This window comes from Schistocerca gregaria, chromosome 6, assembly GCF_023897955.1.
Source record: "Schistocerca gregaria isolate iqSchGreg1 chromosome 6, iqSchGreg1.2, whole genome shotgun sequence".
In the NCBI taxonomy this organism is placed as follows: domain Eukaryota; kingdom Metazoa; phylum Arthropoda; class Insecta; order Orthoptera; family Acrididae; genus Schistocerca; species Schistocerca gregaria.
The window spans coordinates 33909358-34486073 of record NC_064925.1 but is presented as its reverse complement, the minus strand read 5'-3'; the positions used below and the strand labels follow the sequence as shown (position 1 = coordinate 34486073).

Genomic DNA, 576716 nt, shown 5'->3' with positions numbered 1-576716 from the left:
ATACCGGGAGCCGCGGCCACACCTTCCGCCAGGAACAGGCCCGCCGCACCTGCTGCTTCCCCGCTGCTGGACGCGCTGCTGTTGACTCTTCTGTTTACCATTTTGTCGAAGATATCGGCGGAGCACAGAAAAAAATAGCGCTTCTGCACAGAACACTGTTGTTTACACAATGTCCACTGGTACTAGACAACACCGCCTGCGAGAACACTTTCGAATTCAACTAAATTTCGCGAGCCGAACTTAACATGTGTTACACTGCAGCCGCCATATGAATCTCTTTAGATAATAATAATGTCGTGTGACGAGGACCTCCCGTCGGGTAGACCGCTCGCCTGGTGCAAGTCTTTCGATTTGACGCCACTTCGGCGACTTGCGCGTCGATGGGGACGAAATGATGATGATTAGGACAACACAACACCCAGTCCCTGAGCGGAGAAAATCTACGACCCAGCCGGGTATCGAACCCGTGCCCTTGGATTGACAGTCGGTCGCGCTGACCACATTTTTTTTTTTTAATTTTCGTTTTGCTCGCTTTAATTCGTTTAATCTGCTTGGGGCGGACGTCGTAAGACATCCATTTAAGTTCGTTGCTGAGAGGACAACTCAGTTTTTTTATTACAGAGGGGACATTACCCTCTGACTGAACACGCTGAGCTACCGTGTTGGCACCACTCAGCTACCAGGGGTGGACATCTCTTTAGATAATTTTGGAACATAAATACTGGTTGTGAATTGTTTATTTCAGGATGGGCGACAGAGGTGCCTGTAGTTGGCAACCTAAGGAAGGCGGGATGGTAATATGAACTTAGAATTAGGGTGCGCAAGCCCCTTGGGAGTGTAGATGGCCAAGTGCAGATTCTGAAGGAAGTATTAGACCACCCTGTTGTCATACCACCAATGCACCCAAATAGGTAAGTGAGGCCATTGCCAATATCCAATCATCTCTAGTTGAAATAGCATTTGCTGTGTACTTTTTAGAAATAGAGCCCTCCCAAACACAATTAAGGTGTTTGAAGGCCTGAATAATGCGTTATTTGAAAATATCATGTGGTGTGCATTCCATCAAAGGGTGCAAACAATTAGGTAAACAGACAGACTGGTTACAGGAACAAGCTTTGTCTTCTTGGAACATATGGAGGAAATCTTCTCAGAATCTAGGAGAGAAATTAGATGCGAAGTACATGGAACCACTGGAGAGGAAGGTGAGTAAGGTAGCCACATCTGTAGGAGCGGTGTTGACAGACAGCAAGAGCGCACCACAGACTGAGAGTGCAGTGATTTGTTTGCCAAGTTATACAATCTTTCGTCTGGCTTGTTTCAAGAGAGTAGAAAGTTGTTAATCAAAGCCTTAGCCCAGATTCAGAAACTATTTTAGTTCCTAGTTGAATTACAGGAACAAGGTGAAAGTTGCAGATTGAGAGGACAACATTTTTATAAGTTGCCGTTTCGACAGTGTACAGGGCAGCTAATGGATTATGTTAATACAAGCCAGGGTGGTACATTACAGCCTTAATGAATTTAATTAATATTTAGGTTACAAACAAGATGGGGAACAGTTAGTAAAGTATGTGTGGGATATCACATGCACTGTAAATGCAATAATGTTTACCACATAGTGAAGTAGAGCTTATCAGCAATATTCTCAAAGGGATATGACCACAGTCATACGCGGATTTACATTGTGCATTACAGCAGGGTAGATGCTGTCCCTTATGTTGATTTGAAGCGAAAGGCAGAAACTAGGATACAGGATTGAAATGCATCTAAGAGAGGCAGAAAGGCCTACTGGTACCTTACAGATATAACAGAGTGCTGTGTATTTGTTTTAGATGTGAAAGTCTTGATCTTGATCATTTTAAGAGAGACTGTCCAGGCATTCAGCCAAAGAACAGGGAAATTCTAAATACAAGCCAGGAGCAGGGGCAAGGTTGGTGTAAGTAGACCCATAGTGTGTAACAGAATTGTGATTTTGCCTATTACTCCTGTTCCATTTTTTTATCACTGATTAGTGTAGAGTGGTGCCATGGAGTGTCAATTGCTGTGTCGATTTACTCCACTGAAGAGTGAATTTGGTACAGTCAGAGATACAGAGTGTCAATTGCTGTGTCGATTTACTCCACTGAAGAGTGAATTTGGTACAGTCAGAGATATAGAGGAACAAGAGATGGATAACAAGGTTACACAATTAAGGCACATGTTGTTGTTGTGCTCTTCAGTCCAGAGACTGTTTTGATGCAGCTCTCGTGCTACTCTACCCTGAGCAAGCTTCTTCATCTCCAAGTACCTACTGCAACCTTTATCCTTCTGAATCTGCTTAATGTATTCATCTCTTGGTCTCCCTCTACGATTTTTACCCTCCACACTGTCCTCCAATATTAAATTGGTAATCCCTCGGTTGCTCAGAACATGTCCTACCAACCGATCCCTTCTTCTAGTCAAGTTGCGCCACAAATTCCTCTTCTCCCCAATTCTGTTCAGTACCTCCTCATTAGTTACGTGATCTACCCATTTAATCTTCAGCATTCTTGAGTAGCACCACATTTCAAAAGCTTGTCATCTCTTCTCATCTACACTATTTATCTTCGATGTTTCATTTCCATACATGGCTACACTCCATACAATTACTTCCAGGAAAGACTTCCTGATACTTAAATCTATCATCATTGTTAACAAAATTTCGCTTCCTCAGAAACGTTTTCCTTGCCATTGCCAGTCTACATTTTATATCCTCTCTACTTCAACCATCATCAGTTACGAGGGCTATCCACAAAGTACATTACATTTTGGAATTAAAAATAAATAAAGTATTGGAAATTTATTTTATTATATACAGATGAAAGCCACACTAAAATACTACTTTTCTACATAGTTGCCATTTAAATTAAGGCACTTATCGTAGCGATGGACGAGCTTGGAAATTCCTTCGTCGTAAAATTCGGCTGCCTGCGCCTTCAACCACGTGGTTACCTCTTCTTGAAGCTGTGCGTCGACATCAAAATGCTGCATAGCCAACCACTTCTTCATTGCTGGGAATAAGTGGAAGTCGCTCGGTGCCACGTAGGGACTGTACAGCGGATGAGGAAACAACTCCCACTTCACGAGTGGCATTTGCCGTGTGGGCCTGGGCGCTGTCATAAATCAGCAAGATCTTTGAGCCCAACTTTCCCCATGAGCTTGTTTTGTATTGCTCTTCTGAGGATGTGCAGAGTTTGGCAATACCTTTGAGAGTTTATTGTTGTGCCTCTTTCCAGGAAATCCACAAAAAACACACCTTTTCTCTCCCCATCACCTTCCTTGCCGACATTGTCTGCATGCATTTCTTGGGTTTTTGGAGGGAATTTGTGTGCCCCCACTGCGTTGACTGCAATTTTGTCTCGCAGTTCACATTTTTAACCCATGTTTCGCCACCAGTAGCGATGCGATCAAGTATGAGTCGCCATCTTTCTCGTAAGCGTTCAAAAACGTTAACGCTGCAGCCATTCGCTGATTTTTGTGAATCTCTGTCAAGATTTTTGGTATCCATCTTGCACGAAACTTGTGGTAACCAAGCTTTTCGGTAAAGATTTCGTGCAACAAACTTCGTGAAATTTCTGGAAAACTCATAGAGGGTTCCGTTATTGTGAAATTACAGTTTTCATGGACTGTGGCATCGACTTTTTCGACAAGTTCAGCAGTCACTATGCTGGGTCTTCCGCTTCGCTCCTCGTCGTGAACATTAGTTCGGCCATTTTTAAATTTTATGACCCATTGACGCACTCCACCTTCAATGATTAAGTTGTCCCCATCCACTTCACAAAGCTGCCAATAGATTTCTATCGGTGTACAGTTTTTTGCAGTCAGAAACCTTATTACAGCACGCACTTCACACTTCGCAGCATTTTCAATTAACGCTGACATTTGAAACTGTCACAGTAACTCAACGGAGTACCGCACGAACCTCTCACTAGCACAGCAGGATGCCATAACACAAAGATGGCTGCGCTAGCCCCATCCCTAACGGACACAAACGAAAACCTAATGTACTTTGTGGATAGCCCTCGTATTTAGCTCCGCAAACAGCAAAATTCATCTATTACTTTAAGTGCCTCATTCCCTAATCTAATTCCCTTAGCATCAGCTGGCCGCGGTGGTCTCGCGGGTCTAGGTGCGCAGTCCGGAACCGTGCGACTGCTACAGTTTCAGGTTCGAATCCTGCCTCAGGCATGGATGTGTGTGATGTCCTTAGGTTAGTTAGGTTTAAGTAGTTCTAAGTTCTAGGGGACTAATGACCACAGCAGTTGAGTCCTATAGTGCTCAGAGCCATTTGAACCATTTTTGAACCTTAGCATCACCAGATTTAATTCGAATACATTCCTTTATCGTCATTTCGCTTTTGTTGATTTTCATCTTATGTCATCATTTCCGTTCAATTGCTCATCCAGGTCCTTTGCTGCCTCTGACAGAATTACAATGTCATTGGCAAACTTTACATTTTTATTTCTACTCCGAGGATTTTAATTCTGACTCCAAATTTTTCTTTTGTTTCCTTTACTGCTTGCTCAATACACAGATTGAATAACATCAGCTTAGGCTACAGCCCTGTCTCACTCCCTTCACAACCACTGCTTCCCTTTCATGCCTCTCGACTCTTGTAACTACCATCTGGTAGTTCTTTGCTTAGAACTGGTTTTCCATCTGAGCTCTCGATATTCATAAAAGTGGTTCTCTTTTCTCCAAAGGTCTCTTTAATTTCCCTTTAGGCAGTATGTAGCTTACCCCTAGTGATATATGACCCTACATCCTTTCACTTGTCCTCTAGCCATTACTGCTTAGCCATTTTGACCTTCCTGCTGATTTCATTTTTTGAGACATTTACATTTCTTTTGCCTGTTTCATTTTTATATTTTCTCCATTCATCAATTAAATTCAATATATCTTCTGTTACCCATGGATTTCTACTAGCTCTCGTGTTTTCACCTACTTCATCCTCTGCTGCCTTCACTATCTCATCTCTCAAAGCTACCCATTCATCTTCTATTTATTTATTTCTCCCATTCTTGTCAATTGTCCCCTAATGCTCTCTCTGAAACTCTCTACAACCTCTGGTTCTTTCAGTTTAATCAGGTCCCATCTCCGTAAATTCCCACCTTTTTGCAGTTTCTTCAGTTTTAATCTACAGTTCATAACCAATAGATTGTGATCAGAGTCCACATCTGCCCCTAGAAATGTCTTACAATTTAAAACCGGGTTCCTAAATCTCTCTCTTACAATTATATTATGTATCTGAAACCATCCAGTGTCTACAGACCTCTTCCACATATACAACCTTCTTTCATGATTCTTAAACAAACTGTTAGCTATGATTAATTTATGCTCTGTGCAAAATTCTATTAGGCAGTTTCATCTTTGATTGCTTACCCCCATTCCATATTCACTTACTACTTTTCCTGCTCTTCCTTTTCCTACTATCAAATTCCAGTCCGCAATTACTATTAAATTTTCGTCTTCCTTCTCTATCTGAATAATTTGTTTTATCTCATCCTACATTTCTCCGATCGCAAGTCATGTCTATCTTGGCTGCAATAGTGTGTTCAAAATGCTTGTTTGTAGTAGCTTACCCACACTCCTATTTTTTATTTATTATGAAACTTTACCATCTGGTGATAAAGATACCCTCAGACTTCAAGAAGAATATAATAATTCCAATCCCAAAGAAGCAGGTGTTGACAGATGTGAAAATTATCAAACTATCAGTTTAATAAGTCAGCGCTGCAGAACACTAACGCAAATTCTTTACAGACGAATGGAAAAACTGGTAGAAGCCGACCTCGGGGTAGATCAGTTTGGCAGGGGTAAAATACAGGGAGCGAAAGGCTATTTACAATTTGTACAGAAACCAGATGGCAGTTATAAGAGTCAAGGGGCGTGAAAGGGAAGCAGTGGTTGGGAAGTGAGTGAGACAGTGTTGTAGCCTCTCCCCGATGTTATTCAATCTGTATATTGAGCAAGCAGTAAAGGAAACAAAAGATAAGTTCAGAGTAGGTATTAAAATCCATGGAGAAGGAATAAAAACTTTGAGGTTCGCCGATGACATTGTAATTCTGTCAGAGACAGCAAAGGACTTGGAAGAGTAGTTGAACAGAATGGACAGTGTCTTAAAAGGAGGGTATAAGACGAACATCAACAAAAGCAAAACGAGGTTAATGGAATGTAGTCGAATTAAGTTGGGTGATGCTGAGGGAATTAGATTAAGAAATGAGACACTTAAAGTAGTAAAGGAGTTTTGCTATTTGGGGAGCAAAATAACTGATGGTGGTTGAAGTAGAGAGGATATGAAATGTAGACTGGCAATGGCAAGGAAAGCGTTTCTGAAGAAGAGAAATTTGTTAGCATCGAATATAGATTTAAATGTCAGGAAGTCGTTTCTGAAAGTATTTTTATGGAGTGTACCCATGTATGGAATGAAACATGGACGATAACTAGTTTAGACAAGAAGAGAATAGAAGCTTTCGAAATGTGGTGCTGCAAAAGAATGCTGAAGAGTAGATGGGTAGATCACATAACTAATCAAGAGGTATTGAAAAGATTTGGGGAGAAGGTGAGTTTGTAGCACAACTTGACTAGAAGAAGGGATCGGTTGGTAGGGCATGTTCTGAGGCATCAAGGGATCACCAGTTTAGTTTTGGAGGGCAGCGTGGAGGGTAAAAATCGTAGAGGGAGACCAACAGATGAATACACTAAGCAGATTCAGAAGGACGTAGGTTGCAGTAGGTACTGGGAGATGAAGAAGCTTGCACATGATAAGAGTAGCATGGAAAGCTGCACCAAACCAGTCTCAGGACTGAAGACCACAACAACAACAACATGAAACATACTCCTGCATTACCCTTATTTGATTTTGTATTTATAGCCCAGTATTCAACTGACATGAAGTCTTGTGCATCCTGCCACTGAACTTCACTAACTCCCATTATATCTAACTCTGACCTATCCATTTCCCATTTTAAATTTTCTAGCCTACCTGCGCAATTAAGGGATCTGACATTCCATGCCTCGATCCATAGAATGCCAGTTTTCTTTCTCCTGATAATGATGTCTTCTTGAGTATTCCCTACCCAGAGATCCGATTGCAGGACTATTTTACCTCCGGGATATTTTACCCAAGAGGATGCCATCATCATTTAACAACACATTAAAGTTGGTTGCCCCGGAGAAAAATTATGGCTGTAGTTTCCCCTTACTTTCAGCCGTTTGCAGTACCAGCACAGCAAGGGCATTTTGGTTAATTTTACAAGGCCAGGTCAGTCAACATCCAGGCTGTTGCTCCTGTAACTAATGAAAAGGCAGCTGCCCCTCTTCAGGAATCACATGTTTGTCTGGACTCTCAACAGATAGCCCTCCACTGTGGTTGCACCTAAAGTATGGTTATCTCTATAGCTGATGAACATAAGCCTCCCCACCAACAGCAAGATCCATGGTATGGTAAGGCACATATGTCTGGCATTTTCAGATGTACTTAGTGATGTCTTCGTGCTTGCTAAATTCAGTGAGTAAAAGATTGAACTTCTGACAATATTTTGATCCAGCATCCATCATACAGGCCTTTCTTCCAAGTATGAAACAGCTTGAATTGGTTACTGAGTAAGTGCTTAAGGTTGGAATCATTAGGTCCTCCTTTTCCGCATACTCTCCACCCATACTTTTGGTTCCCAAGGGTGATGGGGGGATTCTGCCTGTTGTAAATTAACCTTCTTTGAACACAAAGATATATTTCACAGTTCACTCCATTGCCATATCTACATTGCTGTTCCTCCTGCTTTTGTAAGGCTAAAGTTTCCACTACTGTGGGTCTCAACCAGACCTACTACCAGACTCCATTGTCCGAAAATTCCGAGCCTGCCATAGCTCTGGCAACTGATTGGAATCACCATGATCTTAACTGTGTTTCATTTGGGCTCTTGAATGAAGTGCCTGTATTGTCCAATCTGATGGATAATATTTTTGTCAGACATCAAATTTAAATCTGTCACTACCTGGATGACTTGGTTATCTTCAGCAAAGATTTCTCCAAGCATATTAGGCAAGCTGAAAAGGCTTGTGCTGGTTAAGGGGGCCAAGGTTCAAAGTTAATGTTAAAGTTTGCTCAAATCACAGTTGTCGTTTCTGGGACACACTCTTTATTGCAAGGGTATTATTGTTGATCAGAGCAGCACGGAGGCTATTCACAATTGTATGCCACCTAAGAGTCCCATGCCGTGGCAAGGTTAATAAGCATGATTAATTTTTTTCAGAAGTTCATATCTAACTTCGCTCACATGGCAGGTTCATTGAATGAATTAAGAAAGAGAGGGCGGAAATTTGAATGAGCTCCTTCCCAACAAGACGCCTCCCTGGCCTTAAGACGGCATTAGCAGCAACCTCCATGTTGACGACTCCTTACTTTTCCCAGGAATTTGTAGTTTGAACAGATGCTTCTATGTCAGGTGTCATAGGGTTCTTTTATGAGAACACAAGATAAGGAGAAGACTGATAGTGTGTGCCTCTCACAGTTGATCAGGAGCAAAAACAAAATATTCAGTTTTTGACCTGGAAGCCTTGGCCATGTTGTTTGCTCTGGAGAAATTCCTTATATGTTTGGGGCTACATCCATTCATCTTAGAAACTCATAACCAGGCCATTAGTCGGGTGGTGTGGAGATGAAGGGGACGGGGCATATTTCTAGAGTTACAATTCGGATTTCTACATTCCAGTTTACTAGAGTGTGTCATATACATGAAAGGGATAACTTTAGTCATGTGTTTGGGGAAGAGTACAGTGAACCATTTAGTGAGCAGACACTCCAAAGAAGCAGTCAGCACTAAGCAAAGTTCATCAAGACTACACTCATCCATCTCCCAGGGTTGTTTAAGGACATTGCAGAACATAAGGATCTCAGTGTTAGGTTAGAAGAAATTAAGAAGATAAAGGGGCATGAAAAGGAGAATCTCTACTGTTTAAACAGAAATGTTATGTGCTGTCCAGTCACAGGAAGTAAATGGGACAAAACAGTTTTACCCCCCGAACTAGTGACCTTAATATGTAAATATTATTGCAAGTTGCCAGTCAATAGCCACTTACAAGTATTTAAATCCTCACTGAATATATGTGAAAGTTGGATTTGGCAGAGCATGGTCAAAAAAATTTAGGAGTGTGCAAGAGTAAGTCAATGATGAGTACATGGCAAGGATTGTTGGCTTCTGGAATGGCGAGTTATACCTAAATTATGTAGGCTCTTTTCTGTGGTCCTGAGTCAGGAATAGGTTGATACCAGTTTGTGTAAATACCTTTATCTGCTTTTGCTGGTTATTTCTGGCTTGTGACACAACCACACAAGACAATATAAATTGTTCACTGTCCTCACTTGGTACGTCCAGGAAATGTAACATTTAATCTCTGTTAATGCATTCACATTGAGACCGTTCCTGAGTTTTTGTTTTGGAAGGGGGAGAGCACATAGCACTACAGTGCCAACTTGTGTTTATATGCCAAGCAGCTTGGCAGATGATGAAGAAAGTGATGAAATGTATGAAGAGATAAAAGAAATTATTCAGGTAGTGAAAGGGGATGAAAATATAAGGTCACGGGTGACTGGAATTCAACAGCAGGGAAAGGAAGACAAGGAAACATAGTAGGTGAATATGGATTGGGGCTAAGAAATGAAGAGGAAGCCACCTGGTAGAATTTTGCACAGAGCATAGCTTAATCATAGATAACAACTGGTTCAAGAATCATGAAAGAAGGTTGTATACATTGAAGAACCCTGGAGATACTAGAAGGTTTCAGATAGATTATATAATGGTAAGACAGAGATTTAGGAACCAGGTTTTAAATTGTAAGACATTTCCAGGGGCAGATGTGGACTCTAACCACAATCTATTGGTTATGAACTGTAGATTAAAACTGAAGAAACTGCAAAAAGGTGGGAATTTAAGGAGATGGGACCTGGATAAACTGAAAGAACCAGAGGTTGTACAGAGTTTCAGGGAGAGCATAAGGCAACAACTGACAGGAATGAGGGAAAGGAAAACAACAGAAGAAGAATGGGTAGCTCTGAGGGATGAAGTAGTGAAGGCAGCAGAGGATCAAGTAGGTAAAAAGACGAGGCCTAGTAGAAAACCTTGGGTAACAGAAGAAATATTGTATTTAATTGATGACGGGAGAAAATATAAAAATGCAGTAATTGAAGCAGGCAAAAAGGAATACAAACATCTCAAAAATGAGATCCACAGGAAGTGCAAAATGGCTAAGCAGGGATGGCTAGAGGCTAGAGGACAAATGTAGGGATGTAGAGGCTTGTCTCACCAGAGGTAGTATAGATACTGCTTACAGGAAAATTAAAGAGACCTTTGGAGAAAAGAGAACCACTTGTATGAATATCAAGAGCTCAGACGGAAACCCAGTTCTAAGCAAAGAAGGGAAAGCAGAAAGGTGGAAGGAGTATATAGAGGGTCTATACAAGGGCGGTGTGCTTGAGGACAATATTATGGAAATGGAAGAGAATGTAGATGAAGATGAAATGGGAGATATGATACTGCGTGAAGAGTTTGACAGAGCATTGAAAGACCTGAGCCAAATCAAGGCCCCGAGAGTAGACAACATTCCATTAGAACTACTGACGGCCTTGGGAGAGCCTGTCCTGACAAAACTCTAGCATCTGGTGAGCAAGATGTATGAGTCAGGCGAAATACCCTCAGACTTCAAGAAGAATATAGTAATTCCAATCACGAAGAAAGCAGGTGTTGACAGATTTGAAAATTACCGAACTATCAGTTTAATAAGTCACAGCTGCAAAATACTAACACAAAGTCTTTACAATTGAATGGAAAAACTGGTAGAAGCTGACCTTGGGGAAGATCAGTTTGGATTCCGTAGAAATATTGAACAATGTGAGGCAATACTGACCTTATGACGTATTTTAGAAGAAAGATTAAGGAAAGGCAAACCTATGTTTCTAGCATTTGTAGACTTGGAGACAGCTTTTGACAATGTTGACTGAAATACTCTCTTTCAAATTCTGAAGGTGGCAGGGGTAAAAAAATTCTGGGAGCGAAAGGCTATTTACAATTTGTACAGAAACCAGACGGCATCAATTAAGTTCAATATTTCTTCTGTCACCAAAGCATTTCTAGCAACCCTCGTCTTTTTACCTACTGTATCCTCTGCTGCCTTCACTACTTCATCCCTCAAAGCTACCCATTCTTCTTCTACTGTATTTCTTTCCCCCATTCTTGTCAATTGTTCCCATATGCTTTCCTTGAAACTCTGTACAACCTCTCATTTAGTCAGTTTATCCAGGTTCCATCTCCTTAAATTCCCACCTTTTTGCAGTTTTAATCTACAGGCCATAACCAATAGATTGTGGTCAGAGTCCACATCTACCCCTGGAAATGTCTTACAATTTAAAACCTGGTTCCTAAATCTCTGTCTTACCATTATATAATCTAACTGAAACCTTTTAGTATCTCCAGGCTTCTTCCATGTATACAACCTTCTTTTATGATTCTTGAACCAAGTGTTACCTATGATTAAATTATGCTCTAAGCAAAATTCTACCAGGTGGCTTCCTCTTTCATTTCTTAGCCGCAATCCATATTCATTTACTATGTTTCCTTCTCTTCCTTTTCCTGCAGTTGAATTCCAGTCACCCATGAGTATTAAATTCCCCCCCCCCCCCCTTCACTACCTGAATAATTTCTTTTATCTCATCATACATTTCATCAATTTCTTCATCATCTGCAGTGCTAGTTGGCATACAAACTTGTATTACTGTGGTAGGCGTGGGCTTCGTGTCTATCTTTGCCACAATAATGTGTTCACTATGCTGTTTGTAGTAGCTCACTTGCACTCCTACTGCTGCATTACCCCTATTTGATTTTGTGTTTATAACCCTGTATTCGCCTGACCAAAAGTCTTGTTCCTCCTGCCATCGAACTTCACTAATTCCCACTATATCTAACTTTAACCTATTCATTTCGCTTTTTAAATTTTCTAACCTGACATTCCACGCTCCGATCTGTAGAACGCGTTTTTTTTTTTTTTTTGTCCTGATAACGCCGTCCTCCGGAGAAGTAGACACCCGAAGATCTGAATGGGGGACTATTTTACCTCCAGATTATTTTACCCAAGAGGAGGCCCTCATCATTTAACCATACAGTATAGTTGCATGCCCTCGGGAAATATTACGGCCGTAGTTTCCCCTTGCTTTCAGCCGTTCGCAGTACCAGCACAACAAGGCTGTTTTGGTTAGTGTTACAAGGCCAGATCAGTCAATCATCCAGACTGTTGCCCCTACAACTATTGAAAAGGATGCTGCCCCTCTTCAGGAACCACACGTTTGTCTGGTCTCTCAACAGATACCCCTCTGTTGTGGTTGCACCTACGGTACGGCTATCTGTATTCCTGAGGCGCGCAAGCCTCCCCACCAACGGCAAGGTCCACGGCTCATTAATTGTATTGCCATCTTTATCCTACATCACCCTTGTAATTAATTTTTTTTTAAATTTTGGTGACCATCCCATACATTTTTCAAATGTTATTGGTTTTATGATCTTCACTAACGGATTCAAGCTGTCGTTTCAAGTATTGTTTCTATTTCTTACAATTTACTTTATTAGCCTGCTATTGTTGGTTTGAATACACCTTCACTGAGGGAAAGGGAGTGCATACTAATTGAATTAGGGCAGAAAGAAAGAATAAATGAGAAGACGTGAAGTGGCTAGAAAACAGTCTAAGAGTAAAATGAGGACATCATGGCAACTACAGTACGAGCCTAAATCTAAGACAAGAATTTGGATGGCGAGACTGAGATGGATTCAAGATCAAATGTGTGTGTGTGTGTGTGTGTGTGTGTGTGTGTGTGTGTGAGAGAGAGAGAGAGAGAGAGAGAGAGAGAGAGAGAGAGAGAGAGAGAGAGAGAGAGAGAGAGAGAGAGAGAGAGAGAGAGCTGTAGTTTAGAATGAAGGTAGTCATAATATGTGGAGACTACAACAAAGATATGAGAAAAGAATGGAAACTAAAACAAGAATTGAAAGAAATGCTGCTACAGTGTAATATGATAATAATAAGTGTACCTAGAAAAGTAACTGATCAGAGCCAGACCATCATTGATAACATTATCACTAATATTGAAAATAGTCAATGTGAAGCAAACATTTTGCTAACAGTAATCTCTTATCACCACAGGTTAATGTTTTGTATCTACAAAAATAGTAGCTCAAAAGCAGATACAGAGCAAGACAAGAGAAACGGAGCATGGGAAAGAAAACTGGACTGAAACAAAGCACGCACTAAACACAAATGAGTAGTATGCTGCATCTCTTTAGCACTCCAATGCATCATTTTCATGCAGTCTTCCCTGAAAAGACCGATTACGAAAAGCAAGGTCGAAGCAGCCATTGTGTTTGTGAGCTGCATTTGTGTGAATGTGTGTGTGAGCTCAACAACAATTTTACAGATGCTGTGCAAAATTTAAAGGGAGAAAGAAACAGGGGTCAAAAGTCCTTACAAAACTTGAGCAACTATCCCATCCCATGTTCCTGGAACCAGTAAAAAAAATGGAACACACAAAAATAATTCAGAAATTAAATTCCAACAGGTCTTGAGGAGTTGATGAAATACCACATTATTTAACAAAGCATGTGAATGAAGAAATAACTGAACTTTTGGAAATAGCCAACAGCTCATCCCAAGAATGAGATTTCCAATGACCCAAACAACCACAGACCAGCATCTTTAATCTCTAGTTTCTCAAAAATCCTAGAGATACACATGTATAATAGGATAATCAGATTCGTAGAAAAACATAGGGCCATGATTATGCCACAACTTGGTTTCCAAAAAGAAAATTCTACAGAAACTATTATCTCAAGCCCAATATAATCTGTTATTGATACATTACATGAAATAAACTCTGTACCTGGATTGTCTAAAACTTTTTACACAATCATTCATACAGCACTTATAGAAAAAATTGAAAGCTATGGTTTACATGAACATGCAATGCAACACATAAAATCATATATCTGTAACAAAAGCAGTATTTAACAACAGAATCTGGAGGCAGATGTGAATTCAGGGACACTCAGTACAGGCTACCTCAAAGATCAGTACAGAATTAAATCTGCAAACAATGGTGAGAACTGTGTTTATGTCTACACTACAGTGACTCAACCAAAATACAGACAATGCCTATTGCAAATTAAGCAACATAATACTTATGATGAAACAGCTTGCACATTATGCTAACAAACAACTCCTATGTGCAGAGTACCATGCTCTATTTGAAATATACTAACAGTATGGATTTACTGTTTGGGGAAACTCCAACAGCAATAACACAAAAGATTTTTTTATTTGTTTCGCCATAAGCCATTTCACAGGAAAGAAGTACACATAGATGGACCTGATGCTTTTGCGTATATGTCAAGAGCTGGAAGATAGATTTTGGTTGCACGAGTGCGCCACATGCTGAAGTGATGACTGGTGAAGCATTACACTTTCAAGTTAGTGACAATGGTGTAACCAAAGCATTGTGGGAGGGAGGAGAGTTGATGAAGAAGACAGGAGAGTTAGAGAAATTTGTTGCAGAGGTTAGGCATTGGGTCATAAAATGAGTAGTTCCCCATCATTATGGGAAAAAAGGAAGCTCAGAAGTGTGTACATATTAAACATGCCTCATAGTGTCAGGAACTAATTATTTATTGAAAATAAATTCAAATCTCTATTTATTTTGGTTTCATTATTATAATTTTTCAGTTTTCCCTTTTGTTAAATTTTCACAAATACTCTCATTTACAGAGGTCTGCAGTATTTTAAGATCACATCAGAAAATCAAAACAGTGTAGTTTTGGAGAGGTATGTGGAATTTCAGCATATATTTTTTTCAGCATACTTTGAAACAGTGATGTCACAAGTCACTCTTGCCCTATATGATTTAAGATGAAATTACCCAGAATGTGTCCTACAGCCGACGCCTTCTTGTAGTCAGGTAGTGCCACAAATTTCTTTTCTCCCTAGTTCTATTTAAAACCTCATTAGATTTGTGATCCATCCACCTAATCATCAGCATTCTTCTGGAGCACCCCCATCTGGTTTCTGTACAAATTACAAGTAGACTTTTACTCCTGTACTTTGCACGATACCTTCACAATTTCAAAGACAGTATTCCAGTCAACACTGTCAAAAACATTCTCTAAGTCCACAAATGCTATAAATGTAGGTATGTCTTTTGTTAACCTATCTTCTAAGATTAGTCATAAGGCCATTATTGCCTCGTCTGCGCCAACATTTCTTCGCACTCTAAACTGACCTTCCCTGTGGTCGGCTTCTACCAGTTTTTCCATTGTACTGTAAAGAATTCATATTAGTATTCTCGCCTGTCAGCACCTGCCTTTCTGGAATTGCTCCATTCTTCCTGAAGTCTGAGGGTATTCTGCCTGTATCATACACCTTGCACACCAGATTGAAGAGAGATTTTAGGCCAAAATAATTTTTTTTCTTAAAAATAGTGCAAGCTTCTCTCCAGTGATACTCTAAAGAGGCATAGTAACTATACTGTACAGCATAACCGCAAAAGAAATATTAAGGCTGAGAAATTACTCCTCCTGCAGAAAACTACTGTTCAGAAATTGAGTCTGTTTATTTGTAACCAATAACTTTGAGCTATTGAAAGTATATTAAGGAATACATTCAGCTCAGTGATGGTTTTAATTTGTAGGCCAGAGTGTGCTGAATGTAATGCTTTTCATTTGAAAGGCCTAGGGCAACCCACTACTGAATAATTAAAAACCACAAATGCTTTCAAAAAATAAATAAATAAATAAATAAATAAATAAACAAATAATATTTAAAAAACTTTTGAGGTCACGAAACATTATGGCATTCACCCAGGAAATATCAAATTTGTTGAGATGGTCAAGCTACCAATTATTTCTTTTCTGGACCACTTGGTATGGAATGACCCAAAGGCCAACTGAGAAGTATGCCCCACAGAGCTTCTGTAGAAGGTCCTCATTATTACCAGGTCTTCGTCATTCACCAGCCATGCCTGGACAGATTGTGCTACTCAGATGTACAATAGGTAAAGCATCTTCCTACGAGTCTAAAACATAGCAGGAGTGCAAGCTCAACCAAGAAACTTCTTACTGGACAAATAATTTTATTTTGTAGAGGCAAATACATGTAAGCAATAACAGATGCTGTTATTACTTGTATGTACATACTGTAAGCAATTAAATTATTGTAGTATGATGTATGTAAATAATTCATGTTGTTTTATGTTGTAAAATGAAAGCTAAATATTTTAAGATCTTAGGTTAAGTTCACCTGTGCTACATTACCAGTACACAAACTGTGTGTTATGTGATCAAATGGGACCAAAGAAAAAACAATCAAAGGAGTTTATTTGTAAATGCTAATCTTTCATTTCCAAGAAGGTATCTCAGGTAATGCCCCTCAAGGAACATGAACTAATTATTGTTGCACAAAGAGTCCATACACAACATTCTTTAATTGCTTCCACAGTGGCATTGTACACTTTATTGTTTTATTGCCATAATTAGCAATTAACAGACACAAAACACTAGAGATAAAAGGTCCTGATATATACAGACTGGAAATATTAAAAAGTCCAGAACAAAAGAAGAAGTTTACAATGAACAGTAGCAGCTATTAGTCATCATTACATCTTACGAGTAATATTGCTAACGTTTACTAGCACTGCAGCAAAGAAAACCAATTAAAATCAAATGATAGTAAACTTAATAACGAAAGCTGATCTACTTAAAACATGTTATTCTGAGCCATTTCTTTTACATTGTACACACAATTACATTACTGTCATCTATTTTCTTCAAATTATATCTTCAGTAAACCATTTAAAAAATTGTTAAGGTACAGCCGGATGAAACGTTTATAAATATGTAACGCTCTTTGTTGTTACAAAGATCGTCTTTGAATTTCTATAACATGAAAATTGAAACACAATCATTCCGATTAAGTGCACTTACTAAAACAGCAAAGGATTACATGCATGCTTACCTTACTTTTGCAGAATGTATTGGGTGAAAGAGAGACCAAACTGTATGCTGTTTAATACACTAATGTGTAGATCAAGATGTACATAAATCGATTACACAAATTTCATGTTCGTCGGAACTTACAACCTTTTACGAGTAATGCAGTGAGCCGAACTCTGAACTTTACAATAAGAAGTGAAAACGCTATTTCATACTAAACACCAATCAAGACAATTCTTTAACGCACAATACGGTGAGACAATAAATAGCAAAGCACAGAGATGTAACACTTTCACTCTTTCCTTACTTCAGAAAATCATTCCAAAACAGACAATTCAATTATCTTCTTACGCAAGTCTGTTTCAGTTTCCTGTACATAATTTATAACCAACTGTGAAGACTTTTCGACACAAATCGCAGTTTGTAAGGCAATGGAGAATTTTTCCATCGCTACAATCGCATCTCTTCCCATCCTATTATAATCTGGACGACCTCGGACAAACTGTGTATCCTCTTCGTTGAAAATGGCATATACTTCCTCACTGGTTACAACATTCTTCAAGCGTTGCCGTTCTCTTGCCAGTGTTCTAGCTTTCTTTCTTTCCTCATACATAGTTTTCCAGTCCGACACTTCTTTTTTCAGACAAGCAAGGTACGTCTCTACATTAAAATCTGATTCACTTTTAGATCTATCAATTATTTCGCTTGATGAACCATCACATTGCATGTTTTCATCACCCATTAGCGTGCTCCTCCGATTAAAAATTGATGACTTCCTTCTTGGAAGATTTTTATCAGGCGAGATTACGTTACAGTTCGAAACTTTAGAAACATCTAAGTTTGATGACACGGCTTCTTCCATAATAACTGTAACAAATAAAGAAAAACAAGGCTAGTTGATACACTATTTTGCCTATATGTAACTGTGGAAAAGCAAATAAACTTTGAGTACTTAGTAACTATAGTTCAATCAAATTACGATGAAGCTTTCTTATATCCTCAATGATTTGTTGCTTACGATTTCAGTACAGCTGTAAAGCCCGCCCAATTTCAAAACATATCAGAAATGACATATACTACAGAGATATTAATGCAAGCAATTTCCAAAGTCTATTACTCAAGGAAACACGAATGAAAGATCGATTCATAAACGACGAGACGGGACAGACAGAACGTAAACACTACAGTCTAATGCCCGTTCCATACGAACGATCTGTCTGCGCAGACATCGGCGCAGATGTCTGTACATGCAAAAGATCGCTGCAAATGTGGTGTGTTCACACGACACAAACCCCAATCTATTACTCGCCCGCTATCTGTCGATGTAGAAAAGAAATCAGTAGCAAGCGACTACGCTCCCCGTAAACGTCAAAAATTTAATTCAGTTATTTTCAAATATACAAATGGAGGAAGTTCGGTTGTGGTCTGTGTTCGCAACTTGTGTTGCAAAAAACATTCAGACCAACCGCAGGTAACAGAGAAAGCGGTCAAAATGATGTTGACAGTGGCTGCTAAAGCAAAAGCAGTTTTCTCGCGTAAATTTACTGCGAGAATTGTAGGACGAACCTAACGACTGGCGAAATTATTTGCGGATGGATGTCGAAACTTATAATTATCTCTTAGAGCTTGTCACTCCTCATATTATGAGAAAAAATACTTGTATAGAGAAGGGCAATTTCTCCTCATGAACGGCTGGCGGTAACATTAAGATTCCTAGCAACAGGAAGGTGCTACATGGATTTGGAATTTTCAACTGCAGTATCGAAACAAGAGTTGAGTGAAATAATACCCGCAACTTTTTAATTAGAGCATTGAATGCTGCTGTCTTTTTGTCTCAGTCACTATATTCTTTACTTTAATCTTCCACAAACATGGTGGTTTCTCTATATTTCAATGAATTCACTTACAAACTCTCGAGAACACTGACGAGTATCAGCCATTTTAATGCCTTGTGCGCACAAATACAAACACTAGACTGAACAAACAGCTGTTTCGCGCCAGATTTGCCGCGATCTCCTGTCCACACGCTCCAACTTGTCTGCGCAGATGTGGTTTGAACCCAAAGATTTGAGAGGTTTCGCTCAAATCTCCAACTCCAACTTCCAGGTTTGCACACACCTCAGGTTGGTGCAAATCTTATGTCCACACGCAACGATCAGTCTGCGCAGATGTGATGTGCGCAGACATTTGCGCAGACAGATCGTTGCGTGTGGACGGGCCTTAACATAGACTGCGGTAAACACTATTGAGGTAAAGAAAAGGAGGGAGATGACGCTATAGACTTAAGAGGCCCTCACACGTTCAATAATATTGTCAAACTATCACTGTACTAACCGCCTGAAGGCGTGTATTGATGTATTGCCAATACTAGAAATGCTGATGAGCAGTATTGGTTGACCTCAAAGTGCTGTCAGTGTTGTCAATGCAAACTGAACGTGTGATGTCAAATATTGATGGTTTGACAATATTCTCCATTCACATGTTGAGACAGCTTCAGAAGCCAGCCACACGGCGTTAGCATGCACTGTTTATCCTTTCAATTCGCTGTCGTACACATCATACCACAGATTCGGTTTTTCAGGAGTATTTTAACCAAAATAATTTAAACTGGCCTAGGAAAGCGTCATCATTGTATGTGCCACTTTAGGATGGTTAACGGAGGATTTTCTACGACATTGCTTACTTCATTAATTTGAAAATATAGTATAGATTGGTTGTTGCATAGCTGTTTTGAAACATGCTCTCATTTCGAAAAATACGACATATAGCTGCAGCGACAAGAGAGAAGTCTGCGAAACGCATTTCCGTTCCACCAAATTATTACACAGCATAATTTTTTTTTTTACATTAATTGCCTAAAGGTTCTTGCATGCAGATATAATCCCTTCACAGGTTTCCATAGATTTTTAGCAGTAGTGCTTGCTGGTATTGCACGACTAAACTTCGAGCATTAGAATGACATGTTTGTCGCCAGACATCTCGAAGATACTCCTAATACCTTTCCGAATGCAGGTGCCACTCTCACCAACGCATTTTGCTTCTCTATTTTATTTCGTATCGACACTAGTAACTTGTTGTACAAATGGCATAGTGAACCCATTATTGTGGTCAAGATAGACAGGAAGCCCACACCTACTACAGTTGTACAAGTTTATATGCTAACTAGCTCTGCAGTTGATGAAGAAGTTGATGAAATGTATGATGAGATAAAAGAAGTTATTCATGTAGTGAAGGCAGATGAAAATTTAATAGTCATGGGTGACTGTAATTCGACAGTAGGAAAAGGAAGAGAAGGAAACGTAGTAGGTGAATATGGATTGGGGCTAAGAAATGAAAGAGGAAGCCACCTGGTAGAATTTTGCACAGAGCATAACTTAATCATAGCTAATACTTGATTCAAGAATCACGAAAGAAAGTTGTATACATGGAAGAACCCTGGAGATACTAAAAGGTTTCAGTTAGATTATATAATGGTAAGACAGAGATATGGGAACCAGGTTTTAAATTGTAAGACATTTCCAGGGGTAGATGTGGACTCTGACCACAATCTATTGGTTAGGAACTGTATATTACAACTGAAGAAACTGAAAAAAAGTGGGAATTTAAGGAGATGGGACCTGGATAAACTGAAAGAACCAGAGATTGTACAGAGTTTCAGGGAGAGCAGAAGGGAATAATTGACAGGAATGGGGGAAAGAAATAGAGTAGAAGAAAAATGGGTGTCTTTGAGGAATCAAATAGTGAAGGCAGCAGAGGATCAAGTAGGTAAAAAGACGAGGACTAGTAGAAATCCTTGGGTAACACAAGAGATACTGAATCGTATTGACGAAAGGAGAAAATACAAAAATGCAGAAAGTGAAGCAGGCAAAAAGGAATACAAGCGTCTCAAAAATGAGATCGACAGGAAGGGAATAATGCCTAAGCAGGGATGGCTAGAGGACAAATCTAAGGATGTAGAGGCTTATCTCATAAGGGGTAAGATAGATACTGCCTACAGGAAAATTAAAGACACCTGTGGAGAAAAGAGAACCACTTGCATGAATATTAAGATCTCAGATGGAAACCCAGTTCTAAGCAAAGAAGGGAAAGCAGAAAGGTGGAAGGAGTATATAGAAGGTCTATACAAGGGCGATGTTCTTGAGAACAATATCATGGAACTGGAAGAGAAGGTAGATGAAGATGAAATGGGAGATATGATACAGCGTGAAGAGTTTGACAGAGCACTGAAAGACCTAATTCGAAACAAGGCCCCGGCAGTGGACAACATTCCATTAGAACTACTGATAACCTTGGGAGAGCCAGTCCTGACAAAATTCTACCATCTGGTGAGCAAAATGTATGATGGCGAAATACCCTCAGACTTCAAAAAGAATATAATAATTCCAATCCCAAATAAAGCAGGTGTTGACAGATGTGAAAATTACCGAACTATCAGTTTAATAAGTCACAGCTGCAAAATACTAATGCGAATTCTTTACAGATGAATGGAAAAACTGGTAGAAGCCAGCCTCGGGGAAGATCAGTTTGGATTCCGTAGAAATGTTGGAACACGTGAGGCAATACTGACCTTACGACTTATCTTAGAACAAAGGTTAAGGAAAGGCAAACCTACGTTTCTAGCATTTGTAGACTCAGAGAACTCTTTTTACAATGTTGACTGGAATACTTTCTTTCAAATTCTGAAGGTGGCAGGGGTAAAGTACAGGTAGTGAAAGGCTATTTACAATTTGTGCAGAAAGCAGATGGCAGTTATAAGAGTAGAGGGGCATGAAAGGGAAGCAGTGGTTGGGAAGGGAGTGAGAAAGGGTTGTAGCCTCTCCCTGATGTTATTCAATCTGTATATTGAGCAAGCAGTAAAGGAAACCAAAGAAGTTTGGAGTAGGTATTAAAATCCATGGAGAAGAAATAAAAACTTTGAGGTTCGCCGATGACATTGTAATTCTGTCAGAGACAGCAAAGGACTTGGAAGAGTAGTTGAACGGAATGGACAGTGTTTTGAAACGAGTGTACAAGATGAACTTCAACAAAAGCAAAACAAGGATAATGGAGTGCAGTCGAATAAAGTCAGGTGCTGAGGGAATTAGATTAGCAAATGAGACACTTTAAGTAGACAATGAGTTTTGCTATTTTGGAGCAAAATAACTGATGATGGTCGAGTAGAGAGGATATAAAATGTAGACTGGCAATGGCAAGGAAAGCGTTTCTGAAAAAGAGAAATTTGTTAACATCGGGTATTGATTTAAGTGTCAGGAAATCGTATCTGAAAGTATTTGTATGGAGTGTAGCCATGTATGGAAGTGAAACATGAACGATAAATAGTTTGGACAAGAAGAAAACGAAGCTTTCGAAATGTGGTGCTATAGAAGAAAGCTGAAGATTAGATGGGTAGATCACATGACTAATGAGGAGGTATTGAATAGGATTGGGGAGAAGAGGAGTTTGTGGCATAACTTGACTAGAAGAAGGGATCGATTGGTAGGACATGTTTTGAGGCACCAAGGGATCACCAATTTAGTACTGGAGGGCAGCGTGGAGGGTAAAAATCATAGAGGTAAACCACGAGATGAATACACTAAGCAGATTCAGAAGGATCTAGGCTGCAGTATGTACTGGTAGATGAAGAAGCTTGCACAGGATAGAGTAGCATGGAGAGCTGCATCAAACCAGTCTCAGTACTGAAGACTACAACAATAACAATAACTATGTAGAACTCGTCAGAACAGTCTGATTTAAGCGAATAAATAGACATGTGACTGATCATTCCTTTTTTCAACCAATCTCAGACCCATTTCCTCTTTTTCCTTGTTTTCTGTTGCTTGCAAGCTGCAGCTTATATAATTGCAGCACACACTTTCTTTTGGGTGTTCAACGTCTTAACCTTGTAAAACTGCGTTGTCGACTGACAATTTTTTTTAGGTGAGAGGTCGCTTCAACATATTGAAGGCCTGAAAAACTAGTATTGTCAAATAAATATTGAACCTGTGCATGCTCCTTTACAATGTATGTTATTTTGAACCCAGAGTGGGCAGAGCCTGCTGTCATAGCCCAAAACATTAGCAGACTACTGTTTAAGATTTCTTCTTCTTCATTATTTCTGTTGTATGCACGCAACAGCTGTTTTAAATACTAATAATGACAGTGCTTATACAAATGAAATAGTGACATAGTGTGGAAGGCAATTTCGAACGTTTTTCTGTTCTTGAACGTGTTGTGTGTTGCTATATGTCGAATAACCAGGAAGAGAAGGATGTGATGTGAAAAGGATGCTTTGTAATTCATTTATTACACCTGTGTCGATAACAAATGAAATTATAACTCCGAATCCAATGCTTGTTGGCTTACTGTTACTGTTTCTTGTTCATTAAATTTTCAGCTTTCAACTCTCACAACTTTTTAATGTTCACATTTGCAAAAACTTACCTCGGTGCTCTTTGATGGCCTATAAACTTGTGCAATGAGGAAGAAAGCAAAGCATATTAGCATGTCTTGCAACTGTCAACAAAGTGAACTTAACTGAAAATTTGAAGACACAGAACTGCTTGGAGGTATCAGAATAGAGTGTTTGTTTTATGAAATTCTCAGTGCAAAATTTCATTGAAGTTTACATGTCTTCTCACTTTGAAATCTTACCTGTGATGTGTCATTCAGTGCGTGACCAATAATAGCAATTTACAGAGTAAAAAGAATGATAAAAATTTTAAACATTTTCAAGCATTGTTCAATACTATAAATGTGATTAAAGAGGTGGTATCAAACCCTTAGACCCAGTGAAATGAATATTTTGCTTTACCATGTACATAAGTAATTTTTTTCACATCGACAGTCTAAACTATGTACGCATGGGTCTGCCCTTCCAACAGTAGCTTATTTACTTCTTTTACCGTAATATTTCTCGCTAGTAACTGTGTAAGTTTTTCAGGTATAACCAGACATACCACAATTGGAATTTATAACTTCTTTGACCATCTGGTTACTTTTACTTTTGAATTTATTTTTGAGCTGTCAACATATGGAAGCCTGTACCATGCTTTATGATACGCCAATAGTTAGTGAGTTAGTTAGTTAGATTGATGTTCCATGTATCATTTGCACAATAAATCGTAATGATGTGGAACAAGCCATTTTATATTAATATCCATCTTTTTGTAAATATACCTCCACGCTGAGCATTTGTTTCTTTGTTTGTTAATTAAAGACATACAGATGTTAGTCAGTAATTCCTACACATCACCATTTACACGTTACATAATAGACAGGCTTCTTCAGAATAGGAGGACTTGTCAAAAAGAAACATTTTCAGTTTAATCTCAGATTTTACTTTTTACCTGCCAGGCATTTTATTCACCGGGTAAGTGATCAAAACTTTCGGTTGCACCTTTGCAAACCTCTATTTGTGCCACAGACAAGCTTAATGTACCGTAATGAATGTCACTTTTTTCTGGTATTGTAATTATATGCTTTATTGTTCCTGTTGAAGCGCAGTGGATTATTTACAACAATCTTCATGAAGAAATAACTATACTGTGTAGTGGATAGATGCCGCTCACATGTCGATGAGAAGGGAGGCATGACGAAAAAAGTGCCCACATAAGTTTTTGGCCAAAGCATTCTTCAGAAAGGATCCACACACATACACACATACACACATACACACACACACACACACACACACACACACACACACACACACACACACACACACACACACACACATAATCATCCATGCTAAACTCACACACACAAGACCTTCCTTAAAGAGAAAGGAATGTGAACAACGAATAATTATTGGTGGAGAAATTTAGAGCATGAGATGCTGTACAAACAATTAGCATGGTCAGGAAGCTGCATGTTGTGTGGGGACGAGATCACTGATACAGAGTGGCTTGGATGTCCTAGCGTTTACGGTATGGAAGGCAATGAAAAACACAGGAAAGAATAAAAATAAACAGTGCAACCATAATTCACGTACACAAAAGAAAACATTGCTTGAATGGCTCCACTTACGAATGAAATATCTTTCAACTTTAGAGTACGATTGGATTGATTAGCACAGCTATAAACGACACAAACTGGCATTTTTTATGAAACAACTACATCTCCACACAATCAAAACACTACATGCTATCTGGTACGACCACAAAAGTCGGTTGACATCCCCAACGGTCGAAACTGGGCAATTGCACTTCAGATTGACATCACAGAGAAATATCACCGGGCTGAACCATTGAGGTATAAATGGGTGACCTAGTCTTTTGGGCTATATAAGATGGCGGGCTCAGGCTTCACGTTTGTGATGTAAAGACAACTCTTTTCTTTTGTTACTCCCATGAATAAAAACATTCCAAACAGCGGAATTCACACAGACCGCCAACAAAACGGAACGGAACGTGACGTCAACTTCTTAAGGAAGAACCTTTTGAGTTGGTGAGGAAGAAGGTATTTCGTGTCCTAACATCGAAAGTTAACCTATTTTCGGAAGATGATTCATGTTCTAGTAGCCTATTTCGTGCTTTTGCAACTTCTAAAGCTTTGATGGACTGTCAGATTATAAGAAAATAATGTCACCGAACAGTTTAGTGCAGAATGGTCTTGTTGAGGGGTGGAGGGAGAAGAGGGAAAAAGGACTACTTTCTGCGAAAGCGCGCATCTCGTGCCATCTACAATCGTTGCAAGAACACCAAAAGATCACAGTTTAACATACCATCGATATCGTGGTCATTAGAAACGGAGACCAACTTTGTCCAATTTTGGGCGGAACTGAATGCACTGCTGCGGTCTTGTGTCCAACTGGGTACAGAGCTGACCTACATAAAGTAATGGATTTGGGCGTTAGTAATATTATTCTAGCCTGAAAGACAGGTACGAGACGTCAAATATCACACATAACGTGAGCAGTCTGATGATGCATTCCTAGCAGTAGGTTAGTCCTATTAGATAAAGCTGCACGAATGTATTATTAACGGGCGTTCGAGGGTTGGAACCCATCTTCCTCTTGAGAATAAAGAGGTTCCGAGGCCGCTCTGAGGATTTAAATTTCGATAGGGAAAATATCCGTCTACGTCATCGTCGTCGCCTTCACTGCCAGTCTTTGCTGTCAGTGCTCCTGCTGTCGTATTCGCTGCTAGTCATCATTTTCGCCTTTGCCCTCGCCCACGCCCTCACCACTGGTCATTGCCAGCCTACGTCTTTACAACTAGCTGTCGCCTCCATCATATGGTCACGGCCGTTTCATCGCCTTTTTGTCATCACTAATGCCTCCACTTGTTTGTCGTCATCACTGCATCACACCTGACATAGCTGCTTCCCTCCCTGTCACATCGGAGACATTATTAGTAGGGGGATAAGCTATGTTCTGTCGAATTTTGTTAGTGTGGATTGCTTACATCAGGGGCAAGTATGCTCTCAGGGGCAGACCTGCTGTTCTCCTTTGATTGACAAGTACTTAACCTATTGTTCTGCTAAGTGGTTTCCCATGTCGCTGCACTTAACCTACTATCCTTCCCACCACCTCCCCCTCCCCAAACCCCTGCCACTGGCTGCTACAGGTACACTTTCAGGTCTAAGTTAACCTATTGTTCTGTTAAGTGCTTTCCCATGTCACCCCCATTTCCTTTTGATTGACAGGCACTGAACCTATTGTCGCCCCGACACCCTCCCCCCTCCCTTACCACCCTCACTGCTACAGGTACACTTTCAGGTCTGAGTTATTGGAGAGGCCCCCTCCCACTCTTATAAATTTGATAGACTACTTCATTAAATTGATCAATTAATTAGCCTTTTTGGTGAGAAATAGTGGACTGAAATATTTAAAGTCTCCACCACGATCCTCAACCGACCGCCATGCCCCCTTACCAACCCATGTTGGCGGGCTAATGTGTACTAATGTGCACTATTGTGTACAGTGCATGACCTCATCCAAGATGGCGGCCATGACGTCAGTTGATGATGCAAGTACCACCCCCCCTCCCCCCCGGTTGGAAGTTCAAATCCCATCAGGAGAATGCAACATCTACTAACCTAAGAAGCGACAGGAAGAAAGGGCACCTCCATTAAGTCATCCAGCTGCCACCTCTACCTAGGAATTAGCAGGGAAGACACTCAGTTGATCGATCGTCTGGAGGGTATTCGATTGCTCTGTGTGGAATATTAGACAATGTATCGAATATATGGAAATGCTATATTGTTTATTTATAAAAAAATCAGTTTGTGGGGGTTACATTTATCTTGTTCATCATTATCTACTGTTTGGAAACATGTAGGTCTCATAAGAAGAAGTTACGTGGGGCAAACATTGTGCATAGCCTAATGTTTAGCACTGCACTCTGGATGTCTTAACCTAATGTTGGGCCCCTTATTGACACTTAACCTATTGTTATGTCAAGTGGTTTTCCATGTCACCCCCACCCCCTTAAACTATTCTACTGCATTTCACAAAAGAAATTATTCAAATTAGTGTTTTGCACTTAACCTACTATTCTGCTACAAGTCACCCACTCATACACAGCCCTCCCTTAAATATTGTACTGCTAATAGTAAGTTGATATAAAAAGTTTATCCAAATTAATTAAATCAATATTCTTCACATGTATGGTGTAGATTTTTTTTTTAATTCGCAGCATTGTATTGGTTTTAGTGTACTGTTTGTTTGGGTCTGATTCAAGAGATTGAGAAGGTCCAAAGGAGAACAGCAAAATTCGTGACTGGTACTTTTAGCCATGGTGAGAGTGTTACAAATCTCATTCAAAGTTTGAAGTGCGATACACTTGCAAATAGACGACACGCTAAACGGAGGGCCTGTCACTAAATTCCAAACCCAATCTTCGCTGAGGATGTAGAGCATATATTATTACCACCAATTTTGATATCGCGTAATGATCACCATTCAAAGATAAGGGAAATTGGAGCTCGTAATGAGGCGTTCAGACAGTCGTTTTTCCCTCGCGCAAACCATGAGTGGAACAGAAGGAGGGAAATATAACTTTGAAGTGCCCTCCACCACACACTGCTTGGTGGCTAGCAGAGTATATATTTGTAGATGGAATATACTTTAAACAAAAGATAGCTAATAATAAAAAAACACATCCCACCACCTGACACCTGATGACGACGCCAGAGTCAGGGTGCACTGGCACTCCCGCCATTACGTTTTTGTAAATGAATTAAGGGTGTAATTACAATTAGAAAAAGCCCTAGAGTATTTTCGGTTCATCGATTTCACCACTTCCAAGAAACCCAGCCATCTCGAAATTTGTGTCAGCTCGTTCCATACATAGCTTCCACCACACACACAAGTTTGCCCCTGAATAAGAAATCATTGTCATGGCGAAATATACTAGAGTACGTTCATTCGGAGTTAATTTTCACGGATATATATGCTCTAAATCCTGCTTGGAATTTAGTGAGCAGCGCCTACCGTTTAGCGCATCGTCTATCTGTAAGTGTGTCCCACTTCAAACATTCAATGACATCTGTAATGTTCTTTCGATAATTGAATGTACCAATCACAAATCTTGCCCTTCTTCTGTGAACCTTCTCAATTCCTTGAACACTAAGTTAATTTAAGTAATTTTTTATGTGAAATACAGTAGCATAGTTTAAGGGGGTGGGGGTGCATGGCAAACCACTTAACAGAACAATAGGTTAAGTGCCAATAAAGGGCCAAACATTAGGTTAAGACACCCAGAGTACAGTGCCGAACATTAGGTTATGCAACATGTTTCTCCCTGTACCTGCTTCTTACAAGACCTAGATGTTTCCAAACATTCGATAATGATAAACAAGAGAAATGTAACCACCACAAACTTAATTTTTTATAAATAAACAATATACCATTTCCATATATTTGATACATTGTCTAAATTGTTTAAACAATATTCCACACAGAGCAATTGAATACCCTCCAGACGATCGATCAACTGAGTCTCTTCCCAACCAATTCCTAGGTAGAGGTGGCGGTTTGATGACTTAATGGAGGTGCCCTTTCTTCCCATCATTTTCTTAGCTTAGTAGAGGTTGCATTGTCCTGATGGGATTTGAACTTCCAGCCAGGGGGGTGTGTGGCACGTGCATCATCAACTGACGTCATGACCGCCATTTTGGGTGAGGTCTTGCGCTGTACACAATAGTGCACATTAGTACACGTTAGCCCGCCAGCATGGATTGGTAAGGGGGCATGGCAGTCAGTTGAGGATCATGGTGGAGACTTTAACTATTTCAGTCCAAGTCGAGGTGGGCATGGCACTTTCCCACCAGAGAGGTTAATTAACTGATCAATTTAATTAAGTAGTCAATCAAATTGATAAGAATGGGAGGGGGCTCTATTACAATAACTCAGACTTGAAAGTGTACCTTAGCAGCGAGGGTGGAGGGGGGGGGGGAGAGGGTGGGGGAGGGGGTTTGGGGACAATAGGTGAAGTGTCTGTCAATCAATAGGAAATGGGGGTGACATGGAAAAGCACTTAACAGAATAATAGGAAGTGCAGCGACATGGGAAACCACTTAGCAGAACAACAGGTTGAGTACCTGTCAGTCAAAGGAGAACAATAGGTCTGCCCCTGAGAGCATAGCTGCCCCTAATGTAGGCAATCTGCACTAACAAAATTCGCCAGAATATAGCTTGTCCCTCTACTATTATCTTTAAAAATTAAAAAATGCCTACCAACCCTCCACATCCAACAAATCATCCCAAAAAAGAATCTGACTTACTGAAGTCCCTGAACCCCGACTTCCACACTAACCTCCTTTCCAAAATTCCTTGCGTTATCTTTGGTCTAAAAGCCTCCTTAGCGCCTCTCATCACCACAGCCTTGGCCAATCAACTCCATCCTCCTCAGCATCCTCCCACCCTCACCATGTAGTCACAAATGTCGACCTTGAGATCATAGATGAGGAGGTGGCGTCTGAACTGAATAACAATCCGGATTTATATGACCAAAAAGTCCTTTGGATCAATAATTATCTCAGCCCTGCTCACCTCATCCATGTTTATTTTCTGAATCTGCCTCTGCCATAGACCTTCTCCTTAATGTGGGGGTCCTGATAACACTGAACAGCCTCCAATTTTCCTGAAGAGTGCATAAACTAGCATCTCCTTCTACCTGCAACATCTGCAATCACTGCCACTCCATCCACTCTGTGAAATGCAAAGCTAAACCACAACCTACCAAACCTCAGCCCACTGTCACAATACATCCCATTAATACCTCCACTCACCCCAACTCTTACTGCTGAAGACATTATCAAATTCATTACAGTCATCCTCCAAAACATTCATCCACTCCAATGTCCTCATGCCCTCCAACAAATCTTCTTTGCTGCACATTCCATCTCAGGTACCTTCTCCCACAATCAGGTCTACTTCGTCATCACCCACCTCAGCGCCCTTGTCTGAACCTACTATGGCCTTATCCCTATTAACCAATCTTATCCCTTATAATGGCATGCCAAAGCTACAAAATCCTGTACCACAACATCCATTCCCCCCCCCCCCACCCCCCCACCAACAAACATCTTTTAGTTCATAGCTTATCCCAAAACAACTTCTATACCTTTATTCTTAAATAATGTTCCTCTAAGCCTATAAAATCATCTGAACCTCTTCCTATACCTTCCACTGTATGGATAACCACCTTTTGCTGTCCAGAAGTGCAGGTGCAGTTGGCCACACAAGAACATCCCTGTTTGGCTATAACAAGTCTCCCACTGAACACCTTATCCTTACTATCTTTTTACAAACCTTATCCATTACCTCTGCCACTATCTACATCTCACCTAATCATTCCATCGCCTATAATTTCTCTACCTATATGGATTGTATGTTTTAAACCTATATCATTGCTGCTGATCTCAACATACATAGTAGAGCTCTGCAGAAGTCTAGCGTCAGTTCACCACCATTGTTACCATCCCACACCACACCCATCCTGAAAGCAACATCACCCTCGATGTCGCCCTAGCATTTCCAAACCTCCTTGGACGTCTCAATGCGGAAGTCCTCGATCCAATTGGAAATACTTGTACTCCTCACTGTCTCGTACACACAACCTCATCCCCATGCAACCCATCCCAGTCTCCATCAAGAGTTATCCAAGACTACTTCTGTGCCAACTGTAATGCTTATTGGGAATCCATAGAAACCTTAACTGGAAGCCACCTGCTTAACCTTCCAGCAACATAACGATATCCCTCATGCCACTCCCTTCCTTCAGCAGACGTCGTCAGATGGTATATCCAACCACATTCCTACCAAGACCATATATTCTCGTTGCCCCACCCACATCCCACAAGTCCTTCTACTCGTCCGAGAATCCTGTCACATATACTGATTTTTCTTGTGGACTCATGACTGGAATACACTCACACACCACCAGCAAATACAGAGATATATCAGGAATTTATTACATGCAAAACAGAACAGTGGAATGCCACCAATATTCTATGCCTCGTTGTGTTGACTTTCATTCCAAGCTCACATTTCAGTGGGATAATGCCCATCTGGACATGACGAGAGTTTCTATTGCTTGTCTTTATACTTGTCTAACTCTGTCTTGGTCATCGGTGTCACTGGTGTCTCCAACTAGGAAAGTTTTGAGCATTGTGGGCCACGTCATTCAACTTATCCGGGATTTTGACGATCTAACTCGCCAATTGGACTCAGTTTGGCATGGTATCCTTCAGGAGGACTCCCAACAAGTGTATCAATCAGTGCTAAGCCGAATAACTACTCGCATAAGAGCCAGTTGTACCAACGTGTGGTTTAACAGACCGAGTGGTGGTGGGTGCATAATAGCAGTGCGAAGAGAACTGGAACAACTATTTTGGATTCATATCTCCGGGTCAGCCAACTTGGATTCTAACGTCATCAAAGGTGTCGTGTATTCTGATGATTTTGCTGACATACTTCAGGTTGACGAAATAAATCTCAGGTGAACAGCCTGGTATGAATGTGCAGGCTGTTCACCCGAGATTTATTTTTTCATAAAATACGGCTGGAGAAATTGAAGAATCACATACTTCAGACTTCTGAAAATGAGTGCCCTGAATGGTATTCTCGTTGTTGATGTATATTTTCGCTGTTCTTTCGCGGGTTTCACCTTCATCGATATTAATTTTCATGACACCAAGGCACACCTACAATGAAAATCGCTGTTAGTTAAAAAATAAGTGTGTGTGGGTTGTTGCAGTACATCTGGCTGTTTATTGATACTACTACTACTATTACTACTACTATTGCAATTGCTAGTACTGTGACCCACTCATCTATATGAACTTTTATAGCACATTTTCCTGTACAAGCACCCTTAAAAATTCATCATAAATGAGAGGTGCAATGTATTGTGTGTAATACGTAGTGTGTGGTGAGTGTTTCGTATGCTGTGTGAGTTGTCAGGTATGTTGTGGGACATTGTGTGGTGTGTTGTCTGCAGTGTGTTGTGTTGTGTAAGCTGGTGTGGTATTTTCTGTGTCATGTATGGTGTTGTGTAGTGTATATGTGTGACATGTGCGATTGTGGGGTTTGTGGTGGCGTCTGAGGTATGGTGTGTGTTGTGTATGTTGAGTGGTGTTGAGGTGTGTGATGCGTAGTGTGTGTGGTGTGTGTTGTGTGTACTGTGTAAGATGTGTTTGACACATTTAACGTGGTTTCTGGTGTGTCGCGTGAGTGGTTTGTCATCTTTGGTGTGTTGTGTAGTGAGTGGTGTGGTCTGTAGTGTTTGGTGAGGGTGTGTCGCATATGTATTGCGTGTGGTGTGCTATTATGTGTGATGTGGTTTGTGGTGTGGTGTGTCGTGTTTGGATTTGGTGTGTGTTGTGATGTGTGTTTTGTGGTGTGTGGTGAGAAGTGATTTGCATGGTGTTTCACATGTGTGGTGTTAAATTTTCGACGTTGCTTCTGGTAAGCTTCATGCCTTAGAAAAGCAACTGTCTGTACTCTTCAAATCTTCATACAACGAAGTGTGAAGTATATCTTATACCACTGCTGGTCATTCCCTTTCCTGTTCTGCTGGCAAATGGAGCAATGGGAGAACGATTATGTGTGTCTGTACGTTCGGTGTTTCCTATCAAGCAACTTTCAAGTGTTCAAGTGTGGTGACAGTGTATGACTTGTACTCGACAATTGGGATTGCTATGGAGACAGTTAATCTATACTCGTCATATCTTAAAGTGTTGTTCAGTTATGTTGTCTGTATGCTTTCGAACGTAAAATTAACGTTTATGCCTTCTGGTTGGTGTTAATTACAGTCACTGCAAGAGCAAAATGCGGGATATCAGGTACGATTTATGACCGGATTGAAGAATGTGTATGAACTCCCACATTTCTAGTAGTTGTGGTTTTGGGTCTCTACCAGAAATGAGAACAACTTAATATGATGATTCAGAGGATAGTACTGCCACATGTTCTTTGAATGTACATTCAACGATTTTCTTTATGCATCTCAGCTTGCTCTATTTACAAATCCTATAGAGACATCTGATGTCATATGTGCAGTTTGGAGATGTAGACCATGTAACAGAGTTCTGCAAAGTATCCACTGGGTTACAAGAAGACCACATTGTGCACTTATAAGCTAGGAAGCAACTGATGAATTTTTAAGACTGGTGGAATAAATGCATTTAACAACAGTTCATTTTCTATAATGGTTAAGTTACATGTAGACTAAGTTGAACAAGATTACACAGACTCCAACGGTATTTATGACTTTACAGTCCACTTATCTAATTTATAAAGTGCCTGACTAAAGGATAAGTTGTCATTGGGATGTGATTTATGGCTATAGTGTTCGCCTCTATACAGAGAATCAGTAACAGAGTCATAAGAAAAGGTTAGTGACAGATACAAATCCTATGACTGACCAAGGAGGGGACAGTTACCGAGACTTTCCGAGCCACAGAGTCGTTAGATTTGAGTCATTCTTTGGCTGTGTAAAGTACAGGAGAAGCGGATTGAAGAGTTAGATTTCTTGGAAACATTAACAAGCCATTATATCACAAGCACCACTGCTCAAAAATGTATACAGGGTGTTACAAAAAGGTTCGGCCAAATGTTGATGAAAAATCTGACACACACAAATAAAGCAAAGATGTTATGTGGACATGTGTCCGGAAACGCTTAATTTCCATGTTAGAGCTCATTTTAGTTTCGTCCACCTACGCTCAATGGAGCACGTTATCATGATTTCATACGGGATACTCTACCTGTGATGCTAGAACATGTGCCTTTACAAGTACGACACAACATGTGGTTCATGCACGATGGAGCTCCTGCACATTTCAGTCGAAGTGTTCGTACGCTTCTCAACAACAGATTCTGTGACCGATGGATTGGTAGAGGCGGACCAATTCCATGGCCTCCACGCTCTCCTGACCTCAACCCTCTTGACTTTCATTTATGGGGGCATTTGAAACCTCTTGTCTACGCAACCCCGGTACCGAATGTAGAGACTCTTCGAGCTCGTGTTGTGGACGCCTGTGATACAATACGCCATTCTCCAGGGCTGCATCAGCAAATCAGAGATTCCATGCGACGGAGGGTGGATGCATGTATCCTCGCTAACGGAGGACATTTTGAACATTTCCTGTAACAAAGTGTTTGAAGCCACGCTGGTATGTTCTGTTGCTGTGTGTTTCCATTCCATGATTAATGTGATTTGAAGAGAAGTAATAAAATGTGCTCTAACATGGAAAGTAAGCGTTCCTGGACACATGTCCACATAACATATTTTCTTTCTTTGTGTGTGAGGAATGTTTCCTGAAAGTTTGGCCGTACCTTTTTGTAACACCCTGTATAGATGATATGCCCTCTAGTATTACAGGTGATTGAAAAATATTTCTATTTGCTGATGACACCAGCTTGGTAGTGAAGGATCTTGTGTGTAATATTGAAACAGTATCAAATAATGTAGTTCATGAAATAAGTTTGTGGCTTGTGGAAATAATTTGATGCTAAATCACAGTAAGACTCAGTTTTTACAGTTTCTAACCCACAATTCAAGAAGAACCGATACTTTGATCAGACAGAATGGGCATATTATAAGCGAGACGGAAAAGTTCAAGTTCCTAGGCGTTCGGATAGATAGTAAGCAGTTGTGGACAGCTCATCTTCAGGATCTTGTTCAGAAACTAAATGCTTCTTTATTTACCATTAGAACAGTATCTGAAATAAGTGACAGTTCGGCACGAAAAGTAGTCTACTTCGCATATTTTCATACGCTTATGTCGTATAGGATTATTTTTTGGGGTAATTCTTCTGATTCAAAAAGGGTATTTTTGTCTCAAAAATGGGCTGTTCGAGCTATATGTGGTGTAAGTTTGAGAACCTCTTGTGGACTCCTTTTCAATAGTCTGTGAATTCTGACATTGCCCTCACAGTATATATTTTCTTTAATGTCGTTTGTTATTAGCAATATTTGCTTATTCCCAAGAGTTAGCAGCTTTCACTCAGTTAATACTAGGCAGAAATAAAATCTGCATGTGGAATGCACTTTCTCGACTCATGTGCAGAAAGTAGTGCAGTATTCTGCTGCATCCATTTTCAATAAGCTAACACAAGAACTCAAAAATCTTAGCAGTAGCCCAAACTCTTTTAAGTCTAAACTGAAGAGTTTCCTCATGGCTCACTCCCTCTATTCTGTCGAGGAGCTCCTGGAAGAGCTGAAAAATTCCAGTGTTACATTGTTGATTTAGTTTATTTAAACTTACGACTTGTCACCTGAATATGTTTCTTATATTTCATTTTATCTGTTTCTACTATCGGGTTATAATTTCATGTATTGACTTTTTCCATGACCATGGAGACTTCTCCTTAATTTGGTCCCATGGAACATAAATAAATAAATGAACAAGTCTGTGCTATGTTGAGATAGCTAATGATACAGGCTATGATGTGTTGGTTAACGAAGTGCCTAACGTTGGAGCTGATATCAAAGTGGTCTGCCACCAGTCAGGCGTGGCGCTCATGTCCTCTTCACCGAGGAGCCGCTTCTGTTGCATTGTCGTCCTGGAGGGAGGTCAGTCAGCATGCAAGAAGCTGACCTGTTCTTACAGCCGTCTCTTCTCTGTCATTCCCAACTGGCGTCCGGCGCTGACTTCACGCCGTACCATTTTTCGTCTTGAAATGTGCTGTGCAAGCAGGATATTGACCACTAGGGTTGCGCAAAATGTCACGCTTTTCCATCACATATATTTGCCGTGTTTTTGATGGGTACGATTAAACTTCTATATAAGTGTTTACATGTTTTATTCTCAAATGTTGCAGCTACATGACTAGTACATATAAGTTACTGTTTTTGAAGGGTCTGTCTGAAACAATAATAAAGAAAAAATCATCTGTTATTGTCACCTTTTATATATTTTAACCATCTTTAAATACAGTGTTGTTACCTTTGGCTGAGAAGCAGTTTATGTGCTGCCAGCCCGCCTGTATTGTGGGGAACTGAAATAACCATAAAATAAAAAACGGTTTTGTCTCTGCCAATGGGACAGACACCATCCATTCTATGCACAAATCTTTGTGGTGAACTTTACAAGCATAGTACCTGAACCGATCTTTTTCCAAAACCCACTACAGAAGTATCAACCCCCAGGAGGACGAAAGTACATCTCTTAAGTTTTTAGTTTTAAACCAAAGTGTATGTGAAACTTCCTGGCAGATTAAAACCGTGTGCCCAACCGAGACTCGAACTCTGGACCTTTGCCTTTCGCGGGCAAGTGGGCTGATATGAAACTTCCTGGCAGATCAAAACTGCGCACACTCCGCTGCAGAGTGAAAATCTCATTCTGGAAACGCCACCCAGGCTGTGGCTAAGCCATGTCTCCGCAATATCCTTTCCTTCAGGAGTGCTAGTTCTGCATGGTTCGTGGGAGAGCTTCTGTAAAGTATGGGAGGTAGGAGACGAGATACTGGCAGAAGTAAAGCTGTGAGTACCGGGCGTGAGTCGTGCTTCAGTAGCTCAGATGGTAGAGCACTTGCCCGCGAAAGGCAAAGGTCCCGAGTTCGAGGGTCGGGCACACAGTTTTAATCTGCCAGGAAATTTCATATCAGCGCACACTCCGCTGCAGAGTGAAAATCTCATTCTGGAAACGTCCCCCAGGCTGTGGCTAAGCCATGTCTCAGCAATATCCTTTCCTTCAGGAGTGCTAGTTCTGCATGGTTCGTGGGAGAGCTTCTGTAAAGTATGGGAGGTAGGAGACGAGATACTGGCAGAAGTAAAGCTGTGAGTACTGGCCGTGAGTCGTGCTTCAGTAGCTCAGATGGTAGAGCACTTGCCCCCGAAAGGCAAAGGTCCCGAGTTCGAGGGTCGGGCACACAGTTTTAATCTGCCAGGAAATTTCATATCAGCGCACACTCCGCTGCAGAGTGAAAATCTCATTCTGGAAACGCCACCCAGGCTGTGGCTAAGCCATGTCTCCGCAATATCCTTTCCTTCAGGAGTGCTAGTTCTGCATGCATCGCGGGAGAGCTTCTGTAAAGTATGGGAGGTAGGAGACGAGGTACTGGCAGAAGTAAAGCTGTGAGTACTGGTCGTGAGTCGTGCTTCAGTAGCTCAGATGGTAGAGCACTTGCCTGCGAAAGGCAAAGGTCCCGAGTTCGAGGGTCGGGCACACAGTTTTAATCTGCCAGGAAATTTCATATCAGTGCACACTCCGCTGCAGAGTGATAATCTCATTCTGGAAATGTCCCCCAGGCTGTGGCTAAGCCATGTCTCCGCAATATCCTTTCCTTCAGGAGTGCTAGTTCTGCATGGTTCGTGAGAGAGCTTCTGTAAAGTATGGGAGGTAGGAGACGAGATACTGGCAGAAGTAAAGCTGTGAGTACCGGACGTGGGTCGTGCTTCAGTGGCTCAGATGGTAGAGCACTTGCCCGCGAAAGGCAACGGTCCCGAGTTCGAGGGTCTGGCACACAGTTTTAATCTGCCAGGAAATTTCATATCAGCGCACACTCCGCTGCAGAGTGAAAATCTCATTCTGGAAACGTCCCCCAGGCTGTGGCTAAGCCATGTCTCCGCAATATCCTTTCCTTCAGGAGTGCTAGTTCTGCATGGTTCGTGGGAGAGCTTCTGTAAAGTATGGGAGGTAGGAGACGAGATACTGGCAGAAGTAAAGCTGTGAATACTGGGCGTGAGTCGTGCTTCAGTAGCTCAGATGGTAGAGCACTTGCCCGCGAAAGGCAAAGGTCCCGAGTTAGAGGGTCGGGCACACCGTTTTAATCTGCCAGGAAATTTCATATCAGCGCAAACTCGCTGCAGAGTGATAATCTCATTCTGGAAACGTCCCCCAGGCTGTGGCTAAGCCATGTCTCCGCAATATCCTTTCCTTCAGGAGTGCTAGTTCTGCATGGTTCGTGGGAGAGCTTCTGTAAAGTATGGGAGGTAGGAGACGAGATACTGGCAGAAGTAAAGCTGTGAGTACTGGGCATGAGTCGTGCTTCAGTAGCTCAGATGGTAGAGCACCTGCCCGCGAATGGCAAAGGTCCCGAGTTCGAGGGTCTGGCACACAGTTTTAATCTGCCAGGAAATTTCATATCAGCGCACACTCCGCTGCAGAGTGAAAATCTCATTCTGGAAACGTCCCCCAGGCTGTGGCTAAGCCATGTCTCAGCAATATCCTTTCCTTCAGGAGTGCTAGTTCTGCATGGTTCGTGGGAGAGCTTCTGTAGAGTATGGGAGGTAGGAGACGAGATACTGGCAGAAGTAAAGCTGTGAGTACTGGGCGTGAGTCGTGCTTCAGTAGCTCAGATGGTAGAGCACTTGCCCGCGAAAGGCAAAGGTCCCGAGTTAGAGGGTCGGGCACACAGTTTTAATCTGCCAGGAAATTTCATATCAGCGCACACTCCGCTGCAGAGTGAAAATCTCATTCTGGAAACGCCACCCAGGCTGTGGCTAAGCCATGTCTCCGCAATATCCTTTCCTTCAGGAGTGCTAGTTCTGCATGGTTCGCGGGAGAGCTTCTGTAAAGTATGGGAGGTAGGAGACGAGGTACTGGCAGAAGTAAAGCTGTGAGTACTGGGCATGAGTCGTGCTTCAGTAGCTCAGATGGTAGAGCACTTGCCTGCGAAAGGCATACGTCCCGAGTTCGAGGGTCGGGCACACAGTTTTAATCTGCCAGGAAATTTCATATCAGCGCACACTCCGCTGCAGAGTGATAATCTCATTCTGGAAACGTCCCCCAGGCTGTGGCTAAGCCATGTCTCCGCAATATCCTTTCCTTCAGGAGTGCTAGTTCTGCATGGTTTGTGGGAGAGCTTCTGTAAAGTATGGGAGGTAGGAGACGAGATACTGGCAGAAGTAAAGCCGTGAGTACCGGGCGTGAGTCGTGCTTCAGTAGCTCAGATGGTAGAGCACTTGCCCGCGAAAGGCAAAGGTCCCGAGTTCGAGGGTCCGGCACACAGTTTTAATCTGCCAGGAAATTTCATATCAGCGCACACTCCGCTGCAGAGTGAAAATCTCATTCTGGAAACGTCCCCCAGGCTGTGGCTAAGCCATGTCTCCGCAATATCCTTTCCTTCAGGAGTGCTAGTTCTACATGGTTCGTGGGAGAGCTTCTGTAAAGTATGGGAGGTAGGAGACGAGATACTGGCAGAAGTAAAGCCGTGAGTACCGGACGTGGGTCGTGCTTCAGTGGCTCAGATTGTAGAGCACTTGCCCGCGAAAGGCAAAGGTCCCGAGTTCGAGGGTCTGGCACACAGTTTTAATCTGCCAGGAAATTTCATATCAGCGCACACTCCGCTGCAGAGTGAAAATCTCATTCTGGAAACGTCCCCCAGGCTGTGGCTAAGCCATGTCTCCGCAATATCCTTTCCTTCAGGAGTGCTAGTTCTGCATGGTTCGTGGGAGAGCTTCTGTAAAGTATGGGAGGTAGGAGACGAGATACTGGCAGAAGTAAAGCTGTGAATACTGGGCGTGAGTCGTGCTTCAGTAGCTCAGATGGTAGAGCACTTGCCCCCGAAAGGCAAAGGTCCCGAGTTAGAGGGTCGGGCACACAGTTTTCATCTGCCAGGAAATTTCATATCAGCGCACACTCCGCTGCAGAGTGAAAATCTCGTTCTGGAAACGTCCCCCAGGCTGTGGCTAAGCCATGTCTCCGCAATATCCTTTCCTTCAGGAGTGCTAGTTCTGCATGGTTCGTGGGAGAGCTTCTGTAAAGTATGGGAGGTAGGAGACGAGGTACTGGCAGAAGTAAAGCTGTGAGTACTGGCCGTGAGTCGTGCTTCAGTAGCTCAGATGGTAGAGCACTTGCCCGCGAAAGGCAAAGGTCCCGAGTTCGAGTCTCGGTCGGGCACACAGTTTTAATCTGCCAGGAAATTTCATATCAGCGCACACTCCGCTGCAGAGTGAAAATCTCATTCTGGAAACGTCCCCCAGGCTGTGGCTAAGCCATGTCTCCGCAATATCCTTTCCTTCAGGAGTGCTAGTTCTGCATGGTTCGTGGGAGAGCTTCTGTAAAGTATGGGAGGTAGGAGACGAGATACTGGCAGAAGTAAAGCCGTGAGTACCGGACGTGGGTCGTGCTTCAGTGGCTCAGATGGTAGAGCACTTGCCCGCGAAAGGCAAAGGTCCCGAGTTCGAGGGTCTGGCACACAGTTTTAATCTGCCAGTAAATTTCATATCAGCGCACACTCCGCTGCAGAGTGAAAATCTCATTCTGGAAACGTCCCCCAGGCTGTGGCTAAGCCATGTCTCAGCAATATCCTTTCCTTCAGGAGTGCTAGTTCTGCATGGTTCGTGGGAGAGCTTCAGTAAAGTATGGGAGGTAGGAGACGAGATACTGGCAGAAGTAAAGCTGTGAATACTGGGCGTGAGTCGTGCTTCAGTAGCTCAGATGGTAGAGCACTTGCCCCCGAAAGGCAAAGGTCCCGAGTTAGAGGGTCGGGCACACAGTTTTAATCTGCCAGGATATTTCATATCAGCGCACACTCCGCTGCAGAGTGAAAATCTCGTTCTGGAAACGTCCCCCAGGCTGTGGCTAAGCCATGTCTCCGCAATATCCTTTCCTTCAGGAGTGCTAGTTCTGCATGGTTCGTGGGAGAGCTTCTGTAAAGTGTGGGAGGTAGGAGACGAGATACTGGCAGAAGTAAAGCTGTGAGTACTGGCCGTGAGTCGTGCTTCAGTAGCTCAGATGGTAGAGCACTTGCCCGCGAAAGGGAAAGGTCCCGAGTTCGAGTCTCGGTCGGGCACACAGTTTTAATCTGCCAGGAAATTTCATATCAGCGCACACTCCGCTGCAGAGTGAAAATCTCATTCTGGAAACGTCCCCCAGGCTGTGGCTAAGCCATGTCTCCGCAATATCCTTTCCTTCAGGAGTGCTAGTTCTGCATGGTTCGTTGGAGAGCTTCTGTAAAGTATGGGAGGTAGGAGACGCGATACTGGCAGAAGTAAAGCCGTGAGTACCGGACGTGAGTCGTGCTTCAGTAGCTCAGATGGTAGAGCACTTGCCCGCGAAAGGCAAAGGTCCCGAGTTCGAGGGTCGGGCACAAAGTTTTAATCTGTCAGGAAATTTCATATCAGCGCACACTCCGCTGCAGAGTGAAAATCTCATTCTGGAAACGTCCCCCAGGCTGTGGCTAAGCCATGTCTCCGCAATATCCTTTCCTTCAGGAGTGCTAGTTCTGCATGATTCGTGGGAGAGCTTCTGTAAAGTATGGGAGGTAGGAGACGAGATACTGGCAGAAGTAAAGCTGTGAGTACTGGGCGTGAGTCGTGCTTCAGTAGCTCAGATGCTAGAGCACTTGCCCGCGAAAGGCAAAGGTCCCTAGTTCGAGGGTCGGGCACACTGTTTTAATCTGCCAGGAAATTTCATATCAGCGCACACTCCGCTGCAGAGTGAAAATCTCATTCTGGAAACGTCCCCCAGGCTGTGGCTAAGCCATGTCTCCGCAATATCCTTTCCTTCAGGAGTGCTAGCTCTGCATGGTTCGTGGGAGAGCTTCTGTAAAGTATGGGAGGTAGGAGACGAGATACTGGCAGAAGTAAAGCTGTGAGTACTGGGCGTGAGTCGTGCTTCAGTAGCTCAGATGGTAGAGCACTTGCCCGCGAAAGGCAAAGGTCCCGAGTTCGAGGGTCGGGCACACAGTTTTAATCTGCCAGGAAATTTCATATCAGCGCACACTCCGCTGCAGAGTGAAAATCTCATTCTGGAAACGTCCCCCAGGCTGTGGCTAAGCCATGTCTCCTCAATATCCTTTCCTTCAGGAGTGCTAGTTCTGCATGGTTCGTGGGAGAGCTTCTGTAAATTATGGGAGGTAGGAGACGAGATACTGGCAGAAGTAAAGCTGTGAGTACTGGGCGTGAGTCGTGCTTCAGTAGCTCAGATGGTAGAGCACTTGCCCCCGAAAGGCAAAGGTCCCGAGTTCGAGGGTCCGGCACACAGTTTTAATCTGCCAGGAAATTTCATATCAGCGCACACTCCGTTGCAGAGTGAAAATCTCATTCTGGAAACGTCCCCCAGGCTGTGGCTAAGCCATGTCTCCGCAATATCCTTTCCTTCAGGAGTGCGAGTTCTGCATGGTTCGTGGGAGAGCTTCTGTAAATTATGGGAGGTAGGAGACGAGATACTGGCAGAAGTAAAGCTGTGAGTACCAGCCGTGAGTCGTGCTTCAGTAGCTCAGATGGTAGAGCAGTTGCCCGCGAAAGGCAAAGGTCCCGAGTTCGAGTCTCGGTCGGGCACACAGTTTTAATCTGCCAGGAAATTTCATATCAGTGCACACTCCGCTGCAGAGTGAAAATCTCATTCTTGAAACGTCCCCCAGGCTGTGGCTAAGCCATGTCTCCGCAATATCCTTTCCTTCAGGGGTGCTAGTTCTGCATGGTTCGTGGGAGAGCTTCTGTAAAGTATGGGAGGTAGGAGACGAGATACTGGCAGAAGTAAAGCTGTGAGTACTGGGCGTGAGTGGTGCTTCAGTAGCTCAGATGGTAGAGCACTTGCCCGCGAAAGGCAAAGGTCCCGAGTTCGAGGGTCGGGCACACAGTTTTAATCTGCAAGGAAATTTCATATCAGCGCACACTCCGCTGCAGAGTGAAAATCTCATTCTGGAAACGTCCCCCAGGCTGTGGCTAAGCCATGTCTCCGCAATATCCTTTCCTACAGGAGTGCTAGTTCTGCATGGTTCGTGGGAGAGCCTCTGTAAAGTGTGGGAGGTAGGAGACGAGATACTGGCAGAAGTAAAGCTGTGAGTACTGGCCGTGAGTCGTGCTTCAGTAGCTCAGATGGTAGAGCACTTGCCCGCGAAAGGCAAAGGTCCCGAGTTCGAGGGTCGGGCACACAGTTTTAATCTGCCAGGAAATTTCATATCAGCGCACACTCCGCTGCAGAGTGAAAATCTCATTCTGGAAACGTCCCCCAGGCTGTGGCTAAGCCATGTCTCCGCAATATCCTTTCCTTCAGGAGTGCTAGTTCTGCATGGTTCATGGGAGAGCTTCTGTAAAGTATGGGAGGTAGGAGACGAGATACTGGCAGAAGTAAAGCTGTGAGTACTGGGCGTGAGTCGTGCTTCAGTAGCTCAGATGGTAGAGCACTTGCCCGCGAAAGGCAAAGGTCCCGAGTTTGAGTCTCGGTCGGGCACACAGTTTTAATCTGCCAGGAAATTTCATATCAGCGCACACTCCGCTGCAGAGTGAAAATCTCATTCTGGAAACGTCCCCCAGGCTGTGGCTAAGCCATGTCTCCGCAATATCCTTTCCTTCAGGGGTGCTAGTTCTGCATGGTTCGTGGGAGAGCTTCTGTAAAGTATGGGAGGTAGGAGACGAGATACTGGCAGAAGTAAAGCTGTGAGTACTGGGCGTGAGTCGTGCTTCAGTAGCTCAGATGGTAGAGCACTTGCCCGCGAAAGGCAAAGGTCCCTAGTTCGAGGGTCGGGCACACAGTTTTAATCTGCAAGGAAATTTCATATCAGCGCACACTCCGCTGCAGAGTGAAAATCTCATTCTGCAAAGTGTATGTGTTGGTTGTAATTTAAGTAAGCTAACGCAGACTTCTCAGACGGTGTGGCGATCAAGGCTTTACCACTATGGAAACGGGGCCGTCCCAGTGCAGGTGCAGTTCGCCTTGCGACCAGCAGATGTTAACGCAGACACGGTCAGCTACTGTGGCCGACATGGAGGCGGCGGCAGCGGCAGCGGCGGCGGCGTGTCCAGGAGGTCCTTTCCTTCCCCGGTGTGGAGTTAGGTGAAGATACAGTTGATCCTACTACACAGTATACAGTTTAGACTTAACTTATGATGTTGTATGACTTTATGTGTTGACCAAACATAAACAACTGTTTAAGCAAGTGGAATTGCCTGACCTGGACGAACACGTTTTCTCTCAGTATTCCGTGTCAAGCATGTTGGCTCACTATTTTGTGTTCTGACGTCACAGAGCCTGTTGCAGTATTCCAAGACTTGAATTCTGATATTATACAGCCTTTCCCAGCATTCCAAGTGAGCCGCATGACAGCGAACAATCTTGGATTTTTCAATTTCTCTCCAACTTACAATTAGGAAAACAGTTCTAAGTCATAGGTGTGGGGGAAAACATAGTAGCGGAATTGGGCTATTTTTGAACTTCCTCGCCATTTCTTAGTTTCCCGCCACTTTTGAATTTTCCACCATTTTATACATAGGAGAATTTACCTTTGTCGAATGGGGTGAAGGGGGGTGGCAGGGAAGGAAGGGCTCTGGAAATCCTTTGACTCACAATGATTTCATTAGTGACACACATGCTGTCTGAGAAATGGCACTGTGTGTCTACTAGCACACACTTCAACAGTGTGTCTGGGATCATCCACCACAGATTTTGTCGATTTTACTTCGATCCACCGTGTTTCCCGTAGTGTCTATTTGAAATATGTTTTTTTTTTTTTTTTTTTTTTTTTTTTTTTTTTTTTTTCTCAGAGTGCACATATGCAGTGCTACATCATCATCTACACTGCGCAACAGAATTCAAGGATCACGTTTTAGAAATCCCGTAAGTCCTACCCATTACAATGCTTAAGTCTGAAATTAAGCTAAAGGCACTTACCATCTTCCTCTGTTATGGTGCGAAAGCATGACGCCCTTCGAAATCAACCTCTGACTCTATGAGGCCTTGAAGCGCAACGTGTCGACATATCCGAAAAAAAGGCTACAGCTCATAAAATCTCATGTGACGTGTGACACTGGTGCCAATTGGAACCACAAGTCACCCCAACGTCACCACGGACGTATCTCACACCCATCAACTATATTTCACCCCTTCTCTTGACACGTCCCCGGTGGAGCGGTCAGAACCACGATGTCCAACTTGGAAATCAGGCCGTTTTCTTATAAGTGGCCGAGGAAAACATTGAAGACACACCGCCGTTCAGAACCGGCACTAAAAGGCCGCAGGGGATGGCATAAATGGCGACAATGAAACCACCCATTTCCCTGGGGCGTCGATTCTTACACATTTCTGGGTCGAAAACGTCATTTCGCAGTGCGATGAGGGACACGAAGACGTTCTTCACAACCTTTGACACTGCTGCCGTCCTCGGGCTCCATCCCCATCAAGCGTGGTCGGACCTGCTTGGAGCGCAGCGTGACCACACTTTCTGCTCTTGTGACGGGAGTCCCACGCGCCTGCAAGCAACTACGCTGCTGCACTTTCGCCGCTACACTGCTGCTGTTGTGCTTGGTAATAGGCCTTCCAGGACTGGAGAGCGTCGGAGGAGTCGCTGGTGTGCAAGCGCCTAAGACTTCGTCACGGGTTCTGTCTGTGCTATTATATTTTTAAAATTTTCAATAAAGGTGGGCGGGTGCCATCGTGAGTTTTTGCCGAACTGCGAGGAGAAGGAGGAGGGTGTGGGGGATGCGGTGGGCTTAGAGGGACCGTTTCCCCTTTTATTCACGTATGTGTCAATGTTGTAACACCCGTTATCATGCAGTAGGGGAGGGGGACAAAATAGGAGCGCTGGAAAAGCATAAGCATCCTTAGCTGCTTTCCATCACTTTCAAATTTCGTCGAATGGTTCTGAACGGTTCCTGGTGGGTCCACCCTGCGTTAAAGGTTGTGAAGAACGTCTCCCTCTTGCCCATCGCACTACAAAGTGTCGTTTTGGACCACAAAAAGTGTGGGAGTCAGCGCGCCACGTGGAAGGCTGGTTCCACTGACGCCCTACACGCTACCCCCTGCGGCCTCTGCCTGCCGATGTTCTCCTCGGCCACTCACTAGAAAACCGCGTACTCTGGCTGTCGCAGAGGTGTCAGCAGGGGCCGAGATGTCGACCTTCTCATCGTGGGACACGTCCACGGTGGCACTGGGCAGAACTGTGGTGAAATCTGGCGCCGCTGTGACACCATTAACCCACCTCACAAGTAACGTGAACTTAGGAGCGGTGGCCTCCACTCGCACGTGGCCACACCCTGCTGCCTGAAGCGCCGTCGAGTGCCAGGTTGACGTCGCAGGATGCCACGTTTTTGCGCCGGCACAGATTATCTCCTCGAGTCAAATTTCAAACTCAAAAATCGCAGTGGATGAGAAATACGGGGTTCCAAAATAGTGATCCCTTAATTCTGCTGCTGCAGACGTGACGATGGACCAAAGTATTTCACCCACCCCCCTAAATGGCGAGTGTTGACATCTCTTTCACTGGCTGTTGATTGTAGAAATTCTGCTGCATTGGATATGATTACATGAAGCAGATCAGTTACTTCTCCCCAGAAATGGTCATGGAATCAGTGTTCTTTTGTAATCTCAGAAATGTTGCACAAATTTTCATGTCACCCAGTGCAAATGTGTAACAGAATGAAACAGCAAAATAAACTAATAATTATGCTTTGCATGAGCTAATCAGATACCTTTACATTTATTTCTCGGTTTACTTGGCTATCTTTAGCAACTAACCAAATACACAAAAAATATGCACTGGGAATCTCAATAGTTGTTTCAGAAATCATCAGTATCGGCTTCTGAGTTCTGTAGTAATCCTCCCAGTTCTGTCATTTTGTGGCATATCGACTAGTTGGCTGATGTAGGGGAGCGGACCAAACAGCGAGTCATCGGTCGCATCGGATTAGAATAGAGTGAGGAAGGAAGGGGGGGCCTTACCCTTCCAGAGGAACCATCCTGAGATTTGCCTCAAGCGATTTAGGAAAATCACTAAAAACCCTAATCGGTATGGCTAGACATGGGTTTGAACCACTGTCTCCCTATTGCGAGTCCAGTGTGCTAACCACGGCGCCACCTCACTCGGCGTATGATCTGTGGACAAGGGAACGTCCAAGTAAACACTCTGCCCTTCAATTAAACACAAAGAATCACTCTGCTCTCTATCGACACTAAAGAAAGGCGCTTTGCTCCTGAGCTAATTCAAAGTGGAAGCTATTCGTGATTTGGAAAATAAAAGAGCGACAGCCCTTTGGACCAGAAAAGCCTCCACATCATTGTGCCTTTGGATCAGGAAAGCCTCTACATCACTGTGCAGAGCAAGGTTTCTAGAACAGGCTGCTGCATCCAGCATGCTGAATTAGTCACTGTGATATAGACCATGCTCCAACAAAATACAATGTTAATATATGTGTTTATATGCCCCACTGTTGTGAAAAGCTTTTCTCAGACATGAAGAGAATAGAAAGCAAAGAGCAGTGCATTAACAAAGAAAGCACTTTCTTGCCTTTTATTTCCGCTTTTGATTTGAAAAGACATCTTGGCAGGAACTGCCGCATCAGCCTATTCGACACTGCACCACGAGAAATGATACTCTGGGAAGTGCGAGGAATTGGCTCCCCTATCAGTCCTAACGAAGCACAGAGCGGTTGAAGGTGACTCACGAATCACATCACTCTCGGTTGACTTACTGATTTGGATCGCAGCTAACCACGAGTTACTGTGCTCTAGGCTCATTCACTGGTTCAGCATCTGGCAGCTGCTCACTGCTCCCGAGTCCATGCAGAGATGATTGGTACGTGACTCAGGAGTCACCCTGCTCTATGCGTTCTTGGCTCACCCAGTAATATGGATCACAGTGCTCTTGCCTCATTCACTCATTCAACTCTCACTTCAACTGGAATCTTTTCCTCACTGCTCTCTACATGAATTCAACTCACTGTAGATATTGTTCATTGTAACAATGGTATGTAAAGTTTTACATGTGCTTTAGCGAATTTTTATATTATAAGATACTCTAAATGTACATTTGTTCTCATTTTAAGTTCTTCCTATTTAAAATGTGCTTCTTTATATTAATTATTTTAACTTTTCAAAGCTGCAGGACATAAGTCGATCTTGTCACCTACACATAGAAGAATTTCAACTTATATGTGGTATCCAAACTGGATAAAAAAGGTAAATACCTTTGTTGCCAGCAATATCTTTCCTTTATTCTGGCTCTTCATCATACCTGAAGACATGTATAAAGTAGTAGCATCCAACAGTACCTCTGGAACGCTGTGGACGTCTCCTACATTCCAAACTTCACAAAAACTCTCTTGAGAAACTTGCACGACTAGCACTCCTGGGAGAAAGGATACTACGGAGACACGGAACAGGCACAGCCTGGGGGATGCTTCCAGAAATGAAATATTCACTCTGCAGTGGAGTGTGCGCTGACACGAGAGCTTCTGTGAAGTTAGTAAGGTAGGTGACGTGGTGCTGGAGGAAGTGACGCTGTGAGGACTGGTCGTGAGCCGTGCCTGGGCTGCGCAGTCGGTAGAGCACTTGTCCACAAAAGGCAAATGTTCCGAGTTCGAGTCTCGAACCACCACATTTTTTTATCTGTCAGAGAGTTTCATCTTCACTGATGTCTACCTGCACTTCACATGAAACTCTCAGTCCAAGAAATCAAAGCTAGTCTCAATCTATTTCCATTGCCAAGTTTGAAACCAGATCACGATTTATTCTCTTTTGTGACACCCTCACTTTCAACCGATTTTCGTGTGCAACAGCACGTAAGTAACTCTGGCAATGCAATACAGCCGATCACATTAAATAGATTTATTAATTTCTTGTACTATGAGCTAATAACTTCTACAAACTTTTTAATGGTGTCATATTCAGTTTTAGCTGTTATTGTTGTTATTTCACTACTGAAGTTTTTGGACTTCTGCCATTTTCAAAGCTCTACGAAACACAGTACATTGTAATCAGAGAAATGTAATATTAGTTCAATAATCTGTACAGTAATTTTTTTCAGTTTGTTAACAATCACACACTTACGAGGTATGACGTTACATCATAGAAATAGATTAAAAATAACTTTATCACAGAGCTGTGTTAGTTTTGATGGCAATGTGGTCACTAGTTGGAACTTCCTGGCAGGTTAAAACTGTGTGCCCGACCGAGACTCGAAGTCGGGACCTTTACCTTTCGCGGGCAAGTGCTCTACCATCTGAGCTACCGAAGCACGACTCACGCCCGGTACTCACAGCTTTACTTCTGACAGTATCTCGTCTCCTACCTTCCAAACTTTACAGAAGCTCTTCTGTGAACCTTGCGGAAGTCGATCGGCACACAGTTTTAATCTTCCAGGAAGTTTCATATCAGAGCACACTCCGCTGCAGAGCGAAAATCTCATTCTGGAAACATCCCCCAGGCTGTGGCTAAGCCATGTCTCCACTATATCCTTTCTTTCAGGTGTGCTAGTTCTGCAGGGTTCGCAGAAGAGCTTCTGTAAAGTTTGGAAGGTAGGAGACGAGGTATTTGCAGAAGTAAAGCTGTGAGTACCGGGCGTGAGTCGTGGCTTCGGTAGCTCAGATAGGCAGTCTGCCGCCGGCAGTGCTGCGAGGCGGTTACGCGCCAGAGCGCTGCGGGCGAGGCTCACACGGTGTGTTTGTGTTTACTTCGGCCGCTGTAAGTGCCGTTTTCCCTTCTAGACCACAACTATCGGAAGAAATTACGTTTCAACTTTTGTTCCGACTTCGCCCGACCCAAGGCCCTGGAGGTAGAACGATTTATTCGCGATGATGTTAAAATACCACCAACGGATCTAATTGGTATCCACTTGTCGATAGTTAGCAGTACCGTCTACGTCAAAATGATCAACGATGCGGCGTGCGACAAGGTGCTTCAAGAGGCAAAACGTGGACTGCGCTTCTGTCATTCCAACGGCAACGTCGGACCCGTTACCGTCGATCACGCAGGTCTCGGCACACGGACGATAAGGATCTTCGAACTGCCGTTCGAACTACCTGCAGACGTCGTCATCGAGGCGCTCCGTCCCTATGGCAACGTTCTGGAACATGTTGCCGAACGATGGGTACAATTTTAGACCTATCCCGTTTTAAACGGTGTTAGACAGGTCCGCATCGAGTTGCAGAAACACGTGCCTTCCTATCTACGTATCAGAGGCTGCCGTGCCATTATAATGTACGACGGCCAACCTCGAACCTGTTCCGCTTGCGGGAAAGAAGTCACCTACGGTCTGAATGCATTCAACGACGTGTCGCGCAGCTCCCGTTGTCGGAAGCGTCCGTCACACGCACGATGACCGCCCTACCGGTCACTTACGCAGCGGCTCTTGCCACGTCTACAGTTTCGTCCAGTCCGTCGCCCGGTCCTTCCGATCGGCACGCCCCACCGTCCCAGTCACCTATGGACGGTGCGGACGTCCCACCTGACGACCTTGCTGCCGAACAGGCTCCCGCACCGGACGCTGAGGAGAACAGTACTTCTTCACAACACCTGTTTGACAATTTCATTGTACCCACCGACGCCTTCGAACCAGGTCGACGCTCTTCCTTGCCGTCGTCCGACACTGAGGAACACGTGCGCAAACAACGCTCGCCACGTAGGAGCAAACGCCGTCGCCGTTCACCCACGGGCTCTCAAAGCGTCGCCCCCCTCGACGACGAAGACGACACCCAACCAGCCGACATATCCACGCAGAGGTCGGCGTACAACTTTCACGATGAACAAGACGTTTCGCAGGACGGGACCACTATGGAGGACGCCACGCACAATGTAACGATCGGTGCGCCGGTTGAGACGCCTGTCTCCCCGCCGACAACTCCAGATCTCTCTCACCACGACGCAACTCCCATGGACATTGGACGGACCCATGGCACAGGAGCATGGGCCGACGAGACTGAGGAAGATACGCCCCCTCCTCCGGATGAGTTGCCTCCGCCGGACAAGGCTGCCTGTTAACATCAAAAGCAAGGCACTGCAGCTGATGGAACGGGACTTCCTGTCGGTGCCCTCCTCTTCCTTCCCTTGGTGATGGTAGATGCGCATCCACCAGCGCTGAAACAAACGTACCGGTTTGCCACACTGAACATCAACATGATCGGCACTGCATCCAAGCTGCAACTCCTATGTGACATGCTTCGGGCCTCTGACGTCGACGTCGCCCTTCTTCAGGAAGTAATCGTTGCCACACTACCAACAGTCTACGGCTACGACTCATACAGGTTCACATGTGATCAATCAGGGCGTGGAGTGGCTTTCTACATACGCGAAGGAATCCCACTCAAGGACACGACAATCCTTCCCTGTGGAAGAGGCATGGCTGTTACCATCTTCGACAGGCGCGTCATCAATATCTACGCTCCGTCTGGCTCCTCGAACCGTCGGCAGCGGTCCACTTTCTTCGGACATGACGTGGCGCCCCTGTTTTCTGGACGCTATGATCGCCTTATCATGGGAGGCGATTTCAACTGTGTCCTCCATCCGCAGGACCAAGTGCCTGGTTATTCGCCATGCCTGGCGCTTCTCTCCTTATTCGAAGATTTTCATCTAGTGGACGTTAGGGGGAAAATTCATGGCAACACCCCCGGTTTTACCCATTATTCAGCACATTCTGCGAGCAGACTGGACAGGTTTTATGTCTCTGCCCACCTTGGCAATGACGTCGCCCAAGCTGAACGGTGGCCCCTTGCATTTTCGGACCACTGCGCCGTCATTTGCTCCCTGGCCCTGCCACCTCAGTCAATGTGGCGCAGCAGAGGTTACTGGAAGCTTAATGCCTCCCTCCTTAATGATCCACACTGCGGACAATGTATTGCCACTACATGGGCGTCTTGCAAAAGACGCCTTCCGCAGTACACATCCACGTTCCATTGGTGGCTCAAATGTGCCAAACCTGCGATCAGAAAGGCCTTCATACAATGTAGCAAGGAAACAGCAGCATGGCATCGAGACACCACAAATTTTCACTACGCCGACCTCAGTGAGCTCGATGCGCTCCCTCCGTCACCTGACACCCATAGGGAACGACAACGTACTAAAGCTCGTCTCCTCTCTCTTCAACGTGCATGACTGCATGGTGTCGTGGTACGTTCCCGACGGCAAAACTTCCTCCACAACGAAACCCCATCCACAATCAATGCCGCATCCGACCATAGTCGTCGACGTCGACTTTTCGTCCCCAACATCACGACCTCCGATGGTGTTCACCACACAACACAGGCGGCGGTGGCGTCTGCCTTTGCTGAACATTATCGCGAAATTTATGATGATGAACCGATGGCGACACCCATTCCTGATGATCTCCTTATTTCCCCCGATCGGACCCTCACCGTAGCGGAGTCAACGTCCATGATGTCTGCAATCACCGCAGAAGAGGTGGTAGATGCGACCAACAAAGGGGCCAAGAACAAATCACCCGCACCAGATGGCCTCTCAGTGGAGTTTTACCGGGCGTTCACCACGTTAATGCTTCCTCGCTGGACGGAAATGATTCAGGAACTCTTTACTCCGTCCTTCCCAATTCCACCTGAATTCGTCTCTGGCATTCTTGTACTTGTGCCTAAACCGAAGGGAGGGTCTCATGTCTCTGCATATCGCCCACTTACACTACTGAATGCAGACTATAAAATCTATGCACGCCTCTTAGCAGCGCGCATGCGCACCGTCTTGCTTACGGTCCTTTCACTTGAGCAGACTGCACGTGGTTGTGGGGCCACCTTACAAACAGCCCTAGGAGAATGCCGTGACCTCATTGCACTGGCGTCGGTTTGTCGCCTTCGTGCAGCACTGGTATCCGTCGATTTCACGAGTGCCTTTGATCGCGTTCGACACCCATTCCTCCTCATGGTGGCGACACGTATGGGGTTCCCATTGGTTTTTGTCGATGCCATTCGCCGGTTACTACTTCCCGCGGTCTCGATGGTCAAGTCAATGGGAGGCTTGTAGGACCGATTCCTATACGCAGCTCTGTGCGTCAAGGATGCTCTATGTCTACTTTACTATATGCCATTGCACTTGAGCCCCTCATCACTGGACTTACCTCTAGACTGCAGGGCCTCACTTTGCGTGACTACACCTTTCACTGTAGGGCTTATGCGGACGATCTCCTCTTTCTCACCTGCTCTTCCACGGAACTCAATGACGCCATCCAATGGATCCACCAGTATGGACGTCTTTCTGGTAGCATTCTTAATGTCCGTAAATCGACTACGATGCACATTGGGCGCGGCCTCCCGGCTATGGTGCCGACCCCACTCCCAGTCAATACCACCCTTCGTTACTTGGGTATCGAATTTGCGAGCTCCACACACCGCACAGTGGCCCTGGCATACCGGCGGCTCTTGCAGTCGATTCGGCACCATGTCCGCGGTCAAGTGCACTGTAACTTCAACCAACTCCAACGTGTGTCCTATGCCAACATGTATGTAGCCCCTAAACTGGTACACGTCTCCCAGATCCTCCCAATGCCGTTACTCCTTGGCCGCCGCATCCAATCAGCCTTTGGATATTTCGTGTCAGCAGGGGCACTTTTCAAAGTCCGCTACAGCACTCTAACATTGCCTCCTGCAAAAGGTTGCCTCGGACTCGTCAACGTGCGGGCACGATCTTCTGCACTCTTTGTCCACACTCTGTTGCGGCACTGGCAGGGGACGGTTCCGTCCTTAACACGTAGTCTCTTAGATATCCTCCGACCAGCTTCTCTCGATCCACCGATCAATGTGGCACCTATTTCTTCATTATTGTACCACGTCGCCAATTGTTTCATAGAACTCAGCTACGTTCGTTCCGATCTTCCTGTCACCCGTCCTCCCCATACAAAAGATTATTATCGTTTGTTTATGCTGTCCAACCCTTGCGACCCCATGGTGCTACAGCATCCTGACATTAACTGGCGCACGGTTTGGGGGTGTGTGCATGCACCCTTTTTACCGTCGTCTGTGTCTGCACTCTGGTATGTTTTAGTCTATGGAAAATTCCCGACTAATAGTCGACTTTATCGCATAAGACTGGCCACCTCCCCACTCTGCCCTGACTGTCAGCTCGAAGACACCGACGAGCACCGTCTTACGTGCCCCCTGAAACAAAACGTTTGGCTCCTCACCAAACGAATCGTGGGCTTTTACCTCCGTGCCCCACCAACGACGGCAACCCCGGATTTTCTTTTGTTGCCCCAGACATTTCACTACCCTCTTGCTAAGCACCATACCCTCATCTGGTTTCGAGGACAGGCTTTAGAATACCTCTTTCAAACTGGTCCGCATACAATCCTTGACTTCTGGTACAAAGTTGTGACTGCGCATAGCACCCTCACCCGAAAACCATCTTACCGACAAACTTTTGCCGGTTATCTCCGCAGCGTCTACCTTGACCTCCCTCCAAGTTGGGGTGTACCATGCCTACCTGTCACTTGATGCAAAACCCTTATACACGTTCCCATGCATCGAAAAAAAAGTTTTTCTTTTTAATTAATTAATTTATTTTTTTGCTTAACTAACAGTCATTTGTATATGTTTTAAATGGTATGGTACCTTGAAGAACTCTCGCATAGTGAATATATATGTACTTTTAGTTGGTTCAATAAAAATTATTTAAAAAAAAAGAAACAAAAAGAGAAGAAAAAGAAAACAGGATATGTTATATTTTGTTGCATTTAATGTTATTCTAATAATTTGTTTACCTAACACTCATTTGTATATGTTTAACTGGTACCTTGAACAACTGTTGCTTGTGTTTATATACATATGTACGCTCCGTTGGTTCAATTTAAAAAAAAATAAAAAAGTAAAAACAAAAAAAGAAAGGGGAAAAATAGATGGTAGAGCACTTGCCCGCGAAAGGCAAAGGTCCCGATTTCGAGTCTCGGTCGGGCACACAGTTTTAATCTGCCAGGAAGTTTCATATCAGCGCACACTCCGCTGCAGAGTGAAAATCTCATTCTGGTCACTAGTTATTGGACTTCAAACATGAAGTCTGATGCCATGCTTTTGAATCTTCCATATGGCGCATGTTTTGCACATTCTGTATATTGTACTGTGCAATATGCAATACAAAAGTCAATGGAGAAAACTGTTAATGAGGTCAAAAGGGCAGTTACACTCTACAGTTAGAGTCCTTTTGCCTTACGAAAACATGCTGAAATACAAGGAAATTAAAAGGAAGACCAAGAAAGACAACCAACGTCTTCACAAAGCTGCGCCAGCTCTTCTCGCGTCACGTGAGTCACAGTTGTGGACCAATGGACGAAAACTCGTCAGTACGTGAGGCAAGGTTCCTTTCACGTAGATGAATGATTGAAATCGGTTTTAAACTTTATTAGTCCTCCTCATACATCGTAGTTTTTCCGCTCAGTAAAACAAAATACTTTCACAGACAGTAATATTATAAGATGTGCTTAATTTAAATAGACATATTTTTTAATTCTGGCGTAAGCTAAGTAAATTTGGCGTCTTACCTAATGGGCAGAGAGAATGTAGCGTGGCTGCTGTGTTGGTAGAGGATGTGAAAGCGAAAGTGTTTTGTTGTTTGTCTTCCAGTGCTGACAACTCACGGGCGTGCGCGACTTGTACCGATATTATTCAGTAATTAGAAATGTGATAAATGTTCAATGTGGCCACCTTTGGCTGCACGGCAAACATCGACGCGATAGCCAAACTCATACCACACACACACGAATATTCTAATACATCACATTTCCAGAGAATCAGTCCTGAGACGAACCACAATCTCCATTGACCAAGTTTCTGCTGCACAGGTCGTGACAGGCAAGATTACAGTTCAGACGGGGGTGAGCTTTGTTTTGTCAGTGACGAAGGTGTCCTTCCAGATGCGAAAAAGTTTTTCTGTAGGTTTCTCGCAATTGATGTGCGTCTACGGATGTCAGTCTTGCGACCTCCAGAATCCATGACAATAGATCCTACGAACTCGAAATGACTGACGACCTCGTTGCCAGCAATTCTTGTGGTGTAAGATCTGTGGTCACTAGGGCGATGGACAATCATCACTTTGGTCTTTTTATTGTTTATTTCAAGACCAACTTTCGCATGATGGTTTCCAGTCGCCACGAGAAAGGAACTTTGTCTCACGGCAGCATTAACAGAAAAGATGTCTGAGAAGGTGTTCTTAATTCTTACTGTGACTGTGTCCCAAAAGTATAGCTGTCAGATCAGACCACATTTCACCTTGATGAGAACTTTCTTGTCATCCACGAAACACATGAACACCTTGATATTATATATTAGCTTGCTTCCTGGTGGGCTGCCAGATGTTTAGAATTTGCTCACAAGTTCCCTTCCCTGGAATAAGCCCAGTCTGCTCATCTGATATTTGCGGAAGTAAGACGGTCTCGTTCAGTATAGAGAGTATGTCTTCACTGATATGAGAGATAATCGCAATTGTTCGGTTTTTCGCACTGTCAAGTGGAAAATATTCCTTTAACAATGTTATGAAAATGGAGTGGAACCATTGGTCTGGCCAATTGCTGGACATCCAGACCTTCTGACATAGCCTACGCAAGATGTCCACACCAGGTTGCTCATGGCTTTAAGAATTACAACAGTAATTCTGGCTTGGTGCCCTCTGATTCAGCAATTTTTTCATTGCGTATTTCACTTCTTCTCTAAGGATCACTGGTTATGTGTGTTTTGTATTCTGGTACCTTGACACTGGATGTGGGTCCTCTGCAAATAGCGTTTTGCGTCTGTGAGAATATTCCATTTGTCTTCTTTAATAGTCTGAGTCCTGGGTGAAATCCCCCATGCAAAGTATTTCAACTTGTATAGTTCTGATCTGTGGTCGTCTGCCGCATATACCTCTAGCTCTGTGCAAATTTTCTTAATGTGGTCATTCTTGTCTTTTTTGCAAGGGTTTTTATATTCATTATTCACTTTTTTAAGTTGTTCTCGCTGTTGCGGATCTGTGACTATGAGCTGGATGTTAAGTCGTCTTGCAGTCAAAACCAAAGTTTCGTTAGACATCCAGTGTTGTGGCTTCACTGTGCTGTTCATCTTTGAGAGCTCACTTACTGCCTCTATGATCCATTTTCCTGTCTATGGCGCAATTTCCATTTAAGCCAAGTGGTCTAGTGCTTCGAAGTACTTTTTGGAAGATCACTGGTTCAGGGGTGCCAGTCTTTTCGACTTTATTTTAGCCACTGGTTTACTCAGCTTAATTTTAAGGTAGGCCCACGGTAGATGGTGATCCGATTCACGTTTTGCATTAGGTTTTGGTTTGACATTGCGGAAAGAGGTTCTCAATCTCTTATCAAGGATTTAGTCAGTTTGATTCTTGTAATATCCATTTGCGGAGGTCCACATAAAGAGTCAACGTTTGTGGCCTTTAATCATAGCATTCATTTTGGAAAAGCCGTTGTCCGTTACAAACTGTGGCAATCGTTAGACTCGCCCACTGCGCACTCCAAGCACACGTTGGCCCACAGTCTCTCGCGTGTGGTTGTCCAACGAAGTGCTTCCGTCTTCCATAATCAAATCTCCCTCTTGGTCCTAGGGCTGTAATAGTATCTTCTACGTTTGCATAGGTGTCTGCTATTTCTTGGTCATCTGAAACAACGTTGGGTAGATATATCTGGATAATATGGGAGTAACTTGGTTTGGTGTTGCTGTTGAAGATCAATATTCTCTCTTAAGTTACAGTATTGTATGGCAATGATTTTCCTAGAATAAGAGGGAACACTTATTAGCATTTTCCAATCTTAAATTTTGTTTGAGTTGTCAGTTTAGTGCTTTAATAATTGGACTCTGTTGATAAACTGAAATGTGTTGTGGTTTTGGGGCAACTGTGTGAGAAAGGAAGTTATAACCTTACAGCATTGCCTTACAATAAGCAGCATATAGTGGATGGTATCCTTCTAGGCTACACCTTATTAGAATAACTTTACGATCATTCCTCTTAATGCGATTTATTAAGTGCTCCTAACTATAACTAGAGCTTCTTAGTGAGTACATTGATTCGACTTCTCTTGAATCTCCTCCCTCCACTTCGGCACACATAATGTATGACTGCCTTCGTGCGCAGAGAACGAAAATTATCCTGGGTTAATACTTTCACGAGTAACAAACTTTGTTTCATGGAGTCTGAGGGTCTGAATCGGAGGCTGAGACGGTTCTGCGGCCGTGTGGGCTGCAGATTCCTCGACTTACGCCATAGGGTGGTGGGGTTTCGGGTTCTGCTGGATAGGTCAGGAGTCCACTACACACAGCAGGTGGCTACACGGGTAGCAGGGGTTGTGTGGCGTGGACTGGACGGTTTTTTAGGTTAGATGGCCTCGGACAAGTACAGAAAGGGCAACAGCCTCAAAGGGTGCGGGGCAAAGTCAGGACATGCGGGGACCAAGCAGCAATCGGTATTGTAATTGTAAACTGTCGAAGCTGCGTTGGTTAAGTACTGGAACTTCAAGCGCTGATAGGAAGCACCGAAGCTGAAATCGTTATAGGTATGGAAAGCTGGCTCAAGCGAGAGATAAATTCTGCCGAAATTTTTACAAAGCACAGACGATGTTTAGAAAGGATAGATTGCATGCAACCGGTGGTGGCGTGTTTGTCGCTGTTAGTAGTAGCTTATCCTCTAGTGAAATAGAAGTGGATGGTTCCTGTGAATTATTATGGGTGGAGGTTACACTCAACAACCGAGCTAGGTTAATAATTGGCTCCTTCTACCGACCTCCCAACTCAGCAGCATTAGTGGCAGAACAACTGAGAGAAAATCTGGAATACATTTCAAATAAATTTCCACAGTATGTTATAGTCTTAGGTGGAGATTTCAATTTACCAGATATAGATTGGGACACTCAAATGTTTAGGACGGGTGGTAGGGACAGAGCATCGAGTTACATTATACTAAGTGCATTATCCGAAAATTACCTTGAGCAATTAAACAGAGAACCGACTCGTGGAGATAACATCTTGGGCCTACTGATAACAAACAGACCCGAACTTTTCGACTCGGTAAACGCACAACAGGGAATCAGTGATCATAAGGTCGTTGCAGCATCCCTAAATGGAAGTAAATAGGAATATAAAAAAGGGAGGAAGGTTTATCTGTTTAGAAAGAGTAATAGGAGGCAGATTTCAGACTACCTAACAGATCAAAACGAAAATTTCTGTTCAGACACTGACAATGTTGAGCGTTTATGGAAAAAGTTCAAGGCAATCGTAAAATGCGTTTTGAACAGGTACGTGCCGAGTAAAACTGTGAGGGGCGGGAAAGACCCACCGTGGTTCAGCAACAAAGTTAGGAAACTACTGCGAAAGCAAAGAGAGCTTTACTCCAAGTGTAAACGCAGCCAAAACCTCTCAGAAAAACAGAACCTAAACGATGTCAAAGTTAGCATAAGGAGGGCTATGCGTGAAGCGTTCAGTGAATTCGAAAGTAAAATTCTATGTACCGACTAGACAGAAAATCCTAGGAAGTTCTGGTCTTACGTTAAATCAATAAGTGGATCGAAACAGCATATCCAGACACTCCAGGATGATAATGGCATTGAAGCAGAGGATGACACGCGTAAAGATGAAATACTAAACACCCTTTTCCAAAGATGTTTCACAGAGGAAGACCGCACTGCAGTTCCTTCTCTAAATCCTCATACGAACGATAAAATGGCTGACATGGAAATAAGTGTCCAAGGAATAGAAAAGCAACTGAAATCACTCAACAGAGGAAAGTCCACTGGACTTGACGGGATACCATTTCGATTCTACACAGAGTACGCGAAAGAACTTGCCCCTCTTCCAACAGTCGTGTACCGCAAGTCTCAAGAGGAACGGAAGGTTCCAAATGATTGGAAAAGAAGGGTTGTCGAGCAGATGCGCAAAACTATAGGTCTATACCTCTGACATCGATCTGTTGTAGAATTTTACAACATGTTTTTTGCTCGCGTATCATGTCATTTCTGGAAACCCAGAATCTATTCTGTAGGAATCAACATGGATTCCGGAAACAAAGGTCGCGTGAGACCCAACTCGCTTTATTTGTTCATGAGACCCAGATAATATTAGATACAGGCTCCCAGGTAGATGCTATTTTCCTTGACTTCCGGATGGCGTTCGATACAGTTCCATGCTGCTCCCTGATAAAGTAAGAGCCTACGGAATGTCAGACCAGCTGCGTGGCTGGATTGAAGAGTTCTTAGCAAACAGAACACAGCATGTTGTTGTCAGTGGAGAGACGTCTACAGACGTTAAAGTAACCTCTGGGGTGCCTCAGAGGAATGTCAAGGGACCACTGCTTTTCACAATATATATAAATGACCTAGTAGGTCGGAAGTTCCATGCGGCTTTTCGCGGATGATGCTGTAGTATACAGAGAAGTTGCAACATTAGAAAATTGCACCGAAATGCAGGAAGATCTGCAGCGGATAGGCACTTGGTGCAGGGAGTGGCAACTGACCCTTTACTTAGACAAATGTAATCTATTGCGAATACATAGAAAGAAGGATCCTTTATTGTATGATTACATGATAGCGGAACAAACACTGGTAGCAGTTACTTCTGTAAAATATCCGGGAGTATGCATACGGAACTATTTTTAAGTAGAATGATCACATAAAATTAATTGTTGGTAAGACGGGCGCCAGGTTGAGATTCATTGGGAGAGTCCTTAGAAAATGTAGTCAATCAACAAAGGAGGTGGCTTACAAAACACTCGTTCGGCCTATGCTTGAGTATTGCTCATCAGTGTGGGATCTGTACCAGGTCGGGTTGACAGAGGAGATAGGGAAGTTCCAAAGAATAGCGGCGCGTTTCATCACAGGGTTATTTGGTAAGCGTGATAGCGTTACGGAGATGTTTAGCAAATTCAAGTGGCAGTGGCGCTCTGCATCACGATGTAGCTTGCTGTCCAGGTTTCGAGAGGGTGCGTTTCTGGATGAGGTATCACATATATTGCTTCACCCTACTTATACCTCCCGAGGAGATCACGAATTTAAAATTAGAGAGATTCGAACGCGCACGGAGGCTTTCCGGCAGTCGTCCTTCCCACGAACCATACGCGACTTGAACAGGAAATATAGGTAATGACAGTGACACATAAAGTGCCCTCCGCCACACACCGTTGGGTGGCTTGCAGAGTATAAATGTAGATGTAGATGTAGAGTGTAAAACACTGTGAACCACCAACTGTACTGAAGTTCCTACCTGATTCACACGTGGATTCGAGTAAAACTCTAATGTGGTTTGTAAACGCTATTGTACCTGGAACTCCTAAGTTTCTCCTCTGTGAACCACTACCTGTAAATATGTAAGTGTCATATGTGCTCTACTGGTTATGTGTGGGATTATGTATTTTGGCCTAACACCTGCACAGAAGCACGTATGTCATTAACTTGCTGTCCATTGTACACACACATCTCTCCACCCTTTGAATATCCTTATTTATAAACATTGTTACACGTTTGGTCACTGTGTAAGCAAGCGACTCCGAGCGCTCATGACAGATAGAGGACAACACAGGGAGGACTGGAGGGGGGAGTGGCACTTCCCGTCCCCTCGCTTCCTCTTGTCTGCAGGGCCCACACGATTAACTGGCTTCAAGCTGAAGATTATGCAACAGCTTGTAGCTTAAAACGTTCAGAGATATATCAAAGTATGATAATAATCGATGTTTTTCGTGCTGTTAGAGGCGCGCAGTGTCAATGCTTTTAATTTGAACAGTGATGTTATTACATACTAAAATTATTATACTTAAGTTTCTGTTGCCCTTCTTTAATTTTTTTAAGTTTTGTGTGAAAATGCATATTTGGCCGAAAATCAAGAAAAGATGTGGATTATGTACCCATTAGACAGGAGTTATAAAATAAAACTTTCAATCCCATTTTCTTGTTAAAAATTAATGAAGATGTACCAATATTAGCGTAAAAAGGAGAGTATTCCTTGGTGCAGAGGTGAGGAAGAGGAAAGTTATGAGGAAAAATACTACACAATAGGCCCATTAAATTTAATTTGAATAGAGACTCCAAAATTAAACACTGTATTCTATAATGTTGTAAGGTGGCGTGGTCTCCTGACCTTCATTTCCTACATTTTCCGACCTCACCATTGTATTCTGTATATCAAGACGTTTCATTCGAGCCCAAACTCGATAGGGTAGTGTCAATTTTACATATTTCCATTTAATCGATATGCAAATCCAATAAATAAATCGCAAGTGCGCACAGAGATTAAAAAGTCGAGGCTGGCGTACGCAAACATTCAAGACACGACGGCCACAGGAGTTTTTGTTCGGCGGAGGCAACCAGCCCGCTGGAAAGTCCATAGGAGGGTGAGTTAGCACGCAGCTGCGCCGGCCGGCCATCTGCCCACGAACCAACAGAGTTTTTTGCCAGAGAAAAGGTATAATGGCCTGCGTGTTCACCTTAAAAGCAAAACCTATTGTATTGTTTGGGAGAGCCCCATCATACGATTTATTTGACGGACCTAGTGCGCAGTTTCAGAGTTCTCACAGGTGGACAATAAATGCCTAATGCAGATGCTATATATTTCCGGATTGGCCGGCTTAAACAGAGCACCATTCTCCCGTTTCTAAGAGTAATGCTTATCGGCGGAGTGTTTCTGATGCGATGAGCTGGAGGAGCGAGGGAAAGATAGCGGATGATATATCATTTCACTTTTTGCGTGGAGAGGGGAAGTTCCGGTGACGATCAGGAAGCGGGAAACCATAGCGGAAGCGAGTGCGCTCGTGCGTGTATGCAGAGAGCGAGGAACAAAGTCTCTACTCAGTACTGCACTGAGAGAGCACCTCTGTCGCTAGCGAATCAGAGTGATATTCTATAGTGAGTCACTCACGATTAAGCGTTTGTTCACTGTGTTGGCCGTGACACTTAATGTGCGGTGTGAACACAGACAGAGAATTAATTAGCGCCCGAAAGCGAACATTGAGTGGCATCGCGGTGGACTGGTTATCTGACAGGTGTACCACGCCAATAGTTAGACTGGGGACAGTTAGGAGTCCTTGACTTCATCAAGGCGTAATGAGAGTTCGATTGGCGAAGGTCAATCCAGCTAGAAACAGATAGTTATGTTATTTTTCAGCACCGAACGATGCAGGCAGCAGTCATCGCAGCTCACAGTATTGTGCGCTACAATGTAGGCGATCCCCATCTTTCCTCCATTAGAAATAACATTCTTCATTCACGTCACTCCATTACATTTCTCACGCGACAGCCAAAACCGTACTTAGTAAAATTCGGCGGGATATTCTAGTTGAGTAGGCCATTCTGCCGAGTAAAAAACATTCTTAAAGAAAAGGGATAAAAGAGCTTTCCCACACTTTGTATATAAATTTCATTAACACGGTTCCTATCCATAAGAGGTAACCTTTTATTCCGAAAATAACCTGGAAATTTCTGTATCAGTTTATAAATAAAAGTTTCACTTGATTTTCTCAGATTTTGCAATAAATAATATTTTCCATTCGTTTAATGTTTTTCTTACAATAACTAGCAATATTCCAGTACCCAAGTATCCCACTAGTTATGTAAGAAAATAGAATATTTTTGTGTATTTTCCTTACAGCGGACGACTCTAGAAGATATTTACTGTTGAAAGTTTTTTAGGCATTTCCTTTTGGTACATTAGGAGCCTCTGTCTGACTTCTGCGGTACTGTGGGGTGGAAATTGCTTCTTGCAGGAGACAAAGGGTACTTGTCAGATCAATCCAATGCGCAACTTGTCAACATAACAGCCACATACCAACAATATGATCTAGGAAAAATTAAATTTTGAATAGAATTCCAACTGGGAAAAGTATTTGAGATTAGGTGTTGCGCAGTGATGCTTTCAGACCACAGAAATGGGTGTACTAGCAGAAAGAACGCAAGTGTTCCCTCTGCCGTCTGCCAAATAGGCAGAGAGATCGGACTGTCAGATGTGGTGGTAGTAGTAAGTGTTTAACGTCCCGTCGACAACGAGGTCATTAGAGACGGAGCGCAAGCTCGGGTTAGGGAAGGATTGGAAAGGAAATCGGCCGTGCCCTTTCAAAGGAACCATCCCGGCATTTGCCTGAAACGATTTAGGGAAATCACGGAAAACCTAAATCAGGATGGCCGGAGACGGGATTGAACCGTCGTCCTCCCGAATGCGAGTCCAGGGCGGACTGTCAGAGTCGCCCGCTGTGTTTACTTTGTGGCATTAGAGACGGGTGCACGTCTTTTATTACAGCTGTCAGCACAAACCACGTATGACTGTATACGGACTTGTGTATTCACGAGTGAGTGTATGTTGGTATTACATTTTTATTTCTTGGATTTCAACTTTCAAATGAGCGTAACAAAAATCTAGAAACATTGAAAGGAGATCTCGCCTCATTCGTTTCGGTATTCCCGAATTTTCATGCGCCACTTGTGTCCAAAATCCAGATGGCAGTGGAGTATTAGACTTCTCGCTTTATAGTCGAGCAAAGCTATCGTTGACTAATCTGGCCAATGCTTAATGCAAACAATAATTCCTATTTATGGAATTTTGGTAGAATATGAATAGAAGTGCTGAGGAAGTGTTTCCTGTGTTAAAAACATGATTCAGACTGTTGGTATTCTGACTGATTACAACATTCAAGTAGCATTCAGCGTCAACATTCACACAATGTCTGTGATTTTTGTGTAATCAAAGCTTAAAAATCTTTAAAATCAAGATTTCGACACGTGATAGAAACGCTCTGTTGTTGTCCGAACCTGCGGTGACATCACTGTCTACGAGTAAGACGTTATAAATAAATGTGTTATACGTGTGTTATAGGAGTGTTAGGCGAAGTTACGAAGCTTTTATGTACCTTTTCTGGAAACGTTTTAGCTATTTAGTGATGGGAAACAGAGTTACAGCTTTTAAGTAACAATAGAAAGGAATTTTGTGAATGCTAATAGTGGAAATCTTGCGCAACGTGATGTTCCATCCATTTAGAGCGGAAGTATCTGCAGCGACGGACTTCCTTTTCCCTGTTCCCTGCACCATTACTGAACTCGCTCAAAACTATGGAACTGTAGACCTTTCGCAAATGGGTCAGTATATTATAACAGGATTGTCGACTATCGGTCATGAGCTACGACTCCAAGCACAATAAATCGTAGTGCTGATCTCCTCCATCGAAGAGGAGACACCTCCGGGCAGACCATCTGTGCGGCAACGAATAGCGTCTCTGACTGCAGAAAAAGAGGTCACATCTTTAACGAGGAAGCCTCAAATATTTTAAACGTTTTACATGAAATACGAAAATATAGTTAGCAAAAACTGACTTTAGCAGTTGTTTCGATGGTGGGATGTATTATATGTAGCTTCACATTAATCTCAGACTGAGAAATGGACAACAGAGGATAAATGCATTTACTTTGAGACCAAGCAATTCACTTTTCTGGATATCATTGCTAGTAGTGAAGATATCACCGTACATGTATGGCTGTAGCGTTTGTGAATATAAGCCAACATCAGTGTCTGAAGCACACTTAATTCTTCGTTATGGAAGATGATGAAACTTAGAAAGTTTAAACAATAGGGATCCTAACTGGACAGTATTAAGATAAAGAACATTGTTTCTAATAAAGTGAAACGTTTGTGGCCACATTAACTAGAAAATATCTTTTTGACCGTGACATATGTGAACAGCGAAGGCAAATGTAAGTTCATGTAAACAGCAAGGAAAACACAATAACATTCTGTTTCTGATCGGTGTAGTGAAGTTCTGTAATTGTCATTTGGTTTTCATTGAGAGGAGGGCAAGAGTCGTTTACAAATAAGTTAAAATATTCGTTCTGGTTGGATTCGAACCAGCAGTTTTAAAGACAACGTCTTAAAATATTCGGGAGTCCAACGTTCTAACAACGGCTTTTTTCCTTTGATTTTTTTTGTGTGTGTTTGGTCGTAGTAGACGTCACATGACATCCGTTGACGATCGTTGTTGATCCTTACTCTCAGTTTTTCTATTATAGAAAGTTGCCAGCTGTGTGTGTGTGTTTTGTTTTCATTTTTTTCGATATTGTTCGTTGCGTTTGGTCTGGGCGGACGTCATAAGACGTTGATTCCTTTACTCAGTTTTATTATTACAGAGGGCTAGCAGCCCTCTGACCGAACACGCTAAACTACCGTGGCGGCTGTCAACTGAGCTACCGAATAATGTATGTAAAGTTGGGTAAAGCGACACTTTCCGCTAAGAATTTAATTTTGTTGAATGGCGCTGACCTTCCTTGTAACAGCAGGAAAACATATCTCGGAGGTAAACTAATGTTAACTTCACAGAGCAACAAATTTTTAATTAAGTTAGTAAACTTGTGCCTCAAACGTGGTGCAAATTTTCTGGTACGGTGTAACCATATTCTGGAACACTCAAAAACAACTTTTCAGGAGTTTTTATGGATGATTTTGTACAGTATGGTAATACACACCATTTGTAACTCATTTCTCAAAACGAAAATTCCAAATTAGGATGCATTAGTTACTCGAATATGTTGAAGCTTTTACAGGATAGACTATAGAGTAACATGGAGAGCTGCATCAAACCTGTCTCTGGACAGAAGACCACAACAACAACACAATAGATTCCAAAACAAGACATCATCACAGTCGACACCACTATGAGTTAGCATTACGACAGTAGAAGCAGCGACGCCACACGCATCACATGACTCGAATGGAGGGCTATCAAATTATTTCAACTTCAGTTCCGTTTTTGTAAAAGAATACTGAAATTCAAGAGGAGAAAAAGCTTCTTAGGAGCATAAAATGACATAATTAATCAATTAAGACAATTTCCAGAAAATCTGTTATTTCGCCTCTCTACAACTGACCCTATTTCACTGAACCTTTTCATTTTATTACTTTCTAGTTAAGCGAACCACTTCACTCTTGTTTATTTCTTACTATGCCCAACATTTATTAAATATTATTCGAACTTACAGTGAAGAGCCAAAGAAACTGGTACACCTGCCTAATACTGTGTAGGGCCCCCGAGAGCACGCAGAAGTGCCGCAACACGACTTGGCATGGACTCGACTAATGTCTGAAGTTGGGCTGGAAGGAACTGCCCCCGTGAATCCTTCAGGGTTGTCCATAAATCCGTAAAAGTACGAGAGGAGGAGGTTGCTTCTGAACAGCACGTTGCAAGGCAATCTAGATATGATCAGTAACCTCCATCTCTGGAGAGTTTGGTGGTCAGTGGAAGTGTTTAAACTCAGAAGAGTGTTCCCAGAGCCACTATGTAGCAATTCTGGACGCGTGGGGTGTCGCATTGTTCTACTGGAATTGCCCAAGTCTGCTGGAATGCACAATGGACATGAATGGATGAAGGTCATCAGAGAGGATGCTTATGTACGTGTCATAGTCGTATCTAAACGCATCAGGGGTACCATATCACTCCAACTGCACACGCCCCACAACATTACAGAGCGTCCAACAGCTTGATCAGACCCCTGCTGACATGCAGGGTCCATGGATTCGTGAGGTTGTCATCACAGCCGTACACGGCCATCAGCACGATACAATTTGAACCGAGACTCGTCCGACCGGGCAACATGTTTCCAATTATCAACAGGCCAATGTCGGCGTTGACGGGCCCAAGCGAGGCGTAAAGCTTTGTGTCGTGCAGTCGTCAGGGGCACACGAGTGACATTCGGCTCCGAAAGCCCACTCAGGGATGATGTGCCGTTAACTGGTGTTTACACTGACACTTGTCAGCATTGAAATCTGCAGCAGTTTGCGGAAGGGTTGCACTTCTGTGACGTTGAACGATTCGCTTCTGTAGTCATTACTCCCGTTCTTGCGGGATCTTTTCTCGGCCACAGCGATGTCGGACATTTGATGTTTTACCGGATGCAGTCGTGCTCGCAGAGGTGCCGGCGGTCAGGCGGCCGCGCCCTCGTGCAGGTGGCCGTCCCCCGCCGGCGCGCTGCGCTCTCGGAACTGCAGCAGCAGCGTCACGAGGGTGACGGCCGGAGCGGGCAGGACGGCCAGCAGGCGCAGCTCCAGCTCCAGCACCCGGCACGGCCGCACCTGCCACACCACCGATCGCACTCGTCTCTTTCCGTCTTGCTCGAGGAGCATCGCACCTGCTAGCTTTTCTGCTTTTTCTTTCTAATCACAGAATAAAACTGGGTCAAGATCCCAGTTCGATGAACAGTATTCAGTAACTGATGAGACTAGGGTTTACAAAGTAACATGAGTGAATTACACTTCTTTAATTATTTATAATAAATCTACCTCTGTCATCCTGTGGCTTAATTTATGCGGTCGTCCCATTGAGGCGTTACTTTCGTTTTGCCTCGGGTTACAGTAGGAAGTAATTATGTTTTCTATATCGAGATACGAGTTTTTCTTTGATTGCTAGCAGCTTCAATACTTCGCTGGGTGAAAGGAATATTAGACGCATTTGTTTATTTCTTTTCATTTCACAAAGAGATCACACGCCGTTTATATGTATACTCCTTGTTTCATCCTGTATGTCCATTCCATAGTGCTTTCAATTGAAACAGACGGCGGCGTATAAATTATTGTAAAATCTACAAATTTTTTATTAACATTTTACCCAGAGTCTTTTCTTTGGTTGAGGTTTTCTACCTTCAGCAATGGCTGACCTTAAATTTCTATTCATGCATGATGAAACGTGAGTGTTAAGGAATGAATGACGATTTTTCTGCTAAACACGGTGTGGCCCACTTATGTATTTTTGTGTAATGAGACCATGATGAAATTATTCTTGTAGTGTTTTCGTTTTATAGTTGTCCTACCCACGAGTGGTTTAACGCTCATTCAGACACAAGTTTTGTTACTAAAAAAATTTCTAATGAGTCGTCTTCTAAATATTTTCATCAGAGTAGAAAATAAATGTATTAAATGAGAGTCACCATTTCAATTAAGATATATTCCTCCAGTCACCTGATACATGAAATGGATAATATGTATCTTATTCAGTTCAATTAAACCTGGCAAGCCTTTTCAATTCGATCTTCTAAAGTTATTGAATTTAGGTAGGTTACCAGCTGCTATAGTGACGGCTTTGAGTTCGACCACCCCATAACGTGTTGTCTTAGGGAAACTCGCACCAGTTTCCGTTGCGCACATTTATAAAATAATTAATTTGTTTATCAAGTTAATCAAATAAGTGTCACAATATAGACACAATTTCTTATGGGCCTGGTATATTAGCAGCCAGGACTCAAAGTCGAGTATAATTCTCTAAGGTAACGCGAGGAGATGGTCACACAGGTTCAATATAAATTAAAAATATATAAAGAACCAGCATACAGCCAAAAGCAGTCTTTTAGCACCGTGTTAAATCACCGCAACATGATGTTCCCAGATACTTTACAGCGCGTTACGTGGTAAATTTTTTCAAAAACTGTCACGTAACCTGTTTGGTATTCGAAACTCCATATCTGATGAGTAAATCAAGTCAAACCATTATCACAGCATGAAAGCTGCTAGCAATAATCACAGTTGACAAAGAATGCGATTCTGATTAATTGCCGCGCGGGCTAGCCGCGCGCTCTTGGGCGCCTTGCCGCGGTCCGCTCAGCTACCCCCGTCCAAGGTTCGAGTCCTGCCTCTGGCATGGGTGCGTGTGTGTGTGCGTGTCGCCCTTAGCGTAAGACAGTTGAAGTTAGACTGAGTAGTGTGGAAGCCTAGGGACCGATGACGTCAGCAGTTCGGTCCCATAGGAACTCACCACAAATTTCCAATTTCCTGATTAATCGTATGAATTTTTTCCTCTCGGTACCCTGAAGCAGCCTTGTAATTACAACAGCCTCGGGTCTTTTAGCTGGCTGATAAAAGGAAGTATTCACTTAGGAGAACGACAGGCTAGTCGTAAAGATGTTTTTTGGTGACTGCCAGTCCCCAGGCAGGTAAAGCACAGAGGCGAACGGTCCACCAGCCCGATGCAGCACGGCTGAGGAGTGAGGACAGCTGGCATGCTGTCAAACTTCACTGTGCAACAAGTAAAAGGATTCCTTATTAGCAGAGATAAAAATCTGAAACACGAGAGAGAACACAAGGCTATGTAGCGTGCGTGCAGCTGTTAGGCCCATGCATTTCCCACGCATTTATACGTGAATGTCTTCTCCTTGGGTGCAAATTGAAATCTGTTGCACAGTGGCAGAGATTTTCCGCCTTCTTCCTCTTGCCAAGGGCGAAATTTACCACACTGGTTAAAATTTGTGACAACAGGGAATTTGTTTGCATGTTTATTAAATTATTATTGGTTGCAACTCACAAAGTGTGTTGCAACTGATTTGCAAGATTCAGGCACTGGGAAAAACAGCTAGGTTTTGTAGAGGAAAGTAAGTGGACACTTCTCATCAGGAAATAGAAGACACTTCCTACGGGTCACGGTAGAGAGCACTTCTTCCCGGGAAGTCACAGAGCTGCAGACAGACATTTCTCATACTTGGAGCAGAACTTAGAAGCTCGCTGAACATACAATTCTCAGCCTCCACTGCACTCATCCTCTGCTGCCGTTCATATTTAGTGGTAAGCATGGGCCGTCCTTTTAGCCATCGAGGGGAAGCGCGTGGAAGGACAGTTAATTTGCAGGAGGGTTCAAATGGTTCAAATGGCTCTGAGCACTATGGGACTCAACTGCTGTGGTCATTAGTCCCCTAGAACTTAGAACTACTTAAACCTAACTAACCTAAGAACATCACACACATCCATGCCCGAGGCAGGATTCGAACCTGCGACCGTAGCAGTCGCACGGTTGCGGACTGCGCGCCTAGAACCGCGAGACCACCGCGGCTGGCTTGCAGGAGGGTTTCGTTTTGCTGGTCTAATTATCAGTGCCAGTCAGTCGCACCCACCATTTGCTTAGGCGAGAGTATTGGTGTTTGTTTATACTTTTCCAGGACCTTTCGTTAACTCGTTAACTTTTTCTGCATTGATCAGCTGTATTCGTTACTCAGTTTCATGTCTTTTCTTTTATGTATCCACGCACCACCTACGTCACATTGCTTTCGGGGTTTAGTATCCCGACCCCTACCGAGTACTGTCAGCAGCAATGACTCAGCTTAGCAGCGGCCACAAGAGGGGGGACCAGCATGCCGTGGGGGCGCTGCTGCTGTCCCGGATACATGTGTCAGCCTCTGCGCCAGTTGCGTGCTGTATGAAGGGTGTGGCCCATCGTCACATCGTCACATCTCCTGCTAACCTGATTTGTTAATGCACTGTCTGGTTTTCGCCATCGGTAGTCATTCAGTGTGTAGCTGATGAAGACTTTCGTTCCACGTATGGTTGTGAACGGACAGAGAAGCTGAGACCAGGGCTTACCCTACTGTGTGTTCAGTGATGCAATCAAACTCATTGCTGGTACCACATACCCAAAATTTCTTGAACTTTGGGAAGAGCCACTGTTACTGCAGCAGCACCAACAGCACCAGGAATAACTAAAACTTCAAATGGTTCAAATGGCTCTGAGCACTATGGGACTTAACATCTGTGGTCATCAGGCCCCTAGAACTCAGAACTACTTAATCCTAACTAACCTAAGGACATCACAAACATCCATGCCCGAGGCAGGAGTCGAACCTGCGACCGTAGCAGTCGCGCGGTTCCGGACTGAGCGCCTAGAACCGCGAGACCACCGCTGCCGGCAACTAAAACTGCAACAGGAAAAAGAGGAAGAACACCATGCTGCTATCCCGTAACTCTTGTGTCAGGAGCAACAACATCTGTCGACTGTCAGGGCTATATCCTAACAGCTGTTCCGCTGGTTCTGCAAGGTTTTGGGACCTGGGAAGGTATACTTCCTACGTTTTGAACTGTATTGCCTTCGATATGACATTCTCGATGTACTGAAAAGTCCTTCTAGCAGTAGTTTGTACGAAGTTGTGTAGAAATTGTATACGCTCGTGATTTACTCGGATCTTTCAGTGAGCTACGTACTCTGTTAACCGAATACTAAGGTCATCAGATGTACTTTGTAGGATCTATACCACAGTTTGATCAGTGCCGTAAACAACATGGTCTGTGTCACGCAGTGTCAGCTGCAGACTTTCAGATTCTTTCATGATAGTGCAAGTTTGCCTGGCAGAACTGTAATGTTCCCTATATAGAATCACTGAATCGTGATATGGCTCCGTCAGTGCCGAAAGGCGGTCGGTCGTTAGGTGGCTGTGGTGGAGCTCGGACAACTTCGAGAATAGGAGGACGTCGTCGGGGTATGCGATAGCCTGCCAAGCCTCGCACCATGCTGTCCAGGACACGCTACCAAGCCTGGATGGCATTGAAGGCTGAACGTCATGTAAAAGCTCTCAAAGACCCCAAAGGGGATGACGATCACCGGTTTTTGTGTCTTCCGGTGCTGGAGACCTTCCTGAATGTAGTCGAGCCTGCCGAGGAGCAGCTAAAATCTAGCAGGTGCGGCACCAGGTGCCGACCTGGGACCGTCCTGGAATTCAGTGCGTAATAGTCTCCACAGGGCGCCACAAATTTTCCTTTTCTGGTATTAAATGTAAGGCAGGACACCACGGACCACTTGACAGTCACACAATGCCTGGTCACAGCACAGCCTCCGAGTCAGCCTTTGCTACTGCAAGCCTATCGAGAGCGTAGTGACGTGGGTGGCATGAGGTTGGAGGGGCGGGAGTGGTAATAATGTGGTGGAGTGTGGTATGTTTGACTTCCCTCAATGAGGCTGATGGGCGAGTAAGCTCAGGAATTTCTTCAGGATATCTGTGTATGGTCTGGTACACACCACAGTTTTTATGCTGAAAAACGCTGACTGCTGTCACTGTCCTGCTGTCTTCAAACTCGTTGTGGAGTCGATCCGTTGGGCGTTTGTGATTTCAGCAAGCAGCTTGTAGTGGCCGAGGAAATCCGTAACAGAGTCATTGGCGTCGGCTGCAGTAAACCTCCACGCGAATGTGTGGCGCGGTCTGAGGTCCACGTTCAGGTGATCAGTACCACTATGTTTTTATGGCGGAATTGATTGCCACTGTGTGGTATGAAGCTTCAGCCTTCCTATGATCTCTTAACATCGTCCGAGGAAAAATAGACAAATCCAAAGCAGTGTCAACTAGGTATCTCGCATCCCCATCCCATTCTGCTACGAACAGATGTTTTGATACTGCACTGCAGGTAGGTACATCTAGGCCCGGCCGCGGCTGGCATTTTGTTGAGAACATGGTGAGCAACACGTGGTTGCTTCATTGCTGAAACTGGTGGGGTACCAACAGCAACGACTCGAAGGCACTTCCACTATCAGCGAGGTACCATTGGGATGGCTGTTGCTGCATTGCTGACTGCACGAACTGGGTCAGATGTAGCTAGATTTGCTGTTGCTGCCATGTATGCTTCCCTCTGGCTGCGAGTGCACCCACGAATCGACCTGCATGGTAAGCACTGTTACTTGTGTGGCCAAGTTCAGCACTAAGTGGTGTAGGTTTGAGTCCAAGGTAGTGGCTGCAGGAACGTGTGCCTCCTCGGAGGTGGGGGTACAATGTCGTAGGCTGCTGCAGCCATGGTATTAGGCAGCATTTCGCGTGCATTGTGTGCCTGACTAAGCTTGCAATGGCATCCACCTGCGCATTTGACTGTACAGCTATTATCGCTTTCATCTGTGTGGGGAGGCTGCACAACCAGATATTGTGCAACAGCAAGTCCAGAAATGCTTATCTGGGAGTCCATTCATGATTCCACCACATTTCTGCCAATCAAGTCCATCACTATGTGTCTGCCTACATATCTCGTTGGAATCACCAGTGAAGTGGGAAATGGGTTCTTTCACCACTTTCAAGTTCAACAGTTTCAATCATTAGTACATCCATTGGCTGGTACCAATAGTGGGGAACCAAATTGATGGTAATCAGAAATAGTAACAATATACATTGGATGCCATAAAGAGGGATTAATTTTACCTAGACTGTCAGGCAAAGGTTAGTCATTGTAAAGGTATGTCTAGTAGAAAACAGGGTTTTTGCCAGTGAAACAAGGAAACACTTTCCAATACTTAGTGAAGTTTATGAGTATGTAGTGTGGGGATTGGTGTATGCTTGGTACCAGTGCCATTGTTTATTCATATTCAAGACGAGGGTTGAATGAAAAGTAATGCCTCCACCTTCGTTAATTGCGTTTGGATGGTAATATTTTAATAAATCAAATGGAGAAATAATCCTTAGAACGTGATCTTTAATCACCAATATTCACTTTTCCACATTATCACCAACCAATTGGATACCTTTCTGCCAACGATGAACAAGTTTTCGAAAGCCGTCACCGAAGAAGTCGACACTCTGTTTATGCAACCACAGTCTCACAGTTCTCTCATCGTCTTCATCAGAAGCATAATAATGTCCCCGCAGATCGTCTTTCATTTTCGGGAACAGATGGAAGTCAGACAGTGCTCAATCTGGACTGTATGCAGGATGCTGTACAGTGGTAGGATTCAGTCACTGAAGTTCTGCTGTGGTGGCACCTGAAGGGTGCAGGAAAACATTTCCCTTTTTCTTCTGACCCTTGTTGCCCATCGTTTCAGAGTTCGCAACGCTGTGATGTAACGCTCTGAATTTATTGTTGTTCCACGATCAAGGAAATCAACATGGAAACACCACCTGCGTCCCAGAAAACTGTGGCCATGATTTTTCCAGCTGAGGGCTGCGTTTTGAATTTCTTTTTCTGGGGCGAGTCTTTGTGTTGATTTTCCATAGATTGACGTTTCGTCTCCGGGTCGTAATGGTGTGTTCCCTGCCGCCGTTGGATAAGCAGCTGCCAGCAGCAAGTCGTATACCCCTAACTTATTTATTTGTTACATAGTTTAATTCTTAATTTCTTTGCGTGCTTTTGAGTACTTGCATTGTTTAGTTCATAAACTTCGGGCGTATTATAGTATTTACGATTTGAAGCATCGCGCTTTAGTGTTTACGTCGTAGATTCTTACTTAAATTCCGTGTGAGTTTCATATAGGAGGTGTAATTTTGAGTTTTAGTTACTGTAATCGTAAATTCAGGCAGATTGTAGCGCAGTCGTTAGGCATTTGCACAGGTTAGTTAATACATTCTTTGCGTGTTTCGCTTGCGTTATCTAGACACGGACTTGTGTTTCAGTAACTGTTGTTCAACATCGATTAGAATGGACAGGGACTGTGATTGCTGTGTTCAGATGAGGGCAGAGTTGGCATCCCTTCACTCACAGCTGCAGGCGGCGCTGACTTCAGTCGCGCAGCTTGAGCCTGTTGCCAATGGGCACCACTATGGGGAGCCGGACTTGGGTATCACGGGGATGTCAACCTCGTCCCGTCTGTCACCAGACCGGTCTGCCGCTGTGGTAGCCCCAGTGGCTGCCCGCAGGGGGGGTGAGCCCTCGCCTGTGGTTGATTGGAAGGTCGTTCCAAGGCGTGGCAGGCAGCGAAAGATGACCCCGGCGGCTGATCAGAAAGCCTCCCTGGTGCGTCTGACAAACAGGTTTCAGGCATTGTCTCTGGCTGAGCCTGATGGAGCTGCCTGCCCTGTTTCAGAGGATCATTCTCAGCCTTCAAGGTCCGGGCAATCGCAGAGGGTGGGCTTATTGGTAGTTGGGAGCTCCAATGTTAAGCACGTAATGGGGCCCCTTAGGGATATGGTGGCTAAGGAGGGGAAGAAATCCAGTGTGCACTCTGTGTGCATTCTGGGAGGAGTCATTCCTGATCTGGAAAGAGTGCTTTCGGATGCCATGAAGAGCACAGGGTGCAGCCAGCTGCAGGTGGTGACACATGTCGGCACTAATGACGTGTGTCGCTTTGGATCTGAGGAAATTCTCTCTGGATTCCAGCGGCTATCTGATTTGGTGAAGGCTGCCGGTCTTGCTTACGAGATGAAGGCAGAGCTCACCATCTGCAGCATCGTCGACAGAACGGACTGCAGACCTTTGGTGCAGAGCCGGGTGGAGGGTCTGAATCAGAAGCTCGGACGGTTTTGCGACCGTATTGGCTGTAGATTCCTTGACTTGCTCCATAGGGTGGTGGGGTTTCGGGTTCCGCTGAACAGGTCAGGAGTTCACTGCACTCAGCTGGCGGCTACACGGGTAGCGGAGGCTGTGTGGAATGGACTGGGCGGTTTTTTAGGTTAGAAGGCCTCGGGAAAGTGCGGGGTGGGCTGCAATCTCAAAGGGTGCACGGCAAATACAGGACGTGCTTGGATCAAGGAACAGTCGGAATTTTAGTTGTAAATTGTTGTAATTGTGCTGGGAAAGTCCCTGAGCTTCAAACGCTAATAGAAAGCACAGAAGGTGAAATCGTTATAGGTACAGAAAGCTGGCTAAAGCCAGAAATAAGTTCCGCAGAAATTTTTACGAAGTCTCAGATGGTGTTCAGGAAAGATAGATTAGGCAGAATTGGTGGTGGAGTGTTTGTGTCTGTCAGTAGTGGTTTATCTTGTAGTGAAGTCGAAGTAGATACTCCGTGCGAGTTGGTGTGGGTGGAGGTTATACTTAACAGCCGAATTAAGTTAATAATTGGCTCCTTCTACCGACCCCCAGACTCCGATGATACAGTTGCGGAACAGTTCAGAGAAAGTTTGAGTCTCGTAACAAATAAATACCCCACTCATAGGGTTATAGTTGGTGGGGACTTCAACCTACCCTCGGTATGTTGGCAAAAATACTTGTTCAAAACCGGTGGTAGGCAGAAAAAAACTTCCGAGATTGTCCTAAATGCTTTCTCCGAAATTTATTTCGAGCAGTTAGTCCACGAACCAACGCGAAGTGTAAATGGTTGCGAAAACACACTTGACCTCTTAGCCACAAACAATCCAGAGCTGATAGAGAGCATCATGACTGATACAGGGATTAGTGATCACAAGATCGTTATAGCTAGGCTCAATACAGTTTCTTCCAAATCCACCAGAAACAAACGCAAAAAAGTGTCACTATAAGCCTTCGTAAGAGTTCCTTCCGAACTGGCTATGCAAATGTAGACGAGATATGCTCAAATTCAAAGATATAGTAGCAACAGCAATTGAGAGATTCATACCACATAAATTGGTAAGAGATGGAACGGATCCCCCGTGGTACACAAAGCAGGCCCGAACGCTGTTGCAGAGGCAACGGAAAAAGCATGCGAAGTTCAGAAGAACGCGAAATCCCAAAGATTGTCTAAAATTTACAGACGCGCGAAATCTGGCACAGACTTCAATGCGAGATGCCTTTAATAGGTTCCACCACGAAACATTGTCTCGAAATTTGGTAGAAAATCCGAAGAAATTCTGTTCGTATGTAAAGTACACAAGCGGCAAGACGCAGTCAATACCTTCGCTGCGCAGTGCCGATGGTACTGTTACCGACGACTGTGCCGCTAAAGCGGAGTTATTGAACTCAGTTTTCCGAAATTCCTTCACCAGGAAAGACGAATGGAATATTCCAGAATTTGAAACACGAACAGCTGCTAGCATGAGTTTCTTAGAAGTAGATACCTTAGGGGTTGCGAAGCAACTCAAATCGCTTGATACGGGCAAGTCTTCAGGTCCAGATTGTATACCGATTAGGTTCCTTTCAGATTACGCTGTTACAATAGCTCCCTACTTAGCACTCATATACAACCGCTCGCTCACCGATAGATCTGTACCTACAGATTGGAAAATTGCGCAGGTCGCACCAGTGTAAGAAGGATAGTAGGAGTAATCCATCTAACTACAGACCTATATGATTCACCTCGGTTTGCAGTAGGGTTTTGGAGCATATGCTGTATTCAGACATTATGAATCACCTCGAAGGGAACGATCTATTGGTACGTAATCAGCATGGTTTCAGAACACATCGCTCTTGTGCAACGCAGCTAGCTCTTTATTCGCACGAAGTAATGGCCGCTATCGACAGGAGATCTCAAGTTGATTCCGTATTTCTAGATTTCCGGAAAGCTTTTGACACCGTTCCTCACAAGCGACTTCTAATCAAGCTGCGGGCCTATGGGGTATCGTCTCAGTTGTGCGACTGGATTCGTGATTTCCTATCAGGAAGGTCGCAGTTCGTAGTAATAGACGGCAAATCATCGAGTAAAACTGAAGTGATATCAGGTGTTCCCCAGGGAAGCGTCCTGGGACCTCTGCTGTTCCTGATCTATATAAATGACCTGGGTGACAATCTGAGCAGTTCTCTTAGGTTGTTCGCAGATGATGCTGTAATTTACCGTCTAGTAAGGTCATCCGAAGACCAGTATCAGTTGCAAAGTGATTTAGAAAAGATTTCTGTATGTTGTAGCAGGTGGCAGTTGACGCTAAATAACGAAAAGTGTGAGGTGATCCACATGAGTTCCAAAAGAAATCCGTTGGAATTCGATTACTCGATAAATAGTACAGTTCTCAAGACTGTCAATTCAACTAAGCACCTGGGTGACGAAATTACGAACAACTTCACTTGGAAAGACCATATAGATAATATTGTAGGGAAGGCGAGCCAAAGGTTGCGTTTCATTGGCAGGACACTTAGAAGGTGCAACAAGTCCACTAAAGAGACAGCTTACACTACACCGGTTCGTCCTCTGTTAGAATATTGCTGCGCGGTGTGGGAGCCTTACCAGGTGAGATTGACGGAGGACATCGAAAGGGTGCAAAAAAGGGAAACTCGTTTTGTATTATCACGTAATAGGGGAGAGAGTGTGGCAGATATGATACACGAGTTGCGATGGAAGTCATTACAGCAAAGACGTTTTTCGTCGCGGCGAGATCATTTTACGAAATTTCAGTCACCAACTTTCTCTTCCGAATGCGAAAATATTTTGTTGAGCCCAACCTACATAGGTAGGAATGATCATCAAAATAAAATAAGAGAAATCAGAGCTCGAACAGAATGATTTAGGTGTTCATTTTTCCCGCGCTCTGTTAGGGAGTGGAATGGTAGAGAGATAGTATGATTGTGGTTAGATGAACCCTCTGCCAAGCACTTAAATGTGAATTGCAGAATAGGCATGTAGATGTAGATGAACCCTTGTTTCGTCTCCTGTCACAATTAAATAGAGAAATGGGTCACCTTCATTCTCGTAACGTGAGACGGGTTCCTGGCAAATTTCAAGTCCGTGCACTTTAATTTCAGGAGCCAGCATCGGAGGTGCCCATCGTGCACAGATCTTCCGATAGCCAAGCAAAGCAACAATGTGATCCACACGTTCTTGTGAAATGCCGATTGTGCTTGTAATTTCTCTCTGAGTGATACGACGATCGTCCTGAATCAATCTGTCAACATTTTGCTTGTGAAACTCGATGGCTGCTGTCACAGGACGTCCAACTCTTTGTTTGTCACGCAGGTCAGATGTTCCCACCTCAACATCTTTCAACTTACTCGCCCAACGACGCACAGTACTCACATCAACACAATCACCATAAACTGCTTTCATTCTCTGATGAATCTTCTTTTGGGTGACACCTTCTGCTGTCAAATATTCAATGACTTCACGTCGTTCAAATCGCGGTGACCGACCGTCTGGGCAGGGTTGCATACTTTACACTGTAACAACACAAACGTTCAGTGCTAAGCCTTTCCGCCAACTGGAGCTGTAGAGAAGAGGCTACAGAAGAAGCCAATACCTGCCGCATACCAATGCTGCCAACTGTTGAAGAGTTACGAAGGTGGATGCATTACTTTTCAGTCAACCCTCGTAAGTTTCTGGGGTGCCTCTTTATTTGTCACTGGCAAATGAGCATGTCTTCGTCACGTGTCTCCAGGAAGGAGCGACATAAGCAATGAAACTAACAGAGAAGCGCTTGCAGGGAGCATGTGGTGGTGACAATTGTTGGGGTTTGGCGAATATGTGAATGGATATGGCACTAGGCAAGGTATGGTGAAGGTCGGAAATGATGTGAGGAATATTGTCATGCAAGGCTAAGATATAGCTTTTGATGGTTGTATTCATAGATTCCCAAGAGGTATTCCAGTTGTTGTGGCAACAAAATTCGGTAAGTGTTGGACAGGCATTAGAGTTGTGCGTGAAGTCTTATGTACAGGATGGTTAGTACTAAGGGAGAATAAATATTTCCAGTGAGTGATGATTGCTTTCAACATCGGTATGACGTGGGACAGGGACTACACTGTCACATTGTGTGATGCAGTCTGGTAGATGTGTCAGTTATCGCAGACATCGACGAAGTCGTGGTTCCATTAAGACTACACAAAAGGCATCGTCTTCATGGGCAGGGACCTGAGCACAAAGAGTACTGTACTTTCCTCCTACGGTCTACATTTTCAAGATTCCAATGGAAACGAAAGCATTAATGAATCGGGTGCATGTCAGTCATGACCTGTGTTTTCTGGCGATGCTGTCCAGCGTCCAATGAAAGGGCTAAAAGGATCAGACCGTGTAGCAAAATGTAACGATAATACTCGTAGTGCATTCTGTTTTTACTTGGATAGTACAGCCCAGAAGCTGTTTGAAAACGATGAAGAAAATCTCAAGACCAGTGACAAATTTCAGGCGCAAATTAATAAATCAATTTGTGAAAACTAGCAGCAAGCCTGCATAGCTGAAGAACAACTGAAGAACACAGCCAACGAGAGGTTCAAAATGGTTCAAATAGCTCTGAGCACTATGGGACTTAACTTCTGAGGCCATCAGTCCCCTAGAACTTAGAACTACTTAAACCTAACTAACCTAAGGACATCACACACATCCATGCCCGAGCCAACGAGAGGCGCAGATGATGTAACCACTTAGACAGAGTGCTTAGGTGCTGTCACACGCAGTGAAATGATGAAAAAAGACTGTTCCACACCTAACGATAGTTGCTGCGGATGACGTCTACCAACCAAACCTTTTAAAGGGTGTCATCAAAACAGAGGACTTCGTTTAGTGGTGCTTGCAAATCGAGGCAAAACAGCAGGAAAGACTGTGCTGGAAGATGCTGAAACTTCTGAATGTTGTAGCTATGGCACTCGTGGAAAGCTTTCAGGACCTCGCATTCCTAACAAGTAAAATGTTAAGAGAAGAGATGCGGGGATCTAGCGTCTGTTAATGAAGAGCCCTGATGGATGGAAGTAGCAGCGTTGAATGTCGAAACCTGCCATGAGAAAGTAGCATTGCTAATTCGAGAAGAAGTATGGCTATCATTGGCACATATCTCTCCAAGTCAGACCGACATTGAGGTATGGAGTCACAAATCCTGGATTCATGCTGCAACGAAAAGGGCACATCCAAGATTTTGACAACAAAGATACAACAGGCTCTGTAGCACAAAAGAACGAATACTTGGAGAAAGGAGGAAAACACAGTGGTACGTTGTGGACGCCATGGCCATCCCTACGCTGCTGCAACAAAATAAAAAGAATACCAAAACACAGCAAGATTTCAAATAACTGGTCGCCTATACGAATGACAGGCAACTGCAGATGTCTGCAGCTGACGTAAGCGGACGAATCACATGGGATTTTCCCGGTTGAGATAACAGTCACTTCGTGTCGGCACAGAGAGGTCCCAGCCTCTCGCCCAACCGCCGAAATTAAGAAAACAAACGGAGGCGACATCTATGTAGGTGAAGCCACCACAGATGAAAATCCTGTAAGGACAACAGTTGCCGAAATATTAGGAAATCACATCGACATTACCATAGATAGCCAACCTGTCCAGGGATCAGTCGAATCTGGGGCGTCATCTTCTCTAACACAGAACGCTTGTCATCGCCAAGTGAAGAAAACTGTGTTCCAAGATTCAAAAGCCATTGTGATGACGTTGAAGATGGAAATTACGTCCAGTCAACAGCCTCATATGCTCTGCAAATAACTGATAATAACATAATATTGCTCTTTGAATTTATTGTTTTACGTGAATGCAGCCATAATGTTATAACTGGATAGGGCTTCTTTCTGGCACTGTGGAATACTTGCGCTTAAGATCGGCAAAGCTATCCCAATAAGTTCTCACAGCAATGTCTGCTCTCGTTAGTTGTGTAACATTGATGACGCACTTATTCCTCCGTCATCAGTATTCTAGACAACACTCTGGCTGCTCAGATAAGCTGTGAAGCCCCAGTGGACTGCATAAATGTACCCAGACTCGCAAAAGAAATCCATATGCCAGCGACGATATTAACCAACACAAGAAGACAAGATGAGTTCTGAGTAACAAATTGCCATGAGCAGCTGCAGGCCATCCCTAAGAATATGTCTGTAGGAACAGATGGACTGTGCCATGCAGGTCAGGTCAGTGCCATTGATGGAGGATCAAGCTGCATCACCATCCCGACTGCCTACTCGAGGTAACTACTATGCAGTCACCAGCACATAAGTCCTGGCATGAAGGAAGAACAACGTCGCAGAGTGTCCACCTTTCTGCGTCAATTTTCGAGTGCATTAAATTCTGGAGTGGAGACAAGACAGACCAGATATCCAGTTTGAAACTCTGGTGGCTATTCCTCGGCGCTCAGCTCTCCAGCTGAACGATGTATAGTTAAGAAGGAAGTGGAAAAGACCATATGAGAGGATCTCATTCAGACGTCAGAGAGTCCTCGGTTCCCCTTGTGGTTTCAAAATTACCGAAAACAGTTTATACTCTTTGGTAAACAGAGATGACACCTTGTATTGTGTCAGGGTAATGAAGCATTTTTTTCACTATGGATAAGCAGATTGGCAACTGAAAGATCGAAGTTGACGTGGCTGACCGACGAAAGACTGTTTTCATAACAGATGATGACCTCCATCAGTTCAAAGGTATGCCATTTGATCGGTGCAACCCACCGTCCACCTTTGGCCACTTAAAGAACAACCTGCTTCTATGTCTCAAGGGCATGACGCGCTTTTGTTAACCTGGAAGACATTTGAAGAGTATCTACACCACTTGAAAACTGTCATGAAACGTGTCTCTGATGCAGGTCCTCACTTGAATCCAATGTAGTGCCTCTGTATCACCCAAGAAGTAGAAATCTTGAGCCAGGTAGTTGACGATAATGAGCTCCGTCCTGGTCAACAAAAAATTGGTATATTCTTAAAGTGAGAAGATACCTTGTAATGTTGTCCTACTATGGGCACTTCGTAAAGGATATTAGCTGGACATCGTTGTCACTACAAAAACTGCTACAGGATCCTTGAAGCGGGGAGCAAGAATGATCCCTATGTATCCTTAAGAAGGCGCCAGCATATTCACCAGCCCTGTCAATTTTTGGTGAGAACGTCGAGACGAAAGACTCGCTCGTGCCAGTGGTTAAGGGATACTTGTAGTTCCAGAAGGGCACTGAAACAGTGATTGTATATGTCGCCAGAGTACTCTCCAAGTCCGAGAATAATTACTCTTTGATGTCACTATCTTCATTCCATGGTCTAGAGTGTTACTGCATACTAAGAATCACTGGTTGGACCGGAGAATCAATATTGTACAGTGGGACTTTTTTCCCACAAAAAAGAAAACTACTAAGTATTCTTGTGTTTATTAATTCACAGTAATGGTTACGTGCAACGTACCTAATAAAATGTTATATACCTCCTGCACACGATACATACAGTATTAATGACCTGACAGATAACAACTCAGGCTCTTGCAGGCGACACTAGTGTCAATAGCGAGATCGTTTCGTAAAAAAGAGAGCGTTGCAGACGGGCATTACCTGGTGTAAAAGCTGCCAGCCGACATTTCAGCGTTAATGAAAGTAAAGTGAGTTGCGAGTAAATAAATGACATTCAGCCTCGATATTGTTTAAGTACGTCATCAGGTGTATAACGTTATCAGCTCTAGAACAGATTTTAAATTGTAAGACATTTCTATGGGCAGATGTGGGCTTTTGACCACAATTTATAAGTTATGAAACATAGATCAAAACTAAAAAGCTTGCAAAAAGGTAGAGAATTAAGCAGATGGGGGCCTGGATAAGTTGAAAGAACCAAAGGTTGTTGAGAGTTTCAGCTGGAGCATTGGGCAACAGTTGACTAGAACAGGGGGTAGGAATACAGTAGAAGCTGAATGGATAGCTTTGAGAGGTGAAACAATAAAAGCAGCAGAGGATCAAATACGTAAACAGGCAAAGCCTAGAACACATCCTTAGATAACGGAAAAGATATTGAATTTAATAGATTAAAGGAGAAAATATGAAACACATCAAATGATACAGGCGAAAGAGAAAAAATGAGATTGACAGGAAGTGCAAAATGCCTGAGCAGGAATGGCTAGATACCGCCAACAGGATAATGAAGGAGATCTTTTGAGAAAAGAGAAGCAGCTACATGAATATTAGGAGCTCCGATTGAAAAGCAATCGTAAGCAAAGCAGGGAAGCTGAAAGGTGGAAGGAGTGTATAGAGAGTCTGTACAAGGGAGATGAATTTGAAGGCAATGTTATGGAAATGGAAGAAGATGTACATGAAGATGAAATGAGAGATATGATACTGAGAGAACAATTTGACAGAGCACTGAAAGATCTAAGGCGATACCAGACACCGGAAGTAGACTGCACTATGTCAGAACTACTGATGGTTTTGGGAGAGCCAGCCATGACAATTTACTTTTCACTCAACCGTCGTATTAAGTATGAATAAGCGATGGCTCTGATACCAAGCGTACACCAAACCTCACACTACAGACTCGCCACCTTCGCTAAGTATTGGAAAATTTTTCCTTGTTTCACAGGAAAAAACCATGTTGCCTACTAGACATTCCTTTATAATAACAAACCTTTACCTGGCAGTCTAAGTAAAATTAATCCCTCTTTGCGGCATCCAATGGATATTGTTAGAATTTATGATTACCATCGTTTTGGTTCCCCGCTCTTGGTAACAGTCAATGAATATACTACTACCTAAGAACCATCTCTTCCTTCTAGTATTCAATGCCTGGACAACATGTCAAAGACAGAACTTAGCACACTGATTACAGCATTAGAAGATATTAAACAGATATCTCATGAAATTACACCACTATTCAGTGTCATCACTGGATTATCTGTAGACATCGTAAATAATATTCTTTCCATCCTGTGAGAGCTTTGTCTATATCAATGATGTTATTCTTCGTACACATTACTAGTCCGAGCCCACAGCTGCCAGTACCACTTCTTCTAAGTCTGTACCGGCTGATTGTAATTAAACTTTTCCTATTTAACATTTTAGAACATGGAAATTAATTTCTGTAGGAATGTCAAACTTGATAGCATTAATGTCTAGAGTATGGGTGCATGATTTTCACCAAGCATGATTTCAGTGTCCAGTTCCAACTATGTTCATCAGGTGCTGTGATCAGTCATCTTGATTCATAGCCTCACACACCTGACCCATCTCAGTGCACTTGTTGATGTGTCAACACGAGCTTGAACAAAAGGAGCAGGGCATTATTGGTGAAGCTATGTTTTTTTTTTAAAAAAAAAAGACGGTAATTCTGCAGCTGCGCTATGAGAATATAGCTGGGTGAGAGGATTATGCAAGGATCTTCTTCCTCCATCTGCTGTGCGGAGCATGATGAAGAAGTCTGAAAAATCTGAATCAGCTGGAGAACTGGACATTGTTTAGGGAAGAGGCCGACTCCTAGTTGCACTACAGTTGGTTGATGAAATCACTGTAGCTATGGCACACAACGCTGCAAGCAATTCCCGATCGTCGGGCAGTGTGCATGCTGTGTGATGACAGTTGAACATCCTGTGGTCCACTGTATGGAAGGTGCTTCAAACCATTCTCAAATTGTATCCGTGCAAGATCCATTTGTACAGCAGCTTGCACCACATGGTTGCGCAACAACATGTTGACCTCGCTCTCCACTTTCTCCCTAGGACTGAAGTTGACAAGGGCTGGCCCTTGGACAGGCAAAGGCCATTTTTCTCTGACAGTTGAGATGAACACACAGAACTGACGAACATGGGGATCTTCATCTCCAGTCACTGGGCAAGAAGTTCCTCTTTATGGTGAACTTGTGACTGTGTGGTGTGGCTTCAGAGCTATGTTCATCGTTGGCTCATTCTTTTTTGAACAGGTTGGCACTCAAGGACCAAAGACGTGAAGTGTGACTGGCCAGGGTTAGTGCGACATGCTTCGCCAGCGCGTCGTCCCTGCCGCACAGGAGAGAGGCGCCTTGAACCCGACAGTTTTCTTGTTTCATTCTGCTGTGCACAATACAATCCTGCGCTATCAGACTCTTCTGGACACTGATGGACGTCATATTGAGCTCCTTTTGTAACAGTAATGGTAACTATATGTCATGGTATGACGTACCGTAGCAGCACATTAAAAGAGTTTCAACTTAATTGATTCTGCATTTTTCTCTTGCCCATGCCCTTGACATAAATGCTACCAAGTTTGTTTCTTGATAGGTAATTAGTTTCCGTGTTGCAATGTGTTAAATAGTGAGAGTTTATTCATAACCAACTGGTAATTCAGCGTCATGTCAATGTTATGCAAGGTGTTTGAATACATTTTCTTCCAATGTAGCCACCACTTATCCTTTCATGCTACACCACGACGTCCATTTCAGCTGCTCTTCTGATGACCAACTCTTGTATGTCATCTGTCTTCTATTCTATCAGCTTAAAAATCGAATCGGTCTACTGGACTCTATCAACTTCAAAAACTCATACAACTATGTATGCCACAATGGATTTTTTCAAACCACAGACATCTGCACTTCTTTGTAACTACTCTTTCCTTATCATATCTTTGTTTTGGCATCAATTCCAGTATCTTCCATCCAGCTGTAAGTGTGTTCGAGCTTCTGTCCTCTGTTCGCTACTTTGTATACTCTTTGGCAATATTCCTTAATCACTTTACCATGTCTACTTCCTTCAGTCTTTAACATGGCTTTTATAGCCCTCCACTGTGCCCTGCAGAAAATCCAGTACTCCGTCACCAAGTATCACATCTCGTTTATCTCCTGACGAAACCAGAGGCTGTATCTGTTCCTATACGAATTTAACAACTCCCCCGGACAGAAAGTCCTGACACTTGCCATTCCTCTTGAATCTAACTGACCCTTTTTGTCCTTCCCCATACAGAGTACCCACTCCTTTCCCCATCGTACTCTTTTATTATTGTGGCCTGATCTACATACTGTATAACTGTACCCCAAGTCTAGTTCATGTAAAAGATATGATTGTTCCAGGTGATTCATTATAAATTCTAGGTGTCACTCCTAAGAGTTGCCTGGTGCATTATCTCTGACATTTTGGTAGTTACCTGCAATTTGGTTTTTACAGTTGGATTCAGCCCAAGACGAATACTGCTTGCTACATGTTCTATGTGCTGTTCAACAGTGCCAATAATAACTGTCAGTTTGTTTCCTATTACAAAAAATTTAAAGCAGAATATTATGTGCCCATGCAATAGAATGGTCCTATATTAGTCTTCTGTGCTATTCGTTTTATCTACACATATTAACAGGGGCGGTAAAACACGAAGAATAACCAGTATTTCAGTAGCGACTGAGCAGTGCTGCTGCACAATAGTAGCTGTCTGCACAGGCCAGGGTGGTGCTGTCACTGCTAGGTTACTGGTCATTTGTCAAGTTTTACTCTTCCTTTTAATAGATGTCATTAAAACGAATATTAGTCTACACTGATACAGGACTTCTCTATCAAATGGGGATGTGAAATTCGGCTTTAGCAACGATTTTCTTTTGTAACGTGAAACGAGGCGACACTTTCCATCGATGCTGGGCATTGCACAAGAGAGGTGGTGATCAGTATGCGGTCTTGCCGACTCGAGCTGAGCACTGCAGAAGCTAAATTGTAAACATAAACCCAAACACAAGACGAAATGCACCTGACGATTCTTAGGGGAGACACCATGTATATATTACAGGGAGACGGTGGCAGAAATAATGAAAAATTTAGAAATTACTTTTATTTGCTTATTTGATAGTAAATATAATAGAGATTATTATTCCAAATTTTTTCCTTGAAATTCGAACTACAAATGCCATAAAAAAATTAAAACCCTAATGCGCCAAGCCCGCTTTCCAATGTACCAAATGGAGGAAAAATTTTATAACAGGATTTGGCCTGTGAACCTAGAAAATATAGCTTTGCAATGCTGTGATTTTTTGTATACATAACAGCAGAGTTGTAAAGAAGGCTATGGAGTCATTTTCTGGTTCAATCAGTATGGTATATAAGGCTTGTAAACAAGTTTTGTGCTGTTCAGTGGAATTCGAGTGATGCTTGATTTATTGCGCGATTCTTTGTGCAAGGTTGAATCTGTTGATCCCTTTTTACAATGCCTAGGCCTGGTAAAGTATTTAAAAATATAGTAAGTCCCATATTTCCGATATAAAGCGAAAAACTGCACATGCAAACATTAGCTTTCTCTCCAAGTGCATCTAAAATATAACTTGGGACAGGGATTGTGTCAGAAGAAACAAGTCATGAGAGAAATACAGGTTTCAGAATTGTGGATCTGGAAATGGTGGCAGAAGCACTTAGAAAAGCCAGCAAGTGCTCTGTTTGTGGAGGAAATGTGGATTTGGTTGATGATGGAAAGAGAGAAGGTTTGGTTTGCACATTGCACATTTTGCATCAAAACTGTGATGCTGACAGACCATTCAAGACATCAAAGGTCAGTAATAGAATCTATGCAGCTAATATGAGATTTGCTTGTGGACTAAGATGTATGGGGATTGGAAGAGATGGTGGAAACCTTTTATGTTGTATTATGAACATGCCTGGTCCCCCCTAAAATTTTCTGCAAGGAATGCTGCTCTCCTCAATGCAGTTGCAGAAGTAAGTGAAGAGAGCATGAAAATGGCAGTCCTGGGGGCAATTCAAGAAAATTGTGAAGCAACTAATAGTAACGATATAGCAGTTTCCTGTGACAGTTCCTGGATGAAGAGGTGGCATACTTCACTGCATGGAGTTTCAACAATCATTAGTGTCGACACTGGAAAAGTATTAGACTTAGAAGTGATGTCTAAATATTGTTCTGCATGTTCCTTACACAAGAAATATGTTGATGCAGGCAAAGAAACAGAATGGCTAGAAGCCCATAAAGCTGTTTGTAGCAGAAATTAAGCAGGCTCCAGTGGTGGGATGGAAGCTGCAGGTATGAAATTCATTTTCCATAGATCTTTGCAAAAGTATGGAGTAAGATACGTACAATATTTAGGAGATGGAGACTCTAGTGCTTTCAAGAATGTAGTTGAAAGTCAGCCCTATGGAAAAGATTGCACTATTGAGAAACTGGAGTGATTAGGCCATATTCTGAAGTGGATGGGTGGATGAATCCGAAGACTTGTTGCAGACAATAAAGGCAAGCTATTAGAGCATGCGAAGCCACTGGGAGGTAAAAACAGACTAACAAAGAAGAGAATTGACAGCCTACAAGTCTATTATGGTGCTGCAATTAGAAGTAACCTCACAAACTTGGACAGTATGGGGAAAGTAGTATGCCATTTGGTTTCATTACTTGTCGACAGACACTACACCTCAACATGGCCTCTGTTCTAAAGGATGGAGCAAATTTTTGAACAGTAAAGAAAGTGGGGAAGCTTATACCCATAAAAGTAACATTTCTTACGAGGTTTAAATGGCCATTAAACCAACTTTTAGAGCATTGGCTTCACCAGAAGTGCTAGAAAAATGTCTGCATGGGAAAACACAGAACCCAAATGCTCTTATTTGGAAAAGATGTCCAAAGACTGTGCTTGTTTCCAGTTTGCTGGTGAAGATTTCTACTTTGATAGCTGCAGCAGTGTTTAATAATGGGAATGTGGCAAGACTTCACATACTCAGCAAGTTGCGCTTTACATCTGGAATCTTCACTGAGCAGATACAGCAGATCATCGATAAGCAAAGAATCGAGAAGGTGGAGACTTCAGTCCAGAACATACAAAAAATTTCTAGGCAAAGGAGCAGAGAAGCTAAAAGAGCTGTAGAGGATGATGAGGAAGAAATGGAATATGGATATGGGGAGTTTTAGCTAAGGTATTACAGATTATTTTTTAAATTTTTTTTTACATTTCATCCAAACTATAAAATGACTTTTCTGCAATTTAAGGTTTTCTGCTTTCAGGAACACATACATCAGAAACTACTGAAAGGATTGCAATGAAATATGGCACACCTATTCTTTTACTTTGAATAAGGAAAAAATTTTAATCGAGATATTATACACAGTTTTGTGGTTGATGATATATTGAAAAGTTTGCTTGTAAAAAAAGTTCGAATACAAATTATCACAGAAAATAATAGCATTAATTTACCAAAGAGTTACTGCACTTAATTGTACACCTACTAGTGTAGATTATTGAACCATTAGAAAAATTTGCCAAATTTGCCTCAAAATTATGAAAAAGTGTACCTTAAAATAATAATGCAATAAAAAATTCAAAATTATCTCACTGCATTAGATTGTTATTGAAAAATCTGAATTTTTAAAAAAATTATATTAAATCTCTATACATAAGTGTGCAAAATTTCAATGAGATTGAACAAAAAATGGCAAAGATACGGATTTACAAAAATATCAGTGCAAGACTGCCACCGTCTCTCTTTAATGCTCTTCTCTCCCTTTTGCAAAACACTGTCACGCAGTGGCAGCTCGAGTGGAGATTCGTGTGGGGAGGATGCAGAGCCGGCAGACCTGCAGCCCGTGGTGCAGCAGGTGCTCGCAGAGGCGGCGCAGGTTGTGCAGCGCCGGCGCGGGCGGCCGCGCCAGCAGGTGGACGGGCAGCAGCCGCACGACGCGCCGGCCCGCGGCGCAGGCGAGCGCGGCGGGCGTTACGGCGAGCAGCAGGCCGGCGGCGTGCGTGGCGACGCGCAGCGCGGGCAGCGCCGACGCCAGCGCCGCACCGCGGCCGCCGCGGCCCCAGGCGGCCGCCAGCTCCTGCAGGCACCACGCCAGCCCGGCGGCCACCGTCGCCAGCTGGCACGCCAGCGCGCTGCCGAGCGCCGCCTCCGCCGCAGCCGTGCACTGCCGCAGCAGCGCGTGCGCGTGAGCGCGGCGCAGTGCCGGCTCTGCGGCGTCGCCGAGCTCTGAAAGACAGCCTCAGCGGCCACAGACGGTACTTTCTACAGTCCTGCTACCTTCCCTACCCAGCTCATTACCGTTTTTTTCCCCCTACGACCGACACGGGTGGATGGAGCGGGGAGGCTAACAGCGATATAAACATTGTGCTCTTTAGTCAGAAGCTCCAAAAATGTAAATAAAGATTCAAATGCAATTAAAAAGCTAACATTTTACAAATGTTTGTAAAATCTGAAAAAGATAAATTTGCAGAAACATTTAACTGTTCGGTTTCTTTCTTTTATCAAAATCGAAGGACTAAAACGTAAAGAAGATACAAAAGTTCAAAGTTCAATATGAAAGACACTTTAGTCCTCAGAGTCTTTAGTGGTGCCACATGTGAATAAAATCTTCTCGGTATACGAGCTGCGTCGTTTCAAATAAAACACTCGAGATTTTGATGGCTATTTCCACCATCATCAATGGGAGAAAAAACCACTGACTGCCAGTGCCGTCCAGTATTCGGCATACTAAGATGCGATAGCAGCATCTAGAATCTTCCTGAGAAGGCCGAAGTGACGTACGGGCGGGAAGGCTAGCTGAGCGAGTCTGGCACGGTGGTGGGCAACTGAGGCCAAGTGGTGCGAGGGACTGGCCCCACGTCTGATCTGTCACTCCAGCCTCTCCAGAAGCATGGAACATCTGGCTTTGCTTCCGCCGATATCCAAAGTTGGCCCCCGCTCACTGCTAAGAGTGCATCCCTGGTCTGTGCCGAAACTGTTGCGGTTCATCCTAATTTCGGTTGCCTCTTTTGTAAGGGGATCTCATTATGAAGACGCATCGGGCAAAGACACTTTGTCTTTTTATTTTGTTTCCATTTCTCAGACAGTGATCACAATGTTATGGTTGACATCTGAAGTTTGATAGTGCTCAAAACAACGCTCAAGAACAATGCAAATAGTTCGATCTATAGAGGTGCCGCCGCATTTGCAGGGAACACACGAGCGAGTCATCTTTAATAGTTTGTAACACGTCTCATAACTTGGAGGCTCACCAGAACATTTGTCTCAAAAGGGAAGCATCGAATCCGACATGTCGAAACCCGTTCCGAAATTATTGTACAGTAAAAATGTACTGAAAGAAACACAATGTTCTAATTTTAGCTGGTAAGACACGTTTCGAGTACTCAGAAAAAAGTGGAAATTTTCGAAATTATTATCTCGCCAGGCGGCTGGAGAAGTGTAGACCCCCATGTAGCTGTAGCAAAAAGAGCATGCCCAACCCAGTAGGCACATGTCCACACTTGATGGCACATCGGTAAACAGATAACACAGCACAACGTGATCGTAATTTGCACAGCAAATTTCATTTTCCATTCATTATAACATAATTGTTGACAGTTGTTACTGACTCGAATCTGCAACTTATTTAACATCCATAAAATATAGCTGTTGCCTCTTCAGTACTGCTAAATGTTAACAGTGGATATAAAACTGAATTAATTTTGTTTGTAATTTCTTTGTGTATGATTGTTAGTAGCTTCTGTGTTTGTGCAGGTCCCAGAAGTCCACAGTAATGTGACATCCAATTAATGTTTTCGAAAATTGCAAAGATGGAATATGAAGAACGTGGTATGCAGTCGTTTTACCTACTTCTCTTGAAGACCCTCATAGTGATTATTTATTAAATTTCTTGGGCATTCATTCGAATGTTGTCGACATTTTGTTAGAAATTGTGGAAACATTATAGGAAATAATTCCATCGATTCCATGGATTGGGTTCAAAGGATGATTGTAGTGCTAGTTGAAGTCTAGAACAAAAACAGAGTACCATCCAAACCCCAAGAAAAAATGAACAGAAATAGATTTCACCGAGGGAGTAATTTTTTTTGGTTCAATGAAGGAGGGAAAAAAGGCTTATACCTAAACGGTGCGCATAGCCAGTTTTGTTTCGTAAAATCTCAACACAAATAGCATAAATAGAAGAAATATTTACACAAGTACGAAATATGCACTAAAATCAAACTAGCAAATTTATGGAAGAAAAACTATTCCACATTCATAGGTAATATTCTCGAGAAATCCGTAGCCGATGTGAAGACAATCAATCCCCATTACTGTGAAAGATGAGTTGAAATGTAGAGCTCATCAATCAACTTTTGAAACTGTTTGGAAACGCTCCACAAGTCCGGAAAAACTCTTCGAGTTTCCTTACGTTGTGACTATTTTATTTCAGTCCACCAGTGTATGTTTTGTGGGAGCAGCAACGCGATTTTCACCACGTGGTGTCCATTTTTCTGTGACAGCCAATGGACTGAACCATGTTAACATCAGCTTAGAACCTATCACAGACTTTGAGGTTATAGTGGAAAAATAATGTATGGCTGTGTACAAACCTGTAGTAATACAGTGCTTGAACATGTTACATCAGAAAAAAAATGTATTAAACAACAAAACAGGAGCGCTCTCTTGCGACTGGTTGTCTGCGGGATATGGTCCTCCTACAGCACAGGCAATGAAACCTTACACTGGTCTGTGCAAGCGACTTCGATCAGTGTACGGATCACTACCTGCATATTAACTCGGGATCAGGGCATATGCTCGATGCCAGCCAGCTCACAGATGGTATTTGTTTTTGATGTATCTATTGGAAGAAACATCTTATTGAGATCTCTGTCGGATGATGTCAGGGAAGCTTTTATAGTTCATAGTTTTACTCTGTTGGATGGTACGAAATAATGATGATTGAGGGAGTACAGTTACAGCACATGCATTTATCAGCATGAGTTGGTAAGTGTACCTGAGCCCCATCTTCTTTATTTAATGTAGCTCATTCATCTTAGATATCATTGCTATTAACACAGTCCCCACATTCAAGATTACAGCTAATATCCTCCTCCTTCTGCAGCACAGACATCTCGTCCATTGAACAACGTAGACACTTATGTCCGTCCTCCCAGTCCAGCAGTTAGACACAGACTGAATCCTTTACTGGCCATTTTTTCCGCAGACCATCATCTTGGGTTACATCATTGGAGGGGAGAGGGGAAGGGACGATAGCACCCTATGGTGGTGGTGGTGTAAACTAGGTCGTTTGGACCCCAGACCTTATGGTAAACTCGTTGGTTGGAGCTACTACTTATGACAACTTAAATTGTTTAAATAAACAATGCATAAAAAAGTACATATGTCCATTCTCTCTGGCAGCCGAGCACAGACTGAGTCCTTTCCCACCAATTTACAGATAGTGGAGGGGAGAGGAAGGAGAAGAGAAGGGAGGGGGAGGGGATAGTACAGGAGGGGAGGGAGGAAGGATAGTTATATTAGCGGAGGTAGCCCAATTGACCTATTTTCCCACCAAAATTTGAAGTTCCCTCCATGACATCATCACGATGCTGCCACATCTATGGCCACCATCTTGGATCCGCCATCTTGAATAAATCTGGCAATCATGGAACGTGGGGTAGCGCCCACTTTGCCCTATTACTGCCAGGCTCTGAGAGGCGCCTGTGCACCTGACATGATAACACTGTGATTGGACTTGTAAAAATTAATGGTATGAGGTAATTCAGTACTATCGGAACAAAAATGGTTTTCTTGCTTTTTGAAGAACTTATTGAGTGATTTTTGTGTGTAACACTGTTATGAGACTGTTGTGTGATACAGGTAACAGACTCTCAGAAATTGTGAATTTCGATTGTTTTGTTGTGTGCTGCATGGTTCAAATGGTTCAAATGGCTCTGAGCACTATGGGACTCAACTGCTGTGGTCATTAGTCCCCTAGAACTTAGAACTACTTAAACCTAACTAACCTAAGGACATCACACACATCCATGCCCGAGGCAGGAATCGAACCTGCGACCGTAGCAGTCGCACGGTTCCCGACTGCGCGCCTAGAACCGCGAGACCACCGCGGCCGGCTGTGCTGCATGATTGACATACCATGTAGAAAGCAAATGTTTTTACAGGGTAATATCCACTTAATGATGAGCACCCATTTATTTTATTACGATGGTGATTTCCCACTATGTAGATGGGAATCAACAAAATATTGTTGGATTTGGATAATTTCGTGAAAAGAACTCGCCACAGTGAAAAACGCCTTTGAGATTGCCAACCTGGGTCGCTTATCGCATTCATGACACTCTCTCGTTTATTTAGGGGCAATACAAAACGAGTTACCCTTCGTTCAACTGTTTCGATGTCCTCCATCAATCCCATCTAGTAGGGTCTCGTCTGACAGTAACAATGGTTCTCATTTGGCTGGACATTGAATGGAACTGGGCTTGGACAGCAGATATTGGCACAGCAGTCCATGCTGTTTCAATCTTGTGTTAGTGTTCATCAGTCATAGTAACTAGAGAGTGGCGTCGTGCCGGTCTTTCGGTAACCCACGACCCAACTTTTCAGTGGATGAGAGATTGCACTTACACCCTCTGCATTAAGGCTGGGCAGTAAGGGCAGAGTGCGGTCTTGTGTTACCTTGTTGAAAGATAATGTCACAAAGACCTTGGAGCTAGGACAGTCACCGTCCTTGACATCTCAGAAGTAGAACGGCTGTTGTCCAAATCACAGACTTTGCGAAACAGAGGTGATAGTGTTATGTAACCAGAAGCGCTCCATACAGTCATGCCAAGTGATGAGTTTGTAAGACGAAGATGAATGCACTTTAACAACATTCGATTTCTTCTTAGCCTCCACACCCACACAGATACGTCTACTGCAGTACTGTACTCCTGACTGGGACTCATCTGAAATGATGATGTGGGGCTACTTGTGGACCCAATTTTGTCTTTAGGCGCACCACTGTCAGCATGCCTTGCCCTTCTGCCGCATCAAGAAGAGGAGCAACAAAGGTCGCCATGCTCAAAGTCCACTGTGCTCTGAACGTCTTTCTGCCCTTGTGGATACTTGTCTCGCTGCAAGCAAGCCCACTCACATGTCATGGCTATGCTATCCTACATGATCCCTCAGGCGCAAATTTCGCGACACTGCTGGGATCGTGCACAGTCCATCGATTCCATATTTGCATGACACTTGCAGGATCCCACCTGACAAGAGCAGAAATATTGCATAACAGTAAACCACAGGCGACGATCCCAACATTGTCGATTTTCATCAGGTGCTTGTCCTTCTTACAAGAGGCACAGGTCGATCTTCTCACAAACTGGTATCATTTTCCAAAATTTTTGAGTAGGTTGTGTATTCTAGACTAGTATCTCACCTTAGTAACAGTAATATCCTCAATTAATCACCGTTTGGATTTCACGAGAGTTTCTTCATTGAGAATGCCATTTAAATGATCACTCAACCAATCTTACAAGCGTTAAATTAGAAAATAGCGCTGGTTGGTATTTTCTGTGGCCTATCTAAGGCATTTGAATGTGTGAATCAGAATACTCTCCTACACAGACAGAAGTTTTATGGAATTGATCGTATAGTCAACCAAAGGATGTCATATGAAACCAAAAGTGTGCAGGAAGTTTTACTTAGTAATTCAACCAGTAAAGTCTGTGCCATTATTCTGACTGGGGAGCAATCGGATACAGGATTCCCCAAGGTTCTATGTTAAGTCCTCCATTGTTCCTCACTTATGTCAACGATCTCCTATTAAATGTATAACAAGCACAATTAGTTGTTTTTTCAGTTGACTCTAGTATTGTTATCAATCCAAGCATGCATACAGTAACAGAACAAATGGTAAACAAGGACTCCAAAATATCATTGACTGATTTTCTGCGAATGCTCTCTTCCTAAATTCTAAAAGACGTGACATATTCATTTCTGCGCATCTAGGGGTACTGCGCCAATGATAAATGTAACACTTGGTGAGGAAATGACAAACGGAAGGGAAACTTCAAAATTTTTAGATGTCCATGTTGACAACAATTTAGCTGGAAAAAGCACATTTTGTAACTACTGAAAAAACTTAGTTCTTCTGTATTTGCACTTAGAATCACTGCAAATCTTGGGAAGAGACAATTTGGTAGGCTAACTTATTTAGTATATTTTAATTCAAAAACGTTAAGTGAAATAATATTCTGAGGTAATTCATCTTTAAGAAAGAGTCTTCATTGCTAAAAAATGCGCCTACCATAATCATCTTGAAGACAAATGTTTATGGAGTTGATCATTCTGACTACCACTTCACAATATATGTATTTATTCCCTCAGGAAATCTGTTGTAAATAATCCATGCGGTTCAAATGGAACTATAATGTCCATAATGACAATGCCAGAAGAAAGAATGACGTTATTTTTGATAACTTAGCTAGTGATCTACATTTAGATCTCCAGAATGACGTACAAAATTAATTGTGGGTTCTTCCTACTGTATATCTTTCACGTCATTGTCGCAGTTTCCATGGTCAACAGTTTACTTTCCAAAGAACAGAATGTTTTGGCCACATTAATGCCATATCTCTATTAAACCTCGTGAACTATCTTGTTGCTGCTAACCGATAAGCAAATGTAAATGAATCTGGCATCTGGTACACACCTGTACTTCCTAATGAAATGCTAATGGGCAGCACTTTCGGCAGTTTGCTGCAAAACTGAGCTGGTAGCGGTGCGCCTCGGCAGCTACGGTATGCTGCGGCAAGGGGCTCTTGACGTTCAGCGACTGCCAGCCCGCTGCTGCTCCTTCCACACCATTTCCTGCTGAGCACTCCTCCAAGACTGGCTGCTCGAAACGGGGTAGTCCAGTGCCCTGACGGTTCTGCAGCGACCTGTCCCAAATCGTGCACCAATTTTCTGTTGATTTCCTCGAAACCGCGACGCACCTGGATAACAAAGAGTACACAAGGAAGACATGAAATTCGTGGGAACACAAACTTTTGTGTACGTTGCTACACCTAGACACAATTGCTCACTCGAGTGCGAACTCGTAGACCTGTGTTCAACATTAACAGTACGCGTTCTAAAATCTTAAATATACGAATTTTTTAATATACGTTGTTATTAAAACAGTACGTGAGCATACAGCACCTGAATGAGCATGGTCACGCCAACCGTCAACGACTAGACGAAACTCTTAATTGATTTGACTTTAAGAGTTGTGAGCTCACCGTTGAAAGGAGTACAACACGACCTGTGTGAGCTGCGACAAAGCACATCTCTAGGCTCCACAATCAGTTTTATGGTTGCTTGTCTTTGCGCTTGCATCAGCGGGGCAATCGCTAATGTTGGCCTCCTGGGGTAGACTAGCGGTTCTAGGCGCTACAGTCTGGAACCGCGCAACCGCTACGGTGGCAGGTTCGAATCCTGCCTCGGGCATGGGTGTGTGTGATGTCCTTAGGTTAGTTAGGTTTAAGTAGTTCTAAATTCTAGGGGACTGATGGCCTCAGAAGTTAAGTCCCATAGTGCTCAGAGCCATTTTTAGCCGTTAATGTTGTCCCCAGATGTAGTCGATAGTAAATACTCGGTCGGAGGAGGCATTCGAAAGAAAGTAAAGCAGTGTACTGAATTTTACTGTTGTATGTCAGAAGGAATACTGAACAGTAATTCGCAACGTCGTCCAAGGTTGAGGCAATCATGAAAACTAAAGTTTTATTCGAATCGTGTAGCATGCTTTGGTTCGTGTAATTCAATAATACCTTTCGACGCAGGAGATAATAAACTAAATCTGACATCTTAAACCATTATGCTTAACGAACTTTACTACCGGTACCTGTTCATCAAATAATACTAAATGGAAAAAAAACGATTCGTTGAAAAGAAGATTAGCAGTTATATACTAGATGAGCAACGAAAAAGGAAGCTCACAAACGGCGACACATTTGTTGAACGAACATCAGAGGCGGCTGATGCAGCAGAGCTACAGTAATTCGTGAGTACGTAGCATTCCAGCATAGAGACACCTTGTTTTGGTAAAGGCAACGTTGGAAGGGAATAATAATTTGTCAATTACAAACAGTCAGTAACTGTCACTAAGACAAAACAGGCCACGTGCTACTCTTCACAGTGAATGCTAACAGTGAAGACACTACAATGGTGCAGGAGATATCATCATGCAGGATGATTCAGCTGTTTAATGGTTCAGAAATTTTGTTAAACAGCAACAGTTTACATTGTGATAATAACGACGTTGGGTAGATAGTATTCAGTTCAACACAGAAAGTTACAATACCAACGGTTCTCATGAATCATTAACAGACTAAGTCAGTTGTCTGAATACATCAGGGCAACCAATAGTAATCTTCAACAACAAACTCCCGACATTAAACAGTAGACTAATTATATAATTCAGCAAACTGCTGACATCAAATAGTAAACTAATGACCTTAAAAAGCAAACTAAAATACAAACTGATGATCTCAAACACGAATTAAATCGGGTGGAGGATCAAGTCAAAATGAGTGCATAAAAATTTCGAGAAGCAGTAGAAATGTCGCGAAAGGAACTCATTGGCGTGTTCACAGTAAAACAGAATGAATTATGTACTGAAGTTGATGGAACGATCCAAGTTCAAATCAGAAACTGAAGCATTAAAATCTTAGGAAGACGGAGAACATGTGCAACGTAACTCCGAATGGGCTAAGGCAGGAGATAAAATCGATGAAAACAGAGCAGAGATCGCGATAGTAAGGAATGATTGTTCACAGCATAAACAGGCACTCATTAAAATGATAGCTGGCGGACAAAAAAAAACCGCATGGACCTTGCCTATAAACTTGAACAAACGCAGAAACATGTTTTAGACGAAAGCATGCTAGATTAAAAATTCATTAATGCGGCACACGAGAAATGTGTTTGTGCCAAAGATGTTTTAATTGGATCTGCATCATGGGAGGAACATCTCACTATATTATAAGGTATCCAAAGTGCATTTAAGAGAGCTTGTGTCACTGTAAACTTAGCGAAATTAAAGCTTGAAAAATATCAAGTAAGATTTCTCAGGCCTGTGATGATGCAAAATGTTCGAATCCATCCCACAAAGGATGATGACAACTGAGAATTTTTCTACACCAATGTGTGGATAAAACTTTACAATCATATTTAGGATTCTCTGGATGTTACTGTGAGCAGACACAATCTTTCATCACTCCACCTGCTGAAATTGTTTAAGTAAGATGCAGACCTGAGGAGAGCATAAAATTTTTCAAAGCAGTTCATTTTGAGTTATCAGCATTTATTCTACTTTATACGGATTTGACAAAACAATTTTACTTTGGCTCGGATGGCAGAAAGTACAGGATCATTTTCCATCTGTTTCAAGTATATGAGATTGATGGTAGAAGTGAGCAATGCACAACCACATTTGCCAGCAAAGCATTAATTGTGTGGGAGAGAAAATACATTGTTATTTAGAGAGAAACTTTGAACATCATTTGGAACGACATATCTCTATGTACAGATGTCAAAGAATAATCATTTTAATGAAATGTAAACTGAAACACAACTACCTAAGAAAACAGGTACTCGCATTTCAACATTATAGCTATCAAACTGAATATATCCTAGGAGAAGAGAATGTTTAACTAACATGCTGTCAATATTACCTGGAAATCTAGGAGAAGTAAATTCACCACAAGGAATAGTGAATGAAATTTGGCACTAACTACATAAAGGGTGTAGCAGGTGAAAAATACAACAAAAAGTTATTGAGAAACATTAAGATAGAGCAGGATTCATCTGAGATTTTTCAGTATGGCCCAACAAAAATTTCACGAACCTTTAGAAGTAGAGATCCATACCTGTTATTGTAAACATCTGGTAAACGAGGGGCCACATGTGACTTCCAATCACTGCAGGTTGTGTATATCCAGTAATGCAAGGGATGACTTCATAAATTATGTACACATCAGCTACATGTATTTCACACCCAAAAATGTACATTGAAGTAGCAGGAATGTGTTATTTTTACTAACATGGTATGTGGGACATGTGCAGTGTTGAAAGTCCGCTATGCCTTGTCAGAAAAAAAAATCCCAGTCACACAACATAAGGGATTCATGTGTCACAGCACATCTAAAAAACCAGGAGAGCTGTTGTTATTGGACATTTGTGGCCCACTACTCTCAAAATATTTTCTGAATATACATGTTGCAAAAAGCCAGCAGTTAGATAATGATCAACTAATTAATGCAGGGTTATTTGAGGTATACTATTAAGTCAGAAAAGGTTTTGACAGGAAAAGCCTCGCAGTTTCAGTTGAATGGATGGAAAATGTTTTTAGAAGAAAAACTGAAATTATACTATAGGACTGTTGGCTGGGAGATCCCATCTGGCGTTGTTCGGCCACCTGGCTCAAGTATTTATATTTGACACCACTTTGGTGACATGCGTTTTGATGGAAATTAAATAAAATGAAAGCAACATAAACACTCAATAACTGTGTGAAGAAAACCTCCCCCCCCTCGCCTACCACCCCCTGGGAATCAAACCACGACGCCTGCGATCTAGAAGCAGTGACACTAACCACTGATCCACGAGCTGCGGAAATTTTTAGAAGCAAATAATGTTAAATAAATTTTAATGTCTGCTTATCATCCTGTATTCAACCCAAAGAACTTGTAGAACGTGGAGGGCACATTTTGGAAAGAAACCTTAGAAATTGTGCTGAAAAATTACTTTATTTCGAAAACATAATTAGTATTTCATACTAATTTAATGCTGGTTCACTGACATGTACTGTGAAATTGGGAAGAAATACAAGCAGTATTTTTACACAGCAACTTCAGTTCCCACCTGCAATGGACTACACAAGAATAGCTTCAGAAAATAGGACTTGATACTTTGAAACATAAACCAGGTAAATGCAAATATGTTCACGATATATTAGTGTGGCCTGTTATGCATGCAGTTAGCGATTTTATCCTGCTTAAATCATTTACCATGTCAGCGAACGACAAGAACGAAATCTGAAAATTTCGTCATTATTATGTCAGTCTGTTTCAGATTAGATAAATAGTGCATCTGAATTCCACAAATGTAGTGTCTTGACATCCCCTGGACGCTCAAGGCCTAACAGAGAGCTCATTAAGTAGTATATTCAAACTGTCAATGAGTATAGACTGCACATAGTGGACTACATTAAATTCTATCATCATCATAGTGAGCAGAACAATGAGCAAAAGAAGTATATGTTCAAGAACGTCCTAAATGACTTTAACGTCTGTTAGGTTCTATGTGAATAGACTGGTTCTGGGAGCTCCAGTGAGTTTAATTGCAGAAAATGTATATAAACTTTTATTACATGTAGGTTGCGTGCCAAATGTTAAGATCAGTGTCCGCCTTGTGATGGGAGTGCAGTGACCTCTGCCTATATACAGCATATAATTGTTTTTTATATGTGTCTAATATTGCCAGAACTTGTCTGTTTTGTTTGGCTTCAACAGGGTGCCAGTGTGATGTAGTTATTGACTCACTTCTGCCGCCTGCACTGAACTAGCCCCACTTATGTGTTGCCAGCACATAAGCACAGGAGCTGCTGTGTGACTACATTCTGCCTGTATGGAGGCCCCCGTCACCTCTTTCTCAGCAAGAGTACATCTACATTCATGCCTCACCCAAAGCGAGTTGTGCTTATTGCGTCATGCTGTTACTGCAGTGCAGTTCAACGACACTGCCACGTACATCTTTACATGCCAGTTATAGACATGCATCACAGCAATACACTAATCCCCTACAGTGTCAGTACCTCTCACCATGAATGATGGTTGAGTTTTGCCTGTGATATGAGTGTAACATCTCAGTGCCAAACATCTAAATTAGTTGTTGCTTACTAAAAGTCGAGCTTAATGTGATTAATATTTTTTGTGGCACTTTGAATGAGTACTTAGAATAAAGATGTACATATTTTGTACACTTTTCTTACTTTTGTGTTTTTCTTTACCTATTTCAAGTGACACATTCATCAAATATGTGATAGTTTTAGGATGTTTATGATACTACTTATAATTCTTTTAAGATGCTTAGCAAAGTTTGCAAACCATACATGAATATTTTTCAGTTCTCATACATTTAAGCTGCTTAGGGAAACTTGTGCCTGTTTCTATGATTAAAACTATTTACAATTACTTTTAAATGTATCATTAAGGTTTGTGGTGGTCTGTTAGGCGATTTTACTGTCCTTTGTCTTAGTATGATTATGGCGTATCTATTTTAAACAGCTTCAAACAGCTAATTGCTCATAGAAAGTAGTTAATTTCAGTGTTTAAATTTTCTTTCCCATTGGTAACAGGCCCACTACTTTCTATGCATTACTGAAAAATTATGTGCTAGGTTGAGGCAATTCTTTTCATACACGTTTTAATGTACATAGCTTCTTGAGTTTACCATTCAATTATCATTAGAATTGATGTTATTATTAGCATTTCTTTCTACATTATTGCAGAAAATTTTGATTGTGAGTAGAGCTTAGCTAACATCATGTGATGCATAACTGTTAATATTGGGCACATTCACTATTACAGAAAGGTAGACTATGCTAAGGCAGATTATGAACATCATGTGGTGCTTGCTGCCATTAATGGACACATTCAGCCATACACTAAAACTGACAGAGGCTGATGAAAAGGAAGGGTGCAGATGGCCTGGAGTTCTCCACAGTTCAGTAAAATGGAGATATCTATGTACTGTTAGAACCACAGCCTATACTATCACTTACACTTTTAAAGTGATTAGACATACGCTATGTACACATTACAGTAGTTATACACATGCCACAGTGTTAATGTTAATTGAAATTTATTACAATTTTATGGTATTTCTTCTACTATTTGGATGTTTTGGTTGCGGATTTATTTTGTCTTTCTTCCATTCAATTTTTCAATCATACAAGGATATATTTATTTGTATAAAATTTTTACCTTGTAAATTTATTATAAGGAACTAGGCAAAATTGATTTTCGCCTGTTTATCAAAAACATGTCCTCTTGAAATTATTTTGAGGTCTGGCCTGCTCACTGAGCGGATTTTTAAACAGGTGTGGTATTTTGACAGTGCAGAGGTAGCATAGTCTCTTAATTAGTGGCCGGAATGAATGGCTTGACGAGAAATCAACTGTCTCATAATAAATTTTTGAATGTAACTTTTGAGTCAAAAGGCTTAAATTCTTCTTTAGGACGAGAAGACCCTATAGAGCTTAACATTTTATTTTTATATAGTTTTTTTGTTTGTCTTTCTATATTTAATGATGATGTTTTGTTGAGGTGACAAGAAGAATAGTCCGGAAGTGCTGAGGATGGGCAAGCATACAAAAATGCAAAGAAGGAGGCAAAATGAGCTATGGCTAAAGCTAAAGCTGAATCAGTAAGGGAGGCATATGAACAACTACAGAAAAATCAGGATATGAGACAACTGATACGGATAGGCAAATCAAGAGATAAAGCTTCTAAGGATCTAACAGCAATAAGACAGATGAAAGATGAAACAGGAATAATTCTGCATGACCATGGAATAATAATCCAAAGGTGGTTGAATTATTTTGAGAAAGTGCTGAATGAAGAAAGTGTAAGAGTGAAAACTGAGAAGGAGGGGCAAACGAAGGATTAACGATGGATATAGTAGAGATGAAGTCGAATGGACAGTTGAAAAGATGAAAAATGGGAAGGCAGTTGGCCCAGACCAGATTCCCGTTGAGGTGTGGAAGTGTCTCGGTAAAATGGGAATTGAGCTCCTTTGGGATTTAATAAAGAAGATTTGGCAACAGGAGGAGATGCCATATGAGTGGAGAACTAGTGTACTGATCCTAATATTTAAGGGGAAAGGTGATGTCCAGGACTGAAGTAACTATAGAGGCATTAAACTGATGGCATACACAGTGAAAATTTGGCAAAGAGTTATAGAAGCAAGGGGACTGTGGTGTGTAAAGAACAGTTTGTGTTCATGCCTGGAAGAGGAACGACTGATGCAATACATGCTTTGAGGCGGATAGTGGAGGGACACGAGGAGCTACAAGCTGATCTACATATGGCTTTCACTGGTTTGGAGAAAGCATATGACAGAGTCCCAAAGGACGAAATATGGAGAAGCATGAGAGAGTAGTGCGTGCCAGAGAAGTATGAGAGGATAGTGAAGGAAATGTACGCAGGAGCAATGACACAGGTAAGAAGTATAGGCATAAAAGTAGGGGTACATCAAAGGTCTGCGCTTAGTCCCTACCTGTTTGACCTGATTATGGATGTGCTTGTGAAAGATGTGAAGAAGGAAGCGCCGTGGAATATAATGTTTGCGGATGATGTGGTTCTTTGTGAGCAGAGCATCGATAGACTTGAGGAAAAGCTGGAGGATAGGAGGAAGGCACTACAAGAAAGAGAGATGAAAATTAGGAGGACAAAGTCAGAATATTTAGCACTGAAGGATGTGCAGATGAGTCTTGCAAGATCCAGGATGATGAACTGAAATCGGTCTGCAAATTTAAATACCTGGGGGCGTTTATACAGAGGGATGGAGGACTGGAAAGCGAGATACAACACTGAATAAATTGTGGTTGGAATAACTGGAGGAAAATGAATGGAGTGTTGTGTGACAAGAAGGTGAGCACTGGGTTGAAAGGGAAAGTGTACAAGTCGGTGGTAAGGCCTGCTATGATATATAGGGCAGAGACATGGCCGCCCAGGAAAGGAAAATGGAAGTGGCGGAAATGAGGATGCTGAGGTGGATGAGTGGGGTAACGAGGAAGGACAGGATTAGAAATGAATTTGTTAGAGGAGCTGTGAAACTGGGACCCATGGGGAACAAGATACAAGAGAGCAGACTAAGGTGGTACGGACACTTACAGAGAAAAGGGAAAGAGTATATCGGTATCAGAGTTGAAGATATAAGGATTGAAGGAGAGAGAAGAAGAGAAAGACCGAAGATGAGGGTGAAGGATAAGATATCCGGGGACCTAAGGGAGAAAGGATGGAAGAAGGAAGAGGCAATGGATAGAGTACTATGGAGGAGAATGATCCAGAAGACCCTACGTGACGAGGGACAAGGCGACGGTAAAGAAGAAGAAGACAAGGATATATGAAGTCACAGTTACTGCATCTTGATCAATAGTAGAACAAATACAAAGTGTGCAATGTATGTCAATGTGTGGTTAACCTTAAAAACAGTGAGGTTTATGGTTGTTCAATTTTTAATGAACACTTGCCTGCCAGACATTAATGTGGAGTCTTCAGATGTTGTCAGTAGTGAAGACTTGGTGTGAAGAAGCAGTCAGAAGAAATATTAGTAGCGAACTCAATTCTATGGTCATGCATCAGAAGAATATTGAGCAGTAAATCCCAAGTTGGGAACCTCATCCAAGACTGAAGCATATGTAAAATTTGAAGTTTCTTTCAAATCCTGTGGTAAGACTTCTTTACTATAATTCAATGTAACTTTTGACAAAGTATATGATAAATTAGTATTAGCATCATAATGTATTGTGCTTAATGAACTTCACCAAACCAGTCATAAAATAATACTAATTATGAAACGACCCATCATCAGCAAGAAGAACAGCAATAAAGAATGAAGTGAGGTACAAGAAAGGAACCTCGCAGAATGAATCATTAGTGTGTAACACAAATAAGTCTCATATAATGTCTACATTTAATGTTTGTGAACGAAAAATTCACAAATTGGGAATTTGGATTCTATTGCAAAGTGTTATCAGTAAGACACTTCTGATGTATATCAATGTTTATTGCTTTTTTAAAATGTGAAACATCATTTATAACAACAAAAATAGTTGTTCTTAACACTACAGACTAATGTTTCATGATCAGCCACCTCAAATGGATGACTACTCTGACTGTGATAAACTGACATTGCATGGTTCATTTTTGCCCACTAGTGTAGGTGTCACATATTCTGATAAGTATAAAAGACATGTGAATTTCTCGTGTTTATTTACATACATAGGACAACTTGGATAAATCTGACATAATGAACCTCCCCTTAGCATTTAATCTGAAACGTTTGGTAGGAACAGTAACAAAGACTTGAGCAACAACAATAGACCAAATATTTACTAGTGTGTCTACAAAATATAACATAAAAGGTTCCACTATCAGTTATGGAAATCACATTGCATAAATAATATCAGTAAAATTGTATCACACCCTACATTCTGATAAGAAATTAGTAACTGCTGCTACAAACTTCAGGGTAGAGAAATAAATTCATTTATTTACCACTTAATGAAAGAGACAGGGGAGGAAATACATAGCTTTAGGAACATGAATAAAATATTTGATAAATTCTTAAGCATCTTGCATCATTTATTTGAGCTGAGCTTCCTACTCAGAAAAAAGAAAATAATGAAAGATAATACAAAAAGTAGTATGATCATTCCAGGTATACAAGTTTCACTCAATGAGAAAAGATTTTACTAGAAGCGAAACAAACCAAAACAACTTCAAAATCTGAGGCATATTTTAAAAGATGCAAACAGATCTTAAACAAAATTCTCAGTTCAAAAAAGTACCATATAATAAGTATATTAAAAAATCACAAATAAAATGAAAGTGGCATAGAACATTGTAACGAGAGAAATTGGGAAAAAAATGCCCTGTAACATTAATCTGCTTGAAAATGAAGATAAAAAAATCTGATGAAAAAACAGCTTATGAAAACAGAGACCAGCAAAAAACTATTTAAACGATAATCAGTCATTTTGTATCCAACAGATTAAATGGAAGTAAAATCAAACTTACCTTCAATCGACAATACAAAAAGGAGTTGGATCACTCCAGGTATACAAGTTTCACTCAATGAAAAATAGATTTATCATACACCCAAAAAAACCAAAACAAGTCCTTAATTTGAGGCTTATTCTAAAAGATGCAAAGGGATCTCAAATAAAGTTATGAGAAGGTCAGAAAATTAGCATATAAGAACTACATGAAATAAATGCTGTATGAACTTCATGTTCCTCAAAACATATTTAAAAATGTGTGACAATACTATCTAAATTCCTAAATCATCTTTGTAGCTTCTCAGTGTGTAGTTGTCATTTTCCAGAAACACTAAGAATGGCAGAGTGGGGATACAAGACAAAGGAAAAGAGCTACAGTCCTATATCTTTGCTATCTGGTTTTACTAAGGTATTGAAAAAACTGTTTTAGAGAATACTTATTACATTTGTAGTACCAAATACGCATTCAGAAAACACAAGTGGACAGAAACTATCATTTTTGATTTTGTGAATGACGCCTTGACATTAACAGACCAGAAGGAACATGTATTTACAGTATTTCTGGATCTCACAAAAACCTTTGACATGATAGACCACTACCTGCAGCTTCAAAAATTTGAATATGTAGGACTCAGAGTGGTGGCACATGAATGGCTTGACATTATATATAAAAAGCAGAGATCAGATGGTAGAAATCACATAGTAGGAATGGAATACTTTGTGTACCTACCATTCTAAATGAAGAGAAATTATGTGCAGTGTGCCCCAAGGTTCTATTGTGAACCCAAAGCTATTTTCTTGATATTTATCAGTGACAGAGAGTCATCTAGCAATTCTCAGGAATATCTAAATTTGCAGATGACACAATGTAGTGCTAAAATGCAGAACTGTAATCTCAAATGAAAAACTGCACCTCATACACTGCAGAACTGTTCACCTCTAACAATCTTGTTGTTAACAAAGAGAAAACTGTCACAATGAACCTTTACACCATGCAAAGCAAACTTACACAATCACTCACTATGAATCCCTTTAGCAAAAAACTATAAACTGTACACAGCACAAAATTTCTGAGAATATAGATTTAGAGGAATATGAAATAATATGCACACATCAATTACTTCAGTAAGAAGTTAAACATGATATGCTATGTTATATCAAAATTGCTTACAGCTAAAGAAACACAAAAAATGTATACTGTACCCAGTCTGAATTACTGCTGTGATATCAGGAATTTTTTTGCCAACTTGTCAACAAACAAATACTGTTTCATATCATGAAAGAAGATCACAAGGGTGAGTGAAAAAGAAGCAACCAGAAAACTCTCGAAAACCACTATCACTCCAGATATTACCATTAGTATGCCTATACATTCTTGAGGTGATTACTTATACCAAGAAAATTTCAGAGTTTAAGAACAACTTAGTATTTACGAATCATGCCGTGTACAAATCATGCACTCTATACACATGATACCAGCAAAAATTGGATCTTCCCTGTGAGTGTGCAAAATAACACCCTTGGACAAAATGGACCATTGCAAACTTGGAAGAAAACTACAAAACTTGCTCACTACATCAAGACATGAAAGGAAATAGAAAAGTTCAAAATAGCTCCAATAACACATTTGCAAGTAGATTTCTTTATGCTGCAAGTGAATATCTGTTGGTATAAATTTAAATTATTTCAATTTTACTTTCATCTATCCAAAATAGTTTCTGGTATATATTGTACTATAACTTACATTACATTGTACTATTACTCGAATGTATTCTATTGCACTTTTTATTATACTATATTATATGCTTATCTTAATATCTTAATATCTTAATATCTATTTTTTCGAATTACATTTACTTTGTAACATGTAATTAAAATGGCTATAAATGTACAAAAAACTGATATCCTATAACAATGATGTGCCAAAATGGATGCTTAATAAATAGATAAATTTCCTGATTCTATTTTGTGTGATATGCATGCCAGATAGGTTTGATTCAAAATTCTATATTATAATGTTCTACTCTTTGCATTTTTCACATAATTATTCACTGGTTATATGAAGGCTTATGTGTTACATTATATACCAAATATTTTCGAATATTTCCGATATGCTGCACCAAATCCACACTATACCATAAAATGTAAACTCAGTTTCTATTTTTTGGAAACTTCTGGTAACAACATCCTCAGTCAAAAACAGCCATTTCTTAATTTCATTCCACACTTATGCGAAAAAATGTTGTATTTTTTTTTTTGGATGCTTCTAGTTATTAGACATAATGTATTCCACAATAAACTGAAAATTACAGTTGTGTAGTCTGTCTTCTGAGAATATTGTTTCTCCTTATTCCAGTGAAACTACTTACATGATTGGTGCAATACTTAGACCTTTTTTGTTGACCCTTTTCTTCTATGTCACTCACTGAAGTTTTAGTAACACAACTTGAATTAGTTCTTACGAATATCACTCTCTGAACTGTAATATTTTGTTTTATATCTGTGGTATCATGTAGCATTTACATTTTTACTTCAATAACAGTTAATACTGTCGTTATGTATCTTGTGTTAACATATTTTTGACATTGTCATATGAATTTCTTTAGCGAAGATAACCTTGGAAAAACTGTCTGAGGAAAAAATTTATCTTCCATAAATCTGTAAGTTTTATTCCTGGTTTTTGTTATTTAATGGAACGTGGGGCAAATTGGTTACACTAAAGTTTAATTCATATAAATTATGTTCAGTGATCTACAAGTTTTTGATTTAAGATTATTCATAATATAGTTTCCAAGATGATCGCCGACTGAGATCACAGGTATTTTCTTCGTCCGCTAAAAGATTTTATTTAAGAGAAAGTAGTGTGAAATTCAAACTTAGTTTTGTATACTTGCTGTAGTGTCCCTTCTTGTTACAAAAGTGAATATTAACGTCGAAGCAGCGCTTGCTCTTGAACAAACTTGTTCTTTAGCTGAACTCCCTATAATCGCGACATAACCCGAAAGTTTGCGTGACATAAACACGAAAAAGTCTATTCAAGTTTTCTTGATAGTGCAAAATTCGTTTAAAAACGACTGCTACTAGTTTAATCAATGTCTATTGTCGCAATAGATGTGTAATCAAACGTTTATAGATCGTATTTAACTAACACATTTCGTATTGTTTATTAGATAGATAGACGCAATCTAGGTCTAAATTTTCCGAGTAATAAGCGTTTAAAAACCTGACCAAATACGCTTGATAACGTAAATTCTCTAAAAGCAAATTAATTATAAATTCATTCTTCTGTCATTATATCTCTAAATCAGTGCAAAAAAACAACCACCGCCCATAGGACCTTTGTGTCATTTTTTGTTTACACACAGCCAATATTGCGTCCTTGACAAATCAAAATATTCTTTAAACTTAATTATTCTTTCGAAACTGACCATGAGTGAGACATGTGGGAACTGTTGTAGGGTAGTGAGTCGAGGGGTTTGTTGCTAATTGTGTAGGAAATATTTTTACTGGGGGGATGGAGTGGGGAGAATGTTGGGAGAACAGAAGAGGCTCTCTCCTGGAACTGCAGAGTATGTAGTTGGAACATTCTGACTGGGGAACAGGGAAGGAAAATCTGTGCCCCTCAGGCACAGATGGAGGAAGCAAGGAAGGAACTCATAAGGATCAAAGGAAACAGAGGGCAGGAGAGTGGTTGGGAACTGGCAGCTGGTAGGAGGATAGGAAGAGGAGAACGCGATCTGACAGTTTTGTCATCAACACCAAACACAGGTATCTACTACTGCCAGACTTAAGTGGAGAAGAGCCTCAGGTAGAATGAGGAGCAGGAAATGTGCAACCAGCACACTTCAACTGAGGCCAAGAAGCCTAGGAATGTACAAAGTGTTAGGAAGTGCTACTGGTAAGTGGTAGCCATGGGCGAGGTGTAAGGCCTCAGTTACATTAAAGTTTAGGGGCAGCGTATCAGGCCACCAGTATTTTAAAGCCAAATGCAGGGCTAAGTCATGTGATAGAGGACCTAGGGTGTTTATGCAAAGACTTTAAAAAAGAGGACCATGTAGTGACAGTGGGTGGGGTGGGAAACAGTTCGGACAGGGATGGGGCATATGACATAGGCATTGACCCAGACATGATAGCTTCCCTGACTAACTCATGGCACCAATGTACACTGTTCCGGCTTTATGATTGACCACACCTTGATGGAGCTGTGAGGTGAATCAATGTGGGGTTAGGGATGGCTCCGAGGACAGCCAACTTTGCTCATGTTTCTCTGGTGCCCCTTGGGACTATTAACAGATAGGGTTTCACTAGGCATGGCCTACACCTAAACAGGACTGGGAAGGGAAGATTGGTACAGCTGATTCATGAAAGTGTAGGGGTGGATCCCGGGCCACACACGGTCAAATGCCTGTTGTCATAGGTAGGAAAAGTAGGTCTTTTCAGGGTAAATTCAGAGAACTAGTTTTCCTGCCTAAAGAGTATCGCCAAAATTTAAAAAAATACTGAAACAATCACTCACAACACCTCAAATATCACAAATACCAGATGTCACAAAGAAAAACAAACCACTGGAAAGAGTAACATAGGGCATTTCACAGACTTAACAGTCCTCCACCAAAATATGCAATCAATAAAAAATTAAATAGAACTATTAGAAGTCGAGCTCCAATCTTGGAACTGCACAGTAGTTTGTATTACTGAGCACTGGAGTAGAGACACAGAAATCCAACATGTAGAATTATAATTTTATGAAAAGGCAAACTCTTAATCCAGAATTACTTCAAGGGGTGGAGGATCATGCATTTATATCAGAAAAGAAGTACAATTCAAATCAAGACATGACCTCAATACACTAAATTAAGAGAAACACATTGAAATATCAGCTATTGAGTTAACAGGGCTTGATATCACCAAGAAATTAATTATTTTGTGTTTGTATATACACTTCTGGAAATGTAAAAAAGAACACATTGACACCTGTGTGTCAGACCCACCATATTTGCTCTGGACACTGCGAGAGGGCTGTACAAGCAATGATCACACGCACGGCACAGCGGACACACCAGGAACCGCGGTGTTGACCGTCGAATGGCGCTAGCTGCACAGCATTTGTGCACCGCCGCCGTCAGTGTCAGCCAGTTTGCCGTGGCATACGGAGCTCCATCGCAGTATTTAACACTGGTAGCATGCCGCGCCAGCGTGGACGTGAACCGTATGTGCAGTTGACGGACTTTGAGCGAGGGCGTATAGTGGGCATGCGGGAGGCCGGGTGGACGTACCGCCGAATTGCTCAACACGTGGGGCGTGAGGTCTCCACAGTACATCGATGTTGTCGCCAGTGGTCGGCGGAAGGTGCACGTGCCCGTCGACCTGGGACCGGACCGCAGCGACGCACGGATGCACGCCAAGACAGTAGGATCCTACGCAGTGCCGTAGGGGACCGCACCGCCACTTCCCAGCAAATTAGGGACACTGTTGCTCCTGGGGTATCGGCGAGGACCATTCGCAACCGTCTCCATGAAGCTGGGCTACGGTCCCGCACACCGTTAGGCCGTCTTCAGCTTACGCCCCAACATCGTGCAGCCTGCCTCCAGTGGTGTCGCGACAGGCGTCTTCAGCAATGAGAGTCGCTTCTGCCTTGGTGCCAATGATGGTCGTATGCGTGTTTGGCGCCGTGCAGGTGAGCGCCACAATCAGGACTGCATACGACCGAGGCACACAGGTCCGACAGCCGGCATCATGGTGTGGGGAGCGATCTCCTACACTGGCCACACACCTCTGGTGATCGTCGAGGGGACACTGAATAGTGCACGGTACATCCAAACCGTCATCGAACCCATCGTTCTACCATTCCTAGACCGGCAAGGGAACTTGCTGTTCCAACAGGACAATGCACGTCCACATGTATCCCGTGCCACCCAACGTGCTCTAGAAGGTGTAAGTCAACTACCCTGGCCAGCAAGATCTCCGGATCTGTCCCCCATTGAGCATGTTTGGGACTGGATGAAGCGTCGTCTCACGCGGTCTGCACGTCCAGCACGAACGCTGGTCCAACTGAGGCGCCAGGTGGAAATGACATGGCAAGCCGTTCCACAGGACTACATCCAGCATCTCTACGATCGTCTCCATGTGATGTATCTGACCCCAGGAATGTGTCAACAAAGTTTCCCCTTCCTGGGACAATGAATTCACTGTGTTCTTATTTCAATTTCCAGCATTGTATTTCCCAGTCGTAGTATGGACACTTTTTTCAATAAGTTAACAGAAGTTCTAGATAAAGTCTCAAGTACAAAGGTCAACATAATTTTGTGTGGGGACATTAAGATCAACACTAACATCATAAATAAAACCAGCAGCAACTTCATAAACATCCTTCAAAGTTTTGGTGTGTCCTTATTGATCAATAGAGCAGCAAGGGTTACTACAACGACTTCATCAGCAATTGACCATATGGCCACAAATATGGACAGGGAAAACTGTGATGTAGCTGTAAAAGGTCTCAGACTATCAGACCATCTCTGCCAAATAACAACAGTAAAGTCAGGCATCAAATTATTCCCCTAAACTATGAGCTTACAAACGACATCTACCAGAAATCAAAATAAAAGGTTTTTCAAAAGAACTACAAAACAAAGCTGGGATGAAGTGTATAAGGAAACCAATGTGAATATGAAAATCTCTAAATTCTCCACATTGTTTAAATTGAACTTTGAAAATGCATTTCCAAAAGTATGCATGACTGTATCAACATCTCACAAATGCATATGGATAACAGCAGGTATTAAGAAGTCCTCCCAAACACTTAAACACCTGAGTTCCGTGAAAAAGATTCGCAATGATCCTGAATTCTTAAATTTCTGTCATCTATCATAGAGACAAAAATAAAAGGAAATCAGTCTGGGATGTTATAAAAAAGGAAACAGGGAAATGCAAACAAACTCATTATAACATACTGCTAACTGAGGGGAATAAAGTAATAAATGATCCACAGCACTTAGCAAACGCAGGCCGCGGTGGCCGAGCACTTCTAGGCGCTTCAGTCTGGAACTACGCGGCTGCTACGGTCGCAGGTTCGAATCCTGCCTCGAGCATAGGTGTGTGTGATGTCCTTAGGTTAGTTACGTTTAAGTAGTACTAAGTTTAGGGGACTGATGACCTCAGATGTTCAGTCCCATAGTACTTAGAGCCATTTGATCCATTTTTTGAACTTAGAAAACTATGTAAACGAGTTTTTTCAAGTATTGCAGAGAAGCTACAGCAAAAATTCCCCCAAACAAATATAACACCCGTAAATAATGTTGCACTAAATACAATGATGCTACTTCCAACCACAGACAGTTAAGTTAGGTACACAATTCAAAAAGTAAATTATAAAAAGTCAATAGGCTTAGATGAAGTTCCAATGTGTATACTGAAACAATGTATAGAGATTATACAAGGCCCCTTAACAAATATAGTAAATGAATCCTTCACATCAGGGACATTTCCAGAGCAGTTAGTACAGGCAAGATTTGAACCTTTTCTTAAGAAAGGTAATGAAGAAGACATAGAAAATTACCAGCTCACTTCCCTGCTGTCAGAATTCTCAAAACTAATAAAAGCAATTATGAAAGACAGATAAATGAATTACCTGCATAAATTCAATCTTTTAAGCGAATCACAGTTTTGTTTCCAAAGTGGCAAAAACATGGAGTCAGCCATAGTAGACATCACAAAACTTGTACTAGATGCTCTTGAGAAAGATGAGTGTGTCACTGGCATATTTTTGGATCTTTCTCTGGCGTTTTATACAGTTGACCACAAGATTCTATTAAATAAAGTAGAAGCATTAGGAATAAGAATGGTAGCTAATGACTGGTTTCGATCATACCTAGCTGATAGGGTACAAAGAATAGAGATAACACATACTTCAAATAGATCTAAACATTTAGTAAAACACTTGTCAGTACAAAAACACATTAATATTGGGGTTCCGCAAGTTAGCATATTAGGACCAATGGTGTTCCTGATATACATCAATGACTTTCCCAGTAGTGTTACTCATGGTGAAAAAAATCCTCCTCGCTGATGACAGCAATATTAGAGTCACCGAGAAAACAAGAGAACTCCTTGCTGAGAGATCAAATGAAACTCTCAAGGAAGTTCATGATTGGTCAATAAGTAATAAAGTGACATTGAACATAAAGAAAACTAATGCCATGAATTTCTGTTTGAAGAGGAAAAACGACAATGTTAAATTAAATGTAGATGGCACCTCTATAGACTGTAACAAATGTAAAATTTGTAGGAATGAATATTGATTCTCAGTTGAAGTGGTGTGAACACACAAAGGTACTTGCAAACAATATGATAACATGCAGTGTCTTTTAGTTACATATTATTCATATGTACACTCAATTCTTAGCTATGGTATTCTTTGTTGGGGAACAAATGCACAAAATATAAACACAATTTTCAAACTCCAGAAAAGAGTCATAAGAATAATAATGAAAAATACTAGTCGAGCTCATTGTTAAGTTCTGTTCAGAACACTGGGGATTTTAACTGCTCCATGTGAATACATTTACCAGTCAGTTGTACACATCAAAAATGACATTGGTAATTACTGCACAAACAGCTCTGTCCATGACCATGGAACAAGAGATAGACTCAACTTACATTTACCAAGAAAAAATAAACATAAAACTCAAAACAGCATTTTCTACCATGCAATAAAATTGTACAATAAATTATCAAAAGAGATTAAAGAAATTGCTAAAATACACTTATTTAAAAAGGCAGCTAAAACGTACCTGTTATGCAATACATTTTATACATTGAAGGATTACTTAGCTAAAACAGAGAAGGGATTCGATAAAAAAATGTATACAAATAAATAATAATAATAATGATTATAAAATATCCAACGTACTACATAACACCTTCACTTTATGTTTCTTTCCTTCTTTTTTTTCCTTTCTAGAAATACATACCACCGAGATATGTATGGCACAATAGTAACACCTCTTCCTCTTTCTGAGCTCAACATCTCACTCGTTATGGAAGGATGCTGACTTAGTTTTCAGGGTAGCAAATGGAAAGCAGCGGTACAGAAAATGTATGTGTGTGTGTGTGTGTGTGTGTTCTTGTGTAGTGAGTGTACTGTTATGATACAAAGTTTGTACAGTGTGTGCAGTGACTGATAGTGAGATATGAGTGAACAATGTTGCATTAAAGTAGTTAATAAGTTGTTGTTGTTGTGGTCTTCAGTCCTGAGACTGGTTTGATGCAACTCTTCATGCTGCTCTATCCTTTGCAGCTTCTTCATCCCCCAGTATCTACTGCAGCCAACATCCTTCTGAATCTGCTTAGTATATTCATCCCTTGGTCTCCCTCTATGATTTTTACGCTCCATGCTGCACTCCAGTACTAAATTTGTGATCCCTTGATGCCTCAGAACATGTCCTAGCAACTGATCCCTTCTTCTAGTCAAGTTGTGCCACAAACTCCTCTTCTCCCCAGTTCTGTTCAATTTCTCCTCATTAGTTATGTGATCTACCCATCTGATTCTCAGCATTCTTCTGTAGCACCACATTAAAAAAGCTTCTAATTTCTTCTTGTCCAAACTATTTATCATCCATGTTTCACTTCCATACATGGCTACACTACATAAAAATAATTTCAGAAACGACTTCCTGACACTTAAATCTATACACGATATTAACAAATTCCTCTTCTTCAGAAACGCTTTCCTTGCCATTGCCAGTCTACATATTATATCCTCTCTACATCGACCATGATCAGTTATATTGCTCCCCAAATAGCAAAACTCCTTTACTCCTTTAGGTGTCTCACTTCCTAGTCTAATTCCCTCAGCATCACCCTAGTTAACTCGACTATATTCCATTATCCTCGTTTTGCTTTTGTTTATGTTCATCTTATATCCTCCTTTCAACACACTGCCCATTCCTTTCAATTGCTCTTCCAAATCCTTTGCTGTCACTGATAGAATTACAATGTCATCGGCGAACCTTAAAGTTTTTATTTCTTCTCCATGGATTTCGATACCTATTCCGAATTTTTCTTTTGTTTCCTTTACTGCTTGCTCAATATCCAGATTGAATAACATGAGGGAGAAACTACACCCCTGTCTCACTCCCTTCCCAACCACTGCTTCGCTTTCATGTCCCTTGACTCTTATAACTGCCGTCTGGTTTCTACTGTACAAATTGTAAATAGCCTTTCGCTCCCTGTATTTTACACCTGCCACCTTCAGAATTTGAAAGAGAGTATTCCAGTCGACATTGTCAAATGCTCTCTCTAAGCCTACGTAGGTTTTACCTTTTCTTAATCTACCTTCTAAGACAAGTAGGGTCAGTATTGCCTCACGTGTTCCAACATTTCTATGGAATCCAATCCGATCTTCCCCGAGGTCGGTTTCTACCAATTTTTTCATTGGACTGTAAAGAATTCGCGTTAGTATTTTGCAGCTGTGACTTATTAAACTGATAGTTCGGTAGTTTTCACATCTGTCAACACCTGCTTTCTTTCTCATTGGAATTATTATATTCTTCTTCAAATCTGAGGGAATTTCGCCTGTCTCATACATTTTGCTCACCAGATGGTAGAGATTTGTCAGAACTGGCTATCCCAAGGCCGTCAGTAGATCTAATGGAATGTTGTCTACTACCGGGGCCTTGTTTCGACTTAGGTCTTGCAGTGCGCTGTCAAACTCTTCACGCAGTATCATATCTTCCATTTCATCTTCACCTACATGCTCTTCCATTTCCATAATATTGCCCTCAAGTACATCGCCCTTGTATAGACCCTGTATATATCCCTTCCAACTTTCTATTTTCCCTTCTTTGCTTAGAATTTGGTATTACTTTTTGCCTGCTTCATTTACTGCATTTTAATATTTCCTCCTTTCATCAATTAAATTCAATATTTCTTCTGTTACCCAAGGATTTCCATTAGCCCTCGTCTTTTTACCTACTTGATCCTCTGCTGCCTTCACTACCTCATCCCTCAAAACTACCCATTCTTCTTCTACAGTATTTCTTTCCCACACTCTTGTCAATTGTTCCCTTATGCTCTCCCTGAAACTCTGTACACCATCTGGTTTAGTCAGTTTATCCAGGTCTATTTCCTTAAATTGCCACCTTTTTGCAACTTCTTCAGTTTTAATCTACAGTTCATAACCAATAGATTGTGGTCAGAGTCCACATCCGCCCCTGGAAATGTCTTACAATTTAAAACCTGGTTTCTAAATCTCTTTCTTACCATTATATAATCTACCTGAAACCTGTCAATATCTAAAGGGTTCCTTCCATGTATACAACCTTCTTTTATAATTCTTGAACCAAGTGTTAGCTATGATTAAGTTTTGCTCTGTGCAAAATTCTACTAGGTACCTTCCTCTTTCATTTCATACCCCTAGTCCATATTAACCTACTACGTTTTCTTCTCTCCCTTTTCCTTCTACCGAATTCCAATCACCAATGACTATTAAATTTTCGTCTCCCTTCAGTACCTGAATAATTTCTTTTATCTCATCATACATTTGATCAATTTCTTCGTCATCTGCAGAGCTAGTTTGCACATAAACTTGTACTACTGTAGTAGGCGTGGGCTTCGTGTCTATCTTGGCCACAATAAGGCGTTCACTATGCTGTTTGTAGTAGCTTACCTGCACTCCTATTTTTTAATTCATTATTAAACCTACTCCTGCATTACCCTTATTTGATTTTGTATTTATAACCCTGTATTCACCTGACCAGAAGTCTTCTTCCTCCTGCCAGCGAACTTCGCTAATTCCCACTGTATCTAACTTTAACCTATTCATTTCCCTTTTTAAATTTTCTAACCTACCTGCCCGATTAAGGAATCTAACATTCCACGCTCTGATCTGTAGAACGGCAGTTTTCTTTTTCCTGATAACGACGTCCTCTTGAGTAGTCCCCGCTCAGAGATCTAAATGGGGGCTATTTTACCTCCAGAATATTTTACCCAAGAGGACGTCATCATCACTTAACCATATAGTAAAGCTGCATGCCCTTGGGAAAAATTACGGCCGTAGTTTCCCCTTGCTTTCAGCCATTCACAGTACCAGCACAGGAAGGCCGTTTTGGTTAGTGTTACAAGGCCACATCAGTCAATCACCCATATTGTTGCCCCTGCAACTACTGAAAAGGCTGCTGACCGTCTTCGGGAGCCACACGTTTCTCTGGCCTCTCAACAGGTAACCCTACATTGTGGTTGCACCTACGGTATGGCCATCTGTATCACTGAGGTACGCAAGCCTCCCCACGAATGGAGAGGTCTATGGTTCATGGGGGGGATTAATAAGTTAGTTGTAAAGAAAGTATTGTATACCAGGAGTAAATGTAATGATTTTCTCTAAGTAGAAGTCTGTAAAAATATGTGTATACGAATTACCTTATTTTAAATTGACCTAAATTTGTAAATACTTTGATGATGTCCTATATCCTTGTAAAAAGAGATCTACGGATGAATAAAGCTACTACTACTACTGCTGCATCTTATATATTCAACAACACGATACTACTACAGTTTCAGCTTAAAATATTACATCGCAGTCTACAAAATAATAACCTTACTAGGTTATTTTGCCCCACCAGCAGCGTAAAATGAAGTTCACGTTTAAATAAATGAATAAGACTTAAAAACAAGAAAAAGTTTTATTATACTGCAAAAAATACATGAAAACATTGAGGCATCATAAGAAATATATCAAAGGGCGCCATGAATCTACTTTAAATACCAAAACAAATTTTTAGTAAAGAACCTCATATTTTTAAATATTACACTAACACATGCAAAGTTCTCAGTTGTTGTTGTTGTGGTCTTCAGTCCTGAGACTGGTTTGATGCAGCTCTCCATGCTACTATATCCTGTGAAAGCTGCTTCATCTCCCAGTACCTACTGCAACCTACATCCTTCTGAATCTGCTTAGTGTATTCATCTCTTGGTCTCCTTCTACGATTTTTACCCTCCACACTGCCCTCCAATACTAAATGGGTGATCCCTTGATGCCTCAGAACATGTCCTACCAACCGATCCCTTCTTCTAGTCTAATTGTACCACAAACTTCTCTTCTCCCTAATCCTATTCAGTACCTCCTCATTAGTTATGTGATGTACCCATTTTACCTTCAGCATTCTTCTGTAGCACCACATTTCGAAAGCTTCTATTCTCTTCTTGCCCAAACTATTTATCGTCGTGTTTCAGATCCATACATGGCTACACTCCATACAAGTACTCAGTATTCGATCCTTATAAAAACACATGTACACACTTGATTAAGAACAGAATACCCAGAGGAATAATTGTCTTGTTTTGCTGTATTGGAACATTGTTCATGAGCCCAGCCATAACAAGATAGACACGGGATGAATCCTTTGTTCGACAATCAGCCTGAATATAGCCTATTACAAAGTATGCATACTTGATCTGGATCATATTCTCCTGTGAAGTCAAAGAGCCCATTTCTTACATTTTTTTAGCCTGTTTAGTCTGTCATTGTTTTTGCTTCCTCGCCTTCTTTACAGCCTGGCCCTCATGGTTCTTCCCAACAAAAAGTTTTCGTTTAGAGTTTTTGTTTCCTTCTTTCTCTTCACAGGATTTTTCCTTGGCTTCCAAATAATTTTTGTAGGGAGAGGAAATCCATGTCACTGTTTTGACCTTCTCCCTAATGGTGATTGTCTTTTCACTTTCTACCAATTAAATCTTTGGAGGAAGCATTAGAAGCTTTGGGGGCACAGAGAATGATGGTGGCATACCAAAAGTTCTAGCAACCAAACCACCTGATATCATTTCGAGAAGTCCCAGGAACAGATACACATTCATCCTGTAGTTGTCAAGACTTTCGGTTATAGAAGATTGAGAAACTTTACTTATTGCTTGAGGGGCATCAAATGAAGTCTCAGCCTCTGATGATTTTCCTTGTGGTGCTTTGTCTTGTGATGTCTATTTTCCTTTGAAGTCTGTTGAGATAGTTTTTCTCTACTTGCTACCCAGTTTTGCAACAGAGTGCAAAACTGGAACAATATGGCGTCAGAAGGTTAACATTCACATTATATCAGCATTTAAACATTGAAATACACTAAAAAGCTTGCTTAATTGAAATAATTACTTTCCCTTTTCTTATCAGATAATATTTCTCTTCTCTGCAAAACAGTGATCCAATAAGCACAAACACTGGAGAAAATTTCAGAAAAATCATTAAAAAAGGTCTAGAAAAAGAAAACAGTATCACTAATGACGATTATTTACAACTACCTAAGAAGGCAGCCACTAGTACTCTGAGCATAGCCAGACCGGTGGAAGCACTAGCTACAGAGAGCCAGAGGTATCCAGGTTGACAGGCATACCTAATTTTATCCTGCTCTCACCTACAGAAACCGCATTCTTCGATGCCATCATATCTTAAAGGGAAATTAGCGTATCAGATCTTGAAATTACAAACGTGTCAGTAATGTTAAAGTGCCTTATTTAGTGTTCAGGTAAACACTACATTGGCGGGTCGGTGTGGTCAAGCGGTTCTAGGCGCTACAGTCTGAAACCGCGCGACCGCTACGATCGCAGGTTCTAATCCTGCCTCGGGCATGGATGTGTTGGATGTCCTTAAGTTAGTTAGGTTTAAGTAGTTTTAGGGGACTGAAGACCTGAGAAGTTAAGTCTCATAGTACTCAGAGCAATTTGAATAGCCAAACACTGCACCAATAAGGATGAAATCCAATTATGAATGCTGTTCTTAGGAACAGACTGAGTTAGCTGCTACTTGTAAGCATCTAGAAATCACTCTGACTACTGTTCAAGAGATTGGAGGCTGTTTTAAATAGGTGTGTTGGACAAAATGCTGAAACCTGTGTCAGAGATAAGAAAAGTACCTCAAGTACAATCTTCTTCAATGGATACTGTCTCCTCTGCAGGAAGTATTGGATCTGCCATCGTTGTCTACATGGCTGTGAATGGTTAGTCAGTGATAGGTCTGGAGGAAACAAGAGAAACTCATGTTATAACACCCATCTACCCAACCAAAAAGTTAGGTATGCTGTCTTCCAATGAAACTGAACATCAGTCAGTGAGACATGATTCCACAGCAGATAAACCTGCTGTGTCTTGTGTCAAGGACAGGCAAGGACAAAATCGTCGTAGTTCAGATGTGCTGCGAATAATGACACCGTTTAGGGAAGTGGTAGAAGTGGATGGAATGGAGGAGTACAGCATCTTTGTGTACGTCTGAAGGTCATTCAGCATGCTGAAGAACACCCATTGGGGGAACAAGGTGCAAACAGTTGCACATTGTGAAGCATGTTGGAATGAACAATTCCTGCCATTTGTGGACTGAGGTCATACTTGGATCATTCCAATGATTGAGAGAGAATGTTGAGAACACCAGCCTTTTCAAGGAGTTTCAACAAAGCTCATAATCTGCAGCACTATCCCCAGAACTAACTAGATCGTTCTATTTCTGAGCTGCATACATGACTTGGACCAAAAACTTTAAATGTTCGACAACTTCCTGAACTTGCACCATAAATAAGAATTTTATGGTCCACTTGAATGTCTCAGGAGTGTACTAGACATCAGAGGATGTTACCCACATAGAATCGAACAAACAGGGTTATTAGCTTACCCAACTCTCCATCCATTCCAGGTAGTGACAGCTGTAGGAGATACCAAAGTATTACGGTTTTAGAAATGGCTCAATTAAAATTTTGGTCATATCAACTGCCAAAGCTTTGCAATAAAGTTCCAGAGTTGAAGCAGTCTTAAAATACAGTGGAGGTAGAAAAATCTGGCTAAAATCTAGAACTGACAACAGTGACATTTTGAGCGTAAACCTAAATGTATATCAGAAGGATAGGCTTATGGTATGGGAAAGGCAGCTCACAGTAGACGAGAAGGTCAACCCAACCAGGATAGAAACTGAAAGTAGATGCAAAATTTTGTGGCCAAGACTAAGTATCAGGTTTGGGCATAAACTAATAATTGGTTCATTCTCCTGTTATAGATTCCTTGAGCGTATTGTGAGCTCAAATATAATGAGGTATCTCGCACATAGAAACCTCCTCCATGCTAACCAGCATGGATTCTAAAACATAGATCATGCGAAACTCGGCTTAAGGTATTTTCATATGGCATTCTGAAAGCTTTGGGTCAAGGGAAGAAGGTAGCTTTAGTATTTTTTGTTTCCTAAAAAGCATTTTACTCGGTTTCCATACCAACGTTTACTAACGAAAGTTGACTGACTGCGGTATAAAACAAAATTCGTTATTAGACTGAGGCGTTCTTTGTAACCAGTACGCCACATGTTATCTTGAATGGAAAGTCATCGACAGAATTAGAAGTGAATTCAGGCATGTATGTCGGAAATGTTTTGGGACTCTAGTTGTTTCTGTTGTATAGTCATTACCAGGCACATAACAGTAATACAACCTCAAACTTTTTGCAGAAGGTGCAGTTATTTATATCGAACTACTCCATGAAAAAATCTGTAGAAATATTCAGCCAAATCTGAAAAAAGAATATGCTGAAATATTCAGTCGGTTCACTGGCATGATGCACAAGTATGTGGGGCCCCATACCAAACAGGACTAATGGGGGATATTGAATATATACAACGAAGGTTGGTACGAAGTGTTGAGGAAAGTGGTTGCCTATTTTTAAAGTCTATTACTAAGACTGATGTAAGGATTTAAATAGAAGAATATTCAAAGATTAGATTTCAAGTAAACAGTTTTTAACAGATGGAAATTACATCTTGTTTAAAACTGAGTTCATTCACACTTCCACATTTTGCTGATTAGGAATGGTAGTAGTTAGCTTGAATAGAGAGAACAGTTGTCGCAGTGTTAAATTCTATAGTCGATATTAGACAATCTTTAAATTATTTACTGACAAACTTACAACACGATTGTAGCTAAGTTTCTGGTGATAGGACAATAGAAATATTTATTCAAATCGACAAAAGTATTAAACATAAACTGCAACAGTATTACAACTGGATCAATAATGAATGGTTGGAGTTGTGGAGAGATGGTTTTGATGCATGCCAGTTCTGGTTGGCTAGCGAGGTGCGTGAGTGTTAAATCAGGCTCAGTTATTGTTAGGGGTAATCAAATGGCACATATTCCTCAAGACACAATGTCAACATGTGGCAGAGTTGGAAAGACCAAGACTGGTATAATAGTTATGCAGAGATGAAGAGCCTTGTACAGAAGAGACTTGCATCGAAAGTGGAATGAAGTCACTCCTCAGACTGGCGACTATCGTGTTTTATAGCATAATTAAACCTTTTTCTCGAAAATTTTTCTTGAAAACACTAGGGAGGGGATTATGTGAGTAGTAGAGTGGTGTTTCTAGGAATTCAGAAAGGAAGAAAAATGATCTATTAGATACGTAAAAGTTATATTTACAGTAATTTGTGGAAAAAGTGGACGTACCTTCATTTATTTTCAATTAACACAAAACAACTGGATTCATACCAGTTTCATTATGCGTAGAGTGAAGAGCAGCAATGAATTGTTCCATTGTTTCTTTCCTCTCACTATTTTGCAGCGTCGCTTTCGTCACCTTCACTATTCTCGGGATCAGATGACCCACCATCTTCTTCATTTTCACTGTCACAACCTGTCGTCCTCGGAACCATCAATGCCACAAGGAATTCCATTTTTTTAAACTCTCTTTTAGAACATCAATACTAATTTTCTCCGACGCACGGATTACTCACTCACGTCGGAACTGATGGCTTCCTTGTTTTGCCTCTTGGAGTCAGCTGATATGATCCCGCCGCCATCCATTCTGAATACAGAAGTTCAAGATGTTCTTTGAAACGTTTGTTGACGCTGACATCTAAAGATGAAAAATGGATGACAGGATGGGACTTGATCCGTTTCTTTTTATCCTCTACAGCTTGCACAAGATGACCCCGGAAACCGACGAGGACAAGAAGGGACTTCTTTTGTAATAACTCCCTGGTCGTCTTCCCCAGACTTTCTCCAAGGAATCCACCATCAAGTCTGCTGTCATCCCACCCTTTCCCTGAACTTGTAAATTAATTCCTGTGGGGTAGTCTCCTTTGGTAATGTCTTCCTTTTAAAGATGGCGTACATAGGCAGTTTATTGTCGTGTGCTGTAATGCACATCACTGTGCACTCTCCGCTCCAGTCATCTACACAAGGACACTTCTTTAGCCAGGCATATCAAAAAACAATGGCGTCTGGTCAGCTTTACTAACATGGGACAGCCAATTGTCATATTGCTGTCGCACTCGCACTCGTATTACGTAAAGCACTCTATTATTTTGGCTGTGCAGTCTCGGGTAAATGCTGGCGCAATGATGTCCTTCTTCTTAGACTAAGATTTTGGCGTCTCATAAAACGAATCGCCCAACGAATGATCTTTAAAATTCCTTCTCACAGTGTTGCGTGTGGCAGCTATCTCGTGAGCTTTATTCTGAATCATTTTGTAACAGACAGTGCAACTATCATTCCGAAGTTCATTGACATAACCAATTACACCATTATCAATTTGAAGCTTGACTTTGTAGTCACGAGTTTATCTTTTGTCTCTGCCAAAACCGTATAGAATTAGGATTTCTGCAGCTTTTACTCCGTTTGAATCGGCGTAAGATAGCACTATTTAGTTTTTGCCATGTTGAATATTTCGGCATTACGACTACTTGTAACAAACCAACGCAGAAATACGTCTGCAACTCCACTTTTCAAATCACGGTATGTTGTGACAATGGAAATATTTTTATGCCAAATACCACTGTGTCCATTGTTGCCCGTTGTCAAGTCATTTGAAGGCCGCTCCGGTAAAAACGAATCAGGAAATGGAATTATGTGGGATAGTAATAAAATAATTTTTTAATTATGGAAAATCGTAGGCGAGGGGAATACGCTAGAGGGGAGCTTATGCGATAAAATATGGTATAACTGTGTAGTGACCAAGAATATTGTAAGGATGTTGTATAAATATCTGAGAAGGGCTGCCTTTTTGATGAATGGCCTATTCTTCAGTATTCGTATATCGTAAAATCTATCGTTCTTTCCATTTCTCTTTATGCAATGTACCAAAAATATTCTAGCATGTTGGACTCATTAGACCTATCTTTCTCTATTGACGAATGAGCAACTTTTACTAGTGTGAAAAGGCAGAGACAATTCACACAGATGTTGGCCTGAAGAACACCACAGCGTCAGCACAAACGAAGCATGTGTATAGTACCATCCAACACCAACAGAAGTCTTCTTTCTCTGCCGCCTTTGTGCCACAGTTTTCGCACGGTCGGCATGTTTACAACGGATTTGGCATGGTTAATGTAAAGGGGTGACCGGATGCCCTTCCTGCCACCACCCCATAACTCCCAGGACCGAATCAGTGTACCCCAGCTATCTGTGACTTGTGTAAACCATGAAATAGTGCGAACGTGTTACAGATGTCTGCAAGTCGTGTAAGTGAGGCGGGATGTGGGGACCAGCCCGGTATTCACCTAGTGGGATGTGGAAAACCGCCTAAAAACCACATCCAGGCTGGCCAGCAAAGAGTTTCACGTCGTTAATCCACTGGGCGGATTCGATACGGGGCCAGCGCGCCTATCGGAGTCCAGGAAGCAGCTTATTAGCGCTCTCGGCTAACCTGGTGGGTACTGACAGAAGTACTGACAGAAGTAACCCCCAGATAGTTGACTAAGTACTACATTAAAAAAGATATCTTGAAGACATACTAATCTTATTTAATGGTACAACTGAAGGAACTGCAAACTTCACAAAAGAAATTAATGTCGTCTTCACTGTTGAATATCTGACAGTCAAAGATCTAAATTTCGTGGATCACTTCATAAGTAGCTCCAACAACAGACATAAATTTCAAGAACACAAGAAACCAACATACACAGATGACGCATAAAAAAGCTTGTGCCACTGAGATAAGTACAAAATAGCTTCATACAGAGCAGTGCCCAGTAGATGCAAAAAATCCCATTAGAAACAGCTCACCAAAATGACTAACTAAATATCATTATAGGAATACACACATATTTCAGAGCGCGAGGATGCTCTTCAAAACTTTAGCAAATCCACATTTGGCTTACACATAAATGAATGTGTATATCAAGTGACAAACATAGCTTACAATCTACAAATACTTCACCTGGCTAATAAAGGAGACAGAATAAACTTACTTGAAGAAACCGAAGTTTCAAAATGGTTCAAATGGCTCTAAGCACTATGGGACTTAACATCGGAGGTCATCAGTTCCCTAGACTTAGAACTACTTAAACTTAACTAAACTAAGGACATCACACACGCGCAAGACCGAGGCAGTATTTGAACCTGCGACTGTAGCAGCAGCGCGGTTCCGGACTAGAAATGCTCTGCCACAGCGGCCGGCAGACTGAAATTTATTCTCACAAATTTGCATCGGCATATGAATCCTAAAGAACAAATAAGAGTCACCCAACAAAATTTCTCTAAGTACCACACTCTAAGTGGTCGTGAAAAACCAAAATCCAGTGTGATCCTAGCTCTCGTCTGTTGTTGGGTCTTTACTGTTTGTAAATTCCAACTGTTAGTAAAGTATTAAATATCTATTCTTTTACATTATTTTTCTATATTATTTTATAATATTCAGCATAGTCTAATTAAACAATCACTACAGCACATACTTAGTGACGGTATTGAGTACTAAGCACACTCATGCTACACAATTCCAGTTTTTCTTTTGAGTCATACAGAAACTTAAATTAGAAATAGTACTTTCAGAGCCTGAAAGTAAAATGTGACTTTCACCATAGATATAATTCTCCGATGTTAACAAAGACGTCAGCCGGTAACGCTGTTTTTGAGCGAGATGTGAGCGAAAATGTGTGTTTGTACCACACCTATAAACGTGAAAATCGGAATAACAACAAGCAGAGTGGAAAGTAAGTCTATCAAACTGGCAATATATCGTAAATATACAACTCATAAAGGGTAGTAGTAGTCAAAATTGTTAATCGTGCACAGACCGGCCACAGCGTAGAAACTGCTGTCGATGTTTTAACGGTGTACTTGCTGAAGTTCCAATTGGAGAAAGTTGAAAGCCCGAAACGCTTATTGGCGTAAATAAAAAATAAAAATACAAAAAAGTGAAGGGTTGCTATATCTCTTTAAAAGGAAGAGTTCATGTCCAGTGAACATACCTCAGACATGAGGGTGCCGTAGTGAGCCAGCATGAGGAAGTTGACGAGGCTGCACGTGTAGGGCATGAGCAGAGCCGCCCACATGGCGGGCCAGCTGTCCACGTGCCACATGTGCAGCGCCAGCAGCAGCGACACGCCCCCGGCGCTGGCGGCCAGCTGCACGGCCCACCGCCGCCTGGCCAACAGTGGACCGTGAGGGCGCCGCCACATAACGAGTATCCACGTGCCACGTGTACAGCGCTGGCGCTGACACTGCATGCGAGCCCCACCGTCACCTGGCCAGCAGGAGTCCGCCGTTTTGCCAACAGTGCATGTGCGGCACTTGTGCGTGTGCCACATGTGTACTGCAAGCAACGGTACTGCAGAGTGCTCACCTCGACTATGTTGCACAACTCCAGTGTGTGAATTCCTAGCCGGCCGTGGTGGCCGAGAGGTTCTAGGCGCTACAGTCTGGAACCGAGCAGGTTCAAATCCTGCCTCGGCCATGGATGTGTGTGATGTCCTTAGGTTAGTTAGGTTTAAGTAGTTCTGAGTTCTATGGGACTGATGACCACAGAAGTTAAGTTCCATAGTGCTCAGATTCATTTGAACCGTTTTTTTGAATTCCTAAGGGACCAAACTGCTGAGGTAATCGGTCCCTAGGCTCACACACTACTTAAACTAAATCAAACTAATTTATGCTAAGAACAACACACACCCATGTCCGAGGGAGGACTCGAACCTCCGGTGGGAGGGGCGCGCAGTCAGTGACGTGGCGCCTCTAACTGCGCACCCACTCTGCGCGGCCACCACCGAGTCTTCGACTGTTATCCGTTCTCAGAGAGTAGGAAGAAAAGGAAGACTCACACAGTACTTAAAAAATAGTTGCTGTCAACTGATCTATGCTCAGACCTGCTGTTCATCATTCACTACGTAAAGCCAATGAAATTGTTATATGTAAATATTTTAATGGCTAGCTTTGCTGGATTCTAGTTCGGGTGGAAATTATATAGTGTAAGTAATTTTTCAGGCCCAACACCGAACGCCACTTAAGTACTTCCACGATGGCCAATGATCAGATGTATAGAGTTAGGCACAGGTTAAATGGCGTGTTCAAAAAGCGAGGACCAATTTTGGAGCTTCCAACAAAGCTACTTCACTTTTCCACATAATCGCGATTTCCGTGATGTATTAGCTTTTACAACCGCTGGTACGTTGAAAACGTACATAGGAATTGAACAAGCTGAAAATGGCACTTTTGATTGTCATCTGCAGATCATTGATCTCCAAATCATTGTTTTAAGTGCAAGATGAGGTAACAGTCGCCCGGTGGGACGCCAAGACTCACAGACAGATGATCGAAATGTTCCCTACAGAAATTCTGGATCTTATCTGTAATTTGGGCAGCAATTTGTGGACGCTCATTTGTCACATAGCAGGATTCACGGCGACTACTATTTTCATGTTGTCAATTTTCGATGGCATATGCCGTGTAATAAGCATTTCACTGCATACATGTGCTATAATTGTTGAAACAACTCCCAAGAAATCAGGTGTACGGTGCCTGCCATTTCATTGATCTGTACACGGGGTGTACCAGTTCTCTCTGCATCATTTAAATAGACACGTTAAAAGCATCAGCACCAGTGTCTAAACTTTCCTTCACTCATTACTGTAGGGTCATACACTACTCACAACTTTGGATGAATTTGAGTATATGTAGAGGAAGACAGAGTTTGGAATACATCCAGCAAATAATTGAGGATGTAGGTTGCAAATGCTACTCTGAGATGAAGAGGTGGACTGCATCAGACCAGTCGAAAGACTGATGACAAAAAAAAAAAAAAAATACATCTATTGCACACAAAAATGCCATTACAGCACCCAGTTAGCAAATAGCAGGAGCAACATGTTTTGAAGCTTTAGTTGTTTTCTTTCGCCCACAGTCAAACGACAGTGGTAGGATAAAGGGGGCATCATCCCACTCCACACTTTGTTAAAGATGGCGGATCTATGATGGTGGCCATATATGTGGAAATATCACACTGACATAATGGCAGGATATTCAAATTTTGATGGGAAAATAGGTCAATTTGGCTACCTCAACTAATGTAACTCCATTCTTCAACCTGGAAAAGGTGAATTAAAAAATAGCATGAAATTCGACTTTATTGGCGGGATATCAAATTCTGTGTGCTCACCCTAAGGTCTGGAGACCAACTGAGCTACATCATAACACCACCACCAGAGGGCGCTGTTGGTCCTTCCGCACGCCCCCCCCCCCCCCCCCCCCCCATATGGAAATTGGCGGGGGATTCGCTCGGACTCAGTTGAGCTGCTGGTCTGGGAGGACTTCATGGGAGCCGGATAATATAGCGTGCATAAGGGATTGTTTAAACAAATTGTTTAAGAATATTGTTTAGTTATATCTGAAATCCCGACATACCTCTAAATTGACCCCAGTGTGTTAAAGAATTGCGCAACTTTTTAAATTCCTGTAGCGAAAGGAATCACTTAATTACAATGTCACAGATCACGCTAAACTCTGCAAATGTTGCTTCAGAAGATGTTCCACAGCAAATATTAATCGCTTCAGAATTTGTATAAATATCACAAAACTACTCGAAATACTCCTGCAAACAAAACTGAGAGTCGTAATTGTAATATTTAAACAGTTTGTAATGATACTGATTTAAGCATCTGGGCACTGTGTGGAATATTTCGCAAATTTTGTAAATTTAAGATGTCACACTAATTGTAACACTGCACAAAGAGAGAGAGAGAGAGAGAGAGAGAGAGAGAGAGAGAGAGAGAGAGAGCTTTGCAGATGATGCTTTTTACTCAGAGGCATACCGTCACACTTGAACACGGACTCTAAATACACTCCTGAAAATTGAAATAAGAACACCGTGAATTCATTGTCCCAGGAAGGTTGGGTCCGCAGCTCGTGATTTAGTGCCTAGCGTCGCAATCTATGGATCACAGAGTCCCGGGTTCGATTCGCAAACAGGTTGGGAGTTTTCTCTGCCCAGGGACTGGGTGCTTGCGTTGTCCTCATCATTTTATCATCATCGTGGTCATCATCATTCGTAACAGTGGCTAGACTGGACTGTGTAAAAATTGGGACTTTGTACAGGAGCTGATGACTGTGCAGTTGAGTGCCCTACAAACCGAATATCATCATCATCATCATCAACAGGAGGTGGGAGGAATGCTGCACTCCTATTGGCTCCTGAAAATACTGTTCAGGACTTTCCATCAACCGAACTTCCGATTGGCTCGCGCCATATGAGTTTGCCTTCGTAAACCCTACTCCCCCCACTGTTGGCCTCACTCTGACATCGTCAGTTCGCCTGTGTGCTTGCTCCTTAGTTGTGTGCGTCTGTTTGCCGAAAATAAAGCATTCAGCAGCATCGGCTAGCATCAGCGTCAGCGGCGAACGACTTAGAGTTGTAGAAGAAGAATACGAAATACCACGTAAGTAAATAATGTGTTTTTCTAAATATGTGATTATGGCGGAGAAGTCGGAAAAAATTTAGTGTGTTAAAAAATTCTCGTCGGGACTTCAGTTTGTTTTCGTTGTTTTACAGCGTAACTCCAGCACTTTATCCTGGGCCGCGGGGGCAGGCGGGAGGAGGCGGAAGACGCCAGACCACAGTGAACGCCCCCTGTCAAGGTGCAGGTTCCTGTGGAAAGCCCACAACTACAACTGCTATGTGAATATTAAAGAATTTCGTGGTAGTTGTAGGTTAATTTGTTTTTTATCGTCGATTTATTTCTTATTTCGTGCTTGTTCTTGTTACAGCTCACATGGTGAAAATGCATCTTGAGCTGGAAGCAATGCTGGAGGCAGGAGACATAGACCAGCCGTACACTCTGGAACTGCCTCCAGCAGCGAATACACAGGGCCAGCAGTTGCATGAGTATAGAAAAAAAGAACTATCTAGGTAGCTGTAGTATGTAATTGCAAACAAAAAAATATGTTTCGCCGTGTTGCAGCAACAATTCTAGGCCTCATGGACAGTCGGCTGGAGACTATCCACCAACTGCAGCAGTCTCCAGCACCCACTGAGACAGCAGAGCAGCCCTGTAAGTGGATAAGGAATTCTAATTTTTAGTTTGTTTATTTGCGTCTGTGATATAGGAGGCTTTCTTTCTTCTCTTACAAAACTGTGTATATATCTTTTTGTGGTTCTACGTGAGATGGATCAGAAGCACCGTATCGATACTTGACCAGGATGAGATACTCGAATGGGTCAGGTAAATGGCACTAGACAAAGAGCTACAAAGGAAGTGTGACATGGCCCTGTTAGAGGACGATGACTTTCCTGAAATGTTTGACATTGTTGACGAAATGCTCACGCCACGGTCCACGTGAGAGGTAATTACTCACTTTGATTATATAACAATATGATCGTTTGTATTCTTTCTTTGCTGGCGGCAGCATCAAGCAATACCTGGAACATTGTACTTATTTTTTTTCGCTATCCTCTCCGTCTTCTACAGTGGCCACAACACCACAGCCACAGCACACTGTGGGGTGGGTACCGGCCGTAGCTAAACCTTTCTCGCCAGAGTGGGATCTGGTGAGCCGTACTGCACTGGCAGAAGCTGGTGGTGCGAGAGGCTACAGCCGCCGCCGCCGCCGCCGCCTCAGCACTGCCCCGGCGTCTGTGGACAGAGCAGCTAGCTGCCTGTCGCCTGTCAGGCTAGTGGGTCGGTAGCAGCAGCGGCATCAGGAGATGTCACCACAGCCAGGCTCTTCCCACCGGCCTGACCTCGTAGTGCCACTGCGTCCTCCTCCTCTGCCTCGTCAGAAACATAGCTGGCAACAAGAAGTCTGTGTGCCTCAACGTATACCCCTGTGCACCTCGCCGACTCCATCAACAGGAAGGGCCTCGTCACCCCCTGTAGTAGCATTACTAGTAACAGAGGTGATCCTGTGGTTACCAGCAGTTCCCTCTACCGGCCTTTTAGTGAAGGAGATCAGGTCAGTGACACCATTCTGCAGTTATAATACTCATTGACTGCTGTAGGACCAAAAATCGGGCAGGAGGATACCACGACCCTGTCAGGTTTCTGAGGGCATGTCTTCCTGTCATGGACACGAAGCTCCTCAAAGCAGTCAATGATCCACAGCATCCCACCATGAAACACAGAGTGCTGCTGTGCACTGAAATGTCGTAACCCCCAAAGTTGCCTCTGGTGTTGAAGAGACAAGTCTTCATTACCGTTGGGGGGAAATTTTGCGTGTAACACAGAGTACATCAATTGCCGAGTGGTTACATGAATCCACTTCGAGAGCTATATTGGCCCGGTTTTCTGACATAAAAGTTAAGGGGTCAGGTAAAGCACTCAGCCAAATACTGTACGTGGACGTATGTCTATGATCAAGTAAACAGAGAGTCAACATATATCAAGCTCCGCAAGGATTTAGCTAATAAAAGGGCATGGATGAATGTCGAATATAAAACCGATCAGTCTTGTTTTGCATGGTCGATCCTGGCTGGTGAGAGAAATTACAATTACAGAGATCATCTTGAGCGTACTGGTAGATACCATGTAGATGATAATATTCATGTGTGTTATAACTTAGATGGTATCGATTTCTCTGTCAAGATCCGGAGAAATACCTAAATTTGAGGTGCAGAATACTGGAATATCAGTCCATGTTTATGGCCTGGAGAAACGCAAGTCAGGTGGGCATGACAAGCATACAGTCGTTGGCCCCTCCATTCCTCAAAATTTGGAGGCGAGCGTAAGACGCACGTAAACATGCTGCTCTCCTCTGAAGGTGATAATCAGCATTACTTATGGATCAAGGACACTTTCACTCAACTGAATAACCACAAGCATAAAAGTATGCTTGATTAAGGTGCCTCAGTGCCCTTTCCTCAGACAATTTATTAGCAGCAAATCTAGTAGATTGCACTTCCAAGAACATGGTGTGTGATATTATGCCTACCGAGGAAAATAAGTTCATAAAGTTTAAAAATGCTCATTAGCAGGAGTAATGCTCGTTTGTAGTGTACATTGGCTTTGAATGCCTCCTTGCTCCTGTGATCCGCTGTGAAGCTGATCCTACGACCTCACATACCATCTTTACAGAGAAACAGATTATATCTGGCAGCATACCAAATTGTACCGTCCTGTGATTTCCGTGTTAACCGCTACAAATCTTATGTTGGGGATAACACTGTGGTTTGGCTGCTCCCTGATCTCGAAAAAGATTCATGGGAGGTTGGTAAGCTTTGCAGCGACAACGTTCCCATGACCAAATTGAAGGAGAATGACAATTTGTACAATAACACGGTTGACTGTCATATTTATGGGCTACTGTTAGATACAAAAATGAAACTCCTCGTAGGGGCCAAAGTCATCCTACGGGGAAGTACAATTTGAAGTACCAGCTATCAAGTCACATACCCGTTTCTTCCATAATGTAACATGGTATACACACTAACTTTCTTGTTGAACATTGTGCCTAATTTCAACTGGGAAAAAATCAGATCAGTATCCTGCTTGAGAGTATTGAGAAATATATTTTACTCAGCAGACATGTGACGCCGAGAATAATGCTCCGCTTTCAGAATGAAATTTTCACTCTGCAGCGGAGTGTACGCTGGTTCTGAAACTTCCTGGCGGATTGAAACTGAGTGGCGGAGCGAGACTCGAACTCGGGACCTTTGCCTTTCTTGTGCAAGTGCTCTACAAACTGAGCTACCCAAGCACGACTCACGACCCGTCCTCACAGGTTTACTTCTGCCGGTACCTCGTCTCCTACCTTCCAAACCTCACAGAAATTCTCCTGTGAAACTTGCAGCACTAGCACTACTGGGAGAAAGCATACCGCGAAAGGCAGAGGTCCCGGAGCATGTGGATAGTATAGCAAAACTCAACGAAACCAGGATACCCGACATAAATGCATTCTCCAGCAACTTTAAACGCGATGCCATAACGGATTCAGTGTATGAGAATGCCATGAATGTCGCGTGGGAATTCAACATCTCTACTTTAGGAGAATACCCACGGACAAGGATGTGCACTTGCTTCTGGACGTTTTCGAGAAATTCCGGAGATTATGCATGACGACATGTTGTTTGGACACCGTCTTTTATTACATGGCACCTGGGTTGTCTTGGGATGCTCAAGAAAACGAAATGCAGCATTGAATTATTGACCGATGATGACATGATTCTTTTCTCTGAGCGAGAGGTCTGTTGGGGATTTTCCAGTGCGTCTATACGCACGCGAAGGGAGATAACCCACGGACGGCTGAAAGGTCCAAGACATCCCTTGATTCGAGTTACATAAATGTAAATAATACAGGCACACCATCCAACAATCACTACCAATTGCTGAGTTTCGATGGGTAACCAAAGATTTGCCCCTGTGTCCAGAGCAATTAGTTCCATGAGGAGGTCCCATCCCAAAACTGATGACAACACTGAGGAAAAAGTGGAGATACATTACTCATTATCTCAATCTCCAGCAGTGTCTCAATTTGAGGATGGAACTGGTTAGAATCACCCAGGCTATCTGCATGAACCAGTCCCCCTGGTTGAAGGAGTATATTGACAATGGAGAATTTGAGGGACCGGCATGAAATTTTGATCTCATAACATGAAATTCAAATCAATATCAATTGGCATGATAACGTTTTGTTCTAGTCAATTTGCATATTCTTTATTTAATCAGTTTGCAGGAGACTACCGCCCCCTCTCCGCTCCCCCATTTCCATGGTGTAATAACTGAAAGTACACAGGAATGGAATGAAGTGCGACATATTAAGCGGCGGTTTTGGTTGCTGGCATGTGTGTCTGTTGTCCAGGTGTCGCAAGCACCAGGCAGAGTGCTGAGCATGTGCATCTGCTTGCCACAGAGCTCTGCCCACTGCTGAGACTCTAGTTCTACATGTCTCCACCAGGAGGCAGTAGCATTCCACTTGGTTCCTATCCCTAAATCATGGTCTGTGTTGAGCTGTCAGACAGAAAGAATCTCACTATGAGGTGCTCATGTGATAATGGAAAAAAGAGGGATGTTATGGCATAGTACGCATTTTGAAGGATATCTTAGCTGTTTGGAACTATGTTATTGCAGTGTTTCCGTATGTAGAGTATTCCTGGGAAAGTACTGTCACAATGTGTTCAATTGAGAAGATGTTGAGAAAGGATGTTAAGTGTATTACCTGTAAGGGATCAGCTGAGGATTGCATCCATAGCCTCTTGTATGAGGAATGGCAGGAGGTGATAATAGATGAGCATGGTGTGAATACTTTTCAGTGAACAATGGCAATGCAGCGGGATGGGCTGAAGATGCATTTTGTGTCCTCATAGAGACTACTGCCTGTGCTGGGGCTGTTCATGTTTTTTTTCTTTTTTTTTATTGCTACTGAATGTGCAGTGCAGGAGACAACTTCATCCTGCTCTACTACTACTCCAGACAGAATGAACCAGGGATGTTCACCTTGGTGTATGGGCCTCGGCTGAAATAGTTTACAAACCTGCCACAGAGCGCATTTGAAATGGGTTTTCCCCCCACACTTCCCTTGGAAAAGAAGAGGAAAACAGATTTACCCCCTCCCCACCTGAAAATTGGCGGGAACCAATAGGAGTGCAGGACCACCACAGCCAGTCAGATGATCATGACGTTAGGCAGATATAAGATAGATATGCTCTCAGTTGCAGTCAGTTTGTAGAAGAACCACAAAACATCAACAGCAGCTGAGATCCTCATCTGCCTCTTCTCACAGAAGAAGCATAAAAGTAAGTACACAGTGTTTAGTTTCATATCCTTGTTCAACTCCATGTCTTCGCTTGAGGATTCTTACTGTTTATTCTTCTTCGCCTTCTCCTTCGTTCAGTGGCCTCCAGCAAATCCAGACCAACAGTGACCTCCAGCCTGTCTGAGCCAGCAGCAAGGACTGTCTCCTTTGGACCTGCAGCAACCTCTGGCATGTTGGATCCAGCAATGACACCAGCACCTCACCAGCATGCCACAGCAGGATTTCGAGCTGCTATTATCCATCTTTCTCATTAACGAAGACACCCAGCCAGTCCCTGACTCCCGGAGCATTTGTGCTGAGGGCCCTATACTACACAGTGTTGGTCAGTACGTCTCTAACATGTGCACCATCACTGAACATTCCAGTTTTACTGCAAGGACAAAGTGTTGATGTGGTGGATGAAAATCTGCCATTTCCTCCCAGTGTTCTATTGCTTTTCAGTTCAACTCATAATTTAAAAGCTAGCAGTTCAGAGTGGTATAGAAGCATCAGCGAACAGTGAATGGCGTGTTATGTTTGAGATTGAAAATGCATCGAGAAGTGTTAAAGTGTGGTTTACCGGGTTAGAATGGGATGAACTGTGTCGTGCAGAACCCTACAGCATTTGACATTTGACCTTCGAATATTATCCATCTCATCCACCCCTGGACATTTACTGTGCTAAAAAAAATGGCTCTGAGCACTATGGGACTTAACATCTTAGGTCATCAGTCCCCTAGAACTTAGAACTACTTAAACCTAACTAAACTAAGGACATCACACACAGCCATGCCCTAGGCAGGATACGAACCTGCGACCGTAGCAGTCGCGCGGTTCCGGACTGAGTGCCTAGAACTGCGAATTTACTGTGCTAACCTGACACTATCCATAACATCATTGCACAATGGTGTGGTACTCTTGATGAGATCTGGAGGCCATTCCATTTATTTGCAACATTCCACCATTACAAAATTGTTCAGCCAAGGAATGGCTGTGCTGGAAAACAGATGGCTGCCTTGTGTTCAAACTGTGTATAATGACATTGTGAACTATTTCTGTATGTATAGAGTGCATGCAGATTATTTAGAACATTACATCAATATGATGTCAGAAGAAGAAGTTTGAGAGAAATACATGCTGAATTCTGAGCATAAAAAAAGCTTTATTTGCTAAATTCTGTACAGATGTGAAGACAAAGACAGAATGCATTGATTTTTTTATGTAGTGCATCCAATGTATGGTTTCTGAATAAAAGTATGTATATCACTACAAACTATGTTTTATTTTGTTCATACCTCTCATAATAATGTTACTGCTACCAGCATTTTCACTGCAATCTCTACAACTGCACACCAGCACCAACCTATCTGAATCACCTTGTCACCGAAGTCAATGTCTTCAGTCATTGTTAAACTGAATGATAGACCAAATTTCATGTGAGTGTATATACTCATCTGGTGTATGTGTATTCTATAAAAACCTATTGCACACTAAAACCTGATGCAGATGGTATTATGGCAGGTGGGTGAAGTATCCTCAACATAAAAACTTTGTTGTAAGTGACTGGTCCTGAGCTGGTGCGGAAGAAGAGCAGAAGAAGAAAAAAATAATATATTCCCACCAGAACCCTACATCAGTTGACAGATGACCTTCGAATATTATCCATCTCATCCACCCCTGGACATTTACTGTGCTAAAAAAAATGGCTCTGAGCACTATGGGACTTAACATCTTAGGTCATCAGTCCCCTAGAACTTAGAACTACTTAAACCTAACTAACCTAAGGACATCACACACAGCCATGCCCTAGGCAGGATATATGAGCGATAATTGTAGGTTCATCCAGCGGCGGTAGCAAGACATATGCTCTCAAGTATGGTAACGCACTCAGATGGAGTGCGATTTGAGCATGGATGTTTACTTTCAAATCCGCTGCTTCAGCCCGATTACCAGTTATTGCAAAAGCTACTGCATGGTGTCAATGATGTAACATACATGACATTCAGCCAAACCTCTCGAATGGAAAGTTAAGAACCTAGAGACGTATGCCAGACCCTTCTGAGACTGATTAGTGACGTATAATCTAGGAATAAGGAAATAGGGACATACATTCACATCATTCTGATAATAAAAGCAGGCCATTTAGCGTAAAGATTGATGGAATTGAAACGAATGTACACGAGGTAACTGTAAAGGTTGATAGCCCTGGACGGAATGTGTATAAGGTGCACCCAGCGAAGGGGTCCTCTTAGTATATAACAAGATATCGACTAAGCATAACGTCGCTAGGCAATGAAAACCTCGTAACTCCATCTAACAATGAGAGCCACGCAACTCCATTCCCAAATGTAGACAATTATGCCACATAGCCTGTTGAAACCTTCCTTCTTCGAGTTGAATGGTGTTGCCATCTAGCGGCAATAATGAAAAACTCACATCTCCAGAGATATGTAGTTTGTGCTGTGAACCTCGCATCTCCGGTGATCGCCATTGTTAGTGTGCTGGGCGAACACATGCTCCGAGATTAAAACGTTTTTTGATGTGATAGTAACCTTTTTGACTGACAGACCCAACACTGCTTTATTGCTACAGGTGAGTGTTAGTATTTCTAGGTATTTATGTATTGTATTTTAATATACAGAATTAATAACGACCTCGTTAAATACAATGTTGACTTACGAGTTTTTCATCGCGCGTAAAGCAGACTGCACTCAGTACATACGAGGTTCTAATTTTAGAACTTAACATAATCCTATACATTCTACAGTAACTGCTTTGTTTTCAGCTATGAGTAAAAAGAGTAAATTCACACTTCACTTTGTGAAACAAGCCGACGACGGATCATATCGTATAAAATCACCTGAAGAAGATTCTAGCCAGGTTCCTCCTTGTCCTGCAACAAAAGAAAGAGTAGACCTACAAAATGAAGATAAACCGCAGTTCATATTGTTGTAACTGCAAGTAAGATCCTTATTTGAAAGTTGAGGTGATTAAATTATTGAAATATTATTTCCACATCTGAATTTGAAAGTCTTTTCGTCATGTGGCAGTACTGATGTGTGTGATCCAGATAAAAACAAAAATGACGATAGCAGTAACAACAGTGCGGAAGACGATGATGACGAAGTTGATGTGGGAGTAAAAAGTACTAAGCAGCGCCGTAAAAGAAAAAGTAATCAATCACTTCAAAGTTTGCAGAACGAAAAACGTATGAGGGGACATGATTATTTAGGAATGCAAAAAGATGAGGTTGGCAAAACGAGACCAACAATGGGCAGTAGTAGGACGGAAATGAAACCACGATGTACTTGTAAATTTTCTGCTTTAAATCGGATCAGGAATTGCAAGGATATTACAGAAGAGAAGAGACAGCTAATATTTAATCATTTCTGGCAGGATATGTCTTGGGGTGAAAAGTAAAATTTTTGTTAGAAGCCATGTCTACTACGTTCCAGTTAAAAGTCGCAGAAATAATTCAGAATCTATTAAATCTCACCGTTCTAACACACTATATTACAATTTTGTATTAGCAGGACAGAGACAAAGTGTCTGCAAGACAATGTTTCTGAATACTTTGTGTTTAGGCGAATAGAGTGTCATAACATGGTCATCTAGTGCATCAGGAAGAACGCTTGCAGAAGGGCCTCAAATGCAGGAAAGGCCAACGAGAGTTTCAGGTAGACGACAATGAGCATCAGTTTTTTTTGCAGACTTGCCGAAACTGAAATCACATTATATCCGTCGTTCTTCCACAAAACTCTACTTGGAACCTAACTGGCAGATAAAATCAGAACTACATAGAGAATATATAGAATTTTGCAAGAAAAGAGGACAAATTCCAGCTGCTTACAAACAGTTCTGCGAGGTATTCGATGAAAATAATCTTAACTTACTTTCGCCTAAGAAGGACCAGCGCGATCTTTGTTGTTCTCACCAGACAGGCAATCTCTCAGACAATGAATGCTCTTTGCATATGGCCCGAAAAACTGAGGCAAGGGAAGCGAAAAATAGTGATAAATTAGGACCAGTTAGAATGTTTACTATGGACCTTCAAGCACTTCTGCTTTCTCCCAGACTAAAAGCATCTGCACTGTACTATAAAAGCAAATTGAAGGTCCACAACTTTACCATCTATGATTTAAAAAGTAACGATGGTTATTTTTACCTTTGGCACGAGAGTGAAGGTGGACTACTATCTTCGGAATTTGCCGGTATACTCGTGCATTTTATAGAAACGTACGTCCAAAATTATTCAGAAGCTATTTTCTATTGCGACGGATGCACGTACCAGAATCGAAACTCAGTGATGAGTAATGCACTGGCTCATCTCGCCAATCAGAAAGGCGTTACAATAGTGCAAAAATTTCTGGAGAAAGGTCACACTCAAATGGAGTGTGATTCTATGCACACCCCCCCCCCCCCCAAAAAAAAAATAAAGTTAAAAAACAGATACATTTATACTACTGCTGGTTATGTAGAAGTTTGTGCTAGCGCAAGACAAAGTCCTAGACCTTATGTTGTCAGTTATTTGGACCACACGTTTCTCAAGTCCTATGATAAACTCTAGTCGTATTCGTCTATTGGACCAAGATCCAAAATTGGGGATCCAACTGTGATTGATATCCGGTGTCCCAAGTATGATCCCTTCGGAAAAATGGAATATAAATTGAAATTCATCGATACCTGGGAACCACTTCCAAGAAGGATGTCAAACATACCCAGCTCATTTACAGTGCCCCCTCTCTATAGTTCACCACTAAAGATCGGTGCAGAAAAGTTTACGCATTTGCAACAACTAAAGCTGGTCATTCTTAAGGAAGTGCATTCATTTTATGACACACTGCTTCACATTTGTAATGAGAGAACATGTCCGTGCCTAAAAAAAATGCAGCTGAAAATAAACTAGTTTACAGCCACCTATGACTGTGATAGTAGCAGTAATAGTAACAATAATAAATGTTAATAATCTGCAAAAATGTTTACAGTAATGAAAGTTTAATTAAAGCTAACGACGTTGTTTCTATGTTTTTTAAACACTGTAATTTATTAACATCCAGATTCCAATATTTTGATCAATGTGAAATTATTCATTTCACCTTATATCTGTAACAATGTATCCTTGCACATGTTTCATAGTACACAAATAATGCAAAGTTTCAGTGCGTATTTTTAAAACAAATTAAACATTCATTCATTTCAATTCTTAACTGTGCACTCGTTACATGCCTCTTATCTCCAGCACTACCAAAAAAAATAACTGTGAAAACCTCGCAACTCCAAAACCGGGCAGACAATTTGAAGTGCATAATAAAGTCTAATGTACCAGTGACCGGATCCATATTGTGTAGTAGAAACCACTACATTTGACTAATCAGGTTCCCATGTGACTTCTATAATTAGTTTTTTGTTTCTCCTGTAAAATTTGACCAATTTGAGTTACGAGGTTTTCGTTGCCTAGCGACGATAAGGTCATCGCAGCATAGTAGGAGAAGTTACTACTGTTATGATTATGACATCTGGATTGAGAGCAGACTCTGGGAGAAGTCTTCAAACCAGTTATTGAATCTCTCAATGAGGTCTCGGCGAAATTACGCAAAAATTATAATGTTGGTGATTTCATTAAGCATAACAGCACTGCTTTGACAGACAAAACATTTGATGTCAGTGGTGGAAAACCATACATGTTGGGCACACAGTCTGTATGTTTAAAAGAAAAAAAACAATTTCTTTTTAAGTCGTCGGTCTTCTGAATGGTTTGATGCGGCCCGCCACGAATTCCTTTCCTGTTCCCCTCTCTTTATCTCAGAGTAGCACTTGAAATCTACGTCCTTAGTTATTTGCTGGATGTATTATAACCTCTGTCTTCTCTACGTTTTTCCCTTCTGCAGCTCCCTGTAGTACCACGGAAGTCATCCCTGATGTCTTAACAGCTGTCGTATCACCCTGCCCCTTCTACTTGTCAATGTTTTCCACATATTCCTTTCCTCTCCAATTCTGTGCAGAACCTTTTCATTCCTTGCCTTATCAGTCCACTTAATATTCAACATTCGTCTGTAGCACTACATCTCAAAAGCTTCGATTCTCTTCTGTTCTGGTTTTCCCGCCGCCCATGTTTCGCTATCATACAATGCTGTGCTCAAACGTACTTTCTCAGAAATTTCTTCCTCAAATTAAGGCCTATCTTTGATACTAGCAGACTTCTCTTGGCCAGGAATCACCTTTTTGCCATTGCTAATCTGCTTTTGATGACCTCCTTGCTCTATCCGCCATTGGTTATTTTACTGCCAAGGTAGAAGAATTCCTTAACTTCATTTACTTCGCAACCATCAATCCTGATGTTAGGATTTCTCGCTGTTTTCATTTCTGCTACTTTCATCACTTTCGTTTTTCTTCGATTTACTCTCAATCCATACTCTGTACTCATTTGACTGTTCATTCCATTCAGCAAACCCTGTAATTCTTCGTCACTTTCACTCAAGATAGCAATATCATCAGCAAATCGTATAGTTGATATACTTTCACCATGAATTTTAATTCCACTCTTGAACCTTTCTTTGATTGCCATCATTGCTTCCTTGATGTATAGACTGAAGAGCAGGGGCAAAAGACTGTTTCCCTTTCTTACATCCTTTTTAATCCTAGTATCTCGTTCTTGGTCTTACTACTCCCTCTTGGCTTTTGTACATATTGTACATTACCTATCTCTCACTGTAGCTTCCAGGATTTCTAACATCTTGCACCATTTTACATAGTCTAACGTTTTTCTTTAATCTTGTTGCAACGTCAGAATTGTCTCTCTGGTTCTTTTACCTTTCCTAACGCCAAAGTGATCGTCATGTAACACATCCTCAATTTTCTTCTCCATTCTTCTCCATGAACCATGGACCTCTCCGTTGGTGGGGAGGCCTGCGTGCCTCAACGATACAGATAGCTGTACCGTAGGTGCAACCACAACGGAGGGGTATCTGTTGAGAGGCCAGAGAAACGTGTGGTTCCTGAAGAGGGGCAGCAGCCTTTTCAATAGTTGCAGGGGCAACAGTCTCAATGATTGACTGATCTGGCCCTGTAACATAACCAAAACGACCTTGCTGTGCTGGTACTGCCAACGGCTGAAAGCAAGGGGAAACTACGGCCATAATTTTTCCCAGGGGCATGCAGCTTTACTGTATGGTTAAATGATGATGGCGTCCTCTTGGGTAAAATATTCCAGAGGTAAAATAGTCCCCCATTCGGATCTCTGGGCGGGGACAACTCAAGAGGGCATCGTTATCAGGAGAAAGAAAACTGGCGTTCTACAGATGGGAGCGTGGAATGTCAGACCCCTTAATCGGGAAGGTAGGTTAGAAAATTTAAAAAGGGAAATGGATAGGTTAAAGTTGGATATAGTGGGAATTAGCGAAGTTGGGTGGCAGGAGGAACAAGACTTTTGGTCAGGTGAATACAGGGTTATAAATACAAAATCAAATAGGGGTAATGCAGGAGTAGGTTTAATAATGAATAAAAAAATAGGAATGCGGGTAAGCTACTACCAACAGCATAGTGAACTCATTATTGTGGCCAAGATAGACACGAAGCCATGCCTACTACAGTAGTACAAGTTTATATGCCAACTAGCTCTGCAGATGATGAAGAAATTGATCAAATGTATGATGAGATAAAAGAAATTATTCAGATAATGATGGGTGACGAAAATTTAATAGTTATAGGTGACTGGAATTCGACGGTAGGAAAAGGAAGATAAGGAAACGTAGTAGGCGAATATGGATTGTGGCTAAGAAATGAAAGAGGAAGCCACCTGGTAGACTTTTGCACAGAGCATAACTAAATCATAAATAATACTTGGTTTAAGAATCATGAAAGAAGGTTGTATACATGTAAGAACCCTGGAAATACTAGAAGGTTTCAGATAGATTATATAATGGTAAGAAAGAGATTTAGGAACCAGGTTTTAAATTGTAAGACATTTCCAGGGGCGGATGTGGACTCTGACCACAATCTATTGGTTATGAACTGTAGATTAAAACTGAAGAAACTGCAAAAAAGTGGGAATTTAAGGAGATGGGACCCGGATAAACTGAAAGAACCAGAGGTTGTACGGAGTTTCAGGGAGAGCATAAGGGAACAATTGACAGGAATGGGGGAAAGAAATACAGTAGAAGAGGAATCTGTAGTTTTGAGGGACGAAGTAGTGAAGGCAGCAGAGGATCAAGTAGGTAAAAAGACGAGGCCTAGTAGAAATCCTTGGGAAATAGAAGAGATACTGAATTTAACTGATGAAAGGAGAAAATACAAAAATGCAGTAAATGAAGCAGGCAAAAAGGAATACAAAAATGAGATCGACAGGAAGTGCAAAATGGCTAAGCAGGGATGGCTAAAGAACAAATGTTAGGATGTAGAGGCTTATCTCACTAGGGGTGAGATAGATGCTGCCTACAGGAAAATTAAAGAGACCTTTGGAGAAAAGAGAACCACTTGTATGAATATCAAGAGCTCAGATGGAAACCCAGTTCTAAGCAAAGAAGGAAAAGCAGAAGGGTGGAAGGGGCATATGGAGGGTCTATTCAGGGGCGATGTTCTTGAGGACAATATTATGGAAATGGAAGAGGATGTAGATGAAGATGAAATGCGAGATATGATACTGCGTGAAGAGTTTGACAGAGCACTGAAAGACCTAAGTCGAAACAAAGCCGCAGAAGTAGACAACATTCCATTAGAACTATTGACAGCCTTGGGAGAGCCAGTCCTGACAAAACTCTACTATCTGGTGAGCAAGATGTATGAGACAGGCAAAATTCCCTCAGACTTCAAGACGAATACAATAATACGAATCCCAAAGAAACCAGGTGTTGACAGATGTGAAAACTACCGAACTATCAGTTTAATAAGTTACAGCTGCAAAATACTAACGCGAATTCCTTACAGACGAATGGAAAAACTAGTAAAAGCCGACCTCAGGGAAGATCAGGTTGGATTCCGTAGCAATGTAGATCACATGAGGCAATACTGAAATTACGACTTATCTTAGAAGAAAGATTAAGGAAAGGCAAACCTACGTTTCTAGCATTTGTAGACTTAGAGAAAGCTTTTGACAATGTTGACTGGAATACTCTCTTTTCAATTCTGAAGGTGGTAGGGGTAAAATACAGGGAGCGAAAAGCTATTTGCAACTTGTACAGAAACCAGATGGCAGTTATAAGAGTCGAGGGACATGAAAGGGAAGCAGTGGTTGGGAAGGAAGTGAGGCAGGGTTGTAGCCTCTTCCCGATGTTATTCAATCTGTATATTGAGCAAGAAGTAAAGGAAACAAAAGATAAATTTGGAGTAGGTATTAAAATCCATGGAAGAGAAATAACAACTTTGAGGTTCGCCGATGACATTGTAATTCTGTCAGAAACAGCAAAGGACTTGGAAGAGCAGTTGGATAGACTGGACAGTGTCTTGAAAGGAGGATATAAGATGAACATCAACAAAAGCAAAACGAGGATAATTGAATGTAGTCGAATTAAGTCGGGTGATACTGAGGGAATTAGATTAGGAAATGAGACACTTAAAGTAGTAAAGGAGTTTTGCTATTTGGGGAGCAAAATAACTGATGATGGTCAAAGTAGAGAGGATATAAAATGTAGTCTTGCAATGGCAAGGAAAGCGTTTCTGAAGAAGAGAAATTTGTTAACATCGAGTATAGATTTAAGTGTCAGGAAGTCGTTTCTGAAAGTATTTGTATGGAGTGTAGTCATGAATGGAAGTGAAACGTGGACGATAAATAGTTTGGACAAGAAGAGAATAGAAGCTTTCGAAATGTGGTGCTACAGAAGAATGCTGAAGATTAGATGGGTAGATCACATAACTAATGAGGAAGGATTGAATAGAATTGGGGGGAAGAGGAGTTTGTGGCACAACTTGACTAGAAGAAGGGATCAGTTGGTAGGATATGTTCTGAGGCATCAAGGGATCACCAATTTTGTATTGGAGGACAGCTTGGAGGTTAAAAATCGTAGAGGGAGATCAAGGGATGAATATACTAAGAAGATTCAGAAGGATGTAGGTTGCAGAAGGTACTGGGAGATGAAGCAGCTTGCACAAGATAGAGTAGCATGAAGCAAGTAACATGATCAACCCTCCCTGCAACACTGTCACAAATTTAATTTGGACCTGAGTAGGAGTAGGATACCACTATACCCGCTACATTCCACATCTTGTGAAAGAACAGAGCACGCCAAGCCCGTAACTGTTGTTCAGCAGAAGACAATGCTGCACCAATCTTACTCACAGCACCCCTCCAAGTGCACAAGATCTCTCCAGATGCACGCATGTCGTGTAGGTTAGCACCCCTTATCGATATATAGTACATATGAGAGTGTTGTGATTTTATAACGGACAGTTAAGAAGAGACATGTGGTTTACGCATTGTAAAGCTGCAGACAGAAGGTGGTTGAGGGATTTTACATGAATCAAGTGCGATATCATTGCTAAAGTATTGTTCCAGAGTCTGGGGTCAGTACTAAGAAGGAAGCCAGGTGAAAATACACGAAATTGGACGATTTCGCTATAAATGTGACAGTAATACTAAATCAGTATGTATTGAATATCAGTGCAATAACTTCAACCATTTCCGAAATTTGGACGTTTTCCTGTAAAAATCATTGGCGCAACAGAAAAGAACTAGAAACTTAAAAATTTATATTTAGATTCCTTTTGCATAATAATTTAGTAGAAACAGTATTCTGGATCTCATAAATTAAAATTTTAGTTGAAATTCATGATTTTATGGGTTTCGTCTTAAAAATAAAGGAAGCAAGATAGATTAAGTAGGCGAATAAATAAGGCTAGGATGTTTAAATTTAAGCAGAAGGTAGATACGCTACAATCATAAAGATGTGAGAAGTTTCAACTGAATAACTATAAAACTATAGCGATAGCGTATCTCCAAAGGGCAAGTTCAGAGCTCGTCTACTGCGTGGAGGGTAATTAAATTAATTCTCTCGCCTAAAATATTGGACTGAGCCACATCAGATTTTTATTATGATTACTTACCTGTGTGCTGATTGCACATTTAAATTGAGAGCTTCGTCGGCCATAATCAAAGGCAACGATGATGTATTCAATAACTTAAAGTGGTGCATTACTAGCCCAGCGGCTAGTCGGGAGAGCCGAAATGATCAGGCGTCCTGTTAGCCATCCTCACCGCGGTTTTATATATAAGAACGCTGCGCGAGAAGGAAGGCCCCAGTTCTCTCCAGACGCTGATCAGCGCACCATCTGTGCCGGGAGTCGCGTCGCGTCGGTTGTTGTTGTTGTGGTCTTCAGTCCTGAGACTGGTTTGATGCAGCTCTCCATGCTACTCTATCTTGTGCAAGCTTCTTCATCTCCCAGTACCCACTGCAACCTACATCCTTCTGAATCTGCTTAGTATAGTCATATCTTGGTCTCTCTCTACGATTTTTACCCTCCACACTGCCCTCCAATACGAAATTGGTGATCCCTTGATGCCTCAGAACATGTCCTACCAACCGATCCCTTCTTCTGGTCAAGTTGTGCCACAAACTTCTCCCCAATCCGATTCAATACTTCCTCATTAGTTATGTGATCTACCCATCTAATCTTCAGCATTCTTCTGTAGCACCACATTTCGAAAGCTTCTGTTCTCTTCTTGTCCAAACTATTTATCGTCCGTTATCATTGCTATAAACAGCCTCGGATGCCGTAATACGTTACTCGGGATACGCATAACCAGGAAATCGTTTTCGAGTGAAGTGGTGATTCTGGGATGACTTTTATGATCTATCTTCGGTTCGCGTATGTCGTATTTTCACGTGCCGCCGCGGGACAGACATTCTACCATTATTTAGCGTGGCCTTTGATGAACATTATCATAAAATTATGGCGAGCATTCACTTAAGCATTTAATTTGAACAGTTATAGTTGCATCAGTGCATTAGACTCTGAACTGCTCTGGTAGTTGGATTGTGTGGATTCTTTTTGGTCTGTGACTTTCAGAATACAGTGAACATTTTAGAAATAATCGTTTTTGATTATGAATCCCAGACAATCTCCTAATTCCTCAGAGCTATAAGCTGTAGCTATAAGTGTATTTTTCAGTTGAAGTGGGCACTAGGAATTCTAATTATAGGCTTCACGTTTTGCTAATCACTTTCTGGTTGCCAATATTGTAGTTAGAGAGCCAGTGTTGAGAACGGAAAACAACAGCATTAAATAAATCATAGGAACATTTCATTAACAACTATTCCCATCCGCCGCCCCACATATGGTGCATCGGCTTTCTACATTTCATTAACAATTATTCCCACCCGCCGCCCCACAAGTTCTCAGAAATTAAGTGTTTTTGTGAGCCCAGAGTCTGGAGACGGTTGCAACCCTTTGCAGGGAGCGGGGCCGGATCGGAGACAGTACCGTCAGCGGGCGCTCTCCTAGCCACTAGTTCAGAGAGTTTCTGCCGGCTGCCGGGGGCGGTGTGGTCGCGCACGGGGCCGTCGGCCTGCGACGGATGACTCACCGGCCTCGCTGGACAGTATACGGCGCACGTGCTTACGTTCTTTTGAGGTACGTCTGTATGAGCGTCTAGCGTCTTGTGGTAGGCAGCTGCGTGCAGGACGGAGTCGGAAAGCAGGCGTCAAGGAAGGCGGTACCTGGCACGGCGGCGGTGGTGGTGGAGCGCGCGCCGGCCGCCGAGCAGCAGGTGTGCGTGCCCCAGGGCGCGGCGCCCGGCCTCAAGCAATCGCCGCCGCCGGCCGCAGCCGCTCACCAGCAGGTAGGCCTGCGACGTCACCAGCACGCACCACACCTGCCGACAGCCGGACGCTGGCCAGCGAGCTCGCCACTACTACACGAAATAAGTCCGCGGCGCTGTGTGTGTCTACAGTGCACTGTTAGCTGTTGCCTTGTACCTTCCCTGCAAGATCAATTTCGCAGTTATTCTGCTGTATTTACATACGTAATTTCCGTGCTGTTGCTAAGGCTACTCATTAATTATGTTTCTCAAAAATCTACCACTGTGCAACAGATTTTTTGCTTTCACTTTTCTCATACTAACTCCTGAATGATTGAAGTATATAGCGATCCAAATGACAAAAACGTTGACACTAAAAATTTCTGATTGTAGTTAGCTCGTCAGATGTGTGGCGAACTTTCACCCGACAACACGTTTGACGCAAATTCTCTCTATACTTAACGAGAAAAGTTCTGTACACATCATTAGGCAACAAAACTGCTAAACCATTGCTTTGCTACTAATATCAGCTGCCAGCAGGGGCGAGATCTTTAACGTTAATATGAACCACTTTACAGATCGTTGTGTTAACATTTTACAGGCAGGTATTTTGGGAAGGAAAGGAGGTGATGAAATTAGTAATATGTACCCAATGCCATTTGCCAAATACATTGGCTTGTTCACCAAAGAAACAACGAGCCTGTCACAAGAATGGTCTGAGTTTACAGCAAATATCACTAGAGCAGAACGAAAGCTTTTTTTCTGTATGCTGCACTATTTTAAACACTGCTGCAGATGAGTGAAGCAAACCACCTATGTCAACCTTCACAGTAAAGGCAATTGGCTTTGCCACAGGAGTCTTGCTGTAAGTTTGATCATTTGGCCACATGTAGGGAACAGAAAAACTTCTTTGCACTCACCACATGTTAACATGTCTGTTTCCGTGCGTCTGACTGAGAATACGTAAAACTGGAGAAAAAATACCGTGAAATAAGTACTGACAAAATCAATAGAATTGCTCGTTCTGGAGGAAACTGGACTGAGGCTACATATACACCGCCTTAATAATGGAAAGATGAGACGCTGTAGAGACATGGTGTCAAAGCAAAACGGCAATATTATCTCGCAAATGAGCAATACAGCCAATCATCGGACCATGACTTCTGTTTGCAAGAGGAAGGTTACCAGGGACGGTGGTAAACTGTGATAAGACTACTACATCTCCTCTCGCTACTGATCGTGATGTTTATTTCCTCGTAAGATGCCGCTAGTTCTTCGTATGCATTTTCAGTTGCCAACCATCGTTTTATAGTACTGTATCATAATTTCCAAACGGTAACTTCGTAAACAGCAGGCAACATACACCTCTGGAAACCAATGTAGTCTTTGTGTTACAAAGAATCGATGTTTCCTTTTGTGTGCAAGGTAGTTGTTTTATCACCTTGCGGCTTGTCACTATAGTTTATCGAAGAGAAACTTGCAGGGAGAATGTATGTCATGCGCTGAAAATATATTTCTTACATCATTGGAATATTAATAGCGTTGCATTCCATATAGGTAATGGGTCTGAAACCTCACAGTTCTAGCTTTACAGCATGTTTAAGTGGAGAACGACGTAGCTCTTCGTAAGTGTGTTTATGTTCTATGATCATTTCTCTCTTTCCAATACCTTCTTGGTACAGACTCCAGACAATAGACGATACTTGGGACCTGTTTCAACTCCGTCCGTCTGGAGCCCAATCATGCATAAACCACACGTTTCTTCTTCTTAACCGTCAGTTGTATCACCACAACACTGTCCAATGTTTCGGGCTCATGTCTGTCATACAGCAATAAGGAGTGCCAGCCTGCTCAGTAAGCACGTATCTAGAGAGTCCACTTGTACTCTGATGGGTGCAGTCAGTAAGACCGGTATGGAACAGTCTTCACTGAATGTCAGTTACAGTACCGGGATGAGATCGCCTGTCTGAACCACTGCCGTCGCTCGGTTGTGCCAGGGTGCAGCACGTGTTACGCTCTTTCGCAAGCAGAATATCGGAGTGTACTGATTACCTCTTCCAGCTCCCATATATTGCAATGTCTTCCACGTTTAGGCAATAGGAAACATCGCCTCTGTCTTATTTTTCTACCACCCTGCGGGTGTTGTGGGAGAAGCTTACCGTACGCTGTGTGCTGTGCAACTTTCTATGATGGCCCATGGATTAAAATGTGTTAATGTCTGTTTAACACATGACACAGACGTCGAAGTCATGGTAGAAAAGAAAACAAAATGAATGGTGCTGTACACAGCTGTTGCCATACATTGCTTGGCTGTGTTATAGCGAAAAAAACAGTATATGAAACTGCTTATGAAGCAATAACCCAAGAAACCTCTATTGTGAATGATAATCTGTGACATATGGTCTTCTTCCAGTACAGGCGATGAAACTTTACACAGGTTTTTGAGAGCGACTTTGATCTCTCACCAATTGCTCTAATGAATCAATACCTGTATATTTAATGGGATCACAACATATGCTCAATGCCGACATGCAGACTGTACTTGTTTTCGATGTATTGGAAGAAAGATACACAGTAAAATGTTATCGAGTTCTACACCAGGCGACGTCAGAGAAGTGTTTTTAAAGTGCCTGGTATGGAGCTTAAAAGTTTTTTTTTCTTTGTTGTGTAGTACAAAATAACGAGCAGAGAGAGAGATGCAGAATGAGATTTTCACTCTGCAGTGGAGTGTGCTCTGATATGAAACTTCCTGGCAGATTAAAACTGTGTACCCGACCGAGACTCGAACTCGGGACCTTTGCCTTTGCGGGCAAGTGCTCTACCAACTTTTTCTTTTCGTTTTGTTTTTTACATTGGATTATCAGTCTTTTTTTTAATACCATCTTTTTTATTTTGGAGCTTATAAGAAAACAAATAAAAACCTTTTGTGTATGAAAATAAAAGACGACGTTCTTCATAAAATAACACAATATCCTTTGAAAACGGAAAACATAAAAGGTAGCTATATTTCCGCAACGGCCTTCTATTTTTATTCTTTTTATTTTTTTTTGTTGACCTAAATGAGTATACAGTCTCACCATCAGCAGATTTTTTTTTTTTTTTTTTTTTTTTTGGGAGCACTGGAGAAATAAAACAAATAGGCTGCAGATAGAGAGCTATGTGTGAAAGGAATAAACATGTATAAGGAGAAAAAAGAACTTAGAAGAGGAGGAGAAAAGAAAAGTGAAATAACTTTGGCGCGCCATCAGAACAAAATGCATTCTATCATTGACCATTGAAGGGGAACGTGGGATCGTCCAGTCTTGGCTGGCACTGGTCGTTGAGATTCCGTGGTCTAGCGGTTAAGGCGCTCAGTCCAGAACCGCGCGACTACTACGGTCTCAGGTTCGAATCCTGCCTCGGGCATGGATGTGTGTGATGTCCTTAGGATAGTTAGGTTTAAGTAGTTCTAAGTTCTAGGGGACTGATGACCACAGCAGTTAAGTCCCATAGTGCTCAGAGCCATTTGAACCATTTTGAGATTCCAGCTTTGAGGCGCGTTGGTGAAAATACTCTGTAAATAGTTCGCGAGAGTGGCCCGATAGTGTCGATGTCGGCGAAGGGTGTGGTGACGTACTTGGAGGCGTGTCCAGAAGTCCGCCGGATCGACGATGTCGTCCCGGAAGAGGTAGTTGACAGCCATGCCACTGATCCATGTGATGGCGTGCCACTTAGCCGGTGGAAAGTAGGTCGTGTCAGGATATATCATCATAGTAGGAGAAACGTGATGTGGTGGTACACGGAGGTAGAAAGCTACAATCTTCTGTACGAGGGTCCACACAGCTACTGCTGGCCCACACTCAAAACGATGTAAATCTGTATTTTCGACATTGCATTTGAAGCACAGGGGTGAGTCCACCAGTGCGATACGATGCAGTTTCTGTCTTGCAGTACATTTGCCGTTGACGACAAGGTACCACATAGAGGTGGTGTCAGTGGTGTGATATGGTTGGTGGATCGTTTTCCAAACTGTAGGCCATGAAACCCTGGGGGTGACGTGTTTCGACGGGGTTGCGGAGCGGAGACTTTCGGAGAAGGCGGTAGATGTCGCGGGTGATCGTCTTCCTGGTCCTGGGGAGCTCGGTGCACATGTAGCTGTATTCCAAAAAGAAACGGCCGATATGTGACATCGGAGGTGGGATGTGTGCCAAAGACGTCGGTGGGCGTCTCGAAACAGGTGCGAGCTCGGTGGTCAACATTCCAGTAAAACTAGCATTTTGGCTTTTCCATAACCGGAGCACAGTATTGGTGTAAAGTGCCGTAGTCCTGGCTCTCACATTAACCAGGTCGAGGCCACCATCCCGCTTCGGTAAGGTGAGAGCTTCATACTGGACTTTGAAGATGTGTCCAGAACAAATTAAATAGCCGAAAGCCGCCTGTAACCTAGCCGCCACTGTCTCAGTGATGGGCAGAATCTGCGCTAAATGGGGTATCCGGGCTGCCAGATGGGTATTGACGAAGGTGACTCTCTGGCACATATTCAGCGGGCGTAGTATGTGATTTTGTATGTTGGCCCGGATGCGTTGCAGCAGCGCCCGATAATAGATCGCCGAGGTGCGGCGAATGTCTCGCGTGTACACCAACCCGAGACAGCGAAGGGTGTCCACCAGTTGAAATGAGACTACGCTGTCTGCGGGAAGGCCGCGGCCGACCTTCATGGCGCATGATTTTGCCACGTTCATAGCGCTCCCTGCCCCTCCACTGTAACGGGTAATCCACTGCATCGCAGCTTGTACGTCGGCCGTTGAACGTACGACGAGGGCCAAGTCGTCCGCGTAAGCTCGGCAGCGGAACATATGATCCCGGAGTGGAATACCTGTCAAACGTCGCCGTAATCCGCAAATGAGTGGTTCCATCGCAATGGCATAAAGCACCGTCGACAAGGGGCAACCCTGCCGTACTGAGCGTTCAATCCGTATAGGTTCTGTAAGTCTGCCGTTGAAGAGAAGTCTGGACGTTGCTCCACGAAAGAGCCGCATAACCACTTGCGTGAACGTCGGGGGAATTGCCATTCGATTCATCACTGCGTTGAGGAATGCATGATTGACGCGGTCAAATGCTTGATTGAAGTCGATGGAAATTAAAGCACCTGGCAGTCGCAAGTGTGTTGCCACAGCGATCACATCTCGATATTCACTGAGGGCTTGTCTGTATATTACGAGCGCCGCCTAAAGATGTTTGTTCGTGGGAAACAATGTCTCGTAAGACATGTTTGAGTCGCACTGCTAGAAGGCGTGTGAAAATCTTCAAGTCGGATTTGAGTAACGTGATCGGCCGATAAGTGTCGAGTCGTGTTCCTCCTGCGGGTTTCAGGACTGGTACAAGTAAGCCTTCCATGAACATTGGTGGTGGGTTCGCCGCGCCGGACGAAAGTTCCCAGTACATGTCCCTCCATCGTGACATCATCAAATCTTGGAAGGTTCTGTAAAATTCGAGAGGTAAACCATCCGGGCCGGGAGATCGATTCAGAGAACCTTTGGCCACAGCGCCTTGGACGTCGTCGGTGGTCACTTCAGAAGTCAAGAGGGTTGCATCTGATGCGTTTAGAGTACCAAGTGTCTCCTGGGCAACCTCGGCAATTGCCTCTGCACCGGCAGGTACCTCTTAATAGAAAAGTCTGTAGTGCGTTGTGAATGCATCCGCAATGGTAGCTTGCGAAGTCAGCCGTCGTCCATCAGGTAAGTCTAAAGTTCCCAGAATGAGATTTTCACTCTGCAGCGGAGTGTGCGCTGATATGAAACTTCCTGGCAGATTAAAACTGTGTGCCCAACCGAGACTCGAACTCGGGATCTTTGCCTTTCGCGGGCAAGTGCTTTACCATCTGAGCCACCGAAGCACGACATACGCCCGGTACTCACAGCTTTACTCCTGCCAGTACCTCGTCTCCTACCTTTCAAACTTTACAGAAGCTCTTCTGCGGAGCTTGCAGAACTAGCACTCCTGAAAGAAAGGATATAGCGGAGACATGGCTTAGCTGCGAGTACCGGGCGTGAGTCGTGCTTCAGTAGCTCAGATGGTAGAGCACTTGCCCGCGAAAGGCAAAGGTCCCGAGTTCGAGTCTCGGTCGGGCACACAGTTTTAATTTGCCAGGGAGTTTCAAGTCTAAAGTTGTCATTAAAGCCTGTCGGCGTCGACGAACATTTTGAATAACATGATGCATAGAAGGTCCTTCACCGTTAATTCTATCTTGGCTGCGTGCCCGTACAATAGCTGCCTCTAGACGGTATCTGGCCAAGGTTAAAATCTTTGACTTAATGCGTTGAGCTTCTTTTAGACGATCCGGGGATGGAGGTTGATCCATAAGTTCACGTAGAGTGCTATAGTAGAAATCAGTTGTATGGTGATTCCACCTGGCTTTGGCTCTGCCATAGCGTGTCAATGTGCGTCGGATGGCCGGTTTGGCGCACAGCAACCACCACTGCAGCGTGGTCTCGTAACGCATAATTCGTTGAACACAGGTGTGCCACGTGTCGGTGCCCTGTTGTCGACATTCAGTGTCCCGCAGTAGCGCGACATTGAGTTTCCAAGGTCCTGCACTGCGCCTTATAGATTGTCGACGTAGGTTCATGTTACAGATGTAGATGCCATGATCCGAGAAGGCAGACGGCCAACGTTCCGCGTCGAGGAGAACTGATTTTAGAGCGTTAGAGATGTATATTCTATCAAGTCGACTGGCGGAGTGGCTCGTGATGTGTGTATACCCTGGGCGGTCGCCGTGTACCACTCGCCAAGTGTCGAGGAGACGAAGGTGGCGTACAAGGAAGTGAAGTTCCGGACATGTGGTGAAATGGGGGTATTGGTCTGTGCGCTCAAGAACACAGTTGAAATCTCCACCTACGATGAGAAGATCGTATCGGCCGAGGAATAAAGGTGTGATATCTTCTGCGTAGAACTGGGAGCGATCCCTCCGTTTATCAGTGCCCGATGGGGCGTAGAGATTTATGATTTTGAGTCCTTCAACTGTTATGGCTATCCCTCGCGCTGTTGGGAGGTATGCGACATCGGAAACTGCAATCCATTCTCGGCGGAGGATGGCTGCGCCTGTGTGTTCCATAGCTGCAGGGGCGGCGTACGTCTCATCTCCATAGCACCCAGTCCAAGTTGCTGTCCTCAGTTCTTGTAACAGGGCGATGTCGATGTCCGCTGCTCTTAGCGTGTCATGGAGCAGTTGAAGTTTAGCGTGGGAGCCGATATTATTGATAGTAGCTATTCGGTACGCCTGATGGGAGATCCGTGCTGCCGATGGGTTCGTAGCTGGTGAAGATTGTTGTGGTGGATGCTGGAAGTCCATAGAAGTCGCAGGAGTTGACGTAGAAACTTCCCCCATTTTAGTGTTGGTGTCATCCGCCCATGAAAAATGTCCGACAGGTTTGACATCGGCGAGAGGTGGCAGCGCCGGCCGAGTCGGCTCAGTTGCGTCGGTGACAACAGGCGTCCAATGTTCCATGGCTTCTGGGCGCGGGGCTTCCGCACGATCTCTGTTGGACGGTTCAGCGTCTTGTGGATGCCGCGTCTCAGTGGCAGAGGAGAGAGTGTTATCGTGTTCTCCGTCAGAGTGACGTGCCATCTCTTCGTCCTGCGGAGGGGGCTCAATGTTCGATTCTGATGTCTTGCGGCGTTTTTTTCGTCGTTTGGGCGACTTCTGCTTTCGGGCAATGAGTTTCGGTGTCTGACGAAGGCAGAGATTCACGTCGTTCCTGTACAAAAGCCGCGGGTGCTATGATGCGGTCGTCATTCTCCAGAACACTCTCATTGGTATCCTTGTGATCTTCTAGCGTGGGTGTGTCCGGTTGTTGGACATGTTCACGGGTGGCATCGCCGGTGTCAATGTGCTGGGACGCCTCCGGGTTTATCGGACCAGAGAGACGCTCATGAACGGCGTCTTGTGTGGGCTGGGCGTGCAGTGTCGCCGCATAGGTGACTGGAAGGGTGGTCGTGGTTCTGCCGATGTTCGTATCGTCGGGCCTTAGTTGTGTGATGCGGCGTTGCAGGCATTCATTACGGACGTGGCCTTCTTTGCAACAACCGGAACATGTTCGAGGTTGTCCGTCGTAAATGACCACCGCACGGCAGCCGCCGATAGAAATGTACGATGGAACGTGCCGTTTGAGATCGATTCGGACTTTTCTCACACCATTAAGCACCGGATACGTCGTAAACTGTGCCCATGTCTCGGATACGTGGCTCTGGACTTTTCCGAATGGGCTTAGCGCCGCGATGACTTCATCTTCATTCACCTCGAAAGGCAGTTCAAATACACGGATCGTCCGAAGGCCAAGTCCTGCATGGTCGACATCCACAGGCCCGACGTTTCCGTGGGAGTGCCGAAATTTTAGTCCGTGTCGCGTCCTTTGAATAATCTCATTGCAGGCAGCGTCAGTAGTCATCTTAACATAAACGACGCTGGTAATGATCGATAGGTGTATGCCGATGAGTTCGTTACGGGGGATCTTCACGTCTTCGCGTAGGAAGCGTTCGACGGCCAGTGCTTTGGGTCGTGCGTATTCACTTGGGAAGGTGAACTTAAGAGTGTTCTTCCTGTAAGAGTTGGCCATTAGAGCGTGTTCGACTGAGAGGCGCTGTGACGACGATGTAAACAAAGCACTCCGCGCGCGCAGCGGCGTGGACGGCAGAGCGCGGTGCGCACTGCTGCCCTGCCGAACGCAGACTGCCTACCAGCTGAGCTACCCAAGCACGACTCACGCCCGGTACTCACAGAAGCACTGGCAGAAGTAAAGCTGTGAGGAGGGGGCGTGAGTCGTGCTTCGGTAGCTCAGATGGTAGAGCACTTGCCCGCGAAAGGCAAAGGTCCCGAGTTCGGGTGTCGGTGGGGCACACAGTTTTAGTCTGCCAGGAAGTTTCAGAGAGAGAGATGTTTGGGTGACAGACATGAACGCGTACTGAGAGACGCAGATCTCCTTCACACTGTAGTACCTGAATGTAGTTTGGAAATGTACCGCAATGCTGTAGCAAAATCGTCGTCCATCTTCCAGTTCCCATACGATGTTAACTTTTCCTAATTTTCCCAATAAGAAACACTACCATAGCTGCTCGTGCTGTCTTTTCTACTGCCTCGTATTGCAGGAGGAAGCTTCGTTTGGCGCCGACCTTCCACATTGTACACTGTTGGTGGCGCTATGACAACAAGTCCTCATTTCCATCGAGTGGTCAAAACATGGCCCTGTCGCATTAACTCAATTCACACTGTTTCTCCATTGTGTGCAGTAGGTCATAGATGCTGCACTCTCCGGCTTCTGACCTGTTCCGAATTAAATTGGAATGATCACATGGACAAAGCTACACGGAAGACGGGGCAGAGACTGACGAACAATTACAAGATACAGAGAGACTGTCCAAAACCTTGATGGAAGTTTCCGCCTTTGGGTTCTTAGCAGACGGGTTCGAAAAAGGTAATCGTTACAAGATATGGTAGTGCCACGAATATGATTCACTAGTCGCAGTAATCATAAAACGACATCTCCAACGCAAGTATGTGCTTGGAGGCAGAGACTTGATTTCAATTCGCAGGAAGTATTTCTGCCAGAAAGCGGCACACAAAAGATCTGGAAAGGCAGTGTATTTACTATAGGAATTTGTACATTTCTTACGACTTCAATCAACTGTTGCATTTCTTAAGTGATTCCTCACATAGCACGGCGTCTACTGTATGTGATCATTCTCAATCAGCCACCATCCTGCCTCGCCTGTAAGCCCGCGGATATATTGCAGAACCTCTTTTACACTGTCTACATAGCATCGCGAATGCGTTAGAAATACTGTTTGTTAGCGTGAGAAATACCTAGCAGCGACATGAGGGAGTTGCAAAAACCGGGTGAATACCACGTTCCTGAGCCGAACAACTTTCTAAATTTGGTGAGAAGGGTGATTTTATCACGAGCTTACACCGATGCCGGCGTGTGTCCGCACTTTCGGTCTCTTAATACACACCGTCTATATTCAATTTTGTGGTATTTGTATGGAAGGCCACTTCATTCAGAAGCAATACCACACTTCGATTTATACAGCGTGAATAGTTTTTAACATTGATATCGTTAGCTATACTTGTGTTTGCACATAAAACCTAGACCGCCTTTTACGCAGGGTGACAGTAACATAGTCGTTGCAATCGAGTTTCTAATGGCTGATCACTTATAAGACGATTATGCCTCTCTTCCTAATACACTCTAATACCAATAGGAAGAAAAACAAATAGACCATGGCCATCCATCCCGGAATTTCCGCTCAATATTATTAGGTATCATCAGCACTCAGTTACTGGCGAAGTATTTTACTTAGCAGGGGATGTGTGATAGATTCGCTGTGATCAAAAGGCTTATAAAGTATTTTGAGGTGTAAAGTTACTGTGGTCAGTGTTCTGACATATGCAAACGAAATGACCATGTCCGGTCAAAAAGGAAGTATGAATTTGACGTCGAAAATCGGGTATTTCAGCGCAACAATAGGTGCAAGGGAGGGAAGGATCTTGTGTGGAAAGGTATGTCCAGTCATAAGAAGAATACAAATTTACATGGGTAACTGATATTTCCAGAGCCATAGGAGGAGGTATTCCTGATACTTGGCTCACTGTCGAAACTGTCCAGACTCTGGTTGCCATCGCAATATTTCATTGTAATTGCAATGATAAATATACGGCCGGTATCCTAGGAGGATTCTGCCGGCCATCCGGGTGCGTGGCAGAGGCAGCCAGTGACCAGAACGAACCGACATTTCGAGCTTAAGGCGTTAGCCATTGCTGCGTCTCCCGAACTGATCAGGTGGGGAACATGGACACAGCTGACTTAACTGTGTCACCCTCTGGGATGGTGAATAGCAAACTAATAATCTGTATGTGTTGGGCAGACTTTGTGATCGCATATTCTACGAATATGCACTGGTTCTTAAGTGGGTATTCGAGAAGATTCACTGTCGATCACTGACTAGTGCTGGCGCTGGCCGTGTTGATAAAACTCGAATTCCTGCCACTCTGGTTCTACTAGACACCCTCCAACAAAACGGATTTCCTACCAAATGAAAAAACTGTACCAGTATCCACAAATAGAAGGTAATGGGAAAAATCTAGAAGGGTTTGCTATCTGGGTGGTTGCAGGATCGAATCCTGCCAAATATAGTCGGCCGCGGGGGTCTCGCGGTTCTAGGCGCGCAGTCCGGAGCTGTGCGTCTGCTACGGTCGCAGGTTCGAATCCTGCCTCGGGCATGGATGTGTGTGATGTCCTTAGGTTAGTTAGGTTTAATTAGTTCTAAGTTCTACGCAATGATGGGCTCAGAAGTCGCATAGTGCTCAGAGTAATTTTGATTAAATCAGACTGGTTTGTATGCTCAGAGTGTTCTCTGACGAATCCTGCTTCATTCTGGCATATGATTCTGGCCACCAGTTAGTGTGGGGAGAGAACGGAATACATTACATACCACAGAATGTTCATCAACATCATCAGTGTGGGCTAGGCATTATGATGTGGGCAGGTATTATGCACAGTGGCCGAACACTACTGCATTTCTTCGTGCATGAAACCGTTACAACACAGCGGTATTGCGGGGAAATTATTCTGGATCACGTCCGTTTGTTTTAGGATGTGGTAAGTCCTGACTTCCTGTTTATGGGCGACAGTGCCTGCCCCCACAGGACTTCTGACGTGTCGGACACAACGGAAAGTGGAGATACTGAACATATGGAATGGCCTGTGTACTTCCCGGTCCTGGACCCTACAGAGCATGCGTCGGATGCTCTCAGCAGACACATTTCTCAACCAACATCTCCTCCCCGTAATGTGCAAGACCTGAAAACTAGAATAGCAGGTGTAAAATGTGCACTAGTGCTCAAGGAGGACATATTCCTCTCTGAGAGTCCGATATCGACCTTTAGGTTGAGAGTCTGGCCTGTGCCTAACATAAACATTGTTTATGTCTGGTGAATCTGTGCTACTTTCGTTATAAATTTAACACTCCAAGTCTATTACGTATCTACTGCATTTCATGTTATTCATCATTGCCTATTATTCCAGTCTAACGTTGGTTCTCTTCCTTAGAATTGTCAAGCAGTATAATACAGTAAAATAAAATCAGGTGTAGCTGAGGGAAGGAGGTTAGGAAAGGAGACTCTCCAGGTAGTAGATGAGTTTTGCTGTTTGGGCATAACTGATGATCGCCGAAATAAAGTCGGTATAAAATGCAGACTCACAATTGATAGAAAATCGTTTCTGAAAAAGAGAAATTTGTTAAACTCAAAAATAATCTAAGTGCAAAGTGCTAGAAAGTTTTTTCTGAATGCATTTGTCTGGATTGTAGAAGTGTAACCAGTTGAGGTAAGAAGAGAATAGAAACTTTTGAACTGTCGTGTAACAGAAGAATTCTGAAGACTGAATAGGTAGGTTGAATAACTAATGAGGAGGTACTGAATCGATGAGAAGAAAAATAAATTCGTGGCACTAACTGACTATAAGACAGTCTCAGCAAATAGCAAATCGAGGAATCGTCAGTATGGTAACAGAAGGAATTACGGTGAGTAAAACCGCAGCTGGACACCAGGTCTTGAACACAGTAAGCATCTTCAAATGCATGCAGGTTGCAGTAGTCGTGCAAAGACGAAGAGGCTCACAGAGGACAGACCAGCACGGAGAGCTGTGTCATAGTACTCAGAGGACTGAAGACTGCAACAGCACCAGCCATCCTTTAAACTGTAGTTATTTTGTCACACATGGTTCAATGTATGCTCTAATATGTTGGGCGGTTAACCAAATTGACGTCCGCGCCCGGTAGCTCGATGTTCAGCGTGACGGATTGTCAATCCTCTGGGCCCGGGTTCGATTCCCGGCTGGGTCGGGTAATTTTCTCTGCCCAGGGACTGGGTCTTGTGATGTCCTCATCATCATCCTATCATCCTCATCGACTGCAGGTCGCCGATGTGGCGTCAAATTGAAAGACCGGCACCTGGCGAACGGTCTGCCCGACGGGGGGCCATAGCCATACGAATAAATAAAAAAAACTATATTATCAGTGAGTATTATAGGACTTTACTGTGCATGAGTTCCTAACTGAGACCATAGGTGAAGGGTATTGGAATTCGATATAAGCAGAAACTTTTCTTTTTGTTAGTAAACGAAAAATAAGTTTTGTCAGTGCACCCCAAAATATATTGGCAGAGTCTTTCTTGATAAGCATGATGGGTTTCCCAAAATTAGCTAGATTTTTCTTGGTGTATGTTCCTTCGTGTACAGTAGTACTATATTACTTACGTCAGCTTTGGTTCCTATAGCTTTGAGACTTTGCAACTTAGTGTTAATGTTGTTCAGCAACCTGGAATCTCATTGACTGTAGTGCAGTTGTCTTCAGCGATGAGTCCTGCTTCGAACAGAGCCCTGATGACCAGTAAAGACGTGGCTGGAGACACCGCAGAAAAGTGCTGGGGTATCAGCCTGGCTGTCCGACAACCAGTAGTGACGGCCTGCGATGCCATTTCGTTTCGTAGCTGGACCCCTCTTTTGTCAATCGCAGCATGGTCACAGCACATCGGCATCTCCACCATATTTTACGTTCTGTTTTGCTGCCCTTCCCCTGGGCTCACGTTTCAGCAAGATAACGCGCGCCCACACAGAGGAGAGTTTCTGCTGCGCGTCTTCGTGCTTGCCAAGCCCTACATTTGCCATCGAGGTCGACGGATGGAACATTATGTGCACGGCCCTCCAACCAGGTCGGATTTTTGTCGATCTAAAGTGCCAACTGAACAGAATTTGGCACTGCATGCCTCAGGAGGACATCCAACGCGATCAGTCTGTGCCAAGCCGAATAACTCCTTGCATAAACACGTTATTTACTTGATCAGTGTATCAAGCTCTTCCTCCTGAATAAACCACTCGATTTCTTTGAAATTGTAATCATTTGCCTATGTGGGTACATCACATCTACCGATCTCCACGCCGTCCGGGATTTTTTCCCCTTGGAGTGTATTTTGGGTAAAGTACGAGACTCTTCAGGAATTCCAATACTTACTTTGCAGAACTGTTGTCCATATCACAAGTAGACTGAAAATTTTAGAAATTAACCAATTGTTGGTTTCTGTGTGAGGCTCTTCAGGCGACTTTCCTGGCGCTTGGCTGGAACGAGTGGCTGGCATTGTGAAAGCTGCGTCCTCCGTCGCTGGTGGCTAATTGGAGCCGAGCATTCACCTGGTCGTTGCTACTGTAGTTCTCCGCTTGGTATTTCCCGCACGGGAATCGCGGATCCGTTCATCTTAAGAGATTCCTCTTTCTTGTTGAAGCTATTGTCACATTTGTGAGTTTCTGTGGCGTCTTAGAGCAGGTGGGTGTGGTAGCTCTTCTCCATAGCAAGACATTCCACGTCAAAGAGTTTTATTATGTGGTTGCTGCTCCGCCGCGGCTGATTTCTCCACTTTTGCACACGTACAGGGTGCGATATATTCCCGACCATGCAAATGGGTTCCTTTTGTTCTCGACGCTCTTCGGCCTTCTCTGCCGGTTTGTGAGCAGTGGCTAAGCTGTGACTGTGCACCGTGCGTCTGCCGGTGTCCTCCGCCCTGGGGATCTGCGTCACAATGGCTTACACAACATTCCTTCTCCACGTGTGTCACTTCGCCGAGTCATTCCGTGACACTTCGCAGCTGATGGAGGATCGTTCGATTTTCGGTATGAGTTACAGATGTTATGTCTCGCGTCTGATGTGATGCGGCTCACATATTCCTCATGTGCCCATTACGAGCGTGTTAATCATCCCATATTTCTGTCTTGGGTGGTACTTTGATAGGTTGCTCAGTTCCGTAAGTATCGGTCATCGATAGACGGCGTGTCCTAGGTTGTCAACATCGCTCGTAACCAGCGCATTTAGAAAGGGTAGCTCTTGATCGTTTTAAAAGTTTATAAAAAAGCTGCTTGAGATGTTTCATTTGTAAGAGTATGTTAAGTGAATGCGAATAGAATAAACGTCTTCCAGAAAGAAATTAACTTCTAACCAACTGAGTTATCGAGAAGAGCGGCTGATGATGAAAAAACTGACAAATTCAGAAAGAAGAAAACTATTCACTGATCTTACTAAGAAGATGTTAAACTTTCCAAACTGCCCCTCTCATTCAAATTCAAGTATTAAATGCATGACAGTAGGGTCATGTAGCAATGAAACACGAGGAATACAAAGCAGTTAATCAGTAGGGATGGTGAGGAACTGAGTCCACGGCCATTTGCCACGATCTGTTCTCTAGTTGTCTTTGACTGACTACAGGGAACAGTCCTCATGACTCACATAACAACAGGGTGCTCGGAGTTTGTAACACAGTAGTCGTAGCCTGGATTGTAGAGGAGTAATTCTTTCCCCCTTCATTAAACGAGGTGAGTACCAGTCGCCGTCGGTAATATGGCTGTTCGTTATTATATCACAACTTTTTCTTTGAAACTTGGTCAGAAAGCAAGTGCCTCGTTTTGACAACCTGCTGCCTATTGTACATGAGAGGACTCGTGCAATGACAGAGTAATGAAGGAAGTACGACACGCTCGGTTTATGCTGTTTTATAGTGACTGTATTGCTGCTGTCAGCCTGTCTCAACTTTTCCAGCTCGGCACCATAGTGCGACCACAAAGTCATCACTGGCTGTGTCCGGTAGAACTGCTCTGACACGTGTGGCTATTCTCCCAACACTATCCTTTGTGGCTATTCTCACAGCACTATCCTTTCTGGCTAGCTGAAATCACAGCTCTTTCAACAATTAGAATGATACACACACATTTCTAAAATAAAATTATATGCAAATTTACGCAAAACATATAAATTCATAATTAAACATTTGTAGACGTTCTTTATTATGGTACAGAGCATCATGATCGTATAGCACATTTCCTTGTCGTATGCCTTAATAAGCAAGCTTGTACTCACTTCGTTCCACTTCATTTCTTCAGTAAGAAGCAATCAGTAGATATGCCGCTTTTCTTAATGGCAAAACAAAAAGGGAACCTTCATTTGTTCTATTAGGGTATTTATAAAAAATCACTCACTGAAAAACGTGTAAAGTATCGAACACAGTACACAAAACAGTCCTTAAGAGCTGATTTTTATCTCGTCTGCAACAACAAGCAGAAAGTCCAATCGAAGTGCTGGGTTCTGCGCTTTCACGTATACACTACCCCTGCTGTGCATGTACAGATCCAAGGGAGACTACAACGTGTTACATTTCTCCCCAACAGACAAGCTGCCTGTGCAAATCTGAGCTTCACCCATTCTGGCACTAACTGGCAGGCTGTTCACACCTGACTTAAGCAACTTAGGTGTGCGATGTTTTGGAGGCTTCAAGGAACTTCCATGTGCATACGACATTGACGGTCCCTACACTTTTAGAGGTGGGCTAGTTCGTTTCTTGTTGTTTTGCTTGTTATTATGCTGGGTATTTTACCTCATTTAGGGCATGGAAGTGTTTCATTTCAGTTTGCGATTTTCAATTTTGGTTTGGAACAGAATACGATGCTAAAAAGAAATTTGGATTGGGAATGTGAAGATATCACCAAAACTTTTATTTGGCATTTAAGAAGCCTTTAAAAAAGACGACAGGGAAGACATGGAGAAAGAGGAGTACTGTATATTAGGAAGGCAGGTTTTGACAGTAGGTACGTATAGTAGGAGAGCAGGAACAGGTGGTAGGTGTTCATGGTAGAGAAGCAGGTGCTGCCGGTAGGTATGTGTAGTAGGAGAGCAGATAGTGGCAGTAGGTATGTATAGTAGGAGAGCATGTAGTGGTGGAAAGTGTGTACAGCTAGGAAGCAAGTACTGTGCCAATAGACATCTATAGTAGGAGAACAGGTAGCAGAGATAGGTATGTACAGCAGTAGAGCAGGTGTTGCTGGAAGTTATGAGTAGTAGGGAAGCAAGTATTGTGGTATGTATAGTTGGACAGCAGGTACTGGTGGTAGGTATGTGTACTAGGAGAGCAGCTAGTGGCAGAATGTTCGTATAGTAGGGGAGCATGTATCGGTGGTAGGTATATATGGTATGAGAGCAGGTCGTGGTGGTAGATTCACCATCTGATCAAATGTATCTGCTCACCTGGATGAAAATGACTTACAAATTCGTGGCTCCCTCTATCGGTAACGTTGGAATTCAATATGATGTTCGCCCACCCTTAGCCTTGATTACAGCTTCCAGTCTCGCAGGCATACGTTCAATCAGACGCTGGAAGATTTATTGGGGAATGGCAACCCATTCTTCATGGAAGCTGTCGATCGTTGAGGCCTGGCACGATGTCGGCCTTCCAAAACATCCCAGAGGTGTTCTATAGGATGCAGATCAGGACTCTGTGCAGGCCAGTCCATTACAGGGATGTTATTGTCGTGTAACCACTCCACCACAGGCCGTGCATTATGAACAAGTGCTCGATCGTGCTGACAGATACAATCGCCATCCCCGAATTGCTCTTAAAGCGTGGGAAGCAAGAAGGTGCTTAAAACATAAATGTAGGCCTGTGCTTTGAAAGTGCCATGCAAAAAAGTAAGGGGTGCAAGCCCCCTCCATGAAAAACACGACCACACCATAACACCACCACCTCCGAATTTTATTGTTGGCACTACACACGCTGGCAGATGACATTCACTGGGCATTCGCCATACCCACGCCCTGCCATCGAATCGCCACATTGTGTACCGTGATTCGTCACTCCACACAACGTTTTTTCACTGTTCAATCGTCCAATATTTACGCTCCTTGCACCAAGTGAGGCGTCGTTTGGGATTTACTGGCGCGATGTATGGCTTATGAGCAGCCGCTCAACCATGAAATCCAAGTTTTCTCACCTCCTGCCTAACTGTCATAGTATTTTCAGTGCATCCTGATGCAATTTGGAATTCCTGTGTTATGGTTTGGATAGATGTCTGCCTATTACACATTACGACCCTCTTCAACTGTCAGCAGTCTCTGTCAGTCAACAGACCAGGTCAGCCTGTATGCTTTCGTCCCATCACGTTTCCAGTTCACTATCACATCGGAAACAGTGGACCTGGGGATGTTTAGGAGTGTGGAAATCTCGCGTACAGACGTAAGACACAAGAGAAACCCAACTACCTGACCACGTTGGAAGTCCGCGAGTTCCACGGAGCACCCTATTATGCTCTCTCACGATAACTAATGACTACTGGGGTCGCTGATATGAAGTACCTGGTAGTGGCTGGTAGCACAATGCACCTAATATGAAAAACGTACGTTTTTGGGGGTGTATGGATACTTAGTGTAGGTTTATTAGGTGAGCAGGTCGTGGTGGCAGGATCTATAGTAGGGGAACAGGTTTGCCAGTAGTTATGTATAGTAAGAGAGCAGGTAGTGACAGTAGATATGATTAATAGGATAGCAGATGACAATGTTAGGTATGTATAGTATGAGGACAGGTGCTGGCAGTATAGTAAAAGAGCAGCTATTGCTGGAACGTATGTATAGTGGAAGAACGGGTAGTGGGAGTAGGTATGTATAGCAGGAGAGGATGTAGTGATGGTAGGTATATATAGTAGGGAGCAGGTATTGCTGGGAGGTTTCTATAGTAGGAGAGCAGGTACTGGCAGTAGCTACGTATAGTATGTCAGTAGATATTACTGGTAGATATGTATGGTAGGGAAGCACGTAGTGGTGGTAGGTATGAATAGTAGGGGAGCAAGTAGTGAAGGTGCCCTTGTGTAGTAGGAGAGCAGCTAGCAGCAATAAGTACATACAGTAAGGGAGGAGCTATTGCCAGTAGATACGAGCAGTAAGGGTAGGTAAGTATATCAGGAGAGCAGGTACTGCTGGTAGGTATGAATGGTAGCAGACAGGTAGCAATGGTAGGTATATATAGTAGGGTGGCAGGTATTGCCAGTAGATACGTTTAGCAGGTCAGATGGTGACAGTAGGTGTGTGTAGTAGGGAATGAGGTATTGCCAGTAGGTACGTATAATAGGAGAGCTGGTAGCAGAGGTAGATATGTGTAGTAGTGGAGTGATAATTCTGGTAGGTAAGTATAGCAGGAGAGCGGGTAGCTGCTGTAGCGCCAGAGCAGGTACGCTACCTCGAGGAAGTGGGCAGCGGCGACGACGGTGGGGTGGCCGCGGTAGAGGCGGGCAGAGGCCCACACCAGCGCCCAGCAGAACCACACAGCCAGCGCCGCCGCCAGGCAGCCGCGCCACACCAGGGGAGCAGCCATGCCGCCCTGCTGCTGCAAAGAGTGCTGCTCAGTCGCCAGCAACAGACAACTCCGTGGGCACTACTTTTATGTGTCACGGCAATCGGGTTTGTTTTATTTTTATACTTGTGGCACATGAGGTGCGGAAACCAAATGTCAATACGCCAAAGCAGCTCAATGAGTCTCTGAGATATTCTCGAGAAAATGGACTTTGAAGTTTTTCGAGTGTCTCGAATACCCTAAAGCCAAGTCGTGAGACGTTTGAGAGGTCGTGTGGCTCTGTACCACAGTCGGAGGAACTAGTCTAAGGATTCATATTAGCACCGTGTTCGTAAAAGACACGTATAGCATTCTTCGAGAGAGAACAAATTCTCCCAAAAAACTTTGACACGCCACTATAGAAACTCATACATGTCACTCACAATGCATGTGTCTATCTCAGAATCCCGGTTTCCATATTCCAGGCAATATTACATCGATGTCTTTTATATTGGTGAGGACTACATAAGCCTAATCTCTACAGCACTGCATAGAACAATCTTTTAATCTCCTCTGACAAATCCGACACAAATCGTCCATCCTACAATAGTGAATCTGGAGAAAGAGCGTCGTGGTCAGAACGAGATGGAAAGACACTGTTTAGAGCAGTGGAACGGGCAGTGTCACAAACAATGGTCGCGAGCTGATCTTTGAGGAAACTGCTCACAAGAAACGCTGTAGCACGCGCCCCTCTGGAAAGCAGACTCGTTTTTGATTAGCGGAGTGCTAAGAATGTAGGAGCGGAATTGGAAACTTTCTGAAAATCTTCTGAAAAGAGTATGAACTTCAGGTGACTAGCTGGCAGATTCGTGAGCATGCAGTGGGAGGTAACGTTTTTGTAACGGCCGCTAGGATTCGTCGTCTGACTGCAGACGCCGACGCTGCGTTCTAGGAGGAAACAGGATGTGGCGCGGAGAGAAGCACTTCCCTCTGGGGATCGCTCGAGGGCACTTCCCCGCCGCGATCGATCGAAGACAGTTCTCTCTGGGGATCGACACAGAGACTCCGCTGGCGATAGCCACAGCGGAGAATCTGGCAGTTAATTTTGCAAAGTGTTGCTTGTGACACAGGGAGCATGTGAACTCGTTTCCGTGTGACAGAGTTGTGATTCTGTTACTCGAGTGATGATTCTTTAGTTACGTCTGTGAAGCTTACACTCACTGAAGTGCTTGTCTATGGTAGAATACGTGACTCGAATTTATGCTCCTTGCTAGTGAGCTAACAGAAATCTTGACTCGTATTCGGTCTTGTACGGGGATAATTTCAGCCCTAGGATTTTGCGGACGTCAATTGTGTCCACTGCGTAGGCAGAGAATTGGAGGCACGTCACGTATGTCATCTGCACAACAGCCAAAGTCTCAGCGAACCAATCGTCGGTGTAATACAACTGCTGTCGATATTTCAGTAGGTGTTACGCACACTTCAGTTTGAGGCAAAGTTTCACCTGCCTGTCCACTGAACGCTTCCTAAAGACGACACTCAGGATGTAGCACATCTGCTCTTCGCCACTAACCTATAGCAGCCCACACTTGTGGCCGTCTAACAACGAGGGACAAGGGGGGGTGGGGGGGGGGGGGGGGCAGTCTAAAAAAAGTCAAACATATGTTCTGCCAATCTCTAAATTACACGTAGGGTAGAATCTGACACTATGTACTTCGTATTCAAACAATTGTTTGCACTGTACATGTATTATGAAAGTAAATAATTTATGGTATCCACGTTGTGATTCATTCTAGTAGCATCATGATAGGAATGATTGTTTCATGTGCTAAATTGAAGTGAAGTAACACAGTAACATGATACTTGCATTTATGGAAATCCCTAGATGCATGTTGTCAATGGCACAGTCATTTTAATCACTTGTAGACTCACCACGTGCGCGGTTCCACCTGCGCCACGGCGCCACGGGCGGCACTCAGGACCTCGGCTCGCCCAACTGCCGCCCGAGTGCAATCCTCCAATGACCGCACGACAACGGGCAGAAGCCTATTCGGTAGACAGAAGACAAGCTCTCGCCCACTTGGTCACAGATCATCGTCCACGGCTGACTTAGACAGGGAACGTCGTTTAATGAACTCTTAGAATTGAGCAGACACTTGTAAATGCATTTGCTATGTGCTGTGAAGTTTACCTGCGATTATTTGCACTTGGCCATTGAGAGCCATTTTTGTATTATATTACAGGCAGTGTTGCAGACTTAATCATTCAACAAGTCGCGAAGATAAGTAAACCTTTTAACTCGTGACTTTGTTACTAATTTGTTGGAGTGTTCTGCTGCCCTGTTACCTGACCATGCGGCATAACTGTGTAATAGTGGCAGGGAGAAATTGTCTTATCAGTGCATGCTTCAGAAGCCGTTTCACGAACTCACTCGGCTTCCACACTTCCACGGCACTAGCGACGAGGGCTTTACAAAACTGGCGACGAGGATTTACAATTGTTATAAACGCCATAGGGGCGTTTTGAATAGGAACGGCACTGGACCCGTATTTCACTAAGCGTGCTCTGCAAGACAGCCTAGTACGGCGTTTCGTGAACACCGATCACAACAAAACATGTTCATGGGTTCGTAAAAGACTGGATATTTTACCCATATGGCGCCTTCAGCAATACCATCAGAAAACTTATTACAACCAGACTGGACCTTCTATCCATGTGAAGATCAGAACAGATATCTATGATACGTGGTTCATTTTTGTCTCTTATTTACCCTTGACTTCAACTCAAGAAAGAACGTGTGTTAGAGATTATTTAATTCAGCAAGAATGGCTATTAAAAACTAACTATAACAGAGATATCAAAAATCCTTTTCCAGTTATTTCGGTGTCTCCCTTAGCTAAGTCTCCTGAAGTTCTCATCAAAGAAATTTTTTCTTACTGGTTGCGGAAAGTCTTATTGTTTTCTCTCAAGAAAACTTCCACCATTTTCATAAAGTGTCTTTGCGCTATGTGTTTTTCCAAGATGATTGTTTCTTCAAGAGGAGTGGCTATTTGGTTATCTTTAAAATAGCTCCCTTTCCTGTGTCTTCCAGAGTAATTTCTCATAACGTATTTGATTCCCACAATGACTTTTTTTTAGTTTTCCAAGAAGAGAGTTATTTATGTTTCCTCCCAAGAAGAGGTTATTTTATTTGTGTTCATGAAGAAGTTATTAATACGTTTTTGGGTGAAGAAGCTCATCTTCTACCACGATGGGTTACTTAAGGAGTCTCGAAGACGCCTCAGGACAATTTCTGCGAGCAAATATAGCTACGAGCTACAAGCGTACGCCGACTGAGGTGTTTCTTGTGACGAGCGTTAATGTGGGGCTAAAGGGGAGGATGGAGCCAAAAAATGTGGTACAATTGTCGCATTCCATGTGGGTGGCTCTGTTTCGATTACCAGTAGTGGTGTATTTTTAATCAAACATATATCTTCTGTGAACGCTTCTGTGAAGCGTTAAACGTAAAGATGAAAAAAATTATTCTGCATTTTTTTAAAAATTTAAAAAATCTTTTGCATAAGATTAGGAATTAAGAATTTATGTTTGCTATGGAAAATTGATTTTTGTGTACAATATGTAATTATAAATAAGAAGACGTGCATTTTCATAAATATTACGATTAGGTAGGTGTTAACACATATATATTTGAAGAATTTTGTATTTAAATGATGTGGTATTCCAGCTGAACAGAAAACAACATAACGAATGACTCGGGACTCGAACCAGCGATACAGAAATAGTGTCGAGTGCTAGACATTTTCTCCATTTTTATATATTTTACACATCAAGGAATACTAATAGAACAAGCAAATATTTATAAAAATGTGAATCAGTAGGAAAGTGACCCGAGGCCTCCCAACCTGACAGGCGAGCATTGTGGCACATGGCCACACTCTCTGAAAAACGTACCTTGCCTTACGATATAAAAGATGCTAGCAACACATCAAACTCGATTTTCTCGAGAATTATTGAAAGTTACTTCGAACTCTTTTTAAAGAGTGATATTTGAGTTCAGAGCTTTCTGTAGCACAAATACAAAAAAAAGAAAAAAAATGGAAATTTTAACATCGTGCAGCTCCGTCAGCAACTGTGATAATTCAACATATAACACGTCAGCCTCAATTGCAAATAGCAACCATCTTTACCTAGGTTTCAGCCAAAATAACTTGACCTCGTCCGTGCAGCGGCGCCTGCTGCTTCTCTTCAGCCAAGTATCGTAGACTTATGACTGGGTACTACGGTGCTTTAGTTTTATACTTGACGTGGCCAAACTTTGGCATGCAATAGTTTAGTGTCAATAGCTTCTGAAGAAAGCCAGTTTATTTGGGCTGAAACCTAGGTAAAGACTGGTTGCTATTTGCAACTGAGGCTGGTGTGTTCTATGGTTAGAATTAAGTGTGAGTGAACTATGCTGACTATGAACTAGTGAACCTGTAACACTCCAGCTGATAATAACCATAATAATAATAATAATAATAATAATAATAATGATAGTACCACTAGTAACAATAATTGTAACATGAATAATGATAATGATAAAGAGAATGGCATACATAAGAAGAATTTATAGGTGTACAAAATAGATGTTTTCTGATATAGCGATTTCTGGGAAAAGGAGACTACATTGGCTAAGAATACTGGGAAATGGGGAGGTTCGGGCTGGAGAGAGGGATGCACTGTGGTGACGACTGCATACAGGGACAGTGGTAGTCCTTATTGTGGCTTTTGTAGGTGTGTCGTTACCTGTGCTATGAATTTGGAGATGTTATTCAGTTCTCTAACGTAATGTGGGAGGTTGTTCGAAATTCAGGTTCATATTACTGAGAAGTATTTCAAGAAGGTAGCTGAGTGATGGAGTTGGACAGAAAAGATTTTACTCTGATGAGAGTGGGTGTTTCTTCTGTGTTGTTCAGACAAGAGTGTTAAGGTCGAGGAGAGGTACAGTGTTCATTGATAAAACAGAGTAGAAGACACAGGGTACAAATATATCTGCACCTGTCTGCACGCACCCAGAATAGCTGTGCATGTGATAGTGAAATGTGATCAAAGCATCGAACATCACAGGTATAACGAACATGGGCATTCGTAATCAGTTCCAGGTGCTATGAGCTTTCCTGACAAAGGCCTTGCTGGGTAACATCTCTCAAATCAACAATTGACAGTGTAAGTGTTTTTACAAGTTTCTTTTTATATTTTTGTATGGAATGGCGAGATTCTGATGCCTTCATTCACACTGCAGTTGTGTGTTCAGTCAACGTCATATTTACATCTATTCTTACTCCTAGACTTTTTGCTGAAGGAGGGAAGTTGAGATTTGTTCCCATTTAGGGTTAAAGATGGTGGGGATTTCCGACATTTCAGGCTAATGAGCCTAGAACGATGAGCTAGTACTGCTTGTGTTCTTAATGGGTTGAGCTTCAACCCTGTAACCTGCGCCCATTTTGGTAACGCACACGAGTCGCTAGTGAGATTTTCGATAGCTGTCTTCAAGTTTATTGATTTTGCACTTGAGTACGACTGGAGGGCATTAGCGTACTTGCGGTGTTTCCAGTAGGCCGGAACTTTTATGTACAATGAGGCGTGCGTAGAACCTAATGCCGAACCATGGGGGACACGTGATGCTACGTGCTTCCATTGTGGCTTTGCGGTGCTGGACAGGACGCATTGCTGTCGAGACGTCAGGTATGAGCGAAACCATTGCACTGCACTTGGCGAGGAATTTAGCATTGCACTGCACTTGGCGAGAAATTTAGGCTGCTCAGTTTAGCAAGTTAAATGTCATAGTCGACGGAGTCAGAGGCTCTGCTAGTCTGAGATAGTCGCCTCTTGTGCAGGTCACCTGTTATCTTTATAAAAGCAAATGTTCTGCTGTGATGTTTACAGAAGCCTCATTAATATTCGTCTAGAAGGCTGTTTGCAGTTAGGTAGTGTGTAACTCTAGTAGGTTGTTTGTATGTTTGTACCGTTCTCGTGTCTCCAGCTAGGTGCAGTCGTTTTCAAACCACGATGTTTCGACAGCGTTCCTTGCCGTCGTCTTTAGGAGATACCTACAGACTGGGCGTCTCCGCTGAAACTGCTCCCCTTTGTACTCTGGTCGCCCCCCACCCCTCTCCCCCGCGTCCTGCCACACGCTGCGCTGCGTGGAGTGGTGGTGGGGAGGGGCGGGCTGCTGGCGGCTGGATGCGAGCTGTGGCCTTCGTCGGGCGCGGAAGTCGCTTTGGGTCGGCACTGTGCTTTGTTGGCTGAGTGCTGAGCCCCAGGCTTTGCTGGAGTTGAACACGGCGTCTCTGTTGATCAGCCCATCAGCTACACGTATTTCAGTCGCCTCCTTCAGAACACAGGCCTCGTCCTTTTGAGACTTTAGACAGAATTTATTGTGGTTGCAATCATTTACCTCCAGGAAGTAATCAATAACTCTCAGCTTCGTTCGTGGTTTAATTGTCAATGTAGGTACTGTGAAGTACCAGCTCAGCTCATCAGCTGGGACAATGGGATCAGCTGCAACTTTTTATTTACCTATGCCAAGACCACGCATGTTTCACCATAGTGCAGCTCGTCTATTTCTGCTGTCGGTCAAGTATGGCCATGTCTGAGTTTTGCATTTCTCACAGCTTGACTTACTTTGTCCCGCTTCTGTTTCTAAGCAGTACGATTTTCAGCCATAGGGCGCTGTTTCTGTGTCTTGTGTAGACCATCTCTGAGATCCATGAGCTGTTTCAGTTCTTCAGTTAGCCATGGTGCAAACTTCCTTCTTACTTTTCTGGTCTATAAAGGGGCATATTTGCCATATACTTGAGGAAGTAGACTTTTGCCCCTACTGTTCAATCTGTACACCGAAGAAGCAATGATGGAAATAAAAGAAAGATTCAGGAGGTAGGAATTAAAATTCAAGGTAAAAGGATATGAATGATAAGATTTGCTGACGACATTGCTATGCTTAGTGAAAGTGAATGGAATGAACAGCCTAATGAGTGTAGAATATGGGCTGAGAGTAAATGGAAGGAAGCCAAAAGTAGTGAGACGTTGCGGGAATCAAAACAGTGAGAAACTTCAGGATTGATGGCCCCAAAGTGGATGAATTTTAGGAATTCTACTATGTAGGAAGCAAAATAACCAATGACAGACGGGGCAAGGACAACATCGAAAGGAGACTAGCAATGGCAAAAAGGCCATTCCTGGCCAAGAGAAGTCTACTTGTATCAAACATAGGCCTTAATTTGAGGAAGAAATTTCTGAGAATGTATGTTTGGAGCACAGCATTATAGGGCAGTGAAACATGGATTGTGGGAAAACCGGAACAGAAGAGAATAGAAGGATTTGAGCTGTGGTGCTACAGACGTATGTTGAAAATTAGGTGGACGGATAAAGTAAGGAACGAGGAGATTTTGCTCAGAACCATAGAGGAAAGGGATATATGGAAAAAACTGACAAGGAGAAGGCACAGGGTGATAGGACATTTGTTAAGACACCAGGAAATGACTTCTGTGGTACTAGAAAGAGCTGTGGACGGCAAAAACAGTAGAGGAAAACAGAGATTGGAATAAATCCAGCAAATAATTGAAGATGTATGTTGAAAGTGGTACTCTGAGATGTAGAGGTTGGCACAGAAGAGGAATTCGCTGCGGGCCTCATCAAACAAGTCAGAAGACTGATGACTCAAAAAAGAAGGGTCCAGATATGCACCTACTGGGAACTTTTACCTCTTCCTTGCCTGAAAGAGATGGTACTACCATGCTGGAAACTACTAAGAATAGATCGTGCGACTGATCCCTGTGCAAGATCGTTTAAATATGTGCACGTTACTTCTACCTATCTTTTCAACTACTCTGCTGTGGAGTATAATTACATCACTATGCAATGTTACACTATCACACTTCATAATATTTGCAGTTATTTTGTTTAAGCTTAGCCCTTTAGGCCACATAACTTCCATAATTCTTCGATTGCACTCATCCTTCATTTTTCCTACAACTTTCTTGTTTACTTAAGGATGTCCTTTGAATAGCCGCTCATATGATTGCACTCAAGTATCTATTTCATGTCTTTGTAGAAGTCTTCAGTCTGAATGTAATATATGTAGCTGTCCATATCTTGATAGCACACTCAGTATTTTCTCAATACTTTTGTTTCATTATTCAGTAGTGAAAACAATACATCAGTTCCTTAGACAGATCGAGTATGCCCATTCCAACATAGATAGGCTTTTTAATGTGATTTTCATCTTTTTCATGTGGATAGCAGCAAGATTTACGTTAAATATAGTTCTACCTTTAAAGTTTGGCTTTGCCATGAGTTTATCACATTTTTCTCCATCCGATACTAATTTTATGTCTTCTCTCTTTCTCATGTTTTCCATCATTTTGCTAAAGAATGAGTTTTTCATAAGCTTGTAGAAGTCTTTCTCAGAGTCGTTCGTAGCCTTGGTCCTCATCTGTGTGTTCAAGTCTATATATTTCTTCAGCCAGTCATATTGCTTAAACTTTTGAACTCTGTGTATTTTTGTAATCTTCATCCCAAGAGAGAGGCACTGTTTGAGATTTCTATAGTAGATTACATATTTATGTTTGTCATTCAGTGTAGTCAACAACTTGCTCTCATTAGTGCCAGGTACAATCTTATTTTCAGTTGCAAGTGGCAAATCTCTATGTAAATCATGCATTTCCTTCGGATATTCAAGATCTACTTCGAATATATACCCCTCTTGAGAAGTGTTTGATATCTCACTTATTTTTGCAGAATCTAAATTATTTGGTTCATCCCATTAAAATCCACTATATGCTAAATATTGACTCATAGCATAACCATATAAATTGTTTGCATCTAAATAAGCTATGTAATTTGATGTCTTGTTAGCATCAAAATCGCTCAGATTTGTTGTTTGCCTGTACATATCTCTTGCTACATTGTGATATTCCTCCTCGTATACCCTTTTCAACAATTAAAATCATATCATAATCATGTAGTAAATCAAGCGGTTGTTTAGCCATTTTCAACATTTCATCCCAAGATAAACCTGGTGCTGTAAAATACCAAGATGGATCTAAATTATAAGTTTTAATACAAGTTTTTCTAAAGTTTTCAAACACATCAGCCAATAACAAAACATCAGTTTTCAGATACAGATCATGATATTCACCAAGATTTTTCATATTGAATTTTTCTCAAACAAATTTTTCATGTTTGTAAACTTCATCACTTATGTCACAGTCATTCATTTTATTGTAAAATTCTTCTTTCGCCAGTAACTGTGTCTCTTCAAATTTCTTCCAAGAATCCATGCAATCATGTAGATATACACCTTTCTGATCACTAGCTCGAAAAACTCTGCGGAGAAAAATTTCCAAATGTTTGTCATTTGATTCTTTTTCAAATTTGATGAAAGTTTGTCTAGTGACTAAGCCATAAATTTAAATGCGTCAATAAATCTCATTTTCAAACTTTCAGTCCTCTTACAAAACTGATGTAACTATGATGTCAGACCTTGTTATTTTTCTGTGAGTAATGGCATCCACACATTGTACATTTTTTGATCTTGCATGTTTTGACTGTTCTTCAGGAGTTAATGGTTTCATTTCTTCAATTTGAGAATAAATTCTTCCAATCTCTTCAACCTCTGTTTTCATGCATACTATGAATTGTTTATGGCAGTTTGGCCCTCTGTACATGACGGGGTCTTTATAGTGTCCATTCATGTATTTGATGTAGTAGCAGAATACACTTGGCACATGCTTTTGATATTTCATCGTTTACGAGCTTTCAGGATTCGTCTGACAGTTGTCCATCTTTAAAAGTAATCTTTCAAAATCAGCATAAATAACAAATGGAACTTTCTGTGTGTGCTGATAATTTTTAAAAAGTACGTATGTTCCTTCCTTCGGCATTTCTACTTTTAATGGCTTCTTAGTCAAACAATTTGATGTTACTCATCCAACCACTGCTTGCTGCTGAAGTGAAGCAGACACATGTCCCAAATAAATTTTACAGCTTTATCATTAATAATTTGACTCGAAACGAGGCTACATAAATTTTTTATGGTGCAATAGTGTGAATTACCTTCTTTCTTGAAATAAAGGAGATTTACATGTTTCTCTCTCTTACTTGTCGTAATTTTTAATTGATACACTTGATATTCTTCATTAAATGAATAGATGTTGATACATACATCACTTCTACTCTCTATTTTCAGAATATGATCAGCCACTACAGAAAACTCAGTATTTTCAATTTTCTGATCAAGACCAACATTTTTGTATGTCGTTACTCTTTCAGCATTTTTATCTACTGGATACAAAACTGATTTTATAGCCCACAGAAAAACATTTTTGATCATCATTTCTTACGTTGAGGCCAGCTTTTTTGTTTTTTATAGCTGCAGGTAACTTAATGTAAGATGATCCCCTCAGTGGAATATATCTGTTAGTTGCTAGCCATAAACCAATAATTCTATTTAATGTCCATTCTGACCCTTGTGCTTGAAAATGAGATATTTTCGCTAAAATATCTCGCTTCCCATGCTCGAATTTTTTCCTGAAATCCTTCTCTGTCATAATGGTACAGTTTGTGTTTGTTGTCCAAATTCCTGAACTGCAATTTGTACTCACAAAATAAATTGAAATTTATGTTCAAACTGCGATGTACTCTCTGGTTGTCTTCCACAATTTTCAGAATTTTCGTCTTCACTGTAGTCAAGAAATGATCAGGTTCAACTGAGTCTACACTGTTTTCAAAATCTATAGTTCGTAACCTGTTTGCAAATGCATTATCAACTATATAATCTCTAAATGTTTTCCTGTCTCTTGATCTCTCAAGTAAATCAGTGTAAAAGGTCCTAGTTTTCTGTTTTGCAAACACATTGGTAGAAAATGGAAATATTCTTTTCAACGGTTTATCTTCAGTTCTCTGCTTCGAAAACACATCTATGGAAGTGAAATATTCTTTTCAATAGTTTATCTTCTTTAGTTTTGGCAAACACATAGGTAGTAAAGGGAAATATCTGTTTCAATGGTTTATCTGTTTTAGTTTCAAAAATCTCATCATCGCCTCCAATTTCAGAATATGGCAATTTGTTCCAAATTATATCAGCCTTGTTCAATTTGCTATAGCCACTCAAACCATGTCTCCTGCAACAGTCATGAAGTTGAGCAACTCTGAAGTTTTCCATTTGGCCCTTCTATTTAAAGGAAATAAATTTCATTAGATTTGCAAGAAATTGTTTTTCACCAATCAAAGGATTCTCAAATCGATGGAAAGGATTTTTATTTAATAGATAATTAATCATTAAGTTCAAGATATTTGACTGCTTCAGCAGGCGCTTCTTTGGCTTTCAATGCTTTAGCTTTCTTATTCTTCATGTAATCTAAAGTACACTTCTTATGTATATATTGCTATGTCTATCTTTATGTGAAGGATTTATACAAAACAACTTAAATCTGTAATCTCTTGACAGTCTTTATATTTCTTTGTAGATTTGCATGCTTGATCAATGACATCTTCTTTGTTATTTGTCGATAACAATATTTTCGAATGTTCTTCACATGGAACCCGGCGTAAATGTTCTTTTTAATAATATTTAGCAACACTTTTTCCAAATACAGAAGGGATTTGGCTTTCATTGTAATTTTTACATGATATTTATTTATACATAGTCTACACATCGTTCTGTAACCATCTTTTGTGTATTTCTGTAATGTAAAATTGACTCATCAGTATTGCAATATTTACAAAACTTAGATTTGATGCCTTCTGAAGACTGCTGCGTTAGTTGCTATACACTCTGCATTTATACAGAAAAAAAATTATTAGATTTGTGAAAAAGATAAATTCTCTAATTTTTGTGCAGTGTCTTTCAATATATTTATTACTCTAGGAAATAATTCATATATTTTATGACAATGAATACCAAATAAAGATAAATCAGTTATACCAGCTCTAACGACTTTTTTTGTAAATTCTCTGGATTCGTAGAATGCATCATCCTTGAAAACATACAACAAACCATTTATGTATCTAAACGCAGAATTCAGTTTTGGGGGCAATCCTGAAAATTATCTAGTTATAGTTCCCCATGATTTGTATGTGAAATTGCATTCATCTAATTCTACACAGAAAAATTTGTTAAAGAATAAAAATGTTCTGCCTGAATAAGTGTTCACTAGGCTATTCAGTAAATTTTTTTTGCGTAATCCCGCAGTAGTCATTGATTTTGTATATCCCAAAATTAATTGTGTGTGTGTGTAAATTAACCATATAAAACAAATTGTAAGTCTTGTGGTAAGAATGTTAACCAGTTTGTAATCAGTTGTCCTTTTTCTTTTATCTATACCCACTTTCGATTTAAAAAATGTGTAAATCCCCATTGACATATAATAAGTGATCATGCCTTACATTCAGTCCTTCAGACGATTGTGCTTACCGATTTCACATAAAGATTTAACTGTTTCCCTTGATTTAGAAGGAACAGTTGGTAGTGTTACTTTTAGTGTTGTTGGTTTTATTGGTGTTTTACCATATAAACTTTGAATAGCATTAATGTCATCTTGAGATAAAACTAAAAGTGATCCATTGAAATAAGAATACATAATTCATCGAAAAATATCTGCATGCTCTAAATGTAACGCGTGACTAATTTCGTGAACCAGAACTTCAGATATTTTGGTGTATTTTTATTAATTTCCAAGTACCAGTTTTCATCTTTATCCAGAAGAATTTCTACTGCCATTATTCCTATTTGGAAAAAAGCATGAGCTGACGCATCTCTTTTTCCATCTAACTCCTTTGGACATCGTTGACCAGTAAGTTCATTTAAATGTATTCATCTTTTACCTGTAATTAAAATATCAGGATTATTGATACCATGAATAAACTGAATAAAGCCATATTTCTACTGTAAACTAAAAGTTGCATGTGTTAAGTCCAATGCTTTTTTATTTGCTCCTTTATAATTCAATTTTATATTCTTTTTATTCCAGTTATACATACTAGTTCTACAACTATCGAATGAATCTTTTACACCACGTCTAGGTCTGTTCATAAAACGTAATGTTTCTTTACTTAATTCACCAGTGACCTCACAATTGTGTGTTAGTTGAAATAACATTATCGATTCTCTTAATAATTCATCACTTACTTGGGTTATTTCAGTTGTTGATGGAATATCTAAGTAACCAAAATAAATTAAAAATTTAGCTGCTTTGTTCTTTTCATCAGGCCACAGGCTTAAGCCTGGCACAGCCAGAAAGGCTGCTTCAGCTGCTGCTGTTTCAGCTGGCACTGCTGCTACTATTTTCACAAACAGCAGTAGCAGAAGTATCTTTATTCATATAGAGTTAAAATAATATAATTACTTTAAATCAATAAAGTTATTTTCATTTACAATTTAATCTAATCACCATCAGACTAATAATCCAATCTTAGTTTCAATAATTATTTTAATATCACTTCTACACAATGGACAATCATTTCTTTCCTTTAACCAACCATCAGTACAGTCTTTGTGAAAAATATGATTACACTTTGTTTTTAAAAAATTGATGATTTTCATCACTTAAACATATACAACATTCAATATCTTCAGGTTGTTCAATTAGTTTCTAAGGATGAAATATTTCTTCTAAGAGTGAGTCTGATATGTATTTATATTATAAAATGTAATCCCAATTAAATTTATCTTTAAATTCAATAATGAAATTTTGAGATAAATTTTGTTCAATTGATATTTCATTCCAGTCTCATTTATCCTGAAATTCTCTCATAAAATCTTCAGTGATTTCTTCACTAAATGATATAATAGCCCAATCTAATTTATCGTGAAATTCTCTCATAAAATCTTCAGACAATATATGTGTATATGATCACCAGTTTACTTTATCTTGAAACTCTCAAATGAATCCTTCACACAATACTTTGTTTAGATGGTATATCATTCCAATCTAATCTATCTTGTAGTTCTCTGATAAAAATCTTCATTTAGTTTTTGACAGCGTGATATAATATCCCATTATAATTTGTCTTGAAATTTTCTCATAAAATCTTCAGGTAATTTAAAATGTATTCCCAATCAATTTCACTATTTTGTTGTGCTCTAACTTCCAATTCGCTGACTTCCAGACTGTTGAGGCTCACTATTTATAAGACATAATTTTTTGGATTTTTTTAAAAAGGCAATTGGGCCCATATTCCATGGGCTAAACATTTGTACCCTGGAAACTAACAAATCAAGATGCACTTTCTCAAAGATAACAAAGTTTGATCTACTGTTTATTTTTTTCAAAACTAATAAAAATTTTTTGTCTTAAATGTAGTGGATTGTAAATCTCATCAACAAGAAGCAAGTTCTTGTGATTATCGATTGTAGTGGCAACACAGTTTAAGATAGGAAAGTTAGATTTGGTGCAATATTTCGAAGCACACAAGTTACAGCCAGATGCGGAGCGGATTGCAGTAAGTTACACTGATCAGCAGTTGCGAAGTGGAATGGAGGTCACAGGGGCCATCGAACTGCTGAAAAGAGTAAATGCAACAGTTAGCATGTCGCAAGCTATACGCAGTAGGGGCCCACTGGCGCAAAGGGGGTGTGGGGGGTACGTGACTCGGAGCGACGTGTTAGCTGAACAGAGCCGTGCAGCCGAGTATAAATAGATGTAGCTTCCTAACGAGATTCATTTAAATGTGGCAGCTCTCCTGGACGGCGGCGCGTGTCACACCGCCGGGCTACACACGGCAACAGGTGGGGCTGGCCACTCTTCGGCTTGCTACCGCGGGCAGCCGTCTTGGTCCCGCCACATGCCAGAGACTTTCGTGACGAGGGCCGCAGATTCGAATGCAGGATCACGGACGGTTGTTGCCGCCACGTTCCCAGCTACACCAACCAAGGAAGAAGCAGCAGTGCGGCTGGCTTATGGCTCCTGGTGGAGGAGCGCAGAATTAACAGGGATGGTGGCCGCTAAGTGGGCATCTGGCACAGCCATCCTGACGTAATCAGAACTCTCCAGCTAGCGAACAAGGCCGGCAAGTCACAGCGTTGTGTAGCACGGGTTGCTGGGAAAGTGGCCTCAGCAATGTGGGGCCTGTGACGCGGATCGAGTTGAACGAAGCTCTTTAGTGGAAACAAATAAATCACTTGAAAAGTTTGAACGAGTTTTAATACATCACCTCCTGGCACCCAATCACTACATTTGGTGTCAATACGCCGCATTTGGCGTCGGACGCCGCAACATTTGGTGTCAGAAGTGGGATCCATGGTTTAAAGCAAAAGATGCTGCTGAGATTTTAGAATACAAAAACAAATACACAACCAAAAATTATCCAATAATTAAACATGTTGATTCAGAAGTTAAAGCAAATGTTGCCAATATTTTAGGGGTCACATTTTGCGACCCCCAATCAATAATTGATAAACAGACTATTTTCATCAACGAATCTGGTCTTCATGACTTAGTTATGAGTTCAAAATTACCAGCTGCAAAACAATTTAAAAGATGGGTTATTCATGAAGTTTTACCATCCATTCGAAAACATGGAGAATATAAGATTAGAAAAAAATAACAATGTTTTATAAATATCAAATTCAACATAAAAATTATTCCATAGAACAACTAGAAAAAATAAATACAAGAAATGAAGAAATAATCAAATTACAGTTGGTAAAAATTCAAAAATTTAAGAGAAACAGATTATATTGTTTCAGAAATAATAAATGAAAGGAATAAACAAATAAACACATTATTATCTCACCAAGTTCCCCAAACAGTTGATGACAATTTATGACCTACTTTTGTTCTTTTGGAGTTATTTGACGATGAATGTGATTATACTTACTATGTCATTAGAACATAACGAAAAAATTTGCTAGAGCAACTATACAGAATCGAAGATAGTTATCCAAATTGTGAAGAAATGCTAAGACTGAATTATAATCCTAACTCAATAAAACTGTATCAGCGAATGAAAGAACATTTGAGGATTGTCTGTCATCTGTACTATTTCAATATTTTGAATAACTATACGCAAGAACAATTGATTAATGATAATAATATGTTTCATCAAACTGAACTTTTATAAAATAACGTTGTCTTTATTCATCCAACTATTACATGAATTATTGAAACCCAACCACTTAACATAAACTTTATGATCTTTCTTTCTCAGAATTTTTTCAACGAGATATACATTTGAATATTTCGTTTTCTGTAGCACTTGTTCATAAAAATTCCTTTCACTTCTTTGCCATCTAGAGGCTCCAACTTATATCTGATTGGATTAGAATGAAACACATCTTGAAGTTCAAAAATATCTGTTGTCGAATTGGCAGTATATCCTTTTTCGAAGTTTACTAATCCTCACTTTATCTCCTTTCTTAAATTTCGCTTTTTCATTAGAGGCAATGTTGCCTATTTTTAAATTTTCTCTCTAACTTCTATTGTTTTCATTCTTATTGTAGAATGTTTTGTATTATTGTACTCATCAAACTAGATCAGTCCATTTATAATTTCCTTGTAAGTCGAATCTCTTCTACATCTTTTCTTTAAGTGCTCTCTTAAAACGTTCCACAACAGATGCTTTTAACTCTGAAAAAGTTGAATAGTGATTGATGTTGTATTTATTCATCAATTCGTGAAACTATTTGTAGTGGAATACTGTACCATTATGTGTTCGTAAATTTCTTGGATGTCTGTCTGTAAATATTTTTTTTAATTTCAGTTTTATTTTTACTGGTTTTTTCTTTAGTTGGGATAGCCCAAGCAAAATTCGAAAAGGCATCAATAACAGTCAATAAATAACTGTATCCATTGTTTATTTTTGAAATTCCTTTCAAATTACTGGAGTCCATTTCAACTAGATCAGCTTGCCATAAATCATCTATACCAAGCGAGACAATCAGTCTTCAATAAAAAAAATTCTCATCTGTTTATGTAATTCATTAATTATTTCTTCACGAATATTATTCAGACCTTCATTGCCGACTGCTGAAGCAGTATTAGAACTTCGTTCGCCTACAGATTTTTTTTAACAAATGTTCTCTTTTTTGAAACTTCCTGGCAGATTAAAACTGTGTGCTGCACCGAGACTCGAACTTGGGACCTTTGCATCTTGCGGGCAAGTGCTCTACGAACTGAGCTACCCAAGCACCACTCACACCCCATCCTCACAGCTTTACTTCTGCCAGTATCTCATCTACTACCTTCCAAACTGCAGAGTTAAAATCGCATTCTGGGTACTCTTTTTTGTTTTACATATTGTACAAAGACCTTCAATTCTTTGTCATCCATTTTTTGTTGTTACTCTGTGTGGATTATGTGGCTCCGTAAATTTTTTAAATTTTAAGCAATCAATGTGATCGTCCTTAATGACTAAATGCAAAGAGTGATCATTCATTTAAAAAGATTAAAAATATATAATAATATAATTTCAGCATTCAGACTACGTCTGCTTCAGCAAATATGATTAATTCTGAAACAGGGACAGTCTTAACAGATTCATTTAGAAATATAAGTATTTTATCCTTCTTTTTCATTTCAAGTGATGGGTTATTGAACTGTGTTGGATATAAAATTTGCAGTTCGGCAGTGTTGAATCTTTTTCTCTCTGTTATAAAATCAGTAGGTGACAGATCACGATTTACATTGTTTCCCATACATTCTTTTCTGGAGATCGCTTATTTGACTTAGATATGGCGTTAAATCTGCCTTTGGAAAATAATCTTCTGAAGCTCATTCTACTTCCTTTTTTGTAAAGAAATGCTTTATAGTGTTGTAATTATCTTGATGAATCTGATTAATTTTTTCATTAAGCTTTATATGGGTGACATAATTATTGAACTGTGTTAGAATACTTGTGTATTCAGGTTTTGTAACATATTGTCCTGTTTTGTGGCAGCATCATAATCATTTACTGGATCTTTTATGCATACTAATTGTCTACCTCTAAAATCAACAGAAGTTTTACTTATTTTAAAAATGCCCTGTAATTCTTTCTGTAATTGTTTGATTAAATTCTCTATTTTTAGTCCAAATTCTCTTTTAATTTTTGATTCCAATGAACTTAAATCATATGTTTATTTCTTTAACTGTTTGATTAAATTCTCTATTTTTGCCCTAATTCTCTATTAATTTTTTTATTCCAATGACCTTAAATCACATTTTGGCTCCCCATCAGCATTGATTTTATTCCTAAAATTTTCTGTTTATTAGATTCAAAATATCATTAAACTTATAATTCTCGCATAATAGTTTTAAAACAAATAGGTACAAATGGCCACATATTACTTCACTGAAATTTTGTAGTCTCTCAGTGTTGTAGTAAAGATCAGTTTTTCGTAAATAGTTAACTAGCTGTTTTGGTGTATTACCACCAAATGAATCAAAAACAATTTTTATGTCATTATTCTTATAATAACAAATCCAGTGAGTACCAACATGATCAGATGTATCTAAATTAACTATTCCACATTCATATTCCCTTGGATGACTCAGTACTTCATCAGTCGTGTGTTTCATTTTCGATTGTTTAGCAAGTTTTTCTATATCGAAATTACTTAATGCATTAGGATATTTGTCAATTACTTTTTGGAGTTCTTTTTAGAACAGTGCCAGGAGAAGGCTTAGGACTGCGTCCAGTGCCAGCTTTCTTCTCCATTGCTTGATTATGTCTTTTGTATTCTTCTAATTCTTTGTCGGCTTCCTTCTTGTTTATGACTGCATTTGTGATTGCTGCAGGTCTCTCAGCACGTGAACCAATAGTTGCTAGATATCGTAATGCAACCAGAAGTAGTGGCAAAAATCCAACTTCATGTTTTGTTAATCCGCCACCTTCTTTCTTTTTTGTTAGATGTTAAATATTTTTTTTCACAGCAAGAATAGTTAATGCAACAAGTAAATTTCCTTCAGTTTTCTCTTTCTTGCATTTTTGTGGTTCGGTCAAAAATGGTTCAATTGCATTTAATTGTTCATTATTCAGCTTTAATTTAATTGATTTTGGTTTTGTCTTGGTGCTAGGTAGCAAAGTCTAATCAATCATAAATTTATTCATTATATAGATTAAAAAATTTATTTTGTCAAAATCCAAGCCCATTCCCAATTTTTGTTTTCCTTGCATTATTCCTCTAACTGCTGTTGCTGCAACTTTATCTCCTAATGAAGCATCACTTGAATCCATCCTTTCTTTTGCAGCTAACTGAAGTTCTTTATCAGCTTGGTGTCTACATCTTTGTGATCACGATAAGCAATATCATGTTTTTTCTAGTGGATTAATTTCTGGATCACCACACGCTAGTTGCTAATCGAATTTAGTTCCTGGACCACAGTACGAGTTGCCTAGAAGCTGTGGAAGATTGTTCAAAAATCTAATTAACTACGGAATTCCCTTAGGATTTTTGATGATGAAGTTGCTAAATTTGTTCATCAGCATTTGCGTTATGCCAACTTCTTCACTGTGAAAAGTTTTGTTCCCCACTAGTTCTTCGTGATGAATGACTGCTTATCTATCAATTAATTGACAGACACCATTCATACAAAGATATTCAACTGTTTTTTTCTCTATACTTTTTAATTAAACCGTGTCCAATGGCTACATCTGCTTCATCTGATAAAGAATCTGATGATAGTTGATATTCTTTTGGAAAATAGACATTAACAATTTCTTTTATCAGTTTATTGTATTTTTGCCTCTTCTGATTTTATTTTATTTGGATTACTTTAAGAATATTCTGCTTCTGAATTGTACAATATATTTGCATAATTTGATAAACCAACAGAATCAAATTTTTCACCCATACCATCTATAGTAATTTGTCTTTTAGTTAAAAGATACATTAGCCCATCTGTACTGTTATAATCTTTCACACCAACTTTTAATCTATCATCTTGAAGTAATACAGGTAATTTACCAACAAATTTAAATGCACCAATAGGCTTTAATCCAAAAGTTGGATCTTCACTATGATTAATATACTTTAACCTTCTTTCACTTAGATTTATTAACATTTTTTCACCAACATTTGTTGTTGCATCATTATCAAACTGCACCTCTCTTATTTTTGTAGCATAATCAGGTTGCATCTCTTCTATTGTTTTCTGTATCACCCTTAATATGTTGATTCCTTTTTCTCTTCTTCATATTTATTCAGTGCATCTTGCATTTCTGATTCACTTATTGTAAAGATGTATTTACCAGGGATATCAACAGACCAATCATGATGAGAATATCGATGATATGGAAATATTTGTTTTTCAACTTCTCTATTTTCTTCAATCGCTTTCAGAAAGTTATCTCCTAGTCCTTCGACTCCTTCTTTTACTTTTTCTATAGTGTCGATAACAGGTTGATCTTACTTTTTATATTCTTCATATTCTGTTCTTGACCTGTTCTTTCAGTTCTTCAGCTTTCTTTCTTTTTCACTTAGCTTTTTTAACTAGCTCTGGATCGTATTTTGCAAACATTTATTAGGAAAGAAAATCATTCATTAATCATTTCTAACATTTGTGTTGAACATTTATGTTTAACGTTTATGTTGTTATGATATATTGTATTTTATTTCACTCGGTTTTCTAGTCATGTCTATTGTGAAAAATCCAAACTGCCCATTCCAATATTTACTACACATTTCTTTTAAAACGATCAAACTTTAAATCACCACCAGCAAACTCATGATTAATATGATTTAAATTTGTGTCATCCTGTCTCTGACTGTTTCCATATTTTTGAGTATGTCTGAGATAAGTAAAAACAGTCTGTTCCTTTGTGTCTACCTCTAGTAAAATATTCTCTAATGGTATCTTGGTTCTCAAGAATGAAGTGATCAGAAACGACAACTGAATTGTCTTGATACTGATCCAATGGAACAATTTCATCGTTATTCTCCACAAATATACAGATGATAATTTTATTCCAGTTCAGCCAACCAGGAGCTAGAGTATAATTGTCGATCAGTAATGTAGTCTTGCCACATCCACTCAGTTCAATTATTGCACATCGAACAAAATTTGGTAAAAACTTACCGTGTTTGTTTTTCGACTTCGTCTCTGTAAGTCTTATTTTTGGCTCCCAATCAGTTTTGATCATTTATTAATAATTTTTTTCAGTAGTAAATAGGACAGTTGTTCAATTAAGTGGTTGTTGTGGTATTCAGTCCTGAGACTGGTTTGATGCAGCTCTCCATGGTACTCTATCCTGTGCAAGCTTCTTCATCTCCCAGTAACTACTGCAACCTACATTCTTCTGAATCTGCCTAGTGTATTCATCTCTTGGTCTCCCTCTTCGATTTTTACCCACCACGCTGCCCTCCAATACTAAATTGGTGATCCCTTGATGCCTCAGAACATGTCCTACCAACCGATCCCTTCTTCTAGTCAAGTTGTACCACAAATTTCTCTCCTCCTCAGTCCTATTCAATACCTCCTCATTAGTTATGTGATCTACCCATCTAATCTTCAGCATTCTTCTGTAGCACCACATTTCAAAAGCTTCTATTCTATTCTTGTCCAAACTATTTATCGTCCATATTTCACTTCTATACATGGCTACACTCCACACAAATACTTTCAGAAATGGCTTCCTGACACATAAATCTATAACCGATGTTAACAAATTTCTCTTCTTCAGAAACGCTTTCCTTGCCATTGCCAGTCTACATTTTATACCCTCTCTACTTCGACTATCATCAGTTATTTTTCTCCCCAAATAGCAAACCTCCTTTACTACCTTAAGTGTCTCATTTCCTCATCTAATTCCCTCAGCATCACCAAGTTTAATTCGACTACATTCCGTTATCCTCCGTTTTCTTTTGTTGATGTTCATCTTATATCCTCCTTTCAAGACACTATTCATTCCGTTCAACTGCTCTTCCAAGTCCTTTGCTGTCTCTGACAGAATTACAATGTCATCGGCAAACCTCAAAGTTTTTATTTCTTCTCCATGGATTTTAATACCTACTCCGAATTTTTCTTTTGTTTCCTTCACTGCTTGCTCAATATACAGATTGAATAACTTCGGGGAGAGGCTGCAACCCTGTCTCACTCCCTTCCCAACCACTGCTTCCCTTTTGTGTCCCTCGACTCTTATAACTTCCAACTGGTGTCTGTACAAATTGTAAATAGCCTTTCGCTCCCTGTATTTTACCCCTGCCACCTTCAGAATTTGAAAGAGAGTATTCCAGTCAACATTTTCAAAAGCTTTCTCCAAGTCTACAATTGCTAGAAACGTAGGTTTGCTTTTCCTTAATCTAGCTTCTAAGATAAGTCGTAATTTCAGTATTGCCTCATGTGATCTACATTGCTACGGAATCCAACCTGATCTTCCCTGAGGTCGGCTTTTACTAGTTTTTCCATTCGTCTGTAAGGAATTCGCGTTAGTATTTTGCAGCTGTGACTTATTAAACTGATAGTTCGGTAGTTTTCACATCTGTCAACACATGCTTTCTTTGGGATTGGAATTATTACACTCCTGGAAATGGAAAAAGAACACATTGACACCGGTGTGTCAGACCCACCATACTTGCTCTGGACACTGCGAGAGGGCTGTACAAGTAATGATTACACGCACGGCACAGCGGACACACGAGGAACCGCGGTGTTGGCCGTCGAATGGCGCTAGCTGCGCAGCATTTGTGCACCGCCGCCGTCAGTGTCAGCCAGTTTGCCGTGGCATACGGAGCTCCATCGCAGTCTTTAACACTGGTAGCATGCCGCGACAGCGTGGACGTGAACCGCATGTGCAGTTGACGGACTTTGAGCGAGGGCGTATAGTGGGCATGTGGGAGGCCGGGTGGATGTACCACCGAATTGCTCAACACGTGGGGCGTGAGGTTTCCACAGTACATCGATGTTGTCGCCAGTGGTCGGCGGAAGGTGCACGTGCCCGTCGACCTGGAACCAGACCGCAGCGACGCACGGATGCACGCCAAGACTGTAGGATCCTACGCAGTGCCATAGGGGACCGCACCGCCACTTCCCAGCAAATTGGGGACACTTTTGCTCCTGGGGTATAGGCGAGGAACATTCGCAACCGTCTCCATGAAGCTGGGCTACGGTCCCGCACACCGTTAGGCCGTCTTCCGCAAACGCCCCAGCATCGTGCAGCCCGCCTCCAGTGGTGTCGCGACAGGCGTGAATGGAGGGACGAATGGAGACGTGTCGTCTTCAGCGATGAGAGTCGCTTCTGCCTTGGTGCCAATGATGGTCGTATGCGTGTTTGGTGCCGTGCAGGTGAGCGCTACAATCACGACTGCATATGACCGAGGCACACAGGGCCAACACCCAGCATCATGGTGTGGGGAGCGATCTCCTACACTGGCCGTACACCTCTGGTGATCGTCGAGGGGACACTGAATAGTGCACGGTACATCCAAACCGTCATCGAACCCATCGTTCTACCATTCCTAGACCGGCAAGGGAACTTGCTGTTCCAACAGGACAATGCACGTCCGCATGTATCCCGTGCCACCCAACGTGCTCTAGAAGGTATAAGGTAACTACCCTGGCCAGCAAGATCTCCGGATCTGTCCCTCATTGAGCATGTTTGGGACTGGATGAAGCGTCGTCTCACGCGGTCTGCACGTCCAGCACGAACGCTGGTCCAACTGAGGCGCCAGGTGGAAATGGCATGGCAAGCCGTTCTACAGGACTACATCCAGCATCTCTACGATCGTCTCCATGGGAGAATAGCAGCCTGCATTGCTGCGAAAGGTGGATATACACTGTACTAGTGCCGACATTTTGCATGCTCGGTTGCCTGTGTCTATGTGCCTGTGGTTCTGTCAGTGTGATCATGTGATGTATCTGACCCCTGGAATGTGTCAATAAAGTTTCCCCTTCCTGGGACAATGAATTCACGGTGTTCTTATTTCAATTTCCAGGAGTGTATATTCTTCTTGAAGTCTGAGGGTATTTCGCCTGTCACGTCCATCTTGCTCAATAGATGGTAAAGTTTTGTCAGGACTGGCTCTCCCAAGGCTGTCAGTAGTTCTAATGGAATGTTGCCTACTCCCGAGGCCTTGTTTTGACTCACGTCTGTCAGTGATCTGTCCAACTCTTCTCATTTCATATTCATCTACATTCTCTTCCATTTCCATAATATTGTCCTCAAGTACTTCACCCTTGTATAGGCCCTCTATATACTCCTTCCACCTTTCTGCTTTCCCTTCTTTGCTTAGAACTGGGTTTCCATCTGAGCTGTTGATGTTCATACAAGTGGTTCTCTGTTCTCCAAAGGTCTCTTTAATTTTCCTGTAGGCAGTGTCTATCTTACCCCTAGTGAGATAAGCCTCTACATCCTTACATTTGTCCTCTAGCCATCCCTGCTTAACCATTTTGCACTTCCTGTCGATCTCATTTTTGAGACGTCTGTATTCCTTTTTGCCTGCTTCATTTACTGCATTTTTATATTTTCTCCTTTCATCAATTAAATTTAATATTTATTCTGTTACCCAAGGATTTCTGCTATCCCTCGTCTTTTTACCTACTTTATCCTTTTGCTGCCTTCACTACTTCATCCCTCAAAGCTACCCATTCTTCTTCTACTGTATTTTTTCCCCCATTCCTGTCAATTATTCCCTTATGCTCTCCTTGAAACTCTGTACAACCTCTGGTTCTTTCAGTTTAGCCAGGTCCCATCTGCTTAAACTCCCTCCTTTTTGCAGTTTCTTCAGTTTTAATCTACAGTTCATAACCAATAGATTGTGGTCAGAGTCCACATTTGCCCCTGGAAATGTCTTACAATTTAAAACCTGGTTCATAAATCTCTGTCTTACTATTATATAATCTATCTGATACCTTTTAGTATCTCCAGGGTTCTTTCATGTATACAACCTTCTTTTATGATTCTTGAACCAAGTGTTAGCTATGATTAAGTTATGCTCTGTGCAAAACTCTACCAGGCAGCTTCCTCTTTCATTTCTTACCCCCAATCCATATTCACGTACCACGTTTCCTTCTTTCCCTTTTCCTACTACCGAATTCCAGTCACCCATGACTATAAAATTTTCGCCTCCCTTCACTATCTGAATAATTGCTTTTATTTCATCATACATTTCTTCAATTTCTTCGTCATCTGCAGAGCTAGTTGGCTTATAAGCTTATAAGCTTGTACTACTGTGGTAGGCGTGGGCTTCGTATCTATCTTGGCCACAATAATGCGTTCACTATGCTGTTTGTAGTAGCTTACCTGCACTCCTATTTTTTTATTCATTATTAAATGTACTCCTGCATTATCCCTATTTGATCTTGTATTTATAACCCTGTATTCACCTGACCAAAAGTCTTGTTCCTCCTGCCACCGAACTTCACTAATTCCCACTATATCTAACTTTAACCTATCAATTTCCCTTTTTAAATTTTCTAACCCACCTGCCCGATTAAGGGATCTGACATTTCACTCTCCGATCCATAGAATGCCAGTTTTCTTTCTCCTGATAACGAAGTCCTCCTGAGTAGTCCCCGCCCGGAGATCCTAATGAGGGGCTATTTTACCTCTGGAATATTTAACCCAAGAGGACGCCATCATCATTTAACTATACAGTAAAGCTGCATGCCCTCGGGAAAAATTACGGCCGTAGTTTCCCCTTGCTTTCAGTCATTCGGAGTACCAGCACAGCAAGACCGTTTTGTTTATGTTACAGAGCCAGATCAGTCAATCATTCAGACTGTTGCCCCTGCAACTACTGAAAAGGCTGCTGCCCTTCTTCAGGAACCACACGTTTGTCTGGCCTCTCAGCAGATCCCCCTCCGTTGTGGTTGCACCTACTGTACGGCTATCTGTATCGTTGAGGCACGTAAGCCTCCCCACCAATGGCAAGGTTCATGGTTCATGGGGGGAAGAATTAAGTGGTAAGTCATCAGTTCTCAAAAAAGATTAACTGGACCTATATGAGACAGCTTTAGTAATGTTGCACTGATTGGTTTTTATACAACTTTTTTAACTCCAAACATTACCTCGAGAAATAATAAATTATACACTGATGGAGAAACAATAGAAATTGCTTTAGGTCAGTACAGTTTGAAAAATTAAAAAAAATATTCACTCAAAAAAGTCTATCATCCACATCAAAGCAGATGAAATTGTAAACAGAGTAACTATTGAAAGCGATGTAAAGTTGTACATGGATATGAAAGACAGTATTCGAAGTGTGCTTGGATTGAGTAAACAAATTGTTGAAGCCAATAAAAGGACTGTTAGTAACAATGTGACTCAAATTATTCTATTCGATTTAATCAACATAAAATTTAACCGGCTGATGGAATGTTTATAAAGCAAACTGATCATTTTCACAGAGTAACTAATATTATCGCCACATTCAAGCCTAATGCAGAATTTGGTGGGCCAATAATTCATGAACCACGTTGTCCTGTAAATATTACTCTTTTTGATCCAATTCAAGACTTACAAATTATTGTAACTGATGAAAACGATAGTCTAATTGACTTTAATGGTGCTACTGTAGCAGTTGTTTTGGAAATGTCTTAATAAATTTTTTCCTTAATGAATCATGAATAAAATCGAGAGTTACCAAGTTTACTCATTCCCTGTGAATGAGAAAACTAAAAATAATTTGAATTCTCCAAATAAGGATGCAGAGAGTGAATAAATATTGGAGATGGGTGACTTCATCCAAATCATGCACAATTGTATATGAATTTCAGCGTTAATGGAACTGACAGAATTGATTATCCAACATACAATAGAAAATCAAACAAACAGTTAATCAATAATTATGTCGCAAAATTTTTTGACTACGTAATGATAAGAAAAGAGAATAATATTTTATCTAGAATTGAACATCCTTTTATTTCATCATCAGTTTTACTGTATCTGACTTCATCTGTTACTGACAAAATAAGCTTAGAGGGACATATTCTTAACACTGGAAAAATAAAGAGTAAGAGAAATGAAGTACTTTATCTGTTGTCATTGCTAGGCAGATTTTTTAAATTAAATTATGTGTGAAGGCGATTTAACTGTATGCATAGTTCAAGTTCTGGAGATGCAATAATTCAGGGGCCTGACTGTAATGAGGCTGGAATTGAAATTAAAAAAAGACTTCCTAAGGAAGTCATACAATCGATGGAAATTTGTGTACCAGTTTTTAAATACGAACAAAATTATCAGCTTGAATAACAAGAAAACATTCTCAAAATCCAGAAAATTCCTATTTCTTTTTATGAGCTTAAAACTGTCGAAGTCGCCGGCTTATCTGACAAGAATAATTTTGAACTCGATCACAAATTATTACAACTCGGTAGAATTCGACATGTCTTACATCGTTTTTGTCACATTTCAGAGAAATCGAAAAAAATATCAGTTAGCTGACTCTTCATTATTCGATCACTATACCTGAAAAATGGTCAAAATCAAGTGTTTCCGCAGGAGATGTGGAACATGAAGCCGCCAGATAACATTCTCAAAGGATACGACGCATTTCTCGATTTTAAACGAGTTACTCTACTAAAAACAGCCCATTTAGTTTTATAACGAATTATTGGATTTGTGTAATCAATATAACTCATAGAAATAATGTTGTAACTACACAGAAAGTGACTATGAAACTTTGTGCCACTTTTAATAATAAAATTCCTGCAGACGCTTTAGGATATATCGTTATGCATGAAAAGAAGAATCTTACATACGAGGCACAACATAGAATACTTACTGAAAATTTTTAATTATATAAATGCATAAAAAAGCAGAAAAAGTTATAGAAGTGTTAACTTCATGTTTATAATTCATTTTGGAATGTTTTATAATTCATTTTGAAATGCTTTCAGAAAGATTGAAAATATAAATGAAATGAATTCGGGATAGCCCTTTTTATGTAGTTTATCTTAGCACCTTGAATTTTTATAATCGGTTAACATACCGACAGCCGATGGTCGTCGCCTGCGCAAGAAATTGCTAACTCCAATGGCCGCTAGAGAAAACTGCAGAGCAGCTTGGTGTGGCCTTCAGATAAATATCTGTACCTTTTATCTGTTTCTCTGTCTCTGTCAGCTGCACTTGCCTTGCAGCAGTTAAGCAAGCTTTCAATAGCTGACTGCAGAAAGATAATACAACGATAATTTTGCTATTTCTGAACTTTCGCTATTTCTGATGCCTTAAACTTTGAAATGAAGTTAAATCGTATAGATTCTAAGTGAGTAAAATCGATTTTAATAATCGTTATAAAGTTCGAAACTTTTTGCTCTCGCACCAACTTTGGCACTCAAACTCCAACTATATATATAATCTTCAAGATGCTTAAATGACGCTATTGCTGACCTAAGGAAATGGCCATGCTGGAGATGAATAAAAACACTGTGTGTGGGGAGAGCCAGCCACTTGCCAGAACATTTCCCATCCTTACTTCTGTACAATGTTTTCAGCCTGAAATATGGAGCAATGTGTGAAGAAAGCTAGCCATTTGCAGAACATTTTCGATCCTCACTTCTGTACAATTGTCTCAGCCTGAAATATGGAGCTATGTGTGGGGAGAGCTAGCCATTTGGCAGAACATTTTCCATCATTACTTCTGTACAATTGTTTCAGGCTTAAATATGGAGCCATGTGTGGGGAGAGCTATCCATTTGGCAGATCATTTCCCATTATTCCTTCCGTACAACTGTTTCAGCCTGAAATATGGAGATATGTGTGGAGAGAGCAAACCATTTGGCAGAATAATTCACATCCTTACTTATGTACAACTGTTTCACCTTGAAATATGGAGCTATGTGTGGGGAAAGCTAGCCTTCTGGCAGAATATTTCCCATCCTTACTTCAGTACAATTGTTTCAGTCTTAAATATGGAGCTATGTGTGGGTAGAGCTAGCCTTTTCGCAGAATGTTTTGCCATCCTTACTTCTGTACAATTTTTCAGCCTTCTGCACAATTGTTTCAGATTGAAATATGGAGCTATGTGTTGCTTGAGCTAGCCATTTGGTGGAATATTTCACATCCTTACTTCTGTACCATTGTTTCGTGCAGAAATATGGAGGTATGTGTGGGGAGAATTAGGCATCTGGCAGAATATTTCCCGTCCTTACTTCTGTATAATTGTTTCCGCCTTAAATATGGAACTATGTGTGGGTAGAGCTAGCCTTTTGGCAGAACGTTTTCTACCCTTACTTCCGGACTATTGTTTCAGCCTGAAATATGGAGCTATGTGTGGGGAGAGCTAGCCATTTGGCAGAACATATCCCATCCTTACTTCTGTTTAATTGTTTCAGCCTGTAATATTGATCTGTGTGTGGGGATAGCTAGCCCTCTGGCAGAATATTTCAAATCCTTAGTTACTTACAAATGCATCGGCCTGAAATGTGGAGCTATGTGTGTTGAGAGCTAGCCGTTTGGCAGAACTTTTTCCATCCCTAATTCTGTACAATTATTTGAGCGTGCAATATGGAGCAATGTGTTCAGAGAGCTAGCCTTTTGGCAGAAAATTTTCCATCCATACTTCTGTACAATTGTTTCAGCCTGAAATATGGAGCTATGTGTGGAGAGAACAAGCCATTTGGCAGAATATTTCACCGTCCTTACTTCTGAACAATTGTTTCAGCCCGAAATATAAAGCTATAAGTGAGGAGAACTAGCCATCTGGTTTACATCTACATCTACATCCGTACTCCGCAAGCCACCTGACGGTGTGTGGCGGAGGGTACCCTGAGTACCTCTATCGGTTCTCCCTTCAATTCCAGTCTCGTATTGTACGTGGAAAGAAGGATTGTCGGGATGCTTCTGTGTGGGCTCTAATCTCTCTGATTTTATCCTCATGGTCTCTTCGTGAGATATACGTAGGAGGGACCAATATACTGCTTGACTCTTCGGTGAAGGTATGTTCTCGAAACTTTAACAAAAGCCTGTACCGAGCTACTGAGCGTCTCTCCTGCAGAGTCTTCCACTGGAGTTTATCTATCATCTCCGTAACGCTTTCGCAATTACTAAATGATCCTGTAACGAAGCGCGCTGCTCTCCGTTGGATCTTCTCTATCTCTTCTATCAACCCTACCTGGTGCGGATCCCACACTGCTGAGCCGTATTCAAGCATTGGGCGAACAAGCGTACTGTAACCTACTTCCTTTGTTGTCGGATTGCATTTCCTTAGGATTCTTCCAATGAATCTCAGTCTGGCATCTGCTTTACCGACGATCAACTTCATATGATCATTCCATTTTAAATCACTCCTAATGCGTACTCCCAGATAATTTATGGAATTAACTGCTATTTTGTAGCTAAATGATAAGGGACCTATCTTTCTATGTATTCGCATCACATTACACTTCGCTACATTGAGATTCAATTACCATTCCGTGCACCATGCGTCAATTCGCTGCAGATCCTCCTGCATTTCAGTACAATTTTCCATTGTTGCAACCTCTCGATACACCACAGCATCATCTGCAAAAAGCCTCAGTGAACTTCCGATGTCATCCACCAGGTCATTTATGTATATTGTGAATAGCAACGGTCCTATGACACTCCCCTGCGGCACACCTGAAATCACTCTTACTTCGGAAGACTTCTCTCCATTGAGAATGACGTGCTGCGTTCTGTTATCTAGGAACTCCTCAATCCAATCACACAATTGATCTGATAGTCCGTATGCTCTTACTTTGTTCATTAAACGACTGTGGGGAACTGTGTCAAACGCTTTGCGGAAGTCAAGAAACACGGCATCTACCTGTGAACCCGTGTCTAAGGCCCTCTGAGTCTCGTGGACGAATAGCGCGAGCTGGGTTTCACACGATCGTCTTTTTCGAAACCCATGCTGATTCCTACAGAGTAGATTTCTAGTCTCCAGATAAGATATTATACTCGAACATAATACGTGTTCCAAAATTCTACAACTGATCGACGTTAGAGATATAGGTCTATAGTTCTGCACATCTGTTCGACGTCCCTTCTTGAGAACGGGGATGACCTGTGCCCTTTTCCAATCCTTTGGAACGCTTCGCTCTTCTAGAGACCTACGGTACACCGTTGCAAGAAGGGGGGCAAGTTCCTTCGCGTACTCTGTGTAAAATCGAACTGGTATCCCATCAGGACCAGCGGCCTTTCCTCTTTTGAGCGATTTTAATTGTTTCTCTATCCCTCTGTCGTCTACTTCGATATCTACCATTTTGTCAACTGTGCGACAATCTAGAGAAGGAAGCACAGTGCAGTCTTCCTCTGTGAAACAGCTTTGGAAGAAGACATTTAGTAATTCGGCCTTTAGTTTTTCATCCTCTGTTTCAGTACCATTTTGGTCACAGAGTGTCTGGACATTTTGTTTTGATCCTCCTACCGCTTTGACATAGGACCAAAATTTCTTTGGATTTTCTGCCAAGTCAGTACATAGAACTTTACTTTCGAATTCATTGAAAGCCTCTCGCATAGCCCTCCTCACACTACATTTCGCTTCGCGTAATTTTTGTTTGTCTGCAAGGCTTTGGCTATGTTTATGTTTGCTGTGAAGTTCCCTTTGCTTCCGCAGCAGTTTTCTAACTCGGTTGTTGTACCACGGTGGCTCTTTTCCATCTCTTACGATCTTGCTTGGCACATACTCATCTAACGCATATTGTACCATGGTTTTGTCCACTGATCCTCAACACTATCTGCACTTGAGACAAAACTTTTGTGTTGAGCCGTCAGGTACTCTGTAATCTGCTTTTTGTCACTTTTGCTAAACAGAAAAATCTTCCTACCTTTTTTAATATTTCTATTTCTGGTAGAATATTTCCCATCCTTACTTCTGTACAAATGTTTCAGCCTTATATATGGGGCTATGTGTGGGGAGATCTAGCATTTTGGCAGAACATTTTCCATTCTTACTTTTGTACAATTGTTTCCGCATAAAATATGGTGCTATGTGTGGGGGGAGCAAGACAATTAGCAGGTTATTTTCCATCCTTACTTCTGTACAATTGTTTCAGCCTGAAATATGGAGCTATGTATGGACAGAGCTAGCTAGCTGGCAGAATAAATTCCATCTCTACATATGTACAATTGTTTCAGCTTGAAATATTGAGCTATGTGTGGTGAGAGCTAGCCATTTGGCAGAACATTTCCCGTCCTTACTTCTGAACAATGGTTTGCAGGGTGAAATGTGGAACTTTGTGTGGGGAGAGCTAGCCTTTTGGCAGAATATTTTCCATCCTTATTTCTGTACGATTGTTTCATCCTGAAATATGGAGCTATGTGTGGAGAGAACTAGCCATTTGGCAGAATATTTCACCGTCCTTACTTCTGAACAATTGTTTCAGCCCGAAATATAAAGCTATGAGTGAGGAGTACTAGCCATCTGGCAGAATATTTCCCATCCTTACTTCTGTACAATTGTTTCAGCCTTAAATGTGGGGCTATGTGTGGGGAGAGCTAGCCATTTGGCAGAAAATTTCCTATCTCTACTTCTGTCCAATTGTTTCATCCTTAAATATGGAGCTATGCGTTGGCACAGCTAGCCATTTGGCAGTTTATTTCTCTTCCTTATTTCTGTATTATTGTTTCAGCCTTTAATATGGAGCTATGTGTGGGGATAGCTAGCCATTTGGCAGAACGTTACTTATCCTTACTTCTGTTTAACTGTTTCAGCCTGAAATATGGAGCTATGTGTGGGGAGAGCTAGCCATCTGGCAGAATATTTCCCCTCCTTACAAATGTACATTTGTTTCAACCTGAAATATGGAGCTATGTGAGGGGAGAGCTATTCATTTTCCATCCTTACTTCTGTACAATTGTTTCACTCTGAAATATGGAGCTATATGTGAGGAGAGCTAGCAATTTGGCAGAACATTTTCCATCCTTTCTCTTTACAATTGTTTTAGTCTGAAACATGGAGCTATGTGTGGGGGGAGGTAGCCATTTGGCAGAATATTTTCCATCCTTACCTCTGTACAATTGTTTCAGCCTGAATTGAGGAGCGATGTGTGGAGACAGCTAGCCATTTGGCAGTTCATTTCCTATTGTTTCTTCTGTACAATTGTTTCAGCCTTAAATATGGAGCTCTGGGTGAGGAGAGTTAGCCATTTTGCAGAGCATATACCATTCTTACGTCTGTACCATTTTTTCCGCCTCAAAATTGAAGCTATGTGTAGGGAGATCTAGACATTTGGCAGAACATTTTTCATCCTTACTTTTGTACAATTGTTTCAGCGTAAAATATGGAGCTATGTGATAGATGAGCTAGCTATTTAGCAGATTTGTACATCCTCACTTCTGTACAGTTGTTTCAGCGTGAAATATGTAGCTATGTGTGGGGGGAGCTAGACATCCCACAGATTGTTTCTGTACAATTGTTTAAGCCTGAAATATGGAGCTATGTGTAAAGAGAGGTAGCTAGCTGGCAGAATAAATTACATCCCTACATATGTACAATTGTTTCAGCTTGAAATATGGAGCTATGTGTGGTGAGAGCTAGCCATTTGGCAGAACATTTCCCATACTTACTTCAGTACAATGGTTTGCAGGGTGAAATGTGGAACTTTGTGTGGGGAGAGCTAGCCGTTTGGCAGAACATTTTCCATCCTTACTTCTGTACAATTGTTTCAGACTGAAATATGGAGCTATGTGTGGTGAGAACTAGCCATTTGGCAGAATGTTTCACCGTCCTTACTTCTGAACAATTGTTTCAGCCCGAAATATAAAGCTATGTGTGAGGAGAACTAGTCATCTGACAGAATATTTCCCATCCTTACTTCTGTACCGTTGTTTCAGCCTGTAATATGGATGTATGTGTGGTGAGAGCTAGCTATCTTGCAGAATATTACCAATACTTAATTATTTACTAAAGGTTCGGCCTGAAATATTGAGCTATGTGTGTTGAGAGCTAGCCATTGGCAGTACATTCTCCATCCTTACTTCTGTACAATTTTTCGAGCCTGCTAAATGGTGCTATGTGTGGGGAGAGCTAGCCATTTTTTGGCAGAGCATTTCCCATCCTTACGACTGTACAATTTTTTCCGCCTCAAATTTGGAGCCATGTGTTAGGAGAGCTAGCCATTTGCCAGAACATTTTTCATCCTTACTTCTGTACAATTGTTTCAGCCTGAAATATGGAACTATTTGTGTGGAGAACTAGCCATTTGTCAGAATATTTGACCGTCGTACTTCTGTACAATTGTTTCAGCCTGAAATATGTATCTATGTGTGGAGGGAGCTAGACATCCCGCAGAATATTTCTGTACAATTGTTTAAGCCTGAAATATGGAGCTATGTGTGGAGGAGCTAGCTAGCTAGCAGAGTAAATTCCATCTCTACATATGTACAATAATTTCAGCTTGAAATATGGAGCTATGTGTGGTGACAGCTAGCCATTTGGCAGAACATTTCCCATCCTTACTTCAGTACAATGGTTTGCAGGGTGAAATGTGGAACTTTGTGTGGGGAGAACATTTTCCATCCTTACTTCCGTACAATTGTTTCAGCCTGAAATATGGAGCTATGTGTGGTGAGAACTAGCCATTTGGCAGAATATTTCACCGTCCTTACTTCTGAACAATTGTTTCAGAACGAAATATAAAGCTATGTGTGAGGAGAACTAGCCATCTGGCAGAATATCTCCCATCCACACTTCTGTACAATTGCTTGAGCCTTAAATATGGGGCTGCGTGTGGCGAGAGCTAGCCATTTGGCAGAAAATTTCCTATCCCTACTTCTCTCCAATTGTTTCATCCTTAAATATGGAGCTATGTATGGGTACAGGTAGCCATTTCGCAGGTTATTTCTCATCCTTATTTCTGTATTATTGTGACAGCCTGAAATATGGAGCTATGTGTGGGGAGAGCTAGCCATCTGGCAGAATATTTCCCCTCCTTACATCTGTACAATTGTTTCAACCTGAAATATGGAGCTATGTGTGGGGAGAGCTAGCCATTTGGCTCAACATTTTCCATCCTTACCTCTGTATATTTGTTTCAGCCTGAAATATGGAGCTATGTGTGGGGAGAGCTCGCAATTTGGCAGAACATTTTCCATCTTTTCTCTGTACAATTGTTTCAGTCTGAAAGATGGAGCTTCGTGTGGGGAGAGGTAGCCATTTGGCAGAGTATTTTCCATTCTTACTTTTGTAGAATTGTTTCAGCCTGAAATATGGAGCTAAGTGTGGGGAGATGTAGCCATTTATCAGAAAATTTTCCATTCTTACTATTGTACAATTGTTTTCGCATTAAACATGAAACTGTGTCTAGGAAGAGCTAGCCATTTCCATTCCTTACTTCATATTAATTGTTTCGGCCTGAAATGAGGAGGTAAGTTTTCGGAGAGCTATCCATTTGCCAGAAAATTTCCCATTATTCCTTCTGTACAATTGTTTCAGCCTGAAATATGGAGCTATGTGTGGGTAGATCTAGCCTTTTCGCAGAATGTTTTCCATCCTTACTTCTGTACAATTGTTTCAGCCTTCATACAATTGTTTCAGCCTGAAATATGTAGCTATGTGTAAGGGGAGCTAGACATCCCGCAGAATATTTCTGTACAATTGTTTAAACCTGAAATATGGAGCTATGTGTGGTGAGAGCTAGGTATTTGGCAGAACATGTCCCATCCTTACTTCTGTACAATGGTTTGCAGGGTCAAATGTGGAACTTTGTGTGGGGAGAGCTAGCCGTTTGGCAGAAGATTTTCCATCCTTATTTCTGTACAATTGTTTCAGCCTGAAATATGGAGCTAGGTGTGGGGAGAACTAGCCATTTGGCAGAATATTTCACCGTCCTTACTTCTGAACAATTGTTTCAGCCCGAAATATAAAGCTATGTGTGAGGAGAACTAGCCATCTGGCAGAATATTTCCCATCCTTACTTCTGTACAATTGTTTCAGCCTTAAATATGGGGCTGTGTGTGGCGAGAGCTAGCCATTTGGCAGAAAATTTCCTATCCCTACTTCTGTCCAATTGTTTCATCCTTAAATATGGAGCTATATGTGGATACAGCTAGCCATTTGGCAGTTTATTTGTCTTCATTATTTCTGTATTATTGTTACAGCCTGAAATATTACCTATGTGTGGGGAGAGCTAGCCATTTGGCAGAACATTACCCATCCTTCCTTCTGTTTAACTGTTTCAGCCTGAAATATGGAGCTATGTGTGGGGATAGCTAGCCATCTATCAGAATATTTCCCCTCCTTACATCTGTACAATTGTTTCAACCTGAAATATGGAGCTATGTGTGGGGAGAGCTAGGCATTTGCACAACATTTTCCATCGTTACTTCTGTACAATTGTTTCACTCTGAAATATGGAGCTATTTGGGAGAGAGCTAGCCACTTGGCAGAACATTTTCCATCCTTACTTCTGTACAATTGTTTCAGCCTGAATTGAGGGACGATGTGTGGAGACAGATAGCCATTTGGCAGTTCATTTCCCATTGTTTCTTCTATACAATTGTTTCAGCCTTAAATATTTAGCTCTGGGTGAGGAGAGTTAGCCATTTTGCAGAGCATATACCATTCTTACGTCTGTACCATTTTTTCCGCCTCAAAATTGAAGCTATGTGTAGGGAGATCTAGACATTTGGCAGAACATTTTTCATCCTTACTTTTGTACAATTGTTTCAGCGTAAAATATGGAGCTATGTTATAGATGAGCTAGCAATTTAGCAGATTTGTACATCCTCACTTCTGTACAGTTGTTTCAGCGTGAAATATGTAGCTATGTGTGGGGGGAGCTAGATATACCACAAATTGTTTCTGTACAATTGTTTAAGCCTGAAATATGGAGCTATGTGAAAAGAGAGGTAGCTAGCTGGCAGAATAAATTACATCCCTACATATGTACAATTGTTTCAGCTTGAAATATGGAGCTATGTGTGGTGAGAGCTGGCCATTTGACAGAACATTTCCCATCCTTACTTCAGTACAATGGTTTTCAGGGTGAAATGTGGAACTTTGTGTGGGGAGAGCTAGCCGTTGGCAGAACATTTTCCATCCTTACTTATGTACAATTGTTTCAGACTGAAATATGGAGCTATGTGTGGTGAGAACTAGCCATTTGGCAGAATATTTCACCGTCCTTACTTCTGAACAATTGTTTCAGCCCGAAATATAAAGCTATGTGTGAGGAGAACTAGTCATCTGGCAGAATATTTCCCATCCTTACTTCTATACAATTATTTCGGCCTTAAATATGGGGCTGTGTGTTGGGAGAGCGAGCCATTTGGCAGAACATTTCCTATTCCTACTTCTGTCCAATTGTTTCATCCTTAAATATGGAGCATTGTATGGGTACAGCTAGCCATTTGGCAAGTTATTTCTCAACCTTATTCCTGTATTATTGCTACAGCCTGAAATATGGAGCTATGTGTGGAGAGAGCAAACCATTTGGCAGAATAATTCACATCCTTACTTATGTACAACTGTTTCCCCTTGAAATATGGAGCTATGTGTGGGGAAAGCTAGCCATCTGGCAGAATATTTCCCATCCTTACTTCAGTTCAATTGTTTCAGTCTTAAATATGGAGCTATGTGTTGGTAGAGTTAGCCTTTTCGCAGAATTTCTTCCATCCTTACTTCTGTACAATTTTTCAGCCTTCTGTACAATTGTTTCAGATTGAAATATGGAGCTATGTGTGGGTAGAGCTAGCCTTTTGGCGGAACATTTTCTATCCTTACTTCTGTACTATTGTTTCAGCCTGAAATATGGAGCTATGTGTGGGGAGAGCTAGCCATTTGGCAGAATATATCCCATCCTTACTTCTGTTTAATTGTTTCAGACTGTAATATTGATCTGTGTGTGGGGATAGCTAGCCCTCAGGCAGAATATTTCAAATCCTTAGTTACTTACGATTGCATCGGCCTGAAATGTGGAGCTATGTTTGTTGAGAGCTAGCCGTTTGGCAGAAATTTTTCCATCCCTAATTCTGTACAATTATTTGAGCGTGCAATATGGAGCTATGTGTTCAGAGAGCTAGCCTTTTGGCTGAACATTTTCCATCCTTACCTCAGTACAATTATTTCAGCTTGAAATATGGAGCTATGTGTGGGGAGAACTAGCCATTTGGCATAACTTTTCCCATCATTACTTCTGAACAATTGTTTCAGCCTGCAATATGGAACTATGTGTGGGGAGAGCTAACCGTGTGGCACAACATTTTCCATCATTACTGCTGTAGAGTTGCTTCAGACTGAAATATGGAGCTATGTATGGGGGCAGCTAGACATATGGCAGAACATTTGCCATCATTACTTCTCTACAAATGTTTCAACCTTAAATATGGAGCTATGTGTTTGGGGAGCTAGCCATTTGGCAGAGCATTTTCAATCCTTACTTCTATACAATTGTTTCACGCTGAAATATGGTGCTATGTTCGGGGAGAGCTCGCTGTTTGGCACAACATTTCCCATCCATACATTTGTACAATTGTTTCACCCTGAAATATGGAGATATGTGTGAAGATAGCTAGCCGTTTGGCAGAACATTTTCCATCCTTACTTCCGTCTATTATTTCGCCCTGTAATATGGAGCTATATGTGCTGAGAGCAAGCCATTTGGCAGAACATTTCCCATCCTTCCTTCTGTACAATTGTTTCACCCTTAGATGTGGAGCTATGTGTGGGGAGAGCCAGCTATTTGGCAGGACATTTCCTATCCTTACTTCTGTAAAATGGTGTCAGCCAGAAATATGGAGCTATGTGTGTGGAGAGCTAGATATTTGGCAGGAAATTTTCTATCCTTCTTTCTTTACAATTGTTTCAGCATGAAATATCGAGCTATGTGTGGGAAGATCTAGCGATTCGGTAAAACATTTTCCATCCTTACTTCTGTCGAATTGTTACATCCTGAAATGTGGAGTTATGTGTGGGGAGAGCTAGCCATTTGGCAGAACTTTTCAATCCTTACTTCTGTACAATTGTTTCACGCTGAAATATGGAGCTATGTGTGGGGAGAGCTCGCTGTTTGGCAGAACATTTCCCATCCATACATTTGTACAGTTATTTCACCCTGAAATATGGAGCTATGTGTGGGTATAGCTAACCATTTGGCAGAACATTTTCCATCCTTAATTCTGTCTATGATTTCACCCTTAAATATGGAGCTATGTGTGGGGAGGGCCAACCATTTGGCACAACATTTCCCATCCTTACTTCTGTACATCTGTTTCAGCCTACAACATGGATCTATTCCTTACTTCTGTACAATTGTTTCACCCTTAAATTTGGAGCTATGTGTGGGTAGAGCTAGCTATTTGGCAGGAAGTTTTCTATCCTTCTTTCTGTACAATTGTTTCCATTCGGCAGAACATATTCAATCCTTAATTCTGTACTATTATTTCACCCTGAAATGTGGAGCTATGTGTGGCGAGAGCTACCTGTTTGGCAGAACATTTCCCATACTTACTTCTGTATAATTGTTTCAGCCTGAAATATGGTGCTATGTGTGGGGATAGCTAACCATTTGGCAGAACATTTCACATCTTTCCTTCTGTGCAATTGTTTCAGCCTGAGAGATGGAGCTACGTGTGGGCAGAGCTAGCCATTTGGCAGAACATTTCCCGTCCTTACTTCTGTACAAGTGTTTCAGCGAGAAATATGGAGCTATGTGTGGGCAGAGCAAGCTATTTGGCACAACATTTTCCAGTCTTACTTATGTACAATTGTTTAAGAGTGAAAAAATGGAGCTATGTGTTGGGAGAGCTACCCATTTGGCACATCCTTTTTCATCTTTACTTCTGTACAATTGTTTGACCCTGAATTATGGATCTAAGTGTGGGGAGAAGTAACCATTGTGCAGAACATTTTCCACCCTTTCATCTGTACTCTTGCTTCAGCCTGAAATGTGGAGCTATGTGTGGGGATAGCTAACCGTTTGGCGGAATATTTTCCATCCTTACTTCTGTACTATTATTTCACAATGAAGTATGGAGCTATGTGTGGGGAGAGCTAGCCATTAGGCAAAACATTTTCCTTCCTTACTTCTGTACAATTGTTTGAGAGTGATATAATGGAGCTATGGGTGTGGAGAGCTACCCATTTGAGAGATAATTTTCCATCCTTAGTTCTGTACAATTGTGTCACCTTGAAATATGGATCTATGTGTGGGGAGAAGTAGCCATTGTGCAGAACATTTTCCACCCTTACTTCTGTACAATTATTTCAGCCTGAAATATGGAGCTATGTGTGGGAAGAGCTTGGCATTTGGCAGAACATTTACCATCCTTACTTGTGACAATTGTTTAAGCCTGAAATATGAAGCTATGTGTGGGGAGAGCTAGGCATTTGGCAAGACATTTCCCATCCTTACTTTTGTAAATTTGATTCAGCCTGAAATATGGAGCTTGCTTTTTGGCAGGACATTTTCCATCTTTATTTCTCTACAATTGTTTCAGCTTGAATTATGGGGCTATGTGTGGGAAGATCTAGCCATTTGGCAGAATATTTTCCATCCTTACTTCTGTTCAATTGTTACACCCTGAAATATAAAGCTACGTGTTGGGAGAGCAAGCCATTTGGTACAATATTTTCCATCCTTAATTCTGTACAATAGATTCGGACTGAAATATATTGCTATGTGTGAGGAGAGATAGCCATTTGTCACAATATTTTCCATCCTCACCTTGAGATATGGTGCTATCTGTTGGGATACTAGGCATTTAGCAGAACATTTTCCATTCTTACTTCTGTACTATTATTTCACAAGGAAATATGGAGCTATGTATGGGGAGACCTTGACATTTGGCAGAATGTTTTCCCTCTTTACTTCTGTACAACTGTTCCAGCCTGAAAAATGGAGCTATTTGTGAGGAGAGCTTGCCATTTGGTCGAACATTTCACATCCTTACTTCTGTACAATTGTTTCACCCTTAAATATGGAGCTATGAGTGGGATAGAGCTAGCCATTAGGCAGAACATTTTCCATCCTTACATCTGTTTAATTGTGTCAGCTTGAAATATGGAGCTATGTGTGCGGAGAGCTAGCTATTTGGCAGGATATTTCCCATCCTAAATTCTGTTCAATTGTTACACCCTGAAGTATGGAGCTATGTGTGGGCAGAGCTAGCCATTTGGTATAACATTTTCCATCCTTACTAATGTACAGTTGTTTCAGCCTGAATTTTGTAGCTATGTGTAGGGAGAGCTAGTTATATGACAGAACATTTCCCATCCTTACTTTTGTACAATTGTTTCCAAATTAAATATTGAGCTATATGCGGGAAGAGCTAGTCATTGGGCAGAACATTTCCCATCGTTACATCTCTACAATTGTTGCAGCCTGAAATATGAAACTACGTGTGGGGAACGTTAGCCATTTGGCAGAACATTACGCATCCGTACTTCTGTGCAATTTTTTTAGCCTTAAATATGGCGCTATGTGTTGGGAGAGCTATCCATTTGGAAGAAAATTTTCTATCCCTACTTCTGTACAATTGTTTCAGCCTAAAATATGGAGCTAAATGTGGGATGAACAAGCCATTTGGCGGAACATTGTCCATCCTTACTTATGTACAATTGTTTCAGCCTGAAATATGGAACTATGTGTGGGGAGAAGTAACCATTGTGCAGAACATTTTTCCACCCTTACTTCTGAACAATTGTATCTGCCTGAAATATGGAGCTATGTATGGGGAGACCTTGCCATTTGGCAAATGTTTTCCCTCTTTACTTCTGTATAACAGTATCGGCCTGAAATGGGGGGGATAGCTAGCTGCTTGGCAGAACATTCTCCATCCTTACTTCTGTACTATCATTTAACAATGAAATATGGAGCAATGTGTGGGTAGAGCTAGCCGTTAGGCAGAACATTTCCCATCCTTACTTCTGTACAATTGTTTCAGCCTGAAATATAGGGCTATGTGTGGGGAGAGCTAGGCATTTTGCAGAACATTTCCCATCGTTCCTTCCTTACAATTGTTTCAGAATAATATATGGAGCTATGTGTGGGGAGAGCTAGTCATCTGGCAGAACATTTCCCATCCTTACTTTTGTACAATTGTGTCAGCCTGAAATATGGAGCAATGTGTAGGGAGAGCTAGCCGTTTGGCAGAACATTTCCCATCCTTAATTCTGGACAATTGCTTCAGCCTCAAATATAGAGCTATGTATTGCGAGAGCTAGCCATTTGACAGAATATTTCCCGTCTTTACTTCTGTACAGTTGTCTCAGCCTGAAATTTGGAGGTATGTGTGGGGAGAGCTAACCGTTTGGCAGAACATTTCCCATTTTTAATTGTGTGCAATTGTTTCAGCATGAAATATGGAACTGTGTGTGGGGAGAGCTAGCCATTTGGCAGAACATTTTCCATCCTTACTTCTGTATACGTGTTTGAGCCTGAAATATGGAGCTATGTACGGAAACTGCTAGGCATTTGACAGAACATTTTCAATCCATACTTCAATACAATTGTTTCACCCAGAAATATGGAGCTATATGTGGGGAGAGCTAGTTATCTGGCAGAATATATCCCATCCTTACTTTTGTACAATTGTTTCAGCCTGAATTATGGAGCTATGTGTGGTGAGAGCAAGCCATTTGGCACAACATTTCCTATCCTTACTGCTGTGAATTTGTTTCATCCTGAAAAATGGAGCTATGTGTGGGGAGAGCTAGCCATTTGGCAGAACATTATTTATTCTTACTTCTGTGCAATTGTTTCAGAGTGAAATATGAAGCTATGTGCGGGGAGAACTAGCCATTTGCAGAATATTTTCCAACCTTACTTCTGTAAAATTGTTTCAGCATGAAGTACGGCGCTACGTGTGGAGAAAGCTTTACATCTCGCAGAATATTTCGCATCCTTACTTCTGTACAATTGTTTCATCCTGAAACATGCAGCTATGTGAGGCGAGAGCTAGCAGTTTGGCAGAACATTTTCGTCCTTACCTCTGAACAATTGTTTCAGCCTGAAATATGGAGCTATGTGAGGCGATAGCTAGCCATTTGGCAGAACATTTTCCATCCTTACCTCTGTACAATTGTTTCACCTTGACAAATGGAGCCAAGCGTGGGAAGTGCTAGCCATTTGGCAGAACATTTTCCATCGTTCCTTCTGTACAATTGTTTCAGCCTGAAATATTTAGTTGCGTGTGACGAGAGCTAACCATTTGGCAGAACATTTCCCTCCCTTACTGCCGTACACTTGTTTCAGCCTGAAACATGGAGCTATGTGAGGCGAGAACTAGCCATTTGGCAGAACATTTTCCGTCCTTACCTCGGTACAATTGTATCAACCTCAAATATTGAGCCACGTTTGGGAAGTGCTAGCCATTTTCAGGAACTCTTCCATCCCTACTTGCGAACAATTGTTGCAGCTTGAAATATGGAGCTATGTGTGGGGACAGCTAGCCATCTGGCAGAACATTGTCCATCATTATTTCTGTACATTTTTTTGTGCCAGAAATGTGGAATTATTTGGGGGTGGGAGGGAGAGAGAAAGTTTGTCATTTGACAGAACATTTTCATCCTCACTGCCGTACAATTGTTTCAGCCTGAAACATCGAGCTATGTCAGGCGAGGGCTAGCCATTTGGCAGAACATTTTCCGTACTTACCACTGTACAATTGTTTCAGCCTGAAATATGAGGCCATGTGTGGGAAGTTCTAGCCATTTGGCAGTATCTTTTCCATCCTTACTTGTGTACAATTGTTTCAGCCTGAAATATGGAGCTTTGTGTGGGGAGAGCTTGCCATTTGGCAGAACATTTTCCATCATTACTTCTGTACAATTGTCACCAGCCAGAAATGTAAAGCTATTTGGGGGGAGGGGGGGAGGAAAGAGTTTGACTGAACATTTTCATCCTTACTGCCATACCAATGTTTCAGCATGAGACATGGAGCTATGTGAGGCGAGAGCTATCCAATTGGCATTACATTTTCCGACCTTACCTCTGTACAATAGTTTCAGCCTGAAAAATGAAGCTATGTGTGGTTCGAGCTAACCATTTGGCAGACATTTCCCATACTTAACTCTGTACAATTGTTTCAGCCTGAAATAAGGAGCAATGCATTGGCAGAGCTGGCCATTTGGCAGAATATTTCCCATCCTTACTACTGTACAATTGTGTCAGCCTGAAATATGGAACTATGTGTTGGGAGAGCTAGCAATCTGGCAGAATATTTCACATACTTACTTCTGTACAATTGTTTCAGTCTGAAATTTGGAACTGTGTGGGGAGAGCTACCTTCTTGGCAGAACATTATTTATCCTCACTTCTGTGCAATTGTTTCAGAATGATATATGGAGCTATGTGTGGGGAGTGCTAGTCATCTGGCAGAACATTTCCCATCCTTACTCCCGTACAATTGTTTCACCCTGAAATATGGAGCTATATGTAGAGAGAGCTAGTAATATGAGAGAACAACTTCCATACTTAACTTTGTACCATAATTTTAGCCTAAAATATGGAGCTATGTGTGGAGAGAGCTAGGCATTTGCAGAACTTTTTCCATCCTTACTTCTGTACAATTGTTTCACCCTGAAATATGGAACTATGTGTGGGGATAGCTAGCCGTTTGGCAGAACGTTTTCCTTCCTTATTTCTATACTGTTCTTTCACCTTGAAATCTGGAGCTATGTGTGGGGAGAGCTAGTCATTCGACAGAACATTTCCCATCGATCAGTCTTGTACAATTGTTTGAGCCTGAAATGTGGAGCTATGTGTGGAAAGAGATAGCCATTTTTCAGAACATTTGCAATGCTTTCTCCTGTACAATTGTCTCAGCCTTAAATATGGACCTCTGTGTCTGGAGAGCTAGTCGTTTGGTAGAAGATTTTCAACCCTTACTTCTGCACAATTGTTTCAGCATGAAATATGGAGCTAACTGTGGCGAGAGCTAGCCATTTGGCAGAACATTTCCCATCCTTACTTTTGTACAATTGTTTCAGCCTGAAATATGAAGCAATGTGTGGTTAGAGCTAACCATTTCGCAGAATATATCCAATCCTTAACTCCGTAAAATTCTTTCAGCCTAAAACATGGAGCTATGCGTTGGGACATCTAGCCATTTGGCAGAATATTTCCCATCCTTAACTTTGTACAATTGTTTAAGCCTGAAATATGGAACTATGTGTTGAGAGAGCTAGCCATCTGGCAGAATATTTCGCATCCTTAGTTCTGTACAATTCTTTCAGCCTGAAATATGAAGCTATGTGTAGAGAGAGCTAGACATCTGGCAGAACAATTCCCACCCTTAGTTCTGTACAATTGTTTGACCCTTAAATATGGAGCTATGGGTGGAGAGAGCTACCCATTTGGCTGAACAACTTCCATGCTTGGTTCTGTACAATAATTTTAGCCTATAATATGTGGCTATGTGTGGAGAGAGCTAGCCATTTGGCAGAACATATCCCATCCTTTACTTCTATACAGTTGTTTCAGCCTGAAATATGGAGCTATGTGTTTAGAGAGCTAGCCTTCTGGCAGAATATTTCCCATCTTTACTTACGTACAGTTGTTTCAGCCTGAAAACTGGAGCTATGTGTGGGGAGAGCTAGCCATTTGCAGAACATTGTCCATCCTTACTTCTGTACAATTGTGTCAGCATGAAGTATGGCGCTATGTGTGGAGAGAGCTCTACATCTCCCAAAATATTTTGCATCGTTACTTCTGTACAATTGTTTCAGCTGCAATGTGGAGCTATGTGTCGAAAGTGATTTTTCAGAACATTTTCAATGCTTACACCTATACAATTGTCTCAGCCTTAAATATGGACCTCTGTGTGAGGATAGCTAGCCGTTTGGTAGAACATTTTTAAATTTTTACTTCCGCACAATTGTTTCAGCCTGAAAAATGGAGCTACGAGTGGCGAGAGCTTGCCATTTGGCAGAACATTTTCCAACCTTATTTATATACAATTTTTCCTTAGTAAAATATGGAGCTATGTGTGGGGAGAACTATCCATTTAGCAGAACATTTTCCACCCTTACATCTGTACAATTGTTTCAGCCTGAAATATGGAGCTATGTGTGGTGAGAGCCAGCTATTTGGCTAAACACTTTCCATCCTTACTACTGTACAATTGATTCGGCCTGAAACATGGAGCTAAGTGTCAGGAGACCTAGCCATTTGGCAGAACAGTTTTCATCCTTACTTCTGTACAATTGTTTCAGACTAAACTATAGAGCTATGGTTTTGGATAGGTAGCCATTTGGCAGAACATATTCCATCCTTATTTAAGTACAATTGTTTTAGCCTAAAAATGGAGCATGGTGTGGGGAGAGTTATACATCTTGCAAAACATATTCCATCCTTAGTAGCGCACAATTCTTTCAACCTGAAATGTTGAGGTATGTGTGAAGAGAACTAGTCCCTTGGCAGAACATTTTCCAATCTCACTTCTGTACAACTGTCTCAGTTTGAAATATATAATTATGTGTGGGGAGAGCTAGCCATTTTGCAGAAAATTTTCCATCCTTACTTCAGTAAAATTGTTTCAGCCTGAAATACGGAGCTATGTGTGGGGAGAGATGGCCATTAGCAGAATATTTTCCATCCCTACTTCTGTACAATTGTTTCAGCCTGAAATAGTGAGCTATGTGTAAAGAGAGATAGGCATCTGGTTTAATATTTCCCATCCTTACTTCTGTACAATTGTTTCAGCCTGAAATATGTAGTTATGTGTGGCTAGAGCTGGCCTTTTGGCAGAACATTTCCCAAATTTACTTCTGTACAATTGTTTGATCATGAAATGTAGAGCTATGTGTGGGGTGTGCTAGCCATTTGGCAGAACATTTTTCACCCTCACTTCTGTACAACTGTTTCAGCCTGAAATATATAATTATGTGTGGGGAGAGCTAGCCATTTTTCAGAACATTTTCCATCCTTACTTCAGTAAAGTTGTTTCAGCCTGAAATACGGAGCTGTGTGTGAAGAGAGCAGCCATTTGGCAGAACATTTTCCAGCCTTACTTCTCTACAACATATTCAGCCTGCAATATGGAGCTACGTGAGGGGAGATCTAGCTACTTGGCAGAACAATCGCCAGCCTTACTTCTGTTAGATTGTTTCAGCCTGAAATATGGAGCTATGTGTGAGCAGAGCTAGCCATTTGTCAGAACATTTTCCATCCTTACTCCTGTACAATTGTTAGAGCCTTAAATATGGAGCTCTGTGTGGGGAGAGCTAGCCGTTTCGTAGAACAATTCCCATCCTTACTTCTGTACAATTGTTTCAGCCCGAAACATAGTACTATGTGAGGGGAGAACTAGCCATTTGGCAGAACATTTTCCGTTCTTACCACTGTACAATTGTTTCAGCCTGAAATGAGGAGCTGTGTGGGAAGTGCTAGCCATTGGGCAGAAACTCTACCATCATTATTTGTGTACAGTTGTTTCAGCCTGAAATATGGAGCTATGTGTGGGGAGCGCTAGGCAATTTGCAGAACATTTTCCGTGCTTACTTCAGTACAACTGTTTCAGCCTGAAATATGGAGCTATGTGTGGGGAGAGCTAGACATTTGGAACAACATTTCCCCATCCTTAATTCTGTGCAATTGTTTCAGCCTGAAATATGGAGCTGTGTGTTGGCAGAGCTAGACATACGGCAGAATATATCCTATCCTTATTTCTGTACAATTGTTTCAGTGTGTAATTTGGAGCTATGTGTGGGGAGACCTAGCCATTTGGCACAATACTTCCCATCCTTACTTCTGCAAAATTCTTTCAGAATTAAACATGAAACTATGTGTGAGCAGAGCCATCTATTTGGCAGAATATTTCCCATCCTTAAATCTCTACAACAGTTTCAGCCTGAAATATGGGCCTATTTGTGGGGAGAGATAGCCATATGGCGTAACATTTGCCATCCTTACTTCTGTACAATTGTTTCAGACCGATATATATAGCAATGTGTGGGGAGAAGTAGATATTTGTCAGAAAATTTATCTTAAATACTTCTGTACAACTGTTACAGCCTGTAATATGGAGCAATGTGTGGGGCGAGCTAGCCATTTGGCAGAACATTTTTCATCCTTACTTCTATAGAATTGTTTCAGCCTGAAATATGGAACTACGTGTGGGGAGTGCTAGCCATTGGTAGAATAATTACCATCATCACTTCTGTACAATTGTTTCAGCCTGAAATATGGAGCTATTTGTGGAGAGAGGTAACCATTTGGAAGATCATTTCCCATCCTTATTTCTGTACAACTGTTTCAGCCTGAAATATGGAGTTATGTGTGGCAAGAGCTGGCCTTTTGGCAGAACATTTCCCAAATTTACTTTGGTACAATTGTTTGATCATGAAATGTAGAGCTATGTGTGAAGAGAGGAGCCATTTGGCAGAACATTTTCCAGCCTTACGTCTCTACAACAGATTCAGCCTGCAATATGGAGCTACGTGTGGGGAGATCTAGCCATTTGGCTGAACAGATTCCATCCTTACCCCTGTACAATATTACAGCATCAAATTTGGAGCTCTGTGTGGGGAGTGTTAGCCATTTGGCAGAACATTTTCCATCCTTACTTCTGTGCAATTGTTGCAGACTCAAATATGGAGCTATGTGTGGGGAGAGCTACCCATATGGCGGAACATTTTCCATCCTTAGTTCTGTACAATTATTTCAGCCTGAAATATGGAGTTATGTGTGGGGGCAGCTAGCCATTTGGCACAACATTTTCCATCCTTCCATCTGTACAATTCTTTCAGCCTGTAGTATGAAGCTATGCGCAAGGGGAGCTAGATATTTGGCAGAACCTTTTCTATCCTTACTTCTAAACAATTGTTTCGCCCTGAAACATGACGCTATGTGTGTGGATAGTTATACGTTTGGCAGAACATTTTTAATACTCATTCCTGTACAGTTGTTTCAACCTTATATATGGAGCTCTGTGTAGGAAGAACTAACCATTTGGCAGAACATTTTTCATCTTTATTTCTGTACAGTGGTTTCACCTGAAATGTATAGATATGTGTGGGGCCGCTAGCCAATTTGCAGAACATTTTCCATGTTTACTTCTGGTCAACTAATTCAGCCTGTAATGTGGAGCATTGTTTGGTGAGAGCTAGTGTTATGGCAAAACATTTTCCATCCGTACTTCTGTACAATTGTTTCAGCCTGAAATATGGAGCTATGTGTGGGGAGAGCAAGCCATTTGCCACAACATTTCCCATCCTTACTCCTGTACAATTGTTAGACCCTTAAATATGGAGCTCTGTGTGGGGACAACTAGCTGCTTGGTAGAACATTTCCCATCCTTACTTCCGTACAATTGTTTCACCCCGAAACATAGTACTATGCGAGGGGAGAGCTAGCCATTTGGCAGAACATTTCCCATCCTTACCTCTGTACAATTGTTTCAGCCTGAAATATGGAGATATGTGTTGGAAGAACTAGACATTTGGCAGAATATATCCTATCCTTACTTCTGTACAATTGTTTCAGTGTGTAATTTGGAGCTATGTGTGGGGAGACCTAGCCATTTGGCACAATACTTCCCATCCTTACATCTGCACAATTCTTTCAGAATTAAACATGAAACTATGTGTGAGGAGAGCCATCTATTAGGCAGAATATTTCCCATCCTTAAATCTCTACAACTGTTTCAGCCTGAAATATGGACCTATGTGTGGGGAGAGCTAGCCATTTGGCGGAACATTTGCCATCCTTACTTTTGTACAATTGTCTCAGATTGAAGTATATAGCTATGTGTGGGGAGAAATAGACATTTGTCAGAAAATTTATCTTAAATACTTCTGTACAACTGTTTCAGCCTGAAATATGGAGTTATGTGTGGGGAGAGCTAACCATTTGGCAGAACATTTGTGATCCTTACTTCTATAGAATTGTTTCAGCCTGCAATATGGAACTATGTATGGGGAGAGTTACCCATTTGACGGAACATTTTGAATCCTTACTCCTGTACAATTGTATCAGCCTGAAATGTTGAGATATGTGTGGGAAGAGCTAGTCATCTGGCAGAATATTTCTCATGCTTACTTTTGCACAATTGTTTCAGCCTGAAATATTGAGCTATGTGTGGAGAGAGCTAACTATTTGACAGAACTTTTCCCATCCTTAATTCTGTAGAATTGTTTCAGCTTGAAATATGGAGCTATATGTTTGGAGAGCTAGCCATCTGGCAGAATATTTCCCATCCTTATTTCTGTACAATTGTTTTGAGCCTGAAATTTGGAACTATGTGTGGGTAAACCTTGCCATTCGGCAGAATATTTCCCAACCTTACTTCTGCACATATCTTTTAGAATGAAACATGGAACTATGTGTGTGGAGAGCCAACTATATGTCAGAATATATCCCATCCTTACTTCTCTGCAATTGTTTCAGCCTGAAATATGGAAGTATGTGTGGGGAGAGCTATCCATATGGCGGAACATTTCCCATCCTTACTACTGTGCATTTGTTTCACACTGAAATATGGAGGTATGTGTGGTGAGAGCTAGCCATCTGGCAGAATATTTCCCATCCTTACTTCTTTACAATTGTTTCAGCCTGTGATTTGGAGGTCTGTGTGGGGTGAGCTCGCCATTTGGCAGGACATTCCCCATCATTACTTCTGTACAATTCTTTCAGAATCAAGCATGGAGCTGTGTGTGGGGTGAGCTATCTTTTTGGCCGAATTTATACCATACTTACTTTTGTACAATTGGTTGAGCCTGAAATATGGAGTTATGTGTGGCAAGAGCTGGCCTTTTGGCAGAACATTTCCCAAATTTACTTCTGTACCATTGTTTGATCATGAAATGTAGAGCTATGTGTGAAGAGAGGAGCCATATGGCAGAAAATTTTCCAGCCTTACGTCTCTACAACAGATTCAGCCTGCAATATGGAGCTACGTGTGGGGAGATCTAGCCATTTGGCTGAACAGATTCCATCCTTACCCCTGTACAATATTACAGCATCAAATTTGGAGCTCTGTGTGGGGAGTGTTAGCCATTTGGCAGAACATTTTCCATCCTTACTTCTGTGCAATTTTTGCAGACTCAAATATGGAGCTATGTGTGGGGAGAGCTAGACAATTCGCAAAACATTTTCCATCCTTAGTTCTGTATAATTATTTCAGTCTGAAATATGGAATTATGTGTGGGGGGAGCTAGCCATTTGGCACAACATTTTCCATCCTTCCATCTGTACCATTGTTTCAGCCTGTAGTATGGAGCTATGCGCAAGGAGAGCTAGATATTTGGCAGAACCTTTTCCATCCTTACTTCTATACAATTGTTTCGCCCTGAAATATGATGCTATGTGTGTGGATAGCTATACGTTTGGCAGAACATTTTTAATACTCATTCCTGTACAGTCGTTTCAGCCTTATATATGGAGCTCTGTGTAGGAAGAACTAACCATTTGGCAGAACATTTTCCATCTTTATTTCTGTACAGTGGTTTCACCTGAAATGTGGAGATATGTGTGGGGCCACTAGCCAATTTGCATAGCATTTTCCATATTTACTTCTGGTCAACTAATTCAGCCTGTAATGTGGAGCATTGTTTGGTGAGAGCTAGCGTTATGGCAAAACATTTTCCATTCGTACTTCTGTACAATTGTTTCAGCCTGAAATATGGAGCTATGTGTGGGGAGAGCAAGCCATTTGCCACAACATTTCCCATCCTTACTCCTGTACAATTGTTAGAGCCTTAAATATGGAGCTCTGGGTGGGGACAGCTAGCCGCTTGGTAGAACATTTCCCATCCTTACTTCCGTACAATTGTTTCAGCCCGAAACATAGAACTGTATGAGGGGAGAGCTAGCCATTTGGCAGAACATTTCCCATCCTTACTTCTGTACAATTGTTTCAGTGTGTAATTTGGAGCTATGTGTGGGGTGACCTAGCCATTTGGCACAATACTTCCCATCCTTACATCTGCACAATTCTTTCAGAATTAAACATGAAACTATGTGTGAGGAGAGCCATCTATTAGGCAGAATATTTCCCATCCTTAAATCTCTACAACTGTTTCAGCCTGAATTATGGACCTATGTGTGGGGAGAGCTAGCCATTTAGCGGAACATTTGCCATCCTTACTTTTGTACAATTGTTTCAGATTGAAGTATATAGCTATGTGTGGGGAGAAATAGACATTTGTCAGAAAATATATCTTAAATACTTCTGTACAACTGTTTCAGCCTGAAATATGGAGGTATGTGTGGTGAGAGCTAGCCTTCTGGCAATATATTTCCCATCCTTACTTCTTTACAATTGTTTCAGCCTGTGATTTGGAGGTCTGTGTGGGGTGAGCTCGCCATTTGGCAGAACATTTCTCATCATTACTTCTGTACAATTCTTTCAGAATCAAGCATGGAGCTGTGTGTGGGGTGAGCTATCTTTTTGGCCGAATTTATACCATACTTACTTTTGTACAATTGGTTGAGCCTGAAATATGTTACAATGTCTGTGGATAGCTAGCCATTTGGCAGAACATTTTCCCCTTCCTTACGTCTGTACAATTGTTTCAGCCTCAAATATGGAGTTATGTGTGGGGAGAGCTAGCCATTTGGCAGAATATTACCCATCCTTACTACTGTACAATTGTTTCAGCATGAAATATGGAACTATGTGTAGGGAGAGCTTTCCATTTGGCAGAACATTTCCCATACTTATTTCTGTACAATTGTTTCAGCCTTAAATATGGACCTTTGTGTGGGGAGAGCTAACAATAGTAGAACATCTCCCATCTTTACTCCTGCACAACTCTTTCAGCCTGAAATATTGAGCTATGTGTGGGGGGTGAGCTAGGCATGTGGCACATTATTTTCCATCCTTACTCCGGCACAATTGTATCAGCCATTAATATGGAGCCTTGTGTGGAGAGAGCTAGCCATTTTGCAGAACATATCCCATTCTTCCTTCTGTACAATTGTTTCAGCCTGAAATATGGAGCTATGTTTGGGGAGAGCTAGCCAGTGGCACAAAATTTTCCATCTTTACTTCTGCACAATTGCATCAGCTTGAAATATGCAGCCTTTTGTGGGGAGAGCTAACAATTTGGCAGAACATTTTCCATCCTTAATTCTATACAATTGTTTGACACTGAAATATGGAGCTATGGGTGTTGATAGCTAGGCATTTCGCAGAGCACTTTTTATCCTTACTTCTGTACTATTGTTTCACCAACAAATATGGAGCAACGTGTGGGATGTGCCAGCCATTTGGCACAACATTTTCCATCCTTACTTTTCCACAATTGTATCAGCCACAAACATGGAGCCTTTTATGGGGAGAGCTAGCCATTTGGCAGAACATTTCCCATCCTTACTTCTGGACAACTGTTGTAGCCTGAAATGTCGAGCTATATGTGGGAGAGCTAGCAATTTGGCAGAAAATGTTGCATCCTTACTTCTGTACAATTCTTTCAGACTGTATATTTAGCAATGTGTGAGGATAGCCTGCCCTTTATCAGATCATTTTACATTGTTACTGATGTACAATTGTTTCAGCCTGAAATATGGACCTATCTGAGGGGAGAGCTAGCCAAATGGCACAAAATTTTCCATCCTTACTCTGGCACAACTATATCACACTGAAATATGGAGCCTTGTGTGGGGAGCACTAGCTATTTGGCAGAATATGTCCCATTATTCCTTCTGTACAATAGTTTCAGCCTGAAATATGAAGCTATGTGTGGAGAGAGCTAGCTATTTGGCAGAACATTACCCATCATTACTTATGTACAATTGTTTCAGCCTGAAATATGGAGCTATGTGTTGGGAGAGCCAGCCATCTGGCAGAATATATCCCAACCTTACTTCTGTACAATTGTTTCAGCCGGTAATATGGAGCTATGTGTGAGGAAATCTAGCCCTTTATCAGATCATTTTCCATCCTTACTGATATAAAATTGTTTCAGTCTGAAATATGGAGCTATGTGAGGGGAGAGCAAGCCATTTGCAAAATATTTTCTATCCTTACTTCTGCACAATTGTATCAGCGTGAAACATGGAGTCTTGTGTGGGGAGAGCTAGCCATTTGGCAGAATATTTTCCATTCTTACTTCTATGCAATTGTTCCACACTGAAATATGGAGCTATGTGTGTTGATAGCTAGCTATTTGGCTGAACATTTTCCATCCTTACTTCTGTAATATTGTTTCACCCTGAAATATGGTGCTATGTGCGAGGTGGGCAAACCATTTGGCCGAACAGTTTCCATCCTTAGTTCTGTACAATTGTTTCAGACTGTACATTTAGCTATGTGTGAGGATAGCTAGTCCCTTAACAGATCATGTTCCATTGTCACTTATGTACAATTGTTTCAGCCTGAAATATGGAGCTATCTGAGGGGAGAGCTAGCCATTTGGCACAACATTTTCATCCTTACTCAGGCACAATTGTTTCAGCCATAAATATTATCCTAGTGTGGAGAGAGCTAGCTGTTTGCAGAACATGTCCCATTATTCCTTCTGTACAATTGTTTCAGTCTGAAATATAGAGCTATACTTCTGGACAACTGTTATAGCCTGATATGTGGAGCTATATGTGGGAGAACTAGCAACTTGGCAGAAAATGTTGCATCCTTACTTATGTACAATTCTTTCAGACTGTAATATGGAACTATGTATTAGGAGAGCTAGACTTTGGCAGATCACTTACCATCCTTACTTCTGCAAAATTGTATCAGCCTGAAATATGAAGCCTTGTGTGGGGAGAGCTAACCATTTGGCAGAACATTTTCCATCCTTACCTCTGTACAATTGTTGCAGCCTGAAATATGGTGCTATGTGTGGATAGAGCTAGCTAATTGGCACATTATTTCCCATCCTTATTTCTGTAAAATTGTTGCAGCCTGAATTATGGTGCTATGTGTGAGGAGGGCTAACCGTTTGGCAGAACAGTTTCCACCCTTACTTCTGTACAGTTGTTTCAGACTGTATATTTAGCTATGTGTGAGGATACCCTGCACTTTATCAGATCATTTTACATTGTTACTTATGTACAATTGTTTGAGCCTGAAATATGGACCTATCTGAGGGGAGAGCTAGCCAAATGGCACAAAATTTTCCATCCTTACTCCGGCACCACTATATCGGCCTGAAATATGGAGCCTTGTGTGGGGAAAGCTAGCCATTTGGCAGAACATATCCTGTTCTTCCTTCTGTACAATTGTTTCAGCCTCAAATATGAAGCTATGTGTTGGGAGAGCTAGCCATCTGGCAGAATATATCCCAACCTTACTTCTGTACAATTGTTTCAGCCGGTAATATGGAGCTATGTGTGAGGAAATATAGCCCTTTATCAGATTATTTTCCATCCTTACTTATATAAAATTGTTTCAGCCTGAAATGTGGAGCTATGTGAGGGGAGAGCAAGCCATTTGCAAAATATTTTCTATCCTTACTTCTGCACAATTGCATCAGCTTGAAATATGGAGTCTTGTGCGGGGAGAGCTAGCCATTTGGCAAAATATTTTCCATCCTCACTTCTATGCAATTGTTCCACACTGAAGTATGGAGCTATGTGTGTTGATAGCTAGCTGTTTGGCAGAACATTTTCCATCCCTATTTCTGTAATATTGTTTCACCCTGAAATATAGAGCTATGTGTGGGGAGAACTAGCCATCTGGCACAAAATATCCCATCGTTACATATGGACAATGGCTTCAACCTGAAATATAGAGCTTTAGTGGACAGAGCTAAACATTTGGCACAACAATTCCCATTCTTACTTCTGTGCAATTGTTGCAGCTCGAAATATGGAGCTATGTGTTGGGAGAGCTAGTTGTTTGGCAGATTATTTCCCATCCTTACTTCCGTACAATTGTTTCAGCTTGAAATATGGAGCTATGTGTTGGAAGAGCTAGCCATCTGGCAGAATATATCCCAACCTTACTTCCGTACAATTGTTTCAGCCGGTAATATGGAGCTATGTGTGAGGAAATCTAGCCCTTTATCAGATCATTTTCCATCCTTACTTATATAAAAGTGTTTCAGCCTGAAATATGGAGCTATGTGGGGGAGAGCTAGCCATTTGGCAGAACATTTCCCATCCTTACATCTGTACAATTGTTTCAGTCTGAAATATGGAGCTATGTGTGGGGAGAGCTAGCCATTTGGCAAAATTTTCCACCTTACGTCTGCACAATTGTTCCAGCTTGAAATATGGAGCTATGTGTGCGGAGAGCTAGCCATTTGGCAGAACATTTCGCATTATTACTTCTGTGCAATTGTTTCAGCCTGAAATGAGGAGCTATGTGTGGAAAGAGCTAGCAATTTGGCAGAAAATGTTGCATCTTTACTTCTGTACAATTGTGCAAGAATGTAATATGGAACTATATAATAGGAGAGCTAGACTTTGGCAGACGACTTTACTTCCTTACCTATGTACAATTGTTTCAGCATGAAATATGGAGCTATGTGAGGGGAGAGCTAGCCATTTGGCACAACATTTTCCATCCTTACTTCTGCACAATTGTATCAGCCTGAAATATGATGCCTTGTGTGGGGAGAGCTAGCCATTTGGCAGAACTTTTTCAATCCTTACTTCTGTACAATTGTTGCAGCCTGAAAAATAGAGCTATGTGTGGGTAGAGCTAGCTATTTGGCACATTATTTTCCATCCTCCTTCTGTAAAATTGTTGCAGCCTGAAATATGGTGCTATGTGTGAGGAGGGCTAAACATTTGCCAGAACAGTTTCCATCCTTACTTCTGTACAGTTGTTTCAGACTGTATATTTAGCTATGTGTGATGATAGCTTGTGTTTTATCAGATCATTTTACATTGTTACTTATGTACAATTGTTTCAGCTTGCAATATGGACCTATGTGAGGGGAGATCTAGACAAATGGCACAAAGTTTTCCATCCTTACTCCGGCACAATTATATTAGCCTGAAATATGGAGTCTTGTGTGGGGAGAGCTAGCCATTAGGCAGAACATGTCGCATTCTTCCTTCTGTACAATTGTTTCAGCCTGAAATATGGAGTTATTTGTGGGGAGAGCTACACATTTGGCAGAATAATTCCCATCCTTACTTATGTACAATTGTTTCAGCCTGTAATATGGAGCTATGTGTGGAGAGAGCCAGCTATTTGTCAGAACATTTCCCATACTTACTTCTGTCCAATTGTTTCAGCCTTAAATATGGATCTTTGTGTGGGGAGAGCTAACAATAGTAGAACATTTCCCATCCTTACTCCTGCACAACTCTTTCAGCCTGAAATGTTGAGCTATGTGTGGGGTGAGCTAGCCATCTGGCAGAATATTTCGTATTCTTACGTCTGGACAATTGTTCCAGCATGAAATATGGAGCTATGTGTTTAGGGAGCTAGCTGTTTGGCAGATTATTTCCTATCCTTACTTCCGTATAATTTTTTCAGCCTGAAATATGGAGCTATGTGTTGCAAAAGCTAGCCATCTGGCAGAATATATCCCATTTTTACTTCAGTACAATTGTTTCAACCTGAAACATGAAGCTATGTGTTGGGAGAACTACCCATCTGGCAGAATATATCCCAACCTTACTTCCGTACCATTGTTTCAGCCAGTAATATGGGGCAATGTGTCAGGAAATCTAGTAGTTTATCAGATCATTTTCCATCCTTAGCTATGTACAATTTTTTCACCCTGAAATATGGAGGTATGTGAGGGGAGAGCTAGCGATTTGGCACAACATTTTCCATCCTTACTTCTGCACAATTGTATCAGGCTGAAATATGAAGCCTTGTGTGAGGAGAGCTAGCCATTTGCCAGAACATTTTCCATCCTTACTTCTGTACAATTGTTACAGCCTGAAATATGTAGCTATGTGTGGGTAGAGCTAGCTGTTTTGCACATCATTTTTCAGCCTTATTTCTGTAAAATTGTCGTAGAATGAATTATGGTGCTATGTGTGAGGAGGGCTAAACATTTGGTAGAACAGTTTCCATCCTTTCTTCTATACAATTGTTCAGACTGAATATTTAACAATGTGTGAGGATAGCTAGCCCTTTATCCGATCATTTTCCACTGGTACGTATGTACAATTGTTTCAGCCTTGAAGTATGGAGCTATGTGAGGGGAGAGCTAGCCAAATGGCACAACAGTTTCCATCCTTACACCGGCACAATTATATTGGCCTGAAATATGAAGCTTTGTGTGGGTTTAGCTAGCCATTTGGCAGAACATGCCATATTCTTCCTCTGTACAATTGTTTCAGCCTGAAATATGGAGCTATGTGTGGGGAGAGCTAGACATCTTGCAGACTATTTCCTATCCTTACTTCTGTACAATTGCTTCAGCCTGAAATATTGAGCTATGTGTGGAGAGAGCTAATCATTTGGCACAACATTTCCCATTCTTACTACTGTACAATTGTTGCAGCCTCAAATATGGAGCTGTGTATTTGGAGAGCTAGCTGTTTGGCAGATTATTTCCCATCCTTACTTCCGTACAATTTTTTCAGCCTGAAATATGGAGCTATGTGTTGCAAAAGCTAGCCATCTGGCAGAATATATCCCATTTTTACTTCAGTACAATTGTTTCAACCTGAAACATAAAGCTATGTGTTGGGAGAACTACCCATCTGGCAGAATATATCCCAACCTTACTTCCGTACCATTGTTTCAGCCAGTAATATGGGGCTATGTGTGAGGAAATCTAGTAGTTTATCAGATCATTTTCCATCCTTACCTATGTACAATTTTTTCACCCTGAAATATGGAGGTATGTGTGGGTAGAGCTAGCTATTTGGCACATCATTTTCCATTCTTATTTCTGTAAAATTGTTGCAGCCTGAAATATGGAGGTATGTGTGAAGAGCGCTAGCCATTTGGCAGAACAGTTTCCATCCTTACTTCTGTACAATTGTTTCTGATTGTATATTTAGCTATGTGTGAGGACAGCTAGCCCTTTATCAATTCATTTCCCATTGTTAATTATGTACAATTGTTTCAGCCTGACATATGGAGCTATGTGTAAGGTGAGCTAGCCTTTTGGCACAACTTTTTCCATCCTTACTTCCGGACAATTGTATCAGCCTGAAATATGAAACCTTGTGTGGTGAGAGCTAGCCATTTGGCAGAACATTCTACATCCTTACTTCTGTACAATTGTTGCAGCCTGAAATATGGAGCTATGTATGGGTAGAGCTAGTTATTTGGCACATCATTTTCCATCTTTATTTCTGTAAAATAGTTGCAGCCTGAAATATGGAGCTGTGTGTGAGGAGGGCTAACTATTTGGAAGGACAGATTTCATCCTTACTTCTGTACAATTGTTTCAGGCGGTATATTTAGATATATGTGACGATAGCCAGCCCTTTATCAGAACATTTTCCATTGTTACTTATATACAATTGTTTCAGCCTGAAATATGGAGCTATGTGAAGGTAGAGATAGCCATTTGGCACTACTTTTTCCATTCTTACTTCTGTACAATTCTTCCATCCTCAAATATGGAGTTATGTGTGGCGAGAGCTTGCTATTAGGCACAATATTTTCCTTCCTTATTTCTTTACAATTGTTTCAGCCTGAAATATGGAGCTATGTGTGGGGAGAGCTAGCCATCTGGCGGAACATTTTCATCCTTACATCTGTACTATTGTTTCAGCCTAAAATATGGAGCTATGTGTGGGGAGAGCTAGCAATTTGGCAGTATATTTTCTATCCTTACTTCTGTACAATTGTTTCAGCCTGAAATATTAGGCTATGCGTGTTGGGAGCTATCCATTTGGCAGAACATTTTCCATCCTTACTTCTGTACAATTATTTCAGCCGTAAATATGGAGCTATGTGTGGGGAGAGCTAGCCATTTGGCAGAACAGTTTCCATCCTTACTTATGTGTAGTTATGTCAGCCTGTGAAAATGGAGCTATATGTGAGGAAAGCTGACCATTTGGCAGAACATCTTCCATCCTTACTTCTGTACAATTGTTTCAGCCTGAAGGATGAAGCTATGTGGGGGGAGAGCTATCCATGTGGTAGAATATTTTCTTTCCTTACTTCTGTACAATTGTTTCAGCCTGAAATATTAGGCTATGCGTGTTGGGAGCTATCCATTTGGCAGTATATTTTCCATCCTTACTTCTGTACAATTATTTCAGCCGTAAATATGGAGCTATGTGTGGGGAGAGCTAGCCATTTGGCAGAACAGTTTCCATCCTCACTTCTGTATAATTATGTCAGCCTGTGAATATGGAGCTATATGTGAGGAGAGCTGACCATTTAGCAGAATATTTCCCATCCTTTCTTCTGTACAATTGTTTGAACTTGAAATATAGGGCTATGTGTGAGCAGAGCTTGCCATTTGGCAGAACATTTCACATCCTTACTTCTGTACAATTGGTTCAGCCTGAAATATGGAGCTATGTGTGGGCAGAGCTTGCCATTTGGAAGGACATTAACCATCCTTAATTCTCTACAACTGTTTATGCCTGAAAAATGGAACTATGTGGGCGGAGAGCTAACCATTTGGCACAATGTTTCCCATACTTCATTCTGTATAACTGCTTCAGCCTGAAATATGAAGCTAGGTGTGGGGAGAGCTACCCATTTGGCAGAAAATTTCCCATCCTTACTTCTGTACAATTGTTTCATCCTGAAGTATGGAGCTATGTGTGTGGAGAGCCATCCATTTGGCTGAATATTTTCTATCCTTACTTCTGTACAATTGTTTGAACCTCAAATATCGGGCTATGTGTGGGCAGAACCTGGCATTTAGCAGAAGATTTCACATCCTTACATCTGTACAATTGGTTCAACCTGAAATATGAAGCTACGTGTGGGGAGAGCTAGCCATTTGGCTGAATGTTTTCCATCCTTACTGCTGTACAATTGTTTCAGCATAAATATGGGGCTATGTGTGGAGAGGACTAGAAATTTGGCGGGACATTTTCCATCTTGACTTCTGTACTATTGTTTCAGACTAAAATATGGAGCTATGTGTGGGGAGAGCTAGCCATTTGGCAGAATATTTTACATCCTTACTTCTGTACAATTGTATCAGTCTGAAATATTAGGCTATGCGTGTTGAGAGCTATCCATTTGGCAGAACATTTTCCATCCTTACTTCTGTACAATTATTTCAGCCGTAAATATGGCGCTATGTGTGGGGAGAGCTAGCCATTTGGCAGAACAGTTTCCATCCTTACTTCTGTATAATTATTTCAGCCTGTGAATATGGAGCTATATGTGAGGAGAGCTAGCCATTTAGCAGAACATTTCCCATACTATCTTCTCTACAATTGTTTGAACTTGAAATATAGGGCTATGTGTGGGCAGAGATAGCCATTTGGCAGAACATTTCACATCCTTATTTCTGTACAATTGGTTCAGTTTGAAATATGGAGCTATGTGTGGGCAGAGCTTGCCATTTGGCAGAACGTTAACCAGCCTTACTTCTGTACAATTGTTTCAGCCTGAAATATGGAGCTATGTGTGTTGAGAGCTATCCAATTGGCTGATCATTTTCCATCCTTACTTCTGTACTGTTGTTTCAGCCTAAAATATGGTGCTATATGCGGTCAGAGCTAGCCATTTTGCAGAATATTTCCCATCTCTATATCTGTCCAATTGTTTCAGCCTGAAGTAAGGAGCTATGTCTGTGGAGAGCTAGCCATTTTTCACAAAAGTTTCCATCCTTACTTTTGTACAATTGTTCCAGCCTGAAATATGGAGCTCTGTGTGTTGAGAGCTATCCATTTGGCAGAACATTTCACATCCTTACTTCTGTATAAATGATTCAGCCTGAAATATGGAGCTATGCATGGGGATAGGTAGCCCTGTGGCAGAGCATTTTCCATCCTTACTGCTGTACAATTGTTTCAGCATAAATATGGTGCTATATGTGAGGAGATCTAGCCATTTGGCAGAACATTTACCATCCTTACATCTGTACAATTGTTTCAGCCTGAAATATGGAGCAATGTGTGTGCAGAGTTTGCTATTTGTGTGAACATTTCCCATCCATAGATCTGTACATTTGTTTCAGCATGAAGTATGGAGCTACGTGTGGGGAGAGCCAACCCATTTGACAGAATATTTTCAAATCCTCACTTCTGTACAATTGTTTGAGAATGAATTATGGAGCTATGCGTGGGGAGAGCTAGCCATTTGGCAGAACATTTCCCAACGTCACATCTGTACAATTGTTTCAGCCTGAAGTATGGAACTATGTCTGGGTCGAGCTAGCTATTTGGCAGAACATTTTCCAACCTTACTTCTGTACAATTGTTTCAGTCTGAAATATGGAGCTATGTCTGGGTCGAGCTAGCTATTTGGCAGAACATTTTCCATTCTTACTTTTGTACAATTGTTTCAGCCTGAAATATGGAACTATGTGCGCGGAGAACTAACCATTTGGCAGAATGTTTCCCATACTTATTTCTGTACCATTGTTTCAGCCTGAAATAATGAGCTATGTGTGGGGAGAGCTAGCCATTTTGCAGAACATTTCCCATTCTTACTTCTGTACAATTCTTTCAGCCTGAAATATGGAGCTATGAGCGTGGAGAACTAAACATTTGGCAGAACATTTCCCATCCTTATTTCTGTAGAATTATTTCAGCCTGCAATGTGGTGCTTTGGGTGGAGAGAGCTGGCCATTTGGCAGAACATTTTTCATCGTTACTTCTGTACAATTGCTTCAGACTGTAATGTGGAGCTACGTGTAGGGAGGGCTGGCCATTTTGCAGAACATTTTCCATCCTTACTCTTTCAGCCATAAATATGTAGCTATGTGAGGAGAGAGCTAGCCATTTGGCAGAACATTTTCCATCTTTCAAAGAAAGTGAGCCAGTGAGCCAGAACCTGTCTTTTTGTTCTACTCTAAATCTTTTCAATCCCTGCAAATCTCTGTGTTTCTCAATAGATTTTTTAAGATCACCTGTAAAATTACCAGAACACATGAATTCAAATAATTATATGCCTAGTACAAAAAATTTACTTCAAGAAATAAAAAAAGCTTCAACAAATACTGTTGTAAAGGGACTGCTCTACCTTGATATCGACCATATGGGAGGTTGAATTCACCTTCTTTCAAGTTGATAACTCGCCTTTTCTTTCCTGGAAGAAGAACTGAAGATTGCTCATGCACTCCATCATAGCGCGTGCCTTCAAATTACCTTATTGGCTTGGATTGGAACGGAAGTTTCTTCTTTTGTGTTATCCAGATGCTCTGTCGGTCCTTTGATTGTTTCTGGCTGCTCCTCAACATGAATGACAAGAAACGGCGAACGGGTGTGTGCGTGAATTCTCGAAAACCTGACACCAGTCCTTCGACATTTCACTTTCCTATGCTTGGTCTATCATACCAATATTTTTATCAAATTCGAGGTACGTATGACCTCTTACGGAAAAAGTCACCTTTACAAAGTCCCATCGTTTTTCTGTATGGACCAGAAAGATCTCCTGATGTCTGACTTCTGGATCTAGAGAATTGCGCACAAAATGAAGACAGAACGATAAAACTTCGTCTGATCCTTTTCGGACTGTTGTCTCTAGATACATATAAAAATATCTGACCTCTGTTACCAAAAAATGAACATTGAAAATAAAAATACAGACAACTAACTTTTATAATACATTTCATTTGTCTTTATATATGGACAAGGGAAGTTTCTGTTGTAGTACATAGTACCGCGCGGGGGTGGAGGGGGGAGGGATGGGGGTGGGGGACCGTGGTTTGAGGGGGCATGTCGCGGATTGCGCAGCCCCTCCAGCCTGTGGTTCGAGTCCGCCCTTGGGCATGGATGTGAGTGTTGATCTTAGCATAAGTTAGTTTAAGTTACTTTAAATAGTGTGTTAGTCTAGGAACCGATGACCTCAGCAATCTGGTCCCTCAGGAATTCACACACATTTGAACATTTTCTGCAGTAGTCCATCGTTATGGCATCCTTTGATGGATTTTTTGACAGTCTTTCTTTGCTTCTTTGCTTCCTGTCATAGAACTCCTTTCACTTCGAGATATGTAATTTATGAGCTGTTTCATTGGATCGTAGTTCAGAATTAAGCCTTACTTTATTTTCAGCAGACGGCCCCAAAGTTACTTCCTTCTCCAAATTTTTCTTCTTGCGCAGATACTCATCGCAGGGACCACAAGTATCAGATAGTAGGTTTCAAAAACGTGTACCGAAATCTAAATTCAGTATCGTGCGGTATATTTCATACGATACAGTCTGATCTTTAATCTTCTCCCTGAATACATAGAACATTTTTCTTTCATATTCAAAGACTGTGGTAGGTAAATTGTTTATGTCTTCGTCAAACTGTAGTGGGGTGAGATCTTTAAATTATTTAATGTGCCCTCTTATTGTAGCATTGTGCTTCCTCCGTTAAAGTTTGTGGGCGGTTATATGTTTTTCTCGGCCGTGTAGCAGAGATTGGTCTCCAGATTTAAGTTTCTTGAGTAAATGATCTATCTTGCCCTTCTTTATCCCATGTAATGATATCAATGTTTCTTTGCCCACATGTATTTCTTGGACAATTCCACAGAATTTATGAAATGCACCATGAAACTGTGCCTCGTGCTCTTCTTTACTAGGACCCCTGCGATGTACAGTGTGATTAAACCACTTAAATAGAGGTTTATTGCATCAGGGTTTTCAAATTGGTTCATATTATTACTAAGATTCCTTTAATTTTCATCGCTGACAACATCAAAACAATTGTTTTTGCACTTAACATGGTTCTTATGTTTCATGTTACTGCTGTCTTAAACATTTTGAAGTATCACTAACACGACCAAACATCTTTCTTTTTTTTTAGTCAGCTTCACCGATGACATTCTGTAGTTTTCTTCACGAATATGTGTGTAACTGTCTTCTTTATTCATATGACATTGATAGAGCACAACACTAGGTCGAATTTCCTTCACTATCTCCACAAACCTAACTACAGTGGTCAAATTCTATACAACAATGGCTGTGACAACAACGATAATATTAGCGGAAACAGACCTACGAGGGTTGTCCAGAAAGCAAGGCACTGCACTTTTTTCCTCAGCCGAACACAATTCTACGAATGCGAAACGTTACGTGCGTATTATTTGAAGTCTCCTGCGTGAGCGTGCCAAGTTTCCGTCACTTCCGACAGATAGTGTAGCTGCAGGTCAGTTTCTAAATGGCGTCTGTAGGTGATGTACGTTACAAGCAACATGCAGTCATTGCCGTCATTTCTTACTGCAGAGAGAGAAACTGTGGGGAATATTCACAAACGCTTGTGTAAAGTCTATGGATCATCTGCTGTCGACGGAAGTACAGTTAGTCGCTGGGCACGATGGGTGAGGTGATCAGAAGGCGGTTCGGTGGAGCTCCATGATGTAGAGCGGTCGGTAAGACCGTCCACGGCTGCCACACCTGACATGCTGATGTTGTCACTCGCGACAGACAGGACAAGGATTGGTACGAACAGGGCATACACGTCCTTGTTTGGCACTGGAGGAAGACCATAGATCAGGATGCAGATTACGTGGAAAAATACGATGAGTGTTTAAGTGAGGCGTGGGCGTGACCAGGGGCTGCGAAGTCTGTGCCCGCAGAGCTCCCGGTGCCCCGCTGCAGGCGCCATCCTGAACGAAAAAATATGGTTCAAAACACTAGTGGCATAATCATTATTTGTCGTCCGGGAAGCAGACTACCCCATCCTCGCCTCTCTGGCCTCCTATCTAAACTCTCCCTCCTGGACAATCGCCGGGCAGCCCTGGAATGCTGTTCCGCTTATAGCAGATTATAACGAACTTTCGCCCCCCACCAGAATGGCAGTCGTTCGCCCTGCTCGTAATATATTTGAAAACAGGAACGGGAAATTTTATGGGCCTTCATTTCCACGAAAGACTGTGGGGTCTACCTCCTCATAGAAGACTCAGAGTCTATTCCGCAGGGTATTCTCGAGACTGTATTATTTTGAGTAGCAGGTGGTGTCACATTACCTTCCTGTAGGAAGTTTGCTGTTCAGGTCGGCAGTCACCCACTCCACATTTGCTCTGGCTATCTGGGATGGCCTATCTCGCCCTAACCTCTTCCCTGTGTTCTGGTTCCTATTGTGCGGAGTGCTCTTCGCCGAAACTGGGACCTCAGGTTTACTTTTGTAGCTAAACCACAAGCCGGTCAGCACCAGACTGTTTGCCGGCTGGTGTGGCCGAGCAGCTCTAGGGGCTACAGTCCGGAACCAAGCGGCTGCTACGGTCGCAGGTTCGAATCCTGCCTCGGGCATGGATGTGTGTCATGTCCTTAGGTTAGTTTAGTAGTTCTAAGTTCTAGGGGACTGATGACCTCAGTGCTCAGAGCCATTTGAACCATTTTTGAACCAGACTGTTTGTGTCTTGCCTGGAGGTCGTATCCCGAAAAGATGTTGTGAAGGTCCACCTTTGCCAGACCTGTGAGAAATGCGAGTTTAGAGGCCCGCACGTGTAGTTCCACAAACTACTCCGATGCGCAGAAATGTTAGACAGAAAAACTATAGTATTGTAAACAGATTACAGAAGGTTGTAATCAGGATAAAACTAACTAAAGCACCCAATGAATCTCATAACCACATATGTCTCCTGTTCTCTTTAAAATTGGAATGCAATATTGAATTATTTACATGTGATGCGATTCTATGTTGATTAAAAAAGACATGAGGAAAAGGCTAACATGAGGCTGACGCCTCACAGTATCACTAAACATTTTTAATAATTCAAAGTATGATAGTAATAAAAGGTTTAATATCTTCTTCGAGGTGTGTTTCAGTGAAGAATCAATGTTCTTTATCACAGAGGAAAACAGCCAGTACGTGAGGACGAGGGGAACGGAAGTGTTCATCGACATTGTGTATGCCAAACTGTGAAGCATCTCACATCAGTTATGTTCTGGAGTGTTTTTTCATGGAGGGGTACAGGAAATCTGTACATTTTTAAAGTCTCTATGAATCACGGACACTGTATCAAACTGTGAAAAGAGGCTAGGGAATGGTTTCAGGGTGAAGATTATTTTTTATGCACGACCGAGCGTCATGCTATAAGGCAAACAGTTTAGGAAAGTTTTTGGATAAAAATGGTGTTACTGTGCTCATGTGACCTGGGAATAGTCCATACAAGAACCCAATCGAAAATCTGTAGGCAATAGCTAAGAAGAAAATAAGAATACTGAAGGTCACAACAAAGGTTGGTTTGACTGAACTGATGGCACTAACACGACCCAGACATTTAGAAGAGTAGTAAAAAACTAGTAGAAAGTACGCCTAGTAGAGTAGAAATACTAATAAAAGCTAAAGCAATGCAAACAAAGTATTAAAATAATTGGGAAGTTACACTGTTTTGCATTTGCCTTAATTTATAATAAGAAATTGGGCTTAAAGCAGCTTTACCAAATAATCTGACCACCTCTTTAGGCACAGAATACAAGTCTGGGTAGAATCTGATCACTTGCAATGTTCGTCCTACAATGATCCTTCCACTTGATCGTGCATATTTAGCGTTATACCACAAATTTAAGTGCATCTGGTAATAGTTTACTTACATATTAGTTTCCAAAACATGTTTAGTGTCCTTTTGCGTGAGTATTTAATATATTATCGTTATCACTTAGTAAATCTCTTAACTAATTTCCAAACTACCATGGATACTAAATGTGTGAGCTGCAGTACGAAAGCTAGTTCAGGGGTTTTGTGCAGCTGTTGTGACAGGTGGTTTCATTGGGGAAATTGTAGCAGCGTGGGAACTGGGGAAGCAAACGAGACTCTTCCATTCTTTTTCAGGATTTGCTCATGAGATACGATTATAGCTGAACAGGATGAGAAAATTAGAGCCCTTCAGGGTGATTTAGACAGAGCACGGGAGGAACTAAAGAGGTTAATGGGGGAGGAGGGTAAACGGCGGTGGGAAGTGGTAGCTGTGAACAGGGGTCACAGAAAGAGGACAGTTTCTGACAGTTTCCCAATTGGCACAACCAATAGATTTGTCTTGCTACCACAGTTAAGTAAGGAAGAAGCTACAGTGGAAGTAGATGTAGTTAAGCTGCAACAGAACTTCATTAGGAAACCAACTGTTTCAAAAAAAGTAGAAAGCAAGAGGAAAGTTCTGTTGCGAGGCAGCAGCCATGGAAGAGGTGTGGGCCATATTTTGCAGGAAAAATTAGGTGACAGGTACCAGGTCACAAACTTTTTCAAGCCAAGTGCATGTCTTAGCCAGGTGGTAGAGGATATAGGTTCCTTGTGCAAGGGTTTCTCAAAGCAGGATCATGTGATGATGGTGGGTTGAGTGAGAAACAGTATTCATAGGGATCAGGGCAACAGTATTGAGAGTGACTTGGTGAAAATAGCCTCTGCAACGACCCATACCAATGTTGGGCTAGTGCCTGCTTTCGTGAAGCATGATCAACCCCAGTTGAACTGCTCTATCAGGAGGGTAATATGGAGTTGGATCAGTTGCATAGGGTGGCCACTCTGTCAAATATTGGATTGGTTCCTGTTGAGGCTATTGATAGGGGGGATTTCACAATTGATGGCCTACACATCAATAGGAAAGGGAAGGGTAACCTGGCAGGGTTGTTAGCGAAATCCGTAAGGGGGACACTAGTACTCATGGATGTACCTCTTTTTTAGACTTATATCAGAGTCCAATGAGAAGTTCAGGCAGACAGGTGCTACAGAGGTCCAAAACTCACAGTAATCTCACAGCAGGAAAGTAAATAATAATGTTACCATATTTAACCAAAATATTGGCGGATTAAAGAAAAAAGTAGATTCTCACAAAAGTAAAGTAAAAAATAATGTTACCATTTTTCACCAAAATATTCCAGGAATGAAGAATAAAACAGGTGAGCTCCTGGTTTGTTTGGATGACATTGAATCTGATAATGTAATACATAAACAAGATGGCGGCTAGTGTTGATATGCATAGTGTTCGTGCAGAAAAAAGTGAAAATTACACTGATAAAAACAGCATGTGCACGAATTGTAATGATGAACTCAGAAAGCTAAATGATCGTTTAAGTAGTGTACAACTAACCATTAACACTCTGATGAGCGAACTAAAAAAACTTACCGCCGGAAAGTGTAAACCTACGTCAAACTTGCCTCACAGTAACCACGAAATTCCAGGCAAAGTGAAAAACAAAGTTCTTCATTCTCAACAAAGGTTATTGTATGAGCCTGATACCGCGTTTACAAGCAGATTCAGTGTGCAATCAACCGTGCAAGGTAAGAAACATTGTGCATGTGATAAAACTAACTTCCGAGCTGAATATGAAAATACAAATACGCGGAGTGATACATCCAAAAGAATGCCTAACAATTCAACTATTGTTATGAAAGGAAATGAAACTGAAAGACCTGAACACTTGCGTGACCCAAATATCAAGTATTTGTCCAGTGCTGATACTAAATTGTTTGGCCATAATGACGGTGGACCTTCTAAACAGGCAGAGAACCCTAAACGAAGAAAAGTAATTTTGATGGCAGACAGTCATGGTCGTGGATTTGCTCGACTTCTGAGCGGTCAGTCCAGTTTACAAACAATCGCTTACATAAAGCCTGGTGCTTCTATGTCGGAAGTTTGCAATCATGTACGATCCACAGACGTTGCTGACTTATCCTCTGAAGACTTTGTTGTGCTAATGGATGGATCAAATGACGTATATAAAAACGAAACCCACAAAGCAAAACAAGAACTAAAAAGGTGCTTAGGACAGTTGACACACACAAATGTTTTAGTGCTGAACATTCCACATCGGCATGACTTACCGTCTTGGTCATGCGTAAATAAAGAAATAATCAATGCCAACCAACACATTTCATTACTTTGCAAACATTTCAGAAACGTAGAACTTGTAAATGTTAATAATATTGAGCGCAGGTTCCACACATTACATGGATTGCACGTTAACAACATGGGGAAAAAACTGCTCGTCTGAAAAATTGAAGAAATTATCACCAAGAGGCATCAAACACTCAAAAGCAAAATCAGCCTGGATTGGCCCCGCAAATATTCGAAGGAAACAAAGCCAGCAAGACCTCACTCACCAACATCAACAACAAAAGAAGGAACTAGGTGCCTCCAATATCCAGGCACAGTGAATGCAGTAACAGCTCTACCAATTGCAGACCCAACTCCATCACCAGCAGCAATATTATCAACAGTAAGAGCAACAGCTGAACAACTACTAGGGGAGCCAGACACAGAAGAAAATTCTGCTGCAGATGATAATAGAAGAATATGTGCAATCGCGAAAAGAAAAGCAGTACTTCCAGCACACCTGAATGATTTTTTATTGACAAGGTAAAGGTAAGTGATCAATTAAATATGCCAAAGCCTAAAAAACCCTTTAATTTCATGCTGATTCATCAAAATGTCCAATCATTGCTAAACAAATTAAGTGAAGTTGAAATTTTATGTACTGATGAGGTAAAAACGTTTCTGTAGTGTGTATAACTGAACACTGGCTGCCTAAAGATGCAATGTCAGTCACAAAACTTGCAGACTTCAATCTTTCTTCATCATTTTGTAGAATTACATCCAGTCATGGAGGGTCATGTATATTTGTTAAAAGTGGCATTGATTATTGTAACATAAAACCCATTGAACTATTAGCTGAAGATAAAATTTTTGAAGTATCCGAAGTTGAACTCTCTGCATAAAAATTAATAATCATCTGTGTATATAGGAGCCCTGATGGGAACTTAAATGATTTCTGTCACCAACTAGAAGCACCTTTAAATACTATAAAATTACTTCAACAAAACAGTGATCATATGTGGGGATTTTAATATAGATTTTCAAGAAATCTCAAAAGACCAGCAAAGCTTGATGACCCTACTGGAAACATATAACATAAAAACCACCATTGACTCTGCTACAAGAGTTACACCAACAACTAGCTCAACAATTGATCAGATATTAATAAACACAAACGTAAATCACAATTTCTATGACGGAAATCTTAATACTGGCTTCAGTGATCACTATGCACAGCTTATTGCTTTGCACACCCCAAGTGAAACAACTGAGAAAGAGGAACTTGTAAAAGAAGCAAGGAAATTCACTAACAAACAAATAAACCTTTTTGTACTGAGACTAAGTAAAGAAACTTGGTATGAAGTGTATACTTGTGAAAATACTAACAAAAAGTTTGAAAAATTCATGGAAATCTTCATGTCATACTTTGAAGCTGCATTTCCATTAAAAAAGCAAAAATGTCAACCTAACTTCAAAAAGAACAAATGGATTACAACAGGTATTAGAATATCTTGTGCAGAGAAAAGAAGATTACACACTACAGCAAAGACACAGAACATGAATCGTGAATTTCAGTTGCACCTGAATAATTACAAGAGGATCCTCCAAAATGTTGTAAGAAAAGCTAAAACAATGGCAAATGACAAATACATTGAAAATTCAAAAAACAAGTCTAAAGCTATATGGGAAGTTATAAAAAATCAGACAACAAGTGAAACTAAACAATATAAAAATATGAACTTATGTTTTGAAGGACAAATGATTTCTAGCCCAACAGAAATTGCAGGGAACTTCAACAAATATTTTGCAAACGTAAGTGAACAGTTGGTGAGTGGACTGGAAGAACACAACGAAATATCACATCCTTCATGCAATAGTGTAAGAAATGTGTCTACATCTTTGTTCCTTTCACCCACAAATTCTGAAGAAATTTTATCAGTTATAAAAACCTTGAAGACAGGGTACTCATGTGGGGTTGATAGAATAGGAGATGCAATTATTAAAAAATGCTGTCTTGCCTTAGCTGAACCCTTAACACATTTGTGCAACAGCTCACTGGCATCAGGGACCTTCCCTTCATGCTTGAAAACAGCAAAGCTGAAACCACTGTTCAAAAAAGGAAATCCAGAATGTGTTTCAAATTATAGACCAATAGCCCTACTGCCTGTATTTTCTAAAATTTTAGAAAATGTTTTTTATAAGAGATTGTCTGATTTCCTAAATAAAAATAAAATTCTATCTCCTTCACAGCATGGTTTCAGAAAAGGCTATTCAACTGAAAGTGCAACATTTGAATTTCTTGATGAATTCTATGCTAAACTGGATGCAAGTGAATTTGTGACAGGCATATGTCTTGATTTATCTAAAGCTTTTGACGTCATTGACCATAATGCCCTACTGCAGAAGCTTGACCAGTTAGGAATTAGAGGTATATCCAATGAGTGGCTCGAGACATACCTATGTGGTCGCAAACAGGTGGTTGAAGTGCAATATACTGACCATAACAAAATCAGCTACTTCTATTCTGGATATGAAAATGTGAAATATGGTGTCCTTCAAGGATCAGGATTAGGACCCATTCTGTTTCTCCTCTATGTCAATTATCTTATGTACAACAAGTATTGCCAAACTACCCTCCAATTTGCAGACAATACAAGCTTCCTTATTAGTGGTAAAACAGAAGAAAAACTAAAAGACTCCGCTATACAACAAAGGAACAGTTTAGAACAGTGGTTCAGCTACAACAAGCTAGTTATAAACAAAGAAAAGACAGTAGCATGATCTTCTAAGTGTAAAAGGAGGACACCATCCAAACATAGAAAAAGAACTTAGGCACAGAGTTCTTGAAAGTGTTAACAGCACTAAATTTCCGGGATTCTGGCTCCAGAACAACACAAAATGGGAGGTACATATTGAATATTTGCAAAGAAAACTAAGCAAAACCTGTTACATGATACGGATCTTAAAAATTTGTTGCAGCAAAGCCAGCCTGTTATATGTATACTACTCCTATGTGCATTCTGTAATTTATTTCTGGGACTCTGGCTCCAGAACAACACAAAATGGGAGGTACATATTGAATATTTGCAAAGAAAACTAAGCAAAACCTGTTACGTGATACGGATCTTAAAAACTTGTTCCAGCAAAGCCAGCCTGTTAAATGTATACTACTCCTATGTGCATTCTGTAATTAAATATGGCATAATCTTCTGGGGCAATACAACAACAAATACTAAACTTTTCAGGATGCAAAAGAGAATACTAAGAATTATTGAAGGGGTAAACAATACGAAATCGTGCAGACCCATATTCAAAAAACTGTCAGTTCTTCCTCTTCCTTACATTTTTATCTACGAAACATCAGTTTTCATCAAACAATATATTGATAGACACGCAGATATCTTATTAAAAATGAAGATAAACATGCACACAATACAAGGCAAAAATCTGACCTTCATGTGAAACAGGTGAGAACATCATTGTGCCAAAAAGGCAAACTACATACTGGGATGAAGATTTTCAATAATCTACCTAAATATATTAAATCAATAGGTCAACTCTGTAGTTTTAAGGCTGAAGTAAAGGCCTATTTAATTGATCATTGCTTTTACAGTCTGACAGAATATATAAAAGCCAAACAACAAAAATAAAGATGCATTATTAATATTCTACTTTGTATGTTGCCTGTAATGTTTGTTGTATTTAAGAATCTGTGCCAAATTACCTGACTATCTAGTCCTTAGCATTGCAATACAAACTGTATTTTTATCTTGTAAATACCTAACCATGTCCAATATCCTTGTATATAGTCTATACATATAGGATTTCAAGGACTAAATAACTAAATATATTACGCCTGTCTGAGCATCACATTGTGTCTGATATGGAAAGGGTAAATATCTGTGGTTATAAACTAGCTGCACATATGAGTAGAGAGAATAAGGTGAGAGGAGGAGTTTCCATATATGTCAAAAGTTGTCGGTGTGTAAAAAGCTTAGATATACAACGTTTTGTCTAGAGCAACATATAGAAGCATGTGCCTGTCAACTTAAAACTGAAGGAGGGCTCTTTTCTAATTGTGACAGTATATAGGTCCCCTTCAGGAAACTTTCATTTATTCCTGGAAAACTTTGATGCCTTGTTGTGCTATCTGTCAGATAGGGAAAAGCAAATTATTATTTGTGGGGACTTCAATGTTGATTCGCTGAAAGATGGTAATAGGAAGAATGACCTGGAAGTCTTGCTCAGTTCTTTCAATTTGACATCTGTCATTAACTTTCCTACTCGGGTAGTAAAGGACAGCAGTAAATTGATAGATAACACTTTTACAGAACAATATAAGTTTAAAAACATAAATTCTTGTCCTGTTGAGAATGGCCTTTCTGATCATGGTGCTCAGCTAGTTGTAGTATATGACACAGCTCCATTCAGTAATTCAAAACTACCCTCTAAAGTTGTGAGTTCAATTAATGACTCAGCAATTAGAAATTTCAGAGAAAATCTTCAGCAGTTAGACTGGGCTGAGGTGTACAAGGAACCTGATGCTAATTTAAAATATAACTTATTTCATGATACACTTGAAAGAGAATTTGAAAACTGTTTCCTCAGGAAAGTAGTTAAATTTAATTATAAGAAATCATGCAAAAAACCTTGGCTTACTAAAAGAACTAAAATATCTTGTAACCACAAAAGGGAACTGTATCTAACATCAAGAAAGAATAATGACCCAGAAACAGCCAAATATTGTAAAAACTACTGTGCCACATTAAGAAAGGTTATTATAAAGTCCAGAAGTATGTGCATCATGTCTGAGATTAATACCTATGATAACAAAATCAAAACAATTTGGAATATTATTATAAGGGAGACAGGGCAACCAAGAGTACAGGATGACATCATCACCATCACAGCGAATGGAAACTTGTTAAACAACAAGCCGGAAGTCGAAAACATTTTGAATAATCATTTTTTAGACGTTGTAGAGAAAATAGGATCTAAATGTTCATTAGAAGAAGCAAGGCAGTTAATGGAAGAGGCCTTACCCACCCCATTTGATACAACTGAAATTCCACCCACGTCCCCTTCTGAAAGAATAATAGATCACATGAAATTGATGGCATTTCCAGCAGGATAATAAAAGCTTGTTACCAAGAGATACGTGGGATTCTTAGCCATATATGTAATAAGTCCCTGAAGCAGGGTATTTTCCCAGATAGACTGAAGTATGCCATTGTTAAACCACTGAAAAAAAAGGGGATACAGCTGATGTCAACAACTACCACCCAATCTCTCTTCTGACTGCCTTATCCAAAATTTTTGAAAAAGTAATGAATTGTAGAGTAGCTTCACACCTTCGTAAAAATAAAGTTTTAACAAAATGTCAGTTTGGTTTCCAGAAAGGTTTTTCAACGGAAAATGCTATATATACTTTCATTAATGAAATATTAAATGCTCTGAGTCACCGGAAGTCACCTGTTGGGATTTCTTGTGATCTCTCAAAGACTTTTGATTGTGTAAATCATGGAATTCTTCTAGATAAGCTCGAGTACTGTGGTATGAATGGGGCAGCACTCAAATGGTTTAAATAATTCCTAACTGGAAGAGTGCACAAAGTTGAAATAAGCAGTTCAGATAATATGCAAAAAAACAGATGATTTCTCAAACTGGGGAACAATCAAAAATGGGGTGCTGCAAGGTTCGGTCTTGGGTCCTCTGCTGTTCTTAATATATATTAACGACTTGCCATTCTGTATTCACAAAGATGCAAAGCTGGTACTTATTGCCGATAATACAAGTATAGCTATCGCACCCAACAGACAAGAATTAACTGGTGAAATTGTAAGTGATGTTTTTCAGAAAATAATTAAGTGATTCTCTGAAAATGGGCTCTCATTAAACTTTGACAAAACACAGTACATACAGTTCCACACAGTAAATGGAATGACACCATTAATAAATATAGACTTCGATCAAAAATCGGTAGCTAGGGTAGAATATTCAAAATATTGATGACGGGTTGAACTGGAAAAACCACACTGAAGATCTGCTGAAACGGTTGAGTCCAGCTACTTATGCTATTAGGGTCATTGCAAATTTTGGCGATATACATCTCAGTAAAACAGCTTACCACGCCTATTTTCATTCTCCGCTTTCGTATGTCATCATATTCTCGGGTAACTCATCATTGAGTAAAGGAGTGTTGATTGCACAAAGCGTGTAATCAGAATAATTGCTGCAGCTCATCCAAGATCATCCTGCAGACACTTATTTAAAGATCTAGAGATCTTCACTGTAGCCTCACAACATATATATTCACTTACGAAATTTGTTTTTAATTATCCAAACGAATTCAAAAGTAATAGCAGTGTACATGGCTACAACACTAGTAGAAAAGATTATCTTCACTACTCGAGGTTAAATCAAACTTAGGCTCAGAAGGGGGTAAATTAAGCTGCAACAAAAGTCTTTGGTCACTTACCTAATATCATCAAAAGTGTGACAGATAGCCATACAGCATTTAAAAGGAAATTAAAAGAATTTCTTAATGGCAATTTCTTCTACTCATTAGATGAATTTTTTGGTATACTTAGTGGGTAACTTCCCCAACCAGCACAAAAAAGATTAAAAATGTTAAGTGTCATGTAACATTTTGTGTAATGTAACATATTGTATAGACACCTTTTATTAACCTGACACATTCCACATCATTACGAAGTGTCGTATTCATGATCTATAGAACAAATACTAATCTAATCTAATCTAGCACGGCAGACGCAAACGAGAGGGTGCAGTGTACCTTGTGCCGTAACACTCGTCTTGTGGCAGCACAGCCGTCGAGTGAAGGAGTGAAGCAGGCGACCCTGTACTGACTTCTCGCGGGCGCCACCCACGGGGTGAAAGTTATATGGGAGAAGAGGCAACAAGCCACATAGTTCCTTCCAGAGGCGCTAGGGGTCAAACGAAGCTGGAATTAACCAATGAGAGCTGTCGAATGGCGGTTGTTGATATTCTGTCGTCCTGGTCTGTCCTGAAGTCTGTGGTTACAGTCATCTTTGTATTTGTTTCATATTTATATACTACTGAGCTTCATTAAAAACAGATTTTTTACACTAAATTTCATAAAGTTCACTGTAGAACAAAAGAGATTTCCTCCTGAAAAAATGTCCACGGTTAATCCTAAGGTAAGTAAATAATCTTGTAGCCTACGAATCGAGAATTAAGCTGTGTGGTTTCCGTTTGTTTATTTTTAAAAAAATTGATATGTCAGTAGTAGTTTTATTTAATGAAGAATTTTATGTTTCTTCAGAATATTCAACACAACAAATTGACTTTGAAATACTCTTATCCATTCCTTCAGATGTTCTCCTGGATATTACGAGGGTTCGACAGAGAAAGTTAGCAACAAGCATTTCTACAGGTTTCCAAAACAACCTCAAGAGTTGCTTCTGAAGTGGAAAATTGTTTGTAAACTGTCACCTGATGGGAACTGGGCTACTTCTTTTGTTTGTGAAGATGATTTATCAAAGGAGATTTTATGTATCAAACTGTACAGGCTAAACATGAGTGTGTTTACAAAACATGTGGCAGATGTTACTTGTGAAACTGCTAATATCAGTAATGAATCAGGTGAAACTGTTTTTAATAGGGAATTAAGCCTACCAAACACTGTTGACAGTTAAATGAAAATTTTTATTGTGTACTTGAGGACAAAAAAGTAACTTTTGTCTCCATTTCACTGCTTTTATCCGCCTTTCCTATTTTTGGTGCTTGATATTGATTTCCTCCTTTTGGTGTTGAAGCATTTACAATCGTGAGATGTAGGGACATTTTTTAAGAAATTAATGGTCAGTAGTGTAAGTTTCCTGCACCATTACGCAGAAATTACAGTTCTGAAACATAGTTGTAACAAATTTTAGAATTCTTCATTAATTAACACTGTGATAAAGATTTCTTAATTGAATCTCTTTAACTGTTGATTATTCTGTTAATAATAGGTTTTTTTCTCTCCATTGACCTAGGAGCTTGTAAGATGACAAAGTATGACATTATTCAGGAATATCTGTAGTCCAATTTAACTGCTGCAATTTTTATTTAGCTTGTGACAGTTATTTAGACTACAAGCTTGTTTCAACTCACTGTCAGTTTCAAGTGTTGCATCTGGTTCTTATGACGCACAAAACTCCTGGAACTTTCATATGTTGATAGAAATCAATATAAGTGTGTCAGTTTGCAAGTCTATTTTTGACGTTAGTGTCTGACAGTCGCTGCTCAAGAAAACGTCATAGGAGTAGCGACTGTCAGACGCTAAAAATAGACTTGTAAAGTGACGCACTTATATTGATTTCTATCAACATATAAAAGCTCCAGGATGTTTTGTGCGTCATAAGAACTAGATGCAACACTTGAAATTGACAATAAGTCGAAAGAAGCTTGCAGTGCAAATAACTGAAGCTAAATAAAATTGTAGCAGCTAAATTGAACTACAAATAATTCTGAATAATAGGTCTGTCACTGCTGTATTGCAATGTGCTATAGATGTGTTTAAATTATTTGATGATGATACTAGCCAAAATAATTAAATAGCAAGCCCAGAAAACTGAAGTAAGAAAATAAAAAGAAAAAAGAAAAAAAACTACAATGTATATAAGCTAGTAGGGATGCAAACCGCAGTGTTTACCCTTTTTTAGTTCATCTCCATACCCCTAGAGGGACTGCTATCGGTCTGTGTTTCCCTCTTTTAACAGGGGCATTGAATTTCTCTTTTATCGTTGTTTGCAGCACCGCCAAAGTCGGAACGTTGCTGTCACCGTGTGGTGACGGTGTAAGTGGGGGCACCACCAGACTGCTGAGTCCACACATTTTTTCACTGTTCGCTTTGTTCCCTTGTCTCAGGTCACAACGATTTACCCAGCACTCGTCTACAGTGATGAAGCAGCGTAACAAATAGTCTGGATCGGCCATACGCAGTTGTTGCCTCGATTTGGTGGGATTTTGAGCAGTCGCGGACCCCGGCGAGTGGCGACCATCCTCACATTCAGAATATCATGCAAAGTGTTGAAAATTGATCCACGACTGATTTTCACTTTTTCCACTATCACCTCAAATGTGGCATGCCGCTCTCTTGAACACCAGCTCCTCTACTTCCTGTGAGATTCCCAGTTCGTTGCAGAGAGATGTAGTCCGACACTTAGCTCTCCATCATTTGGACCTGTCTGACCACAGGCAAAACGTCTGCACTAGATAACACCTCTGTCATACACTGATGAGCCAAAGAAACTGATATAGGCATGCATACTCAAATACAGATATATGTAAACAAGCAGAATGTTCTTATATTGGTAAGAAATTGACAGTAATTTGGCAATTTAGTAGGACATCAATCAGGAAATTGTTGAATTGAGTATATAACTGGCTAACTGATTTGCGGCAGCATACACACAGCACATGTTCCACATACGCCACAATTATTCTACGTACATGACAAGTACTCCATAATTATGCCATAACTATGCCACACAAATGACACAATTGTCCCACAAACATAACATGTTAACACACTACATATGCCATACATGCAGCACAAACAGACCGCACATATACATGCATACATTGTACATACGCTGCAGTGAGATACATTAAAAGCATAAAATAATAACATCACAGCATAGTCTGTAAAAATGATAATCGAGTGGCACAAAAGCTAGAAACTGGTAAATTAACAGTATGCAAAGGATGGAAAATCTTTAAATTGGTAAAACTGGTAAAAAGGTTGGACGCCAAATCCGGAACCTTGTAAAACTAGGAAGGATACGCCAGAACAGAAGCTGAACACTCTATACAGATTTGTATCTACCTACTGTGTGCATGCATCCATTCTGGCAGAATGCATTGTAAATAATTAGCTGCGTGACATTAAGTAGGTCTTCACCCAAATCACTCATGCAAGAGCTAATCACAATGTCACAATGTAGCCTCAACTCAAAAGTATCCGGACAATCTGAATTATTTATCAGTCATGCACTGTCGCTCTCAGCCAATAGCTGGATGGCATTTTGCTCTCCATTCTGTACTCTGCACTGAAAGGATTGGGATGTGGGTAATTGTTATGAGAAATTAATTTCTATTATTATTTCAGCTACATGAGTTTCTTTCATTCATGGTAGTGAGAGGCAGAGTTAAAAAAATGGTGAGATGAGATACTTTGAAACTGCAGTGTGTGTGTGTGTGTGTGTGTGTGTGTGTGTGTGTGTGTGTGTGTGTGTGTGTGTGTGTGTGTGTGTATGTGTGTGTGTGTGTGTGTGTGTGACATCACAACATATTCTGCAAAAATGGTGGTAATATTAGCATAAGACTCTTTGGCATTATGGTGTGTGTGTGAATTCAACATTAAATATTAATCCTCTAGGCGAATGTGTGCGTGACTGAAAATAAAAATGGTAGCCCATTTTACCATAATTAATGACTTTTGTATTTGGCAGCAGGGTATTGGATCTTTTTTGTTAGTACTCCACAAATATTAAGACTGTACAATGCACTCACTTCAAATATTTGGGTGTTGTGAATATGCATTAGCGATCGCATTTGTTGAGAGTATTAGTGCGACATATACTTATATTAAGAAGCTTATATTTTTGCTGTCCCTACAGAGTCTATAATCGGTAAAAATATTGACTAGATACTTTGCAATAGTCAATACTAGATACGAGGGTGAGTCAAATGAAAGCCTGAAATTTGTAATAACAAATCGAAATTTCGCGCCAGTGTCCTGTAAGTTGGTAAGCATGCTACAAACAGCGTGTAGAATGACCTGTAGGAGGCAGTATAGTGCAGATGTAATCATATCGTCGCAGTATCAGTATAAAGATGGCCGCCCCACTTGCAACTTGCACCAGGGAAGAACAGCGTTCTGCTATTTGGTTTCTGCCTAGTGAAGGTGTGAAACCTATTGAAATTCATCGACGAATGAAGATTCAGTTCGGTGATGCACGTTTGTCAGAGCAGCAAGTCTATGAATGGAGTAGGAAGTTCGCAAATGGTGTGACTTCAATGGAAGATGCTCCTCGTCCAGGTCAAGCACAACGAGTTGTGACTCCACGGAACATTGCAGCAGTTGAAGCCATAGTGAATGAAAACCGCCGAGTGACATTGAATGACATTGCAGCATGTTTACAGATTAGTCATGGGTCAGCACACCACATTGTGCGTGATGTGTTCCAGTTTCACAAAGTGTCTGCAAGATGGGTGCCACGGCAGCTGACTCCTGAAATGAGAGAACGACGTGTTAATGCTTGTGAAGATCTTCTTCGGCGCTTTGAACGGGAAGGTAAAGGCTTCCTTGCAAGAATCGTCACTGGGGACGAAACCTGGGTTCACTTCCACCAACCGGAAATGAAGAGAGCGAGCAAGGAATGACGCCATACCTCATCACCAAAACCAAAGAAGTTTCGAACAGAACCATTAGCAGGGAAGGTTATGCTGACTCTCTTTTGGGACGAAAAAGGCATTATTTTGGAGCATTACATGCCTAGAGGGACCACTGTCACCAGTGAATCATACACAGATCTCCTAAAAAATCATCTACAGCCTGCAATCAAATCAAAGTGACGTAGATTACTGTCACCAGGTGTCCTTTTGCAACATGACAATGCAAGGCCTCACACTGCCCGTACAACAGTTGCAACAATCACAGACCTGCATTTTGAGTGTCTTCCTCATCCACGATTCTCACCAGACCTTGCCCCAAGTGATTTCCATATGTTTGGGCCACTCAAAGAAGCAATTGGAGGAAAGAAGTACCGTTCTGATGAAGAGGTACGCCACGTGATGCATCAATGGTTGCGCAGATTAACAAAAAAAAATTTCTAGAGGAATTTATGCACTTTGTAAGCGCTGGAGGACTTGCATTGAGCGTGGGGGAAGATTATGTTGAAAAGTGATACACCTTTGTACCACTTCTGCACAATGAATAATATTTAAAAAGATATTTAAGGTTTTCATTCGACTCACCCTCGTACTTTGCACCCTCTCAGGGGCTCTGTCTTATCGTAGCACTGCTCATGCAGGCGGGAGGGTTTGTGCACGCCAACCAAGCTGAGTGCTACGTGGCCGGTAGCACAGCTACTGGTGTGTCCAGCCTAACTGGAAGGATTCAGTGGAGGAGCCACAAAAAGTGTGTCTCACAACGACCTATGCTGCCTATGTTCCTATTCCTCACATACCCCATATGAATCTGTTCTGTGGGGTTAATGTAACACTTCAGAAAGAGATATACAATCTCATGAGTGAACTATGGAAAAAGAGTGGATGACAGTTACCACTATCCCACAGCACTAAAAGGAATTGTAATAATTACATAGGTAGTTTCCTACTAAGTGTACCATACAGTGTGTTATGATTAATAATTCTTGAAAAGCTGAAGCCTTTTGCTGAAGATTTTGTTGGAGAGAAACAGGCAGGAAGATCAACCGTAGATCAAATTTTCACCATGAGACAAATTGGAGAGAAGTGTTGGGAGCTCAATCAGTGGTTCCTGGTAACATCTGTAGACGTCTCAGTAGTTTACGATAGTATATACAGATTAAGTATGTACAGCATCCTGACGAAGCTTGGCATACCATGGAATTTAATGAACTTCGTGAAAGTGTGTTCAGCAGAGACAAAAGTGAGGGCGAAATACCAGGGGAGCTATCCAAGGAATTCAACATCAGAAAAGGTTTGAGACAAGGTGATGCTATTTCACCAATGCTTTTTTGTTTGGTCCTGGAAAAAGTAATTCGGAAAATGAAAAGCGAAGGTAAATGGGTGAAGCTAAATGGAAAAACACAGCCGTTGAAATATGCACACAACACTGCAGCCACAAAGGAGTCACAGAAACAGATGGAAGAAACCAGAGAGGACTTAGCAAAGAACGCCAAAAAGATTGGACTGAGGATTAATATGGAAAAGACTGAAACGACAGAAGAATCTATAGAAGCCGCCAATAATGCCCCATTACAGATTGGTATATGGAATACGACCAGAGTAGAAAATTTTAACTGTAGCGTTGGAGCACTAACACATCGAAAAGCGACGTCTCGGTCATGTGATCAGTTATAGGCTCTTAACAGCCAATGCATTAAGTCTGCTCGACACAGTGGCTTCTAGAGGCGCCCTACAGCTTTCTCAGTAAGGCAGTCAGTCAGGTCTCGCGAGATGTGCCGTTATTCTTTCAATTCCCAAAGTTACTGCCGTGCAGACAATCACTCCTATTACATTTTGTCCTTATTCTTCACACCGTCAAGGTGATGCTTTTGCCATACATTGGAGTACTGGTCGGAAATGCCATAATCGGGACCGCATTGAGGGCCACAGGAAAAAATCTGTTTTATAAATCTCCTTTCACATCTGGATCTGCTTAAAAAAGTATGGTTACTGGCACCTAGATGTGGCAAACTAGACGTTACACATCTAGTCCTATGCAAAGAAGTAGTCATTTTTGCAAACGAATGGATGTCTATGACTTTACACCAAAATACGAGGGTTGTTCAATAAGTATTGCTCGAATTTTTTTTAAAAAAAAACATTACTATGCATAGAAAAACGTCCTTGTTGGTGCTTCACATTTGATATTTGTTCTGTCCACTGGTGAAGTTTCGAACCGTTCTGGCAGTTGGCAGAGCCGCAGTACAGCGTCAAAATGGTGTCTGCATACGACTCACGTTACAAGCAGCGTGCTGTTATTGAATTCTTGTGTGTAGAAAGAAGAAAGCATGAAGAAAATCCATAAACGTTTGTGTGCAGTGTATGGCAATGACGTAGTCGATAAAAGTAGAGTTGGGCGGTAGGTAAAGAAAGTTACAGCCTCAGGAAATGCAGAAACAGAGCTCCATGATGAGCTACGTTCGGAACGTCCTGTCACAGCCACTGCTCCAGACATGCTGAATCGTGCATCCTCGGACTACCACCTCTTTGGGCCTCTTAAAGATTCTCTACAGAGAACACACTTTGGAGATGAAGAGAGTGTCAGTCTTGCAGTGAAAATATGGCTACGCCTACAGGGAAAGAGCTTTTACCAGCAGAGAATACATTCTCATCCACATCGTTGGGGTACGGCCATAGGTCTTGATGGAGACTACACGATTTGTTGATGTGTATTGTCACCAAATTCTGACTCTTAACAGTAAATATGCTCTGAGAAAAAAATGTGGGGCATTACGTATTGAACGACCTTCGTAGAATTTTACAGCTGGGAATGAAATAGATTGTGTGTTTGACCCTGAGTGAAGACAACAAACAGCATTTAGAACTGTACTCTGTGCCAATAACTTCCACATAGTACCAGTTAACAAATAACTTACGGAATAGATGCTGTGTGGTGTTTAACAGTGTTTTGCACTTTGTCTGCTGGGGTAATTAACACCTAAAAATGGTTAATGTTTTATGAATACCAGACGGGAAACTGGAAATGGAAGACATCGAAGTCAGGAAACGAAAAACTGGCGTATATGACGAAAACAACGGCCAAAGAGAAAGAAAATATGAAAATCTGCAATTGGAAAATAGAAGCAGCCTTTGCAAAATGCATATAAGCAAAGTTAACATATTGGTTTAAACGGAGGGGGATATCAGCATTTACTCTAAGCAGCAATAGTAGGTATCCATACGTAGGAGTACCGTTTGAAAAAAATGGCAGACTCGAGACTGTTCACTGAACTACGAGGCACACAAAAAATCTGTTTATGCTCCATTCACATCTGGATCTGCTTAAAAAAGGATGGTTATATTATATCTAAATGTGGTGCACTAGGTGATGTACATTTAGCAGCTTAACAACTACATCCACAGTTTAAAACTGATGAATGGACAGGTTTTTTTTAGCTTTAAGTCGTTTGCAAGAATTGTTAACTTGTACGTGGCTATACGACGCTGGGGGTCCTCTCTGTATGTGATGAAATGCCAGCCACTGTGACGTCATCTGGGAAGCGTATTCCTTGTCGTAGCGTGATGCTGGCAGGACGGAGCGCACGCGACGTGTTCAGCACGAATGGTGATGGCCAACTTCCGCACGGTAGCTGTTACGCTGTGAGAACGCGTATGAGTGACCGAGTTCCCGAAATTAAGCACCTGTTAGGGTAGCTGCTTCCGTATCACAAAACACCACTGCGAGCAGTCATATCTTTTTCTTTTTTTTGGGGGGGGGGGGGGGGAGGAGGGGGTACGTACAGCCTGCAAGCCGGGGGCAGGCAGCCGGCAGGCTACATACAGGTGAACGAAACGTGTGTCCCGAGTAAAAGGTAAAAGGGATCTGTTCAAAATGAAAATAGAGGCTTACGTATGTATATGTATGCAAGCTTTTTCAGTATTTTCAATCAATCATATGTACGGCAGTTCCAAGTCCACTTGAGAATGACTTAATATAAACGCCGAAACCAGTAGTGGACTAAACAAAGTTCTACAGAGCAACTGGAGCACCCGTTTCAAACTAAACAAAAAGTTGTGGGGCACATGGAGAAACTAATAGATGAATAATTATTCTGTCACGTTTTTTATTTGTTTTTTCCGTTTCATAGAATTTACTCATCAGCTCAAATTCGCCTACACTGTTCATGTTGCAGTGGCAGATTTTCATCGCCAGAAGAGAGGGAAAGTTTATCTGTTCCCTCCTCTTCTCACGCCGTAACGTAGTGTGATGGACGTCCCAAAAGTACGTATCATTATTGTTTTTCACGTGTAAACTTCATTGTCAAAAACAAGTATTCCATGGCATCATGAACTATACACCTCGCACTATTTTGCGACATAGTAGCTAATGACACACACGGCAGTAGTGTGCAGTCAATCGGAAGAAACCACTGTCGTTAAACTTGGTGCCCTGTCCACTTTACAATATCCTGTAGTCTAACAATGTTGTTTTCATTAGTGGACGTCCACTTCAACCTTCTTCCTCCTCCCTCTGGCGTCCTTCTCTGGACATGCACAGAGGTATGTGCCATCTATGCAACTAATTGAAGCCAGTTTGTTTATTGCCATACACGTTTCGCTTCTTTAAGATGCTTCACAAATAAAAGAAACGAATAAACTAATTGAAGACAATTAGGTGCATATACAGTAAAACTGTTTAAGAGAGTGTCAAAGAATAAGAAGATGTGTATAATGTGGTTGTAATTTGCTCCTAGAGATCCAAATGATAATCAACCATTTGATTCTTAAAAACAAAATTTATAAAAACGACTTTTCGAGACGTATGGCGAGTGGAGCTATTGAAGTTCATTGTTGTTTATAACATGCATCTGATTAATCAAAATGTTTCATAGATGGTGGTACAGACTAAAAATATTATGGCAGTGATCTTTCATCTCTGTCTACTATTGCTAAGGATTCGATCGCAGATAAATACTTCTGAAAAGCAAGAGTATAAAGACGATTGGTGCTAGTTTCATTCGCAGTAATTTAAGTGGTGCTCTTAGATCCAGTCCAACCACAGACTCGAAAATCGCTACGTATTCAGAAAAAAATGGCGAATTATTTGAGAAAAGAGAAAATATAAACGTCACTGTCAGTTGTTTCATGCACAGCAATTTCATCTTTCATTTCTTAAAAATTGGGAAGTCACGAAATCGGAGGTAATCATTACTGAGAACGCGCGCTCTTATGTGTAAATAACAACAAATATTTCAGAAAAATAGTTAACTTTGACAATTAACCAAGTCTCAGAATGTGTTACAACCAAGAACAGAAAAAAGTATTTAAAATATTTCTTATGCAGTGATATGGGAACCCCTGACACAGCAGGTCGTTGCCTACCTGCTTTCTTTTTTTTTTTAATTGATTTTTATTTTTGTTCGTTATGGTTTGTAATATTTGTTAGGGGCAGATTCCCAATGACACCCGTTCAAGTTCCTCGATGACCCATTCACTCAGGTTTCTTTTTTTTTTTTTAATAACAGAAGACAGCTAACCCTCTGACCACCGAACACACTGAATTAACGTTCTGTCATTTCGAATGACGCAGGCGAAAGCCGTAAATATACAAAATTTTGGAAAGTTTCTTCTATAAGGCTTCACAAAATTCCTTTCCATTGTTAGTTAAAAGTTTGGAACGCTTTTCGGTAATTAATAAGCAAGCCATTTGCGGAATAAAAGTACGCGAAGTCATTAGTAAGTTTAGCTATCACTTATGTGATACGCAGTATGTAAGCCGGCCGGAGTGGCCGAGCGGTTCTAGGCGCTGCAGTCTGGAACCGCTACGATTGCGGGTTCGAATCCTGTCTCGGGCATGGATGTGTGTGATGTCCTTAGGTTAGTTAGGTTTAAGTAGTTCTAAGTTCTAGAGGACTGATGACTTCGGAAGTTACGTCCCATAGTGCTCAGAGCCATTTGAATCATTTTTGAACCACAGTATGTAAGCAGAGACGACCTTTTGAAATTTACATAAAAAATAGCAGGTATTTTGTGAGAATATTGACCAAAACTGTTTTTCTGATGTTATAATCTTTCACAGTAACGACAATACAAACCATATTTCTAACAAAGTAAAACAGTCTATTATGAACTCACTTTCCATCTGGATGCATCCTGATAATTCTTCAGTAACACAGTCACTAAATCAGAGGCCAAAAACCGCTCTGTATGTCTAAAATAACACATTCTAGGTGCAAATAAATCACAACAAACCGAACGAGTGGGCCATACCGGAACCTGTCGGTACAGCTGTCGAAAAATAGGTGGGAGGACCGATCGGTAACAGCTCTCAGAAGCTTCCAGAATAGCAACTTCGGGTAAAGAGCCGAAAATGACGTCACTACTGAGGCTTATCCACTGCACCAATCGGTATGAACGATACAGAGTAGGGCCCCTACTCTGCGGCTTATCTTCGACACTCTCCCCTCAGGTCATTCCTCCTCTGTTGACGCCCCATCCGTTGGTGATTCAAAAATTGGTGTGGATTCAAATTGCTTTTGTTGGTGTCATCTCATGTAACATCTTCTCTTTCAAAAACAATTATGAAACTAATGTTTGTGTGTGTTCCCAGAGTGGTGGGGGTGCAGGAGGGGGAGGAGGAGGAGTAGAGGGAGGGGTGGAGTTTTGTGAAAGGATGGATTATCCTCAGGTGTTCATAATCCTCTTAGCAGAACATTATGTTAAGGACCTGTTAATCAAAAGAGGACAATAGGTTTGCCCCTGAATGTATACTTACCCCTGAATGTAGGCAACCTGCCATAACAAACTGGAATGATGCCAGCGTGGCTCTACTACTGTGGTTGAGCATATTTCCACTGTTGTGTTTCCGTCAGATTGTGATTTTGTGGCTGACGTATAAGAGCAGCATGTGTGTATAAAGTATTGTTTTAAATTTGGGAAAATCACTGGAGAAACGCACCAAATGTTGAAGCAAGCTTTTTGAAATAACACTTGATAATGAGAAGGACTGATGCGAAGCTTGTACCACTACTACTTCTAGGGAAGGAGAACATGTGCTTCATGAAGATGCAAACTTTCTTGCAAAGGTTGACACTGTCGACGAAAGTTGGGTTTATTGCGATGACCCTGAGACTAAGCACAAATCGATATTTTTGGCAAGAAAAGCTTGACAAGTCAAGAGTAATGTTTCGTTCTGGTATATATACACGCAGGGATCTTTCCTAGTGGTCGTCAGGCATATTTTCTCTGGCATTTCGGCAGATATTTTCAATTACGTTTTGCATTGTGCAGATGGCACCAGCCAAAACGAAATAAGCTTATCACGTCTTTCATGGGACGAACATGTGCACATAAAGCGTTTCTTTGTTTCCCATAGAGAACAAAACTATTTTTAACCGGCATTTTACGTGCCTATTCGATGGAGCGATCCTGAAGTAGTCTGTTTGATCAATACGTATTAACAGGAGCAGTAAAACACGAAGAACAATCAGTACTCCAGCAGCGGCCAAGCAGCGGTGCTGCACGGTGATAGCAGTCAGCGTAGGCCAGGGTGGTGCTGTAGCCGGTGTCGCTCAACAGATATCAATAAAGGGAATATCGCCCTGGACTAATTCTGGAGCGCTTTATTAGACTGGCATGTAAAATTCCGCCTTAAAAATCATTTTGTTCGTAATGGAAAACAAACCGACCTTTCCGTCAGCACTACATGTACAGCATGCACCAGGAAGAAGGGTCAGTATTCTTGGATATGAGATAAACGATCATATGAAGCAAAAAAGTCTGATAAACATGGTCTCTAACGTACATACATTAAGAGCTACGGACACTTCATCTTCCATAGTGTGAAACAAGTATTTTCTACTGCAAGCTCTTTGCTATCCATATTATAGGCGGAGGTAGTACGAACCAAAACGAGAAAAAAGTTGTCTAGTAAACATGGGTTCCAAAAATGTATACCTTAAGAGATGTTAGCACATGTTCAGCAGAAGAGATACATTTGACACTAGCGAAGATCAACAAGTATTCATAGCTCTTGAAGTATGCACTTCAAAGACCATGTTTACCGGACATTTTTTCCTTGCTTTGATCCATACTAAAACTTCTCACAGTACGGAAGGCAAAGATCTTGCAGCAGAAGACATTTGTTCCACAGTATCAGAGATGAACAAGAGCTCATACTTCTAGAGGCATGCAGTTTAGAGCCCGTGCTTCTTAGACTGTTTTGTTTCGAGTGATCGTTTCTGTCGTATCCGTGAATAACGGCCATTCCTCCTGGGGCACCCTGCATACTGACTGGAATTTTCATATAGAGTTCTGTCTGTAAGAGTCACTTTTTTTTATCAAAACCAAGTTGACAGTTACTCCTCACTGACCATACTCATCAGACGTTGTTCTTTGTGATTTCTTGCTCCTCTCGAAGATCAAAATCAAGTTGTCGGTGAAAACTTTATACTATGGAGGAGATTCAAGTGGAATCACAGAGGGTACTAAACACAAATAAGATTTTCAAGGTGCATTTCAAAGTGGCAGAAACGTTGTACTCGATAGGCTGTATTCCCTCTCAAGTGGATTGCTTTAAAGGGGATAGTGCAGAATACGATCTACGTTAAGACGTAATAACGTTCTTTAACAATTTTCTGGAGCCCAGGTGGCAGTGCGTCTCTCGTAGACCACAAGGTGCTACCGCTGACGTTCCAACCACTGTACAAACATCGAGTGCGATTCGGCGACATTACGTGGGCTATCTAGCCACCAGGAACCTCGGCGGTTTCGACTTCATAATCAGAACCATTCTCTGTGTCAAAGGGCTGACTACCACGACAATTCGCATTTCTTTTCTAAAAATTTGCAGCAAAACGCTTGCGAATTCACTTAGCATACCAGCTGATTTGACGATAAACTCAACTAACTTGTTAGAAAATATCTTCTGGCTTGAATTACGTTTGACGATCAACTGTACTAATTTACTAGAAAATATACATATTTATGTAAAAATGTGAGGCAGATTCACCACTAAAATACCGATACGAAAGTGCGTTGTATGATCGTCCCCAAGTGCAAGTCATTATGGCGTTAGAGCTTCTTGACACTGGTGTTTGACGCCCTTATATTACTTTCTTCTGACAAATCACGTAATCTCTGACAAGTTTCCACTTCATAATCAGAACCATTCTCTGTGTGATCTACAAACTCGAGAGCAGATGAAATTTCGATCGTCCGTGTTTTCAGTTCAACTATCTTTTGACGTCGACGTAGTTCGAAGCAGTAAATTACAAGTGAAACAAAGGATATCGAGCACCAATGAAGAGGAAATGAGATCCCGGAACGTGGTAAGTGCTACGAACAATATGTGGTACATTGTCTGAGGTAAAAATGTGTTGAAATGTATGTGAATTCTTAAGGGACCAAACTGCTGAGATCATCGGTCCTTAGACTTACACTCTACTTAAACTAACTTATCCTAAGAACAGCACACACACCCTTGCCTGAGGAAGGACTCGAACATCCGGCCGCGCAATCCTTGATATGACGCCTTTAAACGCGCGGTCACTGCGCGCGGCGTGTCTGAGGTAACAAATGAAAATTTAAGCACAACTGTTCTACCAGTATGGTGGAAAAGAACACTTCCGTTATTAAAAGTCAGAACAGTGAACAATAGCGGTGAACATGCGACCACAGGCACATACCTGACCCGTACTTTCCAGAAGCAGTACACAACGAGGAACCCAGCATACTATACCACAACTCACTACAAACCGGGGAAAATAGCAAGTGCCAGTTGCGACTTCACCGCCCCTGTAGCACTGCCACCGCACTAAAGCAAATAGCGAAACTATGACGTAAAGTTACGGTCACCGTGCTGCTTCCTCAGAAAATGTTTCAAAGGCGACGTGATTCAAATCCTTGAAAACGTTGACGAAGACAGAGCGAATCGTTTGATCTGTGTTGGGTTTGGTTAGTCACAGCAATAATCAGCAGACAACAGTGGGTGGCACTGGACATGCCGAGTCATTTATTGTGAGAACTGAAATCGTATACGGAGCGGGCGGGCATCTCTTACTTAACATTAACAGACGCCTTGTTAGTCGGTCTGCATCCTCGTAAAATAAGCTGAATTTCTGCGTTATCACAGACTACATTTTAGGCATACAGGCCTCGCCTCTTCAGTCTCAGGCAGGCAGTGTATGGCGGACAGTACAACTTGCAGCACTGCTTTAATCGACTTCATTGTCACGGCTGACATGGACATCACTCGGTCGGTATACAACCTACTCCTACACGAATGGGTTGCCATGGTGCTGCCAGTCCCAGCCAGTACCAGCTGTTGCGAGGGCTTTGGTTGTCGTCATAATAGGGGTGCAACATCACTCACACTGAAAGCTTCATTCAGTCCTCGACGTATGCTCGGATACATCATTAAGACTTGTCATGGAAACTACCGTGACAAGAGGCTTATATTCCAAGAGGGAAGGAACCTTCTTTCGTTAGGACTTATTCTCTCCCAATCAAACTGTTTAGCAATGTGCAACCTAAAATGTTTCATCTTTCTCTGATACACTCTGACTTGAAGGCGTTCCTGTTCGATATAAGAATAAATCGAATGTAAACATTACGCCGTCTACTCCTCCACATTTGCTTGCATCTCATTGGATTTCGTTTCACGTGGAGCGGAAGCCAAGCTGTGACCAGTACAGTCAAGTACGATCTTAAGGATACGATTTAAGCTATGTCACACGTATATAGAGTCAACGATAATGCGGGACAACAGCTTTACCGGTGCATTAAACTTGGACAGCACTGGCCAGCGAGCCGTCCAACTAACATACAATGATGTGAGCAGTTCATTTCAGATGTAAACAGAGACAAACAAAGCAACACTATAGCTTTGAATCTCATTTAATTTTTAAAGAGAATGAAATAACATTCGGCAGAACTTTTTCACTCCCCACGCTTCTGAGGTGACCAGACGGAAAGCATAAAATGCTCTCCTTCTCATCAGACATAGTATTCTAATTACAAACAAAAGTGATGGAAATTCCTAATTTAAACACAGGGTATTTTTCTGAGCAAGGTGTATGTGATGCAAAAGCGAACTGCAGGGATTTCACCGTACTGTTGAATACTTACGCCACTGAAGTTGTCAATTACAGTCAGTCGTCTGGTAATCTCTTAGCTCCTTCCTTATCCGAATCGATAAATACATTTCAGTTCTGGAACTGTCATCTGCTGCGTTGAAAAACGAGTCGATCAATAACAGAATGCACGAAGCCAACCACGGGCCGCATGTTCTCTTCTTTTATGACGTGCCGTTCTACTGTATATCCCGCCAGCGTTCAGCAATGACAATGAAAACCTGCGTGTGTTAGTTCCAGTACGTCTGGCAGCTTAACAGTCTTGTTATTTCTCGGGCCAAATCCCTTAACTTGACTACAGATAAGTTCTGTTGAGTTCGTATTGCAAACGACAGTTGTTGTTTTCGTAGTTGTTGGTCTTCAGTCCTGAGACTGGTTTGATGCAGCTCTCCATGCTACTCTATCCTGTGCAAGCTTCTTCATCTCCTAGTACCTACTGCAACCTACATCCTTCTGAATCTGCTTAGTGTATTCATCTCTTGGTCTCCCTCTACGATTTTTACCCTCCACACTGCCCTCCAATCCTAAATTGGTGATCCCTTGATGCCTCAGAACATGTCCTACCAAACGATCCCTTCTTCTAGTCAAGTTGTGCCACAAACTTCTCTTCTCCCCAATCTTATTCAATACCTCCTCGTTAGTTATGTGATCTACCCATCTAATCTTTAGCATTCTTCAGTAGCACCACATTTCGAAAGCTCCTATTCTCTTCTTGTCCAAACTATTTATCGTCCATGTTTCACTTCCATACATGGCTACACTCCATACAAATACTTTCAGAAACGACTTCCTGACACTTAAATCTATACTCGATGTTAACAAATTTCTCTTCTTCAGAAACGCTTTCCTTGCCATTGGCAGTCTACATTTTATATCCTCTCTACTTCGACCATCATCAGTTATTTTGCTCCCCAAATAGCAAAACTGTTTTACTACTTTAAGTGTCTCATTTCCTAATCTAATTCCCTCAGTATCACCCGACTTAATTCGACTACATTCAATTATCCTCGTTTTGCTTTTGTTGATGTTCATCTTATATCCTCCTTTCAAGACACTGTCCATTCCATTCAACTGCTCTTCCAAGTCCTTTGCTGTCTCTAAAAGAATTACAATGTCATCGGCGAACCTCAAAGTTTTCATTTCTTCTCCATGGACTTTGATACCTACTCCGAAATTTTCTTTTGTTTCCTTTACTGCTTGCTCAATATACAGATTGAATAACATCGGGGAGAGGTTACATCCCTGTCTCACTCCCTTCCCCACCACTGCCTCCCTTTCATGTCCCTCGACTCTTATAACTGCCATCTTGTTTCTGAACAAATTGTAAATAGCTTTTCGCTCCCTGTGTTTTACCCCTGCCACCTTTAGAATTTGAAAGAGAGTATTCCAGTCAACATTGTCAAAAGCTTTCTCTAAGTCTACAAATGCTAGAAACGTAGGTTTGCCTTTCCTTAATCTTTCTTCTAAGATATGTCGTAAGGTCAGTATTGCTCTCCCAAAGCCGTCAGTAGTTCCAATGGAATGTTGTCTACACCCGGGGCCTTGTTTCGACTAAGGTCTTTCAGTGCTCTGTCAAATTCTTCACGCAATATCGTATCTCACATTTCATCTTCATCTACATCCTCTTCCATTTCCATAATATTGTCCTCAAGTACATCGCCCTTGTATAGACCTTCTATATACTCCTTCCACCTTTCTGCTTTTCCTTCTTTGCTTAGAACTGGGTTTCCATCTGAGCTCTTGATGTTCATACAAGTGGTTCTCTTATCTCGAAAGGTGTCTTTAATTTTCCTGTAGGCAGTATCTATCTTACCGCTAGTGAGATAAGCCTCTGCATCCTTACATTTGTCCTCTTGCCATCCCTGCTTAGCCATTTTGCACTTCCTGTCGATTTCATTTTTGAGACGTTTGTATTCTTTTTTGCCTGCTTCATTTACTGATTTTTATATTTTCTCCTTTCATCAGTTAAATTCAATATTTCTTCTGTTACCGAAGGATATCTACTAGCCCTTGTCTTTTTACCTACTTGATCCTCTGCTGCCTTCATTACTTAATCCCTCGGAGCTACCCATTCTTCTTCTACTGTATTTCTTTCCCCCATTCCTGTCAATTGTTCCCTTATGCTCTCCCTGAAACTATCTGGTTCAGTCAGTTTATCCATGTCCCATCTCCTTAAATTCCCACCTTTTTGCAGTTTTTTCAGTTGTAATCTACAGCTAATTTCCAATTGATTGTGGTCAGAGTCCACATCTGCCCCTGGAAATGTCTTACAATTTAAAACCTGGTTCCTAAATCTCTGTCTTACCATTATATAATCTATCTGATACCTTTTAGTATCTCCGAGGTTCTTCCATGTATACAACCTTCTTTCATGATTCTTAAACCAAGTGTTAGCTATGATTAAGTTGTGCTCTCTGCAAAATTCTACCAGGCGGCTTCCTCTTTCATTTCTTAGCCCCAGTCCATATTCATCTACTATGTTTCCTTCTCTCCCTTTTCCTACACTCGAATTCCAGTCACCCATGACTATTAAATACATTTCTTCTATTTCTTCGTCATCTGCAGAGCCAGTTGGCATATAAACTTGTACTACTGTAGTAGGTGTGGGCTTGATATCTATCTTGGCCACAATATGCGTTCACTATGCTGTTTGTAGTAGCTTACCTGCATTCCTATTTTTCTATTCATTATTAAATCTACTCCTGCATTACCCCTATTTGATTTTGTGTTTATAACCCTGTATTCACCTGACCAAAAGTCTTGTTCCTCCTGCCACCGAACTTCACTAATTCCCACTATATCTAACTTTAACCGATGCATTCCCCTTTTTAAATTTTCTAATGTACCTGCCGGATTAAGGGATCTGACATTCCACCCTCCAATCCGTAGAACGCCAGTTTTCTTTCTCCTGATAACGACATCCTCTTGAGTAGTCCCCGCCTGGAGATCCGAATGGGGGACTATTTTACCTCCGGAATATTTTACCCAAGAGGACGCCATCATCATTTAATCATACAGTAAAGCTGCATGCCCTCGGGAAAAATTACGGCCGTAGTTTCCCCTTGCTTTCAGCCGTTCGCAGAACCAGCACAGCAAGGCCGTTTTGGTTATTGCTACAAGGCCAGATCAGTCAATTATCCAGAACGTTGCCCTTTCTACTACTGAAAAGGCTGCTGCCCCTCTTCAGGAACCACACGTTTGTCTGGTCTCTCAACAGATTCCCCTTCGTTGTGGTTGTACCTACGGTACGGCTATCTGTATCGCTGGGGCACGCAAGCCTCCCCACCAACGGCAAGGTCCATGGTTCATGGGGGGGGAGGGGGGGGGGGGACCGACAGTGGAAAACGCAAAAATGCAGCAGCAGCAATTGTATGGTGTGCTCGTTGCTGCGAAAATGATTGTTTCTACGACACTTATGTACCTTTGTGGTATAAAAGAATGGATGTAGCCCAAAAAAGAGTATTTGGTCTTTCGTTTTTGCCTTAAAAAATTAAATTGTTATGTGTTCTTAATTTAAGCAACCTGAGTAATTAATCAACCCTCTACGCTACCGATATCGTTATACAGCTACCGTACATGTGCATGTCTACTGTTTGTAATACAGACCCTCAGAAAACTTCAAAGCCGGGTATTTCCGTAAATTTATGACAAAAATAAGAACAACCTATTTCATGGCACTTTCTAACTGTGTTCTACACGCGTGTTTCACTACGGTACAGGAAGCGGCCTCAGCCATTTTGATGCTGCGTATTAACAGCGGGGCGATCAGGCCACAACAGTGCAGAGACTGTGACTGTACACCATTTTTGAAATAAAAACTACATAGTGAAAGCTTAATTAAGAAAAACGTTGATGGCTGTTAACACATTTTGGATATCCTAAAGTTCCATTTAACATAGCTTAGTAATAATATACCTAATACGTTCGTAGGACTTACTTCCGACAGCGTAACAACACCAGTGGACATGTGCTACGGCTTCTGACCAATCATCGCGTTTGTGTTTGTTTACATCAAGTGTATTCTTATGACGAACGGAATACAGCACCAGTTTGTGACAGATACGTTTTAAGTGTAATGAACAGGAAGGTTACTGTGGAAAGTATTTTTATGGAAGTTCCGCTAACGCTCTTCAGAAATGGCGTCCGTAATTCGGAAACGTAGGCCAATGTATATTGATCTGAAAGGCTACCTTACTATGGCAGAGAAAAACAATACCTTTTTACCTAGAAACCAGACATCTTCTGTACCAGACCGAGAAACGTTTTTGCCGTTTTCGTACGCCGTGAGTCAGTAGCTGTTTTACTCCACAAGAAGCTGCCGCCGGAAGTGTTTGCGAGCGCTGAGCGACGTCACCTGCCCGGCGCGGCGCTGATGAGGCTGGCCGGAGCACTCGTGGCTCAGCCAGGCTGTGCTGTGGCCTGGTCACGTGGTCTAGTGCGTGCCTCGTTAGGCACTCTTCGTGTCAACCGCTGCTCCCGCTGCCGCTGCACGTGACAGGCTGTCACAAACAGTCGACGGCGCGTCAGCAGCAAGGACACGACATTTCCAACCTCACACTCGACACTCGCGTTTTACAGTTGATAAACATGTTGTGGCCGAAGGAAACTACAGGGAGCAGGAAAAAATACGGTAACACCACGAAAACATCACGTTATCGTGCCTAATACTGTCGCGGAAAACAGTTGGCGTTCAAAACAACTTCCAGTCGTCTCGGGTCGGATAACTGCAGGACCTGTATAGTTTTCAACGGGATCTTATACCATTCTTCCTCCGAAATAGTGGCAAATGCAGGTAGCTGTGAGCAGGTGCATAGCGATCGAACCAACTTCTCCTCAAAGTAGACGGCAAAGGCTCAATAATATCGTGATCTGTTGACTGAGGTGGCGAGGAGGCGTGCAACAATTCACACTCGTGCTCACAAAACAAGTAGTGGGCGGTGTCAGCTGTGTGAACAGAGGTACACAGCGTAACCATTGGGGAACAAACATTGTACCACGGAATGTACCTGATCAGCCAAAATCGTTACATAATGGTCGGTAGCAACGCGACCTTGCAGAGCAACCGCGGGGCCCACGGAATACCACTGTACGACTGTTCAAATCGTCACCGAACCCCGCCGCGTTTCCCTCTCGGTATGTAAACCCGCTCACAATTTGGAAACTGTGAAGCGAGACTCGCCCGACGAAACGACTCTCTTCCATTGTTCCATAGTCCAGTTTTATGGATCAGAACCACATTTTCCTATTATGGGCATCCACACCTCATTGCAAATGATTTCAAGACATCTGTGGACATACTTAACGTCAAGTGATTCGGCACGTCTGCGTGAAATATCAGCGTAACTACCACGCTCCGGTGTAGGGCTGTATTTAGGCAGGTGCAACATGTGCAGCTGCAGAGGGCAGCCAAATTTTGGGGGCGGCAAAATGTTGCCATCGGAAAAGAGTTTTACTCTCAATTTTAATGTTCATTCAATAGGCATTCAGGCCTTCAATAATTTATTGGTAAAGTGTCGACAGATATTTGTTCCTATTACTGAACTCGTATTTTACTATTAGTCCACTCGCACAGCATCTTTCACGTACAAGCGCATTACGGCTCTGTCAGACAGGCAGCTGGCAGCCACTGCCAATACGGCACCCACGTTGCATGCCTGCAGCTCGCGCAGGCAACGTTGGTCGATGAGCAGCGGCCAGTTTTCGTCCAAAGTGCTGGGCGAGTTCATTCGTTTCTTCAGAAGGGGTGACCGACAAGTGTTTTCCACCTTTCGGCTAGTCAGCTTTCACAGAATCGAGGTGCGCGCTCTGTAATCTTTCTCAAACGATCTTGCAGAAACGGTTTCGTCTTTGTTTTACTTACAGGTTTATAAGTCAGGTTCATGATGATGTGCCCATCATTTCGTTAATGTTCCAAGTTACTGTGGTATTTACGTGAAAATAAGATGTTGCGCAAAGTTCGGAAAAGTGTGCAATGAAAAATAGAGATCACCACGATTTTGCGTTTATTGTATATTGTTGCATATGAAATTTAGCTAACATATTGACTCTTTCGTTAGGCTCAGGAAGGTGTATCTATGATCTAATGAAGCACACTCATTTTTCGGTCGCGCCGCGCCAGCGATAAAACCAGCCTGAAATATTCACAATATTTCATAAAGTTTCAGATGGAAATAAGATTTTGGCAAACGATAGCACACAAAGAGGAGAGTATTATACCATATTGATATTATGTTAAACTTCGTTATCTACCGTGTTATTCCAATAATTACAGACTTTTTCCATGAAAGAATGTAATTTTTAAGGACCATCGATAACTGGTGAAACGAGAAATGCCACGGGTTTTGGGATAACATGAGTGAAGATATTACACGTTTTATGTACTGAGGATATGCTTTTTCATAAGGTACTGACTTAACTATTCCTCAGTTCCTCACTTAATAAATTTAACAAACCACTGTTCCCGATTTCTCTCGCAGTTGAATCTGTCCATCATGTTAGTGAGGTGAGACAATGTAAACTCTTCTGTATTTTGGCAATAGAAGTAAATCTTGAGATGGCAACCAGAGAAATGTGTAGGTTTTACTCAAAATTCGCCACTTATGAAGCTTTTCTGAAAGACGGAAATGGTTAAGAAGCCAGGCGAAAGTAGCTCGCTTCATTTTCGACGGAATTCTTTCTAAACGAAACCAGAGGTGACAGTAGATCTTTTTGAATGGTCAGCGTGCAAGTGTGGGTGTGGAGGGCCACACTTAATGTTTACAGAGAACGTGAGTGAAGGCTTCAGTTTAGAAGGGCACTTCCCCTCCACCGCTCGGCATTTCCCCTACAGTGCTCCGAACGGCCCCCACCACTGCCACTCTCCCCACTCTTCCCCAGCCGACTGTGCATCTAGCGGCCACGGCATATTGCGCGCGCCATATGCTCGTAAAAAAGGCACCAACAACGAAGGAAATTGACACAAGTGTATATCAAACATGCTTTTTCCTTGTTTATGAATGAATGCGCAGTTGCATTAGTAAAATATGTGTGTCAAGAACTGTATAACGTTTTACAACCACTGTTTTACCTTACCCATCAGAAGAAGTCTGGAAGAAAACTGAGATGGGATTGATGGAACAGTGGCAATTTCCTGACTGCACTAGCAGCATAGAAGTGAAGCATGTCAAAAATGTTGTGTCATAAAAACAGTGGCTCAAACTATTTATAGATTAAGATTAAAAAATATTTGTGAGGCAAGAGTACTCACTTGTTACAGCACATGACAGTATATTGGAATAGCTGAAGCTGAGCGGCTCCTGTCGTACACGAAATTGACAAAAAGCCATGACTTGGGATAATTCTTGTTTTTGTCAATTTTATGTATGACAAGAGCCACTCGCCTCCAGCTATTCAACTGTATCGTCATGTGATGTAACAAGTGAGTACTCTTACCCCACATATACAGGGTGTCCCACTCAAACCTCCCTGACTTCAAAGACTTAGGGGAAAAACACCACAGTAGATATGACAATGAAAAATGCACCACATTGTATAGCATCTCAAAGAATTTATTTATCAACAATGCACCTCTATATGTCTACTATTTGTAGCATAACGAATATCGAGTCTATATTCAATTTCTTGCCTAGTTCTTTGTAATATTTCCTCTGTTATTGTTGCAATCCCATTAGTGATACGTTGTCACAACGTAGGAATATCGCCCACCTTGGTCGCATTCACGTGGTCCTTCACGAATTCTCACATAAAGAAACAAGCAGGGTAATGTCAGGTGAATGTGGTGGTCAGGCAATGGGTCCTCCGCATCCAATCCAATGATAGGGAAATTTCCTATCCAGGAACTTGCGAACAGCCGTTGAGCAATGCGATGGAGCTCCATCTTGTTGAAAACTAATGTTGGTTGCAAGTCTTGTATCTGAGAATACACAAACTGCTCCATCATGTCCAGACACACTGAGCCATTCACTGTCTGTTCTGCAAAGAAGAACGGTCCAACAATCCTGTCATGCAGTAGCCCACACCAGACGTTTAGTTTAGGGCTGTCACGAACATGTTCAATGACAATGAGCAGGATTTTGCGTACCCCAAATCCATACATTATGCCTATGAACCCTTCCTGATAGATAAAAGGTTGCCTCAGCTGTGAACAAACATCTTTCAAGGGAAGTTGGCATCCATATCAATATGCTACAACTTCTTCTAATAATTTCCGGGTATGCAGCCGGATCCCGTCGACATTCTGCCACGATATTTCGGCCCAGAGACGTCCGGCCATCATCAGGTGAGTACACAACTACTGAAGAGCCCAGGTGCAGTCGCGGTATTTATACCGATTCTCGCGCACGTGTTGACATGCGCGGCATAGCCGAGTTGTACGTGCTGCCCTCGGTGGTGAAAGTAAAAGATCATCTAGTCATTGAGTATCGAATGACGCTGTCTATTCCGCTGTGAATGTATAATTTTAATAACAGGATTCCAAGTTTTATCCAGTTGAAAGCCGTTGTCACGATTTATAAGATTATCGGCAAGACGTATTTCCACTGATTCCTTGATTACGGAATCCCAAAATCCGGAAACCGGAGCTAAAATTTTTTGTTCCATTGTATTCCATTGAATGTCCCAATGAAATACAGTGCTCTGCTACTGCCGATTTTGACGGTTGCCGCAGACGGGTGTATCTTTCATGTTCTGTACATCGTTCATGGACAGTTCTTGTCGTCTGGCCAATATATGCAGAGCCACATTCACAGGGAATTTTGTAGACGCCTGCTTTCTTCAGTTTTAAATCGTCTTTGCTGGTGGACGGAAGATAACCTTGATTTTATTCTTTTTCAGTAATCGGCCTATTTTCGACGACACATTCCCGGCGTATGGAAGAAACGCAGTTGATTTAAAGTCGTCATCAGCGTCCTCAGTGCGCTGCTTCTTGTTATGAAAGTTGCGCATGGCCTTTCTTATTTGGCGTGAAGTGTAGCCATTCTCTTTAAAAACCTTCTCTAAGTGTTCTAATTCTGCGTAGAGGTTTTCATCGTCCGATATTACATGCGCTCGATGTATTAAGGTACTGAGAACACCGGCTGTTTGTGCTGGGTGGTGGCAGCTTGACGCCTGGAGATACATATCTGTGTGAGTCGGTTTCCTGTACACAGAATGTCCTAATGACCCATTATATTTTTACGGCATACTAGCACGTCTAGAAATGGTAAACTGCCATCTTTTTCAATCTCCATCGTGAATTTGATGTTCTCATGTAAAGAGTTTAAATGATGAAGGAATTTCTCCAGTTCCTGTCTGCCATGAGGCCATACAACAAAAGTATCATCTACGTACCGCCAGAAGACCGTAGGCTTTAAGACAGCAGACTCAAGTGCTTTCTCCTCAAAGTCCTCCATAAAGAGATTAGCTACCACAGGGGACAAAGGGCTCCCCATGGCGACGCCGTCTGTTTGTTCAAAGAATTCGTCATTGAATAGAAAATACGTTGAGGAGAGTATATGTTCAAACAAGGCCGTCATTTCTGCACTGAATAAGTTACCAATAAGATGTAACGATTCCATTAAAGGCACTTTGGTAAATAGTAAGACGACATCAAAGCTGACTAATAAATCCGAGCTGCTAAGCACGTACAACTCGGCTATGCCGCGCATGTCAACACGTGCGCGAGAATCGGTATAAATACCGCGACTGCACCTGGGCTCTTCAGTAATTGTGTACTCACCTGATGATGGTCGGACGTCTCTGGGCCGAAATATCGTGGCAGAATGTCGACGGGATCCGGCTGCATACCCGGAAATTATTAGAAGAACAAATACGCCGGGAAAATTTCAGAAGTCACATGCTGCAACTTATCCATGCTGTCGGTGTGTTTTGTAGTTCAGCGTCAGATGTTGCAGAATTTGCACTTCGTAAGCACACACACAAAGACGCTGGTGAACTACACGATGCAATGTTGACTGAGGTACATCAAGGTCCCTAGATGCTTGAAGAATTGATTATGTGGGCTTTTGTGAAACATTTGTCTGATGCCCTCCACTGTCTCTTTTGAAACTCCGTAACGTGCACCGACAGAATGTTTCAGAACATTTCTTGTTGCCAGAAACTTCTTATACCATTCCTTAATTGCTTTCACATCAGGTGGGTCACATTCATACATGCAATGATAATTTCTTTGCGTAGTAGTTGGTTATTTTTTTTCCTGCAAAGCACAATACTGCTTGCGAGCGCTGCTGTGGAGTCTACATTTTAACTTCATGCTATCATGCTGCACTCTGGCGACGATACGTGGCACTTCTGACACAGGAATATAAATTCTTTGAAATATTCTACAACCAGGTACATTTTTCATTGTTGTATCTACTATAGTTTTTCTCTCCTGGGTCCTTGAAAACAGTGTGGTTTGAATGGGACACCCTGTATTTCTCTATTAATATTTTGTTGTTGTTGTTGTTGTTGTTGTCTTCAGTCCTGAGACCGGTTTGATGCAGCTCTCCATGCTACTCTATCCTGTGCAAACCGCTTCATCTCCCAGTACGTACTGCAGCCTACATCCTTCTGAATCTGCTTAGTGTATTCATCTCTTGGTCTCCCTCTATGATTTTTAGCCTCCACACTGCCCTCCAATACCAAACTGATGATCTCTTGATGCATACCAACCGATCCCTTCTTCTAGTCAAGTTGTGCCACAAACTTCTCTTCTCCCCAATTCTATTGAATATCTTCTCACTACTTATGTGATCTACCCATCTAATCTTCAGCATTCTTCTGTAGCACCACATTTCCAAAGCTTCTATTCTCTTCTTGTCCAAACTATACATGGCTACACTCCATACAAATACTTTCAGAAATGACTTCCTGACACTTAAATCTTTACTCGATGTAAACAAATTCCTCTTCTTAAGAAACGCTTTCCATGCCATTGCCAGTCTACATTTTATATTCTCCCTACTTCGACCTTCATCAGTTATTTTGCTCGCCCAATAGCAAAACTCCTGTAATACTTTTTGTGTCTCATTTCCTAATCTAATTCCCTCAGCATCACCCGAGAAACTCGACTACATTCCATTATCCTCGTTTTGCTTTTGTTGATGTTCATCTTATATCCTCCTTTCAAGACACTGTCCATTCCGTTCAATTGCTCTTCCAAGTCCTTTGCTTTCTCTGTCAGAATTACAATGTCGTCGGCGAACCTCAAAGCTTTTATTTATTCTCCATGAATTTTAATACCTACTCCGAAATTTTATTTTGTTTCCTTTACTGCTTGCTCAATATACAGATTGAATAACATCGGGGATAGACTTCAGCCCTGTCTCACTCCCTTCCCCACCACTGCTTCTCTTTCATGTCCTGCGAGTCTTATAACTGCCATCTGGTTTCTGTACAAATTGTAAATAGCCTTTCACTCCCTGTATTTTACCCCTGCCACGTTTAGAATTTGCAAGAGAGTATTGTAGTCAACATTCTCAAAAGCTTTCTCTAAGTCTACAAATGGTAGAAACGTAGATTTGCCTTTTCTTAATCTAGTTTCTAAGATAAGCTATAGGGTCAGTATTGCCTCTAGTGTTCCAACATTTCTACAGAATCCAAACTGATCTTCCTCAAGGTCGGCTTCTTGCTCACCAGATGGTAGACATATGTCAGGACTGGCTCTCGCAATGCTGTCAATAGTTCTAATGGAATGTTGTCTACTCCCGGGGCCTTGTTTCGACTTAGGTCTTTCAGTGCTCTATCAAACTCTTCACGCAGTATCATATCTCCCATTTCATCTTCATCTGCATCCTCTTCCATTTCCATAATATTGCCCTCAAGTACATCGCCCTTGTATAGACCCTCTATATACTCCTTCCACCTTTCTGCTTTCCCTCCTTTGCTTAGAACTGGGTTTCCATCTGAGCTATTGATATTCATACAAGTTGTTCTCTTTTCTCCAAAGGTCTCTTTAATTTTCCTGTAGGCAGTATCTATCTTACCCCCAGTGAGATAAGCCTCTACATCCTTACATTAGTCCTCTAGCCATCCCTGCTTAGCCATTTTGCACTTCCTGTCAATCTCATTTTTGAGACGTTTCTATTCCTTTTTGCCTGCTTCATTTACTGCGTTTTTATATTTTCTCGTTTCATCAATTAAATTCAGTATTTCTTCTCTTACCCAAGGATTTCTACTAGCCCTCGTCTTTTTACCTACTTGACCCTCTGCGGCATTCGCTGCTATATCCTCAAAGCAATCCCTTCCTCTCTTTCTTCTTCTTTTGTTTCACCCTCTTTGGGGTATGCTGGATCAATAATTTCTTTGTGCGTTGTTCTTCTCCTCTCTTCTTCCGAGATGAAGGGTTTGGACTTTTGTGTGGATTTGTCTTGGAACCTTATGTTTTCATCTTTAGTAATTAATTTATAAGATCGATCAATAAGTGAATTTTCTGAAATCTTTAATTCCACTAGGTCTTTCTCACTTTCTTTACACCAGCTGGGCTTCGTTTTTCGGTTACGGAGGAAGTCAAAGATTTGTTTCGTTAATCTGTTGGAATTCATTCTGAGAAGATGACCATAAAAATTTATTCTCCTTTTTCGCATAGAATCTGAAAGTTTTTCAATTTTCTTGTAGAGAGTTTCATTTTTGATGTATATAATCTTATTGTCTTGAAATTTTGGTCCAATGATTTTTCTTAAAATTTTTCTTTCCTTTATCTCAAGTTTCTCCTTTTGGCCTTTGAAATTCATGTTAAATGTTTCTGCTGCATACAGTGCTTCTGGCGTAATCACTGTCTTGTAATGTGTAATTTTGGACCCCCATTAAAGGGATTTTTTGTTGTATGTATTTTTTGTTAGTTGGAATTCCAATTCAAGTTTATTTTTTCTGGATTCCATTGTTTTGCTTTCCCCAGCATTCCAACTAATCCATTCTCCGAGATATTTGAATTCTTTTACTATTTCAATCTTCTGTTCTTGAACTTTTAGTGCTTTATGTTTGTCAATATCTTAGTTTTTTCAAAGGAGATGTGAAGACCAATTTTAGCTGCTTGTTTCTTTAGTTCAAGGATTTTCTCCCGTGCTTCTTCCATTGTTTCAGCAAACAGGGCCATATCATCTGCAAAAGCAATGCAATTTACTTTGAGGTTCTTCTTTTTTTTTTTCAGCCCAGTCTTACACCACTCTTAATATTTGTGTTCCATTCTCTGACTACTTTCTCAAGCGCACAATTGAACAGCAACAGCGAGAGCCCATCGCCCAGTCGCACTCCCGTTTTTATTTCAAAGGGTTCCTATAGTTCGTCCATAAATTTAACTTTCGAAAATGTATGTGTAAGGGTCGCTTTTATAATTTTAGTTGTTTTCTTACCCAAACCCATTTCTTCCAGGACTGACAACAGAGATTCTCTATCAATCGAATCATATGCTTTTTTTTAAATCAATGAAGGAGATTACGTATGTCTTTGCCCTTGATTTTTGGTATGCCATAATGTTTTTGAGGTTTAGTATTTGTTCCGAACATGATCTGCCCTTTCTAAAACCTCCCTGGTATTCCCCGATTTGCGGATCCAATTGCGGCTCTGGCCTGTTCAAAAGGACTTTAGAAAGAATCTTGTACGTTATATCCAGCAGTGATATTCCTCTGTAATTGTTGGGGTCTGTCTTCAAACCTTTCTTGTGGATAGGGTGGATGAGAGCTGTTCTCCATTCTACGGGGATCTCTTCTTCTTTCCAGATTTGATCGAAAACACACTTTAGGGATGTAACTGCATTTTTCTCAGCCTTTTTCCATAGTTCGGCCACTATTTGATTTTCTCGGGACGCCTTGTTGTTTTTAAGTTCGTAAATGACCTTCTGTAGTTCTTCAGTCGTCGGTGGTTCTGAATCCAGCTTCTCACGGTTGTTTGTGATGGATTCAAATTTTTCAAGGATGGGTTCACAATTCAAGAGTTTCTCAAAGTAGCCTGCTAGTATTTTGCAGTTTTCCGTGTTGTTGTGAGCGATGGTGCTATTTACATCTCGTAATTGGAGGGTGGGTGCCTTGTATCTTGATAACCTTTGTTTGGAAGTTCTTTAAAAGCTTCTTGTGTTGTTTTTAGCAAATTCTTCATTAATTTGGAGGAGAGTTTTGTTTTCATGTGTCTTCTTAATCCTTTTTATATTTTTATCTACCAGTTTTATAACTGTAATGAAATTCAGTCCACTTTCTTCTGTTTTCTGTGATTGCCAATTTTGCTATGCCTGTTTTCTTGTTTCAATGAGGGCATCACATTCCAGCGACCACCAGGCATGTTTTTAATTTTTTTTTGTTAGGTGCTATCCGTTCAGCTGTAGTAATGAGGTTTTCCTTGATATCCCCCAGCTTTGTGTCTGAATGGTTTCTGTTGCTTTTGTGAATTCATCTGATTTTAATATCTTTTCTGTGCTATACTTCCAACCCTTAATTTGTTTCGTGCTGCGTTTGCTTCTTTGGGATGACTTTGAACTTAATTTTAGAAAGGTAGTTGTCTGAATCCAAGTTTGCACCCCTGAGTACCCTAACATTCATAATTTCTTTGCTAGAAATCTTCTTGATTGCCACATGATCAAGTTGAAATTCCCCAAGGCTAGGATTTGGGGATACCCATGTCTTTTGTCTTTGTGGCAGTTTCTTGAAAGCTGTGGATTTAAGCATTAAATTGTGTGCTTGGCAAAGTTCTCCTCCTATTGTATTCCTTTCCCCATTCCTGTCAATTGTTCCCTTATGCTCTTCCTGAAACTCTGTACAACCTCTGGTTTAGTCAGTTTATCCTGGTCACATCTCCTTAAATTACCACCTTTTTGCAGTTTCTTCACTTTTAATCTACAGTTTATTACCAATAGATTGTGGGAGTCCACATTTGTCCCTGGAAATGTCTTACAATTTAAAACCTGGTTCCTAAGTCTCTGTCTTACCTTTATATAATCTGAAACCTGTCAGTATCTCCAGGCTTCTTCCATGTATACAACCTTCTAATATGATTCTTGAACCAAGTGTTAGCTATGATTAAGTTGTGCTCAGTGCAGAATTCTACTAGACGGCTTCCTATTTCATTTCTTATCGCCAGTCCAAATCCACCTACTACCTTTCCTTCTCTTCCTTTTCCTACTATCGAATTCCAGTCAACCATGACTATTACATTTTCGTCTCCCTTCACTATCTGAATAATATCTTTTATCTCATCACACATTTCTTCAATTTCTTCATCATCTGCAGAGCTAGTTGTAATACTGTAGTAGGCATGGGCTTGGTGTCTATCTTGGACACAATAATGCGTTCACTATGCTGTTTGTAGTAGTTTACCCCCACTCCTTTTTTTATTCATTATTAAACCTACTCCTGCATTACCACTATTTCACCAAAAGTCTTCTTCCTCCTGCCACCGAACTTCACTAGTTCCCACTACATCTAACTTTAACCTATCCATTTCCCTTTTTATATTTCCTAACCTACCTGCCCAATTAAGGGCTCTAACATTCCACACGCTGATCCGTAGAACACCAGTTTTATTTCTCTTGATAATGACATACTCTTGAGTAGTCCCCACCTGGAGATCCAAATGGGGGACTATTTTACCTCCAGAACATTTTACCCAAGAGGACGCCATCATCATTTAGTGTTACAAGGCCAGATCAGTCAATCATCCAAACTGTTGCCCCTGCAACTACTGAAAAGGCTGCTGCCCCTCTTCAGGAACCACACATTTGTCTGGCCTCTCAACAGATACCCCTCCATTGTGGTTGCACCTATCTGTATCTCTGAGACAAGGTCTTTGGTTCATGGGGTGGGGGGGGGGGGGGGGAGGAGGAATATTTTGTTATGTTTGTAAAAACAAGGTCTTTGGTTCATGGGGGGGAGGAATATTTTTTTATGTTTGTAAAAACAATTTTTTTAGCTGATTATATACCTTTTAAAGGCCCACACCTTCTGAAGAAGATATTTTTAGAAATATTGAAACCTAGGTTAAGAACTAATAAACCTTTGTTTTGCAACTGATTGACTGATTGCAGGTGCATGATACGTTTGCGTTTGACCATCGGGTTCATAAAGCATGTGTTTGTGGAAAGGAAATGTCTACGTCCATTCATAAGGAGGGTATGGATTAGAGTTGGAGTAGTGTGATAACAAAGGGAAGAGTATGTGAAGTCATAAGAAAGGTAGTGATAGTTCTATTTCCAGAGCCACTGCCGACAACAGAGTGTATTTCCGATACATTACCAATTGTCAAATGCCGTTCAATTGAGACCACTATCGTAACATTTAATTGTAAGTATAATGATAAGACATATATCTGACCGATTTTCTGGAATGATTCCGTGTATGCATGGCCTGTGGTGGAAATGATTCACATTTCCCGTTAACGGCAGCAGCTGTCCGAATGCAGAGGCCTGTTGGAGTGTAGCAATGTATCTGAGTTAACTTTGTCGTCCTCTGTTCGACCGAATAGCGAATGTGTTGGGCGGCTTTCGTGATCAAGTGGAAATCTGAGAAGATTGTGTATGGAAGTGCGTTTCTGCTGGACTGTTACTCCCTCCCATGTAAAAGGTTCGGTTGACTGCTTCTGCACATTTCGCGCCTTTATTTGGTTGAGAGAAGATTGATTGTGGTGTGTGCATCTGGCATATGGAAGACATATGTTGCATGTTGTACCTCACTACTAAAGTTTGGGAGTGGTTGAGAAATAATTTCCAGTCTATATCTTGGGAATTATGTTGCGCCAGCGATCGGTAGGATGCTGCCTAGTGCTTGTTATCGAGAAGTGTCGCGAAAATGGTATAATATTAAGGTGAACCATGTGAAAATACGTGTGTTCTAGTAATCCCCGAGTCTGGAGATGTGTGTAGAAAAGCAAGCAAGCTAGGAAGCAGGTTCGGAGCAGAAACAGTAACGCGTTTGTGCTGAGGGGAAACGAGTTCACGTTAGTACACGTTAGTGCTCGTTAGTACACCTTTATGTACGTTAATGTATGTGACACTCTTCCCTTGAAATATACCACTTGGAATTCGTTCTGTTGTGTAGCTGTTGTAGTTAAATATTCAAGCTCCTGTCCTCAGCGTGACAGCAGTGTAATTGAGTTAGAGTCTTTGCGTATTTGATGATGTGTATGGCACTTTAGGAGGTTTAATTGTCGGTGCAATATGGTGATCAGTGTAAAATAACCGCTGAAAGTCTCGCTGCAGAAGGAGAAAAAGACGGATTGTGCTTCGAATCAGTAATTCGGCGGGTAATTTTGATAAGAGCCAATCATAATGCTCGATTGATTCACATCCTTTGTGTTGGGATATAGGGGCCTCTACATAGCGATGAGAACATTTGCGTATGTTGAGAGTAGGAAGGCTATCACGTTAGGAGCGCTGGGAAGAGTTCATTCGATGTTATTCTGCGCTATTTATCGTAAACAGGTTCTGTTAGGGCAAGTATTTCCATGCATACAAGCTGAGACATCAATAAAGCGAGCGTTAACTATTTTTGGGACACTACAATTCCCCAGAAGTCGACATGGCTGTTATTTTCCACAAAGCCATGTGACATGAGAATAAAACTGAGAAACTTCTAGATGGTGAGTCGCCACGCGGATGTTTGTGGCGAGGTGTCAGTCACGCCGGGGTGGGTACGCATGGCTGAATGGCAACTCATACGTCCCACTAGGGGGGAAGCGGCCTGTGCGGTTCTGTCATCGATGGTAAAGACAAATGCTGCCTGGAGGTATCTCGCATATGGGGGCTGCACCTTGGAGTTCTGTGAGGTCAGTATAACCGTGACTGCATACTCGGAAATAGAGGCAACTTTCACCTGTGTCCAGCGGCGGCTCGTGGCTGCGCTCCCGCCCAATCGCGTCAGCACCTGTGTCTAGGTAAACACGTATTTGGATAGGAATTTCTCTGGTGTCAAGTATGAATGGGTTTTCGCCATCTCATGCCTGAGGGCACCTGTGTTTAGTTCGACAGATTATGGCCACACCACTTCTTGGGGATTGCCGCCAGCCTCCTGGATGCTCTATTGGACAGGGGGTGGCGGTCAGTGTTTGCATTCGTTGATTGCGTGTCTGTTGCATTATTTTCTGAGCAGGTCTGTAAGCTGCGCCGTGCGTTATTTGGACAGTTTACGAGTACTGAGTGTATCTACACACCACTGTGTTGCATTATTTAGGAGTCTGTATGTCTTTACTGAAATTATTTTGGTAAAATAGGAGTTGTCGGCGTGTCTGGAGAGCGTTACTAAGGAGTAGTGTGCCGTATTGTGGGCTGTATGGCATGACCCCAGGCATGTCAGAGCTTGTGTTTTGTATCAGTGTGATAAAAGTACTCAATCCGTAAATAAATTGTTCTAAAATAAATGGAATTCACTCCTTCCTTACTCTCCTCAGCAGCCCAGTGCAGGATGAGTCATTTTCGCGCCATTTTCCCCCTACAGACTACCATCACAGGAGGGATGACAGCACCCTCTGCTAGAAGTATTGTGTACTAGGTCAGTTGGACTCTAGATCTCGTGATGGAGAGACTGCCTGCAAAATAATGACTGATGTCCAGAGTCGTTTTCGCATCATTTACTCCCACCATCTTGGATTACTTCAGGAAATGGACGACAGTGCTCTCTGGTGGTGATACTGAGTACTAGGTGCAGACCTTGTGGTGAACACAGTGTTTGGCGCCACCTTGGATAACTGTGCTTGCATCATCACCTGACGTCATGGGCGCCACCTTGGACGGTGCCCTCTGGTCGTGGAGCTGCCTCTAATTGTTTAACTAAAGACTGGTGCACGATTTTGACAGCTGAAGAGTAGCAAGCATGTTTTTAGAGTCTTTTAGATGGATAGATGGATTATTATTTTGACAATTCACGAGTTGTTTGACTCCCTGGACGCAAATATTTACGTCCAGAGAGTTGTTTGCATGTCCGTAGGCTGTGCAATGCCTTTTTTTTTTTCTTGACAGTTTACAACTAGCAAGCGCGTGTGTAGAGCAATATTCATGAGTTACTTAGGAGTTTCCCGGCACGAATCCACCCGGTGGATGTGTGTCGAGGTCTGATGAACCGGCCAGTTTGTGGATGGTTTTTAGGCGGTTTTCCATCTGCCTCGGCGAATGCGTGCTGGTTCCCCTTATTCCGCCTCAGTTACACATGTCGGCGATTGCTACGCAAACAAGTTCTCCACGGACGTGTACACCACCATTACTCTACCACGCAAACATAGGGGTTACACTTGCCTGATGTGAGATTTTCCCTGGGGGGGTCCACCGGGGGCAAAACCGCACAATAACCTTGGGTTCGGTGTGGGGTGGCAGAAAGGTGAAGTGGACTGCGGTAGTCATCGTGGGGTTGTGGACCACTGCGGCTTCAGTGAGGATGGAGCCTCTCCGTCGTTTCCAGATCACCGGTTAACATACAATACAATACAATACAATACAAATATGTAGGAGTAGTTTGCAGGTCTGTGTGCTCTGGGCATTTCAGAGTGTGTGTTCTGTATCACTGTGATAAATATACTCCATCCCTAAAAAAATTGCTCCAAAATAAATAAAGTACACTCCTTCCTCTCTCCATCAGCCTAGTGCAGACTGAGTCCTTTTCCCACCAACCTGTAGGAAGATGTGGCGGCCAAGTGATTTAAGATAGTGGAGGTGATCTTTGTTTCCCTCAATTTTCTTAGGTTGGTAGCAATACCCCAAGTGACCTTTCCTTATTGCCAAAATTCAAACTTGGCGCCAGTTTCTAGGAGTACGTGGCAGTCGGGAGACTGGGGTTATTCCAAGTGTCCTTTCTTTCACGCCATTTTCTTAGCTCAGTAGAGATAAGTGATCTGACCTTTGTTTATCGCTGAAATTCAAAATTGGCGATAGTTCATAGGAGGAAGTGGCTGTCGTGTGACTTACGTTAGTGTGAGTAGTGCAAGTGGCCTATCTGCCAGCGATTTTCTTAGCTTAGTAGAGGTAATCATGGTGTGATGCATTATCCTGTTGGGATTTGAATTTCCCGCCATTTTTCTGGGGGAGAGGCGTTAGGTTAGTGGAGGTAGCCCAAGTGTCCTCCTTCGCGCCAAAATTCAAACTTGCCCCCAAAATCCGCCATCTTGAATGACGTCAACGCCGCTATCTTGGATGACGTCATGTCCGCCATCTTGGATACATCTGGCAACAACGCGGAGTGCACCAGAACAGGCTGTCTTCTAATTCTTATAAGGACTCACAAACAACAATGAAGACACACAGAGAGCAACTCTCATTGTTAAATTCTTACTTTGTGCTATTTTTTATATCTTAATTAGTGCCCGAAATGGGTGATAAACAACAAAAACGTGTAGTGATTAGAAACTGAATATTCAGGTAAAGTTGTAATTCAAATCAGTAGCAATGAACAGTGTAACTCTGTAACGGTTGGTTGATTGATTTGGGGGAGTGGACCAAACAGCAAGGTCATCGGTCCCATCAGATTAGGAAAGGATGGGGAAGGAAGTCTGCCGGGCCTTTCCAAAGGATCCATACCGAAATTTGCCTGAAGCGATTTAGGGTCCAGTGTGACAACCTGTGCGGCACCTCACTTGGAGCTCTGTAACACGGACAAAATGAGAGTTCTAATAGGTAAACGGACTCCAGGAGTTCTAACTTCCAGAGTTCCAGAAGGATGTAAAGAATCAACACACTCCAGTGCGGAGGATTTTCTTTTTTCCAGCAATGAACAATTGTGTTAAAGAAAATAATGACCAAACATTTGCTTATTTGGTTAAACACTGTATTAACAAAACATAATTGCTTCTTTTTCTGTGTTCATGGCGCTATGCCGACGGATCTAAGCGATTTTGTAATAAAAAATTGTTTCAGAGGGTTGGGGTGAATGCGAAAATTATCAACTGTGAATATATTGCATTTTCTCCCAGCCAAGGATCATTGTTCTGAGCATAATTTGCTACATCTTGTTTCAGTAATTGAGTCATGCTGAAAAACGAATATCTGAACATGAAAATTCTAGCTCTCACGAAGATTACTTGTTAAAACTGAAAAAAGAGCGGAAACGAGATGAATATAATTGACAAACAGTTGCTCACCCAGCGCAAACATAAGCTTACATATTGCAGAAACGTGCTTACATCTACATGATTACCCTGCAATTCACAATTAAATCCTATTTCTGTACAGTTCCACACTCTAAAATCGAGCAGGAAAAACGAGCTCTTAAATATTTTTATGCGTGCTCTGATTTCTCTTATTTTATCATGATGATCATTTCTCGCGAAGTAGGTGGCAGCTAACGTAATATTTTCGCGTTCAGAGGATAAGTTTCTGTAGTTAACACGCTAACTTGTAGGAGATCTCGCATTTCCCTGAAACAAAGAAGTGGTTGGCTCTGTGAAAATTGCAATTAATTCCAGACAAATAAAGAAATTGCCAGAGTATGATTCTTTTTTGGATGACCATATAGTAAAGTTTGATGACCCTAGAAAAGGTTTTATTTCAGACTTCTTATCAGTAAATTGTGAAGATTTAATGTGTCTTATGTGGAGGTCACTGACCTAGAAACATGCAATGAAGTTATTATTTCTTCATTTTTTTGTAATTGTTGATTCTACCTGTGATAAATCCCATAATGACCAGTCAATTACAATAATTAGATATGTAAATGAAGATGGGTTCTCAGTTGAAAATTCGTGTGTTTTATAAAAAATTCCAGTCAAATGGGAGAGAAGCTTACTGAAGCAGTTTTGAATTCTTTTGAATTACATGGACTTAAATTTGAAACTCTAGAGGACAGTCACACGATAATGCAACCAACTTGTCTGGTGCATATTCATGTTTGCAAGCAAGAGTCAAGAACCGAAACTCTTCATTTTCTTCCTTTCATGTTCGGCTCACTCACTGAATCTAGTAGTTTCACTGTACCCCTGAAATACTTTTTATTTTTTATTCATTTATTTTTTAACGAAGGAACCTCTTGGAAACAATTTTTAATTTTGTGACTATGACTGAATGCGCTGCTGGATGGTGAGCATGTGAGGATGCTTGCAAGAGTTTGAATGCCAAGACTGAAAGGCTGTGTTTTCTGCACGAAGAACGATTCCAGAAAACGAGAATGGTATAGTAGTTAGACATAAAACTGAAGGTTGTCTTAGAAAGTCGAGTAGTATTCAGGTAGCTTCCATAACATCAGTGGGAAGTTGTATTCTGCAACAGTTTGGCAATATATATATATAACTCTTTGCCTTTAAATATGTCTGCTTGTGTCTGTGTATGTGCGGATGGATATGTGTGTGTGTGTGCGAGTGTACACCTGTCCTTTTTTTCCCCTAAGGGAAGTCTTTCCGCTCCCGGGATTGGAATGACTCCTTACCCTCTCCCTTAAAACCCACATCCTTTCATTTTTCCCTCTCCTTCCCTCTTTCCTGACGAAGCAACTGCCAGTTGCGAAAGCTCGTAATTCTGTGTGTGTGTTTGTGTGTTTTGTTCATGTGTCTGTCTGCCGGCGCTTTCCCGCTTGGTAAGTCTTGGAATCTTTGTTTTTAATATATTTTTCCCATGTGGAAGTTTCTTTCTGTTTATATATATATATATATATATATATATATATATATATATATATATATATATATATATATATATATATATATATATATATATACCCATTCCACATGAAACGGTCCCTTCCCTACAGCCTAGGTCTTCATGGCAAACGAATCTGCTCCAGTCCGGAGTCCTTGAACCATTACACCAACAACCTGAAAACAGCTTTCGCATCCCACAACTACCCTCCCGACCTGATACAGAAGCAAATAACCAGAGCCACTTCCTCATCCCCTCAAACCCAGAACCTCCCACAGAAGAACCACAAAGGTGCTCCACTTGTGACAGGATACTTCCCAGAACTGGGATCAGACTCTGAATGTGGCTCTCCAGCAGGGATACGACTTCCTCAAATCCTGCCCTGAAATGAGATCCATCCTTCATGAAACCCTCCCCACTCCACCAAGAGTGTCTTTCTGCCGTACACCTAACCTTCATAACCTCTTAGTTCATCCTTATTAAATCCCCAAACCACCTTCCCTACCCTCTGGCTCCAACCCTTGCAACCGCCCCCGGTGTAAAACCTGTCCCATGCACCCTCCCACCACCACCTACTCCAGTCCTGTAACCCGGAAGGTGTACACGATCAAAGGCAGAGCCACGTGTGAAAGCAGCCATGTGATTTACCAACTGACCTGCCTACACTGTGAAGCTTTCTATGTGGGAATGACCAGCAACAAACTGTCCATTTGCATGAATGGACACAGGCAGACAGTGATTGTTGGTAATGAGTATCACCCTGTGGCTAAATATGCCTTGGTGCACGGCCAGCACATCTTGGCACGCCGGCCGCGGTGGTCTCACAGTTTTAGGCGCGCAGTCCGGAACCGTGCGACTGCTACAGTCGCAGGTTCGAATCCTGTCTCGGGCATGGATGTGTGTGATGTCCTTAGGTTAGTTAGGTTTAAGTAGTTCTAAGTTCTAGGGGACTGATGACCACAGCAGTTGAGTCCCATAGTTTTCAGAGCCATTTGAACCATTTGAACATCTTGGCACAGTGTTACACCGTCCGAGTTATCTAGATACTTCCCACCAACACCAACCTGTCAGAACTCCGGAGATGGGAAATTGCCCTTCAGTATATCCTCTCTTCTCGATATCTGCCAGGCCTCAACCTCCACTAATTTCAAGTTGCCGTTGCTCATAACTCACCTGTCTTTCAACAACTTCTTTGCCTCTGTATTTCCGCCTCACCTGACATTTCTGCCCAAACTCTTTACCTTTACAAATGTCTGCTTGTGTCTGTGTACGTGCGGATGGATATGTGTGTGTGTTCGAGTGTATACCTGTGCTTTTTTCCCCCTAAGGTAAGTCTTTCCGCTCCCGGGTTTGGAATGACTCCTAATCCCTCTCCCTTAAAACCCACATCCTTTCATCTTTCCCTCTCCTTCCCTCTTTCCTGAAGAAGCAACCGCTGCTTGTGAAAGCTTGAATTTTGTGTGCATGTTTGTGTTTGTTTGTGTGTCTAGCGACCTGCCAGGGCTTTTGTTTGGTAAGTCACATCATCCTTGTTTTTATATATAATTTTCCCACGTGGAATGTTTCCCTCAGGGAATGGCCTTTAAATATGTCTGCTTGTGTCTGTATATGTGTGGATGGATGTGTGTGTGTGCGTGCGTGCATGCATGCATGTGTGCGTGTGTGTGCATGTGCGTGTGCGTGTGCGCGAGTGTATATCCATCCTTTTTTCCACCCGAAGGTAAGTCTTTCCGCTCCCGGGATTGGAATGACTCCTTACCCTCTCCCTTAAAACCCACATCTTTTCGTGTTTCCCTCTCTTTCCCTCTTTCCTGACAAAGCAACTGTTGGTTGCAAAAGCTTGAATTTTGTGTGTATGTTTGTGTGTATCGATCTGCCAGGGCTTTCATTTTGTAAGTCACATCATCTTTGTTTTTAGATATTATCTATCCCTACACGCTGAGGATGCAAACATGTCTGCTTCTGTTGAAATGTATGATTCTCTTGCAATGTTTGTAGCTGTGTTTCAGACGTCTTTTCCAATTCACAGACATTCAGGTGAAAAGAAACTTATGGAGATCAGGAAAACGGAACCAGTTCCAACTCATTGAGCTGCTGAGAACCAAAAAAGGAAATGTCAGATTAAACACTAGAAATTTTTTGCTGAATTATCTGACTCAGAAGATGAATGAATATGTCCTGGAGAAGAAACAGGATCTGATTGGGTTGAGATCTGGAGAAGAACGAAAATGTATTCTCCTTTTATACAGGGTGTACATGAAGTGCAGGAACATTATCAATTATTTATTGCACAAGAACTAAACATTGTACAGATGTCATTCATATTGCATTTTGAAGAGAAACTCTGAAAGGTGTATTTTTTTAATTTCTTTTTTTTAATCAGTATTTAATATTACCAATACGGTAATCGAATTCTTGCCATACCCGTGCCAGCATCGTTGACTGTGGCAGTCGCTTCCCATATTCTCTCCCGGTGCTGTGCTACATCATGTGGTAGAGGTGCTACTTACACCAGATCTTTAATGTGCTGCCACAGATGAAAGTGACATGGAGTGAGAGCTGGTGGTCAGGGAGGCCACTTCATGAAACAATAGTCCCCTTCTGTAGCACAGCTGATCCGTCGATGCGGCAGCTCCTTGTTCAGGTACCCACAAACTTCATGGTGAAAATGGGGTGGAGCCCCATCCTTCTGAAATATGAATGGAGAGTCAGATTGCATTTGAGGCATCAGCCATTGCTGCAACATGTCCAAGTAGGAATATCTACCGACAGTGCTCACGGCGACGAAGAATGGCCCGTACAGTATTCAACATGACAAGGCACAAAAACATTTACCTATGGGGAATCACGCTCAAATTCAATGCATTCATTTGGATGCTTTGTACCCCAGATTCGACAATTGTGCCTGTTCACTTTCCCATTAGTGTGAAAATTGGGTTTGTCACTAAAAATTAAGTGATCAACAATGCCATCCACATCCCTCATTCAATTGTTGCAACTTCGAACAAAACTCAAAACGCTTGTCTTTGTCATCATCACTGAGCTTCTGCACTAGCTCCAATTTGAATGGTTTCATAGACAGCTTCTGTTGCAGGGCTTTCCGCACGGTCAATGGAGCCATTTTGAGTTCATGGAATGTACAAGGGGCTGATTTCTTCGGACTCCTTATGAATGTCTCTCGTACACCTCCACATTCACTTCACTCACACTGGGGCGTCCGTTTCTCTTTGCCGGGCACAAGCAACTCGTCCTAATGAATTTGTTGTGCCAGTGGTAAATGGCCTTCCTTGCTGGTGGCTTCTTACTATACTTGGTTCTAAGCATCCATTGAACAGCTGTAGCACACTTGTTTTTGTCGACTCCAACACACAGAAAGTTCACAGAGCATCTGAACTCATCGTGTTTGCAACTAGTGCTGACGATCGGCAAATAACCAAGCTATGCTGTGGCAATATACATGAAAAAAGAACTTTCAGGGTTTACATATGTATGATATCTGTACAATGTTTGGTTAATGTGCTATAAATAACTGAAAGTGTTCCCAGACTTTATGTACACCCTGTACATACTCTTTAGGGTAAGTCACAGAAGACAGTTAATGTCTACAAAGAATATAACTTATTTTCATTTCTCTCAATTATCACCAGACAAGTAGCTGTTCAAATTTATGATGCTACAGAGAAACTTAGTGCCATCCATAATTCTAACAAAGAGAACAACTTTGGTGAAGAATGTATACATTTTAAAGGCTATATATTGTCTACGAAGAAAGAATATGGTGCAAGTTCTCCTCTCTTCCATTTCTCTGTAGAATGTTGCTTTCAATTGTGGCGTACCCCTCCCACCGCACCTTAAAGAACTAGTTGGAAACATGACAAAGTTTAAAGAAAATCTGAAACATTTCCTTTTAGATGAATCTTGTTACAGTATTGATGAATTTCTTAGCAAAAATGCACAGAATCTCTTATTTGTGCTTAAACCTTACTGTGTGACCTCTACAATTGATTAATCATACACTGTAAGTACAGTGTAACTTAATATAATACCCAAATTTATGTATGTCTGTATACAACACCTGTATAACTTAAGAACAATACCCAAATTTATGTATGACTGTATATTCTTTCAGATGTCCTGTATCTTAACTAATATGTAAGGGTATATGCTAAACTTCACAGTTTCTTTAATCTAATCTGTAAAAAACCTGGACTCGTTCTATATCCAGGGATATGTTCCCATATGGATCTATGGAACATGAAATAAATAAACAAATAAATACTAGCCACAGAATCAGGCATGACAGTCAGCCTGATTTTTCAGCAAATGATAAATTCACAAATACAAAAGTTCTTCATATTTTGGAAAAGGTCCGTTAAATGGTATTGTATCACGTATTTGGAGCTTACTAAATTTCACATTTAAGTGAAGTGATTTCGGTACAGAGTATTAAACTATAATGCTTTTCCTTTGTATTTGTAGCATATATTGTGTCCGAGTTTGATGTTTCTATGGTAATTTTTCAGTGAAAGGTGCTATTGAAATGTAGTAGCTATTTTATTATTATTTAATATTTAACTTGCATATGTGCTTTGTGTTATATGCTATTCAAATACTTCAGTAAAGTTAAGAGTTGAAGTTAATGATCACACAGCTTTATTGTTGGTTGTCCACAAAAGAACAGTAATGCTGAAGTTTAGGAATGGGGGCACTAAGTAAATTACTGCACAAGGGCATCACACATCCTAAATATGACTCTGCTCAGATCACAAATGTGTATGCTTATCATCACTACTTTCTCTGTTTTCAGAATGAGCTGCAACCTCAGATAACATTCACAGAACACTGGCAGCACTATGGCAGCATCTATACAATGCAGCCTCCTGTATCACAAAGTCGCCCACACAACACTCACAAAAGTTTTAAGAAATTGTGTTTAATACTGTGCCACAAGCCCTGTTATAACTGTACAGGACTTAGACATAATTATATTGTACGGGCTTATTCAGCTGAATTGTGCAGTACACAGCTAATATGAAAGAAATCATCATTTTCTTCTAAAAACTCACTTGAAATAGGCCTACTCAGTGGTGCCCGCTCTAGCGTGCAGCACTTGTTTTGATAAAAATCAGTGAAACTTTTAAAAAGATGGCTAACGGAAGTGTGAAGCAGTTTTAAGTAAGTTCGTTTATCGACACAACGAACATGGCATGGCCATGCGACCAATCTTACAGAGCCGAGTGAGTGACACCACTTGTCACCTCAAGCACTGACATACATATGGACATTTCATAGCTGATTCTATAACACAGACACTCCAAATACTATTCTGTGCCTAGACAGGGCCAAGAGAATAATAACGAAAGTCTCTCCCTGTGTGGTAATCACAGCAACTGTGCTAGTGAGGATGTTTACAGACACTGACATACAGGAATTTGGATTGGTTCAGGAGATACGCCAGTTAGTCTAAGTGGTTGGTGCGACAGCGAGTAATAAGTGGCAAATCGGGTTTCAAATCCATGGCTGCACAAACTTTTTTTTTCACTTATCCATTGTGCAGCTGAAGTTTAATCATATGCGCAATTGCGAATACATTTAATTCAGTTTCGTTTTCTCACAACAGTCATGGCTCACCGACTAGCGGTATTGTGTGATGATAGACCACAATCTTGATAGACCACAGTCGGTCCCCTCCTCCCTCACCTTTGTCGGTAGAGTAATGTGTGTCTGTTCAGTTCGTCACTAAATGCCACTGTCACTGTCATTTCAATCTTCTCCTCTTCCTTTAGTCATTCTGCTTCTGATAATACTAAACATGGCTAAGTTAACGATATCAGTCCAAGTGCCCTTTATTATTATTATTATTATTATCATCATCATTGTTTTTATTCGTGTTATTTATTTATTTGAATAACCATTTTGGAGGGTACAATAAATCAATCTCGGTTTCATGTCTTTTTGTTTAATATCCGTTGCTCCAGACTTCCTTCATCCTTCAAGAATGTCATTCCTTTTCTTCCTGGGTCCACTTCCTTCTTTTTACAGACTTCTTTCTATCTTGAAATTGTGCCTTTTGTGTTCTATAAAGAGTATTTTGTTATCTATTAGGCCCATTCTAATGCATGTGTTTTCAATATCTTTGTCAATTTCAGTAGGTTTGGATTTGTAGTTGTTTAGTAAATTGAAGATCAACTTGTTCAGTCTATTATTATCCATTTGATAGATGTGACCATAAAACTGTAGTCTTCTTTTCTTCATTACATGAGTTAGATTTTTCATTTTCAAATAGATCTCTCTGTTTGATCTTAATTTGTATTCACCATTACTATTACTTCTAGGTCCCAGTATTTTGCAAATACATTTTTCAGGTTTGCCGCAGGATCGTATCTTGTAATTCGCACATTATTTCTTCCATGCAACTACTTAACATCATCAGGTGGTGATAGCTGCTGCTATCACTGCTGCATGGTGCAACTTGTGCAGTGACAGGAGCAACTACCACCACCTGATGATATTGAGCAGCTGAATCCAAGAAATAATGTGCAAGTCACACAATATGATCTGGCGGCAAACCCAAGAAGTGTATTTGCAACACATCCTTTGGGAAAGCATGAAAAGTCACTCCCAGTGTTTTCTTTACAATTCTTCTTGCAGCTTTTTCCAGTTTCTCAAGATCCCCGCATATTGTTAGTTTAAGTGCTTCTGCTGCATGTAGAGGTTCAGGCCTTACTGTTTGATAGTTTCTGACTTTTTTGTCTCAGGACCAAGTTCTTTTGTTACATTTGATTTGTCATGTGGAACCCCCTCTCATTTTATAAACTCAATTTTATGTGCCTATTTTTTCTTTTGTCTTTCTTGCAAATCAATCTCCTTGGTGTTAAACTAGTTTGTTTTAGATATTGTGCTGTCACGAACTTTAAGATTTGGAGGAGCATCACTGATATTAGGGTTATTTATTTTATTATTATTATTATTATTGGAAATGTTTTGTGATATCTTTTGTATGTCATATTCCTGGTCATATGTGAGAGAAAGCCTTAAGACCTCAATCTGGTCATGCTAAATAAGAAATAAATAAATAAAATATATACAGATAACCCATGTTGTTTAAAACAGAAAACAAATAATTATACAATGAGAACTGGCAACAAATTAAAAAAAACAATAGATTTATAGGTGAACTGCTCAAGGTGATTGGTCATAATGTCTGACAAAGTTTTAAGCACTGTCACTGCAGTTATGAGCAGAAAGTATCTGACTGAAGCATTAGAAAGCTAAGCAGTGAAACTTGCAGGGTTAAAGTGCTTCAAAAGCTGGAGTGGTGATGGTTGCATACACAGTACCATCAGTTGTCGACGAGCTTCATGGATGAATACGAAAATCCAACCTCCCTATCACTCCAGTCATCACGAATTATGTGGTGTCGAAATCTGATTTCACCCATGTCTCCACAATAGCCAGTGTTGACACATGAACAATACACATCATGTAGAGCAGAGTTTCTATGTGACATCTCATAAATCATGTGGAGGATCCGAAGTCTGATTCACCAAATTGAAAATATAGGGCATTCTGTGTCACCATACATTGTCTTTCGATTGAGTCTAAAGTGAAGACAAAGTTCTGGTCTCCAGTGGAGATGTGTGGTAGCACAACATGTGGATGCAGTTTGTCTGTCATAGCCTGTGTTATTTGGAGTCATAGTATTATCTTCAATGTGCTCCAAACTTGACCACAAAGTTTGGGCAGGTTGTGTCATTTCTTATGATATTCATGAATATAGTTTTCATCAGACTTTTGCATGGTTGATATAAGTGTTGAGAATAGATGTAGCATCATTATGGAGATAACTTCTGTGACACTTTATGCATGATTCTTCTGTGATGAAATGCTTGCCATTACAGGTAGAATATTTAACAACAGCATCATTACTAGAATGAACTGGAAAATAACTGCTGCATTTACAGCAGCTGGTTTGGCTGTTGTGTTGTTTGCTGATTCTGTTCACAGTGGAGACAATGAAAGTACTGGTCTACAGCAGAGATATGGTGACTCCTGTCATTGCATCACATTAGTAAAACTAGTCTGCATGGTATCAAATGATGGAAAATTAATGTGTGATACTACCTCTACCTTTTACACTGATTCCAAATCTGTTTTCAGTTTTTTGCTGTCATGTACAGTGTTGACTTCAAAAATATATTGCTGTGCCAGCAGACTATGTGTATCGTTGGTGGGAAATTTCTCAACACAGCTCTGTATACTTCTAGCTTGTTACACCTGTTGATGCTAGTTGTTATCGTGTGATGTTGAAAGTGTTGCTCATCTCACAGGCTTGGATTAACAGTGCTATATTGTGACTATTCTGTATATTTAAGACAGCACCTACTGTTGATACATGATATAATGCCTAAATGCAAGTGTGTGAAGAACCTAAATTTTTCTGTTACATTTTTTGGAATTATGAAGTGGCTAAGCAGACTGTGTGTGAAAAGCTTACCATGCTTATTTTAAAATAAAACTTGGTACCAGGACAAGGGATGGGCACCAGAGACAGTTTGCTGCTACTGTGTGGAAAGGTTAAGGTTGTGGACAAAGGGAAAGAAAGCAGCATGCCATTTGTGATTCCAACAGTGTGGAGGGAACCTAAAAGTCACCTTAATGGATATTACTTCTGCTTAGTTAATGTACAGGGGTGCAGTTTGTAAAATAAGAGACAAATTATATATCCAAGCATTGATTCAGGTGTTAGGCCAGTTTGTACATGGAGAAAATCTGATTGTTTCTCTTCCTCTAACTATTGTAAAGAACGCAGCAGAAGATGATGATGAAAATGAAGCTGATGCAATAATCAGAGATGATAGTGATGTCTAGCAGCCTGAATGAAACTTTACTCCATAACTGTTCTCTCAGAGTGAGCTTAATGCTCTTGTACGAGATTTTAAGTTGCCTAAGGAATCTGTGGAACTAGTTGGCTTCCAGTTAAAAAGAAAGAATCTCCTGAAACCAGGAACTCATGGTACAGACATAGAGAGAAAGAATTAATTCATTTATTCTCACAGAATGAGCCCTTAGTTTACTTGTGGCCCACTCAGTTCAAATGAAAGCGATGTATGAGAACTTGAAGATACTCTTAACAAGTATCCAATATGAGGAGCACACTTGGCTGAACTGCGGTGACTTCATAGTTATCGGAACACTATTACAAAAAACTGGATTCACAAAAATGTCTTGCTTTCTATGCGACTGGGACAGTTGAGTAAGGCTATGACATTGGAGTGTGAGAGTTTGGTCAGAGCAGAGAAATTTTGTGCCTGTAACTAAAACTATCCTCTACAAATCGTTTGTAGAAAAACAAATTCTTGTTTCCACCTCTACAGATAAAATTGAGCTTGATGAAGGAATTTGTAAAGGCTCTACCACAGGATTGACCCTGTATCAAGTACCTTTCCAAGCAATTTTCCTTCACCGCACAAGACAAACTGAAAGCTGGAATTCTTTTCTAGTCCTCAAATAAAGAAACTGCTGAAGGATTCAGAGAAGACAATGAAGACATGACTGCCTTCCGATCAGTTACAGATAACATTCTATGGAATAACAAAGATCCTGAAACTTCCTGGCAGATTAAAACTGTGTGCCCGACCGAGACTCGAACTCGGGACCTTTGCCTTTCGCGGGCAAGTGCTCTACCAACTGAGCTACCGAAGCACGACTCACGTCCGGTACTCACAGCTTTACTTCTGCCAGTAAAGCTGTGAGTACCGGACGTGAGTCGTGCTTCGGTAGCTCAGTTGGTAGAGCACTTGCCCGCGAAAGGCAAAGGTCCCGAGTTTGAGTCTCGGTCGGGCACACAGTTTTAATCTGCCAGGAAGTTTCATATCAGCACACACTCCGCTGCAGAGTGAAAATCTCATTCTGGAAACAAAGATCCTAATTACAATGCCATTGTTGAAAAAAGTTGTAAAACTTCAAGAAGACGGTGTGTTAAATGTGTGTGAAACTCCTCTTTCTTCACTCATGTATTGACTACTTTCCAGAAACTTGGGACATTATATTGAAGGGTGAACATTTTCACTGAGATAGTAAGAGGAGGTAGCACCGGCACTGGACAGCAGCTATGTTCGCCAACAGCTGGTGGATGTTGGAGAGGGACAGTCATCATACACAAGGAAGTCAAACAAGAGAAATTTAAAAAAAATATGGAGCACTGTTCATTTCTTGTTATCATGCAAGGTAGTCATGAAACAAATTACAGGAGCTCTGAGGAGTATTTTTTAAATGTATTTCATTTTTTACATGTGTTTTGATTAAAAACTCTCCTAGTGTGAAATGGTTTTTGAATATATTTGTGGGCTCAGAACTGAAAATTGTCAAAATATTACTTCTTATTTTGTGTACAAACCTGGTGTGATAGACAAAAATGGTCATTATTTCTAAAATCAGCATAAAAAATTGATTCAAGAAAATATGCTTTCAACAGATCATCTAACAAAAAATTTTAAAATGCAGCCTAGTGTAAAGACGTAAGTCGGTAAGTCTTGTGAATCAGATGTCAGCAACTTTCTCAGAAGTACAGTAACATGTGGCATTATCTTGAACTATCTCCACAATAAACCATCTGATGCTAACAGGTACAACAGATTGTACCAAAAATTTAATTTTTCAAATAGTTACCCTATCGCAGACTCTTCAGATGACTCCTGAAGTATGAACCATGTGTGTAGGGATACACGTAGTCAAGTACTTTCTCACCATATGCTTGCATTCATTAAAGTGTAGAACCTTGCAGTTAATTTAGTCCTGTTCCCACAATATATGATTGTTTTAATCACCCTTGAATGGTGTCTTTCAGCCATAAGGACTTCGCATGTGACTATAGTGATCACCACAGCGGACAAACATTTACAGTAGTCTGGTGCACCATGCTCCCACTGCCACTGCCACATCAGTGAGGTTTCAATGCCTGGCCGTAAACTGTGAGAGATATATGATGTCATGTGTTCAATATTTCTCTGGTATAGCTGATTGATAAATTGGCAGAAATGATCCCACTGGAACCACTCGATTAATGGAAGATATGAAGAAGATCCGACACAGCACGGTGTCTTTCATAGCAGGATCATTTATCGGCACAAGTATTATGAAGGTGCTTGTCAGACTCTGGTGGCAGACCCTATGAGAGATGCACTGTGCATCATTCAGAATGTTACTTTTGAAATTTTGAGAGTGTATGTTCCGAGAAAAAACATGCAGGTTTTATCAATGGATACAATATTGTACATCCATTTAAAAGAGCATATCAGTTGCTCTGAAGCATTGTACATGGTGCAGAACTGGTACCGGGCACTCATGCGACAATCAACTAGTTACGTAAGTCGTGGCAGCAAAGTCACGTATATTTGCCAGTCAACTGTATGGATGAGCTGACATGGACATTTGATGGGATGTTAGAACTGCTGCATGTGGAATAATTTATTCTGCTTTATTTCATAGACTACAAGAAAGCAATGGAGTTGATATTAAGTTTAGTGATAGATATCAGACAGCATCAAATTGTTATCACTCAAAGTATACAAGACAATGTGTCTTCACTGCAGATGAAAAATATGAACTTAAGGTTTTGATTACTAAAAATGAAAATAGTGAGCTATGGACTGTCTTACAAACGAATATGACAGCTTACATAAATAGCTGGAGTTGACTGGGTCAAGGATTTTATGAGACAGTACCAACAGTTGACCTAACAGAAACCTGAAAATACGAGCTCAGCAAGAGCAACAGCGTTCAATGAAATTAATGTCACAGGATATTTTGGCTATTATGAACCACTCATTCATTCAGAAGATTTCATAGGAATCTGAATACACAACCTGGATGTTATTGTTGCTTCTTTGCATGCTGAAATGAACTACAAAAGTGAGCAGCAGCTGGCACAAGCAAACAAAATCCATTTGCTATAAGCTGTTGTCCTGGGACTACAACAGAAAAAGGAAAGACTTGTAGGCAAGCGCAAGTAAAGGACACCTGGAGATAAAACTGTCTGGCCTTTTGCAAAGACAACAGCAGCAAAAAGTAAAACTAGGGGGAGAAAGAGATGAAACTCATTAAGATTAACTGAAGCTAAAAACAAAAGCTGATTTACACTTTCAAAAGAATAGAAAAAATTAAAAGTGAGTTTATAGAAAATGAAATCTGAAAAACCAGAGAATCTTCTGATAGTGAAGATGTTGAACCTCTTTTACAATATATCTCTAACTGTGAAGATATAAATTTAAAAATAATGTTGTTCTAAGGACTAATAAATAATTTTGTATATGTGGAGTTCACTACTGGAAAGAAAAATGAAGTCCTATTTGCAGGGCAACCAGAAGCAAAAGCGGACAAAAATTGCAACAAAAAATTTATTTGGTCAATTCTATTTTCATTTTTTGCATTCTGTATCAGTAATTTGTCTGCATTTGCAGCCATTCATATATTTTAGGCCTATTACATCAATAATGTTTCAGTGTATTAACAATGAAAAGAGATGTTATTTAGATATAGAAAGGTACTTTATCTTCTGTTGAAAAGTGTCCCATCACAGGACTACATTTCAACAAAAGTATGTGCAACTGAAATTCAAAATTAGAGATTTTGTATGTTACCTGGAACTGTGATAAATTTTACAAATTGCCCAACATACTACCGTAAACAAAAGTAGTAATTACAAAAAGTTAAATTACATATTTCATAGGTAAAAACTGTAATGCAAAACTTGTTGAATTGTGACCCCACTCCCGTACCAGTCACAACCATCTCAGTGAAGGCTAGCAGAAGCTGTATAATCCTAGGAGGTAGCCTGAGTTCAAACAAAATGAGGTATCTAAAATAAGATAATGCTGTCCATGCCAATCTGCATGGACTTAGAAGACATTGGTCATCAACACCACACTTTTCTCATGCGGCACCCAGAAAGCCAAGTATCAAGACAATCAGGCAGATGCAGTATGTCCTCAGTACCACACCAATGTTTATTAATGGAAGTATAATTGAATGATGTATGAAATGAAACTTCTTGACAGGAGCAACATGTCATATCAAAATGAGTCACTGACAGATGCTGAACTCACTTCAGGTGTATCCAGGGAAGTGTTTTGAGATCCTCACTATTCACTCAGATATTTTACAGATGATATAGTTATGTATAAAGAAGTAATATCTGGATAAGGCTGCAGAAATATTAATCAAATCTTGATACGATTCCAAAGAAAAACAAAGATTGTCAACTTGATACACATGTACAGCAATGAAAATTTGTACACTTCACAAAATGCAAAAGCTCATGGTAGTATCACGAAAATCCTAAAAACCTGGAATAGCAGATGCTTGAAGATGGATGACGTTACCTCAGGAAAAATAATATTATAATTAGTAACCAATTTGGATTCCAATACATAACACTATGGGATGCAATGAACAACCTTATTGTAAAGATAAGAAAAGCATTAGATTAGAAAAGTAAACCAGCAGCTATCTTTAGCAATCTAACATAATTCCATTATAGACAGTATTTTCCACTTTATTTCATTTCATACAACATAGAAGCCATTTTATATAATTGGCAGCTTCCACATACAGATCTATTTATTAGGCTTTTATCATTGTAACATTCTTTAACATTATTGAAAATATTATCTTTAAACTTGTTTCTTTAGTATTGTATAATGCAAATCTCAACCTGAATGATAAATCAGATATGGGTCTGAGTGAACAGCGCATGATACTATCCATTTGTAGCATTCGCACCAGGTCACGCGATTCAATGCATTTACATGTAATGTCATTAAGTATCTGAGTGCGATGGCTTGAAATTCTCTTAATAGTATTGCATGAAGCTGTGCATCATGTGTCATTTAGTATCTTGATACTACCCAGCTAACCATCATTGTCTTTCTCCAGACTTGCTCTTCACATATATTATGCTGAGAATAACTTGTGTTTCATATTGATTTCTTGTTTGCAAGTCATTACATTTTGCCAATTGACACACTATTCTCACAACTGCTTGACACAGTCGTGAACCCACTGATAGCCACACTGCTCTGAACTTCCATTTTTATGGTTCCACTCATGCCTCCAGCAATGCGTCTGCTCACAGCCAAGTTGCTGCTGTTTTCAAACTCTTCTGCATGATACTATCTTGCCACATAGTGTATTGGTGGCAACATATATACCTAATGTGTGAGCAGTGACAACATGGACCCAAAATTTCTTATGTTGTGGAATTGGAAAATGACAATGGAGAATAAACAGCTGCAGCAGCAGACACAATAGCACAAGGAGCTAATAGAGCAACAACAGTGAGTAGCATTGGGAACTCCGTAGCCAGTGCCTTCTGCTACTTTTGAAGAGGCTATGAAATCTTGCAGCACTTACCTACATCATTTTCCTGTTATATTTCAATGGAATATTCCCATTGCAGCTCAGCAAGGCTGGTGTTTTCAAGCAGGAAACTGTGTGAACTTACTTAGAAATTGTGGTTTGGAGCTGATGCTAGCAAATTGTCTTTTCTTGAAGTTTGTAATTTGTTGTCTAAACAACTATGGATAACACACTCACATTACAGAATCTAGACTCCTGTTTAAGCAACTGATAAAACAGCCAGTTTGTCATATGCAGTTGGGTCACAGAATTGCAAGGCTTAGCTAGACAGTGTAGCTTTCCATGCACAGTCTGTAATGTTTCGTATGCCCATTTGCTTATCCTTCACATCATTGTGCACTTAACTAATGATAAGCAAGTTTGAACCAAAGCATTATCTACTTCAGATCCATCTTTGAAAGTGGAGTAGTGTAAGCTTTTGAAGTTGCTGTATGTGGGCAGCTGACTTTCTAAACTGACTGCAATTTGTATAATCTTTTGAGTAGTGAACATTTCTATTCAAATGATGACAAGTAAGACTCATTGCCCTGTCGCCTTCCACAGTTTGTTCATGTGTATTACATATAAACATCTGCCTCTACATTGGTACAGGCTCAGATACAAGAAAAAGTATATCTCTGTCAGGCTTTATCAAATACTGTTTCATGGGAGGTTAAACACTAATCAAATACTGTGCATCACAGCTGTCCCTCCACAATGACGTATTTGTCAGTCCCGAAGTTACGGATTATATAAATCATGCCCCAACTGCTTTATCAAGCATGAGTGTAAACATCCACAGTATGGCATCGACTGTGGCACCTGTCACAAGCTGAGTTGTCTTACCAGTGTCTATATGAGCAAGAGGCTGATAGCTTCATTACGGCACAGCAGAAAACTCCTTCCCATACGTCCTGATATGCCAGTGAATGGGTCATCAACCAGACTGATGATCCAGTCTTGGATTAACCTGCAAGCAACTACGTGCCAACTGAACACAGGAGTGCTATTGTTCCTAATATGTTGGTACACTTACCAACTCTATGCTTCCCAATTCAAAGAAGCTCAAAAAGAAAATTGTATCATACAATTGTCAATGGATTCCAGAATGGGACAAAATCAGAGTTAAAGTAATTTACAAGCAACTGTCTCATATATTAACATTGTTAGTAGTTAGCTCAGCTGTAGTGTCTAACATATTTGGCTTAGACATGTTCATGTCATTAAATGAGTACCTCTAGTGTATACTGTCATTCCATTTTATAATTAAGACATATTGTGCACTGAATATTAGCAATTGTTCAAACCTAGTCTAGGCTGCATGTGAAATTTCCAAGAGAATATCTAATTAAGACAATCTGGCTGCACTTCCACTAAGAAGCCCGATACCCAATCACTATATAGGGCACAGTTAAATTCAAACTCAACAGGCTGCAGGAAACAGTAATAACAAAACTACATCAGGCAGCTGAAGGGCCATTTGAGTAGTACAGACAAAATAATCAAATGGATCCATCGGCATATGTGGCAGTCTCAAAGCTGCAATTAATGTTCTGTCAAACATAGAGTTATATCCAATTCCACACACTCCGGAGTAATGGCCAAATTAGTTTGGGGGCCAGTACTTTTTCAATGCCTGTCTATCACTGCCACTGACTGAAGAATCTAAAAAAGTTCAAGTTCATAATGTGCTTTTCAGTGTGCTAATATGCTCTTGGCTGACATCTGGGGTTGCAAGCACCCCAGAAATTTTTCAGCACCAGGTAAAATAGACTGTGCTATACTATCCAGATTATATTGATGGTATAGAAGTATCCAGTGTAACATGTTAACAACATTTAACCAAACTTCCTGACAGAATCTCATTCTGGGAACATTTAACCAATCTGCAATTGTCATTCACATGACTACGAGAAAAGGGCTTGTCATGCCATCTTGACAAATGTGAGGTTTCTTAAATCAAGCTCTAAGTATTTGGGTCACATTCTCAGTAAGAAAGTGCTTAAAGCCACAACAGAATACAGAGCTGCCAGAAATAAAATACCTGCATCTAAAAGAACGACAATTGTTCCTTGGTAAAGTCAATCATTATAGCAAACTCATTACTCAAGTAGCTCAAATACATATCTACTAAATTGGTTATACTGTAATCGCTTGAAGTTCATATGATCTGATAAGTGTCAGTAAGATTTCATCAAATTAAAAACTTATCTGTCATGTGGACCATTCACCCGCACAAGTATTTAATGATAACAAATGACACTTTGCAGTACAGCATTGGAGCTGTACTCTCACACAAGCACACAAATGGTGTGGAGCAGCCAATACCCTTTGTTTATAAAACACTTACAGCAGTGCAAGTAAATTACTCTCAGATAAAAAAAAAATTTACACAAGCCATCATCTAAGGAATGAGGAAATTTCACTTTTTCCAGTACAGCAAAATTTTTTACCTAGACATGGATCACAAACCTCTGATTGCCCTGCTTGGTTTACATTTCTAAATACCAGAAAAAAAGAGGTCATTGACTGCATAGGTAGACCTTATACCTCAGCAATATATTTTACTGGTCCACCACTGGGGCAATGTGGCACTGAGCACATTGTTGAGCCTGCAAACCTTGTGACAAGAATCAATTGGCACCAGTACAGTGTCTTTCTCCCTTTCCAAAATATAAGCACCCTTGGGAGTGGGTGTACATCAATTTTATGGGCCAGTCCAGGGAGTGATGTGGCTCATAGCAGTGGATGCACTCTCGAACTTGTCTTACACCAAAGTATGGTGCCCACTTCTGCAACAGCTACAATTGAGATCCTACCAACAACCTTCACAATCGAGAGCACTCCCTGCATACTAGTTTCCAATAATGATCCCAATTTGTGGCCTCAGTATTTCAGCAATTATATGTCAGTGATAGCATTAAACATCTGATCAGAAATTCCATTCTGTACAGTGTTTAACTAGGCGATGGAACAAATGGTAACACCATTTGAGACTGAAATGCAGGATACCATGGTGAAGTCCCAATTCAGTGTGCATCTGACCAGCTCTTAGGAACACACCACTTCACCCCAATCAACAGATGCAGCCCATCCAAAATTCTGCACAGGCAAAGACTGTGAACCGTGTTCGACATTTTATGTCCAAAACAGTAAGCCCAGAACACACAGCAATATACACCATATTACTGCGTAGGTCTCCCTAGTCTAGGCTCATTCCTTTGCCATTCACCACAGGAGCACCAGCTTTTCAATGTTGTGGACCCGTAAGGGTCCATCACAGGCACCAGCAGAGAAAGCATCTCCATGTGGACCATCCAGGGACTACAGTGCTACAGCTCCAGGGTAAGAAATAGGCACACACCAGACCCACCCAGGTACAACCTGGTGCCCGGGCTGCAAAGGCATGCCACCCTATGAGGCCATGTGGCAGGCAGAGATTCCAATGGACTTCAAATACTAGCCACCAACTGACTACAAGAACCCACACCAGCAAATGCTGGGACAACCAGTGCCGCACAGAAGTGTAACTAGCAGCTTGAGCAGACACAATTCCAGTGGCTGAGTCAGACACCAAAATGCAAGAAGCCATCGAGGTGGTTGCTAAGATCAACAGTTTCTCCACCCCTGTCAACTGTGGCACTGTCCTGGCCATTTCTGATCCTCTGATCCATTAAAGGTGGGAGGGATGTAGTATCATGTGATGTAGATGTCAACTCAGATGATATACCAGAGAGCTTAGGGGTTTCAGGTCAACAACTTAACAATCCTCTGTGTGCTTGGTGCTCACACCATGTCAAATAGTCATATGAAGTCTCTTGGAAACCTCCTCAAGTACCCAAATGTTCCATCGTGACAATTAGTCTCTAGTATCATATGAAGCTACATGTCATGCACTGCTGATGACAATTTGTGTTTTGAACTGGTTTGCAATGCCTGCGACCACTGTGAGCTCATTAGTAACCGCATTGCTCTGAATTTTCCCATTTACTGTTCCGCCACTACCTACGCCTATCTGTGCACAGTCACACTGCTGCTGTTTCTGACCCCTTCCACATGATACTACCTAACCAAACAGAGTAGTTTATATGTCATTATTATTGAAGTTGGAAATGATTATCTTTTCTTTTACTTCCTTCATGATCTAGAGTTTATCATTATTCCTGACTGCTGATATGGGAACCTTGACAGTGATTCTCAGGGACTAGTTAAAATTTAGTGCTGGTGGGATGGTCTGAAATAAGGTCCACTCAGCTGTGCAAAGCTAAAGCCAAATAAGAAACTGATGGACTATATAAGCTGCAATTGGAAAGAATGCTCCAGTCTGAAAGTCACACATTTATTTGTTTTTAGTGTGAAATGTTTTGACACTTAGAATAATGCTTGGGTACATATATTTTCATAGCCACAGAATTTAACACAAAGAGCATGTCAGGAAAAAGAAAATCTTTTCTAGCTGCAGTATACATACATGTTAATGTGTAACAAATTCTTGTGAGAAATTTTTAAGCAGTTTAGTTTCTTTCCTCTTCCCCCTCTTTTGCAGTGAGCCTCATGTCACTAGTTTGTGTATATATTCGTCATTTTGAAGTATTTTACTTTTTAAAGCAGTTATTAGCTCTTGCTGGTCTTCAGTAGCTTTTCCCAAGTGTTGCAGTTGTCTTCTCAATGGTTCAATTAGTTGGTATGTCTGGCTGAAATAAATAATGTTAAGATTAAATAAGTATTTAATATATAATTAGTCTTCACTGCACTAAAGGCTATAATAAATCAACTATCCTTTTATGCATATTCTTTACAGGAATTTTTCTACTCTCACTAATACTGCATGAAAGTTGAGAAGACCACTATTTCCCAATCTGTGAGTGCTATACATAATTAAATTATGATTTCATTTCTTTTAAACAGACTGTAGTTTTTATAATGTACATGTTTAACTAGTCAACTAAAGAAAAATATACAGAGTTTTTAAGACAGTGTACATTGTGAGCAACCACACCGAGACAGAAATCCGAGCATTGAGGAATTTTTCTTTCAAAATTTTATTACACTTTATTTTACTATTCCAGTACTGAATTCTATGAAGAGAGAGAAGCCGAAACTGTGTGAGTGTGTACCAGATTTTACTCGATGTGCCCCGGCCCACAGCCAGTTGAAAGGCTTTGCTAACAGTGGGATACCTTAGTGTACCAGCCTGCCAGCCAATAAGAAGGTCGAAAATCATCATGTCAGAGAGGTGGAGAGGAACAGCAACAATCACTTCAGACATATGGTTGTTCTCTCGCCTACTGGCTCTCTCTTCCCGGTTACACGTGTTTGCTAGCTCCTCTCTTATGGTACCATGCCCTCAGTCTGGTTCCAGCGGCCTCCCAGTGCTGTAGCTCAGCTCTTTTCTTATATTCCTTAGTAACATGGCTTACAGCTATAACCACCAAATGTAGCACTGAAATTCTCATTACAATTCTCTTTTTGAGAAATTCTGTAGCACACCCGGGCGCCCACATCCCACCTCCATGCTAACTCTCTGCCAAAAAGTTATTACCGATACGTCATTTTGCAGAAAGTGGCCTCTTGTTTTTGGAAGAGAGAGCTGGTACACTGCACAGTACCCAGTGCTCGACGTGCTCTGTAATGCTGTGATGCACCTGCAAGCACACAGGTGATGTGAGCTACCAGCGCTCCCGTGTGTTCGGCCTCATCGGGCCCCACCTACACCAACATTGGGGGCATGTGCCACATTTCCTCATCACCACGCTGCCTGACAAGAGTCTTTGCTGATGCTGTTGCCACTGTCTCTGACAGTGAGTGTCTTTTTGCTGACCCACACCTGCTGCATCTCTTCACTTGACACTGAAAAGGTGTACGTAAGTCCCACTGCTATGCCCACTAATTTTGTACTCATCAGTGAACTGCTCTGGATGTCATTCTCATGGGGTGTTTTTGTTAATTAAATGTTGTACTTAAATGCTGAGACCTTCCTTTCATTTGTAACACCTTTTGTCTCTAGAAATTTGGCCTAAAATCTTGTAACTGTGCCCAACAAGCAGTCTGTGGCAAATTGACTGCAGGAATGGCAAAAAGTCACTACTGCCAGAAATGCCAAGGCTAGATAATGTCACTCTCATCTGAGAGCAGGTTAGTAAGTTGCTATTACAGAAAATACAGTTACAGGAGAATATTGCTTACTTTCGAACATGAAACTAGACAGACGGCAAGTCCAACTACTGCAAGCACCTCTGGGCTTCTGCAGTGGAAACTGAAACTTATGTAACCACATGGGTTATGCTTCCTGTAGTTTCATTTGTCCCTTCTTTTTTGGGAAAACTCAGTGAGAGTGTTATCACCTTTTTGCAGAATGTCTGTGATGTGGGGCACACTTGCTCCTGGAAGGACAGTTTTCCTCAGAATGTAACCAAGATGCAATTTTCAGGTGATGCCTGTACTTTTGTGGATTCTGTTGATGCTGTACATGATGCAACAAGCTTGCATGTGCTGGCAAAAGGGGTGTGCAGAACATGACTCTGATAAAAGTAGCTTCATCTGTTACAGAGAGCAGTTGTCCATTTTGTACCACAAAAATGTCTGCCAGGATCTCAAAGCTTTTGCAGGTAGAATACTAAATGTATCTTTCCACACATATGCTCTGGGCAAAGATGATAAATGAAATGAGGTTCTCATTGAAGAAACTGGCCTGAGAGCTTCTGATGTGTTTATTCATGAAATAAAGTTACAACGGTGTCCCTCACCTCATTAGACAAAGCTGTGAGACAGGCTCTGTTACATGAGGATATGGGTCGATTTGTTTGAACTCCCCTGCATAGCAATGAGCCATGTTGTGCTTCTGTAAATGATACAGATTTTTAGAAGTGTGAGGAATGGAACCACACAGCTGAGCACTGCTGCACTCCCTGTTGTACAAAATGTCATATGATAGTGCATGCAACTGACAGCTGTCTGCAAAGTCAGAGGTAGTTTTCCGCAGCAGTCACATCACAAAGTAATACACAAAATTGGAGGGCACAATGGGGAAACACAAGTGTGCAGTGGGAAAATGAGTGTGGAGGAGGTCCTGCCAGTCACCTTCGCCCCCTGCAAGAGCGATGAACCATTTGAGATAGTGAGAAATCAGTGAGGTGGAAAATATAGTGTTAGAAGGCAAGCTCAGAGGAAGAACTGTCAAAATGCTAATAGAAAGAGGAGCCCAGTTAGTGTTTTATTTGTGTCACAATGTGACAAGTGTGTGCTAAAACTACCATACAACAACATCAGAGGTTTAGTTGATGAGAAAATAATTCCTGTAGGCACTGACAAGTAGACATGCAGATTGATGGGAGAAGGTACAAGTTTGACATGGAACTGGTCAGGAAATGCAGACCAGGTTTCAATGCTGTTTCAGGGAACAATTTCATGAGCCTTTTCAGGCAGAGATTGATTATAAGATGTGAACTGTTCAATTCAGTGAGGCAACTTACTGTTCCGGCAATAAGCGTACCTCAGTCGTGAGGAACCTGTGGTGTGAGGCCTACTCCACAGGCTCCAATAAAACCACGTACATGGGCATTAAAAACTATCACCCCCCCCTCAGAATCAGCAGAGGAATGGGAAAAGTTCTCTGAATTGATGCCAAAACTCAGATACCACTGAGATTGGACTTTCTGGTTGATCTGTACAGACAGAATGACATTCTCAACTAGGTTCAATATTATGTCAAAAGGAGAATAAGTAATGCAGAAACAGTGGGAAAGAAGATATGAGTATCAGTATGTGTTGATAATTTTTGTCAGAGAGATGTAGAGATTCCACTTAGAACTATACTGGCCAGTGAAGAGGAAGTAACTGAAGAAGCGGTTCAATATGAAAAACACTTTAAACGAAGTAGGAAAAAGCAGTTGCCAGAAAGAAAGGTTCATGAAATTATGCCTTTTCTAACATGAGAAATTAGCATGTTTGCCTGATTCAGAGTAAAATCTTTTATGCCCAGTTCTGGAAGAACGTGTGTGGCTACTGTAGGAATGGCACTATTTGCCAGCAACTAACCCCTTACTGCACGAAATTCTCACACAAGATGCTAGACTGATCACCCAGAAACCATACAGACTGCCATTTCACCTACAATCTGTTGTCGAGGAAACTATTCAGCTGCAGGTGGCTGTAGGGATAATTCAACCTTCTGCAAGCCTTGGTCTTTGCCTATTGTCGTGGTCTCTAAAAAGGCATTCAATGGAGAAAGTCCTATTGTCTGTGTGTTGATGAGAGACTGTCACATCAGCTCACAACCCCGGACACACATCCTCTACCCCATATCGATGAAACACTGGACAGATTAGGAAATTTGATTGTGCCACAAGATAGACCCAAAACTCTGGTACCGCGCGCTGCAGAATTTGAATCCCCACCAGATGTCATGGACATCGAAGACCCCTGGAGGTCTCTGCACCAGCGCACTGTAAGCTGTGGCGGCTCATGCCTCCTCGCCCACATTTAGTGTGAGGTCACCACAGTGGAACACGGCCAATAGTGGCACCCCCGATAAAGTATTTAAGTGCCTGGCTCTCGCACAGACAGCGAGTCTAATCTTGTGTACGTCTCTGGACACACCGCCTCGCCATAGACAACTTATTTACTTTCTTGTTCTGTGTACAAGTGGACGTGATTGTTAAGTTTTCTTGTGACTCTATTGTTTCGATCTTATTTGTTTTGCCCTTCATTGGTCGTGTCCGTCCTCTTCCGTTGTGTTGTTGTTCGCAGGCCGCTCCGGGGCCCCTCCGCGCTTCCTGTCACTTCAACCCTGCGACCCTGCGACCGTTACGGTCGCCGTTACGACAAACAACTTCTGGATATTATGAGTTTCTTTGTATTCCTTTTGATCTAAGGAATGTGCCTGCTACTTTTCAAATATTCGCTGAATTACTATTGAGAGGCTTGAAGCCCACTATGTGTCTCTTATATTTTGATGATATAACAACTTTTTCAAGAACAGTTGAGGAACATGCAGTAAAGTTACATACTGAGTTGCCCAAGATGCAAAGTGCTCAATTAAGCTCAAAAATAGAGAAGTGTTTGCTTGCAAAGCCACAGGTCCAGTACCTGGGACATATTTGTGCAGACGTAGTTAAGCCACGCCTAAGGTTGACAGAAGCAGTTGAGAATTATCCAGTTCCTACTAATTTTAAGAAGCTACAGTCACTCCTTGGCCTAGCTAATTACTGTCACTGTTTTGTGAAGGATTATGCCATGGTGACTAAACCCTTGACGAAGTTATTGAAGAAAGGTGCTGAGTGGATAGAAGAGAGTGAGATAGCCAAGAGACAAATTAAGAATGCTTTAATTAGTTCACTTTTGCTGGTCTCCCCAGATTCTGAAAAACCCTTTATTCTTTCAACAGACACTTTCAGATTATGCTCTCAGAGCTGTCTTTAGTCAGGAGTATAATGGAGAGAAAAAAATCCCATAGGTTGTGTTTCTAGACAGATGTATTAAGAAGAAGTAAACTGTAGTGTTACTGAAAACAAGTTACTGGTCCTTGTTTTGGGAGTAAATTATTTCAAATTCCATTTGTATGGGTGGAAGTTCACAGTGATCACTGACCACGCTGGCCTGATGTGAGTACTGTAACTTTTGTAATAAAATGATGTGCACCATAAACGAGGTTGTTTGAACAATGGTAATCCCAAAAGTAAGGTCTCCTATTTTTTTATAAGTACGTAGACCTGTTTATTTTTACAATGGTTTACGTCAGTTTACAGCTTGAACTTTTAGCTATTGTTCAACATAATCACCATTTCTGTCAATGCATCCTTGTAAACACTGTGGCAGTTTTTGTATGCCCATTTCATACCAGCTTGCCGCCATGCTGTTCAGAAAAGTATGAAGCTCTTCTTTCACCTCATCATCGGAGCTGAATCGCTGGGATCATAATTAACGCTGACAGGTACTGTGAGACTCCGGAAAAACTCAAATAGACAATTCATAACCGGAGGAAAGGAATGTTGAGCAAGGGCATACACATTCTCCATGACAACGCTCGCCCACACATCGCTTGGCAAACCGTTGCTCTCCTGCATCAGTTTCAGTGGAACATAATCACCCACCCACCCTACAGTCCTGACTTGGCGTCCAGTGACATCACCTGTTCCCTGGGTTAAAAGAACATTTGGCTGGAAAGTGATTCAGCTCCAACGACGAGGTGAAAGAAGAGGTTCATAACTTCCTGAACAGCAAGGCGGCAAGCTGGTATGACATGGGCATACAAAAACTGCTACAGCGTCTACAAAAATGCATTGACAGAAATGGTGGTTATATCAAAAAATAGCTAAATGTTCAAGCTGTAAACTGATGTAAACATTGTAGAAATTAACAGGTCTATGTACTTATAAAAAAAATAGGAGACCTTACTTTTGGGATTACCCTCGTATCAAAATGATGATGGCTTAAGTTGCGAAGTACAGGTTGTCCAGACTAACGATGTTCTCATAGAAGAGTTGAAATAAGCACAGGAAAGAGATGTAGAATCTTACTGGTATGCTTCCAACACAGATTTTGTCAGAGAGGTTGGTATCTTATACTGTAAGAACCACTTGGGTAACTGGGTAGTAGTATAACTGGGGCAGACTCACATGACAATACATATCACAGCTGTGGCACCGTCTGTTGGAACATGTGTATTGTGGGAAATTTCACCAAGAATTTTCTGACGAGAGAGAAAAGTGATTTAGAAACAAAAATATAAGTGGCAAGAGAAGTTAGCAACAATGAAACATATCTGCTTTAAATCCATATCAGGTTTGATTGTGTTTTCAATGATAAGTCAGAAATTGGTGTTAAAAACAAAAAATAACATTTGAATAAAGCTGTGTCAAAATGGAAACCACAGAGTAAAGAAGTCGGACGAATTTATAGATGAACACATGGCACTGTTAAAGGCAAACGAAAATGAAAAAATGATGTATTTATTGGAACCTGGAACGTACAATTGTTGTACAGGACGGGGCCCCTGAGGTCACTGGTAGATCAACTTGATAAAACCAAGGAAGGCATAATTGTCCTACAGGAAATACAATGGACAGGACATGGAGTGCTTGATATGGGAAGCTGGATAATTTTCTACCATGGTTCAGAGAGCCACCATGAATTTGGTACAGTGTTCACGGTAAGACAAAAATTTAAACACCTAGTGAGGGGATTCACTGGAATAACATCTAGGATCACACATATGACATTGAAGACCTGAGTCTCAAACTACTCATTGATCAAGGTACATGCTCCCACAGAAGTATCAGATGACCAGGATAAAGACACTTTCTTTGAGGACCTCGAGAGAACTTGTGACAGATGCCCTGTGAATGACACTAAAATAATTATTGGAGACCTCAATGCACAGATTGGCAAAGAACATTACTTCCCAGCAATAGGAAATCACAGCCTCCATGAATACATTAATGACAACGGCCACAGAGTCATTCAGTTTGCACTGTCACATAACATGGCTGTGGGTACCACTATGTTCCCACACAAAAGGGTTCATAAAGCAACATGTTGTAGCACTGATCAGCGTACCGTCAACCAAATCAATCATGTAATTATTGACGGCAGGCATTTCTCAAACTTACTAGATGTACGAACTTACAGAGAAGTTAATGTACATTCAGACCACTACCTTGTAATTGCGAAACTAGGAGCTAGAATATTCCTTGCAAGAAAAGTCAAAGGAACATCTCAAAGTAAGTATATGGTATTGAAGTTAAAAAATGAAGACATCTTTAAAATGTACACTGAGAAGGTTGCTGACAAGGGAACCTCCCCATCGCACCCCCCTCAGATTTAGTTATAAGTTGGCACAGTGGATAGGCCTTGAAATCGTAAACACAGATCAATCAAGAAAACAGGAAGAAGTTGTGTGGAACTATGAAAAAAATAAGCAAAATATACAAACTGAGTAGTCCACGCACAAGATAGGCAACATCAAGGATAGTGTGAGCTCAGGAGTGCCATGGTCCTGCGATTAGCGTGAGCAGATGCAGAACAAGAGGTCCTCGGTTTAAGTCTTCCCTCGAGTGAAAAGTTTAATTTTTTATTTTCAGACAATTATTATCGGACTGTCCGTCCATCTGATGCAAGGTAACTGTGCCATAGTATGGGGACGCTATACCTAAACAAACATCGAAACACACAACGTCAGTCGACTACAGCACAGAGAAGAGAGTATTCCTGCTAACGAGGCTCCCTGGCTGGCAGTTGACTGTTCGCTACTTTGGACAAGAGTGCATTAAATACGTGAGATGTATTCTGTGGCCAATATGAATCCAGCAAATATAGCTTGCGACTTCAATACCAAGGTCAATGAATATTTTCCGAACCGTAAGGAATCAAAAAGTTCCTTAAGGGATCGAACAATTGTCGAACATTTGCATGATTATTTCCTACATTTGTTGATAAACAGTACACGTAGTGATGACGATACCTTGCTGATTGCTGTGGGGCTGTATGTACCAGATAATGAGATTGTTGATGATCCATACGAAGAACATGAAGAGAAAATACTGCGACTTCAATCCGATGGTATTTCTTTGGGTTATATGAAGGAAGTGCTCCAATAAAGGTTACTGTCCAAACCAATTAAAAGATGCAAATATAGATTATGGAGTGAAGTAACAAATAAATTTAATAAATTTAAAGGATGGAGGAAAAAAGCACAATCAAATATTGCAAAGAAGTCATGGAACGAGGTGGAAACTGCAGACAGAAGTTCAGTAAACTAGAAAACCATGTATACTGACAGTTTATTAAAGCCAGATTTGGGGATTGTATTATGCTAAACAAATCGGCCTGGACTTCAAGGCTTCACCTCATTGGCTTGTCACATTCAAAAGAAAATGCAAAATTATGAGCAGGAAGATTACGAAATATGTAAGCAAGAACTATGCGAATAAACTGGAAGAACTTTTAGAGTGTTCCAAGACGTTTGTTACAGAAAGTAACGTCAGATTCCAACAGTATTATGATGCATATATATTGTCAACACAGAGCAGTTCGGTTTTAACTACGAAATGAAATAGATGCGCATGTTATCATTAGTTGGAGAAGGTGACACGGAATGTACTGCATGCCACTTCACATAGTTATGCCATACAATTTGCTCTGAACAAAGCAGGACTTCTTTTACCTACATTTTATTTATGTTTGCATGAAGAAAAAGGGTATTTGGGCCACAAGTTTAGCAACATGTGAATAGGGTACTTGCACAAATGCTGAATGTCATTGTGAGTTGCAGTGTGTCAGGAAAAATGGAGAAAAGACTAGTGAACAACTTTAATGAACGTGTGATTGCTCCTTACAAGGACAAAGATTTTGCCTTACTCCTTGACAGCTATACAGGACAGAAGGATCAGGCATTATACAATTTTAGTGTGGGAGTAGACGTGATTACCTTTCCTCCAGGTTGTTCACCTCTCGTGCAACCGTTAGATGTGTTTGGTTTTCGGCAAGTGAAATACTTTGTGAAAAGATTCTATGATTTTGCGAAGCTGCACAGGTACACAGAGCAGTATTGTTTACATGATCGTGTGTCAATTATCGAAGTTCAGGCACTCACACATAATCAACTTTGCTCTCCAAAATTCGAGGACATATTCAGATTTGCATGGACATATGCAGGCTTTGACGGTCTACACACGGAAAAATTTGAAAACGTTAAAAACATATGTTTTGACAGAACACAGGGAAAACTGTGCGACTGTGAAACTGTTGCATTAATTTGTTGCAGTTTATGTGACAACTCTTATGTTTTCATCACTTTTTTGGGAGTGATTATCACATCCACAAGAAAACCTAAATCAGACAAGGCAGAAGAATCTTTTTACCCATTTGCCAAGTGTACAAGTTCGGTGGGTCGACAACATATTCCTGTCATGTGATGCACATGCTGTCACCAGTGTCGTATAGAATATATCAGATGTGTTTTCCGGTGGAGGAATCAGTTGACCTATGACCGTGCGATCAAAAATTTTCAGTTCCCATTGGAGATGCACATCTTTTTGTCTACTAATCACACACTTTTGCAGTGCGGTCACAAAACACAGACACTAAACTTATTACAGTGAACAGAGACATCAATGAACGAATGGACAGATCATAACTTTGCGAAAATAAAGAAACTAAACTTTTCACTTGAGGGAAGACTTGAACCATGGACCTCTCATTCCGCAGCTGCTCACGCTAACCACGGGACTATGGTGCACCTGAGCACACACTATACTTGAGGTTGCCTATCTTGTGCATGGACTACTCAGTTTGTATATTTTCCTTATTTTTTTCATAGTTCCACACAACTTCTTCCTGTTTTCTCAGTTGATCTGTGTTCAGTTTCTCAAGGCCTATCCACTGTGCCAACTTATAACTAAATCTGAGGGGGGTGCGATGGGGAGGTTCCCTTGTGAGAATCCATGCAGCATTATGCACCCCTTGTGTAAGTGATAATCTGGGTCAGGAATGGAATGCTTGCAGGAATGCAGTCATTAAGGCAGCAGAAGAAGTGCTAGGGAAAGAGGGAAAACAAGTGAGTAATTTCTGATTTGATGAAGAATGTAAGAGAATAAGTAAGGAGAAAAATCTGGCATACAGGAAAATGCTTGAGAAGTCATATACTCGTTTAGCGGTAAGAAATTATCAAGATAAAAGAAAAGAACAAAAGAAACTGCATCAGAGAAAGAAAAGTGAATGGGAAATAAAGCAGATTGAAGAACTGGAAACAATTGGAAAAACAAATGATGTAACAAAATTTTATCAGAAAATTAATAGTGGAAGAAGAGCATTTAAGTCACACATCAACCTGTGTAAAAGTAAAAATGGGGCACTACTAACCGATGATCAAGAGGTACTGGAGTGTTGGGTAGAGTATTTCAGTGAATTGTTGGACGCTTCAGAGTCCTCTACTGATGATATCCCAGTCGCTCCAGAAGATGATGTCATTGTACCTCTTCCTTCCCAAGGAGCAATTGCCCGATTAAAGAACAATAAAACACCAGGAACTGACAATTTAACATCTGAACTATTGAAAGCAGGAGGAGTTGAGCTTAATCTTAGGATCTACAAGATTGTGTGTCTCATGTGGGAAAAGGAATGTAGAAATAGTGAGTCTGGTGCACAATAAAGGAGATCTATTTGAATGCAGCCACTACAGAGGCATAACACTTTTAAATATTATATGTAAAGTACTATAAAATATCCTGTTTAGTAGACTTCCATCTAAAGCAGAAGATTTTACTAGAAGCTATCAATGCAGGTTCAGACCAAGAAAGTCAACTGTAAACCAGGCATTTACTCTCTGACAAATAGTAGAAAAGACCAACGAATTCAATGTTGGTGTACACCATCTTTTCATTGACTTTAAATCTGCATATGACACAATAAACTGAGTGAAACTTTATGAGGCAATGCAGGAATTCTGAGTGCCTGGAAAATTGGTGCATTTAATTGGGGTCACCCTAAAGTACCCCAGTGTACCATGTGACTTCAGTCAAGGCTATCACCTCAGTTTCCCACTCAAACTGGGCTAAGGCAAGGAGATAGGCTTTCCTGCCTACTTTTCAACCTGGCACTTGAAAAAGAGGTATGCAAATTTATTTATTTATTTGAGATACATATTCCATAGATCCAGTATGGCATGATTACGCATGGATGTGGAACGAGTCAAATCAGATACAATATAGATATCATACAATACAATACATACTGGTATATTACACATGGTAGATGAATGATTTAAAATTGGTACAATACAATAGTGTAATCAAGATAATAAACAATACAATACAATACAAAAATACAAAAGTGATAAAAAACATTATAGATAACAATGACAAAGGAAATAATCTGAATTACTACTCAAATTACTTATCTCTGTTGAAGATTTCATCTAAAGAGTAGAAACATTTTTCCTATGGAAATTCCTTTAGCTTTTTTTTTAATAGCATTTTATTTTTTCAAAAGAAACAGATATTCATACAAGAGGAAATATCAACATTGCTGGGATATGTAGAAGACTTGGACTTAATGAGCAGTGCATTTTCAGCTCCAAAACTGAGTGCAGAGAAGATGGGCCTGAGAATTAATGAAGGAAAGGAGAAGTATATGTATAATGGCACTAACCAGCCCTTACAGCCCACAATAACCCTTGATGGAATGACATTTGAGGAAGTGGAATGTTTCACTTATCTCGGCTCAAAGACAGAAGCAAATGGCACCACCTTTACTGAAATTATGGCTTGCACAAGTGCTTCTAACCGATGCTACTTTGGAATGTTGCAACATTTTAGATCCAAGCTTATATCATGAGGGACTAAGTGCCGACTTTACAAAATGCTGATATGCCCAGTACTTACATATGGTTCAAAAACATGGACAATTATGAAGCAGGGCAAAAACAAACTGAGATCACATGAAAGAAGTATATTGAGGAGGATGTTTCAAACTGTATATGAAAATGGGACCTGGAGAAGGTGAAGAAATTACAAACTTAATGACTGCTATAAGGAGGATGATGTGGTAAAGTTCATAAAGCTGTGTAGACTGAGAGGGGCTGGACTTGATGAGACAGATCCCACAAGGAAAGCCTGCTGCAGTGAACCTGGAGGAGGAAGAGTAAGAGGATGACCAAGATTGAGATGGAGTGATAAGGTTGGAGAGGATGCTGCTGTCAGAGTCAGTTGCCGTAACTGGAGGTTCACGGCGAAGTCCAGAGGAATGGCAGAAAATTATTGAGGAAGACAAATCCCATCCCGGGACATAGTGCCAATGGAAGAAGAGTTGAAATGGAAGACATAAATACAGTAAGACAACTGACTAGTGAATGTGGATTCTGGCAATGTAACAGTCTAAGAAAAAATGTGGATTTTATAACAATTATGAAAGCAAGAACATTTTGAATTTTGTGATAAATAATCTTAATGATAATCATTTAAATGTTAAATGTAAATGACCGTTTGCAACCAAGTGTGTATGGCCGCTGATTGAGCTTTGACTGAGTAGTGGTCATGTGACTAACGGAGCTGAGAGCGTGCAGGATTGTTTTTGTGATCTTTTGTTGCTGGATGTGGATTGGGTAAGATTTTTTATTCAGCAAAGTGCCACTGAAGTATATGATCTGAGTACAGCATTTTGGAAGTATGTTTTGATGTGAGAACTGAAAAAATTTATTTCAGGGCTTCTGAAAAACTAGTAGCTGGTTCCAGAATTAGATTTTCACTCTGCAGCGGAGTGTGCGCTGATATGAAACTTCCTGGCAGATTAAAACTGTGTGCCCGACCGAGACTCGAACTCGGGACCTTTGCCTTTCGCGGGCAAGTGCTCTACCAACTGAGCTACCGAAGCACGACTCACGACCGGTACTCACAGCTTTACTTCTGCCAGTATCCGTCTCCTACCTTCCAAACTTTACAGAAGCTCTTCTGCGAAACATGCAGAACTAGCACTCCTGAAAGAAAGGATACTGTGGAGACATGGCTTAGCCACAGCCTGGGGGATGTTTCCAGAATGAGATTTTCACTCTGCCAGGAAGTTTCATATCAGCGCACACTCCACTGCAGAGTGAAAATCTCATTCTGGAAACATCCCCCAGGCTGTGGCTAAGCCATGTCTCCACAGTATCCTTTCTTTCAGGAGTGCTAGTTCTGCATGTTTCGCAAAAGAGCTTCTGTAAAGTTTGGAAGGTAGGAGACGGATACTGGCAGAAGTAAAGCTGTGAGTACTGGTCGTGAGTCGTGCTTCGGTAGCTCAGTTGGTAGAGCACTTGCCCGCGAAAGGCAAAGGTCCCGAGTTCGAGTCTCGGTCGGGCACACAGTTTTAATCTGCCAGGAAGTTTCATATCAGCGCACACTCCGCTGCAGAGTGAAAATCTCATTCTGGAAACATCCCCCAGGCTGTGGCTAAGCCATGTCTCCACAGTATCCTTTCTTTCAGGAGTGCTAGTTCTGCATGTTTCGCAGAAGAGCATCTGTAAAGTTTGGATGGTAGGAGACGGATACTGGCAGAAGTAAAGCTGTGAGTACCGGTCATGAGTCGTGCTTCGGTAGCTCAGTTGGTAGAGCACTTGCCCGCGAAAGGCAAAGGTCCCGAGTTCGAGCCTCGGTCGGGCACACAGTTTTAATCTGCCAGGAAGTTTCATATCAGCGCACACTCCGCTGCAGAGTGAAAATCTCATTCTGGAAACATCCCCCAGGCTGTGGCTAAGCCATGTCTCCACAGTATCCTTTCTTTCAGGAGTGCTAGTTCTGCATGTTTCGCAGAAGAGCATCTGTAAAGTTTGGAAGATAGGAGACGGATACTGGCAGAAGTAAAGCTGTGAGTACCGGTCATGAGTCATGCTTCGGTAGCTCAGTTGGTAGAGCACTTGCCCGCGAAAGGCAAAGGTCCCGAGTTCGAGTCTCGGTCGGGCACACAGTTTTAATCTGCCAGGAAGTTTCTTAGTAGCTGGTTGTCTTATAAGCACTTTGTAACATTCTTTTTGGATTTTTGTGCACATAACTGACTGCAAATTTCTTTCCATGCACTGATAGACATGTGACCAAATTTGTACTGGGCTTAATATAGTTTGATTGATTCATAGTAGTGGACGAAATGCAATTTGATACATTTGATACTTTTTAAAGGTCTCATTAGGCTTGAAAACACATTTTGATGGGATTTGATAACAGGAGTGTGTAGAGCAGGTCATAAAATACACGATTTTGTATCAACCTCAATTTTGTTCTACACTACACATTATGAATTTTGAAAAATTGCTCCTCATATGCTGTCTTATCTGCCACGTTAATTTGTTTATATTACACCAATGTTGTGTTGCATTGAGGATACCATAGGATTTGCTCTCTAATGTCGATCCTGTGTCTGGATATAGTACGACAACATGTCATCAGCATAGACCATGACCCTGTCATTGCGCTCGCCTCCTTCTGTGAGGAGCCGGAGGAGTTAAGTTGTGAAACCCCAGAAGATGAGTCCACAAACTGAGCCTTAGGGCATCCCTTTGTAATCCGTTTGACTACTCTGTGGCTACCCACCTGCCACTCTCCTACTTTGTTTTGGTACCAATCCAGGAAAATAATGCACAGCGATCCGCTTACCTGAAGTTCTTGGAATTGCGCAAACAGTGCAGGCAACCAGAGATTATCACAAATGCCTACCATGTGTATTAAAATCTGAAATATACATTTTTGGAGGATGTGCCCTATAATTTGAAAATTTTGTTTCTTGCATTATCAGTTGATTTCCCTGCTCTGAATCCGTATTGATATTGGCAAAGGCTGTAGAGCTCTCTATGCTACTTTAGGCTATAGCACAGGAGCCATTTCTACACTTTAGCTACAGAATTTACAAGGCTTCCAGGTCAATAGGATTCCAGTTCTGAAGGGTCTTTATTAGCTACTTTTTAAAATTATTACAGCATTAGCTGTCTTCCATAACTCAGGTATCCTTACGAGAAACAAGCATCATTTAATAAATCCATTAAATATGGTGTTATTTTTGGTGCAACCTGTTGTGTAGTTTCTGAGTGGATTTTGCCTAGGACTGGAACTTAGTTTTTCTTTAGTTTCACTGTTGCTAATGTGACCTCCTATTTGAATGGGTTGCTGATGTTTACAGTTGTATCCTCCCCCACCCCCCAAGTAACCTACTCGTAGAGGTGATGTTTCAACTGCTGCACTACTCCTCATTCTGTCAGTCCTGCAGACCACATACACTTCAGTGTATCTGCACTATTAAGGAGACTATGTTCAACCACTTCATTGTGGACTAGTGAGGGAATTGTGACATTGTAAGCATTCAGTGTTTCCAGAAACAAAGCATGCTGATGGCACCAGGAAATGACTCAATGCCAGCTTTTCATTCTAGTGGAAGTCAATTTGTGTGTTTGTATTGTACTTTGTATGAACCTTAGAACTAAGAATGTGGCTTGGGTAGTAATTACCTATTGTTGAATTATTTGCAGATCTAGCAGCTACTGCTATAGTCTATTTTTGTAAGCTGGCTTGCGTAAAGTAATTTGTAGATCATTTTTGTTTCGTGATTTTCCCCTCCCTCTACATGTGCAGCCAATGACATTTTTCACATTTTGGCATTATTTTCTTTCCTTCTATTTTATGGTCCTCTCCTCCACAACTGTCACAGACCATTTGCTTTCTTGTGCAGTGTTTGGTTGTATGGTCTAGGTCACAGCACTTAAAGCGGTAAGGACTTTGATGTGCAGTAACTGAAATCCTTAAAATACCTGGCTTTGACTGACAAGGATATTTCTCACATCAGGTCTGACTACAAGCGCACTGGTCAAGAAGCTTTTTGCCTCTGAGATGTCTGTAATAAAAGCACATATTATAAAGTCAACATGACTTTAATACAGAAGAACATAGCAGCCAACAAACAAATTTTGAACTCAAGACTTTCATTCTTCAAGACTTGAATATGTGCACTGAATATAGTCAAGCAGTAACTGAAGTCATTTGCTGTAATAAATTATTTTAAATCTCCTACGACTGATGCTGCCAGTTTTCTTGTTTACAGTACCCTATACCTCGATTGAGTATTGGCTGTGAACTTATTCAACTCTGTTTAAGTGGCAGTAGATGCTTGCAAGGTAGCATAAAATGTTAATTAATTTAAACTTATGAACAAATAAACTGCTCTTGCAAATTTTCTAAATTTAATCTTTCATAAATAAACTTAATTCTCTCTCATAAATGAAGTTAATGATATTCACTGTTGTCATAAGCAAAATTCATTATGCAGGATATTTCAGCTTAAAGTTACATTTAAATTACATAATAAAATTGTCAAAAAATAATTCCCCATAGTACCCAGTACCCCCCATATCCATGAGAATTGAATCCTGCATGGCTCTGTACTGAGTGTCCTTCTCTTTTTAGTGGCCATCAATGGTTAGCAGAAGCTGTGGGTTCTTCAGTATGGCCCTTTTTGTATGTCGACAATTTTTGCTTCTACTATTGCTCCTATAGTGTGGGAGTTGCTGAACACCGACTACAGGGCACCATTTGGAAAGTGCAATCACCCACAGCTTTCAGTTTTCCACTGCCAAGACTCACATCCTGCACTTCTGTCACCATAGTACTGTTCAGCCACACCAAGAACTTTCCCTTGAGGTCCAATTACTCAATGTGGTGCGATCTTTCTGCTTTTTGGGATGGGTTGCCCAGCTGACATGGCTTCCCCATCTTCTCCAGCTTAAGCAAGGGTGCTTGCTACACTCTGCTGCCACAGTAACACCAGCTGGGGTGCAGACTGCACTAACCTTCTGCAGCTTTAGAAAGCCCAGATCCTGTCCCATCTTGGTTATGGAAATCTCGCATATGGTTCGGCATCGTCCTCAGCATTGTGGTCACTGGACCTGATACACCACTGCAGGTTCCGACTTGCAACAGGAGCCTTTCAAACTAACCCTATGAACAGCCTACTCACAAAAGCTGCAATCCTCCACTATAGATCAGGTATCAACAACAGCTGCTCAATTATGCTATACATGTTCGCAGCTACCCTAAGCCTCCAAGCTACTGTGTCCTTTTCCCTAGTAGGGAGGTCCACCTCCCACAACAGAGACCCAGAACTGGGGTCACATTTGCAGTATCTATGTTCTGTACTCAAACTTCCCCCACTGTCACCTCTATTCACAGGGAAGAATCACATAGGCCCTGATGACACGTACCCTGACCTTGAGTCTGTCTCGATTTATCCTTTGGACTAAAGGATTCGGTTGACCCCACTGTGTTTCATGAGCTATTCCTGGCTGTCATCGATGCATTTCCAGTCTCAGAAATTGTATGCACTGACAATTCAAGGGTCAATGGATGAACCGATTATGCAGAGAACTGTGCTCCTTGCTGAATGGATGCAGTGTCTTCACTGTTGACTTGGTGACCATTAAACGAGCCTTTAGATACGCTCATTCTTGCACTGGCAAGATGCTTCTAATCTGCAGTGATCCACTGAGCAGCCTTCAGGCCAAAGACCAGTGCTACCCTCATCACCCATTAGTAAGAACTATCCAAGATCTGCTTTCTGACCTCCATCAAGCTGGATGGGCAGTTGTCTTTGTTTGCATCCCTTGACATGTTGGGATCTCAGGGAATGAACATGCCAGCTGCTTGGCAAAGTTGGCTACCGGGATGCCGATTTTGTAAATGGGGATCCCAGAACTGGACCTTTGGTCAACTCTAAACCATCAGTTGTTGGGTGTCTGGAACTCAGAATGGTTTGTCCTGCACTCCTCAAACAAACTAAGAGCAATAAAAGAGATCACAACCACGTGGCAATCTTCCTTCGCACTTCTTGCAGGCAATCCACTACCCCTTATTGGCTATGCATTGGCCACACTTGGCTGACCCACAGTCACAATCTCCAATGTAATAACCCATCTTACTGCAGATGTGGTGCCCACCTGACAGTGGTTCGCATCCTACCACACTGCCCAAATTTGGCTGCTTTGCGGCGATCTCTTAACCTTCCTGACCTGGTTTTATAATGGAAAATCCATCCCTCCCCCTCCCTGCCCCAGCGTCCTTCCTACCCCCACCAGAAGGTTACGTCTCCCATCATGTGCAGCTGCTCACACTGTGTGGCCTCAGCAGCCAGAGACTGCAGTCATGTATGTTTGGGTGTGTGTGTGTGTGCGTGTGCGTGTGTGTGTGTGTGTGTGTGTGTGTGTGTGTGTGTGTGTGTGTGTGTGGGCGGGCGCACGCGCGCACATGTTTGATCTCCAATGAAGGCCTTGTTGGTCAAGAGCTCATTTTCCAACTGCCTTTTTGTTGTGCCTATCTGCAACTCAGCATCGCAGCTATATGGTGTGAGGGACACCCCTCACCTGCTCTGGCCCAAGGAGCCCGTGGCAGCCTTTGCTCGGCAGTCTCACTTGGCTCCTACCCTTCACACCTTTTTATTCTCCTTATTATTTTATGTTTGCCATTTTTAATGTTTTATCTTTCCTAAGCTTTTATCATCTAGTCTGTGTTGTTCATTTCCTTGGGGTAATAGATGGTGAGGTGGTGCTCATGGGATGCAGGTGGTGTGCCCACCACTGCGTACCTTGTACTGGCAACCTCCAACTGCATTCTGGGCAGAGCTGCTAGCTCACCATACCACTACAGTCACTGTGTATCATAAACTTTGTGTCTATACCTTGCTGCTTTAAGGGCTGTGACCTAGATGAAACAATCAAATACTGCATATGAAAGCAAGTGGTCTGTGCCAGCTGTGGAGGAGAGGACCATAAATAAAGAAAAAAAATTGAATGCCAAAATTTGAAAAATGTCACTGGCTGCAAATCACGAAATAAAGATGATGATGAGGACTGTCAAACCTACAAATTACTTTACACAAGACAGCTTGCAAAAATAACATTATAGCAGTAGCTGCTAGGACCTGCAAATAATTCAACAACAGATAATGACTACCCAAGCCACAATCTTAGTTCTAAGGTTTCTCCTAAAAAAATGCCTTCCACAAAAATGAGAAGCTGGCATTGAGCCATTTCCTGGTACCACCAGAATGGTTTGTTTCTGGAAACACTAAATGCGTACAATGACATAGTTCCCTCACTAGTCCACAATGAGGTGGTTTAATCTCGTCTCCTTAATAGTACAGACTACATAGAAGATACGTGTTCTGCAGGATCAATAGAGCGAGGAATGATGCAGCAGTTAAAACATCACCTATATAAGCACATATTACAACTTCAACATGGTGTCAGTAGAGAAGAAGACAGCAGCTACCGAACAAATTTTCCAAACTGAATTGTGTATTGACGCCATGCTGAAGTTGTAATATGTGCTTTTACTACATGAGTCATCAAGACTTGAATATTCACACTAAAGACACAGGGACTGAAATGGATTTGCTGTAATAAATGATTTCATACCTGTTATGACTAATGCTGCCATTATTTTGTTTATAATACTAATATTGCAGTTGTTGAACACATGGTTCTCGATGGAATCCAATCTCAAAAAGATAAAGCATAATAACTTGTCAGACTATACTCAACTAATAGCAACCAATAGTTTAGTGAATGCTGGACTGATACAAAACCATTATTTGCACAAATTTACTTACATTTTTGTACAACTAAACACTAAAGCTTAGCCTTAATGCCAAATGGTGTTCTGGCACATATCCTCACTGTAACATGTACGGGCTGGTTATAATTAAACTATCTGAGTCAACTTTGCAGTTATATTTCCTGTCAGGACTGAAGTTGATGATATGTGGCCTTGGAACATTTTACCAAGTGAGGTGACACAACGGTTGGCACCTGGACTCACATTCAGAAGGACGTCGATTCAAATCCGCATCCTGCTTTCATGGTTTAGATGTTACATGATTTTCCTAAATCGCTTATCACAAATGCTGGCATTTTTCTAAAAAAAAAAAAAAAAAAAAATCACAACCGGTTTCCTTCCACATCCTTCCCCAATATCAGCTTGTGCTCCGTTGCTCCGTCCATAATGACCTCATTGTTGACGGAACATTAAATACTAGTCACCTCCTCTTCCTGGAAAATTTTGTGGATTGATGAAACATACTGCATATCATTATTTCTGTTCTGCATGTCCTCAAACACATTTCCAAAAAATTTCATTGTCCTATGATCAGTCATCTTTCTTGAAGGCCATGTCAAGTAGTGAAAGTTTAATTATAAACATCCTATATTATCTCCAAAGTACAGATATGCTAATATTATTATAAACATGAATGCACAAAAATTTAACTTCTGTAACTGTGAAATTGTAAGCACCATCATTTAAATTATTGGTCTAGCTAATTTGAGCAGTAATTCCGTACTGAAGTGCAACTAGATCCAAATTACTGCCTAATCCCAACATGGTTTCAGATTTCATTATTAACACATAAAATAAAAATTAGATCTTGCCAGTGTAGTACCCAAGTCACTATAATATATATTGACTTACTGTGGTCTAAAATTTTCTCTGGACATCCCAGACAAACATTTCCATCATCTTTTGGTTTTATAACATTACTTGTGCCTAAAACACAAACAATGTGATCAGTCATCCCCTGCACATCTGTAGTCACAGCAGCTGGAACAGTGACCCAACTTACAACAGTCACTTGGAGATAGATCAATAAATTTGTATTTATCTGTGATTGTGCCTTTATTTACAAAGCCTGTTGGGTTATTTAATTCAAAATCCCTACATATATTTTATTTTATTTACTCCCTTCCATTCATAGGGTTATCTCTTCAGAAAATTTTTGCTTTGATTGTGAGTCTAAGGTTTCATTTTTAAGAGAAGTAACATCACTTCTTACATCAATGATCACGTATTGTAACCTTGTAACGTCCATTTACCTTTCCTATTACACCATTGAAATTCTTAGACAGTCCATTTTCAGCAATACAACTATAGTTATTTTTTGAGGCACTATAACACATTTCAACATAAGTAACAAAGTAATTATTTCCAGTTACAGACACATGATGACTGAAATATCTGTTTTCACATACACAGCTCTTGTCAGCTCATATGGCCATTCTCATGAAGAAACAATGGAAAATCCAGGACAGAATGATGACAATATTATGAAAAGGATAAACTACTACCCCAGCATATAGTGATAATGTTCAGTTTCAGAAAGGAACAACAAAAAAACTGCTAAACAAGTAAGCTTTCAGCCAAAAGGCCTTCTTCTGAATTACACTACACACCACACACAAACACACACACTCTCTCTCTCTCTCTCTCTCTCTCTCTCTCTCTCTCTCTCTCTCTCTCTCTCTCTCTGTGTGTGTGTGTGTGTGTGTGTGTGTGTGTGTGTGTGTGTGTGTGTGAGAGAGAGAGAGAGAGAGAGAGAGAGAGAGAGAGAGATATTACTTGCATGAATGTGTGTGTGCATATGGTTTCTAATTCAGAAAAAGGCCTTTTGGCCAAAAGCTTACTTGTTTAACAGTATTTTTGATGTGCTTGTCTGTGACTCAATGTCTCCACTATATGCTGTAGCTTTTTGCACATGTAAAAGTCAAGCTTATCCTTCCTAATAGTCTAGTATTTCTCAATCACAAAAATAATATGTCTCTGCAATTCATGCACACACTAATGTATGAAGCAGCCATGTGATCCATCAGAATCATCGCTCAGGTTGAGTGCACATAATATTTTCTGCAAGTGGCTTTCTTAATACCCATATTCACACTCTATAAACGAAACTAATGCATCAGTCACGCATAACGCACCCCAACTGCAGTGATCACAGGCTTGTGGTGTGACACTGGAAGTCCAGTACAAATGAGCACTCATATGCAGTGGTATAAGTAATGCTATTTATATTCTTACAAGTTGCTGATAGGAATCTTATAGGGTCAGTCTGCTATGACAATTCTTCAATCACACTCATAATCACATAATAAATTTTCTATTATAAATTACATACTTTTGTTCTTGCACAAGCTGTAGCTTCAGTTCTTTGTTGGTTGTCCTCCACATCTCCAGTTCTCGCTGCATTGTGTCAACATCCTCTTGTAGAAAGTCCATCCACTTTCCGAGAGGATTGGCTGCTCGAGTCAGAGTCTGTATCGATGAGCGCAGTCGTTCAACTTCTCTAGTTGCTGAATCTCGTTCTCTTCTGAGTCCGTCCTCCCACTCCTGGATACCAAATAGTTAACATTATTTTTAGACTCTGAATAGAATAGCATTACAATATCTCATGAGAAATTACTGATGCTACTGATATGGAGATCTCAATTAGAGCTTAATATAATTCAGATAGTCTTCATCCAAGTCAATCGTGGGATACATTTTCCAAGCAGCTATCATTATCTGATGTTCTGACTACAAGAACACACAGATAATGACAGCCACAATCCACTTCATTACTTCTAGAATACCTGTACAGGAAACCACTTGTCACAAAGTGACTGCACTGCTAGTCTGAAACACATAGGCCGAATGTCAACATATGACTGAAAGTGAGTGACTGAGTTCGGCTCTGCACGCCCTTGGCCAGTTGGTAGACTGCACTGCAGAGGTACTGCGTGCATATCTACAAGTGCAGGCCCCTGCCAGTGCCAGTATCTTCTGACTTTGTGGTGCGCCATTGCAGTTGTGGAATCTATGCAGGTCACAATAACACTTCCCCCTTTTGGGCAGAGCATTGCTGATTCCCTGACAAGGACAGGATGGCCACGATGTGGAGCCAGTGCCCACATCTGTGGAGACCTCGAAGGTGGAAGGGGAGAGCAACTCTCAGTCAGTGGTGACCTCAGAATATGGGCAAGAGTGTTTGGGGTGAGAAACATCCCGTTGAGCCCTGTTGGTGCACGAGATAACAGGACCAGTGATGGGCAGCCTAAGCGGGAATTCTTGGTAATGTCCAGCGGCAGTGTCGAGGTGGAGGTGTCTACACTGCAGGCTGAGGCCGTGCAAGAGACATAAAACTGGTGAGGGGCATCGTTACCAGCTAGAGGGGCACCAGAGTTGCTGCTTGAGTCTGTGAAATTGTAGACCCACTGGGCAGTGCTGAAGCAGGTCGAAAATGAGTCTGGAACACTGTCAGATAGGTGGCACCCAGAGGCTGGGGCACCAGCAAACGCAGTAGTGTGGCCAAGATGCAGCGAGGGAGGGGGACACCCAGACTCTCAGCCAATTTTGATGGCACCAGATCTCCAGGTCTCATGTTCAGAGGGTGTAGACACAGTGGCTGTTTTGACGCATGATTCTTGCTGTTAACCAGCAGTGGCTGCGACCAAAACCATACACCCATGACTGCCATCCCTGGCAGGAAATGCGGTACAGTGGAACATGATGGTGGATGAGATCCCTGATGGAGGAGGTGGATCAGCATCTGCAGCTGACATCCATGGAGAATCTCTGCAAGACTGCAGGAACCAATAGGAGTCATCCACGGCAACAGAAAAAAATAATGCTTCCTTGGTGGGAAAGTCCTGCAGATATATTTTTCATTTGGGTATTAAAACATGTAAACCATCTGCACAGCCATCCAGTTAGATTGGGGAAACAACATGGTGATGCCTCATCACGTACAGAAATCAAGAAATGTCTGGGACAGGAACCATTGTTAGAAATGAGAGTAACTGGGAGACCCTCTGCAGGAAAAAATTTTTAGAGTCCCTGAACAATTACTTCGATAGTGGCCAAGGAGCACTAGATCATATATGAAAAATGCAAAAATGCTTCAATAACAACCAGCCAAAACACATTCAAAAACAGACCCACAAAATTAACATGGATGTGCTTCAAGGGCTTTGTTCTTGGACTTCATGAGGAAGATGAAGCCTTGGGAGCTGTTGGTGACTAGTGCAGTGGGGACACACAATAATCAAATGCTCCAACTACCGGTCAATGTCAGGCCTGTACATACATCTGAGAGGTAAGGCTTTGGTTCAGGAAACACTCCGGTGATTCTCGTGCAACAGTTGTAACATCTCCCACTGTAAACTTCAAGGGATAACCACCCTGGGGGCTATGTTGTCCATGGAGAGAATGAGGGCTCCATCTAAGACTGAGACATGATGGTGCAAGACAGTAGTTTGAACCAGATTGGAAGTGCAGCCCAGAGGACAAGATGATCAACCTTGCTGAAAGAAATTGGGCAACCTGCTTGAGGACTATGTCAGACACTGTGGCCTTGGCATCCGGGTACTAGTGATTGGAAACATGTCTATCACTTGGTGGGAGATGATAACCAAATGGAAACATATGAGCTCCTCTCAATGAAACTTAGGGTCTGCACCAATGGGCAACTGATATAAGATGATCTCATTGGCGTGGCACCCAGTGGGGCAAATATGGATGTCACAGTGGTATTTGGAGAGGAAAAAAGCCCACCACTGCATCGTGTGGCCCCTCCTTATCATGGACCCAGACAAGTGGACTGAATAACAAATATAACAGCTTGTAGTCCATAATGGTCTCATACAAGAACATGTGAAGTTTGGTGGCACTATACACAACGGCCAAAGCCTCTTTCTCAGCTTGAGAGTAGTGGACAGAGTCTGGGATGGAAACACCTGAGTTGTCTGCATTCCGACGGGTGAGGGCTGCTCCTGCTTTGGGAGGCACCCACAGCTAAAACCAGTGGTTTACTGGGATCCAAAATAGCTAGACATGGTGCGAACCTGAGGCAGCCTTCAGGATGGAGAAGGCCTGGTCACACGCCAGAGACAACACAAAGGTCGCACCCATGTGGAGAAGAAGACAGAGACGGTGTGCAATGGTGCATGGCCTGGGAATGAGCCAGCAGTAATGGGAAATTTTACACAGGAAAGCCTACAGTCCTTGCAATAATGAGGGTTATGGCTGGTCCTTAATGGCCCTGACTAGACTCAAGAGGGGTTGGGTGCTCTTCTGTGATACAATGTGGCCCAGATACTCAAGAGAGAGTTAGAAAAAATTGTACTTCTGCAGACTGCAACAGAGACCCATGACCTGAAATTTTTGAAAAAAGGCCCTGAGATTGTGCAGGAGGTTGCTCGTAGTATGTCCAGGTCATCCAGGTAGTTGAAACACTGCAGAATAGTGGATGTGACCTGTTCCAGATAGCACTGAAAAATTGGGGCCAGGAGGGTGGGGGTGGGAACACTTGCCACGACAGATGTCAACCACTAATATCAATACAGGCAAGAGGTGTATAAAAAAAACCACAATATGCTTAGACTGGCCATCCAAGGGTAACCGGTGATATACTTTGGAAAGATCAAGTTTGGAGAAGAATTGACCCACGGTTAAACATGTGAACAGCTCATATATGTGTCGACTACAGACTGTGAATTCAAGGTAGCCTTAAAATTGCCACAAAGTCACAAATTACCAGAGAGTTTCATTATCATGACAAAGGGTGTGGCCAATTCCCTAGAGAAAATGCTAACCACAAATCCAAGAGATGCAAGCTGGTTCAGTTCCACTTTGACTTAGAAGCATATGCTACAGAAATCTTGCTAGCATGAAACAATGTAGGGCAAGCCAGTTGCTTCAAGGTTACGTGGGCTCGAAAGTCTGTGGCGCATCCTAGGCCTTCTGCAAAGACAGCCTGAAATTATGAGCACAGATATTCCAATGAATGGTAAAGGAATTTGGCAGATACCAACTGTATGGTGTCTGTGACTGAAACGCAAAAGCCTGGAAGGCATCAAACCCTAAAAGGTTTACTGACCTAGCATCATGGATGATAATGAAGGTAATGGGCTGAGTTACTGATCTATAGGTAACATCAGCTGTAAATTGGCCAAGCAAGGGGATTCGCTGTTTACCATATCCCATAGGCACCTGTTTGTCAGCAACAGCAGTGAAGAGCCAAGGTCTGAATATTTTTTGGCATTAAGCACAAGAGCTGCCATGCTAGTACCTATCTGCAAGTACAGCTGTTGCAAGAGAGCCAAAATGTCAATAAAAAGCTTTTTGGAATCCCGATTGGCAGCTGGCCCTGGCAATGATGCTTCCTGTATATCCATATCGAGTGGCAGACTATCACAATGTAGACTTATTAATGGCACTTACAACAGATGACCCCACACTGGGGACACTCTGATGTATCATGTTGTGAGTAACAAGACACACACAATGGCAACCAGGAATGGCAGTCATAACTCTGTTTAGGCACTGCACGGAAGTCACCGAACTGGACAGATTTTATTGCCATGACTTCATCCTCTCTAAAAACAGTGGATGCAGTAGAGCCATCCTATATCGCCATGACATTGTACCGTGCTTTCAGTTGCCGAACAGCGGAATGTGAGACCTCATAAGACTGGGCAATGAATAAAACCTCTTTCAAGGAGGGGTTTTCTAATTGGAGGGCCTCTTGATCGACTTCTTTATCCAGGGCAGAGTGGATGACAACCTCAGGAACCGTGACATCTTCATACGACTCTTTTGACCTGGCCATAACAAAATGGCTAAGGACAGGGAGTGGCTCAGGCTTGTACGACTAATGGGGCTGATTCTTGCATTGGCAAAATTAAACCCTAGCAGTAACAACATGCATGTGATAGGAATAGTAGGAAGACAAAAAGGAGCATAAATTCTCAAACAACAAAGAGGAATGTTCCTGCAAGGGGGCCAGCTACCACAATGCCCGGTATGATGTGGGAGAAATCCAGTGCAACATACCACTGCATCTGTAACATGAAGTCACGGGAATGTTGTAGTAGGCAATGTTTGTGTGCTACCCAATCTTTCATTGCCTCATCAAATGACTGGATCATAGGAGAAAACATAGCCAGAGACGAAGTGGGAGTGATTGACACTGGCAGAGTCAGTCACATTACTGTAAGAAGTTCCGTCTGTTGCTGTACCAATATTTGAAGCAGAGATTCCGAGTCACAACAATATGCAAAAAGAACCATACAACAAAACACGTGAAAGACAACTCTACTCCTCGCCAGTGTCTTCTGACTACAAGAATACACAGACAATGACAGACAACGCTTCATCACTTCCAAAGTACTTGTACAGGAAACCACTTGCTATTGAAGGTCTGCACTACTAGTTCAATACAAATTGGCCAAATGTCAATATATGACTGAGAGTGAGGCTGGCTGGGCCCAACTCTGTAAGCCACAATCCAGCCAATAGAGAGCACAGCAGAGGGGCTGCACACGCATCCACGAGTGGAGGCCTCTGCTAGTGCTAGTGTCTTCACATCTGCGTTGCGCTTAAAAACTGCACCCCCGGATCGAGGGTGTGGAATCTACACAGGTCACTACATTCTGTTACTTGTTTCATCCAATGTAAACCCACTGATTCATACTTCTGGTGCCTGTTCATCAGTTTGTAACTGCATAGTGTGAGTCGTGAACTAACATTAATCCTGTTTATTATTCTCCTTACTGTGGCTGGTATGGCTGTGTTTGGGCACTTTATCAATATGTTTGTGTCATCTGAAAATATTACACATTTCCAAGAGCCATCCAGTGTCCCATTCTTGCTGATCTGGAACAGGAATGTTGCACACTCTGAACCTTACAGGTCACCAATGTTTCCCGCCTCTGAATTTAATCTTATTCCTATAATACCATGTGTGAATGTGACCCTCTGTTTTCTATTGCTAACACTTTGCTGTCCACACATTTCATACAAATTTATTCACTTGCCACTGGCAGCACTGATTTTGATTATTTGGCTTGTCACTGGCTGTTCTTGACATTATCTCCGATTATAAATTGTTAAATTTTACTAATCTCATCATTAGTTCTCATAAGTTGTCAACCCTGTTCCCCTACTTTCATGAAATTTTGAAGATATACATACGTAAATAAATACAAAATTTGTTTGTTTCATGTTCTTTTCTTGTTTATTTTCATTACCTTTAGTACTTCTCTTTCATATAATATGCAGCAAAACAGTCTCCAAGATGTAACACAACTCCATAAGACTTGCACATTAAGTTTGTTGTTGTTGTTCTTTTGTTTTTGGAACATGAATGGCAGTTTCTTCGTTTCCATTTATTTGTTTTGGAAATTAGTATTAGTTAACATTGCTTTATGTGACCGGATTTTTTCAGATTTTTTTCTTGAGTAATTGGTTTTTCCTCATTTTCTTTGATAGTCAGTCAAAATGGCATTATGTACTGTAGAGATCATTCATATTGTTTTAGTTTTCGAAGCTCTCCATATCTGTGTGAGTCCTTCACCTTCCAATTGATGACCAGCTTCTTCAAACACATTGACTTTTGCATGCTTTAATTTTTCTGGAAATCCTCTATTTTGCTGTATTGTTCCACAAACTTAAATTTTCTTTTCAAGTAACTTCTCTGCAAATTATACAGTGTTATAATAATTATCCATGTAGAGGTGATGACATTTTCGATAAGATGGTGTCAATAGTTCCATTACTGTTTTTGCTAAAGGTTCTCCAGCGCCGGAATAAATATATCCCGTACTCAAATCACACAGCATCTGAATGAGTATGCCATATTTAGTAATTTTTGACAGATTATAAACTAAAATTTCCTTCATTGATTGAGGTGCTTTGACTTAGATTAAACATTTCTTTAAGCTTTTTCGAAAAATAGCCAGTTATGAATTGCACTTTGGAAAGCCGGTCAGCATTATCCGGTTTATTGTTGCTGTCAGAAAAATGTAAAAATGATAACATTTGTCGGAATCAGTTGTAGGATATGGTTTTGAGAAATATCAGTGTGTGTATCAATGGATTCGTTTTTTTTTTTTTTTTTTTTTTTTTTTTTTTTTTTTTTTCCCCCTCCATAAGGATAACAAGCCCAAACAAATTTCTAAGTTCTGGTCCCATAACATCGACAATTTTTTTTTCCAGTTTCCTTCTATTGCAATTTTGGCTGTAATACTTGTTGGTTTCAATAATATATGAAAACAGCTCATTCTCAATATATAATTCTATGATATCCACGACACTCTGTATATCTTTGGGAAATATGTTTGGATCCATAGATCATTCAGATTTATTATTAGTCCTTAGTAAATCAAAGTTTGACCATTGTGCACTATCTTGTTTGTCTGATTCACCTGAATCATTTGGCAGCTGTAGCGTTCACCGAATTCTTCTTGGACATATTTCACTATCTTCCAACAATTCTGCTTCACTTTCATTTTTTTGGTATCCAATGTCTTTTTCCCAACTGGCCAAGTCATCCGGAACGTCCATGTATTCATCATAAATAATCGTATTGTCTCCTTCGTCTGCCATAATGAAAGGGCGCATGTACTTATAAAAACAAAAAACTTGTTGGCATGTGTAACTTTTTGTTACCTAAACAAGACACCAACAAAATGTAAAAGATACTAAAGTGTTGTTGACGGCCACTGCACGATACTATGCTCATGACACCACTGTGGTGTCCCCGGCCACTGCACATGACACCACTGTGGTGTTGCCGGCCGTTACCGCTATTTTGCGCATGACACCACTGTGGTGTCACCAGCCATTACCGCTATTTCATGCACGACACCACTGTGATGGCACCGGCCACTGATTGCTATTTCACACACGACACCACTGTGGTGTCGCAGGCTACTGACTGCTATTTCACAGCATGACACCACTGTAGTGTCGCCGGATGGCATAATGTTAAGATATCACTCCATCCATCTGAGGTCAATTCCTTTAAAAATATACCACTTTAGTTTCCCTAGCTTTTTTTTTTAGCATCGAAACAACTGAAAGCGATAACATAATGCTTTTCAAATTATAGAAACTTCCACAGACACCAACACATGCTATTTGTAAATTGTTATTATCAAATACAACGTTTAATATTCTATTGACAGCTAACCTCTCAAAATAAAACAAAACTTGAGACCAAAAAAAGGGATTGGATTGGATTGGTTCACAATTAGAGGCCATGTACTTCTTTCTAATTTTATAAATGTATAATACAACCACATAGTTAGTATTTCACAAAATACACCTAAACTGTCAACCAGTTATAGAGGGAGCTCAAAAGGAGAGCAACCAGCCAGCACACAATTTGTACTCTGGTTGAAATACCAAGGTAATCAGTGGAGTTACTGCTTTTTCAATGACTTAATGAGTTGTCTGATATGTTTTACAATTAATTTGGCAAAACTGATACCTGTTGTTGGAGTATTCAATGCCAGTCTCAATAAGGCAAATGAATCTCCTTTAAATGGTTTAATTTTTGTAGCTATTTTTCCAGCTATTGTTGTGAAAAAGTCATTGAATTAAGTTGGCAATGACTTGAATTTATCACATTTTGTTCAGGGTTACTATCAACAAACTCTCTCAAAATAATTTGCCTTACTGAGTTTATTCATTTCATGTTTATAATGCTCAAAATTGCATAAGCACAGCTGCAAGAGCACAAAAGATTAGTAGCCACGTCCCATCCAAGTTGCTGTTTGTGGGTAATGTATGAAGGGTTGTGCCTAACTGTGAAGGATGCTTAGATATCTACACCAATACTCTACAAATCAGTGTGGATTGCTTGGCAGAGAGTACTTCCCATTGTACCAGTTATTATGGCTTCTTCCCATTCCACTAACTTATGGAGCACAGGTAGAATGATGGTTTAGACACACCAGTGCACTCTATAATTAGTCTAATCATGTCCTCAGTAGTATGAAAGGAGATGTCGATATTCCTAAATTCATAATTTAAGGCAGTTCTTGAAACTTAGTATGTAGGTTTTCTTGGGATAGTTCGTTTCTATCTTAAAGCAACTGCCAGTTCAGTATTTTCAGCATCTCAGTGACTCTCTCCTATGGGCCAGATGGCCTGTGTCGGATCATGTCCTCTGCCACCAGCTTTTCTGAACTGTGTACATGGGAGTTATTCTTACAACACATTCTCCACCAAAATCAGCCTGGCCTCAACCTATAGTAACTTATTGTCCCTACACCCTCCACTCAACAGTTTCCACCCACTGTGTCCTATCATCTCCTGACTATTCACACCCACTCACCTTCGCTAAACGTCACCATCTGCCAATGCACCTGACCATCTTCCCCACTCCCTGCTCCTCTCTTCTCCCCCTCTCCCCACCTCCCTGCCCATAGCCTCCTGATGCTGTGCCTGGCAGTCTTGTTGAGTCTCGCCTAGTCACTGCTTGCTCCACCAAACAGTGCTCTTCTCTCCCCCACCTGCACCCAGCTATCCCTCCCCATTCCCTGGCCCACACCAGATTGCCGCTCAACATTATAGTCACATTCGGTGACGGCAGTCGTGTGTGCACAAAGTGTGCTCGCTTGTGTGAATGTGTGTTTGTTTTCTTTTGTGAAGAAAGCTAAATGTCTAAAACTCTTTTCATTGTGCCTGTCTGAAACTCAGTGTCACCTTTGTGGCAAGTAGTAATCTATCCTTTTCCTAGTATTATCAACTTAAAGCAATTTTCATGCTGATTCCAAAACTTGTCTTAAATTTTGCAAGTCTAATATTTTCAAAATAATTGGATTATGAGTTATATTTTACTAATATTACTTCAGCTGATGAATTTGCATTATAGATGTATGTGTAAAACATGATATATTGTTCCCCAGCATCAGTTGAAGAAATGTTACTTTTTAAAACAGTCATTGAAATGAATTCTGAAATTACACAACAGCTTCCTTTGTTATCATATGACATAATTTTGGAACTAGGCAAATGAAACCTATTATCATATTATAGTTTTTGTTGTTTCAGCTCCTCTCAGTTCATGGTAGCAAAATATGGGGCGATGAATTAAACTGGTTTCAACATCCAAAACATGGATTTCTTGCAGGAACCCTAAACTAAAATTTCAGAAGGATTGTGTAGTATCTATGGAATAAGCAAACAATCAACATTGTTGTTCTGTTTATATAAAAATATCTTACGTATTCACCAGATAATAAATTTAGGTTACAGTTAAAGAATTTGTTCTTGGTGCCACAATTGAATTTTTTGGTAACTGACACTCAATTATGAAATGACATCGCACTCTTCAGTCAAGATAACAAGTTGTGTCCTCCCTATGAAGAAATCCTCAATGCAGTCACAAATTTTGCTTGCCATCTCAACACTTTTGATAGTAACTGTAGATTTGGTACTGAGTAAAATGCTTTCCAGAAATCGTGAAATACTGCATCTATTCAACTGCCTTGGTTCACCACTTTCAGAATTCATGCAGGAAAAGTATGATGTGGGTTTCACATGATCAATGCTTTTTGAACCCTTGCTAGTTGGCATGGCGGAGGTCATTCGGTTTGAGATACTTCACTGTGTTTAAGCTCAGAATATGTTCTAAGATTTTTTGTATGACAGAATTTTTCATCACACTGCTATCCCCACTGTCTGAGCATTGTAAGTTATAAGACACTGTTCAAAAGAACAAGGTAAATGTGTACCAAAGTCATGTATGTCAAATCTATTTTGGTACGGGCAGTACCTGTGGTCTTATTGCACGGCTTGAGATCTTTGCTTTCAATATAGGCAACAATTAAAACCATTCGCCATCTACTGGCTGTGTTATGCGTTACAGTGTCAGGTGACACTTCAGAAGGAAATAAGTATCAGTGTCCCAGTGTTTTCTTGTGAGGCACAGAAATTGCAATTGTCATTTGCAGACATTGTATTCAACCAAGCTCATTTAATGCAACAGCTTAATGCAGTGCAACTTGCAAGGGCAGTCTGTTTGATCCAAAAAGGATGGACTTTCAGGCTTGTTGCTGCAGATGGCAATGTCTCTCCACAACTCATCCATAGGCTGTGGACAGGTCAGTACAACATCAGTTGGACAAGATTACTAACACATTACAACCCCACATGAAGACCGTGCATTGCAGTGGATATGAACACAGCCAGAGCACTACAACACAATCTCAGGAGGCCCAGTGGAGCCACTGTGTTTGATCAGACTGTAATGAACGAGTTACTAGACCCAGATATCCTGTTTGAGTAAACTGCTTGACACAACAACATCTTGCTGCTTGCCTTCAGCTCTATCATTCCTATATCAACCTGCAACTTCGTCACTAGCAGAACATGTTACTAGCAAATAAGTCCAGAAATCCTCTGGGGCCAGATGTTGGCCATATTCATGTGCATGGAGAGTAGTACCTGTGAAATGTTGTTCTGGAAACTGACAGATTTCCAATGTTCCGTGATATTTTGGGGAGACTTCAGTGTTGATCTTGTTATCGTACATGGTCAAATTACCACCAGGCAGTACATCAAACATTTCCTGTTGGACATTTGGTGGCTGCCACATATGGTGGTGGCCCTGAATTCCTTCTAATGCTAAGGCCTATGTGGCAGGTGTCATCAGGGATGTCTTGAGAATCCTGGATACTGAAGTAATAGAATAGCTGGCAGTGAGTCCTGACCTAAAATCCATAGCGCATATGCAGGACATGTTTGACAGGTGTGTTCATGGTTGTCCTGTTTCACTGCAGACTCTCAAATATTTGTATGGGCTCTCAGTGAAGTATGGAAACAGATACCACATGGCAACCTCCGTAGACTCACATGGAGCATGCCATGTTGGTGTCAGACAGTAATAAATGCTCATGGAGGTAGACAGTGGCTCCACTGAACCTCCTGAGATTGTGTCGTAGTGCTCTGGCTGTATTCATATGGCACCGCAATGCACGGTCAGAAAATGAAAGAGATAGAAAACTAAAAGGGAGTAGTCACAGTGAAGAAATTCTGAGGCCAAAGAAATTAACATGAATTAAGGCCAGGTGGGTGAACTAAGGTCACATTGTAACACCATTGCCAACTGTGGAGTTCTGAGAAACTGGTGTCTGGAGGAAGAATCCAGATGGTATGTGTTGTGAAACAGGCTCCAAGATCACGACTGTCATGTTGTGCTTTGAAGCCAGCAACTACAGGATGGCCACAGCAATTGGGTTTACTAATAATGGTAATAACAAATATTCCACCAAGAACCTGCAAACAAAGAGAGGTTACATCTCTAAACAGATATGCCACTTAATACATGTACAAGACAAATGTTTACAGTACTCCCAGCACTCAGTCACATAAAAAACGGTTATCATGACAAATCCTGAAGCAAATGGATGTTACAGATATTGGATGGTATTCCTGTGGCTCACTTCTGCTATCTTCTTCATAAACTGGAGTGGCCTGTGCTTTCTTCCAACTACTGGGCACATATTTTTGTTCAGCGACACTACAATAGATTATAGCTAAAAGAGTGCCTAACATAGCCATAAATATGGAACAAAACCTGGTAGGAATACTGTTGGGCCCAGGAGATTTTTTTAGGTTTACTGATTTCAGCTGTTTCTCGACTCCACTGACACTAATATACACATAACTCATTTTTTCAGTGGTGAAAGAATTAAATTAGGGCAGTAGTTCTGGATTTTCCTTTATGAAAAGGAACATTTGAAAACAGAGATTATTATTTCTGCTTTTGCTTTTCTACTCACAATTTCAGTTACTGTATCGTCAGTTAGTCTGGACACACACTTTCGCATCACCAACAGCCTCTACATTATGAACAGAATTTCTTCAGGTTCTGAAAGAGGTCTTTTGATAATATTCTGCTATGTAATCATTGAAAGCTTCACACATTGCACTCTTGACAGCCAAGGGCATTTCATTCATCATCACAGCATCACTCTGTCTATAGTCCTATGCCCTGTTTTGTACCTGTTATGCAGCAGTTTCTGTTTCTTTAGAAGTTTCTATGCAATGACTGTCAGTTATTGAGGGTCATTATAATTGGTTCATAGTTATGTCACAGTTCTTACACATGCTCCTGTCAAGAGCTAAGGATTTTGATTTTCTTTTTATGTCTTTATCTAGTTTGTTAAACATATAAATCATTCTATTTGTTTTAGTTGCTCTTTGTAGTTTGGCAACAAAACTGCATTACCATCACTGATAGCAGTTTCAGTGCAGACACTCTCAAAGATGTCAGGTCTGTTGTTGCCATTAGATCCAATCTATTTCCATTATGTGTGGGCTTCCAAACTATTTGTTGAAGGTAATTCTGAGAGAAGGCATTTAATAATGTTTCACAGGATATTTTGTAACATTCATCACTCACAAAACTGAAATTTTGTCCAATTCATTATTAGATGATTAAAATATACCACAATGACAGGAGTATGACTGGGGAACTTCCATACTAATGAACTTTGGTTCTTTCAAAGATTTTGGACACACCTGGAGGTGAATCTGGTGTTTGGTAAAAGGATACTATTATAAATATGTACCCATCTGTGAGTCTTCACAAAACAATCTCACATGCAGCTTCAATTTCTATGTCCCTGTCGGTGGATTTGAGTTTCTTGTCTACTGAAACAAATACATTGCCTCCGTTCACCATTAACCCATGCTTTTTATTTTCCCCAAAAATATCACTGCTATCAGTTTCAGGACTTAACAAGCTTTCTGTATGTAGCAGTAAGTCAGCTCCACTGCTTTTGATGAGCCTTCCAACTCTGGCTCTCGACTGTGAATGCTTCGGCCTACTTTTTAGGAGCACTTCCAACTCTGGTACATTATTGGGAATGCTTCAGTAGTTAACCACTAGGATTTTAATTATCTCAGAATACTGACACTTTATATTGACACTTTCAGGTCTCCTACAGCTATCGTTACCTGGAATGGATGAAGAGTTGCCTTAAGAAAAACTTTTTGTGCATCCCACAAGCAATCAGTTACCTGGGTAGTAACCTCTACACTGCTTAATCAACAACTCAGTTATATACTTACAATATCAACTCTCTTCAGGTGTTTGTTGTGGCCATCGGCACTTGGTGGCCTCTTCTCTTCCAGCTCTTTCTGGGTTTCCAGTATCTGAGAGACGAGATGCCCATGTTGTGCATCAGGAACTGGGCCATCAGCTGGCCCTGGAGATGGCTGTCAAAAACAGTGCACCAAATTTATTTTACATCTGACAGTAACGTATTTTCTGTGCAATGAAAAAATTAAACATTAAAACGTTATAATGTACACAATTTCAATGAGAGGACGTGAAGTTTTGCTTATTATTAAATTGAGTACTTAAGTATAATATTTTCAACTTGAAAGATAATATTTGTGGAATTAATAAATACCTGTAGTTGACATGCACTGCACACAGAAACATATAAATGTACTGAGGCTTCACTAGCTTTAGAGCTATGGCCCTTTTTCTAACTTAAGTACACACAACCCTAGAAGCAATGAATGACACTGCAATTTCTTTTTGATGTGGTTATGGTAATTCTGATGTGGTTCCTCAAGAAGGGCAGTAATCTTTTCAGTAGTTGCAAGGGGTCAACAGTTTGAATGACTGACAAATCTAGCCTTGTAACATCAACTGTGTTGGTACATCTAACAGCTGAAAGCACGGAGAAACTACAGCCCTAATTTTTCCTGAGGGCAGGCAGCTAAATGCAGTTAAATGATGATGGCGTCCTCTTGAGTAAAATATTATGGAGATAAAACAGCCCTGAATTTGGATCTCCAGGCGGGAACTACTAAGGAGGATATCGTAATTAGGAGAAAAAGAAAAAAAAACAAAAACAAAAAAAACTGTTACTCTATGAATAGGAGCATGGAATGTTAGACCCCTCAATCGGGCATGTAGGTTAGAAAATTTAAAAAGGGGAAATGGATAGGGTAAGTTAGATATAGTGGGAAATAGTGAAGTTCAGTGGCAGGAGAAATAGAACTTCTGGTCAGTTACATATAAGGTTATAAATACAAAGTCAAACAGAGGTAACGCAGGAGTGAGTTTCATAATGAATAAGAAAAAAAGAATGCAGGTAACCTATTGTGAACAGCATAGTGTACACATTATCATAGCTAAAATAGGCTAGAAGTCCACATCCACCACAGTAGTATAAGTTTATATGCCTCGGTTTAGGGATTGTGAAAGAAGACTGTAGGCATGGAAGTGACCTGAAGACACCAGGAGGTTTCAGACTGATTATACTGTATTATGATAAGACAGAGATTTTAGTACCAGATTTTAAACTGTAAGACATTTCCAGGGGAAGATATGGACTCTGACCACAATTTATTGGTTATGAACTATAGATTAAAACTGAAGAAATTGTACAAAGGTATGAAATTAAGGAGGAGGATATTATAATATCCCTTCCCCAGGTTAATTGAAATAATGTACTAATTCTCTCTTGAATGAATGTGTACTGTACTGGGCAACATTGCATATAAAAAAGTAGAGGGAGAGAGAGAGAGAGAGAGAGAGAGAGAATATTATGAATGTTTGTGAAGTTCATTGCATGACTTTTCCTAACAAAAATCCTGAAGATTCTCTGAAAATAGTTACTACTATTATTATTATTCTTTCTCTTCTCAGACATTATGTCTGGTCAAAGTGACATGGACCTTGATCAAGCGTGACTTCCTTTTAACTGTACGGTATACGTTACATTGAATTCAGGAACTTTCGGGTAATTGAACATGTATCAATAATTACAGATTTCTGTAGTTGTATATATAAGTTTGGATGTAGCTGTATTGCATTGATGTACTGGTGGATATTGTGTGGTATGACTCCTGTTTGATAGTATAATTGGTATAATGTCAACTTTATCCTGATACTGCACGTCCTTTTTTTCTCCTGTTTTCTTCTGTATATTTGTTGTATTGGGTATGGATATTTCGATTAGTTGTGTTAATTTATCCTTTTTATTAATTACTATGATGTCAGGTTTGTTATGTGGTGTTGTTTTATCTGTTATAATAGTTCTGTTCCAGTATAATTTGTATTCATCATTCTCAAGCACATTTTGTGATGCATACTTGTATGTGGGAATGTGTTGTTTTATTAGTTTATGTTGTATGGCAAGTTGTTGATGTATTATTTTTGATATATTGTCATGTCTTCTGGTGTATTCTGTATTTGTTAGTATTGTACATCCGCTTGTGATGTGATCTACTGCTTCTATTTGTTGTTTGCAAAGTCTGCATTTATCTGTTGTGGTATTGGGATCTTTAATAATATGCTTGCTGTAATATCTGGTGTTTATTGTTTGATCCTGTATTTCAATCATGAATCCTTCCATCTCACTGTATATATTGCCTTTTCTTAGCCATGTGTTGGATGCGTCTTGATCGATGTGTGGCTGTGTTAGATGATGCTTGCCGTGTAGTGTTTTCTTTTTCCAATTTACTTTCTTCGTATCTGTTGATGTTATGTGATAAAGGGTTGTAGAAGTGGTTATGAAATTGTAGTAGTGCAGCCGATGTATTTATATGAGTGATTGCTTTGTGTATTTTGCTAGTTTCTGCTCATTCTGGAAAGAATTTACTTAAATTGTATACCTGTCCATAATGTAGGTTTTTTATGTCGATAAATGCCCTTCCTCCTTACTTCCTGCTTAATGTATGTGATGTATACTATATTTGTGGCACTGTCATCGTGTATGTGTATTGAGTGCTTCTAGGTCTGTGTTACTCCATTTCACTACTCCAAATGAGTAGGTCAATATTGGTATAGCACAGGTATTTATAGTTTTTGTCTTGTTTCTTGCAGTCAATTCTGTTTTCAGTATTTTTGTTAGTCTTTGTCTATATTTTTCTTTTAGTTCTTCTTTAATATTTGTGGTTATTCAATATGTAATCTTATTATTATTATTATTATTATTATTATTATTATTATTATCATTATCATTATCATTATCATTATCATTATCATTATCTACCCCATGAACCATAGACCTTGCCATTGGTGGGGAAGCTTGCGTGCCTCAATGATACAGATAGCCATACCATAGGTGCAACCACAACGGAGGAGTATCTGTTGAGAGGCCAAACAAATGTGTGGTTCCTGAAGAGGGGCAGCAGCCTTTTCAGTAGTTGCAGCGGCAACAGTCTGGATGATTGACTGATCTGGCCTTGTAACACTAAGCAAGCAAAATGGCCTCGCTGTGCTGGTACTGCGAGAGGCTGAAAACAAGGGGAAACTACAGCCATACTTTTTCCCGTGGGCATGCACCTTTACAGTGTCATTAAATGATGTTGGCGTCCTCTTGGGTAAAATATTCTGGAGGTAAAATAGTCCCCCCATTCGGATCTCTGGGCACGGACTACTCAAGAAGATGTTGTTATCAGGAGAAAGAAAAGTGGAATTCTATGGATCGGAGCGTGGAATGTCAGATCCCGTAATTGGGCAGGTAGGTTAGAAAATTTAAAAAGCGAAATGGATAGGTTAAAGTTAGATATAGTGAGAATTAGTGAATTTCAGTGGCAGGAGGAACAAGACTTTTGGTCAGGTGAATACAGAGTTATAAATACAAAATTCAAATAGGGGTAATGCAGGAGTAGGTTTAATAGTGAACAAAAAAATAGGAGTACAGGTAATAGTGAATGCATTATTGTGACCAAGATAGACACGAAGCCCATGCCTACTACAGTAGTACAAGTTTATATGCCAACTAGCTCTACAGATGACGAAGAAATTGATGAAATGTATGAAGAGATAAAAGAAATTATTCAGGTAGTGAAGGAAGACAAAAATTTAATAGTCATGGGTGACTGGAATTCAAGAGTAGGAAAAGGGAGAGAAGGAAATGTAGTAGGTGAATATGGACTGGGGCTAAGAAATGAAAGAGGAAGCCGCCTGGTAGAATTTTGCAGAGAGCATAACTTCATCATAGCTAACACTTGGTTTAAGAATCATGAAAGAAAGTCACATGGAAGAACCCTGGAGATACTAAAAGGTATCAGATCAATTCCAGGGGCAGATGTGGACTCTGACCACAATATATTTGTTATGAACTGTAGATTAAAACTCAAGAAACTGCAAAAAGGTGGGAAATTAAGGAGATGGGACATGGATAAGCTGAAAGAACCAGAGGTTGTACAGAGTTTCAGGGAGAGCATAAGGGAACAATTGACAGGAATGGGGGAAAGGAATACAGTAGAAAAACAATGGGTAGCTTTGAGGGATGAAATACTGAAGGCAGCAGAGGATAAAATAGGTAAAAAGACGAGGACTAGTAGAAACCCTTCGGTAACCGAAGAAGTATTGAATTTAATTGATGAAAGGAGAAAATATAAAAATGCAGTAAATGAAGCAGACAAAAAGGAATACAAACATCTCAAAAATTATATCGACAGGAAATGCAAAATGGCTAAGCACGGATGACTAGAGGACAAGTGTAAGGATGTAGAGGCTTATGTCACTAGGGGTAAGATAGATACTGCCTACAGGAAAATTAAAGAGACCTTTGGAGAAAAGAGAACCACTTGCATGGTTATCAAGAGCTCAGATGGAAACCCAGTTCTAAGCAAAGAAGGGAAAGCAGAAAGGTGGAAGGAGTATATAGAGAGTCTATACAGGGGCGATGTTCTTGAGGACAATATTATGGAAAAGGAAGAGGAGGTAGATGAAGATGAAATGGGAGATAGGATACTGCGTGAAGAGTTTGACAGAGCACTGAAAGACCTGAGTCAAAACAAGACCCCGGGAGTAGACAATATTCCATTAGAACTACTGACAGCGTTGGGAGAGCCAGTCCTGACAAAACTCTACCATCTGGTGAGAAAGATGTATGAGACAGGCGAAATACCCTCAGGCTTCAAGAAGAATATAATAATTCCAATCCCAAAGAAAGCAGGTGTTGACAGATGTGAAAATTACCGAACTATCAGTTTAATAGGCCACAGCTGCAAAATACTAACGCGAACTATTTCCAGACGAATGGAAAAACTGGTAGAAGCCGACCTCGGGGAAGATCAGTTTGGATTGTGTAGAAATGTTGGAACACGTGAGGCAATACTGACCCTACGACTTATCTTAGAAGAAAGATTAAGGAAATGCAAACATACTTTTCTAGCATGTGTAGACATAGAGAAAGCTTTGGACAATGTTGATTGGAATACTCTCTTTCAAATTCTGAAGGTGGCAGGGGTAAAATACAGAGAGCAAAAGGCTATTTACAATTTGCACAGAAACCAGATGGCAGTTATAAGAGTCGAGGGGTATGAAAGGAAAGCAGTGGTTGGGAAGGGAGTGAGGCAGGTTTGTAGCCTATTCCCAATGTTATTCAATCTGTATATTGAGCAAGCAGTAAAGGAAACAAAAGAAAGATTCGGAGTAGGTATTAAAATCTATGGAGAAGAAATAAAAAATTTGAGGTTCGCCGATGACATTGTAATTCTGTCCGAAACAGCAAAGGACTTGGAAGAGCAGTTGAATGGAATGGACAGTGTCGTGAAAAGAGGGTATAAGATGAACATCAACAAAAGCAAAATAAGGATAATGGAATGTAGTCGAATTAAGTCAGGTGTTGCTGAGGGAATTAGACTAGGAAATGAGACACTTAAAGTAGTAAAATAGTTTTGCTATTTGGGGAGCAAAATAACTGATATTGGTCGAAGTAGAGATGATATAAAATGTAGACTGGCAATGGCAAGGAAAGCGTTTCTGAAGAAGAAAAATTTGTTAACCTCGAGTATAGATTTAAATGTCAGGATGTCGTTTCTGAAAAGTGTTTGTATGGAGTGTAGCCATGTATGGAAGTGAAACATGGATGATAAATAGCTTAGACAAGAAGAGAATAGAAGCTTTCGAAATGTGGTGCTACAGCAGAATGCTGAAGATTAGATGGGTAGATCACATAACTAGTGAGGAGGTATTGAATAGAATTGGGGAGAAGAGGAGCTTGTGGCACAACTTGACTAGAAGAAGGGATCGGTTGGTAGGACATGTTCTGAGGCATCAAGGGATCACAAATTTAGCATTGGAGGGCAGCGTGGAGGGTAAAAATCGTAGAGGGAGACCAAGAGATGAATACACTAAGCAGATTCAGAAGGATGTAGGTTGCAGCAAGTACTGGGAGATGAAGAAGCTTGCACAGGATAGAGTAGCATGGAGAGCTGCATCAAACCAGTCTCAGGACTGAAGACCACAATAACACATTATTATTATTATTATTTATTTCTTTTCTCAGATGTTATGTCTTGCCAAAAATAGAAAGTGACGCAGACCTTGATCAAGCGTGACTTCCTTGTAACTGTACAGTATATGTTATATTGCATTTAGGAATATTCGGGTAATTGAACATGTATCAATAATTATGGATTTCTGTAGTTGTATATATAAGTTTGTATGTAGCTGTATTGCATTGATGTACTGGTGGATATTGTGTGGTATGACTCCTGTAGTTGATAGTATAGTTGGTATAATGTCAACTTTATCCTCATGCCACATGTCCTTGACTTCCTCAGCCAGTTGGATGTAGTTTTCAATTTTTTTCTCCTGTTTTCTTTGGTATATTTGTTGTATTTGGTATGGAGATTTCGATTAGTTGTGTTAATTTCTTCTTTTTATTAATGAGTATGATGCCAGGTTTGTTATGTGGTGTTGTTTTATCTGTTATAATGGTTCTGATCCAGTATAATTTGTATTCATCTTTCTCCAGAACATTTTTCTTTCTTCCTATCTGTTGATGTTATGTGATCTAACGGGTTGTAGAAGTGGTTATGAAATTGCAGTGGTGTAGCCGATGTATTTATATGAGTGATTGCTTTGTGTATTTTGCTAGTTTCTGCTCGTTCTAGCAAGAATTTTCTTAAATTGTCTACCTGTCCATATTGTAGGTTTTTTATGTCGATAAATCCCCTTCCTCCTTCCTTTCTGCTTAATGTGAATCTTTCAGTTGCTGAATGTATGTGATGTATTCTATATTTGTGGCACTGTCATCGTGTTGTGTATTGAGTGCTTCTAGGTCTGTGTTACTCCATTTCACTACTCCAAATGAGTACATCAATATTGGTATAGCATAAGTATTTATAGCTTTTGTCTTGTTTCTTGCTGTCAATTCTGTTTTCAGTATTTTTGTTAGTCTTTGTCTATACTTTTCTTTTAGTTCTTCTTTAATATTTGTATTATCTATTCCTATTTGTTGTCTGTATCCTAGATATTTATAGGCATCTGTTTTTTCCATCGCTTCTATGCAGTTGCTGTGGTTATCCAATATGTAATCTTCCTGTTTAGTGTATTTTCCCTTGACTATGCTAGTTTTCTTACATTTGTCTGTTCCAAAAGCCATATTTATATAATTGCTGAATACTTCTGTTATCATTAGTAATTGGTTGAGTTGTTGATTTGTTGCTGCCAGTAGTTTTAGATCATGCAAATGTGTGATTTTGTGTGGTATGTTCCAGTAATATTGTATCCATGATCTGTATTATTTAGCATGTTGGATAGTGGGTTCAGACCAAGGCAGAACCAGAAAGGACTTAATGAGTCTCCTTGGTATATTCCACGCTTAATCTGTATTAGCTATGATGTGATATTATTTGAATTTGTTTGGATACTAAGTGTGGTTTTCCAATTTTTCATTACTATGTTTAGGAACTGTATCAATTTAGGATCTACTTTGTATATTTCTAATATTTGTAGTAACCATGAGTGGGGTACACTATCAAAAGCTTTTTGGTAATCAATGTATGCGTAGTGTAGTGACCATTGTTTAGTTTTAGCTTGATATGTCACCTCTGCATCTATTATCATTTGCTCTTTACATCCTCGTGCTCCTTTGCAACAGCCTTTTTGTTCTTCATTTATAATTTTGTTCTGTGTTGTATGTGTCATTAATTTCTGTGTAATGATTGAAGTAAATATTTTTTATATTGTTGGTAGGAATGTTATGGGGCGATATTTAGCTGGGTTTGCTGTGTCTGCTTGATCTTTAGGTTTCAGATAAGTTATTCCATGTGTAAGTGTATCAGGGAATGTGTATGGGTCTGCAATGTAACTGTTAAATAATTTAGTTAGATGTGAATGTGTTGAGGTGAACATCTTTAGCCAGAAATTTGCTATTTTATCTTTTCCAGGGGCTTTCCAATTGTGAGTAGAATTAATTGCTTGGGTGACTTCATGTTGCAAAATTATCACTTCAGGCATTTGTGGTATCATCTTGTATGTATCTGTTTCTGCTTGTGTGTGTTATCTATTGTCTGATAAAATTTCTTTTGGTTTGTGTTGAATGTTTGGTTTTGTTTCCTTCTATTCTCACTTTTCTTGTATCTTCTAAGTCGTTTGGCCAATGCTTGTAATTTCTGCTTCTTTTCATCTAATTGCTCTATCGCTTCTTGTTGTGAGATTTTACCGAACCTTTTTTTTCCCTGACATTTCATTTCTTATAAATTGTGTTAGCTGTCTGATGTCTTTTCTCAGTTTTTCTATTCTGATCTGTAGCCTGTGTTGCCATGCTGGTTTTGTGGGTTTCTTCTGTATGTTGGTTGGTTCTGATCTCTGCCTAATGTGTATAATTAGTGTAGTGAGTGCTCCTATATAAACCAGTAGTTGTAACTCTTCCATAGTTGTGTTTCCATTTATTTTGTTGTGTATGATTGTGTTGATAGTTTTTATTGTAGTTTCGACTTGTGGATCCATGCAAGAATGGTCTCATGTCTATATTTGTGTCTTTATATTCTATATATGTCAGCTGAAATTTTTCTTCTATATCTAACATGTGCATTACTTTGAGTTCTATTTGTGCTTGTTCTGGTGGCTGTCTTAAGATTTCGTTTTCCTCTGATTGTTTAATTGATGCCTGTTGTTTTTTGTTTGTTTGCTCTGGGATGTTTGAGTCCATTACTGTAGTTTCTTCTTCTTCTGATTGCACATTATTTTGTTCCAGTATTTGTTGTACTTGTTGTTTGATGTTTTCTATTTCTGACTGGGGTATCCTGTTATTTTTGATTATTACACAGATCTGATCAGCTAGTCATTGTTCTGTTAAAAATTTTAATTCTGGGTATCTGATAATAAATGTTGTGTATACTTGTGATCTGTATCCAGTTGTGTTGGTTCCTAGGTTTGTTGCTTGGTAATAACAGAACATGAGGTGTCAAGTAACTTCATCTGACCATCTCATCCTCTGTCTTTGTTTTCCTTCTAGGGTGGTTGCAGGAAGCATATCCTGCAAAACACTTCTATTTGGATTTAAATCATTTTCCAGTTGGCTAGCACTGTCATTACCATTGTGGGCAGGCATAGGGTTCAAACGTCGTCCCTGACCATGACAGCACTTGTCCGAGGCTTCTTTAGTTCTGTCCTGAACCAACTAATCACACTAAAAGGGGCGTTAGCCCTATTATTATTGTTGTTGTTGTTGTTGTTATTGTTATTATTGTTGTTATTATTATTACTGTTACTACTATTATTTTTGTATCTCCAGCAATAGAGATTCCATGTTGGAAGAATTCTTCTTCTGAATCTTGGCGATGTCGATCCTGGGACTCCGCAGCTGCAGCGATCAACAATCTAGTATTGATGGGCCTGCACAATCTCAAAGAAAAATGGGATGGGAAGCAAAATGGCAGCAGATCCTTAATCATTGTAGCGATAATAAATCCACATCCCGGTTATTGAACATTACTTTTGAGAAAAAAATGGCAATGTCGCTCGTCACTGGTTTTGATCGGTGTTATAAATTCGATGTAGGCTCTTGAAATTGTTTTCACCACAGGATGTAAATCTTGCTGGTAAAACTTTAACATATTTAATATTCAATGTGAAGTGTCGAGTTTTTAAAAGAATGAATTACCTTTTCCTGTTCTGTTGTCTTTGACAACAATTATATTTGCCAGTTTTTCATCAAGATAAGCTATGTCGAATTAGAACTGTTTTTAATCCTTCCACTTTTTCTATACAGACACCATACATTAAAGTCACAATTCTGATTGCAATGGTGGACTATCCCTTTCATACAACAATATATATCTCTTCTCCTACTGCTAGGAAGTCAACACCAAAAACAAAAAATTAGAAATTACATCATGTCGGCTAACAAAGCCAGAGATAAAATGTACAACAGTCTCATTTTAGCATCGCTGCTGCCACTTGCAGCCACTATATCTTTGAGTGTCAATATTACCATCGTAGTTTTTAACATATAAAACAATGTATAGCTTTTTTTAATCTGCTCAGATTGAATGTAAAAAAATGCATTACATTTCAAAACATATGCAAAGTAAGCATTTGGCCAGTACCAGCTTTTAATAAAGATTGAAAAAAAATCCACCACATTGACACTTTCATCACTTTTGCACTCGCATAGTAAGGGCTGCTTACTGTTACAAAATGTTTCTCTTTTTCCTCTACAAACTGGGCTCTCATATGGTTTCACAGCATCCTGGATCTGACAGAGACAGTAACCATTCTTCCTGAAACCCTCTTGTAGGTGCTGCAATTCCACTGCTATACTCTCTCAGTTGGAAATTTTGGGATCCATATGCACTAGAAAGGTAAGGTCACCTACTCATTGTGAGGGGTGTGTCAGGTGAAGGCATTTGAGTATAAGCCTGTACGCACTGTTTTACAGTAAACACTGAGTCCTAGTAAGCTGTCCAGTCCTCGCTTGACTGGCACACTTAGGAATGAAAGTCAGTTGTTCTCTTTTAGCTCCAATGTTAATGGGATTTTTTAAACAGCAAGTTGCAAAATTCACACACATGCTGTCATCACTTGTGCCAGATTATGAGACCTCGCCAAGCACACACAGCTTCTCCACACCAGCAATGACCTGACCACCCTCTGAGACTGGGGGCTACTGCCACTGGTGCCTGCACCCCACACTTTCCCCTTCACCTCACCAGTGAAACTGCACAATGTATACGGTCCTGCGATTGGCAGCACAAAGGACAGGCTATATAACATGGCACTCAGAGCCACACTATCGGCCATTGTAGCCACTTGAAGATGGTAACAGATTAGCTAGCTGACTATCACACTATTGGGATGATCCCATCTGACTGAATATCTGAGAACATTATAAACAAGATGAGCCTGCTTGGCCCTGGTTAAGGAACAAATGTATTACATATGATGCAGGCTCAGCAAGATCACAAGATGACTTCTTCTTCACCTGCAGATAACGTCGACACTCTTCCCTGACTGTGTGGTGGATAGACAAAGTCATCTGGTATCAAGCCAATAGATTAGGATAGTCGGCAACATGCAAATAATCTGAAAATACTAACATCTTGTAGCTAAAGGGATGCAAAAAGAACTGCAGAGAACTGTAATCAATTGTACTGAGGAAAAAAGTTGGCTATGCAACATTATCTCTACCCAGAAAAGTAGACACAACACCACTGATGCTACCTGTGGCTTATTTTATCAGCGCAGAGGAAAAGGTTGCCCTCATTCCTCCATTGTGTGCAGCAGATGAATTACTACATGAAACACGCTGTATTACACGCATGAGGCCTCTCCAGGAGACACTGCCTTATCTTAGCACAGACTGTGTGTGTAGAGAGGTTTACATGTTTGTAGGAAGCTTTTTCCATAGTCCTTCCCCCAACCCAAGGTGTGATGTGATCTGTGTGGAGGGGTACATGGGACATGGGGAAAAGTTATGTGAATGGAGCCTTGGGGATATCGGGAGATCTCCCTCAGTAAGTAGCCCTAAACTGGCATTGGACTCCATTGGTGTTTGGTGTTGACCTAATAGATCCCCAATTCTCAGGATGAAAACAGACAACACAGAAACAAATTTAAAAACAAAGGGACTTGATGGCATGCTGAACACACAAACTTCAGAAGTTCAATTAATAGAATCTGTTCCTGCAACTTGATCGGTGATAGACAAGTTTGAGAAGTGGAAAATGTCACTGAGAAGTTGGACTGTATGAACATTAAAGACTTATCTAAGAGACCTCAAAGACCTCCAAAAACGACTGTCTTGGCGTGAAAGAAGTAAACAGGCCTCTCCCACTTCCATGACAAAGAATAAGAGAGTGAAAGAGGAGTCACTTACTGCCATTTCCCTACAAGATAACAAGATCCAGTAACAGCTGAGGCAAGAAACAGGGAAACAGATCTATAGTAGTGCAGTCTTGGTTTTTGGGATGGCGGGAATATATGAGGGTTATCCACTTGTTAACATCACTTTGCAGCAGGAGGAGCTAGCTCAAATGGCTCACTTTGAAAAGACTGGGGAAGATTCATGTCAAGAACACAAATTCAGGAGTATTCTGGACAAAGGTGCCCTAATCTTAGGATGGGAACAATAGGTTGGCTGAAGGAGATGGTTCCCAAGATATCTCCAGGGAAGGAGGTGAAGCTGCTGGTTAAGACAGCAGAGAAACTCTTCAAGACCACAAAGGGTGCCTAAACAACTTAAGGATGTTGCTCCAAAGACTCTGTCTTAGAAAGTGCAGGTGCTTGACAGATGACAATCAAACAGGAGGGTGCATATGATGGCAAAACCCTTGTAGCAAAAGTAGGTGAGAAAGTCCTAAAGGCAGTGTGAGAGCAGCACCTATCCTACTGAGATAAAAAAACTTCATGGAAAAATATTTGCAGTTGCCTGAAAAACCACAACTGCACCTACATGTCCACATCTTCATTCAAAGCAAATCAACAGCCACAAATATTCTTCTTTGGGTATCCAAAAATATGTAAATCACATGGGGTGAGATCGGGGCTTTATAGAGGATGTGTAAGGGCTTCCCAGCAAACTTCTTCATTGTAGCTGAAACAGCTTTGGCAACACATGGGGCTGCTCACATATTATCAAAGTTGTTTTGAGTACGCTACAGATGTTGCACAGGGAAGCCCTTACTTATTAATGTCCGGACATCTCCCCATGCAATTTCCATGTATTTGGAGCCCTGAAGGAAAACATTCATGGCAGTCGACTTGCTTTGAATGAAGGTGTCGACACCTAGGTACAATCATGGTTCAATAGGCAACTGTAAACGTTTTTCCATGAAGGCATTGACCATCTTGTCTCACAGTGGGATAAATGTAGTAACAGTTATGACAATTACTTTTGAAGTAGTAAACAATTTACTTAATTTTTTCCACCTGTCTCATTTTGATTTGACTGCTTCTTATAAATTAAGTTCAAGGATGAAACTGGTTTTAAACAGACTATGGCCTATAGAAATCCTAGGAAACAGACTGGGATTCCTATAGCAAAGACCTAAATTCACACTTACCTGAAGTTAGTACTTTGACAATAAATTAAGGAGTTTTAGGGGAAATGGCATATGAAGTTATATCTTCCATCATGATCTGGTACTTAGAAAACTGTCCAATCAGCAAAATGTATACAAACAGGAATGTACTTTTGTGAACAATAATTCTGAACTGCAATGGAAGCAGGTAAGAAATCTGTTCAACTTTTTAAGAAGAAAAGGATGGTGGGCAAAATATCAGAAAGCATTTGCCAAATACAATCTTTCTATTAAGCAATTAAACAATCACCCTGGAAGATATTCTATGTGGAAGTGGCAGGTACAGTATCAGGGCTCAACTTCACAAAGTCCTCATAAGAATATAAAAAATGTAGGAGGATGGTGAGTATACAAGGGCAGCTAATGACACACTGGATTTGCTCCTCGATACTTACCCTCCCTCAGTGCACTCTGGCATACAGTACTGACCAGGATTCAGTCCCTGTGAGGTACTGGTTTATTAGGAGCCAGTGGGAACACTAGGAATCTGTCACAGAATGTGTTGATTTTGAGATAATACAGTGCGCAGCGGAGACATTTCAATTGCTCAAGCCACCAGACCCAGATGCAGTTCTTCTGGCTCTATTGCAACAAGCAGAAAGAGGATTTATCAGGCTCCTACATAGAATGTTTTAGAGTCAGTCTACCAGCAGGCATCATTCCTCATGCTTGGAAAACAGCAAAGGTTGCTTTTATTCCAAAGCCAAGGAAGACTGATCATTACCAAGGGTAAGGACATGAGACCAACCAAGTCTGTCAACCTTTTCTTTTATGACATTAGAAAAAATTGTTATTGTACAAGTTAGGGAAACAAGGTTTACTGAGATTCCTTAAATTAATCCCAACAGGCATATCAACAAGATAAATTATGTGAAACAGTACTTCACCAACTTTTTGTGGAGTTAAAAAAAGCTCTAAACTATCAGGAAATTGATTTCTATATCTTATCAGATAGATTATATAATGGTAAGACAGAGATTTAGGAACCAGGTTTTAAATTGTAAGACATTTCCAGGAGCAGGTGTGGACTCTGACCACAATCTGTTGGTTATGACCTGTAGATTAAAACTGAAGAAACTGCAAAAAGGTGGGAATTTAAGGAGATGGGACCTGGATAAACTAAAAGAACCAGAGGTTGTACGGAGTTTCAAGAAGAGCATAAGGGAGCAATTGACAGGAATGGGGGAAAGAAATACAATAGAAGAAGAATGGGTAGCTTTGAGGGATGAAGTAGTGAAGGCAGCAGAGGATCAAGTAGGTAAAAAAGATGAGGGCTAGTAGAAATCCTTGGGTAACAGAAGAAATATTGAATTTAAGTGATGAAACGAGAAAATATAAAAATGCAGCAAATGAAGCAGGCAAAAAGGAATATAAACGTCTCAAAAATGACATCTACAGGAAGTGCAAAATGGCTAAGCAGGGATGGCTAGAGGACAAATGTAAGGATGTAGAGGCTTATCTCACTAGGGGTAAGATAGACACAGCCTACAGGAAAATTAAAGAGACCTTTGGAGAAAAGAGGACCACTTGTATGAATATTAAGAGCTCAGATGGAAACCCAGTTCTAACCAAAGAAGGGAAAGCAGAAAGGTGGAAGGAGTATATAGAGGGTCTATACAAGGGCGATGTACTTGAGGACAATATTACGGAAATGGAAGGGAATGTAGATGAAGATGAAATGGGAGATACGATACTGCGTGAAGAGTTTGACAGAGCACTGAAAGACCTGAGTCGAAACAAGGCCCCTGGAGTAGACAACATTCCATTGGAACTACTGACGGCCTTGGGAGAGCCAGTCCTGACAAAACTCTACCATCTGGTGAGCAAGATGTATGAGACAGGCGAAATACCCTCAGACTTCAAGAAGAATATAATAATTCCAATCCCAAAGAAAGCAGGTGTTGACAGATGTGAAAATTACCGAACTATCAGTTTGATAAGTCACAGCTGCAAAATACTCACACGAGTTCTTTACAGACGAATGGAAAAACTAGTGGAAGCCGACATCGGGGAAGATCAGTTTGGATTGTGAAGAAATGTTGGAACACGTGAGGCAATACTGACCCTACGACTTATCTTAGAAGCTAGATTAAGGAAGGGCAAACCTACGTTTCTAGCATTTGTAGACTTAGAGAAAGCTTTTGACAATGTTGACTGGAATACTCTCTTTAAAATTCTGCAGGTGGCAGGGGTAAAATACAGGGAGCGAAAGGCTATTTACAATTTGTACATAAACCAGATGGCAGTTATAAGAGTCGAGGGACATGAAAGGGAAGCAGTGGTGGGGAAGGGAGTGAGACAGGGCTGAAGTCTATCCCCGATGTTATTCAATCTGTATATTGAGCAAGCAGTGAAGGAAACAAAAGAAAAATTCGGAGTAGGTATTAAAATCCATGGAGAAGAAATAAAAACTTTGAGGTTCACCGATGACATCGTAATTCTGTCAGAGACAGCAAAGGACTTGGAAGAGCAGTTGAACGGAATGGATAGTGTCTTGAAAGGAGGATATAAGATGACCATCAACAAAAGCAAAACGAGGATAATGGAATGTAGTCGAATTAAATCGGGTGATGCTGAGGGAATTGGACTAGGAAGTGAGACACTTAAAGTAGTAAAGGAGTTTTGCTATTTGGGGAGCAAAATAACTGATGATGGTCGAAGTAGTGAGGATATAAAATGTAGACTGGCAATGGCAAGAAAAGCGTTTCTGAAGAAGAGAAGTTTGTTAACATCGAGTATAGATTTATGTATCAGGAAGTCATTTCTGAAAGTATTTGTATGGAGTGTAGCCATGTATGGAAGTGAATCATGGATGATAAATAGTTTGGACAAGAAGAGAATAGAAGCTTTCAAAATGTGGTGCTACAGAAGAAAGCTGAACATTAGATGGGTAGATCACATAACTAATGAGGAAGTATTGAATCGGTTTGGGGAGAAGAGAAGTTTGTGGCACAACTTGACCAGAAGAAGGAATCGGTTGGTAGGACATGTTCTGAGGCATCAAGGGATCACCAGTTTAGTATTGGAGGGCAGCGTGGAGGGTAAAAATCGTAGAGGTAGACCAAGAGATGACTAGACTAAGCAGATTCAGAAGGATGTAGGTTGCAGTAGGTACTGGGATATGAAGAAGCTTGCACAGGATAGAGTAGCATGGAGAGCTGCATCAAACCAGTCTCAGGACTGAAGACCACAACAACATCAACAACATCTTTCTGGTTATAGACCAGACTGAACGAGGCAGCACACTGGACTCCCATTTGGGAGGACAGTGGTTCAAACCCATGTCTGGCCATCCTGATGTAGGTTTTCTGTGATTTCCCTAAATTGCTTCAGGCAAATGCCAGGACGGTTTCTTTGAAACGGCATGACCAATTTCCTTCTCCATCCTTGCATAATTCGATGGGACCAATTACCTCAATGTTAGGTCCCCTCCCTCAATTCAACCAACCAACCAACCAACCAATATTGAACAGAAGGTGGCTGCTAAGACCCATGGGAAGGTGCAGAGATTATCATGCCTAGGCATGACAGGTGAAATTAGCAGCAGCACATCTCCTCTGGGATGGAGACCATGTTGGACATGCCTCCATTACACCAATGGGTTACAATGGAGGCAGCATTGGAGGCATAAAGGTTAAAAATCCGAAACCTACAGGATATCCAGAATCCCACATCAATAAGATGAATGTGATAAATATTGAAATTGTCAGAGAAATGCTGTCTGCCTATACAATAAGTTCCATCTGTTTCAACAAATCTTTCAGTGTAACAATTAGAAGTAGGGAGTAATGGAAGAATGAACCATGATGTTGTTCAGGACACATAGTCTGGTTTACTGATGGGTCAAAAACAGATGAGAACACACTCTCTCTAGGGAAACTGGCTCTGGTATTCCAGGCAGAGATATTCATCATCAGAGTGTGTGCAAAGAAGAATCTATGCATGTGTTACAAGAACTGCAGCAGAATGCCACAAATCCCTAGTGATGCTAGGGGAAGCCAACAGGATAAACCTGCTGTGAGACCCTGGAAACTCAGAAATTAGGGATAATAAGTTAGGAGACAACATAGAAAAAGAAGGTGGGGTGTTTTTATTTTGATCAGCTCAATAAAGTTTACAAAAAACAATTCCAGTTCATATTTCCTCTCACACTACTCTTTAGCAGTTCTGTCTGGCTTTACTAGACTGTCAGAGACAAATAACCACACAATAAACTTAATTTCAATGAGTGCAATGTGGAGGAGGGGTGTGAGGGGCGGGTGACGGGTGGGGGGTTGGGGGGTAGGGGGAATGGGTAGTTAAGGCTACTGCTGTTTTGTCTTCTTGATTACATGAACTCAGATCAAAATGTGTACAAGGGCCATTCCACCAGAGCCAAACCTCTGCAAAGAGGAGAGGGAAGCATATAGATGTTCCTGAAAAGATTCTGAGTCATCCTTCCAGTAGACAAAAGAAATGTATAATCCTGCTACTGTTTGGAGTATATAAACAGAAAATGTACAGTTAGTGGTTGTTGCCTACAGGAGAGCAGAAGATGGTCCGACCACCCATGCGAAGAGAAATACCATCGAACTTCTCAGAACACTTTCCAAGAAAGAATGGTGATTAGACTTCGGCATGAGCATATGCACCTCTGAAACTTTAACAATTACCAAATGTCCACAAAGAAGGGGTCTCATTTCATCTCATCATTAGCAACACCAGCACATATGAGAGCTACCAAACAGCCGCCAGTGATGTTCAGCTGTTTGGGTGGCAAATGCCATCGGCATGTATTGAATTTGGTGCATTTTGTCCAACAGCATCAGAACTTTGAACAAGGCCAGGAGGGCCTCATAGTGAGATCTAATGTCATTTTCCTGTTTACTGGGGAATACATAAGGAACTCTTCTAGTCTCAAGGGGGGAAGATCAGTTTGTGCTAACAAAAATCTTTGAATTTGTTTTCATGTCAATCTACTTCCTGCTTGATCTAAATTACCATGAAGAGTCCAGCATAGTGGAGATGGGCTGCCCACTGTCACCAGGGGTAGCTAACATGTTTATGACAGCATTTCAAGAAGTCTAGAGTCAAAGCAGTCTACAAACACTCATCACATTTTTATAATATGTAAATGAGACATTCATGATACGGGTACATTGACATCTACACATACAAGCATTTTGCAACATCTGAACTTGCTGCAGCAAAACATCAGGTTCATGAAGGAGATGAAGAAAACAATCAACTTCTATTACTGGATGTTCCAACTAAGAGAACACTGGATGCCGTGCTAGCACACAGTATTGACTGTAGCCAATGCATACCTCCAACTCGTGCCCCCTCACAATGAGCAAGCATACTCAGCACACTAGTGTGCAGGGCTTATCTCCAACCAAGAGTGTTTATCATTGGAGTTGACGCACATACAAACTGTTCTCAGGCCGAATGTTTAAAATCACTGCAGATTCACAATGTCATGAAACCAAAGGGTCGCGTGGTTAGAGGTGCCATGTCATGAACTGTGCGGCCTCTCCCACCGGAGGTTTGAGTCCTCCCTTGGGTATGGGTCTGCATTGAGAATACTAATGTCAAGTTCCCAAAACTGACAATACTTGCCATGATTATATTTATGTCCATACTCTGCAAACCACTGTGAAATCCATGGCTGAGGTTACTTTTCATTATACCACATATTTAGAAACTGTCAGTTTCATTCCTGGAGATACACAGTTGCTTACAAATAATAATGAAGTCATCAATAGCAAATTTGCTATCCAAATATATCTTTTTGTAGTTGAACGGCATCTCATAAAGCTCACAGTAGTGTGAGACATAAATGAGAACTGATGTATAGTAAATTGCCTGACAATTTAAACGCAGCTCAGAAAGGATTGAGAAAAGAGACTAAAAACTGCAAAATATTAAATGGAAGCCCAATTAGTCTAACTAGTATAGGACAGTCTGTAAGTCATTATACTTTCACTAATAAAAGATTATTAGTAATCAGTAAACACAATTTCCCTTGTGGATATTTCCATTTTTATATTTTGTGTGATTTAACACCAATGTATGAAATTAGGAAGTCATCAAAGTATTCACATACATAGCTTCTTTACCTATTCCATTCATGAAATACAACTTTTCATCCCCTACGTTGGCATGTGGATGCACACAGAACCACTTTATGGGACAAATAAATAAATAATGCATTTTACTATTCAGTCCCTTATTTGAAATATGTCAGCGATGTACCAAATGTTCAAAAGGCTGTAATAAACTTTTCTTTTGTCTTTGATGTTTGGCTCTTTATGACTGTGCACATTCAATGTCATTCAGATATTTCCATAACTGTGTGCCAGGTAGTTGCTGTTATCTGGAGGGGACGGCATTTTCACTGACTTCCCAATAAATCTATTTTGTGTGGGTCCTACACACTTAATATTCTGGAATGACTAATACCGTATTTTCCCAGTACTGTACCAATGAATGGATGTCTGAGCCTACATAATCATTCCCTCTCTTACAACCACACACATTGTTACACCAAGGCATTTGTATGAGTTAGCTGATTCCTACTGTGCCATGATGATATTGTACTAAAAGGATAATGTGTTTTTGCATTCTTTCTTCCCTCTACACTGTTTTGTGTGTGTAATCTAGTTCAAAAAAGGATGTGTCCAATAGCAAAGGTTTTAATTTTCTTTTGTGCTGTTGATGACTCAATGCTTCTATTATTCAGTGAGCTGTTTTATTTACTCCTTGTGTTGTAATAAAAGTAATAGAAAATTATTAAATACATATACATATGAAAAACATTTAAAAGGATAATACAATTGCATTATTAGAAATGTTCTGTGTGTGCAGGACATTTTAGGCTATCGGACAACATCTCTTACATTTCAATTGCAGATGCAGGCAGCGGACTTCAATTACACTCGTGTGTGTCATAAATAAGAAAATTCTCCTTACTTGGTTTCATTTCACTTGCATAAAAAAATACTTTCCTCCTTACTTGGTTTCACTTCACTTTAATAAAAAATGCTTAATACTGGTATCAATTTTTTTTGTAATTTCGAAACATGTATGATACAAAACACTCGTAGACTGTCATATTCCAAACGGCACTTCTTAACAAACCTACCACACACAAGAGAGTGTGAGTAACAAAATCATGTACAAAAAAGTGAATGATGGTTTTTTCATCTGTCTGTGCCTTACCACGCATTCATAATTAACGTCTTTGCCAATGCTTATGGTCGATCGGCGTTTCATTTTTTGTTTCTAATTAATTTTAACTTTACGATATCCTGGGGGTCTTTCATCATGTACCTACACATCATACATTACTCACATTTTCCAGAACTTTCCATACCATGTTATGTTAATACAAGTGTGCAGTGTGATTTTAAACAACTCTGTTAAGTTTTTTTATTCTCTGTTGGTTTGGGAATAAACTACTGAGGAAACTGACCAGTACTAACTGAATGCTTAAATCAGCTATTCAACATTAAGTGCAACATCAACATTTGTTTAGAGTAATCCTGAAGGAAGGTATCTTCATCTAATATTTCAGGATAAACAGGGACTGTAGTCCATCTGCACTCTTAAAAATAATAAAGGAGCATCAAATGATGCAACTGCAGATTACATTTAGAAATAAGAAGGACTATGAATGACTGGTGGAAAATACCAAACCACGATTAGTATTAGAAAACAGAGACACATAAGAATACAATACACAAAAATTATGACATAATGAATCTACGGAAGCTATACAAGCACTTGTATCCCAGCAACAATTACTGCAATATTTTCAAAGTCTTTCCAGTCTCAATCAAAGGACTGTTCTAGCCACCAGAGAGAGGATTGTACGAGAGTATTTAGTAATGAATGAGCAAATAGTGAGTAAATCTGTAACTCAAGTCACATAAGTGTACACAGTCAATAAGGTTGTAGTAGTTAACATAAATTAAATGAGAAATAGAATTGTGCAGACAGATATATGTTCTTTGACATCTTAACAGATTTTGATTTGAATCATAAAACTTTATTTTACTATTTACCAATATTTCAATTGCTGGTTGATCCTGGGACTCAACAATGTAATTCTCATTTTCATCTTGCTCTGCCATCTGATCACCTTCTGTTATGATGTTCACTTTGGCAACAACTGATCTAAAACCAAAAAGAAAAAAGTGACACAATGAAGTAAGGCTTGCAGAAGTGTCTTTTAGTTGCTGTGCAAAATACTTTATTTATACATTGCCTTTTCGTTCAGGTTTTTTTTTTTGACTAAAAATGTGTATCAGAATTACTGGTCACTTCATCTGCCTCGTGCTTGGAAGGTACACATTGATTACTTAGCAAATAAACTGAAAAACTTAGTATTTGCAATGTGTATTTTGCCAGGTGCCACAAACATGGATACTAGAAAGATAGTTTATCACTGCTACTTTGAGTCAGTTATTCGTTACAGCATAATCTTCTGGGAAAATTCAGCAAATGTCGCTAGGCTCCTAGTATTACAAAAGAAAGTAATTAGAAACGTGTGTTGAAAAAAAAAAAAAAAAAAGGACAGAAACTGGGTTGAAACAATGTGGAAATGAAAATATGAGGACATTCATGCGAATAGATAGAAACTATCCATTCGCATGAATGGACACAGGCAGACAGTGTTTGTTGGTAATGAGGATCACCCTGTGGCTAAACATGCCTTAGTGCATGGCCAGCACATCTTGGCACAGTGTTATACCGTCCGGGTTATCCGGATACTTCCCACCAACACCAACCTATCCGAACTCCGGAGATGGGAACATGCCCTTCAATATATCCTCTCTTCTCGTTATCCACCAGGCCTCAATCTCCGCTAATTTCAAGTTGCCGCCACTCATATCTCACCTGTCATTCAACATCATCTTTGACTCTGCACTTCCGCCTCAACTGACATATCTGCCCAAACTCTTTGCCTTTAAATATGTCTTCTTGTGTCTGTATATGTATGGATGGATATTTGTGTGTGTGTGTGCACAAGTATATACCTATCCTTTTTTCCCCCTAAGGTAAGTCTTTCTGCTCCCAGGATTGGAATGACTCCTTACCCTCTCCCTTAAAACACACATCCTTTCATCTTTCCTTCTCCTTCCTCTTTCCTGACGAAGCAACCGCCGGTTGCAAAAACTCGAAATTTTGTGTGTGTGTTTTTATTGTGCCTGTCTACCGGCGCTTTCCCACTTGGTAAGTCTTGGAATCTTTGTTTTTAATATAAATATGGAAAAAGATAGACACAGCTCCCATCTAAATAGAGATAAACATTGTAATAACAAATATTTTAAAAATAGTAAATACAAAAACAAAAGTCAAGTGTGAAGCTTCAAAGATCATTCTCCTCACAGACAAGAACTATACATTATAAGGAAAAGCTTGTGTGGAATCCATTGACAATGAACTATTACCACTACAAGATCAATTACATAATGTTGCATCTACAGAAGGAAACACCCCAAATGCTACCAGTTCCCAAGGGAGCACAGCAGTAGCTGCAAAACCAAAACCTGAAGTATTTGAAACAATATCTCTATCAACAACAACAACAACAACAACAACAACAGAAACATTTGCAACAAAAACATTAGCAGTAGCACCAACCGTAACAGAAAGCATCTCACCACAGCCCAGATAATGACCCACGAAATGCTGAAAACATGTCCTTTTTAAGGATTTTAGGCACCTTGCCAGAACACAGGAAGGAACACAACATCACAAAATGTAAACACAACTGCAACCAGTTCCCATCCTAATCATCTGCAGATTTTAACGCTAAACATTCAGTGCCTTAAAAATAAATCATTAGAATGTGACATAGTAGTGAACATTGAGTGCATGTGCATTATGGAACATAGGTGAAGGAGTTTACAACTACACAGCACTAACATTAATCTATACAGGGTGTTACAAAAAGGTATGGCCAAACTTTCAGGAAACATTCCTCACACGCAAAGAAAGAAAATACGTTATGTGGACATGTGTCCAGAAAAGCTTACATCCCATGTTAGAGCTCATTTTATTACTTCTCTTCAAATCACATTAATCATAGAATGGAAACTCACAGCAACAGAACGTACCAGTGTGATTTCACTTCGTTACAGGAAATGTTAAAAATGTCCTCCGTTAGCGAGGGTACATGTATCCATCCTCCATCGCATGGAATCCCTGATGCGCTCATGCAGCCCTGGAGAATGGCGTATTGTATCACAGCTGTCCACAATACGAGCATGAAAAGTATCTACATTTGGTACCAGGGTTGTGTAGACAAGAGCTTTCAAATGCCCCCAGAAATTAAAGTCAAGAGGGTTGAGGTCAGGAGAGCGTGGAGACCATGGAATTGGTCCACCTTTACCAATCTATCGGTCACCGAATCTGTTGTTGAGAAGCGTACAAGCACTTTGACTGAAATGTGCAGGAGCTCCATCGTGCATGAACCACATGTTGTGTCGTACTTGTAAATGCACATGTTCTAGCAGCACAGGTAAAGTATCCCATATAAAATCATGGTAACATGCTCCATTGAGCGTAGGTGGAAGAACATGGGGCACAATCAAGACATCACCAACAATGTCTACCCAAACGTTCACAGAAAATCTGTGTTGATGACGTGATGCACAATTGCATGCAGATTCTCATCAGCCCACACATGTTGATTGTGAAAATTTACAATTTGATCATGTTGGAATGAAGCCTCATCCGTAAAGAGAACATTTGCACTGAAATGAGGATTGACACATTGTCGGATGAACCATTCGCAGAAGTGTACCCGTGGAGGCCAATCAGCTGCTGATAGTGCCTGCATAAGCTGTACACAGTACGGGAACAACTGGTTCTCCCATAGCACTCTCCATACAGTGATGTGGTCAACATTACCTTGTACAGCAGCAACATCTCTGATGCTAACATTAGGGTTATCATCAACTGCACGAAGAATTGCCTCGTCCATTGCAGGTGTCCTCATCGTTCTAGGTCTTCCCCAGTCGCGAGTAATAGGCTGGAATGTTCCGTGCTCCCTAAGATGCCGCTCAATTTCTTCAAACATCTTCCTCTCAGGACACCTTTGTTCTGGAAATCTGTCTCGATACAAACGTACCGCGCCATGGCTATTGCCCTGTGCTAATCCATACATCAAATGGGCATCTGCCAGCTCCCCATTTGTAAACATTGCACTGACTGCAAAACCATGTTCGTGATGAACACTAACCTGTGGATGCTACATACTGATGTGCTTGATGCTAGTACTGTAGAGCAATGAGTCGCATGTCAACACAAGCACTGAAGTCAACATTATCTTCCTTAAATTGTGTCAACTGGCGGTGAATTGAGGAAGTACAGTACATACTGACGAAACTAAAATGAGCTCTAACATGGAAATTAATTGTTCCAGACACATGTCCACATAACATCTTTTCTTTATTTGTGTGTGAGGAATGTTTCCTGAAAGTTAGGCCATACCTTTTTGTAACACCCTGTATAAGATGGCATGTCAATGCTGTAGAAAAAATGCCAAAAATGGAGGTGTATATACATCTTTACCAAATCAAGTACTGGGTATAAAAGAAGGTGTGAAGCTAAATGATTAAGTGTGGAAAATCATTTTGAAGCAGCAGCTGTACAGTTGTATGGAGTGCAGAGAAAAGTCAATGTCATAGCAATATACAGACAACCTACTGGTGATACAGACATTCTCATAAATCAATTAGAAATATTGCTTGACATTATATTTACTAGAAGAGCCACTGTGATTGTTTGTAACAACTTCAATGTGTTGTTGTTGTTGTGGTCTTCAGTCCTGAGACTGGTTTGATGCAGCTCTCCATGCTACTCTATCCTGTGCAAGATTCTTCATATCCCAGTACCTACTGCAACCTACATCCTTCTGAATCTGCTTGGTGTATTCATCTCTTGGTCTCCCTCTACGATTTTTACCCTCCACGCTGCCCTCCAATACTAAACTGGCGATCCCTTGATGCCTCAGAACATGTCCTACCAACCGATCCCTTCTTCTAGTCAAGTTGTGCCACAAACTTCTCTTCTCCCCAATCCTATTCAATACTTCCTCATTAGTTATGTGATCTACCCATCTAATCTTCAGCATTCTTCTGTAGCACCACATTTCGAAAGCTTCTATTCTCTTCTTGTCCAAACTATTTATCATCCATGATTCACTTCCATACATGGCTACACTCCATACAAATACTTTCAGAAATAACTTCCTGATACATAAATCTATACTCGATGTTAACAAACTTCTCTTCTTCAGAAACGCTTTTCTTGCCATTGCCAGTCTACATTTTATATCCTCACTACTTCGACCATCATCAGTTATTTTGCTCCCCAAATAGCAAAACTCCTTTACTACTTTAAGTGTCTCACTTCCTAGTCCAATTCCCTCAGCATCACCCGATTTAATTCGACTACGTTCCATTATCCTCGTTTTGCTTTTGTTGATGTTCATCTTATATCCTCCTTTCAAGACACTGTCCATTCTATTCAACTGCCCTTCCAAGTCCTTTGCTGTCTGACAGAATTACAATGTCATCGGCGAACCTCAACATTTTTATTTCTTCTCCATGGATTTTAATACCTACTCCGAATTTTTCTTTTGTTTCCTTTACTGCTTGCTCAATATACAGATTGAATAACATCGGTGAGAGGCTACAACCCTGTCTCACTCCCTTCCCAACAACTGCTTCCCTTTCATACCCCTCGACTCTTATAACTGCCATCTGGTTTCTGTACAAATTGCAAATTGCCTTTCGCTCCCTGTATTTTACCCCTGCCACCTTTAGAATTTGAAAGAGAGTATTCCAATCAACATTGTCAAAAGCTTTCTCTAGGTCTACAAATGCTAGAAACGTAGGTTTGCCTTTCCTTAATCTTTCTTCTAAGATAAGTCGTAAGGTCAGTATTGCCTCACATGTTCCAGTATTTCTACGGAATCCAAAATGATCTTCCCCAAGGTCAGCTTCTAATAGTTTTTCCATTTGTCTGTAAAGAATTTGTGTTAGTATTTTGCAGCTGTGGCTTATTAAACTGATTGTTCGGTAATTTTCACATCTATCAACACCTGCTTTCTTTGGGATTGGAATTATTATATTCTTCTTGAAGTCTGAGGGTATTTCGCCTGTTTCATACATCTTGCTCACCAGATGGTAGAGGGGGCCTTGTTTCAACTCAAGTCTTTCAGTGCCCTGTCAAACTCTTCACGCAGTATCGTATCTTCCATTTCATCTTCATCTACATCCTCTTACAATTCCATAATATTGTCCTCAAGTACATCGCCCTTGTATAGACCCTCTATATACTCCTTCCACCTTTCTGCTTTCCCTTCTTTGCTTAGAACTTGGTTTCCATCTGAGCTCTTGATGTTCATACAAGTGGATCTCTTCTCTCCAAAGGTCTCTTTAATTTTCCTGTAGGCAGTATCTATCTTACCCCTAGTGAGATAAGCCTCTACATCCTTACATTTGTCCTCTAGTCATCCCTGCTTAGCCATTTTGCACTTCCTGTCGATCTCATTTTTGAGACATTTGTATTCCTTTTTGCCTGCTTCATTTACTGCATTTTTATATTTTCTCCTTTCATCAGTTAAATTCAATATTTCTTCTGTTACCCACGGATTTCTACTAGCCCTGGTCTTTTTACCTACTTTATCTTCTGCTGCCTTCACTACTTCATCCCTCAGAGCTACCCATTCTTCTTCTACTGTATTTCTTTCCCCCATTCCGGTCAATTGTTCCCTTATGCTCTCCCTGAAACTCTGTACAGCCTCTGGTTCTTTCAGCTTATCCAGGTCCCATCTCCTTAAATTCCCACCTTTTTGCAGTTTCTTCAGTTTTAATCTACAGGTCATAACAAATATATTGTGATCAGAGTCCACATCTGCTCCTGGAAATGTCTTACAATTTAAAACCTGGTTCCTAAATCATTGTCTTACCATCATATAATCTATCTGATACCTTTTAGTATCTCCAGGGTTCTTCCATGTATACAACCTTCTTTCATGATTCTTAAAGCAAGTGTTAGCTATGATTAAGTTGTGCTCTGTGCAAAATTCTACCAAGCGGCTTCCTCTTTCATTTCTTAGCCCCAATCCATATCCACCTACTACGTTTCTTTCTCTCCCTTTTCCTACACTAGAATTCCAGTCACCCATGACTATTAAATTTTCACCTCCCTTCACTACATGAATAATTTCTTTTATTTCATCATACATTTCTTCAATTTCTTCATCCATCAGCAGAGCTAGTTGGCATATAAATTTTTACTACTGTAGTAGGCAGGGGCTTCATATCTATCTTGGCCACAATAATGCATTCACTATGCTGTTTGTAGTAGCTTACCCGCACTCCTATTTTTTTATTCATTATTAAACCTACTCCTGCATTACCCCTGTTTGATTTTGTGCTTATAACCCTGTGGGCACCTGACCAAAAGTCTTGTTCCTCCTACCACCGAACTTCACTAACTTTAACCTATCCTTTTCCCTTTTTAAATTTTCTAACCCACCTGCCCGATTAAGGGATCTGACATTCCGCGCTCCGATCCGTAGAACACCAGTTTTCTGTCTCCTGATAACGACATCCTCTTGAGTAGTCCCCGCCCGGAGATCCGAATGGGGGACTATTTTACCTCTGGGATATTTTACCCAAGAGGACGCCATCATCATTTAATCATACAGTAAAGCTGCATGCCCTCGGGAAAAATGACGGCCGTAGTTTCCCCTTGCTTTCAGCTGTTTGAAGTACCAGCACAGCAAGGCCGTTTTGGTATTGTTAAAAGGCCAGATCAGTCAATCATCCAGACTGTTGCCCTTGCAACTACTGAACAGACTGCTGCCCCTCTTCAGGAACCACACATTTGTCTGGCCTCTGAACAGATACCCCTCCGTTGTGGTTGCACCTACGGTACAGCTATCTGTATCACAGACACACGCAAGCCTCCCCAACAACGGCAAGGTCCATGGTTCATGGGGGTTGGAACTTCAATATAAGGTGTATGAATGAAAGAAGTCAAAAGATCAGTTCTTAAACCTATTATGTAATTTCAACCTATTTACATACACACATTTACCAACAGAATAACATATAATACAAACAGTCTTACAGACAATATATCTTCAAATGTAGGATCTACAGAAGTAGTAGTAACAAATACTGATTTGGGATTATCAGACCACAGTGCTCTTGCCCTCAAAATTTCTTCAGTGCCACTGAAAGAAAAAAAAACATACTTAATGTGTCAAATAAATTTTCTACACAAAATTAAGTAAAATTTATAAATATCCTACTAAGGGGTTCCAAGCAGAAATATTGTCTCTACCTCTTGAAAGAAAGTCAACATTGTCAAAAGCTTTCTGTAAGTCTACAAATGCTATAAATGTAGGTTGGCCTTTCCTTAAACTTTCTTCTAGGATAAATTGTGGGGCCAGCACCTGCTTTCTTTAAAATTGGATTTATTAGACTCTTTTCGAAGTTCAATGCTACATTGCCTGCCTCATATATATTGCACACCAGATGGAATAGTTTTGTCATGGCTGGCTCTCCCAAGCCTATCAGTAGTTCTGACAGAAAGTCATCTATTCCTGGGACCTTGCTTTGATTTAAGTCTTTCACTGTTCAGTCGCGTTCTTTTCTCAGTATCAGATATTTGTTCAGCTGCATCTCTTTTCTGAGAAGGCCTCTTAAATTTTCCTGTAGGCAGTATCTGTCTTTCTTTGAGGGATATATTCTTATAAATCCTTACACTGTCCTTCAGCCATTCCTGCTTAGCCATTTTTCACTTCCTATCAATCTCGTTTTTTAGACATTTTTATTCCATTTCACTTACTTCATTTGCTGCATTTTTAGACTCATTTCATCAATCAAATCCTGTATTACTTGTTTTATCAAAGAATTTCCACTACACCATGTCTTTTTACCTATTTGATCACCTGCTGTATTCACTTTCTCATCTCTCAAAGCTCCCCGTTCATCTTCTATTGTATTCCTTTCTACTGTATTTCTAATACTCCCTCTGAAACTCTCCACAACCTCTGATTCTTTCAGTTTATCCAGGTCCTATCTCCTTAAATTCTTACTTTTTTGCAATTTCTTCAGTTTTAATCTACAGTTCATAACCAACAAATTGTGCTCAGAGTCCACATGTCCCTCTGGAAATGTCAGACAATTTAAAATCTGGTTCCAAAATCTCTACCTTAACATTACACACTGAAGTGCCAAAAAAACTGGTGTAGGCATGCGTATTCGAATACAAACACATGTGAACAGGCAGAATACAACACTGCAGTCAACATCGCCTGTGTAAGACAACAAGTGTCTGGCACAGTTGTTAGATTGGTTACTGTTGCTACAATGGCAAGTTATCAAGATTTAAGTGAGTCTGAACGTGGTGTTATAGTCGGTGCATGAGTAATAGGACATAGCATCTTCGAGGTAGCAATGAAGTGGGGATTTTCCCGTACAACCACTTCACGAGTGTAGCGTGAATATCAGGAATACAGTAAAATATCAAATCTATTACATTGCTGCAGCTAAAAAAAGATCCTGCAAGAACAGGACCAATGACGACTGAAGAGAATCGTTCAACATGACAGAAGTGTAACCTTTCCACAAATTACTGCACATTTCAATGCTGGGTCATCAGCAAGTGTCAACCTGTGAACTATCCAACAAAACATCATGGATATGGGCTTTCAGAGTCAACGGACCACTCATATACCCTTGATGACTGTGTAACACAAAGTGTTATACCTCGTGTGCAGCCGTTAGCACCAACATTGGACTGTTGATGACTAGAAACGTGTTGCCTGTTTGGATCAGTCTCTTTTCAAATTGTATTGAGCAGATGGACGTGACAGGTATGGAGACAACCTCATGAAACCATGGACCCTGCATGTCAGCAGGGGACTGTTCAAGCTGGTGGAGGCTCTATAATGGTGTGGGTTGTGTGAGGCTGGAGTGATATGGAACCCCTGCTACGTCTAGATATGACTAACAGGTATGTAACATCCTGTCTGATCACCTGCATCCTTTCATGTCCACTGTGCATTTCGATGGAATTGGGAAATTCCAGCAGGATAATGTGACATCTTAGTTGTCCAGAATTTCTACAGAGTGGCTCCAGTAACACTCTTCTGAGTTTAAGCACTTCAGGTGGTCACCAAACTCCTCATATATGAACATTATAGAGTATATCTGAGATGCCTTGCAATGTGCTGTTAAGAAAAGACCTCCACCCCCTCATACTCTTACAGATTTATGGACAGCACTGCAAGATTCATTATGTCATTTCCCTCCAGCACTACCTCAGACATTAGTCAAGTCCATTCCACATCATGTTATCGCACTTCTACGTGCTTGCAGGGGCTCTACATGATATTATGCAGGTGTACCAGTTTCTTTGGCTCTTCAATGTATAATCAATCTGAAACTTGATGGTGTCTCCAGGTCTCTTCCATGAGTACAGCTTTCTTTCATGAGTCTTAAACCAAGTGGTAGAGATGATTAAATTATGCTTTGTGCATAATTCTACGAGGCAGCTTTCTCTTTCATACCTTTTCCAGGTCCATATTCATCTACTATTTTTCCTGTTCTTCCTTTTCTTACTACTGAATTCTAGTCATACATCGCTATTAAAATTTCATCTCTCTTAACTACCTGAATAATTTTTTTCATCTCATCATAAATTTTTTCTACCTCTTCATCACCTGTGGAACAAGTTGGCATAAAAACTTGTACTGCTGTGGTGGTTGTAGGTTTCATGTCTATCTTGGCTACAATATGCATTCACTGCACTACTCATAGAAGCTTACTCATATTCCTACTCTCTCATTCATTATTAAACCTATTCCTGCATTATCCCTCTTTCATTTTGTATATATATAAGCCTGCATTTACCTAGCCAGAAGTTCTGTTCCACCTGTCACCAAACTTCACCCATACCCATTATATCTAACTTGAAGTGATCCATTTCCACTTTCTAAATTTTCTAACCTAAATGCTCGATTAAGGGACCTAACAGCCCATGCTCTGATCCATATAATGCCAGTTCAGTTTTGTTTTGTTTCTCCTGATGATGACATCCTCGTAAGTAGTTCCTGCTCGGAGATCCAAGTGGGGGACCAGTTTACATGCAAAATATTTTACCCAAAAGGCTGCCATCATATTTAAACAAACAGTAGGGCTTCATTCCCTTGGGAAAAATTACAGCTGTACTTTCCCCTAGCTTTCAGTTGTTCACAGTACCAGTACAACCATACCATTTTGGTTGATGCTACAAGGCCAGATCAGTCAATCATCCAGACTGTTGACCCTGCAACTACCCCAAAGGCTGCTGTCTCTCCTTGGGAACAAAATGTTTGCTTGTCTCTAAGAGATACAAATGAGGCATATAACACAACAACGGAGAAACCAGTATGGAATGTAACAATATTATGAAAATAATAGTTGATACGCACTATATGGTGGAGATGCTGACTTACAGATAGTCACAACAAAAAAGACTGTCAGAAAACAAAATTCTGGCCAACAAGGCCTTCATCAGAGATAGAACACACACACACACACACACACACACACACACACACACACACACACTCTCTCTCTCTCTCTCTCTCTCTCTCTCTCTCTCTCTCTCTCTCTCTCTCTCTCTGTGGTCTCGAGTGTGTGTGTGTGTGTGTGTGTGTGTGTGTGTGTGTGTGTGTGTGTTTTCCATCTCCAATGAAGGCCTTGTTGGCAACAAGCTCATTTACTGACAGTCTTTTTTGTTGTGCCTATCTGCGATTCAGCATATCCGCTACATGGTGAGTAGCAACTATTCTTTTCATGATGCATGTAACTCATTTCCTCCAGTTTTCGTGGGATATGTTGAAATTTGCTTTCCAAAGAAGCTGTCAAGAATGAGGTCACATGGTAATATGATGTTCTAGGATCTCAGCTGGCTTCAAAACTTCTTGTGGACCTTTAAAGAGACTTATTTCTAAAATGAAAACATCCACATACCCACAGTGTTGTAACTCTGTAGAGTGAGTGTGGATAATCAAATGGCGTGCATCTCTATGACTGCCATAAAATGCTCGCCTCACATTGGCACAGATGGCACAGCAAGTGCTGCACCGTGTGCACAACAGTCTTACACAGCCCAACTTGCTTAGCCCTCAGCCAAATTAATGTTTACCATGATGATTGCAAGCTGACCTGTTGCCCTGTGCTTTATTAATAAGAGCTGTTGTACACATTTCTATATTATTCAGTGTCTTAGTGTATTGCTTCTTCTGAAAGTGGAATAAAGTTTGGTTGGTGGGAATTCTGATATTGTGTTTGTACAATGTTACAGCATTTTTGTCACAAGTGCAGTATTCTACTCGACGTGTTTTATTTTGAAGTTCACTATGGCCGATTTGTCAGTGGAAGAATTTCTTCAGTCTCTCACTGAGGAGCAGTGAGCTCTCACTAACCCGCAGTGGGCCCTGGACGTGGCACTACACAATTTTGCTGTGTTCTTTACACGCCAAGGTAGCCCACCCGGCTAGCCGCAGTGTCTAATGTGCCACTTCCCAAGTGGGAAGGCGTGCCGGTTCCTGGCAATTGCTGCACAAACACTGTCTTCACGTACACATAAACCATCATAATGTTTGGGGTTACACTCATCTGGTGCAAGAGGTCCCTGCCAGAGGGGGCGTGGACTGCTGTGGCCTGTTGTGGGGTTATGAACCACTGAGGGCTATGGCAGGATGAAGCCTCTCCGTCGCTTCTAGCTCTCTGCCTAAATACACACACACACACACACACACACACACACACACACACCATGGTTCACCACTGCATATGCAACCCCACCATTTCCTCTGTATGATGATTCTGCAGAAGTTGGGATGCACATTAGAATCCCTTTGGCAATATTTTCAAGCTTTTGGAGTTGCTGATCTTAACATTCATAAGGCTTTCCTTCTGTCATAGATTTCTTATCATGTTTATGACCTTTGTATCAGCTAACTCCTCTTCAGGAATCTGCCAGTCTCTCTTTCGATGAAATGTTGTCACTTGCTCTATAGTTATCATTGCAAATGTATTCATGTTATTGTTGCTTGTGCTGATTTCTACCACTGCCAAAATCAGACACGCTACTGTAGTACAGAGCTGGGGCAGTGGAACTTCATGGAGTTAGCCATCATTGCCAGTTTGTTACCGAGGCCCACCAGGACTCATATGCTGATTCCATGCTTCATGATGCTATAATGTGGCTGGCCCCTGAAAGGAAAAGGTATGAACATGCTTCAAAAGGTGAAATTCCCCCTCTCACAGATGTTCTGAACACTGCTCAGTCTTCTGAAGTATGCAGGGCAGCAGCAAATCAGATAGAAGCTTGGTGTGAAGTAGCTGCCATTGTTCCCTCTCCTCCTAGGTTGACGTCGGATAGTTCATTGTTTTGTGGGGTGATTGCGGGGAGGGGTGGATGACATTATGGCCATGCAACCGCAGCCTCCATGCCCCATGGGACAGTGCTGAGCTAAGCAACAGCAGCAGTTTGCATCACAGCAGAGGCACCATGCTCTTCTCCCATCATGCCCTTATTGTTTTGTTCAACATGAGCACACAGTGTGCCCAAAGCATTGGGCAACATGCCACAATTGTAATAAAAAAAAAAGGGGAGAGGGGGGGGGGGGGGACAAATAGCATCTGTGTGCAATTCTCAACATCTTTCACCAGATATCAACATGGAAGTGAACAGCATTTTCTGAGTAATGGTAGCCCCCGACAAACTCTACATTTAAGTGTGTGTTATGGACAAGATGTTTAAAATGCAAGTGGGCATGCATGTAACAGTGAATTTGTTAAGTTGTCAATCCTATGTGAATCTATGATCACTGGCTTTGTCTCCCAATTCAGTTGGCAAGTTTTAACAAACAACAAATATCCATACTGGAATAGTTTTCTACTTCTGTAGTATAGAAAGCAGTTGTTTGACCTTTGATGCTTGTATTAGTGGATGATGCCAACACTGAAACCTATTTGGGTTAGACATCTTCAAAACTTTTGGATTCTCTATTTTCAGTTAAGTGTATAAGGTACTGGATTAAGTTCCATACCAACAAATGGAAATGCTCTGCTCAGAATATTGTCTCTCTGTTTTCAGAATTTTTAGCATTTGCTACTGATTTCCAGGCTCACATCACAATGAAACTAGTGGTGTGCCCCCATATTTTTCATACCTGTCCAATCCCAATAGCTACATGAGAGTAAGGCAAATTGGAACTAGATCAAGTTACATTTTGGGTGTTGTCACTAGTGAATGGTTCTACTCCACAGGTAATTGTTGCAAACCCTAAAGGAAAGCTTCAGCTCTGGTGATTTTAAAAAGTTTGTAAACTCTCAATCTATTACAGACACCTATCCCTGACCCCATCAGGATGAATTCTTAGCATGGCTTTCCAGGAGTCAATATTTTTTTCAAAAATAACGCGTCAGAAGTCTAGCTGCAGCTGCCTCTGGATGATGCTTTCAAATGAATCCTCATAGTGAATAGCCCCTTTAGCTTACATCAATACCAATGCCTGCCATTTGGCATGGATAGTGCCCCTGCCATTTAATCACCTGCATGATATTGTGGTCTCAGGTTCTTCAACAGATGAACATTTGGACAACATCTGTGCATCGTTTGTGGCACTACAGGCTGCCAGTTTGAAATGTAACATGGATAAATCACAATTTTTCAGCCATTTATAATCTATATCGATTTTGAAGTCTCACATGCTCGCATTGAGCCTTTACACCAGCACATTGAGGCCATTACAGCTTTGCTGTGTCCTACTAATGTCAAAGAGTTGCAAGCTTTTCTCAGAAAGATTGCATACTACCATAAATTTCTTCCGGGTGCAGCCACATTGGTCCAGCCACATCACGCATTCATATGTAAAGATGTTGTCTTTCACTGCTTACCTACCAGTGAGTGTGCTTTTATTCTATTAACATCAAAATAACACTCCACACCTTACTTGGTTACCTTCCAACGAAGCCATATCTTGCTTTGGCTACAGATGCTTCCCTGTATGGCCTTGGAGTCATTCTCATGCACAAATATAAGGACTATTCTGAATTCCCCATTGCATACGCTTCCAAAACTGAATCAAGTGAAACTGCAGTACTCAAAGGTAGAAAAAGAAGCTCTTGCTATTGTGTATGCCCTCAAAAAATATGTTTTCCTACACAGTTCTAAGTTTCATTTGATTACTGATCATAAACCTCTGGTTTCCCTTATTAATCCTTTGCCATCTTTACTGGAACTACAGGAATCATTTCCGACTCACAGCACAACACGCTAATGTAGATGCTTTTTCTTGATTGCTGACTGCCCCCAATCCAGCATTTGATCACAATTAACTGTTGTGTTTCCACACTGTAAATGGCTTTTCTATTATCAGTTCTCATATTTCTACAGCTGTTGTGGACAATCGTATCTTACATGAGGTTATTCTATTTGTCCACCATGGCTGGCTGGGTACACCACTGGGCTGTGTATAGTATATTTTGTGTAGTTATTATGCTCTCTGTCTCCACCTCCCAGACCATGATGGTGTGTTACTGTTGGCCACTGAAAAGTCAGCGGTCACAATTTTGATCCCATCTGCATTACAGTGGAACATTATACACCTTCTCCACCTAAACTACTGGGGGCTTTCTTGTAGAAAATTGCTGGGCTATCACTGTATGATTTGGCCAGGTATCAGCAATGAGATAATGCACATTGTGACACCCTGCCCCTCTCTGCACCACCTATCACGCGACACCAGGTCTTCTCTTTCTCCATGGCTAGGGGCCCTAGTAACACATTCATGAAGATTTTGTGGGGTCCATTCATTAACTCCTTTTGGCTTGTAGTAGATGACATTTTCTCAAAATTTTCTTGTGTGGCTCTTTGCCCATCCACGTCCATGGCAGCTACATTCCTGGCCATCTCAAAGAACTTTCCCAAAAGATTGACATACATGGTTGTGACGGACAATGGCCAGCAGTTTGTGTCTCAAAATGTTGAAGATTTTTGTACAAAGAGTGGCATCTGACATGTTAACGCCCCTCTCTTTCATCTTCAGTTCCATGGTGAGGTGGAGCGGCTCATCCATAAGTTCAAAGCCCACATGAATAAAAGATATCACTCAATCTTCTCCTGAGCAAGCCCTCGACAGGTTCTTGAGTTCATATAGGTTCATTCCCATTGGCAACTGTAGCCCAGCAGAGCTGCTACCATGACTACCAGTCCCAAAGTCTGCTCCAACCTTGCTAGCCAATGCCCGGCCACCTGTCAGCACCTGCCTTGCAGTGACTGCAACCAGGTTCTGCTATCTTGGTCCAAGGGTGGGTCGGTGCCCTAAGTAGATATCGGTGATTGTCCACTACTGCTGAGGGTGCCATCTCTGCATTGTGCACACCTCCGATGGCTCTGTGGCACAACACAATGACCAGCTCCACCCACATCCATCTGACCATGCTTCAAAAAGCCCTCCATCCCCATGGCAGCCTCCACCATCTGTGCTGGCCCTGATGACATGGTCCACATCTCCCCACAACTCCTGCATCATCTCCATTCTGTGTGTCGTCAAAACCAGAGAAGTAGTCAGCACAGATCTGCTTCCATCTTGCCAGCCCCTGTCATTGCTACTGGCCCTGCCATGACCTTTGTTTTCTCTGATTCCTCCATCGGCAAATGCCTGCTGGTGCCTCCAACGGCAAATTCTTGCTCAGCTGCAGACACAGGTATGGTGACTATCACTAGTGCTTCCTTACAGCCTCTCACAGGAGAGTGGGTGCTGGACCTACCCACACCCATGTCATTTCAGACTGCTTTCTCCTGTGATGGCACGACATTTGCTCTAGCAGCCATCTCCTCCCCATAAAGACATGGGCATCTTCAAAGTGAATACTTTTCCCCAAGGGGGAAGGAGTATTGTAACCCTGTAGAGTGAGCACATATAATCAAATTGTGCACATCCATAGCTGGCCTAAAGAGGTTGCCCTGCTTTGGCACAGCAAGCACTGTGCTGTGTACAAACAGCCTTGTATAAGCTAGTGCACAGGGCTCTTAGTCAGACTGATGTTTACTGATGATTGTATGCTCAACTGTTCGACAGTGCTTTAATGGTTAAGATGTATATACACATTTCTACTTCATTCAGTGGCTTAGTGTATCTCTCAATGTGAAAGTGGAATAAAGTTTGGTGGGAATTCTGATATTGTGTTGATACAATGTTACAACACACACTTCATAAAATATGTTAGGAATCAATAGAGGAAGCACTGAAAACTAATTTTGAAGGCAAAATTCATCAGTAAAGATAGCTTAATAAGACAGTATGGAGTCAAATAAAAAGGTATACAAGGTATTGTGAAGACTGAAACAGGGAAGAGATGTGAAGACCAGAAAATCATTCTCAAAAACATAAAAAATATCAATTTTAGAAACAAGATATGCCAAATTATACTAACAATTATTTCCTGAGTTCAACAATTTCATAAGCTCTTCGTTTATAAACCAAGAAAAACCAGAATTTTCAAAAGCTGTTTGAGCATGAAGTGTTAAAAGTGGTAAAATGCTTGAATCCTAAAATGTCAGCAGCAGTAGATCAGATACTAATATCTATAATGATAGCTCCACATATTGCAAGGCCTTTGACATACATAGCCAACTTATCATCTAATGAAGTAGTGTGTCCACATAATGCTGAAAATCTCAAAAGTGGTCATTATTTAAAAATGGCTACAAATATAAGGTAGAAAACTATTGGCCAATATAGCTCCCTCCTGTATTTTCCAAAACATTAGAAAAACTGATGAAACACAGAATCAAAAAATATCTAAATGACCACAAATTACTAAACAGATATCAGCATGGCTTCAGGCCAGGTAAAAATACAGAAACAGCAGTAATGAGCAACACCAAATAAATGATCAAAAATCTAGAAAAAGACAATAGTGGAATAGGAGTAAATTTAGATCTCTCCAAAGCATTTGATACTGTGAATTATGGCACTCTTTTAGAAAAATTGGGTACATTAAGTATTCATCGAGCAGGGAAAAAGTGTTTTCAATCAGGACTAAAAAAACAGAACAAGTTGTAGGACTGATGTTAGCATACTCCAAGAACAAAATAAATTTAGTACCAGAGGCAAAAAAGCAGATATACGAGTACCACAAGGTAGTATTCTAGGTTGCATATTGTTTCTTGTCAGTATAAGAGACAATAACAACTCAAATGGTGCAGCCAATGCTACACTATTTGCTTATGATACTAGTGCAAAGATACATGCACCAAAGTAACTGCTACAAACAACTACAAATGTTCTTAAAATACTAACAATACCATCATTATATATAAAAAATAGAGGGAAACATTCCACGTGGGAAAAATATATCTAAAACCAAAGATGATGTAACTTACCAAACAAAAGCTTTGGTATGTTGATAGACACACAAACAAATACAAACATACACACAAAATTCAAGCTTTCACAACCTTAGGTTGCTTCATTGGGAAAGAGGGAAGGAGAGGGACAGACGAAAGGATGTGGGTTTTAAGGGAGAGGGTAAGGAGTCACTCCAATCCCGGGACCGGAAAGACTTACCTTCGGGTGGAAAAAAGGACGGATACACACACACACACACACACACACACACACACACACACACACACACACACACACACACACTAAATTTGGAATCGTCTTACTCTTCCATAATTTGTGTAATGTCCTCGTTTCTTCTCCTTCCTCATTCTAACAAACAATCTTGTCATCACCAATTCTGTAGCTATTCCTGCCATTGTCAAAATTTGTTCACCGATTAACTTCACTAACCCTGTCAGAATCACAGGTTTAATTATCCCATAAATATTCTCCAGTTAGGCGTTGTTACATGTTCGTACAACACGTTTTCTGCATTACTTCCAGAATAGAACTTAAGCAGCTACTAGCCGGGGACTGTACAACTGGTCCTTACTAGTACAGTGATCTGGCCTAAAATTTTCGGACAAAATTTCATTTTCTTGGATACACAGAGAAGATAAAACGTAATCTTTCTCACCTGTTAGTCATTTATTTCCATTCTGGTAGTCTGAATCTACGGATTTCGATAGTAATTATAACAATGCTGATCATTCGCAAACCCCATCAACCACATAATCAGACAGTGATTGGCATTCATCCGTTCAGCTTTACTCCACTCAGCACTTATAGCCCCATCCCCTTTTTTCTGTGGAAAGTTTATTTTTAGATGCGACGAGGATTCACATGACAGAGACATCACATACACTATGCACGTAGTCTTCCTAAGGCCTTTGGCACATTTTGCTGTTGGCAGATACTGCATGAGCACTGTGTGTCGTTGTTGTATAAGGAGCATTTCCTTTGCAATTTAAGTTATTTTCATTTTCTTCTCTCATTTATGTTTTATTGTTGAAGTATTATACTGCATTAGCGGGATACAGTAATATCCTTTGTTAGAGTATCGGTTCTTACCATTCAAAATTACAAAAATTTAAGAGAAAACTGAAAGAATGAAAAATTCCTGGAATTCTAAAAAATTCCCAGTTGTCTCGAGTCATATACACCCTGTTATTTCAATTTCACATAAATTTCACTGACCAATACATTTCTATTCATGTGAGTTACATTCCCCCCTGCAGCAGAGAAAAGAAGGGAACCAGCAGAAACATGCTATTGGAGTTCACAGGATGTGAATATTTTCTTATTTGGACTTCTTTATGTTGAAAGAGGAGAAGGAAGAGAAGACACTGACAATGGACAGAGATGGAAAATTATTAAATACTGGAAGATAATAGACAGTGGTTGTGTTAGAGCAAAGAAGACAATGGTAGTGTGAGAGAAAAAGAGGGACAGGACGCCAATGGAACATAGTTGACAGTGACAGAACAGTGCTAGGAAAAGAGCGAAGGAGACAGTGCTGGGTAGGAGGAAATAAAGAGAAAGCGAAAGTGGAGGTGGAGGTGGGTGAGAGCCAATCAAAATGAGATGCAGTATATTATGCTACAATGAGTAAGAGAGAGAAAGTAACAGTGAGAAGAGAGAGCAGCATTTGGAAGGTTGAAATGAGATACCAGCAGTAAGGGAGAGCAAGAGCAAGTCACTGATAGTGAGATGAGACTGTAAAAGTAGGACGAAATGAAGGGGACTAAGGGTGTTAGACAGGAGACAATGGCATAGAGAAACAAAGAGATAATGACAATGAGTTTGGCTGAATGAGTGAGAAAGGACAACTGGAATTGGAAGGGTATGAGCAACTTATAGTGACTGACTAGTTAGAGTGAGAGGGTTACAGATTGAAGAGCTTGCGGGAGTCTGAGGTAAGTTGCATATTAAAAAAGTGGGAAATCCATAAAGGCACTGAGGAAGGTAGAACGAGGCAGCAACCGTAACCATAACCGTAACCAAACCGTAACATATTCACATTTTTGTACCCTGGTAGGAGCATTTTTCCACTGGTTACATTATACATTCAGAACTGATTATTTCTCTTTAGATTTGAATGGATGACGTTTTCAATGGGTATTCTTACAGGTACTCACTGGACTTCCGCAGGCACCACCACCTCACCACGATCTCTTACCCGTGGAGCAGCTGGCCTCGCACTCATAGGCCTGGCACTTCCCAAACGAGCTGTCTTTGGTCTGATTACATTCACTTTTGGTGCCGCAACACTTCCTTCTCCATTGTGAACATTGTTGTTGGTAATGTTATTGCTGCTGCTGTAAAGAGAACAAACATAATATCTGAAAATCATAGTAACCATTCCAAAACACATAATAGTTGTTAGAGAGTAACTGCAAAACAAGAAAAAAGGTGCCTAATAATGTGTCCTGTTCACCAATATCCAGCTTAGGACAGAGTGCCTTTGGTAGTGAGGTGGGAGATCACTGACCTGCTGCTTGTAGCATTATAGTGTGCTACTATAATGAAACCTGATGATTGGGAATGTGTGCAATTATTTATTTTCTGCAGGTAAAAAACAAAAAAATGTAGAAATACACCATAAAATTTGCGCAGTTTATGGAGAAAATGTAATGAGTGGTAAATTCTGTTAAATACCACATTAAATATATGGTCCACCCACCTAATCTTCAGCATTCATCTGTAGCACCATATTTCAAAAGCTTCTATTTTCTTCTTTTCTAAACTGTTTATCGTCCACGTTTCACTTCCACACATGGCTATACTCCACAAACACTTTTGGAAGAGACTTCCTCACATCTAAATCTATACTCGATATTAAGAAATTCCTCTTCTTCAGAAATGCTTTTCTTGTCATTACTAGTCTATATTTTATATCCTCTCTGCTTCGACCATCATCAGTTACTTTGCTGCCCAAATAGCAAAACTCATCTACTAATTTTAGTGTCTCATTTCCTAATCTAATGCCGTCAGCATTATCTGATTTAATTTGACTACATTCCATTATTTTCATTTAGCTTTTGTTGATGTTCATCTTATGACCTCCTTTCCAGAAACTGTCCATTCCGTTAAACTGCTCTTCCAAGTCCACGGTTGTCTCTGACAGATTACTCTGTCATTGGCAAATCTCAATGTTTTTATTTCTTCTCTCTGAACATTAAGTCCTACTAAACACTTTTCTTTGGGTTTCTTTACTGTTTGTTCAAATTACAGATTGAATAACATCGGCCCGCATCTCGTGGTCGTGCGGTAGCGTTCTCGCTTCCCACACCCGGGTTCGATTCCCGGCGGGGTCAGGGATTTTCTCTGCCTCGTGATGGCTGGGTGTTGTGTGCTGTCCTTAGGTTAGTTAGGTTTAAGTAGTTTTAAGTTCTAGGGAACTGATGACCATAGATGTTAAGTCCCATAGCGCTCAGAGCCATTTGAATAACATCGAGGACAGGCTACACTCCCTTCTCTAACACTGCTTCCCATCCAGGCCCAACAACTCTTATAACTGCCATCTGGTTTCTCTCTAGTAGTAAATAGCCTTTCACTCCCTGTATTTTACCCTGCTACCTTTAGAATTTCAAATAAAGTACTCCAATCAACACTGTCAAAAGCTTTCTGTAAGTCTAAAAATGCTATAAATGTAGGTTGGCCTTTCCTTAACCTATTTCCCATATAAGTTGTAGGGTCAGGATTAGTTTTCATGTCCCTTCATAGTTTGGTAATATTCACACCTTTTAGCACATGATTTCTTTGTAATTGGAACAATTACATTCTTTTTTAGGTCTGAGGCTAATTTGCCTGTCTCATACATATTGTATACCAGATGGAAGACTTCTGGCTCAGCTCGCTCTCACAAGCCTGTCACTAGTTCTGGCAGAATGTCTTCTATTCCTGGGGACTTGTTTTGATTTAGGCCTTTCACTGTTCTATCAGGTTCTTCTCCCACTATAATATCTCCCATCTCACATTCATCTATGTCTTCTTCCAGTTCTATAATATTGCCTCCAAGTTCATCTCCCTTGTATAGATGCTCTACATACTCCTTTCACATTTCAGCTTTCCATTCTTTGCTTAGAACTGGTTTTTTATTCGAGCTCATGTATTTGTATAGCTGCTTCTCTTTTTTGACAAGGCCTCTTTAATTTTACTGTATGCAGTATCTGTCTTTCTTATAGGGATATAATCTTCTAAATCCTTACATTTGTCCTCCAGGCATTCCTGCTCAACCATTTTGCACTTCCTATCAATCTCATTTTTAGACATTTGTATTCAATTTCACATGATTCATTTGCTGCATGTTTAGATTCTCATTTCATCAGTTAAATTCGGTATCACCAGCTTTATCCAAGAATTTCCGCTATGACATGTCTTTTTACCCATTTGATCCTCCGCGAGTGTAGAAGTGTGCGAATCTAACTTGAGAAATAGTTATAGTTATGCTGTTAAAAAGGAAGTTTGTAAGAATTGTAACACTGAAATAACAACGCTAAAAGAACGAATTGCTAGCTTACAATTCATAGTCAGTTCCTTAAGAAGCGATATTGACTCACTGAAAAAGAAAATCGGGATCTGCGATCGAAGCCAACACTAAGTGAAATGATGCAAGACAAAAGTAATATATCGTCCGAGTGGGTAAAAGTGCCATACAAAAATAGTGTGCCAACTACAAAAAGAACAACAAAGTTTGCTAAAACTGTCACATCTTCAGAAAAAAACAAATATCATGTTTTGCAAACAGGTGACTGTGATAACGACTCTCCAAATGATCGTCAACTTGAAAAAGTCAGTGAACTGAAAATGAATAGCGTTTTTTCAAATAATGTCAACAACAAACACAGGTTATCAGGGAAAAAGAGTAATGGACTATTACTAACAGACAGTCATGGCAGGAATCTATCCAGCATGCTCCGTGAGAAAAATCGCGACATAGCAGTGACTAGTGTAGTGAAACCGGGAGCGGGATGTAAAAATGTTGCAGACATTAACTCTCAGACGAAATTAATGCAAGAAAATGACTTTATCGTCTGTATAATGGGTTCAAACGATGTGGCAAAAAATGAAGCAGAGGTTTGCGTGAAAACGCTACAGAATTTTTTACAAGCTAATAAATGCAGAAACACAGTAGTTGCCACACTTCCTCATAGGCATGATCTGATTTATAGTTCGTGTGTAAACAAAGAAATTCAGAAAACAAACATTAAAATAAGGAAACTCTGTTCTCAACACACTAAGTGCGATGTACTGGATATAAGCAAGATGCATCGAAATCTGCACACGAAGCATGGAATGCATTTGAACTATGAAGGGAAAAGATTTGTTTGTGATCGTGTTAGTGAAATAATTAAAGAAAGACTTCTAAGGGATAGAACAATTTATCAGCTTCCTGAACATCCTTCCAAAAGCGAGGAAAACAAAATAAACAAGAAAGAAGAACGAAAATACAACACTGCTGATGTTCCTAATTTAAACTAGAGGTAAGTGATGCTGTAAATATGATTCACAATTACCAAATCGTGAATACGCCCGAACTAAAAATTTATCGCCATAATGTGCAATCCCTGCGTAATAAGATCAATGAAATTAACGTTCTATTAACACACGAACTTAATGATATCTCAGTGTTATGCATTTCTGAGCACTGGCTTAACCCAGAATTAATCCAGAATACGAAAATAAACAAATTTGTCTTGGCTACTTACTACTGCAGGAAAAACAGCAAGCAGGGTGGGGTAGCAATTTACACAAAGGATAATGTAGATTTTATTACACTACCTGACTTAACTAGAGCAAATGTTGAAAAGGATTATGAAATTGCAGCTATAAAAATTACTCAGCTCAACCTGGTTATTGCTACAGTTTACCGATCATCGTCCGGGAATTTTGAACTTTTCTTAAACAAAATGGAGTCACTGCTAAATAAAGTAAATAAAATGGATTGTGAATTGATAATCTGTGGTGACTTCAATATTGACTTCCTCACGAATAGTGGAAATAGGGAGACCATTTTGAACCTTGCAACGTCCTACAATTTAAAGGCTGAAGTAAAAGCAGCTACCCGAGTATCAGAAACTTGCCAAACAGCTCTTGATCAGTTTCTAGTCAAGAAGAGTTTACACAACACCTCACTAAGAATTTTCAATGCAGGTTTTAGTGATCATTTTGCTCAAATATTAAGAATAAAAGTACAAGGCAGTATTATTAACAACATGTCTTTCAGAACAGCATATCGAAGTTATAATCAGCATAATGTGAACTACTTCAACAACTTATTACAGAAAGAAAAATGGCTAGGAGTGTACAAAATGAACGATATAAATGAAAAATTCAACACTTTCATTGATGTATTAACCAATTTCTTTGAACTTGTGTTCCCACTGAAAACATTAACCATACGGGGAAACTCTAGAACAAACAGCTGGATCACAAAGGGAATAAGAGTTTCATGCCAGAAGAAAAGACTATTTCATGAAATATGTAACTCAAAAAATTCCTCACCTGTAGTACGCGCCTAAGAAATGTAATAAAAGCAGCAAAAATAATGCATAATGATGGAATCATTTATAATTCAGCTAATAAATCAAATGCTATGTGGAGTGTTATAAAAAAAGAATGCGGAGAATATAGACAACCTTGGAAAAATATAACACTATCACATAAAAATAAAAAAGTAACAAACCCCTTAGAAGTAGCCAACACATTTAACACCTTTTTCACAGGTGTTGCTGAAAATATGTTACAATCAAACTTTAAGAGCACCCAGGCAAATGAATATAAAATAAGTGCATGTAGAGGATCAATGTACATCAGTTCTGTTTCACAAGATGAAGTAGCTAAAGCAATAAAAGGACTAAAAAATTCCAAATCGGCAGGTATTGATGGTATACCTACAACAATGTTAAAGAAGAGCGCATCAAACCTGAGTGAAGTACTCACACATTTATGCAATTGCTCACTTCAGGCAGGCACTTTCCCTGATGTGTTGAAAACATCAAAAGTTATTCCTGTATATAAAAAAGGGGATAAAGACAATGTAAATAACTACAGACCCATCACAATTTCCTCCTGCATCTCTAAAGTACTGGAAAAAGTGATGTATGAGAAACTTATGAAATTTATTAATAAAAACAGCATCCTATGTAATGAACAACATGGATTCAGAAATAAGAGGTCAACAACAACTGCTATCTATGAGTGCATCAATTCCATCCTAAACCTGATGGACAAAAAACAGGAAACAATAGGAGTCTTTATTGACTTGTCATAAGCTTTTGACATGGTGGACCATAAAATTCTGCTATCAAAGCTAGAAGGATATGGTATTCGAGGTCTGTCCAATAAGTGGATCAGTTCCTTCCTGACAAATCGTATGCAGGCAGTGTGCGTCAAGCACACAAATATTGAACTAAAAACTATATCTAATCACTTATCTGACTATAAACAAATAAAATGTGGTGTACCCCAAGGATTCGTATTGGGACCCCTTCTGTTTCTTCTGTACATAAATGATCTAAGCTTAAATATTGATGCACACAAAACAATTATATTTGCAGATGACACCATGATTCTACTAAAAGGAGGCGACGATGAACAGTTACAGCAGACAGTAAACACGGTCACGAAACAACTTAGTAACTGGGCACAGAGTAATCAGCTTGTAATAAACAGTAAGAAAACCGTTGCTCTAAAATTCCACAATGTTCCTAACAAGGACATGTTTATCCCATCAGTCTCTATCAATGACGAGCCAGTTGGTAACAGTACTGAAACCAAATTCTTAGGACTTTGGCAGCAGAGTAACATCAGATGGAATAAGCACATTGAATATCTCAATGCTGAACTGAGCAAAACATGTTATCTTCTTTGTTCATTAAAATCATGCTGTAGTGAGAAAACAGTATTGAATGCATATCATGCATATTTCATTCTCATCTTAGATATGGGGTCACCTTCTGGGGAAACTCTAAAACATCTAATAGCACTTTTAAACTACAAAAAAGGGCCATTAGAATCTTGTTTGGGTGCAAGCCTAGAGACTCTTGTAAACCCCTGTTTAAGAAATCTGGTATTCCCCCATTACCATATGTATATATTATGGAAACCCTTTTGTTCTTTAAATTAAATGTAATAGGCAAGGACCGGAGACTACAAAAAAACTGTGATATACATGAGCACTTTACCAGACAAAACAGAAACTTACATATGACTCAAATCAGCACAGCACTGTGCCAAAAAGGTACTTTTCACATGGGAGTTAAGCTTTATAACAAACTTCCTGAAAACATAAAAGCTATCACTGAGGTCAATACATTTGGAAAATCTCTAAAGTCATATTTACAGCATCACTGCTTTTACTCCATTGAAGAATATTAAAATTTATGAAATGTGTTATATAAATACTTACTTATGTGTAAAGTGCATTATTGTAAGCTTACATATGTATGCCTTGAAATTACTTTCAGCCTGTATATTTATAACTTGACTTGTCCAATGTCTTATGCATAAGCTGCTATGAAGACAACAGGACCAATAAAATACAATCTACAATCTACAATCCGCTGTCTTCACTTTCTCATCTCTCAAAGCTACCCATTCATCTTCTATTATATCCCTTTCCAATGTTCTACTCAATGATTTACTGATTGTTCTACTCTGAAACCCTCCACAACCGCTGATTCTTTCAGTTTATCCAGGTCCTATCTTCTTAAATTCCTACCTTTTTGCAATTCATTTAGTTTTAATCTACAGTTCACCACCCATAAATTGTGGTCATAGTCCACATCAGCCACAGGAAACATTATAAAGTTTAAAGTCTGGCTTCCAAGTCTTTGCTTTACCAGTATACAATCAGTCTGAAACCTTCTGGTGTCTAGAGGTCTCTTCCACGAGTACAGCCTTCTTTCATGATTCTTAAACCAAGTGGTAGTGATGATTAAATTACACTCTGTGAATAATTCTACCAGGCAGCTTTCTCCTTCATTCCTTTTGGAGGTCTGTATTCATCTACTATTATTCCTGCTCTTCATTTTCCTACTACCTAATTCCAGTCACCCATCACTATTAAAATTTCATCTCTCTTAACTACCTGAATAATTTCTTCCATCTCATCATAAATTTCTTCACTCTCTTCATGACCTGTGGGGATAGTTGGCATATAAACCTGGACTACGGTGGTGGGTGTGGGCTTCATGTCTATCTTGGTTATGATATGCATTCACTATGCGGTTCATGGCAGGTTACTGACTTCCTACTTTGTTATTCATTATTAAATCCACTTCTGTAATATCCTATTTGATATATATTAAAAACAAAGATTCCAAGACTTACCAAGCGGGAAAGTGCCGGTAGATAGGCACAATGAATAAAACACACAAACACACACACAGAATTTCGAGCTTTCGCAACCGGCGGCTGCTTCGTCAGGAAAGAGGGAAGGAAAAGGAAAGATGAAAGGATGTGGGTTTTAAGGGAGAGGGTCAGGAGTCATTCCAATCCCGGGAGCGCAAAGACTTACCTTAGAGGGAAAAAAGGATATGTATATACTCGCGCGCACACACACACACACACACACACACACACACACACACACACACACACACACACATATCCATCCATACATACACAGACTTCCTAAAATCCTGCCCCAAAATGAGATCCATCCTTCATGAAATCCTCCCCACTCCACCAAGAATGTCTTCCGCCGTCCACCTAACCTTCGTAACCTCTCTTGGTTCATCCCTATGAAATCCCCAAACCACCTTCCTACCCTCTGGCTCCTACCCTTGCAACCGCCCCCATTGTAAAACCTGTCATATGCACCCTCCCACCACCACCTAATCCAGTCCTGTAACCCGGAAGGTGTACACGATCAAAGGCAGAGCCACGTGTAAAAGCACCCACATGATTTACCAACTGACCTGCCTACACTGTGACGCTTTCTATGTGGGAATGACAAGCAACAAACTGTCCATTCACATGAATGGACACAGGCAGACAGTGTTTGTTGGTAATGAGGATCACCCTGTGGCTAAACATGACTTGGTGCATGGCCAGCACATCTTGGCACAATGTTACACCGTCCGAGTTATCTGGATACTTCCTACCAACACCAACCTATCCGAACTCCGGAGATGGGAACTTGCCCTTCAATATATCCTCTCTTCTCGTTATCCACCAGGCCTCAATCTCCGCTAATTTCAAGTTGCCGCCACTCATACCTCACCTGTCTTTCAACAACATCTTTGCCTCCACACTTCCGCCTCGACTTACATCTCTGCCCTTACTCTTTGCCTTTAAATATGTCTGCTTGTGTCTGTGTATGTATGGATGGATGTGTGTGTGTGTGTGTGTGTGTGTGTGTGTGTGTGTGTGTGTGGGCGCGCGAGTATATACCTATACTTTTTTCCCCCTAAGGTAAGTCTTTCCACTCCCGGGATTGAAATGACTCCTGACCCTCTCCCTTAAAACCCACATCCTTTCATTTTTCCCTCTCCTTCCCTCTTTCCTGATGAAGCAACTGCCAGTTGCGAAAGCTCGTAATTCTGTGTGTGTGTTTTGTTCATGTGCCTGTCTGCCGGCGCTTTCCCGCTTGGTAAGTCTTGGAATCTTTGTTTTTAATATAAAACAGAAAGAAACTTCCACATGGGAAAAATATATGCCAGTTCAGTTTTGTTTCTCTTGATGATGACATCTTCTTAAGTAGTTCCGGGCCAGACATCTAAATGGGGGACCATTTTAAATGTGAAATATTTTACCCAAATGGATGCCATCGTATTTAATCATACAGCACCTCTGCATGCACTTGAGAAAATTATGGCTGTAGTTTCCCCGTGCTTTCAGTCATTCATAGTACCACACCATTTTGATTGATGCTACAAGGCCAGATCAGTTAATCATCCAGAAGGCTGCATCAACTCAGAAGGCTGCTGCCTCTCTTCAGGAACCACACATTTGTCTGGCCTCTCAAAAGATACCCCTCCATTGTGTTTGCACCTACAACAGGGCTACCTGTATCGCTGAGGCAAGCGAGCCTCCCCACCAATGGCAAGATCCACGGTCTAAGAGAAAACAGAAAGTGTTACTTGCTTGTGATAATAATATAGTATGTATGATATTCCTCATAACTGTTGGTTGTGTTTCTGGACTCACCATGTTCTGTTCTGTACCTTGGGAGCTGGGAATGGGCTCTGGATGTTCAGAGTAATTGAAAGATTGGCTATCACAAGGTTTGTGCTCAGTAGGTGCACAAAATTCATTGAGGTGACCTTAGAACACACAGAATTGGTTTGACTCTCATATTCTTACAACAAGTAGTGTAAGGTGACTATTTTCTTAGTCACAATGAACTGCTGATGACACATGGATTCTGTAAGTGAACGCTGTGAGAATGTCAAAGTCTCAAACCAGTTCACCACAGAAATCTGCAAAATGCCACCCAATGTTTTCTCCAAAGAAAGATATGATCATTGTCTTTCAACACAAGAAAGACATACTGTTAAATCAGATTATTGAATAAAGATTTTCAAGATCTTCTCAAATCATAGTTAAGGTTGCTGGCACTTCTACAATGAAGGTACACAGAAGTTTGTCACACTTTGACAAATCAGTCTACAGAGGTCCTTTATATCTCCTGCAAGTAACCTCATAATGTAAAATATACCTGTAGATGGTTATACACAGCTGAAACCAGTCACTGTGATCAATATTTTACACTGTGTTATTAACTGTCTTTAAATAAGGAATGTATGGTTGTAGCTTGAGTATTTAATCAATAAAATTTCATTAAATGGGTCAGTATTTTATTAATAGTAAGCCATAAATTACTTTTGAAGCAGCTATTACACTCTCCATGTGATTTTAAATCAATATAGATTCATCATATCTTTCTATACAATGGATTCCTAAGAGACAATCTCCATTCCTTCCTAACTGACTATGTAAATGTAGACGAGATGTGGCTCAAATTTAAAGATATAGTAGCAACAGAAATTGAGAGATTCATACCTCATAAATTGGTAAGAGGTGGAACTGATCCCCTGTGGTACACAAAGCAGGTCCGAACGCTGTTGCAGAGGCAACAGAAAAAGCATACAAAGTTCAGAAGAACACGAAATCCCAAAGATTGGCTAAAATTTACAGTCGCACGAAATTTGGCATGGACTTCAATGCGAGATGCCTTTAATAGGTTCCACAACGAAACATTGTCTCGAAATTTGGTAGAAAATCCGAAGAAATTCTGGTCGTATGTAAAGTACACAAGTGGCAAGACGCAGTTAATACCTTCGCTGCACAGTGCCGATGGTACTGTTACCAATGACTGTGCCGCTAAAGCGAAGTTATCGAATGCAGTTTTCCGAAATTCCTTCACCAGGGAAGCTGAATGGAATATTCGAGAATTTGAAACACGAACAGCTGCTAGCATGAGTTTCTTAGAAGTAGATACCTTTGGGGTTGCGAAGCAACTCAAATTACTTGATATGGGCAAGTCTTCAGGTCCAGATTGTATACCGATTAGGTTCCTTTCAGATTATGCTGATAAAATAGCTCCCTAATTAGCAATCATATACAACCTCTTGCTCACCGATAGATCTGTACCTACAGATTGGAAAATTGCACAGGTCCCACCAGTGTTTAAGAAGGGTAGTAGGAGTAATCCACTGAACTACAGACCTATATCATTGACATCTGTTTGAAGTAGGGTTTTGGAACATATACTGTATTCAAACATTATGAATCACCTCAAAGGGAACGATCTATTGATAAGTAATCAGCATGGTTTCAGAAAACACTGTTATTGTGCAACGCAGCTAGCTCTTTATTCGCACGAAGTAATGGCCGCTATCGACAGGGGATCTCAAGTTGATTATGTATTTCTAGATTTCTGGAAAGCTTTTGACACCGTTCCTCACAAGCGACTTCTAATCAGGCTGCAGGCCTATGGGGTATCATCTCAGTTGTGTGACTGGATTCGTGATTTACTGTCAGGAAGGTCGCAGTTCGAACTAACAGACGGCAAATCATCGAGTGAAACTGAAGTGCTATCAGGTGTTCCCCAGGGAAGCGTCCTGAGACCTCTGCTGTTCCTGATCTATATAAATGACCTGGGTGACAATCTGAGCAGTTCTCTTAGGTTGTTCACAGATGATGCTGTAATTTACCGTCTAGTAAGGTCATCCGAAGACCAGTATCAGTTGCAAAGCGATTTAGAAAAGATTGCTGTATGGTGTGGCAGGTGGCAGTTGACGCTAAATAACGAAAAGTGTGAGGTGATCCACATGAGTTCCAAAAGAAATCCGTTGGAATTCGATTACTCGATAAATAGTACAATTCTCAAGGCTGTCAATTCAACTAAGTACCTGGGTGTGAAAATTATGAACAACTTCAGTTGGAAAGACCACATAGATAATGTTGTGGGGAAGGAGAGCCAAAGGTTGTGTTTCATTGGCAGAACACTTAGAAAATGCACAAGTCCACTAAAGAGACAGCTTACACTACACTCGTTCGTCCTCTGTTAGAATATTGCTGCGCGGTGTGGGATCCTTACCAGGTGGGATTGACGGAGGACATCAAAAGGGTGCAAAAAAGGGCAGCTCGTTTTGTATTATCATGTAATAGGGGAGAGAGTGTGGCAGATATGATACGCGAATTGGGATGGAAGTCATTAAAGGAAAGACTTTTTCGTCGCGGCGAGATCTATTTACGAAATTTCAGTCACCAACTTTCTCTTCCGAATGTGAAAATATTTTGTTGAACCCAACCTACATAGGTAGGAATGATCATCAAAATAAAATAAGAGAAATCAGAGCTTGAACAGAAAGGTTTAGGTGTTCATTTTTCCCGCGCGCAGTTCGGGAGTGGAATGGTAGAGAGATAGCATGATTGTGGTTCGGTGAACCCTCTGCCAAACACTTAAATGTGAATTGCAGACTTGTCATGTACATGTAGATGTAGATGTAGATGTATTTTGTTTATGAGTCTGTTATAATGGCAAGATTGCAAACACTTCTAAAAGAAAACAGAAAATGTTACTCACTTGTAATAATAATACAGTACCTTGTGATATTCTTCATATCTGTTGACTTTGTTTCTGGATTCACCATGTTCTGTTCTGTCCCTTGGGAGCTGGTAACAGGATCTGGTTGTTCATTTTCTTCTTTCATTTTGTCATCCACCGCAGTCAATTTATTCCTTTCACTTATCTGATTTACTGATGTCTGTCCTGTTTAGCAATAACAATCACAAATTACCAATATGAAAATAGTTTATATTTTGGCACCAACTCATAGCTCTTTTGTAAATTTCTGTTGGCTCAGTTAGGTACAAGAATATAAAATAAAGTTGTGTGTTTCCAGATTACACCAAATACTTAGTTAGCACTGAACCACTGATAGGCAAACACATTTGTGTTTTATCATTCAAGACTGACATATCTGAATATGCAACAGGGATGGCCTCTCAGGTAGTGCCACTGTCCCATGGCACAACTTGTATAAAAAAAGAAAGAAAGAGAAATATTTGTGAACTGCGCATAAAACATTGTTTTGGAGTATGTATTTTCTGATTTGAAGAGGTGTGTTTCACTGCATGCGCTCTTGCAGTAGTTTTCTGAAGCTTGGAGCCAATTGCAGATTGGCACCGCCTGCCCTCTTAAGCACTGAGTGAAAGGCTGGGCCATTGGTTTCTACATGCTTCTCATGGTGGAGGTGGAGCCACAGGTAGCCTGACTCAGAGCTTTACGTTCCTTCTGACACAGAGCAGTAAAATGCAGGGCCTATACAAGCACGATCTGCCATCTAGGGAGCATGTTAGAATACATCGGACTGCAGATTTCTAGTAATCCAATTTTACAATCTTTATGCACGTTAATGCTAATGTATTCCTAAATGGTAGTTAATGCTGAATTAAATTGAACACAGAAATAACACACTTAAATATCATTATAAATAGTTATACATAATTGGAGTATAATTACGCCTTTAGATTTTGAAACTAAGAGGCATTATTTCAATATTGGTATGTTTCACAACAGCAGGGATATTGCTACAGAACAAAAAACGAATGTATTCACCACCTGTTGAGCATCTGTTTCCCAAACAAAGGTGTAGTATTTCTGTTTATACTCATTACATATGTGTAATACAGATCTGTAGAAAGACGTTGCATGTTGTAACAGTGAGCTGAACAGTTGTGGGGTTATAGTGACGGAAATGTGGCAGAACCCATGGAGCAGCCCGCGAACAACAACACAATGGTAGAGGACGGACACGACCAATGAAGGACCTTACGACAACAACAATAACAAAACAACAGAGTCAAGAAAACCTACTAGACAACCACATCCACTTGCAAAGAAAACACGAAAGTCAATATGTTGTATAATGCAAAGCGATATGTCCTGAGAGGTTAGACTGGCAGGCTGAACGACAGGCAGGCGCTTAAATACTGGATCGGGGATGTCGCTACTGACTGCTGAAACCATGTGTTCCATTGTGGCGCCCTCGCCGTAAATGCGGGCCAGGAGGCATGCGCCTCCACACCTTACGGCGTGATGGTACAGAGACCTCTATGGGTCTTCAACGTCCATGATGTCTGGCAGGGATTCGAATTCCACGGCACACAGTACCAGATCCCTCCCCACCTGAAACTTGTGCATAGGGGCAGAAACGCCCCGGACGGTGCCAAGGCGGGTGGCAGTGGGAAGTGGGGCCGGGCTAATCAACCGCTATTGGCGGGGAGGGAGGGACACCCGAGGTACCCCACGACAACCGAACCAGAGTCCAGGGAGGGGGAGGGAGCCGTCGATCCACCGAGAGGCAGAGAGGGCCAGCGGCAAGCCCTCGGGGAGACGGCAACTGAGCGAAGGGATCGTGACTGGAGGACCACGTCCGTACCTTCAGGAGGTAGGGACAGAGGCGGTGGCAAGCGTCCCGTGGCAGCACAAGGGCGGAGCTGATTATGACGACGGCACTCGAAGCTTTTTGATGTCTGCACCAACGTCACACGCCACCCATGGGCTGCGACAATCTTGGTAGGTGTCCAACCCACCTTGTGCCCGTACACGCGGGCCAACATGGGCGTGCCAGGGGTGTACCACTGCGAGGGCCAAGAGTGGGGGTGGGAGGAGGATGCCATCAGCAAATGGAGCAGGGTCCGCGGCAGTCGCCCATGAAGGAGCTCTGCCAGACTGCATCCGTCAATGGGCGTAGTGCGATAGGTGCTCAGAAACAGGGTGAGGGCTGATGTGGTTGGAGATGTGTCGACTGCCTTGGTCAACTGTTGTTTAAAAGTGTGGGCAAGCCTCTCCACCACACCATTGGAAGAAGTGTGGAAAGGTGGGCTACAGATATGTTTGATACCGTTGGCCTGACAGAAGTCGTGGCTGGAGGATGGCGTGAATTGGGGACCATTATCGGAGACCAATGTGTGTGGCAGACCCTCGATGGCGAGAACCTGGACCACGACTGTGAGTGTAGCCTCCATGGTGGTGGATGCCATACGGACAACATATGAGTATTTGGAGTAGGCATCAATGATGAGTAACCACATGGACCCCTAAAACGGGCCCGCTAAATTGATATGGATGCGATCCCAGGGCTGGTGAGGCACAGGCCAGGGTGCAAATGACTGAAGGGGACTCGCCTGGTGACGCGCACAGACAGTGCACCCACGGACCAGGAGCTCAATATCGCCATTGATGCGGGGATAAAACACATGCCGACAAGCCAAAACTTGAGACACACCCCAGTGCCTGTGGTGTAACAAACTGAGCACACGAAGCTGCAATGCCATTGGAATGCCCACCCGATGGGCATCTGACTCCTTGGCCAACAGAAGGACATCATTGACCACGGAGAGCCTGTGGGACAGGTGGTGCCAGGGGCTGAAATTGTACTGCACCTGACGAGTGAGGTAGGATGGCCACCCGTGTACCACGTAGTTGAGAACCTGCCACAAGTAGGGTAGCAGCAGGTAACCGCAGCAATGTGAGCGGCCATAAGAGGCAGACTGTCCAGCGCATTCCGGCAGGCATAATCAATGTGAAAGCAGAGGACCTCATGTTGGTCAAAGGCAGGATCGGGGCCCGCTGGGAAATGTGACAAAGCGTCCACGTTAGCATGATGGGCGGTAGGCTTATACCAGAGGGTGTAAGCGTAATTATGTAAAAACAATGCCCAGATCTGGAGGCATTGAGCCATCCACTCCAGAAGGTGAAAGTGGAGTCCAAAAAGTGTAACCAAGGGTTTATGGTCTGTCAGGAGGGTGAACTTTGCCCCAAAGAGATAGGTGTGTAATTTTTGGACAGTGATCGCCTGAGCCTCCATTTCAATCTGTGAGTAGTTCCATTGTTCTGGGGTCAATGTCTTAGAAGCATAAGCAAAGGGCTGTTCGGAGCTGTCAGCATCCCATTGCACAAGGACGGCCCCAATGCCATACGCCAACGCATCAGCCGCCACAACCAATGGGCGGTCTGGAGAAAAGGGAGTAACACAAGGGGCAGATTTCAGCATCGCCTTTAAATGGAGAAAAGCCTGGTCACAGGCAGGGCTCCACTCAAAAGGTACCCCTTTGCAACGCAAGTAATTGAGGGGCTTAGCAATGGAGGCAGAACTTTCTCTAATAAGTAACCTTGCCCAAAACCACCTGGAGTTCAGGTAAGTCTTTGGGACGAGGAAGGGCCTCAATGGCCACAACATTAAAATCCGAAGGGCGAATGCCATCTTTGCTAAGCCAGTGGTCTAAGTATTCCACTTCCAGTTGAAAAAAACGCTTGTCCAGCCAACAGTGTAAACCAGCAGACTGTAGAGCGTGAAATAAAGCGCTGAGGTTTTGCAAATGTTCCTGGCGGGAATGCCCAGTGACCAAGATGTCATCCAGATAATTCACACAGGCAGGGATAGGCTGTGTAATCTTCTCCAGGAATTGCTGGAAAATGGCCGGCACCAAAGAGACACCAAAGGGAAGGCGCTTGTACTTATACAATCCGAAAGGCGTGTTGACAACCATAACGTTCTGAGATTCGGCATCCAAGGGCAATTAGTGGTATGCCTCAGCCAGGTTGATCTTGGAAAAATGCCCCCCCCCCCTCCCGCACCCCCTGGCAAGCTTGCTAACAGGTCTTCCTGTCAGGCAATGGGGTAAGTGTCAACGAGGGACTGAGCATTGACTGTAGCGCCAAAGTCCCCACACAGCCGAAGGGACCCATTGGGTTTCTGTACGACCACCAGTGGTGTCGCCCATGCTCTATAAGTGACAGGCTCCAGCATGCCAGCGGCCTGGAGCCGATGAAGTTCCTGCTTGACCGCAGGCCGCAAGGCCACCAGAAGGGGCCAGGCCCGGAAAAAGCGAGGCTGTGCATCCGGCCGTAGGGTGACGTGCACATGAAAGCCGGAAGAACATCCGAGATCCAGTTAAAACAATGACACAAAAGCAGAGCACAGATCATCCAAGTCCTAAAAGGGAACAGCCATCGAAACGACCTTAACTTCATAGGAAATTGAAAAGCCAAACAGTTGAAACACATCCAGTCCAAATATATTCGAAGCCACCGGATGGTTGACGACAAAGAGAGTAAGAAGCCGGTGAACACGCTTGTACGTCGCCTGGACAAGAAACTGCCCACAATGGGGAACGGAACTGTCTCCGTAGGTGACCAAACGGAAAAAGGGAGGTGACAACACAGGAGTGCCCAGCCGGGAATATGTCGCCGTATTAATCAGGGAGACGGTGGCCCCAGTGTCAACCTGAAAACTGACATCCTCAGTGAAAATGTGGAGCATGAGGAAACGTTTCTGCCTTGATGGGTCGTCCTATGGGAAGACCAATTGCAGAGCATGGACTATATCCTGAGGCCCACGAGGGGCAGGACTGGAGCGAGTCGAGCAACTATGACAAACCGATCGGATGTGGCCCTCCTTGTTACACAGCATGCACATTTTCCAGCAGTGGGGACAGTCAGCCCACGAGTGTGCAGTAAAGCACTGTGGGCAAGATGGAAGTGGGCCGTGCGACCAGCGACGAGGGGCAACCAAAGGCGCCGATGCCACAGAGACGTCAGACAACGAGGAGTCCCGATGGCACTGGCCTCTGTCAGCCGGGCCACGTCCACGTCACAAGGGCGGAACCCACCATGACGCCACAATCGCCGCCACCTGCAGTTGCACCATGAGCAATGATGTTAGCCACATGAGCAACTTCAAAGGAGTGGGCAATGTGGAGAATCTCTTCCAAGGAGAGGTTGTCGAGTTTCAATGCCACAGTATGGACCTCAGGATTGGGAGCCAGCTGAACCACCACATCCCGGATCAGGGAGTCTGCATACAAAGCCTTACACTGCTGATTGGTGCATGTAAAATTGCATTGATGGCTAAGGCCCTGCAAGTGCATGACCCAGGAACGATACGATTGACCAGGCTGTTTATGGTACTGTTGGAACTACAGCCGAGAGATGACCACATGGTAGCGTTGGGAATAATAGTTTGTCAGCAAAAGGCAGATCTCCTGGAAAGAGAGAGCCACAGGATCAGACAACGGAGCCAACTTGCGGAGAAGAAAGAAGGTGTCCGGGGAGGCCCAAGACAAAAACGACGACTGCTGCAAGGAGTCGTCCGTGACTTGAAAAGCCGTGAAATGTTGTTTCAGCCAATGTAAGTAGGTTTCCCAGTCCTCGTTAGCATCATTAAAGGGTGGAAATGATGGCAGATATGGGAAAGCATTGGACACCCGAGGACTCTGAAGCTGTTGTGGTAACGTGTCCGAGGCATCGACTTTGTCCATTAGCAACTGCAGCGACTTTTGTAAGATGTCTAACTGGAGCTGCTGCTGCTGCTGCTGCTGCTGCTGCATGAGCTGCTGCTGTTGCTCCAACAGATAGACCAACTTCACCTCCATACCACGAACGACCACTGTTTACCTCGTCGCCAAAATGTTGTAACGGCAACCGGAACAATCGCAGGGTTGTAGTGACAGAAACGCGGCAGGAGCTGCGAAGTGGCCCACGAACAACACAACAGGAGAGGATGGACACGACCAACAAAGGACCTTACGACACAACAAGAACAGACAACAGAGTCACGAACCAAACAAGACAACCACGTCCACTCATAAAGAAAAAACGAAAGTCAATACACTGTCTAATGCGAGGCGATATGTCTTGAGACACACGAGAGGTTAGACTGGCAGGCTGATCGACAGGCAGGCGCTTAAGTACTTGATCAGGAATGCCGCAATTGGCCGCTGCAACCACATGTTCCACTGTGGCGCCCTCACTGTAAATCCGGGCTAGGAGGCGCACCCCACCACAGTTTACGGCGCGATAGTGCAGAGACCTATATGGGTCTTCGACATCCATGACGTCTGGTGGGGATTCAAATTCCACAGTGTGCAGTACCAGATTGTAGTTATTGTGAGGTCAGGTAACTGATTGTATATAGCTGTCTGCACAGATAAGGGAAAATTCAGTTGACTGTGAAGATAGCAAGCATGAACAAAGTAAATGAGTTGTTAGAAATGACATTTAGCAACAGGATTCTCAGATGAAAAACACTAGGTAGGCCACTCCGAATCTGAATCTGTAGCAGAAAACAAAAAACCAATGCCATGAGTTCAGTCCAGAAATTAACCAAAAGAAGAACTGGATTTGTGGTTGTGAAGAAAGCAATGCTGTTTTTGTTTTCCTTGTGTGTTATTTCGGGGAGACGTTCATTGACCTAAGTCCAGAGTAACTGATGTTAGGCATCAATGGTCTAAAATAAAAGTACATGAAATGTCAAAGCAACACATGAATATTGAGATTAGTCTTTCATTTCTAAGCAAAATCAACATTCAGCGGAAATTAGATTCACAAGATAGACATACAACTGACAGCCACAAGAAAAGTGTGGTAAAGAATAGGTATATACTGAATTTAATTGTAACTGTATGTGGTTCTGTGGTGCCCTGAACTGGCTCTCGGGGGCCATGATGAATCTGATGTCTCTCAAAATAAGTGGTGTTTTTCATGAGCTAATTCAGTGAATGTTGGAAGTGTACCATAATGAAGATTATAAAGAAATAAAACGTGATCATTATGTTGCAATAATCATGGATGAAAGCCCACATGTGTGATGGGGATTTCACTTGGTTATTGTACTGGGTTACATTGTTGAGGGAAAACCTGCTGAAAGATCTTGGAACTTTGGTAATCCCGAAAGTCAGAATGCTCATACTATAGCTGAGAGTATTCTGAAAGAAACTGGACCATTAATTGGCGATGACTGAGCAAATATTTGTTGTTGTTGTGGTCTTCAGTCCTGAGACTGGTTTGATACAGCTCTCCATGCTACTCTATCCTGTGCAAGATTCTTCATCTCCTAGTACCTACTGCAACGTACATCCTTCTGAATCTGCTTAGTGTATTCATCTCTTGGTCTCCCACCCTCCACATTGCCCTCGAATACTAAATTGGTGATCCCTTGATGCCTCAGAGCATGTCCTAACCGATCCCTTCTTCTAGTCAAGTTGTGCCACAAACTCCTCTTCTTCCCAATCCAATTCAACACCTCCTCATTAGTTATGTGATCTACCCATCTAATCTTCAGCATTCTTCTGTAGCACCACATTTTCTCTTTTTGTCTAAACTATTTATTGTCCACGTTTCACTTCCATACATGGCTACACTCCATACAAATACTTTCAGAAACGACTTCCTGACACTTAAATCTATACTTGATGTTAACAAATTCCTCTTCTTCAGAAACGCTTTCCTTGCCATTGCCAGTCTACATTTTATATCCTCTCTACTTCGACCATCATCAGTTATTTTGCTTCCCAAATAGCAAAACTCTCTACTTTAAGTGTCTCATTTCCTAATCTAATTCCCTCAGCATCACCCGATTTAATTCGACTACATTCCATTATCCTCATTTTGCTTTTGTTGATGTTCATCTTATATCCTCCTTTTAAGATACTGTCCATTCCGTTCAACTGCTCTTCCAAGTCCTTTGCTGTCTCTGACAGAATTACAATGTCATCGGCGAACCTCAAAGTTTTTATTTCTTCTCCTTGAATTTTAATACCTAATCCGAATTTTTCTTTTGTTTCCTGCATTGCTTGCTCAATATACAGATTGAATAACATCGAAGAGAGGCTACAGCCCTATCTCACTCCCTTCCCAACCATGTGCAAACATTATGAGTTGCAATTCAAACAGGGCCCAGAAATTAATTAAAGACAAATATCCAAATGCAAACTGCATCCCTTGTTATGCGTATCAGTTCTACCTTATGTCAGGGAACCACTGTTAATTGCAAAATGTTTTGCACACCTTTAGGGTAATTCTTCTTTCTCTTTTAACTCACCACAGAGATCAAAGGTGTTGGATAGCATTCTTTAAAAAAGCTTTCCCCATCTGTGTAACGAGATGGCATTACCATTTGTGAATAGTAAAAGATGTTTTCAAAAACAGCAAAAAATCTTATTACTGGTATGGAAGTCACTGAAACAAGTGAGAGCATAAAACTACCTGCTAATACTGAAAAAGCTGGCTCATACTACCAAAGACTGCAAGATAACGAATTCATTTCCTGATTATCATTTTTCTACAATATAAAGTCTCATGCAGGCATACTTTTTAATCAGCTTCAGAAGAAGATAACCAAACTGACCACAGCAACACAAGCCAACCAGAACTTTGAAGCGGTAATGCAAAAGATCAGAGATCACAAAACGATGCCTACCAAGAAGCCATGGATTCTTGATGGCATAAATGCATAGATGATTTGGAAGTGTGTGATGCCATCATTTCTGAAATAAAATTACGTTTTCAGTTCACTGGACACCTCATTGCAGCACACTTATTTGATATAAATCAGTTTGACAAATACATCACTGATTTTCCAAACAAATACCTCGAAATTAAAGACAAACATACATTTCTGGAAAAAAAAGAAATTTGAAGAGTGAGTTTCAATTCTTCTAAGCTAGGCCTGAGTTGAGAACAGTTGCTGATGCTGTTTCATTTCTTTTGCTGTTTCTAGAAGATGAACTTCATGACACATTGGCGAGACTGTTCAAGTTTTGAAACTGCTAATCACGACGCCTATCTCAACATCAGAAGCTGAGCAGTGCTTTTCAATGCTCAAGAGAATTAAAACATTCCTACGAAATATTATGAAAGAAGAATGACTGAGTGCCTTACGCATGCCATCTTGTGTAAAGTCATTTGTGTATAAAATTGAACATTTCAATCTGAGACCACATATTTATTTGCCAAAAAGAAGGAGTGACGAATTATTTTAAAATACCATTCCTACTAATTATTCTGAAAATGTCTTCTCAAAGTGCAGGAGTTGCTGCTTTAGGTGAGTACAATGCTTTTAGCTTTAAATGTTGGTAATTTGATTAAATTTGCTTCATAAAATCAAGATTACAAGTTTGAATAATTTAGGCATGCTCTATTATTTCTTGTACTGGCACTTACATTGTAGCAGACACTTTTCTGGCAGTCGGCCACGAACATAAAACAAACAAGGAGTCGAGGGGAGAAAAGTGGACTGGGGAGGATGAGCCATGCCTTCCTCTCACAGGGCTGATAGCCTACATTTGTGTTCTATGCTCCTGGGAAGGCAGAACTGATGTAATAATGTACATATGGATCACTGATTCCATCTGGTGTTATGAAAGTCATATTTGTACCCTGTGACAAAGAAAGATTGCTCTCTGCCTCCTTCATTTCAAAATTAGAAAAGGAAACAACCAGCAAGCACAACTCGAAGCAAGATGAAGTGCATGTCATTTGGTAATGGCTAGAGCACAGAAATATAAGAGTTATCAACTCTTCCTCCCCCCCACCACCACCACCACCACCACCACCACCAATGGGATGCCTCAGCAGCTGCCACTGATATGCAATAAATAGTATTTGCACCAAATAAAACTGAAACAGCAGCAGCTGAGTGGCAAACACACCAATGGAGAGATTAAATTGGAACTTATAGTATGGCAGTCCCTTCGCTGTGAACCAGAGACAAATTACAGAAAGGGACAATATGTGGAAGAATTTAAAAGCAGCAAGAGGAATGAAAACTCCACAAAATTCTGTATCAAGATACCATAAAAAAGTGGGGAAGTAAGTAACATGTTCAGTTACACCAACTTAAGTCTTTGCACAAATCTCACATAAAAACTGGTGGAATGTAAATACTTTAGGAGTAAAGGAGCCCACTCAACAAAAAGCAAAAGTGTTCAGATACTGACAGAAAAAAACCATTTTTTTTTTTGTGTTTCTGTGTCAATGATTCACCCTTCTGCTTCTTACTGACTGGTCTCCTATTCTCCTAAAGTATATAAAACCAGACTGATATTAATGTTCATTGATGAGAATGGTTTTGTCTATTATACATATTAAAATACACTTCTGGAAATGGAAAAAAGAACACATTGACACCGGTGTGTCAGACCCACCATACTTGCTCCGGACACTGCGAGAGGGCTGTACAAGCAATGATCACACGCACGGCACAGCGAACACACCAGGAACTGTGGTGTTGGCCGTCAAATGGCGCTAGCTGCGCAGCATTTGTGCACCGCCGCCGTCAGTGTCAGCCAGTTTGCCGTGGCATACGGAGCTCCATCGCAGTCTTTAACACTGGTAGCATGCCGCGACAGCGTGGACGTGAACCGTATGTGCAGTTGACGGACTTTGAGCGAGAGCGTATAGTGGGCATGCGGGAGGCCGGGTCGACGTACCGCCGAATTGCTCAACACGTGGGGCATGAGGTCTCCACAGTACGTCGATGTTGTCGCCAGTGGTCGGCGGAAGGTGCACGTGCCCGTCGACCTGGAACCGGACCGCAGCGACGTGCGGATGCACGCCAAGACCGCAGGATCCTACGCAGTGCCGTAGGGGACCGCACCGCCACTTCCCAGCAAAATAGGGACACTGTTGCTCCTGGGGTATCGGCGAGGACCATTCGAAACCGTCTCCATGAAGCTGGGCTACGGTCCGGCACACCGTTAGGCCATCTTCCGCTCATGCCCCAACATCGTGCAGCCCGCCTCCAGTGGTGTCGCGACAGGCGTGAATGGAGGGACGAATGGAGACGTGTCGTCTTCAGCGATGAGAGTCGCTTCTGCCTTGGTGCCAATGATGGTCGTATGCATGTTTGGCGCCATGCAGGTGAGCGCCACAATCAGGACTGCATACGACCGAGGCACACAGGGCCAACACCCGGCATCATGGTGTGGGGAGCGATCTCCTACATTGGCCGTACACCTCTGGTGATCGTCGAGGGGACACTGAATAGTGCGCGGTACATCCTAACCGTCATCGAACCCATCGTTCTACCATTCCTAGACTGGCGAGGGAACTTGCTGTTCCAACAGGACAATGCACGTCTGCATGTATCCCGTGCCACCCAACGTGCTCTAGAAGGTGTAAGTCAACTACCCTAGCCAGCATGATCTCCGGATCTGTCCCCCATTGAGCATGTTTGGGACTGGATGAAGCGTCGTCTCACGCGGTCTGCACGTCCAGCATAAACGCTGGTCCAACTGAGGCGCCAGCTGGAAATGGCATGGCAAGCCATTCCACAGGACTACATCCAGCATCTCTACGATCGTCTCCATGGGAGAATAGCAGCCTGCATTGCTGCGAAAGGTGGATATACACTGTACTAGTGCCGACATTGTGCATGCTCTGTTGCCTGTGTCTATGTGCCTATGGTTCTGTCAGTGTGATCATGTGATGTATCTGACGCCAGGAATGTGTCAATAAAGTTTCCCCTTCCTGGGACAATGAATTCACGGTGTTCTTATTTCAATTTCCAGGAGTGTATTTTTACACAGACACATAAGTGATATATATGAAGGAAGGAAAAACTGTCATGGCCTAGCAACAAATGACTGATTTCAGCTCAAAAATGCACTTTATATTTCGGGATTTCAGCCACACAAGCTCCATTTCTTGACCTTTTACTTTGGCCACACACCTTTCAGCCATCTCCGTAGTGAGCTGACAAACTGAAGGCAACAGAGAAATTAGTTGAGTCCTTCACAGTTGTAAGAAAACCAGTATTGGTGCCAATGTTTTTCAGCCACAGATATCAATACGATCTCAGGTAGCATATGGTAGTTCTGTGGCTTTGCAATGTGTCCACGGCATAATTTGGCAAACTAAATGAAGTACCTACTGCCCTACTGAAATCTTATGATGCTACTGATGATGACGATGAAAGAGGATATCATCAAAAGTTTGAGATTCAATACAAATCTGACAGGGCAAGAACTCCCTGCAGCATTTACCCAATTTAAGTTTTTCATATTTGTAATCCCTTGGATTTAGTTGACTTGATAACCTCCTTTAAATGTGTATAATTTATTGTGCAATTGAACTTTAATGGATTTTTTGGAACTCAGGTGGGGACCTCACACTTTTCAGTGTTTAGGGTTAATTGCCACTTTTTGCACCATACAGATATGTGACCTGTGATCTGATTTTTCTGAAAGTCACACAATTCAGATCTTACTCCATAGGCATGCAACTGAATTAGAAGCCATTTGTGAGTAAAAGTGTCGAAAGCCTTCTGGATTTCTAGATATATGGAGTCAACATGGATCCCCTGTCGACAGTACTCATTACTGTGTGCGAATAAAAGAGGCAGTTTTGTTTCACAAAAATGATATTTTCTGTATCCATGTTGGATATGTGTCAACAGATTATTTTCTTCAAGGTTATGCCACTGTGTTGAAACATATTATATGTTCCAGAACATACTACAAATTCATGTACAAAATATGGGTCTATAATTCAGTGGTTTACTCTTATTTCTTTTTTGTGAATTGGTGTGACCTGACCAACTATCCAGTTTCTAAGGGTAGATATGATTGCTACAAATGGAGATATTTCATCGGCATACCTCCAAATGGAAACCTAGTTGGTACACACTGTGGACAGGAAGACTTGCTTTGTTGCCCAGATGGTTTATACTTCTCAATTATTCAGGTTGACAGCAGTTAATGATTCAAACTCTGAAATATTTACTGCATCTTTGATGAATAAATTTCAACAGAACACAGTGTTTGGTAACTCCACTAAAGTGGCATTATCCTCGGTAACATTACTATCATTACTGCACAGTAAAGGGATTGTGTATTGCCACTGACATACAATACAAACAACCAGAATCTCTTTGGACATTCTCCCATATTTTTACATCGGATGTCATTGTAGAAACTATTAAAAGCATCTATCAATGAAGTCCGTGCAGAGTTATGAGTGCCTGTAAAACATCCCAAATTTTGGATTTTTGTGTTCTTTTAAATCTGGTATGACTTTTTCACTGCTTGCAGCAGTGTGTTGAGATGTTTTGTGTACCATGGGGGATCTGTTCCATCTGTTATTAATTTATTTGGTATAAATCTATCAATTGCCATCAATGTCATTTCTTTGAACTTAAGCCACATCTGGCCAATACTTACACAGCCAGTTTATACCTTATGTTCACAGAAACACTAAAAGTGACTACAGCTTCCTTTTGCAATGTCTGTCAATTCTACCAATAATGACATCTACTGACAGTTTTATTTCAGTTTTTGATGTTAACTCAACAACTAACATCAATAGCTCTTTAATCAAACTAATAATCATTTTATGTAATACTTACGAGCAGACCTTTTTCCTTTCTTTGTTGCTGTGTCCAGTTCTGCAGAAAGCTCTTGCTTTTCCTAAGACAAAGACAAAACTATATATCTACTCAATATCAAACACAACACAGTAAAAGCACATACAATATTGACAATATGATAAAGTCCAGATTGCATAGTACTCCAAAGCACATGCTTAGGTGCGCAAAGAAGTGTTATTTCTAATAGCTGTGGACTGTTTCATGCCAAAAAGCTCTTAACACACTGATTTTTTAATAAGCCAAACCCCTTATCTGGGGATACCCTTCACATGATTAGCCTCTCCACTTGTTATGAGATTGGCCATCTGAAGTCTAACACAAATAAGACCCAAAGAGTATACATTTCACTTTTGAAGCAAAGAGACATGGGAATGTTTAAATTTTGAACAGAGAATAGCCATTTTAGATGGTTGTGACCACCCAAAATACACAGGGCTGAAGTTTGCTCATATTCTAGAAATTAATATGCACTGTGAGGAACTGAAATGGAAATTAAGTGTAAGAAATAGCTACACATGAAAAATGACTGTTTCTAATTGACTTGAAACAGAAAAGGGAGGGGGGGTGGGGCAGGCGGGCAATTGCAGAGTATGATGCTGCTGCACCAGCCAATGAACCAACTACCAACACAAAATAGGATGAAGTGACTCCAATCACAAGCTTTACCTAACAGTGGTCTCCTTTGTAGACTGACAGCATTTTCCTAGTGCCCTGCCAATGAGCCAAAGTCCCCTCTGACTGAGAATAAACGAATATTCCATTTTATATCCACACAAGCTGTTACACCCAGGTATTTGTATGAGTAGACAGATTTAAACTGTAATTCTTTGACGATGTAGTCAGAAGATACTACTATTCCGCATTTTGTAAAATGTACAGTTTTATATTTCTCTTCATTTACAGGAAGCTTTCAATACTAGCACCAGTTTGAAACTACAACCCACTATGTATAGCTCACATAAGGATCATGAGGATAAAATTAGAATAATTACTGTATGCACATTACCATTCAAACAATCATTCTTCCTACAGTCCATATGTGAATAAAACAGGAAGAAACCCTAATAACTGGTACAATTTGATGTACACACTGCCATGCATCTCATGATGATTTGCAGAGTGTGGCTGTAGACATTTGCACAGCTTTTTTCAGGTAATACATTACAAGTAACTGCATCATATGCAAAAGTTTGGGTGTTATTTTAATACTGTCAGCCAAATCATTAGCAGACAACATAAACAACTAGGCTCCCAATGCTATTCCTTGAAGTTACTTCCACTTCTGTTAATGACACTCCAGCCACGATAATATCCCAAGTCTTCCATACCAAGAAATATTCAAACCAGTCACAAATTTTATTTTATATCTCCTACAATCTTACTTTTGTTAATAAACATTTGTGTGGTAGCAGCTCAAACTCTTTTCGAAAGACACGAAATACTGCATCTGCCTGAACCTCAACACATGTTACTCAGAATGTCTTGAGAAAAGCACAAGTTGGGTTCACATGATCAGTGATTTTGGAATCCATGTTGATTAGCAAGGAGGAGATCATCAAGTTCAAGACATGTCATTACGTGATATCTTAGGTTTCTCTACAAGATTAGTTAATGGTGTATACCTGGTAGAACAACATTAATATATCATTATGTTTGAGTGCAAAAAATGTTCTAAGATTCTACAATAGATGAAAGTAAATGAGAATGAACATTAGCTTGGTGGATCACTTTTGCTATTCTTCTTGTAGATGGCTATGATTGTGCTTTCTTCCAATGACTGGTCAGAATGTTTTGTTCAAGGGATCCATGGTATATTATGGTTACAATGTGAGTTTCCTCTGTTGTGAATTTTGTACAGGTTCTATCAGGGAACCTTGTTTAATTTTAGCAATTTTAGTTGTTTCTCAGAGTCACTGACACCAATATCTATATCACTCATCTTTGTGTAGGTGCAAGAACTAAACTGGTGCAAATCTCATTGATTTTCCTTTGTAAAAGAACATTTGAAAATACTAGTTCATGATTTTTGCTTTTGCTTTACTACCCTCAATTTCAGTTACCACGTCATCCATGAGTATACAGACACTAAATTTGGTGCCACTAACAGTCTTTTCTTATGACCAAAATTTTTTGGATTTTGTGAGAAATCATTCAATAAGGTTTTGCAATGGTAATCATTGAAGCCTTCATGCATTGTCCTTTTGAAATCCAAAAATGTTTCATTCAGTATCTCTCTATTTTTGTTTTTACATCTATTAGTGACTGGTGTTTCTTTAGAAATTTGTTTACAGTGACTGTATAGTTTGTAGGGTCTCTCCCATCAGGAAATTTTCATCTAAGTGCTTATCTATCCAGTGCTTAGTCAACTGTTCTTCTAATGTTCAGCCACAGTTACTCTACATGCTTCTGTACTGGTCAGTTCCTCTTCATCTACCTTACTGAATATCTACCTTACTGAATATGTAAATCTTTCTACTTGCTTTACTTGTCACTTATACAATGGTAATCATGGCCTTATGTTCACTTATGTTCACTGACACATATGGACATCCAGAAAGGTCAGGTCTATTTGTTCCATCATGAGTGGGTCCCCTAACCATCTATTCTGGGTAATTTTCAAAGAAGGCATTTAGTAATGTTTCACAGGACATCTTATCACATGCACCTCTTAGAAAACTTAACCATCTCAAACGACTGCTGGATGATTAAAGTCTCGTCCAATGATGATCGTATGAATGAAGGGTGAGTAGGGCTAAACATCCTGATAACAGTACGATTATTTAGGATATAAGATCTGTTGCTTCCAAAGGAAATCTCAATATAAGGAAATGTGGAAATCTAAATCTGAGTTTAGCCTGCATCCTCCAAGAGTAATCACAGTATCTTACCAATTCCTCATTTTGCTCATCTATATGATCTATGTCCATTTCAAATTGTTCTGAAAAATTGATATCTTTTGCAAAATAAAACATACAGGGTGCGTCAGAAAAATGTATACACACTTTCAACTGTCATAGACCAGAAACTTCCTGGCAGATTAAAACTGTGTGCCCGACCGAGACTCGAATTCGGGACCTTTGCCTTTCGCGGGCAAGTGCTCTACCATCTGAGCTACCGAATCACGACTCATGCCCGGTACTCACAGCTTTACTTCTGCCAGTATCCGTCTCCTACCTTCCAAACTTTACAGAAGCTCTCCTGCGAAACATGCAGAACTAGCACTCCTGAAAGAAAGGAGATTGCGGAGACATGGCTTAGCCACAGCCTGGGGGATGTTTCCAGAATGAGATTTTCACTTTGCAGCAGAGTGTGTGCTGATATGAAACTTCCTGGCAGATTAAAACTGTGTGCCCGACCAAGACTCGAACTCGGGACCTTTGCCTTTCGCGGGCAAGTGCTCTACCATCTGAGCTACCGAAGCACGACTCACGCCCGGTACTCACAGCTTTACTTCTGCCAGTATCCATCTCCTACCTTCCAAACTTTACAGAAGCTCTCCTGACGGAGACGGATACTGGCAGAAGTAAAGCTGTGAGTACCGGGCGTGAGTCGTGCTTTGGTAGCTCAGATGGTAGAGCACTTGCCCGCGAAAGGCAAAGGTCCCGAGTTCGAGTCTCGGTCGGGCACACAGTTTTAATCTGCCAGGAAGTTTCATATCAGCGCACACTCTGCTGCAGAGTGAAAATCTCATTCTGGAAACATCCCCCAGGCTGTGGCTAAGCCATGTCTTCGCAATATCCTTTCTTTCAGGAGTGCTAGTTCTGCATGTTTCGCAGGAGAGCTTTTGTAAAGTTTGGAAGATAGGAGACGGATACTGGCAGAAGTAAAGCTGTGAGTACCGGGCGTGAGTCGTGCTTTGGTAGTTCAGATGGTAGAGCACTTGCCCGCGAAAGGCAAAGGTCCCGAGTTCGAGTCTCGGTCGGGCACACAGTTTTAATCTGCCAGGAAGTTTCATATCAGCGCACACTCCACTGCAGAGTGAAAATCTCATTCTGGAAACATCCCCCAGGCTGTGGCTAAGCCATGTCTCTGCAATATCCTTTCTTTCAGGAGTGCTAGTTCTGCATGTTTCGCAGGAGAGCTTCTTTAAAGTTTGGAAGGTAGGAGACGGATATTGGCAGAAGTAAAGCTGTGAGTACCGGGCGTGAGTCGTGCTTCAGTAGCTCAGATGGTAGAGCACTTGCCCGCGAAAGGCAAAGGTCCCGAGTTCGAGTCTCGGTCGGGCACACAGTTTTAATCTGCCAGGAAGTTTCATATCAGTGCACACTCCGCTGCAGAGTGAAAATCTCATTCTGTCATAGACAATTTATTTTCCATTCTACGAGGTTAAATCTCTGTGAGAAAGTAATGTTATGTTTCTTCAACAGGTGGCAGCAGTGGCAAGGAAGTAACTGCAACATGCAGGACATGCGTTTCAGCTTTGAAGCGCGGAAGCAGATAATTATGTGGTACTGGAAGTTTGAGAATGTAGCTGCAGTTCGAAAACAGTGGAGAAGTGAGTATGGTACAGAACCACTTTCAAGGTTAACAATTACACGTCTATGAGACAAATTCGAAATTCATGGAACAGTGTGCGATATGCGTAAAGGTCAATCAGGGCGACCTCGTACAGCTACAAGTGATGATTCCACAACTGCGGTCTTGGAACTGTTTCAGCGTTCACCTCAAAAATCTTCAAGGCAAGTGGCACGTGAGAGTAATGTAAGTGCTAGTAGTGTGCTACGCATTCTGAAGAAAGGCAAGTTTTGTGTGTACATTCCAAGTCTGGTGCAACAGCTAAGTGACGACGATCCAGATCAAAGGTTAGAATTCTGTGAATGGATTCTGGAGATGGCAAGAACCGGGATTTATGGGTAGAATAATTTGATCGGATGAAGTCCAATTCAAACTCAGTGGAACTGTCAATAGGCACAATTGTGTTTACTGGGCTGAAGATAATCCTCACATTACAGTAGAAAAGGCTGTGAATTTGCCTGGTGTAAATGTGTGGTGTGGTTTGTCTGCAAGGGGACTCATTGGGCCTTTCCGCTTTGAAGGTACTGTTACTGGAGAAACGTACTTAACAATGCTTGCTGACTCCATACACCCTGCCATTCGTGCATTATACGGTAACGGTGAGTTTTATTTCCAACAAGACGGTGCCCTGCCGCACTATCATAGGGACGTACGAACATACCTGGATCACAATGAGCCAGGCCAGTGGATAGGACGCAGGGGACCAGTCGAGTTTCCTGCACGCTCTCCAGATCTCACGCCGCTGGATTTCTTCTTATGGGGCACAGTAAAAGATGAGGTGTACAAACGTAAAGCACGTAACTTGGACACACTTTGGAATGAGATTCAGGCGGTGTGCACAGAAATCTCATTGGACACTTTGGTGCGATGTATGGAATCAGTGGTGACTCATACTCAGAATCTGTTGTGAAGGCCTGTTTATGCTTCAGTGTTGTAGCAAAATCAATACTTGTTGTTATCTATTTTGAGGTATGAGATAAGGAAATGCTGTGTCATTCACAACTGAATCAATGACTGCAGAAACCGCTTCAGTCACGAAAATGCAAAAAATCGTTTTCAATGAAAAGATGCTCAGAAAGGCAAGATACATGTTGAGTGCAAGAACCATGTTAGTCTGTTGAGTAGATCCGTAGATACAGGGTGTCTTTTTTGAATGCTGAGTGCAGAAATAACATGAGTCAGAGACTGATGTGGTTTCTGCTCCCACCGCTGGATCGCATGACCAGTCTTGCCCCTTTTGCTGAGCATGCACCATGTGTTTACCAGCCTAAACAGCTGCTCTTATCAAAGTCTATGTTTTGTTGATTGTTTTCAACATGCTCCATGTTCATGCTTAACATTTCCTGTTCTACGTTCAATATGTCTGTGAGTACCAAAAGCAGTGAAGGTGATCATGAAACAGCTCCTAAGAAGACAAGGAGAAATGAAGAAAAACATTGAAGAAATGTCATTAGAATCTCTAAAGGTAGTGGGGTGGAAAGAGTGTCTCATTCCATCTACAACAACAGGTGCTGCTTGTAACTGTAAATTACAATGCTTTACTAAGTTTACTGATGATGAAAAATCTGAATTTGCTGTTAATTTGAATCAGTTGAAATCAAAAGACCAGCAAGATATTTTCTTACAACAACTGATTGAAAAACAAACCATTAAGCACTGTAGTCCTCGTTCTGAACAGCCAAGAGAAACAGCAGTCAGTTTTGAATATTTCTTATTATACAGAGAAGAAAGGAAAAAGAGTATGCAAGAAAGTGTTTATTTCATTCTACAGCATTACTCAGAGCAGGGTTCACAGGTTTACTGATCTCCTAATAGAGGGTAAATCACCTCAAGATAAACAAGGTAAAAATCTCAAGAAGAACAGGATTTCTGCCGAAGTTTGTTCTAAAATACCTGAGCATATTTCATCATTCCCCACCAAGATTACCCACTATGGCACCAAAGATATCAGTTATCTTGATTCTGTTAAGTATGAGTTTTATCTTATAAACTTTCATGACAACTATTCATTATGGTTTGGACATCCGCAGGTAGATACCTGCATAAAATGTGAAGAACTTGATGTAAAAATCAAGATCTCCTCTATCGGTGATGCAGCTAAAAGGGCTGCTCTTGCTGAACTTACTATCCACAATAGACAAGCCAAGAAATTTTACAATAAACTTCAAAGCGTCACCAAGTTATGTGTGGAATGTGAAGACACAGTCACTCTTTCATCTGATTTTACACAAAATCTCCCCCTTCCAGCGAGCCCAGTTCAGGATATATTTTACTTGAGGCAACTCTGGGTGAGTTGTTTTGGGATTTAAAAAAACCTAAAAACTATGAAATCTAAAATATTCCTATACCATGAAGGAGCAGCCCACAAAGGAGCCAATGAGATATGCAGCATGCTATTGAAATACATTGACACTAGTATTCCATCAAATCTGTATTTCTTTTCCGATGGCACCTGCGGACAGAATCGGAATCACACCATGATAAGATTCTGCCTTGCTCTTGCAGATACAGGACGTTTTGAACAAATTTTTCATTACTTTCTGTTTCGAGGGCATTCATATCTTCCAAACGACTGAGGTTTTGGTACTATTAAGAGGTTGATACATAAAACTGATCAGATATATACTCCTGATGAATATGAAGAGTGACAACTTTCCCATCATCAAGCTACTCACCATTGAAGTGGTAGTTGGTGGAAGGAATATTACACACAAAAAAAATTATCCAGAGAATGTTGAGGAGGAGTATGCCAATAGAAGAAAAATTCAAGTTTGCTCCCACTTGATATACAGAGTTGCGCTATAACTCTAAAGAAAAAGGAGTAATCACAGCATACCCTTCCACTGATGGATTACAAAAGCACAGCCATCAGCTGCTGAAATCTGCTTCCCAGAACGTAGATATCAATTTTCCTTCAAGTATTGCAGCCTACCAATCAGGGAAAGTTCCAATCAACATCAATAAAATGGAACACATCAAGAAGATGATAATTCATATTCCTGAAAACTTCTAAGTTTCCTATGATGAAACATTTACCAGGCCAACCACCGCACATGACAATGATATGATGGTCGAGAATGATCTATTTTAAGAGCGTTTTACTTTGTTATATTCCTGTTTTCTGATAGCTTTGCAATGTTGTAACTTCATTCTTGATATAATATGGAAAAATATAAACTTTAAATGAATGATTATCTTTTTCCAAGTTTTCAGCTGTCTGTAAAAACCAGTTGAGTGCAGAAACAGCGTAAGTCCAGATCAAATTTTAAATTTTCCTGAACCTGTTGAAATTAGGAAATTTTTGCATGACAGCAACATATATGCATGTTTTACAGAGGAAGAAAAAGTTAAAATATTTGATAATTTGGAGAGTTATGACTTTTTTCTCTCTCCTGAAAAAATTGCAATTTGTTACTGAAGTGGTTTCTGCACTCACTGATTCAATTGTAAATTAAGTTGTACAGTGGAAACATTGTTATTATAATACAGTAGAGTCATTGAAAAAGTGATTAAGTGATTTCAGTAGCTTGAACAGATTGGAGCTCTCTTTCAGCACCCAAATCTGCAGAAGGTGCACAAGTTCACATCTATCTACAACAACATCAAGATGATATGTTATGGTCTAGTGGCACTACACAGAAGGTCCATCACAGCAAATAACTTCAAGAATGACAGCTGCAAGATATTTGCAAGGTAAAAGCCAGCACACATATAATCTGGGTGACACATCATTGACGGAGTGGAACACATAATACCAAAACCCCATCAATTAAACTCCAGGATAAAGCCCTTCTTTTGCAGTAGAAACCACATACACATTCACAAAAGAATAACACACACAAATATGGCCACTGTTTCAATGCACCAAAGACTGACTTGGCATCCAGAGACAGTGGTCATGCGTGTGAGAGTTGTGTGAATACGTGTGTGTGTGTGTGTGTGTGTGTGTGTGTGTGTGTGTGTGTGTGTTTTCTACTTCTGATTGAGAACTTTGTCCAGAAGCTGAAATATTTCTAGCACTTTTTTCCACTGTACCTGTCTGTGATTCAGCATCTCATATTTGTGGAAGTAGAAATCTGCCCTTTCTGTATGTATGTAACAGTTCATGTAATAAAATGGTAAACTGCATGCTAATCAGTAAAAAGTCAAACCTTTCCTATCTTCATGCTGGTTTCTATTATGGAAGATGGTAACTCCAACAATTTAGTTTCATGTTGTTTTGTAGTTGGTTTAACATTTTCTCCCTCTGCTGGTAAAATATTTTCATGCTCCTGTGCTTCTGCAGTGTCGGATCTCACATCCTTTTTCTTGTGTACTTCAGTCATGCCTTTCTTATGCTTCGCTTCTGAACTGTAATGAATACATAACAATATGCTTATAAATTCCTTGATTAGGGCATTCACTGTTAATAAAATAATTAGCTGTTTTCTTCACTGCTACATACTGAATAGCAGAAGTGTTGAGTCTATCATCAGGCACACAGAAAATGGAAACTTAGCTAGCTTGCAGACGAATTCTTTAATGAGATAGGTTACACACACACACACACACACACACACACACACACACACACACACACACACACATGAAACTACAGTGTGTTGGCTGAACACACAATGCCAGGAACAGCAGTTACCAGGTAGGCTGCCTCTGCAGAGGTTATGTCAGGTGGTGGTGAGCAGAGGGACAGAAAAGGAGGAAGTGGGAGGTAGGGTTGGGACATTGACACAAGGGCACTGAAGTCAGAGAGATGGTGTAAAGCACCATGACTATGTTGTCGTGGAATGGTTTAGGAGGGGTTGACACAACGGAGGAAAGGGGCCAACAGTTGAGAAGCAGATGTGGGTACAGTGTTTTAGCACAAGCTGAAGCCAAGAGAATTAGAGGAACAAAGAATGTGTTGCAAGGACAGCTCCCATCTACATAGTTATTACAAAAGTAAGTTCTGGGTGAAGGATCCAAATCGGATGGGTTGTGAAGCAGCCATTGAACTTGAGCAAGTTGTGCTCAGCAGTGTGTTCCATCATAGGTGATCAATTTGCGTCTTAGGAGGGCGGATTCATTCTGTTGAACAGCAGGCTGATGGTTATGCTCACATAAAATGCTGTGCAGAAATCACAGAAGAGTTAGTGTATGACATAGCTACTTTCAGAGATGACCCTGCCTCTGATGAGATAAGATAAGCTAGTGACAGAGCTAGAGTAATCGGTACTGGTGGTGTGGCAGCAGGGGGAAGGGGGGGGGGGGGGGGGGGGGTACATAGGGTGTGTCTCGCACCTGGGTCTTCCACATGGATATGACTCACATTGTAAGGTGTTGGGTGTGGCAGTGGCATAGGAATGGACCAGGATTTAGTACGGATGGGAAGGTGGTGGAAACCCAGAGTAAGAGGGGTTGGAAGGATTATGGGTAGGGTGTTCTCCTTTTTTGGATACAATGGCAGACAGTTGATGCTCTGGTTTAGTTGCTCCAGCTTGAGATGATATTGGCAGACAAGGGAGGGGGGAACACCTTAGCTGCTCGTTTCTGTAGACTGTGGGAGCATACGGGGTGTGTGAAGATATGGCACAAGAATTCTGTTGTGGACTAAATTTGAGGGCTACTGCATGTCTGTGAAGGCCTCAGTCACTGGACAAGGAAATTTTCCTCACTGCAGATATGCCATTCATGAATGACCATGCTGTATGGGAGTGATTTTTGGACTTTCAAAGGGTGAAGCTGTCAAAATGCAAGAGCTGTCAATGACTATTGGGCTTGATATAGATAGAAGAATGAATGGAGTCATCAGACAGGTGGTGGTCAATGTCACAGAAGGTGGCATATTGGGCTGAGGAGGAGCAGGTGAAGTGAATGGACAGAAGATGTTGAGGCTCTGAGGAATGGGGTAGGGTGTCTTGGCTGTGGGTCCACATGATGAAGGTATCCTCAATGAACATAAACCAAACTGTGGATTTGAGGTTTGTGAGGTTAGGGAGGTTTCCTCTAGATGGCCTATGAACAGACTGGCATGGAAAGGTGCCATGTGGTTGCCCATGGCTGTACCGTGGATTTGTTTATATAATTTCCCCTCAAAGGAGCAATAATTATGTTTGAGGCTGTAATTGGTTAGGTGTATAAGGAATGAGGTAAAGAATTTGGATTGAGAAGGATGTTGGGAGAGAGAGTGTTTGATAGCAGCAAGGTCATGGGCACTGGAGACATTAGGTACAGGAGGATGATGGATAGGGTTTTAATGGACCTCTTCCTAAGATTTCCACAGTCTATAAGTTGTCCTACTCCTTTGTCCACATGGTGACTTCAGGCACTACAGGAGATTCAAATTTATAGGCCGAGGTCGTTAACAAGTACGAACAGTTTGGTGGTTAACTCATATCAATGGCTGCGTTGTTGTCTTCGTGAAGTCTAGAGGTGATTCCACTGCGATATTCCAACGATTTTCTTTGTGTTTGGATGAGATTAACTGGTTTGTAGGGCGACATGGTATTTTTGTTTTTAGAGAGCAAACGTTACATTATTTTTGCACATCACTGTTTAATTCATTTATTTACATTTAACACTTCTACAATAATATGAAATAAGACATTGTTTTACACCACATCTGTCTCGCCACCTCCTCCAACCCCCATGACCAAAGATAACCGTCTCTTAGTTGTTACACTTGCAGTCAAAGGCTATACTTACATAAAACATTACATGTAAATAACTTACTCACATACATGATTTTACGTTCTATTATAATACCCACCCCCCCCCCCCCCCCCACCCCACACACACAAGTCCATGCATGGCATGCATGGGATTGTGTGTCACTATGGAATAAAATAATCTAATACACACATCATGATAAAGTTAGTAATAAAATTGGTTTCCCAAGTGAAGATTCCAAGACTTACCAAGCAGGAAAGCGCCGGTAGATAGGCACAATGAATAAAACACACACACAGAATTTCGAGTTTTCGCAACCGGCGGCTGCTTCGACAGGAAAGGAAAGAGGGAAGAAAAGGGAAAGATGAAAGGATGTGGGTTTTAAGGGAGAGGGTAAGGAGTCATTCCAATCCCGGGAGCGAAAAGACTTACCTTAGGGGGAAAAAAGGATAGGTATATAGTCGCGCGCACACACACACACACACACACACACACACACACACACACATATCCATCCATACATACACAGACACAAGCTTGTGTCTGCGTATGTATGGATGGATGTGTGTGTGTGAGTGTGTGTGTGTGTGTGTGTGTGTGTGTGTGTGTGTGTGTGTGTGTGTGTGTGTGTGTGTGTGTGTGTGGGCGTGCTCACGCGCGCGCGCAGCGCGCGCGGCGCGCGACTATATACCTATCCTTTTCTCCCCCTAAGGTAAGTCTTTCCGCTCCCGGGATTGGAATGACTCCTTACCCTCTCCCTTAAAACCCACATCCTTTCATCTTTCCCTTTCCTTCCCTCTTTCCTGACGAAGCAGCCGCCGGTTGCAAAAGCTCGAAATTCTGTCTGTGTGTTTGTGTGTTTTATTCTTTGTGCCTATCTACCGGCGCTTTCCCGCTTGGTAAGTCTTGGAATCTTTGTTTTTAATATATTTTTCCCATGTGGAAGTTTCTTTCTATTATATATATATATATATATATATATATATATATATATATATATATATATATATCTGAAAGCTGACCGATCCATCATCATTCTTCTGGCTGACAAGGGTTCCACGACCGTGGTACTTGATCGTCGGGAGTATGTGGCTGAGGGACTGCGTCAGCTTTCAGACAACTCTACATACAAAGTTTGCCAAGGTAATCCCATCCCTGATGTCCAGGCGGAGCTTCAACCAAACATCCTGGCCGCCCCATTGTAGCTGGTTACCAAGCCCCCACAGAACGTATCTCTGCCTACGTAGATCAACACCTTCAACCCATTACATGCAGTCTCCCATCCTTCATCAAAGACACCAACCACTTTCTCGAACGCCTGGAATCCGTACCCAGTCTGTTACCCCCAGAAATCATCCTTGTAACCATTGATGCCACTTCCCTATACACAAATATCCCGCACGTCCAGGGCCTCGCTGCAATGGAGCACTTCCTTTCACACCGATCACCTGCCACCCTACCTAAAACCTCTTTCCTCGTCACCTTAGCCAGCTTCATCCTGACCCACAACTTCTTCACTTTTGAAAGCCAGACATACCAACAATTAAAGGGAACAGCCATGGGTACCAGGATGGCCCCCTCGTATGCCAACCTATTTATGGGTCGCTTAGAGGAAGCCTTCTTGGCTACCCAAGCCTGCCAACCCAAAGTTTGGTACAGATTTATTGATGACATCTTCATGATCTGGACTCACAGTGAAGAACAACTCCAGAATTTCCTCTCCAACCTCAACTCCTTTGGTTCCATCAGATTCACCTGGTCCTACTCCAAATCCCATGCCACTTTCCTAGATGTTGACATCCATCTGTCCAATGGCCAGCTGCACACATCCGTCCACATCAAACCCACCAACAAGCAACAGTACCTCCATTATGACAGCTGCCACCCATTCCATATCAAACGGTCCCTTCCCTACAGCCTAGGCCTTCGTGGCAAACGAATCTGCTCCAGTCCTGAATCCCTCGACCATTACACCAACAACCTGAAAACAGCTTTCGCATCCCGCAACTACCCTCCCAACCTGGTACAGAAGCAGATAACTAGAGCCACCTCCTCATCCCCTCAAACCCAGAACCTCTCACAGAAGAACCCCAAAAGTGCCCCACTTGTGACAGAATACTTCCCGGGACTGGTTCAGACCTTGAATATGGCTCTCCAGCAGGGATACGACTTCCTAAAATCCTGCCCCGAAATGAGATCCATCCTTCATGACATCCTCCCCACTCCACCAAGAGTGTCTTTCCGCCATCCACCTAACCTTCATAACCTCTTGGTTCATCCCTATGAAATCCCCAAACCACCTTCCCTACCCTCTGGCTCCTACCCTTGCAACCGCCCCCCGGTGTAAAACCTGTCCTATGCACCCTCCCACCACCACCTACTCCAGTCCTGTAACCCAGAAGGTGTACACGATCAAAGGGAGAGCCACGTGTGAAAGCACCCACGTGATTTACCAACTGACCTGCCTGCACTGTGACGCTTTCCCTCTCCTTCCCTCTTTCCTGACGAAGCAACTGCCAGTTGCGAAAGCTTGTAATTCTGTGTGTGTGTTTGTGTGTTTTGTTCATGTGCCTGTCTGCCGGCGCCTTCCCGCTTGGTAAGTCTTGGAATCTTTGTTTTTAATATATTTTTCCCATGTGGAAGTTTCTTTCTGTTTTATATATATATATATATATATATATATATATATATATATATATATATATATAAAATAGAAAGAAACTTCCACATGGGAAAAATGTATTAAAAACACTCGCGCGCACACACACACACACACACACACACACATATACATCCGCACATACACAGACACAAGCAGACATATTTAAAGGCAAAGAGTAAGGGCAGAGATGTCAGTCGAGGCGGAAGTACATAGGCAAAGACAGGTGAGGTATGAGCGGCGGCAACTTGAAATTAGCGGAGGTTGAGGCCTGGCGGATATCAAGAAGAGAGGATACACTGAAGGGCGAGTTCCCATCTCCGGAGTTCGGATAGGTTGGTGTTGGTGGGAAGTATCCAGATAACTCGGACGGTGTAACACTGTGCCAAGATGTGCTGGCCGTGCATCAAGGCATGTTTAGCCACAGGGTGATCCTCATTACCAACAAACACTGTCTGCCTGTGTCCATTCATGCGAATGGACAGTTTGTTGCTGGTCATTCCCACATAGAAAACATCACAGTGCAGGCAGGTCAGTTGGTAAATCACGTGGGTGCTTTCACATGTGGCTCTCCCTTTGATCGTGTACACCTTCCGGGTTACAGGACTGGAGTAGGTGGTGGTGGGAGGGTGCATAGGACAGGTTTTACACCGGGGGCGGTTGCAAGGGTAGGAGCCAGAGGGTAGGGAAGGTGGTTTGGGGATTTCATAGGGATGAACCAAGAGGTAACGAAGGTTAGGTGGACGGCGGAAAGACACTCTTGGTGGAGTGGGGAGGAGTTCATGAAGGATGGATCTCATTTCGGGGCAGGATTTTAGGAAGTCGTATCCCTGCTGGAGAGCCACATTCAAGGTCTGATCCAGTCCCGGGAAGTATTCTGTTACAAGTGGGGCACTTTTGGGGTTCTTCTGTGAGAGGTTCTGGGTTTGAGGGGATGAGGAAGTGGCTCTGGTTATCTGCTTCTGTACCAGGTTGGGAGGGTAGTTGCGGGATGCGAAAGCTGTTTTCAGGTTGTTGGTGTAATGGTCGAGGGATTCAGGACTGGAGCAGATTCGTTTGCCACGAAGGCCTAGGCTGTAGGGAAGGGACCGTTTGATATGGAATGGGTGGCAGCTGTCATAATGGAGGTACTGTTGCTTGTTGGTGGGTTTGATGTGGACGGATGTGTGCAGCTGGCCATTGGACAGATGGAGGTCAACATCTAGGAAAGTGGCATGGGATTTGGAGTAGGACCAGGTGAATCTGATGGAACCAAAGGAGTTGAGGTTGGAGAGGAAATTCTGGAGTTGTTCTTCACTGTGAGTCCAGATCATGAAGATGTCATCAATAAATCTGTACCAAACTTTGGGTTGGCAGGCTTGGGTAACCAAAAAGGCTTCCTCTAAGCGACCCATAAATAGGTTGGCATACGAGGGGGCCATCCTGGTACCCATGGCTGTTCCCTTTAATTGTTGGTATGTCTGGCCTTCAAAAGTGAAGAAGTTGTGGGTCAGGATGAAGCTGGCTAAGGTGACGAGGAAAGAGGTTTTAGGTAGGGTGGCAGGTGATCGGCGTGAAAGGAAGTGCTCCATTGCAGCGAGGCCCTGGACGTGCGGGATATTTGTGTATAGGGAAGTGGCATCAATGGTTACCAGGATGGTTTCTGGGGGTAACAGACTGGGTACGGATTCCAGGCGTTCGAGAAAGTGGTTGGTGTCTTTGATGAAGGATGGGAGACTGCATGTAATGGGTTGAAGGTGTTGATCTACGTAGGCAGAGATACGTTCTGTGGGGGCTTGGTAACCAGCTACAATGGGGCGGCCAGGATGTTTGGGTTTGTGAATTTTAGGAAGTAGGTAGAAGGTAGGAGTGCGAGGTGACGGTGGGGTGAGGAGTTTGATGGAGTCAGGTGAAAGGTTTTGTAGGGGGCCTAAGGTTCTGAGGATTCCTTGAAGCTCCGCCTGGACATCAGGAATGGGATTACTTCGGCAAACTTTGTATGTAGAGTTGTCTGAAAGCTGACGCAGTCCCTCAGCCACATACTCCCGACGATCAAGTACCACAGTCGTGGAACCCTTGTCAGCCGGAAGAATGATGATGGATCGGTCAGCTTTCAGATCACGGATAGCCTGGGATTCGGCTGTGGTGATGTTGGGAGTAGGATTAAGGTTTTTCAAGAAAGATTGAGAGGCAAGGCTGGAAGTGAGAAATTCCTGGAAGGTTTGGAGAGGGTGATTTTGAGGAAGAGGAGGTGGGTCCCGCTGTGATGGAGGACGGAACTGTTGCAGGCAGGGTTCAATTTGGATAGTGTCTTGGGGAGTTGGATCATTAGGAGTGGGATCAGGATTGTTTTTCTTCGTGGCAAAGTGATATTTCCAGCAGAGACTACGAGTGTAGGACAGTAAATCCTTGACAAGGGCAGTTTGGTTGAACCTGGGAGTGGGACTGAAGGTGAGGCCTTTGGATAGGACAGAGGTTTCGGATTGGGAGAGGGGTTTGGAGGAAAGGTTAACTACTGAATTGGGGTGTTGTGGTTCCAGATTGTGTTGACTAGAATTTTGAGGTGTTGGGGGGAGTGGAGCTGGAAGTGGGAGATTGAGTAGATGGGAGAGACTGGGTCTGTGTGCAATGAGAGGAGGTTGAGGTTTGTTGGAAAGGTTGTGGAGGGTGAGTGAGTTGCCTTTCCGGAGGTGGGAAACCAGGAGATTGGATAGTTTTTTGAGGTGGAGGGTGGCATGTTGTTCTAATTTGCGGTTGGCCTGTAGGAGGATGCTATGTACAGCCGGTGTGGATGTGGGAGAGGAAAGATTGAGGACTTTGATTTGGGATAGGAGTTGACGGGTGTGTTCATTGGCCGAGTCGATGTATAGGTGAAGGATTAGGCGGGTGAGGGCTATGGATTGTGCTGTTTGGAACTGGTATAAGGACTGATGGAAAGAAGGATTGCAGCCAGAGATGGGAACTTTAAGTGTGAGGCCTTTGGGAGTAATGCCAAATGTCAGACAAGCCTGAGTAAATAAAATATGGGAGCGTAATCTGGCTAGGGTGAAGGCATGTTTGCGGAGGGAATGTAAATAAAATTTAATGGGGTCGTTGTAGGGATGTTGTGAGGTTGACATGGTATTGGTAGGTGGAAAGGGTAATACGAGGTTAAAGTGAAAGTAAAGAGAGATTTGTATCCCACCAACAAGCAACAGTACCTCCATTATGACAGCTGCCACCCATTCCATATCAAACGGTCCCTTCCCTACAGCCTAGGCCTTCGTGGCAAACGAATCTGCTCCAGTCCTGAATCCCTCGACCATTACACCAACAACCTGAAAACAGCTTTCGCATCCCGCAACTACCCTCCCAACCTGGTACAGAAGCAGATAACCAGAGCCACTTCCTCATCCCCTCAAACCCAGAACCTCTCACAGAAGAACCCCAAAAGTGCCCCACTTGTAACAGAATACTTCCCGGGACTGGATCAGACCTTGAATGTGGCTCTCCAGCAGGGATACGACTTCCTAAAATCCTGCCCCGAAATGAGATCCATCCTTCATGAAATCCTCCCCACTCCACCAAGAGTGTCTTTCCGCCGTCCACCTAACCTTCGTAACCTCTTGGTTCATCCCTATGAAATCCCCAAACCACCTCCCCTACCCTCTGGCTCCTACCCTTGCAACCGCCCCCGGTGTAAAACCTGTCCTATGCACCCTCCCACCACCACCTACTCCAGTCCTGTAACCCGGAAGGTGTACACGATCAAAGGGAGAGCCACATGTGAAAGCACCCACGTGATTTACCAACTGACCTGCCTGCACTGTGATGCTTTCTATGTGGGAATGACCAGCAACAAACTGTCCATTCGCATGAATGGACACAGACAGACAGTGTTTGTTGGTAATGAGGATCACCCTGTGGCTAAACATGCCTTGATGCACGGCCAGCACATCTTGGCACAGTGTTACACCGTCCGAGTTATCTGGATACTTCCCACCAACACCAACCTATCCGAACTCCGGAGATGGGAACTCGCCCTTCAGTATATCCTCTCTTCTCGATATCCGCCAGGCCTCAACCTCCGCTAATTTCAAGTTGCCGCCGCTCATACCTCACCTGTCTTTCAACAACTTCTTTGCCTCTGTACTTCCGCCTCGAATGACATCTCTGCCCTTAACTCTTTGCCTTTAAATATGTCTGCTTGTGTCTGTGTATGTGCGGATGGATATGTGTGTGTGTGTGCGAGTGTACACCTGTCCTTTTTTTCCCCTAAGGGAAGTCTTTCCGCTCCCGGGATTGGAATGACTCCTTACCCTCTCCCTTAAAACCCACATCCTTTCATTTTTCCCTCTCCTTCCCTCTTTCCTGACGAAGCAACTGCCAGTTGCGAAAGCTTGTAATTCTGTGTGTGTGTTTGTGTGTTTTGTTCATGTGCCTGTCTGCCGGCGCCTTCCCGCTTGATAAGTCTTGGAATCTTTGTTTTTAATATATTTTTCCCATGTGGAAGTTTCTTTCTGTTTTATTTACATCGTCATTAATTTGAACCCAACAATTACGTTTGTTATTGTCTCTGTTGCATTTCGAAATCTTCTCTATCGTCTGACTTTCTCCTTTCGTTTGTACAAGAAGTTTCACTTTGTATTCATCTTCCATTTTTCCGTAATCTACCATACATTTTATCCTGCCTATTTATACTCAATAATACGTAATTTACTTCCAAACCATAACCTAAAATTTTCAACGCTTTCAACATAACCGCTGCTATAAAATCCATTGTTCCAAGTTTACAAACATTTTGTGTAAACTTGTGAATACTATTTCACAGCTTCAGTTCCTTTCACCCATTACACAACCATCTCAGTTTTTTTTTTTTTTTTTTTTTTTTTTTCCAACAACTTTCGTTTTATTTCCATTCCCGTTTTTCCCACAAAACCGATCATTTTTTAGCAGCTTCCCACAGGTTTACACGTTATTATTTCTTCATCAAACAATTGTTAGCCTCATTATCATAACCTGCCAGTACATAACCAGTCCTTTGAATACATTTACACACATATTCTTCGAGATTTTATTCGAGAATTTTTTTCGAATTTTATTTTTTCGCAAATTATTTTTTCGAAACTTTTTTCGAAAAAATTTTTTTGTCGAAATTTTCTTGAATTTCTCGAAATTTTCTTGAATTTTCCCACCCTTTAACGTGATCTGGAGACAACATAACTACCCAACCTTTGCACCCATTGTTGTTCACCAACCTAAGTTCAGCACATGATCAACATAGCTCATCTCAACCAACACTCTTTCGACTTTTTTCACACCTTTATCTCTCCCTATACAAATCTCTCTTTACTTTCACTTTAACCTCATATTACCCTTTCCACCTACCAATACCATGTCAACCTCACAACATCCCTACAACGACCCCATTAAATTTTATTTACATTCCCTCCGCAAACATGCCTTCACCCTAGCCAGATTACGCTCCCATATTTTATTTACTCAGGCTTGTCTGACATTTGGCATTACTCCCAAAGGCCTCACACTTAAAGTTCCCATCTCTGGCTGCAATCCTTCTTTCCATCAGTCCTTATACCAGTTCCAAACAGCACAATCCATAGCCCTCACCCGCCTAATCCTTCACCTATACATCGACTCGGCCAATGAACACACCCGTCAACTCCTATCCCAAATCAAAGTCCTCAATCTTTCCTCTCCCACATCCACACCGGCTGTACATAGCATCCTCCTACAGGCCAACCGCAAATTAGAACAACATGCCACCCTCCACCTCAAAAAACTATCCAATCTCCTGGTTTCCCACCTCCGGAAAGGCAACTCACTCACCCTCCACAACCTTTCCAACAAACCTCAACCTCCTCTCATTGCACACAGACCCAGTCTCTCCCATCTACTCAATCTCCCACTTCCAGCTCCACTCCCCCCAACACCTCAAAATTCTAGTCAACACAATCTGGAACCACAACACCCCAATTCAGTAGTTAACCTTTCCTCCAAACCCCTCTCCCAATCCGAAACCTCTGTCCTATCCAAAGGCCTCACCTTCAGTCCCACTCCCAGGTTCAACCAAACTGCCCTTGTCAAGGATTTACTGTCCTACACTCGTAGTCTCTGCTGGAAATATCACTTTGCCACGAAGAAAAACAATCCTGATCCCACTCCTAATGATCCAACTCCCCAAGACACTATCCAAATTGAACCCTGCCTGCAACAGTTCCGTCCTCCATCACAGCGGGACCCACCTCCTCTTCCTCAAAATCACCCTCTCCAAACCTTCCAGGAATTTCTCACTTCCAGCCTTGCCTCTCAATCTTTCTTGAAAAACCTTAATCCTACTCCCAACATCACCACAGCCGAATCCCAGGCTATCCGTGATCTGAAAGCTGACCGATCCATCATCATTCTTCCGGCTGACAAGGGTTCCACGACTGTGGTACTTGATCGTCGGGAGTATGTGGCTGAGGGACTGCGTCAGCTTTCAGACAACTCTACATACAAAGTTTGCCGAAGTAATCCCATTCCTGATGTCCAGGCGGAGCTTCAAGGAATCCTCAGAACCTTAGGCCCCCTACAAAACCTTTCACCTGACTCCATCAAACTCCTCACCCCACCGTCACCTCGCACTCCTACCTTCTACCTACTTCCTAAAATTCACAAACCCAAACATCCTGGCCGCCCCATTGTAGCTGGTTACCAAGCCCCCACAGAACGTATCTCTGCCTACGTAGATCAACACCTTCAACCCATTACATGCAGTCTCCCATCCTTCATCAAAGACACCAACCACTTTCTCGAACGCCTGGAATCCGTACCCAGTCTGTTACCCCCAGAAACCATCCTGGTAACCATTGATGCCACTTCCCTATACACAAATATCCCGCATGTCCAGGGCCTCGCTGCAATGGAGCAATTCCTTTCACGCCGATCACCTGCCACCCTACCTAAAACCTCTTTCCTCGTCACCTTAGCCAGCTTCATCCTGACCCACAACTTCTTCACTTTTGAAGGCCAGACATACCAACAATTAAAGGGAACAGCCATGGGTACCAGGATGGCCCCCTCGTATGCCAACCTATTTATGGGTCGCTTAGAGGAAGCCTTTTTGGTTACCCAAGCCTGCCAACCCAAAGTTTGGTACAGATTTATTGATGACATCTTCATGATCTGGACTCACAGTGAAGAACAACTCCAGAATTTCCTCTCCAACCTCAACTCCTTTGGTTCCATCAGATTCACCTGGTCCTACTCCAAATCCCATGCCACTTTCCTAGATGTTGACCTCCATCTGTCCAATGGCCAGCTGCACACATCCGTCCACATCAAACCCACCAACAAGCAACAGTACCTCCATTATGACAGCTGCCACCCATTCCATATCAAACGGTCCCTTCCCTACAGCCTAGGCCTTCGTGGCAAACGAATCTGCTCCAGTCCTGAATCCCTCGACCATTACACCAACAACCTGAAAACAGCTTTCGCATCCCGCAACTACCCTCCCAACCTGGTACAGAAGCAGATAACCAGAGCCACTTCCTCATCCCCTCAAACCCAGAACCTCTCACAGAAGAACCCCAAAAGTGCCCCACTTGTAACAGAATACTTCCCGGGACTGGATCAGACCTTGAATGTGGCTCTCCAGCAGGGATACGACTTCCTAAAATCCTGCCCCGAAATGAGATCCATCCTTCATGAAATCCTCCCCACTCCACCAAGAGTGTCTTTCCGCCGTCCACCTAACCTTCGTAACCTCTTGGTTCATCCCTATGAAATCCCCAAACCACCTCCCCTACCCTCTGGCTCCTACCCTTGCAACCGCCCCCGGTGTAAAACCTGTCCTATGCACCCTCCCACCACCACCTACTCCAGTCCTGTAACCCGGAAGGTGTACACGATCAAAGGGAGAGCCACATGTGAAAGCACCCACGTGATTTACCAACTGACCTGCCTGCACTGTGATGCTTTCTATGTGGGAATGACCAGCAACAAACTGTCCATTCGCATGAATGGACACAGACAGACAGTGTTTGTTGGTAATGAGGATCACCCTGTGGCTAAACATGCCTTGATGCACGGCCAGCACATCTTGGCACAGTGTTACACCGTCCGAGTTATCTGGATACTTCCCACCAACACCAACCTATCCGAACTCCGGAGATGGGAACTCGCCCTTCAGTATATCCTCTCTTCTCGATATCCGCCAGGCCTCAACCTCCGCTAATTTCAAGTTGCCGCCGCTCATACCTCACCTGTCTTTCAACAACTTCTTTGCCTCTGTACTTCCGCCTCGAATGACATCTCTGCCCTTAACTCTTTGCCTTTAAATATGTCTGCTTGTGTCTGTGTATGTGCGGATGGATATGTGTGTGTGTGTGTGCGAGTGTACACCTGTCCTTTTTTTCCCCTAAGGGAAGTCTTTCCGCTCCCGGGATTGGAATGACTCCTTACCCTCTCCCTTAAAACCCACATCCTTTCATTTTTCCCTCTCCTTCCCTCTTTCCTGACGAAGCAACTGCCAGTTGCGAAAGCTTGTAATTCTGTGTGTGTGTTTGTGTGTTTTGTTCATGTGCCTGTCTGCCGGCGCCTTCCCGCTTGGTAAGTCTTGGAATCTTTGTTTTTAATATATATATATATATATATATATATATATATATATATATATATATATATATATATATGTGTGTGTGTGTGTGTGTGTGTGTGTGATGTAAATAAAACAGAAAGAAACTATATATATATATATATATATATATATATATATATATATATATATATATATGATGTAAATAAAACAGAAAGAAACTTCCACATGGGAAAAATATATTAAAAACAAAGATTCCAAGACTTACCAAGCGGGAAAGCGCCGGCAGACAGGCACATGAACAAAACACACAAACACACACACAGAATTACGAGCTTTCGCAACTGGCAGTTGCTTCGTCAGGAAGGAAGGAAGGAGAGGGAAAAATGAAAGGATGTGGGTTTTATGGGAGAGGGTAAGGAGTCATTCCAATCCCGGGAGCGGAAAGACTTCCCTTAGGGGGAAAAAAAGGACAGGTGTACACTTGCACACACACACACACACACACGCACATGTGCGGATGGATATGTGTGTGTGTGTGTGTGTGTGTGTGTGTGTGTGTGTGTGTGTGTGTGTGTGTGTGTGCGTGACTATATACTTATCCTTTTTTCCCCCTAAGGTAAGTCTTTCCGCTCCCGGGATTGGAATGACTCCTTACCCTCTCCCTTAAAACCCACATCCTTTCGTCTTTCCCTCTCCTTCCTGAAGAAGCAACCATCGGTTGCGAAAGCTAGTAATTCTGTGTGTGTGTTTGTGTGTTTGTGTGTTTGTGTGTTTGTGTGTTTGTGTGTTTTGTTCATTGTGCGATTTCCCGCTTGGTAAGTCTTGGAATCTTTGTTTTTAATATATTTTTCCCATGTGGAAGTTTCTTTCTATTTTATATATATATACTTTCCAAGATATACAATTTGAAGGTTACATTGGCTGTATTGAGTAATAAGTGTAATGAGTTTATAACTAACAATAGAATATGGCACCTTAAATTTAATTGATCATGGTAGCTGCAGTGCCGTGTTAAGATGGGTACATAATTATATAGTATATGTATACACTCAAGTATACTTCAATACTGACTTAACGCATCTTAGTTAACATTATCAGTGGTTTCTTTAGAATGTATTAAGTGGACTGTGAAATGATGCATCTCTCACAATCTTTTAATATTAGTGCTTCAATAAAATACCTTATGGCATAGCTTGTGCCCAAAACAACCATTAAATCTAAAGAAATCATTATTCTAAAATAAACAGGTTCTTTTAACCACGTACATAAAATAGACATAGTTCAAAATATTGTAATACTTATACACAATGTTAAATGGTTGACTCTTAGGGAAAATTCATGTATATGTGATGAATATAATCACATGGTGGATCCATTCAATTATGTGCGATCAGCACTGTATTTTCAGAGTCAGATTGGTTTACATATTTATGATTTAATATTCCTTTATAATGAGGTAGCTGAGATGTTCCATATATGATTGTGACTATCATTGCAGTATCCTCACATTGTACATCTATGTCAGCTTTATAGGTCAAACTATGACAAACTCTACACTTAAATTGTGTAAGATTGTTAGTATTTATACCTTAACTTTACATCATTATTAAACAGTGTTTCATTTTTATTCACTCTCTTGTGCTCAAATAGCATATTGCCATGAATAGAAATTATTTCAAATTGTGTAACAGGGTATGGGATAAATTCCTAACAGCTCTTCTTTCACTGTAGCATTAAATTATCTAAACTCTTACAAAATATTCTCCCACAATATAAACTTCAAAATTAGTATCACATAATCTTCAATCCATCACAGGGGTTTCAAAAGTAACACACCAACATCTGTCTCCATAATGCTCTAAACCTCAATATATTCTTAATTTGCATAATTAAATTTCATGACTATCCACTATATTTTTAACACACTATAATATGCCTGGTCTTTCAATGCACACTCTCATAATCTGACAAGTACCTCCAGTTTGCTTTATCCATTAAATAATGTTCCATCTGACATAGCTTATACATGACAAGGTTTTGTCTTCTTACACACAATCATTATTCATATCTTATTGTTTTAAAAGTGTCCACATCATTAACTTTGGTTTTTGTTAAGAGACATTACTATGACACTGAAGACTGATTCGTAGTCTGACACACTAATCTCATACCAAATTTAATGAATGGGTATATTAGAGAACAAAGAGACATTAATACAGACATAATTCACATACACAAAATCTACTTCATACTTTCAGTTGGCATAGTCCCACACTTTGACATGAAGTTTTCCTTGAATGATAAACCAAATAAGTGATATAGTTGGGCCAGTCAACTAGTTCTTTCCAAGCAGCATTTTACTTATTAATGACTATTTTATGGGTCATGTTTGTAGAGTTTTAACGCTGTAACATTGCGCAGTCCAAATAACTTCTTGGATTTTGGGTAGATTAGCCTATAGGCATTAGGGTGCGGGTTTTCCTTGATTTCAAAGGGGCCTATATAGATGTCGAAAAATTTCTTTATTTCAGAACTCATCAATTTAGATTTTTCCTGTGTTTTTACTAAAACCAGATCTCCCGTCCTGAACTGTACTCCTTTACTTCTTGCATCATGTCTCCGTTTTCTTACCTCTCCCTGCCTTTTCATAGTGTTCCTAACAGCTGTCTCTCTTTCCTGGGGTGTCATAGTTTGACAAGATGGGAAATCAACATTCTCAGAAATCAAATTTGCAGGTTGTCTATTAAACATTACTTCATAAGGTGAAAAACCAGTGGATGAATGCTGTAGGCTGTTCATTATATCCTCAAAGTCAGTAATATTTTCAATCCAATTAACATGATTTTTACTACAGTATGTTCTGCGGAGCCTTCCAATTTCCCTCATGTACCTTTCTGCTGGGTTACTTGATGGGTGACAAACCGAAATCAAAATATGTTTTATTCCAGTATCTTCAATAAAAATTTTCCATAATTTAGATGTAAACTGTGACCCATTATCAGACATGATGGCCTGGGGTATACCAACATTTGTGAAATAATGATTCTTCAGCTTGATGATAATTTATTTACTGGTTGCTCTCTTTAATGTATACAATTTTATAAATTTAGAGAAAACATCAACTATAACAAAGATGTAACTGTACCCTCCCCTTGACCTTGGTAGTGGTCCATATAGATCAATAGCTGTCAATTCAAGGTTTTTAGTTGGTAAAATGTTTTGCATCAATCCTTTAGAAGTCTGGTTACTCACTTTTACCCTCTGACAACGATCACAGGTTTCAAGTTTTTTCTTCACTCTCCTACTGATATTATAGAAGTATACATTTTCCTGTATCTTCTGTATACATTTTGTTGCTCTGCAGTGTCCGAAGCTTTCATGTATGTACCTGTTTAACGTGTCAATACATTGCTCAGGCCAGCATAGTTTCCAATTATCTAAGTCAGGTCTACGTCTCCTAAACAAAATCCCTTTTTGTACTTTATAATACTGATCTACCTTTTCTCCTCCCTTTTTCCTTATATCACTTTTAAAGAACTTCCAATTTTCATCATGGTTTTGGTTTCTATGAATATCATTACAGATTTTCAGTATTTCAGCTTCATCTTTTACACCCTTTAAGTACATAAGTTTGAACTCTTTCTCCTCTTTTCCATAAGTATTTTCAACATCTGCACCTACTGGTAGTCTGGAAAGGGCATCTGCAATTACATTATGTTTACCCTGAATAAATTTGATCTCATAGTCAAACTGTTGAAGGAATAAAACCCACCTTGTTATACGGTCATGATAGAGTCTGCACGCCTGAATATAAGATACAGCTTTATGGTCAGAGAAAACAATTACCTTGTGCCCTAACAGATAACTTTTAAACTTATTAAATGCCCAGTGGATGGCAAGTAGTTCCTTCTCTGAGACTGCATACGATTTTTCATACTTTTGTAAAACCCAGCTAGCAAAAGCAATAGAATGGTTGGTGTTCTAATTTTCTTTCTACTTCTATGTTTTGAAACAAGTGTGCCCCTAAACCTGTCTCACTGCTATCTGTCATTATACATAATAGTAATGACATAACAGGTCTATACAACATCTGACTTTGGGACAATTGTTGTTTTATTTCCACGAATGCATCCTGACATTCTTGCGTCCAATCCCAAACAGTATTCTTTTTTAGTAAGTTACATAAGCAGTTTGCATTTAAAGCTTGGGTACTAAGAAATTTTCTATAGAATCCAGTGAGACCAAAAAAGGACTTGAGTTGTTTTTTGTTCTTGGGGGTAGGGAAGTTTATAATGGCCTCAAGTTTGTCCTTATCAGGTAAGTTCCCATTTCTGAAATATTATGCCCCAAAAATTTCAGTTCATTAACTCCAAAACAACATTTTTTCCAATTTTACAGTCATTCCCCCTTCCCTCAATTTTGAACAGACTTGTCTCAGAAGGTTTAGATGATCTTCCCAGGTTTTTCCAGTTACAAGAATGTCATCTACATATACTATTAATTTTGAAGACAATTCAAAACCTAATACAAAATCCAGTGCTCTGATAAATTCAGCCACAGATACATTGAATCCAAAAGGGACAACACAATATTGGTAACTTTTACCACCATACAAAAAGGCAGTAAACTTCCTAGAATCAAGTTCAAGTGGTATTTGGTGAAAACCAGATGTCAAGTCTAGGTTACTCATAAATTTTACATTATCAAATTTGTGCAGCAGTTCATCCATATTGTCAGGATGGTCATTTTCTCTAATCAAGAACTTATTAAGGTGCCTAGAGTCAAGCACAAGTCTAACCCCACCATTTCTTTTAGACACAACTACTAATGGGTTGTTGTAAGTACTTCTACTTCTTTCTATAATCCCCCAAGTTTCCATTTTTTGGATTTCCCATTCTTCATCTTTTTTTCCTGGAGAATGGAATGCCATATGGTTTTAAGAAGAAAGGATGATGATCTCTGAGTTGAAGTCTGCACTGATAGTCTTTTACCTTCCCTGGTCTCTCAATTAATGTATCCTGAAATTCCCATAACACTTCTCTTAACTGATTTTTCTGACTTTCACTTAGATTTACAGCTTCCTTCAATTTGACTTCGACTAATTCTCCGAAATTTTGTTCATTTATAAGGTCAAAGGGTGTGTTATCACTTATGGGCTGATTATCTACCTCACTTACAACAGCTTTGATAAAGTTGCAAGAAATACTACAGTTAAGGATGAACATTTCTGTTTTCAGAATACTATTTTTCTCAGGTTCAGTAATTATAACACTCTTGTCTTCCCAAGAGAAGCTTACACCCACTTTTAAGAGCCAATCCATGCCAAAAATGATATTTTCTTCTAACCTTGGGACCACAAGGCAACCCTGCTCAAACTCCACATCTTCAATTTCAAATGTTAACAATACTTGACTCTTAACTACATTACTCCCCCCCAATGAACCATGGACCTTGCCGTTGGTGGGGAGGCTTGCATGCCTCAGCGATACAGATGGCCGCACCATAGGTGCAACCACAACGGAGGGTTATCTGTTGAGAGGCAAGACAAACGTGTGGTTCCTGAAGAGGGGAAGCAGCCTTTTCAGTAGTTGCAGGGGCAACAGTCTGGATGATTGACTGATCTGGCCTTGTAACATTAACCAAAACGGCCTTGCTGTGCTGGTACTGCGAACAGCTGGAAGCAAGGGGAAACTACAGCCGTAATCTTTCCCGAGGGCATGCAGCTTTACTGTATGATTAAATGATGATGTCGTCCTCTTGGGTAAAATATTCCGGAGGTAAAATAGTCCCCCATTCGGATCTCCGGGTGGGGACTACCCAAGAGGACGTCGTTATCAGGAGAAAGAAAACTGGCGTTCTACGGATCGGAGCGTGGACTGTCAGATCCCTTAATCGGGCAGGTAGGTTAGAAAATTTAAAAAGGGAAATGGATAGGTTAAAGTTAGATATAGTGGGAATTAGTGAAGTTCGGTGGCAGGAGGAACAAGACTTTTGGTCAGGTGAATACAGGGTTATAAATACAAAATCAAATAGGGGTAATGCAGGAGTAGGTTTAATAATGAATAAAAAAATAGGAGTGTGGGTAAGCTACTACAAACAGCATAGTGAATGCATTATTGTGGCCAAGATAAACACAAAGCCCCTGCCTACTACAGTAGTACAAGTTTATATGCCAACTAGCTGTGCAGATGAAGAAGAAATTGAGGAAATCTATGATGAGATAAAAGAAATTATTCAGGTAGTGAAGGGAGATGAAAACTTAATAGTCATGGGTGACTGGAATTCGTCAGTAGGAAATGGGAGAGAAGGAAACATAGTAGGTGAATATGGATTGGGGGGAAGAAATGAAAGAGGAAGCCGTCTGGTAGAATTTTGCACAGAGCATAACTTTATCATAGCTAATACTTGTTTCAAGAATCATAAAAGAAGGTTGTATACATGGAAGAATCCTGGAGATATTAAAAGGTATCAGATAGATTATACAATGGTAAGACAGAGATTTAGGAATCAAGTTTTAAATTGTAAGACATTTCCAGGGGCAGATGTGGACTCTGACCGCAATCTTTTGGTTATGAACTGTAGATTAAAACTGAAGAAACTACAAAAAGGTGCTAATTTAAGGATATGGGACCTGGATAAACTGAAAGAACCAGAGGTTGTAGAGAGTTTCAGGGAGAGCATAAGGGAGCAATTGACAGGAATGGAGGAAAGAAATACAGTAGAAGAAGAATGGGTAGCTCTGAGGGATGAAGTAGTGAAGGCAGCAGAAGATAAAGTAGGTAAAAAGACCAGGTCTAGTAGAAATCCGTGGGTAACAGAAGAAATATTGAATTTAACTGATGAAAGGAGAAAATATAAAAATGCAGTAAATGAAGCAGGCAAAAAGGAATACAAACGTCTCAAAAATGCGATCGACAGGAAGTGCAAAATGGCTAAGCAGGGATGGCTAGAGGACAAATGTAAGGATGCAGAGGCTTATCTCACTAGGGGTAAGATAGATACTGCCTACAGGAAAATTAAACAGACCTTTGGAGACAAGAGAGCCACTTGTATGAATATCAAGAGCTCAGATGGAAACCCAGTTCTAAGCAAAGAAGGGAAGGCGGAAAGGTGGAAGGAGTATATAGAAGGTTTATACAAGGGCGATGTACTGGAAATGGAAGAGGATGCAGATGATGATTAAATGGGAGATACAATACTGCGGGAGGAGTTTGACAGAGCACTGAAAGATCTGAGTCAAAACAAGGCCCTGGGAGTAGACAACATTCCATTAGAACTACTGACGGCCTTGGGAGAGTCAGTCATGACAAAACTCTACCATCTGGTGAGCAAGATTTATGAGACAGGCGAAATACCCTCAGACTTCAAGAAGAATATAATAATTCCAATCCCAAAGAAAGCAGGTGTTGACAGATGTGAAAATTACCGAACTATCAGTTTAATAAGTCACAGCTGCAAAATACTAACACGAATATTTTACAGACGAATGGAAAAACTGGTAGAAGCGGACCTTGCGAAAGATCAGTTTGGATTTCGTAGAAATGTTGGAACACGTGAGGCAATACTGACCTTACGACTTATCTTAGAAGAAAGATTAAGGAAAGGCAAACCTACATTTCTAGCATTTGTAGACTTAGAGAAAGCTTTTGACAATGTTGACTGGAATACTCTCTTTCAAATTCTAAAAGTGGCAGGGGTAAAATACAGGGAGCATAAGGCTATTTACATTTTGTACAGAAAACAGATGCCAGTTATAAGAGTTGAGGGAAATGAAAGGGAAGCAGTGGTTGGTAAGGGAGTGTGACAGGGTTGTAGCCTCTCCCCGATGTTATTCAATCTGTATATTGAGCAAGCAGTAAAGGAAACAAAAGAAAAATTTGGAGTAGGTATTAAAATTCACGGAGAAGAAATACAAACTTTGAGGTTCGCCAATGACATTGTAATTCTGTCAGAGACAGCAAAGGACTTGGAAGAGCAGTTGAACGGAATGGACAGTATCTTAAAAGGAGGATATAAGATGAACATCAACAAAAGCAAAACGAGGATAATGGAATGTAGTCGAATTAAATCGGGTGATGCTGAGGGAATGAGATTAGGAAATGAGACACTTAAAGTAGAGAGTTTTGCTATTTGGGAAGCAAAATAACTGATGATGGTCGAAGTAGAGAGGATATAAAATGTAGACTGGCAATGGCAAGGAAAGCGTTTCTGAAGAAGAGAAATTTGCTAACATCGAGTATAGATTTAATGGTCAGGAAGTCGTTTCTGAAAGTATTTGTATGGAGTGTAGCCATGTATGGAAGTGAAACACGGACAATAACTAGTTTGGACAAGAAGAGAATAGAAGCTTCCAAAATGTGGTGCTACAGAAGAATGCTGAAGATTAGATGGGTAGATCACATAAGTAATGAGGAGGTATTGAATAGAATTGGGGAGAAGAGGAGTTTGTGGCACAACTTGACAAAAAGAAGGGACCGGTTGCTAGGACATGTTTTGAGGCATCAAGGGATCACAAATTTAGCATTGGAGGGCAGCGTGGAGGGTAAAAATCGTAGAGGGAGACCAAGAGATGAAAACACTAAGCAGATTCAGAAGTATGTAGGTTGCGGCAAGTACTGGGAGATGAAGAAGCTTGCACAGGATAGAGTAGCATGGAGAGCTGCATCAAACCAGTCTCAGGACTGAAGACCACAACAACAACAACAACTACATTACTTTGCCTACCAGGGGCACCTTTGATTTTTACCCCTACAACTGGCATTTCTACAAAGTTCTTACCATCTCTAATTTTATCTCTAAATTTTTCTGATATTGCACATATGGGGCTTCCTGTATCAATAAGACAGTGTTCTTCCCATTGATTGACTCTTATTTTAATGTATGGTCAGCCTACCTAATTCCTTTTCATCTGCCTTCCCCTCAGGGCCTTCATATAATAAATATTTTTCAATTTCTTTATAATTTCTATCTACTTGCTCCCTTTCAGTCTTCATCAGGTTTACCTGAGTTTCAGATTCTAAGTTACCAGTGTCAAGTTCACACTTTGGCTGCACACAAAATATCTTCCTACTGTTTATGTACCTTTCACTCAGACTCTTTCTTTTACTCTTCCACCAGTGTGGGCCTAAAACTCTACTAATTACACTTAGATGATACCAAAACACTTTGCTACTACCACTCTCATTATACTGGTTCCACAGGATTTCTAAAAATTGGCTTCCTTTACTTTCAATATCACGCAAATCTAATTCTTTCACAATATTTTCACTTTTGTTATCACCAATTTGATTAACCATGAGATCATCACGACAGACATGTAGCAATTGATTTTCAGCTGTCACTTCATTATTCTTGTCATATTCCTTTTGATTCATCACCACAACTATCATCAAGTTTCAACACTTCATTATTTATTTCAATAAAAACATTGTACTCACATTCTGGTTTGCTTACCATACTTTTCACATCAATAATACTAACATCATCACTACTATGGTATACTTTACTGCCAGTTTCATCTATTTCTCTCTGTTTCTCACTTTCTATGGTTGATTCTTTTTCCTGTTGCTTAGGTATGTCATCAGCTGATTCACTATTACCTTCTTGTGTGAACAACCTCCCCCCCCTCCCCCCCAATTCTGAACTAAAACATTTATTACTCTCTTCATCACTAGCTTGCTCTCCCCTTTTTGCCCAGAGAATTGAGTCAGAACTTTGATCCATCCTATGTTTATTTTGTGGTGGTCTACTGTGCCACATAGCATCCCAAAATTTTTTATCAAAATTTATATAATTCACTTGATATTCCTGGTTTTTAACCTGTTTGTTAATGGTACAGTTATTTACACTATTGGGTTTTGTGTGAACGTTAGTGGTCCTATTATATTTAAATCTGTTCGCCCCAAAGCTGTGGACCCTCATTGAGGCGGACCAGAGTTTTCCGGATGTCTACCTCTATTGTCACCCCTCCAATTTGTATTCATTCTGTTGTTACCTTCCCATCTGTTGTTCCTAGTTACACCACTGTTTTCCCAGTTACTCCCTCTCCCATTAGCATTGTACTCTCTTGTTCTATCATATTGGTGTGCATTCCGAAAATCTCTATCGTCCCTTCTAGTGTTCTCCCCACGGTAATCAGAATTCCACCTCCCACTGTAATGGTTTCCATTACTAAACTGTTGCACATTTCTCTCCATTGCCCTGTCTAATTTGTCTATATATTTTAGAAACTGGTCTAAACAGTCATCAGGTCCATGCACTAATTCCCACTGTATTCTTTCAGGTAACCTCCTTTTAAGGGCATCAATTTGCGTCATTTCGTCGAAGGGTTTATCTAGATGCACCAATTTCCTAAGTTGATCCCTGCAAAAGTCTTTCAGTAAGTGGTTTCTGCCCCTGAAACTAGGCCCATTTAAAAATTCACTTTTTATTCTACCCTGTTCAGTCTCAGACCAAAACTTATTTAAGAAACTCTTCTTAAAATCATCAAATGTTTTCCACTCATCAAAATGTTGGTTTGCCCAAGACAAAGCTTCTCCCTCAAGGAATTTTTTTACAAACTTAATCTTTAGATTATCAGACATGCCAGGAACAAGGTTGTCAGAGCAGTGTTGTAAAAAGTCTACAGGGTGTAAATTATCACAAGGAAAACTTTTTACAGGTGAATTATTCCACACACTCCCACCATTCATACATAAATTTCTGGACACAAAATTATCTTGCATTTCAGTGAATCTCTTGTCTATTACACTTAAATTACATGTTACAGACTCTTGTATCTTATTTAATTCATCATCTAAGGCGTTAACTTTTGATTCTGTATCTAGACTTAATTTGTCTACTCTCTCCTCCACAGTTCTTTGAGCTGCAGTTAACCTTTCAATCTCTTTTCCTTGACTTGAGCTAACTGTGGCCAATTTATTTTCTAAGGTCACAAACTTATTTTCTATAGCCTCAATTTTGGAGTTCACGCCCTTCAAACTTTCTCCTAAATGAAGTTTTAAATTTGAGATCTCTTCTTTCAGTACATCACCGTTGCTTTTCATTTTTGCTTCCAGCGATTCACTAGTTAAGTTTAATTTCGCTTCTAGCAACTCACTGGATGCATTTATTTTTGATTCTAGGAATTCACTATTTGAATTCATAGCCATTGTTAATTCGGACTGCATTTGTCCCATTCTGGCAAAGAGTAAACTTACTCAGTCCTGCTGATCCGGTTTTCTTTCATGTTGTGAGTCATCTGGATCATCACTTACACCACACACGTTCGAGTCTAACGTTTCTCCCACTTCCTTTTTAATTTCTTCTGATAGCGGCATGATGGCACCACGTGTTTGGACACAGATTTGACGAAAAGTTTAAAACAAAGCAGAATTGTACTTATCTTTTCACACCACGACGTCTATCACAGGTCCACCTCTCCGATAAGCCAGCACTTTCTTGGTTCTCATACTACTTTTTCTGGTCCGGGAAACGTCTACAATGTTACTCATGTTTTACGAATTATAAAATTTATAATGTTCTGCAAACGAAGCACAATTAGTCTTATCGCATTTAACTGTAAAATCCCGGACGAGCCCCCAAATTTAATGGACCTCTTCCTAAGATTTCCACAGTCTATAAGTTGTCCTACTCCTTTGTCCACATGGTGACTTCAGGCACTACAGGAGATTCAAATTTATAGGCCGAGGTCGTTAATAAGTACAAACAGTTTGGTACTTAACTCATATCAATGGCTGCGTTGTTGTCTTCGTGAAGTCTAGAAGTGATACCACTGTGATGTTCCCGCAGTTTTCTTTGGGTTTGCATGAGACTAACTGGTTTGTAGGGCGACGTGGTATTTTTGTTTTTAGAGAGCAAATGTTACATTATTTTTGCACATCACTATTTAATTCATTTATTCACATTTAACACTTCTACAATAATATGAAATAAGACATTGTTTTACACCACATCTGTCTTGCCACCTCCTCCAACCCCCATGACCAAAGATGTAAAGAAATGCCATGAGTCTTTGTAAGCTTAAGGTTTGAACTCTTTAAGTATGAGCTTCTTGTAGGTCTGTTTAGCTATCATCTCAGTTGTGTCTGCTAAGGTTGATTTCGGAACATGGGTCTCTTAGTTGTTACACCCGCAGTCAAAGGCTATATTTACATAAAACATTACATGTAAAGAAATTACTGACATACATGATTTTACGTTCTGTTATAGGTTATTGTCTAGAATTGGTGAAAAAGTGGTTCATATCATTAGTGTGAGAGGCTACACTATGAGTGACTGGTTGGAGATGTGGGATGTTTCCTAGCGACATGCCATTCCTAAAAGACCCCTGCAGCATCTGTCTGCAACAGTTCAAAAAAGTATCCCTATCCCTAGGTAGAATCCAGTCTCTCATCTTGCTCCTTCAGTGCTGCCTAACACACATGGAATACTCTCCAATGGCCTATCCACAAAAATTCCATTCTCCAGACCCCACCCTCCTTTCACAGGATTTTCAAAGTCTACTAGTTCCTATCCTTCAAAATCCTTGTATCACAAAAATAAATCTCCACAGCATAGGCAGCCCTGAATCACTTCTGCTCCCTCTGTGAAATACTGTTACTGTGCATTTCCAACTGCCTGATCAGCATAACATTACAGGGTGTGAGATTGTGACTGTCATTTTTAGTGATCCTGTAACTTATGTTTTATACACCTATTCACTCTTAATGTTACGTTATGTTTAGAAACTGCCTACAAAGTACACACATAATTCATCCAATATGTACAGAAATGCCATGAGTCTTTGTAAGCTTAAGGCTTGAACTCTTAAGTATGAGCTTCTTGTAGGTCTGTTTAGCTATCATCTCAGTTGTGTCTGCTAAGGTTGATTTCGGAACATGGGTCTCTTAGTTGTTACACCCGCAGTCAAAGGCTATATTTACATAAAACATTACATGTAAAGAAATTACTGACATACATGATTTTACGTTCTGTTATAGGTTATTGTCTAGAATTGGTGAAAAAGTGGTTCATATCATTAGTGTGAGAGGCTACACTATGAGTGACTGGTTGGAGATGTGGGATGTTTCCTAGCGACATGCCATTCCTAAAAGACCCCTGCAGCATCTGTCTGCAACAGTTCAAAAAAGTATCCCTATCCCTAGGTAGAATCCAGTCTCTCATCTTGCTCCTTCAGTGCTGCCTAACACACATGGAATACTCTCCAATGGCCTATCCACAAAAATTCCATTCTCCAGACCCCACCCTCCTTTCACAGGATTTTCAAAGTCTACTAGTTCCTATCCTTCAAAATCCTTGTATCACAAAAATAAATCTCCACAGCATAGGCAGCCCTGAATCACTTCTGCTCCCTCTGTGAAATACTGTTACTGTGCATTTCCAACTGCCTGATCAGCATAACATTACAGGGTGTGAGATTGTGACTGTCATTTTTAGTGATCCTGTAACTTATGTTTTATACACCTATTCACTCTTAATGTTACGTTATGTTTAGAAACTGCCTACAAAGTACACACATAATTCATCCAATATGTACAGAAATGCCATGAGTCTTTGTAAGCTTAAGGCTTGAACTCTTAAGTATGAGCTTCTTGTAGGTCTGTTTAACTATCATCTCAGTTGTGTCTGCTAAGGTTGATTTCGGAACATGGGTCAATCCATACCAAGTGGTCCAGCACTGGTTGCTTGACCATCTCAGAAAAATTTTATATTTGCTGGGTGAATTCCCCAATGTTTAAAAGTCACAAAAATATTTTTTTTAAAATTATTGTTTATTATTTTGAAATGGTGGCCGTATTTATTCCAGGCCTCATGAGTTTTTTTGTATTTGCAAGCATCTACATGTTTTACAATTATTCAGTAGGGGATTGTCCTAAGTCTTTCAGATAAAATGCATTTAGTTCAACACACTCTGGGCTGCAAATTAACATCATTATCAGCCACAAATTAAAAAAAACAATTTGAACACTAGTTTTCCAAAGAAAGATTAATTCCTCAGCTTTAATATTTTTTCCTATTACACTGTATAGTATAGTTACTTTTTAAGGAGTATCAGTGGTGAGCAGCTTACACTTTTAAAACAATGTTTTAAAAAATGCATTTTTTTTAATTTTTCCATTTTATGGCCTGCAATATCTCTGTTGGGGGACCAAATAAAAATCTGAAAATTTTACAGTTAATAGACCTTTATAATATCAATCTTCAGTATAAATTTCAATTTTGAGATTCAATTTTAAGTTATGTAAAAAAGATTACTAACAGAAGTAAAAAAATAAGTTTTTTAATATCTGTGATATCTGGGAGGCTAATCAAATAAAGTGTACCAGCTGCATAATATAACACACCACATTACACTAGCTAATGATTATTTTTCGAAACCATGCTGTGGTAATTGTTTCAGCAGGCTAACAATTGCATCTGCAATCCTATACAAGTCTGATTGTTGTCTTCCCCCTCACACCAACAATTGTCTACTCACACTTATTTAGCTATAAGTTCTTAGTGTCTCAGCATTCTGTTGGTGTTGTTATTAACGAACCATTTCATAGAAGTGTGAATGGAACGTTTCCTAAAAACATTGCTTTAATCGAAGATTACAGTGAAGAAGAAAAAGTGTTGTTTTACTTACAAGTTGGCCCAGAGTTCAAATAAACATGCAAGTACCATGAAATGAAATACTTAAAAAATTCATCACCTTTTTGGTCAGTGTTGCATGGACCCTTTTGAGAAACATAAGAATCCTATAGCAAAAGGTCTGCAAGAAATAACATTTGATCATTATTCTGAAAATAAAAGCCCTTTTGTCAATCTCATATCAGGAAACTCATTGTGTCCAACATGTTATTCTAAGATATTTGTAATTCACAAGAGAAAGGATAGTGAAACCTCAAATACAGAATTTTGTAACTTATCTGCAACCATTAAAAAAGTAGTCACAGCTTGTGAAATCCTGGGTATATCGCCTGCTAGTAAAATTAGAAAACTAAGTAAAGATAAAGGACCAAGTGCCTCAAATACAAAAATTGAAAAAGTGGCAGCTACAGTCAAAAAGAATTCTGATGTTTCATTTTAAAATACAGTTTGTACTAAAACAGATGGAAGTTCTAAAACTTCAACAACCGGAACTGATGATTTGATAGGAAAACTAAAAACTAAATGCAGTACTTCAAACAAACAGGATAAAATTATCATTTTACTACTGAATTCTTGGAGTCAAGCAAAAGTTAGTGAAGAATATAATGTGTCAGAATGTATTGTTAAGTTAACAAGGCAATTAGTAAAAGAACAGGGAGTTTTACCAGCATTACAAAAGAAAAGTGCATCTAATTTGGTAGATGAAACACAATCAATAAAGTTATTAAGTATGATGATGATGATGATGATGATGATGATGATGATGATGATGATGACAATAACAGCTGTTTGATGTCTGGCAAACAAGACTTTTTTTCTGTGAAAGAAAATGGTTCTAAGATTCAAAGACAAAAAAGGTTAATATTGTCTAATTTAAATGAACCATTCACTGAATTTAAGGGGAGTCAAGAATTTTCAATTTTTTGTTTTTTATACAGAAATATTATTTGGAATTTGCTGATTAATTTGGTGTGTGATTTATTAAATTTGTTTCACTGGAAGTATTTTTAATAGAATTTAATCTAATTAGTTGCGAAGGATATTTTTAGGATTTTTTGTAAACCATTGGTCAGCTAAAACCTTATATCTCAAGATCCATAAGGTCTAGAAGTCTGTGGTTTGATTTAATTTGTAGTGGAAACTTTGCTGCATAAGTTGGTAGGACTTGCATGACACTTGCGAGTCTTGTTTGTGTTGTGCATGTGATATTTTTGGTGTAATGTTTGCGAGTACTTCATTCTTTTTGCTGTTGTGCTAGTGTACTCTTGATGCTGTGAGCTAATTATTACATCTGACAATGACAAGAGCAAAAGGAGTTTTCAAGAAAGTAAAAAACTAAGGAAATTGGTACTACATAACTTATTCTCGTGTACAAGAGGTTACAAGTGAGTGTAGGCATGACAGTTCTATCAATACAGGTACAGCTCCACCCACTGCTACACCCTCAAGTTGCTCTTCAAAAAAGAAACTTGTGAAATGTAATCAAATAAGAGAAATGTGAGTGATAAAGACATCAAAATCATTATAGATTTCAGTATTCTCAGTCCTGTGTTCTTTGAATTTACGAATTGTAGTCTATGTGGAGGAAAAATAAACATCACTGAAGGCGCCTCAAAGTGATATGGGTTAGTTTTTAGCTTGACAGTTTCAGGTGAAAATTGTAAACTTCTGAAGCAATTTTTTACTTCAGAAAAGTGAAAATATAACGAATTATATGAGATGAACATAACGTATTTTTATGGACTGAGGTGCATTGGAAAAGGGCCTACTGCTGGGAAAGTATTATGCGGTATAATGAATCTGCCACACCCCAGTACAAGCATATCAAAACACTGGGACATTCTACTAGACAAAGTGGAAAAAATAGCAGAGGAATCCATGAAAATCGCAACACAGGAGGCATTTGAGGAAAATAGAGACAGTGAGACACCTACAGACATAACAGTTGCATTTGATGGTACTTGGCAGAAGAGGGGCCACCAGTCTCTAAACTCCTGTGCAGCTGTCACAAGTATTGACACAGGAAAGATCCTAGATGTAGAAATTTTATGCTAACATTGCCATGGATACAATATTGCTAAGTCAAATATAGACAAAAAGAGGCAGCACAAACTAAAGTACATCAAGAATTATACAGGCTCTAGAGGAGGAATGGAGGGTACCTCAGCTGCAAACATTTTTCATCGCTCCGTACGAAATCGAGGGGTTCGCTATGTGTAGTTAATTGGAGATAGTGACTCATTCAAATAGTGACTCATTCAAATCTGTTGTCGATAACAGACCTTACAGCAACAAGATACCAGAAAAGTTGGAGTGTGTCAACCACGTACAGAAAAGAGTGGGTACACGACTTTTATGGAGGAAAAAGGAGTTGTCGAAGATGCTGCTGTCTGATGGCAAGATTATTCGGGGTTGTCTACTACACAAAACCATCAATCAGCTATCGGAGTACTATGTGCAAGCCATAAGAAGCAACCAAAATAACCTACATGGTATGAAAAAGGCTGTGTAGGCAACCTTTTTCCATAAAATATCAATGGATGACAATCCAATCCACAACCTTTGCTCAGGTGAGTGGTGTAAATATTAAAAAACTGAAGCAGCTGGAACTTTAGATAAGTTTACCCACAAGAATTATTTACCTGAGGCTATCATGTGGGCTATAAAGACAGTTTATAGAGATTTGGCAAATCCAGATCTATTGAAGAAATGTCTAACAGGGAAAACATAAAATGTGAATAAGTCATTCAACAATGCAGTGTGGACAAGAGTACCCAAAATGTATTTGTGGGGTACCATACATTGAAGCTTGGTGTTTTTCATACTGTTATCACATTTAATGATGGTAATGCTGGTAGACTAAAAATTTTAGGGGGATTGGGAGTGAAGACTGGTTGGAATATGCAGGGCATACTAGAGGAACTGGACAAGCAGCGAGTCAAGAATGCTGAGCTGCTAGTCCAAAAACAGTCCAAGGAGGAAAGATCCTTGAACAGGGGGAAGAAGATGCATTCTGCCAATGTAGATGAAGATAAAGACTACAGTGCTGGTGCTATTGATTCTATTTAAAAGTGAGTTATATTTAAAATTAATTTCCATTGCAATTTCTGACAAATAAATTTTTCTAAGACAAATGACCCATTTTCTTAGTGACTGTAAAAGATAGACTCTTCATTTTTTTACAGTTAATTTGTAATACCCTTATTGTACTATATCTCTAGAATGTTAGAGATAACTTGGACATTTCCCGCAAATTGCACAAAAACGTATAGAAAATTGTAATAAAAAATGTATAACAGAGAAAAATATCTATTTTAACTTATTTAATATATATTTCAATCAAACTAGAGGAGTAAGTATTCAAAGCATGCATAAGTAACGCACAAAAGTTTCATAATGTTGCATGAAGTAGTTCTTGAGAAAATGTGTCACAGAGTTAGCAAATTTAACATTAGTGTATAGGCCATTCATATTCCCCTTTTAAAAAAAAATCCTGACATTAAAATTGGAAGATCAAAGTTTTGCACGTTGAGACCGAGATTGCTGAAGGGGCACCTGGCACCCATAATGTTTTCGTTTGTTTGTGTCATCAGAACGTAAAGTTGGTGATAGACAGGGCCAATCTTAGAGTTGACTATAAAGACCTTTTGGAAGATATGGTATGCCATATTGACAGTTACAATTGTATGATCAAGGGAAAATGTCAATATTGTCCAGGCAAACAAGCCTTACTTGACATGTTTGAAGAATCTGAAGATGATGGTTTGATGCCTGACAATATAAAATACAAACAATGAGTGACACAAGACAGAACTGAAATGGTGACAGCAATAAAATCACAAGAAGAGCTTTTTGAAGTGTTGGTGGCTAACCTTGAAAATCTGAAAATGCATCATTTTATTGAAAAAGCGCAACGTAAATTTTTGGAAGACAAAAAGCAAACCTTGGCAACTGATGAATGCTTAGTTCTATCTAGCTTTTTGGAAAATTATTCCTTTGTTGTTCAAGATGAAGTGCAATGGCACCATTAGGTTAAACAAACAGGCCACAGTGCATTCATTTGTATTCAATTATAAAAATGAAGATAAACTAATGAGCCACAGCTTTTGTGTCATAAGTGACTACCTTGAACACAACACTACAGCAGTGCACATTTTTCAACTAAAATTAACAAACTACATTAAACAGCAGCACCCTCACATTAAAAAACTGATTTACTTTTTGGATGGGACAGCAAGTCAATATAGAAACAAAAAAAATTAACATCTCCTTTCATAAAGAAGATTTTGGGTTTGGTGTACAATGGCACTTTTTCACTTCATGCCATGGGAAGAATGCTTGTGATGGTGTCGGGGGTAAAGCAAGGCGAGCTGTCACAAAAGCAAGTCAGCAGCGGACCGATGACAATCATATCATAACACCTAAAGAAATGTTTGAATTCTGTAAAAAACATATCAAAGGAGTTACCTATGTTTTTGCACATTATTAGGAAATATAAGAACTCTATGAGAATGTCTTGAAGGATAGGTACAACACTTGTCACAAGATTAAAGGCACTCGATCTTTTCATTGTTTTGTACCCCGTTCACACAATTAACTGAACTGTAAGATCACATCAAATTCCACTGACAGTGAACTTCATCAGTGTGGAAAACTTCTACAACTGATTCTTCAAAATAAAGTCATCGTTTCTTGTGTTTACAATGAACAGTGGTGGACTGGCGAAGTTGATAATATTGACTGTCAAAACCAAGATGTACATGTTATATTTTATCACCCTCCAGAACCAAGGACATCTTTTAAAAAAAAATTATGAAGGATCAAGTTTGAATGCCACTTAAAAATGTACTAAGGAAGCTGTCTCCCATGGATTTTACAACTGTGACTGGGCAAACTTATAATCAAACACCCAAACTGAGTGAACAAATTTCTCAAATGTTCAATGAGCGATATACTAAAAACAAATAACAAGAGAACAATATAATGTAATTTAGTAGGCTTATTTTTAATAGAAAAAGTAAGTAATCATAGATATGATTAAATTATATACAATAACAGATATATTTTATACCATAAACCTAGATATCACAGATGTTAAAAAAAACTTTTTTTTAACCTGTTTGTAATTGTTTTCCATAACTTCCAATTGAATTACAAAGTTGAAATTTATACTGACGTTTCATATCATAAAGGTATATTAACTGTGAAATTTTCAGATTTTTATCTGGTCCTCCAACAAAGATATTGCAGGCCAAAAACCGGATTCTTTTAAAAAATCCATTTGTTAAAATAGGTGTATTTTTTTTAATGTAACTATTGATACCCTATAAAAATTAACTATACTATGCAGTGTAACAGTAGAAAAAATATTAAAGCTGAGAAATTAGTCTTTCTTTGGAAAACTACTGTTCAAAAATTGAGTTTTTTTTTTTTAATTTGTGGCTGATAACTTTGAACTATTAAATACATATTAAAGAATACATTCAGCTGAGTGATAATGATGTTAATTTGTAGCCCAGAGTGTGTTGAACTAAATGCATTTTATCTGAAAGGCTTAGGCCAATCCACTACTGAATAATTGTAAAAAATGTAGATGCTTGTAAATACGGAAAAAAACACATATGGCTGCCACTTCAAAATAATAAACAATAAAAATATTTTTTAATATTTTTGTGACTACTAAACATTGGGGAATTCACCCAGCAAATATAAAATTTTCCTGGGATGATCAAGCTACCAATTATTTTTTTCTTGGACCACTTGGTATGTATTGACCCACCTTGATTACTCAACAGCACAACTTTTGAGGATTATTTATGTAGGTTAAAAATAAAAGTGAGCCTAGAATCGATCCCTGTAGCATTTGACAGATTATGTTCCCCCATTCTGAAGCTATTTTCCGGTGCAACATACAGTCTGTTGATGTAACTTTTTTCTTTCTGATATGGGCGCAAGATTCCATCCATGCAAGAGGGATGGCATTAATGCTGTAACACATCAGTTTGTTACATAAATATTTCGTAATCCACACAACTGAGCACTTTGTCAAGGTCAGAAAATATACCAACAAGGTATTTTTTCTTGTTTAGTTCTGCTAGCACTTCATTTGTAAGATCTTGTACGCTTTCCGTATGGAGAGTCCTGTATGAAAATTAAACTGAAATGAAGTTAACATGTTATTCTCAGTTAAACAAGTCAATATTTTATCACAGCCCACTTTCTCAAACATTTGAAAAGACTAGAAGGAATGATATGGGTCTACAATTACAGGTGGTCCCCTTATCAGCAATTTTTCAAATGGGTGCTATACTCTGATTGAAGTAACTTTGTGACAGAAATTTCAGCAATTAAATGGTGGGTGGGGGTCTGCCAGCCAATCTTAGTTCTTTCTTGAGTGCCACATGCTCACTGTGCTGTCTGTTTTGTAGGAATCAGTAGGCTTTGTCATTTTGCAAACACCTTCACCACACTGATAACACTTCAGGAGCCGGCACACTTTGTGCAGCTGAGGGCACACCGTGACAGCTAGCAGGACAAGCTTTGCAGCAAAGCCAACAGAGGGTGGCAGCTCCAGGCCATCTGGGACATTTGTTGAAGTACGCATCCTAGAAAATGCTAATGTGTAGGACTATATTCTTTTGTTGAAGCTGTGAGAGCAGCCAACCAAAAAGCTGTAGTTCTATGCAGTAGCCTATTTAGTTTGGCAGAGCACCCCTAGCAGGCAGAACGGTCACAGACTACAACTGTGGATCAACGGTGACATCATATGGGACTTCCCAGCTCCAGTACTCACCTCTTCTTGTCGATTTGCAAAGGCAATCTCGATGGCTTCCTAAAGAGTGGTAATTGGTGACTGTGTGTGACAGAAATATTTCGTGCTTTTGCAGCAAGCTGTACTTTGCGTTAGGCCCAATATGATTCACTGGTGTGAAATATCAGAGCAACATTGGCCCCCTTCCAAAGCCTTGACTGCAAGCTGGGACCTCGGTCGTACTACATCACATACATGGAACACTTCCTGGTTCATGACAGAAGACGTTATATGCTGCAACTTGTGTTCTTGCTGGCGACTGCAGGAACTGCCATTTATCAGTTTATACAGCAACTTTACCCAGAGGCCAAACCAAATTCACTCCATTATGCCATCCATAAGTCCAATTTGATCGAGTATTCTGACTCTCAGGTACACCCGTCAGCCACGCCACAAGTTCCTCAGCTATAATAAACAAACCTCAAAATCATATTGCAATTGTGTTGTAAGGCTCCAGGGACTGTCTTGGGAATGCTGATTCCAGTGCTCCAACCCACAATGAAATCAATCATACACCTCCACACTAGTTCAGGACATGGTGTAGGTGCAATCACCCAATGAAGCCTTGAGATGTGACCTGTTGAAGTTAAAACATCCCACCCTGCTTGCATGTTCAGTGATTATAAGGACATTTGAACAATCTCTGCAATCGTCAGCCTCCCTCCAAGATTCGGCATTACTGTTTGCCACCCGCCCACTCAGTCCTACATGTTAGGCTGCAAGAATGGAAAATTGACAAAGGTGCACAGACGACCAACTGCCCTCAACAATTATCTTCAGGTGCACAGTGCTTTCTCAGCCACCAACATCAGCAGAGTTGTTTTCATACAGTTAATTTTGCCTCTTCTAGCAAAACAGGTCATAAGGCAGAGGCATGCCATTTGAGCTTCATAACCTTTACGCAGGTTTCAAGCACGCATTTGATAGTCTCCATAGAGCACAAATGTTAAATGATTTTCTGCTGCTTGGTACACTTCAAAGTATGTCTCACTTATTCAAGCAACATTGGCTGGTTCTAAGGATGCAGTGTGAGTGGATGGAGAACTGAGCAACTGGTTTAGCATTAGTAAAGGAGTCAGACAAGGGGACACACTCTTTACAATGCTTTTCAATCTGACTCTAGAAGCAGCCATGCAGAAGCTTCAGATATATGGTTACATAGGCACAAAGTTGAATCAGATATGCACATATGCTGATGATGTAGCAATTATTAGTAGAAGAAGGGTATCACTAGAGAGGACTATATGCAAGCTGCAAAAAGCCACACAACCTAGAGCCCTTTCTATAAATGAAACAAAGACTAAGTACATGAATGTCACGAGGAAGGAAAATAAGAACTTGGATAGACTACCAGCAGATGGTTTCAATCTTGAACATGTACAGAACTTTGACTATTTGGCCTCCAATATTAACAGCACAAATTCCATTTCCGACTGAAATAAAACTGTGCAACCTAAGTGGTAATAGATGCTTCCACACATTTCAGAAATTGTTGGTCTCTAGGTTATTAAATAGGCAGCTGAAGCTGCCACTATATAAGGTCATGATCAGGGCAGTTGTAACCTACAGAGGTGAAACATGGATGCTAAGAAGTGTTGATGAGCAGCAGCTCAGGATATTTGAATGCAGAGTGCTACGTAAGATCTACGAGGCAGTTCAAGATAATAATGGTTTCTGGAGATCTGGGATGAGTACTGAGCTGGACCCCCTCATACAAGGAGCTGACATCATAAGAATTATAAAAAGTAGAAAAACAGCCTGGCTTGAATATGTCCAAAGGAAGGCTACTTGAAGAACAACTAAAAAGATTTTTGAATGGAGGCCAATTGAAAGAAGCCAGAACAGAAGGTCATGAATAAGGTGGATAGATGCTGTAGAAGAAGGTATAAAATCTCTCATAGTCCAAGGCTGGGAGAGTACTGTGAAGGAGAGGGCAGAATGGAGGAAACTTGTTGATGAGGCTAAAGCTCACACAGGGTGGAAGAAGAAGAACACCCCACTTTGCAGTTTTAGTAATGACCCCAAAACTGTGTGAGGATTTTTCTACACACGAGTTCAGTGTGGTGCCACCACACTCACAGTATGGAATTTGTGGTCACCTCCCAAGATGCTTCCAATGTCTTGTTTTGGATCTCTTTAATACATTAGGAGTGGGAATTCAGTACTCTTCAGAGACCGTGCAGGCAACTGAACAAACTGTGGACATTACAGACCTGAAATTTCCAACTGTATTTTCACTATAGTCTTCAGGGTCTCAAGCTTCAAGACACATATTAACCTACTATCAACGGCAACACCTAAATTTTTCATAGCACATAACATGCCATTCGCACTTAGGGAGAAACTACACAGTGAGTTATGATGACTCCAGGACAAAGTGTCCTCCTCCCTATTACTAACAGTAGATGGGCAACACCAACTGTGATAATGGAAAAACCCAACATAACACTTCATATCTGAGGGGACTTCAAAAGAATAGAAAATTCACACTCAGTGGTCAACTCATATCTGATTCCCAGGTTAGCAGAAGTCAGGACCAAGTCCACTTTGAGCCGCTTGTTTTATAAGGTAGACCTGAAAGACGCATATTTACAATTAACCTTGCATAAATAATCATGCTCAGCACTAATCATCAACATTCCACTTGGACCGTATCAGTACAATCACCAACTATTGGGAATATCTAGTGCTCCAGCCATATTCTAAAGATACCTGGAGAATTTAATCAAGGGCATTCTGAGAATGGTGAATTACATGGACAACATCTTCATTACAGGCATGTATGTCACAGACCTCATGAAGAATCTTGAACAACTCTTTTCAGTGTTTTCTCAATTGGATCTCCAGTGTAACATAGACAAAGGTGAATTTTTCGTGTGACAATTTGAGTGTCTTTAACACATATTCAGTGCCTCAGGAACCCACCCATACCCCTGTTACATGGATACCATCAAAAACTTGCCAGTACCCATGGATAGGTCACAACTTCGGTTGGTACAGGGGCAATTGAACTATTACCATTGGCTTATTTCACAGGCAACAGAGCTCTCTGAACCCCTCCATCAGTTGCTTCAGAAAAACATCGCATGGAAATAGTGATCTGAATGTGACAAGGCATTCCGAGACTTGAAACAGGCACTGTTACAACCAACCGGTATCACGGCATATAACCCAAACATTGCCTATACTGGCAAGTGACATCTCCAAGTATAGTGTGGGCACAGTTCTCTCCCATGTAATTAATGGGATCAATGGACCCATGTATCTGCATCAAAGATACAAAATTCAGCTCAGCGCAACTACAGCCAAATAGGAAATGAGGCCTTTGGCATCATTTTTTAAATAATAAATTTCCCTGACCATGAGGATGGATCGTTATTCATTCTCCTTGGAGACCATAAACCACTGCTACCCTTACCCAAGACCAGCAGCCAAACCAACCAAAATGTCAAGGGGCCTACAAAGGTGGAGCCTGTTCCTCTCTGGTTATACATATGATATCCAGTTCTGATCCACAAGACAACACACCGAGGTCAATTTGCTATTTGGCTGCCTGTAGGTTAGGACCCTGAGTTTGAGGCTCACCTGGAGGTGTACTTCTAGACAGATGCAGTTGCTGAAGAAGCTGTGGACAACTTCCCACTGAACCCATGACTCATCTGACATCACACAGCTTTGGACCCGGCATTGTAAGACCTCATCAGGTACATCAGTAGCGGCTACCCAGTGAATAAGAAGGCCTTACAACCCAGCTCTACAAGCATTCTGGACACAATGCCACAAGCTGTGTGTGATACGAGGCATCACACTCATCCACAGCAATAATGGTCGCACCAGGGTCCCCATTTCCACTACACTTTATCAGCAGCTCCCAGATATACTACATGGAAGACACTGGGATATGGTACCGTGTTCACAAAGCCACTCACAAGACATCACATCTACTGATGAAGTATCATGCTTATGGCTGCCAAGTGTACAACTTGTCAAAGTAAATAAGATGCCTCAAACCAATACTATTACCCTAATCCACCAGGCTTCCAACAAGTTAGTGGAAAGATCTGTCCATACTTTTAAAACACTAATGGCAAAGCTATGTCAGCATCGCCCTCTAGAAGAGGCAGAAGCTCTGTTCTTAGCCTCATATTGTAGCATACCCCAGGTTGGGAACCGTCTCCCCAATAGAAAAACTATACGGCCACCCTCACTGCAAAGAGCTCTCAATCCTTGATCCCCAGGTACAGGAAACACACATCAGATATGACAGGTGTCACAGATTCTCTCTCAAAGACCCAGTATGGGCACTTACTTTTTCATGAGGAGACCCCCCACTGGTTGTCAGCAAAAGTCACCCACCTTCTAGGCCGAGCAACAGTGATAGTATAATTCATAAACAGCACCCAATGCAGAAAACATATTAACTGAGTACATCCCCACTGTAGTCTGGTTTCACCACTAGACAATCTGACACAGGTCTCTGTTACAAACTCCCTTCGCTCCCAGCTTCAGGCAGTGTTGGCTTTGGTCACACAGCTTCAGGCTGTTGCCAATGGGCACCACCGTGGGGGTCCGGATGGGGGTTTGTCGGGGACGGCCAGCTCATCCCACGCATCACCCGATCGGACTACAACTGTGGCTGCCCGGGATACTGCTCACATTGAGGCTGATCCCTCACCTGTGGTAGAGTGGGAGGTCATCTTGAGGTGTGGCAGGGAGCGAAAGACATTCTGAAGGGCTGAACGGAAGGCCTCTCCAGTTTGTCTGAAGAACCAGTTTCAGGCTCTGTCTCCAGCTGATATTGATCTTCGGTCGGACATGGCTACTTGTCCTGTTCCAGAGGTTGCCCCTCAGTCTGCAAGATCCAGGTGGTCGCAGAGGGGGGTTACTGGTAGTTGGGAGCTCCAACATCAGGCGCATAACGGGGCCCCTTAGGGATATGGCAGCAAGAGAGGGGAAGAAAACCAATGTGCACTCCATGTGCATACCCGGGGGGAGTCATTCCAGATGTGGAAAGGGTCCTTCCGGATGCCATGAAGGGTACAGGGTGCACCCATCTGCAGGTCGTCAGTCATGTCGGCACCAATGATGTGTGTCGCTTTGGATCGGAGGAAATCCTCTCTGGCTTCCGGCGGCTATCTGATTTGGTGAAGACTGCCAGTCTTGCTAGCGGCATGAAAGCAGAGCTCACCATCTGCAGCATCGTCGACAGGACTGACTGCGGACCTATGGTGCAGAGCCGAGTGAAGGGTCTGAATTAGAGGCTGAGACAGTTCTGCGACCATATGGGCTGCAGATTCCTCGACTTGCGCCATAGGGTGGTGGGGTTTTGAGTTCCGCTGGATAGGTCAGGAGTCCACTACATGCAGAAAGTGGCTACACGGGTAGCAGGGGTTGTATGGCATGGACTGGGTGGTTTTTCAGGTTATATGGCCTCGGGCAAGTACAGAAAAAGCAACAGCCTCAAAGGCTGCAGGGCAAAGTCAGGACATGCGGGGACCAAGCAGCAATCAGTATTGTAATTGTAAACTGTTGAAGCGGCATTGGTAAAGTACCGGAACTTCAAGCGCTGATAGAAAGCACCGAAACTGAAATTGTTATAGATACTGAAAGCTGGCTGAAGCCAGAGATATATTCAGCCAAAATTTTTACAAAGGCACAGACGGTGTTTAGAAAGGATAGATTGCATGCAATCAGTGGTGGCGTGTTTGTCACTGTTAGTAGTAGTTTATCCTGTAGTGAAGTAGAAGTGAATAGTTCCTGTGAATTATTATGGGTGGAGGTTACACTCAACAACCGAGATAGGTTAATAATTGGCTCCTTTTACGGACCTCCCGACTCAGCAGCGTTAGTGGCAGAACAACTGAGAGAAAATCTGGAATACATTTCACATAAATTTTCTCAGCATGTTATAGTCTTAGGTGGAGATTTCAGTTAACCAGATATAGACTGGGACACTCAGATGTTTATGACGGGTGGTAGGGACAGAGCATCGAGTGACATTATGCTGAGTGCACTATCCGAAAATTGCCTCGAGCAATTAAACAGAGAACCGACTCATGGAGATAACATCTTGGACCTACTGATAACAAACAGGCCCAAACTTTTCAACTCTGTAAGTGCAGAACAGGGAATCAGTAATCATAAGGCTCATGCAGCATCCCTGAATATGGAAGTTAATAGGAATATAAAAAAAGGGAGGAAGGTTTATCTGTTTAGCAAGAGTAATAGAAGGCAGATTTCAGACTACCTAACAGATCAAAACGAAAATTTCTGTTCCGACACTGACAATGTTGAGTGTTTATAGAAAAAGTTCAAGGCAATCATAAAATGCATTTTAGACAGGTACGTAACGAGTAAAACTGTGAGGGACAGGAAAAACCCACCGTGGTTCAACAACAAAGTTAGGAAACTACTGCAAAAGCAAAGAGAGCTTCACTGCAAGTTTAAACGCAGCCAAAACATCTCAGACAAACAGAAGCTAAACGATGTCAAAGTTAGCGTAAGGATGGCTATGCATGAAGCGTTCAGTGAATTCTAAAGTAAAATTCTATCTACCGACTTGACAGAAAATCCTAGGAAGTTCTGGTCTTACGTTAAATCATTAAGTGGATCGAAACAGCATATCCAGACACTCCAGGATTATGATGGCAGTGAAGCAGAGGATGACATGCATAAAGCTGAAATACTAAACACCTTTTTCCAAAGCTGTTTCACAGAGGAAGACAGCACTACGGTTCCTTCTCTAAATCCTCGCACAAAGGAAAAAAAGGCTGACATCGAAATAAGTGTCCAAGGAATAGAAAAGCAACTGGAATCACTCAACAGAGGAAAGTCCACTGGACGCAAACTTCACAGAAAATTCCAAGATGTGCCACCATCTATCCATCTTTGTCCTGGGGAAAGGGGGAGGGGAGGGGAAGGGTCAATGCCACGATGTGACAGCTACCAGCTGTGCCGCACTGAGGAGCAAAGCCTCGCAGCAAAGCCGACAAAGGGTGGCAGCTGCAGGCCATCTGAGACATTTGTTGACGCGACAATCATGTGCGGAGCTATCTTCTACCACCAAAGCTGTCAGGGCAGCCAACTAAAAACGTGTAGCTCTATACAGTGGCCCGTTTAGTTCAGCACAAAGGCCCTCAAAAGCAGTATCATTACAGCCTACGACTGAGGATCACATGTGACATAACTTGGGACTTCGCAGCTCCGGTAATCACCTCACTGCATTGATCCACAACGGCATTCTGATTGGCTCTCTAGAGAGTGACAATTGGTGACTGTTCCATATTTTGTTCAAGTTACAGAAACTTTATTTAAGACTTAGAAATATTCCACTGCTTGCCTAGCAGAATATAACATTGCATTAGATTTCGAAAAAATTTGTTGCTAGCTCACCAGTACTGCACTCCATATTCTGAAGGAACTAATATTGCCATGTTCTGGAATGAAATTTAAAAGTTACTTTTCAGAAGCTTTTTTTTCAGTTAAGTCAAGTCAAGAAGAAACCTTATGTTGTGTAATTCATTTCTACGATTCTCCATAGAACTTGTACCATGTTTCTGTTGTTATAAAATTACTTCATGTTCATGAGACTGAGAATAAATGTGTTAATGGCTACCTGACCTTCCATGTCGGTTATTTCCACAATACCAGATACAATAAGCAGCACAATGGCAACACCACTCCCCACTACGGTAACATACCAATCACGCACAATGGCAACACCCCTCCCCACCATGGTACTCCATCAACTACACACAATGGCAACGCCACTCCCCACCACGGTAATCCATCAACCACAAAGTAATTTATACTACAGTAGATTACAGCCTGTCAGAAATATGCTCTGGATTATTCTTTGGTTCAAAAGATAGTTTATGGGTAATTTTATCAAGTCAGCACAAGATTTTAACATTCTGCTAGGATCATTATCCTAGCCAGCAGAATGAATTATTACTTTTCAGTGATCTGATCAGTTCTGTACTAGCCTTTGGGTGTGTAATTTTGAAACTGTCTGTCGATAGCTTCAAAGGACGGAGAGAGGTTGTGGATAAATTGAAGCTATGAAGGCCAATCATGCCTTGACAGCTCAGCCGATAAGGGTACTGTTTGCAAAAGGCAACATTCCATGTTTGGGTCCTGGTCCAGCACACGATTTTAATCTGCCAGGAAATTTCAAAACAGTACAAAACCCACTTTAGATTGAATAACTGATTCTGTTTACAAATAAAGTGAATGACACTGAACCCATTACAGATCATTTATAATTCTAACCTGAACTGTACAAATTTCAGTAGTTACACACTGTATCTCAGAAATGAGAATCAAAGTACATAAAGTTATCTAAACTGCTCCGTGTATACAAATGCCATATCAGTATTCCCTAGCACTGTGAAGAAGACTATTTGATTAACTGTGTAAAAAATATTGCCAAGGAAAACTCACGACGTGCACAATGAATTCTATTAAACCTTCAGTTACTGTTTCTGTTATTTCTTTTTCAGTATCCACACTGTGCTAGACTAGCTACATTATTCATAATCTAGCAAGGAATTAGTCCATTTAGCACAAGAATTTGTAATGCACCATTGGCCATTAAATTTGCAGCACCATAAAGAATCTTGCAACAAAAGTCAAATCGATATGCACAACATGCTAGAATATGCATGCAATTAGTATTTCAGCACTATCACACAAAGTAAATAAGAGTAATGCCATCAACATTGTGTGTACAAAGAAAGAGTGCACAATAGTCTTCCCACTGAGACATTGCATTTTAATGCTGTTTGTTTGTGAAAAGCTCATGTTATGCCTCACAAAGGAGGAGAAATGTCTGCTGGCACATTTTGGGATCCAGTAGTGGCACAAGTTTGGCCTAGTGAGACTGTGTTTTGTTACACTGCAATATTGCAGTTTGCATTGATTGAGATTTCACAACTCTCATGTGAATATGGAATATGGTTCACAATAGTGTAATACTTTAGAGATAAGGCAGCTCATTATGTTAAGTATCAGTTCCTTCATTTGTTAACCAGAAAGTGGTACCAATCAACACACTTTTGTCCTTTTTATACACAGAGTTCATTTAACGGTGTAACACAACAGACTGAGATTCATGTATTGTAGTATACAATAGTGCCAATGCCCTTGCCGCAATGGTAACACCGGTTCCCACCAGATCACCAAAGTTAAGCACTGTCAGGTTGGGCTAGCACTTAGATGGGTCACCATCCAGTCTGTTGAGAGTTGTTAGCAAGCAGTGTGCACTCAGCCCTTGTAAGGCAAAACTGTGGAGCTACTTGATTGAGAATTGGTCTTGGAAATTGACATATGACAGGGAGAGTGGTGTGCTGACCACATGCCCTTCCATATCCACATCAAATGATGCCTATCAGCTGAGGGTGACACAGTGGCTGGTCAGTACTGCTGGGCCTTCATGGCCTGTTTGAGATGAGTTTTAGTTTTTAGTATACAATAAATATCCTTGATAAAGATCTTAATAAACTGTAATTTTTATGTAAACTCTCATTAGTGTTCAAATCTGAACTTATACCCATCATTGTATAACTACATTAGAAACAATATTTAACAATGGAAACCACAGGTAGGAGTTAATCTATGCAAGAGAATACTTTATGAGGATGCTATAAAATGATGAATCTATGTGATTACGATTTAAACAGTTCTCACATTATTAGTCTCCAGTATTTATTAATAATTAATTAATTTATTTATTTTGCATAAAATAATAAAGTTTTGGGATTTAAGTCAGCATTACTATAGAAATTTGGAACCTCAATATATTTTAGTGAAAATTTACATATTTGTATCTTAATTGTTAATGATATTATGAAAAGAATAGTTGCTACTCACCATGTAGTGGAGATGCTGCATTGAAGATAGGCACAACAAAAAGACTGCCACAAAAAAAATTTCACCCAACAAGAGTTTGTCATAAACAGACAAAAAACACACACAAAGGCACATGTGCACAAACGCAAGTCACACACACATGACCACAGTATCCGTCAGCTGAAGCCAGAAGACAGCAGCAGCAACAGCGTATGATGGGAGAGGGAGCTGAGTGGGGATAAGTACAAGCCTGGGGCAGGGGAAGGGGAGGGGGGACAGCAGGGTAAGTGTAGGGGTAAAGTGTTCTACATCTACATCCATACTCTGCAAGCCACCTGACGGTGTGTGGTGGAGGGTACCCTGAGTACCTCTCATTGGTTCTCCCTTCTATTCCATCCCTCTATTGCATCAATGCACCCAGTCTTTGGGGACCATGCAGGGAGAGAGGGTAGGACACCTAGGTGCAGTCGGCAGGAGGCTACGTTGACGGCGGGGGAGAGAGCAGGACAGCAGAAAAAGAGAGAAGAAAAAGACTGGGTGCATTGATGGAATAGAGGGTTGTGTTGTGCTGGAGTGGAGACAGGGAAGGACTAGACAGACCAGGACAATGACTAACGAAGCTTGGGGCCAGGAGGGTCATGGGGACAAGAAGAGTGCCCTTCTGCACAATTCTGAAAAACTCGTGTTGTTGGGAAGATCTAGATGGCACAGGCTGTGAAGCAACCACTGAAATGAAGAAAGTCGTTTTGAGTGGTGTACTCAGCAACAGGGTGGTCCAGTTGTTTTTTGGCCACAGTTTGGTCGGTCACTATATATGTGGACAGACAGCATGTTGGTTGTAATGCCCATGTAGAATGCAGTGCAATGTTTGCAACTGAGCTTGTAAATTACATAACTGGTTTCACAGGTAGCCCTGCCTTCAATGGGGTAGGTAAGTTTGTGTTCGGACTGGAGTAGTTGGCGGTGGGAGGATGTATGGGACAGGTCTTGCATATAGGTCTATTACAGGGATGTGATCCATGAGGCAAGGTGTTGGGAGCAGGGGTTGAGTAGGGATGGGCAAGGATATTGTGCAGCTTCGGTGAGCAGCGGAATACCACAGTAGGGGATGGGGTGCAGGAGGGGGGGGGGGGGGGGGCTGAGAACGATAGTGGGCAGAGGACATTTCTCACTTCAGGACAGGATGAGAGGTAGTCGAAACCCTGGTGGAGAATGTAATTCAGATGCTTCAATACTGGGTGGTACAGCGTTATAAGGGGAATGCTCTTCTGTGGCTGGACTGAGGGACTTTTGGAGGTGGAGGGTGACTGAAAAGGTAAGGCATGGGAGATTTGCTTTTGTACCAGGTTGGGAGGGTAATTACTGTTGGTAAAGGCCTCAGTGAGACTTCGGTAAATTTAGAGAGGGACCACCCGTTACTGCAGATACAAAAACCACACTGGCCTGTATGAAAGGGACTTCTTGGTATGGAATGGGTAGCAACTGTTGAAGTTGAGGTATTGCTGGTGGTTGGTATGTTTGATATGGACAGAGGTAATGATGTAGCCATCTTTCAGGTGGAGGTCAACATCTAGGAATGTAGCATGTTGGGTTCAGTAGGGCCAGGTGAAGCAAATAAGGGAGAAGCTTTTGAGGTTCTGTAGGAATGTGGATAAGTACCCTAATCCTCAATCCAGATTATGAATATATCACCAATGAATCTATATCAGGGGAGGGGTTTAGGATTCTGGGTGTTTTGGAAGGATTCCTTTAGACAACCCATGAACAGGTTGGTATAGGTGGTGCCATTCATGTGGTTATAGCTGTACCCTGGATTTCACTGTAGGTAATGCCTTCCAAGGAGATGTAGTTGTGGGTGTGGATATAGTTGGTCATGACGACAAGGAAGGAGGTTCTTGGTTTGTTTCCCGTCGGGCACTGGGGAAGGTGGTCTTCAATAGCAGTAAGACCATCGGCATTAGGGATGCTGGTGTAAAGTGAGGTGGCATCAATAGTGACAAGCAGAACACCATGTGGTAAAGGGACAAGAACTGTGGAGAGTTGGTGCAGGAAATGGTTGGTGTCTTTTATATGAAGGGTAGGTCCTGGGTGATGAGAGCAGAGATTCTCTCAGTGGTCGCAGAGTAACCAGCCACAATGGGGCATCCTGGGTGGTTGGGTTTATGGACATTACGAGGCATGCAGAAGGTAGGAGTGTGAGGAGTGGTAGGGGTGAGGAGAGAGACGGACTCTGGAGAGAGGTTTTGGGATGGGCCCAGTCTTTAGTTGAGTCTTATTTTCTTTACTCACTTTCCCCAGCCCTAGTGTATAGCCCTTTTACTCATAACTTTTTGTTATTATGCTTGGTATTCTGTGGGTATGAAGGTCTGTCTTATACATGTACAGTGTTATTCGTGTTGTGTTTATCATTTTAAGCCTAACTACGCTTTTTACAATAAGATGTTTTTGGCCTGCAAGGATGAGTTTATATATAGGTACCAATCCAAGCAATTTGCATCATTCTCCTACCACACCTCACTTCTCATTGTTTTACTACTCAATCTTTAGATATATTTTTATATATCATCTGTAAACTTTGTTTTAATTGAATTTTTATCTTATGTCTCCTTAGTCTGTCACACTCACTTTTAGGCATTTTTACCAGTTCCCCAGATCTGCATGTTATTTTATTACTCTAGTACATATTGATCTTGTGAACCACACTTACATAAGCAGGCAGACCAGTCAACCCTCATTTCCTGCTCTTTTGCAGCTATTTACTGTGGTCCCCTACCTCACTGGCTCCTACATCAGTTGCTTTCACCATTGTGGTCAGCTGGCTTCTGGGCCATGTGCACTAATCACTTCTATGTCATGCTGTCCAAGTGGGTGCTGTAGTTGCTGGACCTATGTGTCAGTTTTGTTACTTATTTATTTACAGTATTATTGAGTTCCTTTCTGTCCAGAATCCTCCCCAAAGCTTGCATTTTTGTTCCAGTTCCATGTGCTTTGCCCGCATCTCGTGGTCGTGCGGTAGCGTTCTCGCTTCCCACGCCCGGGTTCCCGGGTTCGATTCCAGGCGGGGTCAGGGATTTTCTCTGCCTCTTGATGGCTGGGTGTTGTGTGATGTCCTTAGGTTAGTTAAGTTTAAGTAGTTCTAAGTTCTAGGGGACTGATGACCATAGATGTTAAGTCCCATAGTGCTCAGAGCTATTTTTTTCCATGTGTTCGTTTGATATGGGTGTTACCCCTAATGACTCACTGGCCTAACCACCACACATCTGCGTCTTCATAATTACTCGTATGTGAGCACACCACTTTCCGCAGCTGTAGCTTTCATTTTTTAGTACCTCAAGCACACAGTACTTGTACATTAGGTGGCCCCTCCTACTGTTTGCAGTTGTTGGCACCTGAAGGTGACACTTTAAGCTTCGAAACCAGTAATGGAAAAATATTTAGAAAATTGCTAGTGACTGAAGTGGATTTTTATTCTGTACATATGTTCCTCAGTTCCAGATGTTCGAATGATCAACTATTCTGATACTAGATATTCTGGTCTGGATGTGTTAACGTTTCCCACTTACTGGTCAGTGATAAGTTTCAACTTACCTCTCCACTGTGTGACCTTCTGATCTCTTATTTCCAGTTGTTTTCAAATGTTTTGATTCAACATTTTGTGAGGATGATTTCTTCATAGAAGGCTCTTTGCTCTCTCGAATCTTGTGTTCCCGGGAAGATGTCTTTGAATGCGTTCCTTTCTTATCACTTGGTTTCTTTTTTCCTTCATCCTGGAAAGATATAACTTGCTGTTAATCTAACATACTATAGGAACTATAAAGAAACACATTACCACAAAACAAAAATGACAAGTTGTGTACAGTCAAAACAGGCTACACACAAACACACACAACTAACCAAAAAACCAAAAAATATAAAGGTATGCAACCACTTACAGTAGATGAAAAACGCCACACTTCTACGCCTTATTCATGACTGCAGGTACTCCATTTGTCTTTGTAAATATGTCCTACTCATCCCAGGGTCTGGGAGATTGATCAATCTCTAATCTCCCCCAACACACCTCTCTTTCCTACCACATGAAGGCATTAAGAGTTCTGAAAGCTAGGATAGCTTTTTGTACTTTTATACCTGTGTATTGGCATAACTGGGATTTCATCTCCTGGAAGTAAGTACTAGCCAACCTTGCACTTTCAGCTCCCTCAAGTACAATCTCAGAAATATCAAAAAAATCTTTAAATTTTAAATTTTTGTCCTTTATTTTCATTTCATGTGAATTAAAGACAAAACAGGAATATATGAAATAAACACATGTGGATTTACACATTAAAATTCTAGCTGCTTCTAACATCTCTTCAGCCTCTCAGTGATAGTTTTAACCAAAGAGCAAATATTTTAGGGCTGGAAGAGCAATGTAAAGGTGAAAAAATGCCAACGAAGAATCATTTAGCTGCACTCCTTATTGACTATTATAAGGTACAGATGGCAATAATGTAAATATTGGTTTAGAGGACACCAGTCTCTCATTGACATTAGTCTGAGACAGCTTCAGTGACTTGGTACCAAAAATATGGGCAGAAAAAGACATGAAGGAATGAGGAAATAATTTTAGAAACATTGTTCACGAGTCTTTGCTACGATGTTGTTTTTCCAAGAAGTATTTTAAGAATTCTTGAGATGAAAAAATGTGTTTTTAGCATATGAAGCGAGATACATGTTTACTTCAAGCAGTGTCTGAGCATTATCAGTACATGCTATCTTGTGAATCCCCTACAAAATTAAACATTGTGCCATATTGATCAGATGAAAATGCTGAGTTTAGTTGTATAAGACCAACTGAAGTAAATATAATGATCACCAGCCTGTATTGGTCACCAAATGGAGAAATAAATGTATTTTTTGAACATTTTGTATTAGTGGTTATGAGACTTTTTAAGTTTAAAACCAAGTTTATTGCCTGTGGAGATTTTAGTATTGAAATGGGAGATTCAAAGCAACAAGACTCCAGAGCATTTTTTAATATTTTAAGATCTTTAAACTTAGATTACACAAACAAGTGTCCTACTTGTAATGATGCATTTCTAGAAAATATTATTGTTAAGTTACAAAGAGAGGAATATGTAGCGAGCCTGGCTGATGGAGTAATTTCAGATCATACTCCAGTGTTTTTAACACTTTACCATAAGCAACCAACATAGTCAAATGAATCTAGTGTGGCACAGATAAGAAGACAAAGAGAGGACCACAATGCATTATTTATTGACAAGTTAATGGAAAAAACTGGGATTCTGTTTATCAGTGTCAAAAAAAGATTGGAGCTGAATATGATTTTTCTGACTTTTTAAATTAAATATAGAGACTTACGGCTTTCATGTTCCCATTAGAAAAATTATCTCCTCAAATAAATGTAAAAATACAAAAATTGACTGATATACAAGAGAAATGTCAGAAATTAGAGAAAACATGCTCATACAGGATTAAATATATAATATAAAAGTGGGAATAACTGGTGGACTGAACAGAGGGATCTGGATTATGGTGCTTACCTTAGAAGTAGAAAGTATTACAAAACTAGGCTCATACAACAACAAAAATGTGAAAGGTATACAGAAGGTGCTCCAAATAAGTGTAAGGCAATATGGGAAGTTATCAGACGAGATAATTCTTCCAGCCAGAAAACTCAAACTCATCTTGATCCAGGAGAACTGAATGACTGCTTTGTCACATCAGCCACATAATCAGAGGCAAAATTAAGGTCACAGAACATTTGCATGGGATATGATTGGTCCCATGCTGTCTGAAGGGCCTTTGTTTGTAAAATTTAAAATTTTCCCAGCGAATCAACTGTTTTCCCATCAGATTTCGGGCTTGCAGTTGGTCGTCAACCGGCTGCAAGCCCGAAATCTTTTTGAACGGGCCTTTGTTTCATTGGCATAAAACTACGGCCGAGAAGGTGTGTAAAACTTTTCCACATTACCTAATTCCAAAAATGTGGAATCTTATTGGATGTCTAATTATGTTGTTAAATGAATGGTTCACTTGATAAGTAAGCCACTGCATGTTATTTTTAATAACTGTTTAGAGTATAGAGTTTTTCCAGATTGACTCAAAACCTCAAATTTATCACTATATTCAAAACAGCTGATAAACAACTCCCCACAGAACTAACTGGCAGCTTCAATAGGGCCAATATTTTCCAACATATTTGACTCACTCATGTTCATTCAATTAAGAAATTATTTTGAAAAGCGTGTTCATCTTTGCAACCATCGGTGTGGATTTCAGCCGGGTAAAAATACCACTGCGCTGTTCTGGAAATTGTTGATCAGACTTTAACAGCTTTTAAAAATAAAAATACAGTGTCACTTGTATGATGTGATCAAATAAAGCAGTTGACTGCATTCCTTTTAACATATAAATAACAAAATTAGAGTTTATGGTGTACAAAAATCTACAACAGCAGTAATTTCGCCCTATTTGAAATCTGTCTCAATTACAAATAGACACTTCCCTCTTAGTAGAAATTGATACACATGTTCTACAAGGCTCTGTCATTGGCCACTTCTTTTTCACTGCGGCTGTCAATCACCTGCCTCACTGTGTATCACAGTCAGTTATCTGGTATGCTGATGATACAACTTTACTTACTTCACATCATGGCTTCCCAATTCTTGATAATACTGTGCGAGACACTCTTGACTCTGCAATAATTTGGTTTGCAGCCAATAAACTTGTTTGTAATCCAGACAAAACCCAAAAGTTTATAATAAGATTGTCTAAGGATGTGGATAATAAATGTGTCAAGCTCTTAGGAAAACATATTCATGCCAAACTCAATTGGGAAGAGCATATCAACTAAGTCTCAAAAAGATTTCATGAGTGTACTATCTTATGTGGAATTATTATCTCTGTATAACATATACATTTTTGGTTATATACATGGAAGAATCCTGGAGATACTAAAAGGTATCAGATAGATTGTATAATGGTAAGACAGAGATTTAGGAATCAGGTTTTAAATTGTAGGACATTTCCAGGGGCAGATGTGGACTCTGACCACAATCGATTGGTTATGACCTGTAGATTAAATATATATAATAAATATAAATATATAATAAATATAAATATAATAATTCCAATCCCAAAGAAAGCAGGTGCTGACAGATGTGAAAATTACCGAACTATCAGTTTAATAAGTCATAGCTGCAAAATACTAATGCGAATTCTTTACAGACGAATGGAAAAACTGGTAGATGCAGACCTCGGGGAGGATCAGTTTGGATTCTGTAGAAATGTTGGAACACGTGAGGCAATACTGACCTTACGACTTATCTTAGAAGCAAGATTAAGGAAAGGCAAACCTACGTGTCTAGCATTTGTAGACTTAGAGAAAGCTTTTGACAATGTTGACTGGAATACTCTCTTTCAAATTCTGAAGGTGGCAGGGGTAAAATACAGGGAGTGAAAGGCTATTTACAATTTGTACAGAAACCAGATGGCAGTCATAAGAGTCGAGGGGCATGAAAGGGAAGCAGCGGTTAGGAAAGGAGTGAGACAGGGTTGTAGCCTATCCCTGATGTTATTCAATCTGTATATTGAACAAGCAGTAAAGGAAACAAAAGAAAATTTTGGAGTAGGTATTGAAGTCCATCGAGAAGAAATAAAAACTTTGAGGTTCACCGATGACATTGTAATTCTGTCAGAGACAGCAAAGGACTTGGAAGAGCAGTTGAATGGAATGGACAGTGTCTTGAAAGGAGGATATAAGACAAACATCCTTCTCACCCATGACTATTAAATTTTCGTTTCCCTTCACTATCTGAATAATTTCTTTAATTTCATCATACATTTCTTCTATTTCTTCGTTTTCTGCTGAGCTAGTTGGCATATAAACTTGTACTACTGTAGTAGGTGTGGGCTTCGTATCTATCTTGGCCACAATAATGCGTTCACTATGCTGTTTGTAGTAGCTTACCCGCATTCCTATTTTCCTATTCCTTATAAAACCTACTCCCGCATTACCCCTATTTGATTTTGTATTTATAACCCTGACTAAAGTCTTGTTCATCCTGCCACCGAACTTCACTAATTCCCACTATATCTAACTTTAACCTATCCATTTCCCTTTTTAAATTTTCTAACTTACCTGCCTGGTTAAGGGATCTGACATTCCACGCTCCGATCCGTAGAATGCCAGTTTTCTTTCTCCTGATAACGTCATCCTCTTGAGTAGTCCCCGCCCGGAGATCCGAATGGGGGACTATTGTACCCAAGAGGACGCCATCATCATTTAATCATACAGTAAAGCTGCATGCCCTCGAGAAAAATGACGGCCGTAGTTTCCCCTTGCTTTCAGCCGTTCGCAGTACCAACACAGCAAGGCCGTTTTGGTTATTGTTACAAGGCCAGATCATTCAATCATCCAGACTGTTGCCCTTGCAACTACTGAAAAGGCTGCTGCCCCTCTTCAGGAACCACACGTTTGTCTGGCCTCTCAACAGATACCCCTCCGTTGTGGTTGCACCTACAGTACGGCTATCTGTATCGCTGAGGCACGCAAGCCTCCCCACCAACGGCAAGGTCCATGGTTCAATGGGGGGAGAATAACATTAAGGAATGTGTTATCAGGGAAACAATTCATGAGCACGACACTAGAATTAAGGCAGACATTGAAATCCCAAGGCTCAGGCTTGAAATAACATGAAACTCCCATAAAGTGAATGCCCTCAAAATTTTTAACAAGATGCCTCTTGCTACTCAATCTACAAATACATCTACATCTACATCCATACTCCGCAAGCCACCTGACGGTGTGTGGCGGAGGGTACCCTTAGTACCTCTATCGGTTCTCCCTTCTATTCCAGTCTCGTATTGTTCGTGGAAAGAAGGATTGTCGGTATGCTTCTGTGTGGGCTCTAATCTCTCTGAATTTATCCTCATGGTCTCTTCGCGAGATATATGTAGGAGGGAGCAATATAGTTCTTGACTCTTAGGTGAAGGTATGTTCTCGAAACTTTAACAGCAGTCCGTACCGAGCTACTGAGCGTCTCTCCTGCAGAGTCTTCCACTGGAGTTTATCTATCATCTCCGTAACGCTTTCGCAATTACTAAATGATCCTGTAACGAAGCGTGCTGCTCTCCGTTGGATCTTCTCTATCTCTTCTATCAACCCTATCTGGTACAGATCCCACACTGTTGAGCAGTATTCAAGCAGTGGGCGAACAAGCGTACTGTAACCTACTTCCTTTGTTTTCGGATTGCATTTCCTTAGGATTCTTCCAATGAATCTCAGTCTGGCATCTGCTTTACCGACGATCAACTTTATATGATCATTCCATTTTAAATCACTCCGAATGCGTACTCCCAGATAATTTATGGAATTAACTGCTTCCAGTTGCTGACCTGCTATTTTGTAGCTAAATGATAAGGGATCTATCTTTCTATGTATTCGCAGCACATTACACTTGTCTACATTGAGATTCAATTGCCATTCCGTGCACCATGCGTCAATTCGCTGCAGATCCTCCTGCATTTCAGTACAATTTTTCATTGTTGCAACCTCTCGATACACCACAGCATCATCTGCAAAAAGTCTCAGTGAACTTCTGATGTCATCCACCAGGTCATTTATGTATATTGTGAATAGCAACGGTCCCATGACACTCCCCTGCGGCACACCTGAAATCAGTCTTACTCCGGAAGACTTCTCTCCATTGAGAATGACATGCTGCGTTCTGTTATCTAGGAACTCCTCAATCCAATCACACAATTGGTCTGATAGTCCGTATGCTCTTACTTTGTTCATTAAACGACTGTGGGGAACTGTGTCAAACGCCTTGCGGAAGTCAAGAAACACGGCATCTACCTGTGAACCCGTGTCTATGGCCCTCTGAGTCTCGTGGACGAATAGCGAGAGCTGGGTTTCACATGATTGTCTCTTTCGAAACCCAAGCTGACTCCTACAGAGTAGATTTCTAGTCTCCAGAAAAGTCATTATACTCGAACATAATATGTGTTCCAAAATTCTACAACTGATCGACGTTAGAGATATAGGTCTATAGTTCTGCACATCTGTTCGACGTCCCTTCTTGAAAACGGGGATGACCTGTGCCCTTTTCCAATCCTTTGGAATGCTTCGCTCTTCTAGAGACCTATGCTACACCGCTGCAAGAAGGGGGGCAAGTTTCTTCGCGTACTCTGTGTAAAATCGAACTGGTATCCCATCAGGTCCAGCGGACTTTCCTCTTTTGAGCGATTTTAATTCTTTCTCTATCCCTCTGTCATCTATTTCGATATCTACCATTTTGTCATCTGTGCAACAATCTAGAGAAGGAACTACAGTGCAGTCTTCCTCTGTGAAACAGCTTTGGAAGAAGACATTTAGTATTTCGGCCTTTAGCCTGTCGTCCTCTGTTTCAGTACCATTTTGGTCACAGAGTGTCTGGACATTTTGTGTTGATCCACCTACCACTTTGACATAGGACCAAAATTTCTTAGGATTTTCTGCCAAGTCAGTACATAGAACTTTACTTTCAAATTTATTGAATGCCTCTCGCATAGCCCTCCTCACACTACATTTAGCTCCGCGTAATTTTTGTTTGTCTGCAAGGCTTTGGCTATGTTTATGTTTGCTGTGAAGTACCCTTTGCTTCCACAGCAGTTTTCTAACTCGGTTGTTGTATCACGGTGGCTCTTTTCCATCTCTTACGATCTTGCTTGGCACATACTCATCTAACGCATATTCTACGATGGTTTTGAACTTTGTCCACTGATCCTCAACACTGTCTGTACTTGAGACAAAACTTTTGTGTTGAGCCACCAAGTACTCTGAAATCTGCTTTTTGTCACTTTTGCTAAACAGAAAAATCTTCCTACCTTTTTTAATATTTCTATTTACGGCTGAAATAATCGATGCAATAACCACTTTATGATCGCTGATTCCCTGTTCTGCATTAACTGATTCAAATAGTTCGGGTCTGTTTGTCACCAGAAGGTCTAATATGTTATCGCCACGAGTAAGTTCTCTGTTTAACTGCTCAAGGTAGTTTTCAGATAAAGAACTTCAAAAAATTTCACTGGATTCTTTTTCCCTGCCACCCGTTATGAACGTTTGAGTCTTCCAGTCTATATCCAGCAAATTAAAATCTCCACCCAGAACTATAACATGGTGGGGAAATCTACTCGAAATATTTTCCAAATTATTCTTCAGGTGCTCAGTCACAACAGCTGCTGAGCCCGGAGGCCTATAGTGACATCCAATTACCATGTCTGAGCCTGCTTTAACCATGACCTTCACCCAAATCATTTCTCAATTCGGATCTCCGTCAATTTCCTTCGATACTATTGCACTTCTTATCGCTATGAACACACCTCCCCCTTCACTGTCCAGCCTATCTCTGCAGTATACATTCCAATCTGAGTTTAGGATTTCAATACTGTTTACGTCTGGTTTCAGCCAACTTTCTGTCCCTAGTACTATATGGGCGTTGTGACCGTTTATTAATGAGAGCAGTTCTGGGACCTTTCTATAGACGCTCCTGCAGTTTACTATTAGCACATTAATATTGTCATTCCCTGTTGCACTTTCATTGTCATTCCCTTGCCATTTAAAAAATTAAAATTAAAGTTCTATGACAGCCTAACAAAAAATCAAAGTTACAATATGAAAGAGTTCTGCAGTATGGATAATATTGGTATTAATACACTATGTGGTCAAAAGTATCCGGACACTCCCAAAACCATACTTTTTCATATTAGGTGCATTGTGCTCCCACCTATTGCCAAGTACCCCATAGCAATCACCTCAGTAGTCATTAGACATCATGAGTGAGCAGAATGGGGCACTCCGCGGAACTCACGGACTTCGAACGTGGTCAGGTGATTGGGTGTCACTTGTGTCATACATCTGTACATGATATTTCCACACTCCTAAACTTCCCTAGGTCCACAGTTTCTGATGTGATAGTGAAGTGGAAACATGAAGGGAAACGTACAGCACAAAAGCATACATGTTGACCTCGTCTGTTGACTGACAGAAACCACCGACAGTTGAAGAGGGTTGTAATCTGTAATAGGCAGACATCTATCCAGACAATCACACAGGACTTCCAAACTGCATCAGTATCCACTTCGAGTACAATGACAGTTCGGTGGGAGGTGAGAAAATTTGAATTCCATGGTTGAGCGTCTGCTCATAAGCCGTACATCATGCCGGTAAATGCCAAACGACACCTTGTTTGGTGTAACAAGGCTAAACATTTGATGATTGAACAGTGGAAAAACATTGTGTGGAGTGACAAATCACGATACACAATGTGGCGATCCGATGGCAGGGTGCGGGTATGGCGAATGCCTGGTGAACATCATCTGCCAGCGTGTGTAGTGCTAACAGTAAAATTCGGAGGAGGTGGTGTTACGGTGTGGTCGTGTTTCTCACGGAGGAGGCTTGCACCCCTTGTTGTTTTGTGTAGCACTATCACAGCACAGGCCTATACTGGTGTTTTAAGCAAGTTCTTGCTTCCCACTGTTGAAGAGTAATTCGGGGATGGTGACTGCATCTTTCAACATGATCGAGCACCTATTCATAACACAACAAGAACATCGCTATAATGTGTTGACCTGCACAGAGTCCTGATCTGAATCCTATAGAACACCTTTGGGGTTGTTTGGAATGCAGATTTCATGCCAGGCCTTAACAACTGACATCAATACCTCTCCTCAGTGCAGCACTCCATGAAGAATGGGCAGCCAGTCCCCAAGAAACCTTCCAGCATCTGACAACGTATGCCTGCGAGAGCAGAAGCTGTCATCAGGGCTAAGGGTGGACCAACACCATACTGAATTCCAGCATTACTGATGGAGGGCATCATGAACTTGTAAGTCATTTTCAGCCAGGTGTCCAGATACTTTTGATCACATAGTGTGTTTAAGATTATATATACATATAAGATACTCAATTTGTACACATAATGCAAACATTAATTTTAATACTTGGATCACAACTGAAACTTGCTATGACTGGAGAAGCCTATTCTACTGTATGTGGTCAATGTCAAATAAACAATCTAAATTTATACTGCAAGAACAACTACCAATGACAAGACACAGCACCTAGAATTTGTCATTTTCACTAAAAGGAGTCATGACTGTTATTATTATTATTATTATTATTATTATTATTATTATTATTGATTGCTGTTGTTGTTGTTGTCTTCAGTCTGAAGACTGGTTTGATGCAGCTTTCCATGCTACTCTATCCTGTGCAAGCTTTTCATCTCCGATTAACTTTTGCAACCTGCATCCTTCTGAACCTGCTCACTGTATTCATCTCTTGGTCTCCCTCTATGATTTTTTACCCCCCACCCCCAACGCAATCCTCCAATACTAAAATGATAATCCTTTGATGTCTCAGAATGCGTCCTACCTCTAATCACGTTGTGCCACATACTCAATTTGATTGAATGTCTCCTTATTAGTTATGTGATCTACCCATCTAATCTTAAGCATTCTTCTGTAGCACATGTGTTGAATCACTTTTTTTTTCTTTCTTTTCTTTTTATACCTGTAAGTTACATGTAAACTGAGTGGGATATACACAATGACAAAGGTAAATTAATGAACTGTTTTGTGTCAAGGATAATGTTTTGATGCACCTGCACAAAATGAAAGAAGAAATATGCTCTTCGATTTATTAATTCCTTCACCTATTTGTTTCTTTAAGTGGTAACGTGCGGACATAGCTTGGATCTGTCATACCAGCATTGTTGAGAAATGTTATCTCAACTGTACATTAAAATTTTTATAAAAAGTTATTAGAAAGGTAAAATTAATTCACATATGCGAGACATACATTCCTGTCTGTTCATTATTTCACCCGCCACCGAGATCTTGGATTAGGAGGTTCAGAGCAGACAAGAGGAATTTGGGTGAGCAGCATAGGAGCGATCCTCTATCGGCATTGTTATAAACAATACTAAGCACAATGTAATTAATTTGAAGCAGCATGTAAAGCAAATTATTAATATTGACGTTCAATGTATTGATACTGAAGATATGTTGATATTGGTATCAGTTAAAGTCACCCAGGATTGTGTATGGTTCCATAAATTACATTCCAATTTCTCTCAACTATTCTTTCCAATCAATTTTTTCCAATTATTCAAGCAGCAATTATAAATAAGTTTCCATTATCTCCCCCCCCCACACACATGTATGCCACTATTCACACCATATTTCAAAAGCTTCTATTCTCTTCTTGTCTAAACTGCTTATCATCCATGTTTCACTTCCATACATGGCTATACAAGCACTTTCAGGAAACAATCTATAGTCAATGTTAACAAACTTCTCTTCTTCATAAATGCTTTTCTTGCCATTGTCAGTCCATATTTTATATTCTCTCTACTTTTGACCATCATCTGTTATTTTATTGCCCAAATAGCAAAACCCATCTATGACTAAGTGTTGTGTGCATAGTTCCGTGTAGTCAGCGCGTACACAACTTTCCCAATAGAGCACGCCCTGCTAAGCACAACAACACAGGCGCAGCACTCGTCCATCTCCGCACTACAGGATGGCGCTGTCTTAGAGACAGACCAAATTCTGCTTCCGCCGAGGCGCGTATTAATATGTCACGCAGCCAATGAGATTGTTGCTAACGTAGAACTTTTTCTCCTTGCGGATCTCACTTGCGCAGTGATACCTGAAAGCGCGAGGTATTATAACGAGTGTACAGACCTCCAATTAGTCAGTCTGCATTAGTCTGTAGTCAAGTTCAGTGTTCGCCTAATAAGATTATCATATTCCTGTACATAGCCATGAAGATAAATGTATAGACACTTTGTCAAGTATTAGAGATATGTGAGAATAAGATTAACGTACGAAGACCAAAGGAACTTCAGATTGTCAATTGTAAATAGCATCCCGAATCCAGTTAAGTAATGTTTATGCTTGTTATTATTTTAAAAAATGTGTATGAAACTTAAATCAAGTCCTGTTTCAAGTTGGTCACCGTCAATCTGCTACTCTAACTGTGCAAGTGGCATTTCTATCGTCTGACCTAACGGCAGAAGATAAACACGCCACAATAAGACCACGAGACATATTGCTGACACTTGCCTACTTCGTTAGAGCGACAAGTCAAATATTCTGATGGTGTGTGTACCGAAGGTCTTACAGTACGCACACCACACTAAGTGTCTCATTTCCTAATCTAATTCCCTCAGCATCACCTAATTTATTCAGCTACATTCCATTATCCTTGTTTTGCTTTTGTTGATGTTCATCTTATACCCTCCTTTCAAGACACTGTCCATTCCATTCAACCACTCTTCCAAGTGCTCTATTATTACATGGGATTTCTTGTAAGCATCACAAACCATGCCCAGTTATTTGAAACAGGTGACTCCTGTCTATCCAAGGGTAGTAGAAGTGATCCACAAAACTGCCATCCTTGACATCAATATGTTTCAGAATCTTAGAACATATTTTGAGTTCAAACATCGTGGGGTATATTGATCAGAATGACCTCCTTAATGCCAACCAGCATGAATTCTGAAAACCTCATTCATCTGAAACCCAACTTGCACCACTTTTCTCATATGACATACTGAAAGCTTTAGATCAAGGCAGTCATGTAGATGCAGTATTTTTTTATTTCTGTATAGAATTTGACACAGTACCACATTTATGTTTATTCTCAGAAGTTCAGTCATATGGGAAATTTGTGACTGAATTGAGGAGAGCGTCACAGAAAAAAATGGCTCTGAGCACTATGGGACTCAACTGCTGTGGTCATTAGTCCCCTAGAACTTAGAACTACTTAAACCTAACTAACCTAAGGACATCACACACATCCATGCTCGAGGCAGGATTCGAACCTGCGACCATAGCAGTCGCACGGTTCCGGACTGCGCGCCTAGAACCGTGAGACCACCGCGGCCAGCAGAGTGTCACAGAGATACTGAAGGAGCTGAACTAAAAGACTCTTTAAGATATGATGTAAACTACCCTGAGAAAGTTTATTAACAAAGTTTCAACAACTGGCTTTAAATTATTACTGTAGGAATATACTACAACCTCCTACATATCGCCCACATAGGGACTGTAAGGACAAAATTAGAATAATTACTGCATGCACAGAGGCATTCAAACAATCATTTTACTTAAGCTCCATACATAAATGGAACATGAAGAAATCCTATTAACTGGTACAATGGCACGTACCCACTGCCATGCACCTCAGAGAGGTGCAGAGTATAGATGTCGATGTACTTGTAGATGTAGACTTTTTGGTAGGGAGGACACAACATGTTATCTTGGATGGAGAGTCAACATCAGGTGTAGAAGTAACTTCAGAGGTGTCCCAGGAAAGTGTGTTGTGGCCCTTTCTGTTCATACCGTATATTAATGACCTTGCAGAAACCTATGATGAAGTACTGTCTGAAAGAAGCTGCATAAATATTCAGTCAGATCTTGATAAGATTTCAAAGTGGTGCAAACATTGGCAACTTGCATTAAATATTCAGAAGTTCAAAACTGTGCACTTTACAAAATGAAAAAGCAGAGTATCCTATGACTATAATATCACTGAATCACTGTTGGAACAGGCCAGCTCATACAAATACCTGGGTGTAACTCTTTGTAGGGATATGAAATGTAATGATAATATAGGCTCAGCTGTGGATAAAACAGATGATAAGACTTCAGTTTATTGGTAGAATACTGGAGAACTGGAATCAGTCTTCAAAGGAGACTGCTTAAAAATCACTCATGCAACTGATTCTAGAATATTGCTCAAGTGTGTGGGTCCCATACCAAATAGGACTAATGGGGGATGTTGAACATATACAGAGAAAGGTAACACAAATCGTCACAGGTTTATTTGTACTGTGGGAGAGTGCCACAGAGATACTTAAGAAACTCAACTGGAAGACTCTTGAAGATAGACGTAAACAATACCGAGAAAGTCTATTAACAAAGTTTCAAAACTGGCTTTAAATGACAACTTCAGGAATATGCTACAACCCCCTACATATTGCTCACACAGAGATCATGAGAATAAGATTAGAATAATTACTGCACACACAAAGCCATTCAAACAATCATTCTTTCCATGCTACATATGTGAATGGAAAGGGAAGAAGCCCTAATAACTAGTACAATGGAATGTACCCTCTGCCATACACCTCACAGTAGTTGCAGAGAATTGATGTAGAAGTGGGAGAGATGCTACAAGATGACAACATTGAATCTTCAAGCAGTGTTTGGTCCTCTCCTGTGGTCCTTGTGAAGATGAAGTATAGTACATGGCATTGACAGCAACGATTGAACAAGATCATGAATAAAGATGTCTTCACATTGCGACACACTGACGACACCCTCAATTGCTTGCAAGAAGCACTGAGGGTTCTGCATAAACATAATTATGAATACAGATAGTTTATCCATTCTGGGAATTGAAAATCTTGACCATTTTTGCCAGTTATCAGGATTAAAACTGGCAAGATATCAGACCCAGAGATTCCAAGATTTTTGAGAATGTTTTAATTTCAATAATACAAATGTTACATAAAATCGTTCAGGAGGCTGGTGATGATTATTATAATAATCAGCATTCCGCAGTCAGGCTGACTGGGTTGCAATGGTAAAAGTCAGACTTCAGTCAAGGAATAACTTTATTTCTCATATGATGTGCTTTGGAATTTATTGACCATCAGATCTCCAGGAACAACTACTACAAGTAGACATAGCATTTCAAGCTGTGTGTGAGACAAACATTCACAGATTAGTGCAGACTATGCACAGTGATCACTCCTGAATTTCTAATGATAGTTAAATTCCAAAACATGCCATGTGAGCAATAAAGTTATTCCTTGCATGATGTTTGACTTTTATCATTGCAATCCAGTCAGCCCGAATGCAGAACTACTGATTATTTTAATATCAAGTTTGATGTAGGATAACAAATGATTAAAGAAAACAATTGTGTGATGTAATTAGAAATTTACAGTTTTTAGATTTTTTCATTTACCTGTACTGTGAAACATTGGTTCTTGCCAAATTTCATGATTCTTGGTCGATAGGAAGTGCCTTTTAGGTCTTTATGAGCAGTGCCATTTAGGTTTTGATGAGTGAGTTTTGGGGTATAAAAACATATGACCTAAATGGCCATAGCTGTTGGTTGTACTGACTTTAAAACTTACATATATTACACTGTCAACGGCCTGCAGCCCTTGGTATGTGATGTAAATTTCAACTTGATATGTCTACCCATTACTGAGAAAAAGGGGTCTTCACAGACGGACAAACATAGTCATGTGAGGAAAAAAAGGCAGGGGTGGGGGGAATACAGATTTACCGTTTTCAGATTTTTTTTTCCCCTTCCGCTCTACTATGAAACCTCCCTTTTTGCCAAATTTCAGCACTGTATATCAATGGGAAGTACCCTATAGGTCATGATGACTGTGTTCCTGCCCCATACTTCCATATCTTTTGAGTGCAGTGGTTTGGAAGCTTCCCTTTCTTACCCTGCAAAGGGACCATAGACATCGGTATGTAACAAAAATTTCAACTTGATACATCTACCCTTTCCTGGCCAAAAAACATGTCTCCTAGCTAACAGTTTAGTAAGCAGAACTTCCCAATGGCCCTGGTGGAGAAGGTGGAGAACCTCACACTGTAATGCAGAAGGAATTACTCCTCTGGGAGAGAGGTCTTCTGTGGACAAAAGCAAAAACATCATCAAAAACAGAGGTGATACCATCAGGAAAAAAAGTTGCACGATTGGTTTATCTGGCCACCCCTGTTGAACAAATCAGACCACTTGGCAAAGAACCGGGTTGGTAGTGACAGCAGCTGCTAAGCACGAGCACATAATTGTGAAATCCCCAACTTTGACCAGTTTTCAATATCAAGATGGAAACAAAGCAATTTTTCACATCAAAATCGGCATCAGGACCCACAAGAAAGTGGGACAAGGCATCCATATTGGCAAGTTTAGATGTAGGTCTAAAACGGATTTCATAATTGTAGTGAGACAAGAATAGTGAACAGCATTGAATGTGGTGTGCTGCCTTGTCAGGCAAGGAAGTGTGAGGGTTAAACAAGGAAACCAAGGGTTTATGGTCAGTAATAAGGTTAAAATTGTAGACATACAAAAAAGATTAAACTTCCAGAGAGCATAGACTGTGGCAAGAGCCTCCTTTCCAAAGTTGAGTGAGTGATTTAAGAGATGAAAGCAACAGGTCATTCAGAGCTATCAGCATATCACTGTACTAGGACCGTGTCGAGGCCATACTGTGATGTGTCAGTTGTCAAAACTATATGTTGGTCTGGAGAGAACATAGATGAATGAGGGGCTGAGAGTAGTTTGGATTCCAAGATTTGAAAAGCACATCCTCAATCTGGGCTCCAGCAAAAAGATGTATTTTTGCTTAACAAGGCAAAAGTGGCCACCCCCAGCAGGAATTTATGGTATTCGGCTATCTTCCCTAGGAAGGCCTGAAGCTCGTTCATGGACAAGGGATGAGGCACTGATGCAAAAGCAAAGAAGGGGTCTGGCAGAAGATGAACCCCATCCCACTAGATCTCAAAGCCCAATTAAACAATAGAAGGTTGAAAGTGTCAGATTTTGCATGGTTACACGATAAGCCTGCACACTGAAAAGCAGAAACAAAGTGCACAATTTTTTAAGTGGTCAGCCATGGAGGAGCACATGACAACAATATTATCCAGATAATTAATGTAACCCTGGACAGGCATAGTCAACTGCTCCAAAAATGCTGGAAACTAGCAAGAGCACTAGACACACCAAAAGGAAGGCGCAAATAATGATACACACTAAACGGAGCATTCAAAACCAGAACTCGCCATCTGTCCACAGAAAAGTGCACATATGCATGAGACAAATCAATTGTAGAAAGGTGAAGGAAACGTGATAATTTGGCAACACTTCTTCCTGGCATGGCAGGGGATATGCATTTATATCGACTGTGCATTGACAGTTGTGCTGAAGTTGCCACAGAGGTGAAGTTTGTCCATGATTTTCAAACTACAACTGGTGGAGACAACCATTCATTAGCTGTAAGATGTTGCCCCACCCCTAGAGATTAAGTCTGTCCTATTCTGCTGTCAAATGATCTTTCAGGGTGACACAAATAGGACACACTTGACAAAAATGAGGCTGAGTTGTAATCCTTAAAGAAGCAGAAAGTAGCACACCCTATAAATTCCAAAAACAAGTCCAAATACTCCTCGCACAGTGCTTCCAACTAATAATAGGGTACCTGATTGGACACAAGGTGAACTGCATCGGTGATAGAAATCCAAATGCCTGAAATGCGTCCATCCTGAACAAGTTCTCAACACCGGCATCAGCAACCACCAAAAATGTAATGGAGTGAACCACTGACTTGTAAGAGACAGAAGTTGTAAATTGTCCAAACAGTGCAATGTTCTGTTTGTTCTAACTGACCAGCTTCTCTGTGATCACTGTAATTGGCAGCGAGCCTGAACTCGCATAGTTTTAAAAATTCAGTAACATCATTGTAGCACCTGTGTCGTCTCTAGTCAGATCATTTGGCAAAAAAAAACACTTAATTCCAAAACTTGGGAGAGGTCGCAAGCATTGGAGTCTTACAGTTTACATTGATGTTCATATCCTGAGCAATCTTTGGCAAACAACATGGTGGTGATGTTGCCTTTCTTCCAGCCAGCAGTGCAATTAGCCCAGCACTTAGGGCAAGCCGATCATCTTTGCTGGAAAAACAGAAAGGAAACGATGGAAACAGAGAATGCTGACACTGGCACTGTGATGGTCGTGGCTGCCTGGTCTGCACATGTACCGCTGCCACTGCTGTTTCCTCGTGCAAGCTATTTGTCACCCTAGAGGGCATATCATGAGGCACTACAGCCACATCACTCCACGTTACAATGTGGTCATCTGCTGCCCAAGAAACTACAAAAACTGTACTATCTGCAAAACTTCTACCTCCGGGGAGTTTTCACAGAGTAAAGCCTTCAAACACCTTTCCTTGTCTGGAGCTAAACAGATAATTACGTTGTGCACCATAGAGTTCACCTTAGGATATATTTTTATAGTAAGAACTCAACACTTTTAGGAAAGAAACTCTTTGCAGCAAACAATTTCACATGATACAAAATGGACCACCACCATAGCAGAGGATATGAAGTATACAGTTCTGATTTATTTACTTTGACAGCATCTGCATAAGAGTCATTATGGGCACCAGTAACAAATTTACACTTATGGCTAAGGCTGTGAGGTTTGGCTGTCCAGGCCCTGAACTGGTTTGGTTTCTTGCGGCATCAGTAGAATTCAACTTGCACCACTATTACCTGTTTGTTTGAGGTAGTAGTTCAACAATAAACTCCACATGATCAAAAGTGAGGGCCAACGATTCTTGTAAAGAGGCAAGCTGACACAGTAATTGATACACCGTAGGTAGAATCCATGAGAGGAAGAACGCTATGCACAAATCCGAGCCTGTCACACTGGAAATCAAAAAATGCTATCTGAGTCTTTTCTTGTGAGTGTCTCAATCCTCAGCTGAATCATCATATGGAAGGAATGTGGGTGGGTGGACTAGTGCTGCGATACCAGCAAAATTGACACAGTAGAAGTAAGCTGTTCGATCAGGACTGGTAGGATGGTGTCAACAATGAACAAACCTGATGAAACTGCAGCTAAATATTGCACATGCAGAAATCATTCCAAAATCATTGCCTATCGTGTAGTAACCACATAATACATGAGACCAGCACAAGTAACACAAATATGGCTTTATTCATGAAGCACTCAACAATAAAGGAAAACAGACTCTTGTGGATCCCCATGTAACAAGATGCAGTTCATGGATGTGAACGCCACACTCGAAGGACATACAAGAGGCCTCAGTTAGCACTGCTCAATGCATATATATGAGGGAGTTGCTGGCAGATGGCATGGTGGAGACCTCCCCATTGGCACGCCCACCACAAGCAGCCTCAGCAGCCAGTCCACACTGATTCAAACATGCACATGCGGCGACATCACACTCAACGCACTAATGCTCACACACACTAGTCACAGGCTACAACAGGACAGATCAGAAATTAAGAGTGAAATGTAAGTTTAAACTGGTAGGAGGGGAAGTGGATACTCCCTACATCAATTTAATTTGGTAGAGACTTCTTAATGGAGAGCAGTGTAGTAATTGATTACGCCAAGGGACTGAGGGTAGGTCCTTTAAATTGTGTATGGATATAGAACCCAAGATGCCAGTATATGGAGACAGGGGCCTACAAAACCATGAACAGATTTTGAAACTGCTGAATGTGAATACAGTAGACTTCGCAGTTCTCTGAGTAGCTCAGAGGAGCCACTAAATCAAATTACACTGAAGAAATGGCACAGTAAACAAACAGCTGTGTAACTGATAGGAAACAGATGCTACAGAACTAAGGTGGGCCAGAGGGCTGCAATAAAGTTAGATCCTTATGAGGAGAGGATTTTGAGGGTAAAGACTGCAGGTAGTAGCCTAAGAAAGTGCACTGCTGAAAAACAAGAGATGCAGGAAGGTGCGTACCTACATACCAGAGGTGCTGGTGAAAGTATGAAAAAGCTCTTCTTTAATTAGCATGTTAAATACATGAGGGGATACCATTTCTATTAACATGCCTCGCATTAAAGTGGAAGACATTCCGCCATTCGACCCAAGTCCAAGTGTGCAAGGTAGAAAGGTGTCGATTAAGAAAGAACTAAAAGTCATTTTATTAAAAGAAAATGTGAGGTTAGGTCATTCAAATGCCATTGAAAAACAGTGTATAATGTTATCTTTCATTCACCAGGGAATAGGTTGACACATACAGACTCAATTAAGCACCAAATATAATTGATTTCTGAAGCAGAGGGACCAGTAATTTGCTCTCGTCCTTACAGAATACCAGAAGCATAGAAGGAAGCATTACAAAAGGATGTAAATCAGATGTTGGGGACAGTATAATAGTACCTTCAACAAGTGCCTAGAACTTTCCGTTAACTAAGAGTCCCTAAAAGATGGATGCATCTGGCAAAAAGTAATGAATTGATTACAGAAAACTAAATGACATTACTGTCAACACAGTCTTCCCACTTCCATGTATTGATGAAATTTTGGATAGATTAGGTAAGGCAACATATTTTTCAATGCTTGGTTTGGCTAAGGGATATTATCAGGTGTTTTTACATGAAAAGGACTGAGAACTTACAGCTTTTACTACACCTCATACATATAAAAGAATACCAATGGGACTTCAATCTGTACCCTCCACATATCAAAAATTAAATTCTATGTGGTTTACAAAATGAAAAAAGTTTATCTGTTTAGATAATGTAACAATTTTTGGTCCATCTCAGGAAGAACAAAATACCTGTTTGGGTGAGGCTTTCAAGAGGCTAAGGCAACACAATTTAAAGTTACAGATGGATAAACGTGAACTGTTAAGAAAAGAAGTCACATATCTGGGACAGGTCTTAAATGAGGATGGGTTCAAGCCAGACCCAGACAAGAGTGTCGGACTGGTGAGCTGTATTGCAGCAATACACACAATTTCAAGATTTTATCAGAGAGAAGTTCCCTTCATCATCTGGCTTACATAATGATAGTACTGGCAAGGCACAAATCTACCATGAGATGTGGAAAATCATTAGCTGTATTAATCAGGGAGATCTTCAGGAAAATGCTGATGACACAGAAAGATTCGCGCATTTATCTGTGGGATATTGTAAACAGAAGTTTGCAAGCTAGGGAACAAGCAATCAGAAGTGTACAGGTGTACAGCAAGTCTTAGAATGGCTTGTCAAAAAGATCCAGAAATCACAAGGTCTAACTGAACAGTTAATAAGACTGGTGTCAGAAAGGTATCTTTTCTAGGTAATGATCAGGGTGTGTGTGTGTATGTGTGTGTGTGTGTGTGTGTGTGTGTGTGTGTGTGTGTGTGTGTGTGTGTGTCTTTACTGATGAAAGCTGTGGCTGAAAGCTACACGTGAGTGTCTTTTAATCGTGCCTGTCTGCGACATGACTAGTATTCTTCAAGGTGAGCAGCAATGTATCTTTTCCTACACTGTTAGAACACAAGCTCAAAAACATTGAGACAAGTAGATTTTATTGTGATCAGCACATAGAAGTGTATGCTTGTGATTTAATGCTGAAAAATAGTTCACTTTTAATTGTAACAGTATACAGATCCCCACTGGGAAATTTTGAACTATTTATGAGGAATCTGGATTCCTTATTGTGCTATATGTCAGACAGCAGCAAACAATTAATAGTCTGTGGTGACTTCAATGTAATTTTTCTAAAGGAGTCTGATAGGAAAAACAATCTGGAAACCTTATTTGGCTCCTACAGTTTGATATCAGTAATTAACTTTCCAACAAGAGTGGATAATGACAATAGGACCCTAATTGGAAATGCTTTATTTGATGAAGCAAGAATTAAGAAACTTCCTGGCAGATTAAAACTGTGTGCCGAACCGAGACTTGAACTCGGGACCTTTGCCTTTCGCGGGCAAGTGCTCTACCATCTGAGCTACTGAAGCACAACTCACGCCCGGTCCTCACAGCTTTACTTCTGCCAGTATTTTGTCTCCTGCCTTCCAAACTTTACAGAAGCTCTCCTGCGAACCTTGCATTCTGGAAACATCCCCCAGGCTGTGGCTAAGCCATGTCTCCGCAGTATCCTTTCTTTCAGGAGTGCTAGTTCATGACATGGGATGTACCTTATAATGAACCAAATACGAACATGAAATTTAATCTATTCCATGATAAATTTGTATCATTATTTGAAAATAGCTTTCTGCATAAGCTATTCAGAAAGGACACTAAACAGCCAGGAAAGAAATCATGGATCACTAGAGTGATTAAAGTATATTGTGCGAGGCAAAGCGAAATATATCTTTTGTCAAGAACAAGTAGGGATCCTGCAGTAGTTGCGTGCTACAAAAAATTACTAAGAAAGATTACTACAAAATTGAAGAACATGCACATGTCAGAAATCAGTGCTTCTGACAACAGAGTTAAGGCAATAAGGAATATATTGAAGTGAGAGACAGGACAACCAGCCACAGAACAACACAACAACACTATTGAACTAAATGAAAGGGCTATAAATGATGAGGCACAGGTAGCACATGCATTTAATAATAATTTTTTAAATACAGCAGAAAGCATTGAAACAAACAGTTCAAAAGCAAAATCACAGCAGTATGATGAAAATGTAGCTTTCATAAAATTAAATCATATGAATAGATCACCAACTTCTCCTTCTGAAATTAGGAAAATTATACATTCTCTCAAAAATAAAAGCTCGTTTGGTTTTGATGGTGCTTCCAAAAGAGTACTAAAAATGTGTTCCCTTGTAATACGTCCAGTCCTATCTGAAATACATAAGGCATCATCAACTCGAGATATTTTTCAGTGTGACCGAAACATGCCATTGTTAAACCCTTTAAGAAGGGTGATAAGATAGATGTGCCTCCCCATGAACCATGGACCTTGCTGTTGGTGGGCAGCCTTGGGTGCCTCAGCGATATAGATAGCCATACCATAGGTGCAACCACAACAGAGGGGTAACTGGTGAGAGGCCAGACAAACGTGTGGTTCCAGATGAGGGGCAGCAGACTTGGCAGTAGTTGCAGGGGCAACAGTCGGGATGATTGACTGATCTGGCCTTGTAACACTAACCAAAAGCCTTGCTGTGCTGGTACTGCAAACAGCTGAAAGCAAGGGGAAACTACAGCCTTAATTTTTCCCAAGGGCATGCGGCTTCACTGTATGGTTAAATTATGATGGTGTCCTCTTGGGTAAAATATTCCGGAGGTAAAATAGTTCCCCATTCCGATCTCTGGGTGGGGACTACTCAGGAGGATGTTGTTATCAGGAGAAAGAAAATTGGCATTCTGTGGATCAGAGCAGGTACGTTAGAAAATTTAAAATGGAAAATGGATAGGTTAAAGTTAGATATACTGAGAATTAGTGAAGTTTGGTGGTAGGAGGAACAAGACTTCTGGTTATGTTAATACAGGGTTATAAATACAAAATCAAATAGGGGTAATTCAGGATAAGGTTTAAAAATGAATAGGAAAATAGGAATGTGGGTAAGCTACTACAAATAGCATAGTTAACACATTATTGTGGCCAAGATAGACACAAAGCCCATGCCTACCACAGTTGTGCAAGTTTATATGCGAACTAGCACCACAGATGATGAAGAGATTGGTGAAATGTATGATGAGATAAAAGAAATTATTCAGATAGTGAAGGGAGACGAAAATTTAATAGTCAAGGGTGACTGGAACTTGATAGTAGGAAAAGGAAGAGAAGGAAACATAGTAGGTGAATATGAAATAGGAGTAAGGAATGAAAGAGGAAACCGCCTGGTAGAGCTTTTCACAGAGCATATCTTAATTGTAGCTAACACTTAGTTCAAGAATCGTAAAAGAAGGTTGTATACATGGAAGAAGCCTGGAGATACTGGAAGGTCTCAGATAGATTATATAATGGTAAGACAGAGATTCAGGAACCAGATTTTAAGTTGTAAGACATTCCCAGGGGCAGATGTGGACTCTAATCACAATCTATTGTTTATGAACTGAAAAATTAAAACTGAAGAAACAGCAAAAATGTGGGTATTTGAGAAGATGCGACTTGGATAAACTGAAACAACCAGAGGTTGTAGAGGGCTTCAGTGAGAGCATTAGAGAACAATTGACAAGAATGGGGGAAACAAATACAGGAGAAGAAGAATGGATAGCTTTGAGAGATGAAATAGTGAAGGTAGCAGAGGATCAAGTAGGTAAAAAGACGAGGGCTAATAGAAATCCTTGGGTAACAGAAGAGATATAGACTGTAAATGATGAAAGGAGAAAATATAAAAATGCAGTCAATGAAGCAGGCAAAAAGGAATACAAACATCTCATAAATGAGATTGACAGGAACTGCAAATTGGCTAAGCAGGGATGGCTAGAGGACATATGTAAGGATGTAGAGGCGCATATGACTAGAAGTATGATAGATACTGCCAACAGGAAAATTAAAGAGACCTTTGGAGAAAAGACAACCATTTGCATGAATATCAAGAGCTCAGATGGAAACCCAGTTCTAAGCAAAGAAGGGAAAGCAGAAAGGTAGAAGGAGTATAAAGAGGGTCTATACAAGGGTGATGTTCTTTAGGGCAATATTATGTAAATGGAAGAGAATGTAGATGAAGATGAAGTAGGAGATATGATACTGTGTGAAGAGGTTGACAGAGCACTGAAAGACCTAAGTCAAAACAAGCCTCCGGGGGTAGACAACATTCTATTAGAACTACTGACAGCCTTGGGAGAGCCAGGCCTAACAAAACTCTACCATCTAGTGAGCAAGATGTATGAGACAGGCGAAATACCCTCAGACTTCAAGAAGAATATAGTAATTCCAATCCCAAAGAAAGCAGGTGTTGACAGATGTGAAAATTACCGAACTATCAGTTTAGTAAGCCTTTGCTGCAAAATACTCACACGAATTCTTTACAGATGAATGGAAAAACTGGTAGAAGCCAAACTCGGGGAAGATCAGTTTGGATTCCGTAGAAATGTTGGAACACCTGAGGCAATACTGATCCTACGTCTTATCTTAGAAAATAAATTAAAGAAAGGCAACCCTATGCTTCTAGCATTTGTAGACTTCGAGAAAGCTTTTGACAATGTTGACTGGAATACTCTCTTTCAAATTCTGAAGGTGGCAGGGGTAAAATACAGGGAGCGAATGGCTATTTACAATTTGTACAGAAACCAGATGGCAGTTGTAAGAGCCAAGGGGAATGAAAGGGAAGCAGTGGTTGGGAAGGGAGTGAGACAGCTTATCCCCAATGTTATTCAATCTGTGTATTGAACAAGAAGTAAATGAAACAAAAGAAAAATTCAGAGTAGGAATTAAAGTCCATGAAGAAGAAATAAAAATGTTGAGGTTCGCCGATGTCATTGTAATTCTATCAGAGACAGCAAAGGTCCTGGAAGAGCAGCTGAATGGAATGGACAGTGTCTTGAAAGGAGGATATAAGATGAAAATCGACAAAAGCAAAATGAGGATAATGGAATGTAGTAGAATTAAATCGGGTGATGCTGTGGGAATTAGATTAGGAAATGAGACACTTAAAGCAGTAAAGGAGTTTTGCTATTTGGGGAGCAAAATAGATGGTCAAAGTAGAGAACATATAAAATGTAGACTGGCAATGGCAAGGAAAGCGTTTCTGAAGAAGAGAAATTTGTTAACATCGAGTGTAGATTTAAGTGCCAGGAAGTCGTTTCTGAAAGTATTTGTATGGAGTGTAGCCATGTATGGAAGTGAAACATGGATGATAAATAGTTTGGACAAGAAGAGAATAGAAGCTTTTGAAATGTGGTGCTACAGAAGAACGCTGAAGATTAGATGGGTAGATCACATAACTAATGAGGAGGTACTGAATAGGATTGGAGAGAAGAGGAGTTTGTGGCACAACTTGACAAAAAGAAGGGACCAGTTAGTACAACATGTTCTGAGTCATCAAGGGATCACCAATTTAGTATTGGAGGGCAGTGTGGAGGGTAAAAATCATAGAGGGAGACCAAGAGATGAATGCACTAAGCAGATTCAGAAGGATGTAGGTTGCAGTAGGTACTAGGAGATGAAGAAGCTTGCACAGGATAGAGTAGCATGGAGAGCTGCATCAAACCAGTCTCAAGACTGAATAACACCACAACAACAACAACAACAACAACAACAACAACAACTTCCATTAAAAGGGAACATAGGCATACACAGAGCATAATGTAGGGGGGGGGGGGGGGGGGGGCTGGGACGAATGTTATATCTCTTACTTCTCTTCCTAGTTTATAATATCATCCACACTGTAGTAGCATTTGCTTTTTAAATATTTTTCAGTGTTTGCATCTGTGGGTTCTAGCTTGCAGTCCTTCAACACATTTTATGCTAGGCTTCAAAACCATGTAATATGGAGTATTTTCAAATAATGTTAGTCTGTGGAAAGGTAACACGTTATCTTGATTGTGCCTTGTTTCATAAGCCATAGTAGTGACCTCTTTAGTCAAGTACAGGAAATAGTGACAAGTGAGAACTAAGTTCAATTACTTTTGAACGCAATGAGGATAGAATCTCATTTCCAGTACCAGCTCCACACAGAAATAAAAGATAATAAAGGCACTGCAAAACTCCCTTGGTATGTAAGAAATTACTATTGTGAATCAGATAAGAAAAATGTAAACCAGAATCTTGTGTGTTCTTTTTGTAATGATGATTTATGATGTTCTGTATTGAAGTGTTTGCATACATATAATCCACAGAAAAGTAAACAGGTGAATATTATGTGTATATGTACCATAACAAAAAAGTCTACCTTTATCTTTATTATGTATATTATGTACCTGTAATGTGAAAAACCAAAATTAATTAATCAATGATTTAAACTGATTTTTCTATGAAGCTGTGAAGCACAGCGAAAAATGAAACACTTGATATTCCAGCCCAACATGCAGGAGTCAGCACTCGCACACGTGTGTGTGTGTGTGGGGGGGGGGGGAGAGAGAGAGAGAGAGAGAGAGAGAGAGAGAGAGAGAGAGAGAGAGAGAGAGAGGTGCTGGTTGGTGTGTGTGTGTGTGTGTGTGAATAGTGTATGTCTGTAATCTTTATGTTAGTGTCTTTTAATTCTGCCTGTGTGCAACATGACATGTCTTCCTAACAGTAAGTAGCAATCTATATTTTCCTACAATGTTAAACACTGTTTTATATTGATGTTTATACGTGTGCAAAAGTGCAGTTAAAAATGAACTTCAGGAAGCAAAATGTAAATCAAACTAAAGTGAATAGTCAAGAATGTATATAATGTCATTTTTAGAACTAAGATGTTTATCACAACAGAAGACAGGTTACAAATACAAATTTGGCAAGTGACTGCCAATAAATTTTTCCCATGGGGCAGGTTTCAAATATTGATGTCGTAAGGACTAACATTGTTAAACTTAAGGCTACTGGAAACCAGCAAGGGCACTCCAAGACAGGAAATCAGACACACAAAAAAAACAGCAGGCAAAAGTGGTAGCATTTATATTACTGGAAACCATCAGTAATGCTAGAGCCCTGCGAATCGCAGATGTTCTGGGTGGGTGTCCCACTGGGAAAAGTTTCACTTCAGAGAATTAACGAGTAACTCCATCCACCACCTAGACACTGTTGGAAGGCATCACAGTAGAAAATGGTCACAAAATGGCACATCTTTATCAGATGCAGCAAGCCTCATACTTGTCCCTGAGAGACACATTAGTCAGTTTACACTGGTCAGAGTGCTACAAGAAGGTCCCTACTGACAACAGGCCTCTGGGTGAGGCCAAGTGAAATAAAAAAAAACTGTTTTGTTGCTAAGAGGAAGAGCAATGACATTTAGCTTTCAGCTGAATGCTGTTGCTACCAAACTTGGAGTTTATAAATGTAAAGTCCAGATAACTCCCTACCTATGGAGTAGGAAGAGGGGTGGGGTCTGAATGTGGTTGGCCAGAGGCGTCCTGGAGGTGCAGAGCAATTCATCACATTGGTTGAAGCATGTTAAGCGCCAGTGGGTTGGTGGGCTGATTACAGGAAGGAAGAAATAGTGTGCCACCACAATCCTTTAAAAACCCATGTCTTTGTATTCAGAGGAAGTTCTCAGTCACATCACTGGGATGCCAACTCCATGTCACTCCTCGTTGCCAGCCTCAGTAAGCTCTGACAAGTCTGTTTCTCTCACTTCGCATGCTGCTCTCAAAGTTTATACTTAAAATACTGCTAGTGTTCACTCCTCCTGTTAGTGCTCACTCCCCGGGCTCAGTCACTGACCTCTGTTGTACAATCAACAATAGTGTAACAGAAGAATATGGAAAGAATAGATTGCTACTCACCATACAGAGGAGGCACTGTGTCACAGGCAGGCAGAATTAGAATGCCTATACATTCACAGAATAACAACACATATACACACGGCCAATGACTCCGCATGATAAGAACTGACTGCGACCGTGTTTGACTTGAGCAGCAATTTAGCTGAGGTGGGGAGCGGAGTTAAGGAGGCAGTATGGGGCAGGGACGGGGCAGGATGGCAAGTCAGGTGTGGGGGAAGATGCTACTGCTGCCTGTGGGAGCAGTGTGGAGAGAGATTGAATTGGAGCATAAGGTTGCTAAGTGCAGTGTTGGGAGGTTGTGGTTGGAGGAAGCAGAGGAAATAAGTAGAGAAGAGGAAAGGACTTGTAGGTGTGCTGGCAGAGTATGAGGCACGTGTTGTAAGGGATCAGTGATCCCACGAACATAGATGCTAGCATCCGACAGCCAGGTCAATACTAGGCAGGAGTCGATTGTCAAGCACTGCAGGAGGCAGTCGATTGTCGAGCACTGCATGAGGCAGTGAGATTAGCATTGAGTGAGCAGTAGTACTGGAGAGACAGGACAAGAATGATGGTCGAGTGAGCAGTAAAAGGTAAATTCACCGGAGTATGACAAATGAGTGTATCTCCCTGATCATAGTGGGGTTGACCCTCATCGGTACTGGTTCGCGAGTGATATAAATCCAAAAGTGACAAGTGCCGAATTACGTGTTTCGCGTCAACCGCGTCGGCCAGCAACAACCATGGATTGCAGTGAGGATTGTTGTGAATGTTAACCATCACCATTGCATGTGACAAAGTACTTAAAATCAGCAATCAATAAAAGATATAACCGTAATAAAAGATGTAAGGCGAAGGTAGCAACTGACTCAGAATTTGTGTGTTAGTATAAAATACATATCAGTTTGTACATCACAAACTTTATGGTCTTTAATAATAGACAAGCTATAACCATTAACTATTCCATCTCAGAACAGCCTCACTCAGTTAAAATACCCCCAAAACCACAGGAGAAAAACTGATAGCCTTTCATCCATTAAGCACATACAGTCATAAAATTATAATAATTAATTGTTTGGCAACTTCGGTAATCACACAAAGACCAATAAAGGATATAACGGGGGTGCTACAGTGTGTAATGGAATGGGAGCAGCGACATTGACACAAATCCAACTGAAGCTGATGTATTACTTTACATAAAAGTTTTATTTTTCGTGTAATGTTCAGTTCAAACCTGTTTCTCACATGTGTGTGCTTTATTTTCTTTGAATACACGAAGGTTTTGTGTAAATCTTCCTACATACATAGCCATCTAATATCAAAGTAATCGAATGGTACATCCCAGAAAATCGACAATATAAAATCAGCCTGAGGAAAACCAAATGTATGAGTTGTTTTTCTCTTGTCTTTTGGTAAGTGTATGGCTCTGAATATTTTTCATGTCTTCTTCCTCAGTCTGCTTAGAGAGTAGATACATATTGCAAGAGTATAGATGTTTGCTGGTTTTGTTCTTAGAATTAAATATGAAACAAATGTAAAAAAATCTACTGTTGTTATTCTTATCATAAGTTTTCTTAGTGTGGATACTTACAAGATTGTGTATTAACTGACAATTTTTCACATTGCTCTGGCTGAGACAGCAAAATTGGCAGATCATCATGAAGAGAAATAATGGCAGAACATGCACTGCATTCAGTCATTAATTTGTCACTGCTCACAGTAAATTGTGGCTCTAAGATTAGATGCTGATCACTTTAATATGTCTAGCACTTATAATGTATAAGAAACTACTGCAAATGATTCAGTCATTCATCTCTGATCAATGATGCTGTCAGGCTTCAATTTTGTAAGATACAGCACCCACTTAATAATATTGATTGAAGGAGTTCGATGTTAGTAAATATCTTTACTTTTACCGAGCATACTCTGCGGTCAACCCACACAAAATAGAGGTGCATTATTAAGACCATATTCCCACCATCTAAATGATACATCACTCTATCTGACAATGACTGCCTTTTTGCTGAAGAGTTTCAGTGCTGTCAGTTTCCATTAAATTAAACTGATAGCCTCACTTGAGAACTTTAGAGTAAAGCAAAGCTACAATTAACTTATATAGAGAGATACAGAAGTAACAACTCAAGACCTAAGTTATACCCAGGAATTGATAAAAACAATCAGTCAAATTCCATGTTGACCAACCCAGCAGCTTATTCTGAATGATTTTTCCTCATGTTTAATTTCATTACTATCTTCTTTTCATCCCAAAGTGTCCACCAATATAAACATTATCAGTTAATGACATTTATTGGTGAAGATAGAGAAGTGTTTTAAAAATCTCTTAACATGTTATATAAATCACCTAAATTTGGTTTACGTATGTAAAATAAATTGACAAAGCAGCACAAGCATAACATGTCGGTATACCTCTATGAACCAGTGAAATTCAATCAACAAAAAAAAAAAAGTCTGGTTGAAGTTATCTATTTGGAAGCAGCATTATTCATGCAGACAATAAACAGCAATTCAGAATAAAGGAATAGTGTTTCATTACCCTCATCATGAGAATTCATCCCAATAAAATGAGAGAATGAATACTATCATTCTACTTACCACATTCTTGGAAGATGCTTTGCTGTGCGACTCCTTATCCTTCTTTGCAGCCTTTGGAGGCTCAGCATGCTGCTGGGACCCTGTTTCCTCCCCAGAAAACTGTAATGATTGCAATGGAGTTAAAGACAAGCAATTTCTTTCAGCTAGTACAAAGTCCCAATCAGACTTCTAATTCATTGAAAAAAAAAATCCTCTATAGAAATAATAATGACAAAAGGCAAAAACTCACCTACATATCACTGACATGTAGCACACAGTAACAACGAACAGATGATAAACTTTTACCAATTTTTCTGCAAATGTTGGGTTTTTTCCCAGTTTATGTAAAGTGACAAGCACTCGAGCTAGAAAAATGTGTCGTGTGTGTGTGTGTGTGTGTGTGTGTGTGTGATGTAACTATGTAATGTAACTATGTCAGTGCATGAGAAATAGTTAAGAAAACTGGAGGCACGAGTTCGAAGAGTTCATCAACCCATGGGAGCACCCTCTCCTTCAGCATGACAATGCAAGGCCACCCACAAGTGTTGCGACATCAGCAACAATCCCACACCCTGGGCTCACTGTCAATGATCGTCCTCCATCTGATTTTCACCTGTTTCCAATCTTGAAGAACACCTGCATCCTCATTTTGATAGTGATGAAGGGTGCAAGCTGAGCTGAGGCTGTGGCTCCATCTGGTCTCTCATTAGCAGAAATGTGTTCATCATCAGGGTGACAATGCTGAGAAATGCAAGTTATTTATAACTAAAGGAGATGACTCACTGAAAGCCAGAAATACTGTATCATTGATAGGCACACAAGCAAAAGCTATGGAGCTTGGGTAGCTTTCGGAATGCACTTCCATTTGTAGGAAAAACATACACACGCACGCCCCCCCCCCCCCCCCCCACACACACACACTTACCCCTACACTGTGTGTGTGTGTGTGTGTGTGTGTGTGTGTGTGTGTGTGTGTGTGTGTGTGCTGAAAGCTAGCCAAGTTCTGTACCTTTTGTTTGCGTGAGTGTCTGCCTTTCGGTGAGTCATCTTCTTTATTCCTAAATAATTCATAATTTTTGACCAGAACTTTCCGTACATTATTATGATGATTATATTCGATTAGATTTACTTTCATTCCAATTCAAATAAATATGAAGACACAAAGAATTAAGGTGTAGAACATTAATAAAGTTTGTTTTATTTAAAAAGCTTCAAGAGTTTCCACATAAAACATGCAGAGGCATTACTTTTTAACATGCCCTCATAATAATGTTAGTGAATAGTAGTACCACACTGACAGTATCAGTCAACTGTCGACATGTAAAAGAGATACATTACAAAATGTTAAACTGTGAACAGTGCAGTTACAATTATGTACCTTATTCGCAGAATATAGAAGCAGTCTTTAACAGAACATGGCAACTTGGTTTAGTAAGACCGGAGAAAACCTAGTAGAACCAAACAAACTTCAGAGGTCAAGGGACATTGTAGACAACATTGATTTGCATGAAGAATAACTCTGTGACACATCAAATTACGCAATTCACAAGCATGTACTCATCAGGCTAATTGTACTTTACATACATATGTATGGGCTGCCATATGCTCGGGAAATTAAGTTCCCTATTTCTAACCACCTACGATGCACTGGACTGGTCAGTTATTCCTTCACCATAGGGAAGGCTGTGCAGGAATTTACAGTGTCTAGGGTACCAGACACTCCATATATGATGTCATGGGATTTTCATGTGAAATTCTGTCAGGAGTGAGTGCCTCGAATCATGAAAATTTAAAAAGGGAAATGGATAGGTTGAAGTTAGATATAGTGGGAATTAGAGAAGTTCAGTGGCAGGAGGAACAAGACTTTTGGTCAGGTGAATACAAAATCAAATAGGGGTAATGCGGGAGTAGGTTTAATAATGAATAAAACAATAGGAATGCGGGTAAGCTACTACAAACAGCGCAGCGAACGCATTGTTGTGGCCAAGATAGACACAAAGCCCATGCCTACGACAGTAATACAAGTCTATATGCCAACTAGCTCTGCACATGGCAAAGAAATTGAAGAAATGTATGAAAATAATAAAAGAAATTATTCAGATAGTGAAGGGAGACGAAAATTTTATAGTCATGGGTGACTGGAATTCGGTAGTAGGAAAAGAGGCTAAGAAATGAAAGAGGAAGCCACCTGGTAGAATTTTGCAGAGAGCATAACTTAATTATATAGCTAATACTTGGTTTAAAAATCATGAAATAAGTTGTATACATGGGAGAGGCCTGGAGACACTGGTTTCAGATAGATTATATAATGGTAAGACAGAGAGTTCGGAACCAGGTTTTAAATTGTAAGACATTTCCAGGGGCAGATGTGGACTCTGACTACAATCTATTGGTTATGAACTATAGATTAAAACTGAAGAAACTGCAAAAAGGTGGGAATTTAAGGAGATGGGACCTGGATAAACTGAAAGTACCAGAGGTTGTACAGAGTTTCAGGGAGAGCATATAGGAACAATTGACAAAAATTGGGGAAAGAAATACAGTAGAAGAAAAATGGGTAGCTCTGAGGGATGAAGTAGTGAAGGCAGCAAAGGATCAAGTAGGTAAAAAGACGAGGGCTAGTAGAAATCCTTGGGTCACAGAAGAAATATTGAATTTAATTGATAAAAGGAGAAAATATAAAAATTCAGTAAATGAAGCAGGCAAAAAGGAATACAAACTTCTCAAAAATGAGATCGACAGGAAGTGCAAAATGGCTAAGCAGGCATGGCTAGAGGACAAATGTAAGGATGTAGAGGCTTATCTCACTAGGGGTAAGATAGATACAGCCTACAGGAAAATTAAACAGACCTTTGGAGAAAGGAGAACCACTTGCATGAATATCAAGAGCTTTGATGGAAACCCAGTTCTAAGCAAAGAAGGGAAAGCAGAAAGGTGGAAGGAGTATATAGAGGGTCTATACAAGGGTGATGTACTTGAAGGCAATGTTATAGAAATGGGAGAGGATGTAGATGAAGATGAAATGGGAGATATGATACTGCGTGAAGAGTTTGATAGAGCACTGAAAGACCTAAGTCGAAACAAGGCCCCCGGAATAGACAACATTGCATCAGAACTACTGACAGCCTCGAGAGAGACAGCCATGACAAAACTCTACCATCTGGTGAGCAAAATGTATGAGACAGGCAAAATACCCTCAGACTTCAAGAATATAATAATTGCAATCCCAAAGAATGCAGGTGTTGACAGATGTGAAAATTACCGAACTATCAGTTTAATAAATCACGGCTGCAAAATACTAACGCGAATTCTTTACAGATGAATGGAAAAACTGGTAGAAGCCAACCTTGAGGAAGATCAGTTTGGATTCCGTAGAAATATGGGAACATGTGAGGCAATACTGACCTTACAACTTATTTTAGAAGCTAGAGTAAGAAAAGACAAGCCTACGTTTCTAGCATTTGTAGACTTAGAGAAAGCTTTTGACAACGTTGACTGGAATACTCTCTTTCAAATTCGAAAGTGGCAGGGGTAAAATACAGGGAGCAAAAGGCTATTTACAATTTGTACAGAAACCAGATGGCAGTTATAAGAGTCGAGGGGCATGAAAGGGAGGCAGTGGTTGGGAAGGGAGTGAGACAGGGTTGTAGCCTATCCCCGATGTTATTCAATCTGTATATTGAGCAAGCAGTAAAGAAAACAAGAGAAAAATTCGGAATAGGTATTAAAATGCATGGAGAAGAAACGACAACTTTGAGGTTCGCTGATGACATTTTAATTCTGTCAGAGACAGCAAAGGACTTGGAAGACCAGTTGAACGGAATGGACAGTGTCTTGAAAGGAGGATATAAGATGAACATCAACAAAAGCAAAATGAGGATAATGGAATGTAGTCGAATTAAGTTTGGTGATGGTGAGGCACTTAAAGTAGTAAAGGAGTTTTGGTATTTGGGGAGCAAAATAACTGATGATGGTCGAAGTTGAGAGGATATAAAATGTAGACTGGCAATGGCAAGAAAAGCGTTTCTGAAGAAGAGAAATTTGTTAACATCGGGTATTGATTTAAGTGTCAGGAAGTTGTTTCTGAAAGTATTTGTATGGAGTGTAGCCATGTATGGAAGTGAAACATGGATGATAACTAGTTTGGACAAGAAGAGGTTAGAAGCATTTAAAATGTGGTGCTACAGAGGAATGCTGAAGATTAGATGGGCAGATCACATAACTAATGAGGAGGCACTGAATAGGATTGGGGAGAAGAGGAGTTTGTGGCACAACTTGACTAGAAGAAGGGATCGGTTGGTAGGACATGTTCTGAGGCATCAAGGGATCACCTATTTAGTATTGGAGGACAGCGTGGAGGGTAAAAATCGTAGAGGGAGACCAAGAGATGAATACACTAAGCAGATTCAGAGGGATGTAGGCTGCAGTACGTACTGGGAGATGAAGAAGCTTGCACAGGATAGAGTACCGTGGGGAGCTGCATCAAACCAGTCTCAGGACTGAAGACCACACCACCACCACCAACAACAACAACAACAACAACAACAACAATAAAGTCTCTAAGTGTACTTTGAAATTTTAAGCAGTTAATAAGAAGTCCTTAAATATATATGAGGGGAATTAATGTACATTGTGGAAGTAGTCAATGAAATATGCCTTTGTCTTGACTCTGAAATTTGGTAATATACCTATTAACTTAATATCGTGAGACAACCAGTGATATTTTTCCCCCTAGAATGTGATGAATGTAAGTGCTGGAGGCTCAGTCACCTCCTTTAAATGTTAGAGGGGGGGGGGGGGGCACTGAGGAAGGGGAGAGGGAAGAAGTGTGTGAGGTCTGTTGTGCTGGAGACTGTCAAATTAAGAGTCTGCTGGCCACAAATTTATTGGCATATTTGGACAGCTCTCGCTTTCCACTGCCCCAGAAATGCACACAGGTGGCAAGGCTACAGGAGAGGGACTTCCCGACATGGAGTACATGACAGCTGTCAACATTGTGGTACTGTTACTGTACTGGCACTGATATGAACAGCTGATTCTTGGATCAACAAAATGCAACAAAGGGAGAAATTTACACCCAACAGTATGTTCATTGTAAAATATTTTGTCATTTATATGAGTATTTATTAAAGATACATTGGTAACTGATAACAAATCTTGTTGCTAAATAAATATGAGTATTTTTGCTGTTTAGTTATATTATCAGTTTTCCACGAGTTAAGCTAAATGTATTAATGATCCCCCCCCCCCCCCCAGCCAAACGGTCTGGGGCGTCCTGTCACAGTTTGCGTGACTCCTCCCGTCAGGCATGGGTGTGTGTGTTGTCCCGTAGCGTAAGTCAGTTTAAGTTAGATTAAGTGGTGTGTAAGCTTAGGGACCGATGATCTCAGCAGTTTGCTCTGATAAGATCTTACCACAAATTTCCAAAATAGTTTTTGTTATTCAAAACGAATTTTACTCTGCATTGGAGTGCGTGCTGATCTGAAACTTTGTGGCAGATTACAATTGCTTGCCAGACCACAATTACAATAGCATGCCAGACCACAACTCCAATCTCGGACCTGGCCAGGTTCTGTACCAAGTAAACTATCTGAACATGATTTGGGACCTGCCTCACAGCTTTACTTTCGCCTGTACCTCCTCTCCTCCCTTCCAAATTTCACAGAATTTCTCTTGCATACCATGTGGCACTAGTATTCCTGGAGGAAGGGATATTGTGGAGAAATGCCCTCTACAGCCTAGGGGGTTGTTTCCAGAATGAATTTTCACTTTGCAGCACAGTGTACACTGATTTGAAATTTCCTGTGCCAGAAAAGGTATGGTAAGCCTTTCACTGTCTATAAACACTGTAAGTAGAATGATACAGCATACGCAAAATAGTGTATTTACCCGAATCTAAGCTGTGTGCAAATCTAAGCCACACCTGAAAAATGAGACCCAAAACTCAAGGGGGAAAAAAGTTATAAACGCACTTCAAAATCAAAACAAAGTTGGTTCATTTTAACATGAGATACAAATTAGGTAGAATGGATGAAGATATGCAGCTACAGTGGTTGGGTTCGAGTCATAAGCTTAGCAGTCAATCTTAAGCAAGGTTATTTTGTAGATTAATTTACTCTTTCAAACAATTAGAACCACTTGATGAATCTGGACAGAATTTATAGCTGTAGAAGATTTAAAAATCAATGCTAGAAATCTGTTCTGTGGTTCATTTCTCACTGTATCACTATTCAGCATAACAATTATATGAATATAAACATTACATGATATGTATAATCTTCCACATTTGCCTTCGTCTCACTAGAGTTTGTTTGCTGCGTAGGATTTAAATGAGGCAACAGCTAACACAGGAAAATACATGGTGTAATGTTTACATTTGTATTATTCTTATGGCAAAGAGAGTATGTAATTCACAATTCATAGCAACTCTCTCTCATCATTGGTAGGAAAACATCCAAGATGTAGTGTCAGCCATACTAACGTAAATTTTAAACACAGGCTTACCAATCAGCTTTTTGTAGTAGATTTTTAGTGAAGTCTGCAAATGTATGAGTAGCAACACTTGCAAAATAGAATGAAAATCAGTGAGAAATTAAAAGCAGAAATATAAAACAAAATGTTATTAGATTCATAATACAAATTTTATGAAATGTTTAAAACATCAATTAGATAATTCTGAATCACTATCACTAGATTCCTTGCTGCTCGGTTCTTCATACAGCGCTGCCTGTTGTGCAGTCTGATTAGGAATACACTTCCCTGCACCATCAACTCATTGGCACTTGCAGGCTTCTGTGTTTTACATGTCATGTTGGTGTCAGCTGTCTGTCAGTTTCCGAAAGCCAGTCTGTGTACATGCATTTAAGCTTGACCTTGAATGGTTTATTCAGACAAACATCAAGAGGTTGAAGAATTGATGTCATCCCACCTGGGATTAGTGCCAAGCACATTCCGCTTTTTAATTGTTGTATGACCTGTGTCTTCATGTAACACCAGCAACCTGCGTAAACTGAGCATTGGGCCAGGATGACAATTAAATGAAAGCCTAATCCATTCCAGCATAGCTACCTCTGAAAACCACCCACTTTCATTTGCTCATAAAATTACAGTTTTTGGAAACATTTCCGTTTCTGATACAGTCTTTCACTTGAAAAATATAAATGGCATAATTTATGTCCACTTGTAGTGCACGTAAGCATGATGACCACCTGCTGTTTCTCATCCCCTAATGTAAGAATACTTTTATCTTTCTTTCCTTTGGCATCAACCACATAATTCAATGGCATGTCAAAATATGTGGATCAGTATTCCCTATCTGGCCAAGAAGGTATTAGTTTTCAGTGTACCACCTGATAATAAAGCACTGAAATTACATAACTTTTTTGCACAATTGAAGTTCACCTCCGAAGTCAAAAACCTCAGAGCTTCAAAAAAAGAAAAATCCAGTTGTGGCTAGCCTTAAAATTTTCAATTTTTTTGCACTTGACCAATTTCGTATAACTTAATTTTTTAAATTTCGCTGCTCACAGGCTACCATTTCTGATACTGTTCCTTAACAAACTAGTATAAAATTACTTCAAAAGAATGATATTGGCCATATTTTGGCCCATTAAAGGCTTTCCTGCTACTGGAACATTCACATAATTTGTCTCTTCGCAGTTGCCATAATGTGAATTACTCTTTTCAATCCCGTATCACAAACCTACAGCAAAAAGAATTTACTTCCTTCCTGATTTGGTACTTAAACAAAAACGTTTCATTATGGTACTTTAACGTCATCACTTCACAAAATTTGATGAAACAGTATATGAAATCAGAATGAGCTACAGCTTTCCTACTCTTACAGTCATTGTAAAAGAATTGTTGTTATTTGTGTATAAGGCTGCTACATCTGAAGGTGAGTAATACTAAATTTCTATTTCCTTCGGTGGGTGATATAATTTAAAAAATAAATAAAAAAGGTGACTCATCTTCTGCCTTTCTTTTTTTTTTTTGTATTTTTACTAGTGCAGAAGTTTTGGCACCAGTATTTACATCTGCACCTGCAAACCATGCCTGTGGAGTGCTGCTTACATTCAATATTATGTGATAATAAACAAATTACCACACATGGCTGCTGGATTACCTCCAGCAGAAACCACGAATAGAACCTTTGTTGAGAAAACATTATTGAAATTATTTAAGTGATCATCTTTATCTGAAAAAAACTTAGATAACATACTTAAGACAGTAGAACAGCATTTACACAGACATGCAGATATGAGGATTCATGAATTTAATAGCGGTGCTCATACTCAAATGTTTGATATTTTTTAGTTTGTGTTCTTGTTCAAGATCTTCGTCACAATTCCATTATAAAGAAGGAAACTAGTATATGTTTTCCAAAGTATTGTGGTCTACAAAGGATTGTGAATATATCACAACCAAAGGCTGTATATCTTATAGAACCTACAAAAGGCCAAGATTAAGGTCTATATAACATAGATATGATAAAACAATTTAAGTGTTCAGGGGAACCTGCATCCTGAGAAAGTTCGGCAGAGAGTCATCTACCAGATTCCAAGTTAACTGTTGTGTCATTTATGTTCCTGTTTTCTGTGGAGCAATTTGTTGACTCTTTTTCTGTCCTATAACCTTTCGAAAAAATTTATCTCTCACTATCCTATCCTAGAATTACGATGGAACAGCACGTATCATATGAATATACATGTAGTATATGAGAGTACACACAGTTATTCAAATACTGATACGGTGTCTAGAAGCGACTGGCATTTATAATAGTTAAAACATATGATTCATTTTGAATCTATCTTTTGTATATTTTGTATGAATATTGTATTATTTTGCTACTTATGTGCAATATTTTGAATGTATAGGTATGATATATCAGTTGTCTTTTAAATGCATGAGAAGAAGAGTGCTAAGCACATCTTAGCATGTATAGCATGTTGGCTGAGAAGGTGACAGATCAACATGCGCATATCAATTAATTTGGTGCCTGAGAAACAGAATCAATAAAACAGAATGCTCCTGTCATAGAGAGAGTATTCTAACGCAGAAATAAAATCACTAATACGAAAAATTGAGCTATATTTATTAAAGTATGAGGTTAAAAATTAAGATACATGAGTACTGATGAGTAATCAAGTAAATACATTTTTTAGTATAAATATTATAAGGATTAGGAGACACTTACAGGTACCACTTAGTATTCATCTTGATAGGTACCTATAAAATGGTCAACAATATATAGTATATTAAGAATAGGGAGAGGATCAAAAAGAAATTCAGATACATTGATCACAGAATAAGCTAAACATACTTATAACAAAGCAGAGCACGTAGAACAAAGCTGAAGTATATGAAAATGATTAATATACACAATTTAGTTGCAATATCGGCACAGAACTGTTAAGAGGTGTCAATATTAATGTAAGACCTGAAGAAGGTGGGAATATACACAAGGTAATGATCACCAGAGTCAAACATAGAAGTAGTAATTCCTTCTTCTGATGAGAGTATAAGCAAGGTAAGATACTTCATACAGGAATTTTAAAAAACCATGTTGCAGTGTACCTGAAGGCAACATCTTAGGAGGATAAAGGGTAAGCTGACCTGTGGAAGGGATAGCTTACACCTTAGGTTGGGAGGATTCTTGAAAGGATGGACCTTTACCACTTTCATGAAGGGAGAGTTGTAAAGGAACACTGGCGTCTCAGCTTGAAATGTAACTGAAAAGTATCTGCCCAGAGAATAATGTGTAAATGTGCACAGGCATTATGTTCACATTAAAGAAGCATTCTCCAGACTAGAATAATGTGGTCTGGATCTGGCTAATTAGGTTTTATAAATTTTGAGTATGCTTCCACCACAGTTTAAGGATGCAAGTACCTGAGATTGGAAATGGGTAAATGGACTGTTGGTTCCAATGTCAGAAGTATCTCCATAGTTACATGAATTAAGTTAAATAATTTAATTTGCAAATACACATAACACAGATACCTTCACCAAGACCAGAGATGAGGAGAAGATGATAGTAAACCAAGTCATCTACGTGCAGAAAATAAAACAAGACAATTGGTTATGTGTGATATCTCGAGAAACCTACAAAAATGTTTAAGCTTATAGGAATACCCAAAGCTAAATGAAGACGAGATCATGTAATCCAGATAATAGGAACAGAAGGGGAATACTAAAGTATAAACTCAAAATTAAAATGTTCAAATTAAGGAGTGAAGTTTAAATTATCCCCATGATAGGCAAAGACTGCAATGAAAGAAACTATATGCAAGTACCATAGGGGCCTGGACTGAAAATAGAGTTTGTGTTTGGTAAACATATGACATGAAGTAGTTGGTGAAATATGAACTGAACTGAATGAAACTTTAGTAGCCCCAGAGGGACATGAAGTGCAAATAGCAGAAGTATTTTGTAAAGTAATAACATTGCATAACTAAAAATGATGTTTATTTTCAATACATTAAACCTTCTAGAACTAAGTTTATGAGCACGAAATCTCGTCTCAGGCAGAATGAGATGTTTCACTTCATTGATATTTAGTGGCCAGTGAAAGATATTTGTGGGTTAAGGTAGTTGGTAAGTAGGAAGCATCCCACTTTCAGGAGGTTTTTGATGCCTTGAGGAGATCTGAGTTGTACCAATCCTGTGTTATCAGCAAAGAGGGACACAGACAGTTGCTTCTACCTGCTGGGTGGAGTTGTATACTCTGTGAGGCCATGATTTAAGGGCATGGAGCACATGTGATCTCCATGACTTCAAACAAATCATCACCGAAAAGACAACTGATGTTTAGATTTTATTGTAAAAATTGGTTCAGAGTCTCTTGTGAGACGCACTCATGAAAATATCCAGCCAAAATTTTTCACCTATGTAGTCTATAAATTAGAAGAGATTATGATGGTATGTTATAGGAAGTAACTATGTAATCAAAAGTATCTGGACACCTGGCTGAAAATGACTCACAAGTATGTGGGACCCTCCATCGTTTGTGCTGAAATTCAATATGGCGTTGGCCCACCCTTAGCCTGAATGACAGCTTCCACTCTCACAGGTATATGTTCAGTCAGGTGCTGGAAGGTTTCCTGGGGAATGGCAGCCCATTCTTCACAGAGTGCTGCACTGAGAGGAGGTATCAACAGTGGTCGGTGAGTCCTGGCATGAAGTTGGTGTTCTATAGAATTCAGTTCAGGACTCTGTGCAGGCCAGCCCATTACAGGGATGTTACTGTCATGTAACCACTCCGCCACAAACCATGCATTATGAACGAGTGCTCGATCGTGTTGAAAGATGCAACTGCCATTCCTGAATTGCTCTTCAGCAGTGGGAAGCAAGAAGGTGCGTAAAACATCAATGTAGTCCTGTGCTGTGATAGTGCCATGCAAAACAACAAGGGATGGAAGAACCCTCCATGAAAAACATGACCACACCTCACAACACCACCACCACCAAATTTTACTGTTGGCACTACACATGCTGGCAGATGACATTCACTGGGCATTTGCCTTACCCACATCCTACCATCAGATCGCCACTTGCATATCATGATTCGTCACTCCACACAACATTTTTCCACTGTTCAATTGTCCAATGTTTACTTTCCTTATACCAAGCGAGGCATCATTTGGCATTTACCAGCATGATGTGTGGCTTATGAGCAGCCGCTTGACCATGTATTCCAAGTTTTCTTACATGTTTAGGAGTGTGGAAATCTCACATAAAGACATATGACGCAAGTAACGCCACATTAGAAGTCCGTGAGTTTGGCAGAGTGCCCCATTCTGCTCTCTCATTATGTCTAGTGACTACTGAGGTTGCTGATATGCAGTACCTGGCAGTCGGTGGCAGCACAATCTACCTAATGTGAAAAACATATGTTTTTGTGGGTGTCTGGATACTTTGGATCACACAATGTACATTGAAATTAACTTCTTTGGGCATGTTATTTCACTAGAAAAAAGAAAAAGTCTCTTTCACCATTATTGATGCTGCAGATCAAAGTCCATGGGGGAGAGCTAAGAAGCTACCTCATGGTTCAAAGACACCACATAACAGGATCCTTGCAGCATTGATATTGTAGGGCAAGCAGCAGAAAACATAAGAGAATTGGAAACTCCAGTAAAATATCAGAGCTGCAGATCAACTACTGGACTGTTTCAACAACCCGTTCCTATCAACCCTACTACAAAAATGAACCATGCAACATTCCACAAGGGTTTCCAACACACTTCCCTGAGACATGCATGAACTCACTTCCACATCCATCAATGATTCTCTATCCATGATAACATGCATCTACTCTAGCGAGAAACACTCAATTATTTCATAAATCTCATTTTTTTCCTCCTGCAATCAAATTTTCATAAGTAAGCAAACTGTCTTGATCAAAATCCTTCTGGATGTCCCATGAGAGAAATGCAAGTCAGGTTTTTTGTAGGCTAGCTGATATATGGACCTACCCCCCATGAACCATGGACCTTGCCATTGGTTGTTGTTGTTGTTGTTGTTGTTGTTGGGATGTTTAAGGGGGACTAAACAGCTAAGGTCATCAGTCCCCCATTCCAAAAAACCGGCGAAACAAAATTTATGGAACAGGTAAAACCCCAAGGGGGGAGGAGACGCCCCTCCCCCCAGTCACTGAAAGGACACCAATGTGTCAGCGAACACTAGAGACAAGAAGAGTACAGACGAACACTGGACAGAAAGAAACGGAAGAAAATAAGAGGGTCGGAGACTGGTTGACTGACCATGGGAACAAAAATTGGGAAAGAGTAAACCATCCGAATACACACATTAAAATCTGCAACCAATGAGACACTCGAGGACAAGATACACAGAAAGGGAAAGGGACAGGTCCCCCCTAAATGGAACCATAAAAAGGACTACCACGGATAAAATTTAAAACGTCGTCAGCCATGGAGGCATCGTCGCATAAAACCAAAGGCAACGTGCCCGGGAGATTAAAAGTCTGCCGGAGGATGCGCAGGCGGGGACACTCCAACAAAATGTGGGCGACCGTCAACCGGGACCCACACTGACACAGGGGGAGGATCCTCCTGACGCAAAAGATGTCCGTGCGTCAGGTAGGTATGGCCGATGCGGAGCCGACACAGGATGACAGAGTCCCTGCGAGAAGCCCGCAGGGAGGACTGCCACACATCGGTCGTCTCCTTAACAGCCCGCAGTTTATTCGGAGAAGTCAGGCTACGCCACTCATCACGCCACATCTGAAGCACCTTACGGCGCAAGGCCAGCTGCAAATCATGAGCCGGGATGCCGATCGCCAAAGTGGGGGCGTCGACCGCCCCTTTGGCCAGCCTGTCGACACGTTCATTCCCCGGGATGCCAACGTGACCTGGCGTCCAAACAAAGACCACCGAACGACCAGAGCGGGTAAAGTCAAAAACAGACTCCTGAATAAAGGATACCAGAGGAGAAGAGGTATAGCAGCAGTCGATAGCCTGGAGGCTGCTCAGGGAGTCACTGCAGATGACGATGGACGTACCTGAGCAGGAATGCATATGCTCAAGAGCGCGCAATATGGCCACCAGCTCTGCAGTAAAAATACTGCAGCCAGCCGGCAAGGAGCGCTGTTCAACATGGGCAGCATGAGCAAAAGCGTAGGCAGGACGACCATCCACCAGGGAACCATCAGTGTAGACAGGCTCACAGCCTGAAAATGAGGCGACGAGCGCAAGAAAATGGTGATGGAGGGCCACATGCGGAACCGAGTCCTTGGGTTCCCGTGACAAGTCCAGGCGGACGGACGGGTCATACACCAGGGAGGTGTGGGTGCACAGGCCCGGAAGGGCGGCAGAAGAGGGAACGACCCCAGTTCCGACAGCAGGGACTGGACACGGACAGCAATGGAAAGCCCAGACCTAGGTCGCCGGTCGGGCAGAGGGAGGACCCTGGCAGGGAAAAGCAGGAGACGATTGGGATGGCCCGGTGAGCAATGCACGTGGACAGCATAGTCGGCGAGCAGTTGGTGGCGGCGAATCCGCAGCGGGGGAACCCCGGCCTCCACCAGCAGACTATCCACGGGGCTCGTACGGAAAGCACCAGTTGCAAGCCGAACCCCACAGTGGTGTATGGGGTCCAACAACATCAACACTGAGGGCGATGCAGACCCATAGGCCAGGCTCCCATAATCAAGCCTGGACTGCACAAGGGCTCTGTACAATCGCAACAGTGTGCTGCGATCTGCACCCCAAGACGTATGGCTCAGGCAGCGGAGGGCGTTCAGGTGCTGCCAGCACTTTTGCTTCAGCTGAGTAATATGAGGAACCCATGTGACCCGGGCATCAAAGACGAGTCCTAAGAAGCGGCTAGTGTCCACCACTTCAAGTAAGTGACCGTCGAGGTAAAGTTCCGGATGAGGGTGGACCGTCCGACGCCTGCAGATGTGCATAACTCGAGTCTTGGCCGCAGGGAACTGAAATCCATGAGTCAGAGCCCATGATGCCGCCTTGCGATCGGCTGCTTGCAGCCTGCGTTCGGCGACTCCCGTAGTCGTTGAGCTAAATGAGATGCAGAAGTCTTCGGCATACTTGCCATTGGTACGGAAACTTGCATGACTCAGCGATACAGATAGCCATACCGTAGGTACAACCACAACGGAGGGGTATCTGTTGAGAGGCCAGACAAACGTGTGGTTCCTGAAGAGGAGCAGCAGCCTTTTCAGTAGTTGCAGGGGCAACAGTCTAGATGATTGACTGATCTGGCCTTGCAACATTAACCAAAACGGCCGTGCTGCGCTAGTACTGCGAACGGCTGAAAGCAAGGGGAAACTACGGCCGTAATTATTCCTGAGGGCATGCAGCTTTACTGTATGATTAAAATGATGATGGTGTCCACTTGGGTAAAATATTCCTAGGGTTAAAATAGTCCTCCGTTCAGATCTCCGGGCGGGGACCACTCAGGAGGACGTCGTTATCAGGAAAAAAGAAAACTGGTGTTCTACAGATCGGAACGTGGAATGTCAGATCCCTTAATCAGGCAGGCAGGGTAGAAAATTTAAAAAGGGAAATGGATAGGTTGAAGTTAGATATAGTGGAAATTAGTGAAGTTTGGTGGCAGAAGGATCAAGACTTTGGGTCAGGTGAATACAGGGTTATAAATACAAAATCAAATAGGGGTAATGCAGGAGTAGGTTTTATAATGAATAAAAAAATAGGACTATGGGTAAGCTACTACAAACAGCATAGTGAACGCATTATTGTGGCCAAGATAGACACGAAGCCCGTGCCTACTACAGTAGTACAAGTTTATATGCCAACTAGCTCTGCAGATGATGAAGAAATTGATGAAGATATTGATGAAATGTATGATGAGATAAAAGAAATTATTCAGGTACTGAAGGGAGATGAAAATTTAATAGTTATGGGTGACTGGAATTCGAGAGGAAAAGGGAGAGCAGGAAACATAGTGGGTGAATATGGATTGGGGGAGAGAAATGAAAGAGGAAGCCACCTGGTAGAATTTTGCAGAGAGCATAACTTAATTATATAGCTAATACTTGGTTTAAAAATCATGAAATAAGTTGTATACACGGGAGAGGCCTGGAGACACTGGTTTCAGATAGATTATATAATGGTAAGACAGAGAGTTCGGAACCAGGTTTTAAATTGTAAGACATTTCCAGGGGCAGATGTGGACTCTGACTACAATCTATTGGTTATGAACTATAGATTAAAACTGAAGAAACTGCAAAAAGGTGGGAATTTAAGGAGATGGGACCTGGATAAACTGAAAGTACCAGAGGTTGTACAGAGTTTCAGGGAGAGCATATAGGAACAATTGACAAAAATTGGGGAAAGAAATACAGTAGAAGAAGAATGGGTAGCTCTGAGGGATTAAGTAATGAAGGCAGCAGAGGATCAAGTAGGTAAAAAGACGAGGGCTAGTAGAAATCCTTGGGTAACAGAAGAAATATTGAATTTAATTGATGAAAGGAGAAAATATAAAACTGCAGTAAATGAAGCAGGCAAAACGGAATACAAATGTCTCAAATATGAGATCGACAGGAAGTGCAAAATCGCTAAGCAGGGATGGCTGGAGAACAAATGTAAGGATATAGAGTCTTATCTCAATAGGGGTAAGATAGATACTGCCTACAGGAAAAATAAACAGACATTTGGAGAAAGGAGAACCACTTGCATGAAAATCAAGAGCTCAGATGGAAACCCAGTTCTAAGCAAAGAAGGGAAAACAGAAAGGTGGAAGGAGTATATAGAGGGTCTATACAACGGTGATGTACTTGAGGACAATATTATGGAAATGGAAGAGGATGTAGATGAGGATGAAATGGGAGATACAATACTGTGTGAAGAGTTTGACAGAGCGCTGAAAGACCTGAGTCAAAACAAGGCCCCCGGAGTAGACAACATTCCATTGGAACTACTGACGGCCTTGGGAGAGCCAGTCCTGACAAAACTCTACCATCTGGTGAGCAAGATGTATGAGACAGGCTAAATACCCTCAGACTTCAAGAAGAATATAATAATTCCAATCCCAAAGAAAGCAGGTGTTGACAGATGTGAAAATTACCAAACTATCAGTTTCATAAGTCACAGCTGCAAAATACTAACGCAAATTCTTTACAGATGAATGGAAAAACTGATAGAAGCAGACCTCGTTGAAGAGCAGTTTGGATTCCACAGAAATGTTGGAACACATGAGGCAATACTGACCCTACGACTTATCTTAGAAAACAGGTTAATGAAAGGCTAACCTACATTTCTAGCATTTGTGGACTTAGAGAAAGCTTTTGACAATATTGTCTGGAACACTCTGTTTAAAATTTTAAAGGTGGCAGGGGTAAAATGCAGGGAGCAAAAGGCTATTTACAATTTGTACAGAAACCAGATGGCAGTTATAAGAGTCGAGGGGCATGAAAGGGAAGCAGCGGTTGGGAAGGGAGTGAGACAGGGTTGTAGCCTGTGCCCGATGTTGTTCAATCTGTATATGAGCAAGCAGTAAAGGAAACAAAAGAAAAATTCGGAGTAGGTATTAAAGTTAATGGAGAAGAAATAAAAACGTTGAGGTTCGCTGATGACATTGTAATTCTCTGAGGGACAGCAAAGGACTTGGAAGACCAGTTGAACAGAATGGACAGTGTCTTGAAAGGAGGATATAAGATGAACATCAACAAAAGCAAAACTAGGATAATGGAATGTAGTCGAATTAAATCGGGTGATGCTGAGGGAATTAGATTAGGAAATGAGGTACTTAAAGTAGTAAAGGAGTTTTGCTATTTGGGGAGCAAAATAACTGATGATGGTCGAAGTAGAGAACATATAAAATGTAGACTGGCAATGGCAAGGAAAGCATTTCTGAAGAAGAGAAATTTGTGAACATCAAATATAGATTTAAGTTGTCAGGAAGTCATTTCTGAAAGTATTTGTATGGAGTGTAGCCATGTATGGAAGTGAAACATTGACAATAAATAGTTTGGACAAGAAGAGAATAGAAGCTTTCGAAATGTGGTGCTACAGAAAAATGCTGAAGATTAGATGGGTAGATCACATAACTAATGAGGAGGTATTGAATAGGGTTGGGGAGAAGAGGAGTTTGTGGCACAATTTGACAAGAAGAAGGGACCGTTTGGTAGGATATGTTCTGAGGCATCAAGGGATCACCAATTTAGCACTGGAGGGCAGCATGGAGGGTAAAAATTGTAGAGGGAGACCAAGAGATGAATACACTAAGCAGATTCAGAAGGATGTGGGTTGCAGTGGGTACTGGGAGATGAAGAAGCTTGCACAGGATAGAGTAGCATGGAGAGCTGCATCAAACCAGTCTCAGGACTGAAGACAACAACAACAGGTGATATAGGTAAAGTCATTCTGCTAGAGATATATCATTACATTTGAGCTCAGATATTTTCTGACAAGGAGAGGTTCCCAAGGGTGGACTGACTTTTCGAAACCCTCTATATGGTGATGTATGTTAGAGTCCCATGTGTCTCACCCAGCAGCCAATGACTGTGGTAGACTCATCTGCGAATAATCGGCAAAAAGTAATTTTGTGTGATGTTCTAGAGCTCTAAAAATGACAGTAGTACATATAGCAGAACAGTAGCATACTGGTTGATGTAGAAGCCTGATGTGCAGAATTTTTGGTTTCAAGTCTGGTCATGTGCTTAATTTTTTTTATTTTTAAAGTTATTGTAAGGACTTTGATCATTATTTTTATTCAGTTAATTGGTGTAAGTGTAATTCATGAAATATCTAGTCCTTTGTTAAGTAATGTTAATCATCATGCTAACTTTTTCATTTGACCTTATTTTTTCTTCCCATCATTCTGAATCTTTGTTCATATCATTTTAATTGTCTTTATTCATGTATCACAATATTTAAAGGTTTATAAATGCCAATCTAGCAGTTAAAAAACAAAAGAGAAAATAATCTGTATATACTGGCTGTGTAATGGTATCATAAATGTATTTTTCATTACACACAAGGATGTACATTTTTTGAATGGTAAACATCTCATAAACATTTAAAAACACAAATTCCCATTGCACTATGGACAACAAAATACAGATGAAGATTTAAATGAATGAAGAGCTTATAACCGAATACACAAAATATGGAAAAGCATTACTGAGTGTCATAACATGGATGAAAATATAAGATGATCAAGTGGACGAAACAAAAAAAAAAAAAAAAAAAAAAAAAAAAAAAAAAAAAAAAAAAAAGAATCACATGCACAAAGATTAAACATGAAACATGGGAAGAAGAAAAAAGAGTAAATGTAAAAGTTAATACATTGATTAAAATGGTGTGACAGTGGGCCAGAAATTAAAATAAATAAATCTGAAATAATTTATTGAATTGAAGTTATGACCAAGGTCATTTCAACAATTATTTAAAAAGAGAAAATTCTGACATACCTGGTGAGATTCAAACCCACAGCCTTCTGATTGTCAGGTTCCTATGCTAAACACTAGTTTAAATGGTACTATAACTATAGACATCTATTTTCAAGCAAAGGTACGAATTTTTATTTTATTTTTGTTGGTTACTCCTAAATGAGGTCCCACCTGGATAAATGACTACATAGTGAGATATCTGGACCCATAACTTAAATAAACGTATTGATGCCACCATTGTGGACCTCTCCCTGCAGGATTCTACAGCAGATGGGTGTCAAGGATACTGGATGGTAGTTCTGTGGGCCACTGCTGCTACTCTTCTTGTGCCTAACTCAATAGAAAATTCTCTATAGAATCTTTTAGTGAATCCACCCTGGGGCCTTGATCAATTTTAGTGATTTCAGCTGTGAGTATCACACACTAGATCTAAAATAAAGCACAGGGCTACACTAAACAGGTGCTGAAAGAAACACCTTTGGCTGTTGAATGGGAAATGCAGGAAGCATTCAATGACTGCCACAGCAGAATTTTATCAAAAGATCTCTCACAAAACCCAAAGAAATTCTGGTCATATATAACATCTATTAGTGGCACCAAATTATCTTTCCATACACTCAGGGGTAGTGCAGAAACTGAAATTGAGGGTAACAAAGCAAAAGGAGAAATGCTGAATTCTGAAAGAGAAAGAAAGAAAGATTGATACCTTTTTATCCAATGCCTTTGCAAGACCTTGCAATAGTTCATTGGTCTTTGTAGGTTCATGTCCGGCAACAATCTTCGAAGGTCGAGCTGTTATGTTACTGTCAGATGTTGCCTCTAAATAGAAAAAAGTTTAATAATTTGAAATAAGAAAATAACTACATTTACTAAAACAATGCAAAAATGGACTCTAACTAGTTTATTACTGAGATAAAACTAGTACACACTAGAAAACTTTTGAATAAAAAAGTGAACCCTAAATAACAACAAACATTGTGCATTAATCACATCCTAGCTGTGTGAATCATCAATCCCCAGCATCGGCAGCTATTCTGAGCAGGTCCTACAACACTTAGCTCCTCTACATGCTTCTCTGGCTAATGTAACAGCATCTAGCTTCCATTGTATGCATTACTTTAGTGCTTCTTTTTTCCTGTTTTAGCTTCCTTATTTCTTTCCGAAAGTGATCAATGCATTTAATTTATTTGCTTTTCTCCTGAATAGGATATCAGTAGGGTCCTTCTTATGGACTGTTTCTTGGTTTTGTACAGTTCTTGGCTCTTACTACTCAGCTTTAGACCTTTTAATTCTTTTATAAACTTGAACACATGTTTCCGAATGTGAAATGTATTTGTTGGAGGGAGGCCAGATTTCTTAAGGGTTCTATTTAAAAATTGTCAATTATATGAATGGAAATAGTAAAATAAAATAATAAAACTGATAGGATGAAATTGGATAAATCAATATCTTTTTAGTTTTACACTGTATAACTGATACAGAAACATATTAGACTGGAACAGGCAGGAAACAATCTTAAAGGGATCTGGACCTATGACAGGTGGTGAGTAGGATACAATAGGTTTCTTGCCTTCTAGCACAAGCTTGCATTTTGTTGAGGTGTTGTGGACTTATCATCAACAATATCTTTATGGTACTGTGGTGCAGATAATTCAGCCTGTGGATGGCAATGTCACAGCTAACTTTGAAATGTCATACTGATACAAATTGAGTCTCACGAGGCAGGGGTCTACACCTCAACAGGTATGGATACGGAAGATTGGTTGAACTGATTAGTGAAAGCACGGGGGTGTGCTTTGGACCACAAATGTCATGGGTAGGAGAACAAAGCCTTATTTATGATAAGTCCCTGCTTAAACAATGTCTGAATCACTGTAAGCTAAAAAGCAAGCTTCAATGTGCCTGAAGGCAAAAACAGTCAAAATGACAAGTAACAATGGAATATTATTATGTCTAAATCACAAGCAACCCCAAATCCAAAGGCAGGGTCATCAACACTTACTTATTACTGGAAAGAACAGAATTGACCTTTATGGAGAGTGCAATTATTCATACAAACATGAAATGTTCCAGAACGCTATTATTTATACAGACATCTAATATTACAGACTATACAAACATGACAAATGTATAATATTTCAAGAACTTTCCAGAAACAAAAAATTCTAAACAAAAAGTAATTGCTGGTGGCCAGGTCTCAACTAGCGAGTCACAGAATGCCAGCTAGTGATGTTAGTCACTACACCACACTTAAAGCATCACAGCTCAGACAATTGTTCTGACTCTTCGAGATAAAGTGGGTTGCAGTTTCAGAAGTAGTCACTGATGCCAGCTACAACACCCATGATCTAGCTCCCGTCAATGGTCTTGTGTATAGCAGCACTGGCAGATCTTCACATTCTGGCCATGTTGTTATAACCTCTTCAATATGATGATAGTGGAAGGAAGCTCCTCCCACCAAAGCTTTGGGACTGTCAAGTGGGTCTTCTGTTTCATTTAACCTCTCATCATCAATCTGTATCTCTGGACCATAGTAGGGCTCCTTACAGACAACGGGGGTGACATTTCGGTACTTCTCACTTCTTGATAAAGTGTAATAACTCTCAACATCATAAGTGATGTCTGACAATCAACAAAGGAAACAATATGACCCAAAGCTGCGCTTCAGTAACATTTCTGGTAGCCGCACTTCCTGCAAAGGTGTAAAAATACATACCAAGTCTCACCGATCACTTGGCATTTTAGCACTCTTAGTCTTTCTCCTGTGCATCAACGATCTGAATGTAAGCCAGCTTCCTTACTTCTTCGGTCCTGGTGATGAGGTGTTTCACAGAGTCATCCTGAGTATCTACCCGTGCATCAAGAGCAAATCTGTCAATGTCTTATTAAAGTGCTCTGTGAGAAGTCACATCCGAGAATAACATTATGACTGCATTCTGTTAAAACGACAAATTCAAATGGCAGAGTTCTGTCATTGATAGATAGTCTTGCAATACATGTTTCTGCTCACTAGAGATATTTCCTATTTGTGACGTTCAGCAAATCACTTTCATATCGCAAAACATAACCTCCTTTAATTGACGACAATAAGCAACCGACAGTATAGAATAGCAAGTCCTCGAGTTGACTAGCACTGGACAGGTTCGCCAACGACGATGATGTCAATGGGATTTCCTGACATCTTGATGGCTGGCACATACACGCAGGATTTGCTTCTATGGAGGCCTTACCTCAATGGATGGTCACCTCACTTCATTTTCCTGAAGCTTGTGGCTAGGTGACTGACTTGTGCCTCTGTAGGACGATTTGTACTGCGTACGGTGTGTCGGGGAGCGACCTTGTCTAGAGTGCGGCAATCAGCTTCGCCATACAGGTAGACTACAATTGTCAGCAGCTGACTGGCATGAACAGTACCGTTGTTATTGTTGAAGTCTTGCAGCACAATGTTGTTGTTGTTGTGGTCTTCAGTCCTGAGACTGGTTTGATGCAGCTCTCCATGCTACTCTATCCTGTGCAAGCTTCTTCATCCCCCAGTACCTACTGCAACCTAAATCCCTATGAATCTGCTTAGTGTATTCATCTCTTGGTCTCCCTCTACGATTTTTACCCTCCACACTGCCCTCCAATACTAAATTGGTGATCCCTTGATGCCTCAGAACATGTCCTACAAACTGATCCCTTCTTCTAGTCAAGATGTGCCACAAAGTTCTCTTCTCCCCAATCCTATTAAATACTTCCTCATTAGTTTTGTGATCTACCCATGTAATCTTCAGCTTTTTTCTGTAGCACCACATTTCGGAGGCTTCTATTCTCTTCCTGTCCAAACTATTTAACGTCCTTGTTTCACTTCCATACATGGCTACACTCCATACAAATACTTTCAGAAATGACTTCCTCACACTTAAATCAATACTCGATGTTAACAAATTTCTCTTCTTCAGAAACGCTTTCCTTGCCACTGTCAGTCTACATTTTATATGTTCTCTACTTCGACCATCATCAGTTATATTGCTCCCCAAATAGCAAAACTCCTTTACTACTTTAAGTGCCTCATTTCCTAATCTAATTCCCTCAGCATCACCCGATTTATATATACAGATTGAACAACATCGGGCACAGGCTACAACCCTGTCTCACTCCCACCCCAACCGCTGCTTCCCTTTCATGCCCCTCGACTCTTATAACTGCCATCTGGTTTCTGTACAAATTGTAAATAGCCTTTTGCTCCCTGCATTTTACCCCTGCCACCTTTAGAATTTTAAACAGAGTGTTCCAGACAACATTGTCAAAAGCTTTCTCTAAGTCCACAAATGCTAGAAATGTAGGTTAGCCTTTCATTAATCTGTTTTCTAAGATAAGTCGTAGGGTCAGTATTGCCTCATGTGTTCCAACATTTCTGTGGAATCCAAACTGATCTTCAACGAGGTCTGCTTCTATCAGTTTTTCCATTCATCTGTAAAGAATTCGCGTTAGTATTTTGCAGCTGTGACTTATGAAACTGATAGTTTGGTAATTTTCACATCTGTCAACACCTGCTTTCTTTGGGATTGGAATTATTATATTCTTCTTGAAGTCTGAGGGTATTTGGCCTGTCTCATACATCTTGCTCACCAGATGGTAGAGTTTTGTCAGGACTGGCTCTCCCAAGGCCATCAGTAGTTCCAATGGAATGTTGTCTACTCCGGGGGCCTTGTTTTGACTCAGGTCTTTCAGCGCTCTGTCAAACTCTTCACACAGTATTGTATCTCCCATTTCATCCTCATCTACATCCTCTTCCATTTCCATAATATTGTCCTCAAGTACATCACCGTTGTATAGACCCTCTATATACTCCTTCCACCTTTCTGTTTTCCCTTCTTTGCTTAGAACTGGGTTTCCATCTGAGCTCTTGATTTTCATGCAAGTGGTTCTCCTTTCTCCAAATGTCTGTTTATTTTTCCTGTAGGCAGTATCTATCTTACCCCTATTGAGATAAGACTCTATATCCTTACATTTGTTCTCCAGCCATCCCTGCTTAGCGATTTTGCACTTCCTGTCGATCTCATATTTGAGACATTTGTATTCCTTTTTGCCTGCTTCATATACTGCATTTTTATATTTTCTCCTTTCATCAATTAAATTCAATATTTCTTCTGTTACCCAAGGATTTCTACTAGCCCTTGTCTTTTTACCTACTTGATCCTCTGCTGCCTTCATTACTTAATCCCTCGGAGCTACCCATTCTTCTTCTACTGTATTTCTTTCCCCCATTCCTGTCAATTGTTCCCTTATGCTCTCCCTGAAACTATCTGGTTCAGTCAGTTTATCCATGTCCCATCTCCTTAAATTCCCACTTTTTTGCAGTTTCTTCAGTTGTAATCTACAGCTAATTTCCAATTGATTGTGGTCAGAGTCCACATCTGCCCCTGGAAATGTCTTACAATTTAAAACCTGGTTCCTAAATCTCGGTCATACCATTATATAATCTATCTGATACCTCCTAGTATCTCCAGGATTCTTCCATGTATACAATCTTCTTTTATGATTCTTGAAACAAATGTTAGCTGTGATTAAGTTATGCTCCGTGCAAAATTCTGCCAGATGGCTTCCTCTTTCATTTCTCTCCCCCAATCCATATTCACCCACTATGTTTCCTTCTCTCCCTTTTCCTCTCGAATTCCAGTCACCCATGACTATTAAATTTTCGTCTCCCTTCAGTACCTGAATAATTTCTTTTATCTCATCATACATTTCATCAATTTCTTCATCATCTGCAGAGCTAGTTGGCATATAAACTTGTACTACTGTAGTAGGCACGGGCTTCGTGTCTATCTTGGCCACAATAATGCGTTCACTATGCTGTTTGTAGTAGCTTACCCATAGTCCTATTTTTTTATTCATTATAAAACCTACTCCTGCATTACCCCTATTTGATTTTGTATTTATAACCCTGTATTCACCTGACCCAAAGTCTTGATCCTTCTGCCACCAAACTTCACTAATTCCCACTATATCTAACTTCAACCTATCCATTTCCCTTTTTAAATTTTCTACCCTGCCTGCCCGATTAAGGGATCTGACATTCCACGTTCCGATCCGTAGAACACCAGTTTTCTTTTTTCCTGATAACGACGTCCTCCTGAGTGGTCCCTGCCCGGAGATCTGAACGGAGGACTATTTTAACCCTAGGAATATTTTACCCAAGAGGACGCCATCACCATTTTAATCATACAGTGAAGCTGCATGCCCTCAGGAATAATTACGGCCGTAGTTTCCCCTTGCTTTCAGCCGTTCGCAGTACCAGCACAGCAAGGCCGTTTCGGTTATTGTTACAAGGCCAGATCAGTCAATCATCCAGACTGTTGCCCTTGGAACTACTGAAAAGGCTGCTGCCCCTCTTCAGGAACCACATGTTTGTCTGGCCTCTCAACAGATACCCCTCCGTTGTGGTTGTACCTACGGTATGGCTATCTGTATCGCTGAGGCACGCAAGCCTCCCCACCAACAGCAAGTTCCGTGGTTCGTGGGGGGAGGGGAGGGGAGGGGGGTGCAGCACAATAGCATGCCAAGTAGATGCCTCACAGGATGGACCGACCTTGGGAGGACAATTTGTTGTTGTGTTTCCATTATGGATGCTGTGGGCATATTTGATGGATATTTGCAGCACAATAGCCATCAAATATTCTTCTTTCTCTGCAATATGCCCACAGCATCCACAATGGAAACACAACAACAAATTGTCCTCCCAAGGTCGGTCCGTCCTGTGAGGCATCTACTTGGCATAGGAGTTGGTTGTATCCACACTGGACAGGTGCTGCGTTGTCATTTGATGGCGGTGGCATAAGTCAATTGAGTCCATTGTTATTGACATGTTCAGCTGGTGGTGGAGACTTGTGCTAAACATCAATACACCTCTTCTTCAAAATTTGTATTACCTCCTGACATATTGGGTCAACAGTGAAGGATGCTATCTTTTGTATACTCAGTACATCTGTGGCTGCCATAAAGTTCTGTATCTCTTCTCTTACTTACTGGCAACCAAGCGAGGTGACGCAGTGGTTAGCACACTGGACTCGCATTCGAGAGGACGACGGATCAATCCCGTGTCCAGCCATCCTGATTCAAGTTTTCTGTCATTTCCCTAAATCGTTCCAGGAAATGCCGGGATGGTTCCTTTGAAAGGACACGGCCAACTTCCTTCCCTAATCCGATGAGACCAATGACCTTGCTGTCTGTCTCCTCCCGCAAAACAAGCCAACCAAACTACCTGGTGCATGAGAGAGGTGAGCATGTGGTGGTCTTCCACAGTTGCCATAGGGATCTCATTTGGCAGTCGGTCATATATCTTTCATTCGACTCCTTTTTTTTCTGTTAATTTCCTCAATTTGATGGCACTGTAGGAAAGCAGCCTACTCACACCGTATAAAATTCACATCAGTCTTTCCATTGTGTGCCAGCCAGTCCGCTGTAACTAGCTCTGACGTCATAAATGTTGCGCAATACTTTAAAAATCAAGTAAATAACCTGAAACGTTTCTAGCATGTCAGGAGTAATACTAAATCAATATGTGTTGAATATCAGTTCAATAACTTTAACCATTTTCGAAATTTGGACGTTTTTCTGTAAAAATCATTGGCGCAACAGAAAAGAGCTAGAAACTTAAAAATTTATATTTAGATTCCTTTTGCATAATAATTTAGTAGAAACAGTATTTTGGATCACACAAATTAAAATTTTTGTTGAAATTCATGATTTTCTGGTTTTTGTCTTAGAAATTAAGGAAGCAAGATAGATTAAGTAGGCTAATAAATAAGGCTAGGATGTTTAAATTTAAGTAAAAGGGAGATCTGCAATAATCATAAAGATGTGAGAAGTTTCAACAGAACAACTATAAAACTATAGGGATAGCGTATCTCCAAAGGGCAAGTTCAGAGCTCGTCTACTGCAAGTAGTGTAATTAAATTAATTCTCTCGCTCAAAATATTTGACTGAGCCACATCAGACTTTTATTATGATTACTTACCTGTGTGCTGATTGCACATTTAAATTGAGAGCTTCGTCGGCCATCAGGAAAGGAAGCAATGATTTATTCGACAACTTAAAGTGGTGCATTACTAGCCCAGCGGGTAGTCGGGAGAGCAGATTTAATCAGGCGTTCCCTTAGCCGTCCGCACCGCGGCTTTATATATAAGAATGCTGCATGAGAAAGAAAGGCCCCAGTTCTTTCCAAATGCTGATTAGCACACCATCTGTGCCGGGAGTCACGTTGCGTCGGTATCATTGCTATAAACAGCCTCGGACGCCATAATAAGTTACTCAGGATACACATAACCATGAAATCGTTTTCGAGTGAAGTGTTAATTCTGGGATGATTTTAATGATCTATTTTCAGTTTGCGTATGTCGTATTTTCACGTGCCGCCGTGGGACAGACATTGTACCATTATTTAGCGTCGTGTTTGATGAACATTATCATCAAATTATGGCGAACATTCACTTAAACATTTAATTTGAACAATTATAGTTGCATCAGTGCATTAGACTCTGAACTGCTCTGGCAGTTGGATTGTGTGGATTTGTTTTGGTCTGTGACTTTCAGAATATAGTGAGCATTTTAGAGAGAATCGTTTTTGATTATGAATCCCAGACAATCTCCCAATTCCTCAGAGCTATAAGCTGTAGCTATAAGTGTATTTCTCAGATGAAGTGGGTACTAGGAATTCTAATTACAGTCTTCACGTTTTGCTAATCACTTTCTGGTTGCCAATATTGTAGTTAGAGAGCCAGTGTTGAGAACGGCAAACAACAGGATTAAATAAATCATAGGAACATTCCACATTTTAATAATAATATTTCCACCCGCTGCCCCACATATGGTGCATGTGCCAGGAAAAACATTCCACATTCTACATTACATTTATTATAAACAAATACATTTCCACTCGCCGCCCCACAGCACCACTTGAAGAATTCCTCTTTTGTGATACCTTTTAGCAGAAGAACTTAGTACATATCCTGTACGACTGCTTTCATCAAATGTGAGATTTTTTGGCTTCTGTGATGTTAAGATTCATAATGTGCCACATAGCCAAAACATTCTGTATGTTCAAATGTGTCATTTACCCAAGATGCCTGGCCCTGTTCTTCAATTGTTCTACCAGTAAGTGGACTTTCAATTGTCCCCAAATGTTTTCTTCAGTTCAGCCTGGCATTTGTCCCAGTTATTGAGCTTCTCTTCTTTGTACTCAAACCACTGTTGGGTTGTGCCATCCACATAAAAATACACATTTCTTCCAGAAATGATAGTATCGTCCAACACGATATCATTCCACCTCTGCTCACAGCCATTTTATTGGGTCCTGACCAGCTTCTCTGGAAAATACTAATGGATGTTCAGCTGATTTATTAATGTTTTGGAATCCAAATGTCTCCTGACTATATGGATCTTAGGAACAGTGTAATGCTTGGGGTCTGGTTCCTGTTCATACAGGAAATTCTTACACTGATGAATTAGAACCATGGTGATGCAGATGTTTTGAAGTACCCAGCATCTCCACCAAACATCACATATAATCACAATCAAGTATAAATCTGAAGGCAGGGTCATCAATAAAGTTCAATATTTAGTACTGGAAGCACGTTTGTTACTGACACCAACGTACACACTTAGGGAATATTTAAATAGTGTACATAATTTCCCGTTATTACTGACAATAATATAAAACTATAATGCCAAAATACAATAACAGATTGTTTCATCTTAAAAAAAAGGCTACAAACACATTACTGCTGAAATCTGGTAATAAATGTACAATTAAACATCAATGATTACATATTTAAATGCCGGAATTAGCCACTGGTCGCACCTTCACTTTAAACATTGTTAATGCTCTAAAACACTGCTAATATTCTGAAATACTGCAGAACAATTTTTACACACACACACACACACACACACACACACACACACACACACACGACTGCAGTCTCAGGCAATGATGAGAGTGGTGAATTTGTGGGGGTAAGGAGGAGGCTGGGGCAGATACAGGAAGGGATAGTAGGATAGGGCAGGGATGAGGTGGAGAGACAGTAGGACAGCTAGGTGCAGTTAGGAGGTTAGACGGAGGGGGGGGGGGGGGGGGGTCTAGCAGAAGGGAGAGAAGTAAAAAGACAGATTGAGTAGGTGGAATAGAGGGCTGTATATTGCAGGAATAGGAATAGGGAAGAGGCTAGATGGGTTAGGACAATGACTAACGAAGGTTGAGGCCAGGAGAGTTACGGGAATGTAGGATATATTCAAGGGAGAGTGCCCACATGCACAGTTCAGAAAAGTTGAAATGAAGAATGTCATGTTGGGTGGCATGCTCAGCAACAGAATGGTCCCCTTGCTTCTTGGCCACAGTTTGTCAGTGGCCATTCATGTGGACAGACAGCTTTTTGGTTGTCATGTCCACATAGACTGCAGCACAGTGGTTGCAGCTTGGCTTGTAGATAACATGACAGGTTTCACAGGTAGCTCTGCTTCTGATGAGATAGGTGATGTTTGTGGCCAGACTGGAGTAGGCGGTGGTGGGAGGATGTGTGGGACAGGTCTTGTACCTAGGTCTATTACAGCTACATGAACCATGAAGGGGTTGCATAGACATAACGAGGAAATTGTGTAGGTTCAGTGGATGGTGGAATACCACTGTAGGACGGGTGGGAAGGATATTGGGCATGACAATTCTCATATCATGGCATGACAAGGTGAAGCCCTGGTGAAGAATGTAATTCAGTTGCTCCAGTACTCGGAAGTACTAAGTTACGAGGGGAATGCTCCACTGTGGTTGAACAGTGGCAGTTTGGGAGGTGGTGAGTGATTGAAAAGATAAGGCACAGGAGATTTGTTTTTGTACAAGGTTGGGAGAATAATTATGCTCTGTAAAGGCCTCAGAGAAGCTCTCAGTATACTTAGAGAGGGACTGCTCATCACTGCAAATGCAATCACCATGGGTGGCTAGGCTGTATGGAAAGGATTTCTTGATATGGAATGGGTGGCAGCTGTTGAAGTGGAGGTATTGCTGGTGTTTAGTCCACTATGTGATCAAAGGTATCCAGACACCCCCAAAAACATACTGATTTCATATTAGGTGCATCATGCTGACACCTACTGCCAGGTACTCCATATCAGTCACCTCAGGAGTCAATAGATATCTTGGGAGAGCAGAATGGGGCACTCTGCAGAACTCACAGACTTTGAACGTGGTCAGGTTATTTGGTGTCACTTGTGTCATAGGTCTGTACGCAAGATTTCCACACTCCTAAACATGCCTAGATCCACTGTTTCTGATGTGATAGCGAAGTGAAAACGTGAAGGGACATGTACAGAACAAAAGTGTAGAGGCCAACCTTGTCTGTTGACTGACAGTGACCGCCGACAGTTGAATAGGGTCGTAATGTGTAATAGGCAGACATCTATCTAGACAAACACACAAGAATTCCAAACTACTTCAGGATCCACTGCAAGTACTATGACAGCTAGGCAGGAGATGAAAAACTTGGATTTTATTGTCAAGCAGATGCTCATAAGCTCATCATCCGGTAAATGCCAAACGATGCCTTGCTTGGTGTAAGGAGCATAAACATTGGACGACTGAACAGTGGAAAAATGTTGTGTGGGGTGACGAATCACGGTAGACAATGTGGCGATCTAATGGCAGGTTGTGGGTATGGGGAATGCCCAGTGAATATCATCTACCAGCGTGTATAGTGCCAACAGTAAAACTCTGAGACAGTGTGGTGTTGTAGTTGTGTTTTTCATGGAGGGGGCTTGCACCCCTTGTTGTTTAGCATGGCACAATCACAGCATAGGCCTACATTTATATTTCAAGCACCTTCTTGCTTCCCACTGTTGAAGAGCAATTTGGGGATGGCGATTGGATCTTTCAACAGAATCAGGATCAGTTTTTAGATGGTGGATTGCAGTTCTTTCTGTGGATGTAAGGTTAGTTTGCATGTTAAGGGGTTTGGGGAATGGTGGTGAGGCAATAAATTCTGGAAAGTTAACAGGGGCTGATTTGGGGGCAGTGAGGGTGGGTCACAGTTGGATGGAGGAGTGAATTGATTTAGGCAGGGTTCAACTTTGGTCTCTGGTTGAGTCTTACGGATAATGTAGTCAGCAAAAAATGTGTTTCCACTGTATGCACCGGGAGAAGGAGAGAAGGTCTTTAACCAGCCCAGCATGACTGAATTGGGAGTGGGGCAAAAGGTGATGCCTTTCAAAAAGACACATGTTACTGCAGGGCTAAGGCTTTTGGAGGAAAGGTTCATGATTTTGTTTTGGGTCTGTTTAGGTTTTGGATTCTGTGTGGTAGTGGGAGTTTTGGAGGGTGGGGTAAATGTAGTAGGTCTGCAAGACAGAGTTTGTCAGTTATGAGGAAACGGGAGGGGGAGGTGGAGGTTTGGAGGTTGTTGTAGAGGTGGTGGACAATGGTACTCCTTGGCAGGAGTAGGAAGTGAGCAGGGTGGCCCACCACCTCCCAAGGTGTCACAGTCTGGCCACAGAGGAGCATTCCTCTTGTAACTCAGTACCACCTGGATTAGAGCAACTGAATTACATCTTTGCCAGGGTTTCAACTACTTGTCAGCGTGCCATGAGATAAGAAATATCCTGCCCACTATCCTGCCCACTAACCTCCCCACTTCTCCGACAGTGGTATTCCACTGAACATACACAATATATTTGTCCATCCCTACACAATACCTGCATCCAAACTGTTACCTCATGGCTCATATCCCGGTAATATGACCTAAGTATAACACCTGTCTCATACATCCTCCTACCACCACCTACTGCACTCTTGTCAGAAACATCACCTATCCTGTCAAAGGCAGGACTACCTGTGAAACCAGTCATGTGATCTACAAGCTAAGCTGCAACCAAAGTGCTGCTTTCTATCTGAGCATGACAACCAACAGTCTGTCCGCATGAATGGCCACCAACATACAGTGGCCAAGAAACAAGTAGACCATCCTGTTGCTGAGCACACTGCCAAACATGACTGTGTCAGAGCCTGTGCCATATGGATCCTTCCCACCAATGCCAACTTTTCTGAACTGTGCAGGTGTGAACTCTCCCTGCAATATGTCCTAAATTCCCGTAACCCTCCTGGCCTCAGCTTCCATTAGTCATTGTCCTCACTCATCTTTCCCCTTCCCCCATTCCCATTACAGTGCTACACAGCTCTCTATTCCACCAATGCACCCAGTCTTTTTTACTTCTTTTCCGATAGCGGCCCCTCCCCCTCCCCCTTTTCCCTCACCCTACGCCTACCCTCTCAACTGCACCTAGCTGCCCTGCCCTCTCTCCACCTCATCCTTGCACTCTGCCTGGCAGCACTAACCACTCCACCCCCCCCCTCCCCCACCCCCCAATCCTGCAATCCCTCCTCCTCCCTGCCCCAGCCTCCTCCTTATGCCACGCAGTTGCACTGCTGGTGCTATTTATAGTGTGGCTTCAGCTGCCGAGAGAGAGAGAGAGAGAGAGAGAGAGAGAGAGAGAGAGAGAGAGAGAGAGAGAGAGAGAGAGGTGTGTGTGTGTGTGTGTGTGTGTGTGTGTGTGTGTGTGTGTGTGTGACATCTAGTTTTGACAAAGGCCTTGTTGGCCGAAAGTTTCTTTTGTGACAAAACATTCGTTTTCTTAAAACCCATTTTTTTTGTGTTTCATTCAGTTTTCTTTTTTTTAGATGGGTGATCTACTTATTTTTCAAGACTAAACAAATCTCAAATCAGGTACCTCAATGACATTTCTTTAACTTAGTCCATCAGTCCAAAAGTTTTGAGACTGGACCAATAAAAAATTAGAGAAAAGTTCAGGTGGTGGTCTTAACATTTAAGGTGCTCTACTGGCTTCACCCCCCCTCCCCCCCTTTTTTTTAATACAATGCACAGAACGTTCATACACTCATATGCAGCTATAACAAAAGCCCTTCCTTGGGATGTTGTTCAACTGGTCACATTTGCATGAACATCAATTATGTGGTGAAAGTGATGACCTTTTATGTTGATTTCTGCACTCTGTCATTTTGTGGTAGGTCGTATTGATAACAACAAGTATTGTCAACTGTGATATTTCTCAGAGAATTGTTCACATTTTAAATTTCAATCCCATAACAGCATGCATCCATATGTTGTCATTTTTTTTGGGAATCAATGTTTGCAGGCAAACTTTGAACACACTTCTCTAATCTTAAACTTTGAACACACTTCTCTAATCTTCAAAAGTCATGTGATTTAGACATGTTGCTCTACTTTGATTTGGAGCACAATATCGGCACACTAAGGCCACATGTCCACTACTTAAAACTGCCTGCTCAAAACTTGTTTGCAGTTGTTAGTTCAAGTTGCAACTGTAGTTACTGCATAGACATTACTTATTCACTGGGAATGAAATCAGCCTTGGAATTTTTTGGATGGACAATGCTTGACTAAATGGTAAGGTGCAAAGTAGGTAATTTTTATCTATGCTACACTATAGTTGATGTTTATGGTCCTAATAGAAAAGCAGAGATTACTAAAAGTCACTTTTCTGCTAATTGACATATATTAAACTTGAAGGACACACTTTCCTGTTCTTTCTATTAGTTCTGGCTTAGGAGTATTGACAACCAAATTGATATCATCTATATAAAGCATGTTACATTAAAAGTGTGTGCAAATAAAACTGATATGAACAGAACCTTCATACTTACTCACTGTCTCAATTAATTTCTGCAGAAATGCTATTTTGCTTTCCTTGTCCTTTATATTTTCATGATTAAGTTCATCGGGTGAGAAAACTCCACTCATGAACCCAGTTTCTCGAATGACCTTAAACAAAAATAGATAAAATTTCTAATAGTCTCAGTGAAAACAGCAGTGAACTGTGCTGAGATAGAAAAGAAACAGCAAAGTGCCTCAAACAGGCTGACAGTAACAAAATTAAAACTTTGCATCAACAGCTTGTTCTACAAGAATATTTATGCAAATTATTCATTAGGAGAAATCAAGTTTATACAGAATTATGCCCAAAAATTATGATCACAGATGCATCTTCTCCTTCAAACTTCACTTCGTAGTGACAAAGTGAAGTGCAAAAAACAGAGGAATGAAAATACAGGACATACAGCAGCTGCAGAATTGTGGTGATGAGTTACATGAAGGTGGTTTCTGTACATCCCATTGTAAAGGAGAACATTGAGGGCTGTAAAATTTCAAAATTAATGCCATGCAGAAAAAAGATCAAGAGAAGAAAACAATAAACAGTATGTTTATTGTGAAAGCTGTAACAGTTTCATACTGAGGGTGGAACTGCAATCGCAATACGTAGTGCCTAAAAATACTACTATAAAGCCAAGAGCGATCAGTCCACAGTCAAAATGTGAAAGGAGGTTAGTGTCCCAAAGAAAGAGGTGAAATCATATATTCCACTGAATAACATGTGTTTCTGGTAGTGGAATATCATAGGTTAGAACACAGTATTATGGCAATTCAGAAATTCCTTCACCAGGGAAGACGAATGGAATATTCCAGAATTTGAAACACGAACAGCTGCTAGCATGAGTTTCTTAGAAGTAGATACCTTAGGGGTTGCGAAGCAACTCAGATTGCTTGACGTAGGCAAGTCTTCAGGCCCATATTGTATACCGATTAGGTTCCTTTCAGATTACGCTGATACAATAGCTCCCTACTTAGCAATCATATACAACCGATCGCTCACCGATAGATCTGTACCTACAGATTGGAAAATTGTGCAGGTTGCACCAGTGTTTAAGAAGGGTAGTAGGAGTAATCCATTGAACTACAGACCTATATCATTGACGTCAGTTTACAGTACGGTTTTGGAACATATACTGTATTCAAGCATTATGAATCACCTCGAAGGGAATGATCTACTGATACGTAATCAGCATGGTTTCAGAAAACATCATTCTTGTGCAATGCAGCTAGCTCTTTATTCACACAAAGTAATGGCCGCTATTGACAGGGGATCTCAAGTTGATTCCATATTTCTAGATTTCCGGAAAGCTTTTGCACTATTCCTCACAAGCGACTTCTAATCAAGCTGCAGGTCTATGGAGTATCGTCTCAGTTGTGCAACTGGATACATGATTTCCTGTCAGGAATGTCGCAGTTCGTAGTAATAGATAGCATATCATCGAGTAAAACTGAAGTGATATCAGGTGTTCCCCTGAGAAGCGTCCTGGGACCTATGCCGTTCCTGATCTATATAAATGACCTGGGTGACAATATGAGCAGTTCTCGTAGGTTGTTCGCAGATGATGCTATAATTTGCCGTCTAGTAAGGTCATCCGAAGACCAGTATCAGTTGCAAAGTGATTTAGAAAAGATTGCTGTATGGTGTGGCAGGTGGCAGTTGACGCTAAATAATGGAAAGTGTGAGGTTATCCACATGAGTTACAAAAAGGAATCCGTTGGAATTCGATTACTCGATAAATAGTACAATTCTCAAGGCTGTCAATTCAACTAAGTACCTGGGTGTTAAAATTATGAATAACTTCAGTTGGAAAGACCACATAGATAATATTGTGGGAAAGGCAAGCCAAAGGTTGCGTTTCATTGGCAGGACACTTAGAAGATGCAACAAGTCCACTAAAGAGACAGCTTACACTACGCTCGTTCGTCCTCTGTTAGAATATTGCTGAGCGGTGTGGGATCCTTACTAGGTGGGATTGACAGAGGTCATTGAAAGGGTGCAAAAAAGGGCAGCTCATTTTGTATTATCACGTAATAGGGGAGAGAGTGTGGCAGATATGATACGTGAGTTGGGATGGAAGTCATTAAAGCAAAGACGTTTTTCGTCGCAGAGAGATCTATTTACAAAATTTCAGTCACCAACTTTCTCTTCCGAATGTGAAAATATTTTGTTGAGCCCAACCTACATAGGTAGGAATGATCATCAAAATAAAATAAGAGAAATCAGAGCTTGAACAGAAAGGTTTAGGTGTTCTTTTTCCCATGTGCTGTTCGGGAGTGGAATGGTAGAGAGATGGTATGATTGTGGTTCAACGAACCCTCCACCAAGCACTTAAATGTGAATTGCAGAGTAGTCATTTAGATGCAGAAGGTGCAATATTCATACACAATTTGATGTTTTAAAAGGACCCAAAGCATTCAAAAGCTCTTTGTCAAATTCAAATGGAAGTGTAGTGTGGCTGATCTAGCTGGGAATATTGACCCCAGGCCAATTGTAGTTACTCCTGAAAATGTTTCTACAGTATCTGGACTTACCAACATATGAGAAAATCCGTCTGAAGAATTCCGGCAGAGACTGATTTGAAGTGCTCCAGCATACATACGATGGTGAGAAATGGTCTACACATTTCTATTCAAAACCTAATGTCACTATATTATACCTGTAACTGCTGGGTGACAAAGAGAGGACTTTGAAACAAAATTCTCACAATTACAGATAATGAAAAATTTTATGTTGGCTACATCTGGTTCACAAATGAAGTACATGTCCAGTGTATGGACTGCCCCAAATTTACAGGCACAGGTGTGAATTGGCTGCCACATTCACGTGATATGACTCCTTGTGGCTACTTTTTGTAGGTTACATTGAAAGACACAACCTACTCGGACCATCCCACCATGCTGGATGAGCTCAAGTCATCGGGATGTGTGGTGATTGAATTCATTTCCACCGAGACACAAGATGTGACAGAAAATTTCACTGTTCACTTGCACCATGCCCCTACTGTGAGTGATGAACATTTTAAAAAAGATTGTGATGTGATGCAAAGACTGCCTATTTATGCACACTGACATGGTGGACAGAGTACAGCACCATCTGTTACCAGCTTTTGTATAAAATACTATGTTGCACTCTTCCAATGATCTGTGCATTACCGTTATTTAATTTTAAAATCAGGGAGAATTATTGCCTACCTCAATAGTTGTTCCTATTTTACTTTTGGCCTAAACTGTGTAGTACACAGTTTCAACCATAATATTTTTTCTATTAATATTTCCATAAATTTTGCTCATCTTTTTACCGATTCAGTGACTGTTAAGTAGATATTTAAGTTTTGTCATAAACAGTGTTATTACATTACTTTCGTATTCCATGCTACTTAGAAAGCTCATTTTTATGAGGGAGCTGTATGATGCAATAAATGCATTGACATGTAAAACATTTCTCTACTGGAAACATGGTAGCTTTTTACATATTATCAGCTTTTTCATACATATAACAAAGTATTTATTTAAAGCCAAAAGTGGATAAATTGAGTAGCTTCACTACCATCACAAACACAACACTAAGATTAAAGGTAACACATAACAATTCAAGTCAAATAAAGTTAAGAAACTTCTATGTAGTACACAGTTTAAGATGTACACATGGGCAGTCCAAAAGTGATAGTAGTAGTAGTAGTAGTAGTAGTAGTAGTAGTAGTAGTCGTCGTCATCAATCGTCATCATCATCATCATCATCATCATCATCATCATGACAAGTGTATGTCTCTATAGCAGCTCTCTGACATTTATTTCCATCTGATCAGCCAAGCATTCATTCAAAAGTAAGACATTTGAATCTGTGAGGCTTCTTATATTGCTTACTCCATGTACTGGGTGATCAAAAAGGCAGTATAAATTTGAAAACTTAATAAACCACGGAATAATGTAGACAGAGAGGTAAAAATTGACACACATGCTTGGAATGACATGGAGTTTTATTAGAAAAAAAAAAGTTCACAAAATGTCCAACAGATGTGCGTCATTTACTGATGATCGTGTGCTCAGCCACTACTTTCGTCACGCTTGGCCTTCCAAGTCCCCAGACCTCAGTCCGAGTAATTATTGGCTTTGGGGTTACCTGAAGTTGCAAGTGTATCGTGATTGACCGACATCTCTAGGGATGCTGAAAGATAACATCCGATGCCAATGCCTCACCATAATTCCGGACATACTTTACAGTGCTATTCACAACACTATTCCTCGACTACAGCTATTATTGAGGAATGATGGTGGACATATTGAGCATTTCCTGTAAAGAACATCATCTTTGCTTTGTCTTACTTTGTTATGCTAATTATTGCTATTCTGATTAAATGAAGCGCCATCTGTCGGACATTTTTTGAACTTTTGTATTTTTTTGGTTCTAATAAAACCCCATGTCATTCCAAGCATGTGTGTCAACTTGTACTTTCTATATACATTATTCAGTGATTTATTCAGTTTTCAAATTTATACTGACTTTTTGGTCACCTGGTATTTATATTAATCATACGCAAATCTGCATTATATAAGGTGGGCCCTATGAAGTGGCAGTTTTATTTCCCTAATAACAACAGTAAACATAAGTGTCAATATTTTTATGTAATAAAGTGCCATTTGCATATTACAACCAGTGACATTTATTATTCACCTATCAAATGTTCCCTACAAATTTTACTAGAGCCTTCAAATCTTCCACAGAGATTAAACACCACTGCTTGAACCATTCTGTACAATGTAGCTGGATTTCTCTTAAAAACAGCAGTCTTCAGCTGCATAATGTTCTGAGGTTTGTTAATGTGATATGCAATATAAGATAGCCCCACAGGAATAAGTCAGATACGCTTAAACTGGGTAAATGTGGAGAACATGCTATATACCCTCCTCTAGAGATCATGAGCCCTTGAAACAATTTATGAACCCCACTCACATATATCCTAGCAATACATACAGTCTCACCATCTCGCTGAAACCTTGTTGTCCAGCAAGAGATCCCACCTTACCACAGCTCTAGAGTGAGGAAATTCTGTAACCTCTCCCATATCTGACAAGTATTAACAGTGTGTGTGTCTCTTTTACTGATGAAGGTTGGAGCCAAAATCTACATGTGAGTGTCTTTTAATTGTGCCTGTCTGAAACCAGACATTTCTTCTTTATGGTAAGTATGAATCTGTCTTTCCTTACATTGTTGCAAATATTAACAGTTATACCTCTCCCAGCCTCTTTACATATATATGGGCCAATTATTTCAAAGTAGGATACAATGTAACAAGACGCTGATATGTGGAGTGTGAAGAAACATATTTGCAACAGCTGAGTGAATCAGTGACAAAACTTTGTGTTTTTACCGAAAACAACACACACGTAACTTTGTTACTCAGTGTTATTGTCCAGTCTCACAAAACACAATGTGATTAGTTTTGTTGGTAACTGAGTTCTTTCACTATAATCATTTTAACAGATGAAAGTTCCTTTACCACATTCTGCAAACATTGCTGCATATTAACTGAAAGGTGGATATTAGCTAGACTTTGTACACTCTTACAAGTAAATACAACTTTTGAAAGTTTGAAATCCACAGGAGTATCATACTGAAGTTAGCGATACACCAAGATTTGTGATATTGAAATGGCAGCAGAATAATCCCTATCTCTTAAGAAGAGTGTTATATATTTTTTAATACTTCTGCTATAAATTTAAACTTTTGTATTGTTCACCACTCTATCATTACCAGTAAACACATTCCATCTAAAAGCACCCAGTGTGTGCACACTGTGCCAAAGTAGCTGTGTCAGCAATCTGAAGGTCGACTGCCTAGGGTCCAATCTGCAGTTTCTGGTTTCTGAACATCTGTATCTTGACAATTGTGATAACTGTGACAAACTTCTGTTAAGTGTTGTTCTTGTGCTGGAGTCACTAACCATGTGCCACTGCCATGTACACCTGCTAGTTAGCAGACACAGTTCCTCCCTCTGCACCAACTTTACATAGGGGCACTTCCTATCCGTGCTGCACATACATTGAATGCAAGCCTACCCCCAATTTATGATCATCTATCAGTCTACAACTGATTATTTCACCTTTATGGAGTTCCCATTCATTCAGATTAACAGATCTGGACATGAATACCAGGTCCAGGCAGTCTTTTAGTGAGTCACTTAAGAGAGGATTTTCCACAGTTTAGGGACCGTCAGTCTCTCACGGGTTCGAATCCATACATGATATTGGCAGCAGATGGACTCACACCTAAGTTCTAACTGTCCTGCTTCATAGAATGTAACAATTGATTTTCACATTAATGTAAGAAATGGGTTTAAAAAGTTGCATACACCCAGATTTACATCAAGGTCCACCACACTGATGCCTGTCTCTAAAATTCAGTACAAATCAAATGCACCACCAAATAGTAGTGGTTATATAAGATAAACCAAACTGAAAAGAGGACCAGCAGTAATTTCTGCATTTCTAGAGAGTTGCTTCCACAGTTTTTTGCATGATAGCTTCCTCCCATGCAAAATGGCTAAGCAGGAATGGCTAGAGGTCAAATTTATTTATTTACTTATTTATTTTGTTTATTTATTTATTTTGATCCAATATCAACTGATTACAAAAAAGGTGTTTTTTTGTTCCAGTCTTCTGGGTAAGTCAGATCCTTACTTACTATGGTTACATATTATTGGCTGGTACTTTTATCTACACAACTTTCTCTAAATTTAGTTGAGAGAACAGAGTTACATATATGGACTACACATAAAAAATTTGTTGCTGCCATACTAAGATTAAGGAATCTACAGTTTGTGACACAGTATTCATATCTTACATACAAATATTTACAGTTTGTGAAACAGTCTAAGATCTGAGATTACATATATTTTTAGATAGATGGTCTTCATCATACGAGTGTACTAAATCTAGAAACTCGTCTATTGAATATACAGGATTGTTTAGGAGCCATAATTTTTATTTCGTTCTTAGTTTTGTAATGGACAATTTGAAGATATTAGGATGGAAGCAATTCAGTAGTTTTATGCCTGCATAGTGAGGGCTTTTCTCATAAAGTGTTGTTCTATGGGAGATGATGTAGGGTCTCTCTCTACCTCTAGTGTTGTGATTGTGTATTTCTTTATTAAGTGTTTTGTTACTGTTTACTGACATAATGATTATCTTCAGCACATACAGGTTATGAACAGTTAATATTTTAAATTCTTTAAACAAATTTCTGCAGGGCTCCCTGGCACATTTCTTTTCCATAATTCTAAGTGCCTTCTTTTGTAAGATAAGTACACTTTTCATATTACCTTTACTGCTGGATCCTCATACCTCTATCCCACACATTAGATGGGATTCAAATAGTGCAAAATATATTTGCCTCAGAGTGGTGATGTTACAAAAAGGTGTCAGTTTTTTTAGGTCATAAATGGTAGTACATAGCTTTTTGCAAATATCATTCACATGATCAGACCAGTTTAACTCTGCATTAAGTGTCAAGCCAAGAAATTTGGTCGAGTATTGTTTTTTAATGTATTCATCACCCATTAAGATTTGGATTTCATTAGTTTTTTGCCTCCCAAGATCTAATTCAATATAGACAGATTTATTTGTGTTTAATTTTAGTTTGTTTTCACTAAAATATTGCAGAATTAAGCCTGCTGCAGTTTGGATACCACTTCGAGCTGCGAATAGCTTGGAGTGCAGCATATTAACGTGGTATCATCTGCATATAAGATAGCTGTTGCAAGGTTTGTTATGGGCTGAATATCATTAACATAAATAATAAAAAGAAGTGGTCCTAATATTGACCACTGTGGAATACCAAAATTTATGTCAGTGGTGTTTGATGTGTATGCTCCATCCGTAGTACTAATAGACACAAACTGCTTCCTATTTGTGAAGTAGGACCTCAACAGATTATGGGCTGTGCCTCGAATGCCATAGTTCCACAGTCTGTCCAGCAATATGGTCGTATCAACACAGTCAAATGCTCTTTGTAAGTCCAGAAAGATGCCACAAACATGTTCTTTATTATCTATTGCTTGAGTGACACCTTCGATTAAGTTGGATGCTGCTGTAATGGTGGACAAACCCATACCGCCCCTTCAAAATCACTTTTTTGCATACCAGGAAGTTCCAGATTCTCATGTATATTACTTTCTCAAAAATTTTGGATGTAAGGATGTAGAGGCTTATCTCACTAGGGGTAAGATAGATACTGCCTACAGGAAAATTAAAGAGACCTTTGGAGAAAAGAGAACCACTTGTATGAATATCAAGAGCTCAGATGGAAACCCAGTTCTATGCAAAGAAGGGAAAGCAGAAAGGTGGGAGGAGTATATAGATGGTCTATACATGGGCATTGTACTTAAGGACAATATTATGGAAATGGAAGACGTTGCAGATGAAGGTGAAATGAGAGATATGATATTGCTGAAGAGTTGGACAGAAGACTGAAAGACCTAAGTCGAAACAAGGCTCCAGGAAGAGACAACATTCCATTGGAACTACTAACAGCACTAGGAGAGCCAGTCCTGACAAAATTCTACCATCTGGTGAGCAAGATGTATGAGGCAGGCCAAATACCCTCAGATTTCAAGAAGAATATAATAATTCCAATTCCAAAGAAATCAGGTGTTGACAGATGTGAAAATTACCGAACTATCAGTTTCATAAGTCACAGCTGCCAAATACTAAGATGAATTCTTTACAGATGAATGGAAAAACTGGTAGAAGATGACCTCGGGGAAGATCAGTTTGGATTCCGTAGAAATATTGGAACACGTGAGGCAATACTGACCCTACGACTTATCTTGAGTCGAGGGGCATGAAAGGGAAGCAGTGGTTGGGAAGGGAGTGAGATAGGGTTGTAGCTTCTCCCCAATGTTATCCAATCTGTATATTGAGCAAGCAGTAAAGAAAACAAAAGAAAAATTCAGAGTAGGTATTAAAATCCATGGAGAAGCAATAAAAATTTTGAGGTTTGCCGATGATATTGTAATTCTATCAGAGACAGCAAAGGACTTGGAAGACCAGCTGAACGGAATGGACAGTGTCTTGAAAGGAGGACATAAGATTAACATCAACAATAGCAAAATGAGGATAATGGAATGTAGTCGAATTAAGTCGGGTGATGCTGAGGGATTTAGATTAGGAAATGAGTCACTTAAAGTAGTAAAGGAGTTTTGGTATTTGGGGAGCGAAATAACTGATGATGGTCGAAGTAGAGAGGATATAAAATGTAGACTGGCAATGGCAAGGAAAGAGTTTCTGAAGATGAGAAATTTGTTAACATCGAGTATAGATTTAAGTGCCAGGAAGTTGTTTCTGAAAGTATTTGTAAGGAGTGTAGCCATGTATGGAAGTGAAACGTGGACGATAAATAGTTTAGACAAGACAAGAATAGAAGCTTTCGAAATGTGGTGCTACAGAAGAATGCTGAAGATTAGATGGGCAGATCACATAACTAATGAGGAAGTACTGAATAGGATTGGGGAGAAGAGGAGCTTGTGGCACAACTTGACTAGAAGAAGGGATCAGTTGGTAGGACATGTTCTGAGACATTGAGGGATCACCAATTTTGTATTGGTGGGCAGTGTGGAGGGTAAAAATCATATAGGAAGACCAAGAGATGAATACACTAAGCAGATTCAGAAGGATGTAGGTTGCAGTAAGTACTGGGAGATGAAGAAGCTTGCACAGGACAGAGTAGCATGGAAAGTTGCATCAAACCAGTCTCAGGACTGAAGACCACCACAACAACAACAACAACAACAACAACAACAACAACAACAACTTCCTCCCCGTCAGGACAAAGAATGGTTATCAAATTTCTTTGCTCAGAAGGGGAGCATCAGTCACAAACTTATCACAAGATGGATGACGTGAACTGAGCACTGTGTACAATATCCCAATGATGTCGGCATTATAAGGGATGTGTGGCCAAGACCATCCTCTAGTTCTTTCAAAAAATATCTCCCCATGTGACTTGCAGATCTTTAGCACTTTAAAGCAGTCTCTGAATCGTCAGAAGTTGACCTGTGACAAGGAAGTGTAGGTAACTGTGGAAAACTGTATCCATCAGCATCTCAGAAATTTCCATAATGAAGCCACCCACTCCCTATGTGCTAGAATCAATGTATCAATAAGAATGGCAATTGTGTATAGTCGTACAGCCCCACATGAAATGTAATTATAATACTATTACTAAAATTTCATTACACACAATTATAGTTCCCTTTTCATGTGGCCCATATACTTTGAAAGGTGCTACCTCTGCTAAAGCCTTGACGCTCAGATATATTTTGTGTTTTGATTCAATATAAACAAACAGCAAGTTACACAACTGCCTTCACTTCTTGCAATTACCCAATAGCTGGGTCTTGTATCTTCATGACTAGCGCTATACAGTTCACTCGTCGCAAAAACAGCAAAAAAAATGGGTATCAGAACCTCATTTATCTCCATAAAATTTCATTGGCCTGTATACCACATTGCACATTCCTTGCGCCATTGTCGATGTTTTTTTTTTGGCTATGTATTATGCAAGCGACAAAGTATATGTCATTTAATAAGTATCAGAACACTGGGAAAAGCTGCAATATAAACATTCCCATACCAAAAATAGATATGTACAAAATGATAGATGAGCATATATCTGTATTCTAATGTTTCCTTAAGCCCATATCAATTTTTTCACTCTTCAAACAGTTGTCTCTTCCCGTTATCGAGTCTGGGGATATCTCTCTCTCTCTCTCTCTCTCTCTCTCTCTCTCTCTCTCTCTCTCTCTCTCTCTCACTCACTCACTCACTCACTCACTTTTGCATTATTTTTTTTACAATATATCTTCTGGAAAAAGAGGCAGCTTCTTTCATTTCTAAATTGCTCATTCTGAAATCTGGATACACCATAGCCAGCAGTCTTTGGATATAACAGACAGATAATTTATGACTGTATTATACTGTACTGCATTCTTTATCACAGAGGTGGCAGCACATCCTTTTCTTTGTGAAAGAATAGGTGTATATCACTCTGTTCAAAGGAGAGTTAATATATCCATCAATTTAGACTGTTACAGTAGTAACCGTAGCGAGAGACTGTAGAGGCGTGAACTGATGGCGCATGAATTGCTGTTGGTGAAAGTATCTGCCAGCCACACACCTCAACATAATACCGGTACACATTATCTGCACCTTCTTACAGTGCCAGTACTTAAATACTAGTATAACTAGCGACTGTGACATGACAGAGCTAGGTACAAATAACTGAAGTGAAACTGTTTTACTGAAAATACCTTATTCTTATGTTTTTTAGGGTGGGAAATCACAATATGATACAGTTTAACTATCACACACCATTTCTTCACATTTTACAGTTAAATTTATTAAACTGAGCGAATTTTTAAAGAATTTAATGGCTTTTATATGGTCAAATTATTTTAAAAGGAGGTGTAATGAATATAAACAACGTTGATAGCATTGCTGAAAAATATTTGCTGGCAAAAAAGGCCGATTCTATTTTTGTGTTAACAGATGTTGTTTTGTTTACTGTCAACCTAACCTCACTTTCCCATTTCCTGTATATGTCCTCAGTACAATGTCTAATCATTGTTGTAAAATTTCTGTTGACAGTTTTTCCTATATTTGTGATGAATTTGTGATTAAAAAACACCAACGAAACATTACAGACTTCGTGAAAAAGCTTTATGTATCATACTTTGGATCTAAACTTGGTGATGCAGATAAGTCTTGGGTGTTGCATACGGTTTTGATTTGATTTAATTGTTATGTGTGTGTTGAAGCCATAGTGCCGAAAGTGTTCTCAACAACCATCCTGGCCCTAGAAAGTTTGTAGTTTAAAACTCTTTCTTTTGAACCTTTAACATGTTTTCCTCTAAAGGAAACTCATCGTCTGCTACAAAAGCATATGGCAGGGCCTTTGTGCCATATGGTAAGCATTCAGCTTGTAGCGGCAAGTTGTTTCTTTTTGTTAATTAACTTACTTACACTCGCGTTTTTGAACACACCACCATCTGATATTCTGCCTTGACAGCCGATATCTGCGTACAAAAAATTGTAGCTAAATTTGATTTCAGGTTTTCGTACTTTCACCAGAGGGCATAAAGAAAGATGAAGCTCTTGGGGATGGACCTTCCAGTCCTCCATCACGAAAAATTAGAAGGATGGGAGAGAAAAAGATATGCAGCAACCCTACAAGATTGCGTCTCAATGATTAACTAAAGTGCTGCAAAAACAAGACGATAAGAAGAACCATGACTGTAGCACATATGGGGAGTATGTGACATCAGTGTTACGGAAATTGTAAGACTTACAAAGAGCAAAAACAATGGCTTTGCTTAATGAAATGTTAACGAAACAGCATGTAGCATATTTGAAAAACAGCAGTCGACAGTGGGTATGAATGTGGCAGGGCCATCATCATCAAGTAATAATTCCCCCGTTACATTTACGAGTTATGAAGACAGTGATAACACAATTGAAGAAGTTGTGTTTGATGAGATCTGTGATGTAACAGATAAATAACAACATTAGGAAAAGATGCTTATTTAACTATGTTTTTCGTTTACTTGCCTTTACATAATCCTTCAGTACTCCCACCACAGTTTCACATACTTCAGGTACTACAGGGGATATTTCTTGCTTCGGAATGTGAAACAAATACGCAAGGCTCTGAAACGAATCTCCCTTGTCCAGAAAACGAAGAGTAACTGCAAGCCTTTCGTTGATTCAAATGCTTTCATGAAATTTACGCCGGAGGAACAGACAGGGGGCAGCAATTTGGCGTACACGCCAGTATTCTTATGAGTGGGGCGCTGCCAGCCTATTACGCGCCGTGCGTTTACTCACAACTAATTTCGCAGAAGACGAAATCTAATTTGGAAATTAGAATGCAATGTTCGATACTGCGGTTACATGTTAAGCCTCAAGCAATTTTGCTAAGCCCTTCAATGGCAGTTTCCGAGAGTTTTATTCTTCCCACATTATGGGAAAAAAGGTTCAACATTACTACAGTCAAACATGTCCAACACCTACAATAGCTAGAGGTGTTCCGAAGGGGTAAATACTATGCGAGTAATTACAAGGGATAAAGACATTGCTAATAAGCGTGGCATAAGTTGGGTTTCGACGTATTTTTGAAAATTTTTGCTATCCGTTTCTAAGTGATAGTCGGACGTTTTGGTTTTTGAGCCACGAAACATCTGTCGCCGCCGGCATGAACAACAATTAAATTCTGACCGGCACTTTTGTTTGACAATACTAATCGCACACTATCACTTTCCCAACATTTATCTACTGTACAATGCGTCCGAATCCATGTTTCATCTTTGTTAACTACTGTTCGCTTCTGAAAAAAACCTGATAAATTATGGTCTTTTAGCAACAATACCCTCTCGTCCGCACATGACAAAACGTTAATTTTGACACCTTCTAAAATGAAAATCCATAGACAAAACATTGTTTCTAAGGGTTTCCTTGTGGGCTTTAAAGCTCATTTCTGTTTCACAAAAGTTTGCATTTCTTTCTATTGTTCGTAATGCCATACAAAGTTCTGCCTGATTATACAGGTTTCAGATAGATTATATAATGGTAAAACTGAGATTTAGGAACCAAGTTTTAAATTGTAAGACATTTCCAGAGGCAGATGTGACTCTGACCACAATCTATTGGTTATGAACTGTAGATTAAAACTGAAGAAACTGCAAAAAACGCGGGAATTTAAGAAGATGGGACCTGGATAAACTGACTAAACCAAAGGTTGTACAGAGTTTCAGGGAGAGCATAAGGGAACAATTGACAGAAATGGGGGAAAGAAATACAGTAGAATATAACAATGCAGTAAATGAAGCAGGCAAAAAGGAATACAAACATATCAAAAATGAGATCGACAGGAAATGCAAAATCGCTAAGCAGGGATGGCTACAGGACAAATGTAAGGATGTAGAAGCTTATCTCACTAGGGGTAAGATAGATACTGCCTACAGGAAAATTAAAGAGATATTTGGAGAAAAGAGAGCCACTTGTATGAATATCAAGAGCTTTGATGGAAACCCAGTTCTATGCAAAGAAGGGAAAGCAGAAAGGTGGGAGGAGTATATAGATGGTCTATACATGGGCATTGTACTTAAGGACAATATTATGGAAATGGAAGAGGATGTAGATGAAGATGAAATGGGAGATATGATACTGCGTGAAGAGTTTGACAGAGTACTGAAAGACCTGAGTCACAACAAAGCTCTGGGAGTAGACAACATTCCATTAGAACTACTGACAGCCTTGGGAGAGCCAGACCTGACAAAACTCTACCATCTGGTGAGCAAGATGTATGAGAAAGGCGAAATACCCTCAGACTTCAAGAAGAATATAATAATTACAATCCCAAAGAAAGCAGGTGTTGACATATGTGAAAATTACCGAACAATCAGTTTAATAAATCACAGCTGCAAAATACTAACACGAATTCTTTACAGACGAATGGAAAAACTAGTAGAAGCCGACCTCGGAGAAGATCAGTTTGGATTCCTTAGAAATATTGAAACACGTGAGGCAATACTGACCCACGACTTATCTTAGAAGCTAGATTAAGGAAAGGCAAACATACGTTCCTAGCATTTTTAGATTTAGAGAAAGCTTTTGACAATGTTGACTCGAATACTCTCTTTCAAATTCTGAAGGTGGCAGGGGTAAAACATAGGGAGCGAAAAGCTATTTAAAATTCGTACAGAAAGCAGATGGCAGTTATAAGAGTCGAGGGGCATGAAAGGGAAGCAGTGGTTGGGAAGGGAGTGAGACAGAGTTGTAGCCTCTCCCCGGTGTTGTTTAATCTATATTTTGAGCAAGTAGTAAAGGAAACAAAACAAAAATTCGGAGTAGGTATTAAAATCCATGGAGAAGAAATAAAAACATTAAGGTTCGCCGATGACATTGTAATTCTGTCAGAGACAGCAAAGGACTTGGAAGAGCAGTTGAACGGAATAGACAGTGTCTTGAAAGGAGGATATAAGATGAACATCAACAAAAGCAAAACGAGGATAATGAAATGTAGTCGAATTGAGTCGGGTGATGCTGAGGGAATTAGATAAGGAAATGAATCACTTAAAGCAGTAAAGGAGTTTTGGTATTTGGGGAGCGAAATAACTGATGATGGTCGAAGTAGAGAGGATATAAAATGTAGACTGGCAATGGCAAGGAAAGCGTTTCTGAAGAAGAGAAATTTGTTAACATCGAGTATAGATTTAAGTGCCAGGAAGTCGTTTCTGAAAGTAATTGTATGGAGTGTAGCCATGTATGGAAGTGAAACGTGGACGATAAATAGTTTAGACAAGAAGAGAATAGAAGCTTTCGCAATGTGGTGCTACAGAAAAATGCTGAAGATTAGATGGGCAGATCACATAACTAATGAGGAAGTACTGAACAGGATTGGGGAGAAGAGGAGCTTGTGCACAACTTGACTAGAAGAAGGGATCGGTTGGTAGGACATGTTCTGAGACATCGAGGGATCACCAATTTAGTATTCGAGGGCAGCGTGGAGGGAGACCAAGAGATGAATACCCTGAACAGATTCAGAAGGATGTAGGTTGCAGTAGGTACTGGGAGATGAAGAAGCTTGCACAGGACAGAGTAGCATGGAGAGCTGCATCAAACCAGTCTCAGGACTGAAGACCACCACAACCACAACAACAAAAACAACAACAACAACAACAATACATATATCTATATCATCGGTCGCATACTTATTGTGAGCTTCTTGCTTCTTCTTCTTCTTCTTGGGTGCTAGTTTAACTGTAGCCTCGCTGTACCTCGTCACGTGACCTAGTTCCTGGCACTTCCGCGTCACCACTTCGCCTTTCCATGCAATAGGTATTGTTGCGTTCTCTACAACGTAAACTACAGAATTCGTTTCGGTTGTTGGCCGAGGGAGTCAAGTATGGTGAGAAGCACTTTCACTGCGTTTCGTAAGAACAGAAGAATTGGTGCGTCTGAATTTCTTGCAGCTTAGGATGTAATAGTTAAGTGCTTTTCAGATAACGTACAATTAGTATTTCACGTGCACTTGTTGGAATTTTTCAATTTAAAGATTGCAGAATAGGAAAACTTAGTTTTCTTGTGATCTGTTACTTCAAAACTTGGGAAGTTAGCAAATAAGAACGCGTTGTCCCAATAGGTAGATGAAAATAAAGCGAAGAAAAGTGAAGTGATACGGCGATGACTATTTTGTTACCCCTTATTCCATAATCAGATACAAAAGAAGTGACATGTGGAAATTATGACAGTTGTCGAGTGTCATTTCTTTGAAATGAACAACAGCAGTGCAGTGAGTTAATATATGTCCACTAGCATTAGTACCCGTCGATGCCATGGTTTGTGTTTATTTATTGCATTATTTCGTTACTCCACCTCCTTATGCTTCCCCTCTCCATTGTCTTCTGCCAGATTCTTTGACCGTTTCATCTGCGTCTGTAGTGAAATTCTGCCTGAAATTCAATTTCACGCAGCTTAATTCTTATGACTTCATCTCATGAACAGTGTATCCTACAGTAATACAATTTTCCGTTTACGTGCAGTGGAATATCTGGAAATTGTCTGCGAAGTGTGTTACAAATAAAGTTAGTACACTGACATCAACAGTTAATTTCACGTAGTCGTTCTTTTTGCAGGCTGGATAGAAACATGGCCGGCGGCCGAAAAAGCCTGCCTGACAGCGAATATAGGAAAAGACAGGCGGTGAAGGAAGATGACGATAAGAAGCAAAAGGATGTGCTACAACGATATTTCAAGCCAAAGAGAGAACGATCTAGCAGCGGCGAGGGTGGAAAAATAGATCCTGAAAGTACAGAAACTACTGGAGCTACTGCAGCTACATCTTTATCTTCAGGACATGACCAGAAAGTTGACGAACACAGTACTGCGACCACCACATACAGTAGCAATGCTGACGGTAGGCCATCCACAACATGTTCAACAGAGCTCGTCTGGACTCAAAACCTGCTTTGTGACGAAAGCTCCGAGATTGAAACATCACGCAGAACTGAAATTATGCGACCTGATTCGGAAAATACCGGAGGAACATCAGCCGAGGTACTTACCCCTGGAGATGGGATTGAAGGCGATCTTAAACTGGAAGAGACAATTGACCCAGATCCCGGAAGATGGCCGGAAATTATTACCGACTGCATTCGAACGACTTTGGTCATGTGAGGTTCTCCCGAGCACATTAAGGAAGCTGGAAAATGTCCTTAAACCGCGGACAACCGGCGTTTCAGCCCTGAGCACTACAGCTATTCACTGAAGAATTTAGAAGCAGATAGACATTGGTTGGTGTACTCAAAAGGCAAGGATGCTGTGTTCTGCTTTTGTTGCGAACGTTTTGCATCATCTACAGTAAAAATTGCAAAGAACGGTATAAGCGACTGGCGGCAACTTGCTTCACATCCCGAAAGTCAGGGTAAGTCTACCGACCATTTAAATTCACATAAAAAGTGGATCGTGTTTCCTGAAGGACTGAAAAAGTCACGAATTGTCGACGCCCATCATCAAAGGTTTCTGAATACTGAAAGCTAACATTGGTAAAATGTTCTTGAGCGCTTAATAGCAATAATTCATTTCCTGGGTTGGCAATGTCTGCCTTTGAGAGGAAGTACAGATACACACTTTCAGCCCGACAACGGGAACTTCTTGAAATTCGTTGAATCATTCGGAAAGTTCTACACTATAATGTAGCATCAGCACAGAACAAAGCAAGGTGAGAACAAGGGTCATCATTATCTTGGAAAAGAAACACAGAATGGAATAATTCATCTTATTGGATGGATCATCTATAACCAACAACATTCTATTAATGATGAAATCTGCAAAATATTATAGTATAATTCTGGACTGCACACCAGATATTTCAAAAGTTGAGCAGATGACAGTTGTGGTACGTTTCGTCCAGGAGACAAGACTCGATGGGGTGTACGATGTCCGAATTCGGAAGCATTTCCTGGGATTTCTTCCAGTGCCCAATTCTTCAAGCTCCACTTTGAAGCAGGTCGCAATCAAGTTCTTGGAAAATAAAAAAATCCTATTGTGTACATGAGAGCGCAAGGATATGACAATGGAGCTAACATTAAATGAAAGAAGTCTGGTCCACAGAAAAGAATTTCAGATATGAACAAGACAGCATTTTATATGCCATGTAGTAGTCACTCATTGAATCTTGTTGTAAACGATGCTGCTATGTCTTCTAAATATGCTGTTTCCATGTTTTCGACAAGCTTGTATGACTTCTTCTCGTCCTCCATGTGATGTTGGTATGTCTTGAAGTAGTATCTGCCTAACATGTTGCTGAAGCCATTAAATGTTACAACATGGGAAAGTCACATCGATGCACTTACTCACCTGAGGTTTCAAATTGAAGGCGTTTACCAGAAGAATTTGATGGCATGACCGCTCACGAAGCAACATCACTTGTGAGTCAAAAAATTACACCTTTCTCACTTCTCTGGTAATCTGGTACAACGTTCTGCTTCACATTAGTGTAGTCAGTAAGACCCTCCAGACCATTGACATAAATGTTTCTGAGGCAGTGGAAGTGCTTGAAAAAAGAAAGCATATTTTGAGACCTGCAGAACAGAAGAAAAGTTTGTGTCTTTCTTGATGGATTCCAAAGAACTGGCTACATAATTACAGCTAGAAGATCTAACGTTACCACGGATAAGCGTTTCCCGGCGACGAAGTAAGAAGCCGATACACATTACCTATGAAGGAAGTGATGAGACAATAGATGACCCAACAAAATGTTATAGGAGTAAATTCTACTATTATCTTTCAGATATAGTAACCACATCTTTGGATGACAGGTTCAATCAAATGAAATCTCATTGCGATTATTTTGATTTTCTCTACGACATCGGCGAGCTGAAGAATGTACCTCCTGACAGCCTGGACACGAAGTGTAGAAACCTAGCAGTGATTTTGCAAGATCATGATTCAAGCGACATTGATGCACAGGAGTTGAGGGAAGAACTAAAAGTGCTTTCAACATTGGTGAAACCTGGAATAGGTCCAAAAGAGATTCTGAAGTTTATAGGAAGACATAATTTTTGCCCTTATGTTATCATTGCTCTGAGAATTCACCTAATACTCCCGGTGACAGTTACGAGTGGAGAGAGGGGTTTCTCAAAACTGAAATTGATAAAGACATACCTCCGATCAATGATGAGCCAAACTCATTTGAATTGAGCACGCGCTTGCAGAGGACTTAAATTACACAGATCATGTGAAAGAGTTTGCACAAGCAAAAACCAGAAAGGTTCAGTTTGTCTAGTATTTCTTTAAATTTTTGTATAATGATCAGTGTATTGGTTATTTTCTGTGTTGTTTCTTATTTTGTTCAACATTATATAGTTATTGTAAATATCATTGTTCAAACCAAATTATCATTAAATTGTAAATATATTTTGTTTTCCATTTTAATACATTATTTGTTCACAACCATTGAAAAATGTTTACTTACGTTAACTGTAAGTTCATGCCACGCGGGATTAGCCAAGCCGACTGTGCGGCTGATCCTGGAGGAGGTTCGAGTCCTCCCTCGGGCAAGGGGGTGTGTGTTTGTCCTTAGGATAATTTAGGTTAAGTAGTGTGTAAGCTTAGGGACTGATGACCTTAGCAGTTAGGTCCGATAAGATTTCACACACATTTGAACATTTTTGTAAATTCACAAGACTTTTTAAAATTAGCTAGATTTCTTCAATCAGGTTTGACTCCATTTTTGGGATGGTGCTCAGCGACTGTTTTGTAGAAATCTGTAGAGAATGTCACCAATCAGTCGCAATTTTTGTTTTTATTTTCTAGATCTACATAGATTTCAGGCACAGTATGGCTATTCTCAATGCTTTGAGTTATGTTTACATCTATACCGTCATGCTGAACGTAATTGTCAACAAGACGGTTTAGATGTAAGCACATATCAAAGCTTTGAGACTAGCCACTCAGTGGCCGAAACCCAGGTAGATCTGAAAAGTAAAAACAAAAATTGCGATTGATTGCTGACGTCTCCTACAGATTTGTTTAAATAAAATTCAACAAACAAAAGTTTTGTTGCTAAAGAAAAAAAAAGAGCGGGTTTTGGGGGTGGAGGCGGCAATTTAGTAGCTCGCACGGGGCAGCACTTGGGCTTGCGCCGGCCCTACCACTGAATGGAAAACGTGGTGCGAGATGGAAAGATTAAACTAAATTATTTGCACTTAATTTGTTGTATTATAGTATTCAGGCATACAGTTTTTTATCACACCACTTTAGCCTTCCATCAGTACCTACCTTACAAAGGTATGTGAAAGATATACAATTAAATTGTGGAATAAATAATAATATATTTAATCTTTTAAAGCAGAAAGTGCAGCAGTTACCAAAAACTAATATAATTGTTAATTTGTCTATGGATGAGATGTCACTAATGGAAAATTTGACATATTACAGCTCTAGGGATTATGTTATTGGATTTGAATATAGCAAGATGGCGGCGCATATGGATGTAGTGGCAAATCGCTCCGTGAATATCGGTAAATTACCATCAGGGAATTGTATGCTATGTGCAAAAAAAGTGATAAAAGGTGTTAAAATACGTGTAGTGGCACATAAATGGTATCATTCTTGTTGTTTCATGGAAGCTAATCTCGGTCAACATAGGCCTACATGTGACTGTGGAACTGAGTGCAAAGGTCTCTAAACTGCATTTGAAATGTGCAACGCTGGACTCGAAATAAGTGTGAGGGAATAACTGCAAAGTGACTGAAGTAAAACTAGACAATATGCAGAAATGCTGAAAAATTTGATTGATTATATGGACCTTCCCACAGATACGCAAACAGGTAGACGAGAGTGTGTATATATTAGGCCTAAGAAAATCTCTCGACCTTGTCTTAAATACCAATGTTTTTTATGTTCCACTAATGAATAAATACGATGTTCTAAGTGCAGACAGCTCATAATCACGGACAAAAAATCTCAGTGTAACAGGTAACTGCTCAGAAAGATCTGTTGAACAAAAAAGTGCCAGCAGAAACACGTTACCATCAAATACTATTAAACGAAAAAATCGTGTGAGAGCAACTTTTATTAAAACTGAATACGAGACAGAAAAGGAAACAGAGAAGAAGAAGCAAGAAATATACATATTATCGACGAGTCATGGCAAGGGACTGGCTACAATCATGTCTGATATGCAGTCCGAATATAAAGTGACTGGAATTTCGGAACCTCGTGCTCCGCTACGAGAAGTGCTGAATAACTGTGAAAGTTCCGTGAAAAGCTACGTCAACTGTGTCATAATCGGAGGGGGAAACGATGTCTATAAAAATGAAAGCAGCCTTGCTGTGAGAACACTGAAAGAATCGCTAGGAAAAATTTCACAGGCGAAGGTATTTGTTGTAAACATTCCCTACAGACACGCCTTTACAGAAGACTCGTGTGTAAACAGAAATCATCGCAACAAATCGGAAATTCAGGAAGATTTGTGGCGGTTTTGTGCACACAACTTTCATTGAAGCAACGAGTTCAGTAAGAGAGCATTTTACTAGACATGGACTGCACAGAAACAACCTAGGCAAGAAAGTGCTGGCCAAAGAAATTCTCCAGGTGATAAAGACAGCAGGAGTGGATAGCACTACCTGCAACAGGTTTTCTGCCAATGACAACAGAAAAGAAAAGTGCACCAACAGCTTATGAGGAAGAAACATCTGCAGATACACTCTACGATGAAAAAATTACAGCTGTGCAAACATGTAAAGCGTCACAGTCACCAGTGGCATTATCAGTAACAGCAGTGGAAAAGAAAGTAACAGCGGAAGTTTCACCAGCAACAGTAACTACAGTGCCTCTAAAAGGAGAAAAGAGAATTGCAGCAGGAGAAGCAGCATCAAGTGTTACAGGTAGACGGAAAACAGCACCTCCTGTCCGTCTAAATGATTCTTTAGTGGAAGGCAGCAAGATGAAGAAGCCCATGAGATAAGTAGTGTAACAAATTTCATAACAACTCACCAAAACGTTCAATCTAAAATAAACAACAATTATGATCTTAGAATTTGCTATCTGAATGTTCAAGGATTAATAGATAAAGAATTTATTGTAAACAGTTTTGGGTTAGGCCTACTGAGAGTGTACTACCAGTTGTCAAACTTGATAACTATAATGTAGCAAATAGTTACTCTAGAAAATTGCATATAAGAGGTGGTGTGGCAATATATATTAATCAGTCAGCTGCTCAATTGTTAAGTTGGACCTAGATTATTTATGTGAGGAACAGAACAGGAGTCTTAAGTTAGTAATAGTATCCCTTTACAGGTCACCTAAGGGTATCATCAATGTATTTCTGGAAAAATTGGACATGCTGTTAGATGTTCTAAGAGGAACCAGATGGATGCATTATGACATAGTAATTGGTGGAGATCTGAATGCAGATTTTGATATAACAACACATAAATGTACTGTGACTTAGTTGAAAAACCTTCTATCAATAACAGGCCCACAAGAGATAAAGCATGTCTTGACAATATTTTTGTCAACTTTAAAACTACAGAAGAATCATGTGATGTTATATGGTTTCCATTTTCAGATCATGACTCTGAATCGTTAAACTATTCAAGTAGGTTCTGTATTGATAATAGTAATATTCACTAAACAATTATCAAATATGAAAAAACCAAGTTATGGTGTTGCACAATATATGTAGCAATCAGAAAACAGAACATGCCAGATTAGCCTATATAAAATTAAGGAATGAGTGTAAAAAAAGCCATCATGGAAGCCAAAAAAGCACATAATTTCAATACCATTGATAATTCCACAAATAAGTGCAAAGCTGCATGGAAATTAATAAATGGAGTTGCTAAAGATGTACGAAGCAAAAAATTAATATAAGTCCCCAAAAATTCAATGATTTCTTTATTAAATCTGTTGAAGATGTAGGAAATACTATAATCAAACCTGACATTAGGTCATCAGAGTTACTTTCTAAAAATGTTTGCAGAACACCAACAGACACAGGTACGTTTATGTTCTCCGAGGTCTCATCTAGTCATGTCCTAAGCATTGTAAAATGGATGAAATCTTCAGACAGTGTAGATATATATGACATACCCTGTAATTTACTAAAGAAAGTAATAGACTATTTTGTGTACCCCTTAACATTCTGTATAAATAAATGCATATCTGATGGATATTTTCCCAAAGAACTCAAAGTGGCTAGGGCAGTTCAAATATATAAAAAGGGAGATATGGACTCACCTTCCAGTTACAGAACAATCTCCATAGCCCCAGCTTTTTCTAAAATACTGGAATGTTTAATTTACCAACAGCTATCTGTCTGTTTTGAAAAATTAGGAATAATTAGTGAATCTCAGTATGGTTTTAGGAAAAAGTTGTCTACTGTGGATGCTATAGACTTCGTAGTCAAATACTTACATCAAGTGTTTGAGGATAAGGGCTATGTTCAACCCACATTTTGTGATCCAAGCAAAGCTTTTGACTGTGTAAAGCATAAGCCACTCCTAGAAAACTAGAATTCTATGACATTAGACGTAACAGCCTTAAATTAATAAAATCATATCTTCAGAATCGTAAGCAAGTTGTTTGTGTAGGGAGAGAAATGTCGAGTATAGAACAAGTCAAGGTACGTGTTCCACAGGGATCTGTGCTGGGCCCCTTTTTGTTCCTGATAATGATAAATGATCTGCGTCATGTATGAAGTCCACCACTGTGTTGTATGCAGATGGTACAACATTTCTTCATGTTAGTGATGATTTCAATAGCCTTAAAACATGTGCAGCAAAGACAATGGACCAAGCATCCTATTGGTTCAAGGCAAATGGATTCCTGCTGAATGAAAACAAAACACAGCAGATGGTCTGTAGTCTTAGAGACAAGCTTCTGTCAGATGATCCAAGTTATTTCACATTTTTGGGGGTATACATTGATGATAAATTATCTTGGGGTCAACATGTACAATATATTAGTGGTAAATTGTCAAGAGTTATTTTCCTGTTAAGGCGACTTATGGATTGTGTCCCTGAAAAATATGTTAGAACATCCTATTTTTCATTCCTCCAAAGTATAACAACATAAGGAATTATTTTGTGAGGGAACACTAGCTGCCTACATGACATATTAATACTGCAAAAAAGCTATTAGGATAATTACTGGTTCTGCATATAAGGCACACTGTAAACCATTGTTCTGTGAACAGAAAATCATGACAGTTATAAACTTGTACATATACTATGTTCTAATTTATACGAAGAAGAAATTACCAGAAACAAAAACCAGAGAAAATGTACATAGCCAACAAGGAATAGGTACCTCTATATTCCTTACCACAGATTGCCAAAGTCACTCAACAGCTATGAAGTCATGAGGTACAAATTATTTAACAATCTTCCCCAATCTGTTCAAGAATTACCTGAACAATTATTTAAACAAACAATTCATGACTGGCTAGTCCTCCACCCATTCTATGATATAAGAGAATTTATCAACTGTAATATAATACTATAATGTTAACAACAAACCTGTTGTTTCTTTCAAACTATTAATTGTATTTTAGTATGTATATGATGTTGTCTATTGCTGTAATGGCCAAATGACAATAATAATAATAATAATAATAATAATATATAATATTATTATTATTACTACTACTACTACTACTACTACTACTACAGGTTTCGTACGTACATCTGCGGTTGCCATACTGCATTCGTTATAAGGATTAACGGCATCTTCTCAAATTTTGAACAGCCATTAGTAAATTATTTCTCCAAAGGACCAGTAGGAGCCACCCGTCTGTTGTAAAAACATGTGTGACTAACCAAGGCACAAATTTTGTGGAATTGAGGCACAGACTGAGTATCACATCAGTTAACCCATGCTTAGTACACGAAGGGAGTAAGATCTACTTTTTTTATGACACCCCACACTTGATAAAAAGCATATGTAATAATTTATTCAGGTATAACATTATCCACACAATAGATGAAGGATGGATTGGCACTGCTCCATGGAAGGACATTTGTCAGTTGTACTCAAGTGATTGTGAAAGGAAGTACAAGTTGGCCCCCAAGCTCACTAAAAGAGCTGTCCAACTGCCAGCATTTTCAAAAATGAAGGTGAAGGTAAGCACTGTAGTTCATGTGTTGAGTCATACAGTAGCAGCAGGCATCGAGACACTTGTTACTTGTGGCACAATATCATCATCTGCTACTGCAGATTTATGCCAAAAAGTAAATGATATTTTTGACATATTTAATGCATATAGTGTTAAAGGGCCTGTATCCTCAAGGAACTGTATTACAAGTGCCTCAAGACATTTGGAAATATTAAAGACACTGAAGCCATGGATACAGTCATGGAAATTTGTAGATGTTGACGGGAAAGATTATTCATCTAGGATTAGGTGTATTAAAGACTTTTGGGTAACATAAGCACTTTGAACATGTTTGTTGATGATGTTTTGTATGGAACCAAGCTATACTTATTAACACACAAAATTAATCTAGATCCACTGGAAAACGCTTTCTCAGTGATAAGGCACAAAGGTGGTTTTTGTAGCAATCCATCACCACGACAGTTTTGTACTGCATTCAATAATTGTGCTTTAAGCAAATTAATGAACACACACAGTGTAGCTACCCCCAACTGAGGGGGGATCAACTGGGGTCAGATAATAGTGGATATGAAAGCAGTGCCCAAATTACTTGTTTCACCACTGTTGGACATCAGTGACACATCAGACTACCAAATGTGGAAGTCCAAATAGACCTCGGAGAGGTAAACTGCATGAGATACGTGTTTGGTTATGTATTAAAGGAACTGCTTACAATTCATGACTGTTATAAATGTAGGACAGTACTTGTAGATGGCAGCCAAGACAGATGCATATGACAAAGTTTTTTGTCATTTTAAAAGTTATGAAGGCAACTTTGGAAGTTTATTTATTAGTACAAAAGATGTCAAAGAATTTTTAACTCATTGTGAGACTAAGATAACTTCTACTTTTGATGAATATGCTCACGTAAGTAATTGTGGTGCTTTCTTTGTGAAAGTGTTGATGGACATCCCCAATTTTCCACCTGGGTGCTGTGTTGAAACCAAGCTGCTGTTAATAAGACTGTTTGTGAAAGTGAAGCTCTTTTACATTATTAAACTCAGGAATCAAGACTTAGTCTGTAGGAGCAAGAGAAGAAATAAAAAAGTGATGAAGCTGACTCATTTGGGTTGCTAAAGTGTTAGGACTGACTCATTCATTTAATTTTATTTTTGTTAAATGTATCAATGGGATATAATAAACTTTTAAAACTGTCATGCCTTTTTTGAGATAACCTGATACCACAAAGAATAAGACGGAAATTGCAGTTTTGGAAGCAGGCTTCCTGCAAACCAGTACATAATGAAAAGTGATGTGTCGCTTCATTTTTACACAAGGAAGAGCATCTATACATTTCATATGTGGTATATAGAGTGTGTATTCTCTTACTATGGAGTAAGTGCGATTGTATGCTACTTCTTAATTATTTCTTCCAGAATATGTTGCAGTTTATGTCACTTCATTCAATAGCTCGTGCTCTGTTTACTTATATTTCACAATCATTTATGTCTCTCGCTGTTCTCCTAACACTTATGACGCAAAAATATACTAACTATTTTGTAAATTACGTACAAAACGAATTAAAAACAAAAATTATTTTTACATCGCAACTGCCGTCAGAGGAAGGTAAGCTTTCTGGCTGCTAGTGTTACATGAACTGTCAAATGGTAACAACTTTCACAGCAATGAGTGTCGCAACTGTATACATTAGACTGTGGGAAAATAGAGACCAGACACAATGTCGGAAACATTAGCGAAACATTGCACAAAACAATGTTTCCAGTGCCACTGTGTACACAGCTGTAGCATTACACATTTGCCATAAATAAACACCATATTGGAGTATTCCTCTGCCGTAAATTTGAAAGGCATCCCTCTTTCATAAATAATCTAAAAACTACAACAGTTCCTATGTGGTTTCACTTAAATACACTACTGTTGTTATGTTCTTTCACTGAGCAATACAGAAAACTGACTCATTTCAAGGTAAGCAAACGACTGAAATGACTCACTAATGGCTGCTAACAATGTCATAAACGTTTCTACATTCTTAATGGAAAGCAAACAAAATTACTTGTATAATAATCTTTGTTTCTCTGGATGTTCTGGAAATCTTCTGCAGCTACACACCTGGGGCATGTTTTATTAGGTTCAGCAGATCAATAACAACAAAATAAATGGAAATCATGGTTTGCTTTAACCTCATAAAGTTTTGCAATAGCTTCATATTAGCAAAGTTGTTAAGTTTCAGATAAAATCTTTTATCAGCCGTAACTCCTAACTAAACATTTGCGGACCTTTGTTTATATGAACTTTTTACTTAAATTTTAATTTTAGAACAACATATTAAAATATTTGCATGTCTTCCTGAATCTGTCACAATGCTCAAAGGAGAGCTAATATATCAATCAATTTAGATTGCTACAATAGTAATTGGAGCTAATATATCAATCAAATGTAGCAAGAGACTGTGGAAGGTGCGGACTTGGACGTGTGAATTGTTGTGGGTGCCTACTTAAAATAAGACACGTTTTCTGTGAATTGTTCAACAACTGTATCATCTGAGTGAGAGGGTTGGTAAAACGAACCAATTATTAATTTATTTGGATTGTCGAGTATAACCACTACCCACACTAATCCCTTACAGGAACTATCTACTTTGATTTCACTACAAAGTAAGCTACTACTGACTGTAATAAACACTCCATCACCAACTGTATTTAACCTATCCTTTCTGAATATGATTAGGTCAAAAAAAGTTGGAAGAATTTATTTCGGGCTTGGTTTCAACACCATTTTTTTTTAAATATTTGTTGTTTTGAATGGGTCTTTGATGTATGTAGACTGGATGCCCACTGCCTGCACGTCTCCACAACTTTGGACATCCTGGGAATTTAGATGCTCAGCTATGACACACTTACTTATAGAAGGCTGATATGTCAAGCTATGATGCGTGCTTGCTGGACGTTTTGTTGCTGTATTCACATCTGTTTATATTTAATCTAAGAGCATGCTATGACACGCTTTGAAAGGATTAAAGGACTTTGGACCATGAAATCCTCTTTTTTGTTAAATGTAATCTTTGTAGTCATTTTACTATATATGTTTGTGCTGTATTTCTTATGTAGTTTTTATATGCCTTCCTTTCTCTCTTATGTGTAAAAAACTATTTTCATTTTATATTTTCTGCTCCAGTTAATGAGTATAGATATTAGGTTACAATTTACCTCCAATGATGCACAGACTCCAGGCAATGACACTTTTGATGGAATGTTTTTTGCATTCTTTCCCACAAACATTTTCTAGTACATAATTCCTACAAAACCAGACCCCTCCATTTTTCTCTAGCCATATACATACTTGTAAATAAAATAGAAAGAAACTTCCACATGGGAAAAATATATTAAAAACAAAGATTCCAAGACTTACCAAGTGGGAAAGCGCCGGCAGACAGGCACAATGAACAAAACACACAAACACACACACACACACAGAATTACCAGCTTTCGCAACCAATGGTTGCTGATTCAGGAAAGAGGGAAGGAGAGGGAAAGACGAAAGGATGTGGGTTTTAAGAGAGAGCGTAAGGAGTCATTCCAATCCCGGGAGCGGAAAGACTTCCCTTAGGGGGAAAAAATACTTTTCCCTAAGGGAAGTCTTTCCACTCCCGGGATTGGAATGACTCCTTACCCTCTCCTTTAAAACCCACATCCTTTTGTCTTTCCCTCTCCTTCCCTCTTTCCTGAAGAAGCAATCATCGGTTGCGAAAGCTAGTAATTCTGTGTGTGTGTTTGTGTGTTTTGTTCATTGTGCCAGTCTGCCGGCACTTTCCCGCTTGGTAAGTCTTGGAATCATATACATACTTGAGTTTATTAAATTATTATCTATCCATTTCATTTGCACGTATTGTTTAAAAGATCATTTGCACTTTGAAATTTACTTCATTTATTGCATTTCCCTGGTTACATTTATTTACTCTTTTAACATCTACTCAACACACCTGGCAATTTGCTTTCCTGTTAGCATGAGCACACACTACCCGTTAGTCTGCTTATTGCTCAGAATTCGACACTTAGTATTTGTATTTCTTTATTGGTCTGGTAAATCCTGTTTAAGTACATATTTTGCACAATCGATGTAGGACAAGTCAGGATGGTACAGTATATACAACATCATACATAGTCTTATTTTGAAAAGGTAAACAATTAAAAATTATTCAATACATGTTGAATATTGATGACAAAATATAACGAAATAAAATGATAGATCAGTTAAGAATATTTGAGCAGTTACACTATACTTTTCTAGTACTCTAAAAACTCGGAAACAGAATAGAAGCAGTGGTCAAGCAAGTACTCTTTCAGCTTCACTTTAAACCTTTTTAAATTTTGCATCTGTTTCAAATACGATGGTGTGTGACTGTACAGCATTATGCCAGTACAATACACTCCTCCCTTACAAATATTTGTACTTACTGTATTTGCATGCAAATAATGCTTCTGCTTAGTATCATGAGGGTGGTAATCACAGTTATACTTGAAGATATTTCCATCTTTTAAAATACTTCCTTTTGTGAAATTTAGTATTTCATATATATACAAGTAAGGAAGACGCAGTATATTGAGATTTTTAAATACTGGTCTACAGGAGTGCCTGTACTTGGCATGGTTTATTATTCCAACAATTTTTTTCTGTAGCCTAAATGTTTTGTTTGTACCTACGGAGTTCTCCCAAAAGATAATGTTGTACATCAGCAGTGACAGAATACTGCCATGGTACATTGCAATCACTGACGCATGGCTTGTATTTTGCGAGAGGATTCTTACTGCATACATGTGTTTAACTTTTTATTTATATGATTAAGATGTGTCTCCCATTTTAGGTTTTGTTGAATATGTATACTTAAAAATTTGTCACTGACAGATAAGGAAGTTTTTCCATCAATTTTAAAAATTGGTTTTGCAGGATGTAGTTTCAGTGAATTGAGAAATTGACTGTCACTGTTTTTTCATTATTTATTATTAGCTCATTTGTTCTGAACCATTGTGCTAAATTTTGTATTATACCTGTAGCTATTTTTTGTAGGTTTTCTCACCATATGATTTGATTAGGATATATGTGTCATCTGCAAAAAGTAGTGTTGTCCCTTTAGTTATTTTTTCTGACAAATTGTTAACATAAAGAATGAAAAGAATTGGTCCAAGGACTGACCCTTGAGAAACTCCATATGTAATGTTTTGTGCATTACTGTAAAAATTACAAATTTGTGTGTTTTTATGTCTTTGTATTTTATTTGAGTGATCTGCTGACTGTCATGAAAGTAGGAATGTATCCACTTTTTTGGCAGGCCTCATATACTCACAACGGACTGGTTGCATTTTTTGCCATATTTTATATTGCTTTCACTGTTTATTTTTTTAGGCTTCACATGCATAACATTTCATGTAATGGCACATGCTATTATCGCATTGTGGCTAATCTTATATACAAGCTGTTGATGTGATGACAATGTATCTTTATCTAAGTTTATGATCAAACACTGCACTCAAAATTGAAACTAACTCCCCTCTTACTTTACTACATTATAAAAAATTTCCTTTAAGACCTCAAAAATATATGCTCTTCTCTGCAGTACAGTTTCTCGCACTCTGAGAATAAATAAGAGACGTTAGATTATCTACGTACAGAAATTGACACTATAATAATGAACATTTCTTCTACTTATTCTGGGTTGATTGTCCATCAGTAGGCCTCCTCACTGTTGACTCCTGCTTGCAAAAACCACGTCGAAGTTCCAATTAATTTCTCACACATTACTAAATGAAATGTCACAGGCCATTAGTCTGAATCTTTTACCATTTTTTGTTTTGTTTTATACTCTTCTACACTATCCCAGTACCACACTAATACATATAAATGACAAAAAGTCTAAACTTCCACAGATGATCATCCAATAATATCAACAAAAATATTTTAGTGAAAACAACAGAATATGACTGATGTTACAGATTTTTGTAATATCTTTTCGAAATTTTTCAATAATCAGTAATATTGATTACAAATTTATTAGCCTATAATAAAGAATATTTTCAAAGACTGAAATATATAAGGAAATATCCTTGATAGATGTGTGTACTTAACATAAATTACTTGAAAGTAATTACTAACAAAATGGACTCAACAAATAGCAGGTGAAACATTAATGTAAGATATGTATGGTTTACTAAAATAGTGTATCATGTTGCTTACTAAAATGAGTGAGAGCCATTTACTAGCTTCATTACAACGTGTACACTTGTTGTTGAGTTTCTGCCAACAGTTTCAGCAGTTACCAAACTGTCAGTACTAAAATTCACTGATATAAACACTAGGGACTATAGCAACAGTTGGTGAATGAAAATGCAGCGGTGTTTAACCCAGACTTGTGAGGATGGGGGTTTGCATCCTCACAGATGATATCTTCTATTTCCAGCAATCTTTTTTTTTTAATCTGTTTGGCCTACTAAGAACAACGTGAACAGAGTTATGTCTTCTTTCTCTCTGTAGATTTCTTCATTCTTTCCCAACAATTTTTCTCTTCTTTCTTCTATCAATGGTGAAGGGCCTCCGGAGTAACAGCATCCTTTGAATTGATGGAGAGATTAAGACAGAGCTGTGGCCTAAAGATACACCATGGAGGTGTACGAGCATGAGCAGAAAAAAAAAGAGGGCTGCAAAGGGAAGTGCTGGAGCTCAGAACACAGTGACTGAATGCGGGCAGCCATGGTAAGCCCACATCATGGCCGCTACCGCACGAGGTTGACCTCCATGTCTGGATAAAGGAGAACATAATTAGAGTGTTGTGGGGTGGAGCGCATGCTTGTAAGATATCAGCTGTTGTTGGCGCAAAACTCACAGCAGTGGGATCCCCACCTCTGCGAGAAGGCTAATCACAGGACTAGCCCGGAAGGCACCAGTCGCAAGTCGTAACCCACATTTGTAGATGGGGTATAGTATCTGATATCGAAGGTGGCGCAGAACCATAAAGTGGACTCCCGTAGTCTAAACAAGACTGGACCAGCACTTTGTACAACCACAGTAGAATGGAGCGGTGTGCATCCCAGGTGGTATTGCAAAGACATCTAAGAACATTGAGATGTAACCAGCACACCCTCTTCAGCTGGTGAAGATGAGGGAGCCTTGTCAACCAGGCATCGAAGACCAGACCCAAGAAGTGATGGGTGTCCACAACCTCAAGGGATTGGCCATTGAGAAACAGGTCCGGATGGGGATGGACTGAACAACGATGGCAGAAATGCATGACACACAACTTGATCACCAAAACTGAAAACCATGGGAGAGAGCCCAAGACCGCGCCCGGTAAATTGCCCCCTGTAGACAGTGTTCTGTAGTGCCCATGACAGAGGAAGCGATGTAGATACAAAAGTCGTCAGCAAACAGAGTGGGACACTGTCGGCCCAGCAGCTGCCACCAGTCCATTAATGTCTACGAGAAAGAGAGGTACATTCAGCACAGAACCATGTGGAACCCCATTTTCTTGACGATGGAAAGTGCTGTAAGAGGAACCAACTCGGACCCAGAAGAGAGTGACAAGAAAGAAAGTTACGGATAAAAACAGGCAGAACGCCACAAAGGCCCCATTTGTGAAGGTGGTGAGGATGTGGTGTCCCCAGGTGGTGGCTTTATGCAGATCAAAGAAGACTGCAATGAGGTGTTGCCGATGGACAAAAGCCAACCGGATAACAGACTCCATGTGGACCAAGTTAACCAACATAGAGAGGCCACAGCAAAAACCACCTTAAGTTGACAAAAGGTCACTGGATTCAAGGATCCAAAACAGCCGCCAACTCACCAGTCATTCAAGGAGCTTGTAGAGGGTGTTGGTAAGGCTAATTGGACGGTAGCTGTCCAACTGAAGAGGTGGCTTCCCAGGCGTCAACACCGGAAAAACAATGCTTTCCTGCCAGTGGGTAGGAAATACCCCCTCACTCCACAGACAGTTGAAATGGGTCAGTATATGACGGTGGCCAGCCATCGACAAGAGTTGAAGAATTTGGTTATGTATCTGATCTGATCCAGGAGCCGTGCGGGACAAAGGGCGAGGGTGCTGGCAAATTCGCACCCACTAAATGGGGCATTATAAGGCTCCGAGCAGCGAGAAACGAAAGACAAAGGCAGCGGTTCTGAGCACTCTTTCAGGAGGAGGAGCGTGGGCAGATACTGAGTCTATGCAGAGGCTCGGGCATAGTGTTGAGCGAAATGTTGTGTGACAGTCCGGATGGGTAAGGACAAAACCACACACAGAAATTCCAGTAATGCCGGTGTATGGACGATGGTAAAAAATTCGCCCAAGTTTCGCCCAGACTTGTGGAGAGGGAGTGTGAAGTCCATGGCAGCCACATATCTTTCCCACCGTTTCTGAAATTTCATTAGGTAACGGGCCCAGGCACGGAATCGTTTGAAGACCAAAAGGAGAGCAGCAGATGGGTGCCGCTTGAAGTGTTTAAGAGCACAGTGGCCACAGCAATTTTCAGAGTGCACCAAGGGACCATCTTACCGAGGGGGGGGGGGGGGGATGAGAAAGAAGAGATGGCTGAAACAGTTGTGGAAAGAATGGCGGCAGTCAAAGTATGTGTAGACTCATCAATACTGCTGTGTGGTAGTAGAGGGGGGGATGGTAGCAGAGGAGAAGGCACCCCAGTCAGCTTTAGAGGAGGCCCACCTGGGAGGGTGACAGAGTGAGATACACTGAAGGAAGGTCAAAACAATCGGATAGTTATTGCTGTCACACAAGTTATTGTGGACACCCCACTGAATGGAGGGAAGAAGACCAGGACTGCAGATGGAGAGGTCAATAGCAGAGAAAGTGTCGTGTGCCACACTTAAGTGTGTGGCAGCGCTGGTGTTTAGTAGACAGAGGTCAAGCCCCACCAGAACAGCTTCAACTGTCACAGGGCAGTAGTCGTATGACTACCCCAAAGAGGGTTGTGGGCATTAAAGTCCCCTAGAAGCAGGAAGGGAGAATGGAGTAGTTGAAGAAGGATGGTTACGCCAAAGGGATGTGGATGGCCTGTTAGGCAGGAGGTAGAGATTACAGATTCTGATTGGAGTGGCCAGATGGGCCCTAACAGCAATTGCTTCCAGGAATCCATTTACTAACAATGTCCTTGTGGACCAAGGTGCAAACACCACCAGAAGCCCGCAAGGGGCCAATTCAGTTCGGGCAGAAAGCATTGAACCCGTGAAGGGTGGGTGAGTAAGAATTGATGAAATGGGTCTCCTGGAGAGCAATGCCAGCAGCTGATTAGGAGGAAAGAATGGCCTGCACACTGCGTGTTGGGAAGAGGTAACCTGTTCAGAGAGTGAGAAGGGAGCGAGTGAATCAACGGGAAGTTGTCACTATCGCAAAGGTCGTCGTGTGGCGACCAGTGTAATGAAGGAAGGGAGGGAGGGAGAAGAAAGAGAAAGATCAATGGCAGAAAAGGTACCATGACCGGCACTGAAATGGGTAGAAGAGCCATCATTAAGAAGGCACAAGTCGTGGTCTGCAAGAAACTGGTCTATGAGAAGACCTCGACTAGATGGAAATGCACTGCCTCACAAGGGACGATGTGCATTAAAACCCCCAAGGAGGAGGAAGGGAGGAGGAAGTTGCTGAAGAAGGGCAGTTAAGGCAGTAGGTGTAAGAGTCCTGTCAGGAGGGAGATAAAGATTGCAAACTGTGACCCTAGAGTCCAGGTAGACCCTCACAGCAACTGCTTCCAATGTAGTTTGAAGAGGAATCTAAGTGCTAGCAATGTCTGTATGGACCAGTGTACAAATGCCACCAGAGGCCCGCAGCGGACCGGCCGATTTCGACAGAAAGCATGGAACCCACAGAGGGTTGGCGAGTGATCATCAGTAAAATGAGATTCATGTAGAACCACACAACCTGCAGAGTAAAACAAAATAAGGGATTACAACTCTGGAAGGTGATGGTAATATCCATTACAATTCCATTGGATAACAATAGAATGATGTTTCAAATGGGGGATGAACAGGCGAAAGCCAATCATGCTGCCGGGTCACCATCCGTCACCGATAAGGAGGGGGAGACATCCATGAGCAGCAGGTCAGAGTCAGGTTGCGAAGGTGGGGACGGGACCTCTGACGACACCAGAGGCTCCTTGTCCCGGGAGTTATGTTTCTTCTTCTTCACTGTTTGAAATTGAGGGGGGCTGTGCTACAAAAGGGAGCCAGCCATAGCAAGATCTGGAACAGAAAGAGAGTGGGCAACCTGGGGACCCACAGACTGGGGTTCTTGTGGTCATCGTGTGGCAGCAGACCTTTGGCCTGGAAAGTGCCGGGAACGGGGGGGGGGGGGGGGGGGGGGTGCTGGGAGGGGCACTCTCGACCGGCAGACGCCAAAGAAGTGGGAACCGCAGGGGAGGGGGGAGGAGAGGGGTTCGGGACTGGGGTAAGGAAGGGAGAGGAAAGGGTGAACATGTAACTAAAGCATAGCTACACGTCATTGAGACAGGATGAAGACATGCATACCTCTTATGAGCCTCAGTGTAGGTTGGACGATCAAGGGACGTATACTCCTGTATCTTCTTTTCCTTCTTATAAGCCAGGCAATCCGGTGAATGTGGAAAATGATTGCCATGACAATTAACACACACAGGAGGGGGAACACAGGAACTCCCCTCATGGAGTAGACGTTCACAGTCACCACAGAGAGGGGTCTGTGAACAGTGGGAAGACGTGTGCAAAACAAGTGCGAAGACATGTGTCCAAAACACAAACACTTAAAACATCTCATAGGTGGTGGGATGTATGGCTTCGTATCACATCAATAAACCATAATCTTGACCTTCTCGGGGGCGGGGCAGGGGGGGGGGGGATCCACTTCAAAGGCCACCATAAAGGCACCAGTATCAATACGATTGTCCATCGGGCTCTTCTGAACACACCGAACAAAGTGAACACCCCACCATCCTAGATTGTCCCTCACTTCCTCATCAGTTTGAAGGATGAGGTCCCTGTGAAAAATTGCACCTTGAACCATATTCAAAGACTGGTGGGGGGTAATGGACATAGGAATTGTGCGAAGATGGTCACAGGCGCGAAGGGCGCAGACTGGGCAGCTGAAAACCCGACTGCATCTTGCTCAGAGTGTCCACTTCACCAAGCTTGTCTCCTATGTGTTCCACAAAATATAAAGATTTGGTATTGGTGAAAGTATCCCCATCAGTCCTGGTTCAAACCAGATACCGGGGATAAGGTTTCGCTCCTAGACAACAGGCCTGACCGTCCTCCCAGGGGGTAGCCATGGAAGGGAAGGCCGAAGGGGTAGAAGAAGCAGCACAAAAAGAATCAGTTCCATTCAAAGAGACATCCGTACAAGAACGGCCAGAGTTCTGGACACACATGCATTTATTTGCACAGCGTCCACCCTGATACCACCCAATCCAATCAGGGGCTCTTCCCACAGGTGCTACCCAGCCACAGCAAGGGCCATGTGGCAGGCAGCCATTGCTGGGAGTTACGATGCTCCAGGATGATAAGCAACAACTCCTAGGCTTACATGAGGAGGTCACAGCTCAGGTATCAGAAGTGTGATTCCTGTGTTTTCAGGGGGCTCAACCAAAAGGGTACATAGAGACCCCACTACACGGGCTGACTACTGTGCTGGCTATGTACCCTAGCATCACACAACTACATGAAGGAAAAATGGAAGAAACTAAGAGGGCACACGCAGGAGGCACTAGGTGAGGTGCTCTTCCCCAAATGGCTCACACTATGTAATAGAAATTTAGTAATGGAGGTGAAACCCCAGAGGGGGACCAGAGGATGCCAAAAGGATGAGGTAATTACTCAAAAAAACCAAATCGCAAAGCCAACATAACCAGGAGGCTAACAGGGTCAACATTAACAAGATAGAGGGAGAGGAGAGGGCGGAGGGGAAGGAGCAAGGACAGGAAAGGAGGGGATGGGAAAGAAAATGCAGCCTGAGAAAGAAAGAAGGCTGCTATAGCTCAGGGCCCCGTGCTTGCCATGCACATACTCATGAAAAGACTGTGAGCCCACGAGGGGGTTGGGGGGGGGGGGGTTGCAAATCAGTCGGGGCTGTCAAGAGGAGGGGGTAGAAGGGGGAATGGGTGTAACTGAAGCAAAAGTAGAAGTTATATGCACGGGATGGAGCCGGTCATACTTTCGACAAGCCTCGGTCTACGTAAGTTGATCTAAGGTCTTGTACTCTAGAATCCAACGTTCTTTCACATACACCGAGCATGCTGGCGAGCACGGAGAATGCTGCACATTACAATTTATGCACACTGGCGGGGAAGCACAAGCACAGGCACTCTCCTCATGGAGGAGTGCCCACAGTAACCGCAGAGAGGGATCATGGGTGCAGCAAAACAACATGTCCAAACTGTAAGGATTTAAAGTATCACATCGGTGGTAGAATGTAAGGTTTCACATCACACCGATGCACCATCACCTTGCCCTCCTCTGGAAGGGTATCTCCTTGGAAGGTCTGGATAAAGGCGCCTGTACCGGTGCGATTGATTTTAGGTTCGTGTTGTACAGGGCGGACAAATCAAACTCGTCGCCACGCGAGGTTTGTATGCAGCTCCTCGTCAGTTTGGAGAAGATGGTGTCGAGTTCAAAGATTGGTGGGATGTGACGGAGACTGGGATGTCACCAAGATGGTCACAAGCACACAGGGCTTCAGATTGAGCAGCAGAAGACGTCTTTATGAGCAAAGAATTGCACCGCAGTTTACTCGAGGATACCACTTCGGCATGCTTACCTTCAATCTTCTCCATGAAAAACAAAGTCTTTGTTGTGGCAAAACTTTCGCTATCTGCCCTGGTACAAACCAGGTACCGAGGGAAAGGTTTCAGCCCAAGCTGGCGAGTTTGACCCTCTTCCCAGAGGACGGCCAAGGGTCAGAAGGAGTGTAATGTCTTCTATTACTCTTAGAGACAGCCACAGAATGGCCCGGATGTTGACACTTTTGCCGCTTCATGTGCAAGGTGTCCACCCTAATACCGCCCACTCAGACCAGGGGCTCGCCCTGTGGGCCCACCCATCCACAGCGAGGGCTGTCGGGCACGGCAGCCATCGCCGGGAGTTCTGATGCCCTAAAGTGATGAGCATCAACTCCTGGGCATACACAAGGCATTAACAGCTCAGGTACTAGCAGTGTGATCCCTGTGTTGTCAGGGGCCTCAGCAAGTGGGTACTTAACAGGCCCACCACACGGACTGGCTACCATGCTGGTAACCTAGCAGGAAGGGGGGCCAGGGTGCATGGGGAAAAGTGAGGGGAGGGGGAGAGGAGCCTGCACTATGGAAACTAGTTGGTAGTTCATTCCCAAATGGCTCACACTGAATGGAAAGTGTCGGAAATGGAGGTTGAACCTCAAGGGGGGCCAAAAATGCCGAAAAGGAAACAGAAAACTAAACAATAGTACACACCAAAAACAAAGCTGGGAGGATAGCCAGGTCAATATAAAGAAGTCCACCAAGAGGACAGGGAGAAAGGAGCAAGGACAGGGAAGGAGAGGAACAGGGATGGTAATGTAGTCTCAAAAAAAGGAAGGAGGCTGCAATAGCTCGGGGCCCCATGCACGGCACAGACATACCCACAAAAGGGACAGTGGACCCCTGGGCAGACAACTAGGAAATTCATTATGAGTCTGCATCAAGCAGAATAGCAGTTTTCCACAGAGTTACAACTTATAGCCAAAGAGTCGCAAGAAAATCTGGCAGTGTTCTTCCCTATGGCTACGGTAGAGGTAGAAACGGATAGTGTCAGGGTGCATCTAGTGATCTGTGTACCTATTGTGGGGATGTAGTGGAAGTGGGTGCAGGTGAGGGCACAGGACGTATTACTAGTCTCCAAGGATGGACAGACAAACGTGGTAATGCCACAGGTAGTGTTGGAAAGATGGACACGGGAAGGTTGTGATCTGTCCAGATGGCCAGGCATGGGCTGATATGCAGACATGTGAAGCGAGTTTGTTTCTGTGGGAAGTAAATGGGACGAGTTGTGAGAAAGAGCTTCTGCCACCTTGAACTTACTTCAAAAGACTGGGAACACATTGGTTATACCAAATATTCACAATAGAAACTGTATGGTTGAATTGTTACAAAGAAGGGAGATTGGTAGCGTTCAGAAAATTCATGCTTTAGGAAAGCAGAATGATTACTGATGGAACAACTAGTAAGGTAATTTGGACGGACTTTCAGCTGCTGGTACCACTCACAGGATCAACTCTTATGACACTATCATGGCATATGCTGTATTGACTGAAAGGATCTCTGAGGGTATTACTTGCTCAAAATTTAACCTACTTAAATAACACACTTCACCCAGAACTTACAGTCCTTGGACAAATTAAGTGTCCCAGCAAGGGGACATTTCGATGGAACGAAAGTGGCAGCATATATGCTATTTCCGGGAATGACAGCATTGTGAGGCCTGTTTCTAGCAGGCTTTTGTAAACTGAATTTCTGGGTAAACTGCAAGCAAGCACATGCTGTAGATGTGTCAACACACCATACACCAATAGAATGGTTAACTGACGCTGGCCAGGGAAGCAATTAGTATTAAGGACTTAATCAGTATAGAAGAGTATAATAGGTTACACGGTAGTTAGGGAGACAATACAAGTGCCAGGAAAAGTTCTGTGTGGGGACACTTCATTGTGAATTTCGAAGGGGGGAGGGTGCCCCCAATATATTGGAGTTCAGATAATGTACTGGGAGCTCAATACTAAAGTAGGGAGAACATATGTGACGCCATGAGTAACTATAGGCATGGATTTATGGAATTCTTAATAATTTGGTATAGCTATGGCTGGAAGGTACAAGTTAAGGGACCAATGGACGTATCAGGTAGTGGGCACTGGTAACATTGTTATCAAGCAAACAGTTTAGCAAGGCAGGTTAACGAAGCCACTTGCAGGCAAGAAAACACAGCCTGGTTGGTGGGCATCGTAAACAGAAGTGGCATAATCAGGCAGAACGTAGGGCACTGATGTGCTACATGCAGAACATAGGGCACTGATGTGCTACAAAAGACCTATATGTTGCACTTAACAACAGTGCCCAGCAACCTGCACTTGGGGCCAAAGTGGGCTGGAAAAAGCTGTTATAATTATTAAGGACACTCCAATTGTCCCCTCCAGACAGACAAAGTCAGAATCACAGGGAAAGGAGTATAAATACAAGGGTCCAGACACTTGGGGCAAGCAGGTGTGTTGCCATTCTGTCCGCGTCCGGAAGCGCAGAGAATGATGATTGTTTAAATTGCTGGCCAACCACAATGACTGCCCACTGACTAATTCTGGCGGCCAACTGCCCCCTGAATCAACCTCAAGCTCTGTGGCACACACACACCACAGCAATGATGAAGTGTGTAGGAAGGTCAGTGCTGCATGGGTGTGGGGACGATAGGGGGGGGGGGGGGGGGGGGCGTGCGGCCAGCCTCCATCTTCTGGGTGATGTCGTCCAACGTACTGTGAGCTGCCTACTGCAAGGGTGGAGCTGGGGTGCAATCTCATGGCATCCTAGGTTCAAAGCTGTCCTCAATCACTGACCAAGCTGCTGTGGTTGGCAACTGGAGCTGCCAAGGCTCTACTACGTCGACAGCTGCTGGCTGTTAACCTTCGGCACTCTACATGGTGACCAAGAACAGCACTTCATGGAATAGCCAGCTGTGCTCCGGAGGGCAGGTGGGGCTTCCAGTTCAGCCAAACAGTCTGCTCAAGGTAGAACAGGCTGGTACATCATGCGCACAAAGTGGCTGGGTGCTGTAGTGGTAGCCTCTGTCACTGGCATTTGCGATGACATGTGGACACATGCAGTGCTTCCGACATCCGGATCAGCAGAGGCACTGTGTATTCTTTGGCAGAATAAAAGTCGATGCCAAACTCGTCTCTCTGTCCCTGCACACACTGGCAGGATTCACCCTCTCCCTCAAATCATATCTCTGTCTTCCTGGTGTGTTATGGCACCTGTGGCCAGGGGTCATAACAAAATGAACACACAGGAGACTTGCCCTAATTTAATCCTCATACCACTGAGATGATGAGTGAAATACACGTTAGTGTAAATGGTGCTGAGAAACCCCTGAAATTATTAAAACTGAAAAAAGCTCCTGAGCCCAAACGAATCCGTATCAGATTCGATACTGAATCTGTAGCTGAGTTAGCACCTCTTCTAACCATAATGTATTGTAGATGCTTGAACAAAAAACCATGTCTGGTAGTTGGAAGGAAGTGAAGGTCACACATGTCTACAAGAAGGGTAATAGGGCCTACAAGACCTACAAAACTACTATCCAATATCTTTAACATCCATTTGTTGTGGAATTTTATAACAATTTCTGAGCTCAAACATAATGAGGTATCTTGAACAGAATGTCCTCCTCCATGCCAACCAGCACGGATTCTGAAAACACTGATCATGTGAAACCTGACTCACGCTTCTCTCACGTGACATTCTGAAAGCTTCGGATCAGGTCAGTCAACTAGACGCAGTATTTCTTGATTTCCATAAAGCATTTGTCTCAGGACCACATCTACGCTTATTGTTAGAATGGGATATTAAGTGAAATTTTTGAGTGGACCTTTTACTAGGGATAGTGCAGCACGTTAACTTGGATGGAGTCATTGTCAGATGTAGAAATAACTATGGGAGTGCACCGAGGAAGTGCGTTGGGACCCTTGCTGCTCATGTTGCATACTAATGAGTTTGTGGACAATATTAATAGTAACCTCAGACTTTTTGCAGAGTTATCTACAATGAAGCTGTACAAATATTAAGTAACACTAAATTTCTTTATTTCATGTCTATGACCACAAACTTGTTCGGTCCTCAGAGTAACACTTTTGGTCAGCAATAACCTCCTTCAGATCTGTTTTAAGACATGTCTTAATATAATGGTGCAGCATGTGAAATTAAAAAAAGACCTTGATAAGATTTCAATGTCGTTCTATGATCTTTAGCTTGTTTTAAACGATCAAAAATGTAAAATTGTGCACTTCACAGAAATAAAAATCACACACACACCGTATGGCATGACTGTAACATCAAGTAACACTTTGTAGGGGAAAGAAATGGGATTCACACATAGACTCATTCGTGGGTAAAGCAGGTGGCAGACTTGAGATGCTGAAGAATCTAAACTGGGATACTCTTGAAGATACAATGTAAACTATCCCAACAAACCCTAATTACAAAGTTTCAAGAACCGGTTTTAAATGCTGACTCTAGAAAATATTATCACCCCTTACGTATTGCTCTAATTATAGCAAAGAGGCATTTAAACAATCTTTCTTCCCATGCTCCCTACGACAGTAAATGGAGCAGGAAGACACCCTAATAACGTGTACAATGGGATGTACCCCCTGCCATGCATTTCACAGTGGTTTGCAGATGTGGATAACAGAGGCATGGCACTACGACCATCGCTTCAAAATCAATTACATACATGGGTGGGTGCTGTGGCAGCGAGAACTATTGAGACTAAGTAGACAGCATGGATATCATGACTTAGATGTTCAATTACTTCAGGAAAAATACTGGAATGGACACTTCAATAAAACAGCAACCTTGTAGTACTCTTTCTAAGGAGCTTGCATATTGAAATGGCACTATATGAGGCCTACGTTTTTCCATGTATTAAGCTGACAAATCCTACAGGTATATCACTGTGACATCTGCGCCTAATACCCAAGACTGGAAAAAAATACAGGTCACACTTGTTTACAAGAAGGGTAACAGAAGTTATTGATAAAATAACTCTCCACTTTCATTAACTTCCATCTACTGCAAAACCGTAGAATATACTCCGAACTTACACATAATGAAGTATCTTTAACAGAATGACCTTTTCCATGCCGACCAGCATGAATGCTCAAAACATTGATCATGTGAAACTCCCAATTCATGATTTTCTCAAATGATACCCTGAAAGCCACTGATCAAGGAAACCATGTAAATGCAATATTTCTTGACTTCTGAACAACAATTGTTAACCAAGGTAAGATTATATGGGTTATCAAACAAAATTTATTGCTGCTTCGAGTATTTCTTGGTAGAGAGGACAAGTATAACATCTTGGGGTCGACAGAAGCGTCCGATCCCACGTGACGGCGCCGCGGAGTTTGGTTTGTGAGTGTGGCATGTTTGTATATGTCGTCTTGTTGTGCTCTCTAGTGGTATATTCAGGGTTTTCGTTGGTGTGGTGTAATGGGCTCAGTTTGGTTTTGCTTATTATCCAGAATTGTTCGAGTGTCGGCTGTGTTTGTAGTGGAATTTGTTTCAGTGAGTTAACGATTTTGTGTAAAGGTTAGTTTAGTGTTGTTCGCTGTACATTGTGTGGCAATTTTTGTAAAATTAATCTGTTGTTGTTTTTGTTCAGGAATGGATATTACGGATAAAATTAACAGAGCGCAGGTCAAATGAAGTGTTCGATCCCAATGTGTGGCTGTGTATGTTGATATTGGTATCAGGAGATGTTCTTGAACTATATAGGCCAAGGAAAGTGTTTGATCCTGATTTATGGGATTGAGAGCTGCTGTTGAGCTATATAGGTCAAGGGAAGTGTCCGATTCCAAATATTGTGTTTAGTGGTATTTGTGGAGTTTTGTGATGTCGGTTTCTTTCGTCGTTTTGTGTGGTTTTGTATGGGGGTGGGTGTTTAAATTTGTTTATATTTAGTTTGCCCCCGCCCAAAAACACCCCATTTCCTGCGCTTGTCCCATTAGTGTTACTAGGCTTTTTATGGAAAGTGTGTGTGTCTGTTTTTCGATGTATTTTCGTCCTGATAAAGTCTGCGTACCGACTTTATATGCGCCATATTGAAATCGTGGTTTATGGTCGTTTCCGCCATATTTGTGACGTCATGGGTCAAAGCTGACAGGCGGGATCCAACGCTTCCGTATTTCCATATCTTGGATGGAGAATCACTCACAAAAGTAAATGTACCTTCAGGTATGCCTAACCAGTGCATGCTGGTACACTTGCTGTTCGTGTTCTGTATTGATGACCTTGCACACAATATTAACAGCAACTTCATAAGCTCAGTCATAGGCAAATCAGATGGTAAACTCCAATTCATTGACAGGACTCTACAAAACCGCAGTCAGTTGACAAAGGAAACTGCTTGCATACGAATCACTTGTCATTTCACAATACTGTGACCAAGTGTGCCCATACGAAATAGGATAACGGGGGATATTAAATACATGTGGCTAAATGACCATGGGCTCCTGCGAGCATCATAGTAAAGTTGAAAAATCTAAATAGGAAGACTCTTGAAGAGAGATGCAAATTATCCCACGAAAGCTTATAAAATTTCAAATGCCAATATTAAGTGAAGAATCTAGAGATATTACTCATCATCCAACTCCTCACTTCAATAACAGCCATGGAAACAAAAGTAGGCATTATGCACTCACAAAGACATTTAAGCAGTCCCTATTCCTATGCTCCATATGCAACTGGGGGAGAAATCTCAATATATGGTTTCATGCAAGCCGCAGTATTTTGCGGAGTATATAGGTGTAGAGGTAGAAAACTGTCAGTGACGAATAGATCGTAATACTGTTGGATGCCAACTTTTTTCATTCTTTAATACGAATTTTCCTTCATTTCCGATGTTTAAAGGCATTTTGAAACTTTACTTTGACGAACTAAAACCTAATTCCACTGAGTTGTTGTGAACCAATTTCAGTACGTAAAATTCGAAATACAAATAAATATTAACATGCTTGGTAATCCTTATTCAATATGTTTGTAAGTTATATGGCCATAAATGATCTCCACTTATGTAACGTCTTGGTTAATCTGCATTATTATTGTGATTTGGTACTAGAGCTTTACGAACAATGCACATACAACAAAATTTACAATTTAAACCATACCAATACCACCCTTACTTGTGTTCGTTATCAATAACTTTAAAACATACCTCAAAAAAATTAAAGAAGCAAAAAGTCTGAGAGCATCATATGTGTAAATAACCTCAAATATTGAAAAACAGTTACACGCCTGTGATGTAGTAACTTTTTTCATTGTTCATCAGTGGTTCTGTAGGCTATGCAGTAGGAATAGAAAGATTGTGGAACAGGAGGGGAAAATTGCTGTCCTTCAGGCTGAGTTAGATGAGGCTAGGCGAGAAGTGGGCAGGTTAAGGGGGGGGGGGGGGGGAGAAGGGTAAGCAGGGGTGGGAAGTGGCAACAGGCATAAGGAACAGGCCAAGAAATTCTTCTGACAGCTTTGTTATTAATGTACAAAATAGGTTTGACCTGTTGCCTCAGTCAGAAACTGATGAGCCTCTCACAGAAGTAGATGTAGACAGGGCTCATCAAGCTTTCAGCAGCAAATTGAATAAGAAGGTAGGGAAGTCTGCAAAGAGAAAAAGTCTTGTTGCTAGGTAGTTCGCATGCTAGGGGTGTGGGCCAACTTCTGCAGGATGAAATAGTGTCAGAATACCAGGTCACAAGTTTTTTCAAACCTAGTGCTGGGCTGGGGCAGGTTACAGAGGATTTAGGTTCACTATGTAGAGGCTTTACTAAGGAAGATACCGTGGTTATTGTGGGTGGGCCGGGCATCAGTATTGACAGAGATCCGGGATACAGCATAGAGTGTGACCTGGCAAATATTGCATCGGCATCGAGTTATACCAGTGTTGAGTTTGTATCGGTTCTGGAGCGCCACGACCAATCTCATTTCAGCTCTTCTGTCAGGAGAGTTAATTTGGAGTTGGAACGGCTACTTGGATCTGATGCAGGGTCACACATTGGTGTGGTTCCTGTTGATTCACTCTGTAGGTGGGACTATACTAGACATGGCCTACAGCTCAACAAGAAGGGGAAAGGTAAACTGGCTGGGCTGATAGCAGGAAATTTAAAGGGGGGAGGAACTACATCTTATGGTGGTAACTTTTTTTCGTGTAAGATCAGTGTCCAGCGGGAAACTCAGCCAGGCAAGTACTAAAGATGTTAAAAAAGTTCAAGATACTCACAAAAGTAAAATGAAAAATAATGTTAGTATATTTCATCAAAATATTGGGGGATTGAAGAATAAAATTGATGAGCTTCTGCTTTGTTTAGAAGATATAGAAACTGAGAATGTAATACATGTACTATGCCTGTCTGAGCATCACATTGTCACTAATATGCAAAAGGTTAGCATCAATCGGTACAAATTAGCTGCACATGAAAGTAGAGATAATATGATGAGAGGAGGAGTTGCCATATATGTCAAAAGCTTCCACAGTGCAAAAAATTTAGAAACTAAACATTTTTGTGTAGAGCAACATATGGAAGCATGTGCCACTGAACTAAAACTAAATGATTGCACTTTCATAATTGTAATAGTGTATAGATCCCCCTCAGGGAATTTCCAGCTATTTCTAGAAAACTTGGATGCTTTGTTGTGCTATCTGTCAGACGGGGGGAAGCAAATTATCATTTGTGGGGATTTCAATGTTGATTACCTGAAAGAGTGTAATAGGAAGAATGACCTTGTAGTATTACTCAGTTCTTTCAATTTGAGCTCCGTCATTGATTTTCCTAATCGGATAACAAAGGACAGCAGGACATTGATAGATAAGTTTTTTATAGACCAAGATAAGTTTAAGGACATAAATGCTTTTCATGTTGAGAATGGTCTTTCAGATCATGGTGCACAGCTAGTTACAGTACATGACATAGCTCCATGCAGTATATCAAATCAGAATTTCAAAGCAGTGCGTTCAATTAACAATATAAATACTGCAAACTTTAGGGAAAGCCTAAAGCAGCTAGACTGGGATGAAGTGTATATGGAACCCAATGCAAACTTGAAATATAACTTATTTCACGATACATTTTCAAGGATATTTGAAAATTGTTTTCCCAAGAAAATAGTTAAACATAATTCCAAGAAAACATAAAAAAACCTTGGCTAACCAAAGGAATAAGAATATCTTGCAACCGTAAAAGAGAACTGTATCTAACAGCAAGAGGGAGTACTGACCCCGAAATTGTTCAATATTATAAAAACTATTGTACGGTACTAAGAAAAGTTATTAAAAAGTCCAGAAGCATGTGTATCATGTCTGAGATCAATAACTCTGATAATAAAATTAAAGCAATTTGGAATATTATTGAAAGGGAAACAGGGCAACCAAGAGCATAGGAAGACTTTAGTGCCATAAAACTGAATGACAAGTGTACTAACAATCAGAAATTGGAAATATTTTCGATAATCATTTTTTAAATGTTGTGGAGAAAATAGGATCTAGATCTTCAATAGAAGAGGCAAGGCTTCTAATAGAAGAGGCCATACCTGTGCAGTTTGAAACAACTGTATTTCCACCAACCTCTCCCTCTGAAATCAGTAAAAAATGAACTCACTAAAAACTAAAGCTCTTACGGAATTGATGGCATTTCCAGCAAGATACTTAAAGCTTGTTCCCCACAGATAAGTAGTATTCTCAGCCACATATGTAATAGCTCGTTGGAGCAGGGTGTTTTCCCAGATAGACTGAAATATGCCATTGTAAAACCATCGCGTAAAAAGGGGGATACGTCGGATGTCAACAACTATCGCCCAATCTCTCTTCTGACAGCTCTTTCAAAATTTTTTGAGAAAGTAATGTATTCAAGAGTAGCCTCCCATATTTGTAAAAATAAAGTACTAACAAAATATCAGTTTGGTTTTCAGAAAAGCTTTTCAACAGAAAATGCTGCTACATACGCTTTCACTGATCAATTATTAAATGCTCTCAATAACCAGACATCACCCATTGGTATTTTTGTGATCTCTCAAAGGCCTTTGATTGTGTAAATCATGGAATTCCTTTAGATAAGCTAAATCATTATGGTTTGAGGGGGGCAGTGCACAAATGGTTTAATTCATACTTAACTGGAAGAATGCAGAAAGTTGAAATAAGTGGTTCATGTAATGTTAAAAAACAGCTGATTCCTCAAACTGGGGGGCTATCAAGTACAGGGTCCCACAGGGTTTGGTCTTAGGTACTTTACTGGTCTTGATATACATTAATGACTTACCATTCCATATTGATGAAGATGCAAAGTTAGTTCTTTTTGCTGATGATACAAGTATAGTAATAACATCCAAAAACCAAGAACTAAGTTATGTAATTGTAAATGTTTTTCAAAAATAGCTCTGAGCACTATGCGACTTAACCTCAGAGGTCATCAGTCGCCTAGAACTTAGAACTAATTAAACCTAGCTAACCTAAGGACATCACACATGTCCATGCCCAAGGCAGGATTCGAACCGGTTTCAGACTGTAGTGCCCAGAACTGCACAGCCACTCCAGCCGGCTGACCGCACGGTGACTCCGGCCGGCTGATGTTTTTCACAAAATTATTAATTGGTTCTCAGCAAATGGACTCTTTAAATTTTGATAAAACACAGTATATACAGTTCCGTACAGTAAATGATACAACTCCAGTAATAAATATAGACTTTGAACAGAAGTCTGTAGCTAAGGTAGAATTTTCAAAATTTTTAGGTATGTCCATTGATGAGAGGTTAAACTGGAAGCAACACATTGATGTCTGCTGAAATGTCTGAGTTCAGCTATGTATGCTGTTAGGGTTATTGCAAATTTTGGTGATAAGAATCTCAGTAAATTAGCTTACTATGCCTACTTTCATTCACTGCTTTCGTATGGCATCATATTCTGGGGTAATTCATCGTTGAGTAGGAAAGTATTCATTGCTCAAAAACGTGTAATCAGAATAATTGCTGGAGCCCACCCACGGTCATCCTGCAGACATCTATTTAAGGATCTAGGGATCCTCACAGTATATATATTCACTTATGAAATTTGTTGTTAATAATCCAACCCAGTTCAAAAGTAATAGCAGTGTGCATAGCTATAACACCAGGAGAAAAGATGATCTTCACTATGCAGGGTTAAATCTAACTTTGGCACAGAAAGGGGTTCATTATGCTGCCACAAAAGTCTTTGGTCACCTACCAAACAGCATCAAAACCTTGAAGAGAGTCAACCAACATTTAAAAATAAATTAAAAGAAATTCTAGATGACAACTCCTTCTACTCATTGGCTGAAATTTTAGATATAAATTAAGGGAGGGGGAAAAAACTAACAAACATTAGTGTCGTGCAATATTTTGTGTAATGTAATATCTTGTATAGACATCATTCATTAACCTGACACGTTCCACATGATTACGAAGTGTCGTATTCATGATCTATGGAACAAATATTAATCTAATCTAATCTTTGCAGTGCCTCGGAAACATTAACATGCGCGTGTTCCCATATCATCAAAACGAATACAACATTGTGCTGTCAAAACCAGGTTTCTACAGTGCGACTACCAGGTGCCTTCATCCAATACAAACTGAACGTAAACAACTTACACACGTTACTATGTCATGTAGAAACCGAAATGGTGGCTTTCTAAGCAACTTTTCGGTCAAAGGTGGCCTTTTGACGTATTTTCCTAAGGATTCCTGCGTTTTCTTAATTACATCGGGTTTTACTTCTTCTGTCATACTGCCAAAACACTATAACAACCACCTTACGATTAATATACACAACGGCAGAAAAGAATGTGGTTAGAATAATGTCTGTGCAAACAGGTGTGACATCATACGGGATGAGTTAACTTCGATCAAATAACTTAACTTCACACACTGATCATAAAAACTTCAGTAAAGGGCAATTAATGCTGCTAATATTTTTCCAGTATCTCGTCGGACAAAATACTTATTCTGTATGTATCTACATACATGTCAATATCAGCATTAATGACACATTCAGGTCGCGCTGTTGGTATTACGCAAGGATGTTAGCAGCTCACGGCAAAGAGATATGCATTGAACTTCCTTGGACGCTCCATATATGTCTCAATGGAAAAACTTTACAAAGTTTTGTTCATCCATGCAACTGAACTTTGCAAATACCAATTACTATTGCTACCTGCTACGGATTAAATTTCCAAAGGAACAGTTTGCACATAACTTCAACAAAACAAGCGTACGTTTAGCTAGGTTTCCAAATGCAGCACAAGTGACACCTTACTAGTGTCGTCACGGAAATTGCACATTGAAACACCAAAATTCAGTTCGCGTCATTCTACACACGTCAGTTCCTGGCATAGGGGGAAACGCCGTTTTAGCTTTGTGACATAACTAGGTTTCTCAAACTATTTATTACGTATACAGAACGCATATAAATTAACAACGTTTGTAGGTATGCCAGTGGAGAATACATAATAAACAAGAGGTGGCATATGTTTTCATTTACAATATCGACATTAGAATGCCTATAGAATCTTACTGTCAATCCAAATAATTTAATAATTTTTGATGTCGTAGCGACTTTATCAGCTTCGTCAGCGAACGTCTGCTCTCATGGATTATGTTCTGCTTTCATTTGAGGAGACTCTATACTTGTTCCTAACGAAAGGAAGTTTTGTATTGATGTGTTCTTTTGTGCAGGGTAACCACTTGTTTAGGATGGATCCACCACCATCTTTGTTATCACAAAAAGTGAATAGTGGCTACTACACATTCTCAGACACATATGTAGTAGCTCACTGAAACAGGGCCTTTTTCCATATAGACTGAAATACGCTATTGTTAAACCATCGCATAAGAAATGGGATAGATCTGATGCTTAACAACTACAACTCAGTCTCAGTTCTGACAGTTTTTAACCAAATTTCTTGCTAAAGTAATGTATTCAAGAGTAGCCTCACATATTTGGAAAAATGAAGTACAGTAGAGTTCCATGAATCCGAACTAATTAGGACCAGACCTTGTTATGATTACCGAGTTGTTCGGTTTAGCCGGAATTACGGTGACGAGTTTATAGAATGAAGTATACCAAGCAGATAAAGAGGTACACAATTATAACAAATCGGAACAAGTGTGGGAACTCCCTGCCCTTGTTGTTGTGCATTCTTGAGCCCTTTATAGT

The 576716-nt window shown here is 41.0% G+C and overlaps 1 protein-coding gene and 1 long non-coding RNA gene across 4 annotated transcripts; both read right to left on the bottom strand.

Moving 5' to 3' along the window:
* Positions 1-16401: 16401 nt before the first annotated feature.
* On the bottom strand, positions 16402-18248 carry LOC126278589 (uncharacterized). 2 transcript variants are annotated; one of them, XR_007550726.1, is made up of 2 exons: positions 18052-18248; positions 16402-17900 (listed from the first exon to the last, which is right to left on the bottom strand). It is a non-coding gene; the product is annotated as an uncharacterized LOC126278589 (long non-coding RNA). The 2 variants fall into 2 exon arrangements; XR_007550725.1 differs by having other exon boundaries at positions 17986-18237.
* Positions 18249-302569: 284321 nt separating this feature from the next.
* On the bottom strand, positions 302570-575363 carry LOC126278416 (TRAF3-interacting protein 1). Of its 2 annotated transcripts, XM_049978524.1 has the most exons (13): positions 575153-575363; positions 525586-525703; positions 511585-511697; positions 492008-492106; positions 462062-462240; positions 413467-413665; positions 404780-404840; positions 391194-391359; positions 379271-379450; positions 359713-359824; positions 338450-338596; positions 324723-324934; positions 302599-302968 (listed from the first exon to the last, which is right to left on the bottom strand). In XM_049978524.1, the coding sequence occupies exons 1-13, from the start codon at positions 575285-575287 to the stop codon at positions 302827-302829; spliced, it is 1863 nt and encodes a 620-aa protein (XP_049834481.1). In that variant the 5' UTR covers positions 575288-575363; the 3' UTR covers positions 302599-302826. The 2 variants fall into 2 exon arrangements, with proteins under 2 accessions (XP_049834482.1, XP_049834481.1); XM_049978525.1 differs by lacking the exon at positions 492008-492106 and having other exon boundaries at positions 302570-302968; positions 575153-575339.
* Positions 575364-576716: the final 1353 nt, after the last annotated feature.

What these genes read in the sequence shown, in the direction of transcription:
- LOC126278416 (XM_049978524.1), bottom strand. Translation starts at nt 575,287, where the DNA reads ATGACAGAAGAAGTAAAACCCGATGTAATTAAGAAAACGCAGGAATCC. An exon ending in GAAATTAATTGAGACAGTGA is followed by an intron (nt 511,698 to 525,585) that starts GTAAGTATGAAG and finishes TTTTCTATTTAG; the next exon opens with AGGCAACATCTGACAGTAAC. An exon ending in GAAAGGAAAAAGGTCTGCTC is followed by an intron (nt 391,360 to 404,779) that starts GTAAGTATTACA and finishes ATTGCTAAACAG; the next exon opens with GACAGACATCAGTAAATCAG.